Consider the following 567,449-nt stretch of genomic DNA (forward strand, 5'->3'; position numbering starts at 1 on the left):
GTCTCACCACTGGTGTTCAGCTCTCCCCCCCACCGCACAGCTGAGTCTTCTGCTGCTTTTTGAACAACCCACTCTGAGGCCATGCCCCCTGCTTCTGCTGATTTACAGGCTCAGGCAGCTCAGGAACTGCCAAGCCTGTTCTGTCCACCTCAGAGTCTCTCCCCAGCTGCTGCTGTTTGCCATCCCTGTGGTAAGTATCAGGATGTGTTGGGAGGGGGCCTGGGGAGAGTTGGGGGGGGGGGTTTGCCACCCCTCTCACACCTCCATTCTCCCCTATAGCCATTTCCATGCCTTACAGGTATTACTCAATATTAATTTGGTTAGCTTGTTAAGGCTTCAACTCTCTTGTCCTCAGTCTCTCACTATCTCAGCCCTCTGGGCCATTGGCCTTTACAGGACTCACAACACAGTGCTCCACATGCACCCTCCCATGACCTCCACAGTAGCCTACAGCCATAATCCAGTCCCCTGGTAACTCAAGTGCAATGCAAATATAACACCTCAGTCCCTAATGTAAGCTTGTACCCTCATCTAAGGTTTCTATGGTTTGCAAGCTTCTGTCTCTGCTGACAGCTTCCCTGCAGCCATTCCTGCAGACAGGAGCTTTTGTCTGCCTAAAAAGCAGGACCTAACTCATTGTGCTGGCTCAGGACTAAGTTTTTATCTCCCTGAACACCTCCCCTTCCCAGTTACATGGCCCCCTTAGCTCCCTTATTGAGCTCAGGTGTCCTACCTTCTCTTAACAAGCTACCTGCTCTGCTGCAGTTTACGCGGTAGAGCTGCTTACCTCTTAGCTGACCCAAATCCAGCTGTTCTCATCAAAATGCAGCTCTAGTCTGCTGCTCTCACCTCTTAAAATAACAGGGGGCTTTACCCCGCGTTACAGGCACCCACAGACTCCACGTACAGCACAGTTCCCAGACTAGCTGCAGCGGGCCTATGTGGCTCAATCTCAGACCTGCCATGGCAAGTGCCATATGTGGTCTTTCTGGCTGGGGTGGCCATTGTGTGCAGCACAGTTGCTGCTGCAGGATTCAAGCTGAACACAGCATGGGTCCCAGATTGGCTAGAGCAGCCCCAGATCAAGAATGTTGTTGGATGTTGGAGGACAGGTCCTTGGGCCTAAGCCAGCTGACAGACTTTCCCCATGCCACTCCTGACACCCCTTATCTAGTCTGATCTGCATAAGCCAACTTCTGTCCAATAGATCTTATTATCACTTTGTCTGCTAGATACAGAATCCTCTATTATCAAGTTTTTGTTTTCCATGTAGGGTATATATTTCTAGACTGATTAAATTACATACTAACCTTTTTGATAACTTAATGGTTTGAGCTCCTCAAGTCTCATTAATAAGGCATGTTGCTGTACTAGCTGCTGTACTGAACTAGGGAGATTGGGCAACATGCCTTATTAATGAGACTTGAGGAGCTCAAACCATTAAGTCTGTCTCAAGATATTCAGGGGTAACTCCTTCTTTAAGTGTTGGGGCCTTTTGGTCACAGAGCCTCACTGACAATTTATCATCAGCTGATTATTCACCATTACCCCCAAGTCTTTTTCTATGTTACTGCTTCCCAAGAATGAAAATCCCTTTTCTGTAAGTATGGCTTATATTACTTGTTTTTAGATGTAAGACCTCACATTTGTTCATAATGGGCACAGTCAGAAGTGACAATTTTTGCCCGATCTGGTCACAGAAATCAGTTTATAGCCATGACCAAACACAAGTGCACAGCTGTAGAAAACTTAAAAAATGGCCAATTGGGTGAAAATCTGACTCCTCATTGCAAAACAGAGCATCTTCTGTAACTTCTGTCTGTGCTGCCTCCCAGCCTCTTGCTGTTTTCAGAACGGGAGGGGGGAAGGGGAGCAGAGGAAGTTCAGTCTGGGGGGTTTTCAGCCACCACTGGAGGGGGGAGTAGAGGAGTGGGGGCTCTAATTCACTCACCCCACTCTCTAGCACTGGCTTGGAAACCCCAAGAATCAGGTCCTTCCGCTCCCTTTCCCTCCACCCCCAATCTCATTCTGAAAACTGAGGGGCCGTTGCTGGGAGAAACCTGCTGCAGCCAGCAGCTGGATTCCTCACCCCCTGGAACCAACAGTGAACTTCTGCTAGTTCCAGGGGATCACCGTAACTTAGAACGCTTCTTGCAATGTGTTCTCAGTTAGAACAGGGAGCTGCACTTTTGTCTGTACCCAATCAAAACTCTTATTGCTTTTTGCCTTCCTTAGCAAGTCACCCTGATTCTCTGTATTGGGGACATACGTTATTTACCAATTCAACAACTTTTGCATCATTTACAACTGTATAGGTAATAATCTTATTCCTCATCTTACTACTGATTTGAAAGAAACAGGGCCTGCAGAATCCTACTAGAAACACATCCACTTGATGAGGATTCCCTGTTTAGAATTATATTTTCAGACCTAGTTATTAGATAAATTTATATACATGTAATAGCCTCTGTTGACCTCTTATCATCCTCATCTCTTAATAAAAATATTGTGCAGTACTAAGTTAAATGCCTTACTGAAGTGTACTGTATCTACAGTATTATTGTCAACCAAACTTGCAATCCCATAAAAAACTTTAACTAATTGTAAAAGATCTCTTTTCCATAAAATAATGTTGATTGGCTTCATTATATGGCTGTCCTTTAATTCTTGATTAATAGAGTCCCATATCAACTACCTGTTCTTTTCCCTGGGATCAGCATCAGACTGACAGGACTATAATTATTCATGTAATTATTTTTGGCCTTTTAAAATATTGACACAACATTAGTTTTCCTTTGTTCCTCTGGAAATTCTCAGTATTGCAAGACACTGAAAAAAATCAACATAAACAGGTTAGAGAGCTCTTCAGCCTTTTTTTTAAACTCTTAGATGCAAGTTACCTAAATTGGTGATTTAAAAATGTCTAGCTATAGCAGCTGCTATTTAATATCCTTCTTGGTTATTGATAGAACAGATTGATTTTACGAATCTGGCTTCTTCCCCACATAGAGAACAGAAATATTTATTAACAACTACTGACCTTTCTTCCTTATTCTTAGAAGTTCTTTAATTTCTATCTAGTTACAAACCAATGTCATTGTTAGGAGTCCTTTTTTCCTATTATATTTTTAAAATTCCTTTTTATTTTTTGTTTCCTCCTCAATTCTGCTGCCATACCTTACTCCTTGCATCCTTTTGCTTAACAATTTTTTTCAGTTCTTAGCTTCTAAATTTATAGTCATAGCTAGCAACTCTTTTTCCATTTCTTATAAAACTGGTATTTTTAACTGCTTTCCCCCTCATCAAGATTTTTGTTTTTGTTTGTGTTTCTTTAATCAGTGCATCATCTCTCTCATTGTGGTATTGATGCTTTTTGGATATCAGTAGAGTGTTATTAAGCAGTTTCTAATTATCATTATTTATTTTCTATTTATCAATAAATTCTTGCTCCCATCTCACTTTGGTTCACAATTATTTTCATTAATATGAAATAACTCCTTTAAAGCACCGTATATATGTATATATTACTGCACATAACAAATGAAAGCAAGTCACGATCACCTGAATTTAATTCAACACAGATTTTTAGTTCTGTGGTCAGTCAGTTCCTCTCTGTCTTTCAAGATAGGTTCTAATATTGGATGCAAAATGTATTCAGTTAGAACCTGTGGTTTTGTCATCCATTCATATCCCTATTCTTCTTCCCCTCCCTAGAACTGTTGTTGTCTATCTACCATGGACACTTTCCCAAATGCAGTCCTTCACCTTTCTGTACCACACTTCTGCTTGCAGTACTGGTTCCCTTCATGCCAGTGCACAGATGCTGTTTAGGCTTCCCCGCCTCTCCCTCCTCTGGTATGAGACGATCACTGAACCTGGAGAAGTGACAGCTCAGTGCCATGTAAGCTGCCAAAGAGGAAACGAATAGTTTCAAGAGCAATTTTCCCAGGCTTGGAAGGGGGAAGTGGAAAAAAGTCCATGCAGGGGCCAAAAGTAAAAATATTATGACTGGCCTTGAAAGAGTGCCAAATGATTCTGCCTGCAAGTATCCCCAAGAGAGCTGGATTCATAGCCATGGAGGGAGAAGATGCAAGTGTCAGAGCTGAATGTTTATAGGCAGGAGATGCCCAAACTGAATGCTTATGGGCAGAGGATTAATGAATAGTTTGACAGAGAAAACAAGATCTAACCTGAAGGGGGGACAAAAAGATGGGGGGCTAGAAGAAAAAGGAGGGAGAGAGGAGAGACTGCAAGGAAGAAGAGTCAAAAGAAAGAGGGTGAGTATTAAAAATCCTGACACTGGAAAAAAAGGAAGGAATTGGATAAAAAGAGATAGGAGAGTGTGGACAATTTGTATATGTGACCAAAAAATAGGTCTGAAAAAAAGCTAAGGAGAGACGGCATTGATGGGCAGATGCAAGTGAAAGAAAGAAAAATGGTTGGAGAAGTAAGGCAATTAAGAAGGGAAGCATAACATGTTTAAGAGATTAAGTGTCTACTGAATAACAAACAAATGTAAAATCAAAACAAGTAGCTATAGTCATATATTATATGAATATGAATATTATATATATATTATATGAATATTCATATTCATTTCATTCATATGTCATTTCAATGACAAAAGGAACTTACTGTTATTGTACTCTTGTACACAAACAGGAGGCATTAAAGTAATGGACATGGAAATGGATAAAACAAACCCTTGACCTGGCAGCTTAACACTGCTACATCATTTAGCAGATATAACAAATCCATGTCACTCAAGCAAGGAATAGAATGCCTTAATTTTAAATATATATATTGGATGAAACAAGTTGCCAGGCTGGGAAGGGCAAACATACTAGAGTTTAGGTTAGAAATGTGGAGAGCCAGTTGTCTCTGTGCATGTTGAAACTGCCAGATTCTCGTTAAGATGATTCTAAAATTAAGATACTCTGTTCCTTGCTTGAGTGACATGGATTTGTTATATCCACTAAACAATGTAGCAGTGTTAAGTTGCCAGGCCAAGGGTTTGTTTTATCCCTTTTCATGTCCATTACTTCAATGGCTATTGGTTGTGTACAAGAGTACAACAACAGTAAATTCCTTCCGTCATTGAAATGAAATTCTATACAGTTGCACAGAGAAGGACAATAAAATTCACTAAATAAACTGGTATTTATTTTACTTGCTGAAAACTCTGCATTTCATTCCTGAAAATATTATTGGGCCATAAAATGAATATATGCTGGCAGTCCAGATAGGTTGTAAAGTTGTCCTAAATGGAGCTGAACACTGGCAGGTCATTAAAAAAATACTTTTCTTATAAATTAGAATACTCTACTCTGTTTAAATGCACAGCCTCTAGAAAATGTATTTAGCAGAACTTAATGTAAGCATTTCTCATTAAGAATATAGCACTCAGTGCTGTGGTATTAGCTACCACGAAACTAACTAGCTCTCATCACTGGTAAGGCCTCTAATAGGAGCCATTAAACTAAATGGAATGTTTGAAATTGATGGCATCTAGAAGAGGCAAGGATTTCTTAGGGTAATGATTTTTATTGGAATAACTGTATAGTTGGGATAAAGTTAGACAAGTTTTTGAATGCAAGACCTTCTTCATCAGATCACATTCTAAAAGCAGCCCTGGAACACATGCTTCCCCTTCACCATATCTATACAGCTGACCAAAATACAGTTATATTATACAGCATAGCATGGGGCTGACAGATGCCATGCACTCAGGCAGCTTGTTCATTTAACCAGTATGCCCACAAGGGGTGTTTGTTATAATATAAGCAAAAAGCAACAAATTGGGAGTTGCACTGTGTTGTGCAATTAAAGTAATTATGCACTTACCTGGTATACACATAGTTGGAATACACTTTAATATACATTGACTTGTAGTAATTATGTAAGCAATGTTATTCAATTTTGGAATTGCCTGATCCCAACATGGTCTAGCTGTAATCTCTCCTCTCCCTGATTTGCCTTCCACAAAGATAAGCCAACAGGTAGAACAGATGCATTGACTTCATAAGTCTTCCATCCAGAGAGCCAAACTATGTTATTAGATGCAGATTATAACCACTGGTGGAGAAGTGAAAAAAAAATCTGTATCAAGCTTCTAAACTATCCATGAGAAAAGATTATGAAATTGTGGAATATCTTGGCTGGATTAGCGGTACAGACTAGGGTGGCCATCACTGAGGACAGCCTGGTTGCCCTCTGTCCTCTATTGATATGAAACCCAATGTCTTTATGTCCTCAAAAGGTGTTGGGTTTCATAGCAATAGAGGATAGAGTAGCAGAAAACCAGAATGTCCTCTGGGATGGCCACCCTAGTACTCTGCCTGAGGTTGTGAAAACCTTTCCAAACCTTTAGATATTCCCGAAAACAAGCTCCCCATATCTGAATAATATGGCTTGCTACTCTTTGCACTAGCTACTAGTGGATGTGTACATAATACATACTCTTTGGATTATTGTGAATAATACCTGAGGCCCTTTCCAGCTAAATTGTTTTTTAAATCAATGAAAGTTTTTTACCTGAATAAAGAACTGAGTGAAACTATAAGGAACTTAGAATTTAGCTCAGACTTCTATAAACTTGGAAATCTGAGTTTAACCTTTAAGTAATTTGTACTTTGCAATTTGCAAAGGTAACAAACCATGTAAAAACATCCCTATATTGCAAAAGGAACACCCCATTACCTAGTAACTAGGGCTGTGCGAAGCTTCAGGTGGTGATTCAATTTGGAGGAGATTTGGCCCAATTCAGTGCCCGAAACTCTGAATCTGAATCAAATCAGGGGACCAATTAAAAGGTCCAAATCAATTCAAAGCTCTCTGAATCTTCAAAAAAGATTCAGAGAGCTTCAATGATTCAGACAGTCCCTAGTGGCTACAGCAGGGAGCTGCAGCCGGACTCAGAGCTGGTAAGTACTAGGGATGGGGGAGGGGGGACTGGAGAAGGGGGGAGGGGACCATGGGGGGACTCCTGCCAGGCCCCATCCCGTGCCTGCTCCCCCAGCCCCCCTGACCCTTGCCCACTCCCCCAGCCCTGCCATGGCTGCCCCACCCAGGCCAGCTCTGGCCCTTTAAGGAAAAAAAAAAAAGGACAAAAGCCCCAGGACTTACTGCTCCTGCAGCAGCCTCAGGGCTTCAGGGGGCTTGTGGAAGAGCCCCCCACATGTCATGGGGCAGTGGGGGGCAGCGGGGATCACTCCCTGCTGTCAGGAATGGTGAGTGCAGGGACTTTCTCATTTTTTTTTCTTAAAGGGCCAGAGCCGCGGCAGGAGAGGCAGCCATGGGAGGGCTGGGGGAGCAGGGGGGGTTGGGGGGCTTGTGCAGAGCCCCCCACACAGCATGGGGTAGTGGGGGGCAGCAGGGATTGCCCCCCACCCAGCAGCACCCGGTGAGTTGGGGGGGGTTCAAAATGCCAAGAGCTGGGTTGAGCAGGGCAGCAATAGCTGGTCTGGGAGAGTGGGCGGGGGAAAGCCTGGCCTGGGTGATTTGGAGATTTAGCAGCAGCTGAATTTCCAAATCAGATTCGGCTGAATCGATTTGCGACAGTGGTTAGAATCACCGAATTGAAACACTGTCCCCTGAATCGGCTAAATCCAAATCCGAAGCAAATACTAACCACTTCGCACAGGCCTACTAGTAACTATAGTAGACAAATTTTTTCAGCCCCCTAGGCAAAAGTGACTAATTTTAGAAGAAATGTTCATTTATATTTGTGCAACACACTTGGATTTCTTAGCTGAAGGCAGCTCATAAGCAGACATTAGTCATCTGTTTCCTTGCTTAATCTATGTAACCCAGTATTATAATGTTTGCCTGAGTGAATTTCTGACAGTTTGTTTGTAATTCTAATAAGTGGTAAAAGATAAATCATATCATGTAATTATGTTGCTTCAGATTATAGTATATATACGTATTACTATCACAAATGATGCAACTCTTTTGTTAAAAATGAGTGTTTTGTTTTTACTTTAGGCAGAAAACTTCAGAACTATTCACAAATCAAAAAAACTACAAACTACTGACTACCAAATGGTTGTTTTGCCTACTGTCTTTCCTGGAATAGAGAATTTTGTTCCCACTGTTTGATCACATGTTGAAATCATGTGGAGAATAAACTGCAGAGCAAAGAGGCTGCAGCCTGTTTTATTTTAAAAATGAGATAAACATGGTCGTAGCTAATCAATTTGCAAAAATATGATCTGCCACAGATACCAGATGACTAAAGAACAGGAAAGAAAGAAGTGAAGTGGATGGGCAACTTGTGAACAACAGGGGAAAGAAGCAGGTTTTTGAATCACCTAGAATTATCAAATCACTATTCAGGAAAACAGTTTCAGCTTTCTATGGAACAGAAAGCTGTGGGTGATAATCCAGAATCACTCATTACCACCCACCATTATGAAGCAAGCAAAAACCAAAATTGGTTCTTAAACTGTTCTCAGTAGACAGGCAGTCATCACCAATGATTTTCTACAAAGAAGAATAGCAAAGTTGTAAGGGAGACAAGGACAGCCAGATGCTATACTATCTCTCTGGAGCAAAGATACAAGGTATAACTGCAAAACTAAAAAGGATTCTATCACTTGCTGGCAAGTCTCCACTGGTGGTGATACAGATCAGAACCATCTACATGGAAACACAGAACACTGAAGACTTCTGAGGTCTTGGAAAGGAGATGATGAAAAAAGTTCAACTAAACTTTCTGGGGATCCTGTCCATCCCATGACAGAGAGAAGGCAGAAAATAGAAAATGTCAACTTTTGGTTAGTTTGACTGTTGAGAAGCTGAAGGGGTTGGTTTTGGGCCACATTCCAGTTATTAGAGGGGATGGTGTGAACATGATGTCCAGGATTTAAGAAGTAAGAGAACAGACCATCTCACCTGGTGACTAGCAGGAACAGCTAGGAGTGTATTAAATTAAAAATAAATGGGTGGATGTCAAAGGGCAAATGTGTACAAACTCAAATTCAGAGTATCAGAAATAAATTGAAGCAAAGAAAATTAAGCAATAACATTTTTCAGTTGCTTATCTACCAATGCTTAGAGTCTCGACAATAAGCAAAAGGAATTGTAAATTATCATTAATGAGAGGCGATGTCATTATTGGCATTACTGAAATATGCTGTGATTATATGTGTAATTGGAAGGTTAGAATGAATGGTTACAAACTGTTTAGAAAGGACAACACCAGCAAACAGGGGAATAAGATGGCACTCTGTTTTAGGGACACCATTACCCACTGGTGATGTGTAGGGGGTCCATGTGGGTGCACAGTGCTGGCATCTGCGGGTGATCTCCAATCACCGCTGGGCGCCGCCAACGCTGCTGACGGCATTTGCGGGTGGTTGCAGAGCACTGGTCAGCACTCACCATCCCCTCCCCCACCACCACCAACAGCACCGCGGCCACCTGAGGGAGCTCACCACTGCCACATTCCCTCCGCTGACAGCATCGCCACTGCCTGCAGGAGCTCACTGTGCCCCCCCAGCCTCCAGGGGCACGCAGTGTTCATGCCATTACCTTTTTTAGGTGTTGATTACCCCAAACCACAGAATATTGAATATGTATCCTCCCCACAAGCAGCATGAGGGTATGTTACAGACTACCAGATGAAACCAGAGAACAGAATGAGTATAATGCATTAAAAAATATGCTCTTATCAGGGAGAAAAAGACTGGAGGACACAGACAGATAAAAGTACAACATTGCATACAACCACCAAAGATACTTAATAGAAGGTCAGAACTTTATATTGGACCTCATGCTTGATAAAGACTAATCATCTAGAACTGGCAGAAGGCAGGGCAGGGTGGCACCTTTGAGACTAACTAGTTCAAAGAGGCATGAGCTTTGTTAGGCAACAACTGACTTCATCAGATGTTTCCTTAGTGTTAAAATAGCATCTAATGAAGTCAGTTGTTGCCTAGTAAACCTAGTAATGGTAAAGGTCCATTACTATATAGAAATTGTAAAATTGTTTATAATGATGCAAAAAAAGGGGGAAAAAATCACTAAATATTTCTGCTGTATGTTTGGGAAGAAGAGGAATGATTCACCTGCATTTCATAAGGATGGTGAAATAATTTCCACTCCATTAATAACTAAAGAAGGTATTAAATAGCCCTGTAACAGGATGGTCTGTCTCCTTAAGAAGGGACAGCCAACTTTATTAAGGATCTTCAGCTATGAGGCATTCTGCTAATGAGAAAGTGGACCACTGGGAGCTTTAAAAAGGTTCCAGAAGAGAAAGGAGGGTGGGTGTTTTGGTTTGGTTTTTTAGGGTGCAAACAGAAGTGAACATTTTTACATGATCTGGCTACAGAAAGATTCATCGATTGTAGAGTTGGAAGGGACCACAATGGATCATCATGTCTGACCCCCTGCCCCTGGCAGGAAAGAGGACTGAGGTCAGAGAACACCAGCCAGGTGACTATCTAGCCTCCTCCTGAAGACCTCCAAGCTAGGTGATAGCACAACCTCTCTTGGAAGCCCATTCCAGATCCTGGCCACCCTTACTGTGAAAAATTTCTTCCTAATATCTAACCTAAATCCACTCTCAACTAGTTTACACCCATTATTCCTAGTCACTCCCTGGGGCACCTTAGTAAGCAGCGCTTCCCCTATGTCCCGTTGACTTCCCCTAATAAATTTATAGGCGGTCACAAGATCTCCCCTCAGCCGTCTCTTGTGAAGGCTGAAGAGATTCAGCTCTCTCAACCTCCCGCCATAGGGTCTATCACGAAGGCCACTAATCGTGCGAGTGGCCCTCCTCTGGACCCTCTCGAGATTCCCCGCGTTCCTCTTGAAGTGCAGCGCCCAAAACTGGACACAGTACTCCAACTGCAGCCTGACCAGTGCCGCATAGAGGGGGAGCATTACCTCCTTTGATCTATTAGTCATGCACCTGCTAATGCACGACAAGGTGTAATTGGCCTTGTTGATGGCCTCGTTACACTGCCGGCTCATGTTCATCTTAGAGTCAGTTATGACTCCAAGATCCCTCTCTGCCTCCGAGCTGCTGAGAAGGACACTCCCCAACCTATAGGTGTGCTGGGGGTTCCTCCTTCCCAGGTGGAGTACCTTACATTTATCTTTATTAAATTGCATCCTATTTCTCTCTGCCCATTGATCCAACTTGTCCAGGTCAGCCTGAATCTGCTCCTTGCCCTCCGGTGTACTAACTTTGCCCCATAACTTGGTATCATCAGCGAACTTGGAGAGGGTGCTCTCCACGCCCTCATCCAAATCACTGATGAAGATATTGAATAATATTGGTCCGAGGACCAAACCCCGTGGGACCCCACTGCCCACCTCCCTCCAGGCTGAGAAGGAACCATCCACCACCACTCTCTGGGTGCAGTCCCTAAGCCAGTTGGCCACCCACCTGACCCTGTAGGCATCCACTCCACAGTCTGCTAGCTTCCCAATGAGGATAGGGTGTGAAACTGTGTCGAAGGCCTTCCTAAAGTCCAGGAAGATGACATCAACCTTGGCTCCCGCATCCAGGCAGTGTGTGACCTGGTCATAGAAGGCTACAAGGTTGGTCAGGCAGGATCTACCTGTACTACAGCACACGTGTGCCCCCTGCAACATACCTGAGGTGGCGGAGGCTGAGAAGCAACAGTGGGGGCAGCAGCAGCAGCTGACCCCCCAAAGGTAAGTGGGGCAGGAGCCGGCGCAGCTGCAGAGGATCCAGAGGGGAAGCCCCTGGATCCCTCTTTACTGAGCCGGGCAGGGAGCTGCGCTCCCAAGCTGCGCACGAGCAGAGTGTGCAAACAGGTGCACTCTGTAAGGGTACGCCTGCGTTTGCACAGGCATTTGCGCGTGGCGGGCACACAAAGAGTAAGCAACAAAAAGGAGCACCTAGCAAGAGCAATGATGACTCGAAGCTCAGCAGCTAAGGTAAGAGCAGCTAAGGTAAGAGCACAGGAGGCAGCTGCAGCTCAGATGGCACTGCCCACCCGTGGTTCCTCTGAGGTGTTCACTCAGACGGAGCCCTGCCCCCCTGTCTGCAGGGGTGGCCTGGCGGTGACCCTGCCATCGGGGGAGGGTGGAACCCCCTCACCTGTCCCTCATGCGCCCACTTTTGGGCTTTGGAGGAGCAAGTGAGGGAACTCCAGGAGGCAGTGAGCAGGCTAAGGGGTATCAGGGATGATGAGGCTGTGATTGACAGGTATTTCCATTCCTTACAGCTCCAGATTCCCACGGGTGAAATTCCACGCGAGGAGTCTGCAGCAGGGGAGTGGAGGACAGTCACCTCTGGATCCAGATGGCAGGGCCCGGTGTCTGCTTCCTTATTGCGCGTGGGGAACAGATACGGGGCAACCATGGAGGAGACAGAGGAGGAGCATTTTTCTGCAGAGGTGGTGATCCCTGTAGCCCCTACTGGGCAGGCTGGGGGACCACTGCCCAGGCAGAAGAAGAAACGCCAAGTGAGGGGATGCAACTCAAGAACATAGAGCAAATGGGGATCCAGGAGGGTTGAAGGTATCTCAAGGGAGTGATCCTTGGGGCTCAAAAGTAGTCTATCCCATTATGTAGGAAGGGAGGTAAGGGGGCAAAAAAGCCCGCTTGGCAGAACAGGGGACTCCAGGAGAGTCTGGGGGCAAAGAAAGAGATGTTTAGAGAGTTTAGATCTCCCATGACCACCGCCTCCCTCACCTGTGAAAGCAGTTTATAGCCATGGTCAAACACAAGTACATGGTTGCAGACCACTTAAAAATGGCTGATTGGGTGAAAATCTGAAACTTTATTGCATGGGGTGTCAGATGAAGGTATGTCAAAACAGTGTTTTCTGTAACTTGTGTCTGTGCTGCCTGCCAACCTGTTGGCTGCTTTCAGAATGCAAGGGAAGAAAAGGAGCAGAGGAAGTTCAGTCTAAGGGGTTTTCAGCCCCTGCTGGAGGGTGAGATGGGTGTATTGGAGCCCCCTTTGATGTGGGGGTCTCCAGTTCACCTATCCCACCCTCTAGTGCTGATTGGGAAAACCCTAGAATGAGCTCCCTTGCTCCCTTCCCCCCCCCGCTCCCATTTTGAAGACTTTGGAGACTAGCAAGGAGCAGGGACCATTGCTAGGGGAAACAGGCTGCAGGGTGCAGCCAGCAGCTAGATTCCCCTCCCACCCTGGAACCAACAGTGAACTTCTCTTTGGTCTAGGGGATCACTGTAACCGGGGTTTGAATTACACTTTGACTCTTGCGAGGGTGGGGTCTGCAAAAAAAACCGGGTTGCCCATCATGATGCCCTAATAAAATTGGCAACCCCCACGAGTTATGATTTTCAAATCTTACAGGGGGCTCTTGTCTCATATGGGGAGGCTCAGCCCCGCCGAGCTCTGCCATAATTTGAAACCTGATTGTGACTTAGAATGCTTCCTGCAAAGTGCTCTCAGTTACAGTGGGGAACTGCACTTCTGTCTGCACCCTTAATGTCTCAGTATTCCCAACCCCACCATGCCAAAAATCATGAGATGAATGCTTAAAAAATCAAGAGATTGTCAGGTAAATCATGACATGCTATTTTTGAAGTGTGTGGTGGGGGGGCATTATTTGTGAAGGTGTGGGGGGCTGTGGGTGTGTGGGGGGTTTGGAGCCTGGGGAAGGAAGGTACCTGCACGCCCTGGCAGGATGTGGGGTACTGTGGGTCAGGGGTGATAGGCAACAGCAGGATTGGAGGGCTATGGCTTGGGAGTGAGGAGCAGACACAGAGACACCGACACACAGAGACACACAGACAGCACCCAGCTGGTAAGTGGAGGGGAGTGGGAGAGGGAGAGAGCGAAGTGGGGGAAGATCGAGACCCCCACAGTGAGGGAGGGAGTGGGGCAGGGGCTGGGGCGAATAGGGCCCCAGGGTCATCCAAGGTGCAGGTGGGGGGCATGACTCCCCACACCTGCGGGCACCCCTGGGGGAGGCATGGGGAGCATGTGCCCCCCTCAGGGCAGAGACAGGCTGCCCACTGTGGGCTCAGGGCTCTGAGACCTGCTGCCTTTGCCTTGGGAGCTCAGCCACGATACCACTGCCGCCCGCTGGGTAGGCAGGGGACATGGGATACGCTGGCCGTGCGAACCATCCTCTGCCTGCCTGGACAGTGCCTGAAAACTGGAGTCACATGGCTGAGCTTCTGAGGTAAAGGCAGCAGGGCGCAGAGCCCTGAGCCCACAGCAAGGAGAGAACCTCTGCTCTGCAGAGGGCACGTGCCTCCCCTGGGGGTGTCCCTCCTCCTGTGCCTCTGGGGCCCCATTCACCCCAGCCCCTGCTCCCTCCCTCACCATGGGGGCCGGTTCAATTGGGAAATTATGAGTCAGAGTTATTTTGACTTAGAAATCCTGAGTCTTGCAATGTTTTCCCAACAGCTGGCATTACTGATGTTTGGAGAAGACAGAGGAGCATGGTGTGGCATGGCATGGCGTGGCATGGCAGAGACTGAAGTTTGTTTTGAGAAAATAGAACTATTTGAGGAATTAATAATGGAGATAATTTCCCTGAAAAATGCAGTAAAATGCACAATCTGCTTACAAGCACTTATTTGGAATAAATATTTTAAAATAAGCAATCTCAGATAACTTGCACCAAAAGGTTTTAAATAAGTTGGTTAAGGTCTTTGGCCTGTAATTAAATCCTGAAATGCTAGGAAAATTCCACAAGACTGAGAATACTAATGTAGTGTCTGTATTCAGAAGCTGTAACTGGGATGACTGACTCTGCTAATTACAGCTCAGTTGACCTGATATCAATCATAGGCAAAATAAAGGAAATGCTAATATAGGATTCAATAATAAAGTATTAAAGGATGGAAATATAATTAATGCTAGTCACTATGGTTTTATAAGAAATAGGTCTCGTCAAAAAATCTGATTTCATTCTTTGATGAGATCAATTTATAAAAGTAACTGCATGGATAATAATACACTTAGATTGTTGAAAGATGTTTGACTTAGTACCATATGAAATTCTAATTAAGAAATAGCATTGTGTAAATTCATTTAAGTGCATCTTAAATGGATTCAGAAATGGCTACCACCCAGATGTCTTAGGCTGCTTGCAGATGTGGAAAAAACACAGAAACTACATTACTGGAAGAGGCAGCACATTACTTTGACCTGGTTCTGCAGGTCTGTAATGACCAGGTGTTTCAGCAGGGCTTTTTGGAACTTTTAGCTCAAGCTGATTCAATCAGCTATTAGATAAAAGCACCAAAAAACCCCCACTAAAGTACCCGATCTTTACAGATGCTGCAGAACCAGGTTGAAGTAATGCACTTCTTTTTCTGGGCATGTGCTGGGCTTGGTGCAGGAGTGTGCTGAGTTTAAATTAAAGCACAACTTTTTTTTTTAACATCTGCAAGCAGTCTTGCTTTTTAATAGGGAATCATTTATTTGGAGTATTTCTCGCGGGTTTCCACAGTGTTCAGTAGTCTTCTTGGCAGTTCTTCACAGACAAAGATATTAGGAAGGTGACTGCCCATACCGGTTGCAGGCCTGCTGGTGATTAATCAGTCCAATTGCAGAGGCAAATCCTACTGCAATGGTTATATGCGTTTGGTTGATTGCTGCTATATGAGGCTGTATGTGTCTTCCTTTTCGTCTTCTCCTAGATGCTGACTCTGTGCTGACATTCAAAGAGGGCTGTTGCCTTTTGGATTTGGAGCCACCGGGCATCACAATTTTCAGCCTGTGTTTCCCACAGTTTGAGGTCAATACCACAAGCAGAAAAGGACCTCTTCAAGGTGTCCTTGAAGCGCTTGCATGGGGCCCCTCTGTCATGTTTCCCAGTCTTAGTTCCCCATACAGCACAGCCTTTGGTAGGCAGTTGCCACCCCTCTGGGCCACGTGGCCTGCTCACCACAGCTGAGTCTTCATGAGAATCGACTTAATGCTGTGGTATTGACTATTTGTAGCACCTCCACATCGGTGACATAATCCTGCCAGGGGATCCTGAGCGGTGCAAAGGCAGAGCTGATGAAAGCACTCAAGGAGGTGTACTTGGTGGCGATATAAGACCCATGACTCAGCACTGTACTGTAGGGTGGAGATAACAACAGCTCTGATTAGAGATCAATAGTAGGACTGATACTATTCAACATTTTTATCAAAGGCAACATGGTTTGGAGAGTAGGTGAGCAGCTGACAGTGGTGAAAAAACAGAAGGTAATTAAGAACAGTCAGCATCGATTCACCAATGGTAAGTCATACCTGACCAGTTTTGGGCCTCCCACTATAGAAAGAATGTGGACAAATTGGAGAGAGTACAATGGATGGCAAAGAAAATGGTTAGTGAGCTGGGGCACATGGCTTCTGAAAAGAGGCTGACAGCACTGGGTTTATTTAGTCTAGAGAAGAAGAGACTGAGGGGATTTAATAGCAGCCTTCAACTACCTGAAGAGGGGTTCTAAAGAGGATGGAACTAGACTGTTCTCAGTGGTGGCAAATGACAGAACAAGGAGCAATGGTCTTAAGTTGTAGCAAGGGAGGTTTAGGTTAGATATTAGGAAAAACTCTCTCACTAGGAGGGCACTGGAACAGGCTACCCAGACAATTGTGGAATCTCCATCCTTGGAGGTTTTTAAGACCCAGGTAGACAAAGCCTGGGCTGGAATGACATAATTGAGGATGGCCCTGCTTTGAGCAAGGGGTTGGACTAGATCACCTCCTGAGGTCCCTCCCAACCCCAATTTTCTATTATTCTAATATATAAAATTACTGCTCATGTATTAGTGGATGATGGAATCATAAATGATAATTAAGACAAGAAGCTCCGGATCTTTTAGTGAGTTGGGTCCATTCAAACAAAGTATCTTGTTATAGCCAGATGCAAAATTAAACATCTAAGAACAGGGAATTCAGGCCGTACCTACAAAATGGGGGAATGTATCCTGAAAAGCTGTTATCCCTAGAGGGATCTAAGAGTCATGGTGAATGAACAAGTAACTGAATTTGAATTTCCATTGCAATTCTGCAGTAGAAGGCTGGGTAATTTTGCACTGAATAGACTCAAGGCTGTCCAACTGATGGCCCACAAGGAGTTAAGTTGCAACCCCCTGGGCTCCCACCTGGCTGCTGCTTCCCCTATCACTCCAGTTGCAACAGCAGCAGGAGTCTCCAGGCTTCCCCTTCTTGTCCCTGCTCCAGGCCCCAGGGTGGGTCAGTGCAGCATGGTATGGTAAGCATAAGTTGAGGCTGGGTTCATGTGGGCACATGGGAGTGCCCATGCAGGTATGTAGGGAACTGTCTTTGTGGCCTGTGTCCACAGGGACCCAGGGGCCACTTTGGTGTGGTCTGGATGTTGCATAGCCTCTGCTGGTGTGGCCTGCGATATGTGCAGCCCCTCGCAGCTTAGAAGTGGGACAGTCTTAGACTAGCTGAATGCTGCATAAAAAAAGATTATATTATTCTTGGATATATAACCAGAATAGTTAATAGAAAGGCAATTTTCCTTCAATATGTGGTACTGCTGGGATAGATACTGGAATGCTATGTACTGTTTTGATGTCCTCAGTGAAGGTATGCAGTTTATACCAGCTCAGAGACCTGGCCCATGATTTTAATCTGGCAGTATCCCTAAAATAGAAAAGGAAAAATACATCAACTTGATGTTCAAATAATCATCTGTCCTCCCTCCCAAAATAACACAAAATTATATGAATCTGCTCTGCATCTCTACTGAAATCTGAACTAGATTGACTGGATCTACATTCCAAACCAGCAATTAGCTTAGGTTATTAGAGCTTTTACAAGATTTCAAACATTTCTGCTTCATTTATGTGCTGGTCTGTATTTCTTCCTTTGTCTTTTATGTTAACCTTCTTTATATGGCCCATAGTGTTAATATCTGTTTGGTTCTCAGAGAATAACATTAATAATAACTGATTTGTGGGACTTTGAGAATAAATATTTATCCTCTCTGTTTCCTCTTGACCAAAATCACCACTTACTGTACATGAAGCTTTCAGCCCTGGGAAGAAGTCTTGCTTGAGCAATTAATGGGGGTGGTTAATATGTAATGATAAAGATATTGAAAGATAATTAAAAAGCTGAGGAATGTGAAGGACAGCCATTTAATTGCTTAGGAGAAAGCTAATTCACTAGCTGAAGTGTCATTATTTAAATAATGTCTAGCTGTTCAACAGGCATCTGCACAATATAGATGTTACTTAAGTTAAATTGCAGTAAAGCTGTGAGATGTCTCCATCCAAACAAGACAGACAAGTCAGTGTGAGTGATGAGGTATTTATTTTTTTTAATTCTTAATTTAGCCATTTACTGTTATTATGATTGTGTGTGTCAAATCTTTCATTGCTTCATTTGTCATTTCATTTTGGAGGCACCTGATTTTTGCATTGTTGCCCTGCTTTAGAAGTTATAAACAATATAAAATAACAAGGAATCTATTTAAAATAGATAAATACAGATATTTTAGTTTCAGTAGTGATACAATTTTGAACAGTCTAGCTGGATTAGAAGTTGGAATTTAATATGAACTAAAAGAGAGTAGGCATTACTGTTGCCAACTCTTGGAGATTTTATCACAAGTCTTGCAATATTTATTTTTCCCCCAAGGCTACAGCTTTTGGAAGGATGCGATTAGATGAGAATCTCAGCCTTCAACTTTTTGTTTCAAACCTGGATGATTGCAGAGAATGTTGACAATGTGACACAAGTGTTTCTAAAAGGAATGAAAACCTGAAGGAAAATAAAAAGAAATCTTTTAACTAGTATTTAAATTTAATTGCTAAGCAAACCTTGTAGTTTTGGGTAGTATTAATACAATTAGCAAAGCAAAACTACCTGTAGGATAAGGTATCTTTAGAATACACCATAGTGCATCCAAAGCGTGGAAGAAAAGATGCAAACAGACTTTGTATGACAGCACAAAGTGAAAGTAAACAGCTATCCATACCTTCTGTTGCTCCACACGTATTCTAATTTGTGGGCGCTTGTACACATAATGGGATTATATCCTCATTAAATTTAACAGGTTTATAAAATTTTAAATAGTTTATTTTAGAATATTTCGTCATTGTTTGCACGTAATACATTTACAATGAATTAAGCCCGGTGTGCAATTCCCTGTAAATTCCATCAGGGGGAACCACATACCAATCTACCCCATTGCTGTCTTTGGTACTAAATTACAAGGGGGGGGGGGGTACATGTAAACTACTAATAAACTAGTAAACCCCTTCCTCTCCACTCTCGAACCCACTCCCCCAAAGCCAGGGATCCCCAGACTAATCCACAGTTACAAGCCCACCCCACCCACGAACTGCATGGACTCCCACCCATGCCATTTTGCCTATGAAGAGAAAAAAATTGCTGCATCTGGCAATTTTATCTACACACATCCATACTGGACCCCAGCCATGCATCACCCATTGCCACACCATGCAGCCTGCCTCTGTCCCACCACATTTGTTCCTCACCCTATGCCCAAGCTGCACAGCTTCTCCCACTTGCTCAAATAGGTGCCTTCCCCTTGCAGCCCCCACCAGCTCCCATATGGTGCTCTCAAGTCCCACACCCACAAAGTACATGAACAAGCTATTCTGCCTCTGAAAGAAAACTTGGCAAATCTTTATTTGAAATCTTTATTATAAATTTTTTGAAAAGGCCATGATAAATAAAGTAGGTAAATAAATAAACAGAAGAATCAGATATAAACAAGTACGTTTTCAAAAGTGGAAACAGGGAGAGATCACCAAAGATGAATATACCTCCTCTGCTCGTGCTTGTAGGGAGGCAGTTAGATGGGCCAAAGCTGCCATGGAGCTAAGGATGGCAACCCAAGTAAAGGACAACAAGAAATTGTTTTTTAGATATATAGGGAGTAAAAGGAAGGCCCAGGGAGGAATAGGACCCCTGCTAAATGGGCAGAAACAATTGGTGACGGACAGGGGGGACAAGGCTGAGCTCCTCAATGAGTTCTTTGCCTCAGTGTTCCTAAGTGAGGGGCATGACAAGTCTCTCACTGGGGTTGTAGAGAGGCAGCAGCAAGGCGCCAGACTTCCATGCGTAGACCCTGAAATGGTGCAGAGTCATTTGGAAGAACTGGATGCCTTTAAGTCAGCAGGCCCGGATGAGCTCCATCTGAGGGTGCTGAAGGCACTGGCCGACATCATTGCAGAGCCACTGGCGGGAATATTTGAAAGCTCATGGCGCACGGGCCAAGTCCCGGAGGACTGGAAAAGGGCTAACGTGGTCCCCATTTTCAAAAAGGGGAGGAAGGAGGACCCAGGCAACTATAGACCAGTCAGTCTCACTTCCATCCTTGGCAAAGTCTTTGAAAAAATTATCAAGGCTCACATTTGTGAGAGCCCAGCAGGACAAATTATGCTGAGGGGAAATCAGCACGGGTTCGTGGCAGACAGATCGTGCCTGACCAATCTAGTTTCTTTTTATGACCAGGTTACGAAACGCCTAGACACAGGAGGAGGGGTGGATGTCGTATACTTAGACTTCAGGAAGGCCTTCGATACGGTATCCCACCCCATACTGGTGAACAAGTTAAGAGGCTGTGACTTGGATGACTACACAGTCCGGTGGGTGGCAAATTGGCTGGAGGGTCGCACCCAGAGAGTCGTGGTGGATGGGTCGGTTTCGACCTGGAAGGGTGTGGGCAGTGGGGTCCCGCAGGGTTCGGTCCTTGGACCGATACTCTTTAATGTCTTCATCAGCGACTTGGACAAGGGAGTGAAATGTACTCTGTCCAAGTTTGCAGATGACACAAAGCTATGGGGAGATGTGGACACGCCGGAGGGCAGGGAACAGCTGCAAGCAGATCTGGACAGGTTGGACAAGTGGGCAGAAAACAACAGAATGCAGTTCAACAAGGAGAAATTGAAAGTGCTGCACCTAGGGAGGAAAAATGTCCAGCACACCTACAGCCTAGGGAATGACCTGCTGGGTAGCACGGAAGTGGAAAGGGATCTTGGAGTCCTAGTGGACTCCAAGATGAACATGAGTTGGCAGTGTGACGAAGCCATCAAAAAAGCCAATGGCACTTTATCATGCATCAGCAGATGCATGACGAATAGGTCCAAGGAGGTGATACTTCCCCTCTATCGGGCACTGGTCAGACCGCAGTTGGAGTACTGCGTGCAATTCTGGGCGCCGCAATTCAAGAGGGATGCGGGTAACCTGGAGAGGGTCCAGAGAAGGGCCACTCGTATGGTTAAGGGCCTACAGACCAAGCCCTACGAGGAGAGACTAGAGAAACTGGACCTTTTCAGCCTCCGCAAGAGAAGGTTGAGAGGCGGCCTTGTGGCTGCCTATAAGTTCATCACGGGGGCACAGAAGGGAATTGGTGAGTATTTATTCACCAAGGCGCCCCCGGGGGTTACAAGAAATAATGGCCACAAGTTAGCAGAGAACAGATTTAGATTGGACATTAGGAAGAACTTCTTCACAGTTCAAGTGGCCAGGGTCTGGAACGGGCTCCCAAGGGAGGTGGTGCTCTCCCCTGCCCTGGGGGTCTTCAAGAGGAGGTTAGATGAGCATCTAGCTGCGGTCATCTAGACCCAGCACTCTTTCTTGCTTATGCAGGGGGTCGGACTCAATGATCTATTGAGGTCCCTTCCGACCCTAACATCTATGAATCTATGAAGTAAAATCTGAATAAATATAAAAGTAATGAAATAATTTGAGATAACCATAAGAACTAAGAAATACAAGTAAACATTTAAACATTCTAAAAAACATTCTAAAAACATTGCAAGGCAGTATAAAACAGTATTAAAACATTGTCAGAACATTATTAAAATATTATAGAAGCCATGGTAACATCATTATGAATATTATAAAGCGTTAGAAAATATTAAAAAATATGAAAACGATTTAAGGACCATTATAAAAATATTATAAAAATATTAGAAAATGTTTCAATTTTTATACTATTTACCTTATGTATAGTATTTATAGTACTTACATTTATTTATAATATTTATTTTACTAATACTTATTTATATTATTTATACTGTCTGTACTACTTATGCTTATTTATATTATTTATATTATCTATACTTATTTATACCTTTCTATTTCTACTCTATACCCTATTTTTATTCTTATCTATCTATCTATCTATCTATCTATCTATCTATCTATCTATCTATCTATCTCTAATCCAGTTTCTTATTAATAAGTCTAATTTATTCCTTCATTGTTCTTTCTTCTCTGTCTTTAACTTTTTCTGTTCTTCATTTACCATCTTCTGGTTCTGATCCTCTCTGTCTTCTGCACAGGAACAAAGAAGCAGAAGTTTGGTTTTGGTCCATAAACCCAAAAAGAACCTTTTCCCTCTCTCCCCTAAAGTATACAAAAATAGTTGGTGGGATATTTCTGACATTACTTATACAGGTGACCCTTGCCATTTGCAGGGGATACATTCTCGTGATTTCCACAAATGGCAAAATCCATGAATAGGGCACTGTGTTCACGAATGCAGTGCCCCCGGCAGCTGGGGAGTGTGGGCATGGCTCCGGCGGTGACGGCAGGAGCATGGCCACAGCAGCAGGAACCAGTGGTGGTGGTGGGAGCCCGGTGGCAGTGGCGGGAGCCCAGTGGCAGCAAGCACGGAGCTCCCGAGGAGCTCTGGTAAGTGTTTAAAGTGTATTTAAAATGTGGGTTCGGTATTCACAAATATTTGAAACCACGAATGCTGAACTCGTGAATACCGAGGGTTTCTTGTATATAACTCGGGGTGTCTTGTATCCCAGGGGGTGAGCCTGGCATGCAGCATCCACTCTCACTGTTGCTTGCATTTCTGGAATGCATTTATAACAAATATGAAAGTTATCTCGAAGTATTAAAGTACTAGGAACAGGTGCCACACTCACCCCCTCAGCTGCAAACTTAACATTTGCTGCTGCTTCTGCTTTGCTGTTCCTCATCTGCCTCCATCTTGCCACTCCACTTTGTTTCTTTTGTCCATACTTTTCTCCCAAAATGGTGCCTAAACTGTGTGTAGGTAAAATATGAACCCTGTACTTTAACCTGGCCATACAAATGTACTTTGACTAGACAAATGTACTTTGACCTGGTCATACAGATCCTTCATTCTGTGCAAGCACCAGGTATGGGGCAGGTGTGAGCATGCTTGATAGTGGGGGTGGAGGGTTGGGCTGGGGTCACTGGCACTGGGGTCTTGGTCAATGGGTCACAGTGTCTGGGGCACTGAGGTTGGTAAAGGACCAAATATGGCACACTTTTTTTCATGTGAGTAGTTTTAACTCATATGAGTTGTTTAATTATACTAATGAACCTCTCATGTGAGTAAGGGTTTTGCTGGATCAAGGCCAAAATGTGTCTTGAAGCTTTAATCTTTTTTTTTTCTTTTTCCACTTCTGCGGATCCATTTTCCTTTATCAGATCAATTTCAGATGTTACAGCTCATAAATATTTTTTTGTGGATGGCTGAACTGTTGCTGGCTATATTCTTTTAACATTTAATTGTTGTAGGGCTATGTGGAAGAGGGTTGCAAAAAGTCAATATGACTCCAAACTGTCACTGAAGACAGTAAGGCTAGAGACAGAAGTTACACATAATGGTTTAAGTGATCAGAAACTGGTTTAAACCTGTAACGGAACAAAAGTTTAGTGCACATAAACCAGCTTCAAAATGGCTGAAACTGGTTTAAGATAAAACTGGTTGAATATAGTATCAGACTTAACTGATTTAGGTCAAACCGATTTATGAAACTTTCATCCCAGACCCCTTCCTTGTTCAAGTTAAATCAGAAAATCAGAGACCCCCAGCATCCTAGCATGCTTTTCAGCCCTGGGCTGGGCTGTGCTGTCTGCTCCAGAGAGCAGGGCTAGCCATGCCCCTCTGCTCCCTAGCTGGAGTAGTGAGAGCTGGCTCACTGCCCCCCCACCAGGCAGACCCCTGCTGGGGCCTGGGGTCGGGGGGGGCGCGTTAAACTTTGCTTCCCCTGAGTGCGGAGCTGCCCTGCTTTGCTTGCTTAGTGCTGCCTGTGACTGTGGACTACAAATCCCAGAGGCACCTGGAAGGAGGAAGAGGAAGTAATGAGCAACTCTGCAGAATCCTGCTGATGTGATTCTGGACTGCAAATCCCAGAGACCTTGGGGGCAGCAGGAAGAGGGAGCAAACACACAGCCCATGCTGGCTGTGCACCAGAAAGCCCTGCTCTAGCACCCCCCAGCTTTTGGCTTGAGACACTGCAGGCATGTGGCTGCATTTCCTAAATCAAAAGTTTATGTCTGTTCATTTGCTTATTGATTCAATCTTTGCAGCTTAGGCTACCTTGCAAAGACTGGCTCAGTTCAGCCTCAGGCTTTCTGACTGTCTGTACTTAGCCTAAGAAAGCTGCATTCACAAGCAAAGCTTTCAAGTCTTCCAGATGTTCCAGAAATTTCTGATTATGAATTAAAACAGGCTGCCTGTTCTCTGCTCACCAAATTAAGCAATATTCTACAGACAGAAGGGATTATTCAGCCAGTTACTTTTCCTTTTCTTCTTGCCTACCTGCCAGGGAGAAAAAGAAGGCCTTAAAGCATGCCTTTGGGGTGATGAAGTGAAGTGGGAGCCTTAAGCTCTTGATTCTCCTCTACTGACTGTCATTTGCAGATCTGTGCACTTTTCACATTGGAAAGTGAAAATTAGCTTCAGTTTAATATGAAAGTATTTCCCTCTCTAAAATGTTCTAGTTTACACAACTAGCTTCCCACCTCTATTGACATAAATGGACAGAATATGGCTCCATCCTGGTAACTTTGAAAATCGATATGATGTTTACCAATGGAGTTTTAATATACTAAATGTATATTTGGGCCTTGGGCCAAAGGTTATGAGTATTAAGCATGGACAGACATTCAGCTTCTCCAGGGAGAAACCCTGTTCTCGCTGGAAAAATCGTGTGTGTACAGAAGTTTGTAATTTTTTCCCAGTGGCCACACAGGGAGAAAAATAACTTAGGATTAACCTATGTTAAATGTTTCCCAGGAGAAACTCTCTCAGGAGACAGAACTTCTGTATAGGCAGCAGAGGCACAGCCAGCCTCCACAATCCTGGTGTGCTTTGCTTCTTTTACCCTCCTGTAACAGGGGGCCTGCTCGGGGCTGATCTCGCTGTGGCCCGCCCACCTGTTCCTGGCCGAACTGCCTGTGTTCTCGCCTGCCATGCCTTGTTGGTATAATTAATTGATGACATTAAGCAGCAGGCTGCCCATTTCCTGCCCCGATGGCAGGGGGCACTATCTGTGGCTCCATTCCTCCCCTACACCACAGCCCAAGCCTCGCTGATGGCATCTAGCTGTTCTCACCATCACCGGTCCCACACTGGGCCCCAGAATCCCCCTGATTAAACCCCAACCTAGAATCCTCTCATCAGGCGGTCTCATCTGCCTTCATATTAGGCAGCATAGCTCCCTGAACCACTTTCCCTTCTGGGTGTGGTCCCCCCACCAGGACCTTCGGCTCTCTAGCTCTGGCCCACCTCCAGGCCAGTCGGAACCCTAGGCCCTCAGCTCTTGGGCATTCCTCGTGGTGGGCCCCTTGGCCCTTCGACCCTTCCGGTCCTGGCCGCAGCATGGACCAGTCAGGGGAAGTTCAGACAGGCATTGAGTCTATGGCCCTTTTCTCTCTCCGAGGTTTCACTCTCTGGGCCCTCCAAAACAAGGGGTAACCCACCCGGTTGTAGGGGCTAGGGATTAAGGTGCCCCAACCTGCCTTTCACCAGAGTGGTAACTGGCCTGGCATTTCCTGGGGGCTCCCGTGCCACTGGGAGCCCCACCAGGCCACCCACTCCCGGCAGGGTGCAGTTTTAGGTCATGCCCAGGACCAGGAGCTTCCTTACCATCCCCTACAGCTCCTCCCTTCCCTCCAGATGATATCAGCAACCCTCCGGCCAGGCAGTGTTGTTGCCTGGCCTCCAGCAGAACTGCCCTGTTTATATGGGCAGCCCCAGATCCAAAATGGCTGCCCTCATCAGGCACTTGGCAGCTACCAGCTCCAGGCCCTTAAAGTGTCAGGCACACACAGTGCCCTGTCACACCTCCCCACTCTCACAGGGGGAGAGGGAGCATGTCTCGGTTTCAGCCAAGCATGGAGCAGAACATGCCTCCTGACCCCGCCCATCCCCACCCAAGTGCTTTGGGCTAGAAAAGTCTAGCATTGAAGCAGCTAGGGGACATGTTCTGTTTCTGGGTTGTTCCCTGCCTGAATTGCACTGCAGCACTGAGGTGCAAGAAAGCATACAAACATTGCCCTGCCCAGCCTTAGCTGGGCTCCCACACAGCATGGTGGAGGGGAAAGGCTGGAGGACTCTTTAGTGAACAGCATTGACTCCACCTCTACCTCCCTTGATCCTGATGATCCTTGTTGACATTCACTTTAAAAAAGTCTGCAAAACTCTCTGGACTGTGTGCTTTAGGGACTCCTGGCACCTAGCATCTGCACTTCAGGCTCTTTGCTTTTCCCTCTGAACTTCTGTACAGGTCAGTTTTTCTCTCAGGAAAACAAACCTGGGAGAGTTGTCTTGGATGATTTGAATGGGTGTATGAAAATTATTTTATAGTATCTTCTACTTACAGTACATTGTATAGTTGGCTGTGCAAGTAGCAATACAATGCATTGCTTTCCCAAGCAAGTAAAAATACACACAAAGTATTTCCTTGTGACTAGATTTTTTAAATAACTCTACTTTACTTTTAAATAATATAGCTCCAACATGGGTAGGACATCTACTCCTAAAAGCCTCTCATGGCATTTACCCCTCATTTGGACAGTCAGGAATCTTCACCCAAGATAGTAATACTGTAAAATAAGAAAGAAATGCATAGCTCCAGTAAGGATTGACCTCCTTCTCTGGTCAATGCTAATTGTAAAATATGGGTAAAGGAGACAGTAAGAGTATCACTATTAAGGAAGTGCTGCATCCTAAGACAGAATATCTTGAGAGCTATATGGATATAGGGATACCCATTGGAGGCAGAAGCATCTACACTTAAGAGCGAACTTCTGTTTCATCTTCATGTATCTAAGTGGCACTCATGTCCAGTGTAATGGCAATTTGTATATTTACCTATAGTTAGAATTCTATTCCCAACTATAGTGATCTATCTCACCTCTTAGCCCAATATCCTAGGGCACTTTCACATGGAGCAGGAGACCCATGTTCTTGCCCTCCTCAAATAGAATCTGCATCTCCTGCTTGTTAGCAAATTGTTTTATGTACCAAGCCATGGACTAGACATTGCCTGGAGTGGTCTCCAGTCTTCCCATTGAAGCTGGCCCACTGCATCTAGCCTTTAATATTCAATGGATAAAATCAACAGCTGAAGTTTGAGGATTTTTATAGCATTACCATATGTGCGTTGCTTGGAGATTCCATTTCTGCCAGGCATCTACACAACTGGAATGCAGCTTACGAAGCATGCTCAGAGATAAACAAAGGGCATGCATAGCTATGTAGAATCTAACCTAAATGTCAACATTTGCAATGATGTGGCTATGTAAGTGCTTGTTAGACACATGAAGGTGAAATGAGAAGCTGTGGGCTAAATCCTAAGTTCTGTCTTAGCTGCTCCTTCCTTACTCTTGATAACTTGGATCATTTAAGAAACCCTCAGCCCTGCGGTCTTCATAGGAGCTTTCCTCAAAATACCAGTATTGGTAGGACTGCAGGAATATTGGGGGAGTTGCTTGTACATCAGCCAACCATTAGCCAACAGGTAGACTTCTGAACAGACATCTGCTTGAACCTGAGGAAAGAAGCAATAGAACAGATGTTGGCAACCTTTCACCAACAGTGGGCCAGATTAATATAGCTCAGTCTTAAGGCAGGCTGGATATAGCAATTGTGAGATATTCATAGATTGTAAGGGGCTATAAGGGACCTCACAAGATCATCAGGTCCAGCCCCGTTGCACTAGGCAGGAAAGACAACTGGGGTCAGGTGACCCTAGTGAGGTGACCTTCCAGTCTCCTCTTGAAGATTTCCAGGGTAGGTGATTGCACTACCTCTGGAGGGAGTTTACTTCGCAGTCTGGACACCCTAACTGTGAAGAAGTTTTTCCTACTGTTAAGCCTGAAATGGTCTTCCAGGAGTTTGTGGCCATTACTCCTGGTTTTCTTCAAGGGTGCCCTGGTGAACAGTTGTTTTCCGAGCCCTTGATGTATTTCTCTATGTCGCTGGTAGGTGTTGTAGGGCTTTGGCCCCTTCTTGACTGATGCCTTGCTCCCCAGGAATGTCAGGTTGAGATCTGGATTTGGCACCACCTATGTGGTTTGGTTGCTGCTCCTACTCTCCTGCCATGCCTTAGATGTTTTATTTTTCTTGGGAGACAGTTCCTGATAGACGGCCTGTGAGATCTCACACCTGGATTTCTTCATGGGATTTCAACCTACACTTTATTCCACCCTTACCACATCCATGGCCAAGGCAGACTCTGCTCTCCACAAGTCCTGCTCTCGGATGATCCTGTCTCATCTGCACCACCTGCATCCAAGGGTTGGCGACCTTCTGGCTGTCAGTCTTCTGAAGGCTGTCCTTCATCTATGGACCATGGACTTGGCAACTAAATATACACCAATCTTGGGTTAACTGTAAATTTAGGAATACAATGAACAGAAAAGGTCAGCATCCACTGATGGATCCCTGGGATCTTGTCTCCTGGGCCCATCATCCCGCTTGGGGCCTCTTGGCTCCACTCTGCCTAACAGTTGTCTGGGAGGTGCAGTAGCTCCCTGCTGTGCCTCTGCCAGCTCGCTTGGGGGGCCCTCCTTTGGGTCCCTAACCCTTCCCACCTCAGCCCTGTCTGACATGAGGCTGGGCTGTCTGGGTCACACCAGCTGGTGCTGCCTGTCTCTCTCTCCCCGCATTACACAGTTTTCCCGGCTCATCTCTCCAGAGAGGCTCCTGGTTGAGCTGGAGTTTCTCCCTTGCTGTGTTCTGCCGCGCTCTGTGACCCTCTACCTGGCGCACTGCCCAAGAGTGCCAGTGGCCTCTCCGTGCTGCCTCCGCCGCATCTCCCGGGTCTCCCCTTGCAGCCCCGACCACCTGGGCTGGTGTCCTGGCAAGCTGCTTCTCCCCAGCAGCGTTCCCTGGAGTCCCTCCACCCCTGGGGCTTGGTTCCCTGGGTCTCCTGCCGACATCTCCCTGCTGGTGCTCAGCTCTCCCCTGCAGCACTCTTCAGCTGTGTCTTCGGCTGCCTTTTGAACAGCCCATGCCTCTCTTTGGCCACGCCCCCTTTCTCCACTGATTTGCAGGGTCAGGCAGCTCTGAAACTGCCACACCTGCTCTTCCCATCTCAGCTTCTCTCCCTAGTTGTCACTCTTTGCTGCACCTGCACTGAGTATTGGAGTGAGTCGGGGGTGGGGGACGGCAGCTTTTTGATATAGTGGTCAGCTGCTACCAAGTCCCCTCTCAGCCTTCTCTTTTGAGGCTGAAGCAACCCAAGTCCCTCAGCCTTTCCTCTTATAGCTTGCCTTACAAGTCTGTGATCATATGGGTGGCTCTTCCCTGGACTCTCTCAAGCTTTTCCATGTCCTTGTTGAAGTGCAGTGCCCAGAACTGGACACAGTACTCCAGCTGTGGTCTCACCAATGCCGAGTAAAGCGGAAGAATCACTTCCTTGGTTTTGCTTGAGATGCATCGGTTGATGCATGCCAGAGTATTGTTTGTCCTGCTGGCTACAGCATCGCACTGATGGCTCATGTTCATACTATGGTCTATTACAGGCAGTCCTCGACTTACAATGTTTTGAGTTACAACATTTTGCACTTACAACGTTATAATTTGACACCCTGTTTCAACTTTCTGATGTCAGTTTCGACTCTACAATGCTTGATCCAATGCAATGCCACACCAGCGAACAACTTCACTGTGTTACCCATCTCCCTGGAGGACATCTGCCCAAACTTCCTTGGACACTTTCTTTAAGAAAGCAGACAAGACTCCAGAAAATTCTGCAGACAAGACTCCTGAGAAGACTCCAGCCAAGAGCCCTTCAAAAAGTCCAACAAAGTCACCTCCAAGAAGTCCTTCCAAATCAATATGACTGCTATTTACAATATAAATACATTAACATAGCTGTATTACTCATCTATAATTGATTGAGTACAAAATTCTGGGTTATTTTTGGTGAAAATAGGGTATCAGGCCTTGGTTCAGGAACCAATCCCCCATTTATAACATTTGTTTCCTATGGGAACATCACTTCCAAGTTACAATATTTAGACTTAAGACACAGTTTTCAGGAACCAATTGTGCCATAAGTCCAAGGACTTCCTGTATTACCTTTAGGTCCCCTTCAATTGTGGTGCTAGTCAGTTTGGCTCCACTGAGCCTGTCAGTATGTTGGGGATTGTACGTCCCCAGATGGAGCACTTTAAACTTCTCAAAGTTGAACTTCATCTGGTTCTCATCCGCCCACCTTGCCAGCATAGGAAGATTAATGCATGGACCAGCTGGCCATGAGCCCAGGGGCCCCTACCAATTCGGGGTCCTGGGATGTTTATCAGCAGGGAAGCGAAAGCGGGGTTTTAAACGGGGTGCATCTACACCCAGTTTAAAACCCTGGCTTTCACATTTATTTCCCTGCTGTAGCTGGGGAGTGGGAGGCAGGCTGGGGCTGTACTGTGCAGCTGGGAGTGCTGTGCATTGCGCCTGGGGTGGGGAGGGGCCAGACCAGGAGTGCCGTGCAGCGCTGCATCTCTGCAGGCTTCTGCAGGTGGATGGCAGCACTAGGGGAATCTTGGGGGGCTATAGGCCCCCCAAATTCATCTTAGCCCCCCCCTAAGCCACCCCTCCCAGCACCACCACCTGCCTGCAGAGGCACGGTGCGGCGTGGCACTTCTGGCCTGAGCCAGGCCAGCCCCGTTCATGTGTGGGGCCGCACGGACAAAGCTGGGCAGCAGCTCCCTGGGTATGTGTGTCTGCTTGTGACTGTGTGTGTGCACAGCTGTGTGCATGTGTGCGCATCTCTGCATCTGTGTGCACCTGTGCCTGTGTGCACATCTGCATCAGTTTCCATGCATGTGCATGTGTGTGCATGCTTGCGTGCTCATGTAGCTGTTTATTGCAGGGAGAGCGTGTTTATGTCTGTGTGTCCATGTGCAGAGTGAATAGAGTGCACACCCATCTGCGTCTGTGTGCGCGCCATGGACGACTGGTGCCTCCTGCAGAAGCCGGCATTGGCGGTGGGGACGGAGCGGGAGGCACATGCCCCCCTGTGCCCCCTACCAGTCACCTATGGTGTGTGCGCATCTCTGTGTGTGCCTGTGTTCATGGCAGGGAGAGTGTGTTTGAGGCTGTGTGTCCATGTGCAGAGAGTGAGTGAGAGTGGAGTGTGTGTCTGTATGCTTGGCCATAGCGGGGGAGCGGGGTGTAGAGCAGGGAGAAAAGGGGAGCATGTACCCTCCCCACCCCTAGCCCAGCAGGGTCCACCCACCCTCCCCTGCTAGTACCAGGAAGGGAAGGAGCCCCTCCCCCCCACCCTGCAGCCCAGCTCCCATGGGGGGAAGGGGCCTCCAATTTTGTTTGCCCAGGGCCCCAGTACAACTTAATCTGCCTCTCCTTGCCAGCCTGTCTAGATCTGCTTGTATCTGCAGCCTATTTTCAAGCATGACCACACTCCCTTGGGAACCAGCAGCGGGGAGGAGAGAATCCAGGCACACGTGGGTCCCGCACACATGTGTGGCCCCTTACTAACTTACTGACCCAAGGCGGAGGCGGAAGCAGCAGCAGCAGCAGCAGAGGAATCAGCAGTGGGGGCAGCAACAGCTGATCCCCCGAAGGTAAGTGGGGCGGAGGGACCCGGCCCAGCTGAGCCGGATCTGGAGGGGAAGCCCCCTGGGTCCCTTATAGCTGAGCCGGTACAGAGCCGCACTCCCGAGCTGTGCGACGCGAACAGAGCACGCAAACAGGCGTGCTCTGTAAGAGCGCGCCGGCATTTGTGCAGGCATTCATGCCAGCGGGCGAGCAGGCAGGAAGGGCCAGGAAGGAGACTCCTGCAAGGGTAGGGTGTAGACACATCACAGAACAAACAGCAGCTTATACAATGGTGTTGACGCAGAGTGCTGTTAGGGCCTCTGCCCGGGGGGCCATGCCTACCCGGGGCTGGTCTGAGGCCTCCACCCAGACTGAGCCCATGGGAGGGCTGGTGTCCCCCTGCCTCCTGGCCTGCGGGGGATCCCCAGCAGGGCCGGGGGGGGACAGAGATTGGGGGCCCCCACACCTGTCTGGCAGGTGCCCATCTTAGGGCCCTGGAGGCGCAGGTGAGGGAGCTCCGGGAGGAGGTTAGCAGGCTGAGGGGTATCAGGGAGGCGGAGGATGAAATTGACAGTTATTTCCTTTCCCTGCAGGACCAGGCACCCAAGGAAGAAGCACCCCGGGAGGTGCCCTCCACGGCAGAGTGGCAGACAGTCACATCCAGGACCAGGGCTGCTCGCAGCATACCAGTACCAGTTCCTCCAGTCCGACTAGAGAACAGGTATGAGGCCCTGGCGACGCTGCAGGAGTCTCAGCCTCCCTCCCTCACCACCATGGGACTGTATCCCTATCTGTTACATTATAAAGTGGGTTCACTTTATGTGAATTCGAGTTATGCGCCGTTCTCCGGGAATGCATGTACCACATAAATCGAGGGAAACTTGTATAAAATGAGCTATTAGTCCTTATATTATCTTAGCTACAAAGAGATCTTTACCCAATGCTGGCAGGAAGCAGTTCTCATACAGCCTCACAGCATGGATCCTTTGCTTATCAGCTGGGTGGCAGGATGGCTTCCTGGTCTTTCCTGGACTGCATATACCTTGCTGGCAGTTCTGTCTTGCTTTATACTGTTTAATTGTATAGCTTCAAAGCATTTTTCATTGATAGTTGGCCAATTAAAGTCAGAACAAAACAGGGAGGAAAAGGGAGACCATCATATTACAATTGTTAAATTGCCTGGTTCCTGTTTTTGGATTTGTCTAGGTGTGAAGACTTGTGTTTCATGCAGCCCCTACAATTATAGGTCAAGTACAGGTGATGGGCCTTGAGTGATCAAACACACTGGCGACGTGTAGGGGGTGTGTGTGGGTGCACATGCACCCCCTGAGCTTGGTGGTTCATCCCCTGCAAAAAGGTGCTGCCGACACTGCTGGCAGCACCTGTGGTCGGTTGCTGCTTGGTTCTCCCCGCTTTGCTGCCGGCACTGCCAGCAGTGTCTGCAGGCAGCCCACGATCACTGCTGGCTGCCGCCGACACTGCCAGCAGTGCATGCGGGTGGTTGCCAACCACCAGTCAGCACTCGCTATCCTCTCTCCCCCTAACAGTGCCGTGGCTACCTGCAGGAGCTCACCACTCACTGCCGCCATACTCCTGCTGCTGACAGTGCCTGCGGAAGCTCGCCATGCCCCCGCCAGCCTCCAGGGGCATGTGGTATTCATGGTCAAACAGGATGCTTAGAGGTGTTACCAGGCCTGGCTTTGGGTATGTATCAATGTGGCAAATTTGCAGTAGCTTGTACTGGTGATGGTTTATTTACAAAACTCCAGACATACATTGAATGATTGAGACATTTGTAACACCTTAGACATTAGATGCCTGTTTGGAGAAATGTTAGCATGTCACGTACAGGACATCCTTCCTGTATTCAGTGCACCTTTTACAGGTTTGTTTGAAATGTATATTATTTAGTCTTTTGTCTTTTTTAGTTGCTTGTTCAATTGAAATGCATATGTAGTTACCTTGCCTTCACTGGCTTGGCCTTTCCTTTGGCTCTATCTTGGAAATATACATGTGATAAGCATGTTAGGTCTCTGTTAACAATTTTAACTATCACTTTAATTATTTTAGGGCATGAGTCTGGTATTGGGTATCGCAAGCACTCCACTGTCTTGACGCCTAAGTGTTGCAAGCCATTAGCGGAATTTGATATTCTTGTGGCAGTCTTGTTACCACGATCCAGTCTTTCCCCAGCAATTGTCTTACATTTTTGTGCAAGAGACATTGTCCAACCTCTCACAGTTTTCATATGCAGCACCCAGGCCCCTTGAGATGGCAGTCTACTACATCATATTTCTCAGAAATATAAACAAATATTATGAAATAATGTATTCTGAAGTTTGACTGAAGTCTTTTTATGAGAAAGCCAAAGTGAAACTAAGGTCATGTTATAGATGTTCAGTTTCTACCAGGAAAATCAGTGTTATCCCAGTAGAAACCAGAAGTGTACAGACATTCAGGCTTTAACTCCTGGAGCAAAAAAATAGCTGCATCAGGAGAAAAATAACCCTGGTAAGTCAATCCTTGGAGAGTTTTTTCCTAGGAGACTGAATGTTTGTACACCCTCCTCATGACTTAACTGAGGGAGAGACTCCCATGCCTTCCTGAGACCTGGGACAACTTGATCTTGAGAGGGTAGGGTAGTGGGGGAAGCATGTACTCCTGTCCCTCCCATACACTAGAAGGGGAGGAGAGGAGCAGCCACTAGCTATTCCCTCCTGCTTGTCACACCACAGTTCTCAGTATGAAAAGTTTTGCCCCACCTTTCTCTCTACCCTGCTCCCAGGCACCAGGAGCCGATCAGCTCAAGAGTTCTTAGTGTGAAGGGGAAGCCAGGCAGGGGGAACTGGGCTGGGGAAAGCATCCCTAAGCTCAGCTCCTGGCCATGCTAGCTTTTAAACTGCTGCACCCACTGCTTACCTGAATGGTGGAGGAGGCAAGGGGAAGGCAGCCAGTGGGGAACTGGGCTCAGGGGCCTCTTACTTGGGTAGCAGGGCAAAGCTGCTGCCTGCTTCTCACACCAAAGTCTCAGGTGTGAGGAACAGGCAGAGGCTTTTCTCCACTGCTCTGTTGCCTCAACTCCACAAGCTGGGAGCTGAGCACAGGGAACAGTGTTGCAAGCCCATTGCCTACTTCTCGCATTGAGTCCCAGAAGTCAGAGCTGGGTGAGGGTTCACCCCACTGCTCCCTCTGTTCTACTTCCTGAGACTGGGAGCAGAGCAGAGGCACAGCTGCTTCAGGCAGAAGGACTTTGCCCTGCTAATTCTCTCCCCTCCCAGACTGATCTGGCCTTCCCCAAGTCAGAGAAGTGCCCAGCTACTACCTTCACCTCTTGGACAGGTCTGGGAGAAAAGAGCAGCTGCCACTGCTCTTTGCCTCTTCCCCAAGCTGGATGGGGCCCCACGTGGGATAGGAGCTGGGGGCTTTGCCCCAGTGCTACCTCCATTCTGTTCCCTGAGACTGGGAGTGAGTGAAGGAGGCTGTTCCTGGAGCCTGGTCTGGGGCAGATGCAGGGAGTCTTTCCCCACTGCTCTACTCCCCCCAGGCACAGGAGGAGGGCCAGGCACAGTTCTCCTTGCCCTCCCCACACTGGGGGCAGCTGCAGGCTGCATGTCTGTACTGATCCCTCTGCTGGAAGGATTTCTACCTGGAGATATTTCTCAGAAATTTCCTTTAGTAGAAAGTACATTTGTACACAGCCTAAATATGAAGAAACTTGCATAACCCTACTGAAGAACAGAAGGGATCACTACCTAAATTTTTAGTAGAAGTTGTCACCATGAAGTGTGAGCACACACATGACATGCAAAGATGTGATTACCCAAAATGATTATTAACTACTTCTAGTAGTTAATATTAACTACTTTAGGACCTCCATGGCACTTCCTCCAGTAAAAATACATGGGGTATAGCCACACTTCTTTGCTCTTCCCTTCCTCAGTCTCAGGTAGGGTCTTTCACACTCCCCAAACCCCAAGTAATACTCTTGTTAGCAGTTCCTTCTTGCTCATCCTACCCAGGACAGGCCAGCGGTCTTGACTTGACACTTAAGAACAGGACACTGTGGGTGTATCTACAAGTGCTATTAATGCACAGCAATAAACTCCAGTGTATATCACACCACATTTTATTGCTCCCAGGTGATGTGTCTGAATGTGAACCTGGGATTGCAGCACACTGAGCAAGGGTTGGAGCAGCTCTGGCTGGCAGGGGGCCTGCTGGGTCAACCTGCCAGCCCAGGGCTGCTCTGACCCAGCTCAACAAGCTGTGGAGGGGCTGACTGGGGCATGCAGGCCATGTGGAATGCTGAAGGGGCAGCTGCAAGCCATATCTAATCAACTGGCAGGAGCCCTCAGACGGCTGGATCTAGTTGGCAGGCTGGATACAGTCCATGGGCTGTATTTTGCCTACCCCTGACTTACAGTCACATTCTGCTCTCAGGGACGCCAGTGCAATTCTCATCAATTTTCATGGAAGTTGTATTCCGGTAACTCAGAAGAGTTTCACATTTTATTGTTGTGAATCACTTTAAGTTGTTTGCAGAACCACTGAGTCAGTTTAGCCTTTTGGTGTTTTCTCAAGCAATTACTAAGCATATGGAATGCTTACTTGCACTTCTTGATATGTCCTTTGCACATAAATATTTGTGTTTTGATTAAGCAATTGAACTCAATACTGGATAAGTGGTTTTGGTAACTGTGTGCATTCTTCAATGCTTCAATAAATTCCTTCGAAAGATTCTAAATAGGTACTATACAATTATTAAACATTCCTCAACAGTTGAATGCGATTCTTTACCTTTATTATTTGTAGACTGGACAAGAAAAGGTTTTAAAATGCAATTATGCCTCAGACAGCGATTTCGTAAAAGTGCTGTCTTCTGAATCATTTGTTTGCTGCCTGTGATCAGCATCACATTTGTATCCTGATTAATAGAGGTTTTTACCATTTTTTACTCTTATTACTATAACAGAACCCATTCAGTTCTAGGTGAGCAACCTGCATTTTATACTTGTTCAGACATCATCAAAGGAACTAACTCAACCAGAATTGTAGACTATCTACTTTTAAAGACAGAGGTACCACAAAACAAACCCTTTATTTTCAAATATACATAAATGGAAATTCTCTCTCTCACACATGCTTGCAAATTGAGCAGGTTCAATTTGGAAGTCTAAAAATAATACAGAACACTGTAATGCCATTCTTACAAAGTAATTTTTTAGGGTAGAGCCACATATTTAAAAACCAAGAAGGGGAGTTCCAAATATGCAGAGGGAATGTGATTGAGTAGGGGTGGGAGGTCTGAGTAGTATGTTCATCAACCTTAGTATGCTCAGAAGTTTATAAATTAAAATATGGGTACTCATGTTTATGCTTTGTGGGGGATAGAAAGGAGGTGGGTGAAGTAGTTTTGTATTGTCTATGAAAGATAGGTTGAAGACTTGACTGTTAGAAAATGTTTCGACAGGTGTGTAGGAGTAAATGTTTGGGGCAAAAACTGAAAGCACAATACCTCATTAAGGAAAACTAGAACTGCTTCATTTTTGAAGCACTGCTTATTAAGTAGCTCCTTCTTTAAATAATATATCTTATGCAAAAGCTGTCTAACCCATCAGAAGCCCTTTATTTAATGAGAGTACCATCCCTTTCCTGCACTCCTGATTATGTAATGAGGCTCACCAGTCCTGCTTAATTAAAGTTTCACAAATCCAGGTGCTTTCCTTCCATTTCATAGAGCTAAATAAAGGAGCAATATCAATTTTGTTGCTCATTAAGACTCCCTCTACATGTTACAGGTATTGCACAATTAACTGGTTAACTGTGCAATTAGCTTAAGCCCAGCTACACATGCACACAATAAAAAACTCCAACCAGGTATTAAGTTAGACCTTGAAAATGTGTGCTAACTTTATAGCTGGTTGCTATTGAGCTTTAATTTGCACATGTAGCAGGGTCCCCCTTGCAGCTGAGAGCCCCATCAACTGACAGGGCTCCCAGCGATAGGGGTGTTCCTTGCCCACTGTGAAACCCCCAAGCTCTGGGGATTGTGGCTACCATGATCCCCAAGGCTTGGAGGGGTATGAAATCCCCAGGCTACATGGGGCTCTTGGCCCCCTGCTGCACCTAACACCAGGAATCTCATCAGTTGAGGGGTTCTCAGCCCTGGCTGCACGTGGCCTGTGCAGCTGAGAACCCCCTCAACAAGGGGGGCTTCCAGATATGGCAGCACAGGGGGAGCTTAGGATTGGACTCCCTCTGCACCAGCTCCCTAACTGTGAAGTAGTTCCTATGGATGTCTAATCTGAACCTACTCTCCAACAACTTGTGGCCGTTATTTCTTGTTATCCCGGGGGGCGCTGGGGGAAACAAGGTCTCCCCCAAACCCTTCTGGTCCCCCCTAGTGAGTTTGTAGACGGTCATAAGGTCCCCCCTCAGCCTTCTCTTGTGAAGGCTGAACAGGTTCAGGTCCCATAGCCTCTCATTGTAGGGTCTGCCCTGCTGTCCCCAGATCATGAGGGTGGCCCTCTTCTGGACCCTCTCAATGTTGTCCACATCCCTCTTGAAGTGGGGCGCCCAGAACTGGACACAGTATTCCAGCTGTGGCCTGACCAGTGTCGTGTAGAGGGGGGGATCACCTCCTTGGCCCTACTTGAGATGCACCTGTGGATGCACGATAGGGTCCAGTTAGCCCTGCCGACCGTGACCTCGCGTTGTCGGCCCATGTTCATCTTGGAGACAATGACGACTCCCAGATCCCTTTCTGCCTCCGTGCTCTCAAGAAGGGAGTTTCCCATCTTATAAGTGTGTTGCCGGTTACTACTACCCAAGTGCAGCACCCTGCACTTGTCCATATTGAAATGCATCCTGCTTTCGTCAGCCCACCCTTGCAACCTATTCAGGTCTTTCTGCAGTCTTTCCCTCCCTACTAGCGTGCCCACCTCACCCCAGATTTTGGTATCATCAGCGAATTTGAACAGGTTGCTTTTCACCCCATCATCCAAATCGCTGATAAAGAAATTGAACAGTGCGGGCCCAAGGACTGAGCCCTGGGGGACTCCACTGCCCACTTCCTCCCAGGTCGAATATGACCCGTCCACCACCACCCCTGAGTACGACCCTTCAGCCAATTAGCAATCCATCTGACCGTGTAGGCATGAATCAGATTGATTGAAGGAAAGGAAGAGTTGGACTAAGATGGTATGCCGAAGGTTAGGCCTGAGGGGAACAGTTGGAAGGCCAACCGTACCTTGTCATGCATCCACAGATGCATCTCAAGCAGGTCCAAGGAAGTGATCCTCCCGCTCTATGCGACACTGGTCAGGCCGCAGTTGGAGTACTGAGTCCAGTTCTGGGCACCGCACTTCAGGAAGGATGTGGACAACATGGAGAGGTCCAGAGGAGGGCCACTCGCATGATCAGGGGGCAGCAGGGCAGGCCCTACGAGGAAAGGCTACGGGACCTGAACCTGTTCAGCCTCCACAAGAGAAGGCTATGGGGGGGATCTAGTGGCCATTTACAAACTAGTCAGGGGGGACCAGCAGGCATTGGGAGAGTCCCTGTTCCCCCAAGCACTCCCAGGAGTGACAAGGAATAACAGTCACAAGCTGGCAGAGGGTAGATTCAGACTAGATATCAGGAGGTGCTACTTCATGGTCAGGGTGGCTAGGATCTGGAACCAACTTCCAAAAGCAGTGGTGCTGGCTTCTACCCTGGGGGTCTTTAAGAGGAGGCTAGATGAACACCTTGCTGAGGTCATTTGATGACAGTACTCTTTTCTGCCATGGCAGGGGGTCAGACTTGATGATCTGCTCAGGTCCCTTCCGACCCTACAAACTATAAAACTATGGAACAGAGGCAGACTGCTTTGCTTTCAATTCCATACACCTTCTGCTTTCACTTGGGGTGGTCGGAACATAAACTTGCAAAAACTTGCAAAATATAGGCCCTAACAAGAAATAAAAAATAACTGCACAATCAGAAGAGTGCTTCAGACTTCCAAGTAAAGAAACAGCAGTCCAAACAATTAGGTAAGTCAGCTGGCCACCAATGCAGTCATCAGGAAGCTGATTACTATGTTTAAGACTGAGAGACTATCTGATGTTCCAGACTCTAATAACGGAGGAAGAAGCTATTGACTTGGAAGACTGAACTGCTGTGCTAGAAACTGCAAGGCAATGAAGGCTTTTAGATATAGAGCTATGAAATATCTAGGTGGCATAAATATCCAGGAAGAGCACACACCAACTGCTGAAACTTCCTTAGCCTGACGAAGGGTTTTTGAACTCGAAAGCTTGCTTAATAAGTATTCTCCAACTATTTGGGTTGGTCTAATAAAAGATACCAAATTCACCCAAGGAACCTTGTCTGCCTATGAAATATCTCTGCACTTTGTAGCGCTGCAAAAGCACTGCTGTTGGGGGCGTATAGACATTTCATCCAGGGATGTTTTTGTGGATACTATTGGAGCAATGGTTGCCTGTGAATGCAAGGGACTAGATTTAATGGCCTGGGAGGCCCCTTCCAGTCCTACATCCTTAGATTTTAAACTCTAAGTAATATCAGGCTAAAAAAGTAAAAAAACCCTTTTACTGTGAGCAGCACTTTGAATATGGTGTGGCAGTGGTAATTATAATTAATCAGTGCTAACTTGAGCTGAGATGTCCTGTGCTCAGATATATAGAAAGTTTATCTTTATTCAACCAAGGACAGGGACTTCTGTTCTTTCCCATATGGTAGGACACTTTTTCCAAAAATGATGGCATGATCTACTGCAGGCAAACATGATCTAACTGCAAGGCTGGTTTTAGATTCTCAGGCACCTGTGGAAAACATGCCCTTAAAGCTCTTATCTGTTAGGAAATGTTGGACTATGTGGCTCCTCAAATGTGCACACTAGTGGCTATACAATGGGAAAGATAGGTTACACATCTCTATATCTATAGAGATATCTCTATATCTAGAGAGAGAGAGAGAGAAAGAGAGATGTCTGTGTCTGTCTGCATGTATGTTCGCTTATAACTCGAGAATGGCTGGTCTTATCTACTATAAACCTTCCAAAATCACTGAATACCACCTGAAGAAAATGATAGTTATTTTTCACATGACTTTATTTGGGGCTTCCACTGACTGGGATAACTGTTTTTCAGATAAACTGGCACCACTTCATTTTGGATGCAGTGAATCCAGTTCAATTGTCACTATTATATTGACACTTGCCTCTTTTCTTGCTCCGCATTAAAAATTAAATGTTAAAATGTTGTACTAAGTTCACTGAAAATAAACAAACACTGCAGTTACAAAAATAGCGACCAGAGCAGTACTTCAGTATGCGTGTGCGTGTTCTGTCTGGAGGGTTGGGCAGAAACCCCACAGGTGTGCGCTGCTGTGCCCTCTCTGCCCACGTGTGATGGGGATCCTGGTTTTCTCTGATTAAAAATTGCAAATTCTTCGATTAAAAATCCAAAATCCATCATAAAAATTAAAGGCCCCCCACGGCTCCCCCCAAAGTGCTGCTGGTGCCCCCCCCAGTCTCAACAGCCCTCCTGATGCCCCTCGCAACAGCCCCCCAGACCCACAGGCACATACATACATGCAGACACAGACACTGACACCCACCCCAGCAGGTAAGTGTGTGTGGGGGGAAGGGGTGGAGCAGGGGAAAGAGAAGGTGCTACTCTGAGGGCCACACACATGCCGGCTGGCCTGACGGGGTTCACACGGAGGCTGCCACTGCAACTCTGCCACCCTGTGCTACCATCCCAGGGCCACCTGCACGGCTTTGTGGGCAAGTGGCGCAGGGTGTGGCAGCGTGGTGGCAACCACCCTGTGCGGGCCACATAGGTGCTGCCCGGCCGGGGGGTGGAAAGTGGGGCTTGTATACAGCGGCCGCCACTGCACCGCTGCTTATGCCCCTCAACCGGCTGCACGGCTCCGCAGCGGTGCGGGGTGGTGGCGGCTGTGTGCTGGCTGCGGGGGCTTTGCGGGCAAGCGCTGCCATCGCTGAGCCATGCCCTTCACCCCTGGATCCGACAGGAAAGTGGGGCTTGGGGGCTGAGGGAGCGGGGGGTGCTGCCGGCGCCAGGCGGCACACGGCAGGCAGAAGCAGGGCCAGGGGTGCCCCTCTGTGGGGGGCTTTGCGGGCAAGCGAGGCGGGACGCAGTGTGGTGATGCCCACCATGTGCCGCCCAGCCGCCTGCCCAGTAGAGGGGGAGGAGGAGGCTATAATGTGGCCGGCTGCACAGCTCCGTGGCCGACTCTGCAGTGGTGCGGAGGGGCTTGCATGCGGTGGCCGCTGCCCCTTACCTGTAGGGCCGTGCCACTGGCGTCGGCCGTTGCCTACAAAACGTCCCGCTGCCGCGGCGGAGCAACCCCCCCTCCCAGCGGACTGAGGGAGCTTCAGGACACGCGCATCCCGAAAATGGACTCGTCTTCCAACCCCCAGCGCTGGGAGTGGAATATTCCCGCTCCCTCCAGGTGATGGTGCGGACCTGACATCATTTCCGGAGCGGCCATTTGGAGGCGGCTGGCTCGGGGCTGTGCGGGGCGGGGCCGGCTCGGGCCGCACCTGCCGCCATGTCCGATTTCGATAGCAACCCCTTTGCTGACCCGGACCTCAACAACCCCTTCAAGGTGAGGCTCGGCCCGGCCCGGCCCGGCCCGGCCCGGCCCGCGGCGCCGCGTCCCCCAGCGCGGGGCACCGAGCCCAGGGGCGCCGCCGCGAGGGGAGGCGGCCGTCAGCCCGGCCTGTGGCTCCGGTCTCGCTCGCTGCTGCTGGGGGGTGGGCAGCGCTCGGAGCTGCGGTACGGACGTGAGCCGCTGGGTGCGGGGGGAGCTGCGGGGCTGTCGTGCGGGACGGGCGAAGCCGGGGGCTCCCGGGGCGCCGGCCAAGTGCGGTGAGGAGCCGCCCGCCCAGCGCCACCAGTCCCCGCGGCGAGAGGAGCGGGGAGATGGTCTCGCTCCGCTTCCCTTTGCCGCCGGCCCGAGCGTCTGTTTTCTCCGTGGTCGCGTGATGGTATTTACAGCCATTGCAATAGCTTCAGTGGCCTCCTAATGGCGGGTGGGCCCTTGTGACCCACCTTCCCCAGGCAGTCAGGATTCCTGCTTATTTTGTTCCTCCCTTGATGGTCTGTCTTCATCCCTGTCTGTACCCGTGGCTGAGCAGGAAGAGGAGGCAAATGTCATTTTGTGAGAGGACAGTTTAACATAAGGATTTCTGCAAACTTTGTGAGTAGTAGCCCTGTAGGACTTGCAGCCAACAATTCCTGTTTCCCCCTTCGTTTCAGTCGTAACCCTTTGTGCTTAGCTTTCCTCTCCGTTACTCCCTCTCTTCTTCCTTAGTCCTCTTCATATTTCATTTTAGTTTGGTTCAACAGCCCAGCAGTCGCTAATTATTTTAATTGTGGTACTGTACTAAAGTTGGGCTTGTATTCTTGTTCTCTCTTGTTGTCCCATTGATGTCCTTTAAAATCTGAAGTGGAATTAAAGTTTACTAAATACAGGATGTTAGTTGGGCTACATGTTTTTAAAAGAGCCCACAGTTGTGCTATATATTTGCAGCTTTAGCTGTTGAAAACAGATGGGCATTGTTGATGATGATCAACTTATTAGATGTAGTTATCTGGAGACATGGCAGTCTGTTTTATGAGTTAAAGGTAATTTTAAAATTTGTATTTCAATTGACTCTTCTCCTTCTATACTTCTAGCTCTGCAGTGATACTTTAAGATTATATTTCCCCTTTCAAAAGTGCTTGCTTGTTTGTTAACAGCAGGGTAGCTAAGTATGTAAAAGGCAGAGTATAGATGCATCTGGTGAAGTGAAGCTCTTGAAAGCTTATGCATCTCTGATTCAGTTAATTTACAAGGTGCATCTTCATCCTGCCTTCTGCTTGACTTTAGAGTAACATAGCTACATTACCACTCTTTGCTCATAGTTATATTGACATGGCATAATGTAGTCTTATGTACAGATTCAAAAGTGAGCTTGGTAGTAATATAGCCATATGGGTACCTCTGGTGGTAATTAGCTCAGGATGTGCCATGATTAGGTGGTTATACTGTCTTTGATACTCAGGTTGACACATTCCAAGCTAACTCAGGTATCTGTGCATGGCACTACTTTGTGCTTTGGGGTTTTGCTTAAAGTATGAATTTATTTTATTTGATAGGGTGTGGGGAAGGGAGCCACAGACAGCTTTATAGCTGTTGTCCTGATTTACTTAGGTGAAATTTCCCATGGGTGAGGGGTGTTGTGTTGACCATGCATATCTGTGTAGTGGTATAGCTTTTTTCCCATTATTTTTCAGAGTTCATTGTAAAAATATATTCCTTAAAGCACTGGGCACCTAGCCTTAGGAAGTTTGCACGTATCTTCCATACTCCGGCTGCTTGCTTTTTTTTTGTAATATTTCCTCTTAGATACCTGCCTCTGACACCTGTATATTGTACTGCCCTCTAGAAAGTGCATAGTTTTGACTTTTGTTCTCTAAGCCAGGATTTCACTTTATGGAGCAGAAACATCTTGTACAGGCCAAAACATGATGGCTTTACCCCAGGGGTATCAAACGTACAGCCCATTTTCAGTTGGGGTGAGAACCTTCTTTCTGTTGCAGAACCTGGGGCCCTTGGGCTCCGGTGAACATAGTTATTAGCAGTAGGAAGGTACGTGAGGGCTGATACAGCCCTTGTTGTTCTTCTGCTGCTTCTTTGCCTGTCTTCAGTGCTGCAACCCTACTTCCTTCTCTGCTGGGCCTGCCATTTCCTGTGCCTCAGGGAGATGAAGCTTCTGTTACCATGTGCTTCATGCTAGAACTGGGGTTGCTGCTGTGGCATGGGGCACTGGGCATGTGGCAAGAGCTGGAGCCACTGCGTGTCTTGTGCCTGAACTGGAGGTATCAGAGCCAGAGTTACTGCTGCTATCACATGCCATGGGCTGATTTCCACCTGGGGTTTGCAGTAAGTGACACCTGTGCCTTACTAGAATGGTATAATTGAAATTAATAAGAGGACTCTAGGTCTCTACCTGTAAATTTAGACAGTGCTGTATACTTAATTTGCTGTTTTGTGGATTTTGCAGAAACTGCAAGATCCAGGGTTGTCTGTGAAATCAACAGCATATAAACTTAATAAAAATTAAATGCTTGCTCCCCAGTTGGAGCCAGCAGTCCTCGCTGCTGGGAGGGCAAGGTGCCAGCTGGCAGGGTGGCATGAAGGGCAGTAGACAAGATGGCAGCTGCCCCCTTGTCCTTCCTTCTGGCTGGAGCCTCTTTGCCAGTTGGCGCCAAGGGGACCACACAAAGGGCAGCCAGCAATCAAAGGCAGCTGCCCCCTTGTCTCTTCTCCCCTCCATCCCGCACCCCTTTCCTTGGGCCTCTCCACCAATTGGCACCAAGGTGCAGGGCTGCCTCTAAATGTGTAGAATTAAAATTTTTTGCTGCGATCAACCTGTGAAAATTGATAAGTTCCCCCGCAGTTTAGGTAGATCGCTATGTATACCGGATGATGTGGGTTTCATATGATATAATATATCCTATTATTTATATTATATAACTGCAAGAATTTGCCTTATACAATATAGCTAACTTTCCATATTTGTGTGGCACTTTCATACAACTGTCGGAGTTAAATTTTTGCTCCAGAACACAGACTGGGGACATCTGTAAGGATGCATTTTTGTGTGTTGAGGAGCAGATTCCACTTTTCTTAAGGTCTTATGACCAATTGGAATACAGAGCTTGACCCACTTATGAGGTGCTTAGGTTGTTTGGACTTGTAAACATTTTCAAGTTGGGGGTTTGATACAAGCTTTTTTTGGTTTTGTCCATGAAAGAGTGAGATGCTAACCCTTAGAATAGGCAGTCTTAACTTTCTGTGCTGTTTTGTTTGGAAACCTAGATTGAATAAATTGTTCAGACTTTTTTTTTTAAACTGTACTCTTCAATGTAGAAGTACAAATACACATTTTATAGTCTGTTTTGCTGTCTTCCAGTTATAGTTTACCCATGTGTTGTATCTTGCACAAATAAACGCTGTGCTGCAGTGCTGCTAAACTTGCTGTTAGTTTACTACTACATTGTTTACCTAAAATGTAGGGATTTTTTTCCCCTCAAGTTGTTTAGTTTTCAGCCTGATTTTCTTTTTTTTTTTTTCCTCTCTCATTTCAAAGCCATGAGAATGAAAGAACAAAATACCTGACAACTGTTTAGAAACTTTTCAAAGTTTATTTTTTGTACTCTACCATTAAGGAACCCAGTTAGACTTTTTTCCCCAGCATAGTTTTATTAAATGTGCGGCTTTGCTTAAGTGGCAGTCTTGCTAAATTTTGATATAATATTTGGTGGTAGCATTAATACTAATTTTTTATTTACTGGTATTCATTGGTATAACTTGAAGCTTTAAATATTAATAAATTGGACTATTTCTTCCATTGAGAAACGTAATACTGCTAAACTCTGCTTTTGTATAGACTAATTAATGTTGTGAAGATGCCATCTTCAGTGAACTTGACTTTGAATGAGCTAGATGTGTGTGAAATGTTTGCTTGTTTTTAATAAGAATTCTATTAACAAAATTGTTTCTGAAATGAATTTCAAACAGTTTTATATGTGACTTTCTGTGTTGGGTTTCTTAATGATGGAATACAAAAAAAAATAAATGAGAAGTGCTACAGATGCATGATACATCCCAAAAGCATTGAGACTCCACAGACTCTCAAAACCAGTTATCTGTTTCACTTTTCATTTTTGCTCTGTAAATCTATAGTAACTTGACAATTTTTTTTTTGTTTTTTTGCAGGGGATGGTAATAGTTAGAGATGAGAAATTCTCTCTTCTGTAGCTGCATACTCCTTGCTCTCACAGGGTTTTCTTTATAGAGACAGCAGGTTTGGGGTCTACTACCTGCTTCTTGTACTGAGCTCTTCATTGTCAGTCCTCCGTTATCTTTAGCAGGGCTCCAGGCGGACGTAAATAAGTGCCAGTTCAGAGCTTGGTGTAAGATCTGAGTATAAGATAAACTTTCATAAGATACATGTCATCCTGCAAGCTTGCAGTAAAGATGTACCACAAGACAAAGGATGTGGTATGAGAATCGGAACAGAATGCGGTGCCTTTGGCTGTATTTATAAAATGAGGGCCTGATCTTGCCAGCACTCTAGTGCTGTGGTGCTCAAATGTTTAGCCCTGGGAGCCAGATGAATGGCATGGGGCTGGGCTTTGGGCTGGATTGAGCCCTGGATCGCCCCACCCAGCTCTGCTGCCCTGTACATGTGATCCAGCATGCAGGTTTGTGCTACCCGGCAGGGTGGATTTGATTTAAATCAAATCAATTTAAAGCACTGGTCAGGAAGCCTCAATTTTAAGCATTTTTTTTCTACAGAAGTGCATTCTTGTTGTTTGATATCCTTTATTCATTTAACCTCTTGAAACTTTGCACTTTCAGAGGACGGTTTGACTCTGTACACAAACTTGGAGAGACAAGAGGGCTGATGAGTAGGTAATTACTCAGGACTGTTCTGTCTCATCTCCATATACTGCTGTTAACAAGGATGTTTATCTCTGGAGACAAAATTAAAGAAGACCACTCTACCCAGTAGGACTCAGTGCAGAAGATCCCGTTAAGCATCTCTGCGATGCTTAGTTTCAGTTCTCAAACTGGATTTAACTCGTCTATAGAGGAGTCTCTGGGAACCCCATAAGATTGGGCCTCTAATATAGTCTGTGGCCTGTTGTGACCTATTTATAAGACCTTTCTGAAAAGGTTGCATGACTATATTGTCTCAGTATATAATTTGAAGTTGTAATCCCTATTCCATGATGATATCTTTGAGCATTAACATAATTTAAATTTAAAACTATAGGTTGGGGTTTTTTTGTTTTTTTTAAAAAGAGCATCTTTTTAAAAAAAATGTTGGGTTTTTTTTTTGTTTTGTTTTTTTTTTGTTTGTTTTTCTCCTCCTCCTTGTTATCCACTCCACAGGGCTTGCAGTGCATCTGGAGATTTGAGCAGGGGATTGGACTAGGTGATCTCCTTGAGGTGTCCCTTCCAACCCTCACCTTCTATGATTCTATGAATGCGTACCTGTTAATATCCTGTGGTTTTGCTATCCTGCTGCTTCCTTAAACCTTTATTTTTATTAAAATGTTCATTTGGTCAAATCCTTGACCAGCTTGATCTTGTCTGTGATTTTAATGCTGTTGGTTTTGGTTAATTCTTGCTAAATGTGGGGTAGCATTCAAAAGTACGTTGCTTGTAGTCGTATAGGCATGTAGACTGCCAGGATTGGAAAGAGTGGAAGGTATAGACACAGCAGTAGTAAGTGCTATATTAAGTTATTTCACCCGTATTAAATAGAATATGTTCTGGTGACGCTAGGTAAAACACTGCTTCTGTTTAAGAATTTTTCTTGGGGGTGGGAATTAGTTAAACTGAACTTACAAGTAATGGGAAAGGACAGAACTAATTGTGTTTTAGGACCATAATTTATTCTTCAGTACTTTAACTGTAATACAATCTGACTAATATAGTAAGTCAGCCTTACATTTTGCAAGTCTAGTTTTAAGAAAAAATATTTTTCCCCAAATGTAAGTTGCAGACGGAGTCCTTGATCTGCTGTTGTCAATACAAAATTCCACAGGAGAGTCAAGTAACCACAGGAAATTTATACAAAAGTTTGTGTGTACTAAAATAAAAATAAACATCCTGTATACCAAAGATAATTTTGCCTGAGGTTTCTGAGATTGCTTTCAGCCTAAAAGTCCATGGCAAAATATATCAAGACACACTTTGTTTATTGGTTTAAATGAACCTGTGTACGGGCTCTGTATTAAAGAGTTTGAATTACAGTTCTATATTCAAGAATCATTGATGTCAAATCCAAAATTCTGGATTTGAACCTCATTTTTAGAGGTTCATAATTCAGATGTTTTTAATTTTGAGGGTTGTCAGGAAGGAGTAATCAGGTGGTTGCATGGGAATGCTCTAACAATTTTTTTAAATTTATTACTGTTGCAGGGCACTAAGGTGCCTGCTTCTTCAAGGGTAGAAACTGCTTAGTGAGAGGGCTCCGTCAGGCAGAAACCCCACAAGTGCAGGTTATTGTGGCAGCAGCTTAATGAGGGAATTAGCCTTCATCTACACCTGGTCAGCTGACAAGAAGAAGGCAGGGCCCTGGGTGCGCACAAACCCCAGGGCTGGGACTAGAGAGTTAGTTCTTAGGCTGTAGCCAAGAGGGAAGGAGCTCTTATAGAGGAAGCTAACTGGAGATGCTTGGCTACTCGTTGTGCTTTGAGTAGGATTAAGGAGCTATAGGAGCTCATAGGTACTGGTGGTGTGGGGAGGCCCAGTAAATTGAGAGAGAAGCTTATCTTCTAAAAGGGAGTAGAGTGTGGACCCTATGTTATGCTTGTGTTGTAGCTCAGGGGCTTGTGCTTTCTGTTATTTAAGCTGGTGGACTGGGCTGAGGCCATTGGGGAGGAGGAGACCTCATTGGGGTATGCTACAGTGTGGAGACGCCAGTGCCAGAGAGGGCACAGTGACAGGGGCAGCATACCCCAGCGCCAGAGGGAGTAGTTACTGAGGCTGGACTAAGCTGAGGCCTCAACACAAGAAGACAATGTCTACGTAACATCTGTGAGGTATGGGGTGTGATAAAGGGGTGGTTTTGCATCTAGCCCATAAGGCTTGGGGATATCATAAGACCCCTCTTGAGTGTGGGACCCATCTAGCAACCCATGGGGTTTAGCGGAGTCTGTCCAGGCTGACTGAGCAGCAACTCAAGGGCAGCCTCCCAATTAATCATTTATATCAGCAAGATGTAGCAGGCGAGATTAGTAGGTGCCCATAGGGTGGAGCTGACACAGTCATGGTGTCCTAGGGACATTGGCCATCCCAGGCATGGCTGTATCATGCCAATTATTTTTGTTGAAATGACCAAGTCAACAGATTGACATATCTCTTGTTACTTGTTTTGAACCCTGCTTTAGAAGTTGGTTTAAATCACTTACCTTCACCCACAGGGGCTCCCAACTGTTGAGTACTGAACTGCAACAGTGTTTCCAGCCTGTGGGCACCCAGAGCCCTGGGCAGTACCTCCCTTGGTTTCCACCCCTTTGGGCTCTGACAGTTACCACTTGGCAAGGACTTGCAGCAGCTCTCCCAACCTGGGAGCTGCTGGAGCATGGCGGGTGGGTGGGTGGGCTTTAGCTGCCTGTGGGTTGAAGGCACCACCATGGTGTGGCTTCCCTGGCAGGTGCTATTTGGGGGAAGAAAGGGAGGAAGGGGCACCTGACTCTATGCAGCCCACCCCTATGAGTGCATTGAGTGTCAATACAGCTATGTCTGTTGAACAGTTGGGAGTTTGCTTCTGATGGTGAGTTGGGCAAGGTTGGGGGTTGTTTTGAAATCCAGGAGCAGTGAGACTGGGAATGTTTCCCTCAAAGTCAAGTATAGGCTTTAATTGTTTGATTCTTTTAATCTGTTCTAGTGTGATAGGTGACCCCTAGGTGTATGTGGTCACAGGAGGATTTCATTTTGTATTGTAGCAGATTACTATGGGGTATTTGCATGGCTGTTTCATTGATACGGTCAGTTTCTCTACAAAATGTCCTTGTTGTATAGAGGCAGACAGATGTAGTTACCCATGTTAGTTTAGTAGAAGGTAGAGTTGCACCTTGCAGCCTAACTAAAGTACATATGTGGCAGAGCTATTGTGAGCTGAAGTTCTCTTCATCAGATGTACAGATTTGGGGCTAGCCAGGTGACTGTCATGAGTATTCTTGTCAGGGCAGATGCGATAGAATCGGAGGACCTTACTGTAGATTACAGCTTTTTTGTGTGCTTGTGGTGATTGCTGGTTTTGCGAACATTAGTATGGAGGTCTGAATTTACTTGTATGTGGTGGCTTTCGGGGTGCCATCTCAGATGCATCTAGGAAGGTAATGTAGGAATATATTAGAGGAAGTTTGTTTCATGGGTATAGTTGTTGAACCTGTGACGAAACTAGATAAGTGTTGACTAAATGCAACTGGACTCAGATATTAACTTTTTTATATACTATAACTTGTCTGATTTGCTGAAGGTCTTCTTTCACCCTGCAGGTGATAATGACACTTGTCCCTTTTCGGTAAATTGTTTTTTTGTTTGTTTGGGTTTTTTTCCAAGCTTCCCATTAATCAAATCCTGGTGAATTTAGTCAACAACTATTTAACTTCAGCAAATGCTACAAATCCAAGTTCTGTGTTAGTAATGCACACAAACCTAAACATTCTCAGTCTCCTACTTTAACTTTTTAGAATCCCTCTTTAGAAAATCTGGGGTAGAGAAATTCCACAAACAAGCAATATGAAAACCATACTTTAAGCTTGTGCTTCTTTCTTCTGTGTTGGATGTACTTTTTCGTTCTTGCTTTCTGTATTATGTTGTTTCTCTAAATTTATGGCAGTTCACAAACTCAAATGGTAAGATTGCCTGGTTTATATAAAACTAAATACTTTTATTTTAAAAAACAAAATCAGTCTCTTGAGTAGTTTTTGACATGCACATAATAAAATGCTGTCTTACAACATAATGGATAATCTTAAAACTTTATTAGAAGAATGGGGGACCAGATGCAGGGATGGGGTTTCTAGGTCACTCATTCTTTTTTTTTTATTATATATATTTAAATAACTTAACATTGAACAGCCATTTAAGAGTACTTCCCAACTGAATTTAAAAACGTTAATCTGGCTCAGTGTTTTCAAAATGTGTGTCCACATAACTATACTAGACTAAAGAGTAATGCAGGATCCATTTTATTGTGACAATATAAACAGTTGATTTAATTCTTCCAGGTTTAACTTGCTACTCTGTGCAAGATACTACGTTAGTAAATCTATGTTTGGTCTTTTTGGTCACATACGCTTCTCTGTGGCTTCCTGGACAATAGAGGTTTATTAGTTGCTTTAATTTTGAAATAAAATTTAAAGGAACTAATAAACCTCTATTGTCCAGGAAGCCACAGAGAAGCGTACATGACCAAAAAGACCAAACATAGATTTGAAACAAAATTAAAGGTCTAAAGGAATTTACTTTTAGGAAACCAGGTCTTCTCTGTTTTTACCACATCCTCTTTTCTATTTTTCTTTCTAACTTGCAGTCAGGTGGTAGAATATATCTGACACGTTAACCTGTAATTCAGGTAATCTTGGCAAGTAAATATATGGCCAGAGAGATGTAGACAGCCGTATGAAGTGAGTAGAAGGCAGGTTAGAGATGCATCTTACAGACTATCTAAATCAGATGTATAAGCTCTTATGGGCACAAGCTCATTTCATCAGATGCTGTGAAAGGACATGCATAGAGCAGTTTATCGATGGATGATGTAATAATATAGTATCTATTAATTCAAAGTCTTCAAATAGAACTATAGAATATAGTTTGTAAGTCATGTTGCCTATGCAGGACTACTACAAATCCTGTTTTTGCAGGATCTGTCTCTGATTTGTAGCTTCCAGTGATTCAAAGAATAACGTTCTAATCTTTCTTTTGGGGTTCACATGGGAAGTGTGGTACAAATATAGGCAGCCCCTGTAGACACAATACATTTTTCTGTGGTGTTCAGTGTTAATCTTAGCCTTAAAATGTTACTTGGAATAACCAGCTGCACATGTGAGTAATGCAACAGCCACTGTGCTAGATAGGATGATATGAAGACGTTAGTCTAACACATTAGTCAGAAATTTCAGTGACCAGGACCGGTTGGGCCTAGGAGACTGTTATAGTGTCAGTACTGTGGAATGGAATAGCAGGTGTGACAGACTATATAGTTTTATTGTAATATTAGCCAATTGCCTGTCAAGAATGACCGGGGGGGAAACAGGTGGGGATTGAGCCCTGTGCCCCTTTTTCCCCACCCCCCGTCTGGGCCCGTTTCCCACTTCCCTTCTGCTGCTTGGGGTCCAGGCCTGCTCCCTAACTCCCTGCTGCAGTGGTAGGGGGAACAGAGGAGCGGGCCTGGGCCTGAGGGTGGGGAGAAGCTGGGCCTCTGTGTCAGGGGCAGGGAAGCAGTGGGCCTGGGAAAACCTGGGGGGGGGGGGGGGGGGCACTCCCCTCCCCCTGCTGCTGCCACGTCGGGTTGGGCTGGGCCTGCTGCTCTGCCTGCCCACTGTCACAGCAGGCTGACTTCTCCAACCCCGCCCCCCCCCCAAACCCCCTCCCCGCCCCCATCAGACCCAGGCCTGTGTCTGCTCTTCCCTTCCCCACTGCCACTGCATCAGCCTGGGCCTGCTCCAATCCCCCATGCTGAGCCTGGGTCTGCTCCCCACCACCGCTTGGGGTCTGGACCCGCTCCAGCCTGTGGTGCTGCCAGCTCCAGGAAGGGGGGACGTGGTGGGTGAAGACACCTCCTCCCCCCAGGGCTGTTGCTTTGGCCCTGTAGGTGGTGATGATGGGAGGGGTAGGAGTGGGCTGAGGCCAGTGCTGGTGGTCTCATCCCTCCATGCAGTGTCCTGACCCTGCTCCCCCCTCGCTGTATTGTTCCCTTCCCCCCCCCGCCCCCCCCCACTCTGTCCCTTGTGTCCCCACCATCATGGCAGCAAGCTGCCACCTATCTGAATGCTTCTTCATGCTCTGATTGGCTGTTTGTCAGCCAATTGGAGTGTGAATAAAATGTTATAGATGGATGAACTTAGGCTTTATAATATTAGAATTCTAGCGTAAATGTGTTCATATTGTAATAATGTTGCATGCCTCAGTTTCTCTGATTTAACTTGTATAGGAGAGGAGTGAAGAGGTTAAGAGAGACTGAAGCCAGAGTTTTCTTGTCTTAGATGTATCTTGTCACACAGACAAGGCATTGGATAGCGTAAATGCTTCAGTTGAGCTTGGTACACATTTTTGATGTCCAAGGGAAGCAAAGGGGGAGAAGCTTTGAAGCAACCTGAAAGTAGGGTGTAGGCCTGACAGCTAGCTGTAGCTCTGCAGTGAGGCTGGGTGAGCTGAAGTGGGAACAGAGGGACTCCTTAACCCTTTGGAAGGGGCAAGAACTTCTTGCTGTTTGGCCTTTGCCTCCATAAATACTTTACTTAAGAGGAGCTGTCTACTTTTGTTTGGGACTGCGATGCATTTCTCTGTTTAGAAGTGATAAAGTTCCTTTCTGCTGGTAATGGCAGAGAACGACACGGGGAGACCAGATGTCAGGTATCTGAAAAGTTGGAAGGAGCCAGAGCACACTACTCTAGAAGCCATGCCTAGGCTGGCTTCAGGGGGTACTTGGGGACCAGAGAAAGCCAGGGATTTCAAGCAGTCCTGGGGGATCCATGATGGGCACATCTGAAAAATAAGTGGTGGGGAAGGTGAACTAAGAAAGGCTAGCCCAGGAGTAGGCAATGTTTTTCGCAGGAGTGCTGGAAAACCACAAAGTCTACCTGGTAAGGTGCTGAAGTGCCAGCATGCCAGAAACACAACTGGGGCAGAGGACACTTAGCAGGACGCACTGCATACTTATCTAGTTGATCATAAAATCAATATTTTTTTTTTCTTTACACTAAATACCAGACTTTCTAAAAATTTGGAACCTGGTGCCAGTAAAACTTCATATACTACCTTTGTTGCATATTCTTTTCTTGTTAAGCATGTTGTGATGAGGGGAAGAGAAAAAAGGAGAGAGAGAACCAGAGACACGTGCTTACATACGCACAGAAAACCAGATGCATGCACGCTGCTAGGTTGCTGGGACGGAGACTGACCGAAGGGTGCCCTAGGCCCACCACAGCCCCTGTACTTCCTTGGGGAGCTGGCCCCAGGCTGCAGTGTGGCCCACTGAGACCCTGGCCTGGAGCCTGCCCCTCATCCAGCTGCCTCCTCCCTGGGGGAGTAATGCTGTGCTGGGCCAGGTGGGGTTCCCTGCCCCAGGGCTGCGGCTGTGCTGCAGTGAGAAGTGGGCAGTGCAACAGGCTGGGAGAGAAGGGGAGTGGGGGGCCCCCACTGCTTTTGCCTTGGGCTCTCCTTGGCCAAGCTGTTCTGATGTAGCTGTGAGGAGCTGGGGCACTGCTGCTTCTCCCTGCACCTCTGCCCCCCCCCCCCACTCCCCTCCTCCCCCAGCTGTGGCTGTACCTGGCACAGTGGGACTGATGTCCCCCCCTTCCCCCAACACCCTCCTCCACTCTCTGCCCTTCGCTCACATGCGCAGGTCCCCTGGCAGCCTGTGGGAGGATGCATTGGGACAGGCTGGCCACAGCTGCAGCAGCCACTGCTGGGCAGGGTGGAGGAAGCCTGCCTTACTGGTGGCAATACAGCAAGAGCTGCAGAAGGGGCTTCTTCCCCCACTCCTAAAAGCTCCTCCTGAGGGTTCTTCAGGTAGTGTTGTCTCCCAAGTCCCTTTGAAAGAGCCTGGAGCAGCAATTTAAAAAAAAAAAAATTAAACAATTTCCTTGGCAAATGGCCTGGCATGCCAAGGAAAATGTCTCTGTGCCACTAATTGACATGCATGCTGGGGGTTGCCTGTTCCTGGGGTAGACAAAAGAGACTGGGAGTAGGGGTGGATATTGGATTCCTGTGAGAGAGGATTAGAAGACTGGGTCTTAGGGTGTGGAGAGAGAGGCTTGAGATTAGGACTGGCTGGGTGGAAAAGATGGAGTAGGAAAATGGGTAGAAGAGCTCACTTAGTAGAGCAGATGCTCCTGCATGGCTTCAAGTGGAACCCAGGATTCCTAAGGCTAGGGACAGTTGTTACACACAAACTGGTTTAAGTGATCAGAAACTGGTTTAAACCTGTAACAGAACAGACATTCACTGCACATGAAAATGGCTGAAGCCAGTTTGAGATAAACCTGGTTGAATGTAGTATCAGACTTAAACTGGTTTGACCCAAATCAGTTATGCAATGTCTGTCCCAGACCCCTTGCTAGTTTAAGATATAAACCAGACTCCCCCAGCATGATGGTATCCTCTCTCTGCTGGGTGATGCTCTGTGATCCGCTGCAGGGCTGGCCCCTCCCCTCTGCTCCCTGGCTGGAGCTTGGCACAGACTTGCAGGCACAGCAGGGTCTGCTGGCTTCCCTGTGCCCCACTCTTCAACACCCCTGCCCCACCCCAGTCCCCTCCTCACCACTCACTGCTTAAGCTGAGATCCCTTCCTCCTCTGCCACAGCAGGGCCTGTATCCAGCATGTGGTATGCTAGCTAATGCTGAGAGGTGCGTGTGTCTCCAGTTTCCCTGGGGTAGGCAGACAGAACAGTGACTGCTTAGGGCAGTGGTTTCCAAGCTTTATAAGTAGGATATCACCTTTGGCATTTAAAAGCAATACAAGACGTACTGTATGCTGCTGCCCCACCCAGCAGGTAAATACTGTGGGGAGTTAAGTGGGGGGCAGATTGAGGGAGAAAAAATTGTTTAGCGGTGCTTCCCCAGTAGGTAAGTTCCACCCAACCAGGACCCAACTCAACTTACCCCTGCTCCTGCATCTGTGATACTGTCCCTCGCTGCAGGGGCCTCAGTCTAGCCCCTTCCCCTCCCCCTTGGACTGACCTGCTGGGCTGGGGCACACGCAGACATGCACATGGTCACTCAGGGGAACCCCCCCCACGACAGCCTCAGATTCTCTCCAAGAGGCTTCAAGATCTACTGGTGGATAGAGATCCACTGGCTTTGGTCTTTTGGAGCCAATCAACAGGTCAGCTGGTAAGCTGTTTAAGAAGTTTTTTTGAAGTAATGCGGAGAGAGGCTATTGTTTTGCTAATTTGGTAATGAAGACTGTTATCAGGCCCCCTTCCCCCCCCCCCCCCCCACTCACCTGTCAGTTTGCTGCAGGGAGGGAGACTGAAAAGCTCCGTATCATCAACAGCTGTATGCAGTGCACATTCCCCTTTGCCTCAATCCAGAGAGAATGACTGTCCAGTTTGAAAACAGTTCAGCCTAGTTAGGTTAGACTAACTTGCAAAGACTGAATAAGTTCAGGTTCAGGCTTCTTGAATGTCTGCTGCTAGCCTAAGTCTCACCATACTACTGCTGCCAGCAAATACTTGAAACTTGCTGGCAAAATATCTCATCCTAATCTAGCACTGACTCTGAGAATAACAACCAGCTACTGTTATTAGTTCCCGCAAGTGATAGAGATCTTTGTGGTGGATTGAAAGGTTCCAGCCCTGGCTGTATGCATGTCCATTTGGTATTTCATTATGGAATTTCCAGTTACTCTAGTTTTTAATAAAAAGAAAGATGAATTACAAACAGACATTCAGATTAGGAATTGATGTAGTATGGTCATCTATACATGTGAAGTACAATAGCCTTTAATTACATTATCACATTTTAGTTTTCCACAGGAGTCTTGGCACACTCAGTGCACAAAATGAACTGCACTTGCTTAATGAAAAGTTACTGTTTCCTTGTTGCTGAGTCCTTTTTGCTGTGCAGAGTTCAAACTCTGGTTGAAGATGGAATTTAATTTTTTCATAAATACTAGAAAAGCTCACTTGTAGTATCAGAACCCTTCACAAACCATGAGTGAATGTATTTAATCTGTGCCTTACTTTGCCATTGTTTTTTTGTTTTTGTTTTTTTTAAGTGAGAAATACCAACTCCCTTTTGCAGCACTACTGTGAAAAATAAAAGTTCATTTTGGGGGGCAACTTGAGGCCCTTGGGTTTTGATTTTTTTTGTAGCGCGTGCACAGCATTTTATAGCTGCTCAATGTTTGAAAGCACGTTCCTGATGATTTCAGAGGCAGCTATGGGTGAATGTTTCTGAAAATCAGACCAAGGGTCTCAAATTGGGCATCAGAAAGTGAGGAATACAAAACTAGTTTCTGGCTCTGATATTTTAAGATATTTTGAGCCTCACAGAAGAACTCCATGCTGCCAGCAGGGGTAGAATACAGTTTCTGGGCTAGCATTCAGTTGCCTTAACCATGAAACTGTTTTGTATTTCTTCAATTACTGGTTTTGTTTCCTCTGTCTTCTAGCTTAGTAAATGATGCAAGGGTTTTACGGGCAATGGCCTTGACTAGATCTATTTCCCCCCCCCCCCCCCCCCTTGGTAGAACTCAATAATAAATGCTCAATTAATTAAAAGCTATACATACCCCCAAACTAAGGTAACATGGGTAATATTAATTCTAAGCTCTCCTGATGCTTTAGTGACTCCTGACTTGCCTATTTTACCTTAACATGGTTGAATAGCTGCTATATGTAATCAAACTATAAACTCTTTGGTGCATGGATTAACTTCTATTGGACAGTGTCTTGTGTAATGGGACTCAATGTAAATTGGGCCTTTGCATGCAACTAATATTAATGCTTGCAGTTTTCTTTCTGGAGCTGATCTCTGACTCTGGATACAGTACCAAGAGATGAGTCTGAAAACATTTCAGAGTTACTGCTACTTGTTATGACAGTAGATAATGGAGCAGTAGAAAATAAAGAATGGTAGAAATTAACCAAGAAAAAAATTGAAGGAGATGGCTGATGGAGAATAGGTGTCTCCTAACAAAGTAGTCTCTGCTATTCTTATTCTGTGTATTTACAGTAGAGATATTAGATTTGCCAACTAGGAGCTTTAGGTTCCTTTTGACTAAGTAAATTTCTCACTTAACTGTCAGGAAAGAACTGTTTTTAATTCAGTTTTGCTAACCACTGTTACAATGGCATAAAAGCCTTGACTTGAAAGGAAACCTACATAAGTTTCTTGAAAACGATGGTCGAGGGTGGGTGGGAGGTGAAGGGTGGGAAACATTTTTTTTCCTTCAAATAGTATTATACATGGAAACAAACTAGCTTTTCAAATTGGGATGAAGTAACAGAATTTCTTACAGCCTTTCAAAAGTCTCTTGAGTTCAGTCTGCATTGCACTAGTTATGAGGAAAGGATTGTTGGGTAGGGCTGTATTATGCCATTACACATTGTATCCTGGAAGTAGGAAGATTGGATTTAGTTATCTAAGATACATTGATAACATCTTCATCATTTAGACTGCAAACCTACAATCTCTGTTGAATTTCTGATGGAACTCAATCAATCACCATCCCTCTATCCAACTTTCTTTAGAATACTCCAGCACCAACATCTCCTTTTTAGACACAATGATCAGTATCCAGAAGGGTAAAATATAGACCACAGTATACAAGAAACCCACAGACCAACATACATATCTGCACAGAACCAGCAATCACCCTAAACACACCAAAAAAGCTGTGAAATACAGCCAAGCCCTCAGATACCACCGCATTTGTACTGAAGAGAACAACTGGGATTGCCACCTTGCCAATCTTAAAAAGCCAGAGCCACCTGGATACCTCAGGAAGAACTGCTGCAGTACAGAAGAAAACCCCTCACAAATCGCACACTGCTGGTGATGACATATCACCCCTCCCTTGAACCTGTACAGAAAATCCTCAAAAAATTGCAACCCATACTAGAAAGAGACCCTATTCTTGAAGAGATCTTCCCAGAGCTACCCATCCTAGCCTTCAAACAAGCACCGAACCTCGTCAACCTCATCACCAGAAGCAAACTTCCTCAAGCCCAGAACACACCAAAAGGATCCAGACCGTGCCAGGACAAGAAATGCAAAACCTGCCAACACATCTCCACTACCGCCACTATTACTACACCCCACAACAGAGCCATCAGCATCCCAGGATCTTACAGCTGCACCTCCAGAAATGTAATATACCTCATCCAATGCACCAAATGCCCTGATGGAAAATATGTAGGAGAGACCAAACAACAACTGCGCACCAGAATGAATGCACACCGGAAATCTATCAAAGACAGAAATACCCAATTACCGGTGGGGGCACATCCCTCACAGGAGGGCCACTCTCTCTCCAATCTCTCAGTCCTGATCCTCAAGGGAAACTTACACAACACTTCCCAGAGAGGAGCCTATGAGCTCCATTTCATCAACCTCCTGGATACTAGAGATCAGGGACTAAACACAGACATTGGATTTTTGACACATACAATCTGCCTGGCAACTGACTCCCCAGCCCAGCCCCTGGCTTCTTTACTTTTCATTCTATCCAGGAAGAGCACACACCAACTGCTGAAACCTTAGCCTGATGAAGGGTTTTTGAACTCGAAAGCTTGCTTAATAACTATTCTCCAACTATTTGGGTTGGTCTAATAAAAGATACCAAATTCACCCAAGGAACCTTGTCTGTATGTATGTAAGGCTTTTCCACTAATTGAGGGTGAAGTGCAGGTATAAATAAAGTTTCAGAATAGTACAAGGATTGTAGAATTCACTGTCTATAAACAGCCCTAAAAGTATTTCTGAGCCTTTTTATTTTTAAAAAATAAAATAAAAAATGTAGTTCCTCATTTTAAAATGGTTCAAATATATAAGCAAGTGCTCATTTTGCCAACTGTTCTTCCAGACTTCCTTCAGGTCCTGTCTTCACATTCATAGATCTAGTGTAAAGGTTGTATTTGTATGATCTCTGCTTGAACCTTGAGAAGTGCTTTATCTTTTTTGCTCTTCTTGCTGGTAGGCGCTATGATTAATAGCATTCAGCAGTAAGTGAGATAAGTGGAGATGCTGTAAGGAGTTATGCAAGCATTTTATTTAAGGGATGCTGAAGTTCTAGTTGGAGCAATATATTCAAAACTTATTATAGTAAAAGCTCTGTTACCTGGCATCCCCCCGGGCACGGGGGGATGCTGGGTAACAAAATATGCTGGTTATTTGAGCGGCCCTAGCTGCCGCTTCTCATGCCACATCTGGGGTGCCCCACCACCCCTCCCACAGGGGCTCAGCAGCACGGGCTGCTTTGCCCTGAGCAACGGGGGCTCAGAGAAACTGGAAGTGTCACACTGGGCACTTCCAGTTTCACTTTACCTTACAAGCTGGCATGCTGATTAGTGGAGCATGCCAGCTTGTAACATGCTGGATAGCACAGCTTTTACTGTATATAATTAAAAATATATTATGGAGACCACATGATGCAGGTCACCTATAACCTGCACCAGTTTTAATCATGATTTTAGGTAATTAGCTTTAGTCTTGTTTTGCTTTTGTATTTATTTTCCTAGAGAAGCAGATCTCTTGGTCCCTAGCATCAGGGGAATGCCTTTTTCTGTGAAGAAGCTCCAGGACACACAGCAAAACAAAACCTCTTTGCCCTCAGATAAGCTCTGTAATGACTTCAAACTCTTATTTAAAATTTCTGATTTAATAGTTTAAACTTGGGACTTGTCCCTCTAAATTCCAGCTCTGTGCGCCAAACGTACTCTTGCCTTTTGGGAAAATTGTTCCTTGTAGTTTGCTTTCTGTGGTGCAGTTCAGAAGCAGCTGCTGCCTGAGGATTTCAGGGAGAGATCTGGACAGGGAAAACTAAAGATGAAGTTAAATGTCTGTATCCCTGCTTCATCCCCTCTATTGCTCAGTGGACTACATTCCACTTTCCCTATCTGTCCAACCCCTTCAAAACCTTCCCTGTCAGGTCTTTCCTCTAATAAACCAGCTGTATGACAGAGTACTTCTTGGATAATGTTAATTTAGTATTTGTAAGAAGCTCAGGATATAATAATGTAAGCAAATGGGGAGAAACAGATGTTTTGGTATTTTTTTTTATAGATTCATAGATGTTGTTAGGGTTGGAAGGGACCTCAATAGATCATTGAGTCTGACCCCCTGCATAGGCAGGAAAGAGTGCTGGGTCTAGATGACCCCAGCTAGATGCATATCCAACCTCCTCTTGAAGACCCCCAGGGTAGGGGAGAGCACCACCTCCCTTGGGAGCCTGTTCCAGACCTTGGCCACTCGAACTGTGAAGAAGTTCCTCCTAATGTCCAGTCTAAATCTGCGCTCTGCTAGCTTGTGGCCATTATTTCTTGTAACCCCCGGGGGCGCCTTGGTGAATAAATCCTCACCAATTCCCTTCTGTGCCCCCGCGATGAACTTATAGGCAGCCACAAGGTTGCCTCTCGACCTTCTCTTGCGGAGGCTGAAAAGGTCCAGGCTCTCTAGTCTCTCCTCGTAGGGCTTGGTCTGCAAGCCCTTAACCATACAAGTGGCCCTTCTCTGGACTCCCTCCAGGTTATCCGCATCCCTCTTGAAGTGCGGTGCCCAGAATTGCACACAGGCCTCCAACTGCGGTCTGACCAGCGCCCAGTAGAGGGGAAGTATCACCTCCTTGCATCTATTCGTCATGCATCTTATTTTTTAAGCACAAATGAAAGCTGGCTTTATTCTAAAACTGCAAAAATATTTGAAACATTCTTAATACTAACCACTTGTTCTATATATCTTGTAGTCAACTGCATCTGTTTAAATAATATCAGTAAAACGCTAGCTTTAAAATTTTCAGCAACATCTGTAAAGGTGCTTGGAAATTTCAAAGATACAAATGATCGTTCTTTCGTTGAACACTGAAATAATTTTTTAGAAATATTTTGGGTTTGTGTGCACCTGTTAGGGTTGGGTATTTGACCAATCAAAAGTTCACCCAGTCAGTTGACTGGTCAGATACTGGTTAAAAAAAAAAAAATAAAAAAAATTGTCATATATGGTCAAATATCTTTTACATTAAAAAGCAGTCATTTCCTATATAATGTTGAAATAAATTTATTTCAACATTAAATCTTTTTTCACTTGGTTTTTAGTTGGTCATCTTCCTCTTGACTTCTGTTCTTTTTAGTATCATTTGCTTCTGAATTGGAAGGCACACTTGAAAAATATTCATCTTTTGTCCGGATTTTTTCATTAACCTTAGATTATGATGTAGGATTGCCATCTTCCAAGCAGTTTTTGTTTCTTTCCTGTTTTGGTTCTTGCTATGAATGTTGTCCCGCATTCACCAGTTAGTCTGCTCAAGCAATAGAGCTTTGAAGTTTTAACAGGATATCAGAAACAATCACTAATGAATACTAAGGACAAATTTCCACCAATTTGTTGTAATTTGATTGGTCATCAAGAAATTACTTAAATTAGGCCAAGTTCACTATTGGTTTGCATGCTACATCAAATTTTTCGCTTAACTTCTCTCTTTGGTATCATGCATCCATCAAGTAAGCTGCATTGTGTGCATCAGCGATCAGCTGACATACTTTCTCCATCACTTATTTTTTCTCAGATGTTGAAAGTGGAGATGCTTACAAATGTCACTTATGATGCTAAATGTTTGGGTACTCATTTGACATCTGTAAGTGTACATTTGTTGTCCTTAAACTTTTATATAATTTGGGCAGCAGGTTTTAACATTGACAAAAATTTAGATTTGTTCCCCCAAAGACATCCCCATCAAAATGTCTTGCATTTGTCCACAAGACATTCAAACTGACAACATTTTCTTCTGCAACAGCTGGCTGTAAAGCTTTCTTGCAATCTGCAATTTGTTGCAAATGTTTGATTGTTGAAGCACATCCTATAGCTCAATATAGAAAGTATGCAGTGTTGTTTTCGGGAATGCAGAAACACAGCAGCTGGCATGTGTTTTATTTCTGAAAACTTGACAGCTTTTTTGTGTGATGAGAATACAGTGTTTGTAAACCTTAAAAATTGTGAACAAAAAGTTGCAGTGTGTGAGCAGGACAACTATACAACTGACTATAAGGATATTTCTCTTTCGCGGTATTCCAAGAAGACTTCATTTTTACAGCATTGTCAGTTGCAACTGAATGCTTTTTCAGGACTGAGTTCTTGAATAACATTTTCAAACTGTAACACTATGTACTCAGCTGTGTTTTCTTCTGTCATGCTTAAGAATTTATAGAATAATGGTTGGGAAGTTGTCACCATGAAGTTGATTATTCTTTCATTCTGAATATCACTCCAACCATCTAATACAATAGATGCATGAGACTTCTTTTAATAAGACCGTTTTTTGCAATCACCAAAAGTTTCATTACTGTGTCCAGCAAGCTGTTTTCTGTCTAGTAATGAAGATTGGACATAGCTTGGCAAAAAAAATCTTTCATGTAGGGATTTTCTACTATGTGAAAAAGCAAATTGCTTGCATATACAGTTTTTAGCAAACGTCCAATCAAGTTCACACGTTTCTTGTGTACTAATCCTGTCCAAAAATTCTAAAATATTTGATTGTGACTTTTGATCTACTTGGTGTTTCCCGTGAAGCTGGAGATTTCTCAAGTTGATGCCCGAGGACTGGCCTGAAGAAGACTTGGAAACGGAAGGCTGCTGAGCTAAAGCTTCAAAGTCAGAATTGCTTACAGAATTTGATTTCGAAGGTGAAAAAAGCAGAAGACGGCCAGCCTCAGTTTCAGTATTTTCTTCTGTTCCTGTCGCCATAATGTCTTCATCAGAAGAAATCTTCTATGCTTAGAGCTTGATCAGAAGAAGCATCTGTTATACATGTGGAAGAAAACAGCTTTTTGAAATGGTGATGATGATGATATCTTTCTCTTACTAAAACTGGACACGTTTCTCAAGAGTTTAAGTAGTGTTTTATCATTCTATGTGAGTTCTGCAATTGTGAATATGTGACTTACACCCACCTTTCACTGCTTTCCCCCCTTGCCCTTGCACTTCCTTTTTAAATAAAATTTCCATACACAAGCTCTAAGTTTTCCTTTGCTATTCATTTCTTTTTAAAATCAAGCTGACTCCTCTAAATAAGAGAGGAAAAAAAAAAAGAAAAAACATTTCAATTTGAAACTTTAAAGCCATTTTAATAAAAAAAAAAAAAAAATTACAAAAACCAACACTGAAGAAGTCACTGAATGTGTAAGAAATAGAATGAATAACTAAATCTAGTGGAAATATTATCTGATATAAGTAAGGTGGTTTATATTCACTAGTTTCTTCTAGATTATTCCGGAAAGAAAAACAGTCAAATTTCTGTTATCTGGAAGATTCCAAACAATTGGATGTCTGTTCAAAACGCAATTAAAAAGCTATTGGGCTAGCACAACTTGTTTCCTTCCTACCCACCCCCTTCAGCTCCAGTTGCTTCACCCACTTATCCTTGTGGCTAGTAGGGCTGTGAAAAGTTAAACAGTTACATGATTATATTTATGCCATTAATGCAATACAGTTAACATTTAAACTAGTGCACCTTTGCGTGCTGCCTGCCTTTCCATCAGCAGTTTGGACCATATAAATCAAAGTGCTGGGGTAGGGGGAAGAGATGGTAGAGCCAAGTTGGCCTTCTTCCCAAAGTGGGGAGCTGGGGAAGGGCATGATGGCCAGTAGTAGGAATGCTGCTTGCCACCTGTGTGTCCCACTCTGGGGCAAGCAAAGTGGGTGTTGGCTAGTGGGGTCTTTCTGCCTCCATCCCTTCCTCCCTGGCTCACTTACTGCTCTAGATTTCATTTCCCTTCTTGGCAGTAGTGATGTTCCCCATAGCCGTGTGGGAAGGTGGCAGGTGCCCTAGTGGGAGGCCCTGCAAGGAGGCCCATGGGCTCGGCTGCTGGCTTGGTTTCAGTGTGCTCCCTTCACCTATGCCTTGGCTCTGTGTTTCTGGCCACAGTGGATGAGGAGAGTGCTCTTCTTCCCTCCCCTTCTCTTCCTCCTGCACCTATGCTGCACGATCTGCCTGTCCATGCTGAGCACCTGGCTGTGGGCTGCTTAATTGCAAGACACTGGGCCCTGGGCGCCGAGCAGCACAGGGAGCTTCTTGGCCTCTTGTTGGCTCAGATCAACCATAGTCCTGTGCTTGCCTGGCAAGGGAAACACGGTGACCACTGAGGCGGTCTTCCTAGTTGCACTTGAGAGAGACTGCTGTCCTAGCACAGGGATAGTACTTGCCAAGGTATTGTATAGTAAACCTCCCACTTCACTACTGGACTGGGAACATCTTGACTTTATGACCACTTTATGGAAAGGGGAGACTTCTCCCTAGCTTGGTCCTGCGGCCTTATGACTGAGGGCAAGCAAAACTTGGGGGCATCTGAACCCTAAGCTTCTGGGTTTGGGCCTGCCAGTAGGATGCCCACCAAAGGTTTTGGAAACATTGAAGCCCCAGGTCGGGGTAGAAGATGTTTGCCAGTAGTAGGGCCACTTAAGGTTCTGGACTGACTCCTGGATTTGGAATTTGTTTTGGCTAATTTGGCTTGGAATACTGAAAGTTATAAAAACAAACAACCCCCCAAAAAGGCAATGTGGGAAGCTGCCTTGCAGCAAGGAGCCCCAAGTCTCTGCAGCACCCCCCGCCCCGTCCCTAGCCCTCCATAATAGGTATGTGTTATAGGTTAAATAGTTAACCAATATAATTAGAAGTGTTTAAATGGCTAATCTTTTAAATGCTACTCTAAATCCCTAGTTGGTATAATCGCAGAAAGCCTTCTTGTAATGTTTGAGTGATCTTTAACTGATCCAAAAATATGCAGTCAGTTGCCTGGCTTGCCAGCCCTAGTCTGTATGTCTTCAGACTACATTTACATTGATAATATCTCTATAAATAGGCTTTATCTGTGGCAGGCCAGTGTGATCGGGCTAATGTTGATATGATATTAGTGGGGGTGTTCTTAATGTATGTTTCAAGTAAAAATGGGTCTCTCCAAAAAAGAAATGATTAGATTACTGTGAGAAAGTAATGATGTTAATTTCAAAAGATCACAAGTACTTGTCACTGAAGTGACTAGAACACTAGGACTGTGAGAGAAATAGGATATGTCTAGCAATTAGTTTCCTCCTGATCTCGCCTTTTTAACCTGAATATCATTGTGAACTCTGGAAGCGTAGCAGACAAATTCAGATCAATCCTGTTGGCATACACTGTGGAAAACCATTTGAAAGAGTTTGAGACAAAATTCATTCTAATGATGCAAATGCTGATTTCTTATACTGACTGCCTATAGCTTTGACTACTGACTAGTCAATATAACACATTTCATATTTTTCTCTTCTAGGATCCTTCAGTTACACAGGTGACAAGAAATGTTCCTCCAGGACTAGATGAGTACAATCCATTCTCTGATTCCAGAACAGTAAGCACACCTGTGATCTGATCTTGTGAATGATTTTAAGTCTTTGATTTTTGGGGAAATGTTTTATAGACTTTAGAACCTGCACAACCGGAAGTATGAAGAATTAACTAGAGGAACTGGAAGAGCTATTAGGGGTGCACTGATAGAGATTTCATGGGCTGATATTGATGGCCGAAACTTTTTTTTTTGGTTTAAGGAGCCATATCAGCTGATACTGATCCAGTTTTGATACGCAACCAGGTAGCTTGGAGACCAGCATCAGGCTGGCAAGTCTGGTGTGGGGGAAGGCGTGGGAGTGAAAGGGTGTGTGGATGGCAGATCAAGTCCCCTACAGTGAGGGAGGGAGTGGGGCTGGGGCAGGTGCTGCTCAGTCAGGGTGGGGTGCAGGATGGAGCTGAGAGCAGCTTGTCCGGGGGAGGGGCTCCCGCCACTGCATGTACCCTGGGAGGGCATGGGGGGGGGGGGGGAGGGGGCATGTGCCCCTGGATCTGTGTACCAGGTGAGGGTGGGCTGCTGCTGAGGGCTGGGGCCAGGGGCTGCCCAGGGCTTTTCCCTGTGGTGGGGGGAGCTGGGCCAGGCTGCACTTGTAGTGGGTGGTGCTGGGAGGGGGACCTGGGCTCCTGGCTGCTTGCATACTGCAGGTGTGTGCATGCTCGGGGCATTTAGTGACCACATTATCGGCCACATCTGTCAAAAAAAAAACCCGACTTCCAATGCTGCAGGGGTGTAGTCTCTGGCTTCTTTACTTTTCATTCCATCCAAGAAGAGCACACACCAACTGCTGAAACTTCCTTAGCCTGATGAAGGGTATTTGAACCCAAAAGCTTGCTTATTAACTATTCTCCAACTATTTGGGTTGGTCTAATAGAAGATATCAGTTTCACCCAAGGAACCTTGTCTGCCAGACTTCTGATGCTGTCATTTTTTCCCTACACTGGTGCCGATCTGATATGGGGCCGATGTATCAATGCACCTCCTGAGAGCTATAAATGAACAGGAGTAGTCCCTTAGTGATGCATCATCATGAGATTGCTAGGTTCATATGTCTTCAGTGACACTAAAATGGGTGCTTCGATGCCTTTTTCCGAGAAGATTATTTTCCTGAATTGAGGATAAAGTATGGCTTACCCCTTGTGCAGCGTGAATAAGAATTGATGATTTAAAAAAAAAAAAAATAGAGGTGCACTGAGACACTGATTCATATCATATTGGCACTAATGAAAGGAAAATTGGCTTTATTGGTAGTAGGCTTTTTTTTGGCTAATGTGGCTCATGTCACAGTGGTTTGTTTGTTTGTTTGTTTGTTTGTTTGTTTTTAATGCCATGTGCATGCACAGAGCCTCAATATGCTCATGGCCAGGGGTGTAGCCTGGCAGCTTGGAGAGCAGCCTCTGGCTAGGAAGTCTGTTGCGGGGGAGGAGGGGAAGGGGTGTGGGGTGGGGGGAACAGATAGAGGTCCCTGCAGTAAGGGAGGGGGTAGGTCTGGGGTAGGCATTGCCCAGCTGGTGTGGGGCAGGGCACCGGATGCAGCCTGGGTCGCTGGCCCAAGGGGTTTTGAGGGAGTGGGGGGGGCAGCTCCTGCTGTGCTCACCATGGGGGAACATGTCCCCCAGAGTTGTGCATGGGGTGAGGGCTGGGCTGCCCACTGTGGGCTCAGGGCCAGGAGCTGCTCTAGCCTCTTCCTGGTGGCTGTGCTCAGGTTGGGCAGGGCAGGTGGTAGCAGCACTGGGAGGTGGGCTAGAGCCACCCCAGAAGTCACCGTAGCGCCCACCCTGTCCTGACCACAGCTGCTGGATGAAGGCTGGAGCAGCTACAACCCTAGCCTGCAGCAGCAGCCTGCTCTTGCCCCACACACTGATCCAGGGGTCACGTGCCTCCCCTGGGGGTGTGTGCAGCAATGGGAGCCACCCTTTGGATGAGCAGCCATCTCTGTCCTGTGCCCCAGCCCACTGCAGCTAGGCAGAGCCTACCCCTGCCCCAACCCCACTTCCTCCTCCACTGTGGGGGCTTTGATCTGCCCCCCACCCCTTTCCTCCAACAGACCTACCAGCTGGACGCTGCTCTCCATATCAGTAGTTAGATCCATATTGGTCGATACGGCTGGTCAATAATTGGCCATCGGTATCAGCCCAAAAAACCTTTATTGGTACATCCCTTAAAAAAACAAAACAAAAACCCCTGGATTTCTAAAGTTTTATTTAAATTTGGATTTTTTAGATTTAAATTATAGCTAAATGTTTGGTATGTTTGTTTTTTTGGGGTTTTTTTACTTTTTAAACATAAATTCAAATTTCACTTTAAGATTTAATACAGCACAGGCTGAAGTATAAATTTAGTATAATCTGTTAACATGTTAACTTTTTAAGTTGGTGAGCCTCTACTAAAAACTGGGGTTAAAGGCTGTTTTTTCTTAGATATAAGAATGAGGGGGAAAAAATCTAATTTTTTAGGTCAAACGTAAAAAAAAAAAAAAAGAAGAAACAGTTTCATGTACCTGGAGGCTTAACCCTGCAAGGAAGGGATGCAAGGTCTATACTACTAGATGCAAATCATCAGCAGTAAATAACAGGTGTTGGAACCTGCCTTCTGACTCCAGCAGACACCATGGGTGCTTAAAGACCTAGAACCCTACCCCACCTCCCAAAAATAGATTTCTACTTTCAGCTTGATGTGCCCCTGTGCCAAGTGCAGTACATGCCCACAAGAGGAACAGTCAGTTTGACCTCACTTGCCCAGCTTCTGTATACCTCACACACTTAAGCAGGGCTTTTTGGCGCTTTTATTTAATAGCCAATTTAATCAGCTATTAAATAAAAGTGCCAAAAAGCCCTGCTGAAGAACATGAGATGCACGTGAGAAGCACGCCAGCCAAACCGTCATGATTTCTCTTTTGGTAAAGCACTGTTTTGTGGGGGGGGGGGGGTTGTCACTCCTCCCCCCCGCCCGGCCAAAAAAAAAAACTCATGGGTGCTTCTTGATCAGGATTATCTATTGAGCACCTAGGTGGTATCAGACTCCTGTTTTATTCTGTCTACCAGAGCTCTCGTTAGCTCGGCTCTCAAACTGACTGCTCATGATTTTACACTCATAATGTAGGCTTAGTCTCTAGCTCATGGGAGAACAACCATCTGCTCAGTAACTGCCAACCCTCTCCCTCTGGGTACTTCAGTTTAAATGGTCTTTCTTTGTCCCTTTTGTACATGTACGCAGATGTAAAGTTAACTTCTCAAATGCACTGTCTACTTCTCTAAACTAAAATACTGCAGCACAAAAGGCCAGCAGAAATTGTGGCTTAGGGGGGAAGGTTTTGGTTGCTTGTTTTGTTTGTTTGTTTTGGGGGGGGTTGGTGGGCGGGATGCAGGGAGGGTGAAGGGTGTGGTGGGTTTTATCGCAGGTAGGACTCTTGGTTGGTTAATTTCTTCTGTGGAGGAGGGAAAGGGAGCTAGAGCAGAGTAAGGAGCAATAAGTGCAACAAAGGACCAATGCTGAGCTCAAGATGGTGTCAGAAAAGGAACAATGTTCTGTGGAGTGCAAACTAGTCTTGATTTCAACACCTGGAAACTGGAGGGGAAAACTACCAAGTTTCCAACTTAATGCAGTTTGGTACAAATACAAGCAAAAAGTTAATCTAGGTACTAAGGAATGCTTAATCATTTTATAGCGTACTAAAATGTAAGATTTCTAACAATCCAAATATGCTAAGCTATGTATTTTTAATATGTATATCTAGTTTGTGTACCTAGGAAACATGTAATAAATCTATTATAAAAAATTGTATTTAGTTGTAAATTGCCGTGTTTTAATTGTTATATTAACAAATGAAAAATAATCTTTCTTTAAAAAAAAAATACAATGGGAAAGCTGATTTTTTTTTTTTTAACCCCCCTCCCCCACAAAAGAGTGCTTTTAAATTGGGCTTTTTGGCTTGCTGATTTAAGTCAGCTTGTTTGTTTGTTTGTTTGTTTTTAATCAATCCACAGAGCTCTCAAGTGACTGAAATTTGGCTTCAGGAGAGTTTTTAAGATTTGCTTGTTAATTACACTGTACTTTTTGGTAAGAATGTGTACCAAGGGGGTGGAGATCTTAAAGAATGAGCCTGACGTGCATGTTTCTGAGTTTAGGTAAGAAATGAGTTATTGAATATCTTGAAATCTTTTGATCTTTTAACTTATAACATGCTGCTGAAGTTAAGAACAGAAAAACAACTGATTTGAGCACAGCTCATGAATAGTTGGTTTTACTAACATTCATAAAATGTGCTCCAAATGTATGGCTGATGCACGTATATTAGCAATTCATGTGAACAATTTAACACATACAAATGTGCACTCTTAGTTTGCTGAAATGGCAGTTGCCTTTTTATTGCAAGAAATGATCTCAACAACTAGTGAGAAATCATTCAATACAGTCCATCCTTGGTAACAAGATCTTTATACTACTTTTAGCATGGGGTCATCTTTTGAAACTTCTAGAACAGTTAGAAGTTTTTGCCATAATTCTTGACTTCCCCATATTGATTGTTAGCTTGTAATATGTTCAGACTAACATAAGCCTGTTGCAAAATTTCAACTTGGATATGCAGTCTTAGTTTTCCATCTGACCTTGTATGGGCATATGTGTACCTGCAGTGCTGGATAGTGTGACAAGCAAAGAAAAGGAGCTGAAGTGTTAGAGCCAAGCTTTCTTGCTGAAAATCCTTAAATTTCAAGACTACCAGATTGATCACCATCATACTGAATAAGTTTTTCATGCCATTATGGAATCAAATTGAAGATGAGTGGAGGATAGACAATTCTCTCCAATAACTGTAAAAGGCTATTTCTGCTGACCAAATCACAAGACTGAGTTCTAAGAAAACCCATGTAGAGAGGTTTACCTTGTTTGGGTGTTTATTCTGCAGCACCAGAAAGACAAATGTGGGGGGGAAAGACCGCATCAGTAGTTGTTGTTTCTATGCCAGCAGAACACTGACTCTGAGTGTGTATACTGAGCAAGAACTTCCAGTCTCTTGAATGACTTGTTGAATGTCTTGCCTGCAACATTTGAGCGATGGATTCCTTCTGAATTATTACAATCACTTCATACATTTTATTTTTATACAATGTTATGATGTTAGTATCCTGTCTTGTAGTACCTTCTTTCACCAGCAATATTATATACTAATGTTTAAGTACAACCTGTGCAAGTTTCACTATTATTGCCTTGCCTGTACCCTTCCCTAGTGCTTGTGAGATGATTGCCTTCTCAATATCATTTACAAATAGTTATTTATCAAACTCTGCAAAGGTTTGGAGCCTGGAAACTTCATTTAATGCTCAGAAACAATGATATTGCATCTTTCTTTCTATCAGTAATTCTGTCTCGGAGAGCTTCTTTTTGTGATGGAGACCATGCCATCTCTTTTTGGAAGAGTTTCTTCAGATGATTATTCAGCCAATTTTAGTTTTTTGTTGTACAGACTTTTTTTTTAATTGAAATGTATGGCAATTGAATAGATATTTGATTTGTGTGTGCTTTATATTGGATCCATGTTCAAGGATGGTACAATTGATGACAACTTCACTCAGATTCACAGTGAAGTTCTTTCTTTGGTTTTTTATATAGTGTTTAATGTGGATGCATGATAATTTGCAAACAGTTTTGTACAGCAAACATTTTTTCAGATTTTTCTAGCAAAAATCTTGTTTTTCTGTACACAAGTGTATGGTCTTTGTCACAGTCTACATCATGAGAACTGTGAGTTGCAAAACATTCCCAAGGATTCTTCTGTGGGTGACAGATCTAGTTGATGCCAGTGTCCACATCTGGGGGTCTATGAGACTTTCTAGGAAAAATAACTCCAGAAAGTGTTGATAATATTCTTTGGTTATGGAACTCTAGTAGTCTTTTACCATTATGATGCATTTTTCCCCACTCTGTGGTGGCAACACAGAGTGAACCAATAGTGTTTTCAGCAAGATAATACTGTGAAGTTAGTGATGGAATACATCTTTCTTTTTTTTTTTTCCTTCTTTTTGGAGGTGAATGTGTTTGTTGATACACAAGTGCTTATGTTAGCAAAGCCACCTGTAATCATTATTCTGGTGATATTGTGTGTTCCAGTATTGCAAGAAGATGCAATTGAGTTTTTGACTGCAAAACCCACCCCCATTAGCAGTGACCTAGTTGACTTCCCAGTGCCCAGAGCGGGTTTAATGAAGATCATGTAAAGAACTTTGTATCAACCAGTCTAGCTTCAGAAAGAAAGCTACATTGGTGTCAAGACTTGTCCAGCTCTGTTAATTGGGTCTGTCTTCCTAGATTCACTGACATGTTTATCACTAGATTTGCTTTGTCCTCACATTTCAGGTAGTGATAGTGTATTAGAAAATGGATGACTTTTAAACCAGAAAATAAAAAATGGATTAAGGAATACTTTTGCTCACTATTGATAGGTTTGTCTCCCAAAATGGGGCAAGTGCTCAATGCATGAAAATAACTTGGCTGTTTTAGATCACACCTAGACTTCCTTCAAGCTCTGTAAATTATGAGAGGGACCATAAAACATCATCCTCTTACGTATATGCCTAGTAAGAAACACAAGGCAGAGGCTAGTCTTAAGACTCAAGCATCTGTCTTGACAGCAGCACACATTAATCCATGGGCCTGAAAGAGTAGGACAGTTGAAAATCCCTACCATTGCATAAGATGATGATGGGCTGAGTTAAATTGCAGTCCCAGCTGCCTAACATCCTGCAGGAGATTAGTTCAAGAATACCTACATTGATTGGTTGACCAGTACCGAATGGAAATCTTTTTTCATGGATGTTTTTTCATACTAGTTTTCACAACTGCATGAGAAATGGGGTTCCTAATGAGTCTTCAAATATATGACCTACCACAGAGTCTAGATTATCTGATATTGATAATGGGACATTAGTGCCCAACGGAACACCTTCAGGAAACAGCACTTCTGACTTGTTTGCTGTTAATATTCATGATACCTTTACTTGCTTTTTGTGTTAGCTGGTCCTTTCCTAGACCTGTTTTTCATTTGAGATCGATCCTCCAGGTTTTCTTCACTTGCAGTCAGCAGGCTCACTATGAACCAGTTCATTGAGTAGTCTTGGCTAAATTAGGGCTGTATGACAGACATACAGGAATTGCACTTGAACTAATTGTGGGATGGTAGGGGAGAGGCTATATTTTGTTTCTCCTGTATACAAAAACCTAGTATTTCTTCATTATAAGCGCTGACAGGGTTGTGTTCCTCCAGGTATCTGCTGGAGAAATAACTTGGAACATTGAATATTGGCATAGTTTTGTTGGGTTTCACTTATGCTTAGCTGAAGGCAGAACACACATCAGCTGTTAACTCTGACTTACCTGTCAGTGGAGGAAATGCATTGCATTTAAATAATGCCTGCCTCCTGCCCCCCCTCCCCCCAAACCCCCCCCCCCAAACTTTCCAACCTGTATTCTCACTACTTCAGCAGCTTGAGGCTGTCAATAAATAACTTTTTTTAATCTGAAGTCTAGGTAGAAAAACAACTAATACAAGGCATATGATGAAAAAAGGAAACAAATTTTAGGACTCACTTGTCACTAGTTTTATTTTAATGAATTTCAGTTATCTCTTATTCTAACACTCGAACCAAACATATTTCCTAATGAATGGTACGATAACTGATTATTTTTCTTCCAAGCATCCTAGCCCTAACAATTGCTATGTCTAAGCACCTGTATTTCTGCCATGGTACTTCCAAAAGGAAAAGGAACAATGGATGGGACTAGGCAGTTGGTACTTCTCCTTAATGAAGAAGAGCTGTTGTTGAGGAATTCTTTGAACATCCTGCTGCTGTTCGTGGAGATCTACTGACAGTTCTTAGACAAAAACCTTTCTGTAATGCAAGCAGCAGAAAAATAGCTTGTTGAAATAATAAAGTATTGCACATTATGTGCACTTTCCAAAAGTATATTTACTTCCATGTATATATGGAAGTAACAGTTGCATACTACTACAAATAATTTTTTTTTAACCCCAGGCACTGGGCCCTCCTGCCATAAAATTAAAGAACAAAACAAAAAAACCCTATTAACAGAGCCTCAAACTTCCCTTCTCTGCAATTCTTTAAAGGATTTTTTTTTTTCTTAAAAAAAAAAAAAAATTCCTTTCCTCCTGCAGCTTGTGTGAACAAACATGCCTGAAGGTTAGTAGACTCAGGATTTTGAACTTGTAGAAACCCTTAACTCTGAAACAGGTTATCTTACAGATACTTGCTTCCATCTAGTCGCATCTTTTTGAAATTCAGTTGATAGTTTGGTAGAAAGAGAAGAGACGGTTCAGATCATGGAGCACTGATGATATGTTCCAAAAGACGTCATTTAAGAGTGTGATTTCAGTGTTCTGAACCAGCCTTGGTTTTGGAAATGACCCAGAGTATAATACTATGTTGAATGAATTGCAGTAATCGATTTCATGCAAGGGTCTACCTTTCACGGTGGTAACCTCAACCCACTGGCCAGATGTGTTCAGCCAAAATCTTTTTTTGTTTTAATCAACTGGGGATAAACCCCATAGTCAGAGGGTAAGATCCTGACCATGCTGGTCTGAGGTGCTTCCACCAAGATGACATCATCTTAGCCTTTTCCAGGTGTGGTTGAATGAGCAAGCATCATCCATGTCCCAGTTTGGTAGGCAGTGGGCTAAATAACCAACAAAATTGGCAGGATCAAGCGTGAGACTGACCACTTGCACTGGGTATTGGTCAGTGCAATAAAACAAGTAGTCTGCATTTTTATTAACCCTCCTATGCCAGGAGTGATTCTGAGGGCTGCCGAGTGGCCACCTCTGTCCTGTCTAGCCTCTACTCAAGTCTCCCTGGATCTCAGCTGACTCACTTTCCTGCCACACCTTCATGTTAAAGGACAGTAATGAATGGAGGTTGCTGCCAGGGCTGGTCACTGTGGGGTGTCTCTTTCTCTCTGTCTCTGCTCTTTTTCAGGCCCTACCAGCCCTAAGGGCTACATGTGTGGCTCCTTCAGCCCCTACAGCTATGCCCATGCATCTCAGATTATACAAGTTATTACTTCAGCATTTGTCCCTCACCCCTCTGCACTGCTTGGCCCTTGTAGCTTCAAAAGCTTTATTGAAGCTTTATTTAAGTCCTTCCCAGCTGTGGCCCCTTTCCTCTAATTAGGTCCCTAGTCCAAGGTTCAGTGTCCTAGATCTTGTAGCCAGCCCATAATGAGCAGTCTTTCCCCTGTACAGCTCCCTCTTCCCCCTCCCCCCCCCCGACCTCCTTGTGGCTGCTTTTCCCTTAAAGAAATGGGAGCCCTTGGCTCCCTGTTCTACCTCCTGATAGTGCTAGTATTCTCTTTGCATTAAACAATACTTTGAACAGAAAAAGTAGACAAAATGGATGCCCTGCCCCCTTCAGATGTGTGTGTGCACACCCACACACTCTTCTCTTTCCAAAGGTGCTTTTTTGGTTCCATTCTTTCTTGGATAAATGTCTTCAGAAAGTAGTATTAATATTATCCAGGACCCTTCAGCTGGGAAAGAAGTTTTCCCATATTTAGTGTTCTAATTATTGGGGGGAGAGAGGATTTATTTTATTTGACTTTAGCCTGTTTACATTTATAGATCATGTTAACTTATAGCTCAGGGGCTGGGAAACACCTTTACTAAAAGATGAATTACGGTTTTACTTTAACTATGTACTGTGGAAAATCTATAGCCAAACATCTGGATCCAGAACAGCAGTTTTCTCTGGGAGTGGATGAAGAGAAGACATGACACGCAATAATTTAGCCTGGATTTGGGGTCTTTTGATATGCCAGGCTCTTGAGTGAAGGTTCTTGGTGGATAGTCAGCAGAATATGAGTTTGCATTGCAGTGCTGTGGTTAAAGGCTATTATGATCCTTGGATGCATAAACGGGAATCTTGATTAGGAGTGTGTGGATTTGGGACTGATTGTATTGCTGCTAGAATACTACATCAGTTCTGGTGCAGACATTTGCTGAAGCAGAAAAACATTGGAAAGTTAGGAGTTTTCAAAGATGAGCCATAAGAATGACTTAAAGGATATTTTAGTGATAGGCTTTAGAAATTACATCTTTTGCTTATCAAAGGTTAATGGGCAATAAACCATGTAATCATTTGATTACATTCTACAAAGCCTGGAACTGCAGGGGGACTGGGTGGGGTATGATCACTGAGAACCTAAAACCCCCAATCATCTTCTGCCTTATCTTGTACCTGCCTAAGTCTTTTGAGTGTGTGCAGAACCAGTTAGATGCCAAGCAGAGCAGTGATATCAGAACTGAAGCCCTATCAGGATTCTCAAATTCTGTATGTGCTGCAGTAGAACCCAGTCCAGTAGGTGTTCTTGTGATGTGTCTACAGATTGGTGATAGATAAGGCTTGTACACGTGTTGGTGTCTTGTCTCTTAGTCTGAAAAATGAGACCTGCTTGCAAATTCAGCCTGCCTGACTTGGAACAGATCTTTTGGACCTAAGTTTGCCTTGTTCCAGGAAAGTGCCATATTTACCAGACTTGGGTATTTTTTGGCGAGTTGTATTGAAGCTGTTCCAGCTTGTATAATTTGATTATCAATGGGTCAGCGAGATCCTATAGTATGTTGGGTGCAATACTTACTTGGCTTCAAGTCCCCACTCCAGTAAATATTTAATTATTTTGGAGTTAATATCCTCTTGCCATTGGGGAGAGGAAAGGAAACTTATGTCAAAATTAAACAATAGATTTGTCATTATGGCACTCCTAGGTTCAGGTCCTGGTCTTAAACTAGACATAGTAGGGATTTAAAAACAGTTTTTCCATCTCCTAGGTCTGTGTACTGGGCTGTTGGGTATGTGGAAGTATCTCTTTTTTGAGAGAAGGCACTTATCTGGCCAGACATTATATCTGGCAGAGGATTCACAGCTAAGAATCCTGAACAGAGATGGGTGGCTAGCTGTCTTGGAGGGGTGATGCTCTAGATCCATTCATTGCTAAGTTGTTTTCCTGCTTCACTTGCGGACTTTTGTCAAACAGATCCTATATATTGTGCAGGGAATGTAGGCATGTAACAGCGCTAAGGATTCTGTTCTAGATAGCAGAGCGCCTATGAGTTTGGGTTTGAAATACTCGGGTTTCTTTGTGGACTTTAACTTTGTTTACTTAATCAAGAGAAGTTGCTAGATTTAGGAGTCTTCTGTTATCACGCATAGATAAAACAGCAGGGCTCAAAACTGAAAAGATTTAAAAAAAAAATCACTAACTCCCCTATCAACTCAGAGTGTGGGAGTTTCTAAAGCCAGTCGATCATTAGAACAACTTAACAAGGGTTGTGGTAGATTCTCCATCACTAGAAAACTTCTTAAAAGCAGTATTAGTTTTTTTTTAAAAAAAACCCAACTACTATTGTCTAGTTTAGGGGGTCAGCAATTTTTTTGGCAGAATGCCAAAAATACCCACAACCTCAGTTTGTTGGTGTGCGAGGGGCAGACAGTGGGGGAGTCATGAGGAGCCTTATCCTTATTGTGGCAGCATAGCCCTGCCCCCTTCCTTGCTGTCATGACAAGCAGAATGCCTTCACGTGCCATACTCTGGGGGTTGCCCACCTACCCCTAGTCTAGGTCAAATCCAGTTATTGGACCTGAAGCAGAAATTTAGTTCACGGGAGCATGTGCTTTTCAGAGGAAGACTATAACTGATCACTGTTACCCCTTCTTGCTTTATAATACGTTATTAATCTGGGAGAGGGTTTAAAACCACAGTGGCCTCAACAAAGCGATCCTACCTTGTCTTTCTTCCAGCTGATTCCGAGTCCTTGAAACTTGGTCACATGGGCTGTACACAGTATAATTGTTCCAAACTTGAAATCTTTTTAGTATCAATGCTAACAAACTATTTTACCAGCATTCTACAAGACATAGTACAATGTATATTAAAATGCTGTTGCATTTGAAAATCTAATTGTATTCCTTTTTGTGCAGTAAACTAAGGGTCACATCTTTCCCTATCAAAACTGTCTCCACAGACCTTTTCATTTTTCCCTTTGGTGATATCCTAACAAGTAGATTGACCTCTGTGCTGCCCTTTTGTTTCATAAAGCTAGAGTTAAGATCTCTGTGTCAGCTCCATTTTAATAAACCCTCACTGCTTAGAAGGTTACTCTATGCAAGAGTTAGAGGGGTGAAATCCTGGCCCTATTGAAGTCTATGGCAAAATTATTGAACATATAAGACTGCAATGTTACCCCAGATTTTTAAGAAAAGTTGGAGGAAAATATAAAGGAACCATAAGCTTGCCTTGTACTCTGAAAAATAAAGTGAACTAAATATGCTAAACTTGATTACAGTGAATCAGTGTAGATCTTTTTCCCAGTGAGAACTTCTGTTTTGTCCTTCAGCCTGTCACTGCTTTACTTTTCCAGGCAGCCTTATTATAGTCTTCCAGCTTCCTGTTTTCTTTCAAGCCCATCAATGGTTTGAAATGTTCTAATTGTAATGCTGGCTGATTAAATTGTTTAGGTTTTATGGCAACATTTTTGCAAATTTCTGTGTGTATGTGTTAACAGAAAATGTAGAATCCTAAACAGTACTTTTTTTGGTAAACTTTTGTTCAGCAAGAAGTACCCTTTTTAAAGGGAAACTTTCAGCTAGCTCTATTAAATTTCTTTGATATGTTTGATAGAAACTGAAATGGGCAGCATCTCCCTCAGCCTTTTCTATTTCAACCCATATATCAGTGACCCAACAGTTAAACTTAAATATTCCCTCATTGTAATATTCCTACTAAATAGTTAGAAGATAAGTGTTTTAATAGATATCTTTGATATGGATGTTTTGGTACAAAACTAAATTTAATTCTTGGCCCCTTTTTATATGATATGGGTCAAGGTTAAAATAACTTTTCTTCTAAGTGTCAAGATTCATTGACTTAAGGAACTGCTGTCAAATCTTTTCTCCTTTTAAAAATCTATTCTAAATACAAAATCCAGTGTAAATCAAGTATCAAAACAACACAAATACAAGTCAAGGGCTGCTCAATATCTGTGAACATATACCCACTACTTTTTGAAACTGCTCCATCTGCCATTGCCTGCCTTGCCAGCTGGAGTTTTCTATGTCTTCTGCTTCTGTTGATGTCTATTATAATAGACTGAGTGGTTTTGTCTTATTTCATCTGTGCAAGAATTGTCATATTATGAAGATATCCTTAGGAAATAAAGCTAATGTCGCTTAGTTTTCTTCAGTCAGCTGTTCCTTCTGAGACCATCCTGAAAATCCAGTTGCTTAGGTTTTATTGAGGAGATAAAGTTAAGTCTAGTTAAGTTAATTTTTTATTTTCTGTGCTCTAAGGGGACTTTAGAATGCATTATTGTGGCATGCTGAGCTTTGTTTTTGTTTTTGATGTATCCTGATCTGTTTAAAGAAGCCCCCTCGTTTTAAGTATCTGTCATACTGTTCGGTCCCCGATGGTACATCCATTTAATATGCATTTCCAGACTACTGTTCAACCCAAGCGCATAATATTTTGTTTCACCACTTAAGACTGAACTGTGGCGTATTGGTATGCTTGTATGGCTTTGCTTCGTTGACTCATTTTGAACATGCTTTGTACAACTAACTTGATACTTAATTAGACAGTTTCTGGTTTTATATATTCTTGCTTTATTTGTTTTTGTTACTTACTGATATACTTCAGCTTTGCTACTTCCTCCCAGAACCTGAAGATGTACACTAGGCATGAAGCAAATAGTCTAGCACCAATCGGCCACCCTAAGTCACTAGCACAAAACAAAGCCTCTTCAAGGCAGTCCTACACCTTACCTGCTTATCCCAGAGCAACAGCTCTTTACTTACTGCTTAGCCTACTCTGATGATAACCTGCTATCTAGTGGAACAGAGATCCTGTTCTCAAAATTAAGGACAATCAAGATAATACTAGTTTGGAAACCACTATGTAGTATAACAGGAAGAACTAACCCGAAGTAATGGAAGAGAAACTCTTACAGGTTCCTGTACAGCAGTATCTTGCTGGCAGACTACCTTAAAAAGTCTCCAAATCTGTATGCACTAAATGTAGAATGTTCACTGTTATAAACTAGAGTTGGGGCTTGGGCTCATGAATAGTGATACTGTCTTGATTAGTATATTTTAATTATTTTGCAGGGGTGGGATGGTCAGAACTGTCTCAGTTGTGTGCTATGATCTTAGTTAGGACTCTAGAATGGTTATTATTTGCTAACTAGCTTGAAGTCAGATTGTACCTTCCAATAATATATTCTTAAGGCTACCCTTTTACAATCCATATAAACTTGTCAATCCAATGTAGAATTATTACATTAAAATAGATTCCCCTCGACCTCTCCTAGGCTTGTTTATCCGCTGTGATTTAAAAGGTTTGACATCTTTTGAGTAGTTGTACTTGAATCTCAGTGTAAATCTGTCTAGAGCCATCATGGTAAACTAGAAAAAGAAATTTACTAATTTATGCAGGAAGTAGTAAGAAAAGCTCTGTGTTGAAGTGTTTACACAGAGCTATTTTAAACCAACACTTGCAAGTAAGCTATGATACCCAGTATGCCTCTTCAGATCCTTTGAGTTCAGTCCCTTGTGCAGTATAAATATCAGATTAGAATAGTAACTGTTATTTAATTTACTTGAATATTTTTCTGAATATTGTATCATCTTAAATAATAAGTGAGCTCAATTGTACTTGCTGCAGAGGGAAAGACTTAAGGCCAAAATATCTACGTTTTTCAGAGTTCTTGTGGGTAGTATAAATGAATTTGAACAAGGAATTAGAATTAGCTGTTGGGTTAGAATCATTGGTCCTCTTGTAAAGATAAGGACAAGTTTACTTTGTGTTTTTAAATAGTCTTTTTTTGAAGTGATTAGCAAATATGTTGTATTTTAAAGCAACATAAATGAAGCTCTATTGGAAGTCTCATGGTATGGAAATACATGCAACACACACTTACACTTAAAAATATCATAGCTTTAAGGAATATTTGCATTAAATTGAGTTGCTGCTAGGCATTGCTTTAAGACTAGGAATTAGTTCAAAGGTCAACTCCCAGTGCTCAAAATCCAAGCAATCGCATGAATTTTACCTGAAATTTCCCAGTCTTTCCTAGGGATGCGGAGTAAGGTTGTTCCAAATTCAGGATCACTTGAGCAAGCAATCCCAGGATACAGCCTTTTGAATAAAACAAATTTAAAAACACTGCTACAAAGAGCTGAGCTTCCTAGATAACTACATATCTAACTCGGACCAAACTACTGCGAGGGCATCCATGGGCTTAGTAGTCCAAAAAGTTTCTAACCAATCCGATTCAGTGAGCTGGATGGGTTGTAGAAGAATGCATTAGCCATTAAATTTAACATACCTCCAGCTAGTTTTAGTTCCAAGCTTTGCCTGAACTCTGAAGGAAAAAGGGCATATGAGGTAGGGAGCAGGAAGAAACAACATCTTGCTACAATCTGCCACATATCTGACAACTCCTTTGTTTAAAGGTCAGCCCTTGCTACAATCTGCTTCTGTCAAATCTTTTACTTTGGAAAAATGTAGTCTGAGTACAGTAGAAAATTTGAAAGAGAATAAAACTTTTCAGAAGAGAGAGACTGCAAATGAAAGCGTTTGCATTAAAAAGTAGATTAAGGGATGAAACGTTGTGGAGAAATCTGAGATCACTTGAGCAAGGGCAGGAAGTTTGGGGCCCTGGTGAAAGGAGGGAGGAGAAATGAGAATAGGTAAACAGAAGTGTTTGAATGGCTCAGGTTGCAGTGAAATTGAGATCAGGAGGTGGGAGATGGGAGTAGTAGGATACTGGGAAGGGTAATCTGGGAGTGGGTATCAAGGTGTTTGGGGGGGATTAGGCTGGGGTTGCTAGTTAGCCATATGTTCTTCTCCTAAGCATGTGTTGGGAGCTCTGGGGTGCCTTTTCCTTTTGCGAGTGTCCAGATCTCTTTCATGTCCCTGTTCTGAAAGTCAGGGTCTGGGAAGGATCGTTTCTGATGAGCTTCTCTCCTGCTCATTCATATGAGCTAGGGATCTAGGGGGCCTATCTTGCCTCATTAGAGTCAGGATTTGAGAGACTGCTGACCCTTAGAGTGTGTTTGAGCCCCCCTCCATCTTCTCATATCAGTTGAAGTCTGTTTTGTCTTCTGGGGCTGTCCAAGTTACTGCCTTCTCCAATATACTCATTTAGACAAGATCTTAGCTTCCTAGGGGAGTAGCCCTGTGACCCATGTGCAAACTGGGATGTAGGAGGCTTTGCCATTTTGGGGAGAGGGTTTGAGTCCCTCTCTAACCTGAACATGTGCTGGCCTCTGGGGGGGACCTTTGTTCTCTTTAGGGTTACCATATTTCCAGGTCCAAATAAAGGGACACCTGTGGGGGGTGGGGGAAATGGCATGCCCCCCTCACCCATTCTGTTGCCCCTCACTGTCAAGCCACCCTCAGCCCTGCTGCTGCCCCTTACTCCGGACCCACTGACCCCAGCCCTGCCAGTGCCTCTCACTCCCCAACAGCAGTACCCTGCCCCCCACCCCTTGCTGGTGCCCCACAGCCCCCTGGCACTGCCAGTACCCTGCACATCCAACCCATAGTCACCTGTCCTGTCCCCCATGCCCCTCACTCTTAATCTGCAGCTCTCTGCCCCACTCCCAGCTTCAGCAGTGCTCCTCACTCCTGACCTGCAGCCCTCTGTGTGTGTGCTTGCTGGCTTACTCACTCTTTCCCCATCCCCCCGCAATTGCCAGAGCCTGTGCAGGGAGCACATGACTCTCAACAGCCAATCACCTTGCCTGCTGCTCCCAGCCCCAAGCAGCCATCCCAGGAGAACAGAAAACCCAGACATTTGCTCTTATTTTAAAAACCTGCTTGGACACAGCATAGGGGTCCAGAAAAGAGGTCTGAATCCCTTTCCCTGTACACAGTTCAATCAGTCCTGCCTTCCTCTGTGCTGAGTTAAGAACAGATGTTCTGGAGGCGTGCAGCAAAAAGCTCCGAGTTAGAGGTGAGGAAATGAGGATAGGATGGGAGCCTAAGACACGCAAGTTGGAGGCCTGGCAAGCACAGCTGGTAAGAACACGCACTGAGATAAATGGAGCAGTGCTCTCCTCACAGCTATTGCTTCAGGCTATATTCATCTCCTTGGTATGTGCCTAATGTGGATGAGATGAATGGGCCATTTTATACATTTCTGAAAACTCCATTTGGTTTTAAAGGTCAATTCCAAGTGCTCTAAATTCCAAATTCTTATTCAAATTGCCTTGAAATTTGGTGCAGAACTTTGATTGTTTTTGTGCACCTAGAAAATCAAATCATGGTGCCCAGTGATGGGCCTCAGAAGGTCTCAGTTGCTCAGTGTATATCCCAAATAATGTGTAACACTTGCTGTCCCTTTGGGGAAGCAGTATGGAATGCAGAATTCAACAAGAGTTAAATTTTGCAGATAACCTTGAGCCTAATCCTCAGGAGAGTCTCTGCCCCTCCGTGTCCAAGCCTCTCTTCCTGCTCCCACATGTGTGCAGGGAGCCTCATGTGTATGATAGGGGAATTGGACTTAGTAGGGCAGAGACCACGTCAGTTAACAGGGTGTATATGGAGGGGGCTGGGAGAGGGAGTTGTGTTTAAAGTAGAAATGGAGGAACATGGTAGGGCTGAGAGACCTGGTTTAGTTTACAGCAGTGATTCTCAACCAGAGTACCATAGCACTTCAGCATGCCATGAGGTCCTTTTAAGGATGCCATGGGGTGCTGCTCAATATCAGCACTGTAATGTGTGCAAACACCTACATGTTCAGAAGATGAACCCAGATATTTCAAACAGGAATCCAGTGTCAAAAATATTCTGGCACCTGTTATGCTCTTTCTGAGTTCTTTTTAAAAGAAGAGTTGATCTCATTTTCCCTAGTAAAAAGTGAGTGAAAGCTAAGAACTGGAAAAAATTTGTTCTTTGCAAGTTTTTGGGCACACACTTCTTCAGGCATTGAGAGAGTCTGCTGGCGACTTGTGTGCTTTCCTGGGTAGAATAGAAGCCAATATGCAAAATGTAGGTCTGTGAAAATGCAAATGAATGGCAGTGAGGATCAGAGGAATGGGAGACAATAGGTATGAGGACAGGTTGGGGGGGAGGAGAGGGGAGAATGTTGAAGTGATGGTAGAAGACTGTAGCTAGTAAAATGCAAACAGGTTACCTGGGGCTATCAGATGACAGGCAGGTTATAATGTCCCATAAATCCAATGTCTATCATGATCTTCACTGCTACACATTTGCATTTTCACAGACCTTCATTTTGCAAGGCAGCAACACCTGGCTCTGGAAGATGTGTAGCCCCTATGAGTGGTGCCGGAACCCTGGGTGACAGCCTGAGCAGCCCAGTGCTGCCTGAAGGCACATGGCTCCAGGCTGGGCAGGGCCAGGCCTGTGACACTGGGCACAGGTGGAGCCGGGTGCCAGGCGGCCAGGGCTGTGCTGTACTGCGCTGCCCTGCGCCACAGGGGGCTCTGCCTTGAGAGCCCCAAGTGCCCTGATGGCGGCTGGTGCTGCTGCAGTGGGCCATGAGGTGGGGCAGGCAGGGGACCAACCCTTCCTGAACAGCCCATCACCCATACAGTCTGTTGTAGAGCACTTAAGTGCCCTGCTCCGTAGAGTGGAACTGCTGGGGAAAGAGCCCTAGCAGTGAGTGGGGAGCCCCAGCTGTTGGTTACCAGGGCAACCAGAGGGAGCTAGTGGCCCACACCTCCCATACCTGCCAGAGGTCAGCTGACTGGAAGGGTCAGGGCCTGGCCCACATATAAACCCCAGGGCTGAGGCCAGGATGGCAATTCCCTGCTGGCAGCCAAGGGGGAAGGAGCTCTCCCAGAGCAAGCAAAGGGGAGAGGTCTGACTGCAGGTACAGCCTCTGACACTGGTGAGGGATGGAACACCCCTGGGGTGGCTTGCATGATGTTGTTATAGCTGAGGGGCTTGTGTTTTGTTTACTGTGTAAGACAGGTGGCTTGGGTAAGGCTATTAGGGGAAGGAGGAGGCCTCCATAGGGGACCCACGGTAGTGTGGGGACCCTGGCGCCAGAGAGGGTGCAGCATTTGGGGTGCACCAACCCTGGTGCCAGAGAGGGCGCAGTGCAAGAGCCCGAGCGCCAGAGAGGACCAGGGGGCCGCATTATAACAAGGCCCAGACCAAACAACATCAGTTGCATCTGCGAGGATTGGGGTGTGGTAAAGGGGTGGTTGGAGCCATTCGTAGCCTATAAGGCTAGGGTGCCCTGAAACACCCATTGTAGAATGGGACCCACGAGGGGTTCAGGAATCCACGGGGTCAGTGAGTACAGCAGAACCATGTCCAAGACAACGTAAAGGCAGCCTCCCTATTATCTTAGCATCAAAGACATGGCAGGCGAGAATTGAGGGTGCCCTTTGGGCCAACTTGGCACGGTAAGAGGGCCTTGGGGAGATCACAGTCATCCTACAGGACCCCATGCTGTGATGCAGTCCTTCTCCCCCCCGGTCCCTACTTAGCTGGGACAGAGCCTGAGACCCAGTCACATTTCAGCCTTCACCATTCCAGTTTGCCCTGCATGCTGAGTCAGTGTGCTACAACACTGGGCCAAGGGGCTGCCATAGAGACAGTGTGGGTACCTGCTAGAGCATCTTTTTGGAGGACCCCATCTCCACTTGCTTCAGGGTATGCTACAGAAGCATGCCTTGCCCCACTTTTTTCCACAGTTTTTTGATACCTGGATTTCCTGACATAGGACATACATGTGACATACAGTTCACAGGTCAGATCCAGCCCATTGGACTTCTGACTATGGTTGCCAGAGCTGCTATGTTGCTTTGTGAAGGTAGGTCATCCAGCTTATAGGGCTTCATTTGGTCTGAGAGATATTGCAGCATTAGGTTATGTGGTCCACAGGGCTTCTTATTGTGGCTTCCAGAGCTGCTGTGTCAGCATGGCCAGTGCTAGAGATTAATGCAGGGGCAGGCAATTATTTTGGGCAGAGGGCCACTTACTGAGTTTTGGCAAGCTGTTGAGAGCCACATGGGTAGCCCTGCCTCTTGACAAGTGCCCCACCCCTTGGTCACCATCTTGGGACTAGAAGTCCCAGCCCTAAACTCTGAACTTTGCCACTGGAAGTCCCTCTCTTAACCCCTGGAAGTACTCCTTTGGGGAAGAGGGTTTGCCATCTTGTGGGGAGGGAGGGAACAAATTTTTTTATTAAAAATCAAAACACCCATAACAATATATTTTAATTTAAATATATTTTTGTCCTGATTTGTGTGTGTTTGTGCTATATATGCAGAAGTGATTGCATAAAATCACAAAATGCAGTCTTACTCCTGTCTTGTGTGAGGTGTGCAGGGGTCTCAGGCCAGGGGGCCATGGGTGGGTGGGCATGGGGTTTGTGGGGATGTGTGGGGGGGGAGGGCGGGGTATGGATGTGGGTATGGGAGCCATGTAGTGCAGAGTGGACTACAGAGTGTGGGCAGAAAAGTGGGGAAAGAGCGGAGATGGGGGGAGTGAGAGCATGGGGCTTGCACCAGTGTCCTGGAGCCTGCTCTGAGCAGCAGTTTGTTCCCCCCCGCCACTGCTCAGCTTGAATGGGCAAGTGTGGAGCATGCGGGGTTGGGGCTGCGCACTTGTCCCCTCCTGTACCCTGGGGCTGGGGTAGGGGCACTAGGAGTGAGTGGGCATGTGGGAGCCAGCAGCAGCCGGGCAGGAGCTCAGTGCCTGTGCTGGTCTCCTGGTGCCAGTGCCAGGGCCCAGAGCAGGGTGGCAGGAATGTAGGGTCCTGGCTGGCAGGGACTCTGTGGAGCCCACTCAGCTCCCCCCCCTGTCCCTCCTGGTGTGGCCCAGCCCAGCTCCACAGACCCCTAACAGCCCATGCCCTGTGCTCCTGCTGCCTTGCTCTGGGCCCTGCCAGTCCTGGCCCTGTGACATTGGTGCAGGTCCTGCACACTGCTCACTTCCACTACTTTCCCCACCTTCCTGCCCGCCCACCGGTGGCTGCTCTGCACTACATGGCTCCCAGCTGCATGGCTGGACTATGGGGCTCAGCAGGAGCTGGCCGGGCCCCAAGGACCGGGGTGATTTGCTGTGGTCCTCTCCTGCCCTGCCCTCCCCTGCCCCCACCTGAATTTCTCACACCAGCACAGACATGAGCAGCCCCTTAGTTGCAGGCCAGAAGCCCCTGCTAAGCACGGGCTTCTGGCTAGGGGTGGGGCTGGTGGGCCTTGCTGTTGCAGGAGCCTGCCATGGCTTCCTTTGGGTCCTACTGCCCCTGTTTCATGTCATCTTTGACAGGAGCAAGGGGCAGATAAATACTCATTTTCTAATTTTTTTTAAGGGGCCCTGCAGGCCAAGTAGACTGGCCTGGCGGGCTGGATCTGGCCCGTGGGCCATATTTTGCCCACCCCTGGATTAATGCCACTAGCACTCCATCCTTGTAAATTCAGCAGCAGGAAAGGGATTTGGCCAGCAGCAGCATTGCTAATAGGATTTGGTTTATTAAAATCACTTGTATTATAAAATAAGGATTTTAATTCTGAGATAAAATATCAGAGGAAGCCTGAGAGAAGAGATAAATAGTGAAGAAGGAAGTTAGGACACTTAAGCTAATAAGACTGACTCGGGGAGAGGTGAAGGAGGATGGGCCAAAGCAGTGGATCATGTTAAAAGGCTATTCACAGGAAAAGACATCTGTTTTAGAAGAGGAGGCTCAGTAGGCCAAGAGGGACTTGGTGGCAGCCTGTAAGTACATCAGGACCTGGGAGAAGGCCTGTTCACCAGGGCTTCCCTAGGGAAGACTGGGTCCAACAGTTCCAAACTATTGGAAGACCATTTTAGACTGGACATAAGGAGAAACTTATTCACTGTCTGAGTCTCCAGAATCTGGAATGGATTCCCGCCAGAAGTGGTGCAAGCACCTACTCTGGACACGTTCAAGTTGTGTTTGGATGTTTATCTTGTTGGGGTCATCTGACCCCAGCTGGCTTCTCGCCCCTTGGGTGAGGTGCTGGACCTGATGCTCTCATGAGGTCCCTTCCAGCCCTAATGTCTATGACATCTAGAAAACCTGCTGTCTCTAGAATCAAAGTCTTTCCTGTTTGTAGTGCATACTGCTTTGATTTCTGTGGTGCTTTGGACCTTTCATTACTATATTATTTGAGTATTTGAATGCTTTGTTGCTTGAGACCTCCCCCTCCCCCTTGGTTTTTCATCTCTTCAGGGAAATATTGTGTATACTATATAGTGCTTGTTCCACAGGCTTGGACTGGCTTACTTTTTTTTTTCTTCACAGAAGAAGATGACTGATTGTAGTGTAAAAATTAGTAGAAAGTTTTCTCGTGCGCTGAAATTGTCAGCCATGGTCTTTTGATCATTGCCATGAGCAGCCTTTAAGATGCGTTGAGTTCAGGCCATTGAGCACCAGGAATACTCGGTATGCTAAAGGAACCTGATGTAGAGAGTGAAGGATGAGCTGCTGCAAGCACTTCCAGGTTATGTTGTTGAGGAGATGCACTGCAATGTTCTGCAGCAGGGGTAGTTACTAAGGTCTGCTGGGTTCATGCCTGGTTACATTCACTGTTGCAGTTCAGGCAGCTGGGGATAAGGGTATGTGTAAGTGAGGCCAGGTCATTCTTCAGGCTTGTGTTTTCCTTTGGTCACAAATGTCTTGTTCGTAGTTTCATTCCAATTGGTCTAAATTCAATTAATTCAAGCAGCACAGTTTCACCATAGCTTTGTTTTAGATTACATTCTTATTAAAGTCAGGTACTTATTTGTTTTTTGTCAGTGGATCTTTTGATGCAGGGAAGTAATTCACATCCTAAATATGAAACGCAAAAGGGTCTGAGTGGCAGACTCTGCTTAAGAGTATTTTAAAAGTAAACTAAAAGGTGATCCCACTATTAAATTGAACTGCTTTGGCAAAGCTCAGCTGACAACTTTGCTCTGGCCAGTGTATATTACCTTGCTCTGATGAGTATCAATTTCAAAATGCATATGGTAAAGAGCTGTGGCAAGACTGAAAGACTTGGATGTGAACAGGAGGGGAGTTACAGGTTTATTTTGTGAGCTATTTGAGAACAAGATGCAACCATTTCTTCATGGTGATAGCCAGGAAATGACAAGTGCCTCTGACATACTAAATAACAGATTATGGAAACAGCACAAGTTTCATCGATTAGAAAAAAATGAAATTGGTATATGATCCCACTAATTATCTAAGTAGGTGATACAAGTGTGTTAGGAAGCAAGTCCTATAATAATAAGTAGTCCTCATCTTTGAATACTGTATTTAACAAAATTCAAGACAACCCCGAATTTTTTTTTTTTAAAGGTGACCACCCAATAATTAGATTCTATAAATGGAAAATATGTAAATAATTTTCCATGTGTAGAATCTGTTTATTGGAGGATCATCTTAAGTTTGTCATCTCTGTCCCCGTTCCTGCCTCCTTCCCCCTCCCCCACACTGCAGGTAGTGGGGGTAGAGAAGTGATGAGGGGGCCAGTAGGGCATGCAGTGAGGCAGGAAGCTTGCCCTCTGCTGCCTGCTCCCCAACTTAGCTCCCATTGTGCTGCCCCCCCCCTCCCCCTTTGCTCAGCACCAGCAGGCTTTGTCCTTGCTTCAGCCTGGGGTGCAGAACATGGCTCCAGCTCAGCCCTGTGGCACTGGTGCAGAGCTGGCACTGTTGCTACAGTGCCAGGCTGGAGCATATGCTCTGTGTTGTAGGATGCAGTGAGGACGGAGCCTGCTGGCATAGAGCAAAGGTAAGGAGTAGTGCAACAGAGGGTGAGGGATGGGGAGAAATGGTGTAGTGAGGGGAGACGGGGCTGTAGAGGAGGAATGGCAGGGTGTGCAGAGACAGCAGGGGATAAACAGCAGCTGCAGCCCCAACCCCAGGTTTGGGCCTAGCGCTGCAGCAGCTACCTGTCCCCCACTGACTTGTTGGAGTGTAAGGCAAAGGTCTTTCTTCCACGTGGTAAGGGGGGGACGGACCTCATCTTCTAATTGAGTAAATATGATAGATAAGGTCTAAATCTGAGACTCTTCATACATGGTAACTCCTTTACTAATAAAGCTGTATGAGCTCTTAATCTTCCATAATATGAAGCATCCTTTTGTAAGAAATCCTTCTTATAATTTTTTCCCTACTTCTTTCCATAGCCTCCTCCAGGAAATACGAAAATGCCTAGTGCACCTAGTACACAGCCAGCTATAATGAAACCAACAGAAGAACCACCTGCTTACACACAAATTGCAAAGGTCTGTGTATAACATTTTGGAAATGGGTTCATTGCAAATTAAATTTTAATTGCATACAAGCAAGCATCTGCTTTGTTTTTTGGGTTTTTTTGTAAGTCACCATCAGTTTCCTTTTTAGTGGCTTGCACAAATAAGCACGGTTTGTGTGGCAAATTGTCGGACTTGATTTGTAACTAAGATTGCAGCATAATTAGAGATGGCATGCTTGGAATATTATTTTTATTGTGTATTTTTGTGATTATCAAATGATGCTTGTTTTACCTCAGGAGCATGCATTGGCCCAGGCAGAGCTGCTGAAGCGCCAAGAAGAACTAGAAAGAAAAGCAGCCGAACTAGATCGCAGGGAAAGGGAGATGCAGAGTCTCAGTCAACAGGGGGGTATGCATCTAAATATTAATGTTCTCTAAAAGTATTTAAAAATGGTAAACGTGTACATTTCTCTTGTATTATGCTTGCAAGTTTAAACAGATGAAGTAGTCTTTTTAAGGAAAAGTCTTGTTTGGGAAAAGAAAATCCAATGGGCCTTCCTTTTATGTTGCTAAACTGCCCAGCAGTTTGCTCTTGAGATTTTTTTGTGAATTTTATAGAACTTAACTTTTGGTGCATGAGTACTATACTGCATCACTTGGTTCTAGGCCATATTTAGTAAGTTAAGTGTTAGGTAGCACCATTAGTGTCCTTCTTATAAATAACCCTAATTTTCTGATTCTGTACTTTGAGAGAACTTGACTATCCTGAGGAATGATTGTCAGGGTGAAACTGGACTTTGTGCTAGAAGGTGACATGAGGGGATATTCTGCTTTTAAAGGGATGAGTTCAGTCTAACGCTTGAAATAACCCAAGAAATATACAATGCTGAATTTGCATGATCTTTTGCAGGTCTGGGCTACCAGCATTTGACTTTCTAAAACTAAATTTCAGCACAGTCAGTACTACTATAGTACAGTTGCTTTGGCTAGGGACATGAGCAGATCAATTCCCCTTGTGCTGCCAGCACAACCTCCTGTCTGGATATAGCAGTGCTGGGAGAAGAGCTTGTCATTCAGGAAGGTGGGTGTGTGTAGTAAAGCCCTCAAAAAAACCCCTTTCTGCTGTGTCTCCACTATGGGGCTCTGATGCCCTAGGCAAAGCAGTGGTGGCAGCACCAGGCCTGCAGTATAGCCAAGCCTTTAGAAACACAGGCTACTGTGGAACTCATATGGCAAAACACTTTCAGAATTAAAAAAAAAAAAAAAAAAAAATGTGAAAACTTTATCAGTCACCTGCTGAATTCACATCCTTAAGAGCGTGGACTTTTTAAATAAAAAGTATAAGTAAATAATAGTGTTCCTGCTATCACCACTCTTCCTTTTTTATTTTTTTTCTTCAACTGTTCTATTCTTTTTTTCTACAGTGCTCTCCCAAATCTCTCAATTCTCCTGGATTTTTTTGTCTTTATTCATTAGTTGTGTACCAGCAAATTGCCCGTCAAGAATGGCGGGTGAATTTCAAATAACAAAAACAAACATTTTACTTTTTTATATTTATTAAATAAATATTTATAACACTTAAATAAAATAGGCTGAGCATTTGAAGATACCAATCCCTTCCTGCACTTGCTCTCATCCAGCGGGCTGGATGTGGACCTACCAATGCTGCTGCCCGCGCACCTCTTTGCTGGGCAAGGCCTGGCAAGCTCTGCGCCACGCAACAGCCGCATACACCCTCAAGCTGCTTCCACGCTGCTCCTGGGTGCCTCCTTCCGTTCTTGGGGCCCAAGATGGGGCCACTGCTGTTCGTCCACTGCCTCATACCTCTGCCTGGCTCCTGCTTTTCCTCAGCTGACCCCTTCCTCTGCCCTCCCTACTGTGCCAGGCTCCCAGCGCCCTCCTGGGAGGAGCTCAGTAGAAACAGCCCTGGCCTCTGACTTCTTTTTCCCAAGTTCTGGAAGGTGGGATCATCCTGACATAGTCACTAAACAAATGCAATGGTTTGGCAAAGAAATTTCCATCCAGGAAGAGCGCACACCAACTGCAGAGACTTCCTCAGCCTGACGAAGGGTTTTTAAACCCAAAAGCTTGCTAAAATTTTTTCCCCCAACTATTTAAATCAGTCTAATAAAAGATATCAGATGCACCCAAAAGAAATCTTGTCTGCCTATCTCTTACCGTTTTGTTTTGTTTTTTTTCCAAGCTATTTGAATTTAAAGAGCATTATGGAGAGACATGCACAGGCAGACAGAATAAGCCCTTTATATATGTATATAGAATTCTGAAATTCACCCTCCTCCATGTTGCTCCTCATCTACTTCTCTGATTAGTTTTTATTGATGGACTGGCATACCCTGGTTGCCCTCCATGTCCCTTCTAGACCTCAGGAATATCCTTGTTCCTTTCAGCTACATCCTGAGGAACAAGGAACTCTGGGATTCCAGATGTGTTTGTGTGCTAGGGATGTCTTTATGTACACTCTAGACATTTACCTCATACCATGAGGGGTATGTCTATTTTGAGAAACTCTGAGCTAGAATATCAGTTGGCTGCAGTCATCAGCACTAATGAGGTATATCTGAAGGAACTGTCAGATCCTTTACGATTAGTGGAAAGAGAAAAGTTAGTTCTTAAGGATTAAAAGGGGAAGTTTGGCATAGCAGTTGCAGCAGGTCGGGAATCATGTGAAAAAGGGGATGTTTTCATCTCTATTAAACTGGTTTTTCTTACAACTCTTCCATAGCGGTCCAGCCACTTGAAGTATATCTTGGTGGTTTTGTATTGTTAGCTCATTGTTTTTAGCGTAACAATATTGAAAAGCCCAGAAAGGAAGCCAGCTGATTCATTTGAAGTCATGGTAACTGGCTTTGTTTGCATTGGGGAGATAGGCGGGTTGATATTAATTAAACAATGTTAGACTGAATAGTGTTAACTCAATGCACTTTTTTGCACACCTGGACAAGGGTCATGGATTATAGTTCTCTTCAATCAGTAGATGGAGACAAAACATGAAAGCCTTTGATGTCAGGTGCTCTCATTGAGTGGTCTCAGCCATGAGTTCAGTATTTTGAAAAAAAAATTACCAAATTAAAAACAGCAACACTAATGTTATTTAGTCATCAACAACTTGAGTGTCATTAGGATGATTTTCTGTTGCACCTGTGAATTTGAATACACCACACTTACAGATTGAATTCTGATGGAACTAATGCTCTAGCTCACTTTTTCACAAAGGGCTATGTGATTAAATCTCTAAAATATTTGTGAGAGGAGTGATAAATAAGAACACTGGAAAATAAAACATAAATAGAAAGACAGAAAAAAATGAACAAGTGATCATTGTGGTGATATAAAGTGGTAATTTTTTTTCTTTAGCTCATGACTGGGCCATCCTGTGGGAAATCCAGGCTGTGACTTGTTCTGCGTCTTTATTTAGCAGTACCCTCACTTCATAACACAGTTTTTCAGAAGTTATCTAAAACTTGGTGTAAGCCTCTGATGTCAATGAATTTCTTGCTGCATCATAGTAGAGAACAGCTTACCTGATAAACAGCTTTTCTTTGGACTTGGGCATGAAAAGGAAAGCTCAAACCATAAACCCGTGCTGTGACAGCGCGTAGTTCTGAGTCTTTTGCTCACAGGTATAGAATTAAGAAAAGCCTGAGAAGAAGACAAGGGCATGATAGGAGGGGATTTGGCCCAATTCAGCAGCTGAATCTCCAAATCAAATCAGGAGACCTGTTGATTTCTCCAAATCGATTTGGAAACCTCTGAATGGACTCAGAGATTCGATGATTCGGCCATAGACACAGCTTTATGGGGTTTTTTTCTATGTACCTTGAGGCAGCAGCAAGGCGCCAGACTACCATGCGTAGACCCTGAGATGGTGCAGAGTCACTTGGAGGAACTGGATGCCTTTAAGTCAACAGGCCCGGATGAGCTCCATCCGAGGGTACTGAAGGCGCTGGCTGACGTCATTGCACAGCCACTGGCGGGAATATTCAAATGCTCGTGGTGCACGGGCCAAGTCCTGGAGGACTGGAAAAGGGCCAATGTGGTCCCCATTTTCAAAAAGGGGAGGAAGGAGGTCCCAGGCAACTATAGGCCAGTCAGTCTCACCTCCATCCTTGGCAAAGTCTTTGAAAAAATTATCAAGGCTCACATTTGCGAGAGCCCGGCAGGACAAATTATGCTGAGGGGAGACCAGCACGGGTTCGTAGCAGGCAGATCACGCCTAACTAATCTAGTCTCTTTGTATGACCAGGTTACAAAACGCCTGGACGCAGGAGTAGGGGTGGATATTGTATACTTAGACTTCAGGAAGGCCTTCGATACGGTATCCCACCCCATACTGGTGAACAAGTTAAGAGGCTGTGACTTGGATGACTGCACAGTCCGGTGGGTGACGAATTGGCTAGAGGGTCACACCCAGAGAGTCATAGTGGATGGGTCGGTTTCGACCTGGAAGGGTGTGGGCAGTGGGGTCCCGCAGGGCTCGGTCCTTGGACCGATACTCTTTAATGTCTTCATCAGCGACTTGGACAAGGGAGTGAAATGTACTCTGTCCAAGTTTGCGGATGACACAAAACTGTAGGGAGAAGTGGACACGCCGGAGGGCAGGGAACAGCTACAAGCAGACTTGGACAAGTTGGACAAATGGGCAGAAAACAACAGAATGCAATTCAACAAGGAGAAATGCAAAGTGCTGCACCTAGGGAGGAAAAATGTCTGGCATACCTACTGCCTAGGAAATGACCTGCTTGGAGGCACGGAAGCGGAAAGGGATCTTGGAGTCCTAGTGGACTCCAAGATGAACATGAGTTGGCAGTGTGACGAAGCCATCAGAAAAGCTAACAGCACTTTATCGTACATCAGCAGATACATGACGAACAGATCCAAAGAGGTGATACTTCCCCTCTATTGGGCGCTAGTCAGACCACAGTTGGAGTACTGCGTGCAATTCTGGGCACTGCACTTCAAGAGAGATGTGGATAACCTGGAGAGGGTCCAGAGAAGGGCCACTCTTATGGTTAAGGGCTTGCAGGCCAAGCCCTACGAGGAGAGACTAGAGAACCTGGACCTCTTTAGCCTCCGCAAGAGAAGGTTGAGAGGCGACCTTGTGCCTGCCTATAAGTTCATCACAGGGGCACAGAAGGGAATTGGTGAGGTTTTATTCACCAAGGTGCCCCCGGGGGTTACAAGAAATAATGGCCACAAGCTAGCAGAGAGCAGATTTAGACTAGACATTAGGAAGAACTTCTTCACAGTTCGAGTGGCCAAGGTCTGGAACGGGCTCCCAAGGGAGGTGGTGCTCTCCCCTACCTTGGGAGCCTTCAAGAGAAGGTTAGATGAGTATCTAGCTGGGGTCATCTAGACCCAGCACTCTTTCCTGCCTATGCAGGGGGTCAGACTCGATGATCTATTGAGGTCCCTTCCGACCCCAACATCTATGAATCTATGTACCAGGCGTGGCTTGTGTACGCTGAGATGGTGGGGTGGATGAAGCCTCCCACAGGAGCACGGGAAGGTCCCTGCATGCTTGGCAGCAGACCTGGAAGTGGACCAAAAGTACTTCTGGTCTACTTCTAGGTCTGCTGCTGCCTCACCTAGTACCTTGAGGTACATAGAAAAAACATAAAACTGTGTCTATGGCTGAATCGCTGATTCTCCAAATCGGAATTGAATCTTCAGATTCAGCCGAATCAAATCGGGACAGTGATCCAAATCAGCAAATGGAATCACTGTCCCCCAAATTGGGCCAAATCTGAATCGAATACCGCATGCTTTGCACACCCCCTAATAGGTACGCTTCTCAGAACTGGTCATCTCAGTCAGTCTAGGAGAGCAGTCAGCAACTTTTTCTAGTGGCATGACAGAATGGCCTGTCTCTGGTCTGAGGCAGGCTGGTGCTGGGACCTAGCTTTTGTCCCTTGACTGCTTCTCCTGGCTGCCCAGCTGCAGGGCATCACAATGTAATATAGGCAAAGCTTCTGCTGCCAAATACCAATAAAACTTCAGCCCCACAGGTTGGTCAGGCCTGTAGGCCCTAGGTTGCTGACCACTAGCCTAGGACACTGTGTAGAGGATGCTTCTTGTTTGCCAGTTTTTTAGGACCTTGCTGAACATGGACTAGAACAGGTGTCGAGCATTCAGCCTGGGAAGCCACGTGATTTGGTCTTTGAGTTATTGGGCTGACCCCATGCCTGAGTCCCAGCCTTGTGTACTGCATGCCATGTGGGCTGGACCCTGTACTGCATGCCCTGTATGCATCACGAGGCAGTCTGAGGTGCGTACTGCATGCTGCACCCCGCTGGACTGCCCTTTTATGTTGGTTCTGAGGCTGGTCCAGAATAGGCCATGTCAAAACCAGCATGAAGGGCTAGTCTGGGGGGATGCCATATAGAACATGTATCCCATCTGCCCTGTGCTGTGTGCAGGGTGCACAGCCAGTCAAGGCCCCAAGGCTCACCAAGTAGCACTGGCGCAGGGCGTATACTGCCCATGACTTGCAGCATGCCTGCCATGCCCCAAGCTAGACCCTCTGTGTTGCTTGCAGTGCTAGGTCCAGCCCCCATGCTTCAGGCAGCAAGTGCCCTGCGCTGGCCTCATGTGCATGTGCAGTTTCTGCAGTCACTGTGGGCACTGCACAGAGCGATCTACTCCAGTCCAGCACACAGACTACCCAGCAACCCTCAGCTGGCCTGTGATAGTGCATGAGTTTGACTCCCCTGGACTGGAAAAAGGACATTTACACTTACGTTGTAAATTCAGGGCACTTCAGAAATCTCTTCTGTAGTGTATGTAAACTTAGTTGAGAACAGAGTAATTACTGAATTAATAAGCAGATATCTTTGTATGCAGAAAGAAAAATAGAAAACTAACATTTTATTATGAACACTTTTTTTTTCCCTCTCGTAGGCAGGAAAAATAATTGGCCACCTCTGCCTGAGAATCTTCCAGTGGGTCCATGTTTTTACCAAGATTTTTCAGTAGACATTCCTGTAGAATTCCAGAAGACAGTAAAGATTATGTACTATTTGTGGATGTGTAAGTAAAAAAAACCTACTCGAACTTTAACATTATATACACCTTATTTTTACATTTACATTTTGGCTGTCAACAGGTCTATGTAAAATGGGATATTGAAAAAAAAAAATCTGTGTTTTGGATAGTTGTGATTTTGAGAGACTACATATTTATTTCTTTATTAAACATTGTGCACAGGATTCCACATTTTAAAAGAGCTTTTTCCCTTTGCAAGAAAATAGATATTTTGGTAAAAGGTGGTACAGAAAAACATAATAGAAATCTTTCTAACTTAATTTTAAAAGTAATCAAAATAATTAGATGTTATATAAGGAAAAATTACCTTAACTTGTATATAGAGCTGCTCTAGCATGTGCCTTTTTAAATATCATCCTCATTGTCAAACAATTTTAGTTTAAAAACTTGATTGCTGTTCCTTAAAATCCACTTAAGAAACGTTTTTCTTAACATTCCCAATTACAGAAGAATTTACATTTTAAGACATATAGCCTTAATTACACATATTATGCATGTAAAATAGTTTGCCTATAAGTAGATGTAGATTTAGTATCTTGAAAAATGGTAAATAAATGCGGTGGTGTTTTTGCTGTGTTGGCCCAGGGAATATGCAAAAAGCAAGATTTGTATAGTATAGTGTACTTTACCAGAAGTGTATTATCCAGATTGGCAAAACCCTAGTAATCTCGTGCCTCTCTGAACCAGTTAGTCTGTAAGGTACCACCCTGCCCTCTCTTGAGCCATTTATGAGATTTGATTTCTAAAAATTGTCAGATACTGAAGATACTTGGAAGAATGGAAAGAAGATGAGAATCAGAATATTCATTACTGTTTTATTTTTTCTTCCAAACTATTAAATCCCCTCTGTCCCCTTTTCTCTATACTAAATAAACCCAATTCTCTTAGCCTCTCCTCAGAAGTCGCATTCCCCCAGCCCCCTCACCAGTTTTGCTGCCCTTTGCTGGACTCTCCAATTTGTCCACATCCTTTCTGTAGCAGGGTGCCCAAAACTGAACACAGTTCTCACAGATGTGGCCTCACCAGTGCTGAATAAAGGGGAAGAATCACTTCCCTCAACCTGCTGGCAGCATGTTTAGGGTATTCTCTTCATCAGAGATAGCAGATAGATTATTCTGCACAGTGAAATCTTCTGTTCATGCTCAAAATTAGGTATAGATCAGGCAGCAGTAGTGCAAGATACTTTACTTGGGGGGCCTTGGTGTTTGAAAGGGGTACAGCATTAATTATGGTTGAGGTGCACGTCCAATAAGGACTCTGCTGCCCAGTAGAGTTCTATAAACTAATTATATGTGCCAGTGAACAAATTGCCCTGGGGCAAAAGGTAGCAGAGGTCCATTTCAAGCTAGTTGATCCACAGTAACTGCCTTGATGGAGTCAGTTAAATAAGAGCTAACCTAGGGAAGTTTAGCCTCCCATGAAAGAGGAGTAACTAGCTTTGAATTAACTTTCCTTTACCAAGGACTGCACATGCAGTTACTGTGGAGAAACTAGTGTGCTGCTCTCCTTTGCCTCTTGTTAACTTCCTTCTGCGTCTGAGTACCAAAGATGTGTTCACATGCAGGGGTGTTATTGGCATAAATGGACCAGTTTCTTTAACAGTAGAACAAAATTAATATAGCTGGTACAACTATGCCTTGTAGTTGAGTAATAGTTAATTTTGGTTATCTGATGGCAATCTTTTTTTTTTTTTTTTTTTTTTAGTTACCAGGGCTAAATTCAAAGAGCTAAATTAGGGAAAAGGTCCTCAAAACTATTATAAAGAGCTTAAATTTACCTATTGCCTAAATCAAAATTGGAGGCAGACAGAAAAAAGAAGTAAAAGAGCTTTTTGAGAAGTCTGATGGTAATGCTGCCTGTGTGTCTGGATGCCTATTTTTAGCTTGCAGAAGTAGAAGGAAGAGACCATTGGTGGGTCTAATACAGGGATGGCCAATTATTTGGTCCTGATCAGTGTTATCCCTCCTTCCCAATAGTTCACTAAAACGTGCTGTGTAAGATGGGGCCCTGGGTGGGTGGGGAGCAGTGTTTGGGAGTGGGATGGAAGGACAAGGCCAGGGATGTGGGATGATGACAGCTCAGGGCTGGGGTCCAGAGCAGAGCCATGATCCGCTGCCTGAACACCCCTGCAGTGGGCACCAGTTCCATGGGCAGGGGCATGGAGGGTACGGATTGTGGCTCTGCCCTGGGCCCCAGCCCTGCACTGTCACCACCCCAGGATTTCAGCCCCAGTCCCAGACACAGCTCCCTGCCTGGCTATAGCCCCATCTCCTTGATCCAGCTATGTGCCCTGCTTGCATGGAGACTCTGGGATTGCAGGGCGGTGACAGCATGGGGCCAGGGCAGAAGTGTGATCTGCTCCCTGCATGTCCCTACCTGCAGAATGGCCTCAGCCCTAGCTCCATCCTTTCAGTGTCCTGCAATCCTGGAGTCTCCATGGAGACTGGCTGAGATCTGTGTGTGCAGGGTATGTGGGTGGGCAGACATGATGGGGCCATGGACAGGTGGGGAGCTGCATCTGGGGCCAAGGCCAGGGTCTTGGGGTGGTGGCAGTGTGGGGCTGGGGCAGAGCTGTGATCTGTTCCCTGCGCACTCCTGCTTGCAGAACGCACGCCTGTTGCAGGGCTGTATGGACAGCTGATTGTGGGGCTGGGCGCACACCCACAATGTCACCACCCCAAGATCCTGGGGTCTTCCTGGCCCTGCCCACCTGTCTTGCTCCCAGACATAGCTCCCCGCTTGCCTGTGGCCCCATCTCAGCTGCCCAACCAAGTGTCCTGACCGTGGACGTTCTATCCCCAGCAGTGGGTGCAGGGCAGACGGGCTGGGGTGGCCGGGCAGTGAGGCCGGTCTGGTGGCTGCGGCAGCTGGAAGGAGTTGCTGCCACTGGGGCTGCCAGGAAATGGAGTCCAGCCATTGCGTTGCCCCAGCCCCACTGCACGCCCTGGGGGTAGCGGGACCAGCCTTGTGTGCTATGGCCTAGGCTGCCCCCTGTGCCTGGGCCAGGGAGGACCAGGGGACCTGCCGTGGGCTGGACCAAATCTTTCGCTGAGCCAGATTCAGCCTGTGGGCCACATTTTGCCCACCGCTGTTCTAATGGCAGCGTCTACTCGAAAATCTAGGTCACTTGCAGTGGTATAATGGAAATGATTCTGTAGTTTCAGTTCACAAGTTTTTAAATTGTGGGGAATGGACCAGTATATTTTAAGCTTCACTCTGCTACTGCTGTGATCATCAGCAGAGATAATTAAACTGTTTTCAGCTCCTTTCTGCATTGATTTCACTGCAATGGTTATAAATTGAACTTTTATCTGAAAGTTCAACTCTGCAGAAATGGGTGATAGTTGCTTTTGTTAGCTTTAGAGAGTCTTCCAGTGGTAACTAGAATAGTACACTTTTTTCAGGTCCTGAAATTTGTCTGCAAACTCTTGTATCCATTGAAGAATATGTAGTGGTGACTTGGGTTTATATTCTTTGTGATATGTATATAAAAGTTTTGAAACGCGCAAGACTTTTTTCAGACTTCCATTAAAAAAAAGAATAATGCATACATAAATGAAAATGTTTTATGAGTTTATAGTCAGTTTTGTGCCTGCGTGTTTTAGAAATAGGACTAACTTGAAATTTGGGGACCTTTGCAGAGCAAGATAAAGGAGCTGTGAATACTTCCGTTCTTTAATTCAGAGGAGAGTGCAGTTAACAGTTCTTTTCTGTTATTTTTATTATATTTTAAGTAACTGTGAACAAAAACAGAACTTTAAGCATTTCACTTGCTTGTCTACTGAAGAGCTGGCAGGCTGATAGCATGCCATAATCAATAATATAACATAACAATTGGGCAGAAGGCAGGGCAGGATGGCACCTTAGAGACTAACTGGTTTAGAGAGCCATAAGGTTTTGTAGGCAGTTTGCCAAATGCTAATGTAAACATTAAATATTTCCATGAATTTTAGGAAAAAACATGTTGGAGGGGAAAAAACTGAAGATACTCTCCAGTATTGTTTGATATGACAATGCCATGTCACTTTAATTTTCATAGCATCCACAGTGGCAAAAGGCTCCCGAGTTGGCAAAATTGTTCTTGAATTGGTCACTGAACAATGCTGAACTGACACAAGTATGGTGTCTTTTTAGCCTATAGAACAGTGTTTCTCAACCTTTTTAGACTTGAGGCATGCCTGGATAGACTTGAGGTATCCCTTGGAAAGTGCGAGCTTTTAGTTTCCACTTCTTATAGTTAAAAAAATAAAATAAAAGACCACAGAAAGTTGGAATGTGTTTTTTAATTCTATAGATTCCTATTTAAATCTCTGGGTTTATCTTGTGAATCATGTTTGTACACCTAGCAGTGCTAACATTGCTGCACCCTTTGAAAGGATCTCAAGGTGCCCCGGTTGAGAATTGCTGCTCTAGAAACCAATACCATTGCATGCAATGTTGCCGTTCCATGGCAGCATGGGGAGAAGGGTTATAATGTCTGTTACTCACTGTGTTTTCTCTGGAATAATCTTAAATACATTTTCATTAATTCTTGAGTCATAATGTTGCTCTAATATATTTAGTCTAGCATAGAGGTCTAGCATCTAATAGCTTTTGTAAACTAGAGTGCTGGAAGCTTTAGAGCTGAGAGGGAAGGTAAAATGGCAGAGATTTCTCAAGCCTATTGTAAAAAACAAACAAAAAAACCCAACCCCAAAACAAACATGTACCTACAGTATGAATTAACTTACATCATTATTCTTCATAGTTTTGTATCATTGTGAAATACATTTGCATTAGAAATTTATTTTGCTTTTTTTATTTGAAAAGCTACCTTAACGTTTTAGTGAAAAGAGTTTGCTACGTGAAGGGAAAGCATTACAAGCATATACAAAAAAAAAAAGCCTGAATTTAATATAGTTTATAAGAAGGCTTTTTAAAAAAAATAAGTATGACATCATAGGCCTTCAGCTTATCTAATTATAGGGCAGCTGATATTCTTATGCATATTTACTGGTCTGCCTTGCAGAGGAAGTAATTGAACAGCATAAAATGGTATCTGCAAATATCTATATCCAGTAATTACTGTAGAAGTGCCAACTAGTGCAGTTGAGAGAGCTTGCAGAAGTTCACTCGCAGTAGTAATCCTGCTATCTGTTGTCTCGGGCTTAATGTTTTATATTTTTGAAAGCTAACTTTTGTCCATGCTGTATGTGCCTAGTACTAACTTACACTCGGAGTTCTTTCTTAACTAAAGTTAGCAAATTGTAAAACAAGTAGACTGGCATATTACAGAGATGGGATGTTGATATAAGAATAATGTGGATTTATCTGTTTAAAAGATCTTAACATGAGTATTGCTTAAATCAGTGGTTTTCAACCTGTGGTCTGTGGACCTTTGTGGGTATGCAGGCTGTCTAAAGGGGTCTGTGAAAGACAGCTATGATCAATCAAAAGTATGTGAATGCACTCACTTACAATTCAAATATCCAACCGCCATTCAAAATTTCCAAAGTAGTCTGTACCTCCATTCAAAAATTATTTGTGGGGGTCTGCAAATGAAAAAAGGTTGAAAACCACTGACTTAAGCAGTTGAAATTATTTTCTGCATATACAAAGTTTAATACAAATTAATTGTTTTGTTTTTACAGTCCATGCAGTGACACTCTTTCTAAATATCTTTGGGTGTTTGGCCTGGTTTTGTGTTGATCCTAGACGAGGGGTTGACTTTGGATTGAGTATCCTCTGGTTCTTGCTTTTTACACCTTGTTCATTTGTCTGCTGGTACAGACCGCTTTATGGAGCCTTCAGGTAACTGCATTAATCTGATTTTGAATGTTTTTAAAGTACACCTTGTACAAGCTGACGTGTTGATCTTTAAATACAACTTCACTAAATTTAATCTGATGTTAACTAGAATCATCATCATTAACATAAGAAGCAAATAGTATGTTTGTATTAACTCGCTTTATCCATTCAGAGTGTAAATTTGAAGAAGAGCTATTTTTAGAAGTCGATAATTAAAAATAATACTTTAAATGTAAATATGGGCTACTCCTATTGATTAGGTATCAGGAAATCTGTAACATGATGTTGGGATAGTTGGACTTAATTGGGGGAAAACTCCCCTCATGTTGTAGTCTGTCTTCTCTGAAATGATTGTCAGACCTGAACAGTTCGGAATTTTTTTTTTTTATTTTATTTTAAAGCACTGACTTAACACTTAGTTCCTGAATAAGCTTGATAAAATTCAAATTGTAAGCAGTCAAACATTATCAATAGGTCTGCTCTTTCCAACAGACTAAAATGTTGCTAAAAATATTAAATGCAGCTTCATTTATTTCCATCCTAATATATGAATCACCTGTGCTGTCTATTCAGTGAGCAAATATAGGGAATAGCATCCAACTGGATTATACCACTGACTACTTTTTTGTGGTTAGTCAATCTGCAAATCCATATGCAAGATAAATTGACAAATAAGATTTTATTGTTCAGGCTTAGGGGTTTCTTACAATAATAATGTAATTGATAACTAAAGTGGCATCTTTCCAAATGGAGTAGTGTCATAATTGAATGTTTTTGAATTTTTCATTAAACAAGATTGTATAAAATAAACATTTGCATGGCCTTAGGATCAGGAGATACCTGTGATTTGTATTTGGGCTCCTTTTTAACACTTTCATGATTTAAGGACTTGTTTACATGGGACACTCAGGAAATGCAGATCAATTGAGTAATTTTTAATTAATTCAATTAATGTTATTAAATGTACAGAAGTTAAAGTACCTTAAATTCCTCTGAAGATGCTGTGGTTTAGAAATAAGTGACCGTTAATATCTGCAGTTTAATCCCTTAGATAGAAGGTATCCTCTTTCCTTGCTTAATTGATAGGGCTGCCTGCAGACCCAGACAGACATTGGTGTTTGCTTTTCCAGTCACCTTTTCTAGCACTTCTGCTGAGGATCCCATTTTCTTTTTGTATCCTTTGCTTTATGAAATGTCTTTTGCAGTTTGAAGAAGCCAGAAAGAAGTTGTCATGTACTTTCCCCTGTTTAGCCCAATAGGAAGGAATTAAGGAAAGAAAACATGGGTAGAAAACAGAATAGGTAAATCGGATGTAATAGAGTTGTTTTGTTATATAGAATACAATAGAACCCAAAGGGAATTTGTAAGGAAGCAGCAGAAATCATCAGGAAGCTGAAGGAATTGACTTGTGAGTACAGACCTACTTAATTTACAGTTTCATGGATTTTGTGCAAATTACAAAATATATGATTGTCTGCAAAATCATTAAAAAGAAAAACTGAATAAAAGCAAAATGTTGCCTCCGTAGTAGGAGCCAGCAGTTCTCCGTGCCAGGAGGGGAAGGTGCCGGCTGGTGGGGTGGCGCAAAGGCAGCAGACAAGATGGTGGCTGCTCCCTCCTTCCCCTGCCAGGACCTCTGTGTCAGTCAGTGCCAAGGGGCAGGGATCCAAGAAGGGTGGCCAACAATCAAGATGGTGGCCACCCTGTTGTCTGCCCCCCCCTCATTAGCACTGAGGCATGGGGCCTCTCCACCAATCAGTGCTGAGGGTTGGGGCCACCACAAAATGACCATGGAATTAGAACTTTATGATATACCCACAAACATCTGTAAGTACCCCACAGTTTAGGTAGATTCCTACTCATGAAGAAAGTATAAAGAGAAACAGATAAACATATAAAGTATAAACATGTGGTTTGTTTAATGATAAACTGATTAATGTAAATCTGTGGATGCTTTAATAGACTAAAGGTGGAGAAAAATTGTGTAGAAGTAGGAAGGAATCTTAAAAAGGGGAAAATGTAGGCTGAATAGTAAAAAACAGTTCCTGACAAATGTGTTTACTATGCAACCTATCCTATGCATCTGTTACATTCATTTCTCCAGTCTAGTTTTAAGTAACATATTACTTTAAACAAGACGGGTTGGATGATGGATGCCAGGGTCAGTCAGAGATAATACCTCCTGTTCTTTATTCTCAGCCAGATATTAATGAACAGTATATTAAATTTGCACAGAGAACTTGTACATCATTGTTGAGCATGCAGCAAATTTTCATCATAGTCTCATTCTCTGTCTTAATGTTTTTTTTTCCACTGGTGAACTCGAGCATGTATCCCAACATTGTAAAAAAACTCCTTGTCCTTGTTGCACAGCCATAGTCATGCAACCTCTATCACTTTACTGTCATCCCACAAATGTCTCCCACATAATGTACCCACCCTTTAGGCTGTATGGATGCTGGGGCAGCCCAGTCCATTCAGATGGCCTCTGTAGTGTACATGCTGGTGTGTGTACAGGTTTTGTTGTATAGAAGCAACATCTTAATCCCGTGTCTGTCAGGATGGGTTCTTTGTATGCAGTATAATGGCTTTTTCAGGGCGTGACATAGACCTCTGGGTTTACTGTTGCTCCCTTTACTCAAGAAGTCAAAAGAATGCTCTCTATGTCCATGGCTTACCTGGGAGATTAAAAATTTCATAGATGTTTGGGTCAGAAGGGACCTTAATAGATCCAGTCTGACCCCCCACCCTGGGCAGGCAAGAGTGCTGGGGCCAGGTGACCCCAGCCAGGTGCTTGTCCAGTCTCCTCTTAAAGCAGGGGTGGGCAAAATGCAGCCCGCCAGGCCATTCTGTTTAGCCCATAGGGCCCCTAAAAAATTTAGAAAATTAATATTAATCTGCCCTGGGCTGCCTGTCACGCGGCCCTCGGCTTGCCAAAACTCAGTAAGCGGCCCTCTGCCCAAAATAATTGCCCACCCCTGTCTTAAAGACCCCCAAGGTAGGGGAGAGCACCACCTCCCTTGGAAGCCTGTTCCAGATTCTGGTAACCCTTACCATAAAGAAGTTCTTCCTGATGTCTAATCTAATCTAAAACTGCTTTTGTCAGTTTGCGACCGTTTTTTTTCCCTAGTAACTCCAAGGGATGCCCTAGTAAACAGAGCATCTCTTATTCCTTGCTGTCAGCACCCCCCCCCCCCCCCCCACCTGGCGCCTGATAAATTTGTAGATGGCTACCAAATCCCCTCTTGGCCTTCTCTTGCAGGTCTCTCAGTCTCGCCTTGTAGGGCTTCTCCTGCAAGCCTCTAACCATCTGAGTAGCCCTCCTTTGGACCCTCTCAAGGTTTTCCATTTCCCTTTTGAAATGCGGCACCCAAAACTGGATGCAGTATTCCAGCTGTGGCCTTACTAGTGCCACATAGAGAAGGCATTACTTTCTGACTGACCCTTGTATAATGTTGTTCACCACTAGAAAAGGGCCTTGACAGAGCAGGAGGCTATGTTGAAATCTGGCTGTGTGTTCAAGCAATGATATACAATTTTTTGTGAAAGTTTAATTTTTTTTTCAATATTTGACTGGGGGTGGGGGAAGCGAAGAGGCATTAATTTCTGATTGATTCTTGTAATATTTTTTCCATCTTCTGTTGTCACCCAAACGTCACCAATTTCCATAGCTCTTCCTGAGGAATACTGATACTTTTTTAGAACCAGGGCTGCTTTGCTTTCTGGTTTTAGTCCTCATTTCAGACTCTGCATATAAACTGGTAGACTAGACAGAGTATGCAAAGTATTTGGGATTTTTTGCCAAGTGATTCCACAGCTGTGGCTGAAAATACAGGAGAAATACAGTACATGATGATAAACCCATGTGTTTAATAAACACAGTAACAGGACCCAATTATTTTCATTACTATGATGCAGCAAATTAACTAACTGTTATAGCAAGCACTCTTAGAACAGTTTTTTTGCCCAGTCCCATTAGGGTCTATTATGAGAGTGCCATTTTTCTGTTATACAGCAAGTACACTCTGGCATTCTATGTATACTACATCTTAACTCCATATCATGGTTTTTATTTTACAAGTGGAAGGTGGTGGGTTTTTCCCTTTGCTGTCAGTCCTACAAACTCCAGTCTTGAGTTCTTCCTTTCACATTCACTGTCCTAAAACTTATGCCAGAGAAGAGCGTTCTACAGTCTTGTTGCATTGAGAATGCACAGGAAGGAATAGGCTCTATTTCCCCTTTCAGCTATGTTGCAGGTCCAGTGCTTTATAGGCAGCCAAAGTGGTAAAAGCATATTTTTGTCACTAAGCAGATGCAGTATGAATTTAAATCAGTTTTTTTGGGGGGGAGGGGGGAGGGTTTCCAGCCATGGCATCCTGGGGTGCCTTGGGATTCTTTTAAGGGTGCTGCAGGTTGCCATTCAGTTTTAGTCGTTGGATGTGCAAACATGATTCACAAAATAAACTTGGAGATTTCAATTGGGAATCCATAGTATTAAAGCAAGTATCCCTGTTGTTATCTTTCTGAGAGTTTTTTTCACAACAGAAGAATTGCTCTATTTTTCTGTTGTCAAAACAATGAAAGCTAAGAGCTGCCACTTTCCAAGCAGTACCTTGAGTTTAAAAAGGTTGAGAACCACTGATCTACATATGGGGAAGAAGTACATCTGTAGAATTGTGTGACCCTTGTTAAGAAGAATTTCTTGGAGTAGAACCCCGAGAGCATGTGTGCATACGCACATACGCATACTTACAGATAAATATATGTATATTATGTATTCATATGAGAATATAAGCAGACAAGGCTCCATGGGTAAATGTGATATCTTTTATTGTACCAATTAAACAGTTGGAAAAATTGTTCTTTGCAAGCTTTCAGGCACAAAGCTTGCAAAGAACAATTTTTCCACCTCTTTGGTGATGATAAAAGATTTCAGATTTACCCAAAGAACTTTGTCTGCTTATGTCCTTGGATCAACGCAACTATAACCAACAACCCTATGAAAATATAAAAGACTTACCTCTTTGGTGCATAAATATGGCAGAAATCAATCAATGAAATATTTCAGAAAAATTATTTTGTTACTGTAGTTGTTTTCTGACCAACGTCTTTTAACATTTTTTCTTTCAGGAGTGACAGTTCTTTCAGATTCTTTGTCTTCTTCTTTGTGTACATCTGTCAGTTTGCTGTACATGTACTTCAGGCTGCAGGATTTCAAGGCTGGGGTAATTGGTAAGTGCTAGCTTTACCCAGTAGTACGGTATATATCAAAGAACAAAATTGTTTTAAATCTACAGTACAAAGGCATATTTAGAAAAAAATATTTTAATTGAAGTGATTCATTCTATAACATTTTCAGCAGTAACCTTATTAGTATAGGAAAATTTTATTCCAAATGTACCTGAAGAGATGAATATTTTTTATATTAGAAAGAATTTTTTTTATGTTGGGCAGAAATTTCTTACCTTTTACCAGAGGCCCCTGATTTTTGCAGTTTTATCAGTGTCTCATCTGTATCCTAGTGACTTCATATATGCATGCTATTTGCCTTGTATTTGTAATAGGAAAATAAAGCTAAGAAATCATGAAAACTGGGCTGTTATGTTATTCAGGATCAACACTATAATATTAATGTAACTTTCACTTACGATTCAGTTGAACAGCTACTGGATATTTAATTGGATTGGTGCGTCTAACATTTAAATTAATATATAATCCAATGTAAAAAAAGAAAAACAAGTTAGGTATCTTGCTGTCTCCTGGCCTGCATCCTGTCTGCTGACTTACAGAATTCAGAAAGAACTGGTCAGGTTACTAGGAAATCGATTGTTTTGAACTTGTAAAAAGAACTTGTTTGCTTCTTTCAGTCTACCTTTCATCCTTGGGACTTTTGCTTTCAGCAAAGAATAGAGAAGAACTCCCCAGCTGTAAGCATTTTTATTAAGGTACTAGATGGTATGCAAGATGCCCTTCCTTCTCTGATCAGTTGTGCACCAGCAGTTGCTGCTGTTTATAACCTGCTAGTTGCTTCCTTTGTTAATGCCATCAGAAAAAGGCTCTTACCTTCTTTTTGTAATCAATAGTCTGCCATATTAGTTTTCTGAAAGCTTATTTCAAGCTGCTCCATAATCTCAGAGCATTGCTTAAGGTCTTTTTATTCAAGATGTCTAATCTAGTGGTCTGCTAATGGGGCAGGAGTTATTAATAATTATAATGTGCAGGACTTTTTGAGAAGCTTTTCTCAGATTTGTATGAAGGGTCTAAAAGGATGTTTTAGGAATCAATAGAATTTAGCAAATGGCTTCTGCCATCTGTGACGCTAAGTTATGCCAGTTGCCTGCGTGCACCTTATGTAACTTAGGCTGTGCACTGAAAACTTGCACAACCTGCCTTAACTTTTGATTTTTCTGCTTCAGAACAGAATTTAAGATACCAAAGTTGCATATAGCACATGTCAAAATAGGTTTGGTGTTAACCTGAACTACCCTGTGAATGGCAGTCAGGCCTGCCACAGCATTTCTAATACCTATAGCATGTCTGAATATAAACCAGTCTAATCACCACTGGGGCCCAATACCACAGCTTTTTGTTGCCGTTGCGGTAACTGGACTGTAGCGGTCAACTGATCCTTTGGTAATTTGAGAAGCAAAAACTCCCAAAGTATCCAGCGAAGATACTCAGAAGTAGAAAAGGTTCTGTGGGTTAGTGTAGTGTGGTCCATCTAGACCCTTTTAATGCCTTTCTCAAAAATCTCCTTTTTCTGTCTTTTTAAAATCAGAATGAAAGATAAGGTATATCTGTTTCAAGTTGCTCTCAATCAGCTGAATCAGACTAATGGCTCTACAGTCCCCTGCATTTGGTTTTGTGGTGCACAGTACAGTTTAAACCATTGTGTAAAAAGCCACTCTTTTATTATGAAATAATTATGAAGTTCTGTATAGTTTAATGTGTTTTTTGCCTTGCTTTGAAACTTCAGGCTCTGGTCAAGTGATTATCTTATACCAGATTTTGTGTGTAAAAAGTGGTGGTCTAGTGTAGACTTCTGCTACAAACTTAATGTTAAAAGGACATTTAAATGATAGTTTAAGTCAGAGTGGACTACAGATGTCCAGTCACCTTCTGATTGTTCTGACCACAGTAGGCAGTAATGTTTATGAAATTGACTGTCTCATTGTTTTGCTTGGTGTGCAGTCCAGGTTTGGCTGCAAGCCTCAGGATGCATGAAAGGCAGGCAAAGCATGATTTCTTAGATATAGATCAGAGGGATCCCCTTTATTATGGACTGAACCACCCATTTTTGTGAAAAACAGTTGTCTCAGGGTCATAGATTCATAGATATAGGGTCGGAAGGGACCTTGCAGATCTTCTAGTTTGACCCCCTGCCCCGGACAGGAGAGAGAACTGTGCTCAAATGACCCCAGGCTAGGTAATTGTCAAGCCTCCTCTTAAAGACCCCCAAGGTTGGAGCCAGCACTACTTCCCTTGGAAGTTGGTTCCAGATCCTAGCTGCCCTAACTGGGGAGTAGTGCCTTCTAATGTCTAGTCTAAACCTACTCTGACAACTTATTGCTGTTATTCCTTGTTACTCTGGGAGGCGCTTGGGGGAACAGGGTCTCTCCCATTGCCTGCTGGTCCCCCCTAATAAGTTTATAGATGGCCACCAGCTTCCCTCTCAACCTTCTCTTGTGAAGGCTGAACAGGTTAAGGTCCCATAGCCTCTCCTCATAGGGTCTGCCCTACTGTCCCCGGATCATGCGAGTGGCCTTCCTTTGGACCCTCTCAGTGCTGTCCACATCCCTCCTGAAGTGCGGCGCCCAGAACTGGATGCAATACTCCAACTGCAGCCTGACCAGTGTCTCATAGACAGGAAGGATCACCTCCTCGGCCCTGCTTGTGATGCATCTGTGGATGCACGACAAGGTGCGGTTAGCCCTACTGACCATGTCCTCGCATTGGCGGCCCATATTCACCTTGGAATCGATAATGACTCCGAGATCTGTTTCTGCCACTGTGCTTTCAAGAAGAGAGTTCCCCAGCCTATAGGTATGCATGCTGCTGGTTCTCACTGCCCAAGTGCAGCACCCTGCACTTGTCTGTATTGAATCCCATCCTATTTTCATTTGCCCACCCCTGTAACCTGTCCAGGTTCAGCTGTATCCTGTCCCTCCCTTCTAGCGTGCCCACCTCACACCAAATCTTGGTGTCATCCGCGAATTTAAACAGGATGCTTTTCACCCCATCCAAGTCACTAATAAAGAAATTGAACAGTGTGGGCCCAAGGACCGAGCCCTGGGGGACTCCACTGCTCGCATCCCTCCAGGTCGAATATGCAAAACTAATTTCTTCTGAAAAGAAGAAATACAGAGTGAAGATGCACGTTTATAAGCAAGCACTTATCCATGGAAACAAAAGGCACTTACGCAGATGCACACAAAAACCCCTGTTTTTTCCCTTAGCGAATCAGTCCTACTCAACCATGGTCATGCTCATAACCTCTGCTTGTCAGGGTTTCTATGAGCTTAATCTTTATTCTGCATTTTCTAATTTGGGGCCTGGGCACAATCCCTTTTGGAAATGTATCCATTTATAGCAAACATCTGTAGTTTGCCCCCCACTTTGCACTGGGCACCCTGGCACCACTTTCAGCTCTAGGGCTGTAGGGTCCTCCAGCCCACTGGCTGTGTAAAGCCAGCCCCATTGTGGCAGGGGCAGGAAGTAGAAACCTGAGGAAACCTGCTGCAGCTGGAACAATGCAGGGAGCAGTGGGAGTGAGCTCACAGACCACAAATTAACTCCTTGCAGGCCTACAAGAACACCAGTAGGGCAGCTCTGATTTAGGCTGCCAACAAGCATCACATCTGTGCAAAGAAACATGCCCTTTTCTTAGCACAGAAAGATAGCATATGGGTGGAAATGGACTTTTCAGGCAACAAAACTGGCTGTCCTGCCATAAAATGGTTAGCTGTTCTAACCAGCAACTTCTATGGAGAGAGGGTTTTTTTGTACTACCTATAATGTCTGTGTGCTTATTTCAGGGTCCCTAGGACACACTTTGCTGCTGTCTCCAAAGGAGAGGGGGAGAGGTGCTGGCTCCCTGATGGCCAACCCAGTGGCATGCTGACAGGAAGCCCTGCAGGGACCCTGCTGCCAGGACTTAAGCTGTGGTGCCAGTTCCTGCTGCTGCATGAAGGCTCCTGAAGAATCCTAGGGCTGTTCAAACAGCAGTGTGGCTTGCTGTCCTTTGAACAGCAGCACAGCTCCTTAGGATGATTCAAGTGGGAACACCACTGCCTTCTGCCCCTGGCATGGTTTTGGGTGCCCCTTGCAGAGGAAATTACCCTCCCTTCCCAGCTTGGATCCTCCCAGATCTTCCCAAGATGGGTCAAGCAGTGGCATCCCTGCCTTTGTATAGTCCCCTTGTTGCCTTTCCAGGGTGCTGGAAATGTTTGGCTTTCATATTGCATGCCTGTCCATACCCTTTGGCCAAGTCAGTTGTTTGGTGGTTTAAAAAAAATCAGATTATTATGTAGGATGGTACTTCTTTAAAGCTTTTCTTGGGAGGAAAATTGCAGAATGTTATGAAAATTTAGACAAACAGCTTTCTATTTCCTGATTTAAAAGACAGTTTTTTGGATGTTAGAATACAAATATTAAGATGACATAATTTAAGAAGTAAGCTTTTAAAACTACTGTAAGAAACTCAAACATACTCAAATTTATAATTTCCATTTTTTTTTCCAAGGATGCATGAACCAGAAAGTTAAAAATGCTCCCTTAAATGGACATATACTTTGGCTTCACTAGTATTGTGCACCATGATAAAGTTTTTTTCATTTATTTGTTTATTTTTTAGTGGATGGATTTCATCTCTCACTGGTCTTAATGAGAGTATTCCTGTTGGCATTATGATGATAATCATAGCAGCACTTTTCACAGCTTCTGCTGTGATCTCACTAGTTATGTTTAAAAAGGTAAGTTTATTTGTTTTCATTTCTTCACATTTCCACTTCATTCAGTGTCCCTGAGGTGTGTGGTCATTTCTTCTTTAGAGGAACTATTGTATCTTAATTGTTATCATGTTCTTTCGAATGACAGTATTCACTCTTAAATTTGTATAAAACTTAAAATTCTCTTTCAGTTTAATAAGGCACAGTGATGCAGCTGCTGTAATGTATGTGACACCTTTTCACTGTTTGGGGTTTAATTCAGTTTAAGATGCTAACAGCTTTTAGAAGAAATATTCTGTTTTTAAAGGTGTCTTACATTCAAATAAATACTGTAAAAAGGTTTAGGTGATACTTTTGCAGGTGTCTTTCTGCTTTGTCTTGCTTATAGTCACTTACTCATAGTTTATCTAGTACAGTCTGCTGATTTTTAGAATCTCTCTTAATAGAACCAGCTGCAAAATAGCATAAAAAACAGACACCAAAAGCAGTGTAGTACAGACATTTTCTTTTGCTTATTAGCATTAGAATTTGAAACTTTACTCTGTGGGTGTGCAGAATCGGTTTTTCCCTCTCAGCTCTTAAAATCATGTCAGTATGTCTGTGCATATTCACTGTGCCAAAGTTACAATGTGATGGCAAGTGACTAGCATGTGATGTTGGTGTCTGTACAGGTTTTTTCCATTTGCTCTTTTGACTTTGCTGCCACTTAACGTTGGCTATTAGGGCTGTGACAAACAGCATCGTTCCACTTCGACTTCTGCTTCGACAGAACAGTGTTTCCTGTTGAATTTTGTTTCGTTTTGAAATCACTGTTCCATTTTGTTTCTGTCAAAACTGTTTCGCTGTTACGCCCATAAGGTATAATGGGGAATCATAAAATGCAGCAGGCAGGCAGCTCTGGGGCTCACCCACACCCCTGGGAGGGCTGCGGGGGCTGTGCCGGAGTCCTCCCAGGGATGCATGCCCCTGATCTGCACGCGGGGTGACAGGAGCCATGTGCTGCTGCCTGGGGCCAGCAGCAGCAGCAGTCTTCCTGGTACTGGGTGCAGGCTGTGCCCAGCGCCAGTTTGTCATCTGGCAGGCAGATCAGGGGCACTTATCCCCAGAAGGACTCCAACATAGCCCCTGCAGCACTCCCAGGGGTGCGGGTGAGCCCCTGATCTGCCTGCAGTATGAGATGAGCCAGGTGCTGCTGTCTGGGACTGGTGCTGAAGCCAGTAATTCTGGCTTCAAAACTCAAAATGTTTGGAAACTTTTGAAACTTTTAGAGTTCCCTTGTTTTGTTTCAAAGGCTTTTGTTTCGTTTTAATTTCACTGTTTCAAGCTTGAAACACATCGAAACAGCTTTGAAACAAAACGCTGGGTGAAATTTTGCGCAGCCCTATTGGCTATACTAAAATACTCTGTCTGGTGTGATTCTAATAAACAGCAGACACTGTTCCTCTCTGCTGGAGTTACCACAAAGATAGGAGCCTTTACAGTTCCAAAGTACTTGTACTCAACAAACTGAAATGCCATGAGCAAAACTGCCATGGGGTAAAATAGGGCTGTCCCATTGGCAGCTTGTGGGTCACAAGCAACCCCAAGGAGTTAACTTGTAGCTCCAAGTTTCTGGTACAGGTGCTGCACCTCTATCCCTCTCTTGCTGCTGCTGCTGCTACTGTGATCTCCAGGCTCCCACTTCCTCAGTCTTCTAGTTTCTGCTTGCTACCCCTGCCTCTGGTGACAATGTGGGACACACAACCACAGGTGAAGTAAGGGGACTGAGAAGGATAGGGGACTGCATGGAGATGCCACACTAGTTTTCAAACATGGGGTGACTAATCAGGCTATTCAACAGGAAACCTGATTTTCAGGGATGCTAAGTAACTTTTAGCTGTCACTGAAGTTAATGGAAAATGAAGTTCTGTAGGGCTCTTGAAAAGTGGATAACTTGTCTTTAGCTAACTGTACCCAGACTTGAAAAGTGTGCAATATAGTCTAGTCTGAAAACAGTTGTGAAGGGCCAGCAAAAACTAGTAGTTAACTGGAATATGTATTCAGAATCTTCCTTTTTGTTTATGCCTTGTGAACAGAAAAAACATAGACTCTGTTATCCAAAAATTGTGTGCTCAGATATGACAGGGCTTACAAGGTTAGGTTCTGATAATACTTTTGAACTTATCTTTAAGTGATTAATGCTCTTCTGGAGGTTTCTCATATTCCCAAAGAATTCTGTCATTCTGATAATTGGAAAGACAATTGGGTATAACCTGTAGAAAGAAATCCCAGTGGCTGTGTCTTCCCTGTTTTTAAGACTATGACCATTTTTCTGCACTAAACTTAGGTGCAGAAGAAATTTTAAGTTTTCACTTTTCTCTTATCCTGCCTGTCTGTTGCATTCTGGTTATATCTATACAGTTTTTCTGCCATTTGACAGATGCTTATTGATCATACAGTGGATGAATCCTAATGCTAGTTTACTTTATGTAAAGTGTGTTGCAATATGATTCAGTTCCACTTTTTTAACTTGTTGTTTGTCCAGATTAATGGACCTTCATAACCTGTAGAGGAATGGTGCAATTTTAATTTCTGTAGGTTTTTGAGGTATCAGTAGGGAGAACTTTTTTTGAATATTACACTAGGACATGATATGCCATATGGCAGGGATGTCAAACTTGCTGCAGGCCAGATTGGGCCCACGGACCCCTTTCCCACCACTGCCATGTTGGATTTAGGACGTGACACCCACCCTTGGACTTGCAACGTGTAGTGCCACCCACTTTCCCCTGGTCTGAAACTGCATGCCCAGTGCCTGCTCCGTGACCCATGCTGTGTGTGGCACTTGCACTACTGATTTGGCACTACACCACACAAAGTGCGTTCTCCAGCATGCTGCATGTGGGTTGTGGAGAGGCAGGAGTGGGCACTGTGTGGGCATGTGTCCTGGACCAGCTGGGAGGGGCACCATATGTAGTGCAGATTCTGGAGCAGGCACTGTGTGGTACATGTTCCAAACTGCACGTTTGGTCCAGCACGTACCACATGTATCAGCTCATTCAGAGGGAGCACTGGGGGCTGGGTGACAGGCCTCAGGAGACCAGATCTTTGACAGCCTTGGCGCATGGGATTATTCTGTTTCCTTCCTGTGTACCTTCATAAAATGCACTTCAGTAACTACTTAATGGAATAATCAGTGCTAGCTAGAGAAATGAACAAGGGCCCTCTGTAATAAGGTTGCTTGTTAATCATTGTGCGTTATTATGACCTTGATTAACTTTAATTTAGAAAAAAGACTTTTTAGGCAGGGACTGATGCATGTTAGCAGAACCATGCTGTGGAGCACTGGGCAGGAAAGTGTAAGGTGTAGAGCAGTCTGAAGGCACCAGGACTGGGAAAGTGTAAAGTGAAGCTTGGCTAATCCAAAGGGGCACTGCCTTTATTGACACCAAAAGCTTTGTGGAGAAGATGCTTACTGAATCTGAGCTCCATGTGTATATTGAATATGCCAGGAATTGAATCTAAGGGAACTATTTTATAGGGCTGCACCAATTTAAAGGTTTTCTTGGCTGACAGCCAATTGTTAACCAGCCTTATTGGCCAATACAGATCCAATAAGCAATATTTAGTAATAAATCTTGTTGAATGAGCTTTAGTTCAAGTGCCCCTACTGCCCTTTCTAAGCATGGGGATGCTGATACAGGAGACACGGCGGCACTTTAATGAGAACAGCTCTTGGATCCAGTCTCATTAAAGTGCTGCTCCCCTCTCCTGGAGCACGTGTAAAAGTGTCCCGTGCCACTTGCAGCCCCTGCCTTTCAACCCCAGGCTGGGGGCAGCTGCCTGAGCCCAAGGCTGCCCAGGGCTGGATAGTCTTTGGGCACTGTTAATTAAAGTGGCTCTCATTAAAGTGCTGCCCCCCCAACTTCCCGGAGGCTTCTTTCCTGCTGGGGGGAGGACCCTGCTGCACATTGGGGGGGGGGGGGGCAAGACATGTTAACAGTGCTGTCTTGACCCAACTCAGTGTTCACAGGAATCTTGTGTTCTCTCCTCAGTCTCTTGACAGTTGCTTTGTTTCAATCAATGTTTCTTCAACTTTATGTAATAATTTACTCCTTCTTTTTCCTAGAACTCTGCTTGACATCATGCAGAGTTCACTATTTTCTACTTGTCCCTGCTTTTAAATTTAAATTTAAAAATCATTCCAAATCTGTTCTGGAGTGTTAGCTCATAGAATTCAGAGGTGTAGGTTGTAGCTGTGTTGGTCTAAGGACATAGGCAGACAAGGTTCTTTGGGTGAATCCGATACCAGATATCAATAAGCTAGTCTAACAAAAGATATTGGATTTACCCAAAGAACCTTGTAAGCTCATAGAATTTGCACTTTCCTTCACCATTCAAACAAGTCTCTCAAATTTTCTGATTTGGAGGCAGGAGAATGTTTTTTTTTTTAGCATATTCTAAAAATTGTCAGCAGATTTCCAAGTAAGCATTGTTTTCTTTCTTCCCTGTAGACCACTAATAAGATAGAACAACTTTTTAATTACTCAAATTTCCCAAACTATTTGAAACCAGTCAGTAATTTTAGGGGTTGTCACTTCTCTTCCAGGCTTTCACAGTTGTAATTCTTGCTGCCGCTAGATGAATGATCAATTCCTTACAACTTCGTATATTTTGCAGATTTCTGATCTGATAGTTGGTATCCTATTATTTCCTTCACAGTGTTGCCAACCTTTTCCAGAACAGTTTAATTCTGGGACATATCCGCCATATGTGGCAGAATCCTCCCAGCTGACTATACTCCCTCCAGCATTTGCCTGTTCCTGTATCAAAAATGCATTTAAGTGGGGTGACATGCGATTGATACAGGACTTCTAAATAATTTTCTTTTATTATCAGGCAGATGGATATGTGAGGACTCTTGATCCAGATGGTCTTCTAGTCTTCACCAGTAACTTGTGATCCAGTATTATTAGCCCAGTTTGTCATAAACAGTGGGGGGGTCTGTATGACTTTATTTGCTTTAAATGACACAGACAATAGTCCTGTGTTTTGTATCCATGACCAGTATTTTTTTTTCCAAATTCTGTCAAATTTCTACTGAGTTTTTCCACGCATTCACAAAGAAAGGCAAAGTGTCTAAATTGCAGGTATTAGAAAAATGGCGTTTTTAATGTCATCTGTGTGTGGTATGCTGTATTCTAAATATATTTTATTTGTCTAAAATGTATGATAGCAGTATGTTCCAAGTTATTAAAGCTTCCTAATTATTAGAACTAAATTCAATATTACTATATATAGTAGCTAAATGTGATGGGTATGAGCTTAATTTCTTGCATGTTATCCCAGGTTTTTGTTGTTGTTCTCATAAAGGGATGATTTTATATTGAATTTGAATCTGGAAGATTTTTTTTTTTTAGCCATGGTAATATATTAAGTTCCACTGTTGGACAGTGTGTTTGGTCTTGCTCTAACCTGGTGCTTACCAGATTTCTAAGTTGGCTGGTTTGAAAGTATTATTTAATGTTTGAATGTTTGGAACATGAGTCTCTGCCCCCCTGCCTTTTTTTGCTGAAGTCTTTACAGGATGCTATTTGTTTAAATCTAGGCATCTTATTTCCTCAAACAGATTTAATAAATGTAGTCTGTTACTCATCCAAGAGATTTGTTGATGCTAAAATAGGTAGAGTTTGAAATAGACAAAAAAGATGAGACAGCTATACATAAAAAGGAGTAACCACTTCATTAAGATACTTGGGAGTGCATATTACTAAAAGTGGCAGGATTTGTACAGTTCTAATTATAGTCTTCTGATTGAAAGAATCAATATAGACCTAACTTGGTCAAAATATGAAATTTCACAGTTGGGTAGAATCTCAGCAGTTGAAATGAATATTTTAGCTCAAATTCATTTTTGATCTGGTCCTATACTAACGTCTAGGAGTTTTGACTTTTCAGAGTTAACTAAATCCTGAAACCTTGCCATATTTTTTTATTTTATTTTATTTTATATTTTTTATTTATATTTCAGATGTATTAATTGGTTGGGTAATGAATAACATAACATTTTCTGCATATAATGCTAATATATGTTCCTCTTGTCCTGCTTATGCCCTGTATATTTAGATTATTTTTGACTGCTTGGGCAAATGATTCCACTGCCATAGCAAGAAGGAGGGGTGATAATAGGCATCCTTGACATGTACCTCTTAAAGAGTGAATTTTTCTGATAAGAGTCCATTTTACTCTTATGGCTACTGTCGCAGGGCACCTCGGTGCCCCTGCTCCTAGAAAGGAGGAACTGCCAGGGAGCGAGTGAGTGCGCCCTGGCCTGACATAACGAGCCCAGCTGAGGCTTGCTCAGGTAATGAGCGCAGCTGCGGGTTGCCGGAGCAACCAAGCAGAGCCAGCTGCCTATAGGGGGCAGGGCCTGGCCCTTATAAAGCTCAGGGCTGAGGCCAGGCTGGCAGTTCTCTGCCAGCAGCCTGGGAGGCAGGAGCTCTGAGAGTGAGGATGTGGCAAGTACAGCTCATGATAGCCCGGAGAGGATGGGCACTAGAGTTTAGCCATGCAGCTTGCATTTGTGTTATAGCCAGGAGGCTCTAGTTTACGTTTGGCTCTGTATATTACACCCGGAGGCTTGGGTGAGGCTGTAGGGGTTGGAGGAGGCCTCAATCACAGGGACCCCAGAGAGTGTGGGGTGCCCTAGCGCCAAGAGGGCGCATTATTTTCATAGTGCCAGGGAAGGCGCAGCTCGCATGCCACTGCGCAAGTAGCTGGCGGTGAGGAGCGCGGCCAGTGGGTCGCGGGCGCAACCTGTAGGTTGCGGACGGGGACCGAGACCCCGGATTGCGTGTGGGGGAACATAGCCCCCCGGCCCCAGGACAGGGGCGGTATTACTGAGGAGCCCAGTGTGGGCGCGGCGAGCCCCAGAGAGGGGGAACGCCATTGTATGTTATTGAGTAGCCCGGTGTGGGCGCGGCGAGCCCCCAGAGAGGGGGAACGCCCTTGTACGTTATTGAGTAGCCCAGTGTGGGCGTGGCGAGCCCCAGAAAGGGGGAACACCATTGCGCTTTGAGTAGCCCAGTGTGGGCGCACGGGCATAGCGAGCCCAGCCGCAGGCTAGTGCGGCAATCCCCCTCAGACCAAGGCAGGGCGCTGCGGTTGCCCCTGAGAAGACAGGGAGTAGCAGCGCGGGGAGCCAGAGTCAGGGAGGGTATCCGTGCGGTTGGCCCATAGGACCGGAGGCCCGCTGGAGAGTCCCGGAGCGGAACCACACCGGCAGGGGAGGCCCAGAGTGGGCCAGGCGAGAGTCCCAGCAAGAGGCTGGGCACGAGAGAGGGAGCCCAGAGTGGGCCACATTAGAGAGGAGGCCCGGGAAGCGGGCGTATAGACTGAACAATGTCCTTTACATCTGCGAGGCTTGGGGCGTGGTATTAGGGGCTGGTAGGAGCCACGCATAGCCCATAAGGCTAGGGCGCTTGGGTAGCGCCCATTGTACGGGGAGACCCACGAGGGGTCCAGGAGCTGACAGGCCCGAGGAAACACAAGGCAGCCTCCCTATTACATATATTCCATCAAGACGTGGCGGGCGAGAATGGAGGGTGCCCTCGGGCCGGAGTAGCGCGGTGAGAGGGCCTCAAGGAGATCACGGCCCTCCGTGAGGACCCCGCTGTGACACTACATTTCAATTAGAATATAGAGTTGATTAGCCAGTTTTGAAATTTTGGTCTAAAAGCATCTAAAGGTGTGGTTTTAACTGACAATTTTATATATTAATATGCCTCTTCAATTGGAAGCACTGAATTTTTCCTCCTGCTGTTTCCTGTTACGCTGTTTACAAATAGAGCTGGTGGAAAGCTTGTAAATTCCTAACCCTTGTGTGTGTCTCTCTCTCTCTCTCCCTTTTCTCCCTTTTTTTAGGTGCATGGCCTGTACCGCACAACTGGTGCTAGTTTTGAGAAAGCCCAGCAAGAATTTGCAACAGGTGTGATGTCCAACAAAACTGTACAAACTGCAGCAGCAAATGCTGCATCTACAGCAGCCACAAGTGCAGCTCAAAATGCTTTCAAGGGTAACCGAATTTAGAAAAATACAAAACTCACTATTCTGACTATATTTTATTTTCCAGGTGTGTATTCTGTTCCCTAAAGACTCATGTTCAAAACACACAGCATGTACATCTCTCCTTCAGCTGTGCATGGGCTAAAATGGGGAAAAATCTTGGTTTATTTCTTTATACATTTATCAAAAAATACTACTTTGACCCCTTTGTACAACTCCATACTTTGTGGAGAAATGATAATCTAGTGGACACGTTAACAAGGATCTGGACTTAATATGGTACTTTCTGTGATCACTTAAATATATTTAGGATTTTTTCAGTAATTCGCTCTGGAATCTTTCATTTTAACTTTGGGAACATGCTTTGGAGCAGTTACGTTTGTTCCTAAGAACCTGTTCCCTTATTTCTATGATGTGAAGTAGGGTAAACTTGACATTTTCTGAAAGTTAAGATTTGGCTGTTACTTCTGCTTTTTCAGGAGCTGATGAAGGATGGATATGAGTATGGTAGATGATGTAAATTTTTTCTCTTATTTTTTTTTTTTAGGATAAGTCTTTTGATATCAATCTATAATTTGCATGATTACTGTTGAGTTATCTGACCATGCTGAACTAGTGTTTTGGTCCAGAATTTATCTGTACCACTTATTGTAGGGTTTATTTGTAACTATTTTCATGGACTATTTTGCATCAGAAATGGCTTTGGTGCATAAATAATTCTCACTGAGGGAATGTGTAATGTGATGTACAGCTTAGAGAAGTGAAAAAAGTTTCCATCAGACATCTAAATGATTCTGTATCTGCTGTTTTTTAATTTTTCAGTATTCATGTCCTGGGGGGAAAAGCATCTTACTAAACAAAACAAACCTTTAGAACACTCCTATCATTGTTTTTTTTTACCCCCTTTTAAATGCAGTGGCACTTTTGTTGTGTTTGGGGTTTCTGGATTTTTTTTTTCAGTGTGAATTTGTGTTTAACAGTGGTACTAAATCCTCTAGCCTTGTCAGTTGCTCTGTTTTACTGCCTGTCAAAATCTGAGTATACAGTATTTAATTTTTTTAAAGGACTATCGTCTCTAATTAAGCTTTTTAAACTATATTTAACACATACTTGAATTCCTTTTAACACACCTCAGCCTTCATGTGTGATTTGACGCAAGCTGAATAAAGCAGCTTCTTAACTATTTTGAACTGGGGAAGTGAGAGGTTTTTATCTTTAACAAGGAAGAATAAAATTTTAAGCTCATGTTGAACTGGATATCTTCTAGCTTATATTTGAATGTGGTGTTGCATAGTGCTTCATACTGGTAGTTACTTTTATATTTTCCAAATCTTAATCGCGTGTTTCTACAAAATCATGTTGCTTTCTATTTAATGCCATTCCATATCCTAGAGAGATGGATGTTGGTATTCTGAACTGGTTTTAAAATCTCAAATTGTCTTTTGCAGAAAGTGAGATCACTTAGGGGCCTGATCTCCAAATCTCTTGAGTATTCTCATTGAAATCAGAAAGACTCCTCACAGGAGTAAGGGTTATAAAGAGGACTTGTTCTGCATATGGATTGTTTCTAATAGATGGATCGTCTCATTGTTTTTGCTGATATTTTAAAATAAGATATTTGGAAAAACCTAGACTTGATAACTGGGCCAACATAGCACTCATATGCATAAAGTCCTTATGTAAACTAGAAGTATACTTTGATTTTTAAACTTTGAAGTTTCAGCTTCAGTATTTAGGGTAAATGTGGCAAACTTGCCATGTCAGCAAAGCGTTATAATACAGCCTGTGCTGAAGTTGCTGTTCATAAATATGCTGTTTTCTAAAATAATTTTCTTTGCCACAAAATAACCAGTGTAATTGAAGTATTGTTTGTAACAGGGAATTGGCAGAACTTCTAGTACTTTACATCAGTAGAGGGACGTATTCTTATTTGTTGGTTTGGTCTTTAGTGTTCCCTCTAAATTTCAGTTTTGTGATTTGAGATCACTGTCCTGCATAGGGATCTGGTAGCCCATTGCTGCCTCTCAATCTGATTCTCCTTTTGTGAATCTTTTTAAGCAAATATGAAAATTGTACCCAGAAACTCCAGCAGGGGTAGGGGTAGAGCCTGAATTAAGCATTTTTGTCTTGGGATTTCCCAGCAGCATAACTCTTGCAGTTGAGTTGACTGGCACACTGTATAGTACAGCACTGCCAGAGTAATGAGGGGGAAAAGCAAATTGAAACTTTAAGTAGACAGGCACATACATGGTTGCATCTTTAGGGATATTTCTTGGAATGTTCTGGGAACATCTGTATGTTGCCTGAATTTGTAATGTCTTCCATTTCAATTGCGGAGGTAACACTATAAAATGAAACCATTGTTCAAAAATAAACCCAGTATGAATTGCTTTAAACTACTATGGTAGTCTTAAAATATTTGTGGTGCAAAGGGAAAAAATAAACTTAGCTTTGAAAACAGAAGGCTGATGTTTGTTAAAATATATTTTATACGTTACTAATTAGGTTTAACAGTCTCTTATCAATTAACACAGTATGCACACAATTTGTCATTTTGTAGTATTGTGGCAAATCTAGTACAGAGTATGAAGTTTAAACACTGGAATGTCAATAGTCATCGATCTTGTAATTTAGGACTTGGATTTATTTATTTGAGGGATATTTGTATATTTTGTAAATTACTAACAATGCTCTGCCATCCTGGTGAATGTCCTGGTACTGTACAAATGCACTCATTCTGTCCCTCTGTTGCATGTCTAAGTAGTTCAAAACTTTTGTATATTTATTGTATTAACACAGTGTCATAGAATAAAAATACTGTTTCCTGGATGTTTGCTCTATATAGTTTTAAACAATATAGGGATTTTTTTAAAAGGACAGAATAACATGCAGGAGGGCTGATCTGTACAAAAATACCATTTGGTTTTTATAATCTGTATATAAATTCTGTAATCTGTTGCAATGAGAAAGTAAAATGTCCACAACACATCAGTATAATGAGAATCTGCTTAGACAGTATGATGGAAATCCTTAGCAGCATATGTATTTGTGCTGCAAATTAAAAGTGAAAGAAACCAAACACATGTTTTGTCAGTGCTGAATGAAACTACAAGTATTAAGCACCTCAAGATTTTACTTTCAGTAAATTGAAACTGCTGAAAACCATGTTGGTTTTGCTACTGTTTGTTTATTTTCCTGTTTTGTGTACTGATTTGACATGTTATCGCTGTGTTCTGTTGTTTATTTAGGCAGATCATCACTGCCTGCTGCTGTTTTGTATAAATACGATACTCCCCTGGGGGGAATTATTGGACTAATTACAAGTTTATCTGAAGAATTTAAGGGGATAATTTTGAAGTAGTTTTATGCAGATTTGGGCACTCTAGTGGTACTTGCAAGTGTATGCCCTAGGGTCACTCTTGCTCTGGTGCATCGTTTTTAATCTGTTATGCGGAGTTGGAGGGTAATTGCCTACACTTTAGTGAAATTCTGCCACCAGCTTCCTCATTTTCCTCCCCCCATTTTCTTCATACACTCTTGTCAGTAAAATACCATCTTTAAAGGGGCAGTTCTAAAATTGCAGCTTTCTGAACCTCTACGGGCTTAGTGCATCTCAGGTAACATTTAAGAGGGTTAAGTAAAGAGAAACAGATTTTTTTCTTGCTTTTTGGTCACAGTTGCACTTCCTGTCTCATAATTAGACTAATAACAAAGGTGTACTGTATTGCAGGAAACCTATACTCTTCAGGCTGTGCATAGGTTACCCCAGTAGGGGGAAGACTTCCCTAGAAGTAGCAGGAAATAATGTGTGCAGGGCTTAGAGGGAACCTGAATGTAGCTGGTAATGCTCTCCAGGCATAGCAAAATGAATGTGTAATTGTATCGCAGGTAACAGGGATAATGATATTGCTACGGTATTCCCAGCAGACTTGGACTTGAGTTGTTAGCTTGTGCTGCCACGTCTTCATGGCATGAAAGCCTTTTAAAGGATAATTTTTCAGAACTATGCATTTTAAAATAGTGACAGTGTTTCTTCAAGCAGTATCATTTAATGCATATGGCTATATTCAGTCATCTCGTTCTTTAAAAAAAAAAACAACCCCCCCCCCTCCCCCAACCCCACACTAACCCTTCTCTAGGCATGCACATTTGATTAGAGATGAGTCCTTTCCTGTAAACCCTTTTGCTTGGATACATGCAGAAATAACTACATTAACCCAACATTCTCTCTGCACACAAGTTAGTTTGTTGTATTATTGTTGTACATTTTTAGTTTTAAGGCTTAAGGTATCCACCTGTTTCATGGTCCTAGGTAGGTCTGACAAAGAATGTCTTCTATTTAAAAGCTTGCCTAACTTCATCCCAACTGCGTAGGTGGTCCAATAAAAGAGATCAACCTAAGAAATCCATGGCTCTTGCCCAATTTTTGGACCATCACAACAATAGCATCAGTCTTACACTACCGTCTTTGTCAGCTGATCTCTTCTTCACCTTCCCTGTCTCCGGCTTGAGCTTGAAGAAACCTGCGCGATTTAGAGTCATATCTTCAGAGCTGGATGTGTAGGACTGGGGCAGGGGGGAAGAACGACACGCATTGGCTACAGTGAACACCTGTATCTGAACACCAGGCACGCATTAATTTCACTGTTTTAGCATAAAAACAACTGATGTCTGTAGTTGCAGCTAAAATGATTCTCACAGTTTCCATGTGTTGCTACCTAACATCAGACCAGGGGCTGCAATCAGGGTAAGTAGTTTGCAGGTGGCTTGCTGGGAGTAAGAGGAAGGGGAAGAGAAGCCAGGCACCAGATCCTGCCTAGGGAAGGTAAGTCATCCAAAGCTGCCTGTGCCTTTGGTTTGCTGAGTGTTTGGTGGGCTGTGTGTGTTTGGGGCTGGTGCTCTGAGAAGCTGGGAGTGATTGCTGCCAGGGCCTGACAGAAGCCCTAACAAGGGGGCAGAGCCAGTACAGGCTCAGCAGGGTATAAAAGAAGACTGAGCAACCAGCCAGTGACCCAGGGGCTGCAAACAGGTTAGGCAGTTTGCAGGCCAGTTTGCAGATTAGTTTGGCTCTACCCCCCTTTTGAGGGTAGAGCCTTTCAGCTTGGTGTGAGGGAGCAGGAAAAAAAGAACCCTTTGGGGCCATTGAGCAATAAACAGGCCAGCTTCCAGGTGAGTTTGCTGGGGACTGTGGGCTTGGAAGGAGGGTAGTGAGAGAGAGAAGACAGATCAAGAGACCTAGGGAAATGGCTGGAGGATTCGCAATGCCAGAGCCACAGCCTCTGCTTGCACCTGTGATGTTTCTGTGTCCAGGCAGGACCACTCGCCATCGAGGCTTCCACCCAGGCCCGGATTTGGCACTATGGCCAGGTTGGAGGGTGCCTGCAGTGTGAGTGGTGCCTCCTGATTTGTGTTTCTTGGGGCACAGGCAAGAGAACTACAGGAAGAGGTGGTGAGGCTCTGAACCATCCTCTATGATGGAGGAGTTTGTTGATTTTGACACTGGAGGAGACTTCCAGGATAGTGGAGGAAGAAATGCCAGAGGCAGTACTAGAGAAAATAGAGGACATGGAGTCCTGTGTAAAACTACTTGAGAGAGGAGGGTGGAAGCTGGAAGCCTGTGACCTCTGGCAGCAAGCAGAAATTTTCACCTCTACCTGCAGCAGTTTGTCTGGAGAACAGGTATGCAGCACTAGCAAGAGAGTAAGGAGCATGCTCCATTGTTAGAGGAGGACAGGCCAGACCTCACCAAGGTGGGAAAGACTGAGACAACCACCATCAAGAAAAGCAATGGTTGGTGGTGGTTGGAGTCTTCCTTCTGTGGGGGGACAGAGAGAGCCATCTGCTGACCTGATTTACTTTCTTGGGAAGTCTGCTGCTTGCCTGGGACCAGGATCCAAGATATCACAGAGGGATTACTAAAACTCATCTGGCCCTCTGACTACTACCCCATGCTGCTCATCCATGTGGGCATCAGTAATATTGCCAGGGGAGACCCTGAGTGGATCAGAAGTGACTACAGGGCCCTGGGTGAAGGGGTCTAGGGCTCAGGTCATGTTCTTTTCGATTCTTCCAGTCAAGGGACAGGGTCTTGGCAGGAACAGGGGTGTCCTGCAGATCAATACCTGGCTGTGCAGGTGGTATTGCCAGTAGGACTTTGGCTTCTTCGACCGTGGGATGTTGTTCCAAGAAGAATTGCTGGGAATAAATGGGATCCACCTGACTAAGATAGGGAAGAGCATCTTTGCAGACATGCTCCCTAACCTATTGAGGAGGGCTTACTGAGAGTTCAGGAACAAACCATCCCAGTGTGCAGGAAGACTAGCAAGTATGGCAGAAGACCAGCTTGGCTTAGTAAAGAAATCTTCAGGAAACTAAATCACAAAAAGGAAGCCTATAAGAAGTGAAAACGTGGACAAATAACCAGGGAGGAAGTATAAGAGTATTGTTTGGGCATGCAGGAATGAAGTCAGGAAGGCCAAAACGCAGTTGGAGTTGCAGCTAGCAAGGGATTTGAAGGGTAACAAGGGTTTTGACAAGAATGTCGGTAGCAAGAGGAGGATCGGGGAAAATGTGAGTCCCTTACTGAATGGGGGAGGCAACCTTGTGACAGGATGCAAAAAAGGCTGACGTGCTTAATACCTTTTTCGCCTCAGTCTTCGAAAACAAGGTCAGCTCCAGACTATTGCACTGGGCAGCACAGTTTGGGGAGGAGGTGAGCAGCCAGCAGTAGTGAAAGAACAGGTTAGGGACTATTTACAAAGCTGGATATATACAAGTCCATGGGGCCAGAGGGTGCTGAGGGAGTTGGCTGATGAGATTGTAGAGCCACTGGCCATCGTCTTTTGAAACCTCATGGTAATCAGCAGGGATCCGAGTTTTCCATTTCCCATGGAAAAACAGAGAAGACCATGGATTTCTCATTTTTTATCAGAGAAGCCTGTGGATTTCCCCATTTGGCGAAGAGCTTTGCAGGCTGGCTGAGTTCCAGCCTGCAAGAGCTGTTTGCAGAAAGGGGTGGAAAACCCCCAACCATGCTGGAGGGGAAGGGAGAGGGCAAAAGGTGGGGCCCAACACTCTCACTTACCAAAGACTGCTTCAGGCTTACTCTTCTTGTGGGGCTTGGGAGTTGTGGGGCAGGGCTGGGGGGGGAACTGCCTGGGGGCTGAAGGAGCAGGGAGGCTTGCAGCTGGCTGGGCACTCTAGCCAGGAGGAGGTTTGCAGCCTCCCTGCTTCCAGTCAGTGCCCAGCTGGCTGCAAACCCCTGCTGCTCCTGGCCAGGTGCAAGACCCCCCCCCCCCCCCCCCCAGCTGGGGAGTGCCCAAGCTGGCTGGGGGCTACAGGAGTGGGGAGGCTGCAACACCCCCCTCCCCCCCCCCCTGCCTGGAGTGCCTGAGGGGCTGCAAACCTCCCCTGCTCCTGGACAGAGTGCCCAAGCTGGCTGGGGGCTGAGGAAGTGGGGAGGTTTGGCTGGGCATTCCAGGAGGGATGTAGGGGAGTGCAGCCTCCCCACTCCTGGCTGGAGTGCCTGGCTGGCTGCAACTGCCCCCCCCCCCCCCCCCCCCAGCTCTCTCAGCCCCCCAGTGAGTTTATGTACTCTCTGGCTGGGAGTGGGGGGGTTGCAGCCAACCAGGCAGTCCAGCTGGGAGCAGGGAGGCTGCAAACTCCCTCCTCCCAGCCAGAGTGCCTGGCCAGCTCCAAACCCTGGGTCACAAATGCTGCACTACCTGCCCTGCTGCCCTCCTCCAGACCCTCCAGAGTGCAGCATGTGCAACTGGCATGGCAGGGCAGAGTGAGGCTATGCAGGAAATCTGCTTGCTGCTGCAAGTTCTGGCACTGCTTTGGCCACGCTTCCTCTTCTGTGCAGGGTTGAGCCCCTCACGGCTGCTCCTGCCTGCAGGGGAAGTGTGGCCAGGGCAGCGCAGAGCTCACAGCGGCAGGCAGCTTTCATTTGCTTCCCCTCTGTGCACTGCTATGCCAGGTTGCAGGTGCTGTGCTCCAGAGGGCCTGGGGGAGGGTAGCAAGGTGGGGAGCATGAACCTGCCCTGTCCCCACAAATCTGGGCGGCACAGTTCTCCCCTGCCCCCTGGGAGTGCACTGCCTTCTGTTTTGGGGGCTGAGGACCTGGGTCCCTGAGCCCATAGCCCTGGCAGCTGGGGTCCCCTCTGGCAGGGCTGGGGCTGTGGGTGGGGGCAAGGGGCACAAGCGGGGCTGTGGGGGGGAGTGAGGGACACCAACAGGACTGTGGGGGACATTTAATTTTAACCATGGATTTGGGGGGGTTTATCAGAGAATTTGATTTTTATCAAGGAAAACCAGGATCCCTTGTGATCAAGAGAGGTTCTGGATAATTGGAAAAAGGCAAACCATGCACATCTTTAAGAAAAAAGGGGGGAAAAGAGGATCCAGGGAACTAAAAATCAGTCAGCCTCACCTCAGCCCCTGGGAAAAATCATGAAGCAGATCCTCAAGGAATCCATTTGTAAGCAGTTGGATTGGAAGGTGATCAGGAACAGTCGGCATGGATTCACCAAGGACAAGTCATGCCTGACCAACCTGATTGCCTTCTATGATGAGATGACTGGCTCTGCGAATGCGAGGAGACTAGTGAATGTGGTGTACCTTGATTTTAAGCAAGGCTTTTGCCCACAACATTCTTGCACGCAAGCTAGGAAGTACGGGCTGGACGAATGGACTGTAAGGTGGATAGAAAACTGGCTGGAGCATCAAGCTCAGGGGATAATAATCAATGGCTTGATGCCTAATCGGCAGCTGGTATCAAGTGGAGTGCCCCAGAGCTCAGTCCTGGGGCTGGTTTTGTTCAATGTCTTCATCAACAACCTGGAAGATGGCACAGAGTGCACCCTCAGCAAGTTTGCAGATGACACCCAGCTGGGGGGAGTAGTAGATATGTTGGAGGGTACAGCTAGGATTCAGAGTTACCTAGACAAATCGGAGGATTGGGCCAAAAGGAATCTCATAAGGTTCAACAAGGACAAATGCCAAATCTTACACTTTAGGACGGAACAATCCCATGCACCAGTAGAAGCTGGGGGCTGACTGGCTGGGCAGCAGCTCTGCAGAAAAGGACCCTGGGGGTTACAGTGGGCAATAGATGAATATGAGCCAATACTGTGTGGGCCCTTGTTGCCAAAAAGGCTAGTGGCATACTGGGCTACATTGGTAGGAGTGTTGCCAGCAGGTTAAGGAAAGCGATTATTCCCTTCTATTCAGCTGGTGAGGCCTCCATCTGGAGAACTGTGTTCAGTTTTGGGCCTACCACTACAGAAAGGATGTGGACAAATTGAAGAGAGTCCAGCAGAGGGCAACAATGGTTCAGCGACTGGGGCACATGACTTCTGAGGAGAGGCTAAGGGAACTGGGCTTTTATTTACTCTAAAGAGAAGACAGAAGGGATTTAATAGCAACCTTCAACTATATGATGGGTTTGAAAGAGGATGGTGCTGGACTGTTCTCAGTGGCGGCAGATGACAGAACAAGGAGCAACAGTTTCAAGTTGCAGCAAGGGAAGTTTAGATTAGGTGTTAGGAAGAATTTTCTTACTAAGAGGGTAGTAAACCACTGGAATAGGTTGCCCAGAGAGGTGGGAAGCTCCATCCTTGGAGGTTTTTAAGAACCAGCTAGACAGAGCTTTGACTGGGATGATCTAGTTGGGGATGGTCCTGCTTTGAGCAGGAGGTTGGACTAGATGACCTCCTGAGGTCCCTTCCAACCCTAATTATCTATGATTCTGTGATCTCTGCCAAAGTTAAGAATGCACTTTAGATCTGATATCAGGCTAGTGGGATGAGCATGACTTCACCTGAAGCTACCTTTCTGCCAGTACAATGAGGGTGCTTCCTTGCCCATTCACTGAGTGTTCTTTCTGCAGAAATGCTGGCTGTACTACCATGATTTTGATCTTTCAAAAAGAAGACAATGGGGGTTGAATGTGTCAGACTATTTATTGGGGGGCAGTTGATTTGTAAGGCAATTGGAGACGGGGAATGGAGGGGCAGGGCTGAAGGCAGGCCCAGCTGTGTGGCCGTGCAGCAGTTGGAAGCAGGAGGGAGTTCAATGGGCGAGGCTATGAGGTGACCCTTTCCTGGGTTATTTGTTAGGGTGGATGATGGAGGCTGTGGGAGGCTGATCCAGGTATCTGTTTATGGTAATACATTGTTTTAAATCTTTGTAAACTCAATTGTTCGATGATGTGCATCTTAAAACATTTTCTTATTCGGCCTCCCCTCTCCCAGAGTCATGCTGTGTTTACCTTGCACATGTATTAAATAAAACATTTACGTCCGAACTACATTTAATTAAAGCTATTTTAATGCAACTTTCTTGTATGAAAACAGTTACAATTTTAAGATCGCACACTTAGTGATCAAAACCTAAGTGGCAGCCAGGCAATACAATGCCAAAACCATTGTGAAATCTACAATACTAACACAATATCCTAATATAAATTTTCTAAGTATAAATGTAAACTCCTTGATCAGTCTTGAAATATCCAAGTATATTCAAGCTAAAGTCAGATCTATGTTAGTAAGAATTAGTCTGCAAACTCCAGTTTAATTCAGATAAAAATGTTACTGAGTACCTCACCAATACTGAAAAATGCTGCACACCACTTGCTTTTGAGCACACCAGCAGTACTACAAATAAGCTATGGCTCAAACTTTTTGTCTAGCTGGATTGCTACAGACTACGTTCTTTGTATTTTGTTTAAGTGGCGCCACTGCTGAGTGTCTTGTGTGGCTTTGTCTTCGTAACAGAGGCAGTGATAGCTGTAATGTAGCAGGCTTCCCTCCTCATGGATGTCTGAGGAAATGAGCTCTGCCTTTAAAACTGAGAAGTGGGATATTCTGATTTAAAATTCATTTTGATTCAGCATTAGTATTTAATCTGAATTCCAGGACCTGGAGATGGTTGATCTTTTGTTAACAGAAGCACACTGTAGACAAATTGAGTAGCAGTGTTTTTGAAATGTCTACTAGCTTATAAAGCCCATTAAGGAACACTGTCAGGTCCTGCTGAGCATTTCAACATCTAGGTGTTAAACTACCACAGGTGTGCGGCTTCACAGTTGATATTAAGGCCATAAATGTATATGAAGAGCTAAGTATTTCAAATAAATGTGGAAGAGATTTGAGTTGGACCTATTAAACTACAGTCCATGTGATCTTATTTCCTCTAACAATGACTTTGAAGTATTACATTGAAAGTTAAACTGTCCTCAAAAGCAAAAGTCTAACCACTTGGGAAGTCCCTTTTCAAAGCATATCCCAATTTAAAAAACCAACAAAAAACTCCCCTCCCCCAACACTTCTGTTATTGCACATCTCACACAAAGTTGTGTGTGTGTATGTATATGTATATATATATATTTTTTTAATATGCTACAGTTCCAAAAAGGACTATGGCACTTTACAGAATAATATGGTTATGAAGTGATGAAACCACAGATGTTTAAAAAACTTTCTACACAAAATAGAGTGTTACAATCATGAGCTTGTTAGCACACAGGTTTTAACAAATCCACAGCAAACATTTTGAGAGCTTCTGCAGTGCATTAAGAAGCAGATACACTTCAGGTCCCATAATGAAGTTAAACTTGCCTAAAACTGATGGAAAATACATGTTTTTGAAGGTCATTTTTTAGGAGAAGGTGAAATTCAACAGAAGTTTTAAACAGCCATAAAAAGCAGTGTGTTTACATATCTGAAAAATTTAAAAAAGTTCTGTGGCATGAAACCATCTTATCACTTGCTAGAAAAACAGAACCCTGAGAAAACCTAAGAGTCTGATTTGTTTCTGCATTTCTTCCCAGCGTGTCTTCCCCTCTGTGCCAGTCACTGAGCATGGGTGGATGAACATAACTGATTATGTTATGGTAGGTCAGTTTGATGTTATGTTATACCAAAACAGTCATAGAAGCTGCCCCTCTTTGGTCACAAGATCAGAAAACAAAAGCAAAACATTCAACTAAAAGAGCTATTGTGTGTACTGTAGTCTAAAATCCAACACTAACATTTTTAGAACTTTATAGCCAATGTAATGCAGTATGTTCTAATAATACATTATAGGGTTACTCAGTTTTATTTTGTTTTGTTTTATTCACACAGGTCATAGACTGTGCAGTCCAAAGCAATGTACTGAGGCATTGCACGATGCACTTTCTGAACTTAGTGGTTTGACTTTATATTAGTGTCACATAGTGTAAAAAAAAAAAAAAAAAAAGTGGGGGGGAAATCACAAAGTAAAATCAGAATATAAAATCTGCCTTCATCCTAGTGCCATTTCCACAGTGCTTACTGGACCCTCGTGCCCTGTGTCCTCCAACCTGTGCAGCACCCTTTCTGGTAGGGGGCTGTTAAGGACCACCAGCTGGAGGACATACAGACCCCCTGCCACCGGCTTTGTGGAGGAGAGTGATTCTTTACAGAGAAAGGTCAGTCATCCCCTGGGAGCGTCTGGCTGGATGTGTGCTCTCAGCATATGAAAATCTATTTCTAAAAAGGAGCCCTGCTCAGCCACACCAGGCAGAGCAACCCGCAGCAATTTTGCCTTCCCACCACCCTTTGCAAAGGGGACAAGGGATTTTTGTCTTATGTGGAGAGTTGGCATAAAATAGCCTCGGCCCACAGCTTTATTGTATTAAACAACCAAAAGAAAAGTGAAATACCCATTTTCAAATCTGTACAAGAGAGCAATTAGATGGGGTGGGGAGACCAGGCTTCTCAACGGAGAGCTCTGGGTTTAATATCAGGAAAGCGTCACAGTGCAGATTCCTGTGGCACAGGGCTGTGATCATACCCTCCACACTGTTTCAGCCCTCCTCTCAAGATGGGAGAGAATGTGCTTGTGGCTGGGGAGGAATGGGCTTGATCTACCCTCCGCAACACAAGAGCACTGTCTGCTGCCCAGGCAGCCATGGAGAATGGTGATGAGCCATAGGCTGCGTAGTTATGAGACAGTAACTCTAACACTTGGCACTACGTAGGCTCTGGCTGTTACTCCAGCCCATCCACTGTAGTACTGACTGCAGAAGAGGCAGCCTTGGGTGGAAGGTAGTTAGAAACTGGGTCTTTGAATGGCAACTTTCATTTTAGAGTACTTTAGCTGTTATACAGAGAGCCAGAATCGAGTGAGCAAGCAAGCAATCAAACAGGTCAAAGGACTAGTTTGGGGATCTCAGAATAAAAGTATTCCACTTTAAGAAGTGAACAAATAGATTTAACCAGTTTTTAAATCAGGGTTTGAAAAAATGATAAATAATTGTAAGATAAGGACAGTCTCATTTCTAACCAATAAAAGTTAGAACCCTGAACCCTCACCAGAATCTCTCACATTAAACAGTGCCTTTCCAGAACTGTTTTACTTAACAGTGACTACGCAGAGGGTGTGGTGGGTGGGAAGCACCTAAAAAAACTGCTAACGGAGCTAACTGTGGGGAACAGCATGAGCTCCAAGAAGCCTTCAAGCTAGTTTGTAATTTGTTTAAACCTAGTGTCTGCGTTTTCCTCAACTCCCAGGTCAGCAAGTGTAAATGCAGCAGAATCAGGAAATGAAGCCTCACTGCATTTCTATCCTAGTGTTTCCCTCCATGGTGAATCACTTGTATTACCCAGAGGAGTGATTCATACCCACTTTCTACAGAGCTTGTTTGATTGTAACACTATAGAAAAATGGTAGAATTCAAATGGCCGCATTTGATGGGTCTGGGTAGCATTTTAACAGGATGTTTCAACCTTCAATGCCTGCCCGTATTTCTCCTCCTCTATCAGCCTAACTGTTTAAAAATAACTCCATTATCATGTTGGATTTTTCAAGCATTATTAAATAAACAAGTCATTGTGCTCATGTTTCTAACTTTTCTTTTTAATACCTTTTTTGTTTGCTCTTGAGTAATCACAGAACCTGGAGAAACACGGCAAGTAACAACAGAGAATGGCTCCGGGAAAGGAATGTCATTCGTGGCAGGCTTTATTTCTATTTCTGCTGATTGTGCTAGAAATGGATCCAGAGCAAATGTGGTTAAAAAGAAAGGGAAAAAGATCTTCCCCTAACCATTCGGACTTTGGCATGGTTTCCTGATAGGTGTACTATTTATTAAAGGGTAACCTGGCTCTGGGCTTCTACACAGTGGTCTGTGGACTGGGAATGAGGTTTCCACAGGCAAATAAGAGGGAAATACTGAGCCATACTTATACTAGAGGGGAGTCACTGTCAGCTCTTGCTGGCATTCATATGGTAATAGTGACAACTGGGTTGCAGAAAGAATAGTGTTTTCCCTGAATATTGAGGTTCCTGGGATTCCCAGTAAAATCCCATATAAAAAGATTAAGTGTTTCATACCTTAGTGGTAAAGGATTATTCTACCAATGTTTATAATGTACAGTTAAACCCCAGTCTAACAGGTCCCCTGCTTGTGTTAGGAAACCAAACTAACTTCATATCTAGCTGCTGAAATGTAATATGCCTGCCACTTGGTACTGCAGTTTCATGCCAGAACAAACATAGCTGTAAAGTTGAGACTTTACCTCTATTTCTTTATACTGACCTTTTAGGAGGAGTTAATGTCAACTCTTTTCTCTTCATCAAACATTACATTATCCAAGAAAGTTGCTGTGCTTTAAGTAAATTATAAACTCCTCGAAAAGCACCACTATACGAGCTATGGTACCGAACCAGGTAGCAATTAAATGTTCACAGGTAACTGAAGCCCTTCAAAGCAAACCCTGATTAAATAGGCTTGTCCTGGACATAGGAGAAATGTGGTGGCTATTTATTACTGTCATCACAATCCTTCAAAGTGGTCAAGGGAATAACACAATCCAATCGCCTCAGAATTTGTCGGCTCTATAACGAGGTTTATTCATGAGATACAAGGTTCTCCCTCCCCTCAGAATTACGCATATGTTGCTGAGTCCTGGTAGAGTATTCAAGCTCCAAATTTCTAGGGATCTACATTCTCTTTGCTTGGGATCCTCATCTTCTGCTCCTCATTGCCCAGCAAATGAAGACATACTGTTTCAGTTAGTTCAAGGCTAGAATGCCTGGGGCTCAATCACAAATAGTGAATACAAGTCAGCAGATCCTTTATCTAGTTGTCTGAAAGTGAAACAGGACTGAAGTCAGTATTTCCCAGGCAGCTTTCTTCCAATGTTAAAGGAGGCAAATCAGGTTTTTCCCTTCCTCGATTTCTTCTTGCACTTTGTCGCTGGATGTGGCGATTTCTGCTTGTGCTGAGAAGACTGCGCAGACGAATGTCAGAACAGTGCCACCAATAGCAGTGTAGAAGGCCCAGCCCAGTGAGCAGTCTCCAAGTTTGTAAGCAGAAGCATAGTGTCCACAATAGCTTACTGCCTTCTGGCAGCCCCAACCTGCAGGGTACAGCATCAAGCCTAAGATAAGGAAGAGGCCTAAAAAAAAAAAAAAAAATACAATAACACATGATCAGTGAGCAAGTTGCAGGCCTGGACTTGCATGCAGGAGTGATTTGTTCACTGTTCCCTTACACCTGCCACCCTCCAAATAACAGGAAACAGATAGGAGAAGCCTGGTAGTACAGGTAGGTTCTCCCCACCTTATGAGGCAACCCCTAGGGCACACTGCTATGCTCCAAGTTTCTGGTCCTTCCACCACTTCTCCTGAGACTGACAGCTCCTAGTCTGAAATGGCTAAGTTGTTCCTTCAATCCAGGCAGTGTTTGTATCCATGCAACACATTGCTCTTAGGTACATATATTCTGGGTGGTTCTCAAGTGTCCGTACCCAGTGTGTATATTTATACCTTCAAATGCTCATCAGTGATTGTTGTGGCCCATGCTTGAATCCTCATTTAGCCAAGCCACATTTAGTTTATTTAATGGTTTCTTCCAAAAACAGCTTGTCTAGTGCTTAAACACTTGTGCTGCTTTTCTCTAACTGTTCCCCAGAAGTCCCAGTGGTCTGGCTACATCCAGTATCTAACAGCTGGGGTGAAAGGCAAGTCTTGGACCCAGCTTTCCCGGAGATGATGGTGTAGGACATTCATTATGGTGGTTTTTATAATGGGGGGGGGGCTGTTAGGATTTGACCTACTGCCTTCACTTTGGAGCTAAAGTCCAAATGTTTGGCACCACTCAGTTCCCCAACAGCTGCTCAACTGCAGCCCAACCCTGTGGGCAGATTTGGGCCCTGGGCACATACATTTCTGCTGGGGGATGGGCACAACCACAGAAGTCTGCATAGCCCCGAAAGGCTCAGAACCCAAGCTCATGCCTATGCCCAAGCAAGTTTCTCAGGGTAGGTATCCTCCCTCCTCTCTCCTGTGTGGGGTCTGGCCTGCTGCTCTGACTGGGCCAGAACCAGGAGGAACAAGACACTGAATCTACTGTCCAGTGTGGTTGCAGGTGAGTCTGGGTCAGGTCCCTGCTCCAATGACCATTTAATTATTTAGATAAAGTGAAACAGCTTAAAGGAGAGATGGAAACACTGCAGAAAACCCATGAAGCCTGGTAATTAGCACAGCGGGATATAGGAGACCTGGTTTTCTCTACCCTCTAAATCAGTGACAATTTGATTACAGTGTGAAACCAGTGTATGGGCAACTGGTGCTGCCTTACTGGTGAGGGGGAGACACATGCTCCTGCTCCCAGCCAGCGCTTGCAGGGGGCGGGCAACAGTGCTTCCGCCTGCCTGTTGCCTAAGTGGCAAGTGTGGCTGGTCAGGGTGCACCTGCACCCCATATGTGTTGCCACTGAACCAGTGGGCTATGGCGTGCAATGGGATGAGGAGGGGGAGTTGGTTCTTTGGTTTTCTGTGAGAAAATGCTGTGGGGAGGGTTAGGTGCCAGGAGTGGGCTCATACCTAAGAATCCTGCCCTTCTCTTTGGCTTAAGCAACTCGTCACTTGCTTGTTCCAAGGCTCCCATTCTTCCCGTGCAGGGTACAAGAAGCCTGTATGCCTAATTTTGGGTTGAAATTCTACTAGGTGGCAAGTCACTGAAAAGCTAAGCATTACAATGCCACTCCCTTTGTGAATGGTGCCCTTAGGGTGTTTCACACCTCAGCACTCCTTGATTGAGGCTAAGGTGGCTGCAGGTACCAGTCAGGGCTCACGCCTATGAAACACTGCATTTTCAAACTGCTTGATTTTTTTTGTGTGCTTGGAATGGCAGTAAGAAAGTGCAGATACTCTTGCTCCATTATAGTAACACATTTCTTAACTGCACAGGTCACTCATGCTACCTAATTATTTCAGCACCAGAAACTATATGACACAGCATCTTGGGAAAGGCACGATGTACACAGTGCACTGTCTTAACAGTGGATCACTGTCTAACAATGGATCCAGAGAAAACAGATTTCCATCTACCTGCAGCATGAAGTCATTCCTAGATTTCTTCCACCCATGACATTTTAGTAAGTTATAAATCACAACCAGTCTGTTTATTCTGTAGTGCAAGAACAAAGATAAGACTAGTCCCCATCTAGTTCAATTCAGTTAAGACTTTACATGCACAGGGTTTACATGTACACTGAGACTTTACATTTACATGACTGTACATGTACAGGGTTTGGCAACATACAGCCCATGGGCCAGATCTGGCTTGTGGAAATGTGCCCTCACCTGGGCTAGGGCTAGGCAGCTTCCAGCTGTGCCCATGCCCCTGCTGCTTTGCCCCACCCTCCCAGCTCCAATCTGATACTGGCCAGGTGGTTTTGGTGGCACATGAGAGAGAGGGGGCTTGGCTTGTGCCCATGCCAAGGCCAGACAGCTAGGAGCTGGCTGCACCACCACTGCTTCTCCAGCGTGAGCATAGCTTTCAGCTGGTGGGGAGCAATGCTGAGCTGGGCAGCTTCCAGGTGTGCCTAAACTGCAGCTACTGGGGAGGGAGGGAGAGTGGTAGGTAGCAGTGCAGATGCAGTTTGCAGATATCTGGCCCTGTCACAACTCCCCAGCAGCTGAAGCCGCGCTCATACAGCAGCCAAGGAGCAGGGTGCTGGGAGAAGCAGCTGACTCCAGCGTGGGTATGGAGAAAGCCAACTCTGTCTCCCAGATGCACTAGAGAAGCCACCCGGTCCATGTTGGACCATCTGGGGTGTTCCAGCCCGCAGCTTATAAAAGGACACCTGCACCTCCTCAAGGACATTTGCTTTTCCTTAATTACTGTTGAAATTCAGCCAGATGCCAGGCCTCTCCTTGAATGAAAACAAACTACTGTTTATTTAATACAGGTACAATGTAAATGCCTCCCAACTGTCTAAAACTGTCACTTGCATCACAGAAGAAAGCCCCTTTACAAAGTATTTCCAGTATTTCACACTAGAACTTCAATAAACTGTGAAGTCCATTATTCTTCTGGGTTGTGAAACTGGTGACTGATGTGCCTTCAGCATTGTATGTGCAATACAAAACAATGACAAACATGTAGTGCTTTATGACTGCCTACAGTACAGCAAGTAAAAATGTATTGCTCAACCTCAGGCAGACCAGAATAAGCTGTGCTTTCATCCTGCTGAGTCCAGCAGCCACTTCAGACTAAACACAATTCCCCCTCCTCAGCATCAGGATTTTCCTGTCTAGTATGTAACCAGAATGACGAGACTGTTTTTTGCTGGTTGTACAGCAGATGCATCACAGTTGCTGTTTCCTCTAGGAATCAAAGGCAGAATGACAATTTTACTTAACAAACCCCAGAATTTTCTAACATGTCTAGACGAACAACACGATGTGAGATTCTAAAATTGCACCCGGCCGCTTCTGTTTGCATGCTCCAGAAAACAACTAAAACTTGGCATCTGAGTCACTCTATAGCAGTGGTCACTTGATAGACCGGTAGATCCCAGAGCCTCTTGAAGTCAATACTGGGCTGCAGGGGCTGAGTGTGCATGTGCATGCATGTGCACACTCCAACCCTCCAGCTCAGCAGGTCAGTCAGTGGGGGAGGGAAGGGGCATTGGCACGTGCAGCAGGGCTCAGGGTGCAAAGCCCAGTCCACAGCAGCAGCTCCCTCCGCCGCACAGAGATCGAGGGGATGCATGCCTCCCCCAAACATGGGGCAACACTGGCAGCTGCAGCAGCTCTGAGGTAGGGAGTGGGGCTGAGGCAGGGGCAGGCCCTGCGCAGCTGGGGCAGGGTGGGGGATGGAGCTGTGAGCCACTCATCGGGGGGTTGTGGGGGGGGCATGCAGCCTGGGAGGACACGTGGGCGTGCGTTCTCCTGGATCTGCATGTGGGGTGTGGCAGGGTAGGCTGGAGCTGGGGCAGCACTGAGCTCTCCCCAGACAGGATGTGCTCAGGCCAGGTGGCTGCAGCGCTGGGAGTGGGGCCACAGGGGGGCTGTAGCCCCCCAACCCCTCCTCCCAGTGCCACCACCGAGCATAGTGTGAGCCAGGCCCAGCAGGAACAGCCCAATGCAGCCTTCCCTTTTCCCCCTTCCCTCCCCACCAAGGACATGGGGGGCAGGGGCTGGTGGGCATGGGGGAGGGTGGGCTGCAGCTGTGGGCTGGAAGGCTGCACTGGGCTGTTCCCGCCAGGCCTGGCCCACGCTATGCTTGGTATGGAAGGCAGCAGCACTGACAGCGGGGGTCGGGGGAGGGTATGGTCCTCCCAAGAAGCATGCCCCCCCCCGCCCTCCGAAGCATGCCCCCCTCCCCCTGTGCTTCCTGGATGAGCTGCTCACAGCTCCGTCTCCCACCCCACCCCACCCCACCCTAGCTGTTCGGGTCTTGTTACTCCATTCCCACTGGGGGGGGAGGGGGGCAGATCAAGGCCTCAGTGGTGAGGGAAGGATTGGGGCTAGGGCTGGAGCTTCAACCTGAAGAACCTGAAGAATTCCTAACCAAAACCTGTGTGGGGTACTGTGTCCTGGAGTGTATTTTGTCTGGATTTTTCTGAAGTCCAAATATGCTTTAACAATGGGATGTTAGGGAAAACATGCTGAACATAGTCTTCATTTAATTATAAATGAACTAGGACCATCTTCTCTGAAAAAAAAAAGATGGTTTTACATAGCTGAGCTATGAATATGGAACATTTTCTCTACTTGAGTGAAATGGGTAAACTCAGTAGTCCTAGACCAGTGTAGCCAATACCACAGAAGGTGCACATTCTTACAGAGATTTCCCTTGCAAAACAACTCTATTTCAGTGCGCACATACCAGAGTATAACAGACCTCTCCACAGGACTTCAACTACTTCCTTATTAATAGGCCCATTAAATAGTTACCATCTTTAACAACTTCAGTAATATTAAACACCTGTTTGCCATTTGTAGGAGCACTTAATGACTGTAATTCAAAATAGGGCTTTCTGGGAATTTAAAGCTAAGGAAAACTGCCCTGCTCAAGGTTTGGTGTAGGCTAATGGTACAAGGAGAGGCACAGTTCATGTTATGTATTACAGCACACAGAACTATTGTATTGACCAGCCCAATGGCCTAATATCTAAGTCATGTGGTGGATGAGAGACCCATCCCCGATCTCCCCTGGCTAGGAAGGCTGCCAAGAGTAGTATATTCAAGTACTTAGAGCAACAGGAGTGGCTTGTGCTGTTCCCTGTTTGTCATCTGAAGGAGTGATTGCAGGCTCCTGCTGACCAACTGCCTCCACTGCTCCTGCTGTTACAGAAAAGATCCAAGGAGGGGCTCCCCTTCCTGACCAAAGAAACAGAGTGCATAGCCCGGCACTGAAAGCCCACTGCAGTGGCTACTACCAGGGAGAAGAGCACTCAGCTGCCCAACCTCCAGTCAGCCACCACACCTGCAACCAAGACACCATTCAGAGGAGAAAAGCAGCTGCATAGGCACTGTGTTCAGCTCCACAGCATCCCTGCCTGGGTCTGCCGCTCTGCTGTTTGACACCTGGGGAAGAAAACCAACCTGTAGGCCCTTTGTTCACCTCCCACTGCCACTTAGCTGTGTGGTGAAGCAGTGCTGCTCCATGGTGTGGGTATGGGGCAGTTGGATGGAGCAGAAAACAAGGACATAAGAGGCAGAATGAGGAGGCAGCATAAAGAGGAGGGGGAATGCTCTGTGCTCTGGAGCCATACCAGCCTTAGACTGAATCTACAAGGGCAAGATTAGCAAACAGGGTGTTCTTATCACAGCATCTCCAGGGGTTCACATAGGTTTCCTCACCTGGGAAACAACAATCTACACAGTGCCATTCTCCACAGCATGTACAGTTCAACTCGTAATTTGTATCTAAGGCGGAGATGGCCAGTTACACATGAAATAAAAGCCATGATGCACTGGTTTTGCCCTTTATGCTTCTTTACAAATGCCATGTTTGACAGTGATATTTTCTCATGTTAATGTCAAGCAGTCATTTAGCCATTTGACAATATCCATTTTGGTGAGCATGGGGGGGTGCCCAGCACCCTTCAGATCAGGCATGGGGTTCCCACTGGCTCTGCAGTCAGCATGGTTGTATTGCTCAGTCCTGGAGGGCTGTAGTTTCTCTCCACCATGTACATTTATGATTTATTTGTATTACTGGTCACACCTTGCAGCTGTCATCATGGATCGGGCCCTCACTGCTCTGGGCACTGTACAAAACAGAACCAAAAGGCATTCCCTGCACCAAAGTTTTGAAGTGATGGGAGCCCAAGAAGGGTGGCTGTGCCTTAAGGAAACGATCCTTCGGGCACAAAGCAAGATGATCCCCGTGTGAGGTAAAAGAGGGAAAGGGGCCAGGAGGCTTCCCTAGCTGACCACAGAAATCCAGGGCAGCCTAAGGGCCAAAAGGGGAGCACATAAAAAGTGGAAACAGGGAGAGATCACCAAAGACGAATATACCTCCTCTGCTCGTGCTTGTAGGGAGGCAGTTAGACGAGCCAAAGCTACCATGGAGCTGAGGATGGCATCCCAAGTAAAAGACAACAAGAAATTGTTTTTTAGATATATAGGGAGTAAAAGGAAGGCCCAGGGAGGAATAGGACCCCTGCTAAATGGGCAGAAACAATTGGTGATGGACAGAGGGAACAAGGCTGAACTCCTCAACGACTTCTTTGCCTCAGTGTTCCTAAGCGAGGGGCACGACAAGTCTCTCACTGGGGTTATAGAGAGGCAGCAGCAGGGCGCCAGACTACCATGCGTAGACCCTGAGATGGTGCAGAGTCACTTGGAAGAACTGGATGCCTTTAAGTCAGCAGGCCCGGATGAGCTCCATCCGAGGGTGCTGAAGGCACTGGCCGACATCATTGCAGAGCCACTGGCGGGAATATTTGAACGCTCATGGCGCACAGGCCAAGTCCCGGAGGACTGGAAAAGGGCCAATGTGGTCCCCATTTTCAAGAAGGGGAGGAAGGAGGACCCGGGCAACTATAGGCCAGTCAGTCTCACCTCCATCCTTGGCGAAGTCTTTGAAAAAATTATCAAGGCTCACATTTGTGAGAGCCCAGCAGGACAAATTATGCTGAGGGGAAATCAGCACGGGTTCGTGGCAGGCAGATCGTGCCTGACCAATCTAGTCTCTTTTTATGACCAGGTTACGAAACACCTGGACACAGGAGGAGGGGTGGATGTCGTATACTTAGACTTCAGGAAGGCCTTCGATACGGTATCCCACCCCATACTGGTGAACAAGTTAAGAGGCTGTGACTTGGATGACTACACAGTCCGGTGGGTGGCGAATTGGCTGGAGGGTCGCACCCAGAGAGTCGTGGTAGATGGGTCGGTTTCGACCTGGAAGGGTGTGGGCAGTGGGGTCCTGCAGGGTTCGGTCCTTCGACCGATACTCTTTAATATCTTCATCAGTGACTTGGACGAGGGAGTGAAATGTACTCTGTCCAAGTTTGCAGATGACACAAAACTGTGGGGAGAAGTGGACACGCCGGAGGGCAGGGAACAGCTGCAAGCAGACCTGGACAGGTTGGACAAGTGGGCAGAAAACAACAGAATGCAGTTCAACAAGGAGAAATGCAAAGTGCTGTACCTAGGGAGGAAAAATGTCCAGCACACCTACAGCCTAGGAAATGACCTGCTGGGTAGCACGGAATTGGAAAGGGATCTTGGAGTCCAAGTGGACTCCAAGATGAACATGAGTCGGCAGTGTGACGAAGCCATCAGAAAAGCCAATGGCACTTTATCGTGCATCAGCAGATGTATGACGAATAGGTCCAAGGAGGTGATACTTCCCCTCTATCAGGTGCTGTTCAGACCTCAGTTGGAGTACTGCATGCGATTCTGGGTGCCACACTTCAAGAAGGATGCGGATAACCTGGAGAGGGTCCAGAGAAGGGCCACTCGTATGGTTAAGGGCCTACAGACCAAGCCCTACGAGGAGAGACTAGAGAAACTGGACCTTTTCAGCCTCCGCAAGAGAAGGTTGAGAGGCGACCTTGTGGCTGCCTATAAGTTCATCACGGGAGCACAGAAGGGAATTGGTGAGTATTTATTCACCAAGGCACCCCCGGGGGTTACAAGAAATAATGGCCACAAGCTAGCAGAGAGCAGATTTAGATTGGACATTAGGAAGAACTTTTTCACAGTTAGAGTGGCCAAGGTCTGGAACAGGCTCCCAAGAGAGGTGGTGCTCTCCCCTACCCTGGGGGTCTTCAAGAGGAGGTTAGATGAGTATCTAGCTGGGGTCATCTAGACCCAGCACTCTTTCCTGCTTATGCAGGGGGTCGGACTCGATGAGCTATTGAGGTCCCTTCTGACCCTAACATCTATGAATCTATGAAAATGTTTAACATAAGAACCAGCCAATGGATACAAAGAACGGGGAATGCAATGAGAAAGTGTTGGCCAGTCTGAGTGACAGTAGTGTCAGCACATCAAGAGCTATGGCCAAGTTTACTGGTGGCATTGCAACAGAAGAAAATTTCAAGGGAGACAGTTAATCTTGTGGATACTTATGGAGAGCATGTAAGAGAGCATGGGAGAAAGTACAGAGGGGCTTGACTGGGTGATGGAAGCTGCTATCTTGGGTTGACTGAAGGCAGGAATCAGTCTCCCAGTTGTGAACAGAGATAGCATGTAGCGTAAGGATAGGTTGGGAAGGGTTTTGAAAGTGAAGCCACATAGTTTGTAATCTGCTATGCTAGAAAAGGGGGAGCCAGCAGAAAGCTGCAAACAGGAAGGTGACACGGGCACAGAGGCTGCAGCTCTGTGCCCAGGGCAGCACCATCTCCTTCCATGCCAACTGTGGCAGTGCAATTCCAGTCCAAGTGCAGCCACTGTGGTTATCACTGCTTTTACACTCCCTCCCTCAGAGGCAGCTCCCTGGGTTGCTGCTGGGTCACTCTCCCACCTCCCCCATTACACAATTTAATTGGCAAAGCATTGGGTCAGGAAACTGATGTTTGCCATAGTGTTCTGAACAGGGCAAGGTTGCATTTGTCAAGGCCAAGGACTGATGGATAGGAAAAGCCCCATCTTAGCGATATTATTCAAGAAGACTTGGAAAGATTTAGACTAAGAAGGTCTGTGTTGAAGATGATACCCAGATTATGGGTCTTGCTGATGGAGAAAGGAGATAGGGAAAGGACTTTGGGAAGAAAATTAGAACTTATAGTTTAGCCATCCTGAGCTGGGGCTGATGGATAGACATCTACATCTACAAGGAGATGTCAGAGGCTGAGATTTTTGCCTTAAACCCAGAGAAAAGCCATTCCAATGCACACATAATCAAGACACAATTAATCCACTTAGTTACGTATCATTAATATTTACATACAGCAATGCTAGTGGTTAAATACCTGTGTCTGCTCCTTTACTGACACAAGTAGCTTTTCTGAGATTATCTACATCCATTTAATTCAATAGGCCAGATTCATCTGCATCACCCTATTCTAGATTATTGGGTCTGTCCTCTGGCTAGGAAGAGGTCATCAGAGATTGCAGAGAGACCTGCAGTGGAGTGGACTGGAAAGGGTCTATGAGAGAGACAGGGAAGAGCCCCAGGCAGGGTGCAAAGTACGCATTCAGGGACTGAAGGGATGCCAGGGTGATGGAAGATGGAACAGCAGTTCCAGAAGCAAGGAGGGTGGGGAACATGGTTTTGTATTTTGACAATACGAACATGGGCCTGGAGCCACATCAGCCATTCAGTCCAGTCCCATTTCCTTCAAATCAGTACTTCAACCCTCACACTACATGAGGCACTACCTGGAACACCAAGGATGCCCTACAACATACCAACAAGCAAAAGCAAAGGAAATGAGGCACTGTCATTGCCCTGCCATTGCAAAGATGAGAGAGATTAAAGCATGCTTGTATTGCGAAGAGGTAAAACCAGAGAAAAGCTAGAGGGTCAGGAAAAAAATGGAAAGGAATGAATGGGCACACACAATATAGCAGGTCATAAGACAAGAAGAGTCATTGGGCAAGTGCATGGCGTAGAAGGGGACAGCCAATGAGAGAACCCTGCAGTTGTGGAGGAGGAAAGAGGGGAAAGAAGGTGGGGGAAGCAAGTTGAGTGAAAGAAACTAGCAAGATCCTGTGTGGAGTGAGAAATGGGGAAATAAGGTCAGGTTGTAGAATGAGTCAAAGATGACAAAAGGGCAGCAAAAAGTCTGCAATTGCAGAAATTGAGTTCAGTTGAGTTGGAGAAGTAGAGCTGCTTAGCTTGGAAGATAGTGCAACCGGAGAAGAAGGCACTGAATTTATAGAGAGCCAGCATGGCCACAGGATTTCCACCAGCCATGTGCAATCATGTTTCACAATAAGAGAGAAATCAAATTGTGAAAAAAAATTAAGATAAACTTATGCCTTCACTAAGGCCTGTGCTACTTTATTCTTGCCGTGACTTTCTTTAAGCCAGAAACCATTGTATACTCCTTCCCCAAACTCAGCATGCCTCCTTGAGGACAGGATCCTCCACGGCTGTACAAATTTCTGGAGCATCCAGGCACATCAGTTACAGGATTTGCTGGGGCTCCTAGTAGATAGTATCCTACCATACAGTACAGTTCCTAATCACAAGTTTGAGAGTCCACCAGAGGTACTAAAAAAACACAGCTACCAACTTGAAAGCTTTTGCCTATCTCAAATACAAAATCGAAAATAGTACTAAAAATGGTAAAATCTTTCAAACAAGCCATTTTTAGGTGAACACTACATTTTTATGTGAACCACTTACTGATCTAGCAACAATTATCTCTAGTCATCCCCTTTGCTTGAAGACTGACCTAGACACCATGAATATTAATGACAATGATCATCAATCAGTTTCTGCTCTTGTGCTAATATATTAATACAGCAGCCAGTCTTCAAGATAGAAAGCAGATTTCTAGAAAGTATAAGCTGGATTCCCACTCAGCAGCTGAGTCCTCTCTAAGAAAGCATTTGAGGTTCAAACATTATGATGGTTTTTTGAAGAAATGTGAAAGCCAGTTTAAAAGCATATTAATATGTCCCTCTATCTTAGCTATCACTTTAACTTTATTAACTATTCTTGTCCTGCTTATTTAAAGTTGACCCAGTTCTCTTCATCAAATTACCTTTCTGTTATTATATGCCATCTTTGTGTTATTTTTTTCAATGTGATTTCATTGTGAAGGAAGGCAGTGCATTCAGCAAGATGGCTACAAAAAAGACTAGAAAGCTGTGTTTAATTTTTTTTTCTCTGCAGCCAAGAATCCTGTACAGCAAGAGCACTGGCTTAGGGCTCTGATGTGAGTATTTCACTAGAGTCTTACTCCCTTACATTTCGCTGAAGAATATTGTCAACTTTGATTGTGTAACACTGCTACCAAACTTCAATTCTCTCTTTCACACAAAAAAGTCTTAAAAAAGGCCAATTAAATTTAGATTTCTTCTACTTAAAAAGCATACAGGGGAATTTAACACACAAACTTCAAACCCTCCAAACATGAAATGCTGTAAAAGTGACCACTCCCCCAGAAACAAGAAAGAAGCAAAATCATGCTTGCTGCAAAAATCATCAATAGAAATAGGCTAGAAAGTATTTTTGTGCAAGCAGATCTCTCAAGACTCTGAAGTAATTCTCTGCACTTTGATCTTTGGTACTGAGGTATATTTTGCACATGTGTGTCAAGATTTCCACTCCATCCCCAAAGGCACAGGAAGTGTGATAAGTGTTACTCAGTTTTGATAAAATCCAGCAGAGCGATGCAGGCAACCTTCCTAGAAAACAGCAACCTGATGAATAAACATTAGCATTCATTTGTCACACTGCATGACGCTCAGTATTTGGGGTAGGATCTGAGCTGCAGCAGAGCAGCAAGTTTTTTTAGTGACGTAAAGCAGATCCCTTTGGCCGGAGCTTGGAAATCCACTCATAGGAACGCAGTTACTCACCTGTTTATTTGGATAAGTGGAGGTGCACACTACACTATTTACCTCTCATAGTCTCCTGTGCAGCTGCTATTGCACCATATTAAAAAAACCCCAATATATATTAGGAAGGCCAATTTCCATTGCAAATCCTGAAACTATCTTCTCATTTCTGAAATAAATTGTAAAAAGCTCTGAAATGCAGTTGAGGAAACAGGAAATTGACCAGATGTGGTCGATGAGGCGGCAATGCAGCAGGGTCCAAGGAAAAGCAGTACCTGACTGCTTCACTTTAACTGGGGAAGACCCAAAGGATAAGGATATGCAAGGGGATTGTTCTTCCACTAAAGCACAGGGAATGTGTGTGTGTAGCTTCCTCCAGTAGCAGTGATATGAGTTTCATTCATCCCCTGCACATAATGGGAAGTAAGACCCTACTCCCACCCCAAAGGCATTTATAAAGTGGACAGAGTAAGCTTGCCTCCATTGCCAGTGTCACACAGCTAATTCTATCAAAATGTAGGTGGCAAGAGAGGGCTGGTCCTGGGACTCCAGGACTCCCTTACATACGCATGTATGCACATGTACTTCCTGACATAGTGGAAACAATTCCTGTGAAGGCCTCTATCAGTATAGAGAGATTGTTCTTTTCCCCCTTATCACTCAGATAGAAAAAACATTGCACTCAGCCTCCTGCTCAGCAGGTATCCGTAGAGAAGACCTCCATTACAAAATGATTGTTTACAGTGATTTTTTCATTTTCATTTTCATCTGGTAGGAGCAAACAGGGAGGCTGAGGACAGAGAACTCAGTCTGAGAGATCTGAATTTGAGGTAGGGGAAGCTTTGGGAATTATTGGAAGAAGCCTAACAATATTCCAAGCTTCATAGATGTATCCTAAGCTATCTGCAGAGTTATTGGTTAAGTAACCTGTAGCACTGTGCAGGTAATCTTGCAGGATCTGCAACAACGATCCCACTGTTACCACCACTAATTTGAGGCCTGCTAACACTACACTATAACCAAGAGCAGGTCTGGAAATAACTGGGGTTTCCTATTATATCTACTTTTGTGACATATAGCCCTTAAAGGCACTAGGAGAGGTCTTAGGGATGGATATTTTTCTCCCCAATGTTTATCGTATGCATTAAACAAGACTTTGTGTCTAGGCTGTGCTACTAGCGGATAGCCAACCTAGCTCAAAGGCATCTTGTGCACTCCTTCTTGCCCTCTCCCTCCTCCATTTTCAGTGCCATACCACATCTAGTAACAGAGCCACAGTCACGCTCTCAGAGCTAAGAGAGCAGCTTTAATGATTTCTTGTATTTACATTTCAATGACAAATCCTTACTTGAAGTTGAATATCTGCAGCTGATCAGAGGCACAGTAGCACTGGGCTAGGGCATAAGACCCAGGAACAAAACTGTCCCAACTGAATGAACAGGACACACACTGCTTGATTAAGAGCTTTCCATTGTTCATTAATTGCTGGCTGTCCCTCTACACACTTAGAAGAGGAAACAAGGATTTAAAAACATGCTTTACTTCCCCTTTAGCTTTGTTGCTAGAGGCTTTCAGCATATACTGATAAAGTTAACAGAGCTTGTCATTCAGACTTGCCAAAGTTAAGTGTCCTCCAATAGAAAAAACAATTCTCAGCACAATCCTAGCAATCCTTTCTGTAATATACAGGCTATTTGCCAAGAGTTAAAATAAAATAACATCGCTGGCAACCTAATCAGTGAAGACAGAACATTTAGCTTTTCTGGGGCTTCCTGTAATACGTGGAGTTAGGCTGACCCGAGTGAAGGACTGCTCTGTTCCTACAGGCACATTTTGCAGCACCTAGAAGGCAAAATATTGCCTAAGAGAAGTGATATCTTAAACAAACAAAGAAAAACATTAGGAGCTGCAAAGGCCTCAGTCTCAGCATATCTTGATGCTGGTTATATTTACAGTTTCTCTTGTCCAGTTTTTTTAAACCCCTCCAGATTTGGCTATCAGCACCAAGAGCAGGCACTTTTCTGATGCTAAACCTGTCTCATGTCACCACCTTTAATTCTTCACTTCAGAAAACCTCTCAGAGTTGGTTCCCCATTACAGGACTTTAAGCCCTCAGTCATGCTCAGAGGCAGATCCACATGCCACTCATTCCGACTCCACCCTCTGCTTTGAGAGCAACAAGAATACCAAAGACCATATTCAGGTGGTAACTGATCCAGAAGTCAAGCTTCTTACCTCCTTGGTGAAAACCAGACTAAAGAAGACAGAGGGTGCATCTACACATGCAATTAATGTGCCTGAATTTACTGTGCAGTAAATTCAGATGCATTAAACTGCTCCTGGGTGCACATCTACACATGCATCTGGGTCAGAAGCAAATTGAGCTCAACAGGAGCAGCTTAGTTCAGGGCTGCTCCTGCCCTCCTCTGACTCCTCTTCCCTTCCCTCCCCCACCCCGCAGTAGCCAGAGGGCGCTCCAGGCTCCCCTGAGTGCCAGGTGCAGGAAGATCAGGGCCAGCCCTAAGCTCTGGGGGAAGGAGTGGGGGGACAGGGGGAGCTGGAACCAGGACGGTTCCCTCCCCACCCACCCCCAGTTGGGAGCTGCTCCAGAGCCAGGACAGTTCCCCCTACTCTGTCCCAGAGCTCAAGGCTTAACCAGGTAGCAGTTGTGACCCCCTGCTGCCTGGGCTGACCAAGAACAATTTGCTCCTGGTCAGGGTCTAAACATGTGCTTCAGGACATTAATTTAAAGAGCCATTTTCTAGTACCTGTATCTGTTGGTACTAGCAAACGACGCTTTAAATTAATCTATTGCACAATAATTGCTGTGAACATGTAAATGGTGACACTTTACTGCGCATTAGTCTAATGTGCAATAAAACGCATGTGTAGATGTGCCCAGAGGTACTGGATATTTGGTGGGGAAGGGGCAAGGCAGGAGTACTGGGAAAAGGAAAGACTCTGAAAATCTATATGACTGTGGAAGTGTTGGCAGCATCATGGGGAGGAAGGTGGACAATAGAGGAGAGGGTGACTGTAAGATGGAAGAGCGGAATGTGAGAAAAGGAGTAGACTAGTGAGTAGGAAGCAACAGCAAAAAGAAAAAAGGCAGCAGTTAGGGCAGTGGTTTCACACACACACACACACACACACACACACACACAATCTCGTCATAGAGTCTGCTGACAGAGAATTAAGGCTGCTGATAGTCGTAGGGGGAAGAAAACAAGCAGCACTTTACCGAAAGAGGAATGGCATCAGTTTGACCTGGCTCCCCAGTGTCTGTATGGATTGCGCACTTCAGCAGGCCTTTGTGGCACTTATCTAATAGCTGATTCAATCTATTAGATAAAAGCCCCAAAAAGGGCTGCTGAAGTGCACAATCTATACAGATGTTGGGCAAGCTGGGTCAAACTTACACGATGCCTCTTTTGGGCATGTGCTGTGCTCAGCGTGGGGGTGCACCCAGCTGAAAGTAAAGCACTGGGGATTTTTTCCACATTTGTAAGCAGCCAAAAAGTTTTAAAAGTTTGGGACAGAGAAATAGCAAAAAAAATGTCAAATGCTATATCTCACCCGGCCCCTTCCTGTGATGTGTCCTGGTTTTATTCCAGAGAGTGGTGAGGGGGAGTGGACATCCTTTTCTTTCTAACCTTCCCACCTCAGCTGCCAAAAGCCTCCTACACTCACATAGCTTCCCTGCACAAATCAACCTCCTGCTTTGGCTATAGGATCACAATAACTTAGTTCAGCTGAGAATGATTTACCAGGCGATGGGAAGTAGCACTATCCCCAGAAATTCCATTCTTGTAAAATGAAGAACTCTTCTTAAAAAAAGAGTAGCAAGCACTGTACACACCAATAGATGTGAATGTTCACTAACGTACAGAACCAGAACACAGAAAACTGTCTAGGAAACACTGCGAGGTTCTCTCTTAGGGGAGACCTGTTCATTTCTCAAAGCTGGTCCTGCTGAACCTTTGCTTCCATGGCTGTTTACCACTTTACACACGTAACATTAGCACAGCTTGCCTTCTTTGGTATAGTCTCTTGCCTTCCTCCATACAGTAGTCCCTTGAGCTTGCACTGTCGGCAGCCAAGTAGGTTAGCTATCCTGCTGGAATGTAGCCATGTGCGTTTCAGAAAGCCCTATACTGCATTGTGCAGAATGCTAAAGAAATGAAGGCTGTGCCAAGGTTTCCAGTATAAACCCCTCTGTTTCAGGGATGTGCAATTTCTGCATTAGGAAAAAAGACCCTGGGCTGAGTGTCAGCAGAAGACGCGCTTTTCAAAATAAGGGGTTGGGCCCTGCTTCTACACTTGTGACAACGCTCAGAGGTTGTCTGGGTTTGGCTGCCTTCCTGCACGCATTTAACGTAACGGCTGGTTCTCTTGCATTCACACTGCCTCATTTTCTTTGCCCCATCTATCTAGCAACTACTTCCCTCAGGTCATAAGCAGTGAGACTCTAGATCAGGAGCGGGCAATTATTTTGTGCGGAGGGCCACTTACTGAGTTTTGGCAAGCCATCAAGGGCTGCATATTAGGCAGCCTGGGGCAGATAAATATTAATTTTCTAAATTTTTTAGGAGCCCTGTGGGCCAGATAGAATGGCCTGGCAGGCCACATCCGGCCCCTGGGTTGCATTTTGCCCACCCCTGCTCTAGATAGATTCTCACTTGACTTTCCTCCCGGCTCCCTGGTACATTACAATTTTCCTTACCGGACTCTGCACCTGTGCACCTCTGACCTCCTGTGCCCCTCACCTCTGACGGACCCAAACAACAGCTCCCCCCATGCTGACTCCCCAGTAACTGCAATCCCAAATCCTGCATCTCCATGCCCCACACTATGCTCTTTGCAGCTACACATCAAATTCTAATAGCCTCACTCTGTTCCAGGAACCTCTTTGCCTCCAGCTCACCTCCCATCCTCTCTGCAAGCTCCCATGTATCTCCACCCTTCTGTTTATCCTCCTGCTATAACAGCAAGCTCCGAGTGACTCCCAACTTCCTTCCCAACTTCCTCAGAAATTCCCAGTTCCTGTCTCACATCTCAGCAGCCAATAACTCTCAATCATACCTCCTCATGTCACAACTCCCAGAGAACTAGCCAGTTCCACACTTCCCCTGTGCATCTTTCCAGTCCTGACAACATCTGGATTCTACCAATCTCTCTGCGATTCCAGTTCCTGTCTTACCTCCCAGCTCACAAGAAGTGTGCAGCTCACGTATCACTGCTGCCATGCAGAGAGTTCAGATCACCTTCCTCTTTCCCCAAATAGGAATAAAAACAAAGGCTGCAGTCCCCAAGCCCCATTCAGGCAGTTGCTCAAGCAATTTGCCAGTAGATTCACCACATTAAAGAGTACTATAAAGTGGCAAGTTGTGCCCCACCCCAAAATAACAATGTGGGGAAAAAGCTTTAATGAGTAGCTACATTTGGGGTCAATGACATTTTAAACTATCCATGCTCCTGAAAAAATAACTAAAATCCGTATTACAGGGAATGTGAATCATCTGTAAGGCATTGGATCCATGGCATTACATAAAACAATAGCAATAGCTCAGATATCAAAAAACAGTATTCTTGGTGACCATAAACTTTTTAGCTTGGATGGAGGTTGCTGGGAGAATGCCCCAGGTAGAGTCAGAACAGCTTCCTTTACGTGGATGTTTACAGTTTTATAACTCTGATATACTGTCCTTGCCATGACCATTCTAACATTTCTGTATATTACATTGTATTAGCAAGTTACCTGACTAGACTTTTTGTCTGTTTAATTCTGACCGTAGACCTCTTTTTTCTTTATCCTAAGTGCAGCTGTTTTGCTCCTTTTCTACCTCAGTACATTTCATGTAGCAGTGAACATATAATTCCCTCAAATCCCTGATATGCCATGGAAATGGAACACTGACTCTTGCACTATTTGCAAACAACTGCAGTCACACTGAATAGCTCGTGTGTAAATTTTAATGCCAGATTATTTTATGAACATAATTTCTTTTTGGATAATGCATCTAATTCAGAAAATGAGAGTCATCTGACATCCATACTTTTGCCTTAGGAAAGTGTCATACTTAATTGTTTTCTTTCATTAAAAGATAACTCAATTTGATTATCTGGTACCCAAGCATATACATAAAAATGATCAGTTACCATAATTAGTTTGATCCACATAAGCAAAGCCACTTAGTTATAAATATTCCATTTCATCATTTTAGGAAGGGTACACAGTTGAGTATGAAACATCTCTAAGGCAAAGAAGGACAAATACTAGAACTGTATCTCATTCAGAAAGATAAAGACACCATGCAAAAATAAATATTGTTAACTTGTTATTACCCAAAACAATGTATTACTTCTCCCACAATAGGAGAGATTCTGACATTTATTTTCAGTGACTGTGATCATGATGTAACAGATACACCTAGATTCAAATTGAGTTTACATATTTTAAATTAATCTTATTTGAGTATTTTTAATTTTGCCTGTCACTATGTTGTTGAATTGTCATTGTTCAGCGGCCTATAATACTACATAACACATGCTCAAATTGCCAGTCTAACATTTGCACTCCTCAGCCCCAGAACAGTCATTTTTGACTACAAGGAACAGTTAAGTTTACATCCTCATTGCATCAGCCAAAAAAACTGCTGTTTGGAACAAACAGAACCCAAACAGATGTTTGCTACGGAAACTGGAACTGATGCACCAAATCTTGTGCGTGTGGGTCACTGCAACCAGTAGCACTACTGGGCTGTCAGCATTAAAAAAGATGTTGAAGAACTACTGTTAACATGACTGGAGCCATGATTATTAAACTAAGATGCAGCAAATGTAAACAACAGAGGAAAAAAAACTTAATATAAATCCAGAGAGGCATAAATTATTCCCAAATCACAGATGTTATTAATGAAAAATTAGATCAGCAGTTCCCAAATGTGCTCTGTGGAGACCTTTGTCATGGCCTGCGGAGAGTTGAAGAGCCACATGATACTGGCCATCTCCCTACTGGGAAACTCCAGCTAAGACACCTCAAAGTACAAAGCTACAGCTGCTCCCTCCATCACCAACACCAGAGTACATCCAAAGCTATCAGCTGGCACTGCTGGGTGGTTGGCAGTGGACCACTGGGTCAGACTGGGAGGAATAAAATAGAGAAGGTTGAAGGGGCAGGCATGTAGGAAACATGCACCAGGAGGGAACAGAAGGTACATCAAGAGGGAATTTGCTTTGTGGGGAGGAGGGCAGGAGAGGGAACAATGAATGGGGAAGGAAGGTGTGATGGAGCACATGAAAAACCCTGGTAAAGGGGAATGGGAGGAGGATGTTGGAGAGGGATCCTGAAAATGGCTTTAAAAGAGAGGAGGCCATGGTTGGGGGAGACTTATGGTCCAGCTGAGGTGAGCAGAACTGATTCCAAACATGTGCTGGGAAGAAAACAGGATTTCAGTGGGGGAAAAATTATGTTGACTGTGGAGAAGAAATTAATCCTGCCAGGGTGGGAGAGTGGTTTTTTTTTTTGAGTGACGGAAACTGAGCAGATAGTGAGGAACTGAGATAAGAGGCACCCTGATTTTGGCTAGGTGAGTAGAGAACTGTGATCACCACTGTTGACTGACTAAGGATTTGCATGTCCTATTCTATGTATGTATTCCCCCATCTGTCCTAGCCTGTAGGTTACATCTTGCTCTTAGACTCTTAAGTGCTTTGGGACAAGGCTTTATCATTCTATAACTTTACACACCGAACACAGGGAGTTCTATGCTGCTTGTGGCCTCTAGCTGCTACTGCAACAACAATATTAAATGATGGGATAGCCTTTGAATGCAATAGAATGGATTTTGACTCCAGGTATCTAAGCATGGTGGCAGGGGAGAAGGAAAGGTAGTTCACAAGATGGCTCCCTTCTCAAGTGGATTCACAACCTGGCAAGACGTTAGAACCTGAGGGATACAACATCCCACTTCTCTGCCTGTCTCTGCTATGAAAGTCAGATATAATTCAGAAGGAACTGCCAAATCAAACTGTCTATCTAATATATCAGAGAAACCTCTGCCTATTTGTATTTAAAGCTTTACCTGAGCTACATAGTGCTCTTCCTGAAAGGAAACAGGTTGGCTTGTGGCATCTCAAAATTTCACATAACATCAAGTTATTCACACAGCGAACCCAGTCTCACCAGTCCAACACATGGTCACGGTGTCACTGAAGGCCTCTTCAGGAAAGTCTCAACACATCTGCACTTAAGAATTTCAAAGTGACTTAGGTACAATTTATGTTTCAGGCCAGTTCCTATCACTGAAGGGCGTTATCCACCCAGCATTCAAACTCCATGTTGTTTACTTACTGTCTGTTTAGAGACTAAGCTTCACTGGGTTTCTTTTAAAGCTTTTATCTATAATGCTTTTTTTTTAAAGATGCATAAGTGATGATCATTTTCATCATGAAATTAAGCTGGATGAAAAACTAAGATTGGAGGAAACTCTGCTATTTAAAAAAAATTGACAGTGCAAATCATAGGAACATAGAAAAGTCAGGCTGGAAGGGACCTCACAAGGTTATCTAGTTCAGCTCCCTGCTCAAGGTAGGATCATCCCTGACTAAACCATCCCAGCCAAGTGTCTGTCTAACCTACTCGTACAAACGTCCAAGGATGGGGAGTCTACACTTTCTCTAGATAGCTTGTTCCAGCATTTCACCCTCACGTCAGAAAATTCCTTCTAATCTCCAACCTAAGATTCTCCTGCTGCAGCTTAAGGCCATTGCTCCTACTCCTGTCCCCTCTGGCAACAGAGGGAAGCCCATCGCATGACCAAGAGCTGGGGTAAACATGAAAGCCATGAGAATATTTGTATCAGGGGTGCTCAACTTCCAGCCCACAGGCCAAATGTGGCCTTCAGAGCTATCACATCTGGCCTGCAGGGTCCCCCATGGGTCCAGAAACTTGGCAGTGGGGGAACAGTGGTCATTAATATGGTCACCCTCCCCCTGCCAAATTCCCAAACCCCAAGCCCCTTGTATCTGGCCGGAGCCAGGCTGTGCCCCCTCTCCAATGCAGGGCTGGGCTGGGCCACACCCCTTCCCATCCCTCCGCCCCGCATGAGGCCAGGCCATATCCCCTCTTTTCCCTATAGGGCCAGCTTGGGACTGGGTCATGACCCCCCTCCCCCCCCATGGGGCTGAGTGAAGCCCCCTTCCCCCCACCCCATGGGGCCAGGCTTAGGCTGAGCTGGCTCCCCCCCATCCCCTATATGGTCAGATAGTGGCCGCCATGTTGGCTCCAGGCTGGACTGGAAATCACCATGCAGTCTGCAATAGGACCAGGCGCTGCCCATCCAGTCTGCTGGGAAAAAAGTTAAGCATTACTGATTTATATAAATACTATCAATTTGGATTGTAAACTGGGAATGTCTCATCCTTCTGTGTCTGTTACGTAGCCCAGTGGAGTACCAAAGGCTGATGGTGACCCATAAGCACCAGAAATGCTTATGCTAATAATATGCATGTACTGTCCATGGACTGCTGATGATTTACTGCCTGTCACTAGATGGTTACTGTGACAACCTATACTGAATGAATTATTTTCTTTTCTATTACTCCATATGTATTTTAAAACAGCTTATCATTTACCCTTAGAATTTCGAATGATTCATAGCCTTCTTAAAAATAGACTCCATGCTCCAAAAAGGTGTTCAGATGAAGGCTTGTCCAGACTCTTTGCTGCTAAGTGATAATTATTTCTCTAATGATACAGTTCCACTCTTTGGACTCTTTGTTGCAGGGGACAGATTCTTTTCTTGATAGGTCAAGCTTTACATGTTGACAAAATTAAGAATGCCAGTTACTATTTTTTGCGCCTCCAGAACAACAGTAATTTCAGCCATAGAAGCAAATGGTGAAAAGCTTAGTTTTCTACAAAGGAATTCCAAGATTTGGAAAAGCTCTTCAAACAAGAGGCAGATTTCTTCTATTAATCTTTATATTAAACTGTCTATAACAAACAAAAGCTCTCTGTGGACCTGATATGCATATGGTTGCCATTGACCTAAAGGGAGCTCCACATATTTGTGCAAGGGCAGGAGCTGGGCTTAAGGATCCAATTCTATATTTTACTTTTTCACCTCAAACACCACCCATGTCACAACATAGGATGCTAGAAAGAAACGATATGTCCGGTATCCATTATTGTTTTTTCATGATGAAATCCAGGGGTAGATTAACTTGCTGTATGTTTTTAATTGCATTACAACCTTGTAGGAATATATAAATGTGATTAAGTCTCCAAGATTCTGAGTGCCTGTAAATGCTTTTGCTGTGGTTGCAGTCTGAAGACCATCCCTTATTACATAATTGCAAGTATGCAGCAAACATGTGCTGAAAAACAACTACTGTACTTAGAGGAGCCTTTTGCTATGATGAAATCACATTTCAAAGAAAGGTCACAAACCCTAGCTCCCTGCATGGCTCCCCTCCTGGTCCCAGGTGTCTTCCTAGCATGGCTCTGACTTTCCAAGGCAGAGAACCTGAGCTTGTTCAGGTATACTCCAAGCCGCTCAGAGCTGTTCCCATTGTATCCACTTGGCCTAAGAGGCAGTCTCTGGTGTGCTGGAGCAGGAGCACAGCAGGGGGGCTTGATTTATCCCTGATGGATCTGGGGTTGGGAGGGAAGAAAAGCAACTGACATGTCCATTACATAGCCTAGAAATGAGAGCATTGTTACAGTCCTGTCAAAGATCAGCCATGCTGACAGCAGTCCTTGAACCATTTGCTCAGATGCTTTCCAAAAATCAGGATCCAAGAAACCCTGAACTCCACAACTAGGATAAGTCATCAGCAAAATAGTTTCAGCTAACCAGATGCAGTCATGCTTTTCGCACAAAGTAGCAATGAATTCAATAAAAATTAATTTTGAGAGAACAAGACACTAGCCACAAGACAGCAGGCTGCAAATACCGGCAAAGGCATTTCTCATAGCAACAGTTTCAGTAATATGACCTTTCAGTTACCCAGGTTATGCGGTGTGGATTTATCTTCATCGGAAGGAAGAAGTGTTTCAATTCACAGTGCTACTGAAAAAGCACACCTAACACACAAGGAATGCTTTAGCCCCCCTATTGTCTAATTCCTGAGATAACAATTCTTTCCACTGTCCAAACTGGCATATTTTACAACTGAAAAACTGCCTTTGCACATACCCCCTTTTCAGCAAGGAGAACGTCTGGTCTCCAGAGCACTCCTCTAAGATACAAGAATGCACCTTCTGCACATTTTAAAATTGGAATCCTCATAAATATTTTGGAAGGATATCAGGGGTGTAAACTCGGTTAGCTTTTCAAGGGACGCTTAAGTGATAGGTCCAAACACCCTCGCCTTATACAAAAAGACAAATATGTATATCTTACAAATATGCCTTTAATAAAAAAGGAATGTCACCCCTTCAAAACTCTGTGCACCCTAGAAAACAAAGAAGGTGAAGATCCAAAACCTACAACTAGATATAGTTTGTAATCCAGTTTTGTGCATCTGTCCCATTTCTGGGGCTGGATTCCCAAAACAGAATGACTAGACCAAAACTACACATTTTTAAAAATTAAAATAAACCTCTTTGCTGGTTTGTAGTTATCATCTAGATAAATGTATCTTAAGCCAAGACTGGGCCTGAAAGCACAACACCTTTATTCCGGGCTTCAGGGCTTTGGTGAAGGAGAACCATGGTCACACAGCACCTCTCTTGGCCAGGGTGAGGAGTAGACTCATGGCCTGGTGTTGTTCTCACCCCTTTGTGGGGAGGCTAGAGTTCCAGTGAGTGCTAACTTCAGAGACCTGGAGTTCCAGGAGTGAAGCTAAGCAAAGACTTTCCCATATTACCAGGTGACCTTCCACAACCACCCTGAAACATAATACAGTTACAAGAGTTTAAACTTGCAATTGGTACCTCTCCTCATGGTGTAGTCAGTTGTGTACTGCATGCACTGTTAGCTACATGAGTATTTAGTAGGGTGAGGCAAAATGGTTTGCTTAAAATGAGATTCAGTTCAAAGCTTAAGCCATGTCTGGACAAAAGTCTTTCTACGGTTTGAAAATATCTAGTCAAGAGCATAGCTTATAGGTGAAAGAGAAAAAGCCACTACACATCCTGGAGAAGTGTAGAGAGTGATACAAGGAGCTGTTTATGGCATATATTAACCTAACCAAGGCCTTTGACTTCATCAATTGTGAAGCCTTATGGAAGGTGCTGGCTAGGTTTGGTTGTCCACTGAAGTTCATCAGCATCCTCAGGCTACTCCATGGTGGGATGACTGCCACAGTCCTTTTGAAATGGATCAGGGACAGATCCACTTATCATCTGTACTGGTGTCAAGCAGGGCTGCGTTATTGCCTCAACCCTTTTCTCCATCTATCTTGCTGTGATTTTGATTCTCACCCATGACTGCCTTCCTCCCAGAACTGGGGTTGAGTATTGAAAGGATGGTCAGCTTTACAACCTGTGGTGCCTTCACAGCAAAACAAAACTTACCAAGACCGGCATCACCGACCTTCAGTATGCTGACAACTGTGTTATTGTCGTGCACAGAGACCGATCTGGAGTCCACCCTTGACCCTTTTTCAGGTGCCTCTCATAGCCTGGAATCTCCCTTAATATTGGAAAGACCAAAATGCTCCACCAGCCTGCCACAGCAGAAGCTGCTCCCCTCCCCCAACAAATCACCATTGGTGGAGAACCCCTGGAAAACACTGAGCATTTCCCATACCTTGGCAGCCACCTTTCCCAGTCAGTCAGCCTTGATGTAGAAACTGAACATAGGATTTGCTGTGCCAGCATATCCTTCGGAAAGCTGCTTTGCTGTGTCTTTACCGATCAAGATCTGCAGGTGGAAACTAAAATCCTGGTCTACAATGCAGTGGTTATCCCCATGCTCCACTATGGGTATGAGACATGGGTGACATAGCAAAGCCACCTTAAGCACCTGGAATGGTTCCATCACTGTTGCCTCAAAAAGATCCTTTGCATTAGATGGGAAGACAGACTGCTGCACCAATGCCAGCATCCTCTCTGCAGCTAACATAACCAGCCTTGAGGCAAAGATCATGAAACATCAACTCTGCTGGGCAGGCCACTGTGTGTGGATGGCTGACACTCATCTCCTGAAGCAAGTCCTCTTCTCTCAACTCAGTCATGGTAAGAGGACCCACGGGGGACAGAGAAAGTGCTACAAGGACACCCTGAAAGCATACCTTAAGAAGGGTGGCTTCAAACTTACAAACTAGGAAGTGCTGGGTGGTAACAAGTCTTAACGGCACTGTACCATACATCAAGCTACAGCCTGCTTTGAAGAGATCCATCTTGCCCAGGAAGCCGAGAAATGGCAGAGGAGGAAGGAAAGTGCACAACAACCTGGTCAACAGCTGTGCCCTCCCCTCCCCCCCAAGGCACCACCTGTCATATCTGTGGAAAAACTTGCAGAGCACGGATTGGACTCTTCCGCCATCTTAAAACTCACCGATAATTTCCCCCTCCCTTCCTCCTCCGGCAGACATCATCTTTATATCAAGGGATAGCCGAAGAAGAAGAGATTCCCCATAAGATCAGTGCAAATATTTTATCTGAAGTCCACAGCCCCTTCTGAGGAGATCATATCCAGAAGTGCATCATACAAACAATGTAACATGCCTGTGGTTTTCTTTACTGCTTGTTAAGTAAAAACTATCTCACCTTCCTTTGGGAAGTGAAGAACTCAGCACACATTTTTGGATCTCATTGTAACAGGATGCACTGTTAAGCTCCACAAAATATGCAAATTAAACCCAAACATCTTATCAAACTCAAAGGAAACAAATAAGAAATTGCTTGAAGCCAATTCTTTTGTTCAGCAGAAATGATTCTGTCACTTGGACACTGAACAGGTAAAATCTGAAGATTTCAAATGCAACTGAGTGAGGGATTGCATTATTTCCATGAAGAACCTGGGTCAAACTGTGGTCTTGAAAGAGTCCAGAGAACTCTCCCTGCATAAACGAGAGCTGGGCATGTAGACAGAATCTAGCCTTATGGCCTGTCTTTACTCTCACCACAATCCTGAAGCACCAGACACAGACACAGCAAACTGCCTCCTGCCTAATGGAAAAATCATTAAAGCAGAGAGAAGGAGGGAGACTGTATTCGTGTTAGCATTAGCTTTGCTTCTGTACTATGAACAAAGGAGAGAAGCTCGAGTTACTGAAACAAACTTTTCAAACAGTGGAAAGACTTGAACTGCTATAAAAGGAACTTTGGCAAGTTCACTTTGGCACGCAGCAAACTGCAATCCTGCTGCCAGGTCAATGTATTCCTGTTGGGTAGCTATTCAAACAGAATTTAGATCCTATAGGTCCACTTTTAGGAATTCATTTGTGTGTCTAATTAACATGACTTGTCGGTACACAGACCTGTATATCTCCTCCTAGATTCTTTCAGCAGAATAGCACCAAAACATTTTAGCTGCTGCCACATCACACCTACCTGCAATCCCTTGTAGCAGCCCACAGACATTAAAAATGCTTTTCTTCATTACACTCTGCACACACATAGTGAAGACAGACACAAATGCCACAGCACAGAGAATCATGATTCCCACAGCTAGGAAAATAGCAGTAGCCTGCCAGAATCCACTGGCAATCTCATTGAAGTTCTCTGCATAGGGGCCACAAAGCGTGTCTCGTCTGGAAACCTGCACATGGGAGATTCTGGTGCAACGTCCATAGATCCCCAAAGTTGGATGGTAAGGCTCCTGTGACCCTCCAGTCCTGTTGTCTGTATCCTCAGAATTCACAGGCTTGGCTTTGCCAATCAGCCAATCCGCACTCATGAAAGCTATGAGCTCTGCAAAAGCCACAACAATGCTCAGGAGCGTCCACAGCATTGAGCGACATGTTACAATGACATGACACATATTGATGTTCAGTGCTTGTGTTCAGTGAGGATGAGAGTCTGAGATCCAACACCAAGGGAAAAAAGTTAAATAAATAAAAAAAAAAGAGACCCAAAAATGCTGTTTCTGTTCTGCTCTTTTAACTGTTTCACAATAGGTGGAATGGAGTATTTCTGAAGAAGTTAGCTGCCCAAAGTTTTGCAAGCAATCCAGTCATTTGTTCCCAACGTCTAGCTTCTCCTTTCTTCTTCTCTGGATACTGAGTACTGAAGTATGTGTTTCTGTGTTAATATTCATACTGGCACATGACGTTACAATAGTGTGGGGGAGGGCCCAAGGACTGCCCACTCCTTGACATCACACACCTAGATGAGAGAAAGGAGGAGAATATATTAGCAGTGAGAAAAAAGTCCCTCTTCTACCCCCGCAGCTCCCAAGAACACGCCAACAGTTTGCAAAGATCCAAATCAACACGTGAAAATTCTAACGGGGGCCTGTCAAATCCAGCCTGCTGGAAACGGCCCAAGCTTCGCCTCAATAGAGTGATTAATCTCCTGCTGCACTGCTGGACTCACAGCATCTGTTCCATCCTAGCCTACTTGCAGTTGTTTGTCAAAAGCATTGCAAGCAAGGTCCCAGCCACAGACAGCAGCAACACCCACTCCAACTCCACACTGCCCTCCTCCCATTCAAACAACCGCTCTTGGCAGTTATCCACCAAAATGTTCATACAAATAGAAGCAGTTTTTCTTAGCTGCATCCTTAGGTTGCTGCCTTGTCTTTGGTGCTGGGAGTTTGATCAAACCTCTGTTTACTTTGAAAATGACCAGCACAAGAGAAGTTACAATATCTACCACTGTGGAGGTACCTTGCATCTTATCATTAGTTAATACTAATAGTTAATTAGTTAATGCTAATACTGGTAACCTTCATATGTGGCTGCAGAAATTCTGCAGGTTCAAGCGTCCTGGTCAGAGCCAAACAGCTAACAGCTTTTACTGCAGCTTCAGTGGGTTGTGTCTTTTCTCAGCACCCGCTCTGTTCCTTCTATCTGCCTCCCATCTTGAGTTATGCTGCAAATATTCCTGACTGGCTCCCCCAGAGTGGCTGGTGCAACTTCTGGCATTGTACTGGTCTCCAGACCAACAGAAACCAGAAAGAGGCAATACCTTCCTGTATTTCTAGTTTATTACCACTGTTTCCTTAAAATTCAATATGGAACCAGAACATGTCATTTTACATGCTCTGAAATATATCACTTGGCACAGGGAGTGGGAAGGAAGGGGGCGGGGGGAGAAGACATAAAGGCAAATCTGTTGAAGTTAACCATAATGACAACATTGGATTTTAAAATTTACTTTAAAAGACACTAGCGATCAACTGAACTTGATGACTAAATAATCTAGAACCAAAATGATTTTTAATTGGCACTCAATAAAACAAAGACCACCAATTATTACTACTGCTGTTGGTGTGTGAATTTTAGAGCGTGCCACAAAGAAGCCACTACCATTTCTCTATCCCATGTTAGTGAGGAGTAAATACTGTTTCCTGTGATCTCAATAGGAAAACTCCCACTCTACCTTCAAAGGGTTCAGGAATTTACCCCATGAATTTTGCTCTCTTCTTTCCCATTACCAGGGAGTATCCCAAAAGGTCTGACCATAGTGTCCTCCTTTTCACCTGCAGACTTCATGGGTGAGTTTATCAGGTATGTGGTTTCAAACCGCCACCATCATGCTGACAATTCAAACCTGCCTTATTCAGTCCAGTCCTACATTACTGTTTCTGTAATATCTTTTCCCGGATGTTTTCACTTTTACATTTAACATGGCTAACAATAAACTTTGTATTTTTTCCACCCATATTTTCTGCACTGCCACTGCTAGTGAACTACATATACACACCTCAGAAAACAACATAAACGAGTTTAATCTGCTCTGAATGTGTTTGGCAATTAGGCAATGTATTTAATTTGCTTTATCGGATAATGCATTAAAAGGTAATTTGGGACATTTTCTTAATAAAAAGCTAGTAATAAAGAGAAATATCTTTCAATTAAGTTAAAAGTATAATTAAAAATTGTTTGGTTCTCTAAAAAAGAGCGGAGAGATTTCAAGTAGGCTGATGTACTTATAACTTGAGTACACCCTTTGTAATAACATACATTGAGAGATGATGCATTAGTTTGCCAAAACTGAACTCTCTCAGTCTTTCCACTTTAAATTGTAATTGGAAGGCTGTGAAAATCCATAACAGTGCATTCTTCTCGTTAGCTACAAGGAACAGTCTAATAGAAAATCTCTCTGTTAGGAAAGTAAGCAGTCACATAAAATTAGAAAAATATAAAATCCACATGTAAGTATAAATACTTTTACAACAGTTATTATATACAGATACAAAATTTAAATCTGGAATCAAGGAAAACACAATGGAAAAAAGAACAATTTAGCCATTAGCTGAACCTATGCATGACTGTTTACAGAAACTGAGAGAAGAGAACAAAGTTCATATTTACTTTATCGGGTGGATATTTCATATGAACGTTGGAAGGAAAAACCATTAAAATGCATGATTCAATACATACTGCACAGAGATAACAGCCTTTGCAGAAATTGGAAGGAAAGTCAGTACTGATTAATTTTTTGCTTCCTAGTTTTCTGCTTTCCTAAAGTAAATTAGCAAAACTTCCTACGTGGTAATTCTAAATCTTTCCGAAAGAACAGGCATATGTCTTAACTATATGCATTTTTAATACACACATTATTAAAAATGGGTACTTTTACATTCATTCTTGTACAAAGGATATGCCCCCAAAATGGGAACACTGCTTTTCTAGAAAAAAAATTGCTAAACATTCAAATAACCAAAGAAGAGGATAACAGAAACTTTAGAAACTGCCGCATCAGATCAGACCAGGGACTAAATTATTCACAGTCATGTTTCTAACAGTGGCTGCTTCCAGGTATTTCAGAGGAAAATGCAAGAAAAATTTTACTGGAATAATAATGGAATAACTTTAGTCATTGAATGTTTCTTCCTAACTCACATAATATGTAGTTGGGCTTGTGCCTTAAAGCATGATGGTTTATATCCTTCATTAAAATGGTCCCACTTAATGAAAGAGTGGATTTTTTTTGGAATCCTACTGACCACTTCGGCCTTCATGATATCTGGTACATTCAAAGGCTAAATACACACTGTACAAAATATATTTCCTTTTTATGAGTTCCAAATGTGCTCTCTTTCGTTTTCATTGAATGTCCTTTTAATACTTGCATTAAAAAAAGGTATACAGAAATACTAATGGTATACAGAAATACAATAGCATTCATTAATCTGTCTCCTCTCATTTGCATCTTAAGATAGGACATCAAATAGCCCTATGTTTTAATTTTCCATCATGTACATTCAGCAATACTTTTCATTGATTCATCCACAATGACACGCAGGTCTCTTTCCTCAGCAATTACAGCAGTTAGTGTAGAACTTTGCAATGTAGAATTACTATTTAAAGCTTTTCCTTCTAATACAAGCTATCTCACACTTGCAAATGAATTGCAAGTGCTTTTCCAGTCACGCTTTTCCAGTCACAACTAACCTAACTAATTTTGTATTACCTGTAGGTTCTTCAGGCTCTCTCTCCGTTCTTTTTCCCCAGAACAACGGTATCCAGAACCTAAAGCCCCCTCTCTATTGTCCTTCTGCCACAAAGAAAGCAAATTATTCTTACACTTAAGGGATTCATATTCATAGATTCATAGATGTTAGGGTTGGAAGGGACCTCAATAGATCATCGAGTCCAACCCCCTGCATAGGCAGGAAAGAGTGCTGGGTCTAGATGACCCCAGCTAGATGCTTATCTAACCTTCTCTTGAAGACCCCCAGGGTAGGGGAGAGCACCACCTCCCTTGGGAGCCCGTTCCAGACCTTGGCCACTCGAACTGTGAAGAAGTTCTTCCTAATGTCCAATCTAAATCTGCTCTCTGCTAGCTTGTGGCCATTATTTCTTGTAACCCCCGGGGGCGCCTTGGTGAATAAATACTCACCAATTCCCTTCTGTGCCCCTGTGATGAACTTAAAGGCAGCCACAAGGTCGCCTCTCAACCTCCTCTTGCGGAGGCTGAAAAGGTCCAGGTTCTCTAGTCTCTCCTCGAAGGGCTTGGCCTGCAAGCCCTTAACCATATGATTGGCCCTTCTCTGGACCCTCTCCAGGTTATCCGCATCCCTCTTGAAGTGCGGCGCCCAGAATTGCACACAGTACTCCAACTGCGGTCTGACCAGCGCCCAATAGAGGGGAAGTATCACCTCTTCGGATCTATTCGTCACGCATCTGCTGATGCACGATAAAGTGCCATTAGCTTTTCTGATGGCTTCATCACACTGCCGACTCATGTTCATCTTGGAGTCCACTAGGACTCCAAGATCCCTTTCCTCTTCCGTGCCACCAAGCAGGTCATTCCCTAGGCAGTAGGTATGCTGGACATTTTTCCTCCCTAGGTGCAGCACTTTGCATTTCTCCTTGTTGAATTGCATTCTGTTGTTTTCTGCCCACTTGTCCAACCTGTCCAGGTCTGCTTGTAGTTGTTCCCTGACCTCCGGCGTGTCCACTTCTCCCTACAGTTTTGTGTCATCCGCAAACTTGGACAGAGTACACTTCACTCCCTCGTCCAAGTCGCTGATGAAGACATTAAAGAGTATCGGTCCAAAGACTGAGCCCTGCGGGACCCCACTGCCCACACCCTTCCAGGTCGAAACCGGCCCATCCACCACGACTCTCTGGGTGCGATCCTCTAGCCAATTCGCCACCCACTGGACTGTGTAGTCATCCAAGTCACAGCCTCTTAACTTGTTCACCAGTATGGGGTGGGATATCGTATCAAAGGCCTTCCTGAAGTCTAAGTATACGACATCCACCCCTACTCCTGTGTCCAGGCATTTTGTAACCTGGTCATAAAAAGAGACTAGATTAGTCAGGCATGATCTGCCTCCTATGAGCCTGTGCTGGTTTCCCCTCAGCATAATTTGTCCTGCTGGTCTCTCGCAAATGTGAGCCTTGATAATTTTTTCAAAGACTTTGCCAAGGATGGACAGATGAACATGATTATACCAAGTAAAAAGTAAGGGCAGGAGAGAGGACTTACCATACCTCACCTGCTCCACAGTAACTGTTTTGCATGTCTGATCACACGCTTAACTTGCAGTATGTTGTTAATCTGTCCATACCCTTTGTTTCATTCTCATTCAGCCAATTTCTAGTATGTGGCAGAATTTTATACTTCTTCTACCAGGACATTTCTTTATCTTAGTAGCAAAATGACTCAAACTGTTTTGAAAATCCAAAAACATTACGTAAGTTAGCTGTTTATACACTTTTTGTGTTGACACATTTAAAATGCTTGATTAAGAAGCATATTTTTCTTCTAGTGTGATCATTTTACCATTTAGGCCATTTCTCTGCATTATTTCCACTACTGTGTCATTCATACTTTAATACCTATTATGAGTACTGAGAGAAGTTATTTGGATAAAAGAGATGTGTCCACATCTGGAAAAACAACTTCTTGTACTACAAGCCCTAGTCTTAAATCATAAAGAAAGTTGGTTCCATTTGATTTGGAAAAGGACCCTTTGTTTGGGCTGCTTAGTGTTATGGAAAATACAAATCTAGTTTAAGACCACTGCAGGTATTAATCTCTCACCACTGAGATGCATACAACTGTTCAGAAGGGTAAAGGCTACATATTGTTTATCATTTTATATAAAATGAACTACCAAAAAATATCACTCAAATTCCTGTCATCTCAAGAAGCTGCAGTTTTGAGGGGTAGATATCAGGCCTCTGCCACGCTCAGGTGGAGCAAAGCTAAGTCCAATGTTTGCTAGCCAAGAATAGCCAGATCCTTCACCTTTACTCATCTTTTAACCAGAAAATATCATCTGTTTTTAAAAGCAGATTTTATATAGAACATTCCAAAATGCAAAGCAGGTAAATGAAATTCGGACAGAAAACCATGCCTCTTCCTTTTTCTTTACCCAACCAAAAACAAATGAAAGCTTGAGACGGATCCAAATTTTAACATCTGAATCTGTCTTAATCTTAAAGTTTGGATATGTTGAGCTACAGGGATTTGCTTTGGCCTGCCATACAGACAGATTTGAACTTCGCAGCTGTTCCTTCCTGAGTCAGTTGCATACTGTTGCTGTTTTAAAAAAAAAAAAGCCCTGCAAGCAAATTATTAAAATGACAAGGTAAGAGACCTGTGAGTACTTTCTAGAATGATTTGCTGGCCTATTCTATATGATCTTTTGTACTCTGAATCCTTTTACCAAAAGACAGAAGGTTCATGCAAAATCTTAGAACTCAACCCTTCCCTGTCCTACCCTAGTTCTGTCAACTCAAGAGAAAGAATAAATCATGTACAGAGAAGTGGCTTTTGGCTCAGTTTAAACAAACAGCTGAATGGAGGGCCACACAGCTTGCTGAATCAATCCCAAAGTATGAAACACTGCAGTCACAATTAGACCTTTTCTTCTCATGGTTGGTAGAGTCCAAAACAAAATTGTGCAGAGGAGTGTCTAAAGCTGGTTTACAAACTACAAGTTTGATCATCTTATCATGTATAATGAGCAAATCCTTTAAAAGTCTGGGTTCAAATTTTCCTGAAATGTTTGTTAACAGACAACAATATTCTGAGACGACTTATAGCTGGGAGTGGAAGTAGCTGTTATTTATGCCAATGCTTTCAAGATCACTATTTAAACAAAGAAAGCTCATGCTCAAGGTCTAAGTGCCCTTGAACACCCCAATCCAGGTGTATGTGAGATCACAAGTTTTGAGGTCTGCAGGGTGAGCCAATCACTATAGTATTCATTCTCCCTGAATTTTGGAAGAATAAGTGAGGAACTGATCAAAAGAGTGTTCCCAGCTCTTGAAGTCCAAAGGGGATCATTTAGATCAGTGCTTCTCAAACTATCTGATGTGGCGGACCGGCAATTTTTTTTCCAGTGGGCCAGGGACCAGTGCCCGGTTCAGCCTGTGGCAGCAACTGCGTGTAACAGCGCTACACAAATGCGCGACCAGCTGTTTCTTTCTCTTTCCTCACCTTGTGTGACGTGACGTCACCTGGAGTGTTGGAACGTACGAGCTGTGGTGCTATGCCATATCAATGTTATGCTTCTGAAAATATATTTCTTTCTTTCCTGGCAACTCGCTGCCGACCGGCAACTGGTGGCTCGTGGACCGGCACCAGTCCACAGACCACCACTTTGAGAAGCACTGATTTAGATCATTTAAAATGGAAGGAACATGAAAAAGAGATTATTCCTTTTCCAGATAAGAGTGATAAAAAAGGAGCCATGGTATCTCTAAACTAAGAAACTAAGAATACGAAAGGAGGGTGTAACTTCTTTTTTTCCTAGAAGACACAAAGGAAGAGAGAAGAGGAAAGAGATAATGTGAGAAAGCAAGAAAGAAGAATGCTTGAAATGTACACTTGGCAAATGATGCTTGTTTGAAGAACAGAACTACCTTTCCTCCTCCCACTCCAGTTCTTTCAAAGTATGCCAGGGATTATTATTTGAAAAGGAAGTGCAAGGCAAGAATGCTCATTAACCATGCTCCTGTCATCCCCTGTCCCTCACACCTCGATGTGCTGCATAGGGAATCGCGCATGAGAATCTCTGAGGTGACACTCATTAATACCGTGTTAAAGGTGTACTCCTAGTTTTTTGCCTAGACTTCTGTACTTTTGGCTTTCAAATGTTGGAAGAAATGTACACACTACTTTCCATGGTGACAGAAAAGCTGAAATGAGAACTAGAATGAAGTTAAGTAAATGTTTGAGAAGGAGCTTTTAGCACAATGTTAATGCCACATTTTCTGACACTTGTTGCACTTTCTGATCTGTAATAGGAAATGCATTTATAACACAGCAAAACAGGGTTTGCCAAGGGAAACCAGTCTAATATCTGCCAGACTTTGTTGATGCTCTCCTTCCTGCTTTACACTTTCACTCATAAAGACAGAAGTAAAGCTTTAAGCTGAAATGTAATAACTTAGTTGGAGAGCTACAGAGAGACAGATGGGATGACATAAGAGAAGGAAATATTCCAAACGAGCTTTATTCATTCTATCCCCACTAAAAACAACATACCATATAAGCAATATCACTTGTTACTGGGAAACCAGAAAACAAAGTGTAAACTGGATGTAATGTGTTCAGTTAAAAAGTGCCAGTTATCTATTTATATCTACTGTAAATTTGCAAAGATTCTCTAAAATGTGCAGCATTTCAGTATGCTTTTAGACAACCACCTCTTAGAGGCAGCTACATTTCAGTTGTAAGTGAAGGACTGTCAGAAAACTATGTAATGCCTGTGAAGCGTTTTGACAGAAAGAATATGATATAAATGTAAGATATAAAATAAAACTATTACACGTTACGAACTTGTTAAAAACCAGCTGACTTACCTTACCTGTTCTCACATTTCTTTTTGTTCCATTTGTAATTTTTGCTCTTTATTTCAGCTTCTTCCTGTCAAAGATGCAGCTTGCAGCAGTGACACAGCCAGCTGTTTGTGCTCCCAAATTATATATGTATAGATTAGTAAGTAAAAAGTGAGTGCCATCCTTAAAACTGTGCCGCAAATCTGAGAGAAACACTTGTTCATTTTATTTGGCTAACCTACTCTTGCTGATAATGTGATAATTCTATTAATACAAGAATTAAAGATTACCAGCAGGCTCGCTTTCAGAAACAAGTGCAGAGAAGACAGATCCCAATTCAACTGCTTTGTTCAAATTCTACTATTTTTCACAGAAAGGGTGAAATCCCAGACTCAGCCCAATAACAATACTCCCTTTAAGGATAACGGGACCAGTATTTCATCCAAAAATCTCTAAAAGGAAGGATTCTCAGGCCAATCATGGTAGTTTGAAAAATCAGGGTGTATTTCACTCTTTCTTCACTTGAACAAACTTGACATATTCTTGTGCTTTAGTGGAAGAGGTCAAGCTTCTACAATTTTCATCCTCTCCAAATGTGAACTGAAAATTCTCAAGTAGAAAAATCTGTTCCATTGCTCCTTATTTATTGACTTTTTGAATTTTTCAAACCTACAATGTTATGTTTTGAAAACTTATTCAAGGTATTCTGTAATTCCAAAATATATTAAAATTTATGAAGCAACAAAATGCTACAATGTAGTATTTCTATTGTTGGTATCTCAAGTGAAAATTACAAATCATATAAAAAGTCATCACTACAGGGAACAATCTTGGCCTCAATCACTGATAGCCTAACTGTTCAGGAATTTACCAACGGGGAGTGGAATCATAAGGTTTTTTCTTTCACTCCAGATGAAGTCACTGAAGTCTCAAGATTCAAGATTCCCAGCTGAAGCACCCTTTCCTGGTTGCATATAATACTGCATCTGTCAAGCAGGTCTAAAAACTGATTTCCTTGTAATTAGCAAAAGCTTGTGGTACCTCTGAAGTCTAATTAATGTTCCTACAGCCTGCTTAGGCTGGGCATTGGTAGAGTTTAAAACATTAACACATGTCTTAACAAACATGAATTTTCTGTTTCTGTATTAACAACTTTCAAATTAAAGAGGAGGAGGCCAGGATTTCACTAATTACATATGAAATTGTTATTATTGTTTATACCTACATGCTTTACAGGCATAATCTGGCAAGTATGTGAAGTCTTTTATTGTGTACAAGAAATTTATTCTCATTTATTAACTGTGAAAGATTCAAAGCTATTCTTCAATAACTTATGACTACTGTATGTTGACTTGGTTGAGATGTTTACTGTACAAGTATATTGGTATTATTTATTTGGGGCTGTTGGGAAATATAAGCAGGAAGGGAAATAGGGGCTCAAGATATGTCACTTCTCAGCAAACCTGGGAGAACAGGGCTCAGTCTGCACACACAGGAGATCAGAACTGTGGCTGTTCTAAAAAGCAACAGTATCTCACCAGCAGCAGGAGGTTTTTCTGGGGATCCAAATTCAGACAAACACACCTCTTGGTGTGCCCACAGAAGTTACACCTGCCTAGGTTACCTAACAGGATAGTAAGCCTTTAAGACAAACATGTATATAGACTATTTTAAAATACTTTACCTCTAAACCCTTTCTTCCTGATCTTAAAATAACCAATATCTTGGTTTTAAGTAGACTGTCTGATCCCTTTATATAACTATTTCATTGATATCTTCAAGAAAAGTAGAACTCAGTCAAACCTACTGAGTAAGGATAATGAAAACATAGGGTACTGCTGCCTACGGCTGGTCTTGGAGTAAAAAAATTACAGAATTCCAACACAGGCTAACTAAAGATGTGAGGTTGAAGGTTCGGTGGGGATATACTCAGACTGCAGGAAGGAGACATGCCTCTAACATGTTGCAACAATTACATTTCCACCCCAGGTCATTCAGTGCATATATTTATGAACAAATACGTTGCTCTCTTCTTCCTTTCAGAATGTCTCTAGCTAGGCCATCATGTTACCTGTACTTACTCATATTTTCTCCATTTGACATACTTAACATTACATAAAGCCTTTCTTTAATAAAATCCCTAAAAATTCAAGGGGAAGCATGTCCCTTTTAGTTGAATCAGATAAACCAACTACAGGCAACTAAAAAGTATTATCACAACACTCTATAAACCTGTGAATCATGCGTGTACACCTAACAGTGCTAACATTGCATTGCACCTCTGAAAAATTTCCAAGCTACCCAACGGTGCCATTGTACCCTGGTTGAAAATCACGGTGTTAGATAATCTACTAAATATGACCTCCTTGTTAGAATGCAGTGGTTAAGAGACCATACGCAGTTCCTGGAGATAAAAGCAAAGGAAATTGGAAAGTGTAACAGCTAATGTATACAGCAATAGTGAGATCATTACTGGAACAGCATTTCTTATTCTGGAATCCAAACTTTAAAATGAATGTTGATATATTGGAAAGGGTTCAGAAAAAGCTAGAAGAATGATACATGCTCTGTGAAACCTGACTTACAAAGAGAAACTAAAGCAGATTAGGTCTTTTGGTTCAACAAATTAATTCACCATCACTACAAGCCTTTAAATCAAGATTGGATGTCTTTCTAAAAATTATGTTCTGACTCATGGAGAGTTTAAGCTTGATACAGGAATCTGTAGTGTATTTCTGTGGCCTGTGGCCAAGTCTACACATGTGTTTAACTGTAGTAGATTAATTAGCTGTGGAGTAAAGTGTCACTGTTTACATGTGTGACAGTATTAGGCCCCAGTAAGCTAATTAACACTGCAGTAAGACAGTACTGTCAGAGACAGGAGGGCACTCACCGAAGGCGTGTCCCCGGCCAGGGACAGGAATCACTTCACACTGTGACGTCCAGGCTACAATGGGAACTCCCAATCCACACCAGCCTGGCTTTACCTCCATGCCAGGTGAATCAGATTGGAGCCAATCCACAGCACAGGCTATATCTGAAGGCCGGGGCGGATTGAAGGGACACCAAAAGGAGCAAAGCCAGAAAGCTGAGGAGCCAGAAGGGTGGGTGAGCCTTTGTTCTGATGGGGAGGAGGAGGTGACACCCTCACCATAGGAGTGAAGAGGAGGGTAGCAGAGGCCAACCAGCGGAAGGGGATCTGGGAAAGACCTCTGGGAATCGTGGAGGAGAGGGATCCACCTGAACCACTCACTGCAGCGGGGTTTTTTTGGACCTTTTTTCCTCTTTGGCCTTGATCTCTCCCGTGGATGTCTTTCAGTCAGTTGAAGAGTTCCGACCAGGGCCAGGAGTCTGCTCAGGATGCAAAGAGAAGCAGGTCCCTGGAGAGGCTCTGCAGCTGAGACAAGGGTAGGCAGAAACCCTGAACAGTGAGGACTGCGCCCTGTCCCCAGCTGGTCGCTCCAGAGGGAATCCCCAGCTGTGGAAGTGGCGCTTGCCGGTAATTAAGCCCACTGTGGTTTAGCTTTAAATTCCTGGGGAAGAGACCAGGGTGGGAAGGTGGACCACTGAAGATCCTGGGGGAACGGCTCCAGGCAACAGGGCACCAGACCTTGCAGATGCCCAGAAGAAGAAGAGGGCAAAGGTCAGAGGACTTTTAAAAGAAAAAAGAAAAAAAAATAATATGTAAAAAATAGGTGGAATTGGAAAGTTGGCTCTGGGCTGGTCCTTCCATCATTTCGGGGTCCGGGCTTTGGGTGCTGGGCAGTCCCTGTGATTGATCTAGGCATGAGATGGGCAGTCACCACCTCCCTTTTACGAATCTCTTATATCATCAAAGTTGTGGCAGGCAGGAAAAGAAAGGGCACCAGATCTCACCCAGCTCGACCGTAGGGGCGTAGCCACACCGAGGGGCCAGTGAATGTCAGCAGGACATCGGGGTATACATCCTTACACAGTGACTGCCCAACACTTACACTGGGGTAATTTACTGTGATTAAATGCACATGTAGATGCTGACCCCAGGCATAAATTACACCTAGTCAGCCCAGCCAGCTGGGGGTCAGATTCCTGCCTGCTGCCTAGCCACAAGGCTCCACACTTTCAGCACCCTCATGCCCCAGCTAGCACCTCTGCCACCACCTGATGCCTGGGGCTGACTGCCCAACCCCTGTGCCCCATGGCAACCCAGGCCTGCTCTGCCCCAGCTCAAACTGCTGCTGTTCTAGACACACATGCAGACACTGCCCCTGGATGTAGTTTACTCTGGCTTGAATTGCTCCGGAGTTTATTGCTTCATATTAATTGCAAGTGTAGACACACCTTGTGTTATACATTTTGGCATATTATACTAAATGCGCAAAATGGTCTCTTTCTGACCTTAAAGTCTTTAAATAAATATCCATAGGGGACTGAGAAAGACCGAAGAAAACTCTTTAGTCTTCCCAAATGTGACCTGCTCTGAAAGATATCCCATGGTCTCTTCTGTTCTTTTATTATTTGTATCACAGAAGCAACTCTTAAGTCTCAAGCCAGTGCTTAAACTACCAGACAATCCCTTAGTCTCTGCTAATGATGACTGTGGTAGGGCACTGTTGGTGCCTGCCACTTTAAGAGCTGAGCCAAGCAGCCAGCAGGTGCTTGATTGTGGCGGCCATTTTAGATCTCTGGCCACCTATGTAAACAGAGCAGTTTGCTGCTGGCAGACCAGGCAGTAACAGCACCTGGCTGCATGCAACATCTTAGAGGTAAAGGCAGGAGCTGTAGGGGATGTTTTGGAGGCTCCTGGTCCTGGGCAAGACCTAAAACTGCACCCTGCCAGGAGTCGGTGGCCTGGTGGGGCTTTCAGTGGTGTGGAAGCCCCCAGGAAATACCAGGCCAGTTACCACCCCAGTGAAAGCTGGGTAGGGGTGCCTTAACCCCAGCCCTCACCTTCAGGTGGGCCACTTATCATCAGAGGTAGTTGGGGCCAGGCATGGCTGCAGCCACCTGAACCCTGTAGGGGCAAGACTCCGAGGAACGAGAGTGGGGGCCAGGAACGGTTGTGGCCACCTGAGCCCTGTGGGGGCAAGACCCTGAGGAGCAAGAGTGGGGGCCAGGCATGGGTGCGGCCACCTGAGCCCCACCAGGGAGGGAAGCCCCATGCCCCAGGGAGGGGGCGGAGATGAGGAGTCCCAGGGAGTGGGAAAACCAGAGGGCTGGGAGCCCAGCATGTCTGAGTGTACAGAATTGCCCTGGAAGGGGCCAGGGCAAGCTTAGACCTGGTTGGGTAATTGTCTGGGAGAGGCCCAAAAGACAGTACATCTGTCCCTCAAGGTATGAGCTAGCTAAAGCCTATGGCCTCAGGGGCCCGCTCCAAGAGGGAGTGGTACAAGCAGTACAAGTGGTCAATGCATGAAAGAGACCCTGTGAGAAGGGGTTGAGTGTGAGAGGCCCTAGTGAGAGGAGGGCAGTATGAATGTGTGCGCGTCTGAGGCCTGACAATGAGGCCTAAGCTTGGCCTGGCTGTAGTCCGGGAGCAGTGTTTCATCTGGATGCCATCTGTGAGGCTTGGGCTGCGGTGTAGGGGAGCTGCAGATAGCACTCCCTGGCATCGAGGCAAGAATGGGAAGCCTCCCACCTTAACTAACACCTCAAATAAGTAACAACAAGGCATGGCAGGTGAGACAGGTGGGGAAACTAGCACTGTGGCTAGTGCTTTGCCACAGTGACCAAATAAGGATGGTAAAGAAGCACATGTTCGTATCTTCAAAAGCACCTTGAACCTTCCTTATCATTAAGGAAGTATTTTAGATTAATCTTGTGGATTTTCCATACAGTGTTTACCATATCAAACTGATAATTACCATAGCAATTTGTTTATAGTACTAGAAAGATAGAACTGAGAGAGACCAAGTAAATTAATGAGAACTTTGATTTGTTTACATAGTACTAATAGGAGTATTTGATCCTAATCCTGATCCAAATGGATGGACATCTGTGAAGAATTGCACTGAAAACAATGGAGCTACAGCACAAGAGTTGTTCATCAGCTCAGATCAGTTTGCAAGTTATAGACATATGTTTGGGACACACCCTATTTTTATTTGCCCGGTAAAAATGAAATCTTAAAAGATTTTCATTCAAGATAAGTATCTTGAAAGTATGTAGTATATGAAAACTAGTATAAAGATAGTATTTGGCTGTATTATTGAGGGAGATATTGTGAATGCCATAATATGTCTCACTTGGGAAAAGTGGACACAAAATATAACCTAGGCCACTGGCAGATGATAATATAATTGCATGTTTGGGATCTGAGGAACTACATGCCTGATCCTGTTAACATACATCCTGCCATGTCAGATGCACATGGTAGGATGCACCATTTTTCAGACGGGAGGCTTAAATTCCTCAAACCTAATTGTGTGAATGCGAGTGCATGGGGAGCCTAGCCTGGGCTCCTGATGCAAATCTCCCCTCATGCCAGAAACTTGACAAGATACCACAGCAAGCACACCATCAGGGACAGGTTCCCAGTGCTGTGGTTCCTGTGGTGCCACTTCAAGTTGCTGGTGTATGGGGAACCCAGCACTGGTGACCCCATTCCTGGTCCCTAATGTCAGTGTGCTAGTGGGATAATGGGATGCACCAATACGCCTTTCATTAGGTAGACAATGGTTGATCAGTTGATCCATGGGATTAGGCAGGGGGCACGTGTGTCCTGGACCTGACAGCTGCCCCCAAACCAATCCCAATGATCAGTTCATTAACAGGATTAGACAGGAGCATTAAATTGAAGCATTAGACTGAACATTAACTATGGAACATCTTTGTGGCTGGGTTGCCATATTATTGTACCATCAATTAGCTGAATGTATGGCATGTTACAATTTATTGTAACTGTAATGAACCCACGCTGTTTTGGGATTCATGGGGTGTCATGCAGATTTTCTTGTGTTTGTTGAACTGAAACAGCATACTGCTATAGCAGAGTGGTCTCATTTGAAACCAAATGTTATGCTACATCCATTCATATCACTTGTATCACTGTATAGATGATGTTATGCTGCTTATGTGTGTCTTTATGATTCTGATCATGGTTTAGCCAAAGGAAAAAGGAAGTAGGCAAAACTGCTAAGAAACTCTTGCTTTTGTAATAATAGGGGAAGGACAATTCCCTCTCCCAATCACAGACAGAAGGGGCCACTGGTGGGATGGACATCCAAATTACTGTCCACTTGTAATAGAAAAAACAACTGCACAATAGCCAAGGCATCTGCGAGAAATGGCCCACCAGGTCAGAAGAATGCCAGGTGACCTAGCATTTCTGAGAGAGATTTCTGGAGGACTGTGGAGATTCATGAGGAATTGGGACAGTGGTGATGGGGTGGACAGGCTTGGAGATAGTATAAGGGCTGTTTGTAAGGTGGCCAGGGTCTTGCGATCCCAGGCTTTTGTGGTCCAAGGTCCCCGGCAGTAACGGGTGGGAAAATCAGCAGGAAAACTGAACTCTGGAAATACTGGCAGGTCTCTCAAGAAGGCTAGGGCATAGCCAGGTGACAGGATAAGAAACTGTTCTTTCCTTGTTTTCCTGTCTCCAAACTGTTGGCCAGTTTTTCTTGTATAGTTCTTCCCTACTATATAATAACTTCTTTTGTTGTTTTGTCTCCTTATTGATCTCTTCTGGTAGAGAGCAATCTCTGGGCAAGTGATTCCAGACTTACCCATTCTACAGAAAGGAGGACCTAAAATTTCTTCCACAACCAAAATGGGAGGCCACCTGGGGCTGCTAGAGATTCCCTTGCTGCATTTGTGTAGTCCAATATAAAGGCAGTGGAGTTGAGGCTTGTAGGGATATGGAGTTATCCCTCGGCAAATGTTGGTCTGTTCCTTAGGACAGGCAGTGGAATAACGGAGAAGAATTTGGAGCTCTGAGGGTACTCCACAGATGAGTTGGTGAGAGTAACAATAAATATAACATCTGACAGTGGCTCCAGTTATCTTAAAATTTCTCAGTGGATGTTTAAAAGTGCATTACAAAACAATCCTGTCATCCTCATATCAAGGGACCGCTGCTGACGACAACAAAACAACCAAATGTTCCATGAAACTGCTCCTTATATGCATATGTTCTGAGATCAACATGCTTCAACCAGTATCAGGAATGGGCTCCAATAGGCTGCCAGTTTTAGGAGTACATTGTATTATTTTGTAACTAAACGTCTTAAAAGACTAGCCAGAATGAGACTGACTATGGCTTGTCCCTTAATAAATTGAGTTAAGCTGAATTGTTCTTCCATTAACTATGAACCACCTAAGAAGGCTAATATGCACAATATTTCAAACACCAGCTGTCACAGTACTAGGGGAGATGGGTTTGGTTCAAATACTTGGAAAAGAGAACAGTGAAACGGATTTTGGAATGAGACAGAGCTACCAGGATGAAGAGCTAAAGACCCGGCATACATAGAGCCATTTTCCACTGCTCCTAGGTCAAATTTGTACACAAAAATTAAAAATAAAAACAGATTGGGAAGAAAGTATGTTTTGGGAGATAAAATACAGATGAGTAAGGGCAGCTGTGCAAAAACTCTTAAAACTACCTAAAACCGCTTTTGTTGCAACAAGAGCTTATATAGCAGTTGCATTAAATCACTGCATGTTTTACTGAAGCGTTTTCTATGAACTTACTTACTCTTTCCTTGAATTCTGGAAGTTATGCAATATAGAAAGTGTAGGCACTAGGCAGAAGAGAACTACTGATTTACAACTTTTAAAAAGTTTGTAAAAAGACTGGGAGTATTTTGTTTCTAGCCAAAAACCCTCATAATTCTTCCCAAAAGAGAAAGCCAAATAAGTGGTCATAGTCTTTGTTTTTAAATTAGAGCTAAAAAGAGATTGAGGACCTTTCAAAGTATTTCATTTAGTTAAGAGTTAACCAATACTCATAAAAGTTTTAGGTGTCTTAACAGTTAATTAACCTTGCAATAACATACTAACCACCATCTACTAGCATTAAAATAAACTCCAATAAGTTACAATTTAACTCAGCCAGCCAGAAAGTGCACCACATATACAGGGACATAGCCTCAGTTTCTGCCACCCACCTTAAATAATGCATTTAGCAACACACCAGGAAGATTGTCAAGTTTGAGACCAAAGTTTGAAGTCAAATGGACAATCAGTTTCTTTACAGAGCTGCAGTGCCATCTTGTTTATATTAAAAATAATCCCATTTAGGGATCATCACAGACAACAGCAAAAATATACTTACTTGTGTCTAAGGTAATTAAGAAAGTATGTTTTATGCTAATCACTTTCCCCAATAATTTAACTTTGGTTGCACAATCAAAACAGATTAGCCAGTTTCACATAGTCTCTCAGTTACTGTATTTTCTCACATATGTGCATCATGTTTTAAGAAGGCAGAATGAATAAAAAAGATTTTTTTCCAGAGTCATGGCTGAAAACTCATGAAAACTAGAAGAATGACTGCATGGAGCAGGGTCAGAGATGACCCCTCAGTTTATTTGCTTTTCCCTAGCTGCTTGGACAAAAGTTTTATTCTCTTACAGCCACTGCTAGTTCCTCAAACAAAAGTTGCTGCCAACTTGGCTGCAGCTGTGAAAGTGTTAAAACTCTAGCTTTGATGCTGAAGAGTGGGCTTTGCCGTTGGTCAATGCTAGCTGCAAGAGAAGGGAGAAGAGTACAGCCCTGGCAGCCATTGCAGGGTCTCCACACTTCCGTTCTGGCAAAGAAATCAGTTTTCCTGCTTAAGACATACACCCAATTTTGGACGGCTGAATTTGGGGAAAAGGTTATGTATGGTAAGTAAGTAAATATTGTAGGATTTTCCTGACAATTTCACTTTATGGTTTTCCCAGCCTAATGCAACTGAACAGTATTTAGGCTCAAAATGGTAAAGAGGACTTAAATCCAAAAAAACTGGGTTCATTCATTCATTTCAATTAAAGTTGCCTGTTCTTGTGGGAAGACACTAAGCTACCCCTGAGGTCTCTGACTTCCTGTTTGGAACAGCACATCTCGATGCCATGATTTTGAACTGGAAGCATCAGCCCTGGTTTTAAGGAGATGGTGTCTGTGCCACTAGTGAAGTCTGCTTTGGTGCTAGAGTGTCAGTGCCAAGTCTTGTCTCAAAGGTGTCTTCTCTGAAGTGGTTTTAGGTATTTATTGTCTGATGGTCAGAGCTCTGGATGAAGATGGTTAGGACCCTAGTGCTCGTCTTCTCTGGGTCTGAAGAGTCCTTCATAGATTGATGTCTCATCTCCTAGAGCAGGGGTGTCCAACTTTTTTGAATGTGGGGCCGGATCACAAACTTTTTATCACCCAGTGGGCCGGCGAGCCATATTCAAAGATGTCACAGGAAGTGGTATCATATCAGGAAGTGACCTCTGACACCAATGAAGTTGCAGGGGTTGACATGGTGCTGGTTGACATGGCATGCGTGCCTGGTTTGACATGGTGCTGTAGGACCCGCCTGGGCAGAACCGGGTCAGCACTGGCCAGGAAAAGCAGCATGCAGCTGAAGCCAGCTTCCCATGTGCTGCTGGGGATGGGAGGAGGCCGGCCAGGTCTGCACCAGCCAGCAGAAGCAGTGCTAGAGCCTTGTGCTGCTTGGGACTGACCGGTGCAGGCTCGTCCCCTCCCGAGCGGCACACAGCTCCGCCACCGCTTCTGTTGGCCAGCGCAGACCCGGCTGGGCTCCTCCCGCCCCAGCAGCACATGAGAAGCAGCCCCCTCGGGGCCTCATGTGCAGGCAGCCGGGCCCAGAGAGCCACAGCGCCCCAGGGAAGACTGGCTGGGGGAGCAGGCACTGCCTTGCTGTGGGGCAGGGCAGGGCAGGGCAGCGGGGCTGTCTTGAAGTGGGCAGGTGAGGTGGCAGGCACGGGCCAGCAGTGCCAGCGGCCGCTGCTTAGCCTCCCGCGTGGGTAAGCAGCTCCCCTCCCCTCGCTGCCGGCTGGGGTCGACGGGCCGGCTCTGCCCGCCTCGCCGCAGCCCTGCTGCCGCCACCGTGGCTCCGCACTCCACAGCAGTGGCTCTGCATGCCGTGCCGCCGCCGCTGGCTCTGCGCACTGCAGCACTCCCTGCCCACCTCACCGCGCTCCCTTCACGCTCCCTGCCTGCCTCGTCACTGCCACCACAGCTCTGCACTCCGTGCTGCCACTGCCTCGGCTCTGCGCTCTGTAGCACTCCTTGCCCGCCTTGCCGTGCTCCCTCCATGCTCCCTGCCCGCCTCGCCGCTGCCACCGCAGCTCTGCACTCCGCCATGCTCCACAGCACTCCCTGTCTGCCTTGCCGCGCTCCCTCCATGCTCCCTGCCCGCCTCACCGCTGCCGCTGCAGCTCTGCGCCGCCACCACCGCCGCAGCTCTGCACTCCGCAGCGGCAGCTCCATGCTCTGTGGCAGCGGCACCACCACTGCCGTGGGCCAGATAAAATGGCTTGGTGGGCCGTATGTTGGACAAGCCTGTCCTAGAGCAACCATGCTTTCTGCAATGCGTGCACTCTTACACACAACAAGCACAGTGAACATTTACTTTCTATATGGGACTTTCCTAAGCAGGAGAGTTGCCTACTGTGTTCATCTGTCAATAGTATTATTTCTACATAGTATAGGCAGCACTTGAAGCCACAGCTTTCAAATCTGCCCTGACTCAAATCCTTGTGTGCGGGAAGGTATAGAAAGGGACAGCACTTGGGTATAGGTATAGAATGGACAGTGCTCAGTGCAGAAGGGCTAATGGGTCAGACACTCACAAGGCTCTGTCTCCCTAGCGTAGGCTGTAAAAGGAAGCTCAGGAAGTCTCGCAGTAGCCCTGCCCTTTATGCCCTTGCATCAGCACATAAGAAGAAGGCTCATGGCCTTGACTATCACAAGCATGCATGGCTCTGACTGTCCCAAATACTCCAATCTCATGTGAGTGGGGTATGTGGACCCTGTGCTTGTATCCGCAGACAGCTATTTAAGGAACAATAATACATTCACCCACCTGTTGTCCCCCCCAATAACATAACCTCTCTTTGTGAGAAGATGCAATAAAATTGTAGTAAGGGCATTAAGGAATTAATTCGTTGGTTTGTAGGAAAATAAACCATAAAATATAAAAAGGGACAAAGAAGGTTGAACCAGCAGTATTTGAAAGTCTTAAGTTTTAAAGTAATGTGTTGGTCTTGATTATTATATTTAGTTACGTCTTTTATCTCTTGTTTGCAACCAATATTTTTGTTACAAGTTTTTCAGAGGAAGCCATAAAAAGAAACAATAATCAGAAAACACTTAACCCACCAATGAGTGCAAGGAAGAGATAAGATAGAATGCTAAAAATAAACTTGAAGTAGTTGTGAGGGGAGTTAGGAAGGAAAGGAGCAGTATTATTCCATGTTTTCATGCAAATATAAGGTTAAAAAAAGAAATTATGAGAAATAAGAATCAGCTAGTGTTAGCAAAACAGAAAAGAACAAAGGGCACAACTGGAATGAAAAAACAGTTCTAAGACACTGGGAGAGATGGAGATACAAGTAAACAAGTGCTAACATAAAACATGGATGGACAGGGTTGAGAGAACTAGTGAAACAGCTTGATAGAGTCTAAAAGGTCCAGGGGATGCAATCTGCTTCTGCATCTCAGTAGCAGCTGCATGGAAAGTGATTCATCCTTTGAAGAGGCCATGTGATAGTACTTCAATTACAGGAAGGTCTGATCAGATCTTCAAACTGGGTTCCTAATGAGTCCTGCTGAAGGAGACGGGTGATCCACTAGACCCCAGGACCAGTCTCCCAGGTGCTCAGCTACCCATGAACAGGTTTACTCACTTCACTTCCAGTCTGTGGATTTCTACCACTGGTTGCTCAGAAACAGCAGAACCATGATACTCAACTTGGACAACACCTTTCATCTGAATTCAAATGAGGTGAAGAATGCAGATGGAGGGGCGGGGGGGAGGGGTGTCATTTTTAAAATCAGAATATATGAGAAAACACCTAAATAAATACCAAAGGGTCAAAATCACAAGTCTAGTAATTGTGGGGGAAGTTTACCCTTGTAGATATTTGTTAGAGAAGTAAACCAGACAAGCACTTTCTGGAAGTCCATGGTTTGTGTTGCTTCGGAGGGTAGAAAAAAGGTATGTTAGATTTTGTACCTACCAGTGGGGAAGGAATAGTTGAGAACTTTGAAATGACAAGGTATTGCAAACAACTGTGACCTGACTGAAATTCTCTAAATTATGAATGAGCTCCTAGGGGATGATAACGTAAGGACCCTTCATTTCAGTAATTGAAGCTCTGACAAAAGAACAGATGTTTGTCACTGTTTCCTGCCCAGAGGGCCCCTAGGGTTATAAGTAATCCAGAGTTAAAAGGCAATCCAGAGATTTATGATATTCAAAGTTCAGCAGACAAGGATCTATTGGCAAAATAAATTTAGGAAAGGTGAAAAAGGCCTAATATGGTTGTACCAGGTACTAAAGGAGCTAATGCAAGGCAATTGTATATATACACATACACTGGGAAAAATGGGAAAGTACTAAATAATACAGATATAGAGACTGAAGGCTTGGGAACTAAATATGGAATGTTACAGTGAAATTAAAAAAAGGTTTTATAAATTAAAAGTAAACTGTAAGCCTATAGCTGCCAAATGCAAAGGGAATGGAAACAAGGAGTTATGGATAGTAAAATACTTTATTACATGATATCATCAGTCATGAGTCAAAAGGAAACAGAAACTTCATAAGGTAAACATTAAGTGATGGTCTGGTTATATCAGAATTATACCTGATAGAGTAGATGGATGCCATGAGACTGTCAGTAGAAGCATCAGGACTGATGGCCTTCAACTTTCAAAACTGTAAGGGAGGTATATGAAGTGTCATACTGCACCAGGGGAATGCAGTAAACCAAAATGTAGCTCTAGTCTTTGAAAATGGATGAAAGGGAGATTAAGTCAGCCACAGATTAGGTAGTTTCACCCAGGGGTGGGCAATTATTTGGGCCTGAGGGCCACTTCGGGAGTTTTAGTGAGCTGTCAGCACCGCACCCCACTCCACAACAGCTCACCAAAACTCCCTAAGTGTCTCTGCTCCCTGCATGGCCAGGCAGAGAGGGGCGTGCGAGAGTGGGCCAGGCATGCAGAGATTGGATCTTGGGGCTGTGACAGCGCAGGGCCAGGGCAAAGGGCAGAGCCACAATCTGCTCCCCACATGCCTCTGCTCCTGGAACCAGCACCTGTCACAGGGATATGTGGACAGCAGATCATGGCTCTGCCCCAGGCCCTGGCCTCGTGCTGTCCCACTCTGCGATTTTGGGGTCTCCACAGAAACTGGCTGGGACCTGCGCAGGCAGGATAAGCAGCCAGGTGGCTGGGATTGGGCCTTGGGCAGCTGGGGCCCTGTGTCTGGGAGTGGGATGGGTGGGCAGGGCTGGGTCTGGGTTCTTGGGGTAGTGACAGCACAGGGCCAGGGCCCAGAGCAGAGCCATGATCTGTTCCCTGCCTGTGCTTGCTTGTGGAACCGGCACCCATCACAGGGGCATGCAGGCAGCAGAGCATGGCTCTGCCCTGGGCCCCAGCCCCACGCTTTCACCACCCTGCCCCCAGTGGTGGGCGTGGGGCAGACAAGCTAGGGTGCCTGGGCAGCGGGGCTGGATCTGGCAGTGGCAGCCAGAAGGAACTGGGAAGTGAGTCTGGCCACCCCAGCCCTGCTGCACACCCAGGGGTGGCAGGACCAGCCATGCCACATGGCCTGGGCTGCTCCCTGCGCCTGGGGATCAAGGGACCCACTGTAGGCTGGACAGAATCCCTTCACAAGCTGTATTTTGCCCACACCTGATCTAACTTCAGAGCCAAGTTACTGGATAATTTATAAATTTCCTAAAAAGCAGCTAGAGGTAAAATTATTTCACAAAGCAAGAGGGTACTTTAGCCTTCATGCTCTTTTGATTATCTATCTGTATGCTAAGTCTCCTACTGAGATAGATTGATGATCTTTAAGTGGGAACAGTATCTGCATTTTTTATGATAGACATTTACCTAAAGAGAACTCCTCTGAGACTACCATACTTATTTCACGTAGGCACTAAGCAGCCATTAGGCCAACTTGTGGGGAAATCAAATTTGCAGCCTAGTTTCCTGAGAGTGTCATATATCAGGTCACAGACTGATCTCATATATGCAGAGAGGGAAGTATATAGGTCCAACATACTCATTTTACTGTGGCTCATGCTAATCTTAAGTAATACTGCACAGTCATGATTTAATGAGAAGTATGAATACATAAGATTATTGCTTAAATGTCAAGAACAACCCAAACTTGGCTTTGAGACAGCTAAAAAAAGAAAACAAAAACAAGATGATGTCTCTCAACATCTTTGCTTTTTTGAGTCAGCAAAGAAAAAGTCAAACACTAATAGGATTTATTGGTACTATATTGCACTTAACTGGTTGTTAATCACTCAATAGCCCAAGCAATGTCTTTGTAAGACAAATAAGGCATGGAAACAATTAGTAAGGAAAACCCTTCCTTGCTTTTGTCCCTGCAGACAGAAGTCATATTTGCATAAGTATGAGTGCAACAAAGAAATTTAAACATTTAAACTATCATATCACTCCCACAGAAGTTTTAGACCAATATAAAAATGTACCATGCACTTACTTCATATAAGTTAATGTATACTACTGAGATATAGTTTACAAACAGCTATTTAAATTTTACTAAACAGAGGTCTAATGTACACCAATGTTAAATGGCAGACAATGCTACTATACATTAATTTAATTTAATTCAAAATCCTGTTCACACAGTACCCCTGTGGAGGCGAGTGCTATTTTGATGCTGATAAGCTGTTATACATGCTGTCAACCAAATGCACTGTAGAAACCAGATGAAGAACAAAAATAAAGAAAAAGTCCTTTATTTCAGGAGAGGAGGCACACAATTGAACTCAACTTGATTGCAACATCAAATCCTAGCAATGATCATTTGTTAAAAAAGAGGCTTGTAAATAATACTCTACTGTAACTTGTACCAGATTGTTACATTATTTTTACAACAATCTTACTGTGCACTAAACAAAAACTTGAGGTTTACATCAGAAAATTGCTGAAGGCTATGACACTGATCCTTCAGTGGAACCTGTGCATGCAAGTGTACCAAGGTATCTATTGAAGAATAAAGGCCAAAATTCCATGATTAGGCATTTTACAAGGAACTAAACATATATACAGACTTTTCAATTGTATGTTTTCTTTAATTCTGTGTGGCTTATTCTTGGGAGAAAGATTTAATAAGGGAGATTTAATAAGATTTAACACAGAATTAATAAGTGAGATCTAAGGAAGGTTACTTGGTACCTGATATCTTGTCTCTATTGCTCCCAACTATACCATTGGTCCAATAGAAGATATTATCCACAGAAATCCTTTCTTCTCACAAGATTTAATAAACTATTTTTAAAAGGTTAGCACCTATATCCCTGGCCCTGGCATAAACTGCTCTGCTCTGACTCAAATTGCTGCTGTCCTGGGCACACATCTAGATACTGCACCCAGGAGTAGTTTACTCTGGCTCAAACTGCTCCAGAATTTATTGCTTCATATTAATTGCACGTGTAGATGCACCCTCTGGGAGAAAAATAACCTGGGAACAACCAGGTGTAAATTGATATGGAGAGAGTTTCTCCTGTGAGACTAAACATCTGTACACTTTCCCCCAGCTCCACTCCTCCTAGGGACCAGGAGTAATAGAGCCAGAGTAAAGGCTCCTGTGCCTTCCCCAGACTGGGGTCATCTCAGTTTGGAGAAAGTGTTGGGGAAACTGCTTCCCCTCATTCCTGTAGATTGAAAGGTGGGGAGCAGCCACCAGCAGCTACTCCCTGCCTGCTTCTCACACCCGAGTTTCTGGTAACGGAAGCTGGTCAGCCCAGAGAGTGCTGGGCAAGGCAGGTTGCCATGTCCCTACAGCAAGGCTCCTGCAGCCTTTCAGTAGTTGTTGAGCACCACCCCCACCTTCCCTGCAGTCCTCTGAGTCAGCAAAGAGGAGTGAAAAGTGGAACTATTCTCCTGCAGGAGAGAACTGGGAGGGCTCCCATCATGGAAAAATGCCCTCCTCCTCCTGCTTTTCAGCAACTACCAACTGTCACTTGAGAGCCTGCCACATTTCCTGGCAGAGGAGATGGCAGGCTGTCCATTAATGGGCTCTCCTAAGGGCAGAAGTGGGTCAGGAAGCAGCCCTCTAATCTCCCCAGCTGAAAAGTTTGCCTGTGAAGCTTTCCAGCCATGGGGCAAGAGGAACATCTGCACAGCCCAGCTCCTGGGCTGTTCTTTCTATGAGAAGAAATTTCTTCCAGTAGAAATGAACTTCTGTACTCAACTTGAGTAATAATTCCTTTCGCAGGAATATACACTTCTTCTGAGAATTAACATGCACCTGAAAATGTAACTTAGCAACAAACTGATTCAGTTTCTATGTTTTCACTCTGGTTGTGTTATTCAGGAAACTAGACTGATTAGCAATCATCTGAAAGAGCTCTTAAAATGATGAGTGACCTTTTAAAAGATCAGACAAGCAAACATGTGTGTAATTAAATCATTGGAAGACAGCTTCTGAAAATATCATGACATATCAGTGTGTACAGATGTGATCTACCCAACTATTTTGCATTTATCCTAAAATGCAATAGTTTCACTTGGTCTCCACAATAACATTTTGTTGATTATTTTGAGGCTTAACGGTACTTACCTACTTTTGCCTAATGAAAGACTCTGAATATGTGAAAAAAAATCTTTATTTGCAAAAGTTCCTTCTCTCCAATTCATGTTATAGTTTCATTTGTATTCAGGGCACTGAATGATACCTCTTGGTATTTCAGAGTTCAGAGGCATGTTCTTTTATGTTTTTCCTTCCCTCTGAATTTGTGTGTCCTAAAGTATGGCTCAAAAAACAAAAAAGATATTAAGAAAAAACAAGGGAATGATGCCCAACAGCAATCCAAAGTTTAAAACACTTCAATTTATTTTTTAAACTGCATATGTGCTACAACAGAAGTTCAAGTCACCCTGCCCCCAGGCTGGATTCAGACTAAGGAGTTCCTTGCGGGTTAGCAAGTGAGCAATGGCTACAGGGATTATCGTAGCCATTGCTCACCCCCTGCTGCTGACATATGCATCAGCACCTCAGAACCCAATACAAGCAGGATTGGTGTGAGATGGGCTTTACTGAACAATACTGGGACTGCCCGATTCATAGATTGTAAAGCCGGAAGGGACCTCAGAAGATCATCAGGTCCAGCCCCTGCACCAAGCAGGAAAGATAACTGGGGATCAAGTGACCCCACCAAGGTGATTGTCCAGTCTCCTCTTGAAGATTTCCAGGGTAGGTGATTGCACCACCTCTGGAGGGAGCTTATTCCACAGTTGCCTTTATGTTGCCCAATAGGTTTGTGAGCATTAATCCTAAAATATAATGCATGTACATCTATATATTTAAGTTAGAATGAATGAAAGCAGCAAAAGCAATTTAGAATTTCATTTTTTTACTAAAAGCAAGTTAATATCCTATGAAAAGATAAGCTTACAAGCTCATTTTCCTACGAGCTCCTGCTGCTTTCCTTATTGTATGTAGGCTCCACATTTCCAGTAGTTGGAATAGTAGGAATGTTATGAAATTAGTATTTTTAAAAGACAACCTTGGCTCCCTTTAAGGATGAATCAATGAGGATTAAAGCATTTTTGCTTTCAGATAAGAGACTTGGAAGTCAGCACTCCAAAAGACAGATGAAAGGATTTAGTTAACAGTTGATATGACTAAAATTCTCATATTTTTGCACCACTGACAGTTTCCAGAAAAAGGATGAAGTATACTGAGTTGCTGATCAGCGCAAACATTTCTATGACCTTAGTAAAAGCCACAGAACAAAAATATTTGAAATATTTAAATCATAGTCCACTAACCTGTAGGTAAAATCTCCAAAATCAATTTCCCATTATTTGCAATACTAGCTCATGTCTATGTGTTTTCTTAATTGAGGAGTAAATAACACTGGGGGAATGTCTTACTTGGAAAGAGGCAAAATTATATCAATCAAAGGGTGCTAAACACACTTCTTACTGCCAAAATGTCTTGTGTTTGTCAAATGATTCTAATTCAATTAATGAGACATTCAGTTTAGCTGCTACTTATTTTTAGTACCAGTTACTCATGAGCACATATTTTGTCATTACAATATTTGCTTATTTTAAAGCTACCAAGAAAAATGTGGTGATGAATTGTAGAGAACCCACACATTTGAAATGTCAATGCAATCCCAATGTACTAGTTGTCCTTTCAACACCTTGACTAAAATCATTAAGAAGCAAAATACCTGGAAATAGAGTATAATCATTTTCATATGCCAAAGTGAACATTTTTTCTAGAAAGACTTTATAGCACCACGGAATAATTTATTCCCCCCACAGGAATCTGAAGATACTCATCTTCAGCTAAAAGCAAGACTATCCAACTGACTTTATTAGAAATGCACGCTAAGAAGGTAAGCAAAAAAGACCAAGAATATAGGTCAAATATGGCTTAATGATTCCGTTGTATTTATAGGCCCAGTAACTGTTCTAGAAAGAGTCTCAAAATGTTATGCACCACAAACTGTAGGCAAGACTTAGAAGGAAACAGAACCAAAACAATCTAATTAAGAGGTACTAGAGATTTTAACATAATACCACATAGCTCTTATAGAATTTGTTATTGGTACTTCACATGGGAGGTCAATAGCATTCACTCAGTTCTTAAAGATAGAGAAACTGAAGCAGAGTGTTGCCCAAGGCCACCCAACATACTAGTGGCAAAGTTGGTTCCTGTCCAGTATTCTAGCCACTGATTCACACTGCTCCATCTTCCTCCATTTCCAAGAAGGAAAAGAAGCAGTCTCTGAGCTTTAAGAGGCTAATTCATTTTCAAGATCACAGACTTACTAATCAAATATTTTCTTTTTCTTTCTATATGACAACAGCAAGCTCTGCCTGATGATTTTAAGACTGTAGCACTGAAGTTCTCTCTGAGATGACACCACATGTCACCTAATGAGAGATCTGGACACGAAGCCTGAGTGCTAAAATAACTGATCATTGCTTCACAAAGCGAGTTGATACAGGATAAAATATTGGCTTTGCTGAAGTTGGTGAGTTTACCAGTTTCTTTAAGAGGCCCAGACTTTCACCCATTTCCTGTGTTACTTTAAAACCCATCTGATTCACTTTTTAAATTTTGTTTTTATTTTTACAGTTTTTAGGCTTTTCATTTGCTGTGATAAAAAAAATTGAGCCGGGTCTGCTTTCAGACCTCCTCATTCTGACATGCTTCTGAAGCCAAATACTAATTGATGTTTCCTATAAAAAGCCCAACCAGTCCAAGACTAAGAGCATCTTATTACTAAAGAAAAGTTTGCTTTAGAAACATCAAGTCAAATCAAATCAAAATACACTGAGGAGAAAGGCTTCAGGTTACTGGTCTAGGACAACAAAACCCAAAAATGTTATATGTGAAGGTACTTCCGTCTTTAGATGTACTCAATTGTCTCAATTCTTGCAGACCATTCCAGTGGTTCTTTCATTTCCTGTTGTCAAATTCCACTTTATTCTCTCAGCTCAGAAAGCCCACTTGCATGTAACATACATTGGTGTTTAGCACTCTAATATTCCTAACCATACAGGCATTTATACACATATTTTTTTCATGCTGCCACACACCAGAGATCCAGCATCGTTCGACACTCAAGCTGACACATGCTGTGCTGCATCATGTGCAGCTGTATAAGCAGTGAAATGCACGTCAGCACCCAGAAAATGGCAGCAGTGTGTGTTTGAGCTAAAACACCTTCGATATGTTTTAGTTCAAAAGTGCGCTGCCACCATTTTCTCAGTGCTGATGTGCATTTTGCCATTTATTCAAATGCATGCACTGAAAAGCACCCGGCACCACGGCACAAACATGTGCCTGTATATTCTTGACGGTTTGAACAGAGGTCTGCACACCACTTAGTGAAGTAAGTAGCAGAAAACACAGGAATGCGGAGACCTTGGAACATACGCTATTACCCACAGGTGCCTAAGTAATACCACTGAAAAAGTGCTTTAGAAACCCGAGGGTAAAACAGAAGTTGACCCAGAGGAATCCTTTACACCACCACAGTGATGGAACTTCAAGCAACAAATTAAAGAAACTGGTCCATGGCAGGATTGGTTGAGAAGAACTAACTTCCCCTTTTTACCTGATGGGGCAAAAAATTGACTGAACCAAATTACCATTTTAGCCATGCAGTTTTGTACCTGCACAAGGAACTCTGAGCTCTTTAACATCAGTGGAGAACAGACAGAGCTGAGGTCTGAAAGTGTGCTGAAGTTTTGCACACTAAGCTGCATGGAACTCAATTTGGTCATTCTGGGCATGAAGGCCTGAAAACTTGAACCTGTGGGGAGCCGGGCTCAACCAGGACCAGCAGCAGTGGCAGTAGTGGGGGAGTTCCTCCTCCCTGCCTGATCCCTCCCTGCTGTTCCCTAGGAACAGGCTCAAGGAGGAGGAACCTACCTGCTGCTACCGCTGCTGCTTTCTCTGGCTAAGCATGGCTCCTTGCGCAGCCCAGTTAAAGAGTGGGAGGAGTGTCTGTGGAGGTCCTCTGCCCCTTGGTCAGTCAGGGACAGCAGCCACGGCAGGTGGGGAAAGAGGGAAGGGAAGTGCTGCTGAATGAGAAGGGGGAGCCAAGAGCTGGGGGGGGGGGGGGAGGGACGGGGGGGAGGAAGGAGATTCTTATCTGGTTCTGGGACTTCAAAATATACTCAGTTGCTGCTCCTGCCGTTTGGACTACTTGTCCCAGGGGCAGGGAGGGGGTAGCTGACAGCAGAGATGCAGCCACCCCTGCAGTGCACCCCCCTTTACAAAATCCTAGACCTGTCCTTGTGTTAAAGCGACCCCACCATTCAAAACCTTGCTGACCCTTATCTTAGGTAGCTTCCTAAACATCTTTGAAGCAAGTTTGCCTTTCTTGTGAAGCCCTTACAAATTAAGTTTCAATGTTATCAACATTTCTGCATTCTGAACAGTCTTTTTACAAAGCTACAGTTTGACCCACTACCTTCTGACTGCTGCACGATAAGGTTTTCATTGTTAAATCAACCAAGAACTGACTCTATTGTATAGGTGTAACTGTACTGTATAGGCTTGAATTTCAAATAATATTTGAGATGTTTTAAACTCAAAGTTAGCCCACACATAAAACAGAGCATGAAATGGAGATTTTAATTAGATCTACAAAACAAACCGTGTATCACTCAAATTAATTCATCAATAATTATGACAACTCTACATTTCTATTTTCTGCATAAAATATATTCTCTACCATCTCACAACATTCAACAAACACAACTTCTTTTGTAGAGACTGAGTATGGAAAAGTTAATCTCAAAAGATATGTGTGAATGTTATTACCAAAGAGGGGGCTTTAATGAATTTGGGCCCCAAATGTTAACCTGAGATGTCTACTGAGCAGCATTGTATGCAGTTAGGTAGCATCTTCATAGCAATATCCACCCATCTCATTATTGTGCTGCATCATGTTCAGTAGAAAAAAATTATTACGTACATGAATGTTTTATTTAGTGCCCACAACAACTCTATACAACCAAATACTCCAACATAAGCACAGCATTCTTGAATTAAAATATTAACTACAACATTTGTTTTGCAATGTATAACTCCATTTTCATCTAGTTCTTGATTCAAAGTACAGATATAAATCCTTGAAACTTAAACCAGGGAATTTTCCTATCACTATTATAAAATATGGGATTTTTTAAAATGTAAAGGGCAAAGCCCACAGTAAATTAGAAATAGGTTTACAAGCCTTCATCCAAACAACAAGCAAACAAGTGAGGAAAAAATATGATTGGAGCAATAAAAATGGTTGAGGGTCTGGAAAAGATCATGTTTTGTGATTTATGGTGCTGTGAGTCCTAACTTTACTAAAAACAATCTTTTTAAGGATAATTATTTGACTTCTTTGGATTCTACCGTCTCTTAACTACACTGGTGCTCCGCATAATATTTTTTCTTCTGCCTAAATATTTACATTTTTATGTAAAAATAACCCATACCCTTCCTTTCCTGGATTAGAAAGTCACCACCAGATTACAAAAGGAGTCCTGACTAACTGGAAACAGCTGCTAAGCCACTTGAATCTTTGCTTCTCTACAATACAGAGTAATAACTCAAAAGGGTTTTATCTACATCTGCTTCACTTCCTCCCTACATCAAAGCTCTTATAGATATTTGTAAGTTAATTTATCATAGCATGTAGATCTTGAAGAGGCATGCAGTCCATCCCCTGGCCACTTGCAAGATTTTTCCTACTGTATATTACTTATGTTCAGCTACTAAGTCTTAAAAGTCCAAGGAGGCAGGGATTCCAGGTTTCTCTACAGGGAGATCCCACAGGTTAACAGACTTCAATTTCTGCAAGGTTTTCTGATATTCAGTTTAAATGTTTCCATTCTTAAATTACATCCCATTATTACTTCCCATTTTAGTAAGTTAATCATTCTTTCCCCTTATTCTTTATATATGGAGGCTGGATATTAAGTGCAAATAAAAATTAAAGGCTGGAAATAACTTAGGTGATCTAGTCCAGTCAACCTATGGACTGTGGGCCAAATGTGGCCCACATATCCATGTCATCCAACCCATTGGGCTCCTCATAGGTCTGGACATTTGGCAGCAGGGGAGCACTGGCAGTGATAATTGCCATGGAACACTGCAGTGTGAATTGCTCCCAGGACCACAGCAATTAATATTCTCAATACTCCCTGCTGTGGGGTTGCGCCACAGCTGAATTGGGTGTGTGGACTGAACACCACATATCTAGTTAGTTTCCTAGCAAGCGTAGGATTGTTCCATACTATGATAAATGCTATGAACCGTTGAGTTATAAATGTTAATAATGTTATAATAATGTATAATGTATTCAGAAAATAATAAATGTTTTCTGAAAGGGAGCAAGGAAATTAGGTTTTAGGATCCCTTGAAAAAAATCCTTAAATACTTGAGATTTTACCATTTGCCCAAGGATATTATTCCAGTCTTAACAAAACTTGTGGTTGGAAAATGCTAATATTTCATAGACTCATAGGAAGAAGGATCAGAAGGGACCTGTAAGATCATCAAGTCCAGTCCCCTGGGCAGGAGGTAGGGCTGTGCGAAATTTCACCGGCAGTTCTGTTTCAACACTGTTTTGACTCATTTTGAGCTCAAAACAGCAATATCGAAACAAAACAGAGAGCTTCAAAATAGCCTTGAAATGAAACGAGGCAAGTTGAAATGTTTCCAGTTTCGAAGCTCAAGCTGGTGGCCCAGCAGAGGCTAGCATGCCTGCAGTTTTCACCCTCCTGCGCCTTAACACACACACAGTGTCACCCATGTCATGAGTTTTGCTTGTCAGCAGCTTGAGGTGCAGTATCCCCAAAACCCCTGCACCTGTCTCCTTGAAACTTGGCAGGCTTCATGCCCTCAGAAGGGGCTGCCATTCCTGCAAGTTTCATCCAAATCAGGCCAGAAATGGCAAAGTTATAGGCTGTTTCGAGTTTCCCCATTATAGCCTACGGGCGAAGTGTCAAAACAGCATCAAAACAGCAAAACTGTTTTGACGAAACGAAACAGAACAGCGGTTTCAAATTGAAATGAAACTCCATTCTGCCAAATCATCAAAATGCAAGTTGAAATGGAATAGTGCTGTTATGCACAGCTCTAGTAATTGGGCTCAAATTAACTCAATGAGGTCTTGTCCAGCCTCCTCTTGAACACTGCCAGGGATAGTGACTGCACCACCCCTGATGGGAGTTCCAGATTCTAGTTGCCCTTATGTAAAAGAAGGTTTTCCTTATGTCTAGCTGAAACTTTTCCTTGACTAGCTTGTGCCCACTGGTCCTCATCCTCCCAGGGGGTGCTTTTCTGCAAAGTTGCTCTCCCAGCTCCTGGTATTCTTCCTTGACATATTTGTAGGAGATTATCAAGTCACCCCTCAGCTTTCTTTTACTGAGACTGAACACTTCTGATTATTTAAACTTCTCATTAATCTCTAGCCACAAGTCCCAGTCCTCAAATGTTTTTGATTTCACCAATTCATTTTTTCTTCAAAATTAATACTATGTTCTACACATTACACAACACATATTCACAAAAGAATAAAATGATTTTTGCAAGTCCCTGCAATGTAATGAAGAGGCAACAATATACAAACAGTCAGATAGCAAACGTAAGTCTTGCAACTCAGTTATTCTAGACAATTAAATATCCCATATACTTAAAGTCGTCTTTTGCTTGACCGGGTAAAGAGCAAGGTTTGCTAGAAGAACCTCCTTACATTGCAGAGGAACCCTTAATGTCACAAATGTCTGCCCAATACCAAACCACAAAATGAATTGAAGAGTGAGAAAGCCACTATTTATTTTATCATGCTCATCATAAGGAGCTCTATAAACAACATATCTGTCAAGCAGACAGCACCTAAACCTGGAACTAATTGATAACTCCCTGGGAAGCTGACTTAACTGACCCTGTGCAAAACTGTCCAACACCATAGGTTGCTATACAGACAGACGTATACATTCTATATATATAAAGGGTTAGTCTGTCTGTCTGTGCGTCTGTCCATAACGCTCTTTGTCAACTGCGCCTGCACCACCGAGACGGTGGCAATTGGCTGCATGGGCCTGGGATGACGTGGGGCATGGGGAGGTGAACGGGGGGGAGATCACAGTGGCAGCACCCCCCGCTGTCCGGCCCTGATGCCCCACCCCCATGACTGGCAGGGCAGGGTGCCTGATGTGCGCATGCACCCTACAACGTTTATTACAACACCAACAGCCAGCAGGGAGAGGGAGGCAGCGGGGAAAGAGGGAGGGAGGGAGGAGGGCAGGGAGGGGAGGGGAGGCATGGAGGCAAGGGGAAGCCCTGCTGCTCAAGGGAGGAGGAGGCAGCAGCAGCGGCAGAGGTAGTGTTTACATGGTTCCCCCCACCCCCGCTTACATGTTGGGGACGGCCATGTAAACACTCCTTTGAAATCCATTGTTCTTGGTGGACAGTTGGTTAGTATACACACCCCTCCCCCATTACATTACATTACATTGCATTACACTATGTTACATTACATTACATGGCCTACACTGTGGTCATAGAGACCAAATGTACTGTCTCATTTTGGCACTGAAAAGACACAGTAACTGCATAGCAGAATAAAGGTATCACAAGGCCCACATCCTATTCATCAATGTCATGGAGGCATGGCATTTATATCAGCCTGTTTGCAGTGGTTTTTAAGCTGTCTGGCTGCATTTTCTCTTCATCAAGTTGTTGAGCATGCTGCTCATGTGTCTTTTCAATGGCAAAATGGGATAGTACATTTGGTCTCTATGATAGCAACATACCTCACATTCAGAGTCAATATACAAAAGACTTTATGTATACAGAGCTTGCCACAGCAGAATGTTCACAAAAAGTTCATTCTCTTCCATACAAACCTGCTACCTAAAATACTTTCCTCAAATTCTCTCCTACTTGTCTTCAAGCAAAGGCAGCTACTCTGTTTTTCCAAAAGCCTGTAGGTATTTGCACACCTAACAGTGCTAACATTTTGTGGCACTCTTAAAAGGATATTGCAATACCCCAGGGTGCCACAGCATACTGATTGAAAATCGCTGTTTTAAGCACACTTCATTAAGTCAACCTAGTCAACCTTTTTTGAATATCTATCAGTGATTCTCAGCCAGGGTGATGGGAGAACTGGAGGTGCTGTCATATCCTTTTAAGAGTGCCATGGAGTTCTAACACATCATCACCATAGACAATCCTTTGCAGTTAAGGATGATTGTCTTCCACGATTGCCTTATCTGTGGGTCCGAAGATGGATGATGAGGCCACTCTAGGATCAATGGACTCTGTTGCAACTTTGGCTCATGTTTCTGTGTGGGGTGGCTGGCTCTAAATTCTTGATTCAGGGTGCAACACACTGTTTCTGGCAGTCCTGCGTGATAGTCTCCCATAAGTTGATGTCAATGTTTTATTTTTTCAAGTTGGCCTTGAGGATGTCCTAGCAGCAGTGTCTCTGCCCTCCTCTTGAGCGTATGACATGACTGAGCTGGGAGAATAAAACTTGCTTCAGAAATCTGGAGTTGGACTTCCAGATGATGTAGTTGACCCAGCAAAGTTGATGTCAGATGATTATTACCTTTATACTTGTGGTGTTTGCTTGCAAGACGAGGCTAATGTTGGTGCATCTATCTTCCCGCTGGATTTGAAGGATCTTCCACAGGCAGCCTTGATGGCACTTCTCCAGAAACTTGAGGTGTCTTCTGTACGTTGCCCATGTCTCAGCTCTGTACAGTAAAGTAGGGATCATGACTACTTGATAAACCATGAGCTTGGTTTAGAATCTTTTGCCATGATCTTCAAACATCCATTTCCTCAGGCATCTGAAGGTTGCACTTACACATTTGAGGTGATGTTGAATTTCTTCATTGATGCCAGCCTTTTGCAAGAGATGGCTTCCGAGGTACGGGAAATACTCAACATACTCCAGGGTCTCACCATAAATCTGAATGACCAGAGCTGGGGACTGCTCATTAAGCTCTTGTTGATTGAGGACTTTAATCTCTACAATGTTAAACATTAGTCCCGTTTTCTTATATGCCTTAGTAAAAACATTGACAATTACCTGATGATCTGCTTCCAAGTGAGCACACATTACAGCATCATCAGCATACTAGAGCTCAGTGACTGAGGTTGGGGTAGTCTTGGTTTTGGCTCAGTCAGCTGTAATTAAACAGTTTACCATCTATTTGGTAGTTTAGCTGTACTCTGACCAGAAGCATGTTGGTGTTCAGATGTAGCATTGCAGTAAGGAATATCAAGAAGAGTGTTGGAGTGATGACACAGCCTTGATTAACTCCCATCTTAACTTCAAAGGGATCTGTGATAGATCTGTCACTAAGAACCACCGCTCGCATATCATCATGGAGCAGGTGAAGAATGGTGATGAATTTCAGTGGGTGTCCATACCTCAAAAGGATCCTCCACACTATTTATTGGTTGACAGAGTTGAAGGCTTTAATGAGGTCAAAGAAGGCCATGTACAGGGGTTTGTGTTGTTCTCAGCATTTTTCCTGCAGCAGCAGAGCTGTGCTGCTACCCAGTGCATCCACAGGTGGCGGATAGTGGAATGACCTTTAGGGAAGGTGCTAATACACTATTATCAGTGGTAGGTACATAAACAACTACATCAGAGGTAGGCTACGTTTTCTGGCTGGAGTGCCAAAAAAACACCACAATGCCTACCTTGGAAGGTGCCAGAGTGCCAGCATACCAGAAAAACAAAATGAGGGCAAGAGGTACATGGCAGGATGCCCTGCTTATACCCCATGCCCCCCAAACAAAGCCCCTGCTCCCCAGCCCTGCTGCCCCTGCCCCCAGCACTGCTGACCCTTGCCCCCCACCCAAAGCCCCTGCCCCCCAGCCCGGGCTCTGTGGCTGTCAGCAGCTACCCTGGCTCTGGGTAGTTGCTGGAGCCCAGGCTGGTCCCAGCAGGGCTTGCAGCATCCCAGCTGCCTGCTGGGAGCAGCCCAGTCTCCCAGCTGGCAACAGCTACGCAGAGCCGGGGCCGGCTGCAGCCGGGAGACTCCAAACAGCTGTGCTGGGCTCCAGGCTCCAGCATCAGGTCCATACTGGCGTGTGCACCCGTGTCAGAGTGGGCGGTGGGGGAGGCGCCTGAGGCAACGCAGCCCCAGTCTCTGCCCCGCTCCTGGCACAGAGGTGATAGCAGGGTTCCAGAGCCCAGCACAGCTGTTTGTAGCCAGCCTGGGCTCTGGGCAGCTGCAGCAAGCAGCGGGCAGGCTGCAAATGGGCTCCACAGCTCCAGCATCAGCTCTGTGCTGGCAACTCAGGGCAGGCTGCACTGCCCTGCTGTCTGCATGCGCTGGTACAGAGCTGATGCTTGAACCTAGAGCCCAGCACAACTGTTTGGAGCCTCCTGGCTGCAGCCGGCCCCGGCTCTGGGTAGCTGCTGCCAGCTGGGAGCCTGAGCTGCTCTCAGCAGGCAGCTGGGACACTACAAGCCCTGCTGAGAGCAGCCCAGGTTCCATCGCTGGCAGCAGCTACCCAGAGCCGGGGCTGGCCATGGTCTGCCGAGCAAAATGGCCTTGCGTGCCATGCTCGGCACGTGTGCCAGGGGTTGCCAACCCCTTATCTACATATTCACAAGATAACTCACAGATATCAAATACGGATAATGGCCATAGTGTCAAAAAAATTCTGAGAGTAGTACTTAGCTATGTTAATCTGAAATCAAGCAGAAGGCAGGGTTGATATGCAACTTTATAGACTAACTAAAGAAGATTATATGTATTTTTATATATATTGAACTGTTTTGTCTTTCTTATTTTTTTGCAACACTAGAATTACTCTATTATTTTTCCATAGCCAAAAAGTGTGAGAAAGGTGAGAGCCAGCATTTACTAAGGGGTACTTTGAGTTTAAAAAGGTTGAAAATCACTTATCTTCACACCTAACAAGCCTAATGCAGGCAGTAGCTACCAGCTAAGTCTTGAATATCCTACTTCTTAATAGAACATGTTTATTTTGTTTTTTTCCCCCAATGGAAGAAATATTTTCTGGGTCCAACAACTTAATTGCAACTGGAAAATACAACCAAACTTAAGTTCAATAAATGAGTCAGACCCATTTTCCTAGCTGTCGTGGTGGGAAGGGGCTGTATAGTACTTATGATAAACTTTACACCAGCACCTGGACATTTATATTTGTCATAAGCATCAGGAATAGATCTAGGCAGACAACCATGTTCCCATTCCTCTGAAGTTTTTGAAGATTTCCTATTCCCCATTAAGATTCATCCAGCTCTCTGTCTCTGTGTCTGCCTCTCTCTCTCTCTTTCTCTCCTTTCAGAGAGTGAAGATATGGCTTGAATGATTTTTAAGTCTGACCAAAAAAAATGTTCACAGAAAATCTCTTACCCTCTACTTAGAGACTGTGTTGTGGTTGAATCTATATAACCGGTATTGCCTGGTAAGTGATCAGCTAATGCAGTTAGCTAGGTCCAGAATAGTATAACTTACATGTAGAAAATAATGGCTTCACAGAAGAGATTTTTAAGGATTGCTCAGGTCCAATATGCTGGTCTGAACAAACCACGCACTCCTTCTACTGCTCAATACATGACTTAGTTACTGGAACAACCACATTACCAGCACTGGCCTCCAATATTCTGAAAATCTTGCTACCAGCTATGAATTTTCTTGTCCTTCATAAAATAACACATGCTTTATCTCATGTTTTTAGAATAACAGATTTTAAATCAGAAGCAACACAGTCAACCAATGACTACAGTTTTATTTAGTCCTGAAGAAAAAATAAACATCCCACCACCCACTTAGAGGGAACCCCTCCCCTCCAAATTAACTGCTTATATATTAAACTGTTCTGTTCCAGACCACCACAGAACAAAAGTTGGTGGTCTGCTCACATACACAATAACTAGTGTTTGTTTACACAGATATTTAACATTGCCTCAGATCTACCATTAAAGTGCAGGGATTAAAAATAACTTTTTTGTAATTTATAATTTTCAACTGATAAAATGTCAGAATATTGCTTTGAAACAAGCAAGCTTCCTTTGAAGTTAGCCACTGCTGGGTATATATTAATGAATCTCTGAAAGAATATGGAGTAGGGGTGTAACAGGAAGCCAGGGACACCCTGTTAACATGGAGAAGGAGCTACGAGTGAAAAGAACCTCAGGGGGGCCAGGCTGCTGGCTAAGAGTAGCAGGAGAACAGGCCACCTTAGGCTGGGATGATGCTTACTGAGGTGCTAGTGGCACTGAAATAGTTCACTAGGGCACAGACTACTTAGTATGGCAGTCTGCCTACTGCAAAACTAGCTGCACCACAGTAGTATCAGGGAGCAGAGCATTAGCTTCTATCCCAGCAGCTGGAGGTGGCTCTGAAGAGTAGCCAGTTAGTAGCCTAAAGAGAAGCACCGGTGGTGGCTGGGAGGTCACAAGACCAGGGGAGCACAGCCTCAGCTACATCAACTCTGGGTTTGAGCCCCAAAGGAAGCTGCCAGGGAAGGAGATATGCACTATGAGAACTGAGGCTTTAGGACTGGGGGAGACCCCACACCAGGCTGATTACCAGTAAGGAGCTGGCTGAGCAGGACTTCCTTATGCTGCCAGAGTGCTTGAGTCTATTTATGGCCTGAGGGCTGACTTTTCTGTTACAGTTATAACCGGAGGATCAGCATTGGGATTGACAGAGGAGATGGAAATCCCAGAGGTGCCTAAGGGGTGCATGAGGGTTAGGCCAAGAGCACAGCCAGAGGCCCTGAGGGATACACCCCAGGCAATTGTAGGCACATTGCACCCATGCTGTGCAACCAGCCTGGCTGCCAAAGCACCTGTCTGCAACTGCAGTGGCGTCACCACCGCTGCCTGGCCAGCTGCCACCTATGCACACTGGCCTGGGCTGTCACAGAGCTGCAGCTGGCTGGCCCAGCTCAGGCTGGCACTACTATCTGCCCGCCTCACCCGGGGCTGAGCGGGACCGACTGCAGGTGCTGCTGAAGGCAAGGGCGAGTGCAGAGGAGCCGGCCCAGCTGCAGGGGCAGGGCCCCTAGCAGCTGGCTGCAGCTCCATGACAGCCTGGCCTGGCCTAGGCACAGGGAGCCAGGAGCAATCCAGGCACACAGCTCCCACAGCCTGAGCCTGAGCTCCAGCTAGCTGGGAAGGGTCCTGCCCCACAGCCCAGCCCAAGCCAGCCCCTCTGCACCCACCCTTAGCAGCACCCACGGGCAGGCCCGGCTCAGCCCTGCAGCCCAGCCTCAGACGGGCAGGGTGGGCAGATGGTGGTGCCCTGCCAGCCAGACTGGCCACATCCCCACCCCTACTGTGGGGAGTTGGGGATCCTAACAGGGCTGCTCTGCCCTGGCCAGGCAGACCCCAGCTGCAGTCCCCCAGGGCAGAGGGGAAGGAGGGGGAATAAACCATTTTGAAACTGGTTTATGTGCACTGAACTTATGGTCTGTTACAGATTTAAACCAGTTTCTGATCACTTAAACTGGTTTATGTGTAACTTCTGTCCCTAGCCTGAGAGGCTGCCAGGGTGAGACCTAGCCAGCCCTGGACCTGAGTTTGCTACAGGGAGTATTACACTGAAGGAGACTACACAGTTTGTATTTCAAATAGCTGTACAGATTTTAGAAGACATTCCCGATCTATTCCTATGCAAAAGAAAAGCAGATCATATAACATTAAGAGCAGCTTTAGAGTATATATCCAGGAAGACATTTACAGTACATCTGAAAAGCTGCATTTACTCTATATTCTGGAGTATTAAATATATAATGGCAAAATTTTCCAAAGTGATTAAACAACTTAAGAACCTAGTTTTCGGTTTCATTGTGTCCTCCTGTCATTATTTTCATGGTCTTCTGTTGATAAAAAACGAATTCAGCAGTGGCTCAGGTAGGTACATCCTCACTTTAATTTATATTTTTGAAACAAAAATCCTACAATAGTAAAAAGAGCACAAATAGTAAACTCTGTGGTTCTCAAAATATTAACACACAGTATTTCAGATCTTAGTTACTTGGTATATTTAATCAGTTTAATTAGTAACGATTACTCCTTATTGCACTACTATTAGCCAACATTTGTGCCACCATTTAAAACCACTCTGCAGCCTTTTATCTACTCTTTTATATATCTGCTATAATTGCTAAAAAATCTGATATTAATATTTCTCACATTTCTCCCTGGGCAGGACTTTTTTTAATCTTTTGGTTTGTAGACTTTAAAATACCTCACAGATGAGACAATACCTAACAATATAATGAAGTGAAACTATTAGAGTCACTCAATGGTGATCCACACTTTGCACACTTAAAAAAAAATGTACCAAATTCAGTGGGCTTGAGTTCATGTCACTGGGGAAAGAATTTGGGCTAAGATGTTATTCTCTTTTTCAAGGGCCTGATCTATTCTCCTTTAAGTCAGTTTCCCTCTCATCTTTCACTGGGCTGTGGACTAAATCCAAGGTTACTTTATTAATATTGCTTAAGATACAAGCAATTTTTCCATATTGTTCATACACAAATCACACACAAGTCTTGCAGGAGTAACTTTTGAAAAAGCTGCAGCTGTTCCTAAACTTCAAGCAACAGATCCAGGTGGTTCATGTAATTATTCCTATAGTTGTTCTGCTTATTCCAGTTTTAAACATTGCCAAGATTTTATGTGTCTAATTCTGGGTGGACCTACCCACCCTGGCTGGAAAGTCTGACAAAAGACATAAAATAGATTCAGTCAGATTCCAGCAGGGGTTTTTACACATTGCAAACAACTGAAATGCTTAGTAACTGACACTGCATCACTGTACTTTTTACTGACTGGCCAGTAATTAAGTATTAGAAGGGAAACAACCACCACACATAGCCAAAAATATGGAATTCATCTACACAGAAACCCCAAGTGGAAAATGGACTCACTTCCTCTTAATTGGCAATTCTGTTATTCCTGCTCTCTCTCTCATTTCTCATGTATGTGAAGGTAAACACCTGAATGTAAGAATTCTGAAAGCTTAGTTTTAAAGAAAGATATTTGTAAGCAGTTAAAACAACTGCCCTTGTGTAAATTTCTTGTCTTTACAATATATAATATAAGTGTCCAGTGAATTAATTCTCAAGAACAGGGGTCAACAACCTACAGCCCCTAGGCCACGTTTGGCCTGGGAAGCTCCAACCCAGCCCAGGATGGCACGAAAGATCTGGGAGCAAACAGTTGTGCAGAGCAACTCATGCCCCCTGCAGCACCCTCCTCAGACCTCCCTGCTGCTCTCTATGTCTCTACTTACTGTTACTGAAGACTGGATGGGTATGTGCACAGAGGGTAAGCACAGGCAACTTGAGCTCTCCAAGGGGTGGAGATTCTCAGCCCACAGCAGGAAACCAGGTCACAAACTGGCCTAGAGAAGCAAAATGTTGCTGACTCTTGCTGAAGACTAATAGCAGCTGAAAAGTCTCATGCTACCCTGTTTGGTACCTTATTTTTAATCAAAGCAGGCTGATATCAGACTAATGGTGCCCCTGAAGGCAAGGATGTAGTGCCCTTACTTCAGCGTCTATATTTATGATTTCATCACCTGCCACAAAAAGCAAAGTTCCACAGTCCAAATTCCACTGCCTTGCTCCCAGCAATCATACTTTTCTTTATTAATATGAGAAACATTACAAAGATATGCGTAAGCAAAACATTCAAGCAATTATATAAACACAATCCTCCGGCAATGCACTGAGCAACTACAGTTGAAATCTGGGGGAGCTAAGGATGCTGGTAGGGTTGCCAGTTCTTGTGGTTTTATCACAATTTTCATGTATAGATGCCCTAAATATCATGTGAGGGAGGGGACATTTTAATCAGAGTGGTTCTAAGAGCTGTTCTAATGAAAGTGCCTGCAGTGTCAGCATCCTGCGCTTCAAAATGGTGGTGGGGGCACTTGAACTAAAGCTCATTCAATGAGTTTTAGTTCAAGTGCCCCTGCCGCCATTTTGAAATACAGGGACACTGAATACATGTGATGTGGAGGTTGCTGGAGTGCACTAATTAGCATGCACTTGATTAATTGAGTCTGCTCCGAAGCTTTAGCATGTATCAGAGCAGGGGTCCATCACGTGTATAGGTGTCCTTAGAATTTTAGTGGAGACATATGATTGTGGAAGAATCTTGATATTCAGTAAGAAATACATTTATAGCAGTGAAAAGCTTAAAAGACTGTATCTTAAAGATGTATCTCTACTTCACTCCTGGCAAATCCCAGCAAGGCTGATCTCATCTATCTGCTCTTATGTACCAAACCTGGACATCAAGCACTGAAGTTGATTCAGGGGCATACCCCTGTGGCCACTTTCAAAGCTCAGTCTCTGATGTGCTTGGGAACAGTTACGGGGGATGTCCTTGGAGTTGTTACACTGCCACATTACCAGGTTTGGCATGTGTCAATGGGGTGGGAGGGGGTGGCCAGTATTTACTCAGGGGCAGTTCTCCTGAGATATGCCAGGGATGCAGGAGAGGCATCCCCAAAGAATTTCTAAAATCAGGAGACAAATAAAGGACACCCCAAATGTATTGATGTATTTTCAATCTTATGGATTTTAGGGACCTGATTTAGGTTTTCTGAATGCCTGGGACTGGTGATACCCATGCTAAAATTGCCAGATGTTATAGAAAAGGCAGGAAGTGTTATAACAGTACAATTACCATAGATGAAAAGCACTTTTGTCATAAAAAACATGAGTCAGAACCACGCTCATAAGGTTCCACAGGGTGGACCGTGTACTTTCAGTAATTTGGAAAGTACCAAAGAAATTGCTTTTGGAAAAAGATAAAGGCTGAATTTTGTTTCTTGAGGGGTTGTATATAGTAATGACAGTATGATATCTGTATATGTTCATGCATTCCTCCTCTTCACCGGTCTTAAAATGTAATGGTGATGAAACAAAAACCCTATCCAATAACAGAATGTGCTCACAATCTTTCTGATTTTGAAAATCTTCTCTCCATTCCTATTTCTGCAATTCTTAATCTGACTTTGAGTGCGCAGGTGGGTTAGCATTTTCAGAATTATGCAAACTACCTTAATGCCTACTCAAAAATAGGTATTATGGTAGTAGGTAAAATGCTGTAGTATGTCAAAGTGAATAATGAATACATTTTTCAATAAATTTATCTTTATATGCTCAAGAAATATCAATTAGACAGACCTTGATTTTTTTATTAGGTTTTGTAAATCTATGGTGTGATTTCAAGATGACTTAAAGATGTTAGCTACTCTCTTAAACTATAATTATTCAGATCAGTTTTGTAGTGTTTTTATTAAATAGAATAACACCACACAAGTGCTTTGATGAGAATATGCATGTAAATTTAACATTTACAGTGTATGACTAGTCACAAAGCTATAAAATCCTTTTCAACTTACTATTAAACATAATTGCTTGCATATTTATGAAAGCAGCCACTAAATTCAAAATTGCTTATAAATGTTTGTACAGTCTTCCTCAAAATCCTAAAAACTAATCCTTGGCTTAAGGCTGTTATGATGATAGATAAGATGGTTAAACTTAATAGAAGGTGGGGAAGGAAGGGGGTGGGGGAGTTCTCCATGTCCAATTCCCCAAACAGAAAGTGGTAAAACTTGTCTAAGGCTGGATCCAATTCTTAAAAATGTATACTAGGGAACAACTTTGCTTTAGTAAGAGACAGAATGGAAGAACCAGTACATCTCTTCCATCTCTGATTTCTATGATATTCCATTTTCTTTTTCATCTTTTAATATATTTTAATATCCTTTACCTTTTAATATCTTTTTAATAGCTTCATTAATGATTTAGACAATTGTATGGAGTACATGCGTAGCAAATTTGCAGATGACACCAAATTGGTTAGAGTTGCAGATACTCTGGAGAGTAGGGCTAGGATCCAGAATGATTTGAACAGATTGGAAAAATGATCTGCAATCAACCAGATGAGATTCAACAAAGACAAGTGCAAAATTATGCACTTGGAATGGAATTACTGCATGCACAAACACAGGCTGGGGAATGAGTGGCTAAGCTGCAGTATGGCAGGGAAGGAGCTGGGGGTTACAGTAGACTATAAACTGAATATGAGCCAACAGTATGCTTTTGTTGCAAAAGAAGCTAAGAGCAACTGGGCTGTATTAACAGGATTGGCACTTGCAAATGAAGGGAAGTGGATTCTTCCACTATTTAGCACTGATGAGGTCTCATTTGGGAGTACTGTGTCCAGTTGTAGGCCCACACTTCAAGAGGGATGTGTATAGATTGGTAAAAGTCCAGTGCATAGCAACAAATATGATTAGGGCCCTGGAAAATATGACTTACAGGAAAAGGCTGAAAAGTACTAGGGCAATTTACTACAAAGAAGAGAAGACAGAGGGGATTTGATAAGAGTCATTAAACACCTGAAAAGGCAATTACAGAGAAGATGGCGATGGGCTTTTTTCTGTGGCTGTAGGGGCAGGACTAGGAGCAATGGCCTCAAGCTTCAGCAGGTGAAATTTAAGTTGATGTTTAGGAGGAACTTTCTTCCAATGAGGGTGGTCAAACTTTGGAACAGACTACCTACAGAAATTGTGGAATCTCCATCCTCGACAGCTTTTGAGAGCAAGCTAGACAGGCACTTGTCTGGGATAGTTTAATCAGGGATGATCCTGCCTTGAGCAGGGGGCTGGACTAGATGGCCTTGTGAGTTCCCTTCCAGCTCTATTTTCTTCTGACCCTATGACTTCTCACTTGAACAAAAATCTTTAGTATTGTATAAGCTGGTAGCAAGAACAAACCCAGACATTTATGCAGAGTAGGAGTTTTGATGGGATGGGTGCCCAAGAAGGGTGGCTGTGCCTAAAGGAAACGATCCTTTGGGCACAAAGCAAGACGATCCCTGAGCGAGGCAAAAGAGGGAAAGGGGCCAGGAGGCTTCCATGGCTGACCAGAGAAATCCAGGGCAGCCTAAGGGCCAAAAGGGGAGCACATAAAAAGTGGAAACAGGGTGAGATCACTAAAGATGAATATACCTCCTCTGCTCGTGCTTGTAGGGAGGCAGTTAGGCGGGCCAAAGCTACCATGGAGCTGAGGATGGCAACCCAAGTAAAGGACAACAAGAAATTGTTTTTTAGATACATAGGGAGTAAAAGGAAGGCCCAGGGAGGAATAGGACCCCTGCTAAATGGGCAGAAGCAATTGGTGACAGATAGGGGGGACAAGGCTGAACTCCTCAACGAGTTCTTTGCCTCAGTGTTCCTAAGCGAGGGGCACGACAAGTCTCTCACTGGGGTTGTAGAGAGGCAGCAGCAAGGCGCCAGACTTCCATGCGTAGATCCTGAGGTGGTGCAGAGTCATTTGGAAGAACTGGATGCCTTTAAGTCGGCAGGCCCGGATGGGCTCCATCCGAGGGTGCTGAAGGCACTGGCCGACGTCATTGCAGAGCCACTGGCGGGAATATTCGAATGCTCGTGGCGCACGGGCCAAGTCCCGGAGGACTGGAAAAGGGCTAACGTGGTCCCCATTTTCAAAAAGGGGAGGAAGGAGGACCCGGGCAACTATAGGCCGGTCAGTCTCACCTCCATCCTTGGTAAAGTATTTGAAAAAATTATCAAGGCTCACATTTGTGAGAGCCCGGCAGGACAAATTATGCTGAGGGGAAACCAGCATGGGTTTGTGGCGGGCAGATCATGCCTGACCAACCTAGTTTCTTTCTATGACCAGGTTACGAAACGCCTGGACACAGGAGGAGGGGTGGATGTCGTATACCTGGACTTCAGGAAGGCCTTCGATACGGTATCCCACCCCATACTGGTGAACAAATTAAGAGGCTGTGATGTGGATGACTGCACAGTCCGGTGGGTGGCGAATTGGCTAGAGGGTCGCACCCAAAGAGTCGTGGTAGATGGGTCGGTCTCGACCTGGAAGGGTGTGGGCAGTGGGGTCCCGCAGGGTTCGGTCCTTGGACCGATACTCTTTAATGTCTTCATCAGCGACTTGGACATGGGAGTGAAATGTACTCTGTCCAAGTTTGCAGATGACACAAAGCTATGGGGAGAAGTGGACACGCTGGAGGGCAGGGAACAGCTGCAGGCAGACCTGGATAGGCTGGACAAGTGGGCAGAAAACAACAGGATGCAGTTCAACAAGGAGAAATACAAAGTGCTGCACCTAGGGAGGAAGAATGTCCAGCACACCTACAGCCTAGGGAATGACCTGCTGGGTGGCACGGAGGTGGAAAGGGATCTTGGAGTCCTAGTGGACTCCAAGTTGAACATGAGCCGGCAGTGTGACGAAGCCATCAGAAAAGCCAATGGCACTTTATCGTGCATCAGCAGATGCATGACAAATAGGTCCAGGGAGGTGATACTTCCCCTCTATAGGGCGTTGGTCAGACCGCAGTTGGAGTACTGCGTGCAATTCTGGGCGCCACACTTCAAGAAGGATGCGGATAACCTGGAGAGGGTACAGCGAAGGGCAACTCGTATGGTCAAGGGCCTGCAGACCAAGCCCTACGAGGAGAGACTAGAGAAACTGGACCTTTTCAGCCTCCGCAAGAGAAGGTTGAGAGGCGACCTTGTGGCTGCCTATAAGTTCATCACGGGGGCACAGAAGGGAATTGGTGAGGATTTATTCACCAAGGCGCCCCCGGGGGTTACAAGAAACAATGGCCACAAGCTAGCAGAGAGCAGATTTAGACTGGACATTAGGAAGAACTTCTTCACAGTTCGAGTGGCCAAGGTCTGGAACGGGCTCCCAAGGGAGGTGGTGCTCTCCCCTACCCTGGGGGTCTTCAAGAGGAGGTTAGACGAGTATCTAGCTGGGGTCATTTAGACCCAGCACTCTTTCCTGCTTATGCAGGGGGTCGGACTTGATGATCTATTGAGGTCCCTTCCGACCCTAACATCTATGAATCTATGAATCTATAATATAACAGAGACCAATTGCCAGAGTAGAGCTACCAGAATGGGCTATACATAAGACTCATCCAGCTGCAGGGGTAAGGCTGCACTCTGGCTGCTGTTCATGTAAACATCCCTAGCTGGTCTCTGTAGACTGAGGAGAAAACTAATGTAATTTCCAAGCCACCAGGATTTCCAGAGCTAGGTACTTGTCAATCAGATCTCAGCAGGTTCATACACACAAGTCCTCTCAAATTACCACTTCACACCAAGGAGCTATTAAAAATGCCCCCTTTAATATCTGCTAATCTGATTGCTTGTGAGAAGCCTGTACCAATTAAACCAGTTATTGCAGGGGCAACATGGGAGAGAAATTTTACATATCCACAGCTAAGCAGTTCACAGATCAGAAGCACTGACTTGTATGTAAAAACAATTATTAAATGGTGTGAACAAGGTAGAAATAAACTGAGTGCCTTAGTAATGAGAATGAGCTCCTTTTTCAATAGAGTCACTTGGTGCCAGTGGGCCCAAGATCCCTCTTGTCCAGGGCTAGGTAATTATTTGGCCCACAGGACACAGGGAGATTTGCTAAGCTGTTGCAGGCTGGATCAGCACCACCCCTGCACAAAAACTCACCAAAACTCCCTACGTGGGATGGGGCTGAAGGCAGGCGGGAAGAGGTGTTCAGGAGCACAATGGATGGGCAAACCTTGGATCACGGGGTAAGGTCGCGGGGTGGTGGCAGCACAGGGCCAGGGCCTAGGGCAGAGTCACGATCTGCTGCCCAGACCTACACTGTCACTACCCCACAATCCTGGGGTCTCCCCAGCCCTGTCCTCCCATCTTGCTCCCAGACACTGTTCCGCAATGGCCTGGGGCCCAACACAGCTGTGCACCCTGCCCGCAGGGGTCCTGCCCGCAGTGGTGGGTACAGGGCAGCTAGGCCAGGGTGCCAGGGTAGCAGGGTTGGGTCCAGCAGCAGCAGACAGAAGGAGCATTTACTCATCTCTCTAAAAGATTATATTTCATAAGAGGTTTTTTCAGTTTTTCCCAAAATTTCCAATTTTTCCATTGGAAAAAATAAAAGTCATTGGAAAAAAAAAGGGGGGGGAGGGGAAATGGTTTCCCCCCAAAATTTTTCCAGGCCTTCATATCTCTAAGTGGGAATGAGCATCTAGCCCAGCATATCCTGCAGTGGGTGAGTAGGGGATGGGGGAATGCTTGCACCCATGTGTTGGGGGTCCCAGTGGATGGGTTACCCGTGGCTGGGGGTGTTTTCATTTTTCTGCTTTTCCTTCTCTTCCAAACAGAAGTTCAATAAGTTTAAATAGTTTGCAATTTGACAAGGTTTGCCAGTGTGCTTGCTTACCTTGGGGTGGCTGGTACTGAGGGCAGAGGAAAAAGAAGGGGCCCCTCATTTTTGGGTTGCCAGGTTCTGTACAGGGCATATTGAGGGGGAGTGAGGACACAGTTGACTGTTAAGCAGTGCAAGGGAGCCAACAAAAAGGGCGGGGGAAAGCAGGAACAGTACAGTTTCTGGCTGCATATCAGAGCATCCAGTTGTAGCAGCTGGGGACAGTGAAGGGTGATGAAGTGTGGGATGCCTGGAGGACCAACCAGACCCATGTCACAAAATGTTTGGTATCCACATGTAACACTGCACCAGCACACTGTAACTGATGCAAAAGAGTACCTAATTTTCCAGATACACTTTTGAACCATTTCAGGCACCTTTAACTGGTTTAATAGGCTGGTATGTCTGTCCATTTTAGGTTTAAACTGCATTTAAACTGAGCAAAATGCACTTGTGTTAATATCCAAAGACACTATAGGTCAACTACTACTAGGGTTTACACACACAAAAAAAGTCAGCGAAGAGTTGATTGCTGTATGACTAAAAAACAAACAAACAAAAAAAAGGATCTGAATGCATAACTTATCAACAAAACAAGCACAGGTTTTTCTAAAGACATCCTCTAAAATGTACTAAAAAAAAGAGCTTTGGTGATATTTACCACTAATTTCCTTCAAGAAGATGATCATGTACAGACTTGCAATTTCTAGAAAGAATATCTCATCCTTCCTTTTCTCCCTACACACTTCCCTGGGGGTAAGGGACCCAGCATCTTTTGTGTCCATGTGGAGATACTATCTACACATTAGTGGCAGGATCTGGAGCATTATTACTTGATGAATAAACCTGAAATAGAATACCTACAATAACTTGATTAAACCATCATTTAAACTCAGTAATATATAAACAAGCAACCTGATAATCCATCAAAGGATCAAGTTGTGGGAATGTTAGAGGTAGACTTAATACATGTTTACATTAAATAAATGTCATATATGCGCCAAAGAACCTTTTACTGCCATATTTATAACAAGTTTGACAGCCTCAGGAAGCAACCTGAACAGTGTTCAATATCCAGGAAGAAATATGTTCAACTTGGTCTGGAAAACTAGTTGATTTCAATACATGTTTTCAGCCTCCAAAGTACTGAATTTCCTTTTGTTGTTTCAAGCATCTTTCTAATAAACAAATAAAAAAATATCTACAAGGAAGGATGTTTCCCTAGTTTAATAAAAAATGTAAATCTCTAGAGACTATTCAGCTGCTCTTTAATTTTCAATTGCATTATTTTTTACCTCCAAAGGAATCTTTATGAAAACATTTTGTCTTCATGTTCTATTTGTCTGAAAGACAGATTTAAATGCTATCCAGTAAAGTACAATAGCAACATTGTAATAGTTAGACAAAACAGAAGAGGTTTAAGAACATGGATGTTCCAAGCAAGTAAACATGTAACAAATGAAACTAAAAACCCACCAAATGTAGATTTTTTAATTTAGATATGACTCAGACAAATGTAATTCAAAGAGCTAAGATACATTAAGCTGAGGACTCTTTCTAATATTTTAGTACTTATTGTACACATTCTTCAAATTTTCTTCCTAGACAACCTAGATATAGAGCACTGTGGCTAGATACAGACATTTAAAAAGCCTGAGGCAGAATCTAAGTTATGTGTTTTTCTGTAAGTGGTGTAGTTCAGCTTGGAAGTGCACAGAACACATCTACACTCTGGTGGTGGCAGTGGTGGGGTAGTGTGCAAATCTTAGAAGGGTTCTGCCATTTTTAAACTAGTCTATGTGCGTCGAACTTCTCTTACATGTATAGACCGATTTTATACGCTGAACTTCTGTTCCGTTATGGGTATAAACCAGTTTCCAGTTACTTATACTAGTAAAAGTGTAATGTCTGTACCAAGCCTGAATGATAAGAAGTGTAACAAGAGACTTATTTAAGCATATTATTCTTCCAGGAGTGTCCGTCACAACCTGTACCCCACTGTGCCTGTAAATCAAATGTATATTTTAGTGCGCACATCTCAACTGTAGTCAAGACCCCTTCCATTTCTGATATGCATTCAAAAAGTACATAATATTATGAAAAACAAAGCATGAGTGTATTATAAGTAACCACGTACATAATTTTCATGTGGAGGTATTTAATTTATCAGAGAGTATCCTATAAAGACACCATACAATACCACTAGGGTCCCTGGAAAATATAGTGTTTAATGATGTTTGCTGAAAATTTCAGGGTTTTTTGTTTGTTTCTTTCTTTCTTTCAAGGACAGAGGGAGCCTCGGTTTGCCACTGAGAAACAAGGGCAAGCAAGCCTGAAGACATAGGGACTGTTTTTCTCCTTATTCAAATTGCATATTCAAGATGAATCTCCACAGCTCAGATATGAACAAGTATTCGGTTCACATTTAAGTTTCATACAGTCATTGTTTCCTCTGCAAATTAACTGCAACACATTCAGGGCACGAAGCAGGAACTGGTGGAAAATTAAAATGAAAAATGTCTTCATTATTTATAAAAACTTTAGTACTCCTGACCAAAAGGTAATGGAAGTCCACACAGCTCTTTTCTAGTTCTTCTGGTGGGAGTCCACTATTAGAACCCACGTTTTCATCCTGGCCTTTGTAATTTTTTTTTTGGTGTCTACATTTCAAATGTAGATACATTTGCCTGCCTTCCTACAGAAATAAAAGAGTGAAGCTCTTGCATACTAAGCTTTTTAAACCAGTGTGCTTTAAACATGTGGCAAATCTACTTTTTTATTTTTTTTGCCACCATCCTACATACCTGAAGATGAACTTGAGCTCTAGACAACTGCACATCCGCAACAGTGGAAAAAATGAAGATTGGCAGTTGCCAGAAAAGTGGGCAGTAAGAAAAAAATAGATTTGAAGTTTCAATACCAACACTAGCTAGTTCACCTTTACACATTGCTTTGTTTTCCCCATTAGTCTGTACAGGTCTTTGAGGTCTACTTGCAGCATGAGCAGCTTCAGATTTTTCTTGCTTAAAGTGAATTTATTTAGTGATCTCAAGAGCAAATTTAATTGACAGGAAGTATTCATATCCTTACAAACATGTGTTGGGGGCTTGTACAACTCCTTGATTAAAGTAAGTCATCACAATTTCCAAGATCATTTAGCTTTTCACTTCTCCCTTATCATTCTTTTCCACACTTACTCCTCAGGGACTTGAAATAAGTAAGAAAAAGGACAATCTCCTCCACACAGGATCTCCTAATACAAGGCTTATAAAGAAAACAGGATAAAAAAGAACCAATTTAATCTGGTGTCTACATTTTAAAAAGAGGGGTCAGTGGGTGACAAATAGCCTTCAAATGGCAGCCAACTTCAATTATAAAAAACATTTTCTAAGAAGAATGCAGTTTCTTGATAGAGTTTAAGAGGGAAATGATGGATCTAAGCACAGTAGTACATATCACATCAAGGGCAGCTGCAGTCTTCTTAGGCTGCCAGACTGAATGCACTAATTTAATATCAAACAACAAATATGCATTTAAAAGCACAGTTTATATCTAAGCAGTAAAATTATATCAAGAAAATTAAAGTAAAACACATAGGTGATTTCTTCTTCATATAAGATAATAATATGGCAAGGCCAGTAAAAAATCCCCTTTCTCAAGGCAAGTTATTACAACATCAGAACTGAATTTGGGTTAGTACATCCTATTCTAAGCCATTATTTTGGCAGACTTGAAATAGGGGCATAAAATGCAGCTCTCAACACAATAAAATTACTAGTGTCTCTCATTACAGAGTATCCTGAAGATCCTATATTATATTGTGACAGAGCTTCTTAGGTATAATCTCACAGCCTAAAAAGAATACTTTAAGGGTAAAGACAGTTAAGTATGGTTGTGGACAAAATGCCATTTAAAAGAGGAGGGTTGGAAAGAGAAGACTTACCATGGAGGCAGGCCCATCAGCTGAACCAATGGAACTTTTGTTTGTCTGCTCTGGTACTGGCATAAGTGGGATAAACCACTGTAACTTTAAAACTGGATGGAAAAGGTTTAACGTTACAGCAGTTTAGCCCCCTATAGCAACGTAGGAGGGGACAGATGAAACAATTATTTGTACAGTGTGATTTAGAGAAAATGGGTATATTGTTTTCATCAGTCAACACCCTACTATTGCTATTTAGTGCTTCTGTGACAGCTAGAAGCTGCAGTGGATGTATAAACATGAGAAAGAACCTTTCTTAATATACTTACAATCTAAATATACAAGACAAAGACTGGGAAGAAACAGAAAGGTCACTAAGGAAGGATAAAGAGTAGGGCTGTGTGAAGTTTCAGTAGTCAATTCGATTCGGAGGAGATTTGGCCTGATTCAGCAGCTGAATCTCCGAATCTGAATCAAATTGGGAGACCCATTAAAAGGTCTGAATCGAATTGGAAGCCTCCGAATTGACTCGGAGAGTTTCGGCGCTGATTTGGAGATTCAACCATAGGCTAAACAGACAGCAGTCCTCAACCATGCTGGACACAGCTGCCTCTAGCTGGTAAGTCTGTTGTGGTGGGTGGAGGAGGGAGGAAAGGGGCATGGAGGGGGGGATAGATCAATGCCCCCACAGTGAGAGAGGGATTGGGGCTGGGGTTGGGACAAGCTGCCCGGTCGGGGCAAAGGAGCGCAGAACTTGGGGAGGGGGGCTTCTGCCACTGCACACTGCCATGAGTCTGGGAGCTGCTCCTCCAGTGGCTCTCACCACTGGTCCAGGAAGGCATGGGAGCAGATGTGTGCCCCCAGATCTGCATGGGGAGGGCTGGGCCAGGCTGCGCTCTGGGAGGCTAGTCCCAGCCGCCCACCACCAGACTGCACTCCATGGGATGGGTACAGCCAGGACTCCGCTCCAGGCAACTAGCCCCAGATGCAGCCTGGAGCTCAGCCCTGGCTCCACCCGCCCCACAGGGTGCAGTGGAATGGGGGCTATCGGGGGGGGTGCAACCACCCTAAAATTCCCCATACCCCTTGCCGCCAGCCCTGTCCCAATCCTATCCGGGTGCACACGCGTGCCCCCATGCCCTGCTGCTGCTTGCCCAGCCAGAGAAAAGCCACAGCTTGTCTGGGAGGCACGGGGAGGCTGAAGCGGCAGCGCCCTGACTGGACGAGCGGCAGGAAGGCATAGCCCCTGCATAGCCCCTGCTCCTAGCACCTTCCGCTGCCCATCCAGAGCGCAGCACGGCCTAGCCCACCCTGTGCAGATCTGGGGGCACACGCCTGCTCCCATGCCCTCTTGGAACAGTGGCAAGAGCCACTGGAGGAACTGCCAGAAGAAAAGCTCCCAGAGTGGTGATGTGCAGCAGTGCACAGTGGCAGGAGCCCCCTTCCCCAAGTCCCACGCCCCTCCATCCCAGCTGGGCAGCTTGTCCCAGCCCTTATCCCTCCCTCACTGTGGGGGCGCTGATCTGCTCCCTCCATGCCTCTGCCCACCACAACAGTCTTACCAGCTGTGTATCCAGTGTGGTTGAGGAATGTTGCCTGTTTAGTCTATGGCCACATCCCTGAATTGGTGCTGAATTTTCAAATCATATTCAGCCGAATTGAATTGGGACAGTGACTCGAATTGCCAAACTGAATCACTGTCCCTCTGAATCAGCCAAATCCAAATCAAAACTTCAAGAGGGATGTGGACAAGATTGAGAGGGTCCAGAGGAGGGCCACCCGCATGATCTGGAGAAAGCAGGGCAGACCCTACAATGAGAGGCTATGGGACCTGAACCTGTTCAGCCTTCACAAGAGAAGGCTGAGGGGGGACCTGGTGACCGTCTACAAACTCACTAGGGGGGCCCAGAAGGGTTTGGGGGAGACCTTGTTTCCCCTAGCGCCCCCCGGGATAACAAGGAATAACAGCCACAAGTTGTTGGAGAGTACGTTTAGATTAGACATCCGTAAGAACTACTTCACAGTTAGGGCAGCTAGGATCTGGAACCAACTTCCAAGGGAAGTGATGCTGGCTCCTACCCTGGGGGTCTTTAAGAAGCTGCTTGATGCCTACCTAACTGGGGTCACTTGAGCCTAGTTTTCTTCCTGCACAGGCAGGGGGTCAGACTTGAAGATCTACAAGGTCCCTTCCAACCCTACTTCTATGATTCTATGAAATACTTGCTGCTTTGCACAGGCCTAATAAAGAGTACTGTCTGTCTTCCCAAACTGGCCATAGAGGTACAATTTTGAATCAGTACACTGTAAAGGCTACAGAAAATTCTCAAAAAAATATACAAAAGCAATTAATAAAAATTCAGAAAAATATATCTGTTTTAAGTTATTATTTTTCAGAGGAAAGACTGAATGGTACATTTACTACTGGAAAATCCCAGTAACAAATTTTGCCCATGCTGCTAATTAGCTACAAGACAATGTACAACTTGTGTGATTTTGGTGGGCACGTTTGATTTGGAAACCTCTTTGCAGCACCATAAACCACAAGCGCCTGCACATCTGGATCCAGCCAATGTGACTAGTTCTACAGAATAGGGCCAATATATATAAAAATAAGACAGAAATTCAAATTCCTCTTTTATTGTTGGTCATTAAGGAAACAAATGCATTGATGGCCATTAAGAGAACAAATGGTACCTTGGACATAGCACCATGTATAGTTTAAATAGGGGAAACATACTGTAGTGACTGTAACAAGGCCTCTTCAATCCTAGGAAAGCCTGTGCCATGTGCACTCTGGCACACAGCAAGTTATCCCAGGTGGGATATGGGAGGTTGGGGTCAGCACTGGGCTGGCCTCAGCAGCCTTACCTGGGATCCTGGGGGCCTCCCAGAGCTGCAGCTGTGTCACTTCTGCCACACAGAGCCTGGCTGGCAGAGGAACATGGCTCTGGCCAGCAAGGCTCCAGCTTTGGCCAACACATGTTGCCACCACGTGCGCTGTTCCTCTTTTGTTTTTCAGCAGTTTTAACTCCATGCCAAGGGGGTCCAAAAAACCCTCTGTGTTGCTCCCTTGCAGGATGGAGAAGAATGGAACGTGCGGTATGTGGTGCCACAGATGTGTCTGCCTCACCACATACCACATGGCTACGCTTGTCTAAATGCGGCCAAAGGCAGCCAATTTGATACCGACCGAGTTCAGAATGAGTTAGGAGCTGCAGAAGGAAAAATGGCCTGGGGAAGAAAAACCCAGAGGATTTACTAACCACAAATTCTGTCAGCTAGATGCTCCTTCTTTCCAGCAATCTGCACACTGAGTAAAATCAAGATGTGCCAGGCAAGATAAGCAGGGACACCTGGGGAGGAGGGCAGAACAAGGAATGCAGGTGCACTTGGACAAAGGGGACAGTGTGAGCTCGTTCAGTGACTCAGAAGAAACTATGCATAAAATAACTCTCTATTCTTTTAAAGTCTTATGTTAAGATGATATTTTTCAGTTGCTCAAAACTATTAGTATCTATAAGCTCTTGACTCCCATTTAAAGTCAGAATGTTATATTTAAAACCCCTTTGGGCTTCATCGTAATCCTCAAATTTATTTTTGAAGCTGTAAATTACACAGAGCTGCCTCTTAAGAGTGATTCACAAGTCAACAGAAAGGATTCCACAGACTCAAATGCAAGTGGACACTGAGTTGCATATAAAGTGTTAATGATTCTGAATATTTTCATAAACTTGTGTCTGGAGTAAAGAAATAAAAACATGAAGACAATTTTCACTTTAAAAAGGTAAAATTACTTCCTGCTAGAGTCTTAAAAATGTTAATAGGTTGCTCATTATTTGTTTCCCTGTGCTTTTCATTTATACTGCAATGGAGTTCACTACTCTGTCTTTGAGTTCTAAGTTAACTATTTACAGTTGTACCAAAAAAGTTTCTTATCAGATGGCATTAGTTGATTTGTTGTAATTAAACAACCATCTGCTGAAGGCAAGTTCCTGATTTGATCTCATATAACACTGCCTGAAATACATGCTGGGGACTAGGTTACTTCTAATGTCATAGTCAACAGCAATTGGCCAGAAGGACTGGATTACATCCCGAGCTGAAATCATCCATGTCCAACACTGAATATGTCAGACTCTTCAGAAATATGCATTTTTTTCAATCTAGCCATTTTGATTAAACTATATCTTGCTCACATTGCAATGAAGTCCAGTGAAATTAAAGACAGAATAGTGAAATCCCCTGCAGTATAAGTGAAAAGCACCAGGGGATATAGTGAGCAAACTGTTAAAGTTTTTAAGACTCTAGCAGGAAGTAATTTTACCATTTAAAGTGAAAATTTTCTTAATGTTTTTATTTCTTTCCTCCAGACACAAGTTTATGAAACTATTCAGAGAATCTTTAACATTTTACATGCAACTCACAGTTTACCAAGTTTCAAATCCCTCCTCAAAAGCCACAGGTATGACGCCTATGAAGAAACTTATCTAACTGTTGCTTACTAGGCTGAATGGCAGGGACAGGCAACGTTATTTATTAATGAGACAAATACCATATTAACGTGAATATAAGATAAGGTCCCCCCCCAGTGAGCATGGGGAAAAATGCCCCTCATCTTATGACTGCATATAAGGAAACCTCATTAAATACATTGTCTATCATTAAACTGCTGTCAAAAGCAGCATGTACTCATAGGCGGAGAAAGAAAAAAATTTGGGGTGGGGCTGAGTGTGCACACACTCCCCCTCCCTCCCCAGGTGGGAAAATCTGTGGGGGAAGGGGTGGGAGAAGGGGAAAGAGCCACGGGAGGTAGCAGCATTGCCTGGCGCTGGTGTTGTCCAGCGCCACATCGGCCCTGGCCCCGGCCCCAGGAGGTGCTGCGCTGGCACTGGCTGCCTCCCTGCCCCTGGTCCCAGCCCCACACCACCCAGGGGGGCCTGGAGCTGGGGGCCAGAGCAGGGCCAGCCTCGGCTGCATCACTGAGCTGGATGGGACAGAGCTCCTGTGACCCCCACACCTGCCCCACCAGGCCCTGCACAGCGGAGGCAGGCGGGGCAGGTGCAGGGCAAAGTTGTGGCTCATCCGGGGGGGGGGGAGGGGGAGGGATGGCAGCTCCCACCACTGCACGTATCCCAAGAGGCACAGGGGGCATGTGCCCTTGGTTCTGCACAGGGCAGGGCAGGCTGCTGCTGAGGGCTGGGGCCGGGGCACTGTCGGGCTCTTCCCAACGAGGGGGTGTGATACAGTGAATCTTGGGGTGGCTGAAGCCCCCCTGCCCCCTTCCAGTGTTCCACTGCCCACCCCAAGCATAGTCCACCCCCCTGCTGGGAAGAGCCCAGCCCCAGCCTGCAGCAGTAGCCCACCCTGCCCCATGCAGATCCAGGGGAATGCATCCCCCGTGCCTCACATGATATGCGTGGCAGCAGGAGCTGTGGCCCCAACAAGCCGCTCAGCGCTCAGTCCCATGCCTCGCTCCATACACCTGCCCCTCCCCCAGCCCTAGCCCCACTCCCTCCCTCACTGCTGCCTGTGCACCCTTCCCCACCCCTGCTACAGCTGCTGGAACCCCACGGTCAGGCTGCCTTGTGGTCCTACCACTGCCCTGGGTTTGGGGGTACTAAGCCCTGTTAGCCCCCCCCTTCTACCGCCCATGCATGTACTCAATAATGGAAACCAACTATGAAACTGATTAAATGCAGCCAACACTGAGCATGACGAAAACACACATGCCCATGTAGGGTAAACATACTGATGGGAACCTATCACAAAGATAGGTTACTGCAGCCCATCTGCTGAGGGCAGAGGGCAAAGGGGCTACCTGACCCCCCCAGATTATATCCCTGCTGTAGCAGTGGGAGGGGTACAAATTCAAGTTAAACTTCCAAGAATTTGATTCTGTACCTGGAAAATTATAACAAATTTATAATTTTTCCATATAGAGAATCTAATTATTGGGGGGTCATCTTATATTCAGGAAAATATGACATTACACCTTAAAATCATTTCAACCAGTCTGGAATCACAAAGATGTAGGTTTTGCAAACCTTATTAATTTTTTTCTTATTTTATCCCCACCCTTATGCTTAGACATCCACGCAAATTCCCCCCCTATGGTTTATAAATGTCTTGTTTCAAATCAGTTGCATATTCTTTGTGGTATGCCCCGGACATGCCTGTGTATTTGTTCAGCACTTAGCACAATAAGGCCCCAATCCTGACAGGCCAAAGGGGCTTTAAATCATAATATACTTAGTGTTTACAATAACTCCTCTAATACTATTACAAATAAATAACAAAAGTCCCTTTAACATTTGAAGCAATGGATATCTATTTTTCCAAGTGTTGCATAAAGCAGTTATATTTATGAGTGAAGACCAAAGGAATGCACACAGTAGGTTTACCTTTTTGGCATTGAGGAGAGCAGACCTGCAACATTAATGTGTCAGGTTAGCAATAATCTGACCATAGTTCTAATTCATTAAAACATTTTAATGGTGCTTCAGTTCCTCCCTATTCATGAGAATACTTAAGCAATTGCTTATTTTGACATGTCCTTAACTCCTATTAACTTCAATGATGCAAATGTGCTTAAGTATTTTGCTGAAGCAGGTCCCAGGGTAGTAACATCCTTACAGACAGATCACAAGTATTAGGAAGAAGATAACAAGTGTCAGCACTCTTACATGATGGAAGTGACTTCAGTTTACAGTCATGGAATTAACTGCCAATAGAAATATTAGAGTGTGTTAATCTGAAGCAACTTTAAGTTGTTTATAAATTGTTTAATCATTTCTTGGTAAATTATTTAATCATCAGCACGAATTAGTCACAAGCAAATTTTCAAGTGAAAGGTTTTTGTTTGTTTTAATTCTGTGCATTTATTTTCTATCACACTTGTTTAACCCAAATGATAAAACAGATTTTTCTTTTATTCCACTTCACAAACAAATTTACTCTTGGGGTCAGAATTGGCTGCTGACGTGTCCTCCTTGGACAGCATCAAATGCCTGGAAGATACTGAGCCAAGAGTACAAACTAGCAACAACTGCAACAAGTCTAGATTCAAAAAATCCCCATGACAGGGTAGATAAGGACCTGACTCCTCCTCAGTCCTTGACATAATGTGTAAATTGTGATGTTGTCTCTTAACACTTGGATTGTAGATCCCTGAATTAGAGATAGAAATGCTTTGCATTTTCAAGTGCATGTCTCCAAGCTCTACAATACTTATATGAAAAGCCTCTTGAGGGAACCACAGACCCTCTGTTTGAAGGTTATCTAGAATGAACCCCATACTGATGGTCTTGTGGAAAGACAGCAGATGGTGTCTGACTGACTTGTTTGCAATATGCCTGTGCAGCAATATGCTGGATAAACATTCTGTTTGTGTGGAGCAAAGACAAGGTCTGGACAATTGTTACATATATACAGGAACCTGCATTTTCCAGAAGTCTGAGGAATGTTCATACTGAGATTTTTGAGAGAACCTGAACTTTAGCTGCTGAGGTTCACCATCATTTAGGATCTTTCTTGTGGAAGGTAAGTTATGGCTGACTCAGACTCTCACATGGCTCTGAGAAACCTTTACTTTGAGTTGGACCTTGATCCTAGTTGCTGACTTGCTGAAGTGACTTCAGATTAACATTCACTGAGCTATGGGTGAATGGCTGAAACCCTTTGCACCTCCAGTGACAACCAAGTACTTGAGGAACAACTGCAATGCTGAACAAGGTCAAATAGGAATACCCTGCACTAACTGCAAGATGTTCCTACTAATCTAAGGTACTTCTGGTGGCCTAGACACTAATGGGACATTAGCTAAAAAGGGAGCAGGAGAACAACTAAGTTTTATCTTCATCCTGTCTCCATGTTCAAGAGAATATTCAATATTCCATATTCATTCATCACTCTAGGGAAAATAAAAGGAAAGAAAACTTTATGGGACCTCCCTAGTCTTCATTAAGAAAAGTGTGACAGATGGAGCAACAGTCCAGGATGTGGCCCTTCATTTAAACAAAGTGCACTTAGAATGCCCATCCTACAGAGTGGCAGAGAAGCACTGCAGGAAAGGCATGCATTAAACCCCCAGGATTTTGTGTCCATCATAATGACTCAAATCCTGTGGGGCAAAAGAGAAGGCTCTAAGCCTCCCTGCTATGGACAAAACCCTCCTCTTCCTTTTAGGGGTGCACCAATAGAGATTTTTTGGGGCCGATATTGATGGCTGATTTTTAACGAGCCATTATTGGCCGATACCAATCCAATTCCAATATGCAGCCCTGCAGTATGGAGAGCGGCATCAGGGTGATAAGTCTGTTGTGGATGGAAGGGGTGTGGGGGAGCAGATTGAGGCCACCACAGTGAGGGAGGGAGTGGGGCTGGGGCAGGTGCTGCTCAGAAGGGCGGAGTGGGGCACAGGACAGAGCCACGGCTTGTCCAGGAAGCATGGTGGGGAGGGTGGCGGTTCCTGCCACTATGTGCACCCTAAGAGGGCAGGAGGGGGCAGGGGTGCACCCTGAATCTGTGTGCAGTGGAGAGCAGGCTGCCACTGTGGGCTGGGGCTGGGAGCCACAGGGAATTTTGGGGTGGCTGCAGCCCCCCCCCCCAGCTCTCCCTCCCAGTGCTGTCACCACTAACCCCAAACACAGCCCAGCCCAGCCCAGCCCCCTACCGGAAAGAGCTGGCACTGCCCCAGTCCCAGCCTGCAGTGGCAGCCTGCCCTCCCCCACACACAGATTTGGGGGGCACACGCCTCCCCATACCCTCCCAGGAGCCACCCCCTTCCCGTACCCCTTGGATGAGCCATGGCTCTATCCTGTGCCCCACCCCAGCTGGGCAGCACCTGCCCCACCTCAGCCCCACTCCTACTCCCACTCCCTCCCTCACCATGGGGGCCTCATTCTGTGCCCCTCTTCCCTCCCTCCACCCCTTCCCCCAGGCTGCATGCATGCATGCGGCATTTATCAGCCATATTATCAGGCACATCTGACAAAAAAAGCCAATTGCCGATACTCTAAATTTTCCTCATATTGGTGCCAATCCAATATGGGACTGATGTATTGGTGCACCTCTACTTTCTTTTTCTTTCTGTTTTCAAAACTAACAAATAAGTGTTAACTAAAAACTATGCACATAACACCTGTACCAACACTAAATAAAACAAAGTTGCAGAGAAAGAGGTGGAAGCTGGAAGGGTTCCATTTCACTACCACTGAAGAAATGTGAGATAGTTAGGTTCATCACACCCTAACTGCCCTCACCTGGGGGGCATAGGCTCTGCCCCAATTGATACTGCTAGCCAAAAAAATTACATACTGCAAGTAGTAAGCATATGTACAAAGGAGGCATATGTACAAAGGAGTAGTATCTTTAAGACAAATAATGAAAGAAAAAGGAGAATTACAGGGTAATAATGGCAAAAACCTATTTATTATTTTACAAGGAAAGGAAGAGGTATAAAAAAAGAATGGTTGAGTGATTACCTAGATAGCTTAAATAGGTTCAGACTCATCAGGGACCTGTGAAATTTATCCTAAAGTGCGAAAGGAATTACCAGAACCAGCAGTTATTTTTGTAAACTCATGAATGACATGACAGGGTCCACAGAAGTGAAAAAGAGTAAACGTAGTACTACTGAAGAAAGGGAAAAAGGTGGAAAGGAAAGTACATGAACAACCAATTAGCTTCTGCAACTGATATATTGATAAAACAATGACTAAAAGTAGAAGCAAATTTGTAAGAATGCTGGGAGAAAAAGTGTTAACAGGTTGGCAAAATGTTGTCAGAAGTAAATTATGATAAACCTTCCTTGTATCTATTTTTGTAGGATAAATTTTTTCCTTGTAAGATATAGACTTAGTAGGAAAGAAAGACAGTAAATATAATATACATTCACACTAGTGAAGAGTTAAGTGTTCTATATGATACTTCTGTTGGTAAACTTGCTCTACCTGCTGAAAGTATGAGCTATATCCTATTTTTACAAAATTAAAAATTGCTGGTATGTAGTTGTCCGGCAGCCATGATAATGAGAGAGAGCATGAAAGGAAATAAGGAAAAGGTTTCTTATTATATTCTATTTGTATTGTCATTGGAATCTCTAACAACTGTAAAAAGGGCAGAAAGCTAAATTAATACTAGCTGGATCATGTGTAGCAACTGCTCTCAAAGATGTATACCACAGGTAAACCAAGGATGGTCACCCCCCCAGCCCATGGGTCAGATGCAGCCCCTGGTACAGTGTTGTTGGCTACAAATGTCCAACTCGGGATCCTTAAAATTCTGGTTTATTAGGTGGATTGAAACACTGTAACGAAGTTAAATCATAAACCTTGGGGCTGGTCCCGTCCCCTCCCTCTCCTCCCCCCCCCACACACACATGCACACACACAGTAGCAAGCTACAAGAGTCAGGTATACCTATCCTACAAGTGCTGAAGTCTGCCGTCAATGGCCAGTTGAGGCTGGTGTTATCCTCCAGAAGGGGGTTGCCGGCTGGTCCTTCTGGCTGGACAGGTCGGGTGCTGGTCAAGTTGGAGATCAAGAGGGCGCTGCTGAGGGTCACTTTTCACTGCTTTTATCTGTCCTTGGCAGACTTTGGTGACTCCCCAGTTTTTAGGTTTGCCCAATCCAGGGGTCATTGACCCTCATGGGACTTCCCCCTCGGTGGCTACTGGATGGCATCTGTCAGCCCCAGGGGTCATCTGCATGTACGTGCAGGTTTGGGAGTCCATTGATGAATTTTAAATAGGGCTCTGGGAGCGGTCGATCTGGAGACATTCAGCCCAAAAGTTGGTCCCTGGCGTTGATTAACTCAGGCCAGGGCTTCTAGCCCTTGATCAGTGACATTTAGAGATGTCCGGGTTGCTACATTGTCTTCTACTGAGTTCTTCTGTTGGTTGATCTGCAGTTTCCTTAGGTGTTAATTGCTGCCTGCTACCGTGTTACACATTCAATCACTGATTCACTCGCTCTTTCAGGGGCCAGCCTGATACAGGGAAGCGGCAGTTTGACTCCTGCCCTTGTTAACATTGTTACTAAACACATTTATAGTTGAAAGTTGAAAGGTGAGGAGTATAAAATATAAGCTTCAAATGCCACAGCACACAAATAGATAAAAATACCAAAATACAAGGGGAGATATAAAATGCACACATACAAATTTTAAAACACAATTCCTTATCTTAAAGTGAAAGAAAGAGGAAGGAAGAAAAGGTAGAAGAGGAAAAACATATCTAAGGAGGGGAGAGCAACTGCAGGCAAGAGGAAAAGGGGGCTTTCTGCTACAGTGTCACCTATGGACACCCCTGTAGGCCATGGCTCTGCATGCTGAGGTGCGCTAGGTGTTGTAGAGCCCAATCCCAGTGCCTAGGGCCCAGGCAAGGACAATGCAGGCCACAAAACCTGATCCCAGCAGGGCAGGGGCAGCATGGGGCTGCAATACCCTGTTACTACAATAGTGTAGAGTCACATGTGTTGTTTTTACATCTGTGAAAATAGATCTGAGGGAGTATTATTACTGTGAACTAAATTTCCTTGCAATAAAACTCTTAACTTTATTTAGTGGGGGGGGGTTTTCCCCAATGTGAACTATGTTTTAAAGATAACTTTCTTCCCTCATCTCACTGCTGATCCTCTTCCACGGTAATATTATTGCAATTGGACCAGGGGGAATACATTTTTAAAGACTCCAATAACTTTTAAGTTGCAGACCATGGGTTCCTGCCAGCACACTGCTCTTCTCATCACTTCACTCCAGCTTCAATGGTAGCTAGCATCTCTGAGCTCCCCATCCCCCAGCCTTTGCTTCCTGTCCCTACCCCAAGGGGCGGGGGAGTGCACCATGGTGCAGAGCAGGGAGCTAAGGGTGAACCTGGGGCCACATGAGTATGCTATATAGCTATAGGATGGGACATCCATGTGGGCATGCATGTGCTCAGTGCACCAAGCAGGGGAGGGTAAGAGGAGTGGAAATGTACACAGGTGAGACTCAGGTGCCCGTGCTTGGCCACACACCATGGGGTGGGTGGTCCCCAATACCTCAGAAGCTGGACAGGCCTGTTGTAACACATGCTGATATAAATACTTTAAGCAGATCAACTGAACTGAACAATTCCAGTTGATGAGTTTAACTCACAGAAAAGTAAGAGCTTTTATTCCCTTTTTAAACTGTAATGAGATCACGTTACATGATTAATTCAAAGCATCTGTGCAACATCTATCAATGTTTTAATCAGATGAATACTTTGATAAGAACATTAGTATTCAGTGTTAAGAAAGGATCTTTAAAAAAGTCGAAGATTATGCACATTTCTCATCCAGTGGGCACATCTACACATGCTACTAAAGCACCTAAATAAACTCTGGCGCAGTTTGCACCGGAGTCAGATGCTTTCTACGTGCAGCATCTTCATGTGCGCCCAGACTGCAGCAATTTGAGCTGGAACAGAGTAGCCTTGGTCTGGCAGGAGGCCTGGGGGGTCAGCCTCAGGCTCCAGGTGGTGATGCTGGGAGGTGGAGGTGTTGGTTGGGGTATGAGGGTGCTACAGTGTGGGGCTAGCTGGCAGGCAGTCTACACATGCATTTTGGTGCATGTAATTACTCAGCTGCAGGATAGCACTCGTCTCCGATCAGCACTATCCTACAGCAGAGTTAATTAATTTACCGTGCCCTAATAAGGGCACATGTGTAGACGGACACTTTACTGAGGAGCTAATCAGTAAATGTGTAGACGCACCTACTAAGTAACAGCTCAACTTAAAGTGTCACAAAACATGGAAACAAAAGCTAATGCAATGTGAATTTCTTTACTCACTTAGGGTGTATCTTCGAAAGGGCCTTTCCGAGAGCAGTTAGGTGAACTCCTCTGTAAACCTGGAGAAAAACATTTATATGAAATCTTTAAAATGTTTTACTGAGCCAAAATGTAAAGCACATACTTTGTTTGCTAATACCACTGGAATTTTAATACATTGCTTGTAAAAGGCTGTAAACAGTTAGCATCTCACAAGCACGTCAGTTCTATTTCTCTAGAACTGTGACACTCTGCCAGCACTCCAAACCACCAGCAAACCAACAAAAACAAGCATGTGTGAAAGAGTATGCAACTAAACATGTTAAAAATCATTTTTTTCATATTTTCAAGTATGCCTAAAGGGTTTGGATGCCCACTTTAAGTTAACATTTCCACTGGTAAATTAATAAAAAGTGGCAGAGCTAGTTATTAAGCTCAAATCTAGAAACTGGCAGGGAAGAACACCAATTGGAATGGATTTAGAATGACAAGAAATTGGAATGACAAGAACACCTATACTTTCCATGGAGTTTTTAACAGGATTGAACCCATCACAAATCTCTCATTTGCCAAAGGAAAATGAGGCAACTAACTTTATTAAGTGAGCAGAATCCAATATCATTAGGTAGGAATGGTTCTAAGGTGGGAGGTGTGGGTCATGCAGAAGGATGATGTATAGGGACCCTGACCACAGCATGGTCTTGAAGACAGGTGATGGAAATGATAGCAGAAACCACCAAAAAGACTAGTGCTTGAAATAACTGAAGCTTTTGCCTCTGCATTTGTGACAGAGCATGCAAAACAAATAAAGGGGACTGGATAACCACAGTATTAATGATGATAACACACACACACACACACACACACACACACACACACACACACACACACTGCCAGCATGCAGTGTTGATTACAATAAAAAATTCAGACTATCCCAAGTTATACAGAAAAAAAAATAGCAGCATTTGGACAGAAATATGCTAGCTACACTTCTGAAAGAGGTTGTTTCTGATGTCTTAGGCCTTGATCAAAAATACTGGCACGTGCATTTCATTTTAAAACACATTGATTCAATGGGTTTGTGTGATTAAAACTGACCAGCATATTTAAGCATTTTCCTGGATCAGGTACTTGCTTCAGCATTACCCCCAGAGGCAGAGGGGGAAGCAAGGGGGTGGGAATGAGGGAGGAAGGGGGAATGGGGTGGGGGGCATAGCATAACTCGTTATTAGGGGAGCAAGAGGGGCACCAGCCCCGGCTGCCAAGTTAGATGAACATACCCAGAGCTGCCCCATCATCATAGCTGCTCTGGGTGCAGAACTGCCTTGCTATTTCTTTGAGTACTTTGCTCTTTATGAAGACAGTAACATGGCAGGATGAGCTCAGTTTCATGGTAGGGGATCCTTGAATCTGTCTACATGGATCACTGCATATATCCATAAAGTAAGAATTATTTTCTTCATCCAAGAAAACAGTAACAGGATGCAGGAAAATAGGGAAAGGCTAAGTATAGTTATGAGAAAAAAAATCTTGTATTTCATTAAGAAAGCATACAAATGAAAAAAGACACACAATTAAAACAAAACCCATAATTAGAAAGTTCTCTCTCTTTTGGATATTTCATATCAGCCAAAATGAATGTGGAAGCTAATAAGGATTTCTAATTTGGTTGAATGATATCTAAAATTATCTTCCTATCTGCTGAATTAGTTGTATATTTTTTGTACAATTTCTCCCCAAATATGAAAATATTAAACTGTTCATTTCCAACTATTTCAACTATCCATTCATTAGCAAAGTTGAAGCATTTTGGTACAACTTGTGGAGGACAGACTGAAAGTCCTCTCATTCTATACCAGACAGAGACATTAAATCCTATGAATAGTCTTGACAGGAAAAGGCACGTAAATTAGTTACTGCCAAATGAACACAGACATTTGATAATTATGAGGGGAGTGCGAAGCTTTGGCCACTGATTTGATTCAGAGGAGATTCGGCCCAATTCAGTGGCCGAATCTCCAAATCCAAATTGAATCAGAAAACCCGTTAATCTCTCCGAATCAAATTGGAAGCCTTCGATTTGATTCAGAGAGATTCGGCAATTCAGACATAGACACAGCTTTTTATGTTTTTTCTACATACCTCAAGGTACCAGGCTTGGCTCGTGAATGCTGAAATGGTTGGGGCGGATGAAGTGTCCCACAGGAGTGTGGGGGGGTCCCCAGCACACTCGAAGGCAGACCTGGAAGTGAACCAGAAGCACTTCCGGTCCACTTCTGGGTCTGCCACAGAGCACGCAGGGGAGCCCTCCCCCTGGCTCAGCACCTGGTGCCTCCTAGGTCTGGGGGGGCACCCAGAATTCCCCCTGGCCAGTTGCTGAGCTGGGAGGGTCGGGGGGGGGGGAAGTCTGCCACTGAGTATGCAGGGGGCCCCCCGTGCTCCTGCGAGATGCTCCACCACCCCATCTCAGCTTTTATGAGCTGTGCCTGGTACCTTGAGGTATGTAGAAAAACATATAAAGCTGTGTCTATAGCCAAATCTCTGATTCTCCAAATTAGAACTGAATCTTCAGATTCGAATTCAGCCAAAGCAAATTGTAACGGTGATCCAAATCAGCAAATGGAATCACTATCCCCTGAATCAGGCCGAATCCTAATCCAAATCGAATACGGCCCACTTCGCATACCCCTAATAACTATTGCTACTACTTACATTAAATTTCTGTACAATTGAAACTGGGATTGAAATATGTAATAGTTCAGTCTTGTACAAAATACTCAGTCTTGTACAAAATAGAGTGATACAGATATATCCTCTGTCTTAAAATATCCTTTTCAAGTAACTTTTCCTTCATATGTAATATATTGCATATACCATACTAGGTTACCAGTAAGTAGGGTGAACCAATAAAGATTGTTTTTTTCCAATTCCAATGGCCAATTATTAACCAGCCATATTGGCCGATACTGATCCAATAGCTGATATGCAGCCTGGCTGCTTGGAAAGAGGCATCCAGCCGGTAAGTCTGTGGAGGGGAAAGGGTATGGGGGGAGGGATGGGGCATGAGTGAGGGCAGACCGTGGTCCCCACAGTGAGGGAGAGAGTGGGGCTGGGGCAGGAGTAGGTGCTGCCCAGCCAAGGCAGAGCAGGGCATGGGATGGGGCCACAGGTGGCTTGTCTGGCGGGTGAGGAAGGGAAGCGGCTCCCCATCACTTTGCACACCTCTAGGAGAGGCATATGTCCATGGGGCAAGGGTGAGCTGCCTGCTGCAGGCTCGGGGCCAGGGGCTGTACTTGCCTCTTCCCAGTGGGGGGGGCTAGGCCAGGACTGTGGGTGGGGTAGGGGCAGGGCAGGGCAGGGCGGACAGTGGAGGCACTGGGAGGGGTAGTTACAGGGAATTTTGGGGTGGCTGTAGCCCACCCCGTAGACACCCCTCCCAATGCCACCACCACCCACCCCAAGCTCAGGCCCAGCCTAGCCCCTGCCAGGAACAGGCTAGCACAGCCCCTGGCCCCAAGCCCACAGCAGGCAGCCCACCTTTGCCCTGTGAACAAATCTGGGGGGCACATGCCCCCCATGTCTCCCTTGGAGGTGCATACAGTGGTGGGGAGCCACCCTTCCTCCTCACCTCCTGCACTCCCTGGACTGTGGCTCCGCCCAGCACTGTGCCCCACCCCAGCTGGGCAGCACCTGCCCCTGCCCCATTCCCTCCCTCACCATGGGGGCCTTGATCTGCCCACCCACACCCCTTACCAATCCTATGCCCCTTTCCCCCCCACAGACTTACTGGAAAGACACTGCTCTCCAAGCATACCTGGCTGTGTGCATGCACACAGCATTTATCAATTACATTATTCGCTACACTGGCCAATAAAAGCCAACTGCCAATACTGTTAATTTGCCTTTTATCACTGCGAATCTGATATGAACCGATATATCAGTGCACCTCTACCAGCAAGCTTTTATATCAAATGCAAAGAAAAAATAACTTATTGCAAGCAAGTTGGTTGTTTTGGACCACATCATATCACTCTAACTTGCTCAATGTTTTTTTTTAGCCTTAGGGTACCATAGAATCGTAGAATCATAGGGCTGGAAGGGACCCCAAAGGATCATCAGGTCCAGCCCCCTGCATGAGCAGGAAAGACATCTGGGATCAGATGACCCCAGACAGGTGACCGTCCAGTCTTCTCTTGAAGACCTCTAGGGTAGATGATTGCACCACCTCTGGGGGCAGCTTGTTCCATAGTCTGGACACCCTAGTCATAAAGAAGTTTTTCCTAATGTTCAGCCTGAAACTATTTTCCTGGAATTTGTGGCCATTCTTCCTAGTTGTCCCCCAGGGTGCCCTGGTGAACAGCTGTTCACCGATCCCCTGATGTACACCTCTGATATAGTGGTAAGCCAAAATCAGGTCTCCTTTCAGCCTTCTTTTCTTTAGGTTGAAGAGTCCGAGGTCCCTCAGCCTCTCCTTGTATGACTTGCCATGCAAATCCCTGATCATATGGGTGGCCCTTCTCTGAACCCTCTCGAGCTTTAGCATGTCCTTGTTGAAGTGCGGTGCAAAGAACTGGATGCAATACTCCAGCTGCAGCCACACCAATGTTGAGTAAAGTGGGAGAATCACTTCTTTGGATTTACTGGAGATGCATCGATTGATTCATGCCAGAGTTTTATTGGCTCTAGTGGCTACTGCATCGCATTGCTGGCTCATAGTCATGCTGGGGTCTATTGTTATCCCAGATCCCTTTCATTTGTAGTGCTGGTCAGGTTAGCGATGCCCAGCCTGTAGGTGTGCTGCAGGTTCTTCCTTCCCAAATGCAGCACTTTGCATTTCTCTACGTTGAACCTCATCTGGTTCCATTCTGTCCAACATGCCAGCCTGTCTAGGTTTGCTTATATCTTCAGCCTATCTGTGGGTGTGTCTGCACAACCCCATATCTTAGTGTCGGCTACGAACTTGGCCAATGGGCTTTTCACCCCCTCATCCAGGTCATTGATGAAGATATTGAACAGCACTGGGCCAAGTACTGACCCCTGGGGTATGCCACTGCCCACATCTTGCCAGGATGACACTGATCCATTCATTTGGACTCTGTGTCCTACCCCGCAACCAGTTTCGCGCCTACTTGATGGTCCCGCAGTTGAGCCCAATATCGTCCAGTTTTTTGATCAGTACCTCATGGGATACAAGGTCAAAGGCTTTCTGGAAGTCACGGTATATGATATTCACCGCTTTTTTCTCGTCCAGGTGACGAGTCACATGATCATAGAAAGAAATTAGGTTGGTCAGACAAGACCTGCCCACAATGAAGCCATGCTGGCTGTCATTCAGTATCATGCATTCTGTAAGTTTGTCACATGTAACCTCTTTGATGAATGTTTCTAGGATTTTCCCTGGAATAGAAGTTAAGTTAATTGGCCTGTAGCTTCCCAGGTCTTCATGTTTCTCCTTCTTGAAGATGGACACAACATTGGCCCTCTTCCATTCCTCTGGGATTTCTCCAGAGGCCCATGATTTTTTAAAAACCTTTGCCAGGGGCTCTGCAATTATTTCGGCCAACTCTTGCAGCACTCTTGGGTGGAGTTCATCCGGTCCTGCTGATTTATATACGACTAATTTCTTTAACTGATCATACACCAGTTCTATGGCAATGGTGGGAATGGTGTCAATTCTGCCCTGCTTGTTCTGTGCCCTACTTGGCATGTTGTTCCCCATGGTCTTGTGACAGACCAAGGCAAAGTAGTCATTTAAGAGTTCCATTTTTTCGTGAGTGGTAGTGACCAGGTATCCTCAGGCATTGAGCAGCAGCCCCACACTTCCATTAGATTTCCTCTTACTCACTATATAGCTAAAGAAGGACTTCTTGTTGTCCTTGATTCTTGTAGCTAGTTTTCATTCGGTTTCTGCCTTACTTTGCCTAATCTGGTTTCTACAAGCGCGGGCCATTGTCAAGTAGTCTTCCTTAGCGGCTGTCTCCAGTTTCCATTGTTTGTATGCCTCCTTCAGTTTAGTACAAAAAACTAAGAAAAAACCTTACTAGTGAGGGCTGGATTTAGAAATAAAACAAAAAAGTAGAAAAAGAAAGTTTGAATTTGGGGAGACACTATCAAAAGTTCTAAAATAAAGCTAATTGTTAACAAAGTTACCTGTTCAGCAAATTATAAAAAAGTTACTATGCTAGGTATCATGGATGCATCTTTAGAAACCAACTACACTCTAACTTTTCACCTCCCTCACTGTTCTCCCTCTTCCTCCCTCCCTCTGCGCATACCAGCCACACTATTTTATTTTAAAGAACAAGAATTTAAGTTTCACTGAACCAGAAGACAAAATGTGTATTTACATTCAAGCCAGCACACCAAAGAAAACATTATAATTTGTTAGTTATATTAGTGGGAAAACAATTGTTCTGAAGTGAATACATAATATATAATACTACTAAATAAAAGTCCCTCACCTGAATCCACCTGTTCTGGAGTTTGCATGTAATGAAATCCAGATGTTCCTGTAATAAAACTGCTGAGCTGTGCCCTTAACCCATGTTCTCCCACCCCATGTTCTCCCACCCCAACACCTTACTCCAAGAATAGGCATAATATATCCTTACACATCATTAAAAAGTTTTAACTAAAGATTAAATTTTTATAATCCTTGTGATTCCCACAAAACTAAACAGAATAAATACCAAGGCATTAACAAGACCTACATTGTGAAAGAGGAAAATCCTTCTCAGCAGGTTACACAGCAAAGCAAACATCTGGGTGACCAATGAATTAAATTACTATTATTCCTTTACCAAAATGCCAACACAAGCTATCAGAGGTAAAATACAAAAAATGTATATGTAGCAGTTAAGGTATTCTTTAAATGAATTTCACATTTCTATAATTAATTTATGGCCATATTAATTAAACTTTTTAGTTTGAAAAAGCTTAACCCCACATGCACTGAAACTGATGAAAGCTTTTGCCTTTGGTTTTAATGGGAGTGATAAATGAAATTTATATTTTACATGTTCAGGACTTTCTGTGAACTCTAATTAGTTAAACCTTTATAATTCTCTTCTTTAGTACTATCACCCCTATTCTACAGGCCGGGATGCTATAGTAGAGAGATAAGGTAATTTTCTAATGGTAAAGTGAGTTGAGCCAATATGAGAGTTTAGAACTCATTAATTAATAATGCTATAGTCTTTTCATCACAGTGCATAACACACTTGCAATTAAACAATTGGCCTTTCTAATGTTGCAAAGAGAGGCCACAACTGTGATATGGTTATCTGTCCACAAATTCAACTGCAATGACACTGTAGGACCCAATCTGACCATATGGCCAACCTGGGTAACCAACACAATTACTACTAATATGGCAACAGGCAACTTACATGCTGAATGTGTCCCATTGTCAGATTTCTTGAGCTATCCAGGGCTTAGTTAATATCCTTACCAGTGGCATTTCTCCAGTTTTTTGTAACAAGCAAGAGAGCCCCTCAATGGCTATGAACTATTCTTATGTCTCTCTTCTTTCTAAAACAGTTTGCCTTAAACAATGAAGAGTCCTATCTTCAGCTCCCAAATCATTGTCCACAGCTTTCAGACACCCTGGATCCATGAAGCCATAAGATTCAGGTATGGAATACTTTGCCTGTAGGAACTGGAATGGAATAGCTCTGATATCTCAGATGCGAACAGCTAAGGAAATTACCTTTGAATGTAGTCTTAAAGACTATAATTGAAAATCCTTGATAAGATGTTAGCAAGTTACACATCATTTTGTTTAATTTCTAGGTAGTTGTGAGACTGTCTCACAGTAATATGTGACTATTCTAATGCAAATGTGCTACATATTTTATTTCTGAGATAGAAATAGATAGTGATTTATAGCAAGAGCTACAGACCCAGACCCACATGCTATGTGTACAGACAAGCACCCAGGCTTTCACCCCACTACATGGGCTGCCCAGCACACCTGCCTTCACCACTCCCCCACCCCAGCACAGGCAACCAGTTTCCCCTTCTCTCGCAACTGTGAGCACTATGCAAGCTATCCAGGCTCCCTCACTGCCCCGTGCATAGTGTGGGCAGGCTGACCAGCTTCCTCCCATTCCTGTCCATTTGCTCCATGCAGGCCACCCCTCCACAACACAGGCAGCACCGTATGCACCTCACTTGGCTGCACGCACCACTCACCTGCAGTACGAGCAGTCCAGTTCCTTTCTTTGCTGCACAGGCAGCTTGGGCAATCCAGCTCCCTCCCAGCCACTGGAGAAGATCAGCAGGGGAGGGGGAGAGGGAGGGGGAGAGAGAGGCGGGGGAGAAGAGTGGCAGTAGGGTGGGAGCCCATGGGCCACAGGCCAAACTTTCAGGGGCTGTATATGGTCTGTGGGTCACAAGTTGGAGAGCTCTGATTTAAAATATTACTTTCCATTCCAGATCTGCTTCATGCAAACCAAAAAACAAGTCACCAGATGTCATTTCTAACCCATTCTGTATAAACTAGAGGTTAAAAAAGTCTGCATTCCTTTCCCCAAACCCTGGACCACTTAGTACTCTGGCACCACAACAAGTTAACTGTGTCGCTTACCTGCTATTTGTAGTATTTTTGATATATGGGTGGAAAGCATTTGAAAATGCTTTTTTTGCAATTAGAATCCAAAAGAAATTCCCTCATTCATTCTCAAAGGTCTTATCCATACTTTTGTGAGTGATATAAAGATTTCACAACTGAACCAAAACAAAATATTTAAATGAATGATCAGCCAACTATAGCATAAAGCATTTCAATATACACAATACTCAATATACTGCCTATGGCCAATCATGATGGATGCTCAGTTCCTTTCATAGGGAACATCTTTCACAGGTGTTTGCCTCAGTAGCATAACAAGGGGCATTTGAGTGGAGCACTAGCCCTGGGCACACATTTAGAGGGGTGCCATAATGGCAGCTCCCTTGGAGAGTCCACACCACAGCAGCAGCAGTAGCCTACCATCATTGCTGTATCATCACAGCAGCTGGGTGCAGAGACATTGCATCACTGTAGCAACAACGGAGGGGTGGGCAGACTACACAATGGTAGTAACTGCCAGGGACTTTGAGACCTTGGGCTGGCTAAGACTGACTCTCCTCACCCTCCAGTGCTCAGAAACTGTCCCTGACTCACTCAGGAAGGGCTTTACCCAAGGTGCATAACTTGCTAGTTATGCCTTTAATTTGTCTTTATTATCTGACAAACGATTTGATCAAATAAACTATTTTTAAATACAATTAACTTTGATGGGGCAGCTAACTGAATATTTATAAAACAGGATTAAATTCTGCTTACCAAGAGACTATGGTTCAGGACAAGATACAAGAGTGTCTAATAAATTCAGTAAATCTTAATTTTAAACTCTGATAAGCTGGATGTACAATATAACAAAAACATCTGGCATATGTTTTCTCTAATTTGTAATAAATAACTGTAACTTACAAGCTAAACTTTAAGGTTTCAAGATCTTAGAGGGAATTTGATTCCGTTATTCATTATTTTAAAAAAGATAAGTAGAAATTGCATTTTGATCAGATAAACCTAGAATAAGTCTGATCCTCTCTTCATTCCTAAGATAGTTTACTTCAGTTAAACAAAATAGCACATAAGGATAAATCTAAAGTCTAAATCCAACTTGACCTTCATATGGGTAAATGGCCAGAATATGGCTAAAATGGCTGGCCAATGTTAATTTAGTTACACAATGAGATCCAATGAATTTTATCCTGGATTCCAAGAGCACAGTATACCATTCCTGATGAAGTTGTTTCATTCAGCAGCCAAGATGCGGCGGAAGGGGAACAACCCAGAAGGAGCAGGGCTCGGTGAAAATGCACTGCTCTGGACGGGAAAAGAATTCTGGCTCATTCTCCTACACCCATTGTTGTCTACCTATTTTATCCAAAGATTATTAAATGAAAAAAATGCAAAAACATCACTGGGGGTAGGAACAAGGGGAAGAACCCATATTAAATGTATAGAAATGGTGAAAGAGAAAGAGATGTCAAAGGGCTGCCAAGTGAAGCCTAAAAAATGATGAGAGCTCCTGAATTTCAGGTCTGCTGTTAACATAGAATTGACAATGCTGTGTGCTCACTGAGATTCACTTACATTCACTTCATATAAGTGCACAGTCTTTTTTTCAGTCTCAAGGCTATATACTTAAATAGTATATACTGCACTACCACATTTAAGAAAATCATAGGCTATTTTCAATTGCTAACATCCTGCCAACCAATTATCAATTACCCTCTCAATCTTAGGTGGTAAATTTCCTTAGATGTCAGATATATCACAATCTGCTCTTACCAAATATTACTTTTACTATGCGGCCTTTTTGGCAATAAACTGGACTCTAGTTTTTTCGAACAGAATAACAAGAGAGCAGTAGTGTAACAGGAGGCTCTCTCGAGGCTGGCCTTCCATTGGCATGCCCACCTGTTTCTGGGCCAACTGCCCACCTCCTCTCCTGCCACACCTTGTTGTTTCTTAATTGGTTCTAATAAGGCAGGAGGCTGCCCATTCTTGCCCTGATGCCAGGGGGCGCTATCTGCAGCTCTGTTCCTCCCCTACACCACAGCCCAAGCCTCGCAGATGGCATCCAGGTGACATACTGCTCCCAGCCTACAGCCAGACCAAGCTTAGCCCTCATAGTCAGGCCTCAAACACACACACATTCTTACCGCCCTCCTCACTAGGGCCACTCACACTCTACCCTCTCTCACAGGGTCTCTTTCATGCATCAACAACTTGTACTGCCTTGGTTTCAGAGTGGGCCAATTTGGCAGTAGGCTTTACCTAGCGCACCCCTTTGGTGGCAGATGTACCGTCTTTTGGGCCTCTCCCACAACCCTCACCAGGGTAGTGGCCAGCCAATTACCTGACCAGGGCCAAGCTTGCCCTGGCCCCTCCCGAGGCAACCCTATAGACACTCACATACACATACTGGATTCCCAGCCCTCTGGTTTCCCCCTCACTGGGGCTCCACATCTCCACTCCCTCACTGGGGCCATGGGGCTTCCCTCCCTGGTGGGGGCTCAGGTGGCTGTAGCTGTGCCTGGCCCCCTTGTACCCACAGTGTTGTGGGGTCTAGGGGTTAAAGCACCCCAACCTGCCTTCCACCGGGGTGGTAACTGGCCTGGTATTTCCTGAGGGCTCCCACACCACTAGGAGCCCCACCAGGCCACCCATCCTCAGCAGGGGGCAGTTTTAGTCATGCCCAGGAGCCTCTGAACCATCCCTTTAAACTCCTGCCCTTACCTCCAAGATGTTTTGTACAGCCTTTCAGACAGGTGATGGTTCTGCCTGGCCTGCCAGCACCGAACTGCTCCATCTATATAGGCGGCCAGAGTTCTAAAATGGCCACCGTAATCAAGCACCTGCTGGCTGTTTGGCTTATCCCTTAAAGTGACAGGCACCAACAGTGCCCTGCCACAAGTAGGGACACATAAAAGAGAGCAGTAGGGACACTTTTTATTGACAAAGGAACATGAATAAAGTCCTTTCACTGTTAGGAATGTTAACATGGGACCTAGATGGTTCAGAGAAATACAATTTTGCATTTCAATTTTTGTTCAGCACACTAGTGAAGTGGCTTGGTAATCTACTTTAATATCTAATAGGAAGATGCCTGTTTTACATACAAAAATGTCCCATCATAATTGGCACCAGTTAGAACCTTTTCTGGCATGGTCTGACTAAAACAGCACAACAATGAATTATGCCTGTGGTTTATATATCCTGTAAACAGAGGTGTTCAGTGCTTGCAATCTACAGCTGCTAACAACAACTACATTCACAAAAACTAGACCAGATTGCTGTAATTCTATAATCATAGTGCTCTATTTATGGCAAGAGAATTTTTAATTGGGCCCTTTAGTACTTAGCATTTACCAGTTTGTTGACTACAAAAAGCTATTAACAGAAACAAAAATATAGGAGAGTACACATTAGAGAAATGAGAAAGAGGGGGATAATGCTAAGCATTAAGGAGAAAGAAAACCTGTGATCAAGGTTATCAGCACTTTCCTCCTCAAGGCCCATTCACAGATATTAACACATACAACTAAGTGCAAGCTGTCACCTTATCACAGTAACACCACAGTAGGCTGGGTTAAAATAAATCACTGAGAAGCTGGTAAACTGATTCTCCAAAATCTTTAGTCCTAAAAGGCAATTTCAGATCTCTGCATGTTGCTGGGAAAAGATACTATCTTTGTTTCTCTTAACCATCAATTCCAGATTTGTTTAATTTCCTTATTTTTCCTCTCATTTGAACTATAAAAAATGCAATTCGTAAGTATAAATTACAAAAATAAGGCAAACAAACATACAAGCCTTCTCTTTGTTTTCAAGTTCTCTTATCAGCTATTCATGTTACAGTTTTGCCAAATTACAATATGGACAATTTAGCATATTTAAATCTGACCCCACAAGTGAACCTTCAATAGAAATTATAATTGACCAGTTCAACACATGAGCCTCAAAACTTTGGACTTGGGCCAAAACCTAGTAATATTGCTCAGAATGCCTGTCACTATGTGACTAAGGCTTTGTACTTACTCTACAACTTGTGCACCAGAGCTACTATATAGGATACTTCCTGGAAATAATGCTGTATAATTGGGAATTTCCTAATTTTAGTTTGGTCTTCAGAAATCAGAGCTCTGAGAAGTTCAGAGATAGAAAGTGTCGAGGAACATTTCCTGTATGGATACTCCTTATTGCTCCCATTTCAACTTCTCCATGGCTCAAATAAGACAATTGGATGTATTTATATTCTTTCACAGAGACTAATAGGTATTGCATTTAGAGTAGAGCAGGGCAAATACTATTCACAAGCATTCAATCATATTCTGAACAGCTGTTGACTTTTAATGTGGTTCATATCCCTCACTATTTAGATGAACAACATTTTACCCCCCATGAGCATTTAGAATATTGTACAAACAAGTTTCAGTCATATCAGGAAGTAGAAACAATACCAGCAAACCATAATATACAACAACAAAGTGCAAGATAACAGTTCAAAGAACTCAGCGGCTGACATTTCTCCATATACCGTTCAAACAATTAAACTAAAGCTGTTTCCAGGAAAACAGGACAGTCTGAGTGACTATTTAAATTACATGAGAAGAAACTGCTTCATTGAAGTGGAGTATGTGCTGAGGTCAAAGTGGAGTATGTGCTTTAGCCTTTCAGCAGGACTACATAGGGGTCTCATGCTGTTGACATCACCCCGATTAATAAAAACAGAATAAAGGCAGACTCATTGACCACTCGTTAATCCTGTGTGAGGGCACATTTGAACAGTAATGGTTTAACTAAATATTTTTACACTGTCTTATTTTGAAGAGAAGCACTTTCACTCTTCTTTGTCTCACCATTTTGAAAGCTAGCTTCATTGCTCCCACACAAACAGACCTGTCTATTCTGCACATCATGAGTGAAACTCTAGCTCCACACAACTAAATGGGAGAACTCAACTGACTTACATGGAACCAATATTTCACCTCTAATGCCTCAGACTTCTCTAACTACTTTCCCTTGAACATGTCAGAAAAGAACAAATTCAACCACAGCTGCCCCCAACCCCACTAAAAGACTAAGGTGAGGCAGGAAGCCCCACAACATCCTGCAAGGATCATTGCCCTAGTCCATTGTCAAAAGGGCTCACTACTGGCTGAAACTGTTGCATGTGTTGTAGTCCCAGGGTGGTCAACCTGCAAGTTGTGTTTCACAAGTGGTACAAGTGGCCTCTGTGTGTGGCATGTGGCAGATTAGAAAAGGGACATTTCTTTGGCTTTTTTAACAAACTTTAAAAATGGATTCTCCTTTAAAGTGGAAAACCGTGGGAAACCGTGGGTCTTCCCTTGCAGGTTGGCAGAGTACCCTTGCTGGCTGCTTGGGGGTTGGAGGCAAAGGGCACTGGGTCAGGAGCAAGGGGCACTGGGTTGGGACTGGCCATCAATTTTTACAAATGGGTCCTGGTACAGAAAAGGTTAAGAAACATTAAGTTAGGGAACACAGCACAGGAACCAGAAAGCAGAGCAGCTGATCTGGCAGGGAAAGGGGACTGCAGTGGCACTGGGGGAGGTGCAGGGCTAATTCATGGCATGCCTGCCAAAGACATTGGCTCCCACTGTTGTAGTCCAAGCCTTCATGATGCAGGGGGGCAGGGGGAGAGGAAGAAGGGCATATCCCCTTGGACAAAGAGCCTTTAAACAGAATATTTGACAAAAATTTTAATGCTCTTTAAAGAATATTCAGATTATCATAGAAAGTCTTTATGCTGTTCCACAAGTTGCACATACAAACACTAAGATGACCTTAGTAAGGGCTGAAGTATTGGTTTCATCTAACAGTAAATAAAAGGAGCAAATTCAAATATTGTGTCATTTCAGATTCAAAAGATCACATTATAATTTTCTAAGAAATAAAGCAAAATTGAAGTAATCAGATAAAAAAGAAATAGTGGTACTGAGGAAAAGGGGGCCCTTCATCTCACAATACAATTTTGTTATGCTTACATTTAACTAAATAAGAATCTCACTCATTAGTTTTCTTTCTCTGGTTTTCCAACCCATGAAGAATCTCCCACAACTCGCAGAACTGGAAGTCACGGCAACTGTCATCTCTCATCCAGCCTGCTCTTCCAACAAGGGCTTACAAGCCCATAAAGTGGTATTTCTTTGATGTTAGACAGAGGAAAGGGAAATGAGTTAGCCACTGTTTGGTAGGAGTTAAAATTGTACTGCAGATGGAGAAAGAGCCAACTCCTGAGAGAGAGGGAATTCAAACAGCCACTAAGAAGTATGTTAACTGTGGTTTTGTTCACCACAAAGAACCTATTCTTTGACTTTTTAATTTTTGTCATTCTAGGCTTACTCTGGAGCCAGTTTGTTTAACCACTGCTATAAGACCATCCTCTTCATTTTCAGAAAATTACAGTCTGTTCTGGCAATACAATAAATAAAAACCTCTGGGTTTTATAGGCTCTTTGTCATCAGCTTTGTAAAGCTGATACACAGTTCTGTTTCAAAGCTGTGGCAACACACTTCAGTTCTTTGCAGGAAGTCCTGTCTCTACTCTGAAATACATTTGTCTGGGTATTTCATCAAATTAAGTTTGCATGAATGGCAAATAAATTTGTTACAACAACATTATGAGCTCTTCATGAGAGTTTATTTCTCTAGATTTCTATTCCTCTTTTTCACTGCCCAAAACTTTTCCTGTTACTACAGGATATTCCTCTATTGAAAGAAACAGATATGCAAACACACACCTTATACACTTGATTTATCCAGACAAAAAACATGGATGGATCCGAGACCTTTTTTCTTTTAATTTTTTGAGATAATTACAAAAGTCACTCAAAAGAAGGAGGAGAAAATAACATTTTATTGTTGGATTTTACTATTTTTCTTATACAATGATTTCTTGAAGGCTGAACTGGAATCCAGTAGACTATGTTATAGTTATACCACAAGGCCATCTTCACATGATAGCGAAGCTGGCAAGTTGATGGGAATGAAAGAGTTAACTTTAGAATACAATACATGGAGTTGATCCTCCACCCCATCCTACCACAAACACACAGGTGTCTCTACCATAAGGACATGGATAGGCTGGATAACTCAACATGAAGGGCCAGTTCCTAGTCTAACTATTCAGCATTTAAGTGTAATCCACATTACCTGGATCTTTGAAAATCTAATGAACCTTCATCCTGTCCTTAAAAGGAAGCTACAAAAGGTGGAGAGGAGGAAAGGACCCACCCACACTGTACTCTGATGGTTTTTCAGGATAGAATAGGATGACTCCTAGATATTTAAACCCAAAAGTGCTACTTAGATGCCTAGTAGGTGGAATAGGATCTGGCCTTCAGTGTTCCATCTTTGGCTGAAAGAGCCAGGACTAATTCTTCAATGACTGTACTTTTCCATTAACAATTAATGCATCTGGATTATAGAATTTTTGGCCACTTATCACAGAGGTAACACAAATATGAAGTTTCAATCACTGAAATTATACATTTTACAAGGTGAAAATTCACATGAGAAAAATGGAAATAGCAAGTCATCAGAAAAAGTCCCAGAGTCCAGGAATTTTTCAATGAAATTCAAAAGGGAATGTTTACCCAACCCCAAACTTTTTAAGCCTAAAGGAAATGCTATTTTTAATTCTTTGATATCTTTTCCTTTCCCTTTGGGTAGCAAATGCAAAGTACAATTGTTGGTTTATCCTCAGTTGGCAAATACTAAGGCAGTTTAGACCTGATAGGTTCTCAATATGTTTTACAAAAACTGTGAAAGTATTCTTTCTACTCATGGACATATTAGTGTGTCACACTCGATCAGGTGTGGTCAGGGATGATATAGTACCAGTCATATCAGGCTCCCTCAGTTTGAATGGCCCATGTGCACCCTGTCAAAATACTGTTTATATTACTACTACTTCTAACAACTTCGTTAATTGTAAAAGAGAGATCACAGGCTTCGATTCTCAGTAACATAGGACTCTTCCAGGTTTACTGATCACAAACAAGACTAGGCATTAACATCATGCCCCATTCAGGCACAGCACTAGCCTGATCATCTGCAAGCAGCATAAAACACAGCCTCAGTGCAAAGAATTCAGGGTTTCCAAGCCCCATTTACATATCGATCCAAACAATGCCATGCTTACAGCACACGTCACAGTTCTCATAAAATATGGAAACATTTTTAAGTGACATCATTCGCATCTGGTTCTCACCTGACATCGCACCAGATATTGTGACCTTCTCATCAGATAGGGAAATGTGCTTACCAGGTCACTCTGATCTCTGTTTTGATGTCTTGGGCCCATCTTATCCATTGTTTTCCATCTGTTGACCTTCTGAACTGCTCAAAATATGCCTAGTTTTTCCAACATTTCTGCTTAGCCCATGTAAAGTCTATTTTCCAGCCATGAAGGTCTATTGCTCAGGCTGTTACTGAGGCTTTCTTTGGTTCATGCTGTTAACAGGCCTCTTTACAATTACTATACGTGCTGGTCAATGGTTGTATTAATCCATACTCCACCAAGGACTACACAGAGTTAATGTTTATTATTCTCATTCATTAATACACTTATGGGCTCAGACCAAAGAAAAGGTTCTTTTCTTTTCTTAAAGGAACATCAATTATTTGCAACTATTTTCTAAATAGTATGTGAAATCTTGGCCCCATTTCAGGTTAACAGGAGTTTTACTACAGACTTCAATGAGGCCAGAATTTTGTCCTCTGATTTAAGCTTAAGCTCTTACTGAAATGAGTTTAAATATTAAATGCTCAAGATTGTAATTTGCTCACTGTCACCTCACTAGACCACTGTCATGAATGTTCTTGGTACTATATGTAGCTCAAACACATTTAGTGTGTATAGGCCTAAGATCTGCAGATGTGCGCTCCCATCATCAGGAAACCATAATATCATCTTCAGTAGATGATTTAAAAAATAAATATTTAGTCTGTCGGAAGCCAGCCTTCACTCTTGGAAAAACATGCATTTCCAAGCTTAAGAGTGGCATGAAAAGGGCCAGTCTCTACCAAAAGAGGGGTGAGAAGTCAAAAAGTGTCAGGTAAACAAATCCGTGTGGCAACAGCAAAAACATTTGTTTTCCGCTTGCTCTTTGCGTTCCCACTCCTCCGTTGTTTGGATTGTCTCCAACATTAATAACTTGACTTTTCATGCCACTCACCTTGGAAATACATTTGCCCATCATGATTTTTCTACCAAGCAGATACTGACCTTTTGTTCATATATTTAAATGGATTTACCTGTTAACATGGCATTTCCTCACTGTTCTCACTTACCGGTTTATCTTGAAGGCATGGGTCAGTTTGTATTTTTTATGAGTCAGATGTTAAACAACAAAGCAACCACGCATTCTGAGGAAACAATGAATTTATAATTAAAATAAAGTATCTGCTGGAAGTAGTGAGTTGAAAATAATGAAACTACCCCCCACCCAAGAAAAACCCTATTACATTTCAGGTGGTATTCTACCCCAGGTTCTTACGTTTTAAGGGGTAAAATAAAACCTTTTTCTATGGAAGCTTCTTCCATTTGCACAGCTTTGAAAAAGGCAGGAGAATGTATCAGGAGATGTATCTCCAGAAGAATATTAACATTGAGGGGACTCCATCAGGAACACCATTACAGTTCTTTGGGTTGGTCTAATAAAAGATATCAAATTCACCCAAGGAACCTTGTCTGCCTATTACAGTTCTTGTTATTTTTTCCCTAAAAAAAGTTAAATTCAAACTGGAATATGTACCAAGAAAGGCTACCAGTATGAACAGGGGAAATGACAGCCCATCTCATTATAAGACAAAGTATGTATATATAGAACACCACAAGGGTATGTGTCTATACTATAATACATTTATGCTGCTTCTGTTTTTGGTATCAGAGCTAACTAGCACTTCACTGTCTTGATTCACCCTAAAAGACTGTACCTTGTTTAACAAAATGGGGGCTGAAAGGGGTGACACAACTGTTTTCAATAAACATATTAGGAAAAAAACCCACCAAGAAGGGAGAAGAGCTATTTTAAGAGGCTAAAAAAGACAAATGTTGGCACAGAAAGAAACTGGACTTGAACAGGTTTTGGTTAGAAACCTAATTTACTTTTACCCAAAGAGTCAAATTTTGGAGCAGCCTTCCAAAAGGAGAGTGAGTGAAATAAATGTGCCTAATTTTAATATTAGTGTCCTGGGGAAATAAAAAGAGAGGTGCTGGAGCGGCCTCCCACGGTGGGACCTGAGGCAGGGGCAACCTGCCCAAGGAAAGAAAGAAAGAGCCCTGAGAAGAGGGTGTACTTAATTCCTGCAGGGAAGGGAGAGCCACACCGAGAAGGGCCGCTGGTGCGGTTCGTGGGCCTGCTTTTATTGCTGGCTGGCGGCGGTGCCAGCGGATGACATCACAAAGACCTGCCACCCAGCGGATTCAAAAGCTGGCGGTGAAAGGATGGCGGAGGAGACGGAAGGGACGTTGGGGGGGTGAAGTTGCTCTCCAGCATACATCCCAGGAAGACCTGCAGCCCTGGTAGGGGCAGCACAGAGACCCTCTGAAAGGGTCTCACCCACAATGGGGAGAAGGGACGACGTCGAGGGATTGAAGAGGATCACGGATATCAGACCCGTGAGTGGGGTGGGCAGAAGCTCACACCCAGATTCTTTCATTATTTTCTTTTTCCTTTTGTCCCACTTTGATTTTGGAGGGACCTGGAGTTATGACTAAAGGAAGACCCTCCACGGGTCCAGGGTCACAACAGAAGATCTGGGAAGAATTGATAGGAGCTTTGGAGGAAGGTCAGGCACTAAGGCGGAGACAATCATACGCCTCTCGGCCATCCAAGATAGGCAAATTGAGGAACAGGGTGACGACCCACCATCCAACAATCCGGAGGGCTGGCGCATGGCTGGGGTGTAGGGGAGGTGGAGCCCCAAGACATCTGCAGCGGGTAGTATCCGGAACAGTGGGAAACCCTAGGAAGGAGCCCCCCCCCCACCGAAAAGGAGAAGACCAAGTCATGGCAGGAGAGTGCCGGGCTTCCCTCAGGGTGGAGCGTGACCTAATATCTCAGTTTCAGGAACATACCCCTCGGCCGGAGTCGAGTGAACGCTTGAAGGCCACCCAAGAGTGCCTGTATGAGGCCAGATGGAGGCAATTAGTTTTAATTTTCTTATGTTAAACCACCTGAAAACCCAAGGTAAAAAATAAAAACACAAGCTGCTGATAGATTTGCAATTAAAGGTAGATCCCCAATCCCATCAATTGTGCCTTCATGCCATGCCATGAAATTTCCTTTACTGAATGTGTGGCTGGTGCGCACCAGGGGCTAAGAGTGCTGATCAGCCAATCAGCCTCGAAGGGCTCCAGTGAGCTCCGCACTCCCAGCCTTGGGAGCACACTGGAGCCTCGAAGGCTGATTGGCTGATCAGCACTCCTACCCCAGGAGCACACCCAAATCTTGAAGGGCTGTTGTGTGCTCCCCAGGCTGGGAGCTCCCATCAGCTGATGGCTCAGAACACACCAGCCACACATTAAATTTAAGGCAGGATGGGAACAAGCCACAAAATTATTACATATATTTTGTGTAATAATTTTGTGGCTTGTGAAGTATTAATCACATTTTAAGCATAACATCTGTGGGGTCACACACATGCCCCCTTTTATAAGGGTATATAACATGGTGTTAATAGCTGCATTTACATTGTGCTGGAAATTCAGATTCTGATTTAAACATTACCAATATTATTATGTTACTAACATGCTGTATGCATTCCAGTACGAAAACGCAATGGGGATTAATTTTCTTTATGACTCCAGTTGTCCAAAATAATGTAAAGGCTTTCTGTACATTCAGTTGGGAAGAAATAACAGTGTCTTAATCTTTAATCAGACAAATCACCTCCATGTTTGACAATGTTTTAACTTGTTAAAATAATGTTTAAAGAAAAATAAACATGTATCCATTGAAGCCATTCTAGACCAAAGACCAAAAAATACAAAACAGAGATGAAGGATTTTAGTTTTGGACATCAGTAGGTTTGCTTTCTTATGCAAAATTTATAGAAAAAAGGGTTATCTGTAGAACCATCTATTCCAGGGATCAGCAACCCCTGGCATGCATGCCAGACCATGGCATGCAAAGCCATTTTGCTTGGCACACTACAGGCAGCCCAGGCTCTGTGCAGCTGCTGCTGGCCATGGAGCCCAGGCCACTTGCAGCAGGAGGTTGGAAGGCTGTACACCCTGCTGCAAGCAGCCTGGGCTCCATGGCAGGCAGCAACTTCCCAGAGCTCTGGCCAGATGTGGAAGGTAGCCAAGAGGTTGCAAACAGCTGCATTGGGCTCTGGAGCCCCGACACTGACAGCAGCTGCACAAACGCTTAAAAGTGCATGGCAGGGAAGAGGCTGGGGCTGTGCAACAGTGGTCCCTCCCCCACTGTAAACCCAGAGATGCATGTGCAGCTGCTGCCAATAATGAGTTGAGCCAGGGCTCAGCCTACCTCAGTGCATATGTTTGCAGCCTCCCTGCTACCTGCTGCGAGCAGCCCAGGTTCTGTGGAGGGCAGCAGGGGCTTGCTAGAGTCCAGACTGGCTGTGGCAGGCAGCTGGGAGGCTGCAAGCTGCTGCACTGAGGTCTGCAGAGCCCCTTCTTGGCTCTCTGCTGGCAGGGGATGGTCCAGGGTTGCGCTGCCCCGGGCCCTTCCCTGCCATGTGCATTGAGGTGCACATGCAGCCACTACCAGCCATGGACCAGGGCGAGGACTGCAGACCCTGGTGTAGCTGTTTGCAGCCTGTCCGCTGCCTGCTGCAAGTCCGGCCTCCATGGCCAGTGGCAGCTGCACATGCTCCTCAGGGTGCACAGTGGAAAAAGAGCAGGGGTAGCACAAACCCAGCCGCTACCCCACTGTCCGCCTGGAGGCATCCATGCACCCACCACCAGCAATGAGGATCAGACCCCTCACAGCTCCACACCCTCCCCTGCCCCCCCCATCTGCCCCTGGCATGCCAAGTCAAGGCATGGGCTGAGGTTGGGGTATTTTTGGTACTCCGGCCAAAAATGTTACCAACCCCGATCTATTCTGTGAGACAAACCTAAAAGTTCCTTAGATGCTGCTAGGGACAGAGAAGAGGAGGAAAGAATGTCACTTAGTGAGGGAAGAATAATTTTAAGCGATTCCCAGTGAGATGAATTTATATGTTCACACAAACTGCATTCAAACCATCATACAAGACTGATCTCATTGACTATAATGACATTACCACTCTGTACCATGGTAGAGTCTAGTGGTGGCCATGATGTTCCCTGGTGGCTCCATGACTATGCCCTGCTCTGTGCCTTCCTGTCTTTCCTGCCATGCCTTGATGGTATAATAAATGAGGAGGCAGCCTTTGTGTGGCCCCAGTTTCACTGAACCCTGCCCCCCTGCTACGGTCTCCAGCACCATAGTTGTCCTCACTGGTACTTGGGCTCCTTGCTGGGCCACTCAGTTTAACTGTGCCCTGCAGGGCACCCAAAGCCTTAAGGGTTACTTCCATGGCTCCAAATCCTGCCTTGTACTAGGCCCCATGCCTCACAGGTGTTACTATAATGGTGTTCCCTCGGTTGGGGCTTCGGCTCCTGGGCCTCTGCCACTTTAATCTCGCTAGGCCTTCTAGCCTAGGTCCACTGCGTCAGACCTGGCTTTGTGGTACTAGCTTCAATCTATGACCTTTGGTCACCAGGCCCCTAGCCCCTGTGTGGCTGCACACCTCCATAATGCTTTTGGACAATTATGCATGCATTGCTGAGACGGCTGGCAGGAATTGGCTGCAGCAATTGGCTGCAGGCTCTGCCTCCTTAGGCAGGAAGGGAGCTGCCACCACCTCAGGCAGGCAAGCGGGAGCCCTGCTGCTCTGCAGGAGGAGGTAGAGGCAGAGGTGGGAGATGGGGAAGGAGGAGTCACCACCACTGTTGCCTCCTCAGGCAGAGAAAAGCCCTGCTAATCTGCGGGAGAAGGCAGACGCGGGTGGGCTGGGGAAAGGGAGCCACTGCCACCGCTACCACTGCCTCAGGTGGGGGGAAGCCCTGCTGCTCCGCAGGAGGAGGCAGAGGTAGGCGGGGGGGGAGGGAGCCACCGTGCTGGAGGGGGCAACGGTGGTGGCAAAGGGACTGTTTACATGGGCGGCCCCGAAGGGTAAGCGGGGGCAGGTGGGGAGGTCATGTAAATACCCCCTTAAACCCTCTGTCAATGACAGCCAATTTGCTAGTGTATAACATAGATGTGGAACTCATTGCCATAAGATGCTGGAGGCCAAGAATGTTACCTAGGTTCAATACTTTCTCTGACAGAGGCTATTAAACACAAGTCAGGGATGTAACCTATTCATAATGTTTGGGAGGGTACAGATCATTCTACCCTGTTTCCCTACAGCAGTGGTTTTCAAACTTCCTAAGGTCACAAAACCCTTTCACATCACTTCTTCTGCTGCTGAACCCTTGGCTCTGTGGATCACGTGAGCTGATGTGGAGCCAGGCAACACAGCCCAGAAATGGCAGCCCACCACCTCTAGGCCCACTCTGCGATTATCCCCAATCTCTATGCAGATGACCTATTGCAGAACCCCAGGACTCCAAGTGACACAGGTTGAAAAATCACTGCTCTGAAGCACTACTTGCCACTGTTGGAGACAGGATAGTGGGCTAGGGATGGGATACTTTGGTTTCACTCAGTATGGAAACTCTTACATTCTTAAGGTCTTAAAAGTATACTAGCTACTTACTTCCCAGTAGACTTAATTTAATAGCTAATCAGTTACCATACGTCCGGGTTTTCCCACACATCCTCTTTTTTGGCCCTCTGTGCTGTGCCCGGGCAGGTTTTTCAAATAAGAGCAAATGTCTGTGTTTTTTGCTGTTCCCTCTGTGCGCCTGGGCTGGCTGCTTGGGACTGGGAGCAATGGGCAATGTGATTGGCTGTCAGGGGTCACATACTCCCCACACGGGCCCCGGCAAGCCAGGTAAAGAAGCAGTGTGTGTGTGTGTGTGTGTGTGTGTGTGTGCGCGCGTGCGCGCGCACGCGTGCATGTGTGTACATGCGCACACTGCTTGGGCAACAGGGCTAGGGGGGACAGCGACTGTGGGTCCAGAGTGCAGGGCATCGGCAGGGTTGGCGGGGGTCAGGGGGGTGTGGTTTGGGAGTGAGGGGCACTGGCAGGGCTGGGGACAGAGGACTGTGGGTTCAAAGTGCAGGGCACTGGCAGGGCTGGGTGGCAGGGGCCTGTGGGTTGGGAGTGGTGGGGCTGGCAGGGCTGGGGGAGCAGGGGCTTAGAAGTTAGGGGCAAAGGCAGGGCATGGGTATATCATTGCCCCTCTACAATCATATCCCCCCTCCCCTTCTCCTTCCCCCAGGTGTTCTCTTTTTTGCTGCTGGAAATATAGTAACCCTAATCATAGATATGGATGATATATACGCAGGGTATACATTTAAAATAAAGAAGATTCATTAGTAAGGGGAAAACAGCATGGAATAAAGTCCTCAAAGGGAATTTACAAAACACCTTTCACCGATGAGCCTATGATCGAGCCTATGATCTTTGCTTCATCAACTTACTGGATAAAAAAAATCATGGAATAAATATTGACATTGGATTTATGACACAGTATAACCTGCCTAACATCTGACACCCCAGGTAACATCTCTACTATTTGCCACCTATATTCTTATCACCAGGTCTACATTCCCCTTGCCCTGCTCCCCACTACCTGTCTCTCACCCACTGACTGCCTCAATTTGCATTTTCACTGACTGGCTTTCTCACATGTGGCTTCTTTTCTATTTCATTCAGGAAGAACACAGACCAACTGCAGATGCTTCCTCAGCCAGACAAAGGGAGTTTGTACGAAAGCTTGCAATGAAGAATTTTTGCAACTATTTTAGTTTGTCTAATGAAAGATATTGGATTTATACAAATTACCTTGTCTGGAATAAAGGCAGGCACTTGTAATCCCAACTGCTGGGAAAGGAGGTCCTGGGACTTTATTTGGGTGTTCCCTTAGATGCCTGCTTTGTGATTTTGTATGTCTTCTCACTTTTTCATTAGTAAGATTCAAATACATTTCCAGCACAATGCTCTCTTGCTTCTATAAAAGGAATTATGTTTCTATTCTTTCCTTAAAGCATTGGGGCTGCTGCAAGAATTTGGGATAAGGAAGGACAGAGCAGCAAAGAGTCTCCACCAGACTTTGTGGTGCCCCACACCTCAACAAGCCTGTGTGCCCCCCAGACACTTTTGGATCTTCTTCCAGTGTCAAACTTAATATTTGTTCCTGCTGCTGTTCATAGCTTTCCCAAGCAGCAACGCAGTGCCAATAAGAATTTTGGCAACTTCAAGCCTTCCCATGCAATTCTGAACAGGAATGGTAAAACTGGTGAGAAATTGTGTCAACTGGCTAATTTGCAAAACTGAGCAGATGCAGCGGCTCTGGGCTTTTCTGTCTGGAGATTCACAGATACTATTACTACCAATTTACATTTTCAAATGGTTGTGAAGGGTAAGTTTTTAGTTCTTATTTGAAAAGTTAATTACTAAAATGATAGCTTAAATTAGGTAGCGATTGCTAGTTTAGGTCATTTTGCTCAGCAGACCAAATGGAATGTCCAAGACTAGCTTGTCATTTTTAAGCTCTCTAACTTGGTTGTAACTGCCAAAGCTATTGGATTTAGCTGCTCTCCAATAATCTATTTTTCCTAAAATTTTAAATGCCATAATCAAGTGTATCTCACACTTACTTTTAACTCAATAAAGGCACCAGTGAATCCAAAACTTCTTAGATAAAGTCAGTGCTTTAAGATTTCTTTTACACAGATGTGCTATCACTACAAGCTGCTCTCTCGACATTTCACAAGCTACTAGATCTGGTTATGCAGACATGAAACATCAAAAGCAAATGCAGGACCCACAGAAAGTGTTGTTAGCCAGACAGTGATATCTTCCCTCTGATGTCACCTCAACACAGTGCCATTCCAGCCACTCAAATGGTGGGTGAAGGGCTCCAGAAAAATGTACTATTTTACAGCCCTCTGAAATTTTCAAGAGGAAAAAATCCCATATATCCAAACTCGTGCAATAATAGCAATATTGATAATGTTGTATATTGCACTTTTACACTATAGGACCTTTCATCTTGGTCGATCTCAAAACACTTTGGAAACATAATGTAAGAAATCCTCATATCAATACTAAGTTAATGGCAAGTCAGTGGTTCACACTATTTCCAGAGGCCTCAAAGTATCAGAAGGCCCTGGACTATCTTCTAGAAGATACTACAGAATTCAGTTTCCACTTTTTGCATGTTTTATTTTGTTAGTGATTATTCAATAACAAAATAATTTCAATAACTTAAACCAAACAATAAGTATGACAACAGTCCAAGGTACTAATTCATAAACATTCTTCCATGTTTTTAAAATGCAAGCTCAAAGTCACTGAATGCCAATTTCCCCCATATGTATATTGCTGAAATTACTTGTGCATATGAGCTTTGAGGGCTTTCCTAATGGACTCTGAGTTTTCACACAGGACCAGAGCAATTTTCATTCCTTACATAGAGCGTTACAAATCCAATGGTGGTGCAGTAGATTAAGACTCTCTTACAGAAAAAGCTGTCCATTTTTAATCACTGCTTGACAACCGAACTACTGATACTGAGTTAGTCTATTCACTGACATCTTTTTTAATGTTTATAAACTACCAAAGGCAAGAGATATGATGAAATCTATAGATTATATTCCAGACCAGTTTATGTGGCTCCCCAAGAGTTTTTTTTCCCCATAAAGGGTGAGACAAAATATGTTGAAGCAGGCCCCTTCATTCATATATATATATATATTTGCCCTGCTTACAAAAAATCTCCTTTTAAAAGATAGGCAAAGGAAAAATACAGATCTCTACAGTACACAAGCTTAACAAAGCATCCAGTCACTTCCCACTGAGCTCCAAGTTCTGTTTGTATTTGCATCCACATGTAAGCAATTAAGGGGACATTATTTGAAACTTAATTCCACATCTGCTGTTCTGAAGTACTTGGAAATCAGATGAATTTTTTCTGACAATTGTTTGCAAAGATTTTAATCACAAGCATCTGTAATAGTATCCCGAAATTCAGGGAAAAACACAATGAGTCTGAGATGGGTTTGGGGTTTTTTTTGTTGAACAGGAAATTTTATTTTCTCATTTAAAAAGAACCAGATAATCAGGTGTTCTCAGATCATAAATAAGTGCTTGGGAAAATATTAATTAAGTTTTGACCCAGTTAAATTCTGCAGGCTTCTTTTCTTAAAGTATTCTCCTGATGGTCTAGGTCAGCATAATCAGCCAGCTGAAGTCCTGCTGTATTTTTGTGAGGTATATCTGTAACAACACTGTGCAAGTGATAAAACCTTCTGGCAGTATAAACAGAGAAAGCATGGTTTCCCGAGCCTCTACAGTGGTAACTGAACTTTGAATCGACTGCATGTGGAAGTGACAAGATGTATTTCCTTTAATAATGGGCTTCCAAAACCTGTATATGAAAAGTTTCTAAAAAATCAAGCATATTATTATATACTCTATAATTATTGTGTCAATTAATGGAGTTGTGGACCAAATTCTGTCACGCTGGGAAAATGTTGGTCTGCAAATTGTCCCAGCAGACCAGCAACCTTAATTTTGTCAAGATTTTGGTATGCTTCACAGTAAAGGGATTTGAAAGAGGGGTAGTTTTGTGGATGCTTATGGGAAGTTCCTTACAAGTGTGGGTGAAGTTACACTTAGACCATACTAAGGGCATTTAACATGTGAGCATCCAGACATTAAAGCTTGGTAACTTGTCCTAAGTGCCCTCTGAGCAACTAAAATTACTCCACTTCAGGTGAAGGTTAACTCTGGGCCATGCTACCTAGCTCATGTTAGAATAAATTCAGTCTGCACCACTGAGATAAAACAAGTAATTTGCAATTCTCCACCATCCCAGGATGCACCACTCCTGGCCCATTCCCTTCCCCCAAGCAGGGGTAGAGCACAGGTGCCCTGGCTCCTAACCATGCCTCTGCTTGCCAGCCTCTAGTGGCAAATCAGAGCTGTGCAGGCAAGAAACAGTATTAACCCTTAATGTGCAACTGCTCACAGCAAATTCTAACTTCAATGCCTCTTAACGTTCCGGAAATTTACTACGGTCTAAGTGTAACATATAACTTCACTCAGTGAGGAATGGAAGAAAGGAAAGAGCTACTTGTGTGAAAACCTAACCAATGGGTGACAGAATAGGGCATCATGGAACTGAGGTTAACCTCTCAGATACTGAATGAGAGATGACAGGTAGGGAGGGATAGGCTCTGAAGGGCTTTAAAATTAAAGATAAGAAACTTATGTCTGGGGTGATCAAGGGGAGTCAGTAGAGAGATAGTCAAAGCAACAGGCAGGGATCCAGATCTTTGCAGCAGCGTTCTGGCTAGACATGACAGAGCAGAGCTGAATTTGACATGATTACAGAAAAAAAAACTGATGAGCCACCCATATGAAAATTGAAAAGTTTTAAACAGTGGTAGTGGAGACAAAGGGAGAGGAGGTTTTAGAGCTCTGTTTTAGTCATGTTGCACTCAAAACTGGTCTGAATCATTCATGAGGATATGTCAGAGACATAACCCAAGACTCTGATTTGGTCAAAAGGAAACAGGTGGAGGCACTTAGAGAAGTTGCATATTACCAATGCTAGGAATTTTATTGTTTGCATCACAGCATTTGACATTTTCTGGAAGCTGCAGCGCTCAGACTTGTGAAAACCTTAGCTTTCATTAAGAAAATAAAAGAGCTCAAAATGTTGCTTGACAGCCACAGAGAAAAGCTTAAATACATGAAACCCTAATGGCACAGAACTCAAAAGACAAAAGGAAAAATCACACATGTGTCTTGATTGGGTGTCAGCAACCCAATCAAGGGGGTCTTCAAGAGAAGGTTAGATAAGCATCTAGCTGGGGTCATCTAGACCCAGCACTCTTTCCTGCCTATGCAGGGGGTCGGACTCGATGATCTATTGAGGTCCCTTCCGACCCTAACATCTATGAATCTATGAACCCCTGGGACACAAAGCCATTTTGCTTGGCATGCATTCCTGGGGTGGATGAAGGGGAGCCAGAAGGGTCCCAATCCTTGTTGTGGCAGCGTAGCCCTGGCCTCTTCCCTGCCATCTGTCCTAAGGCATGCACTCACCCGCCACCAGCAATGAAGTGGGCCAGGGCTCCACGGACCCCAGTGAAGCTGTTTGCAGCCTCCCAACTGCCTGCTGTGAGCAACCTGGGCTCTGTGGCAGGTGGCAGGGGCCTGCCCAGAGCCTGGACTGGCTGTGGCAGGCAACCAGGAGGCTCCAAGCAGCTGCACTGGGGTCTGTGGAGCCCCACGTTGGCTATTTGCTGGCAGCGGATGCACACACCTTGGGACGGACAGTAGGAAAGGGGCCAGGGCTGTACTACCACAACAAGATGGATAGAAAACTGGCTGGATCATTGGGCTCAGAGGGTAGTAAACAATGGCTCATTGTTTAGTTGGCAGCTGGTATCAAGCGAGTGCCCCAGGGGTCAGTCCTGGGACTGGTTTTGTTCAGTAACTTCATCAATGACCTGGAAGATGGCATAGTGTGCAACCTCAGAAAGTTCGCAGGTGACACCAAGCTGTGGGGAGTAGTAGATAAGCTGGAGGTAGGGTTTGGATTCAGAGAGACATCGACAAATTGGAGGATTAGACCAAAAGAAATCTCATGAGATTCAATAAGGACAAGTGCAAAATCCTGCACTTAGGATGGAACAATCCCATGCACCAGTACAAGCTGGGGGCTGACTGGCTGGGCAGCAGCTCTGCAGAAAAAGACCTGGGGGTTACAGTGGACAATGAGCTGAATAGGAGTGTGCCTTTGTTGCCAACACGGCTAACAGCATACTGGGCTGCATTGGTAGAAGTATTGCCAGCAGACTGAGGGAAGTGATTCTTCCCCTCTATTCAGTACTGGTGAGGCCACATCTGGAGTATTGTGTTCAGTTTTGGGCCCACCACTACAGAAAGAATGTGGGCAAATTGGAGAGTCCAGCGGAGAGCAATGAAAATGGTTAGGGAGCAGGGTCACATGATTTCTGAGAAGTGGCTGATAGCATTGGGCTTATTTAGTCTGAAAAAAAAAAGACTGAGATGGGATTTTATAGCAGTCTTCAACTACCTGAAGGGGGTTCCAAAGAGGATGGAGCTAGACTGCTCTGAGTGGTGACAGATGACAAAACAAGGAGCAACAGTCTTTAAGTTGCAGCAAGAGAAGTTTAGGTGAGATATTAGGAAGAACTTTCTCACTATAAGGGTAGTAAAACACTGGAACAGGTTACCCAGAGAAGTGGTGGAAACTCCATCCTTGGAGGTTTTCAGACAAAGCCTTGGCTGGGGTGATCTAGTTGAGAGTGGTCCTGCTTTGAGCAGGAGGTTGGACTAGATGACCTCCTGAGGTCTCTTCCAACCCTAATTTTCTATGATTCTATGAACAATGACTGGGCCCCTTGTGGCTCCCCCGCTGCCTGCCCTTGGCACACCAACATCTTACAAGTCGAGGTTGCAGGTGTTTTTGAGACTGTCCAAAAATGCTGCCAGCCCCGGCTCTTGATTATTACAATCAGTTCTACGATTTTTGGGTTCCAACGCAAATTTTTAATACCTTGTTCTGGTAATACTGCAAGGAAGATGGGACACTCAAGAGTTCCTATGCTCTGATCCTATGATTGTACGATGATACCAATGTGCAACTAGGGGTACTTCCAAAGGAGCAGGTGAAAGTGTCGGAAGACACCCAACCCAGTTTCCTAAACTGGAAGAGGAGGAGGACAAAAGCAGAAAAATGCAGGCTCCAGTAACAAACCATTTAAGTCAGTGGTCACCAAACAGTGGATCTCAATCCACCAGTAGATCTTGGAGCCTCTTGTGGTAGATCTCGGAGCCTCTTGGAGTTGATCTGAGGCTGGGGTGGGGAGCTGAGTGCCCGTGTGTATGCATGTGCACACCCCAGCCCAGCAGGTCAGTCTGTGAGGGAAGGAAGGGGTGGGGGCTAGATTGAGGCCCCTGCAGTGAGGGACAGTGCCACAGAGGCAGGAGCAGGGGTAAGTTGAGTGGAGCCCTGGCCGGGTGGGACTTACCTGCTAGGGAGGCGCACCCCCAAATATTTTTTTTCTCCCTCTGCCTCGATCTGCACCCCCGTCTTCCCTCCCCACAGACTTACTTGCTGGGCAGAGGGGGATGGGAGGGTGGTGGCGCATGGTAGATCTTGGTTTGCTTTTAAATGCCAAAGGTGATCTTCTTAAAAAGGTTGAAGACCACTTTTTTAGGTAAACATGCAAAAAGGAATTAAAACAGAGAGAATCATCTCTGTTCCTGGGGAGTACAACAGTAGAATTAAAATGTTTCTAGTAAGTAGAATTCTTGTTGTTATTTTACATGAATTAAGCAGGGTACCAATTTAAAATTAAGGCAATGCACAGAAGAGGTCTGCACTGTGGAATGACAACATACTTTCATATTATTTTCCAATATATAACAAAGTACTAAAAGAAAACATGATCAGAACAAGACTTCAAAGCAATGGTATTTCAGTTTAGAAAAAGGTAGACATAATCAAAAGCTCGCATCAGAGGCAGCTAAAGCATTAATAGAAATGATGCATGATGAGTACTACATTCAAATGTCTTCTGTTTAAGGAAGCAAAGTCAACAATCTCTTCCAGTTTTATATAAAATTGAATACATGGTCAAGCTAAATAACCATGACTACAACATCAACATCATTTTTAAGGTATTCAAAAAGAGCCACCAAAGACTTTGCTTGGTAACTTCATTCACTAGATCTTCACTCGCATGATCTTTTCTAGCCAACATTCTACATCAAAGGCCATTTGAGGAAAAACCAGAGTAGGATGTTGCCTACAAAAGATCATGCCTCTCAATTTTTACACATGCAAGTGCCGCAGCGCTGGATGCTTCGAAAAGCGCCCAGAACTGTGACACTTGCAATTGCATAAGTGGCAAAATGCGTGTCAGCACTGAGAAAATGGTGGTGGTGCGCTTTTGAACTAAAACACATAGAAGGTGCTTTATTTCAAAAGTCCACCGCCGCCATTTTCTGCATTCTGACACGCATCTCACCACTTATACAACTGCATGCGGCACAGTGCAGTTTGCATCAGCTCGCGTGTGGAGAAGGCTCGATTAATTGCGCGTCGCAGGACAAAAAAAGTATGCGTATAAATTCCTTAACAGGCCACCCTACCCTACTTTCTGCCTGATTATTTCAGACTTAAATGGACTATCACATCTGTCTTCAGATTGTAATGATCTCTTGCAATAGATCACATAAAAAAATTCCTATACTGTATGGAATTATATTTACTAAAAAGTCATACCTATAAGTGTTTCTTTGTACTGAAATTAGGAATGCTTAACTGTGGATCAACATTTTTTTCCTTCACCAGAGTATGTCCTGGATTTTATTTTTTAAACACTCTTCAAAAACATGCTATCGGAGCCTTAGTAAAGCTCTCCCTGACTTCACTGGATGCTTACCCAGCTGCTTTGTTTGGGTACTTTAAGCCCATGTATTTTAAGTTTTTTGAGTCTGGCTATGTGCCAGCAATGTCTCTTTCCTTGACTTCTCTGATGAGCTTCCTGAACACAGACTGGCTATCTATTTATTATCCTTATACCAAAATGGACCAGAACTGAGATAACCTAAAGCCCCAAGGCTCACTGCTGACCCACTAGGTCCCCCAGTTGCTTAAACATTCCTTTTCTAAGAGTTCCAGCACATTATTACTCTTGGTTTCAGTTTACCTCTTCTAGGACATTAACAAAAGTAGCAAACACACCAACAAAGGCTTTGCGGAAGAAGCCAAAACCAGTTACTTTTTACTTTATATAGCATAAAGAATATATAGATCCAAAATGAACAAAACCCACCACATACCAGTACTTATTTTCTTCCCTGACTGCTCTTAAGCTCTCTTTGGATTTAGGTCAGGGCCATGTAAGTAATCCTGGATCTTCCCCTCTTACACATTCTCTTCTGAATTCTAGAGTCTGTCACTCTTCTCTACTGGCAGTTCTTTCTTCTCCTCAGCTGGTCCCATCATTAGAGGGGGACCTCTGCTATGAAAGTATGCAATTCTGTTCCTCTCTTCTGCTCAATTTCCTTTTGTCTCCAAATCCTTCAGAGTTTTTAAATCATGGCACTATCACTGGGTAGCAGGCTTGCCTTTCGGAGCCTTGGTTGAGTCCCAGGCTTGAAATCTTGTTGTTTTGATTAGTGGAGCCCATCCACCAATCAGGAGGCAGCAAGAGGAGTTAAGTCACGCCCCTTTCCTGAGGGCGGGGAGAAGCTCCCTAGCCCCTGGACCTGATTGAAGACTGCAACACTCAGGTCCTGAAGACTTCAGGGACAGAGCCCTGGGGGGTATAAAAGGAGCTGCGTGCCCAGCATGAGGGGAGCACATCTGGGACAGAGAAGGGAGAAGAGCGGGGCTTAGAAGAGCTGAGGAGAGCTGCTCAGCGGGGCAAAGCAGTAGCTTGGAAGCACCCCTGAAGACTTCCATCAGCGGGGAATGGTGGACGGCTCCAGCAGCTAGGTTGTTGGTGTGCAGCACGGCACATGGCGTACAGACCCTGGGAGCTGTGTGAGGTGGCTTGGGTCTGCAACCTCTGGCATGCACAGGCCAGTACATGGACCAAGACCTTTGGAGCGCTTGGGCGGCTCAGGTCCTCAACCCCCGGAATAAGGCTGGGAGCTCAGTGCTGGAGCTGCTGCACAGAGAGTCTGGGAGCAGACCGAGCCTGGTGCTGCACGAGGCAGCCCAGGCCTCCAACCCATGGCAAAAGTTGAGTCCAGGGAGCCAGACGGTGCTCGGGCTATTGAGCCAAGACAGGGCCGAACCAGAGGCCCCAGAAGCCCTGCATAGAGGAGCCCTACTCCACGGGACAACGACCGCTCCCTCCCCCCACCCGAAGCTGATCGCAGGCGAGAGTGCAGCTTGGCACAGAGGACGAGGACCACCCTCCAGGCCTGGGAGCCGTGGGTTGCAGGCAAAAGAGGATTCCCACAGGGGAGGGGGAGTCCCCCCTGGTTAATTAAGGGCTCCTGAAAGTGGAGGTCCCACTGGGACGGCCCCCCTGAAGTTACCAGCTTCCTTGTAGGGTGTGGGAAAAGCCCAAGGGCATTGGGGTTTCCCCTCAGGATTAAGGTTATCTTTGGGGTTCTTGCAGCATAAGTGGTGTGATGGCATGCCTTATATTTTGTGAACGCTCATGTTGGTAAATTAGTAGGTGAGTAGAGTCCTAGGGCTCTGCTGGGACCCCCTGTTGTTATTTCACCTGTTGTTTATTTGTATTTATTTGTGGCTTGTTTATTGTTCACCCATACTTATCTATAGTTTATCTGTTGGCTATCTATGTTTATTTTGGGGTTTATCTATTTTAGATCAGATACTTACCTGTATCTGGAGCACTGGAGTAATGTTTTATAGCAACTACCCAGAGGGTATTGTTTATGTTATTTGTTTAGATATTATATATATATATATGTAGTACCTATGTTTATATCCATGTTTCTTTTCCTTGTAATAAGTTAATGTAAATACATTTGTATACAGTTATGTCCCCTGACTGTCTTGGCCCGGTTCTATAGGGATGGAAGGAAAATGAGCAGTCTGCAGTTCACCCACAGCACACCTGCCAGCTAACAATTCCCTTCAATTGGAGAAGGGAAGTATATACCCAAGTTACCTGGGCTAAAACTGACATGAGTTTCTATGCCCCAATTGTGGAAAAGGTCCAATCCTTCAAAAAAGCACCAGCCCGTTTTCCCCCCACAAGAGACTTTGAGGGAACTGGTCTTATCTAGGATACTGCTTTGTTTTCCCCAGATAAAGTCTATTTGTGCTGCTGTAGTGCTTAATAATCAACTTGTTCACAGAAAGACATACCAGCACCATGTTTCCATCTTTTTATCACAAAAAGCTTGAAAGAGAAAACAGTAAAAAGAACAAAAAACAGTCATAAGCAGGGGTTGGCACCTACAACCTGCAGGCCAGATCCAGCCTACAAAAAGCATACAAAAGTCCAGTCCAGCAATGGGGACTGGTGACATGAGTTGCAGTACGCTGCCCATCCCCTCTGTAGTGCTCTCTTCTGCTGCAGAACCTGGAGCTCTGCCATGTTTGTCCTCACCCTTCTGCAGAGGGGATCAGGATCTGCAGCAAAGGTAAGTGCAGTCAGCTCCAGGGAGCGGAGACTACTGGCCCATGGTGGGGGGGAGGTCACAAAGGGGAGCCTATGACATTAAAAGGTTGCTGACCCCTGGTCATAACCGCTTTCTCCCAAAATAACCCCAAATTGAAGTCCACAAATTGTACACAGTTTCCCTAAATGGCCACAAGTTGTTCCTCTTTATTAAGGCTTCTGTTTGCTCAAGATGGTTCAGACTGAAGGCAAAATTCTGTTCAGTACATATGAAATCCTCATGAACAGAAATGTGCCTCAAGTTAAATTCTTTTGTCATTCAAAATTTGACAAATTGAGTATTCAACTACAAATCAGGCAGGTAAGATTTCACTAACAGGAAGTCAAAGCATTGTTTGTTAAGAGTTACTATTCTGCTTTGAAAGCAAGATATTAACAAATTACAAGCTCAAAGTATACAACGTATACACCCATGTATTTACCAGAAGGAGCATATGATCTACTGAGTTCTATTGCCTTTGTTTTCTAATTACTACCATGACTTAAAGATAAATGAAATTCAGTAGATAGCAATCCCAAAGGCCTGTTTCACTTTGTCCCCCAGGAACTGTACCAAAAGCCTGACTGCAGTCTCTCTCCAAACATCTGGAGCTGACACTTATTTCTTTTTCCTTTTTTTATGCATTTAGACAAAGGTTCTCCCTTCCGCCTGCTGATACCATGAAGGATTTAATGCAGCAGCAGGAACTAGGAGTCTGAAACTTGATCCAGTATTTTCATAAAATGATTCACAGACTCATGCAGACTTTCTGAGAAAGAGTAAGGGAACTCCTTAAAGCAATCTTGAACTGGATGAAGCTACACTAATTCCCAGCAAAGGAATAATAAAACCACAATGATGATCATCAGTTTCATCATGCTGAAACAGATGAAAATCAAGAGAGTTGTTGTTTTAACTCTAGAGATTTCAAAACTTCCTTTAAAAAACTGGGTACTATATCTTGCAAGCTAAGACAGGATCAGTGATAGGACTGCAGGTAGATTCCATGGATGAGGAGGAAAAAGGTAGGGGTGGGGGAGTGAAAGATGACCAAAAGCGGATCCAGTAAGTTTGACAGAAGTAAAATCAAATACAGTGTCCAGCAACTGCATGACCTCTACCTTTCAGCCACACATGCTTTAAAAATACTGTTACTGAGCATTAACACATACCTTTTGCATGTAATGTGAATTTTAAGTATGTACAAGCTGCTTTCACATCTCTAACTATCATCATCTCTGGGTGAACACCATACTCTATCTTAACAAATATGGATCATTTAGTTTAGTACCTCAGATGGAACTCAGTTAACAGCAGATCTACAGCAGACCTGTGAAACTGAATCCTGCTCAGCAATTATACTCTGGAATAATGCAATAGGAGCAAACAAGGACTGTTAGGTAGGCTTTTTCTTTTGTGATTTAAACATAAAACAGTGCACATTACATGAAAGGAAAACAGTTATACCAAACACACTGAGGAAGGATTCAGTGAAAAATATTTAGTGCAACAGAGAGCAATCTCTATTGGACAATGCAGTGAAAAGTCAGGAAGATTTTGATTATTCTGCTTTCCGCTGTATTCTTGGGAATAAAGTGATTTGCACACTTCACTATTCTGACCATTTTTCTAATTAGTTTTGTTATTATAATGTGACCTACTTGTACAAAACATCGTCTCCTCCTCTTGAAACTTAAAACACCCCTCTGTTAAAACAGCTGAGTGTTCACTATCCTAATGAAAAATCCAAGTGCACAAATTTAAATTTCACTTTGAGAAAACCTTAAAAGTCTGAAAACATGGCTATGAGTTTTTATTGGCTTTTCTGGAAGCATGCAACTTTATAATTAATCCAAAGAGAAGGAGCTAGCTTTCTGACAGGATGGAATTCACTGAAAGAAGAACAAGGAGATGGAATGGGTGCACTGGATCAATGAAGGCTACACAAAATGGAAATGTCATGAAAAGCTTTACATTGTTCTATAATGGATCACTGATTCTACATGCCATGGAATGAAGACCGTATGTTTTCAAATTACTAGAATCTGTTATGACTTGTGTTTGCAACCCTTTTATAGGTTGCCAAGTCAAAGATGTTTATAAGATAAATGTTCTCTACACAGGGATGTTGAGGCCTTCCATTTCTCCAGCATTTTTAACTGTCAGAAAGGGTGCACGAAGCTAGCATTCTTGGTACACTGTAAATCCATGGACCTTTGAATCAACTCCTATATGAGTATCTTTCGTGCAGTCATGACTGATACTTGGAGGACCAAGGAAACACTTGAACACAGAACATTCCCACAGTACCCATACCATGTTTTCTCTTGTGCCAGCAGACATCAGTGTAATTTTCCTCAGTCTTATAATTTCTGGGTGGAGGCCAATAAAGTGGAATACTGTTTTCACTTGCAAGATATTTCTTCTTCAATGTTAAGGCCAATGTCAAATGGCAATTCATTTGAGACATTGCAACAATCTGAGTGTGTGTAACAGTATATGTAAAATTAGCTACTCCTCAGAGTGGTCATACCTTGCATTCTAGAAATACAGTAAACTCAAGATATGGCCACTACTCCTGATTTTGACTGTGTCCTGGTGCTTTCTGCTGGAGGGAATTTAACAGCAATAAAAATGTTAAGGGTCACTGAGGCAAATTCAAAATGAGATAAAATGTCTTTTTAATACAAAATATAGACATTTACAGGGTGGTCTTCAAGTTTCCTAAAAGTTTGAGTTATCATAGATTATCAAAGGTACATATTCAAAATTGTGAGGCAAACAATTACCACTATGGGCTGAAAGCTGATGCATACACAACTACTGTTTCTTAAAGAAGGACTATAGAAACATGGACCCATGTGTGGTGGTTTGGAGAACTCCCATTATTGTTAACAGAAAATACCTATGAGTAGGATGTGGATCAATACGCCAGTGACAGAATGAAAGATATATCAACAATGGATGTCCAGTAATCAAACATTCAAATGAATCATGCCAGTTGCATCCTCCACAACTTTTCCAGTCCATCCTTATAGTGCCTGTTCAAAAGTTTAAATACTGTAAAGAGTCTAGGTTCTTCTTTCTTCTTAACACCTATTCTAAACACATCAACATTAAATCAATTACACTGCACTACAATAGTCCAATACTAACACAAAACAATTATAGATTAAAAGCATAACATCTCAGCATTTAAATGAAAAAGGGAAGATCTGCCTAAGTACCCTATTTTGAACTCCTCTGTCTCTTCAGATCTTTCTATTTCAAAGAAAGAAAAAACATACACCATGATTTTAGATAGCAGTCAAGCAAACAAGAAGATATGGAGATTGGTGGGCAAGATAGGAGGTGCATTTCTCTCATAGAAGACTGATTGCTCTTCTTTCCAAATATTTTCAGCGCATAAAGTCCAAAAATAATCTGCAAAATCAATCTGTTCTTTAGCTCTTGGGTATTTTTTGTTGTTCTTCAGAAACTGAATTCAGTGCAAAACAAGCTGTAAATGCCTTTGTGCAGATGTACTATTTAAGACAAGGAAGCAGGGATTCTCTTTTCAGGAGTGTAACTTTATAAAAAGATGTTTTAAATATTTTTCTTTCAGATCATTTCAAATATCACTGAATTAACCAACCATCTGCACTGGTGAGTCAGGCTTTGGCTTAACACTTATTCACTGGGTCAAATGTAGTTGAAGCCATTTTAACTCCAAAAACCCTGCATGGAACTGACCAATCAATTCAGTGTGAGCAGCTCACATTCTTTTTCTGGCATTATAACAAATTCTATACAGAACACTTTTCCAAAGTAAGTTGTCAAGACACCCAGCATGTCACATGTATAGAGGCCTCTAACAGTTTTTTTGTATGACATCTGAAAATCATACAAGGTTGGTTAGTCCTGAATAGGTTTTATAGTCAATTATGGTACAAAGACTCAGTACAAATTTTAGTTAAGAACTATGTTCTCAAAACTGAGGCAAAGTAAGTTTTAGGAAGTGATTTTTTAAAAAATTAATTAAAAATCCCTTTCAGATGTTACATTAATATTTTTCAGTAGAAATTTTCAAACAAATAGACCAACCACAGTCTAGCCAAGTCAATGTAAATACAGAATTCTAAGAGGATGATCTAATACTACACATCTGGTTTGATACCTAGGCCTCTTGAAACAAGATACAGTAATGAATAATGTTCACTCCATACTTTCTACTAAATATAACACAGAGGCTATTTAAAATAAGGTCCCATTATCTTGGTGAAGACATTTAAAACCAATAGGACATCATGTCCTGACATCCTTAGACAAAATTACTTGCCTTCTTCATTTTATTATGCATCAGGCTTTGTAACCATCTTTCTGTTGCTCCTATCCCAAAAGGTTGGCCAACACTTGTTGCAATGAATACCTGAGGTTTGTTTCCTCCGTGTATATAGCTTACAAAATAATTCTGGTACCTTTCAGCAAGATTTTATCACCATGCATATAATAACCAGAAAGTAATGGGTCCACTGAGAAAAACAAAAGGCACTTGTGTTGAAGTAAACTCCAACAGGTGGGAAATCATGTTTTATTAGGAGGCCAGCATACATTTGAGAAAAATTTCAGGTGGGTGAACTGAGTATGAGGGTGAACTAGATCTCTCATTGTGGTAAGTCTCTATGCAAAAAAGTAAAAGGCAGACCACTGCATATGTTCAGATCTGACCACTAAATAAGCCCCCTGTTGACATCCAAGTTGTATGCATGATTTTGTTTACCCATTAAGTGTGGCACCAGATCCATAGGTGGTGTAAACCTGCACTATTCCAATGACCTGTGCTGAAGTGAATATGCTGATTTACAGCATCTGAGGATTTGCCCCATTGTGCTTCAAAGACCTCACATTGGCTACATGGGCTTAATTGTACCCCAAACAATATACCACCAAGGGATCTGCCAAGTATGGAACCTCTCAATTCAAAATGGGACTCCACAAGAGGCAGCCCAGGCCCTAGGAGATGTCTTGGGTCAGTGTTCTCCCTGTCTACTTCCTGAGCTCCGCTAGCTAGCTCCCTTGCTGTGGTAAAGGAAGGGATGCAGATAGCTTAGTGGCTGTTTAATGCAAAATGCATTAATTTAAATGCACTTTGGATGGATTTCTGATACTTAGATTTATAACATAGGGTGCCTATCAATGTATTTGTTCTAATTAGAATGGGTCAGAGCAGACTCTAATTAGAACACTCCAGCATTGTTTCACCACCATATATTTTAAGCCCCCGCACATTTCAAAATGGCCACAGGGGTGCTTTATTTAAACCTCATCAAATAAGTTTTAGATAAAGTATCCTGTGGCCATTTTGAAACATGCAGGGGCTTAATACATATGACAGTGAGCTGTTTTAATTAAAGCAGCTGTCTGGGAACCATTCTAAAACAGCTCCCTCTCCCCACTCCTGAGCCCATGTATAGGCAGCAGTAGATTCCACTAAGCAGACACTTAAAATTAATACTCTATTAGAGAAAAAGATTTATTTTTTCAGACATGGTTGTTTCAGTAGACAAAAGACAAGGAATGCAAAAGTCCAACTGTTTCATAAATTTATCTAATGACACTTTTATCCAATATGGTATACATAAACCAGTCTTCAGGGCAGGGATGGAATTGCTAGGGTTACCATTAGTCCAGGTTTTCCCAGACATGTCCTCTTTTTCAGTCCTCTGATCTCTGTCCAGGCATTTTTTTGTAATCTGAACAAGTGTCCGGGATTATGCTCTGCTCCACTGGTGGAAGCAGGGGGAGGGCAACTGGAGGCAGAGAGTACCACGTGCATCCGTGCATCCACACACATGTGGTTGGTATGCAGCCAGGTAGGATGGTAGGAGCAGCCTCAGCAGCTGGATGCAGGTAAGTCTATGGGGAGCAGGGTTGGAGGGCTAGGGCTTGGGGACTGTTTGGAGTGTGTGCATGTGTGTGGAGGGGATAGGCAGCTGGTGGGGAGGTGGGTGCCTGCCTGCAATGGGGGAAGCTGTCCAGGTGCTGGGGCTGGGGTTGCGGCAGGGCAGGGGATGGGGGGCTGCAGGTTGGGAGTAAAGGGCATTGGCAGAGCCAGGGGGGCTGCGACTTGGGAGTGAGGTGTCCCCCGGAAAGGTGTCCTCTTTTTTGGAACTGCAAATATGGTAACCCTAGGAATTGCACTCCTCCTTCTACAGTTAATGTGACCCAATCAGTGGGTTATATTCATCTTCCCTCTTGCCCACAGCCTCTGCCCCCCTGAATCTTGAATTCTTTTCCTCTCAGTTTCAATAGGAGGGATGGAGAGTGGCTATGCCCAGAGGGGCCTGTAGCCTGCTGGTTAAGGCACTCTCCTGAGAGGAAACTGAATCCAAGTTTCCCCACTTCCTAGATCTGCAATGTAACCAGAGCTCACTTATAAAAGGAGACACCAGCATCATCACCTCTTCTTTCTACTCTGTTTTCTTTAAGCACTTAAGTGTTTTATTAGAGTAAGTGGAGAGAGGTGGATATGTTTAGTCACTTTCGCATCTCTAACTGGTTTTATACATTAAACAACCATTGGAGCCAGCACCACTTAATTCTGAAGATTGCATCTTGCTCAGTTAATCAACAATCCTTTCCTTTCATTTTTTATCTGAAGTGGGTGCTGAGAGTGACTTCCTGTAGTTATTTTAAGAACATTGTAGTAATTTCTTAATCTACGGTTTTATTACTCTATTTATAATTTACCTAGAAAGATAACCATTCTGGATGTTATCAGAAATTCCGCTTTAGCTTACACTGAACAATCTGAGTGCCAAGCATGATGATGATTATGAGAAACTTGCTTCTGCAACAAGTATCTGTCAACCACTGGGATCAAAGAAAAAACACCAAGTATTAGTTCAAGTCTTCCAAGTGAATACTAATTTTTTGATTTAACTCCCTTATTAGCATTACTTATAACAAAATAACATTATTTTGCTTTAAAGTTGCTTGGAGAAGCACATTTGTTACTTAACTCTGACAAGAGAGAGAACTCCAAGCCTGTAAAGGATTTAACAGAATCAGATCACTAATGTAAAGTTTTAAAGTGAGTCATTTAGCTACCTAAATCTTTGCTTTTGAATTCATTGTCAAATTTACAATGCAAGGATCCTCCACCTGGAATTAATAATGAGCTAACAAGAATGCAAGTCATCTGAGGCTGCTGTTACAGAACACACAGAAATGGTAACCCTAATTTTATTTGAGTAGATACATCTTCACAACCACACATTCTGCAGCGGTCTTTGGAAAGTTTTGCTCCCTTTTTGGGAGTAAGCAACCAAACTTACATACTGTGTTACAAAAATATGCTCTTCATTAAAATTGGCAAATATGATTTTAAGGCTTACCGTAGCACTGAACAGCTTTCAGTTTCTTTAATTCTGTAGCAATGGAAATCTTAAGAAAGAAAATTGCATACTTTTGCCTAATTAAAAGGTTAGCATTCAAGATACCTAACAAGTCATCTTCATATTATACTCAATTTTTTAATACAAAAAACCCAAAAAACAAACAGTGAACTGAAATGTGGAAACAACAAGTAACTAGTTTACTGAAAATATTGAATACATTTACTTAATAGCCTATTAGTTTCCAGGTGGTCTTTGAAGCAGCATGAGTTAAATGACAGGAAATGGGTGTGGAAAAAAGGACCGGAGATGCTGGCCATTTAACACTGGCCAAAGTTGAACATGTATTAGGAAGGGGATAACAATCTCCAGGCCCAATTCAGTTAGAAATTACTCCATGATAAAATACCTCTACGCTTCAAGGCTAGGGCCAGATATTCAAAAAGCTGGAACCTGAATTGATTCAATCTTTTCAGGTTAGTCTAACCTGTCTAGATTGAACCAATTTGCAAGTTAATAGACATTCACTTTTAACTCAAGAAATGCAGGCACATGCCTACAGTGGCTCAGGCCAGAAGCCAGGGGGAGCTAGAGCAGCCCTCCGCTGCAGGGAAGCTGTGCAGAGAGGGGGCGTGGCCAGTCCCAGCAGTAGCCCCAAGTGAACTGGCCAGGTAGGGGGTTTAATTCCTGCCTCCCTCTCACCAGCATAGACCCAAGCCGGGGTCTGCCTGGCACTCCCCACTTGCTGCTGCAGGTGGGGCAGGAGCATGGCCAGACACCGGCTGGCATGGACCCCTGAGGTATATGAAGTGGGGGGTGGGTATTCTCCCCTCTACCCCCAGGAGGCTGCAACTAGAGTCTGCCAGCCATGACCACCGCTGGCGATCGCTCCCTGTGCAAGGCGAGTGATGGAATAAGCCCCCTCTGTGCCCCCTCCACCAGACACCGGAGGGAGGGGGAAAATAACCCTCCTCCCTGCCTCTTTGCCCTAAGGGGGTCATGCTGGCCGGCCTCTAACCGTGCCCCTGTCCCTGCCACTGGAGTGGCGAGGGAGCAGGGACCACAACAGGGGCAGCAGCCCCTGTCATGGTTTCCCAGGACCACAAGACTCTTCCTGGTAGAGTGAGGGGGCTGCACTGCAGGTGGGGGTGTGCAGAGCTGCTGCAGACTGCACAGAGCAAGCAGTGGCACTGGGGCTCAGAGAGGTGGCTATAGCTCCCCAAGCCCCACCCTAGCACCGCCGGCCTAGCAGCTCTGCCCCCACTGCTCCCACCCCCTCCCCCAGCACAACCCTCCTCCGCCAGGAAGAGTTTTTAATCACTTAAACTGGTTTATGTGTAACTTCTGTCCCTAACCCAACGGATCTAATATATGTTAGAGAGCACATGCCAGAGAAATTCTTTGACAGACACAGACAGACAGGCTCCAAATGAGTTTCTGCTCTGCCAACAGAGAGAGAGAGGAAAAGAATCACTTAGGTAGATATATGTGCTGGAACTGGTGGGCACAAGTGTATGCTGGTCTAAAAACTAAGCACTGTTCTGGCTATTGGAATAGCAAAGTAGCTTTGATTAGCTTTGATTTTTATCTTAATTTTCCAAACAGATATTCATTTCTTTAAAAGATATTTTTCTTAGATTATCATTGGGGTAAGCCTCTTTTTTATCTTGATGGAAAGACAATTTTCCTTTCTTTCTTTTTTTTTCCCTTTTGCCAGACTTATTAAATAATTTCCACCATTAATGTAAACAGAACCGAGTGGAAATATATCATTATTCAGAGAGAGTAATATAAAGAGATTGAAACAGAAAACAAAAACTTATAATTGTGGGTGAGAGGAGATCCTGGATGACTTGAGAATTGTAATGGACCTGTCTCCATTCAGTCATCATTCTTAATCTAGTTCATTTTGATAGTAACCAAAAGTTACATTTCATACCAGAACCAAACAATTAGAGGTTTTTGTTGCTGTCTCCATGTGGGGAGCTATACATATTATAAAAGGTATCACAACTTGAACATTTTTCAGAACTCGAAGCAGAGGCCAATAAACCTGGAGATTTTCAAGCAGAAGTGGTGATTTTCAGTCCAGAGGTGGTGCAATCGCCTACCCTGGGAATGGTCAAGAGGAGACTGGACCATCACTTTGCTGGGGTCACCTGATCCCAGTTGTCTTCTTGCCTGGTGCAGGGGGCTAGACCCAATGACCTTCTGAGGTCCCTTCCAGACCCTAACAATCTATGAATCTATGAATAAGTGGTCAATGCAATTCAAAGAATATTATAGGAAGGCTTCAAAGCCGTAGCTTTTACACCACCTGCTGATGTTATACTTACTCTGTGATTAAGTAGGATTTTATTCAACAGAACTTTAAAGCCATCACTCATTATTATCACCAAATTCCTTTTCCTTGGAGAAAAAGAAAACAAACAAACAAAGCTATAGTATGATTCTATTATTTTTATATTATCATCTTTCTTATCATCTACAATAAGATGATCAAGGGAACTTCTTTAAAGATGAAGAAAAGACAAATTCCTTTAATCCATAGATGCTAGGGGTGGAAGGGACCTCAACAGATCATTGAGTCCAACCCCCTGCTTAGGCAGGAAAGAGTGCTGGGGTCAGGTGATCTCAGCCAGATGCCTATCCAACCTTCTCTTAAAGACCTCCAAGGTAGGGGAGAGCACCACCTCCTAGAAGCCCATTCCAAATTTTGGCCACCCCTACCGGGAAGAAGTTATTCCTGATATCTAGCCTAAATCTGCTCTCTGTCAGTTTGTGACCATTGTTCCTTGTTACCCCAAGAGGTGCCATGGTGAACAGAGCATCTCCGATCCCTTGCTGCATCCTGCTAATGAATTTGTAGGTGGCCACAAATTTGAGAGGTGGTCACCTCTCAGCCTTCTCTTGTGGAGGCTGAAGAGGTCCACGTCCCTCAGTCTCTCCTCATAGGGCTTGTCCTGTAAGCCCCTAACCATACGAGCAGCCCTCCTCTGGACACTCTCAAGTCTATCAACATCCTTCTTGAAGTATGGACTCTCACAAATATGATCCTTCATAATCTTTTCAAAGACCTTTCTGAGGATGGAGGTGAGACTGACTGGCCTATAATTACTCAGATTCTCCTTTCTCCCCTTCTTGAAAATAAGGACCACATTGGCCCTTTTCCAGTCCTCTGGGACCTGACCCAAGCACCACGAGTGCTCAAACAGCCGTGCCAGTAGTTCTGCTATGACACCAGCCAATTCCTTCAGTACTCTCGCATGCAGCTCATCTGGGCCTGCTGACTTGAACACATCCAGTCCATGCAAGTGACTCAGCACCAAGTCAGCATCGACAGTTGGTGGGCTGCTGTCCCTCTGATCCCCAGCTAAGAACCCATTAAGAGACTTTTCTTGAGCCCTGTTCAGGAACACCAAGGCAAAAAATTAATTGAATAGCTCAGCCTTGTCCCCCCATCTGTCACTAATTGCTCTTCCTTGTTCAGTAGGGGTCCTATGCTGCCCTTCCTTTTACTCCCTACATACCTAAAAAAAGACTTTTTGTTGTCTTTAATTTGTGTTGCCAGCCTCAGCTCTGTAGTTGCTTTGACTTTTCTAACTGCCTCCCTGCAAGTGCGGGCCAAGTAGGTATACTCCTCCTTGGTAGCTTCCCCCTGCTTCCACTGCCTATATGCCTTCTTTTTTGCACTTAGGCTCTCCTGGATTTCCCTGTTTAGCCAAGGAAATTTTTTGGCTCCTTTCCCACTTTTCCCTTGTACTGGGATAGCCTCCCTCTGTGCCCAAGGGATTGCTTCCTTTAGGAACAACCACCCTTCCTGGACTCCCATCTCGCCAATAATGTTCTCCTGAAGTGCATCATTGACTAGACTCCTAAGCACACTGAAGCTAGCCTTCCTAAAGTCAAGCACTTCCACCCTACTAGTTATCTTACCCACGCTACACCGTATGGTGAATTCAACTGATTGATGGTCACTGTCCCCAGGGTGACCAGGGATCTGCAGCTCCCCTACCAGGTCCTCCCCTGTAGCCAACACCAAGCCCAGTAAGGCATTCCCACTAGTGGGACAGTATACCTCCTGCGTTAGGTGAAGGTCCTACATGCAGGTTAAGAACCTACGTGAACGGTTGGATTTGGCTGACTGGTCCTCCCGGCAGATGTCAGAGTAGTTTAGGTCCCCCCATGATAACCACATCCCTAGACTGTATGGCCTCTGAGAGCTGCCTCAAGAATTCCAAGTCTAGCTTTTCCTCTTGGTGTGGAGGTCTGTAGCAGACCCCCACTACCAAGTCCCTTTCCCCATGACCTCCATGTATCCTAACCCACAATGCCTCAACTTTCTCCTCCTCTGATCCCATTTTGTTTAGGGTAGATGTATAATGTTCCTTTACATAGAGAACAACCTCACCCCCTTTCCTCCCTACTCTCTCCCTTCTGTACAACCTGTAGCCCTCAATGTGTATCGCCCAGTCATGGGTAGGGTCCCACCGGGTTTCTGTTAGCCCCACTAAATCGAAGTTATTATCTGCAAGCAGAAGTGCGAGTTCTTTCTGCTTGTTCCCCATGCTCCTAGCATTAGTATAGAGGCACTTGAGCCCTCTGAATGGTGCCTTTGATGCTCCCTGTTCTGATGCCCAAAGAGCCCGTTGGTACTTACCAGGGGTGTACTGCTGCATGTCTCGCAGTTTGTACGTTCTAGACTCTCTCCATCTCCTGCATCCCCATCCCCTGTCATTAGTTTACATGACCTAATGTATTTATGGGCTTTGCAAATTCTTGCCACTTAACTATAGTATTGAATTCCTAAGGGAAAGTATGAAATATGGACTCTAATGGCACATTTCCTTAGCTTAAGTGTTTTGGTTAAGTAATGTGTTTACGCTGCCCCAAACAGTTTTTTACGTTCAATAATTCTACCTGGTTTTGCAAAACAAACACATCACTGTATTCAGTCAAAAGGATATCTGTAAATTAAAATGATTTTCCTGGTTCAACACAATGTTAATGGGATTTCCATTTGCTTCCTGTTCGAATTAAAAAAAAATGGTTTGCCAATACATACAAGTTTGTTGTTTCTATTCTCATGCATTACACAAAAATTGAGAAATTCTTGCCAGAGCTTATTCTAAGCGAGTAACAGAAATGCTATTCATGGACAGATCTGTTGTACAAATCAAGCTTCTTCAGGATGTCTAGTACAGTGCTTCTCAAAGTGGTGGTCTGCGGAGTGAGCCACCGGTCGCCAGTCAGCAGCAAGTTGCCAGGAAAGAAAGAAATATATTCGCTGGTCCACAGTGAGTTGCCAGGAAAGAAAGAAATATATTTTCAGAAGCATAACATTGATATGTCATAGAGCCACAGTTCATACGTTCCAACACTCCAGGTGACGTCATGTCGCGCGAGGTAAGGAAAGAGAAAGAAACAGCTGGTCACGCATTTGTGTAGCGCTGTTACACGCAGTTGCTGCCACGGGCTGAATTGGGCACCGGTCCCTGGCTGACTGGAAAAAAAAAAAAATGGCTGGTCCACCACATCAGATAGTTTGAGAGGCACTGGTCTAGTATATGTATAATTGATTTTTGCAGGTAAAATTACTAAATCTACTCCATGTTATTTTCATATTCTTTCTCTGGATAGACAACCTATTACTCCATAGTGCAGAGGTATCAAACATATGGCCCATGGGCCGGATCCAGTCTGTACAGCCATATGTTTTGGCCTATGGGTCTTGGAATGACTCCACATGGCCTCATCCAGACCAGCTCTGGAGCCAGCACTTAGGGCCAGTCGAGCAGGTGCAACATGCAGTGGCACACCCTATGCCAGCCCCTGGGCCCCATGCAGTGCTAGTTCTACCATGTATACTGCCTGCTATGCAAGCTCTGGAGTGGGGTCAGGGTGCACTACATGTGACACAGGGGACTGGCATGGGGAGCACACTGCACATGAGACCCCACCAGACTGACCCTGGGCACTGGCTCCAGTGGGGCCTAATCTAACCCACAAACCAGTCCAGCAATGATGGATGTAAACTGTAAATTGACGTAGACTGATGTGTTTAAACCACACAGCACCAATACATTTTCTAATACAAAACAGAGTAACAGACTGCTTGTACACGCCATGGGGTTTAAATTCAGTTGAGTTCTCTCCAAATTGAAATGGTGGGTTTTTAAAAACACTGATTCAATTTAGGGAGAATTAAACCGAACTAAACCTCTGTGGCATGTACACAAGGGTGGGGGCCTGATCCTTATCTGCTTCTTCAGCGGCTGGGGTGGGGTGGAGGGGTGAGCTGCTGGTGGGCTGAGCAGTCCCTGAGCTGTGCGGGGGCCCTCCAGGAGGCACCTGCTCACTAGCACCCGGTGCGGGTGCTTCCAGGGGTGCCACAGCTGCAGAGGGAAGCACTGGCCCCCCGCAGCCACGGAGGGAAGCACCAGGCCCCTGCACAGCTCAGGCAGGAGGCAGGCTCCAGGGAGGGAAAAAAAGAAAAGATCAAGCTTGTCGCTTTTTTTTTTCCTTCAGTGGAGCCTGCCTGCAGGTCCCACAGCCCCTGAGCTGTGTGAGGCCCACCAAGCCCCAAGTACATTGGTTTCCAGCACCCCATGCAGTTGCACTTTGTTAGGTAGCAAATTAAAACACCTCAGAGGTGTTTTATCTTGCTATATACCAAAGTCATCTAATTTTAAACACACCCTATTCGCTCTGTCCTGTGAATGGGTAACCAGCACCTATATTTAGGAGACAGTTCTGAGCTGTGGATCCTAAGCCTCAAAGAAAGGAAGGATTTAAGATATCCCCTATCTTTCCTCCTGACTATTTTCTGACAACTGCATTCTGAGTATGCTGTCCTTAGGTTGTTTCTTGGTCAGAATATTAGCTATTTTAAATTCCTTTCTGTCGTGCCAAGCTGTTTCCATGTGTAGGAAGCCTAGATTCCTAACAGTGCATTCCTGATTCTACTTCAGCAGCCAGGCACCTATATGTTAGGTGCTTAAGAAAGAGGATCATAGGAAAGTAGGGCTGGAAGGGACCTAGTCCAGTCTCCTGCTCATGGCAGGGCCATCCCTGACTAAAATATCCCAGCCAAGTGTCTGTAAAATCTGCTCTTAAAAACTTCCAAGAATGCGATTCCACTATTTCTCTAAGTAGCTTGTTCCCATGCTTGATCACCCTCATAGTCAGAAAGTTCCTCTTAATCTCCAACCTAAACTTCTCTCACCACAGCTTCAGGTCATTCAGGCCAGCTCCTAGTCCGATTCCCTCTGGCCACAGAGAAAGTACACCTCAATCCTCTCCGTAATTGCCCTAAAGGTATTTAAAGACTCTTATTATCAAATCCCCATTCAGTCTTCTCATCTCCAGACTATATAACCCTAGTTCTTTCAGCCTTTCCTCATAAGTCTTGCTTCCCAAAGCCCTAATCATTTTTGTTGCTCTGCACTTGACTTTACAATCTGTCTACATCCTTTTGAAGTGTGGGACCTAAAATTGGACGCAGTACTCCAAGTGAGACCTCACTAGTGTTGAATCAATTAGAACAGTAGTTGTCAACCGGGGGTACACGTGCCCCTAGGGGTACTTAAAAGGGTCGTAGGGGTATGCGGGGGAGTCCATTAGTGTAGATACAGCACAGCACGTGGGCAGCCAGGATGCAGCCTGGCCACATGGAGAGCAGCCAGGTCTGGCTGGTAAGTTTGCTGTGGGAGCAAGGAGTGGGGCAGGAACAGGGGGAAGGGCTGATTAGACAGGGCAGGGAATGGGACTGAACTGTGTGACTGAACTGGTGGGGAGGGAGGGAGCAGCTCCTGCCACTACATGTACCCTGGGAGGGCATGGGGGGGCGTGTGCTCCTGGATAGGCATGCAGGGCAGGGTGGGCTGGGGTGCAGTGGGCTCTTCCAAGTGGGGGCTGAGCCAGGCTACGCTTGGGACAGGCAGTGGTTTTGCTGGGAGAGGGGTTAGGGGGCTACAGAGAATTTTGGGGTGGATGCAGCCCCCTCATAGCCCCACTCCTGTAGACCCCCACAGTGAGGGAGGGAGTGGGGCTGAGGCTGGGGCTGGAGCAGGGGCAGGCACTTCCCAGCCAGGGCAAAGCATGGGATGGAGCAATGAGCAATTCATCTGGGGGCCACGGGGGCTGGCAGATCCCACCACTTCACAGACCCCAAGAGGGCATGCAGGAAGTGTGCCCCTGGATCTGCACATGGGGCGCAGCGAGCTGGGGCCATTGCAGTCTGGGACTGGGGCAGCACTGGGCTGTTCCCAGTGGGAGTGTTAGGTTGGGCTACGCTGGGTGTGCGGGGAGGTGGGAGAGGGAGGGCTATGGCAAATTTTGGGGTGGTTGCAGCCCCCGCCATAACCACCCTCACATCACTGCCACTGCCCGCCCCGAGTACAGCCCAGCCCAACCCCCCACCCCTGCCAGAAACAGCCCAGAGCAGCCCAAGCCTCAGCCCTAGCCCGCCCATGCCCCCCATGGGTCTTGGAAGGTATACACTTTTTAAAATAGGTTGAAAGCCCCTGGAGTAGAAGAATCCACTTCTCTTCATTTGCAAGTGACACTCCTGTTAATACAACCCAGTATTCTGTTGGCACTTTTTGCAATAAGAGCACACTGTTAGTGCAAATTCAGCTTATGGTCTACTGCAGAGGTCCCCAACCAGTCAGTCACAACTGACTGGTCAATTGCAGAGCCTCTTTTGGCTGATCACGAGCTGAGGGGGCTGGGTGCATATGCACATAGGCAGAAAGCCCCCCCACAGCAGGTCAGTCTGTTGGGGAGGGAAGGGGCACGGGCCAGACTGAGGCCCCCATGGTGAGGGACCAATGGAGTGCAGCACAGCCAGAAGCAGGGGAAGGTGAGTGGGGCCCCAACCCGGTCAAGTGGTGGGAGGATTGGAGACCAGGGAGCTCAGCCAGGGGCATGCAGAGGGGGTTGTGCCTGCCACTGGGCATGCTCCGACAGAGGCCCTGGGGACACAAGCCCCTTCATCTCTGCTTGGGGCTGCGCCTCAAGCCCAGCTGCAGCTGGCCATGTGCAGGCATGGCTCAGGCCAGGGGTGGAACACACATGGCATCGGGTCACTCCCAAGCCAGCTGCAGCAGGGCTTGGGGTGCAAAGCCCAGCCTGCAACAGCAGCTGTCTCTGCCCCACACACAGATCAGGTGGCACGCACCCCCACCCAAACACAGGGCAGTGAGGCTGGGGCAGGGGCAGGCCCTGCACAGCCAGACTACGGCACAAGATGGAGCCATGAGTGACTCATCCGGGGGTTGTGGGGTGGGTGGAGCTTGCACTCCATGAGGGCATGGCGAGGTGTGTGCCCCGGATCTGCGTGGGGCAGGGAGGGGTGGGCTCCCACTGTGGACTGGGGCCAAGGCAACACCAGGCTCTTCCCAGTGCAGGAGTTGGGCCATGCTATGCTCAGGCCAGGTGGCAGTGTCACTGGGAGTGGGGCTATGGGGGAGGAAGGGGGCTGCAGCCTCCTGAAAATTCACCGTAGCCCCCCAACCCCCCCCCCAGCACCACCGCTGCCTGCCCTGAGTGCAGTGCAGCCCAGCCCGTCTGCTGGGCAGAGCCCAGCACGTGCCTCCCGGGCCTCTGCTTGTCCCACCACCCAGCCCAGCCCGGGCCCCACTCCCCCCAGCCCCTGCTTCTGCCTGTGACCCACTCCCTCCCTCACCACTGGGACCTTGATCTGTCCTTCCCCCCGCCCAAGCCTTCTCCCCTGCCTCTTCCCTCACAGACTTACCTGCTGGGGGGGGCACATCCCCAAATAATTTTTTCTCCCTCAGCCTCAATTTGCCCCCCCTTCCTACCCACAGATGCTGGGCATAGGGGAGAGGTAGATCTTGGATTGCTTTTTAATTCAAAAAGTGATCTCCTACTTAAAAAAGTTGGAGACCACTGAGGTACAGTCTCCTGCATATACAGGCAACCATTCACCCAAGGATTCCCATAGATTGCCATGTCAGACCCTCACATATTCACAGGTATTAGATGTGCTGTGCAAATGAAAAGTTAGGGCACAGACTAAGCTAGTGGATCTCCCTATACCCAACTAGATTTTTGCTGGTGGCCTCCCATGAGTTTTGTAGGACCTAACCTTTCACTAAAAATATGTGCAGTTCTTATTATTCCAAATAAAGCTTTCCATAAGTGCCTCAAGATAACTGCCAATTTTCCCAATGGAAATTCCATCCACACTGATATATGCTCTCTGTCTCTCACACACACACACACACACACGTGTTCCAGTTTGTAGACTGATATCTCCAAGTGTTCGAGCAGGGTCTCCATCTTTACAGCCACCTTTCCCCCACAGATGTGCTCTGTGGACCCCTAGGGGTCTGCAGACCATGGGTTGAAAACCACTGGTCTAGAAACCCAGAGGCTATGCTTACACTATGCTCTGACTTGGGAAAGCTTAGGGGTCAACATAGCATGTTGAGTGTGCCCAAAGGGGATTTTGGACCAGAGCACAAATAGCACAAGTATAGTATTTCACAGTAGGAAGATGTATGGGGACAGAATGCTTTGTTATTTATAGTAGGGCAGTTTTCTTTTGCAACCTGTAATGGAGTTATTGTGGACCTCTCAGTATTTTTATATACAACCATAGTATCTAAATACTTAACAGGAGTGGGCATGGAAAGGAGTGTAAAGAGAGGAGAGCAAGGCTAAGCATAAGTGATGTTGGATGATGAGTTAAGACTAGATCCTATCAAGAATTTAGATATTTCAGAGCCATTGACTGATAACTCTTAGAGGTTGGGTGAAGTCTCAAATGACTAGAAAAGGGCAAATATAGGGCCCATCTTTAAGAAAGAGAGGAAGGAGGGTCTAGGAACTACAGTCAGCCTCACCTCAATCCCTGGAAAGATCTTGCAGTAGGTCTTCAAGAACTCTACTGTGAAACACCTAGAGAAAAGCAAGATGATCCATGGCCATGAGGAAGGGTATTTTATCACGGAAAGGTTGCCCAACAACTCTCCCAACTACACTGGTGGTCCAATAAGAGATATTTAAAAAAATCTTGCCTGTCTTTATCCATGATGCAAATCCTCCTTTGTTCTGCCTGGGCAAATCTATTTCAGTACCAACAGACTTTAACAATTAACCTAATTCATGAACATATAGCACTGATGCATCTTCTTCTCCTTGCTCCTAGTACAAGAAGCATGTGGAAAAGTTGTGGTAAGTGGCCACAAAGATACTGAGTTTCTTTAAAAAAAAAAAAAAAAAAAAAAAAAAAAAACCAAACTGAGGTTTATAAATTGCTCACAGACAAAGCCCTTAAACAATCACCGCTATATTGGATCGAGAAATAGTGATTAAATCTTTCCATAAGTGTAAAAAAAATGGTTTAGAAATTTTAAGATGAAAAAAATTACATTTCATTTTGTTTTGTTTTTTAAATAAATGTAAAAAATCCCAAATCCTGTTGTTTAAAATTTTCCTGCTCAAAGGACTGTTCAGAAAACTAAACAGCTGGCCTATATTCTGAATTTTCTACAACAGTGGGTTTTTTAGCTTTCTTAATGTCATAGGAATTCACTAAAAGCTCTCTGCTTCATGGGACAATGATCCTACCAGTCTCTTTGTTACAAGTTAATGCAAAGTTGGCTGCTCATTCTCTGCCTAAAGGTATCTACTATGCACCATAAAGTTCTGTCCCAGGCACTGGGAATCCAATCAGAGCACTGGCTTATCCAAACAATCCTGAGGAAACTCTCCGACTTCAATGAGGTCTGACCTCCAGTGCATTCTTTATAATTATAGTGCCTTCTCACCTCACTAACCCCCTTTGGAAGCTTCAAACAGAACTAACTAAATGTTCAAGTTTGAATAGTTCTCAAAAAAGCTTTCTTTGTTGCGCTGTTGAAGACAGCAGACAGTTCAGAAAATAATACTAAAACAGCCTGGCTCGTCACTGAAACTATAAAGGTAAATAATAACTGCTGAAAACAAATCTATGAGCAGGTTTAATTCTCTAGTTTCCAGGCTAGTTTTACCGCTTGCATGTAGGGCATCTAGAGTCTACGTCCCACTCTTGTTTTGATGAGACAGATACATGACAGCTAACTATCACTAAAGAACAGATTTACTTTGCACATTTGGTAACTGTTTGAGAAATGCAGTTATAATTTGAAAAGACAGATCTAAACTGAAAGCCATTGAGTCAAGAAAAAATAATATCATGCATTCAAGATAGGATTTTCAAAAGTGCTCAACAGTAGTTTAAATCAATTCTGATTTACTTCAATAGAAGCAAATTTAGCCCACTGCTGGAATTTTCTGAAGCATTCAAATCATGAAGAATACTTCCACAGTTTTAATTTTACATAAGGTTGAGCAACTGGGTTTGTGGAGAAGTGTTTGATTTTATTTTTTTAAAGAAAGGAGAACCTTATCATTTCTTTAAAAAAAAACCAAGGACAGAGAACCAGTGGATTGAGATCAGCAAAGCTAAAGAGGAATGAAGTATTCATGTAAACTAATTGATTTAAGATAAATGGAAAAAGTAATTAATTTTGAAAACCACATGCTTACTTCCATTATTTGTCACCACATAGGAAGCTTGAACCTGCAGTCCAGTCACCTGCCAAAATTGAAGTCTGCTTTCTACTCCAGCAGCTCAAACATCGCATTAACAATTTCTCAGGCATTAAGTAAAGGAACAGGGTGAAGAAATGGAAACAGCATCCCAAACTTTTAACTCAACACTTTGTGTCAGACCACACATTGTCCCTTCCTATCACACATTCCTCCTCCCTGATAAGTGTCTCTAATCTACTTGGCAGTCCCCATCCCTCTCCACTGTAGGTTCAATATGAAATACCATTTCTCAACTAATGTTTAGTACAGTTCAGTATAGAGCATTCAACTTAAAACTGAGAATCTCACACCTGCAATATTCTTCTCTCCAGCTAACCCCAACAGCAATAGGAAAGGAAAAGTCATCCTCTGTATCATACCTCACCACTAGCCAGGCTTTTTATTTAGATTTTATTTTAGACTTCAACAGGTTTTGGAGAAGCCAAGCATGCATTATTAAATTGAAAAACTGTTCAGCTGCTTATAGAAAACAGTTGTCTAAAATAAACCCTCACATAGCAAAAGAATTCTTTACTATATGAAATAGCAATTAAAAAACCATATGTAAAAGAACACCAGGTGACTGATCTAAAGCACAGAGGATGTACTTCCCTATATAAGTTACAGTACAATAAAAATAGATCAATTAATTATGGAGCATACTATAGAATGATTTAGCATGAGATCAGGCAAGTGTGCAGAATCACACTGACCAGCCCTGGCCACTCAACCACCCTACAGGCCTGGCAGGCTGAGCACCACTGATGTAGGAATGAGAAGTTCTGAACAGTACAGATGAGTATCCTAGTGGTACTGGTTCAGAAATATTTACTAACATTTTCCTCCTTTTCCCTCCCTTCTCACTGCTGCCAGCTCATTTTGGCACTCAAATCTCCAACAGGCAAATCTAATATGACAAGGCTTGAAAACCAACCAAAAGCAGGAGCAGGCAAGTTCCTACAAGGTAAATGATGGTAGGAACTGACAGCCCATCAGCTACTCTTGCAGTAACTGACCATTTGCACAAAGCTAGCCTGAGGGAAGTAAAAGCTAAGTTGCAGCTGATCAGTGAAACAGGTACATGTTAATGAAAGCAAGCTTGTATTTATTATTTACTGCAAGACATGATAATGCACAAAGGCAATTGCCAGGAAGTATTATATGCTCGGTCACCAAGCCAACAGATAAAATGTTAAACCTTGGCTCAGGTCAAATGGAATCAAGGTAGACTCTATGGCCACGTCCAGATGAGTGCAGCTGTGCGTTATGTGGACACTGCACACTCAGCTGTTCTCGACACTGCAAGGGAGTAGTGTGTGTGTGTGTGTTTGGGGGGGGGGGGGGGGAGGAGGTTGTCTCCTGGATATCCAGAGGTAAAAAAAAAAACCACACAGAAAAAGCAAAGCAGCTCACACGGGGCAGTTCACACCACTCAAAACCAGAGCCCAGCCAGCTGCAGCCATGCGGCAGGATCACTGCTGCTGCAACCCCAGGAGGCCTGCAGGACCCCAGGTAAGGAAGCTGGGGCTAGCAGAGTGCTAGACCCAGCCTCCCCTATCACACCCAAGGTAATCTGCCGCATGCCAGAGGGCACATGGCACAGGCGTTCCCCGGGGATAACTAGCAGCGGCACAAGGTATCCTGCTAAACAAACATCCTTGCTCTTGTGGACACGGCCTATGTCTGGAGGCTCCCAAAACCTAATACATTTATCTTACATTGCTTAGTAAATTAAAGGAATCAGGACCAAGTGACTGCTTAACTTAGCCATATAGAGCATCTTTACATGTGCTCTGGGGGTAGAAAGGGGTCACTTAAATTTGAGTGGCTCTTGGGAGCCACTCTAAAGCACCCACATCATCTTGTGTATTCATGATCCCTACACTTCAAAATGGCAGTAGGGGCCCTTTAACTAAAGCTCATTCGACAAGCTTTAGTTAAAGCACCCCTGCAGCCATTTTGAAACATGGGGATGCTCAATGCAAGGCAGCTGGAGTGTGCTAATTAGCATGCTCCAGCAGACTTGATTAACTGAGTCTGCTCTAGTGCGCTGTAATTACAGCACACCAGAACAGGCATGCCACATGTCTAGAGGCACCCATAGAGCTCTACTGCATTTCTTCCTGATCTAGAAATCTGGAAACTAGCCAATTTAATCAATATGTTTATCAACCCTCTTGTGCTCTCCTTCTACTCCAAAATGCAAACAATGCATTACATTTCCACCTCGGATTAATTTTGTGTAGACAGAATTTTATAACTCTTATAACCTCTAGGGTACAGAAGTGCTTTTCCAATTCTGAAGAAAGTACAGATATGTAAATTAAGTGGACTGCAGCATTCATTTTAGGAAAAAAAATTAATAGTTGATCTGGGAGAACTAGTGAATTGAAGAACTTTTAATCAGCGTACCTACTGATACTCAGCCAGCATTAAAAACTGAGGTGCAAGCTAAAGTGAGATTAAAGGAAGCTGGTACCTGAGATCTTTAATCATTTGTTAAGCTTCAGAGCTGCTTGGAAACCATTCTTTTATGGCTACAAGCTACAAGCTGTGATCAGAATGACAATAAGTATGATCTGGTTGAATTTTTGGCAACTTCAGTAAGTAGTAAGAACTAAGGAAAGACTCTCAGACCAGTCTAGTGAGTGAGATGCATTTGTAACCCATGCCTGAAGAAGTTATGACAACAGCATTATATGTAGTCATTATTTATACTTTCTGTGATGAGCCACGTTATGATTAGAAACAACAGGAACTATACCATCTTCTGTTTGGCTTTAGGCTTTCTGACTGAGCATTTATTCTTTTGGTAAGAGATAAGACAGTTAGTTCGAAAGTTACATTCTCCTTAACAAACGTAACCCTTAAATAAAGAGCTGAAAGGGACCTAAAAAAACTCAACCATACTATCTCCATGCACTGAAGCAGCAAAACTAGATTATCTATCCTGGGTCCTTGAAGACTGTAAACTCTTAATCCCTAAAGATTCAAACTAAGTGTGGCAGGCAGGATCATGCTGGCTTCTAGGTTTACTCACTGCCCATTCTCATCTGCACTACTCTAATACATAGACATTGGATTTTTGACACATTACAGTCTGCCAGGCAACTGACTCCCCAGCCCAGCCCCTGGCTTGTTTACTTTTCATTCCATCCAGGAAGAGCACACACCAACTGCTGAAACATCCTTAGCCTGACGAAGGGTTTTTGAACCCAAAAGCTTGCTTAATAACTATTCTCCAACTATTTGGGTTGGTCTAATAAAAGATATCAAATTCACCCAAGGAACCTTGTCTACTCTAATACAAACTTTTAAATAGGTGATAACCTTTCATTGTGAGAAAGATTCAAGTGAACTGAATGAGAGAAACCCTGGTCTTAGAGATTGTACTAGAGTCTCTAGAGAGAACAGAGAGGGAAATTATGAACTAAGGGCTTTTATTAGCCAAACAGGACAAATGGAGTCTACCTGACTGCTTATCCACAAGTCAGATGTTTTTGCTTTTATGTTTTGTTCTTTCCAAAAGTTCTTTTCAGCTCTCCTGGGCAGCTTAAGAGACATGCTGAGGGGCAAGAGAACAGACAGACTGGCTAAAGAGATGTTAAGAACAGACATTTCAGAGCTCCTTCATAAAATCCTTTGGCTCGATTCAGGAAGTGAGAGCCTGCTGTGTTGCTGCTTTAGGCTTCACTTAAGGGAAAGGGCAGGAAGCCAATGTCTCTATAAAGTTCATGTCTGAAACTCTACTTGCGGCTGTAGGGGCTAATGGAAATCCCCAAGCAACTCTCAGTTTCATTCAGCACACTTGCTTTCCTGCCATATTTTCCCAAAACATAAGTTAAAAAAAGGTCTGAAAAGGCCTGTGGCACGAGAAACTCTGGTGAAGGGTAGTAGAGTGTACCCATCTCAGAAGGGACAAGAGACAGGTTTCACAATAAGCAGGTCAGCAACCTCCCATTAAAGGGAGCATACAGGGGGATCAGGGAGGTGAGGGGAAGAGTACCTGTCTCCAAACAAACAGAAATGGCTAGATACCCTGGGGCTAAGGACCTGATTCAGGATGATAAAAATGTTACTCTACCAATGAGGACTGTAATGAACCAACAGGCTGAGACTGCCAGAATCTCTAGGGTCTATTTTATAACCACGCTTAAAATGTGCATTTCTCAACCTACATCTCTTTTGTAATAAATAAGGCAAATCTAGAGGCATTGTGACTTCTTCACTATTAAACAAGAGGAAGCATAGTAACTTTTATGAAGACTAAAATTAATATATGGACATTTCCTCTTTTTATAAATAAGAGATCATATTACTCCTAATAACAGATATAATCAATCTTTTGAAGGAGAAAGAAGTCTCTACTATGTGATTGTCTCAGGGCAAAGACTAGCCCCATATTTAAAAAATAATCACTGGAGCAAGCTCTATTAGGCATGAATTCCAAAAGCGCAAGGCAGGCAAAAGTTGCACGTCTCCCAGTGCTCTCAGAGCAGACATTTCCACATGCCATTTCAGAGCATGAAAACAATAGCAGCTTCATCATGGACACAACAACTTTGTGCAATCCTCATGGAGCTACACAGATTTTCTGTGTTCACTCGTAACTGGAAGTCCTTGGAAAACACAGATAGATACTCCTGTAAATCATATACATCGATTCCTACTTTTTGGTTGATATTCTATCAGACTCTTGATCTGATTGTAGAAACCAGAAGTTATTCTTTATAATAATCACACTGTACATTTCTGAAAAGTAGAAAGTCAGGGATTACAGAACTCAAACCCCCCCCCCCCCCCAGAGTACTATACAGTTTTACTGGCTGAAACTGCCGATTGAGAAATCTATTGTTCAGGTCCTATCTATTGTTGTTGTCAGATTTGTTGAATCAACTATCTACACTGTTTGTATTCCTAATGAACTTTTCAATAGCTATACTGAAAAGCCTCCAATAAATCTTTTCCTGAAATGTGTTCAAGGAGATGTTTATTTTAATGACAGTTTTCAAAGCCTTCATGAATTCTGAAACATTGCCTGCTAATTTATCTTTGCTGTGGTTACTTACAATGTGCAGGTATAGCAGTCAAATGTCTATGGTAAATCCAATTTACATAACAGGGCTATCATCACCATATAAAAAAGACAGCAAATTAAAACAGTCACTTTTTGGAATGGGATATTATATAGTACATAAAGCTTGCTTAAAGGCCTCTATATCTAAATTAAGATAGTAGCATGGACTTAGATTCTCATTTGTTATATCACTGCTTTAATGAGGCATTAAACACCAAGAAAGAAGTTGGAAAGTTGCTTATTTTACCTATCAGACAATGCAAAAATATATCAAACCAGAGGCAAACAGAACAGACTTCTGTATCAGAATGATCTGATTCAAAATAAGAGAGTTTTTTTATTCCAAGGTTCAGGTGCCCCAACTTAATTTCATGACAAAAATAAGTGTAACAAAAAGCTTTTCCCTGAGTACACACATGACAGCAGATTAGGAAAATTTATAAATGTTTACCTTGAGTTTTCTTTTATTTGAGCAACATGAACCTGCCAGAATGGGTACTTTAACCTCCATGAAGCTTTGGAGCCCAGCAGTCATTGCTCTGCCTCTTGAATTTTACACCCTCGGCAAAAATTCAAATCCACTTTCCTAAGTACAAATTATGTTAAATACTTCATTTTCCTTGTCAATTTGTTCTCCTACAGAGCACAGTAAATTTCTTCCCCATAAAAACAAATCCTTGGAAGTCAATAATCGTCTGTTCCAGATAATCCATTTCTCTCCAGGCTGAGCTAAACAGTACACCTACTACTTAAAGAAAGGGAATTTTTAGAATTTTCCCTGTTCTTTAAACTAAGGCCTACCAGATCAGTCACAAAAGTGTGTGTGTGTGTAGGGAGTTGCATGAGAAGCATCCTTTAAATATATCCAAAATAAAGTACGGAAGAGGCATCTCCTCTACCCTTAGTACTAGCCATTAAGGGTGTGCAAAGTGGGCCCTATTCGATTCGGATTCAGCCCGAATCAGGAACTGTGATTTGATTAATTGATTTGGATCACTGTCCCTGATTCAATTTGGCCGAATCTGAAGATTCAAAGTTGATTCGGAGAATCAGTGATTCAGACACAAACACAGCTTTAAAAGTTTTTCCTACATACCTCGAGGTACTAGTAAACACAGCGATGCTGGGGTAGCTGGAGTGTCCCACAGGAGTGTGGGGTGGGGAGGGGGCCCTCCAAGTGCTCAGTGGTGAACCCGGAAGTGGACCAGAAGTAGTTCCAGTCCACTTCCAAGTCCACTGGGGAGTGCACAGGAGGCTCCCTCCATGCCCCCCCAGCTTGGCAATTGGCCATGGGGAGACCCCAGGTGCCCCCCCCCAGACCCAGTAGGCACCAGCCACTAAGCCGGGGGGGGGGGGGGGGGGCTCCCCAGTACACCCTCTGGCAGACCCAAAAGTGGACCGGAAGTGCTTCTGGTCCAGGTCCAGGTCTGCTACCGAGTGTCCTGGGGATCCCCCCCCACACTCCTGTGGGATGCTTCATGCACCCCAGCATTGCAGCATTCATGAGCTGCCTGCTACCTAGAGGTATGTAGAAAAAACATTTAAAGCTGTGTTTATGTCCAAATGACCAAATCTTTCTGAATCACTCCAAATTGATTCAGAGGGTTCCGATTCGATTTGGAGAGATTAAAGCATCCTCTGATTTGATTCAGATTCAGAGATTCAGCCACCGAATCAGGCTGAATCTCTGCCGAATTGAATCACGGACTGAAGCTTTGCGCAGCCCTACTAGGCATGGAGAAGACTTCGGCCAAAAGAAATTAAGTAACATTGGCTAAGGCCAGATACAAGATATAGTGAATTAATAGTTGCCAAATAGATCTCAACACAGGAGATATAACTACTTCATCCTGAGACTGCATGTGTTCCTAGGAACTGAAGATGATGCTAAATTAAAGGAGGAATATGGAATAAATTCTACAACAGTTATGAATTCCTTTCCTGAATTAGAAAGTACAATGCTGTACTTTTCTTAGAGAGAGCTCCCAACTTAAAAAGAAATCATAGTCATTTGAATGATTACAACCACTAGGAGTTTTATTCTAGGGGTGACACCTCTGGGTAGTGCTTTAAGGAGCAGAAGGAGGTTCTAAGTTGGTAAACTATGATCCATCAAGGTTGGTATCTTAAGGAAGCTTTTACCATTGGATTTGTAAAAAAATCTCCTTGACTATGATGACATTATATTGCACAGACATAATTTTTTTTGCACAGTGTCAGGAGTCTGTCTGCTTGCTACCTAGACAAGCCACAGCTGGCCCCGATAGCCTGGATGGAACTGGTTGCAGGCTACCTAAGAGCCCTCAGCTCGCCCTTGTTGAAGTGCCTAGATATGTGGCTGTTGCTTAAAATCAGCAGCTCTTGCAGTGTTTTGTGGGCTTCTAATCTGTCTAGCCCCGGTATTCCTGGTCTGTTCTATGATCTTTGGCTCTGCCTGAACCTCTGCCCAACTTGAATCCTGTCTACCTCTTCTACCCTGCTCCTGCATGCCTTCTCTGGGTTCCTGGTTTGTGATCCTTGGTTCTGGACTCCTGGTAGTGACCACTGTAGCACTTTGCCCCTAACTCCCCCATGTCCGGATACAACTGAGACACACAGACTCTTAAATCTGTGCATATCAAATGGGAACTTTAGGCTATAACAACCATGTTAAATATGGTTTAAGCCATGGACTTCATACCAGCCAGTAAAATATTGCCTGTTGACTTCTCTTTGGGGGGTCCATGACAGTAATATCGCTTCATCCAAATATTAATTTGGAAACTTTCTTGGTCCCCAATGAAAGAGTGCCAAAGGAGTAGTAGGTCTGATCATATTCCTTACAGGAATTAGGAAAATTCTTTCACACTTGCTGCACAGCACATGAGCAGCAATGGCCTAATACCACCATGAATCACTGTGTTCAAGCTGGTGGATGGCATGCTCTCTTCTTAGTGCCCATTACTTGAATGAAACAGGAAGATCAATTCCAAAAACAGTGGAATTTGAGACTATAAGACTGGAGCTAAATCTCTGACAATGGAAAAAATGGATGGAAAACTACCAGAGAAGCAATGCCGGAATACTGGATCACTACACATGCCTGCGTACGAGACTGGAATTCCAAGAACATTCCTTTAAGAAACAGATTCTGTGACACCACTCATTCTCCTTAATGGTCACCTTTATTATCTGTTTCTTCTGTGATGTGGGCTTGTATCTGGTAATGTTCAACCGGATTGAGAACTGCATCCGAGAGACCAACTGGCGGCTTCGGCAGTGGTGTCTCGAGGCAGGCTTCGGCTTCCTGGACAATGACCCACACATCACGACGAGGGACATGCTCAGCTGGGATGGGCTTCACCTGTCCCCCAAAGGTAAGCATGTGTTTTCTTCTAGGTTGGCAGATCTCCTCCGGTGGGCTTTAAACTAGGCTCGTCGGGGAGAGGGGAAGATGAGGGCGGGGGAAGCTGTGGACCACCAAACCATGTGGCACCCACAAGGACAGCCCAGCCTGAAGAAAGAGCATTGGGAACCTGAAAACCATGGGGATGCCAGCACTACGGCACAGGTAAGAAACGAGAAGGTAAGAACCAAAGGGCCCCTTGGGACTCGGAGCTGGGGGGCAGCAAAGGCACCAGTCTTAGGGCTCAAGTGCCTATATACTAATGCTAGGAGCATGGGAAACAAGCAGGATGAACTAGCGCTCCTGCTTGCACTAAACACCTATGACTTAGTGGGGCTAACGGAAACCTGGTGGGATTCATCCCATGACTGGGCAGTACATATTGAGGGCTATAGATTGTACAGAAAGGACAGGGTGGGGAAGAAAGGGGGAGGAGTTGCGCTCTATGTCAGTGAGCAATATACATCAACCCTCAAGACGGAATCCAAGGATGAGGAAGTAGAAGGATTGTGGGTTAGGCTACATGGGGGGCAAGGAGAAAGGGATTTGGTGGTAGGGGTCTGCTACAGACCCCCACATCAAGGGGAAGAAAGAGATTTGGGGCTCCTCAGGCAAATCTCAGAGACCATAAAAGCTAAAGAGGCGGTAGTCATGGGGGACCTAAACTACCCGGACATCTGCTGGGAGTCACAGAAAGCAAGGTCCCACCGCTCACGCAGGTTTCTAACCTGTGTACAGGACCTCCACCTGACTCAGGAGGTACACGGTCCCACTAGGGGGAATGCCATACTGGATCTGGTATTGGCAATGGGAGATGACATGGTAGCGGACCTCCAGATCGGTAGCCATCTGGGGGACAGTGATCACCTAATAATAGAATTCACCATAAGACGGCGAGTGGGTAAGGTAACTAGTAGGGTGAAAGTGCTAGACTTTAGGAAAGCTGATCTCAATGAACTCAGGCGATTAGTCAAGGACGCGCTGCAGAGTAGGAGATTTGAAGAGATGGAAGCCCAAGAAGGGTGGCTGTGCCTTAAGGAAACGATCCTTTGGGCACAAAGCAAGACGATCCCCGAGCGAGGCAAAAGAGGGAAAGGGGCCAGGAGGCTTCCATGGCTGACCAGAGAAATCCAGGGCAGCCTAAGGGACAAAAGGGGAGCACATAAAAAGTGGAAACAGGGAGAGATCACCAAAGGTGAATATACCTCCTCTGCTCGTGCTTGTAGGGAGGCAGTTAGATGGGCCAAAGCTACCATGGAGCTGAGGATGGCAACCCAAGTAAAAGTTAACAAGAAATTGTTTTTTAGATATATAGGGAGTAAAATGAAGGCCCAGGGAGGAATAGGACCCCTGCTAAATGAGCAGAAACAATTGGTGAAAGACAGGGGGGACAAGGCTGAACTCCTCAACGAGTTCTTTGCCTCAGTGTTCCTAAGTGAGGGGCACAACAAGTCTCTCACTGGGGTTGTAGAGAGGCAGCAGCAAGGCGCCAGACTACCATGCGTAGACCCTGAGATGGTGCAGAGTCACTTGGAAGAACTGGATGCCTTTAAGTCAGCAGGCCCGGATGAGCTCCATCCAAGGGTGCTGAAGGCACTGGCCGACATCATTGCAGAGCCACTGGCGGGAATATTTGAAAGCTCGTCGTGAACGGGCCAAGTCCCGGAGGACTGGAAAAGGGCCAACGTGGTCCCCATTTTCAAAAAGGAGAGGAAGGAGGACCCGGGCAACTATAGACTTGTCAGTCTCACCTCCATCCTTGGCAAAGTCGTTGAAAAAATTATCAAGGCTCACATTTGTGAGAGCCCGGCAGGACAAATTATGCTGAGGGGAAATCAGCACGGGTTTGTGGCGGGCAGATCGTGCCTGACCAATCTAGTTTCTTTTTATGACCAGGTTACGAAACGCCTGGACACAGGAGGAGGGGTGGATGTCGTATACTTAGACTTCAGGAAGGCCTTCGATATGGTATCCCACCCCATACTGGTGAACAAGTTAAGAGGCTGTGACTTGGCTGACTACACAGTACAGTGGGTGGCGAATTGGCTGGAGGGTCGCACCCAGAGAGTCGTGGTGGATGGGTCGGTTTCGACCTGGAAGGGTGTGGGCAGTGGGGTTCCGCAGGGCTCAGTCCTTGGACCGATACTCTTTAATGTCTTCATCAGTGACTTGGACGAGGGAGTGAAATGTACTCTGTCCAAGTTTGCAGATGACACAAAGCTATGGGGAGAGGTGGACATGCCGGAGGGCAGGGAACAGCTGCAAGCAGATCTGGACAGGTTGGACATATGGGCGGAAAACAACAGAATGCAGTTCAACAAGGAGAAATGCAAAGTGCTGCACCTAGGGAGGAAGAATGTCCAGCACACCTACAGCCTAGGGAATGACCTGCTGAGTAGCACGGAAGTGGAAAGGGATCTTGCAGTCCTAGTGGACCCCAAGATGAACATGAGTCGGCAGTGTGACGAAGCCATCAAAAAAGCCAATGGCACTTCATCGTGCATCAGTAGATGCATGACGAATAGGTCCAAGGAGGTGATACTTCCCCTCTATTGGGTGCTGGTCAGACCGCAGTTGGAGTACTGCATGCAATTCTGGGCGCCGCAATTCAAGAGGGATGCGGATAACCTGGAGAGGGTCCAGAGAAGGGCCACTCGTATGGTTAAGGGCCTGCAGACCAAGCCCTACGAGGAGAGACTAGAGAAACTGGATCTTTTCAGCCTCCGCAAGAGAAGGTTGAGAGGCGACCTTGTGGCTGCCTATAAGTTCATCACGGGGGCACAGAAGGGAATTGGTGAGTATTTATTCACCAAGGCGCCCCCAGGGGTTACAAGAAATAATGGCCACAAGCTAGCAGAGAGCAGATTTAGATTGGACATTAGGAAGAACTTCTTCACAGTTCGAGTGGCCAGGGTCTGGAACGGGCTCCCAAAGGAGGTGGTGCTCTCCCCTACCCTGGGGGTCTTCAAGAGGAGGTTAGATGAGCAACTAGCTGGGGTCAGCTAGACCCAGCACTCTTTCCTGCTTATGCAGGGGGTCGGACTCGATGATCTATTGAGGTCCCTTCCGACCCTAACATCTATGAATCTATGAACCTCAGTCTAGGCCGGGGTGGACAAAATATGGCCTGCGGGCTGTATCCAACCTGCCAACTGATACTATCCAGCCCACCAGCTGCTGCCAGGAGCCTGAGGAGGTAGGACTGGACCCCGCACCACTCTATGCTGCTGTAACTAGGGCCAGACCAGACTGAGCAATGTCCAAACTGCTCCACCCACCCCCCAGTGCACCTCTTGCTGACTTCCTGTTGGTGCTGCCACTGTATAGTCTTGGGACTGCAGCTGTTGGCAAGAGGGCCTGCATTGGATGGGGCATGATGCAGCACGCTTAGTAGCTGCCCTGTCCCTCCCCCCCCCTCCTGCCGCCATGATGAGCTGCTGCCACCATCGCTCCCCTAGCAGGTGAGTCCATGCAAGCTATGGCAGGGCTCGGCTTGGGGCAGCTGCCCCCAACTTTCCTGGTGGGGTGCGATGGCAGCAGCTCATCACAGCAGGCAAGCAGGATGGCTACTCAGTACGTAGCATTGCACATCGTCCAATGCAGGCCCAGCTGCCAGTGGCAGTGTTGCATCGGGGCAGCCCTTCCTCCTCAGGCTACTAGCAACAGCCAGTGGGCTGGATAGGATCAATGCCACCCACCCCTCACCAATAGCTCACCAAAACTCCTTAAGTGGCCCTCCAGCCCAAATAATTGTTCATGATAAATGCCCAGGTCTAGGTCAATGTTTGATTTCTTTGGCATCATGCATATCTTCATCCTGAATCATGATATTCCAGTAAAAACCATGCTAATGTGCTAATGCACAGTAGAATTAGTCTACTGAGTATTAAATGTCACAAAAAAAGTTGGCCTTTGCTATTGTGCATTAGCGCAGCTACTGTGCCTTTATTTAGTACCTCATATTAGAGGGCATTTTTACACATGCAAGCGCCGCAGCACCAGATGCTTTGTAAAGCGCCAGTGCTGTGACATTTCCCATTGTATAAGCAGCAAAATGGACATCAGCACTGAGAAAATGGCAGCAGTGCACTTTTGAATTAAAACACACAGAAGGTGCTTTAGTTCAAAAGCACACTGCCACCATTTTTTGCACACTGACACGCATTTCACCGCTTATACAACTGCATGCAATGCAGCACAGTGCACATCAGCTTGCGTGTGAAGCAGACTCGATTAATCAAGTCTGCTCTGAAGTGAAAGATCTCCAGCATGTTGCAGGACCAAAAAGTATGTGTTGCAGGACTGAAAGGTATGTGTATAAATGCCCAGAGGTACTAGACTTAATGCACAGTAACAAAGGCACATTAATGAATGTGTAGACGCATCCAGTATGTACTAGTCAAAATTTAACCTGGTACTGAGGAGGCCAGGATCTTATAAAATGGAGACTGACATAGCAAAAATAAACAGTGGGCCAAAGGGACCTCTACTGCAAGTCAGTTCTTGCACATCTAGGCTACTGGCCTTCTTATCACTTCTCATCTAATATGGGAAGGATATGGAAGTGGTGGTATGTACAATAATGCTACTGGGAATCACTCCTGCAGTGATATTCAGGAGCAGCTCAGCATAACAACCTAATACTTCCCCTGATCTTCTAGTTGCCTTTCCAGAATACATAAGAAGAAATGCATACCTATAGTGTGTCTTGGGCAGCTGCACATTTCCCAAGTATACTCTTGCACAAGAGCCTACCCTGTGGTTTTAGTATTTGTTTCTCTAATTCCAGCTTGAAATGTTGGCTTTCCTTCCCCATGGAGGAAGAGTGCCTCTATGGGTCTAACATTTATGTAAACTAAGAGAACCAGCATGTGTCTACAGTTTTGGTCTCAACCTTCTGGCCCCACGGGCCAAGTGAGTGGCACAGGGTTGGACTGCATTCCAGATCCCACATCACCCCAATCCAGTTGCCAGTCACCCCAATCCAGCCCTGTTCTCCCAAATCAGCCCTGTGCTTTCCTATTCCAACTGTGCTCTGCCCTCATCCAGCCCCCAAATGTCTGCTGTCCTAATCTGGCAGCACTCCACCCACCTACCAGATCTGACTGCATACTACCATGATTTGGCTCCATGCTGCTGCAATATGACTGGGCACCAGAGCAATCTGGCATGCAAGGCCACATTATCCAGCCTGCAGGGTTTGCCATGAGTCTGGAGATTTGACAGCATGGGAGCGACGATCAACACTGTCACTGCTCCCCTGCTGCCACATTTCTGGACACTTGGGGAGCCTCACAGGCTAAATGATACAGCTCCACATGCCAGATCTGGCCCACAGGCTAGAGTTTAGCCCCTGTGGTCTAGGGACTGGTCATATTTGCATTGATTTGCTATGTTTTCAATCTGTGGAAATAAATAAGGGAATTTAGCACTAAAGATTATCTCCAGACTACTCTCTGAAGCAGGCATAGGAAAGCAGTACTCAATGATACCCACTCAGCTGCCCTCTGAACTCTCTGGTGAGCAGCAAAACTGAGCACCAACTTTCTTTTGTGGGAGTCTGTTCCCATAGTGATACATCAGGGGATGGAAGCAGTGAAATTAGGATCAGAAGTGACTCTGATAACATGTCTAATGGTTCACAATCACTCTGTCCTCGAAGAGGAATCCTTTCTTCCCTGCCATGGGTCCTCTTCTGGCTCTCTCAAAGGGGTGACTAACCTGGGGGCTCAAGGATGGATGCTCCACTAATTCCACTCAGGACCAGTATATGTCTTTCTCCTGGAAGACAGGGATCTCAGGCTGGTATAAGATGAGATTCTCTGTGAAAGGAGAGCAGTTTGATATAAACAACAGTAGAAAGAGAGGTGTGAGGTCCTGAAGGCCCCTTTCTACACTCTCTTGTACTGGTAGTACCTGTTCTATGTCCCAGGTTTTCCATCTATCTGCAATCCATGAAGAAGCACTGAAGAAAGCAAATGAGCTCCACAGTCAGATGTGACTGCTAGGACAGGTTCTAAATGCAATCTTCCATGTGCCAAACTGCTCTACTGGGTCTACAACCCTCAGCTCCCTGTTCAAGACAGGATCATCCCTGACTAAACCATCCAAGCCAGAACGTTTCCAAGGACATCTTCTCTAGGAAGCTGGTTCCAATGCCATACCATCACATAGTCAAAAATTCCTCCTAATTTCCCTTGTTGCATCTTCAAGCCATTACTCCTAATCTGGCAGTCCTGTTCCCTACAGCCACAAGAGAACAGTCTTTCTCCAAATCAGGTACTTGAAGATTTATCAAGTTCCCCCTCAGGCTTCTCTTCTCCATACTAAATAACCCTAGTTCATGCAGCCTTTCCTCATAAATCTCATCTCTCAGGCCCCTGATTGGTTTTGCTGCCCTGTACTGGATTATTTCTAAACCGTTCACATCTTTCTTGAAGTATAGGGCCCAAAACTGGACACCAGTGCTGACCAGAACAGAAGAATCACTTCTCCTTGCAATTGACACTCCTGTTAATACAAGCCAGGATGCTGTTGGTTTTTTTGGCAACCAGAACATACTGTTGACTCATATTCAGCTTATGGTCCACTGTAACCCTCAGGTCCTTCTCTGCAGTACTGCAGCTAGCCAGTCATTCCCCAGTCTGTATTTGTGCCTGTGGTTATTCCATCCCAAATGCAGAACTTAAGAGATATTCAGAAGACTGCTTGCCTCAGAATCAATTCTTTCCCAATGCTGTCTAACTCCTCTCTTGCTCAGGGGACAGAGGCCGAGGCAACCAAATACTGCTTGGACTACATCTTGTTCAAAACCTCTAGGATCCTGCCTGGAGAAGACAGGAACATGTTCAGACTTATCAAAAAAGGAAAACTGTGTCCTATCCACTGAGTTAACTGAACTCTTCAATGAGATACTTGAGGGAGATAGACATTTCCTTTAATGTCTACCTTCTCTCAGTTAAGCTGTACCTAAAGCCTACATGGGCAGCAGCTTCTGCAAAATGGCCTAGAAGGAGAAAACATGTAAGTCAGGGGTTTTCAATCAGGGGTACGAGTACCCTTGGGGGTACTTGGGATGGCCTCAGGGGGTACTCTGCCTCTGGCACTTCTGCCAGTGTGCCGTTGGCACTTCCATCACTGCTGTGCAGCTGGGGGACCTCCCCCCACTCATCAACTGGCTGCTGGGGGACCCCCTCCCCACTCCCGCTCATCTGGTCACCAGTGGTACACTGAACCAAAAAGGTTGAAAACTCCTGGTGTAAGTGAAGAGACAATCTACTCCAAATCAGATACAGCTCTTGGACACAGGAGGCACACTTCAATGCACACTAAAACATCACTAAAAATGTGATTTTAAGTTAATGCACATTAAAATAGGCTAATGTGCATTAAACATCACTTAAAAACTATGGGCGCCTGTACATGAGAGCAGAGGCTGCTTTGATGTGTTAGAATTCCAGAGTGTCAGAGCAGACTCAGTTAATTGAGTCACCTGGAGGGTGGCAATTACTGTGCTCCACCAGCCTCCTGCACCTCATGTATCAATGTCCCTGTGCTTAAAAATGGCAGCAGGGGTGCTTGAACTAAAGTTAATCAAACGAGCTTTAGTTCAATCACCCCCACCACTATTTTTAAGTGTGAGGATTCAGATACACGAGACGTGGCAGTGCTTCAATTAGAGTGTCTATTGGAGCTGCTCTAATTAAAGCACTACCCCCTGCACCACGGGAGTACATGTAAAAGTGCCCTGTGCTCTTTAGTTAATGCACATGAAGAAAGGCTAACGCTCATTTTCCTAGTACATCACAATGGAAGTACTAGATTTAATGCACGTTAACTAAAGCACATTAATGAACATGTAGATGTGTCCTGTAGGAACTGGAAAGACAAATAATTGAACAACATTTTTAGTCTAGGAGTTTGATATATTTGAAATTTTCTTCCACAAAACTCTGTAGCAAGGTCTGCCACTGCAGGGACAGAAAAAATAGTGGAGAGGAAAAGGAAGGGGAACCAGAAGAGGCAGAACATCCCTTGTTGTCATTAATGAACCAATCTAGCTCTTCCCCCAAATTGCAATCAGGATGAAGTACCCATTGTAAGGTCCACAGAGTCATTAGCATAAAGGAGAAAGCCCCCCTTCACACACAACCTCAAACAAAATCTCAGCATACCTCTACCCATAACCCTGGGATAATGTCCAATTAACACTGAACATTAATAAATCCAGATTCTGGTGTGTTGGAAAGATAGCCAATTCCAAAGCATCAGCCTCTCCCTTCTTTTTACAACAGAGTGAGTTCAGCTAACGAACTATCAGCTATGTCAGGGGCAATCAAAAGAGCAGGGATAAGAGATGTTCTTTCAGGAGAGTCTTTTGGCCAAGTCATGTCTTCACGAAATGAATTCCACCAAGAAGTGAACTGGCAGCCAGGTCATGCCCTAGAGCACTAATTTAAGGCCAGTGATGAGATTCTGTCATGCATACAAAATAAATTGAAGTGCTGGAGCCACCAAGACTTCTCAACATTTGTCCTATCCAACATAATTCCTCTCCCCACTCCCGCTTCTGGATAACATTCTATTTTGTTCTATCCTCTCTGAGGAGAAGAACTAGATAAACATTGCACATTGCCTCATCCTTTTCTAGTAAAAAGAGCGGACAATCTCTTGTCTCAGAAGATAGAGATCTTGCAAACAGTTCCTGCTGTTTTAGTAAGTTTTTCTAGTCTTTCAAGTGAAATCTTTATCTATTAACAAAAGTTTACCCAGGGAGTTTATTTAAATAGATTTGTTCTTATCCTCAGCAAAATACTGACTCAGAAAATCCTTTGATTCTGCAAGTAAATGAATTCTACAGAAATGCCACTGGACAAAGCAGTATGCCACTGACAAAATAGGCAGATGGTAAAGTAATGTTAGCATAAAAGGCAAGGGTTCTTTTGCGATATCTTTTATTGGACCGACTGTACAGTTGGAAGAGAAGTTAGAAAAGCCTTCAGGAACAAACTGCCCTTCCTCATGTCTCAGGGACCACCATAGCTACACTACTCTGATGCTACCAAAATAATTATTATGCTACTAAATAAATACTAAGTGACTGCAGCAGCAGTAAACACAGTGGGGGTCAATCTCTGTTGCATCCCTTAAGGCAGGGGTATCTAAGATACAGCTCTGCAAGCCAAATCGGGCTTGCAAGGCTCTTGTAGGGGCTGCTACCAAATTCCTGGGTACTGAACTTCACTGGGGACACATGCCAGTGGCAGGGGAGGAAAGCAACAGCTGTGTTAACCCCCATGCTGCTGTTCACCCCACTACTTGATCCTGATCTGGCCTGTGTGGAGCGTTACACTAACAGACAGCCCTGACTAGTTGGCCACACTTGCTTGGACTTCAACTGGCCGCCCTACCCTAGCTATTGATTTCAGCTGGCCACTGGTAGGGCCGACTGACCGGCTGCTTGAAAGAACAGCCACCTGAAGATTTGCTATGAGAAGCCTCCCTGGCTTCCTGACCATGCTTGGCTTCATTCTTGGACTCTGGCTTTTTGGATTTCCCCTTGGATCTGGCAACTTGGTCTCCGACTTCTGGTTTACCCTAATTCCAGTTCTGACTCCTGGTGTATTCTCACGTTGGTTCTGAACCTTGGCTCTGGCTTCTGATTCCATTTCTGGATCCTGGTGTACCATGACTTTGGCACCAGCTTCTGACTCATGAACCTTGACCTGGCCTGTGATTTCGACTCAGCCCCTGGGTTTCCCTTTAGGTCTGGTAACTTGGTCTCTAACTCCCGACCCCTTGACTCAGCCTGTGGTTTGGCTCATGCTCTTTCCCAGTGACCTAAGCACTAAGGCAGACCACCCAGGACCCAGTCCTTACATCCTACAATCTGGATCCAGGCCACAAGAAGCCTGGGTCCAGTTTGACATTCCTGCCCCAAGGGTTCAACTGACTCTGCTGCATGATCTCTTAGACTGCATCTGGGCTCTAAGAGGGTCCTGGCTCCAGCAGCTTTACCAGGGTTCCTGGGGGCCTCTGGGGCCTGCAACTGTGGTGATCTGGCAGCAGGGAGCCTGGCTGGCAATGGCAGCCAGAGTGTAGATCCAGCAGGTCAGGCTCCAGTTTAGGGTGGCACACACTGCTGCCACATTCACCATCCTGCTTTTTATAGGCGTGGGTTTTTTTGACACTGGGATCTCCCAGTGTCAAAGCCCCGCAAGTGGGAAATGCCTGCATGCGTGACACATGTGGTGTGTGGTGCCACAGACAGGTCTGCAGCACCACATACTGCATATCTGGACACACCCTAACTGTTGGCTTCAATGAGATAAGATGGATAACCTAACCCTCCAACTAAAATGCTCTTCAGTTTCATCCCTGCTAGGGTATCAACATCCATAAAACAAGAGAAAATGGTGAAGTCAAAATGGGATCATCTAATTTGCAATAAGACTCTGTCTTCTACTCCACATCTTCTTTCAAACAAGCAGTTATTCAGTCATTCTTCTTGGGGCTGGCAAGCGGTTTCAAATTCCAAACTCTTTCCTTATGGGCTGTTAATTCACCTAAACCCTCTCTTCCAGAACTTCCCTCCCCTCCTCTAACATTTACTGCAGGTAACACAGGTCAGGGTTGAGAGAGCCCACAGATGATGCAAGGCAGGGTTGAGTGGATCTTCATTAAGGTAATCCTGCTCTAAGGATAAAACAGCATAAATCCAAAAAAAAGCTAAGATTTCAGATGAGTTGCTTCCAAATTACATCAATGTATATAAGTGCAGAATTTAGTCCCATTAATTCATTGCTGGTCTGCATCTCTACATCTTTGTTTGTAACTCATAAACTCTTCAGACATGTAATAGATTACACCATATAGGCAAAATACTTTAAATGCCTTGTAAAAACTTTTCTTCAATACTCAGTACAGAAGACCAACAAAAACTCACTAACATTTCAGCAGCAAGGAGAAATAAAATTAGATTCCACTAAACAATTCTGGCTACAGAAAGAGTCCTCTTAAAACAAAGAATTCAGTCAATAGATACTGGCCCCTTGCAGCAAATGTAACCAATAAATGACTACGTTGTAATGGCTCACTCTCTTTCTCTCCAGAGGGCCAGATAAAATCTTTCCATTGCTGCTTAATTGGTAAAATATTTAAACAGCCAAAATAATCACTTAAAAAGACCCCAACCCCTCAACTTCTCATACTTAATCATTAACATTTGTAGTCTCCAGCAAGAATAGGTCTTTTAGTCTTAAAACTAGGTAATGCCATTTGTAGTCCCTTTCTTTTGACATGGAAGTGTACATACTAGCCACTAGCAAATGGCAACATTTACAGTGTAAGTAAAATAAATTAAAATATATTATTAGCAAGTTTGAAAACCTGGTGCTGAGAGTGCAGTCTCTGATAATTCACTGTACTAAAAGACCAGCTTACAGAAGTTTGTGAATTAAAAGTCTCTATTACATTCAGTTAGTGGAAAATTACTGAAAAACCTACAAGAGAGGCATTGAACTCAACCGATGGACAAGTCTGAACTTCTCAAACAGCAGAGAGCAAAAGCTTTGTTTTGTAAATTGATAATAAGATCACTGATTTGCAAAAACTCTCTTTTATCCTAGAAGAACCTCACTAGCCAAACCTTAAATTGATGTAAATCAGCATAAATCCAAGTAAACAGTAGTGAATAATCAGTGAAAGCAACGGCAATAGTTAGTAGGGGTGTGCAAAGCGGGATGTATTCAATTTGGATTGAATACATCCCGCTTTGCACACCCCTACTAACTATTCCCGATTCAGGGAACAGTGATTTGATTCACTGATTTGGATCACTTTCCTGATTCGATTCAGCTGAATACAAATCTGAAGATTCGATTCTGATTCGGAGATTCAGCGATTCGTCCATAGACACAGTTTTATATGCTTTTTCTACATACCTCAAGGTACCAGGTGCGGCTTGTGAACACTGAGATGGTGGGGCAGACGGAGCGTCCCACAGAAGTGGGGGGGGGGCCCGCTTGCCCCCCTGGCTTGACAATTAGCCACAGGGGGACTCTGGGTGCCCCCCCAAACCAAGGAGGCACCAGTCGCTAAGCCAGGGGACGGGGAGGGGGGTCCCCTGCGTGCTCCATGGCGGACCTGGAAGTGGACCAGAAGTTTCATAGTTGGTAGGGTTGGAAGAGACCTGAGCAGATTATCAAGTCTGACCCCCTGCCATGGCAGGAAAGAGTACTGAGGTCAAACGACCCCAGCAAGGTCGTCATCTAGCCTCCTCTTAAAGACCCCCAGGGTAGGAACCAGCACCACTGCTCTTGGAAGTTGGTTCCAGATCCTAGCTGCTCTGAAGGAGAAGTAGCGCATCCTGATGTCTAGTCTGAATTTACTCTGCCAGCTTGTGACTGTTATTTCTAGTCATTCCTGGTAGTGCTCAGGGGAACAGGGACTCCTCCAATGCCTGCTGGTCCCCTCTGACTAGTTTGTAAATGGCCACTAGATCCCCCCTCAGCTTTCTCTTGTGGAGGTGAACAGGTTCAGGTCCTCATAGGGCCTGTCCTGCTGCCCCCGATCATGTGGGTGGCCCTCCTCTGGACCCTCTCAATGTTGTCCACATCCCTCCTGAAGTGCAGCGCCCAGAACTGGAAGCAGTACTCCAACTGCAGCCTGACCAGTGTCACATAGAGGGGGGGGAAAATCACCTCCTTGGACCTACTTGAGATGCATCTGTGGATGCATGATAAGGTACGGGTGGCCTTCCTGACTGCGTCCCCACACTGTCGGCCCATGTTCATTTTGGTATCTATGACTCCAAGACCCTTTTCTGACTTTGCACTGACAAGAAGGGAGTTCCCCAGGCTGTAGGTATGCTGCTGGTTCTTCCTCCCCAGGTGCAGTACCCTGCACTTGTCAGTGTTGAAACCCATCCTGTTCTCATCCACGCACCCCTGTAACCTGTCTAGGTCCAACTGCAGCCTATTCCTATGTCACGGCGGTGTCCTCGCGGAGGGCCATGATCTCCTTGAGGCCCTCTCACCGCGCTACTCCGGCCCGAGGGCACCCTCCATTCTCGCCCGCCACGTCTTGATGGAATATGTAATAGGGAGGCTGCCTTGTGTTTCCTTGGGCCTGTCAGCTCCGGGACCCCTCGTGGGTCTCCCCGTGCAATGGGTGCTACCCAAGCGCCCTAGCCTTATGGGCTATGCGTGGCTCCTACCTCCCCTGATACCACGCCCCAAGCCTCGCAGATGTAAAGGACGTTGTCCGGTCTGTCTCTCTAATGTGGCCCACCCTGGGCTCCCTCTCTCGTGCCCAGCCTCTTGCTGGGACTCCCGTCTAGCCCACTCTGGGCCTCCCCTGCTGGTGTGGTTCCGCTTCGGGACTCTCTAGCGGGCCTCCGGTCCTATGGGCCAACCTCACGGATACCCTCCCTGACTCTGGCTCCCCGCGCTGCTACTCCCTGTCTTCTCAGGGGCAACCGCAGCACCCTGCCTTGGTCTGAGGGGGATTGCCGCACTAGCCTGCGGCCGGGCTCGCTATGCCCGTGCGCCCACACTGGGCTACTCAATAAAACACAATGGCGTTCCCCCTCTCTGGGGCTCGCCGCGCCCACACTGGGCTACTCAATAACGTACAAGGGCGTTCCCCCTCTCTGGGGGCTCGCCGCGCCCACACTGGGCTACTCAATAATACACAATGGCGTTCCCCCTCTCCGGGGCTCGCCGCGCCCACACAGGGCTACTCAGTAATACCGCCCCTTTCCTGGGGCCTGGGGGCTATGTTCCCCCGCACGCAATCCGGGGTCTCGGTCCCCGTCCGCAACCTACGGGTTGCGCCCGCGACCCACTGGCTGCGCTCGCCGCCAGTTGCTCATACACTGGCGTGCGAGCTGCGCCTTCCCTGGCGCTATGAACAATAATGCGCCCTCCTGGCGCTAGGGCACCCCACACTCTCTGGGGTCCCTGTGATTGAGGCCTCCTCCAACCCCTACAGCCTCACCCAAGCCTCCGGGTGTAATAACACAAACACAAAGCAAAACCACAAGCCCCTAGGCTGTAACGCAAATGCAAGCCACCTGGCCATAACTCATCATCATAGCTCAAGCCTCCAGGGCTATCATGAGCTGTACTTGCCACATCCTCACTCTCAGAGCTCCTGCCTCCCAGGCTGCTGGCAGAGAACTGCCAGCCTGGCCTCAGCCCTGAGCTTTATAAGGGCCAGGCCCTGCCCCCTACAGGCAGCTGGCTCCGCTTGGTTGCTCCGGCAACCCGCAGCTGCGCTCATTACCTGAGCAACCCTCAGCTGGGCTCGTTATGTCCGGCCAGGGCACGCTCCCTCGCTCCCTGGCAGTTTCTCCTCCATAGGAGCAGGGGCACCGAGGTGCCCTGCGACATCATCCCTTCTAGCGTGCCCACTTCCCCCCACATCTTAGTGTTGTCTGAAAATTTGAACAGGGTGTTTTTTACCCCCTCGTCCAAGTCACTGATGAAGATGTTGAACAGTGCAGGCCCGAGGACCAAGCCCTGCAGAACCCCGCTGCCCACATCCCTCCAGGTCAAATAGGACCCGTCCGCCACCACTCTCTGGGTGCGACCCTCCAGCCAGTTAGTGACTCAATTGACTGTATAGGAGTCAATGCCACAGTCCCCTAGTTTTTTAATGAGAATAGGGTGAGAGACAGTGTCAAAGGCCTTCCTAAAGTCCAGAAATACTACGCCCACTGTTACACCTGCGTCTAAGGATTTTGTGACCTGGTCATAGGAGGCCACCAGATCTGACAGGACCTGCCTCTAATGAACCCATGTTGGTTGCCCCTAAGCATAATCTCCCCTGCTGGCCCCTTGTGGACATGCGCCAGGATAATTCTCTCAAAAAGCTTACCTTGATGTATTCCTTGATAATTTTTTCAAGGATTTTCCCAGGGATAGAGGTAAGGCTGACTGGTCTATAGTTCCCTGGGTCCTCCTTCCTCGCCTTCTTAAAGATTGGGATGACATAGACCCTCTTCCAATCCTCTGGGACCTGACCCGAGCTTCATGAGTACTCATATATCCTTGCTAGTGGTTCAGCTATGACACTTACTAATTCCTTCATTACCCATGGGTGGAATCCCTCCGGTCCTGGTGATCTGAACATGTCCAATCCCTCCAAGTGTCCTTTTACCATGTTGGCACTGACTGTTAATCGGCTGATGTTCCCTTTGTTGGTGTCCGTTATACATATTGAGGGTTCATCTAGATTCCCAAGACACCAGTGCTTCTGGTCCACTGCCGGGTCTGCCGGCGGCGAGTGCCCTGGGGACCCCCCACATTCCCGTGGGATTCTCCATCCGCCTTAGTATCTCAGCATTCACGAGCTGCACCTGGTACCTTGAGGTATGTAGAAAAAACATATAAAGCTGTGTCTATGTCCAAATCGTTGAATCCCTCTGAATCTTTCCGAATTGAATCAGAGGTTTTCAATTCAATTCAGAGAGATTAAGGGGTCTCTTGATTCAATTTGGATTTGGAGATTCGGACGCCAAATTGGGCAGAATCTCCTTCGAATCAAATCAGAGACTGAAGCTTCACACAGCCCAAATAGTTAATACCAGATCAATTCTGCCTTTAGTGCCAGCAAGTTTAAATAAGCCAAGATTGTGTTCCTTTGATGTATAATAAAAAGCGGTCAGAGATGCTGAGCTCAGTATCTCTCATTGATTTCCACTATAGCTTTAAGTGTTCAGTTCTTTTGAAAATCAAATACGCATATCAGCTTAATTAGTGCCTTGTAAAGTGGAGAAATTCACTGCTAAAAATTTAGAGTACATTTATTTTTAAATTATATATATCACATGAAAATTGAAATTTTTGTTTGAATTTAAAACTGCATGAACTAAGAATCAGAATATGTTTATACTTTTCCTTACTATTTCCAATCTTTTTAAGCACAACAACAGCATTTAATCCCAATGCAGGTTTATTTGATCTATTTAACATGAAATATGCTAGATCAGTTAATAAAGCACTATACTACCTATTTTCCAGTCTCCAGAGGGGTCTCTAAAGGCAGTCTAAATTTAGATCAATACACTATATGATCTTTAATGCAAAGCAGAACTCAATATACTGGATTTTCTGCTGAAGCAGTAAATGAGATCAAGGCCCATTTTTTGTTTTACAATACCACAAGGGAACTTAAAGAATGATAATTTGATGGTGAGGGGCAAGTAAGACAAATGGGGAATCAACAATTCTGACTGCTTTTGTTAAGACCAGCTGTAGTTATGCTGTCACAAGGAAAACAAAATTCAGACCCAAAGAGGGTCCTGATAACACAATCAGCACTCTGCCGATGTCAGTAACAGTTCTCATGACGTTTAACCCATGGAACAACACTGATATGTTTTATCTGGGAAAGTTACATTTATTAAAAAATCAAATACACATGTTGGTGGTCAAGAATGGAAAGAAAATTTAGGAATATATGAAATATTCCTCATTTGCAGTATATTATAAAAGTTGTAATCCAGAGAAAATGTATTTAGATACTCAGTCTCCCTTTCAATTATTCTCATGTTTTGTAGCCTATATTATCAGAGTTCCACACAAAAGGTGTTTTTTTTTTAATCACACATAAGTAATATAGGTGTGTAGGGGAAGTAATAATCTACGTTGCACTTTGCTGTAGAGTTAATTAATACTTGTGGTTTATCAGATGTGAGACAAACGGGGCTACATTGTGTCTGTGTATACCTGACCTTAAATACAAAAGAAAGTACATCAAAACAAATTCATCTGACTGAATGTACAACACATCAAGAGGCACAGGTAATATGCATATCATAACTAGCATAAAGACAAGCTTCAAAGTCAACCACCTTCCTATCAGTACTAACAGACAGAGAGTTTCTAGAGTTCCCAAAGTATATCATCCTAGAGGATATCAACAGCCATGTGAATTATGCCTTGAACAGATTAGCTCAGAATCTCATATTTGTCACATTGAGTTTGGGATTTTACCAGGTGGCAGCTGTGCTGTGTTGTACACATTCACAGTGCTAATATATACAGAAAAAGACATATTTGACTTGATCTTCTGACTAGGTGCTGACATAAATTGATAAATTACAAGGCTAGAATGGGCCATTGCAAGTATCTTGTCTAAACTCTTTATAACTAAAGCCAAAGGACTTCCCTGAATTAATTTTTTTTTTTAACTAGAGCATCTCTTTTAGAAAATCATCTGATCTTGATTTTAAAAAGTAGCACTAATGGAGAATCCTCTATGGTTCATTACCTTCACTGCTTCTTATTTTTAGCCTACATTTGTCTTGTTTTAACTTCCAGCCACAGGATCTTCTTTTATGTCTGCTCGATTGAAGAATCCTGTATTACCAAAATTTTCCTTACCAAGTAGGTACTAAAAGAGTGAACAGTGATCAAGTCAACTCTTAACCTTCTCTTTGATAAATAAAACAGATTTTGCTCTTCTCACTTTTTCAAAGTAAAGGATTATTTTCCAGTCCTGTAATCAATTTGATGGCTCCTCTCCAAAACCTTTCCAATTTATTAACATCCTTCTTGAACATGGACACCAAAAATAGACATAGTATTCCAGCAGTGTTTGCACCAATGCTAAATGCAGAAATAATATAGTCTTCCTACTTGAATGCCTCTCATTTATAGATCCAAGAATCATACTGTCGCTTCCAGCTACAGTACTGCACTGTGATTTCACATTCAGCTGATTATCTTTCATGACCCCAAATCTCTTCCACAGTTACAGCTCCCAGGATAAAATTTTCCACCCAGTAAGTGTTGGTTATACTCTTTGCCTGTGAATACATGACTTTAAGTTACCCTGCATATTCTTTGCTTGTACCCATCCTAGCAACCAATCCAAACTTGCTCTGAATCAAGGCTGTCCAATTTCTGAGTGCCATGGGGCTGCAAGCCCCCCACCACATGCAGTGTTGAATGCATGCCCCTCCAGGCCATGTGCCACACAGCACCCCTGTCCCATTGCACTGTACGAGCACCCCCATTCCCTGAATGCTATGCTACATCACACCACGTCCCCCTAGAAAAAAGTGTGATTTGCAAATACTGTCAAATGAAATATGCATTTCCAAATGCTACTAGGATGACCAAAGACATCCCTGTATGTAGGAAGTGTCCTGCAGACATTAAAAAAATCCTTCATAGGTATAAGTGAGGAGGAGGTAGATCATGATGATGAAAGTACAAGCAGCTCTTTCCAATATTCTCGATCCAGAAGTCCTCCTACTGCCACTGTTTTTTCTTCTTCTATAACATCAGCATCACAAGAATTGCCCAATCAACATCCTCAAGTAACCAAATATTGCAACCAACTGTATACAAAAGACCTTCAATAGCTTCATTTGTAGACAAGATGTCAACTGAAGATCAGGAAAAAATTGATCAAGCTCTTGCAAGAGCAATACATTCTTCTGGGATGCCATTATCAATAACTGAAAATGCATACTGGCAGGAAGCTTTTAAATTACTAAGACCATAATACTGTTTGCCAAGCAGGCATTCTTTGAGCAAGCGACTTTTAGAGTCAGAATATGAACGTTTAATACAATCTGTGCAAAGAAAAATCAACAAAGCACTGTGTCTTGCAGTAGAGATGGATGGACAAATGTTGAAGGAATCATAAACTTTGTGTTAACAACACCTCAACCAGTTTTTTACAGAAGCACTGAAACAGGAAAGAACAGGCATACTGCAGAATATATCCGTAGTCAAATATGTAAAGTCCTACAGAAGATTGGGAGTGGTACAGTACTTGCTGTGCTGACTGACAATGCAAATAACATGAAACCAGCATGGGAGAGCATAATGGATATTCACATATTACTGCAATAGGATGTGCATCCCATGGGCTAAACTTGCTTCTTAATGATATCATGAAGTTGGACATTGCAAAAGATCTATAGAAGAGTAAAAGAAGTTATAAAACATGTAAAAGCTACTCATATTGTAGCTGCAGTCTTTAAGAAGAAGCGGGAAGAAAAGAATGCAAAGAATAAAATAGTGACACTCAAACTCTGTAGTAAAACTAGATGGGGTGGAGTGGTGATCTCATTTGAAAGTTTACTAAAAAACAAAGAAGCTCTTCAAGAAACAGTAATAACTGAGGATCTTAAAGTACCCAGAAGTGTAAGGAACACTGTACTTGATTAGGATATCTTCTGGGTTCAGCTGCAGAACTCCCTGAAGATACTAAAGCCAATTTCTTCAGCAATCACTGCATCTGAATCAGACAGTGCACTTTTGTCAGACAGTCCTTACCAAACGGCCCTGATAAAAATCAACTGTTTTTGAGAATCTAAGGGTATCTCTGCTTACAAGTGAGGAAGAAAGAAAAGTGAAAGACTTTATTAACAGACGGGAAGAATGTTGTTGCCAATCAATTCATGCTGCTGCAAATCTCTTGGATCCAAGATTCAAAGGCAGAAATGTTAGTGATGATAGCATTGCTACTGAATTTGACTGGATTACAACACAAGCAATACACTTAGGACTTGATGTTGGAAAGGTACCTTCAAACGTTACAGAATACAGAACATCTTCAGTTATTTGGTCCAGAAATGCAGTCTGGGACTCTGCCAAGCATATCTCTTCTGCAACATGCGACACAGCCTCTGACTCCTCTTGCTTCTCACCTGCTTCAGATTCCTCCATCTTCTGCAGCATGTGAAAAAAACTGGTCTGTGTTTGGAAATACTCACACCAAATCAAGAAATAAACTAACACATGAAAGAGTAGAAAAGCTTATCTCAATCTGGGCAAGCCTTCAGTTTTCAGAAGTCCATGAAGAAGATAACAATGAAGGATCAGAAGAAGCAGAAGAAGCAGAAACAGCTGATAGTGATAGCTCAGAAAACGAGTTTTATGTAGCAAAATTTGTATTCAATGAGTCTTGGGGGTTTTTTTTTCCTTTTCTTCTCGGCTCTTTTTTCTAAAAATGAGTGCTTTCTGTATCTGCCTGACACTGTGGAGGAGACTAAGTCCAGAATACACAATAACTTTCTTTGTTTTACTATAATGTTGATGGTTTCTTCTATTTTCAACCCTAGTTTTTGCCTGCTTTTCATAAACTGGCAAAAACCAAGAGATGCTAGGTTCCTTAGAGTTCAGTGAAGAAAGTGGGGGGTGAGGGGGAAGGGAGCAGAGTACAGCCACAAAGGTGTCCACAACAAGACTTTTGTGTAACAAATCTGACCTGGTTTTTACCCAATCTTCAAACCAAATAATAAAAATACACCCATACAACAAACCACAAAATAGAATGTAAACTCTACTCAGGGACTGTCCATGTTGTATCATTATTATAAAAAGTACTTTCACTTTTTAAACATTTGAATTCTGAATTTACAAAATTTATTTTCTTATTACATCCACATACACACAAGATCTTAAATGTATGTTACTTGTATTCAAAATGGTGAGCTGAAACTGCTACTTGTCATTTCATTTCCCATTAGAGTACCTTTCTAATCAGCCAATCCCCCCATAGGCACTGGTAACACTTCTCACTGCCAAATTGGCAGTTCTCAGTCTTTCACCACTATGGAAAATCAGCCTCCTTTAATTTCAGATCAAATGGTTTCATAGTCAGTGCAAACTTTAATAGCAGTAATGTTCCCAAGTTAAGGCCTCTCTAGAATTATTCCTATGCTTATTCATTTCCTAGCATCAGCTTCTATCATAGTTGATGTTGCATTGTGATTTTCCTATAAAGAAAGTCAGGACAATTTTAAAAAGAAACTGAAGACAAAACTACGATACTATTGCTCAAGATGATCCAAATTTAAAAAAAAATCAATCATCATCCATATCAAATCAATACTGCAAAGCTTCTTTGCACAAAAGAATCAAGACAATCTTCTATTGTTCAGTAAGTAGATGTGGTGTTTCTAGGTTCTACATTTGTTGCCACACAAAATAGTCTAGTGTTCTCTTTAAGAAGACTGTTTTTTCATTCCAGTGACTAAATTCTCATGGAAAAATCTTCACATTAAATATTCACATACCCCTAGAAAAGATTTGTTCTAGATATTGTCTACCCTAATCCTATTTGAAGTACATCCAAATATTCATTTGTTAAGTTTACATGCAACATATTCACAGACTGATAGACACTGAAATCTTATAATCAGTCAGATCAGACTAGCAGACAGTCTTCCTTTCACTCTGCACCCAGCCAGTCTAAATATTCATTCTAAGAGTAAGTGCAGTCAATTCCTGGGATTGTATCTAGGGCAGTGATCAACAGCATTTCAGGCCAGAATGACTTGGCTTGGGTCTAAGGGGGGCTGGTGCTCCAACCCAGTCACCACTGCTGTTGCTTTTCCGTGCAGTGGCAAATCTGTACAAAAGGTATGTGAGGGAGTCAACTCTTCGGAGACCCCATTCCATAATGACATTTTCTGCCCTCACAATTATATCTGAGTCTTTTCACTTGTATAAAAACCTGAGAACATTTATAATAATTCACTCTGAAATGTGGAGCTTTCCAAAAGCACCTCAACAGTGGAATATAACCATGTGTAATAACCTCAGCAGCAAATGAGCCAGCATTTGGTTACTTGATAAAATAAAGCAAACAGTAAAAACACAATCTTCAATTTCCCACACTATCTACAGCTACTTCTTCCCCCAAATGCTCAAGGAAAAGAAAGGATTACAAGGTGACCAAAATTACAATATAACCAGAAAAATAACAAATCAAGGCTCTGGAGCACTAGCGGGGGGCAGGAGATGAAGGGACCGTATGTACTTGAGTTGATGTATACTCCTGAAGAATGTACTCATTTAAACCGCTGGGGATCAGCTGAATTACTGATCTTAATTCTGCAAGAATACAGGAAGAGAGGTAGTCTCCCTGTGGTAGCCAGGCTCTAGGTACAAAACCAGTATCTTGAATTCCACCTAGAAAACCACAGGCAGTAAACCAGTACAGATCATATGAAGAGGCTTTTTTTTTATATTACCTTCAATCTCAAAGAAACTCCAGTATCAAATATATCTTTGCATCTTTGTCTGGTTCCATAAGAAAAAGAAACTACTCGAGCTTAGTCAAGAATGAAACCAAATCAAACATTTTACAGTTTTATTAAAATCATTTAAAATATCATATTACTGAAGAAATCCCTGGCTACAAAAGAAAGATCAAAACAGTTCCACTGAGTATTTATTACTAGTCATAAAACAAGATCCCTCTATTATACTTTTGTTTCTATTTAAAAGTAATTTTTCACAACAGTTAACTATGCCAATATATGGAAGTTTGAGGATTTATTTTTTTAAGTCACTCTAATCAAATCATTAATGCAATAAGAATTTGCCCTAAGTCAACAGCATGGTAAACTGAAAATACAAAAAACAGGATAAGCCAAGTTAATCATAGTTTTTCAAATGTATCAAATATGAATGTATCAATTACAAAGCTAAATTCAGAAATGCAACATATTTATCAATATTTTGAGGAGAATGTACTTATTAATGCTCCTATCCTTAAACATATCAATAAAGAGTTAATTTAACATAGATATCACACTTCACTGCTGTGTACATGTAGCATTCTCCCACCCACTCAGGAACAATAGAGTATGACTTCAAGCAAATGGGATTTGCAAAGTTTAGTGAGCAACAATTATTAATTTACTAGAAAGAATTTAGAGAAGTGTCTAGAGAAAGAGTGCTTGGTAGCCATGTTGATCTGAGACAAGAAGACATACAAAAAACTAGAACTCTTGGTTCCAAAAGATACCTTGTATTAGACCAACTGGGAAATCGCAAGAAAATTGTCCTTTTCTGCAAGCTTTTGGGATCAAAGTCCCTTCGGCAGGCTCTGGGAAAAGTATAGATGGTACAAGATGGTAAAAAGTCCACATACATAGGAAATAAACTTCATAGATTCATAGATTCATAGATGTTAGGGTCGGAAGGGACCTCAATAGATCATCGAGTCCGACCCCCTGCATATGCAGGAAAGAGTGCTGGGTCTAGATGACCCCATCTAGATGCTTATCTAACCTCTGCTTGAAGACCCCCAGGGTAGGGGAGAGCACCACCTCCCTTGGGAGCCCGTTCCAGACCTTGGCCACTCTAACTGTGAAGAAGTTCTTCCTAATGTCCAATCTAAATCTGCTCTCTGCTAGCTTGTGGCCATTATTTCTTGTAACCCCCGGGGGCGCCTTGGTGAATAAATACTCACCAATTCCCTTCTGTGCCCCCGTGATGAACTTATAGGCAGCCACAAGGTTGCCTCTCAACCTTCTCTTGCGGAGGCTGAAAAGGTCCAGTTTCTCTAGTTCATATTTCAAATCTTGGAGGTAATAAACTTCATATTTCAAGTATGAAGTTTATTTCCTACCTATGGGGACTTTTTACCATCTTGTACCATCTATACTTTTCCCAGAGCCTGACGAAGGGACTTTGATCCCAAAAACTTGCAGAAAAGGACAATATTCTTGCGACTTCCCAGTTGGTCTAATACAAGGTATCTTTTGGAACCAAGAGTTCTAGTTTTTTGTATGTCTTAGAGAAAAAGTAGGCATCTGTCTGTCCCACAAGACAATAGAGAAAGAAGTGGAATCAGAAATCCTAAACTGTATTATCTGCTCCCACTTTCTAATGAGGGTGGCTATCTAAACAACCTGTATCAAATCTGTATCAAGTCTCCCCATCATTAAACAGAGGCAACATTTGCTTACTTCGTTCAACATAAGTCACTGTATGTAAAGCATACTCAGATCCTCAACTGAAGGGTATCATCAAGCTAAATTGCTTCCATGCCAGCTCAGGGAGGGACACAGACATAAAATGGAAGTTCTCTTTCTATTGATGACATGTCTTTCCCTGTGAGAGAGGGAGAGTTCTTTCCAGATATAGTTCTTCTCACTCTAGAGGTAAAGGTGACTTCCAACATGCTTTCTTCCAGCTAATTACTATTAGTGCTCATACTATGAACTATAAGAGTAGTGGCCCCACTGGCCAGATGAGTGGCATGGGGTCAGTCCATTGGCCAGATTGGACCTCACGTGCCACGATAAGTCTCATGCACCAGGATCAAGTTCTGGAGCCCCATACTGACTCTGCTCACTGGGATTGGGCTCTGGGGCCCTGTGCCACCCCCACAAGCCTGGATTGGACCCTGCACTGCCCTGCATGCCCAATCTAGGACACCGGGCCTGTGGGGAGTCCTGTGGGGCTTCCCATAGACCTGTGAGAGCCATGCAGGTCAGATGACATAGCACTGGGGGATGATCATCCCTAAACTATACAATACTCTAACAGTAGAAGCCTTTTCAAAGTCAGGTATAACAAAATTATTAGGAAGAACAAAGATCATCATAATAGAGGTGAGAAAAGTCCATGAGAAAATCAATGTCTCTCTCTTTTTCCTATATGAAAAGTCCCATGAAATGGAAAAAAAATCCCTAGAACTGAGGGGGCAGATCATTCCCTGGAACTATCCTATAATGAGAAAATGAAGGTCAGCTGCAAACTAATGGCATGATTCTGCTAGTACCTTCATTGAGACTACTCACACAAGTAAGGGTTGCATAACTGTGATCTCCTAAACAACTTGAAGTTCAGCAAGGAAGCCACAAATTCTTAGTGGGGAGACAGGGCAGGGGGGAAGCAGCTTGGTCATTCTAGGCCAATGAAGGGGTTTGTTTATTATAGTATTATTTGTTGATACAGTACCCAATCTAATTTTTAAAAATCCAACTAAAGAGGATTTCACCAAGTATCTTGGGAAACTACCCCATAGAGTAGCAAATCTAAAACATCATGTTGTTTTCATTGAAATACAACCTAACATCCTAATTTCATCCCATTACCATCTTAAATAAATGTTTCTCTTTTCTATTTGAGGGCCACATCTACGTGAGTTGAGGACTGCACAGTTGTTATTGTGCAGTAGCATCGCCTCGCAGTTTTTTTCCAATGCTACTGTGCAGTAGCAACACGCTACTGCACAGCAGCTCATTAGTAGTTCACAGTATTGTTGCCACCCGGTTAGTGCCTGGCAATGCTACTGCACAGTAGAAATGAGTTACAGGCAGTACTCAACTTACAATGTTTCGAGTTACAACGTTTCGCACTTACAACGTTTATAAATTGACACCGTTTCAACTTTCTGACGTCAGTTTCGACTTTACAATGCTGGATCTGATGCGACGCCACGCCAGTGAACAAATTTGCTGTGTCACTCATCTCCCTGGAGAACATCTGTCCAAACTTCCTTGGACACTTTCTTTAAGAAAGCAGACAAGACTCCAGAAAAACCTGCAGCCAAGACTCCTGAGAAAACTCCAGCCAAGAACCTTTCAAAAAATCCAACCAAGAACCCTTCAAAAAGTCCAGCAAAATCACCTCAAAGAAGCCCTTCCAAATCAATGAGATTGCTATTTACAATATAAATACATTAATGTAGCTATATTACTCATCTATAATTGATTGAGTACAAAATTCAGGGGTATGTTTAGTGAAAGTAGGATACTGGGCCTTGGTTCAGGAACCAATCCCCCATTTATAACATTGTTTCTTATGAGAAAATTGGTTCCAAGTTACAATGTTTCAACTTAAGACAGTTTTCAGGAACCAATAGTGTCATAAGTCTGAGGACGGCCTGTACTGCATGGTAGCAATGAGCTACTGGGCAGTAACAATACGCAGTAGCATCTCATGCAGACGTATCCAAGGACTCCATGTAGACTATTACTCTTTCATCTCTTTATCATCCATTAACCAAGCCAACCAAGCTATTTAGCTATTTTAGTTTTTCTTCATAAATCATTCCTCCCCTGCTTCTGTTTTTCTTTTTACCTTTTTAAACTCCCTGTACTTGGTCAATATCTTTTGATAATAAGGTATATTAAACTGAATGCAATACTCCATGTATAGCTACACAACAGCAATTAAATGGGGAGGGAATACTATTGCCTGCCAAATCCCACAGGATGTACTTCTGCATATGCATCCCAAACTGCAGTGGGCCTTCTTCCTGCCACTGCAAACTCATGCCTAATTTGCTATCTACTTGTATCTCTAGTTTTCTTAACATTAATGCTTTTTATGTTTTTCCATTCCATTGAATATTTGATTCATCAGCTTAATTTTCTTAGATGCATACCATTAATGTTCTAAGCTGAATTTCATTCGGGTATTTTTCCACTGATATTTCTTACTTCTGTCTCTCATTGTCTTCAGATATATCAAGAATAAGTTTCATTATTTGCTTTATTTTTATCTCTTTATCAGGTTTCATTATTATCCTCTTTATCTGCTTTGGCACACCATTAATAACTATAGCAGTCTCTTTGTATCATTTTGAATCCTGGAAATATTCGACATCCTTCTGTGGCACATCACCTCAAATTCTTGTATAAGCACAGACATAGCTCATAACAACTTACATCTGAGAAAGTTGGAGGCTTACAAAGAGGCTTGAGAGAAATTACACGCACTTAAGAGGATATAATAAATAAGAAAGTGTGGCACCGAAAAAAATTAGCAGGTGCTCAGCACCCATGGAGCCACACTTACAGATGTTAAAAAAAAAGCTCTTTACCAAAAGAAGCAGCGTATTACTTCAACCCAGCTCTGCAGCATCTGTAAAGATTAGGCACTTTAGCGAGGCTTTTTGGCTGCTTTTAGCTAAAGTTGATTCAATCAGCTATTAGATAAAAGCACCAAAACAGCCCCACTAAAGTGCCCAATCTTTACAGACATTGCAGAGCCAGGTAGAAGTAACGTGCTGCCTCTTCTGGGCACACATGAGGCTCAGCATGGGAATGTGCTGAGTTAAAAGTGCCATGGGGGGGGGGAGGGGAGGGGGGAGGAGGTGTTTTACATCTGCAAGCACGCACCAGCAAAAAACAAAGCCAGTGCCTATAGCTCCAGAGTAGCTCCTCAGAAAACAGGGAAAGAAAGGACAAACTCTAACTCCCAGGCCAGTCATCTGTATATTGCTTTTTCCTTAAACTTAAAAAAGAATAGTCTTCAGGCTTGCTGAGATCTCCCACTCCCAGTCAAAGGCTAGGATAGCCAGAAAGTGTTAACAGACCTGAGCTCACCTGAAATATAAGGGATGCACCACCACACAGTGAGTACACGCTCCCAGTTTTACAAGGAGAGTGGGAAAATTGTGTATTTCTTACACAAAGGTGAAGTTTATTCTTCCATGCTAACTGGAAGAATGGTAGAGGACCTAAAATCTCTCACCCAATCGTCATTTCTCATCTAACTGGTTCGCAGTTAGGGAAATGACATTGCAACCACATGCCCCTTCATAAAACTTTACAAGGAAGTTACACCCACCCCCAACTAGGGCTTATCTTAGCAAAGACTTGGACTATACCCTAGGAAAAGAGTGTGGTGCCAAACTCACCATTACATTACCCCACTGTGGGAATATGGGAATGTCTGAGAAAAGAGAATAGCCTCTGTGGCACTGACAAGTTTGGGCCACACACACCCATACGTAGTAATTTTTCTCTTTAAATATTTATCTTAGCTTATATAAAAAAGCTAAAATAAAGTATTTATGAGTGGACTATAATTTATGTTCTGAAATCCCTGTTTTAACATGCAAGGGAAAAAGGAATTTGAGTTTGTAAAAAAAAATTAAAATATAGATTGTATTATAAAAAGATGTACTATTCATCACAACCACATTCTGAGCTCCTTTCACTTATGCTCAGAACATGAAATGCATCTATTGTTAAATACAGACCTGATGTGGAGAAGACAAATTCTACTCCACTCAAGCCCATAGCTATCACTTCCGAAGAGAATGCCTCAAACCAGCAAGTTATGGGCAAGGTGCCATAGATGGGAATCCTTCCACACCTCTTGCTGAAGCTGGTCCATGAGGCAGCCAGGAGTGAAATACAGGCAACCCCTGCTTAGCACTCTTAATCAGTTCCTGAAAAACTAAGTGTTAAGTGAAACTAGTGTTAAGCAAAACTGAAAGTTTTTGATGACCCAAGATGGAGACCACAAGTGTTTTTAATGACCCAAGATGGCAACCGCAGGCATTATAACGAAACTCACTGAACACTAAGTGAAATCAGGTATCAATTTAAAATGAGTGTTATAGCGAAATAGCACTAAGCGAAACAGCTTTAAGCAGGGGTTGCCTATAGTTATGGTGACAGGAGAGTAAGCAAGGGAGAGTAAGACTTGGCGCATCTACACAAGATGCTGACTGTGCAGTAGCCATATAAAACTGCGCAGTAACACATCACAGCACTGAAAATGTTAATATGTTACTGCACAATATCATTAGGCTACTGCAAAGTAGCATCACTTAAAAGACAGTCAGCAGCACTACTACGCAGTAACTCCCATTACTGCACATTTATTTAGTACTTGTTTATACAAGTACTAAATGAATGTGCAGTAACCACTGTGCAGTAGCATCTCGTGTAGATGTACCCACTGTGGCCAAATGGTTATAGAACTCTACTAGCAGAGGGAGCTATGGGGGCTGGACCCTACTGCCAATTATTTCTAGTTTTTTAACCACCTGTCTTATAATAAATATTCATGAACAGTCCAGGGAGCAAGCAAGAGGGGTCTAACGCCATGGTTCAGTGAATGGGCAACTTCCTGAGAAGGAACTATCATGGGTTCCAGTTCCTTCAACCAGACCTGTTTATACTGGACCCACACTATTTGACATTTGACACTGGATCCACTATGTTTAAAAGAAAAAGAAAGAAAAGAACCTGGCAGCAGGGCCCAGAACCTAGCAGTACCCGCCTGTCCGCCCCCCTCCCCTCCCCTCCCCTACACACCTATCCTAGGCCATTGAGAAGCAGGAGATAGAGGTTTAGGCCCCTTCATAGTGAGGAGAACCTAAGATCCAAGTCTCCTACTTCCTGGACAAGTGCTCTTGCTACTAGGCAACTTACCAAAATGTGGGCAACAGCAACCCACCCCATTATTCCTCCTTCTCTATGTCAAACTGTCTCTACCTATGCTCTACACCTGCCTAAGATTTGGACATGGATTAATTTTAGGCACCTAAGTGCACACTTGGACAACAAGTGAATCTGGGTAGAAGACAGGTTTATGGGTAATCAAGTGGGATCACTTCTTACCATGCATATTAACCCAGGTCTAGACTTTTAAGATGTCTTCTTAAGCCAAAAGGGAGACATAATGAACCTATATGCCTAACTGGTTTTGCAGCCACTGAACAGGATTGATTGACATCCTTTTTTGCGCACCCAAGTCCTCTTCATGCACCTACCTCGAAAGGTCAGTTTAGGTCTAGAGTTCTGCTTTTGTTCCGCTGAACTAGAAATCTATCTATTTCCTCTAGAAAATCTTAGGAAAACTTCTGTTTATAAAAAACCACCACAGAAAAGAACACTGTGATTAGCAAAGATTCAACAGGTACAGAAGATAAGTAACCTCTCAGAACATAGCAAGAAAGATATCTTGGTAGGGCAGTGTGGAGGAGCATACACAATTTCAGCCACTGCTATAATTCTTTATAAATAAAGAATGTTACTTTCCTCAGTTTTCAGTTTATATCTTACACAAGCATCAAGTTCACTTTAAAAGTCTGATTTGAATATTCCAACAGTTTTCAGCAGTCAACAGGAAACTAAATCCAAATGACAAAGAGCATAAAGAACTCATTAACTATTTTGGTTTTAAGTATGCATGCATCAATACCCAAACAGGCAGTGAAAATAATGCAACAAAGATGATAATATGAAACCATAAGAAGTATAATACTGGGTGGAGGGGATCAGAAAGGAAATATTTTCTTTTTTAAGACAAGAGACACTCTTTTCAGTGGGAGTTTAGGAAATAGGCTAATTTCAGAAAATGCTGAGCATGCTGCTATGGTTGCAGCATCAAATGCCAAGCAGAGATCATAGAATCATCAGAAAGTACAGCAGAAAGGGACCTCATGAGATCATCTAGTCCAGACAGTGCTCCGGGGGCGGGGGTGTGCTTTAATTAGAGAGGCAGGGGTGCTTTAGCTAAAGTTAATTCAATGAGTTTTAAAGCACCACCATTGCCATTTTTCAGCACAGGGATGCTGATACACATGACACCGAAGTCTGCTGGAGCATGTCCAGCAGACTCGATTAATTGAGTCTACTCCAACACTATCTAGTTACAGAATGTCGGGGCAGCCTCACTGTACATGTATAGGTGACCTAAGTGTCTATCTAATCTGGTCTTGAAAATTTCCAGGGATGGAGATTCCACAACTTCTTAGGTAGACTGTTAGGTAATACACAAACCCATCCAAAAGCAATATGGCAATTCTATGATACCCCCAGCAAAGGTTAGAAAAAATGCTAGCAAGGAGAGTTCTGTGCTATTGATGCATGACTAGGAACCTAAATTTGGAAGTAAAAATGTCAGCTCTGACATTCATTTTTACTTTAGCCTCAGGCAGTCACTTAGCATATGTACCTCAGCTTTCCAGTCTTTATAACTGGGGCACAATCAGAGCCGACCTGAGTAGGGTGTGGGACCCAGGGCAAATTAGCCCATGTGGGGCCCAATCCTGCGCCCCACATGTGACGATGCTGTTGCTGCCATTGGTGGTAGCAGTAGCAACGGGGCGGCGGGGGGGGGGTAGCAAGCGGCCAGATGCAAAGCCAGTGGTGGCAGTGCAGAGTTGCAGTGGCCGCTCTGCACAGCTCCACAGGGGCCCCCAAGGCACGGGGCCTGGGGCAGTTCCCCCAATTGGTCCCCCCAGGGACTGCTCTGGGTGCAATACTTTGCAGAAAAGGATAGTGCAAAGAACAGTTAATGTCTGTGAAATGCCTTGTACCTGAAAATTTATTTATCATAACTGAATTCAGGTGATGTTTTAAGCTACATTTACAAGCCATGTGAATTATATTAGCCATGTTTATTTTTCAACAAAACACAAATATGATTTAAGCATCTCTTTGGAAAAAAGGGAGGTTTATAATGGAGTTTCGCACTCTTAGGTTTTGCAAGCGGAACCAAACCAGTCAATCTCAGGCTAAGGCTTAGTTACCTGGAAAAATCAACCAGATAGAAAGCTTCAAGCTAAACAAACTTAACATTCTAATTAGTGTTCATAATATGTAACCATGGGAAAACCATTTTAAAAAAAAACCCCAACACATTTTCTAAAATGAAATGACAAACAAAGCTATCACTTTTGACAACTAGAAGGAATAAATTATTCAATTTAGGAGGGTCAGAATGATGGAACTAGTTAATCAAAGAAAAAATATCAAGCAAAAATTTCTCCCTCACTCATGACCTAATCCACTATTCCTCACAATAGAACTGTAACAGTCCTGCAGGAGGAACTTGATTATGAACATTTATAGATTAGTAACATCATTTATAAATGGGAGCCCAGTCTTAATTAAATAAATTATCTGGTTTGTTTGATGTAGACTTTAATTGCCTTGCAAATATTCAGATTATGCTATTCCTCTTCTCCTTTATAAACAACATTCTCTTGTGTTCATTAAAATAATATGTTCTGCATAGTTATAAAGAGCAAATATATGTGAAAGGCAAAGTAACAAAAGTTGCTCAAAGCCTTCAAGTTCAGAAATTCTACTGGCTAGAAGCTCTGGTAAATATGTGTAAGGATTCAGTGTAAAGTACAAAGTGAAGAGCTTTAAAAGGAGGATGCAGTAATATGTTTAAATTATTCTTCCATAGAATATGTTTCTTGTGAATTCAGGTAAGCTGATACCAGCTTCTAGAAGTTTTTAATACAAAAAGAAGAATAAATTAATGCTAGACTATTCACTCTCTGAATGCTGACACCTGTGAGTATATTAGAGGCGCACTGATAAATTGGTCTCTATTGTATCATCGATAAAAGGAAAATTGACATTATTAGCAATTGTTTTCTTTTGGCTGATATGGCTGATAATGTTGCCAATAAATGCTGGGTGCATGCACAGCCACAGCGCAGCATGCTGGTGGCCAGGAGCACAGCCCGGTGGCAGGGAGAGTGACATCTGGCTGGTAAGTCTGTTGGGGGGAAAGGGGCCGGGGGAGGGAAGGGGTGTGGGGAGAGGGGCAGACGAAGGCCCCTGTGGTGAAGGAGGGAGTGGGCTGGCACTGGGGCAGGTGCTACCTAGCCAGGGCACAGCCTGGGATGGAGCTGTGGCTCAGCTGGGAGACGCAGGGAGGGAGGGGCAGCTCCTGCTGCTGCATGCACCCTGGGAGGGCAAGGGGAGTGTGTGCCCCCCCAATCTGTGTGAAAGGCGATGGTGGGCTGCCACTTTGGGCTGGGGCCAGGGCAGCACCGAGCTCTTCCTGGCAGAAGGGCTGGGATGGGGCTGCGATCAGGGTGGGCAGCAGCATCGCTGGGAGGGGAGAAGGCTATGGGGTGGGATACAGCTACCTCAAAATTTGGTGTAGTCCCCTATCGAAGTGCTCCTGCCCACCCTGAGCACAGCCCTAGCCCAGCAACCCTGCCGGGAAGAGCCCAATATTGCCCCCGGCCCCAGCCTGCAGCAGAAGCCCACTCTTGCCCTGTGCACAGATCTGGGGGGCACATGCCCCCCATGCCCTCCTAGGGTGCATGCAGAGGTGGAACCCCCCCTCCCTGCACCCCCCAGACAAGCTGCTGCTCTGTCCCATGAGCTGCCCTGGCTGGGCAGCACCTGTCCCTACCACAGTCTCACTCTCTCCCTCACTGCAGGGGCCTGTCTGCCCCCCAACACCCCTTCCTTCCCCCGCCCCCCGCCCCTTACCCTCCAACAGACTTACCATCCAGACGCCACTCTCCATGCTGTTGGCCTACATGTCAACAATCAGATTGGTATCAGCTGATATGGCTCATTAAAAATTGGCCATCGGTATTGACCCAAAAAATCTCTATTGGTGCACTCCTAGAATATATATTTTTCTTCCATTCCCCAGTTGTGCCCAGTTTGCCTTGGGGAAAGCCCAGAATTTTGTCAGTCTTGGCAGGCATATCACATTACTATGGATGTAAACCATATTTCAAATTCTAACCATTCTTAGAGCATTTACATGAAGACTAGATAATCACTCATCTTAATATTTTTTTGTTAGGAGGCTGCTAAACACAAAAGACCCCAGGACTCACCTGCAGAATAAACCCCTACTAGAGGCAAAGTTGCTGATCTTTGCTGGGACTCTTCTCACACTGTCCTTGCCACCTCATGTCTACAGCTAATTAACGTGGAGTGGCCAATTTCCTCAGCAACGTGACTAAGCATTCTGCTGCCATAGTGTAGACATAACCAAAGGGTTTGGAAGGGATCGTTCACTAATGCTTGCTCCCAGTGGATCTCTGTTCAGTCATGCATCTTACCACAACAGCACCAACACTGCAAATGGATCATGGCAGGAGGCAATCTGGAAAGTCCCTATAGAAGCTATACATCTATATAGAAGTTCTCAAGCTTTTTTGGACTTAAGGCACCCCTCCATAACTTTAGTGAAGTAGAAACCAATTTTAAAACTAATTTATACATTACAGTGCTTACCTCCTTGCAGAGGGGCCAGGCAGTGCATGTGGGGTATCATCCAGGTTCCTACCTGAATCTGCAATTATCTGTTTATCTCCTTACACCTCCAGGCACCCTTCAAAGGACCTGGCAATACCACAACATCCTGGCTGAGAATCACTGATCTACACCCACCTTTAAAGGGTTTATATTCCAACCTGTGGGTTGGGGTATGAGGAAAATCCATTCCTCTGCATCTAACCAGCCTGTCCAGAAAAGAAGACTGCTCCAATTTGCTAAGGATTTCTCAAGTGAAGATCTTTAGGAAACTGATTCATAAATAGTTACAAAGACTGTTACAAAACCAGCAAATCCTATAATACAGCCTGTTGTTCTTAGGAACAAAAACTTAATTTTCACAACTGTTATAGTGACCACAAGTGAGGGGAATCCATGTACTTTAAATATGTCATCATATGATAGAAATGTAAAGAATATATGTGCAACATACATTAATCCAGCAGATATAAAACTGTAGTAAGCTCACTGACACAATGTCCTCCTCTCCTTATGCCCTGACATCAGGATACACACAATCAGAGAGATACGAGAGCCGGGCAGCTCTTCTCAAACTGTAGATTTAACCTTGTGATACTTCACATAAATGCTGACATGAACAGAAATTAAGATGTATCTAAACAAAAGAAGGGTAAAAGAGAGAGAGAGAGAAAGACTTCCATATGAAGTATAATTTCACACAAGGGATGGGCAAAGTAATTCAACACAACCATGTCAGGATTACAGGCACATTGATTTAGATTCTGTAAATGAAACAATTTGTATTATCTTGTTTATCAGTTTAGTATGGCTGAAATGAAATATTTGTATTTGCAGCTGGTGCCATCTGGCAGGAAAGAGGCAAATGCTGCTGGTGATTTTTTTGTTTTCTTACAGTATAATTCTTTCTTCAATTATAAAGAAAATGAGTAAGAGACTTTTAACTTATAAAATGATTTTTTTTTTTGTAGATATTACCCTGAATTGCTAACTCCAACCAACTCCATTCTTAGGTCTTTACAATTTTTTTAGAGATAAACACACAAAATTACAGGGTTGTTTTTCACTGAAATCTATGTTTTATCAAAGGACATCCACCGGAAATTATGAAGTGGCAATTTAAATACAAACTAGCAAAAATTCTTAATGCCTCCTTTGAATACTTCCTTCCAGTTCAGTGTTCATGAAATTCAGTCAAACTCTCAGTGGTTTAATAGTTTCTTCCTTAAATATTTTATAAATACTAACATGCCCAAAAATCGGAAAATGCTTTACTAAGTCACAAAATATGTGCAAGAAAATTATGATCACTCTACCACATCTTAGAACAGAATCCAGTCAGCTGTTTAAAATAGGAATAGTTCATAGCAGTTTTGGACAGAAAATGAAAAATACCCCAACCAATTAAAACTACAGTGAAGTCAGAAAAAAATGACTATAATTATCCAAAGTCTAATTTAGCTGAAATACAAAATTTATTCTGCTCCCTTCAGCTTCTTATCCAGCTCTCATCACCATGATATGAGCTCCAAGAACAAAGGAAAAACAGAAGTTGACAGCTCCCTGGGAGAAATGTTAAAACCCTGCCCTGCCCCACACCTGGAACCATTTATGGAGAAAAGAGGCTAAGCTTCTTTCCAGAGTATCATCCTAGACCTTAGTGGTGCGTTACCTACCCCAGTCAATGTGGCTAGTAGGAATATTATTGTTACTAAGTCCTAATTATAGCTCTTCACCTTAAACAGCTTGAAATTTTTTGTCCTAGCATTTCCCTGTGGAAATGCACTCCTATCTCCTTCCCTGGAAACAGAATCTCTCTGACGAGCATCAGCACAGGGAAATGCCTCCTCTCTACCTGTAAGAAACTTAAATGTAAGTTCTCTGTCTTGAAAGCTCTGGCTGATAGTTGTCAAGATTACTTCTAGTAAAGTAAGGCTCTAACCAGGTAGTACCTATTTAGAAGGACATAAAGTGTAGGGGAAAAGGATTTAATTTTGCTCATTCAAATATACCCCTGAAAATTGCTCTCATGGCAAAACTACTTCACTGAAATAAATGCAGTGTCTCTGTGCCACTAGTAATGCACAAACCTCCACAGCACAGAAGTCAATAATGTAAATAGTCTGCTTGTAATCAGCGTGCTTGTTGGCTGTCTCAGCATAGAGATCGGAAAGACTGTACTATCGTGTCATCCCTAGAGATATTTCTTTGGAGCAAGGTTGCATTGTGTTTGTAGGGAAACCTTCATGATTGATAGTGTGACAGGTGACGTGCAAGAGCAGACAGTGGGGGGGGAGGGGGAGGGCACAACTCCACACCACTGCCGCAATGTGGGGTTACAACTTGGCTGCTGCTTCCCCTGCTGGTGCCAGACATTGGGTGCGGCCAGGCTGCAGCCCCACACCCTGCCATAGGTGCAAAAATTGCATCGCCGCCACTACCCCGACTTTTGCCAGGCCCTGGCTCTTGTCAGGCTGCAACCCATTGCCCTATGCCCTGCTGCTGGTGCAGAAATCTAGGGAGTTCCCCCCATACCTCCCAATGTGTTGCCAATGGATATTGTGCTGTGCCAGTTCATTTGATAACTAGAAGTTTAATCACCAGTGTTACAAATTAAGCACCTTCTATGTACATTTTCTTTAAATAAAAACAACACCAAATCAGAAAGATGCCTAGTGCCCATGATATTAACTTTTATAAACTGCATGGGCAGTCTATCCCTGTGCATACCTCCACTTCAAACACTGAAGTCAATCACTCATTTTCTAGTGTCATTTTCTAGACCCAGGGGGGCAACCTTTTTGGCAGGCATGCTAATTCATCCTGTACCCTCCCCAACTGCCACTCCAACCCCCACCCTTGCCCAATTTGCTGTTCCACTTTCTCTCCCTGTCCTATCGGCCACTGCTTCCTGTCACCTCCCCAATCTGCCATGTGCCACATATGAAACATGTCCATGGCACAGGTTGGTCACCTGCGTGGAAGATCAGGGTAGGAACAAGCAGCATGGTAACAGATAGGCCAGGAAGCAGAAGGCAGAGAACCAGATGAGGCAGGGAGTACAGGGCTAGGAGCAGAAAGCAGAGCAGCATATCAGGCAGAAGAATGGGATCAAAATGGCATGGGGCTAATTTGTGGTATCCCCATGGCTTTAGAATGCTCTAACATACTCTTTATTGCCCAAATGTATGTTTTAGCAGCTGAGAGTTGCAAAAGCTAAATAAGTTGAAAACCCTGTGTAGATTTGAAAATAAAGTGTCTGGGCTGGAGATTCTAGGTTTTCAAAATCTGCTGAGATGAAAGGTGACTTCCACTTCAAGCTGTCCGGGCTAACGTATAATGTGATTTGGGTCCTTTACCTGTAGCTTTTTACTAAAGACAAGCTGAAGATTATTACGCTGATTTTGATCAATCAAGGTACTGAATTATAAATAATGTTTGCGCACCTCAGGTACCTCACACATTTATGCTTGAGTATCTTGCAGAGCAATAATCCTATAGAAAAGGTTACACTCCCCTTGCCTTTCATGTATTATGCCCATCAGAAGCACAAAGAAAAGTCAAGCTGAAGACAAATTGATATCCATAAGGTATGCTATCTCAAAGAGTAACAGTATTACCAAAAGATGAAATTCAGAAAAAACCTCTATCAGGCATAAATCTGTCATTCAAACACAATGTTGAAATGATGGCAACAAAAGTCCTGTTGATCTGTTAGAAGCAAACCTCCAACTAGGACTTAAAATGTATATTCAAAATACAAGCACACCTAATTATTCTCCACATAAAAAAACAGATAATGTTTGCCACATCTGACATAAAATTTGCCATCTTAGGGAACATCTTATTTCATTCCATTTTTCAAACAAGGATTTTCTGGTAAATCATAGATTATCCTGAGACCTTTCATGTGTATTGCTGAGAAAGTGTTATTAGACTGAATTAAGTTAAGAATACTGATTGCCCTGCCTGGTACCTGAAAGTACATTAAAAAACTATCAGAGTCCAGCAGTTCTTTAAAATGGCTCCCATTAATAAAATTACAGATGTATACTTCAATGAACATTATTCTGAGATGGTGAAGTTGGCATCTATAGAAAGAGTCATGTTCAGCGGGTTTAACTGCTTTAGAAAGTTTGGTGCAACTTGGAAAAAATTCTTGGTCACTGAAATCAATACTCCTTGTACACTTCTCTTTTCTTTTTTCTAGCCTTCCCCCTTCCCATCTCTCTTTTTTTCTTTATTATTTATTGTTTGTGACAGACATGTACACAATTCAGGTTGACATATATAGGTAATATATGTGTATTTCGGATTTGTGTGTTGCATTTTAAAAAATCAATAAAATAATAAATTAAAAAAACCTGGAATCTGTTTAGTAGACCAACAGCTATAACCAGATCTGCAACTATCTATACATCAAAGAAAAGGATGAAGGAGCCATTAACACCTTCTAGCATAAAAACAGGCCCCATCTCACCTCTACCCTTTACTCACTTGATTTTAAACTGTGGACAGCCTGAATGATTTTGTCTCTTAGATGGAAAGAAGAAGTATCAGAATAGTTTTTGGAGGAAGGGAACAGCAAATTGGAAACATGGTGAGACAAATGAGAAAGCACAAAGACCCCCCCTATCATGTGGGGGGAAGGCACAACAAGCCCCTGTCTCAGCTTAAAGTCATTAGCTGTAAAAAGCTGCTCTTTCCTTTTGGGGTACATATTAAAACAGGAGGGCCAAAGAGAGGCAGGGGGCTGCTTTGCTCCTTTCTCCCACCTAGCTCCCCTTTGCAGTTCTGGGGAGTAGAGGGCCACAGCTGTTCCAGTATAGACATGCGGAGTTTCTCCTCTTCCCTTCTAAGGTGTAGGCATTATGAAAATGTAATTACACAATAGGTGTTGGGATGTTTTATTATATTGAGTGCAAGATGATTCCAGAAATCCATGACTTGAGAGACAGACAGACAGAGATACTCAAAACATGAAACCTGGCACATGAAGTGTGATAAGCCACAGAGGTGCTAATGTAGGAGAAAAGGTGAGTGAACGATAAGAGAAATTGGTAGCCAAGAACGTGTCAGGGAAATTGGCCCCAGAAGGTCTAGGGAGCCCACTGAGAATAGACAAAGCAAGTAAAAAAGTTTTGTGTATTGGGAATGAAAAGAAAAGTCTGTGCTGAAGTTTGGCTTAGTTCTAACCAGTCTCTAAAATTCAGAAGAAGGCGATGTAATGAGAAATCTAGGGGTAAAATGGAGCAAGAGAGAGGCACTCTTTGCTAATGTGACAAGGTTCTTTGGGTGAATCTGATACCTTTTATTAGACCAACTTAAATAGTTGGGAAAAATTTTCTCAGCAAGCTTTCAGGTTTAAAAACCCTTTGTCAGTTAAAAACCCTTTGCTAGTGTGAGTTGATGTGCTGGAGTCAGCCAATGGGACAGCTAGAATCTCCCTGTAAGTATTTGGACCAAATGCTTATAACTTTAATTACATGGCACCTTTGTTGAGAATAACTGGTTCAAAGTAACTGTACAACCATATCATCAGTGCATTGACGCACTAAAAAGGCATGTACCAATTAGATGTTTCGATTTTTTTTTTATAGGATGAAAGGTAGGTTTTTCTTTTCAAGCATCATTTACTGATGTTTTATACTGGATGGAACTTACACAATAAAATAAACTACTGAAAATGCAACAGTTCCTAAGTGAGAAGGTCATATCTGGTATCCCCCAAGACAACTGACTTTTGAAGGAATTCTCATTAGGAGTAATAAATATTTAAGTTATATTACACTACACTGCTCTAGTGCCAACTACACAACATTCAGATAATAAAACCTGTCCCTAGCTCAAAGGATTTATACTGAACCAAAAGCAAGGCATTTAATAAATCACAAAAAGCTAAATGCTGGTGTACTATGTGCTAATAGAGGTAATTTGCATGACTTGCAAGCCAGAACATGAGAAAGGATCAAAGCACTTACAACTTCCTTTTTATAGTCTTTCTCACACACCCTCAACTTCACTGATGTAGATCTATCACAGCACAAATCATGAGTAAAGTTAGATGATGGGGATGTATGCGCATGCTAAGGGGAGTCAGAGTAATTTGCTGAGGTTTGTTTTCAAGAGTATAAATTGCTACAACCAGACATAGCACCTCTGCATACAGAGACATATTTCCTTCTTCCCTTTTAAACAAAGCATGTTTTCACACAGACCCTTGATACACATGATAAAAACTGATGAATAACCTCAGGAAATGTAGTGGGGGAATCACCTCCTGAATAAGACTGAGGTAACTTCTTGGTGGGAAAGAAGTGATGCACTTGCCGTTTCAAAAATGTTTACAATCCTATTGCAATGAAAGTCAAGGACTGGATCCTCAGAGATCCACTCAGAAATACTTGCTCCACAGAAACGTATACATTGCCATAACCAATCGTCTACCTACCCTTTATCCCATTTCTAAATGTGGCCAAAAGACCATTATCAAGAAAAAGGTGCTTACATCCTCCCCTGCCCAAAATATACTATACCATGAGTAAGAAGTTCTTCTGGAATTAATCTCTTGAACAAAGTTGAAATGCTACATGCAAGAGCTAAATATTATTTTAAGACTATGTAATGTAGCTGCAATTACTACTGAGATTGTATAAGTCTTATACAAATACTTATTTTAAACTTATTATGCTAGTTGCCTATGTCATGATAAATAGTTAGTTGTACTTTGCATTATGAAAAGGATTTCCTGTTATCTGTTTTAATTTTACAGTGTCCTCTTCTTATGTAAAAGAATAAATAGAAATGTCTGTAAGGCTTTCGCTGCAGCTTTTGCTTTAGCTCTATTCAGTTTAAAAATGAACCAGACCCATGCAGCTACTTTTGCATCTATCTGAATCCCCACTGACTTCAAGGGAAATGGGCATAGTATGAATCCAGCAGCAGGATTGGGGTCACCGTAAAACTTTAAAAAAAAATCTTTTGTGTGAAAGCCCCATTTCACCTATTTCCATTTAACATTTTAATTATTCTTTCTGTATATTACATATTGAGGCCAAGAGAATAAAAGACCCATGAGCAGGCTTTGTGACACAGCCTCCCCACTAAAGTCAATGGGGCTGCCCACAGGAGAAGAGGACCTTCCTACAAAGAACCAGCTCCAGGACTAGATGCAAGCAGACATCTTCCTGAGCTATGATGATGCCTAGATGATGAGTCTGCTGATGCCTTTTCTGAAGAAATATCCTCCCTTTGTGAGCCCTTTCAACGAGTAAAAGTAGTTTGACTTGCTGTTTCTGAGACGCACAGTAACACCTGTCTGCATTTCATTTTGAAGTTTATTGTATTATGCTATTATTTTTTGTTCAAACATATCATAATATATACTCCACGATTACCTGACCCAACACTCCTTACCGCTACCATGATCCCTAATAACTGGGTGCTTTAAGGGCATTCTGGTGACGATGCCAAATACACTTATTTTTGACTCACAGTAAAAATCCAGCTCAACTCAGAAAAAGGTAGAAACTCCTTTAATCTGCCATCATGTCTCCACTGGTCAAAAACCAGTACTATCAACCCACACGGTTTGTTTGATGTGATATCCAGGCAGTTCCCTCCCAGCTTTTCCACTCGGGAAACACATTTCTGCCTCATTAAACCCAGCAGGGCCATTACACGGGACGACATGTCCGCTGAGTGACAACTGTCGGGTCACAAACATACACTGCATCGATCCGGGTACACATTGCTATTTAGTTTCTCCCTTTCCTTCATTTCCTTTAGGGACTTTTTCTTCCAGCCAGATCCTAGAAAGCTGTTTGGGGGGGAGGGGGGGTGTTGCTGGAGGCGCAGGAGCAGGGCGCAGACAGCCCGCCGTGCGAAGCAGCCCTTGCCCAAGCCCAACCCCGCAGAGGCAGGAGCCGGGGCACGGCAGCCGCGCCGGGGGCATCCCGCCTGCTCGGCGGGGCGCGCTGGGGCGCAGGCTCCCGGGGCGGGGGCGCGGGGAGAAGCCCAGGCTCGGCGGGGCTGAGTGTGGGGCTGCTCGGCTCCCTCCTTTCTCCCCCGCCGGCGGCGCCCGCCTCCCCTGCGCCCCCGCCCGCCGCAGCCGCGGGGCAGGCGGGAGAAGGGCTCCGGGGCGCGTGGTGCCCAGAGGGACAACAAAGCCGCCGCCGCCCGCCCCCCTCGCCCTCCCGGCCCGCCGCTGTCCGCACTTACCCCGCGGGCGGGGGCGGGCGGGCCGCCGTCCCTGTCCCCGTCCCGGCCCGGCCCCGCCACCACGCAGCGGCCAGCGCGGACCCTGCCTGCGGCGGCGGGAGGCGGGAGCTGCGCCCGGCAGGACCGGCCCCTCGCACTGACGCGGCACCGCCGCCCCGCCCGGCCCGGCCCGGCCACCGCGCCTCGTGCCCGGCCGCCGGGTGCACCGCCTCGGGCTCGGCTCGGCGGCACGGAGCCGCAGCGCGGGGCCCAGCGGCAGGTCCCGGGCCGAGGCGGGGGGACCCGCCCGAAGGCGCTGCCCGGCCCGGAGCTCCCCGTAGCGCCGCGCCGCCCGCTCCCCGGGAGCCGCTCCTCGGACCAGCCCTCAGCGCTGCCTTCTTGCCGTCAGCCAAGGGCGCCTGGCACCCACCGGCTGGACTAGCGATGCCTGTGAAGTCATGGCGATTTCTCTAGTCCAAGGTGTCAAACTCATCGGGCTCGGCGGGCCGGATAAGCGATGCAGGGCTGGTCCACAGGCCAGATTGGGGCAACAGGCCCACAGACCCTGGCCTCTCTCTGCCTTCCCCCCATGCTGGATCCAACGCCAGCAGTGCGAGCTCCAGCTGCAAGGAGTGCGTGCGCTGGAGAGGCTGGGGCGGGCGGGGGCTGCACGTGGCCTGGGGTGGCCATCGAGGTACCCCAACAATAGAAGCCCCGAGGCTGGGGGGCACGGCCAGCTCCCACAGGCGGGGGTTGGTGGTGGGGGCAAGGTGGGGGTGAGCTCCAGTAGGCAGCCGCAGTGGTGGCAGGAGTGGGCAGGGTGCCAAGCACTGAAAAATAGAGGACATAAAGGCATCCAGTAGAGGGCAGAGGACCAGAAAACCAAACTGTCCTCTATAAAACTGGATGAATGGCCACCCTATGTGACACAGATCTCAGAGCAGCCAGAGCAGGGGCTGCAGGCAGGGCAGTCTGACTGGGGCACGTGTTACATGTTGCAGAGATCCTGGTCCAGCCACTGTGCAATCCACACAGCACCCCTACTGAGAGCTAGTCCTAGACCTGCGCTGCATGAGGTGCCTGTGGGTGCCCTTTGTAGCACAGTCCTGGACTGTCTGGAGCAGGCGCTGTGTGTGGTGCGTATCCAGGAGCACTTAGGCCAGGAATCACGTGTGACATAGTTCCCAGAGCGTCTGGAATGGGCACCATGTGTGGCACGCATCCTGGGCCCTGCCTGCGGGGCTGGTCTGGTTCAATTCAAACCCAGGGTCAGCACCCAAGGCCAGGTAACAAGGCTAATGGATCCAGGCCCCATGTCTGACAGGGCCACTAGCACAAGAGGGCATGACATGACTAGCACCACATTTAGCCCCCTTTGACTCCGAAGCCTCCTGAGGATGCTGTCAGCCCTGCCCACAGCCTCCTGATTTACAGCGGAGTTGACTGGGGGTGCCCCATGTACTCATGGGACTGGAACTGTGGAATGCACATCTTGTAATACAATATTACACCAACCACAGAAGGGAGAGAGAGTTGGCTTAGTTATACTTATATAGTTATAGTTGTGCAATAGTTAGTGAAACTACTACCAGCATTTTCTGCTGGAATTCAAAATCAGTATTGCCCTGTTTTATTTACAGAGACAACAATAATTTCCCAACCATGTGCTATCTCTCTTTAAAATCCTAATTAATATTTTTCAGTGATAAAGAGTCCAATTTTAAAAAGTGCCTGAGGACCACACTTGTTCTTCACTATGCATATCTTTTTTTCTTTTTGTTTTTAATTCTAGGATCTGTTTTTATCTAATAGAAAACATATATTGCATGACCACTAATAGCAATATTTTTTAAGGTGCTTGAAAATATTTACAGAGGAAGGTGAGTATTTGGATTCAGACCAGTCCTACATGTCAGAGCAGCCCTAACTTGTGTTCTAGCTATTTGTACTTTAAAATAATATGGTATACTATTCCTTAAATGTTATGCCCATAGTAACGGCAACAATATATGAAATGCAGGTTATATTTTATGGTAAAAGTTGTTTTGTGAGCAGTTTCAGGATTTCTGTTGGGGAAACTGACAACAGAGATCCCAGAATAGGGCATGTGGCAACATACATCAAATACTCTAAAAAGTTTTCCTTTACAGGCAGTTTTCAGACTTACGACACATTTGGTTCCTGAAAACAGCATCTTAAGTCAAAATGTTGTAAGTCAGAACCAACTTTCCCATCGGAACAATGTTATAAATGGGTGATTGGTTCCTTTACAACGCTCGATACAGCTGCGTCCAGCTGGTAAGTCTGTTGTGGTGGAAGGGGAAGGGGGATGAAGGGCCACGGGGGGGGAGCAGACGAACACCACCACAGTGAAGGAGGGATTGGGCCAGGGGCTGGGATAGGGGCTGGGGCAAGTGCTGTGCAGGTGGGGCGAGGGGCCATGGGACGAAGGTGTACCTCATCCAGGGGGGCACAGGGAGCAGGGGGCAGCTCCTGCCGCTGCACGCCTTTGATCTGAGAGCTGCTCATCTGGTGGCTCATGCAGCTGCTCCGGCCACTCATCCAGGAGGGCATGGGGGGGCGAATGCCCCCAGATCTGCATGGGGTGGGCGAGGCTGGGGCTGCACCATGCTGTGCTCCCAGTGGGCGGCAGGGACTATGGAGGGGATGGGGCTGCAGCCTCCCCATAGCCTCTTCTCTGCTGCTCACCCTGCCGCATTTTGGGGGCACATGCCCCCCCATACCTCCCGCTGCTTGCCCAGTGGGGGTGGGGTGGGCATGAGACTGAGCCACAGCTTGTCCAGGGGGCATGGTGGGGGGAGTGGAGATGGCTCCCGCCACTGCTTGTCCAGAAGCTGCGCAGTGGCTCTGTCCCACACCCACCCTGCCCCGGCTGGGTGAGCAGGAACAGAGCTTAGCCTCCACTCCCAGCACTGCTATGCCTGCCCGGAGCACAGCATGGTGTAGTCTCAGACCTGCCTGCCCCACGTAGATCTGGGGGGCACATGCCTCCCCCTGTGCCCTCCTGGACAAGTGGTGGGAGCAGCGGTGGGAGCCGCCGGATGAGCCACCAGACGAGCAGCTCCTGGACAAATGGTGGACAATAGTGGGAGCCATCCCACCCCTCCCCGTGCCCCCCAGACGAGCTGTGCCTTCGTTCCGTGCCCTCCACCCTGCCTGCGCAGCGTTTGCCCCAGCCCCTGTCTGAATCCCTCCTTGGCTGTGGGGGCATTGATCTGCGCCCCCACAGGCCCCTTCCCTGGCCCCTCCCCTTCTATCACAACAGACTTACTAGCTGGATGCAGCTGTATTAAACATTGTAAAGTTGAAACCTGTATTGGAACCTCAAAACATGGTGTCAGTTTATAAAGGTCATAAGTGCCATTCATCATAAATCGAAAAGTCATAAGTCAAGAACTACCTGTATATTGTAGCCTCACAGGTTTGAGGAAGATTGTGACTATTTCTGAAGTTGGGAAACAGAAATGAAGGGGTCCAGTTCTTCAGTGCTGGGCACCATGAATAATCATTTGTAGCAGTGTATAGTCTCTGTGTTCTGGTTCGACCACATTTTATACCCATTCTAGATTAGTGCACATGACTACATATGGTACAGGGCCATCAAGCTTTGCTTGTATATGTTGATTCTTAGCAAGTGCCCATTGCCACAATTTGAGTACACTGTATCAGTTGACTTTGTCCACTGTCTACCGTTTCATTATATTCCTGCTGCTCTAGGGATACAGTAAAGATGGGGGCTTTTTTTTTTTTTTTTTACCAATGAAAAAATGCTACCTGAATATGTAGCTGCGAGTATGCAATAGCTCTTCTTTTAGCAAATAAGAATGTATTCTTAAAACATACTGGATTTCATTATACAACCCTCCTTTTCTTTGCAAAGGGAGATATATAAATGGATGTATTCCCTAGGTTTCACAGTAGGGCACCAGTTCAAATTCATCCCAGACCAGGAGTAGCTTGACAGCTATTTGATCAATTATATGAATGATGCTAATGGCCTTAACCCAGTTCCAAATTGAAAACAAGTGTATAACATTGCACACTTATCTCAAAATTGACACTGCTGGTCAGACTGGCCACTGCAATCCCAACTAGACAGTTGGTCCAATAAAAGATATCACCAAAAAAAATCTTGTCTCTCTACAGTACTTCCATCCAGAAAGAGCACAAATCAACTGCTGAAACTGCCTTAGCCTGACAAAGGGTTTTTGAACCTGAAAGCTTGCTTAAAAATTGTTCTCCAACTATTTAAGTTGGTCTAATAAAAGATATCAGATTCACCCAAAGAACCTTGTCTGCCTGCATCCTTAGACCAACACGGCTACAACCTACACCCCTTCATACCTACTGCATTTGCTTACATTTTTTAAATAATGAGCATACTGTCATTCCCTGATCCTGAAAGTGGACGTATGCAGGCACACCTTTCTGTCAGCAAAGGGCTCAACTTTCTGAGGTGGCACAGAGGCGCAAGGATCAACACACATGTATTTAATTGCCTTGTTTGCAACTAGTATCTGAAGCTCACAAAACCAAAACCCAGTCAATGTTTTCTTAAGTGTGTAGGGGCATGAAAAGGGGAGGAAGTAGAACTAATAAACAAGAACAATCCTTCCATACTAATCACATTTAAAAATATGTACAGGTGTCCTTGCTTGCTAAAAATAGGTTAAAGGTTTAATGGCTGCGTTTATTATCCAGACTCTTTACTTGATAATATTTTTCCCTTTAATTGTGGACCAACTGTCAATTGAAATATTCTGGAAAATGTTTCTAGTAAAGATATTTTTGCTTGTTTCTATTAAAGACTCAAACAGAGCATTCTACTGCTGCAAAATAAGAGTTTCTTTGTAAAGCTGAACTCTCTTTGACCCCACAGAAAGTAGCCACTTTAACATACAATAGGAGACAACTCAGTGGCCTGCCCAGAAATAAACATCTGTTTAAAGCATTTTTAAGCTTGGAGACCTACGATAAATGCAAAAACAGCTATACATTTATTATTAATTGATAATACAAAAGGCATGCCATTACAATTACTAATTATTAAAAGTTTTAAAATATCTTGCATCCCAGACACACTAAATCTGCTGTGAGTCAGCCCCTGTAACCACAGGACATTACCGCTTTAACATCATATTTTTTCAAAAAATACCTGTACAGCCTATGCCATTTGTAAAGCATCTGCCAAAACCTTGCTGTCATACTTAACATAATCCAGCTAACATAAAAATGGAAGGTCTGGAGGACAGCATAACAAATATTCTCATATAGGACTTTCAAAGATACATTTTTCATAAGTTAATGATGATCTACTAACTCCTGATAATATTACGTGAAGTGCCTATTGACTTATAAAGGTCATCTATAATGAGTGGAAATGCATGATAATGCATCATGAAAAGTTCATTGTATGCTACAATGGTTTACTATAAATGGAACTGATAATAGAACAAAATTATTTTCTAAAAATATAAAGCCTTTTTAATTTAAGGGACCAATCCTATCCTAATCCAGGGGTGTAGGTTGTAGCCGTGTTGTCTAAGGACATAGGCAGACAAGGTTCTTTGGGTGAATCTGATCTTTTATTAGACCAACTTAAATAGTTGGAAAAAATATATATTTAAGCAAGCTTTGGGGTTTAAAAACCCATCATTAGGCTGAGGAAGTGTCTGCAGTTGGTGTGCGCTCTTCCTGGATGGAATGAGAAGTAAAGAAGCTTCTTGCCTGTGGATTTACTTTTCATCCCATCCAGGAAGAGCACACACCAACTGCAGACACTTCCTCAGCCTCGTGAAGGGTTTTTAAACCCGAAAGCTTGCTTAAATATATATTTTTTCCAACTATTTAAGTTAGTCTAAAAGAAGATATCAGATTCACCCAAAGAACCTTGTCAGTCCTAATCCAGTAAGTTCTGCTTATATGAGGACTGCAGAATGGGACAGTTAAAGTATGATGTTGCTCCCATTGAAGTGAACATTATAATCCCTCTCCTCTCTAGGATCTTAGACTCCTCTCTGAACTCTTCTGATTACATATTTATAATATCCAATTACTTATAGTAGGGGTTTCAAACTCATCTGGCCCCATGGGATACACACAGCACAAGGGGTCAGAATGGAGCGTAGACTGCATGTGGCGCTCCACTGGACTGGCCCTGCATGGTGGCTCTGGGGCTGGTCCAGATCAGGCCCCAGGCCATCCGTGTATACTGGAGCTAGCACACAGGACCAGTTTGGCAGGGTGTTACATGCAACCCATGTTGCAGACCCCCTGTACTGTATGCAGCACCAGGTCCAGCTCGTGCACTGTGTGCAGAGCGAGCCCTGGAGCTTGTACGTTCTGCCCACAGCCAGCAGGCTGGATAGTCACAGGTTGCAAGTGGCAGGCACAAGGGCTAGAGACAGATATTCAAAAAGCCTGAGCCTGAATCAATTCGGTCTTTGCAGGTTAGTCTAACCTGGCTAGGCTAAATCAGTTTTGTAACCAGACAGACATCCCAGAAATGCAGGCACGTGCCTGCAGTGGCTCAGGCTAGAAGCTGCAGAGTGCTAGAGCAGCCCTCCCTTCCCTTGCACAGAGCTGAGCTGAGGGGGGCATGGCCGAGCCCTGATAGGACACTGTGATTAGGGAAGAGTTTCCCCACTCCTGAGCAGCCCAGCAGGGAATGTTTATCACCCCTAATTCAGTGTTTATCAGCTCATTCAAAAAACAACATAAGGACATTACCAGCTATCTATTGACTCTGCCTTTGTCCCGTTTGCCACAGCTCAGAGGTAGCCAGCATATGGTCTGCTAGCTAATGCTGAGAGGTGTCTGTGGGGGACAGGAGAATACCTGCTTACCAGAGAGTGGGGCAGGGAGGAGGGGAGCAGAAGCCAGGCAGACTACAAAGACTGCTGGATCTGCAGCCAGGGAGCAGAGGGGAGGGGCCAGTCCTGCTGTGGAGCCAAGAGCACCACCCAGCCCAGAGAGCATGCCGGGATCCTAAGGAAGTCTGATTTAATTTAAACCAGCAAAGGGGCATATGCTGCATGTGATGCTTGTGCTGGACTGGCCCTATACACCAGCTGGCATTGCCCAGTCTGGAAGTGCACCTCACCTGCTGCATGCAGCATAGGAGACTAGGGCTGGCACGTGCTCAGTGCAGCATATAGGGACAATCCAGAGACCCACAGGCCAGTTCATGTGGCTCCATGGGCCAGATTAGGCTCATCGGCAGTATGTTTGCCACCTCTGGCTTTTATGATTAAATTTAGCTAACTTAAGGCCTGACATGCTGCAGTACTGAATGTCTCCTAAGGTGACAGCACATTCTATTCCAAGGGTGGGCAAAATGTGGCCTGTGGGCCGGATGTAGCCCTCCAGGCCATTCTATATGGCCCGTGGGGCCCTAAAACTTTTAGAAAATTAATATTTATCTTCCCCTGGCTGCCTGTCATGCAGCCCTCAATGGCTTGCCAAAATTCAGTAAGCGGCCCTCCGCCTGAAATAATTGCCCACCTCTGTTCTATTCCCTTGGACTTTAGTAGGAGTTGAGGCTACTCAGCACTTCTCAGGAGATACTCAGCTCTTCTCAGAATCAGGTCCTTATTCTTTTGGGGTACCATTTCAAATGACTCCTGTCACTTAGCAAAGAACACAAGTCAGGATCTAGGAGGGTCATTTAAGTGAAAAGAAAAATGCCCAAGGATAACCTGTTTCACTGCTGATCCACTTACTAGAAATAGTCTAGGGGATATTTCTAGTAAGTTGATCAGCTGTGAACCAGTTAACACCGAGAGTAAAAATGCCACTGGAATTTTTAAGATTAAACAAGCTGGTGACTTAGAGGGTATAGAAATGGCAGATTATGTTAGAATTATATATTGTTCTAACACTTTTTCCATCACTTACTTTTTCTCAGCCTTTTCTGTTCCACTAATAGAATATAAGGCTTTCTTAAGGGAATTAATCTTCAGCCATGTAACTACAGCTTTGAGCACTTTTAGCACACAAGCGTGCATTTACCCACTGGACATATTCAGTAGAGCTGTGTGGTGGGCCAGTAGGGAGTGCTCTTGTGTTGAGCCACCCACCTCACTGCACCCGACCACCTTCCAGGCTCCAAGTGCCTCCCTTGGGGTGATTTATGTCTGGCCAACCCCCTTCCTGGAGCACACCCACTAGCCTGGGGGTAGAACAGCCACCACCCAGGGATGGGCTTGATTCTGGCTCTGTGCCCCCTGGGAAACACAGGCCTAGTAGCTCTTGAGGGTACTTGACTCACTTCAAGAATTTGGGGTGGTTCCCTCAGCCAGAAGCACAAGTAGTGGTCTCCCTTAGTCAGCTGAACCAAGGGGACCCCAAGGCATAATCTAGACCCACTCCCAGTAAGTCTCCCATGCTAGGTACAAAGGAGAACTTTACTGGTTACCAGGAGGATGGTACAGAGTTGTGTAGTATCAGAAAAATCCCATAGAGCAAACAGGGTGACTGGAGTAGCCTTTGATCATGCATCTGAGTTACTGTAAGCTATATATCTAGTTAGATCTCAAATAGCTTATTCACAAGTATCATCCAGAGGCAGTTGGAGATTCCCTCTGGAGGCAGGCAGTTCCTTGATCATGAGTTTTGAGAGAGAGAGAGAGCAAGATTCAGATGGTACAGCTCTTCTCTCTCTCTGAGTTTTCCTGATGGCTGCTGCCCCTTCCTCCTGGGCAGTCCTTAACTTATATAGCCCTTATGACCTCATTTACCTGGTCCAATGGAGGCCAGCACCTGTTGGCTGTCAGCCAACCAATTTGAAATGCATCACTGGTTGCTGGGCAGACTGGCAGTCTCTAGCCCACCAGGGTGCCCAAGCCACTCACCCAGGTATGTGATGCCAGTCACATAGGCAGAGGAAGCAGGGCTCCCCCCCAGGAATGTATCCAGCTCAGGTTACCTAAAGAGACAGGGCAAGGTATGTATCCTCTGCTGGGCCCATCCTAACCAAACTGTCACAGAGCAGTTTTTGGGGAGAAACAGAGGTGGCCTTCTGCCACAAGCTGTGCTCTGGCCAAGCATGTATAGAGTGAAATAAGACTGCCCAGGTCTGGGTTCGGCCAGTGTAACAGGGAACCCTAGCCCTGTTACCAGGAAGCAGGGTGGCCCCTTTAAATCCAGAACTTTCTGGGCACAGTTATTCAGTCAAGCAGGGGTTAAGGATCGAGCCCTGCAGGCTGGTCTGGTGACTGGAAGGGAAAGGCCAGAACCATATAAACCTCAGGCGGAGAAGGCCAGGGGGGTGGCAGAGAGGGGGACTCCCAATGACTATAGAGAAGCTGCAGCAGCCTCCTCAGGAAGAACGTGACAAGCTGGGAGACAGAAGCCCAATCACATGTAAGCAGGAAGTTTGCCTCTCCTACCTTTATTTTCTTTATATGGCCACAGGGGCCTATTGTTTACATTTAATGTTAAGGCTGGTGGTTTGTGGATGAGCCTGTAGGGGAGGAGGAGGCCTCATTAGGGCCGAGGAGCACTGTGATAGAGGGCTCAAGAAGCCCTGCTGCACTAGGGGTGCAGCGCTAGGACCACAAGCCCAGAGTTGCTTGAAGGGAAGCTAGGAGCCTTGAAGCCAGGTCCTAGTGGGTGGACTTAGGCAAACGGTCCTAAGTACAGAAGGAGGGGCAAAGCAGAGGGGGCTGAGGCCTCAACAGCCTGGCGCCACAGGGGCGCAGTGTAGAAGTGTGTCTAAAAGTATAAAATGGAGGGCCATGAGCCCAAGCAGGTTAGAGAGCTACAGCCTTCGGAGTCAAGCCCTGCTTAGTTGATTTTGACTGAAAGGCCCAGCTAGAGAGAGGGGGTAAGCCCGCAGTGGCTGAGACCCCAACATAAAGAGAAAATTATAAAACATCTGCGAGGCATGGGGCACATCAAGGGAAGGCTGGAGCATGCATTTTGCCCTTCAGGCAACAGCTTATTATCTTAAAGGTGGTGAGCCGTAGAGCCCATCTGGGAACCTTTGGGTCAGCCTTCCTGTTTAAGAACCAAGTGACATCAAGTTGCAGCAGGAGAGCAAAGGGGGGAAGCTGGTCCCCAGAGGAGAAGGAAAATATAGCAGAACTTGAAAGGCGCCCCACTTACCAGCCCTTAAAAGTGCCACCAGAGACGGCACCCTGTTATAGCCAGTTAGACTGAAATTTTAACTGTATAAAAGCCACAAATAGTGACTGTTAAGTGTAAAGGGCTAATGCTTTCTTCCCGTCTTACTCAAATAGTCTAGTGGTTAGGACCCTTGCCTAGGAGATAGCCATCCAGGTTCTAGATGCCCTCATCCCAGAGGTAGTTTGAAATTACAACTCCTGCTTTCCAACCAAGTACTCTGTTGGGTCATGGCATAAGCATTGTTCAGAGCCCTTTCCAGCTCTCCTCTTAAGAGTTGATCCAGTGCACTTTGTATTAAATATTCAGTGGCTTACATCAATAAACAGCAGCAGGAAGCTTCTGCCCCATTGGGAATAAGGCCAGGCTAAATCTCAGAGTCCCCTCCCATCCAGGGTAGCATCCATCTCACAGAGCCATACATATTGGGTGTGTCTACACGTGCATTTACACCGGCTTAAATTTACTGTGCAGTAATATTATCAGGAGTTAAACAGCAGGTTTAGGCCGGCATATACACATGCAGGTATTGACGTGCATTAATACTGTGTGTGGACTGCTTTGAGATTAAAATTAGTCCCAAGTTAGTCCACACACACAGTGTTACTGAGCAGTAAGGCATCTACACTGCGTTACTGCGCAGTAACTAATCGGGTGTAAATTTGATATCTGCGTCCCCCTCTCTGCCGCCCCCTGGCCTTCTCCGCCTGAGGTTTATATGGTTCTGGCCTTTCCCTTCCAGTCACCAGACCAGCCTGCAGGGCTCGATCCTTAACCCCTGCTTGACTGAATGACTGCACCCAGAAAGTTCTGGATTTAAAGGGGCCACCCTGCTTCCTGGTAACAGGGCTAGGGTTCCCTGTTACACTGGCCGAACCCAGACCTGGGCAGTCTTATTTCACTCTGTACATGCCTGGCCAGAGCACAGGTCTAATGAACATGTCCAGTGGGTAAATGCATGCTTGTGTGCTAAAAGTGCTCAAAGCTGCAGTTACATGGCTGAAGATGAATTCCCTTAAGAAAGCCTTAAATTTATGCTCAGGTTGGCATAAGTCACCATATTTACTGAGCAGTATGGGCATGCACATGTAGATGTGTGCCTGTACTGCACATTAATTTTGTTTACTGTGCAGTAAATGTACATGTGTAGAGGTGCCCACTCTGTCTTTTTGCTTCCTCCTGGCCCTGCATATTTCCTCTTGGCTGGCCTGTATGCTAGCTTTAAGAGGAAGATTAGGCAGGCCTCTCCCTAATGTCTAACCTGTGGCCTGGAGGCTAAATCACTATACTATGAAGTAAGAAATCTAGTTTCAAACACCATCTGAGAGAGTCACACGTGTAACCTCCTGTTACCTGGGCAAGTGTCCCAACCATTAGGTTACTGGATCTCCTTCCCAGAAAGTATGTGCACATGGTGATTCTGTTTCACTACACAGTGAAGGAAAATCCCAAACTATGCAAATGCCAAAAAAATTGTAGTGTTGGTTGTAGCTGTTTTGGAATGTAAAACCTGCCAACTTATTGTCACCCTCCCACAATAACTACACCCCACAAAAGAGCCATCAATATTCCTGGATCCTATACCTGCACCTCCAGGAATGTAATATATTTCATCCACTGCACTAAATGCCCTGATGGAAAATATGTAGGAGAAACCAAGCAACAACTGTGCACCAGAATGAACGCACACCAAAAATCTATCAAGGACAAAAATACCCACTTACCTGTGGTTGCACACTTCTCACAAGACAGCCACTCTCTCTCCAATCTCTCAGTTCCAATCCTGAAAGGGAATTTACAAAACACCTTTTGTAGATGAGCCTATTAACTTCATTTCATTAACCTACTGGATACAAAAAATCATGGACTAAGTATAAACATTGGATTTATGGTACATTATAACCTTTCTGCCATCCAATAACCCCAGGTAACCTCTCTATATTTTTCCAGCTACATTATATCACCAGGTCAACATTCCCCCTTTTCGCACTCACACGTATTGTCTCCCATGGCCTCTGATGTTCACTGCCATGTATTTGCATTTTCACAGACCTGCATTTTGTATATTGGCTTCTATTCCATCTAGAGCGCAAAACAACAGCAGATTCTCCCTATGCCTGAAGAAGGGTGTTTGTTCCTGAAAGCTTACAAAGAACAACTTTTACAACTATTTAGTTGGTCTAATAAAAGATGACACATTTACCCAAAGAACTTGGTCTGTTTAAAAAATTGTAGTGATATAGTTGCAAATAGCCATTTAGGTGCATAAAGTAAAACAGGACCTATCCCTAGCAGGGCTATCCTGCGGGGGGGAGGGGGAGCACGGATCGGGGCGACTGCCCCAGGCACCACACTTTGGGGGCCCCGCGGAGCTGGGCAGAGTGGCCACAGCAACTCTGCGCTGTCACCAGCTTCGTGTCCGGCTGCTTGGCGCCCCCCTTCCCTCTCTGAATCTGCCATTGAATCTGCTGCCTCCAGCCACTTGGCATCCCTGCCCCGCTGCTGCCAAATCTGCCACCAGCTTCCTCATGTCTGGGCACGGGGCCCCGCACAGGCTGATTTGCCTCGGGCCCCACACCCTGCTAAGATTGCCTCTGATCCTAGGCATCTTTATTTTCATCTAAGTGGTCCTCGTAGACCTTGAATTGTGCAAATAACCATAAATCCTCTAATCACGTAAGCAGTCCCTATTTACAGGAGTAGTCTCACTGGCTTGCTTTCATAACATTTTCATAATGTAAAGTTAAAGTTAAGTAAGTCTTTCAGGTTCAGTCCCAAGTAATTAGTACTTATGTAGTGCTTTATGTTTTCAAAGCCATATGGAAATTTTAATTATTTTTATGTTAATTGATTAAACAGGTCTTGGTTATGTATAGATTGGAATAGCTGTTTTCTGGGTTCACAATGGCCACTGGAAAAGCAAGCTGAATTTACCAATGTAGACAGGAGAAAGCCAGACAGTACTAATGGTCAAACATTTTAAGAGGAAAAATAAAGGCATGGGATACTTTAGCTGCTTGACTTGCCATGTAAAGTCTCTTGTAACCATTTGAATAACTGCAGCATTAGGAAAGAATTAAGTCCAGACTCAGATATGGCAATTCCCATAGAGTATGGTCACAACAGATCCAGAAGTAGTTTAAACTTTCTGGCTTTGCTGAACTAAATTAATAGTTCTTAGGTTTTAAAAAACCCTTCTATGAAGTAATTTCAGGACATCTGTTCTGCACTTGCACAGAAAGATTTGTTTTGTTTTAATTTTTTGATGCACTGTCCTTACTTACACAAACTATAATAACATTTGAAATATACTATTAGAGAGAGCATAGTGACATTCAAATACCATTAACTGTTCAAAAGTAAAATATAAAATTACTTAGTCCTTTCTTGGAATTTTTTTGGAAACAACAGAGGATGATATTTCAACTGTATGGCGTAACTGTTATGCATGAAGGACATTAGCTCTTTTGTAGACAAAACACCAGAAACAAACTGTTAAATTAGACCTCATTCCTGCCATTGAATCTATGCCAGTTGACTCTTGCACTTGCAGAAATTCCTATTGGCTTCTGTGGACTCTACCTGGGAAAAGGAACCTACCCACATAGCTTCAACTGAAGGGCTTGAGTTTCTCAGTGTGAAACACTCATTTAATTGATGTTAGTTTGAAGGACTTTTTACTTCTTTCATATTAAAATAAGTGCTTTAATACTAGCCGGATAATTACAAATTTCATTTTCTTGCACAGGTACAGACTTTCTTACTTTGATTATTGAACTACAGCCAAAGTCAGCTGCATAAGTCACTCACACAAACCTCTGCAATGCACTAGACAAACAGGAAGCTCCAAAAGTAGAATACTAGATAGAAAAGCTGACACAATACTCTTTGTTCTTTTTCACAGGTTCTGAATTTTCCCAACAATTAATTTAGTTGGCATATACTTGTTTTGTATTAGTTCTTATCTAAACATGGGGCTTACTATATTCCTAAGTAGTATAATTATGTTTGTGATTGATTCATCTGAGTCCTCTACTTATTATTAAAATGAAGGATATCTTTCTCTAGAAAATTTCCTCTGATAAACAAATAAATTCTTGGATGTGGCCCATGAGAGTTACAAGAACAGAATGTAAATTGTGCAAAGAACACAGGAGAACATAAAGTCTAACTGAAGAGGTTGTTGTATCCAAATAATTATTAAATATACAGTTTGGCAAATGCTGCAGAAATTACTTGGCTCAGAATGAAAGGCTGACATAGTATGTGAACAGTCATTGGAAACAATTACAGAAATTTTGGAGAGGATGCAGAAATGTTTACACAGATCATGTGTCTGCAAAAGACTAAATGAATATGTGTCTGCAAAAATTAACAAAATGAATATAAATCATGCATATTACAAATTGAAGAATTAATTGGACTAAACAGCAAATCCATCTACATTTTGTAGGTTTCAGAAATACTGAGCCTTGATTGCATATCCTTTACATTTTTTACACTTCTGGTGTTCCACGACAACATGTTTGCACAATAACAAAGGACTAAAGATATATAACTCTACAGGAGAAGGTACCCCCTTTGGATTGGAGAACATTAATATGGAGCACGCCAAAGGAGTGGACTGAAAGAACCATGATTATCAGCATTCTAATATTATAAAAATCTTTGTCTGTTTGTCAATAATGCTTTATTTGCACTTTGATTGGTTGACTGAAACAACCAATCAGAGTGCTCCAAGAGTGTTCAGACAGGACATGGTGCAGCAGAGCACCACCATGACAGCTGGGACACGGGGGACAGTGTGTGGGGGAGGAAGCGGGCCCATTCCCCCCTGACTGGAGAAGTGGGGGTGGGGCCGGATGCAGGGGGACACAGAGCCACCAGGCCTTGACAAAAGCCAGCAGGGAGGGGCAGAGGGGCAGGGGAGTGGGAGGGGAAGGGAGGGGCATGGAGGCAGTGCCCCACCACTGCCACCACTGCTGCAGTGCACCAACAGCCTGAAAGTGGGGAGTGGGCCCAGCCCCAAAGCAGCAGGGGCAAGGGTTGGGAGAGCAGGCCCATTCGTCCCCTCCCCAAACTGGATGAGAAGTGGGGATGGGGCCGGACACAGGACTCCATCCCACTGCAGGGAAGCAGGGAGGGGAGGCTGGTGGATGTGGGCCGGGCAGAACCAGAGTGTGGGGTTGGGGGGAAGGGGTCCAGACCGGAAACGGTGGGGGAGGGGGGAAACAAGCCCAGACTCGGGATGGGGGGTTGGGGAGCAGGGCCAGACCCAAAATGTGGGTAGGGGTAGACACAGGCCTCTGTCTCCACCCCCCTATCATTCATGATGGGCGATTGGCTAGTTTGTAAGAATGATGGACAAATAGGAACTGATTCTGAGAACTCAGAAGAAAATGAGGAAGAGTAGATAGAGAGAAATGATGTTAGGTTGAGAAATCAGAGGGAAAAAAGACAAGAAAACTAAACTTTGGAAATTAAGAATCCAAGGATAGAGTCACAGACCCTGAAAGAGGAGTGCTCTTTTTACATAAGAACCCCCCATCGCCCCCCCCTAACATACAGTAAGAACTCCTAGGGAAAATTTGTTTTTCTGTTTACTTCTGTTTAGAGCCTGTGAATACCTGATTCCTCTAGCCACTTGTTGGTGGTACTTAACACTGCAGCAGTTCATTCCTCTAGTGTCAGCCAGCATATGGTGTTACACGAAAAAGCCTGTGAACCTGATCTAGCTACTCTACAGCCAACCATGAGCAACCAAAAAAAAGGAGGACTGTTGAACATGCTGAAGAATCTGGCTGGGAGATCCATCTATTAATATGTGTTGTGTCACCATAGAATGTGTGAGCCCCAGTCCTGGCCCTGGACCCCACTGTACTAGGACTATATGAACTCAGGACAAAAAGACAGTCCTCACTCCACTAAGACATTACATTGTATGCATAAGGCAAGAAACAACAGGCATGCATAACACAAGGCAGCAATCGAAACAATAGCTGTCCACATGACAGACAATGGTCTCAGCATCTTCTTTAGCAATCCCTCACAGTCAAGGATGATTGTCTTCCATGACTGGCTTACCTGTGTGTCCAAAGATGGCTGATGAGGCCTATCTGAGATCAACAGACTCTAATGCAGCTTGGACATATGTTTCTGTGTGGGGTGAGGGGCTTTGGATTCTTGATTTGATCCACAACATGGTGTTTCTGCTGCTCCCACACACAGTGTGCATCATGGCCAAGTTAAAGAGTGTTTGGAAAGAGGATAGTGGCATATTAGTAGATGTTTATGAGGAGCTCCTCTGGCATATGAGAGGCAGCATAAGAGAAATCATAAAGGTTTGTCTGAAAACTTAATAAATGGTCAGTGGAATCTGGCCTCAAGATCTGATCATAGACATGAGTAGACATTTTGATAGCAAACTAGAGATCACCGGTAGGATGAGGATATGTCATAAAGGGCTATGAAACTTAAGAAAAGCAGCTTTGGGTAGATGTGATAGAAGAAAGGGAGGCAATAGAGGGAGTTAAAGAGAAAGGTAACTGGATCAAAGAGACAGACAGATAATGATCTTTGTATCTGCATTTTGAATGGCGCAGAGTAGGGTATGATTGCATTCCTGAAGGTTAAGAAAAAGTAAGTTGCAGTAATTGAGACACAAGATAAAGAGAGAATGTTTGAAAGTTTAAATTGTGTGGATGGACAGAAAAGGCTTGTATCTTAGATATATTATACAGAAAAAAATGTACAAGATTCCAACATGGCCCAAACATGAAGACTTAAACAGAAATCAAGTTCAAAGATGGTGTGTAGGCTAACTGTCCTGAATGACAGGCAGGATGGTGGTGGTGTTCATATTCTATTAAGAAAAGAGTTGGGAGTAAGGCTTCCAAGAGAAGGTTAAGATTAAGATGTTTAACAAGGCTGAACATACACTGACAGCTAGAAATGCACAAAGAGACGTCAGACAAACAGGTTGAGATTTTAATTTGGACAGAAGGGTTAGGGACAGACATTACATATAAAACAGTTTAAGTGATCAGAAACTGGTTTAAACCTGTAACAGAACAGATGTTCAGCGTACAAAAACAGTTTGAAACTGGCTGAAACTGGTTTGAGATAAACCTGGTTGAACGTAGCATTAGACTCAACTGATTTGGGTCAAACTGGTTTATGCAATGTCTGTCCCAGACCTCTTCCTGGTTTAAGTTAAACCAGAGTCCCCTGTCGGGGATGAGGGGCTGTGGCCAGCACCCCGGGCACGTGGGCCGGGGAAGTCGGCACGGCGGACTAGAATTAGGCACTGACGCGTGGAGGTTGATTAAAGATTATTTTACTTATACCGTAGATGGTCGCGGTGCAGGCAGGAAAAGTTGCTTGGTTACAGTCGTAGATAGAAGAAAAGAAGAAAACTCGAACGATGAGAGCTCTTTGAACCGATACGAGAGTCCAAGCTGTGACTCTCAACGAGCGTGCAGGGCAGGGATATGTCAGGGATCGTTCAGTGATGGGGAGAGACTCTTGATGGCTGATCAAACAACCATTTGGTCCGAGATATATGTAGAAATCCACAAGGTAATCGTGGACTCCTTGCTGGAATTCTCTCGGATTTCTCCCGGAATTCTCGGAATCAGGGTTCTCAGGATCCTCCTGAGATTCTCGGATATCTCCGACTTGGGCGGAAACTGCTCAAGCCTCTTATACGGCTAGCAAGCCAATCGCTAGCTGCCACGTGAGAATAATTTAGAACTGGCCAATAGTGGGACAAAAATTTGCATGCGAGTGGCAGGAACTCCTTTGCACCGGGGTTTTCTCTCTGCAGCTGAGAATTGCACCATGCAAAGAAAGCTCCAGATGGCGGGAAATAATTCTGCAGTGCCGAAGTATACACACAATCACTGGTTCATGACATCCCCTCTTGCTGAAGGCACAGCTGAATTATATCACATGCTCGTCACTCAGGTCGTCGAAAGCTCTCACAACTGGTTGTTGAACTAAACAGGTAAACACAAAATTAGCTAACATAATAAGTTTGTTCTCCAGAGATCGAATTAAATAATAGCTGGCACATACACATGCACACATAACCAGATTCATAACAAAAAAATGCACAATTAGGGCTTCAGTGGGCGTCATGGCGAAGGCGCGCGTCAAGCCCTCGCTTTTGCTGATGATGTCCCTCTGTCTCTCAGGGCTTCTCTCCGCCATGCACTCTGAGTCCTGAACCTGTAAACAAAACTCTCAGAAAATAAGTTAACATATATCAAAATATTTACAAAAACCCGCACACGATAGGGCGGTTAGTTAAATGCACTACCACTTCCCCAAAATATATAATACAGGTGTTTAAACACGGCTAGCGTGGAGCCAACTCTCTCTTGTACGATCAACTAGATGAAATCGTCGAGGAGCCGTCATCTAGCTCTTCCAAATAATGAAAACCCAACTCATAGGCCAATCGCCATTGACCTGCGTCTCCCAAAATCCGAAGTTGCCATTTATTGAGTCCAGAATGCTGTAGGAGGAATCCAAACATGAATCGCTCCTCTGGTGTTCTCTGAGGCAATGGTGGAAGATCGGATTCGTGATGTCTTGCGCCTTGAGCCTCGGTCGGGTGTCGATGTTCCCGATCGCTGGATATTCTTGGCTCCATCAGGATACGCAGTCATGACAACTGACGAAGAAGATTGCTCATGGGTTGGTTCACCATTGGGTTAAGCAGAATCCGGAGGACAACGATGTTCTTTCGCCCATAAACCTCAAGACAACTATCTATGCTGTGGATGGTCACTGGAACGGTTCCAGGGTTTCGTAGATGACGGTGAGGCCATGGTCTTATTTGCTGGAGTAGTGTCAGTCCCAATGTACATGTTCTGGGGTTCCAGGCACAGTATGATACTCCGATGATCGCTAGCATAAGTTGCTCTGCGCCAGTATGTTCTGGCCGTCCGTCATGCCATGCATGGGATTTCTGGCTTATCTGTCCTGCAACAAGCGCTGGAAGTGGAATAGGCCAGTGAACGTTAAACGTCACCATGTCGATATCAGTGACATGCCCTCTACTCCACGAAGCTTGTCTGATTAAGAAGCTTGCTTCTTCCAGGTTCAGCAGATCGGACCCAAGTTCCACAACCAGACGTCCCAACCATACAGCTAGAGTTTCTTCAGGTTGGATTTTTGATTCTCTACACAACTCCTGTAGTTCAGTTCTAGTGTGAGCGTAATAGGTAGTAGCACGAATTGTATCCTGCGGATTGATGACTCAACTGGTTGTTGCTACAGGTTGAGGCTTTGCTGCTGTGGGAGTCATTGCTGTTATTGCTTTTGGCAGGAGGGGCGGATGCACTCCTCTGCTCGATTCTCCCTTCCATTGACAAGAAGGCGTGGTCACCAGAAGCGACGCTACGTCGGTGGGCAGGGTCACTGGCTGAACTCTCGCGAGTTCCTCTGAAGCTCCACCATTCTCTTCCGGTTCTTCCACGAGGTCTCCCTCTTGCTCGGTGCCATCTTGGCGTGGCGTCTCAAGATTTTCTTTCGCAGCCGCCTCTTTGACCGCTTGAACGGCCATACGCAGCTGGGCTCTTAAACTTGCATTTTTTTGCATCAAATCAGTTATAGTACGAACTGTTGCAGTTAACATTCTCCCCTTGTCGCATTTCAGGGCCACCCTCTCATCTGCGGCGCGTCCCTCCGTCTCCAGATCTTCGTGGAGCTCGGATAGACACTCGCAACCCCTCAATTTAGACACCACCATAAAGGGGAAGAACTGGTCGATCGGCACCGGTTCTTCACTCTCCCGAGCATATCGCAAGCAACGGGCAGACTCCTGGGTGAGGGTCGGGTTTACTGCGCCTGCCGGGTTGACTCTGGCGAGGGACACAGTGTCGAGGAGCCTAAACAGGACCCGCTCATTATTCATTATACACCCGAATGCCGCTGGATGAAGATGCACTTCCCTGTCTCTTGGGGCTCTGTCTTCAGAAGCTCCCTCTTTTCCCTTCAGCGAAAGGTGTCCGCTGATAAACCTTTCACCTGTTCCGCCCGCCTAGTGGTAAGCAATATGCGCCTCCAGTTCCACGACACTTGCTATGTTGCGTTTCCCACTTCGCCAAGGGCAGTTCTCAACTAATTCTACTTCTATCGTGCTTTCCCCGTATCCCATCCTCGTCGCCATGTCGGGGCCGAGGGGCTGTGGCCAGCAGCCCGGGCACGTGGGCTGGGGAAGTCGGCACGGCGGACTAGAATTAGGCACTGACGCGTGGAGGTTGATTAAAGATTATATTACTTACACCGTAGATGGTCGCAGTGCAGGCAGGAAAACTTGCTTGGTTACAGTTGTAGATAGAAGAAAAGAAGAAAAGAAGAAAACTCGAACGATGAGAGCTGTTTGAACTGATACGAGAGTCCGAGCTGTGACTCTCAATGAGCGCGCAGGGCAGGGATACGTCAGGGATCGTTCGGTGACGGGGAGAGACTCTTGATGGCTGATCAAACCACCATTCGGTCTGAGATTTACGTAGAAATCCACAAGGTAATCGTGGACTCCTTGCCGGAATTCTCTCGGATTTCTCCCAGAATTCTCGGAATCGGGGTTCTTAGGATCCTCCCGAGATTGTCGGAGATCTCCGACTTGGGCGGAAACTGCTCAAGCCTCTTATACGGCTACCAAGCCAATCGCTAGCCGCCGCGTGAGAATAATTTAGAAATGGCCAATAGTGGGACACAAATTTGCATGCGAGCGGCGGGAACTCCTTTGCACCGGGGTTTTCTTTCTGCAGCTGAGAATTGCACCGTGCAAAGAAAGCTCCAGATGGCGGGAAATAATTCTGCAGTGCCGAAGCACACACACAATCATTGGGTCATGACATCCCCCAGTATCCCAGATGCTTTGCAGCTTTGGGCAGGGCTGTCTGCTGGAGCAGGAGCAGGAGTGGGGTTGGCCCCACCCCTCTCCTTCCTAGCCAGAGCACTATCACTGCTCCAGCTGGCTAAGGGACTGCAACGAGAAGTAGACTGAGCCCTCACTATAGAGCTAGTGGTTGCATTTGTTCTTGTGGATGAGATTACCCAGGTGTAAGGTAGAGGGGGAAGAGAAGCAAAGCCAAGAGATCAACCCCCACATAAAACTGAGGAAACAGGGAAAAGAAGAATTCTTCAATGGACACACTAAAAGACTGATTAGACAGAAAGGAGTAGAACCAGGAGAAGACAGTGACAAAAAGCAAGTGAGGATAAGAGTTCAAGAAGAGCAGTTCCACCCTGTAATAGCCAGCTGACAAATCAAGGAGGATGAGGATGGAGTACTGTTTTTGAGCACTGGCTAGGAAGAGGTAACTGAAGAATTGGTGAATGCAAGGGATGGAAGCCAGACTGGAAAGGGCCTGGAGGAAACAAAAAGAGAGTAACTGCAGTCAGAGACCCACTGTTTTCTACTTTTCTATTGATCACTTGGATTAGGAGACATATTCAGATGCAATTATTGTTCCACTTTGAAAAGAAAAAAATATTGCACTTTCAGTTTTCTCTAAGCAGCTGCAGTCAGTCCCGTTGTAACAGGGTGGCGTATCTGCTTAAAAAGGGACAACTAATTCTGTGAAGGACATCCAGCTGTGGGGCCTTCAGTTAATAAGGAGTGTCCCACTGGGAGTTTAAAATCCCAGAGGGGAGACCTGAAAGGAGGCAATCTGTGAGGGAATAGTTTGTAAGGAGAAAGGAAGCAGGCTGTGAGCTGAACAACTTGGTGTATGGAGGGGCCAGGTTACTGTACCAGTTTGGCCAGAGCCAAAGGGATACATCCTAGTATCCAGGATAGGACAGAAAGATTTGGTTTTGTTTGTTTAAAGACTGTGCTCTGCTTTAGAGACCTGCCTGCAGAAGCCAGCAGGGTAAGTAACCCATTTATCTCTCTTTAATTATTATATCATTTTTTCAATGTTCTCAAGCATTAAACTATTTTGACAAATTTTGTAGTGTTTTAGAACTTGAACCCTTTTGAGGTTTTCCCATTTCTAAGGATGTTAATACAGATGGATACATATATACTATATAATTTTGAGATATACAATTCTTAGAAATAGTACTAGACTATTTCCTTTCACATTTTGTAACCTAGCCAATTGAATTGAATGATACTCTGGACAGAGTCCTAGAAAATGACTCATTCATGATAAATAAACTAGTAGTTGAAGAACATATTGGGGTTGATTTTTGGAACTGTCTGTATGAGATGATGGCTTAATTTTAAATATAATATGTGTATTACCTTTCACAAACATATCATGTGATCATTTGGGTGTGTGGGGGGTTTGGGGTTTTTTTTACCTATTCTTATAAGCATGTACTGGTATTTGAGACATTAGCAGAGAAATATGATAGCTTAGCAGAGTATGAATGTGGGAATCTCAATAACTATCTGTCAGATTGCAAACTAAATCTTTTTAATTACTTATTCCTAATGGATATCTCAGTGTGCTTAATAGAACAGACTCTGGTAATTTAATTTCCCATGCATTCGTGTCTCAAAGTGCACTTAAAATACTCTCTGTCCAAGAGCCCCAATATTATAGGAAAGGAAATAAAGCAGCTGTTGGTGCTGTTTTGTCAGGAAACATATATTTGGCTAGACAGTCTTTCTTCAGATTCCTTACAATAATGTGTGTTTCAAAGATACAGATTAGATGCCGTGATAAATTTGGATCACTGTAGTGAGCTTGAGTGTCTACGTTTTGTTACAGTCTTTTTAAAACAGAGTAAAGGATTTCTACTGATATAATATTGGCTGAATCACCTTATTTTCTATATCAGTTAACAAATGTTGTCTGCCAAACTTTGAGCTAATTTCAGAGGTGATATGTAAGATGGTTTCAATTAGGATCATTATATCTACATAGTTACAGAAGGTAGTCTACCTTCAGTGGTACCCTTTTAGCTCCCTATTAGTTGTGATTCCTTTTTATCTAAACTCATATTGTGGGTTACACCACTATTGGCTCCTTTAGGCTTTGTCAAACCACAGAAGTTGTACCTGCTTAAATAAAACTGTTTTAAAATGGATATAGTTAAACGGTAACCACTGCAAACAATTGCATAGGCATATTGTACTGATTATTATGAAAACTCTGAACACCTTTGTTGTCCATCTAAATGTTCAACCCCTCTCTAAATCTTGTGAAGTTTCCAAAAGAGCCAAGGGGACCAAACCCAAAGAAACTAAAGAAAGGAGAGAATTCTTAAAAGACACATGGAAGGAGCAGTTAGAAAGGTAGGAGGAGAACCAGGAGAAGATATTCACAAAAACCAAGAGAAGGACCAGATTTCAAGAAGAGTGTGGCTCAATGGGTAACAGGCAGCTGAAAGATCAAGGACAACAGGGATAGAATACTTATTTCAAGCTTCAGCTAAGAAGGGGTAATTACAGCTGGTGGAAGTAGTTTCAGTGAAGTTCAAGGGACAGAAACCAGACTGGAAAGGGACTGAGGGAAACTGGAGTGAAATACAGGCAGAGAGCAGCTGAAATTAGATTTTTTTCTTGTGACATCACAAATGACTGATAAGCAATGAGTTTCATAATCTAATACCATGATTGAGAAAATATTTCTGTTCACTGCATTTGAATTTAATGTTTTTTCAACTTAATATAAAGTTTTCTTGTTCTTACTTCATGAAATAATGAGCACACAAACTCCTGGTCTACCTCATTTATATTGCTGCTTCTTTGGGGATACTTGTTTTATGTTTTGTGTTTCCTGAACATGGAAAGAATACAGTCAAACACTTTTGCCCATGCCTGTATATTCTGGTGAAACCAGAACTCTTGAAATTAACCCCAAACCTCATGAAGGATTCTTCTTTTTTTTAATCTGAACCCTCTGAGAAACAACTCTCTCCAACCACTTAGATTCTGCCATAAAAGCTTATTCCAATGTGATCACGACTTCTCCAGAAATTAGTCTTGTGGCCATACTCTTTAAAGTACTTAGATTAAATTTAGAGAACCATAATGTATATCACTTCTTCAACGTGTAAGGCAGAATTACATATGTAATTTCAAAAACCATGTTGTGATCCATTTTAGTTGATGAGTAATCTTGACACCCTTTAAATACTAATCAAGAAAAAAAAAATCACATTACATTCTATTTGTTCAAATATCCTCAGCTTCAGTTAATATATCTTAACATAGCAACCTATGATACTTTTGGCTAATCCTTTGAATTCTATAGGACTTAATTATAACCATGCCTGTATATTCACTAGGGCATTTAGGGAAAATGTGCCATATTAAAATGAGATGCAGATGTCCTAGATAAGTCTGGTAGTACATTTCAACATGTTTCTTCCAAAGAATGTGAGATATTCACAACACATATTGCTATTAGATGGGGATTATTTCTGGGGGAAGGAAGGGAATAGAGGAGAGGGAGGAAGGATCAGTTAAACTTACGAGCAGAAGAAAAAAATTCTCCTAAAAGGAAATGATTTATAAAATAATAAAAATATGCCCTTAACATTACAGTTTATTTTCTACTTAGTGTCTATTTACTGACAGCAGCTCTAGTTCATCCCAGAAGGCTTTGTGTCTGTAAATCATTAATCACAATTAAGTACCAAGAGTTACCTGGATATAATGTCCTTGTAAGTGGACTGAACACACAAGATTAAAATGCTCAGAAGCTGTGGGACACAGGCATGAGTTCTGGATTTGGAGAAACAAAAAGGAAAGTCAAATGAGATAGAAGAAGTAGATTATGATATTTAAAATTGTCAAAAGTTTTTTTTAAATAAATGTTTCATTGTGATGTGTATCATACAGTTCTAAACTAAAGGCAGTAAGGCTGGCTGGCTATACATTTGCAAACTGGGAAACAAAACCAAAAGCTGAAGAAATCTGGAAAACCAATCAACTCTTTCCTTAAAACGAGGAAAATTACAGACTTGTCTGTCTGACATTGGTTTGAGGAAAAACATAAAACCTCAGAAGTTATTCTGAGAGCTAAAATGGGAGATGTCTTGAATAAGACAGAGTTTGTGTTACATTTATAAATGTTCTAGAACTTGGAAACTATCACAGCAAATTATTGGAATTCTTTTTGGATACTACTTCTTAGGCCAAATGGATATAGTCTAGTTACAGTTTCATATAACTTGTTGAATGTGTTTACTGATATTCATGCGCTACAAAACACAAGGTATTCCACAGGACTTGCTTGAAAATAAAGCAAAATTTCATAAGAGAGACGTTTTTTAATACAGCACTGTAGCTGACGAATTTGTGGGTAGAGGGGCCCTGCGGAGCTGGGCAGAGCGGCTGCATCCAGCTGCTCGCTCCCCCGCCCCACTGCTGCTGCTGATGGCTGCAGCAGCGTTTTCAGATCCGGGGCACGCGGGATCGGGGAGGGACCTTGCACAGACTGATTTGCCCCAGGCCCCGCAACCTGCTTGGGTCGGCTCTGAGTGTCACCCAACATTTTGGCACCACAGGCCAGACAAGTGGTGTAGGGTCAGTCTGTGGGCCTGATCCTGTGTGGGGTCAGTGCAGGAGGTCAGTCGATGGGTATGATCCAGAGCACCAGGCCAACCCTGTGCGCCCAGATCCAGCTATGTGCCGGCATGACCCCATGTGCCTGTCTGGCTGCATGCCTGACCAACTCTGCATGTCCAGATCCAGCCATGCACTGGATTGACCCCATGTGCCTGGATCTATCCACCCACTGGTGTGACCTAGCACATAGGGCCATGTTATTCAGCCTGTAGGGCTCCCCATGGGTTTGGAAATTTGGCAGCAGGGAAGCAGCAATTAACATTGCCACTGCTCCCCCGTCACCACATTTCTGGAGCTGTGGGGAGGCCTGCAGGCAAGATGATATGGCTCCATGGGCTGGAGGTTGAGCACCCTTGGTGTAGCCTTTTAGGGCTTTGCTTCTAACTCAAAGGTCTGTCCCTTCCTGAATACCCTTGCTCACTGGCCTTCCCCAGGCTTTTCCCATATGTCTGGGCTTCACCCAGTGTGGCCCTCTTTGGGGTCTGCTGTAGGGTCCTGCTGGCAGGGTGTCTCTTTATCAAGCCAAACACAATCAAACTTAGTCTTTTCCTGGGTGCCTTTTCCCTTGGGCATCCCTAGGCTTTCTCTGGCCCTTGCCTAGGCCCGCTTACAGCCAGTGGTCTATATGTTCAACTTCTGCGGTTTGGTCACCAGGGAGCTCCTCTTCCCAGCACTGTCAGGAGCTATGCAGCTGTCTGAAGCTGTGCCTTCCAGTCTATACACCCTGTTCTTATAGATGCAGCTTCACCTTTTTCCTCTCACTCACCCTTTCCTTAGTAATGGGGTTAATGATCTCCCATTACAGCCCTTACAGACAGTTTTGTCAAAGGCACCTCAGGTTGAATACATGGACTCTGAACTACTTTTTCACTCCCAAAATGATCCATTTGGCTGAAGGTCAAGGCAAAGCACTATTAGGAATCTTATACTGATGCTGTCTATGTGCATCTGTTTTGTATATAAATAAAAGAATTCAGGTTGCATTGTTATACTTTGCATCTGTTGTAAGCATTAAGTCACTTCTAAAGAAGTGATAAATTATCCTAATAAAACATGAATGAAACCCACAGGTAGAGCAGACATTAATCAAATAGTACAGTAATTAGATCTAAGAGCTTGTGCCTTCATTATTTGTACAGATTAATGGACAAGAATAATAAAATCAATATTTCCAAACAGCTGCAGATGGCACAAATCTTGCAAGCAAAGTGAGCAAGAAAGAGCCCATTGTAATTTTTAAGAAAAATATGAAAGGGAAAATAATGAAGAAAATCAAAACAGGAATGATGATAAAAGAGAAATGTATTAAAATATTATAAATATAGGACTAACAAGCCTGAAAGGAAAATGGAAAAGAAATCTTATGGGGGAAATAAAAAGCACATACTGGCTGTGTCTACATGAGATGCTGATTGCAGTTGTTACTGTGCAGTCATTTAGTACTTGCATACCCAAGTACTAAATGACCACGCAGTAACCAGTGTTACTGCACAGTAGCATCCCAGCATGGTTGCCTGGTGATGCTTACTGCACAGTAGCTCATTACCACTGCGCGGTAGCTTGTTACTACTGTGCAACAGTGCTGCATTATGGTTTGTACCTGGTACGCTACTGAACAGTAAACATCTCATGGAGACACAGTCACTGACTGTTAGTGCTGTAATGAGCTACTGTGCAGTATTATTTGGCTACTGTGCAGTCAGCGTCTCATGAAGACTCACCCTTATTGTACATATTGGCTAGGGACAGACATTACACATAAACCAGTTTAAGTGATCAGAAACTGGTTTAAACCAGTAACAGAACAGATGTTCAGTGCACATAAACCAGTCTGAAAATGGCAGAAACTGGCTAGAGATAAACCTGGCTGAATGTAGTATAAGACTTAACTGATTTAGGTCAAACCAGTTTACGCAATGTCTGACCCAGACCCCTTGCTGTTTTAAGTTAAACCAGATTCCCCCAGCAACCCAGCATGCTCTCTGGGCTGGATGATGCTCTCTGCTCCACAGCAGAGCTAGTCCCTCCCCTCTGCTCCCTGGCTGGAGCTCCAGCAGAGACTGCAGGCATCTGACTAGCTTCTTCCTGCTCCCCACCCCCTCCTTCCCACTCCCTGCTAAGCAGGGATTTCCCCCGTCCCCTCTGCCTTACACAGACGCCTCTCAGCATTAGCTAGCAGACCACATCCTGGCTATGGTCCATGATGTAGCAGACGGGACAAAGGCAGAATCAACAGGTAGCTGGTAATGTCCTTCTGTTGTTTTCTTAATGGGTTGATAAACACTGTTATCAATTCTCTGCTGGGCTAATCAGAAGGGGGGGACCCCTTCCTAATCAGAGTGTCCTGCCAGGGTATGGCCATACCTTCCTCAGCTCAGCACTATGGAAGGAAAGAGAGGGCTGCTCTAGCACCCCCCCAGGTTCTAGCCTGGGCCACTCACTGCAGGCATGTGCCTGCATTTCTGGGATGTCTGTACAGTTACAAACTGATTCAGCCAAGCCAGGTTAGACCACCCTGCAAAGATTGAATCAATTCAGACTCAGGCTTTTTGAATGTCTGTCCCTAGCCATTTTGTGCTAGCAAGGGCTCTGGTAGCTTAGAAGAAGGATTTATTGATGAAGTAAGAATAGCAATCTTTCTACTGCTATGTTTCTGCAGTGTTTTCTCTAAGCCTTATGGTCCATTTTGGACTCCATAGGAATGCAGACTTCAGGAAAAAAATCAGGCATATCCCTGGCCAAAACTTCAGGAAGCAAGGGGATGATGCTCAGTTGTCAAAATATTTCAGAACAGCCACTTCAAGCTGACTATTACGCTGTGAAAACTGGAATTGAAGCTACTACTACACTACTAATATGTAGCCTCTGGCTTTGGAACAGCAGCCAGAGAAAACCAGTCCTATATGTGCTTGGTTTGTCAATGGCATAACAGTAGCAGGATTAACAAAACCCTAAGTTACTCCTTTGTTACACTGGCAGTTTATATTTATGTTCTCCACTCTCTGTGCATTTTCCAGACTGGTTAATTTGCATTTTTGAGGATGTCAGTGGCCATTTCTACCAAGTTATATGTTAAGGATTTTAACCATCTGACTTCATCTCAATATCTAACAAACAAAATAAAACAGTAAATATTCAAGAAATGTGACTCACTGCCAGTCATAATTCCATTGAAATGTATTGCAAAGTTCCCACATTTCATTCAACATTTCACTTATTTTTTAATCAAATACAACTTCAGCTCCCTTGTGAATTCAGTTTCATTAAGGGATCCCACATAACCTGAGCTTTGTGTGTTGCAATGTAATCCTTATTCATCTTCTGAGGAATCAGACACATGTAACAAAGGAACCATTCCAAAATATCATTGATTGGGAACTAGTTTACAATTTTGCATGAAGTGCTGTGGCTCCAATACCAGGGGATGGAGTGAGCATCCAGTCTAGCAAGCCTTGCAATGGGGGTAAAAGGGATGCTTGCACCCATGGGGTGACCTGTAGTTGGGGTTGTTTTCACTTTTCTCATTTCCCCTCTCTCCTTAATAGTGAGTTGAACAAATATCAGTAGCCTGCAATTCACCAAAGTCTAGAGTATACTTGCCAGACTTTCATACATTCATAGATTGTAAGGCCGGAAGAGACCGTGGAAGATTATCGGATCCAGCCCACCGCACCAAGCAGGAAAGATAACTGGGCGCCAGGTGACCTCAGCAAGGTGACTGTCTAGTCTCCTCTTGAAGATTTCCAGGGTAGGTGATTGCACCACCTCTGGAGGGAGCTTATTCCACAGTCTGGACACCCTGACTGTGAAGAAGTTTTTCTTAATGTTGAGCCTGAATTGGTCTTCCAGGAGTTTGTGAACATTACTCCTAGTTTTCCCCTCAGGTGCCATGGTGAATAGTTGCTCACTAAGCCCTTAGTGTACTCCCTTAGTGTAGCGGTAAGCTGCTACCAGGTCCCCTCTCAGCCGTCTTTTCTTCAGGCTGAAGCGTCCCAGATCCCTCAGCCTTTCCTCATATGACTTGCCGTGTAAGACTCTGATCATATGGGTGGCTCTTTTTGGACTCTCTCAAGCTTGTCCATGCCCTTGCTAAAGTGTGGTGCCCGAAACTGCAGCTGGAGTACTGGGTGCAGTCTCACCAGTGCTGAGTAGAGCGGAAGAATCGCCTCCTTGTTTTTCTTGGAGATATAGTGATTAATGCATGCCAGAGTATTATCTTCCCTACTGGTTACAGCACGGTATAAATATGAGATGGCAGTGCACTGATCTATTATTATCCCCAGGTCCCTTTCATTCATGGTGCTAGTCAATTTGGTGCTGCCAAGCCTGTAGGTGTGTTGGGGGTTGCTCATCCCGAGGTGGAGCACTTTACATTTCTTGACACTAAACTTCATCAGATTCCAATCTGCCCAACTTGCTAGCCTGTCTTGGTCTGCCTGGACATGTAGCCTATCTTCAAGCCACTCTTCCCCATAACTTGGTGTTATCTGCAAACTTGGCCAGTGAGCTCTTCACCCCCACATTCAAATCGTTAATAAAGATGTTGAAAAACACGTCTTGGAATGTTGGTAGTCCATGTATAACAATGGAATGGTTCACAATGAACCAGTTCAAGGTGGTATTTGATTTTCCAGGTATACTGTTGGCAAAGACCTGGCACAATCATCAGCTGTGTGTGCTGGAGACAGAACTAAGGAGGCATGAGAGGGTCCCAGACTGCTTGGATTGAAAGCAGAGAACTACATTTACATTTCAAAGTAGAACCTGTAAGGGATGACAGACTAGAATACCTGAGAAGAGACAAAGCCACTGAATGCATGAAAGTCCTGAGAGACATCAAAAGCATGCTATAGGCAAAGCAGCCAAGAGGAAAAAGGAAGTGCAGATTCACTTATAAAAACCCAAGCAGAGATGAGGCCTGCAAGATCTCCACTTCAATGCCTATGACCTGCAGATTTCCCCAGAAGGACTTCCTGAATACCTGGCTGTAAGGAGACATTCTGCCTTTGCCTTGGGATTAGGTATGACTTATGCAAGGCTTTGTTGTCTTGTTGGTTTATTATACTGCATTTTAAGTTAGACTAAGTTGTGTCTGCTGTCACTGTGTCTTATACTCTGCCTAAACTTTCTGTTGTTCTTTGTAATGTGCTTTGAAGCAGCAAATTGCTGTGTTCAATAAATGCTCTCTTCAGGGAATGGACTATTCTTGTTTGAGCATTTATGAATTCAGTGCCACTGTCTAAAGTCTAATATTAAATTCTGGTAACAATACTTTTGAACCATTCGAGACAGCTTTAAACAAGTATAACAGTATGCTTGCATAGCCAACTCCAGGGGTTTTCAACCTTTTTTAGTCTAAGTATCCCCGGTGGCCGCATGCTGACTGTGGTGGGGGGAGGGGGTGGGAGAGGTTGCGCATGGCCAAACCCCGAGCGGGGGGAGGGGGGGGTAGTGTGCAGCCAAATGCTGAGTGGGGGTGTTGAAGGGGTAGTGCACGGCCAAATGCCAAGCAGGGAGGCATAGTGCACAACTGAAAACCAAGCGGGGGGGGGGTAGCATATGGCCAGACACAGAGCAGGGAGGTGGGGATGGTGTGCAGGCAGGCAGGGATGGAGCACCGCCACCTCCCAGGATGGGGTGGGGAAGCTCACTGGGCTGGGGTGAGGGCAGTGGTGCCCCTCTTTAGGGCAGGAAAGCTCACTGGGTTGGTGTGTGGTGGTGGTGGTGGCAACCACATGCAAGCTTCCCTGCCTGGCAGAGGGGCGCCGCTGCCCTCACCCCACCCTGGCCCTGCTCCTGGGAGACAGCTGTGCTATGTCCCCACCCACCCATGCGTACCCCCTAGTACTGGTCCAAATACCCGCGGAGGTATGTGTACCCACAGTTGACAACCCGTGGCCTACTCAGTTGGTCCTCTTCCTGTAGAGACCTAGACAAGCATTGTCTGTACCTCTCACTTGCAGTGCTGTGCAATAAACCCATAAAAATATCCAGCAATCAGAGCTGAGTTTTTCTGAGAACAAAGCCACAGACAGCAGCTCTGTGTTCTGCTCATTCTCATCCTCACCTGGCTCTCTAAGTCAGTGGGGGGGCAGCAGGGATCTCCACCCCACTGAGCAGGAACTGGTGAGTCAGGGCTTTTTTTTTTTTTAAAGGGCTGGGAGCTGGGGCAGATGGGGCAGCCATGTGGGGGGGGCTGGGGGAGTGGCAGCGGGTGACAGGGGGCTCGTGGCAGAGCCCCCCATGCAGCATGGGGCAGTAAGGGGCAACGGGGATCGCCCCCCACCTGGCAGCACCTGGTGACAGAGCTTCCTTGCCTGGCAGCACCCGGTGAGTGGGGGCTTTATTTTTTCAAAGTGCCAGGAGCTGGGGCAGCCATTGCCAGGGCTGGAAGAGCAGGTGGGGGATGGAGCCTATGTGATTTGGAGATTCAGCTGATTCAGCAGCCGCCAAATCTCTGAATCAGGTTTGGCTGAATTGATTCAAGACAATGATTCAAATCACTGAATTGAATCACTGTCCCCCGGATCAGCTGAATCCAAATCCAAAGTGAATAGTAGCCACTTCACACAGGTCTAATTCCTCATACTACATTTCTAATATAACACTTCACTAGACAATTTGTTTACTATATTTTCCTGAATCCAAGATGACTTCAAATATAAGATGAATCCCCAATTATTAGATTCTATACATAGAAATTATAAATTTGTGCTAATTTTTCACATATAGAATCTAATTTGGGGGGGGTGTCATCTTAAATTTGTCCCCCTCTCCTCCTCCAACCAGTGTGGCAGGGAAAGCAGAGTTCAGGAAGGGAAGGGAGGTGCCACAGAGCATGAGAGGTAGAAAAGAAGGGGTGTCAAGAGTGGGGGTGGTAATTCGTACCCGATATGCAGACTTTAAAAAGTCCCCAGCTGCTCCTCCCATTGCCTGGTCTGTTTGTCCCAGTTCTGGGAAGAAGCAGGAAGCAGGGGCACAGCCACCCCTGAACCGCCAGCTGCAGCTTTCCTTTACAAATCTTGGATCTGCTTACATTGACCAGAAGCATGAAATTATATTTAAGGGTTTCCTGGTACTTCAGAAATCTCTGTGATGGAGGGGTAAAATTATAGGGAAAATGACAGACAGGCTAGATGCTCAATTCCAAAATTTGGAGAATTACTTTGAATAAATTTGGATGAAACAAGGTCCTGGATGGAGGCAGATATACAAACACCTGACAGTTGTGACTGAATGTGCAAGGAATAAAACAGCATTTTGGAGTGTATAAATTGGTTGTAACCTCATATGCAAGAATGCTTTTACAAAGAAATTATTCAGTTCTCCTGTAAGAGCATCCATATCCAAGAGTTCAGTTAAGATAACTTTGATAACAATAATAAGCAAATGGAACATTTGGGGTTATATGAGAATAACTGAAAGTAAAATGTAATCCAGTATGTTTATATTACTTGATTTTGATTTCAGAATATTCCTAATGAATCACATGTAAGTTCCTCCAATTATGTACTGCAGTATTCTCCTTTAAGGTTCTAAAAACATGATGATTCACTTTCCTTCTTTAAAGCTATTTTATCTTAAAAAATAATTCTGGGTTTTTCTCTTGCCTTTTCCTTTTAGTTTATCCAATTATCATTTTTCTATATTTAGACCTCCTAAAAACACAAAAGCCATCAAGATCCCAGAGATATTGAATAATCTATACATGATTGACCCTTGAACACATAGGTCAGTAATTAAAGTTGATATAACATACCCGCAGCACAAATAATACATTATGTCAACTCAGCTGAAGTTGGTAATATCATCACATTTCAGATATTGAGTTGTGCAGTTACAGCTGGAGGATTCCCACAGCCCTGCCAGATTCCTCCAAGGGATTAGCACTTGTCTGATTACAGCATACAACAAAGACATTGTTAAAATATAAGCACATCAATCAAGAGGAATTTGGAGACTTTGAAGTTCAAAAAAATGACAGTGTGGGAAAAAGAAGTGGTTATAGTAGTTAAATGTGGTAATGCTCATTGGGCTTAGTTTGATGACACAATTTGATGGCTTGTGTTTCATTCCCAAAATGTCAAGCAGTCACAACAAGAAGTCTTGGAAAAGAGTTAAAAAAAAAAACAAGTAGTGTTTATGCCTACTTAAGATACAAGCCAATATTAGTTAGAATATATATTCAAAGACTATAAAAGTCTATGTCTTTTTTCACTTGACCCTGAGATGAGATAAGATGTCATCAACAGTTTGAAATCTATGAGGATGGAAAACAGTACAATGCTGACTTTTCTTACCATTCTGACGTACTATTGCTGGTGTTTTATGTTCCCAGATATTGGTGTGAAATCTTCAAGTATCCGATTGCCATAGGAATGGGTGCAGTACTCCACAAAACACTGGCCTCCTTACCTCTCTTCACTTTTTAATTATTATGTGGAAGGTAACACAGTCTAAGTTCTCATAGTTGTAAATTTCAGTCGGGTTGCATTCTTTAATTAGAACAACAATTACTCACAGAATTTCCCTCTAAACATTCTGTCCTCATGGCTGCCATTTTCTGTGCCATCCAGGCTCCATGTGAGCACAGAGGTGTACACTAAGATTTGCAGGGTTTAATTTGGAAGCTTGGATCTAGGGTTCCTCTCCACTCTGTCTATGGTTGATGGAAGCTTGACCACACTGACGGTGTCGTGTACATCAATTTACACATGAACTATTTATATGGAAAGCAGTACAAGTCACTGAATCTTGATCCAACAAATCATGCTACTATTACCTAGTGTATAAGCATGTGAAGAGGCCAACACACTTTTATGAAGGAAGGTAAGTGTCATTATCACTATTTTATAGGTGGACAAGAGAAGTTAAATGACATACCCAAACTGCTCAGTGAATCAGCAGCAGAACTGTAAATAAAACTTGTGTCTCTAGACTCAGAATTTGGGTTTTAGAAATCTTATATAACATGCCAAGATAGGCGGGGGGGGGGGGGTACCCCCCATGCTTCCTGGGATGCATGAAGCGGTGGGAGTTGCCACCTACTCCCCACGCCTGAGACGAGCCATAGCTCCGTCTTGCACCCTGCCCTGCCCTGGCAGTGCAGGGCCTGGAAGGGCAGGTGTAGGGGTCCTGGAGGCTCCATCCCCTCTGGCCTGGTACAGCAGTCAAGGCTAGCCCCAATCCAACCCCGCCTGGGAGGTACAGGGCTGGGGCCAGTACGGGGAGGCAGCCAGGGCTGGGCTGGGGGCCACAGGTTTGTTGGTGCCAGGCAATGATCCCGGGCCTGAGGGAAGGGGTGGCCACATGGGTGCAGTGGGCCCTGGCCCCATTCCTGGGCCTTGTTCCGCTCTGCTCCCTCCCAATCCATGCCCAGTCTCAGCCCCATTCTCTCTCCCTCTCTCTCTCTCCTCTGCCCTTCCCCCCCACTGACTTCCCTGGCTGGGGGGGTGCACATGTGCTCAGCCCCCCACCCCAAAATTTTTCTCCCTCCACCTATGCATGCCAAGCCCTCAGTTGAAAGTTAACCATCAAAATACAAAATAAAACTTCCAGAAATGGTATTCAGTCAAATTATATACCATGTAAAAACCTTTATGGTGTTTCTGAGACATAACTGAACCTACTCTTTCCCATTATCCAGTTTTCTCAGGAGATAAGGAGTATGACTGTTTCCTTCAACTCCAAGGTACAACTCACATTTCTAAAAATTGTATCCTTCTTCTCCAAGATAACCATTACTCTCTCTCTCTCACATGACAAGATGGTTTCTGTCTCTTTTTTGCTCCTCTTCATGGCTACTTCTGGATCTTTCAGGGAAAGGTTATAGGTTCTTGTTTTCACTCTTTCATCCTTCAGACCAGGCATATCTAAACTCTATCAGAAATGAAGAAAGGATCGAGGAACACAGTTAAATTAACTTTGGTGAAGAGTTAACTTGGGCTTTTATCCATGTGTCACGGCGGAGTCCTACAGGAGGGCTGTGATCTCCTTGAGGCCCCTTCCTCCGTGCCAAGTAGGCCCAAGGGCACCCTCTATTCTCGCCCGCCACGTCTTTGATCTTAAGGTAAAGTTGGGAGGCTGCCTCACGTCTCCTTGGGCACGGTTAGCTGGGACTTCTGTCCCCGTGTTTTCCCGGACCCACTGGGGGTCTCCTTGTATAATGGGTGCTTCCCAGGCACCCTAGCCTTATGGGCTACGCGTGGCTCCTACCAACCCTTAATACCACGCCCCACAGATGGGATAGACATTGGTGTGTCTCTCTGTCTATATTCCTGCCTGCTCCCCTGGGCCTCCTCTGTGGTCTAGCCCACTCCCAGGCCTTCTCCAATATAAGGCCCCTCACAGGGACTCTCGTCGAGCCCACTCTGGGCCTTCTTTAAAATAACCTAGCCTGCTACGGGACTTCCTACCGAGTCACCGGTCCTTTAGGCCCACCGCACGGCTACCCTCTCTTATCCAGGCTCACCGCGCCACTATCCCCTTTTGCTGGGGACCACCGCAGCACCTTGCCTTTCTCCTGGGGTGTTGTACTGCTAGCCCCTTCCGTCGGGGTCCGCCGCAGCACCCTGCCCCTATCAGAGGGTTATCGCCGTACTAGCCTACAGCCAGGCTCGCTACGCCCGTCTTGGGCTTCTCAATAGTCCCCCTTCTCTGGGACCTTACATGCCCGTGCCAGGCTTCCTGATACTATTGCCCCTTCTCTGGGGCTCGCTGTGCCCCCGCTGGGCTTCCTAATAACACTGCCCCTCTCTGGGGCTGGGGTCTATGCACCCCATATGCTGTGCCCCACTGGGCACCGGGGTCCTCACACTTCGCTGTGAAGCCCCTTTAAGGATCCTGCGCCCTCACTGGCACCAGGGTTCCCACTGCTGGGGGTTCCCCCTGAGTATGCTGCACCTGCTCTGGCACTGGGGTCCTCACCCTTCGTTGTGAGTCCCCAATGAGTATGCTGCGCCCTCCTCAGGCGCTGGGGCCCCCACCCCTCTGGGGGTCCCTATGAGGCCTCCTCCAACCCCTTATAGCCTCACCCAACCCCTTATAGCCTCACCCTAGCCACCGGTGTAATAAACAACAACAACAAAACCACAAGCCCCTAGGCTACAACATAACTATAAGCCACCTGGCTAAACCATGGTGATCAAACCTCTTCAAGCTGCTGCCCTCCTTCACTCAGCTCGAGCAGTTCTCACATCTCAGCCCCAGGAGCTCCTCTCCATCTGGCCGCCAGCAGGGAACTACTAACCTAGCCTCAGCCCTGGGCTTTATGAGGGCCAAGCCCTGCCCCTTCCGGCCAGCTTCTCATTAGTTGCCCCAGCAACCCACAGCTGTGCTCGTTATGTCCTGCCAGGGCTCTCTCCCTGGCAGTTTTCACTCTCTAGGAGCAGAGCACCAAGGTGCCCTGCGACACCATGTTTTAGTTCACGGGTGGCCAATGTGTGGCACAGGAGCCACAAATAGCAGATCATAAGATCACAGGACCATAGGAAAACAGGTCAAGAAGGGAGGTCAAGAAATCTAGTCCAGCCCCCTGCTCAAGGTAGGATCAACCCTGACTAAACCATCCCAGACAAATATCTAACCTGCTTTTGAAAACTTTCATGGATAGAGATTCCACAGTTTCTCTAGGTAGCCTGTTCCAATGTTTGACCACTCTCATAGTCAGAAATTTCCTCTTAATCACCAGCCTAAATTTCCACTGCTGAAGCTTGAGTTCATTGCTCCTATTCCTGTCCTCTGTAGTCACAGAGAAAAAAGCCCATCTCTATCTTCTCTGTAATTGCCCTTCAGGTATCTGAAGACTTTTATCAAATCCTCCCTCTGTCTTCTCTTTAGGCTAAATAACACTAGTTCATAGATTCATAGACGTTAGGGTTGGAAGGGACCTCAACAGATCATCGAGTCCGATCCCCTGCATAGGCAGGAAAGAGTGCTGGGTTTAGATGACCCCAGTTAGATGCTCATCTAACCTCCTCTTGAAGACCCCCAGGGTAGGAGAGAGCACCACCTCCCTTGGGAGCCCGTTCCAGACTTTGGCTACTCTAACTGTGAAGAAGTTCTTCCTAATGTCTAGTCTAAATCTGCTGTCTGCTAGCTTGTGGCCATTATTTCTTGTAACCCCCAGGGGCGCCTTGGTGAATAAAACCTCACCAATTCCCTTCTGTGCCCCCGTGATGAATTTATAGGCAGCCACAAGGTCGCCTCTCAACCTTCTCTTGCGGAGGCTGAAGAGGTCCAGATGCCCTAGTCTCTCCTCATAGGGCTTGGCCTGCAAGCCCTTAACCATACGAGTGGCTCTTCTCTGGACCCTCTCCAGGTTATCCACATCCCTCTTGAAGTGCGGCACCCAACATTTCACGCAGTATTCCAACTGCGGTCTGACCAGCGCCCGATAGAGGGGAAGTATCACCTCCTTGGATCTGTTTGTCATGCATCTGCTGATGCACGATAAAGTGCCGTTAGCTTTTCTGATGGCTTCGTCACACTGACGACTCACGTTCATCTTGGAGTCCACTAGGACTCCAAGATCCCTTTCCGCTTCCGTGCCTCCAAGGAGGTCATTTCCTAGGCAGTAGGTATGCTGGACATTTTTCCTCCCTAGGTACAGCACCTTGCATTTCTCCTTGTTGAATTACATTCTGTTGTTTTCCGCCCATATGTCCAACCTGTCCAGGTCTGCTTGTAGTTGTTCCCTGACCTCCGGTGTGTCCGCTTCTCCCCACAGTTTTGTGTCATCTGCAAACTTGGACAGAGTACACTTCACTCCCTCGTCCAAGTCGCTGATGAAGACGTTGAAGAGTATCGGTCCAAGGACCGAGCCCTGCGGGACCCCACTGCCCACACCCTTCCAGGTCAATACCGACCCATCCACTACGACTCTCTAGGTATGACCCTCTAGCCAATTCGCCACCCACCGGACTGCGTAGTCATCCAAATCACAGCCTCTTAACTTGTTCACCAGTATGGGGTGGGATACCATATCGAAGGCCTTCCTGAAGTCTAAGTATACGACATCAACCCCTACTCCTGCGTCCAGGTGTTTTGTAACCTGGTCATAAAAAGAGATAGATTAGTCAGGCATGATCTACCTGCTACGAACCCGTGCTGGTTTCCCCTCAGCATAATTTTTCCTGCCGGGCTCTCGCAAATGTGAGCCTTGATAATTTTTTCAAAGACTTTGCCTAGGATGGAGGTGAGACTGACTGGCCTATAGTTGCCTGGGTCCTCCTTCCTCCCCTTCTTGAAAATGGGGACCACATTGGCCCTTTTCCAGTCCTCCGGGACCTGGCCCGTGCGCCACGAGTGTTCAAATATTCCCACCAGTGGCTGTGCAATGACGTCAGCCAGTGCCTTCAGTACCCTCGGATGGAGCTCATCCGGGCCTGCCGACTTAAATGCATCCAGTTCCTCCAAGTGACTGCACCATCTCAGGGTCTACACTTGGTAGTCTGGTGCCCTGCCGCTGCCTCTACAATCTGTGACAGACTTGTCTTGCCCCTCACTTAGGAACACTGAGGCAAAGAACTCATTGAGGAGTTCAGCCTTGTCCCCCCTGTCCATCACCAATTGCTTCTGCCCATTTAGTAGGGGTCCTATTCCACCCTGGGCCTTCCTTTTACTCCCTATATATCTAAAAAACAATTTTTTGTTATCCTTAACTTGGGATGCCATCCTCAGCTCCATTGTAGCTTTGGCCTGTCTAACTGCCTCCCTACAAGCGCGAGCAGAGGAGGTATACTCCTCTTTAGTAATTCCTCCCCGTTTCCACTTTTTATATGCCCCCTTTTAGCCCGTAGGCTGCTCTGGATTTCTCTGGTCAGCCAAGGAAGCCTCTTGGCCCCTTTCCCCCTTTTTCCCCGTATCAGAATCGTCTCCCTCTGTGCCCGAAGGATCATTTCCTTAAGGCACAGCCACCCTTCCTGGGCTCCCATCTCTTCACAACTCTTACTCTGCAGTGAGTCCTTGACTAAACACCTGAGTTCATTGAAATCAGCTTTCCTAAAGTCTAGCACTTTCACCCTACTAGTTACCTTACCCACTCGACGTCTTATGATGAATTCTATTGTTTGGTGATCACTGTCCCCCGGGTGACCACCGATCTGTAGGTCTCCTACCATGTCATCCCCCATTGCTAATACCAGGTCCAGTAAGGCATTCCCCCTAGTGGGACCGTGTACCTCCTGCGTCAGATGGAGGTCCTGTACACAGGATAGGAACCTGCGTGAATGGTGGGACTTTGCTGTCTGCATCTCCCAGCAGATGTCTGGGTAGTTTAGGTCCCCCATGACTACCGCCTCCTTAGTTTTTATGGTCTCCGAGAGCTGCCTCAGGAGCCCCAAATCTAGTTCTTCCCCTTGGTGTCAGGGTCTGTAGCAGACCCCTACCACCAAATCCCTTTCTCCTTGACCTCTATGTAACCTAACCCACATTCCTTCAACTTTCTCCTCCTCCGATTCCGTTTTGATAAGGGTCGATGTATATCGCTCATTGACATAGAGCGCAACCGCTCCCCCTCTCTTCCCCACTCTATCCTTTTTGTACAGCTTATAACCCTCAATGTGTACCACCCAGTCGTGGGAAGAATCCCACCAGGTTTCTGTTAGCCCTACTAAGTTGTAGTTCTTTCAGCCTTTCTTCAGAAATCTTACCTGCGAGGCCCCTAATCATTTTTTGTTACTTTATGCTGGACTTTTTCCATTCTGTGCACATCCTTCTTAAAGTGTGGGACCCCAAGCTGGACACAGGACTCCAGGTGAGGCCTTATATTCAAGCAAAAGAATCACATCCCTTGATTTACAAGTGACACTCCTATTAATACAATCCAAGAGAGCTCACTGTTGGCTCATATTCCGCTATTGTCTACTGTAACCCCCAGGTCCTCCTCTGCAGTACTGCAGTCTAGCCAGTCATTCCCCAGTCTGTATTTTTGTATGCAATTATTCCATCTCAAGTGTAGGGTTTTGCACTTTCCTTGTTGAATCTCAGCTGATTGATTTCAGACCATTTCTCCTGTCTATTCTGGATCCTAGCCCAACCCTCCAGAGTTTCCACAATTCTGCCAAACTTGGTATTGTCAGCAAATTTGCTAAGCATTCTCTCAATCCCATCATCTAAATCATTAATGGAGATATTACACAATACTGGACCCAGGACAGACCTCTGGGGAACCCAACTTGATAACTCCTCCCAGCTAGACATTGAGACGTTGACGACTATTCACCAAGTATGATGATCCAACCAGTTATGCATCCATCTTAAAGCACTTTCACCTAGTATTCCTTAACTTGTTAATAAGAATGTCACGGGATATAGCATTAAAAGCTTTGCTAAAGTCAAGGTATATCTCACCCAATGCTCTCCCTACACTCACAAAACTTGTTACCTTATCATAAAAGGAAATCAGGTTGGTTAAGCATGACTTGCTCTTGAGAATCCATGATGGCTGTTCCTGATCACCTTGTTGTCCTCTAGGCACTTCACAATAGATTCCTTGAGGACCTGCTCCATGATAGGATATGTCCCCGGAAATTCTGATGCATAACCCAGGTCACTGCATTGTCAGAATGGAGGCAGCCACACAGATACAGCTAACATGTGGCTGTGCAGTGAGGACACTTGCAGCTGGGTTTGCAGTTGCACCAAAGAAAACTGTATGGTGAAGAGACCCTCCAAGAATGGATACAGAAAAAAAGACAAGGAGGCCTGCTGCTATCTTGCACTTCCAGTTTTTAGAGTCCCTAGTGGAAGTTGGTAGATGACTGGCCTCTCAACCAGAAATCATAGAAGTTCCTTGCAGGCTATTGAGTCAGCTCCTTTGTGTAACTTCCTCCCTTACTGGTGAAGCATAATTTGCAGATTGAATGAGTCTTCCTGACTGCAGATATGATTGTGAGGTACACAGGAGAATCTTCCCGTCATCAGTGATTTGCTACAAACCTAGTAACTAAATAACAGAGTCTCTCTAATAAATAGGATTGGATCCTACATTTGTGTAAATCAGCATAACAGTGTAGGCTGCAATGGCACTACACCAGTTCAAAATGGCTCAGGACCTGATCCATGTGTGGCTTTGAAGCACTGCTTAAGAGTCTGGAATATTTAAACACTGTTTTAGGGCTCAAATCCTGACCATTCACCAAAAACACTTAGAGCTCAATAGCTATACAACAGATTTGCGGCATTGGTGTTTATAGACGGAAATGGACACATGCAGGGAGCAGGATTTGGGCTCAGACACAGGAAGTTTTGCAGTGCCCCTCTTTCTGTATTATGTAACAATAGAATATAAAAAAGAACTAGACTCATTAATGTTTGCAACTGCTATGGTATATAAAAAATACGCAGCTGCCTTTCATTTTTTGCTTTACCTCCCTAATGAACAGTGGAATTTGGCATGTCAGGGCTATGTCCCACATTACACATAGGACATTACCTGCACTTAAAACATGAGTGTCTGAGCATTCAAGCAGTAAAATGCAGTAAGTACCATCATATCATAGCAGAGTTACAACTTTTTGGGTGAGGAGTATCTTCAGAGCAGGGTTAGGTAACCCTTAGCACAGGTGCCAGAGTGTGGCATGTGAAGGCATTTTGTTCGGCACATGCGCCTTGGGGCAGGGAAGGGGCCCAGGTTGTGCTGCCACAACAAGGATACCCCACAAATCACTATACAGAGGCATTTTATACCGTTACCTAAGAAAATGCAAACTTATCTTAAAAAAATATACTTTATCTTCTAAGGTGTTCACATCTTGTCATCTGATCCTTATGAAATACTTCTTTCATTTCCAGATTTTGAAAGTAGTGAAGGAGAAATAGTGGTTATGGTACTTTCAAGATTGTAAATCATAAATCATAATAACAAATGGTTACAAATAAAAGCAGATATGATTACAAAGACAGCTGTCTGAATAAATGCTTGACTCTGATACCTTTGCCCAATGGGGGAAGATTGTCTAGATTCAGATCTAGATAACATTTATTTAAGGCAGGCTTGTCCAACATTCAGCCTGTGGGCCACCATGTGGCCTGCCAAGCCATTTTATCTGGCCTGTGGTGGGGGCAGTGCCGCCACCATGGAGCGCGAAGCTGCAGCGGCAGTGCCACAGAATGCGGAGCCGTGGCGGCGCGGGCAGAGAGCACAGAGGGAGCACAGCAGGGCGAGCAGGGAGCGCTGCAGGGCGCAGAGCTGCGGCGGCGGCAGCGGGGCCATGGCGAGGCGGGCAGGGCTGGCCCACGGGTCCCAGCTGGCAGTGAGGGGAGGGGAGCTGCTTACCCCCACGGGGCCCGGGGGAGCGGCCCCGCACAGGAGGCCAAGCAGCGGCCGCTGGCAGTGCCGGCCCGCGCCTGCCTCCCCCACCCGCTTCAACCCAGCCTGGCTGCCCTGCCCTGCCCCACAGCAAGGCAGTGCCTGCTCCCCTGGCCAGTCTCTCCCCGGGCACTGTGGCTCTCTGGGCCCGGCCGCCCACACGCGAGGCCCCAAGGGGGCCGCTTCTCGCATGCTGCTGGGGACGGGAAAAGCCCGGCCGGGTCTGCACTGGCCAGCAGAAATGGTGGCAGAGCCGTGTGCCGCTCGGGATGGGACGAGCTTACACCAGTCAGTCCCGAGTAGCACATGCCTCCACCGCCGCTTCTGCTGGCCGGTGCAGACCCGGCTGGCCTCCTCCCGTTCCCATGGGAAGCTGGCTTCAGCTGCATGCTGCTTTTCCTGGCCAGTGCCGACCTGGTTCTACCCATGCAGGTCCTGCAGCACCATGTCAACCCGGGCATGGCACCGGCAGGCTGGGCGGGCCCCAGGTTAACCCAGTCCTGGCCCCGTGGCTTCTCCAGCACCAGGTCAACCTGGTTGTAGTCAAGCGGCTCCTGCAGCACCATGTCAACCTGGGCATGCATGCCATGTCAACCAGCACCATGTCAACCCCTGCAACTTCATTGGTGTCAAAGGTATTGTGAAATCACTTCCTGATACGATACCACTTCCTGTGACGTCTTTGAATACGGCTCGCCGGCCCACTGGGTGATAAAAAGTTCGTGATCAAATCCTGGACACCCCTGATTTAAGGGCACACAGAGAAAGACAACATTGGAAAATACACTAGTAACAAGAACACAATATTTGTAGCATACCTAGCTAAACATAAAACATAATAAGTGCCATGCTGGGGCAAACCAAAGGTTTATCTCGGTAGCTATCCCATCTCCAGCATCTAACTGATGCTTTAGGGGACAGTATAAGAAAAATAGGGGGTTGTGTAGAATGGCCTATCTCATATCCTTGCAGTTACCAAAAGCCATAGGTTTAGGGATATCCTACAGATGAAGTTATATCACTGACTCTTGTGGTTAACAGCTCTGGTTAGATTCATCCTCCATAAATTTGTCTAATCCTTTTTGAACAACTGGTCTCATAATACCCTGTATCAATGATTTCCACACATGACCATACTTACTCAAATCTAAGACAAGGTTCCCCCCCCCCCCCCCCCCAGTCAGCATGGTGGGGAGGCTCATCTTAGGTTCATATACAAAGTGGAAGGGGGGGCAGGTGGGTGCTGTGGCTTTGACTCTGGCCGTGAGCCTGCGTCAGGGCCAGAGTCAGACCCACAACAAGCTCCTTCTCTATCTGCTTACCTTCTATAGATTCTGCCCCCCCTCCCCATCCCTTTTCCCCTTCACTGTCAGGCATAGCTCAGCTCTGGCTCAGGCTGGATTCCCTGCTGTGCACAGAGTACTGTACAGGGAAACTCCATCCCCTGCCCAGCCAATCAGCACCACCACCACTGCTGTACGGCCCAGCAAGGGTTGCTTTCAAGTGCAGTGCTCCATGATTCGGCAAGGAACAGAACTTGAACAGCATCTGACAGTAAGCAGGCAAAGGGACAGAAGCTATGAGGTGTAGGAAGAAAAGGGCAGAGGTTGTCAGGAGTGAGGAGGAGGGGGCTGAGACTGTGGGGACCTGAGAGTGTGGGAGTGCAGGTGATGTGGGGGGGAGGGGCAGGAAGGCTTCAAGGGGAAGAAGTGGGAGGGCAGACGGCAAGGGCTGCCTGATCCCCCTCTTATCCCCCACCCCCTGCCACTGCTTTCCCTGCTGTAGCAGTGGAGGGTGAGGGAGAACAGGGACAGGGACAAATTTAAGACAATCCTTTAATAATTAGAATCTCTACTTGGAAAATTGTAACAAATTATATATTTTCCATATATAGAATCTAATTATTGGGAGGTCATCTTAAATTCAGGGTCATCTTATATTCAAATACGTATAGTAGGTGCACTGTGTAGAAAAGGACCTCTGTCTGTTTCTTTTAAATTTACCCTCTGATAATTTCATCAGATTGTTAGGCCCCAGCTCAAGTCTGGGTTCGTGCCCGGTATGCAAAGGCCAATAAAGATACCAGGGGTGAAAGTATAAAAAAGATTTATTGCTAGCAATAAAAGGTGCAAGCGGAATAATTTCACAAAACAAGCACAGCATATATGCAATACTAAGCCCCTTATATACAAGAGTTTGAATCTTCATAAGCATCCTTGTTTGCTAATTGGTTATAAAGGAGTGATGCAAGGAGTTCTTTACTGAGCATGTCTCTATACCTGTGTTTTAGCTATGTATCTCATTAACATACATATATGTTTCATTAGCATATATCTTCCCCGCCTAGGGGTGTGATTTTTAGTATTTTAATGAGCTCTTTGTTCCAGTAACTCTGATTCTGTTTTTGTTTTCAAGCTTCCTCTATCTAAGACTGTCTGCTCCTTATCATTGCAGATGGGCATTCGTCACATAACATTCACTTTTGCTTAGGCTTTGCATAGTAGTTTCTAGGTCGAACCTTACAAGATGTCCACCTAGTTTCTGCACCACGAGATACAGTACATAACATTCCTTACTCACTTCTTCCATACCTTTCATGGTTTCATAAACCTCTATCAAGTTTCTCCACAGCTGTCTCTTTTCCAAACTGAAGAATCTGGAAGCTCCCCCGTACCCCAGTCAACTTAGTCATTTCTCTGTAACTTTTCGACTTCTAATAAAATAAATTCAAGTGATAAAACAAGCTCCTCTTCCTGTTGCAACCACAGAGTAGTGATTACTGCTTTACATCTTCAAAGTGTTTTTCAAACATAAGAACCATCCTATACTACAAAAAAAAATCTATGAAGAAACTTGATATTCAAACAGTTCTATCTGAACCAATAATGGGATTCTTGTTATGGTGGAGGCTGGATCTTAACTGGACATGTCTGCATGTGCATTTACCTTGCATTACATTTGCTGCAACTTACTGCACTGTAAGTGGGAATAGGCCAGCGCCTACACGTGCAGTGACCTGGAACTCTGCTAAACTCAGAGCAGCCTGTCATATACCTTTGTGGCCACTGGGGGTAGCTCCCATCGCCAGCCACAAGGCTGCTAGTACTTGGCAGCCATGCTGAGCCCAAAGGCAGCTGCCAGCATATGGCAGCCATCTTAAGGGCTCATCCCTGCCTGCACAGCCCTGCCCACCCCCTCCCCTGCCTGGGAGCCATGTGCCCAGCACAGAGCCAGCACATGGCATCTCCCTCCCTGCCCATTCTGCTTCCCTGTACCACCCCTGCCCCTGGCAACCAGCAGCCTGCGCTGCTGCTGACCATGGTGCTGGCCCTATCACGCTTCCCCCCACCAGCCCCAGGGCAGTCATGCACCCACCAGCCAGGCCCAGGGTACCAGCTGCGGGAGGCTCTAGCCAACCCCCTCCTTCTGTGCTCCCCACTCCAGCCCATCTGCCCCACTGTCCACACACCCCCAACCCCTGCCCACCCCCAGCACCACTCCAGGACATGCACATAGGAGAAACCGTACAAATTTAATTAATAGAACAAATCCCCCCATCCCTCCTCCCTCAACAAACACAGCCCCCTTCCCCCGCCATATACACAGTTCCCCTCCACCACCCTCCCCACCCAGCAATAAAAACCTCATTCCCCAAACTTCAAAGACACTTCAGGTGTCTGACCCCATCCCAGCGTACACCTGTGAGGGGCTCAGGGGTGAAGCTGCCCAGGACAGAGAGCCTGACAGCAGTTGGGCAGCACCCCAGCCACAGGAAGTGGCTGCCATGCAGCCGGGGGTGGTGGTGGAGTTGGGGAATGCCTGCAGCTGGCAGGCGCCACCCCAGCTCTTCAACAGCACTGCTGGGGCCCTGCTGCAGAGCAGTGGGCAGGACCCAGGATCCCTGTGGGGCCAGGGTGGGGAGCCAGGCACTGGGGGGCATGGGCGTAGCCTCTATTGGGCAGCCCTAGGAAGTGAACTACTGCTCCAGCTGTGCTGAACGCCACCACTCTAGGGACTCCAGCTCAGACCCGTTCTCTGCATATGCCTGGAGCTGTGTCTCATCCCAGGCAGCCTTCCAGGTGAGGGTCTCTGTGTGCCATGCCTGCTGGTCCACCACCCAGCTTTCCGTGGACACAAGCTGCTGGAGCAGGTCGGTCCAGTAAAGGATGTGGCAATGGTGTCACTGGTGCCTCCGGGCAGCTCCAGCAGCCAGCAGCAGTGACCCTGCAGCAGTGGTCCTGCAAGCCCCTGCAGCCTCTCCCCTACATTCAAATGTTCACTCTGCAGAGGCAAAAGACAGAAGACTTTTGTGAGAGTTTGCAACATTTGATAAATAAGATAGTCTGCTCCAGGGGCCCTGTGCTGCCTGGCCTCAGATTGGAGGGCAGCAGCATGCGGGCACCCAGGGACCATGGTAAGCTGGCTAGGCAGGCCTGGGCCCAGATGAGTGCTGCCTGAGCCCCCTGTCCTCGCTTGATCCCTGGGGGCCTGCCACAGCCTGCCTACATCCTCTGCCCTCTTCCCAGGGTAGGCCAGGTCAGGCTTCTGGCAGCACCTTTTGCTGCAGCCCCAGCTCCAGCTGACCCCCCACTCTGCCCCTGCAGGCCCACCACTGTGCTCTGTTGCCACCCAGGCTCTAGCGCCCAGGATCAGGATGCATAGGGCTCCCAGACAACGGGGGCAAAGGGCTGGCCACACCCCCACCCTCCCCACAGGGAGCCTCTCCAGGGAGGTATCCCTGGGCTGGCCCCCAGCCATGCCGCCGCAGCTGTCCGAGTGTGGCCCTGCTGCCCATGCCATGGATGGTGCATGATGGGTTGTTTGTGCAGATGGAGAGCTGTGCCAGTCACTATGCCCTGCTGCTGCTGATGCCTCCGGCACACCTGCACTCTTGGATTGGGACCCTGAGCTAGAACGGTGCAGGGGGAAGCCTGGCCTACCCCACAATGTCCACCGCCTGGAGGGCTACCTGTCACAGTGCTACATGTTTCTGCCCCCAGCCACTGAGGAGGAGATAGTTGCTGGGATCGCTGCATTCCTCAGCAGATGAGAGGCCTGTGTCCACCAAACTGTGGCAACATGGCCCACTCAAAGTTCTGACCTGTGTCCTGCCACCCTGTGTGCTACGGGAGGAACCTGGGGGCAGGGGAGTGAAGCTAGGCGGGGTAAGGAGGTTGGGCCAGGGGCAGGGGCAGGGACTGGGCCTAGGAGGGCTTGCCTCCAAGTGTGGGACACACTACAGGTCTGGGGCTGGCGAGGCTGGCAACTCAACAAGGGGCTTCCCATGCCAGGCAGTGTCTGGCTCCAACTGGTATCTGCAGGCTGTGGTGGGCTGGGGGTCGGCACTTGGCCAGGGCCCCCCCAGGGAGGAGTTGGTGCTGCTGGTGGCCAGGTCTGTCTAGGCACAGGTGAGTGGTCAGCTGCTCCTCACTGGCAGCTGAGGTGCAGGGCTGAGGCTGAGGCAGCCATTGGCCAGGACTTTCCAGGCTACCAGTGGGCACAGCAACCAGGGAGGAGCATAAGGTGGTGCACTGGAGGCTTGAGGTCCCCTCCCCTGGTGATGAATCACCAAAGGTGTCAGGGTGGGGTGTGGACATGGCCTCCTGGGGCACCAAAATGCAGGTCAGCTCCCACATGAAGGGCATGGTCTTGGGGGTCCCACCACACTGATAATTGTGGCCTGTCACAGCCATGCACTGGGCCCACAGGGCCTTGACCTTCATGCTGCCCTGCTGTGCCAACTGGGGGTGGCCCCACGCCCGCATCCCAGACGCTAAGGCCTCATAAATGTGGAAGTTTGAGCGCCTGCCCTGGGCAAACTGCCTCAGGACATCCTCCCTGCCCCACAGTGCCACAAAGCCATGCGCCTCCTCCCAGCTCCAGTTGGCACCCCTGGGGCTGCAGACAGGTGGTGCATGTGGGTGGGGCTGGAGCTAGACACAGGGGAGGTGATGGACATCGTCCCCATGCTGGATGACTGGGCTCCTGGGCTGGCCCTAGAGGGCTGGCAGCAGCACCCCTCACAGGGGCATGACCAGGGAGTTGTAGCCATGTGACCAAGGCATTTCACCATGGTCCTGCAAAGAGAGAGAGGTGTGGGTAAGCAGCAGGAGGCAGCAAGTTCTGGTCCTGGTGGCACAGCCAGCAGGGCCAGCAGCGTGGTGGGATCACAGTGCTGGGCAAAGGGCAAAGGGTGCAGTTCTTTGCAACACTCACCTGTGGCCAGGCAGCAGTTCTGGAGTGGGACAGATCTGGCAAACAGCCTGCAGGCTGCCCAGGGGACACATGGGACCTGCTGGGCTCCAGCAGTGAGAACAGGCTCCTGCAGTGTGTGCCCCCCAGAACAAAATGGCCACAGGCTTTTGTACCCTGCAGTTAGGGGCTGCCAGACAGCAGCCCAGGCCAGCAGTAGGATGCGGGGGCAGGCAGTAGTCCTGGGGCTGGGCTCTGGCTGGCCCCCTAGTGGCTGGGCAGACCCAGATGGGAGGCTGTGCAGTAACGCATCTCCATGTGCATTATTGCAAAGTAACTAATCTGGCATGAATTTGATACCTGCACCATGCAGGTATCAAATTTACGCTCAAGTTGGCATAAGTCACCATAGTTACTGCACAGTATGGGCATGCAAGTATAGATGTACACCCATACTGCACAGTAATTTATGTTACTGAGCAGTAAATGTTCATGTGTAGATGCACCCACTGAGTTCTATAACAAGACTCTGTCTTTAGCTACACCACAAACTGGAACCTCAGGTTCAAATCAGGTTAAGAACCAACTATCTTGAAACAAATTTCCTGACATAATTTTACCAGTAACACAAAAAATGTCCTGCTGCCATGTACTTCTTATGATATCCCTGTAATATTATGGTTAAGCAATTATCATTTTCTCATTATCACTTTCTCATTAACATAAGAGGGGAAATTAAGAAACATAGATGCTAACTGATTAGTAGCAGATGAAAAATTAAATTTGAGACGCTCATGATTTTCAGTTCCTGTACTAGTTCTACAAAGATCTCAGCACCTGTCTGGCAGATGAGGCACTTTGATTATTGCACATAGCTTCACAAGTTTTGTCATTTAAAACAAAACATAAGACACTGAGCTTACTAACGACCAGGAATACATTTTCTTTTCCTTTTATGCACATGAACAGTACATTTCTCTGAAGCATAATGATGATAAAATATCAACAAAAAGGAACTCAATTTACATTTTTACAAGCAGACTATTAATTTGGTTTGTGAGTGCTGGCACCAGATCTTGTTCAATTGCCACAGTTAAAAGGATGGGAAGTTGCTGCCTTTAAGAAGTCAGCCTTTGCTAGCAGCTGCAATATATTTTAGTGGCTTCTAATGCACTTCTTTAGGACATGATAAGAATGAATGCTAGACAGTTATTATAACTGGGTCACAGTTTAATATGTCTCAAGACATAGATATGTCATTTCATGAACAGAACAGAATATTTATGGATTATCTGACTTTCTTCCAAAAAGGATGTTCACTCACTAGAGCTCTTTAAATAAAAGCAGAGTGATCTGCTATATAATTTCCAAGATGGAGAACTGTACAACTTTTTGCAGCTTTATTATTAAAATATAATAAATATTTGGAGAAAAAAGCATCCTTATAAGAAAATGTAAACTCTAAAAAGTTCTGCATATACTGCATCACGACACAGCAAAAGATTGAAATCAAAGTATTTTATATAGAACACAAATATAAAGAGAAAAAAAACCTAGTGTCTTTAGTAAGCAATTGCACCCCAAAGGAATTTTAGTCATTGTGTACCCAGATGTCACTAAGAGTTGTAACTTCTCAACCGTTCATTGATGAAAATGCTTCTTTAGGTTGAACTTTTATGTAATGCAATTATTACATTCAAAATCTGCTTGGGATGTTTTTAGTTTCACACATTCTTTTAGTGAATTTCAATGTTATTCTCAGTCAAGGACTGGGCCATTTCAACTTGTTATATGTGCATTTTAGACTATTTATGGAAAGGGGAAACTATCAGCTAGATTTTACCCAGGATCCTTCACTTCATTAGAGGAGTTTTAGACAGAAGCAGAATGATAACTAATGTAACTGTGTTCTTAGCTGGTTTGTTTAAAGTGCTGTGATCTTGCCTGCTCCAATAGAGAGTAAAGCAAAAACAAAACCATACTAGCTAGGACATTACTTTACATTATACAATATATCAATGGGGATAGTTCTGAGAAGGGTGAAAGAAGCAAATGCAACAACAATCCTGGGCTTTTCGGAGTTTACCGCATTACTTAGAAAATAATGTTTAAATATTTGAAGAACAACAAAAGGGAGAGGATAGGGCTACTTATTAGGCAGAGATGTCCTGTTCCTTGTGAGAGTAGCTGCTATTGCTTTTTTTTAAATACCTTGTATTTAAAAAGGTAGCCAAGTGCCCACATGTACAGACACTTGGTTTAACACAGGGGTGGGCAAAATATGGCCTGTGGGCGCATCAAGCCTGCCAACTGATTAGAACTGGCCTGTGGGGGGCACCCGCCAATTGATTGGATCTGGCTCACGGCTGCTCCCATGGTGCTCCACATGGGGCCAAGCCCCACCTGGGGCAGCCTGTTGCTGCCTGCTCCAGTTTGGGCCATCATGCACAGCTTCCAGCAGGGTTGCTTCAGGTGGAGCTGCACCCACCCAGGAGCTGCTTAGCTCCCCTCACTTCCAGCAGTGGCTTCTTCTGCTCCTGCTGTGCTGGTCTAGGCAGGGAGGAAGCTTCAGCAGGGCAGCTCCTGCCCCAATGCATGGGGCTCTGGCTCCAGATCCCAGCTGCCTTCCACTCACTTAGTTGCCCACGCTGGAGCTGGAGCCCCATGTGCTGGGGCAGGAACCACCTGGAGTGGTGCAGCAGGAACAGGAGGAGCAGTCACTGGAGGTGAGGGGAGCTGAGCAGCACTTGAGTGGCTGCAGCTGCACCAGCTGTAGGCCCGCCAGTAAGCTCTGCACATTAGCTAGGGCCACGCCAGCAGGCACAGGCTGGAGCACAGTGTGGGCTGCATTGTGTGAAGCTTGGCCCCATGCAGAGCACCACAGGGGCAGCTGTGGACCATACTGCCCAGGCAAACTCTGCTGCACATGCCCCCTGTGCACTCCTCCCTCCCTTCACCTCTGGTTCCTGGGACCTAGCGCCCAGGCAGTGCCTCCCCCTCACACATACATAGGCACATGCCCCTCCCCACACCTACCCCCAGTATACACCTCAACCCTGCCCCCCACTGAGCAGGGGCATTCACTCTACCCTGGGCCCTGGCCCCCTGCTGTTACCACCCCATGACCCCACCTGGTGATCCCAGCCTCACATACCTGTTCTGCTCCCAAACACCTTTCCCTGCCCACTCACAGCCCCATCCCACATAAGGATTTTTGGTGAAGTTAAAATGGCGGTAGGGAGGGTGGGGTGCTAACCTGGCCTGCCACAACTCATCAAAACTCCCTATGTGACCCCCAGGCCCAAATAATTACCCACCCCTGGTTTAAAGGCAAAGTGCAAAGCAGCGCAAGTGATCATTCACAAAAGCTGGCTCAGTTTCCTTGAAGAGACCAAGGATAATGGGCAACACCTAGAACACAACTGTTTTACCCCTAGTCCATGGAGCCATACCATCTGGCCAGCAGGACTCTCCACAGCTCTGGAAATTTAGCAGTGGGGGCAATTAACACTGCCACCACTCCCCTGCTGCTGAATTTCTAAGCCACGCTTGGATGGATCAGGCCTGGGCTGTTACTACATGGCTTGATTGGGCCTGGCTGAGCCACTGCTGCACGATGGATCAGGCCAATGGATCAGATCCATACCACAGACAGACCTGACACTGATGATCTAGCCCATAGGGTGAAAAGGTTGGGCACTGCTGTTTTAGCACAGAAGTCAAGTGGTTAGGGCACGTGCCCAGGAAGTGAGAAAGCCAGGTTCTAGGCCCTCCTCACAGCATCCTCACCTCACCCATTTCCTAGGCAAATGCCCCAAACACTTGGAAATTGGGCTAAAACTCCAGCATGTAGGACTATGTCATCTGGCCTGTAGGAGTCCCGAGGGCCAGCTAACACAGCCCCATGGGCAAAAAATTGAACCTCACTGGGCTAAAACATTGGGAGGGCCTGCCACTTCCTTCCAACATGCATTAGTCAGAGGCTTTTGCCAGGTACTATTTCATGACTTACACAAGCTCAATGTACACATACCTGTCTGGTCAGCAAGCAGCCTATTCAGTAGCCATGTAGATGCCTATGTATCTACTCTGTATGTGGAAAAGGATCACAAACTATGCATAAGTGCCAAAATAGCAGGTATGTGACTGGGAGACTGCTGTTTGGGGCCACTGAGTGAAATAAGGTCCTGCTGTTTGGACGTGTCTACATGTAGCTATACAGCGATATTGCTATGGCACCATGCTTGAGGAAGTACTAAAGCACAGCGCACTAAGCACCCATACTGCAACGTGTGTGCAGCGCAGTTAGATTGTGCTGCTATGTTGCCCTAGTGACACACTAAATCAGGGGAGCACAGTACTATGGCAACGTAGCTGCCAACCATGTGCAGACCCACTGATCGCTACATCGCTCTGTAGATATGCCCTTTGTGTCTCAGTTTCCTATAGGTAAAATAATAACTTTTCATCTCCTAATGGTTCTGTAAGAATGAACATTAAAGGTTGTGATGAGAGTAGACACTATAGTAATGGCCAGCTACATAGCTACATTAGATACTATCAGTAAAGCAAGCCAAGTTTTTTTGGGTAAATCCAATATCTTTTATTAGACCAACTCAAATAGTTGGAAAAATTCTTCTTAGCAAGCTTTTGGGCACAAACACCCTTTGTCAGGCTGAGGAAGCATCTGTAGATGGTCTGTGCTCTTCCTGGATGGAGTGGTAAAGCATCCAGAGGCCAGTAGGTATTCAAGATAGCCAGTCAGTTGAAATGTAAATTGAGGTGGTCAGCAGGTGAAAGACAGGTGTGGTGCAAGGGGGAATCAATGTAGCTGTAGTCAACGGATGGGAGCCAGGAGGGTGGGGGGGAAGGGAATGAGAATAGCCTGTAAAAAGTAGAGGGTTTGCCCAGTGAGTCAGATGTTAGGCTTGTTATAATGTGTCATAAATCCAACATCTCTAGTCCATGATTTTTGTATCCAGTAGATGGATGAAGTGGAGTTCATAGGCTCATCGGTAATTGGGTATTCTTGTCTTTGATAGATTTACGGTATATGTTCCTTCTGGTGTGCAGTTGTTTGGTTTCTTACATATTTTGCATTAGGGCATTTGGTATACTGGATGAGATGTATAACATTTCTGGAGGTGCAGGTGTAAGATCCAGGAATGCTGATGGTTCTCTTGTGGGGTGTAGTTGTTGTGGGGGTTGTGGAATTGTATTGGCAGATTTTACATTTCTTGTCCTGGCATGGTGTAGATCCATTTGGTGCGTTTTGGGCTGTAGGAAGTTTTCTTCTGGTGATGAGGTTAGTGAGGTTCGGTGTTTATTTAAAGGATAGGATGGATGGTTCTGGGAAGATCTCTTTGAGAATTGGGTTTTCTTCTAGTATGGGTTGCAATTGTTTGAGGATTTTTCGTATAGGTTCAGGGAGGGATGATGTCATAACTAGTGGTGTCTGATTCATAGGGGTTTTTCTTCTGTATTGCAGCAATTCTTCACATGGTATCTGGATGGCTCTTTCACAAATAGGATCTATCTCCCTGAAGAAGTATCCTTGTTGAGTGAAGGCCCTTTTGAGATTTGTGAGGTGGTGATCATGGGTGTTCTCCTCAGTGCAAATATGGTGGTATTGGAGGGCTTGGCTGTATAGTGCAGTTTTCTTGGTATGTTTAGGCTGAAAACAGTAAAGCTATGCAGGCCTGATACAGATGGAGCAGATTCACACCCAGGAAGAACTAGGCAGTGCTGAAGCAATTCATATTTCTGTCTAAAATGGCCAAGAGAGGCATGAAAACAGGAATCAAAGAAGGAAATGGGCAGTTCTAATAAGAAAATGAAAGACATAAGACATGCAAATCACCAGAAACACTTCCATATCAAGCAGCAGCTAATAAGAATCACCGTTTTACAGATTCCCTAAGAGGTATCCCAAATAAGCACATCCTAACACAGAGAGGATGTAGTGATTTTAAAGAGACTATCCTGTTGGATGAGATATTAAGCCTGAGATTTAACGCCCAATTTCAAGAGGCCAAATGCAAAAATCTATGACTTTTTTTTTGGGGGGGGGGGGGGGGGGGTTTGCCATTGGTGTCCTGGCATCAAAGTTTTCTCATCAAGTTCCCCCCTCATCAAATAGAATTTATGGCCAATACTACATGTCAGGCATGGCTGAGTGCAGAACTCCTGCTTAGTTCGTTTGTATGGTCACTGAACTTGAATTCCTTGTTTAACAAAGCACTTCAAAAGAATATGAGAATAAAAAGCTCTTTGCAATGCACAATTCTCTATTTTTTTCACAGACTTGGATGTCAGAATTTGGTAACACAGAGCTGTGGCTTTGCTGTAGTAGCTTGTTGTGGCTTTTGGAGACTGGGCTCTATGAGCACTTTGCTCCCTAAACCCAAATCCAGTGATTCTTATTGACTGTATTTATTCTAACTATAGCTCAGAAGACAAAATATAGCATCCCTTTTTGCTGTTGAGCTTAGCCAAAAGGAAGGGATCCAAACCTGGTAGATGCTTTGATGATTGCAGCAGATATTCACTTTTAGAACACTGGCAGCAAGTTTACTACTGAACTTTCTAGTATCTCTCAACTCCGCCTCACAGAAAAGAAGACCGCCATAATGAAAACTTAATGCATCATCCTGTTGGCCTCAACTAACCACAGTATGTAATTATCTCAACGGCTGTTGCTGTACTGTACAGTCCAGGATTAGATGACTGAATCATTCTGATTATCCTGTCCCGAAATTGTTTACACTGTGCTCTGTAGCAGTACTATTCTGCTTGCATGAGCTCAGATGTGCACTGTGTAGCTCTGCAAAAACTAAATCTAAAACACCAGAGACAGTTACTATAATACCAAATGTAGTTTGGGACTCTAATTTACTCTCTTTAAATTGTATACATAGCCAGTATCTCCAAATATAACTTAGAACATAAGGCCTTCACACTCAATATGTGAAACCCATGGCATGTTTGCTGCATTCCATATGCAAGAAGGTGATGGTATAGTAGTTTTGGTATGTACAGTCAATTAGAAAATTGCATAAAACTTACCTAGCAATACTCTCCAAATTCAGCAGCATCTTAAACTTGTTTTTTCTTCTTTCAAAATTCTTTCTGTTCATAAGACTTTACTTTTTATTTTCCACATCTCATTTGCAGTTGGATACTCACAGAACACTTGAGAAGTCTTCTTTGGGTGTGTCCACACATGCAGGCACGTGCGCTTGCAGCAGCTCAAATAGGAGCAGCACATATTTGAGCTGGGGATTTTTGCCTCAGCGCATGTGCCTGGACATGCACTTTGGTGTAGGGCAAGTTGTACCACTCGGGGCAAAATAACCCTACCAGCTCCTCCTGCAGCCAGGGGGAGCTAGAGCAGTATAAAAACCTGCCAGGGAGAGCTAGAGCAGTATAAAAACCTGCCCTGGCAAGCATCTCAGGGCTACTTGCCCTCAGTAGCTTCTGAGGCCCAGCTAGTTGGTATCTGGGGACACTACTCCTTGTGCCGCTGGATTGCTGAAGCCCTGACCTGGAGCGGCCCTGCCCCCTCTACCCACTGCAGCAGTGTGGCAGTGGGGGCTGCTGCCTGGCTGTGACCTGGTGCCACCTGCGACAGCATCCACCCCCTTAGACCTGCAGCCACAAGGCTGCACCCCTGCCAGATCAAGATGGGGTGCCCCCGCTCTGCCATCTGGGCAGCTATCACCCAGAAGATGTGCTCCTTGCAGTGGCCTGCTTTGAACTATTAAAGCATGTCCCCTTGCCCCCAAATGGCCAAGAAGTCAGCCACCTTGTCTGCCCTCCAGCTGGGTCCCCAGTGCTAGCCCTGGACAGGCTTCTCTGCACGGGTCTCGCCACTTGTCTCACCAGCAGAGATCCTGGTGTTCCCTGTTTATGAATTGCAAATACTCTGATAAAGAACCCAAATTCTCTCATTAAAGTACCCAAAATAGTGTTCTTCCGCTATTAAAAATAAACACCACTATATAGAGAGATACCAGTTGGGCAATGTTTTATTGATATATTTACAAGTGTAAAGCAATTTGGAGGGGGGGGCCGGTTGGGGGAGTTTGTGGGTGGGTGTAAGGTTTGTGGGGGTGAAGTTTGGGATATTTTGGGACTTGTGTGGGGGTTTGAGGCTGGGTATGTGTGAGAGAGGTTTGTGGGGGTGGCTTGGGGCTGTGGGGATTGTGGGGGGATTGTGGGGGGACTGGAGGGGTGGGGGGGCTGCTCAGGAGGGGTGGGTCCCCTGCCCCCCCCCAGGGTGCAGTCCCCCTGCACATGGATTCCCTCCCCCACAGGGCACACTGTAAGTTATAAATAAGTCATAAATAACTTAAAGCTTACTTATTTTGCCTTATTCCCCTTTATAAGGTCTTGCTCATGATCTGGCAATCTGTGTAACACAACGCCCCTGTACAGCACACGTGCCCCAACAGGGCCCACATGCACCCCTCACAGGGCCCAGAACTCACCCCTGCAGCAGCAGTGGCCATGGGACACTCAGGGCCCGCTGCGGCCAGAGCCCCCAGCGGCGCAGCGCATCCCCAATCGCCTCAGAGCCTGTGCCACTTAGCGCAGCTGCGGCTCGGCACAGCACAGCACGGCTCAGGGCCATGTGGCTTCAGGCAGCTCTGGGGCTGCTTGGGCTGTCACCCAGGGCTGGGTCCAACTTGGAGGGACCATGCGACATGCCAAGCCGGGTCCTGCCTCCCCGGGCCATGTGAGCAGTCAGGCCAGGCCCGTTCCGTGGAGGCAGGACTTGGCTCAGTGCGACGTATGGTCCCTGCGAGCAGGGCCAGGCCCCAGGTGAAAGTCTGAGTGGCCCTGGGACTGCCTGAAGCCTTATGGCCTGGTACAGCGTGGCGCGGTGCCAGGCTGCATCCACGCCAAACAGCATGGGCTCTGAGGTGATAAGGGACGCTCTGCTGGAGGCTCTGGCTGCAGTGGGCCCTAAACACCCCACAGCTGCTGCTGCTTCAGGGGTGAGTTGCGGAACCTGTGGGTGGGCTGTGGGCCCTGCAAGGGACCCATGCCCCCAACCAGAACCCCCAACCCCATACAACCCCCACAGTGTTACCCCCACCCCAATCCTCTCCACCTCCAGTCCCTACTTATTGGGGACATGCTCCCAGCTCGGGCAAGGCAGCATGCTTTAGAAATTTAGAAATAGCCTGTTCCTTCCCAATCTTACAGGTATCCTTACAAGTAACAGGGTGGTCCTATTGCAAAAGAGACTCCTTTCTTAAGTAAAAGATTCCTGTATGTCCTTTTAAAATTCTTGTTTTACCAAGTAGCAAGATGGGAACAGTCCCAGTAGTATTACTGCAACTAGGTTTGCTGGTGGAGTTCCAATCCATGCAGATCTAGAGGGTTAAAACCCTAGCTTCTCCCATTGATGTGAACTAAGCACAAGGCCTCTCCTTTGTTAAGGAGGAGAATACATAGAATAGAAAATAGGGTTGGAAAGGACCTTATGTCACCTAGTTCAACACCCTGCTCAAAGCAGGACCATCCCCAACCAGATCAAGGAAGGCCCAGGGAGGAATAGGACCCCTACTAAATGGGCAGAAGCAATTGGTGATGGACAGGGGGGACACGGCTGAATTCCTCAACGAGTTCTTTGCCTCAGTGTTCCTAAGTGAGGGGCAGGACAAGGCTCTCACTGGGATTGTAGAGAGGCAGCAGCAAGGCACCAGACTGCCATGTGTAGACTCTGAGATGGTGCAGAGTCACTGGGAGGAACTGGATGCCTTTAAGTCAGCAGGCCCGGATGAGCTCCATCCAAGGGTACTGAAGGCACTGGCTGACGTCATTGCACAGCCACTGATGGGAATATTTGAACACTCGTGGCGCACGGGCCAGGTCCCGGAGGACTGGAAAAGGGCCAATGTGGTCCCCATTTTCAAGAAGGGGAGGAAGGAGGACCCAGGCAACTATAGGCCAGTCAGTCTCACCTCCATCCTAGGCAAAGTCTTTGAAAAAATTATCAAGGCTCACATTTGCGAGAGCCCGGCAGGAAAAATTATGCTGAGGGGAAACCAGCACGGGTTCGTAGCAGGTAGATCATGCCTGACTAATCTATCTCTTTTTATGACCAGGTTACAAAACACCTGGACGCAGGAGTAGGAGTTGATGTCGTATACTTAGACTTCAGGAAGGCCTTCGATACGGTATCCCACCCCATACTGGTGAACAAGTTAAGAGGCTGTGATTTGGATGACTACACAGTCCGGTGGGTGGTGAATTGGCTAGAGGGTCATACCTAGAGAGTCGTAGTGGATGGGTCGGTATCGACCTGGAAGGGTGTGGGCAGTGGGGTCCTGCAGGGCTCGGTCCTTGGATCGATACTCTTCAACGTCTTCATCAGCGACTTGGACGAGGGAGTGAAGTGTACTCTGTCCAAGTTTGCTGATGACACAAAACTGTGGGGAGAAGTGGACACACTAGGGGGCAGGGAACAACTACAAGCAGACCTGGACAGGTTGGACACATGGGCGGAAAACAACAGAATGCAATTCAACAAGGAGAAATGCAAGGTGCTGCACCTAGGGAGGAAAAATGTCCAGCATACCTACTGCCTAGGAAATGACCTCCTTGGAGGCACGGAAGCGGAAAGGGATCTTGGAGTCCTAGTGGACTCCAAGATGAACGTGAGTCGTCAGTGTGACGAAGCCATCAGAAAAGCTAACGGCACTTTATCGTGCATCAGCAGATGCATGACAAACAGATCCAAGGAGGTGATACTTCCCCTCTATCGGGCGCTGGTCAGACCGCAGTTGGAGTACTGCGTGCAATTTTGGGCGCCGCACTTCAAGAGGGATGTGGATAACCTGGAGAGGGTCCAGAGAAGAGCCACTCATATGGTTAAGGGCTTGCAGGCCAAGCCCTATGAGGAGAGACTAGGGCACCTGGACCTCTTCAGCCTCCGCAAGAGAAGGTTGAGAGGCGACCTTGTGGCTGCCTATAAATTCATCACGGGGGCACAGAAGGGAATTGGTGAGGTTTTATTCACCAAGGCGCCCCTGGGGGTTACAAGAAATAATGGCCACAAGCTAGCAGACAGCAGATTTAGACTAGACATTAGGAAGAACTTCTTTACAGTTAGAGTGGCCAAGGTCTGGAAAGGGCTCCCAAGGGAGGTGGTGCTCTCCCCTACCCTGGGGGTCTTCAAGAGGAGGTTGGATATGTATCTAGCTGGGGTCATCTGAACCCAGCACTCTTTCCTGCCTATGCAGGGGGTCGGACTCGATGATCTATTGAGGTCTCTTCTGACCCTAACATCTATGAATCATCTGAGTCAAGGCTTTGTCTAGCCAGGTCTTAAAAACCTCTAAGGAGCAAGAGTCCACAAGCTATCTGGGTTACCTGTTCCAGTGTTTTACTACTCTCCTAGTGAGAGATATTTTTTTCCTAATATCTAACCTAAACTTCTCTTGCTCCCACTTGAGACCATTGCTCGTTGTTCTGTCATCTGCCACCCGTGAGAACAGTCTAGCTCCATCCTCTTTGGAACCCCCTTCAGGTAGTTGAAAGCTGCTATTAAATCATTTCTCAGTTTTCTCTTCCCTAGACTAAATAAGCCCAGTTTCATAGACATTAGGGCTGGAAGGGACCTCAGGAGATCATTGAGTCCAGCCCCCTGCCCCATGGGCAGGAAATCAGCTGGGGTCATAGGATCCCAGCAAGATAAACATCTAAATGTCTCTTAAAGGAGTCCAGAGTAGGTGCTTGCACCACCTCTGGTGGCAGTCTGTTCCAGGCCTTGGAGGCACAGACAGTAAAGAAGTTCTTCCTTATGTCCAGCCTGAAATGGTTTTGAAGGAGTTTGTGACTGTTTGATCTTGTCATACCTTGAGGTGCTCTGGTGTACAGGCTTTCCTCCAGATCCTGATGTACACCCCTTATATACTTATAGGCAGCCACCAGGTCCCCCTGAGCCTGCACTTTTCCAGGCTGAAGAGTCCCATATCCCTCAGCCTCTCATCATAAGGCCTGTTCTCCTGCCCTCTGATCATGTGTGTGGCTCTCCTCTGGACTCTCTCAAGCTTCTCCACATCCTTTTTAAATTGTGAAGCCCAGAACTGGATGCAGTACTCCAGCTGCAGCCTCACCAAGACCAAGTAAAGCGGCAGGATGACATCCTGGGATTTGCTTGAGAAGCATCTATGGATGCAAGCCAGAGTTTTGTTTGCTTTACCAGCTGCAACATCACATTGGTGGCTCATAGTCATCTTGCGGTCAACCATGATCCCCAAGTCCCTTTCGGCCATGATGCTAGCAAGCTGACGAGCCTATAAGCATGCCACGGGTTTTTCTGCCTAAGGTGGAGTACCTTGCATTTTTCAGTGTTGAATGCCATCAAGTTTTTATCCACCCATTTTCTGAGCCTGTCAAGGTCGGCCTGGATCACCATCCTGTCCTCAGATGTGGACAATTTACCCCAAAGTTTGGTGTTGTCGGCAAACTTGGCCAGTCTGCTTCTGATACCAGTGTCCACATCATTAATGAAGATGTTAAAGAGTATAGGCCCAAGGACAGAGCCTTGGGGGACCCCACTGGTCATGGCACACCACGATGATTTACTTCTGTCAACTACCACTCTCTGGGTCTGACCTTGGAGCCAGTTTTTTGGCCATCAGACTGTGATGTAGCTGAGGCTGCTGTTGGCCAGTTTTTCTATGAGATGATCATGGGATACCAGATCAAAGTTTTTTTTAAAATCAAGATATATGACATCACTTTCTTCTCCCTTGTCCAGGTGATATGTCACCTGGTCGTAGAAGATTGGTCAGGCAAGATCTACCTGCAACAAATCCGTGCTGGCTCTCTCTCAGGATGTTGCCATTAGCCAGTTTGTCAAGAATGGTCTCTCTGATAATTTTTTCCAAGATCTTCCTTAGGATGGAGGTCAGGCTGATGGGCCTGTAGTTCCTTGGATCTACTTTCCTCCCTTTCTTGAAGATAGGCACCACATTGGCCTTCTTCCAATCTTCACACACTTTGCCTGAGTGCCACGAGTTCTCAAAGATCCATGCCAGTGGCTGAGCTATGATGCTTGCCAGCTCCTTAAGTACCCTGGGGTGTAAACTGTCTGGGCCAGCTGACTTGAAGGTGTCCAGCCTCTCAAGGTGTTCCTTCATATGGTCAACATTGATGAAGGGTAACAATTCTCCTCACCCTAGCCATCCCGTACTGTATTGAGCAGGGCCATCCCTTGGGACTCGTGAAAAACTGACGCAAAATACCCATTAAGCAGGTTGGCTTTGTCCTGGGTGTCGGTTATCAGTTGTCCCATATAGTTTAGCAGGGGTCCAATGTTACCGTTGCTTTTCCTCCGGCTCCCCACATATTTAAAAAAGGACTTTTCATTGTCCTTGATATGTGTAGCCAGTTGGCATTAATTTGCAACTTTCGTTTTCCTGGTTCACGCCCTACAGGTCTGGACCAATGCAGAATACTCCTCCTTTGAGGTGGATCCAGTCTTCCATTCTTTTTAGGTTGTTCTTTTTAGATGCAGGAGGTCCACTAGTTTCCTGGAGAGCCAGGGGGGCTGCTGTGCTCTTTTGCCGCATTTCCTCTGAGACGGGATAGACATTGCTTGTGCATCCAGGATCGCTCCCTTGAGGAGCAACCACTTATCCTAAACTCCCCTCCCCTTTGGGTCATGGTCCCTTAGGGCTTTGCCAACAAGCCTCCTGAGCTTGTCAAAGTCAGCTTTCCTGAAGTTGAGGACTTCTGCATTGCTGACTGACTTGCCAGCTTTATGGCAGATTGTGAAGGTGATCAGCTTGTGGTCTCTGTCTCCCAGCTTCCTTCAATTGTTAGGTCTCTGATTAAGTCATCCCCCATTGTCAGTACCAGGTCAAGCAGCACTTTGCCTCTTGTCAGTCCATAGAATTCTTGAGTTAGATAGAGCTCGTCCATGCACATGAGGAAGCTTTGCGACTGTTCAGATTTGGCCAAGTGCTCTTCCCACGAGATGTCTGGGTAGTTGAAGTCTCCCATGCACCGGGAGCGTGCACAACCATGCACCGGGAGCATGCAGCCTCAGCCAGTTCCCTGGCGAATTCCTGGTTGAGCTCTTGACCTTGGCTAGGTCTGTAGTAGACTTCTACCATAGTGTCCCCTGTGCCATGTTCACCATGGATTTTAACCCAGAGAGTCTCTAGTCCTCACTGTGGGTGCCAATGTTGGCTTGTAGGGACGTGTAGCTTTCCTTGACATAGAGAGCTACACCCTCGCCCCTTTTGTCCACATGATCTCTCCTGTACAAGGTATAGCCATCTATACCTGTGGCCCAGTCATAGGTGGAATCCCACCAGGCAGGTCTCCGTTATCCCTATGAGATCACAGTCATTCTTGTTTAGCAGGAGGACCAGTTCCTCCCGTTTATTCCCCAAGCTCCTGGCATTGGTGTAAAGGCACTCCTTGGATGTCACATCCTCTGCTCCCTCACCATTCTTGTTGCCTTCTACTGAACTCTCTTCAATTAGTCCACATCCTTTCTGTAGTGGGGGCCTCAAAACTGGACACAGTACTCCACATGTGGTCTCACCAGTGCTGACTAGAGGGGAATAATCACTTCCCTTGATCTACTGGCAGTGCTCCTACCAATGCAGCCCAGTATGCCATTAGCATTCTTTGCAACAAGGGCACATTGTTGGCTCATATTCAGCTTACTTTCCACCATAACTCTGAGATCCTCTTCTGCAGAGTTGCTGCTTAGCCGATCAGTCCCCAGCCTGTACTGGTGCATTGGATTGTTCCATTCTAAGTACGGGACTTTGCACTTGTCCTTATTGAACCTCATAAGATTTTTTTTGGTTCAATCCTCCAATTTGTCAAGAACTCTCTGAATCCTAGCTGTACCTTCCAGCATATCTACTACTCCCCCCAGCTTGGTGTCATCTGCGAACTTGCTGGGGCTGCATCTCCCATCTTCCAGGTCATTGATGAAGATATTAAACAAAACCAGCCCCAGGACTGACTCCTGGTGCACTCCACTTGATACCAGCTGCCAACTAGACATCAAACCATTGATTATCACCCTCTGAGCCCAATGCTCCAGCCTGTTTTCTATCTACCTTACAGTCCATTCATTCAGCTTGTACTTCCTAGCTTGCCTTCGAGAAGGCAGTGGGAGAGCATATCAAAAGCCTTGCTAAAATCAAGGTATACCACATCACTGGTCTCCCTGCATCCACAGATCCAGTCATCTCATCATAGAAGGAAATCAGGTTAGTCAGGCATGACTTACCCCTGGTGAATCCATGCCAACTGTTCCTAATCACCTTCTGCTCCAAATGCTTAGAAAGGGATTCCTTGAGGATCTGCTCCATGATTTTTCCAGGGACTGAGGTGAAGCTGACTGGTCCATAGTTCCCTGGATTCTCCTTGCCTTTCTTAAAGATGGGCACTATATTTGCCCATTTCTAATCATCCAGGACCTCTCCCAATCACCGTGAGTTTTTAAGGATTGTGGCAAGTGGCTCTGCAATCACATCGGCGATCTCCTTCAGCAGACATGGATTTCTTTAAAGTACAGCCTGCAGTCCTGGACTCTTCTCTCCCTCGGACTAGCCTCCCAGGAAATCCTGCCCATGAGTTCCCTGAGTGAGTCAAAGTCTGCTTTTTTGAAGTCCAAGATCCTTACTCCGCAGACCCTTTCTCAGCTCTCCTTCCTTCCTTTCCTCAGGATTCTGAATTCAATCATCTTGTGGTTGCAGCTGCCCAAGTTGCCATCCACTACTACATTCCCCATCAATTCTTCCCTGTTTGCAAGCAGCAGGTCAAGAAGAGCATGGCCCTAGTTGGTTGCTCCAGCACCTGCACCAGGAAGTTGCCCCCAATACTCTCCAAAAACTTCCTGGATTGCTTGTTCACTGCTGTTGTGCTCTCCCAGCAGATGTCAGGGTGATTTAAGTCCTCCATGAGAACCATGCCTGTGATTGGCAAACTTGTGCTAACCGTTTAAGAATACATAGGGGGCCACTTATACACGTGCAGCGAAGCTGCTCCAATGCACTGTAATTACAGAAATTTCGATTAACTGAGTTTGCTGGAGCACAGTAATTACTATGCTCCAGCAGACTCCAGCATCATGTGCATCTATGTCCCTACACTGAAAAATAGTGGTAGGGGCACTTTAACTAAAGCTCGTTCATTTTTCAGTGTGGGGATGCTAATACATGTGACGTTCCAGGAACTTTAATTAGAGCAGCTCTTGGAGCTGCTCTAATTAAAGTGCAGCCCCCTCCTCCCCCGAGCACATTTATAAACGCCCAGGAAGCGCATAAACTGAAACTCAACATTTCTTCCCCTCTGAGCAGATTGTTTCCACAGGAGTATGGGGCTGTGGGTTCAAGGGGAATCAGTCCTGTGTTCCTCTCATTAGCTTATCTTTTTTCACATATAACAACAACACAAGTATGTAAACTGTATGATCAGGCTTCCCAAAGTTAACTGCTTTTCTAAAGTGTTTTAATTATTTTTCATATGTAGAAATAAAGCCCTTTGACACATTCATAGTTTTGTGGAATGAAGAATGGACCTTAAGAATTGGCAGGCAATGAACTGATGGTTTAATTTTGAGGGCTTAAGACACTTGTGTTTTAAACTATTACTCAAGAAACCATAAAAAACACAAAGGAATTCTGTTCCTCCAGAAATGAAACACTCCATGGAGGTTTAAAATTGTGTACATTTCCTGATGCCAACTTAAGAGCTGCAGATGTTTATTTCATGCCTCCCTAATTTGTATCTTATTAAAAGGTTTTATAAGGACTCATCCTAAAAAAATAATTAGGTAGGATACTTTAACTGAAACAGCAGCTATATAAATGATGAATGTTGGCATTTTAAAATACAGTAGAATTCTAAGACAGGAAAGAGTAAGGATAATGAGTGAAGCTTCAGGCTACACAGTGACTGACAGTTACTTCTTTCTGCTAAGTGAGGTCATATTAGTCTCATATAAAGATGTAAAGTCAGAATGAGGAGGGGAGGAGATAAGCATGCAACACTGACTTTTAAAACGGAGGCAAGATGTTCTTTAATCCTTTGTCAATTAGGGCTGGTTTTCTGACATTGATAAGAGACCTGAATGACCTTTTGCAGGTTAGCTGATATTTCAGTTCTCTTCCATGAAAATGGATGCCAAATTGATAAAAATAGTACCTACTTTAAATACACCACTCACAATATTCACATTTGTTTTCACTGATGCAAGATCTAACATGAGAGCAAATGACAACCCTGGAGCCAGCTGAAAAACTGTCAGTATAATACACGGGAATACAGGACTGAAAGGAACCTCTTGGATCTGAGTCCAGTTGTCTGCTATTGTACACAATCATGTCATAAACTAAAATGTCAGACATAAAATGTCAGATATGGTTATAAAACGAAAGCTGTGGGTTTTCTAATCTTACAGGATCCAGCATACCTATTTACTTAAAAAAACCCCAACCCCTTAAACATGATAAAAATGAAATATATGACATGCTTCTTACCCCATTTTATGCTAATCCTTTCAGAGGTAATCTGATACAGAAGGATAAATTAACCAACGTGTCCTGAATAAAATGTTGAAAGGTGAGCCAAACACGTGAAACATTTGATGACCAGTCAGACTCTTCTTTTCATAACAAGTATTTTATTCCTACCCTCTGTTCATATAAATTAATGCATAACAATAGATAGAAATACATTTAAAAATATAATATAGGAGCCACACTCATCTCTTGTCCTATTGTCACAAATTTCTAAAGAAATTCTATTTATATTGACACAAAATCAGAACAAGAACATTCAAGCTTTCATTTTCATTGAAATGTTAAAAGTTGTTGACAAGTATAAATCATTACATTGGTTTGAATGAGGTAATTGGTAATACTGTTTAAAAAAAGGGATATGATATATAAGATTTTCCAGAGATATTAACAGAAATCAGGAACTTTTGTCAAAGCTGACACAGTAACTAAGAGAGTCCATCTTCTGCCTCATGCTATGGTTGATAAAGTACAGAGCAGGATAGTTCATCTTCTTGCACCAGAAGCTCAAGACTGCAGTGTTGTGCCATGAAGTACAAGGAAGAAAAGAGTTTAAAAGGGTAATGTAAAATGAAGGGTCATGTTTTAAGGAATAGTCGTTCCACCTTCTGAACTCTGGCTGGAATTATTAAATTATTATGCAGTTGCCATTCTGAAAATGGCTGGACAATACAACATGAATACCTCAGTCAGAGTGTTCCTTTTGCCAACAAGCCTTGCTGTCAGCAAGTACGCATGAATTGCTGTTAGAACCCAGTCACTTAATGAAAGTGAATCATCTTGGGATAATGGGGTGCACAATCTGGGGAAAGACACTTCCTCCCCTAGCCTGAAGGGAAGGGGAAAAATGGAAAAAAAATAGAAAAAAACCAGCAACAAGACAGAGACAGAGGGTGGGTTTAATTAGGACTCAGGGGGAAGGATTCATAAGACACAGAAGAGTACGGCAGAAGGAGTGTTCAAGCATGCTTCTATAGCAGCGAGGCTTACTTTCACTACCAGACAAAGCTATGTAAGGAAAGAGAAGTTGAATTGTAAGATTCCAGAATGGAGAAACAAACCATACATTATAGCAGAGAACTTCTGGACCACCCCAAAATAACCCTGAGAGAAGAGTGAGTTAGAGAGGGGGACTGCATTTATGAAATGTGTTGTTTCCTTATGTTCTGTATCCTCTTCTGTTTTCTTTTAAGTAAAGCAACAGTTTACAAATTCTGAGCAAAACCTGTTTGTCAAGGGTCCAGGGGTCTGCTTCATAACAATTACCACATGCTTCCTGGAGAGCCAAGCTATAAACCAGAAGGCTTAAATCTTTGGTGAGATTTTGGGAAAAGGAGTGTTTAAGCTATCATGGGAGTATGAGAACTCAATATTGAATGCTGAAGATGAGCAGCTGGACTGTGGATTTCAATCCCCAGGATAGGGTGCCAGACAGAGGATTGGCACCCCAAAAATATGCCTAAATAGCCAAAGATTGAAAAGTCAGGGTGCCTTTACATGTGCACTGACGTGTTCTGATTAGAACGTGTCAGAGCAGACTCAATTAACTGAGAGTGCTGGAGCATTCTAATCAGAACGCTCCAGTGTGCTGCAGTGTCTTGTGTATTCAGCATCCCCACGTTTCAAAATGGCGGTGGGGGCGCTTTAACTAAAGCTCGTCAAATGAGCTTTAGTTAAAGTGCTCCAGCTGCCATTTTGAAACATGGGACACTGAATACATGAGACACTGCGGGTGTTTTAATTAGAGGGGCTACCAAGAGTATGTGTACATGCACCCTCAGAGTCCAGAGGCTTAACATACTTAGGCCGTTTATACACGTGCTCCAGGAGGCTGGGAGGAGAGTGGGGTGCTTTAGCTAGAGTGGCTCTGAGAGCGACTATAATTAAAGCACCTGGAGCATCACATGCATCAGCATCCCCGCACTGAAAAATGGTGGGGAGGTGCTTTAACTAAAGCTCGTCAAATGAGCTTTAGTTAAAGCACCCCTGCCATCATTGTTCAGTGCAGGGATGCTGATACACATGACTCTGGAGTCTGTTGGAGCACAGTAATTACCACGTTTCTATTAATTGAGTCTGCTCCAACGTGCTGTAATTACAGCATGTCAGAGCAGCCTCAATGCACATGTATAGGGGCCCTTAGGTACTTGGCCACTCTAGCAATTTGCTAAGTGGCCCACAGGGAGTGCTTGTCTTGATTTCATCATAAACTCAGAGTCTGCTTTTAGATAAAGACAATGGTTGCTGTTAATAATAATGGAATATCCCCAAAGAAGTGAGATCAGCAATTAATCAGAGGAATGCTCCGCTATATGGTAACAATGACGATGGGGATAGTTAGGTATTTTGCAGTATTGTGAGAAGAGGTCTGTCCTCCTACAGATTTCTAAGCATTCCTACTGAGGGTCAGATTTACATGGAAAAGGTGAAAAAACAAAGTCACACCTGTTTTCTTTATCTGTTTCTTTACTATAGAGTGTCTTCCACTAGTAAGATTTGTCTTGTGGCAGGCATAAAATCAATAATTAATTCCTCCTTTCATATTTGAAGTCTGGATGGTCCTGCCTCTATGACTCATTAGAACTTTCTAGCTGAAGCGGTAGTGAAGAAGGTACCAATTTAGAGAGATGTCACCGACAAACAATAGCCAAACAACAGATTTATGATTTTAACAACGCGCCAAATGGAGTAAAATTAGATCTCCAATACTTCTTAAGACCAAGCAGAATTGAATATTTAAGGGATAAAATCAGTTACAGGAGTAAAACAAACAAGGTTAAAAATGATCAGACTAAGACCCTGAGTCTACCACACGACTTCACCACAGGCATAACTTCCAGACTGCAGTGAGGTATTCTACATCCAAGGCCCCCAGGCTCCAGTTGCTTCTGGGTCACACCGGGGATCTTCATCAGGGTAGAACACAGGCACAGACTGTTTATAATAGTATTGAAGCCGAGAGAGCATTTTTTTCACAATACCGGGATATTTTTCAGACAAATCATTTCTCTCCTCAGCATCCTGAACAATATCAAAAAGCCAAAGATTCTTTGTTGGTGGGTCAGGTGAAGGGATCATTGACTCACTGACCAAAGATGGTGGTGGGAACCAGTGACTGCAGCCTACAGAAACAGAAACAGGTAAAGGGTTAGTTCTCAGACACACAAGGAAGAACAGCCTCACACTGCAGATATCATGTTTAGTTTGACTTGCTTAATTTCAAAGAAAGCAGTTCCTAGATTGCCTTCCAGAATCCTGCAGTAGGAGAACACAAACCCAGATTTAAAAAAAATATCACAATTGTTTGTCTCACTTTAAGAGTGCTTCTAGATTTTTGCATTACATGGTAAATCATGCAAATAGGGCAAAAGAATAAATAAAATAAATGCAAAGTATATAGCATAAGAAATAGAATGAAGTGGTAAAAAACTTGCCAAAAAATCATTTCAATACCTGGATATCCAGTTAGTAGCTTCCATCTTCCATGTCGAATTGCAGCATGTATAGATAAATTGAAGAGTGAATTGTCCCATGAAAAAACATTATCCTGGGGTAAAGATGTCCTGTTGTCAATACCAAGACCTTAATAGAACAATAAACTAGAATTATATATATACTGCACTTATAAAACCTTTTTTTTTGGATTTTGTTACAAAACCAATATAATTCAATTTTAGAAAACTAACACATACTGGCAACAGACACATTCCATAACAATAGAAAGAGTTAGGTCACTACCAAGCTTAGATAAGACTGCTGTTTCTAACACTCATTATACTTTATTTGTATACCTGTTCTAGTATAATGGGACAATTTTTTGACTTTCACATTTAACTTGTACCCACAAAAGCTGTTTACATACACAGATAGTTGTGATTTAATAGTGTACTTTAGGTAACTGCATATGCAACTACCAGTTTGTATGCATCTTGCTATGTGCATGCCTACACCTATTTTCTATCATTCACAATAGCAAGACAGTTCTTGTAATAAGATCAGAAACAATGGCATAAAGCAGTGTGAAGGGTCACTCAGTTTGCTGCCCTGACATCTTTCAGGAGTGGGTTCTATTATAAGGTCTTAATTGAAAACTGTTGAAGTAGGGAGCCTAAGAGACCAGCATAGTAGATTTTTTGCACCTGAAGCAGAAGCAGAAAAATGCATATTGCTGGTGTTAGCATTTTGTGAGAATCACTGCTAGTAGTAGTACTGGAGGTTTTACAGCAAACAAATTCTTCAGGTCACAGAGAAGCAAACATACACTGCAAAGGAAACATCAAAGGAAGTTTGAAAAGAAGAATCCAATTTCCTAAGAAGCTAACTTCTTCTTTTTTTTTTTTTTAAAGAAGAGAGTTTCCTTAAATGTGCTTAATCTTAATTCATGCTACATTTAATAAAAGGATCAGGGGGCTCAGCACAGCTTAGGACATGCATAGTTGAAAAAAATGCACTGATAGTGAGGTTAATGATTATAACAACCCTTTAGAAAAATTCTGCATCCGTGGGAGATGTCTGCAGCAGATATCTGGCTTTTCAGAGATTAACACTGCTTACTTTTCAATGTCTGTACAATGTATGCAAATCTGTCATACTGTGAGCTACTGGAAATACTCATCTTTGTCACTTTTTTAAAAAGCAACATAATGACAGGGTTATTCCACATAACAGCTCACGCATGCCTGATTTCAAAGCATTATTGGTATAATGCTAACAGAGAAAAGTTTAATGTTTCTTCTTCTTTGTTGAGTTTTAATTTAAGTGAGACTGTTCAGATTGCTGAGATACAGTATGCAAGGTTATATATACTGTTAGGGTCTAGATTATTCAAAGTATTTCAAATAAATTATATAAAATGTTTATATTACAGATGTTTTTGGTATGTTACATTCAAACTACCTTTTGCAAGACACATATTTATTAAAAGCCCAGAAGGTATGCCTATTAAAATTCTCATTTGTTCAGAAGGAAAAAAAAATGATATACTGAAAAGAACTGCAAAACATCTGTACTTTTTGAAATACACTTACCAGAGCTTGCATTCAAAAGTAATATTTTGCATAAAATGTATCCAGAAAATAAGAAATATATTTTTTGCTCTCTCTTGATACAAATATTAATAGAAATATAGATATATACACACAGACCTACAGGCACTCACTGTAATTTTGCCTTGTGGCAAATAAATTTATTGTCTGTTCTTCAGACCAATATATTGTTTCATACAGAGTACGAATCAGCTCTTTCCAGAATTGGCACCTGTAGAGAGCAAGTCCATATTCACTTAAGAACAGCATATGCTAGTGATTGAGACCTAACTATTGATATACAGTACTAATCCCTACGGTATCTAGCCACCAGACACAAGGTAAGTAAAATAATTATTTGATAATGACTCTATACTTGTCCTTCTAAGATTTGTCTTCTTATGCTTGGATTATTTTCCTTGTATTTCTCTTTTGTTCTCACTACTACACCTTCTGCCCTCTTCATATTTATTCCCCAATTTCTGTTATTGCTGGTAAATGTGTGCAAAGGAAAAAGGTGATCTTTGCAGTGTGCTCTGTGTAAGTCCATCTAGACTCATTGGCTAGGTCCAGACATTAAAAAGCCCTCTGGTGAGGGGTGCAAATCTTAGACTGGGTTCCACCATTTTTAAACCAGCCTGTGTGTGCTGAACTTCTGTTCTGTTACAGATATAAACTGGTTTCTGATCACTTATACGGAACACTCACCCCTAGCTCTGAATCCAGTCCCCTGATATGAAAAGAATCACATAATATAATTCTTTACACCAGGGGTTGTCAACTGGGGGGTACGTGTAGCCCTATCGGTACTTAGAAAGGTCACAGGGGATTTGCGCAGGGGGACAAGGATGGAGTGCGCCTTGAGGCTGCAAGCAGACCTGGACAGGTTGGACAAGTGGGCAGAAAACAACAGAATGCAGTTCAACAGGGAGAAATGCAAAGTGCTGCACCTACGGAGGAAAAATGATCGGCACACCTGCAGCCTAGGGAATGACCTGCTGGGAGGCACGGAAGTGGAAAGGGACCTTGGAGTCCTAGTGGACTCCAAGATGAACATGAGTCGGCAGTGTGACGAAGCCACCAGAAAAGCCAATGGCACTTTATCGTGCATCAGCAGATGCATGACGAATAAATCCAAGGAGGTGATACTTTCCCTCTATCGGGAACTGGTCAGACCGTAGCTGGAGTACTGCGTGCAATTCTGGGCGCCACACTTCAAGAGGGATGCGGATAACCTGGAGAGTCCAGAGAAGAGCCACTCGTATGGTTAAGGGCTTGCAGACCAAGCCCTACGAGGAGAGACTAGAGAACCTGGACCTTTTCAGCCTCCGCAAGAGAAGGTTAAGAGGCGACCTTGTGGCTGCCTATAAGTTCATCACGGGGGCACAGAAGGGAATTGGTGAGTATTTATTCACCAAGGCGCCCCCAGGGGTTACAAGAAATAATGGCCACAAGCTAGCAGAGAGCAGATTTAGATTGGACATTAGGAAGAACTTCTTCACAGTTAGAGTGGCCAAGGTCTGGAACGGGCTCCCAAGGGAGGTGGTGCTCTCCCCTACCCTGGGGGTCTTCAAGAGGAGGATAGATAGGCATCTAGCTGGGGTCATTTAGAACCAGCACTCTTTCCTGCCTATGCAGGGGCCGGACTCGATGATCTATTGAGGTTCCTTCCGACCCTAACATCTATGAATCTATGAGGCGTGGTGGTGGCATCTCTCCCGCCACGTTCCCACACTTTGCCTCTTAGCTGGGGGAGAATGAGAGGTGTGCTGGGCGATGCCAGCCCCATACAGTACATCACAACACCTCCTCAACCCCCTACCTCAGCTTGTTCTTCCGATTGGCTGCAGGCCGCCACCCTCAGCCAACAGCTAACGATGAGGAGGTGCCCCACCCACCCACTTCCTGCAGAGCCGCAAGTGTTTCTGTGCCCACTCCCAGGAGCAGGGCTGGGACATGGATGAGGGCAGCAGCTCCCCTCTATGGGCTGCAAATGCGCCGCCCGGCCTGATGGGAGTGGGGGTTGCATGTAGAGTCCAGCCTACAGCAGCAGCTGCTTCTACCCCACATATAGATCTGGGCCTCTGCCAAGGTGTGCGCAGCGGCAGGAGCCGCTCATCCTACCCATGTCTTCTAGATGAGTCACTCCTGCAGCTCCATCCCACACTCCACCCCAGCTGTGCAGCACCTGCCCCTGCCCCAGCCCTAGCTGCACACTCCCTCCCTCACTGTGGGGGCCTCAATCTGTGCCCCCCCCCTTAAAAACAAGAAAAAAATATAAAGTGGTACATGAGCTGAAACTTTGGGGTAGAAGGGGTACACATTAAAAAAGGTTGAAAACCCTTGCTTTACACGAATTCACCAAGCTTCATTTGAGAACAGGGTGGATAAAAATCAACTTTTTTTTCTAAATAAAAAAATTTGATTTTTTAAATTTAAATAAGATTTTTTTAATCATATTTTTTGGTTTTTTGTTAAGATGCTTTTAAAAATATAAACCTATATAAAGATAGTTTTAATTTAAGGTATGTTAATGCTCAAAGATATCATCATGGAATAGGGATAATAACCCCCAATTATATACTATGTGAGACTATATATTAATGTAGCCTTTTTAGAAAAGTTTTATAAATAGGTCACAACAGGCTGCGGACTATATAAGGGACCCAATTTCATCAGGTTCTCAGAGGCTCCTGTGTAGATTAGTAAAGATTAAAGAAAACCACTCTACCCAATGGGACTCCGTACTTGAAGATCCCACTAAGCATCTTTGTGATGCTTAGTTTCAGTTCTCAAACTGTGGATTTGTGTCTCCAGAGATAACATTCTTAACAGCAGTATATGGATGAGAGAGATAACAGACCTGATTGAATACCCATCAGCCCTATTGTCTCTTTGAAAGTTTGTGTACACAGAGTCAAGCCCTTACTTCTCTCTAAAAGTGCAGTTTCAAGAAGTTAAATGAATAGAGGATTGTTGGGGGTAAAGTAGATCTGGGCAAGGAGGAAGAGTCTAGAGAGAAATGCAAGGAGGGATGGGCAGTAGAAACAAAAGAGAAACATTTCAAGCAGAATACTCCAGAAGTCTTGGGGGATACGTTTCTGAGTATAGTCTCTTCATTGATTTGAGGTCTAGTGAGGGAATAGTATGGTAGAAGGGAAAACCTATCATGGCAGCAGGCTTGCCAGGCCATAAAAGAGACCCTGTTCGGGAATATCTGAATGAAGTCTCTACCTGTGGGCAGGACAGGCATGCGTACAACATGGTAACAGTGCAACAAAGAAACACAAGGCCCGGTTGCCCAAATGAAACAACATCATGAGAAATATTCCTTCTCAGGAGGAAGCTGCTTTGAAGATGATGAACGGAACATGTCTGAACATGCAGGATCTCCACATTAGTAAACTTTCTTAATTCACACTTCTTTCTTAAGGACTGCCTGTCTTCCCTGCCCATATCTTTTGGATGAATTCTGGACAACCCGAATTCTCATAAAAATGTTTGAGCAAAAAAATAGTTGTTACTTTATAGAACTATCATATTTTAATGTAATTGTGATATAAAATAATGCCTGAAATAGGCAGATCTTCTTTTTACAGTTTAATTCCTAAAGTAGTACCAAGTACAATGAGTAGTACTAAATGAGCAGTACTGTAGTGACTACATTGACTTCTTTTGTTCAGATGGATCCATCCTCAACATACAGAACTCTGATTATCCATCTTTAACATCGTCATCACGGTCTACAGTTTCAGTTATCTGCTAATGATACCAGTGTTCCAGTCAATGTGGCTAGGAACAGTAATTCAAACAGCCTGAGCCTGAATTGATTCAATTTTTGCAAGTTAGTTTACCCTGCAGAGATTGAACCAATTTGCAAGTTGATAGATATTCACTTTTGAATCAGTAAATGCAGTCACATGCCTATAGTGGCTCAGGCTAGAAATCATGGAGTGCTAGAGTGAGCCCTCCCTTCCCATCCACAATGCTGAGCTGGGGTGGGGGGCATGGCCAGGCCCCAACAGGACACTATGATTAGGAAGGAGTTTAAAACCCCATCCTGGTCTGCACAGTCCCCAGCCAGAGGACATTGCCAGACCTGGCCCCCAGTTACCACTCTGAGGCAAAGTGGTGAGGAGGAAGAGAGGAAGGACTGCTTGTGTGGACTGCATGCATCTGTTGATGATACTGAATTTTTCAGTCTCTCTCTCCCTGCTTCTTCATACTGTCTGCAGCAAACTGATAACACTCACAGATCACATTAAGTACAAACCAGGTTATTTCTCACACCTCTCTCTGTCCCCTGTTGAACACTGACAGATGACAGGCTTTGAAGCAAGCCAGCGAGCTTATCAGAACACAAAGCTTATCAGCCTATCAAGCCCTACAAAAGAAAACAAAAGCATCTCTCTCATTAGCTTCAAGCTCTTCTTATCTGCAGGGTGCGTTTGCAAGCCACTGGCTTCTTGGCTGCAGCCCTGATTAGTTCCAGAAAGCCCTAAGCAGACATCATTCTGTCCACCTTTGTTCCAGTGAAATTGGAGACATGCACACAGACACCTCAGCATTAGCTAGCACGGGGGAGGGAGGCATGGCCAGATGCTGGCTGGGGTCCACACTGCTGGGGTCCCTGCCATGGGAGAGGGATGGGAAGTGGGGGGGATCCCTGCTTGAGCAGCAAGCAGCAAGTGGGGGGCAGGGGGAAGCCTGGCAGACACTGCAGTCTCCCATCTCCTTCTGTCAGCTGGAGCTCTGGCTAGGGAGAAGAGGGGCAGGGCCAGCCCTGCTCCTTGGAGCAGACAGCATGGCTCAGGGCTGAAAAGTATGCTGGGATATTGGGGGACTTTGATTTAACTTAAACCAGGAAGGGGTCTGGGACAGAAGTTCCATAAACCATTTTGATCCAAATCAGTTAAGTCTGATACTACATTCAACCAGGTTTATCTTAAACCAGTCTCAGCCATTTTGAAGCTGGTTTATGTGCACTGAACTTGTATTCTGTTACAGGTATAAACCAGTTTCTAATCACTTAAACTGGGTTATGTGTAACTTCTGTCCCTAGCCTGTATGTCAGATATCACCTGTAGCAAAAAGCAAAAAAAATTTCAACACCCAGAAACAACCACAGATAAGTTTGTAATAAGAACCAGGAGATTACAGCAAGAGATAATGGATGAAAAAAATTGCTTGGTTTGTTTATGCAACAAACTCTCCTTTCCATATGGTTGAGAACACACACTTCATTGACATGATTCAGTCATTATGACCAGGATTCAGTCCACCCAACAGAGAAGATAAAGCAGGCAAATTACTGGATAAAGTGTATGAGAAAGAAATTTAATAGTGTGCACAAAGTCTAAGGGGAAAATTGTTAACCTGAATCTTAATGGGTGGAGCAATGTCCACAATGATCCAATAATATGTACTTGTGTGACAACACAAGAAGGGACTGTCTACCTTACAGAAACAACTGATACATCAGGAAATGCACACACAGCAGAATACTTACAAGAAGAAGCAGTAAAAGCTGTAACAAACCGTAAAAAAAAATTCAAATGTCTAGTAAGCAACTCGGTCACAGACAATGTTGCACATGTATCAAAGATGAGAAGAACAGTGAACAAAGCCCCAAGCTAATAACATATGGCTGCAGTGCTCATTTGATGCACCTCTTAGCCAAAGACTTCAGTGCTCCAAAAATAAAGGCTAATGTTGTTGAAATTGCAAAATGCTTCCATAACAACCACTTTGTGGAAGCTGCTTCGAAGAAAGCAGGAGGAACCGAACTCACTTTCCCACAAGACATGAGTTGGAATTTAGGAGTGGATTGTTTTGAGTGATATATTGAGAACTGGCCTAATCTGATGACAATTTGTGAACAAAATAGTGACACAAAGGATGCAACTGCCATAGCCAAAGTTCTCAACATTGGGCTAAAAAGAAATGTAGAATGTATGCTAACTATCTTGAAGCCTATTTCCATAGCCTTGAACAAAGTGCAGGGAAATCATTGTTTTATTGCTGATGCTGTTGAAATTTGAAGGAACTGAGTGAGACCTTGAAAAGAGAAATATCCAATAACAGAGTTAAATTACAGGCATTAAAAAAAAAAAAAAATGGATCAAGCACTATCTCCAGCTCATTTTCTTGCCAATTTTCTCAAGACCTGGTACCAGGGTCAATCCTTAACTGCTGAAGAAGAGGAATTGGCTATGACATGGGCATCCAGCAATCATCCCTCCATAATACCAACTATAATAAATGTCAGGGCTAAGGGTGAACCAATCAAGAAATATGTTTGCTAATGAGATTGTAAAGAAAGTCACACCAGTGAACTGGTGGAAGTCACTTAAGCAGTTGAATCCATCAGAAACTATTGAAGTGATAATCCAGTTTAACAGCAGTAACTTCCGCATGTGTAGAAAGTAGGGCTGTGCAAAATTTCACTGGCTGTTTTGTTTTGAGGCTGTTTCAACTCATTTCGAGCTCAAAACAGCAAAATTGAAATGAAACAGAGAGCTTTGAAACAGACTCAAAACGAAACGAGGCCAGTCAAAAAGTTTTGAAAGTTTTGAAACATTTCGAGTTTCGAAGCTGAAACTGGGCTTGCATGCAGGGAAACAGAAAGTAAGGAGAGGGAGGGGGAAGAGGAGGGAAGGACTGCTCTAATTATTGACTGTGTAGCTGGCCAGTGAGTGTTATCCTTCTCTGAGGTCCCTTCTAATCCCAGTGCTCTGGGGGAGGGATGGAAAAACAGCATAAAAGGCAGCATTGTTTGAACTGCCCTGCTTTCTGCCTTGGTGTCACTTACTGAGCTGTGTGTTCTAGCAGTTCAGCATCAGACAACTACGGCTAGCACTGATCTTCTTCTAAAGGATTCCCTACTTGCTAGGCTAGGCTATTCTAGCAAGAGGGATTTCAGAATGCTTTTTCTTCTAGGCGCTTTTCTTTTATTATTATATTCATTGATTGATTCTTTTGAATTTTATACTTATACTGGATAGGATTACTATAGAATTTAATTTATACAGGAAGCAAATACATTTATATTTTATTTCTATACATTTAAAGCTTTGCAGCACAGATACATACATACATAATAGACTTTATATAGGAAGAAAGATCTATTTGCATCAGTTTTCATACATTTCTTCATTGCACCACACCTACGTTATTGAATTTATATAAGGAGAAAGACATATTTCTATCTGGTTGCATGTATTTTTTCTTTGCACCACACACCTACCTTTTTAAATTTATATAGGAATGCAAATACATTTACATATTTGTAGAAAAGGAAGACATGAAACACACCATGAAGCGTGGTGGAAAGGCAGGTGGCCAGCCTTCAGGGAGAGGTGGAAGAGGAGGTAGAGGGAGAGCTGTAAGTTCCCCCCCACCAAACTGAGATGCAGCCTTTCCTCCAGCTAGAAGGGATGAAGCTAGCATGCTTCAAGGCTGCAGCAGGCCTAGTAGGCCTCCAGTTTTCACCCCTCTGTGCCCTAACACAGACAGTTACACAAACACCCATGTCACGAGTTTTGCCTGTCAGCAGCCTGAGCTGCAGGGTCCCAGAACCCCCTGCACCTATCTCCTTGATACTTGGCAGGCTTTGTGGCCTCAGCAGGGGCTGTCATCCCTGCAGTTTTCACCCTGCTGTGGCTTAACACACACACGACACAAGTTTTGCTTATCAGCAGTTTGAGCCGCAGTTTCCTAGAAACCTCTGCATTTATTTTCCTAAAACTTGGCAGGCCTCTTGGCCCCAGCAAGGGCTACAATCCTTGCAAGATTAATCCAAATCAGGCAAGAAATGACAAAGTTATATGTTGTTTCATGCCTCCTCATTATAGCCTATGGGCGAAAGGTTGAAACAGTGTCAAAACACTGTTTTGACAAAATGGAACAGCGGTTTCAAATCTAGAAATTTGAAATGAAACACTGCTCTGCTGAAATGCAAGTCGAAATGGAATGGTGCCATGTTGCACAGCCCTAGTAGAAAGAATATTTTCTTTCTTTGGACTAATTCATTGTAAATTGAGAAATCACTTGGGAACTGAAAAAGCAGGACAGCTTGTCTTTCTTTTCTAGTCTATGAATAAACAGGAAGAGGAAGGTGAAGATTAAATTTGCTGCATAACCCAGTATTTTAAGTTTCTCAGGTTGACCTGGCTGAAATAATCTATTTAATTTTTGTTAAGAACACATTTCACATTCATAAATAAAATAGTTAAAAATTCACAAATACATACAAAATTACTTTAACAAAACAAGTGAATGTTTTTTGTTGAAGAACAAAATCCAAAATACATAAACGCGTTGTTTTAGTTAAATAAAATCATTTAAATATCTGCTGTTTTTGGTGATGGTTGTTGTTGTCCTAATACAGCGTGGCAAAAATATCCCCCAAATATCCATGATTAATTTAGTGAATTAGAGATAGTTCACCTCCCAATGACTTCAAAGGTATCTGCTTCAATTAGTTTTGGTAAATAAAATAACCAAATCATAATTCAGTTTTCTGATGTAGCTGCAAAATTAATCTGAAAAAATATAAAAATTAATTACTGCTTTAAAATGTATAGTATGCGTCTTCTAAAAATGAAACCTATGTCTATTTCAGAGTTGTATATAATACATGTATTAAGGTTATATCAAACAATTAAAAAATCACTTTTTGTAGAAAACAATGATTAAATTGAGGCTTCCTGATCAGAAATTTAAATCATCATTTAAATCAATTTGATTTAAATCAAATCCACCCTGTTTGAAAAACAGTTAATTTTCCTCCCCACTACTGAAAAGGCTATTCCAGATCTCTGATGGTTAAAATCCTTCTTTTAATTTTCCTCCTAAATGTATTCACTGTCAGTTTTCTTGCTTATACAAGTCTTTTCTTTAGTTTAAAATAGGTCTTCTCCCTGCCTGGTGCATTTAGAGAGATCAGTCATCATCTTCACCTTTTTTTTGCTACACTAAACACATCAAACACTTTTAAGTCCATCCTAGCAGCATTTCTGCATGGTTGTTCCCATTTGAATCCATCCTTCATGAGCCTGGGTGACCAAAATTGCACACAGTGTTGCAGGTTAGGTCTCCCCAGGGGCTTGGGCAATTGCATTGGTATTTTCATATTGCTAATGGAAATAAATACCTCCCCCTCATGCACCCTAGGTTCAAATGCTTTTCAGAGACATCCTATGATCAACTAGTACTTCCAGGTATTTCTTTTCCCCTACTATTTCCAGCTAATGAGCTCTCAAGTAGCCTAGGCTCAGTCTTAACTAGGACTCTGAACTGAAGCTAGAAGCAAAAAAAGAGGTAGAAGCTGGGACTGCCATTTAATGCAATATACTCTTGTTGGCTAATTATATTCACATAGTATAGTGCTCCTTGATGGAGAAAAGTGATATGCTTTGACTGACAATGGTAGGTAGTAGGATTTACAGGCTATGTTTATGTGGTCAACTTATTGTACATCACAGCTGCAGGCAGGCTGCTTTCTAAACTGAAGAAAGTGTAGCTGTGTCTGCACAAGTGGGGCAATTGGCACTGTCATGCAGCAATAACACTCACCTGAAACACTGCACAGACATGACTATGCTGTTTCAGAGGCAGCTCTTCTGGAGCAGTGTAGGGTGCTTGAGAGTGGTGGGATGGTAAATTGACCAAACAGACACAATCACAATAATCCAGTCTTGAGAGGAATCAAGGGAATGATCAGAGTTCTAAAATATACAGATACATCTTTCCTGGGACACTGGAGATAGAAAGCAGCTTTTACAGGTATTGTTGCTATCTGGTTATAAAAGAAGAGATGAACTTCATACCTCAGTTCTGAATGTTATGTTGATACTCAGAGGGCAAATCCTTCTAAAGATCTGCTTAAATGAACGTTTCCTTAGTCTCTCTCTCTGTATATACATTACAAGGTTGTTATAACTTTGCCAATGCAAAGAGACTAGAAATTATATTTCACTGACCTTTAGTGTCAGAGGCACTGGTGGCCAATGAAGCATTCCAGTTCAGTTTATACATTAAAAATATATATAACCTCTGCTGTCAATTCCAAATAGGATTCTTCCTTTCCCTGAAGTCCAGGAAAGGAGCATTTTCCAACTGCTGTATTTCCTCTTAAATGTCTAACTCTTCTGGGACACACTAGCATTTTCCTTCTTTTAAGAAATAAGTGAAGCTTCATTCAGAATCTGCTCTTTAAATGCCATGCCAAATATATCAATCTGAAATCTCATAAGGGTTTTTGGTGTTGATGTCTGATGGATAATCAGAAAGAATGTCAATAGTTTGCTTATTATTTATCAGTTTTATATAAAGAAACACTTCTAAAAAGTTTACCCCTAGTTTATAACTTGCAAGTCTCCAGCCCACATTTAAATCGATCTTAGGAACTCAGCAGCTTGAATAAGTCAAAGCAGACAGTCTAAGGCATGTAAGAGCCTAGTTCCCATTAATTTCAAATGGGGGTTAGGTGTCCAAATACCTTTAAAAATATGGTCTGCAGGCACTTTTGAAAAATCCACCCTAGATCTTTTTCCTACTGTTGTGCATATTTTCTGTATGTATTGGGCACATTTGATAAATCAGGACTTAAAAGTTCTGAAAGTGAGTCATGTTTTTAGATACTTGATTTGAATCACTGCAGACCCTTATTTTCAGAAAGTATTTGTCAATTCTGAAAAATCAGGGCCCTTTCAAATGCCAGTTGGATACCCCCACCCACAAACGCTAATATTTTTTGAAAAAACAGACATTCAATTACTGAGGTGATTCATTTTTTGGTTTACAGCATATACATTGTAAATCGTATATGATTTAGTTGAGAAGTTAAAAAATGTATAGTTGGGTAACTATATAAATAAAAACTTGTATGTTGACCAGAGATTTTTTTTTTACAAAAGCTCATGATTTTCCAACATATTGTATATATAATCCACTTGCCAGCGTACAGTAATGTACAGTACAAGACATATTAGCCAACCACTCTTCATGTTGACTCAAGGAGGACATCATCTGTTTTATATACACAACTGAATTTATGCATATTGAATTTATCACATAGAGCAGGGCTGCCAAACTGCTGGCCTGTGGGCTGCATGCAGCCCGCGAAGCATTAAGTTGTGGCCCCCAGGCTCCCACTAGCTGCAACACCCTGCCATTGCTCTGGTAGCCGCACAGCACAGTGTGGGGCACCAGGACCACACAGTGCAGCAGTTGGGGAGGGGTGCATCCTGCAGCAATGGAGGAGGAGCGTCTACTCAGGGTCATGCAGCAGTGAAGACAGCACACCTGTGTGGGTATGTGCTGCAGCAGGGGGAGAGAGATGCCCCTTGATGTATACAGTGCAACAAGGGGCATCCATGTGAGGTACAGTTCAGGGGTCTGTAACCCCCACTGATGAGCCCCACAAGGTGTGTGACCCTCACTAGTGCAGCTGGTAGTGGTGTGTGGCCCCCAGTCACTTAGAAGTTGGACAACCCAGGTATAGAGAAATGGAAAGTGTCCTTGCACAGAAAGATAAATTTCTTTAAAAAAATTTTATCTTTTATAAAGATAAAAAGAGCAAATAAGTCAATACTATTTCTTTGGAATTTACCGTATTTTTTAAATAATGGTGATACTGTATGTGTAATTTGTCAAGTAAAGCTCCAAGAGTCCAGTGGTTTCTCCAAAGAAAATGGAGCCAAACCCACCACAAATATTTGGTGGCATTGTTAACATACCCTTTCCTTTAAAGGGGAGAACAGAGTAAACAGACACAGACATTTATGAATGCTGGCAATGGTTTTCCACACATGACAATCTTATTGCAATATAAATGAATAATGTATTTACTCAGGGCTTGATTCTCATTGAACCCAGCATTTAAATCAGGAATAATCCCATTAAAACGAGTGGATTTACTCTACATTTATATTAGTGTAATGGAGATCAGCACTGGCTCCCTGGATATCTTCCCATTTTAGTTGCACTATTTCACCAAGTAGCTATTACTAATTACTACAATAGTTGTCATTATAAGAATATAGAATTTGCCATTCAAGAGAAGCTCCTTGATATATACAGTTTAGCATCCTGCCTCTGAAATGACCAGCAGCTTATGATTCAAAGGAAAGAGGAGATGCTCCAAACCTTCCTCTTTTTCCCTTATTTTCTCTTCTGGTTGCTCCCTCTCTTCCTTTCTTTTGCTTGACTTTGCATCATATTTCATGATCCCCTTTATGTTCAGAGTAGCCTCTAATATCCCATGCAAGTGCTAAGCCCAGGTGCCAAGCCCCCTGTCTTTCCTGTTTCAGAAGTTCACTTTTTTCCCCAAAGCCCTCAGAGTATCATCACTGCAGATCTTACACGTGCTCTTATTTCATGTTTCATCTAAGTAAGACTGGTAGCTTTTTCAAAGAGAAAATCTTACTGTTTGTTTTTGCAAAGTGCCACATAGGTTTACAGTGCTTGGGCACCTCATCAGTTCCCTTATTCAAATGTACATGATTTATGGAGGTAAGAAACAGTGGGCACATCTACACAAGATGCTGACTGCGTAATAGCCCATTTGCCAGCACTACTGCTCGGGAACTCAGATTACTGTACATTTATTTACTATTTGTTGATATAAGTACTAAATAAATTTGCAGTAATGACTGTGCAGTAGCATCTCATGTAGACACGGCCAGTGCGACCAATTCCTTTCTGACTCTGCAGAAACTAGCCTGTATGTGGGATTTGATAAGCCTTCTCTGAGTAAGTATGATTACAGTTATTTTTCATAAATTCTTATGAAATTTGACTTTTGATGGTCAGGATTTCCACAAGTGCCATACATGCTGCATAAAGTAATTTTTCCTTCAATTATTCCAAATTACTGACCACTAAAATGACTAAGTGACTGACTTCTTGGATCACCCAATATTATTTATCAGACAATATAGAAAGGAGCTATAATTCAGCTTTCAGTGCACTTCATAATTTTAAATATCACAGCCAAGTCCTTCCTACTGTTTCCCATTCCAGCTTCAATAAACTTTGTCATTTCTTTTTCTCTGAAAGTTTCACTGAGTCTCTAACAGTGCTCATTGCCTTTCTCCAGACTATGGCAACATCAATGCTGAGTGCATGATGAAGAAATGTACAGCACGTGGCATTTATTATCTAGGCTGGAAAATTTAAATCTCTCATTATTTCTCTATATATTCCATATGACATTTCAAATTGATTCAATCTTTTTATTTTCAATTTGCAAAGCAAACATCTCAAATACATTAAGACTATAATTTATATAAAAAGGTTCCAAGGTAGCCAATAAATCCACTCAGAGTAGTTATGGGGCTAAAAGAAGAATAGAGTCTGAAATCAAAATTTTGTGAACCAAAGTTCAAATTCCAGTTACTCAGTCTGATACAAGAATTTATGGAAAAACTTTCATTAAAATATGATAAAAATCACTGCAGAAAATATTAATTTTACTTTATTCTTTTCACATCATAAAAAAAATCAGCAGATAAAAGTGAAAGGTTTTAGTTGAGCTATTTAAAAATATACTAAAAATTAACTTCCTCCTACATCAGAATATAGAGGGCACTTAAATGAGAAGTAGTAATTGTACATACTTCACTCTCCCCACCCCCACAAGAGTGGTTCAAGTAATCGGTGGAAACCTAGAGCTAAGATATAAATAACTAACGAGTACATCTATGAATAAAATATTCATCCTTCAGTCTATCATTAAAATGAAGAGAATAAGCCATGCTGTTTTTCTTGGATGGCAAGAGATCAAAGAGTATGTGGTTTTCTCTAACATGGCATTTAGTGAAATCTCAGTTACAGAAGAATTCAGAGGATCCAGAACAACATTGCTCAAAGCATGCTCTACTTTTATGCTGTATGGTTTTATATTCCAGTATACAGAGTGCAATTGTGAGGAGGTCTGAGAGCAGCTTTTAAAGGAGGATGAAGTAATGTTAACTTACTACTCAATTTGAAAAAGGAGTATGCCCAAGAAGTTAATTAAAAAAAATTCCAAAATGGTTGTCAGATGGGCCATGTGTCTGCAAACAACTATGATGTCACCCTCCATAATCCCAGGTCAATAAAAAACTGCTTCATAATAAGCTAGATGCAGCTGGTGTCCAATGTGAAAAACTGAAACAGACTAAGTTTGTCCCTCAGTATCCTCACCAGTAAAATGAGGATGTTAAACCCACCTCTGGAAGTACATGGAAGGTGCATGGAAAAAGTTCTATGCATTAACATTTCCCGCCCATACAATATGATTATAGATTAAGCTGTGTGACAGAGAAAAATATAATCACATGGGCTAGGGAAAGAAGTTACACAAACTGGCTTTAGTCATGAGAAACTGGTTTAAACCTGTAACAGAACAGAATTTCAGTGCACATAAACCAGTTTCAAAATGGCTGAAATTTGTTAAATTGGTTAAAGATAAACCTGGTTGAATGTAGTATCAGACTTAACTGATTTGGGTCAAACCAGTTTATGAAACTGCTGTCCCAGACTCCTTCCTGGTTCAAGTTAAATCATAGTCCCCCAGCATCCCAGCATGCTTTCCAGCCCTGGACTGGGTTGTACCGTTTGCTCCATCAAAGAAGGGTTGGGGGGGGGGAAGGGAAAGGCAGGGACTGCCCTGCTGCAGGCAAACCCTGGCTGGAGTCTAGGGCCAGGGAGGGGGTTTAAATACCCCTTCCCCCACTCAAACTTACTGCTGGCTGAAACTGTAGACTACAAATCCCAGAAGCAGCCCCTGCCTCTGCCTGGAAGTAGAAAGAGAAAGTGATGAGCAACCCTGCAGAGTCCTGCTGCTGTGATTCTGGACTGCAAATCTCAGAGACCTCAGTGGCAGCAGGAAGAGGAAGCAATCACACTGCCCATGCTGTCTATGTGCCAGACAGCCATGCTCTAGTGCCTCTTGGCTTCTGGCCTGAGCCACTGCAGGTATGTGGCTGCATTTCCTGAATCAAAGGTGAATGTCTGTCCAGTTGTTTTTCAGTTTAATCTCTGCACTTTAGACTAACCTGCAAAGATTGAATCGATTTAGTCTTGGCCTTTTTGACTGTCAGTACCTAGCCCCAGGGTCTTCTGGGAGCAGAACTCTGACTTGGGGTCACAGTGGGAAATGGAGGACAGAAAATGTCCGTCTACTTTGGATAGCAGATTTTGAACTAGTTCATATAAAGACAAGTAAAAGTTATTGTTTTCACTCAGGCAGGCCGCAAAGGCTTTATGGGCTCTAATCTGACTCAGGATTTTATCTTAAAACAGAGCAAAACATAATATAATCCAAGACACATTCAGCCTCTTTGATGACACACGCTGCCATTTAGCCATTTCAGCACATACAACAAGAAGCAGAGTGTACACCTAAATAGTTTGGTTCTATCCAAGTAAAATAGCTATGCTCTTAGCATCAAGAGTCCAAAGTCTCATTTCACTTGATGTAAAAGCAGCGATGATGAATTTGTGGACTGATGTGAAAGTATAAAAAAACGGAGGTCAGGTTTCAGAATGATGATGCCCAGCTAACACTGCCATGACACAGCAGGGATCATAGGATCCCAGCAAGATAAGCATCCAAATGTGTCTTGAAGGTGTTCAAAGTGGGTGCTTGAACCGCCTCTGGCGGCAGTCTATTCCAAACCTTGGGGGCTCGGACAGTAAAGAAGTTCTTCTTTATGTCCAGCCTGAATCGGTCGTGCTGGAGTTTGTGACCATTCAATCTTGTCATCCCTTGGGGCATTCTGGCAAACAGACGTTCCTCCAGATCCTGATGAGCACCCTTGATAAACTTATATGCGGCCACCAGATCACTCCTGAACCTGCGCTTTTCTAGGCTAAAGAGTCCTGTGGCTCTCAGCCTCTCATCATAAGGTCTGTTTTCCTGACCTCTGATCATGTGTGTGGCTCTCCTCTGTACTCTCTCAAGCTTCTCCACATCCTTTTTGAATTGTGGGGCCCAAAACTGGATGCAGTACTCTAGCTGCGGCCTCACCAAGGCCCAAGTACAATGGGAGATTGACGTCCAGGATTTGCTTGAGAAGCATCTATGGATGCAAGCCAGCATTTTGCTTGCTTTACTAGCCGCAGCATCACACTGAAGGCTCATGTTTGTCTTGTGGTCAATCATGACCCCCAAGTCCCTTTCATCTGTCATGCTAACCAGCGTAGCACTGCCGAGCCTATAAGCATGCTGCAGGTTTTTCCTCCCAAGGTGGAGAACCTTGCATTTTTTGGTGTTGAATGCCATCAGGTTCTCATCCGCCCATTTCATGAACTTGTCAAGATCTGCCTCGATCACCCCCCTGTCCTCAGGTGTGGATGCTTTACCCCATAGTTTGGTGTAGTCAGCAAATTTGGCCAGTCCCCTTTTGACACCAATGTCCACATCACTGATGAAGATGTTAAACAGTATAGGCCCTAGGACAGAGCCTTGAGGGACCCCACTGGTGACCACGCACCAAGACGATTGGCTTCTGTCAACCATCACCCTCTGGGTCCTACCACGGAGCCAATTCCCCAGCCAGCGGATCGTGGTGAGGTCGAGGCCGCAGTTAGCTAGTTTTGCCAAGAGGTGATCATGGGATACCAGATCAAAGGCCTTTTTAAAGTCAAGATATACGACATCAATCTCTTCCCCCTTGTCCAGGTGATCGGTCACCTGGTTGTAAAAGGAAATGAGATTGGTCAAGCAAGACCTACCCACAACAAACCCATGCTGGGTATCCCTCAGGATATTGCCGTCAACTAGTCTCTTAAGGATGGCCTCTTTGATAATATTTTCCAAGACCTTCCCCAGGATAGAGATCAGGCTGATGGGCCTGTAGTTTGCCAGATCTACTTTCCTCCCTTTCTTGATGATTGGCACAACATTGGCCTTCTTCCAATCTTCAGGCACTTCACCGGAGCACCAGGAGTTCTCAAAAGATCCGTGCTAGGGGCTGAGCTATGATGCTTGCCAGCTTCTTAAATACCCTTAAGTTTCTCCCCACTAATGTAAAATCACAGGTAATTACTTGTCTAGTCAAGGGATTTCATATGCCTCTGAGTCTGTTCTTTGCACTACAATAGCAGCACACTGGTGGTGAAGAAAGGAAGTCTGGACATATTACAGAAATAATACCATGTTGCCACAGATTAACTAAAGCAATAGTTTGGTAAATTTGGTGAAGGTAGTCCTCAATCTCTGCAAGCCTTCTCCATGCATGTTTAGTATATTCACTGTCTCCTGAACAATGCCTAAATCTGGACAGGCAGGATGTCTTGATCCAAAACCCATAAAAGACAATGGGAGCCCTTACATTGACTTCCCTGGGCTTGGGATCAGGTTCTAGAGCATCAGCAGTAATGAGTAGAAAACTTATGCTCTACCAACTACAAGTCCCTCACTTAATCATTCAGGATAAAAACTGTTAAAAAAATAAAAGCATAATAAAATAACAGATAAAGCAGCCAGGTATCAAGAAATGAAAAAAGGGAAAAAGAAAAACAACAACAACAACAAATATATATTTTGCATACGATGTCCCAATTACTGCACTCTGATTGCCTATTTGTACACAAAGCTGCCTAGTTAACATTAGGGAGAGTTTTATGAAAGCAAGAATGAAAGTGTAGCCACTAGGAAATATTTAAAAAAATGGAAATTTTAAAAGTAAAATTTTGTTCTCTGACTCATGCAGTTACATACAGATACTGTAGTTTTTATAAAACTCTATATGTTAATAGCTATAAAGTTGCGCCCATTATAGTAATTTTTTGAGCATGTAAAATTATTTCAAGACAAAAGGCATTAACCAGAGTAAACTAAAAAGAGTCTCAGCCCTGCAAATGAAAAGGAACCACCAATGCATCCTGTCCCCAGTGTCAGAGGCAAAAGCGTAAGAAAACAACAAGAAGGCTGTCAAATATGAGTTCCCATGGGTAAATGGGGAAAGTGAATTCCAGAATCAAATTTCCTCTGTTGCAAAAGCCAAGCCATCAAACTCCAAAGCTGAAATACAGAGACTATTTATTCAAACACATGAGCTGATCACCACTGCAGCAACAGAAAACCAAGGGGGAGGTAAAAGAGATCTGATCACAATGCTTTACAGATCAGCAGTCAACACCTTGAATTGCACCCAGCAGCAAATAGGAAGGTAGTAAAATTTATAATGCATAGGTGCAATGTAGTCCCTACAATTAGTCCCACTTGAGTCAACACAATTTACAATCGGTATGACTTGTAAGTATTCAAATGAAGCTTCACTAGAGTCCATTCCAATCTGGAAGTGACAAAGGTCTCAAGGAGAAAGGCTGGATCCACATCCCAGAGGAGCAGTTACAATCCCAAGACAAACAAATGCAAAACAATAAAAGACACCTGAAACACCCATAGTTTCTTGGGATCAAAGAACAAGCCCCAGATTGTGAGAGTTATTGCAAATAGGAGATAAAGACCAACACTGGTCAAATTCTCAGGCTGCCTCCTAGCAACCAGCAATTTCCCACCCTTTGCAATGAGTATTATGAACATTCATCCCACTGCATATCTCTACTGCACACTGGGAAAGAAAGGCCATTACGCTGTCTGGGAGAGATGAAAGACAGATGGACAGGGAGATGAACATCATTCATAGTGACTTCATACAGACATTTTGAGCAGAAGCTATGCCAGAACAGAACCCAAAATGAGAGCTCATACTCCAAGAACTCCGCATAGGTTGGGCTGCCACATTTCAAAGAAGACGTTACAAAACTGGAAAAGGTCAAATTTAGCACAAAAAGGGTGCATCAACATGAGACACCAATGTCGCAATAGACAAAATTCAACCGTGAATTAGTGTGGCTAGCAAAAACTGTTCTAATGTGTTAATGCACAGTAGAATTAATCTATTGTGCATTAGCATCACATAAAAACCATTCATCTGAGCTAATTCTGCATTCAGTCGCTCACTAAAACCTGATTAGAAGGTGAGGAGGAGAAAAGCAGGAGGAGAAATGTGAATGCATTAATTTATGGACCACAAGCTATCCAGCTCTAACTTCCTTCAAATATCTTTGGTAATGTAGTTTTCTTCACTTTGAAAATGGAGCAAGTTATTTGTGCTGTTGGGCTAGGGACAGAAGTTGCACATAAACTGGTTTAAATGATCAGAAACAGGTTTAAACCTGTAACAGAACAGAAGTTCAGTGCAATTAAAGCACTTTCAAAATGGCTAAAACTGGTTTAAGATAAACCTAGTTGAATGTAGTTATCAGACTTAACTGATTTAAGTCAAACCAGCTTATGGAGCTTCTGTCCCAGATAGCCTCCTCGTTCAAGTTAACTCACAGTCCTCCATGCTTTGCAGTCCTGAGCTGTGCTGTCTGCTCCAGTGAGCAGGGTCTGCCCCGCCCCTCTGCTTCCAAGGCAGAGCATTAGCACTCCTCCCAGCGGCTGAGGGAGAGTGTGTGTGTGGTGGTGGGGGACAAGACCCATCTTTCTGGCTGGGCACCACATCCACAGCCAGGTGCTGCCTGTATGGACGGAGGAGAAGGAGGGAACCAACCCCAAGACAGGTGCTGCGGCCTGGGGAAGGGAGGGGGAGTGTATAGCAGGGGCTTGACTCTGCCTCCCCAGAGCTGTGAGCCATGCCCCTTTCTCAGCCTCTGGGCTGGCTGAAGGGGGGAGAAAAGCTTGCGCCAGGGCTTGGCTGTACCCCCAGAGTTGGGAGCCAGAAGCCATGCCCCCTTCTCAGCCACCCAGCTGGCTGGGAGCAAGCAAAACCTGCACTGGGGCTTGGCTCTGCCCCCAGAGCCAAGAGTGGAGCTGGAATCCCCTAGCCATGCCTCCTTTTCAACATCCGCACTGCTGAGAAGGGGCCTGGCTCTGGGGGCAGAGCCAAGCCCCCCCACCTATGGGCTTCTCAATCCCTTTCCCCTCAGCTGGCCTGGAGGCTGAGAAGAGGTGTGGCTCCCAGCTCTGGGGGCAGAGACAAGTCCCAGTGTGGGTTTCTCCCCTCCCCTGCCCTCAGCCAGTGTGGCATCCAGTTCTGGGGGGGCGGAGCCAAGCCCCCCACCTCCTCCACCCCTCTCTCCTCAGCCAGTCAGGAGGCTAAGAAGGGGGTGTGGCTAGGGGACTCCAGCCCTGTTCCCAGCTCTGGGGTGTGGAGCCAAGCCCTGCTGCAGGCTCCTCCCTGCCCCATCCAGCCTGAAGGCTGAGAAAGGGGTGTGGCTAGGGGACTCCAGCTTAGCTCCCCACTTTGGCAGGAGGAGCCAAGCCCCATGCTGTGGGTTTCCCTTCCCCCTTCCCCTCAGCCAGCCCTAGACTGAGGAGAGGGTCTGGCTCCTGGCTCTGGGGTGCAGCCAAGCCCAGGTGCATACTATCCCCCACCCCCGCCCCAGCTGTCTCAGCAGGCTAGGAGGCTAAGAAGGGGGCAGGAGACTCTAGCCCATTGCAGGGGAGGGCAGAGTAAAGCCCCCAGTTCTAAGTTCCCCTTCCCCCCTTCCTGGGCTGCTCCCAGCTGGGGGTCCAGTGCAGGGCTGGAGAAATGGGTCCCCACCCTTGCTCAGCAGGCTGGGAGGCTAAAAAGGGGGTATGGCTTGGGGAATCATAGGGCTCCCCACTCTCTGAAGTGGCCAGAAGACTTGGAAGCATGCTCTAGTGCCCCTCGACTATTGGTATGGGCCACTGCAGGGGTCTGGCTGCCTTTTTTGTTTAAAAAGTGAATGCGAGTTCGCTTGCTTATCAGTTCAATCTATGCAGTTTAGAGAAACCTGCAAAGATTGAATCAATTCAGCCTCAGGCTTTTTGACTGTCTGTACTTCACCTTCGAGTTTTTGCACAGGGCATTAGTGATGACTAGCCAATGTACTGTGAATGCTTAGAGCTTACTATTTACTAAATTTCTCCAGTAGACAATCCCTAACTCTCACCTCTGTTGTCCCTCTTAATGTCCTACAAAAATAAATTCCTCCTTCTGAATGATACGGGGATGGTTGCAAGAGGTACTCAGTACCTTGAAGAATCAGGCCCCAAACCAGAAAAAAAAAGTTGCGTTATATTTTGCAATATCCAAATAAAGAACATAGTTTTACTGTACTGTTTTGGAGAATGGCCCATAAGCAATGTTATACCCAGCAATACTTTTCTTTATATAATTATGAAAAAATAACATAAATTCAAAGGGGTATGCTGAGCCCAGTATAGACAGTGCCTTTGTAGTAGCAGTTTTCTCTTTTTTAATTATTATTATTTAATTTGATTGTGATTTGGAGAGGCTGTGGGGCCAGGGTATCTGTGGTCCCTAAGTTAGGACCCACTTTGGGCATAGTGCCTAGAGAGCAGGGAGCAGGCTAATGGCCAGGAAAACATCATCAGACTCCACAACCCACTGAGGGGTCAGAAAATGGGACATCAGTTGATGACCACCAAGTGATCTGAAAAAGCTGGAGCTGCTGCAAAAGATCATAAAGTCTCAACACTGATGGCTGGCATGTGGACGGGGTGTAGGGTAGGTAGAGCCCAAACTCTGACCACAATCGAACTGTGAGTACCCCTAGTGGGAACATCTGTATCTACACCACTGAACCCTTCCTTAAAAATCCTGATAACATTAAGTCATGGCAGGTGAGTTGCGGGGGGAAGAGGTCCTGCTTTGGGTATTCTCAGGAATGGTCATCGAGTAAGTGATGACTCAACACCCACTAAGGAAATATACTAAAGAGTAGCAAGACCCTACATGAATAAAATCAGGAAAACAAATACAAAAAAAAATGAGATACAAACAGCAAGGAATGTTAAAGAAAACAAGAAGGGACTATATACATATGTCACACAGAAAAGCAAAAAGCAAGTGAACTGTGAGTTCACTACTCAATAGTGAGAGGGGGATATGAATGGAATATACAAAGAAGGCAGAGCTGCCCCACATTATTAGTGTTTTGTGAAGACTTGGGCAAAGTAAACTCAACCAGACAGCTAACAAAATTAATATAAACCAAAGAAGGGAAGGTCTGCAAACCATGATAAGTAAAGAGTGCATCAGAGACCTTTCGACAAGTCTGAATCAATTTAAGTCAGTAGGGCCTGATGAAACTCATATCAGGATGCTGAAGGAACTGGCTAAACAAATCTCAGAGCCAATGGCAATAATATTTTCAAACTCATGGATGACAAAGGAAATCTCAGAGCACTGGATATGGGATAACATAGTGCATGCCTTTAAAAGGGCTAAAAAGAACTACCATGGGATTATAGACAGTCAGACTGATTTCAGTTCCAGGGAGATTACCAGAGCAAATTATAAAACAGACAATCTATTATCAGGAGGAAGGGGTGATCACAAGTAGTCATCATAGATTTGTTAATAACAAATTATGCTAAACCAACCTGCTTTCATTTTATGATAGGGTAATTAGTTTGGTGGATGAGAGGAATGCAATAGACCTAACACACCTGGATTTTAGTAAGGTTTCTTACACAATTTTACATGACACTCTCATAAATAAGATGGAGAAATGTAGGCTAGATAAAATTACTGTTAAGTGGATATATAACCAGTTGAATAAGCACAAGCAAGGAATATCTAAGACTGGATCAATGTCAAATAGACAAATGGAGTGCCATAGGGGTCTCTCCTGGCTCTACTGCTCTTTAAAATTTTTGTTACTGACAGAAATGCAGAAATATACAGTTTCCTGATCAAGTCTGCAAATAAAAGAAACCTGAGAGGAGTTGCAAACACCCCGAAGAGTAAGAATTAAAGAGGATCATGATACACTAGAAAAAAGACTGTAGGCAACAAAATTAAATGTAAAGTGCTAAATATAGGGAAGGAAAACCAAATGCACAAATATAGAATGGGAGGATAACTGCCTAGCCAGTTGTGCTGCTGAGAAAGATCTGGAGGTTAGACTCCAGAAGTCAGCAATATGATACTGTCACAAAAGAAAAGAACAGAAAAAAAAAGAAGCAGATGCAACCTTGGGCTGCATTGACAGAAGTACTACCATATTTTCTCACACATAATCTGCACTTTTTTTCCCAAAACCAGCTAGGGGCAGAGCAGTGGCAATATTAATTGCCATTGCTCTAGGAGCCATGACAATTAACACTGCCACTGCTTCCCCTCCCCACCCCATCAAATGTCCAGACCCATGGGGAATCCCCCTCCTCAAAACATACTAGATCATACTGGCACGCGGGACTGGCCTATGGATGGGCTCCATGTACTGCCTTCAGAGTCCAAGATCATGTGTTAGCTTTGGGGCTGTGTGTCAGGTCAGACCCAGGACATGGCTCCAAAGTGAGCCAGTATGTAGGGTTGGACCCACCACGCGGCCCCAGCCCTGCTGCGGCTGGATTGGGTGTGGCCCCACCATGTGACCTGCAGTACCACCACTGTCAAATCAAGCCCTGGGCCACAGCCCTTAACCCTGGCACATAGCTCCCCACCTTCCAAGCCCCCAGGCCTGGCATGTGGCCCTCAGAGCTCAGCCCCCAGCCCATATGCAGTTTAGGGCTCTAGGTTTTATGAAACATAAGAAAACAGAGCGCTATGCTAAAGCAAGTGACAAAGATGATCAAGGGGATGTACCACAAGCTATATGAAGAAAGGTTCAAATTAGGTATGCTTAGTTTGAAGAAAAGTAGATTAAGGAGACTATATGAATGCAGTTTTCAAATATTTAAAAGGCTGCCAGAAAGAAGAGGGAGAAAACTCTTCTCCCTTCCCACAGAGGACAGGACATGAAGTAGCAGGTTTAAACTGGGCAGAGATTTAGATTAAATCTCAGAAAAAAATTACTAACTGTAAGAATTGTGCGGCAATGGAACCAGCTGCCCAGGGAAGCTGTGACAAAGCCTTAAAAGAGGATTTCATGAACAGGCTGGATAGGTGTGGGATGGTTTAGGAATAGCACACCCTGAATTTGTGGAGGAGGTTGAACTAGATACTAAGGCTGTGTGAAATGGCAGCATTCCATTTCGACCGGTGTGCTGACATTTCAGTGGAACAGCATTTCATTTAGATTTGAAACAGCTGTTCCATCTTGTTCCGTCGAAACAGGGTCAAAACGGCGAAACTGTTTCGAAGTTTTGCCCACAAGATATAATGGGGAAGGACAAAACAGACTATAACTTTGTCATTTCTGGCTTGATTTGGATGAAACTTGCAGGAATGATTATGCCTTCTGCGGGCATGAAGCCTGCCAAGTTTCAAGGAGATAGGTGCAGGGGGTTCGGGGAAACTGTACCCCAAAATCGTGAAAGCAAAACTCATGTCACAAATGTGTGTTAAGCCACAGCAGGGTCAAAACTGCAGGCGTGCTAGCCCCCGCGGAGGCCACAAAGCCTGCTAAGTTTCAAGAAGATAGGGGCAGGGGTGTGGGTGAAACTATACCTCAAGCTGCAGACATGCAAAACTCTTGACATGGGTGACACTGTGTGTGTTAAGGCGCAGCAGGATGAAAGCTGCAGGCCTGCTAGCCCCTGCTGCAGCCACGAAGTCTGCCAGCTTTCAAGAATCCTTCTGCACCAATCTCCTTAACAGCTGGCAGGCTTTGTGGCCAAAGCAGGGCCTAGCAGCCAGGCCTGCAGTAGTTTCCCCCCTCCTCATGCCCCAAGATGGAAACAGTTGCGTAAGCACCCTTGACACGAGTTTTGCCTGTCAGCAACTAGAGGTGCAGGACCCCAGAACCCAGAAGCCCTGCACCTATCTCCTTGAAAGCTGGCAGGCTTCATGGCCTCATCAGGAGCTAGCAGGCCTGCAGCTTTCACCCTGCTGCACCTTAACAAACACAATGTTACCCATGTCATGAGTTTTGCTTGTCTGCAGCTTGAGGTACAGTTTCCCCCAAACCCCTGAACCTATCTCCTTGAACCTTGGCAGGCTTTGTGGCCTCAGCAGGGGCTAGCATGCCTGCAGTTTTGACCCCACTGTGGCTTAACATATACACGTGACATGAGTTTTGCTTTCACGATTTTGGGGTGCAGTTTCCCCAAACCCCCTGCACCTATCTCCTTGAGTCTTGGCAGGCTTCATGCCCTCTGAAGGGGCTATCATTCCTGCAAGTTTCATCCCAATTAGGCCAGAAATGACAAAGTTATAGGCTGTTTTGTCCTTCCCCATTATAGCTTATAGAAACAGTGAAACAGCATCGAAACGGCAAAACATTTTGACTTGCCTCATTTTGTTTCGACTATATCTGTTCCATTTCGATTTTGCTGTTTCGACCTCGAATCGGGTCAAGCTAGCGTTGAAACAAAATCAGCGGCAAAATTTCGCACAGCCCTACTAGATACCCTTCAGGGCCTTTCAAACCTCCAAAGCTCCTTTTGTATGAGACTTCTGGTATTATAATATGAAAAATTATGTAAAATGGTATTTAACATTCTCTCCACTCTTCACTGTGCACAATAAGGAGACCAATACAAAGTCAAAGAAACACTCATTCAGGAGGAAAAACTTTACTGCAAAAAGATTGAACAAGTCACAGTAACTTCCAGTACTAACCATTGCTTTTCATACCTAGTTTTTCTAATTTATGCTTTACCTTGAGCCTTCTTTGAACAAAGTCTCTCTGACTGTCCAAGAGTATAAAGGCCAGAATCCCAAGTCACACTAAAGGGCCCATTCATGCCTAGACTATATTTGATTATTTAGCCACTGAACTGAAAAACAACTGTCAACAAGCCCAAAATATTTTGGAATTTCTGGCAAATTGAAAAAAAGAAAACCAGGGTTTCATGCCAAATGTTTTTTGGGGGGCATTTTTAATTAAAGCAAAACACATGTGGAAATGAATGTCTAGCTTCACCAAGGGGATCCCCAAAACAGAAGAGATGGTAATATCCTGCCTCCCTTTAACCTATCATCAATGGTTCCCCAAGTTCTCTTTGATTCTGAGCAAGGATTTGAGCTATAGTCTCCATCTCCAAGGAATATGCCCTAACCCAAGGCTGTACTACTCATCCATCCCTGTGGTGACCATAGGGCAGGTCCATGCACTGGATTGGGCCTAAAGATCTCTTCCTGACCCCTTAGCCCGGCAAGTCTGCTGCTTCCCAGGGGCCCGCATCCGGGACATTGCGGAGAGGATCCCCAAGCTCCTCAAACCCACAGACCACTATCCCATGCTCCTTATTCATGTGGGCACCAATGACACGGCTCGGAGCACTCCCAGCCAGGTCATGAGGCGCTACAGGGATTTGGGAGCGGGGCTTAAGGGTCTGGGGGCACAGGTGGTGTTCTCGTCGATCCTCCCAGTCTCAGGCTATGGGCTGAGAAGGGACAGGAGGATCTATGTGGTCAACCAAAGACTGCGGCGCTGGTGTCGTCAGGAAGGCTTTGGCTTTCATGACCACAGCCCGCTCTTTGGCGAGAGAGGCAGCGAGCTGCTGGGAAGAGATGGTCTCCACCTCTCTCCCCTAGGGAGGAGGCTCTTCTCAGCCAGACTGGCTGACCTGCTCCACCGGGCTTTAAACTAAGCCCGCTGGGGGACGGGGGCATGACCGCCACTGCTGGCCCGCTGAGCAAATCTTGCAAAGCCAGCGGATCATGGCACTCAAGGGAGCCCGCCCCAGCCCCAGCCCTGGTAAAATCTGTGGGCAAGGAAGGAGCCCCCCAGGGGGCGCTTGCCTGCCTGTACACAAATGCCAGGAGCTTGGGGAATAAGCAGGAGGAGCTCATCCTCCTGCTCAGTGCAAACAATTACGATGTCATAGGGATCACGGAGACCTGGTGGGACTCCACCCATGACTGGACCACGGGGATAGATGGCTATACCCTGTACAGGAGGGATCGTGTAGAGAAAAGGGGCGGGGGTGTAGCTCTCTATGTTAAGGAAAGCTACGCGTCCCTGCAAGCCGATATTGGCGACCAGGGTGGACGGCTGGAGACCCTCTGGGTTAAAATCCGTGGGGAACACGGCACAGGGGACACAATGGTGGGAGTCTATTACAGACCTCTCACCCGAAGTCCTGAGCTAGACCAGGAGTTTGCCCAGGAACTGGCTGAGGCAGCTTGCTCCAGGACCATGGTTGTCATGGGTGACTTCAATTACCCAGACATCTCGTGGGAGGATCGCTCAGCAAAATCTGAGCGGTCGCAGAGCTTCCTCTCATGCGTGGATGACCTCTACCTGACTCAAGAAGTCTATGGGCCAACGAGAGGCACAGCGCTGCTCGACCTGGTGCTGGCTACTGGGGAGGACCTAGTCGGTGACCTAGTGATCGATGGGAAGCTGGGTGACAGCGACCACGAGCTGATCACCTTCACCATCTGCCGAAAAGCTGGCAAGTCGGTCAGCAACTCGCAAGTCCTTGACTTCAGGAAAGCCGACTTTGACAAGCTCAGGAGGCTTGTCAGTGAGGCCCTAAGGGACTGTGACCGCAGGGAGAGGGGAGTTCAAGAAGAGTGGTTGCTCCTCAAGGGAGCGATCCTCAATGCACAAACTAAGTCTATTCCATCTCGGAGGAAAGGCAGCAAGAGGGCACAGCAGCCCCCCTGGCTCTCCAGGGACCTAGCAGACCTCCTGAGGCTAAAAAGAAAGGCTTACAAAGGATGGAGGATGGGAGTCACCTCCAAGGAGGATTATTCTGCACTGGTCCGGTCCTGTAGGGAGCAGACCAGGAAAGCCAAGGCTACAACTGAACTCCAACTAGCTTTGAGCATCAAGGACAATAAAAAGTCCTTTTTCAGATATGTGGGGAGCCGGAGGAAAAGCAGGGGCAACGTTGGACCCCTGCTGAACCAGATGGGGCAACTGACAACTGACACCCAGGAAAAAGCCAACCTATTAAATAGGTACTTTGCGTCGGTCTTTCATCAGCCCCATGGGACGCCCGTGCCTGCTACAGGGCCGGGAAGTCCGGGTGAGGGTGATCCCCTGCCCTCCATTAATGCTGACTTTGTGAAGGAACATCTTGAGAAGCTGGATACCTTCAAGTCAGCCGGCCCTGACAATCTTCACCCCAGGGTACTCAAGGAGCTGGCGAGCATCATAGCCCAGCCTCTAGCGCGGATCTTTGAAAACTCTTGGCGCTCTGGTGTAGTGCCCGAAGACTGGAAGGCGGCCAACGTGGTGCCTATCTTCAAGAAAGGGAGGAAAGTGGATCCGGCTAACTATAGGCCCATCAGCCTGACTTCTATCCCGGGGAAGATCTTAGAAAAGTTTATTAAGGAGGCCATCCTTAATGGACTGGCCAACGCCAACATCTTAAGGGATAGCCAGCACGGGTTTGTTGCGGGTAGGTCTTGCTTGACCAATCTCATTTCCTTCTACGACCAGGTGACCTATCACCTGGACAAGGGAGATGAGATTGATGTCATATATCTTGACTTCAAAAAAGCCTTCGATCTGGTGTCCCATGATCGTCTCTTGGAGAAACTGGCCAATTGTCGCCTTGGGTCCCCCACGATCCACTGGCTGGAAAATTGGCTCCGGGGTTGGACCCAGAGGGTAGTAATTGATGGAAGTCACTCATCGTGGTGTCCTGTGACCAGTGGGGTTCCCCAGGGCTCTGTCCTTGGACCCATACTGTTCAACATCTTAATTAACGATGTGGACACTGGAGTCAGAAGCGGACTGGCCAAGTTCGCCGATGACACCAAACTTTGGGGCAAAGCATCCACGCCAGAAGACAGGCGGGTGATCCAGGCTGACCTGGACAGGCTCAGCAAGTGGGCGGATGAGAATCTGATGGTGTTCAACGCCGATAAATGCAAGGTTCTCCACCTTGGGAAGAAAAACCTGCAGCATCCTTATAGGCTCGGCAGTGCTATGTTGGTTAGCACTATGGAAGAAAGAGACTTGGGGGTCATCATTGACCACAAGATGAACATGAGCCTGCAATGCGATGCTGCGGCTAGTAAAGCGACCAAAACGCTGGCTTGCATCCATAGATGCTTCTCAAGCAAATCCCGGGACGTCATTCTCCCCCTGTACTCGGCCTTAGTGAGGCCGCAGCTGGAGTACTGCGTCCAGTTTTGGGCTCCACAATTCAAAAAGGATGTGGAGAAGCTTGAGAGAGTCCAGAGAAGAGCCACGCGCATGATCAGGGGTCAGGGAAGCAGACCCTACGATGACAGGCTGAGAGCCCTGGGGCTCTTTAGCCTGGAAAAGCGCAGGCTCAGGGGTGATCTGATGGCCACCTACAAGTTTATCAGGGGTGATCACCAGTATCTAGGGGAACGTTTGTTCACCAGAGCGCCCCAAGGGATGACGAGGACGAATGGTCACAAACTACTACAAGATCGTTTCAGGCTGGACATAAGGAAGAATTTCTTTACTGTCCGAGCCCCCAAGGTCTGGAACAGCCTGCCGCCGGAGGTTGTTCAAGCGCCTTCATTGAACACCTTCAAGATGAAACTGGATGCTTATCTTGCTGGGATCCTATGACCCCAGCTGACGTCCTGCCCTTTGGGCGGGGGGCTGGACTCGATGATCTTCCGAGGTCCCTTCCAGCCCTAATGTCTATGAAATCTATGAAAATCTATGAAATCTATGAAATCCTCTTCCCCCTCCCTCTCCCCACCATACCCAGTAAGGTGGCCGCTCCAACTTGTCTGGGATTCGAGTTGTGTGTATCATGGATCCCAGAATGACTGGGGTAGGCACTATGTGTGGGCCGAATCCAGCTGGAGTGGCAGCTGTGCTGCATGTGGTAGGCACCTCACAGCTGGACTGTGATGCACACAGCACCTGCCTCAGCAGCTCCAGGACTGCATCACACACAGCACCTGCTCCAGGCACTCTGGGATCTATATCACATGCAGCTCAGGTTCCAAACTGGCTGAAGCAGCTGCAGGATCAGGTATGCTGAGGGAGGGAAAAAGGGAGGGGGCTCTGTTGCCCCGATATGGCCTGTGGACTAACTCTGAACCACAGGCATGAGCTGTGCCCCACTTGGGGCTGATCAGACCCAGGGACAGCACCAGGGGCCAGATGGAGGGGCTCTGCAGGCCAGATCTGTGAATAAACTGCTTAGAGAAAAGCTCACCCAGACACAGTTATCTTCCCAAGCCCTCCTGACTCTTTGCACCTCACTGCTTTTTTCTCTCTCTCATCAGCTTTTTCTGTTCTTTGTTCCTCAACTCAACTAAGCATACTTCCCAGGTGATTCTACTGGTCTGACAGATGGAAATCCAATGAACAGCTCCTACCCTTACCACTAGATGAATATCAGTATACTCAATAAAGATCAATACCCAGAGATAGCCTCACACTTCCACAGCCCAATATATTCTTTCAGTTACAGCTCTCTCTCACTGCTAATAGATGTTATTACATGTTCTCTCAACCCCTACTAAGATGACTATTAAAAAAAAATAAAACACACAAAATACTGGGCTCTGGAGACCAAAAGCGTAATGAGAGTGGAGTTCTCCACTGCATTTTACAAATTTCAGTCAGGCTGTTGTTCTGGATTAGCAGGACAAATTCCTAATGCAGTATTTAAGAACAAAGGTACAAGCATCTGAATAGCCTACCCTGCAGACAAAGCTTTTCCACCAATTGCCATGAGCACAACTTCAGATGGAAAAAGCTAAATGATCTTTCCTCCCCGTGACCTCTAGTTTCTTCCAGAACAGGGGATGGGACCCACGCAACATGGCACGGAGCCAGTCCGACCCAGCCTCTTCATGCCGCGCTGCACAAGTTCCAGCCTTGTAGCAGGGAACTGCACACTGCAGCCAGGATCAGCTGGGCCAGGCTGGCTCCATGCTGTGCTGTGTGGGTCCTGGCCTTGCAGCGGGAACCACATGGTGCAGTATGGAACCAGGCCATGCTGGATGCACACGGCTCCCCACTGCAAAACTAGGACCAACATGGTGCAGCAAGGAGGGGCTGGGCCGGGATGGGCTGGCCATGTGCTACATCATGCAGTCCCCAGCCTTACAGCCAGAACTGCACTGTGCTGGGCCAGGTTGCTTCCCTTGCCTTCAGCTGCAGCTGCTGCTCCAGTCCCTGGGGCCAGGTGGAGTGGGTGGAAGGCAAACAGGAGTTGGAGCTGGATCTCCATGTGCTGGACAGGAACCTCCCACTGAAGTTTCCCCCCAACCCACCTGCCTGGAACGGCACAGTGCAGTGCAGCAGGAGCTGCAGCTGAAGGCAAGGGGAGCAAAACAGCCCCACCCAGTGCATGCAGCTCCAATGGGGCTGTTCCCATTGCAGCTGAAGCCGGTCGGGTGTTGCTGTGCGCCTCTTGTCTCCAATGGTCACTCCTCCTCCCGCTCCTGCCCCCTGTTGCTAAGCCGTTCTGGGTGGGCGGGGGTTGGTGGGGGGAGTTTCAGCCCAGCTGCTCCTGCTGGAAGTGAGGGGAGCAGAGGAACATCTGGCCAGCTGCAGCCACACTGGGGACTGCCCTGCCAGAAGCTGTGCACTGGCTGGGGCTGAGGGACATGCAGGCTAAGGCTAGCCAGGTGAGTCTCAGCCCCATGTGGAGCATTCCAGGGTCAGCTGTGGGCTGGATCCAGCCTGTGGGACACGTTTTGCCTGCCCCTGTGTTAGACTCTTATTTGTGCTTATTTGTTACATGTGTTCTTTGTAGTTTGGCATATAACTAAAAACAAGACCAAATAAAAATCCCAGACCGCCATACATATTATAGATTTCATAGATTTCTAGCATTGGAAGGGCCCTATTAGATCATCAAGCCCAACCCCCTGCTCTGGACAGGAAAGAGAGCTGGGGTTAAGTAACCCCAGCCAGGTGCTTGTCTAATCTTTTAAATGCCTGCAAGGTAGGGAAAAAGACCACCTCCCTTGGAAGTCCATTCCATATTTTGGCAATCCTCAGCATCAAGAATTTTTTCCTGATGTCCAATCTAAATCTGCTCTCCTTCAGTTTATGGCCATTGTTTCTAGTAACCCCGAGGGGCGCCCTGGTAAACAGAGTATCCCCTATTCCCTGCTGATGCCCCCCTCCCCCTGCCACATGAGCCTGTAGACAGCCACAAGGTCACCTCTCAGCCTTCTCTTGCAGAGGCTGAAAACATTCAGGTACCTCAATCTATCTTCATAGGATGTTACCTGCAGGCCCTCAACCATATAAGTAGCCCCTCTCTGAACCCTCTCCAGGTTATCCACATCCCTCTTGAAGTGCAGTGCCCAAAACTGGATGCAGTACTCCAGCTGTGGCCTCACCAATGCCGCAGAGCAGAAGTATCACCTCCCTAGACCTGCTTGTGATGCACCTACTAATGCAACAAAGAGTGGTTAGCCTTACTTATTATGTTGTCACATTGGTGACTCATGTTCATTTTTGCATCAAGTATGACACTGAGATCCCTTTCTGATGCTATGCTACTTAGAATGGTACTTCCCAGTCTATAGGTGTATTGGTGATTCTTTCTCCCCAGGTGCAGCACTTTGCACTTATCTTTGTTAAATTGCATCCTATTCTGATCTGCCCACTTCCCCAGTCTATCCAAATCCACCTGAATTCACTCCCTACCCTCTAGTGTGTTTACTATACTCCATAGCTTGGTGTTGTCTGCGAATCTGGACAGAGTGCTTTCTACACCCTCATCCAAATCACTGATCAAGATATTGAACAGTACTGATCCAAGAACAAAGCCTTGGGGGATATCACTGCCCACATCTCTCCAGGTAGAAACCAACCCCTTCACCACCACTCTATGGGTGCATCCCATAAGCCAGTTTTCCAACCACCTGGCTGTGAAAAAATCCACGTCAGATCTATTTAGTTTATTTATAAGAATTGGGTGCAACACTGTGTCAAAAGCTTTTTTAAAATCCAAGTAAATAACATCTACCTACTTCTGCATCTAAGCACTTTGTGACCTGGTCATAAAAAAAAACCAGGTTAGTCAGGCAGGATCTGCCTGCTGTAAATCCACGCTGGTTGCCCCTTAGCATTGTGTTACTCCCTGGCCCCCCCAAAATGTGATCCTTAATGATTTTTTCTAAGGTCTTGCCAAGAATAGAGGTGAGGCTAACTGGCCTATAATCATCCGGGTCCTCCTTTCTTTCTCCCCTTCTTAAAAATAGGGACCACATTGGCCCTTTTCTAGTCCTCTGGGACCTGTCCTGGGTGCCACGAGTGCTCAAACTGTTGTGTCAGTGGTTTCATTATGACACCAGCCAATTCCTTCAGTACCCTTGGGTGAAGATCATCGGGGCCTGCCAACTTAAATATGTCCAACCCCTCCAAGTGCCTCTTCACTAGGTCAGCATTGACCACTGGTGGATTGGTATCTCTCTTATGCCAGACTAAAGTCTCATTGGGAGGTGTGTTTGTATCTGTGTCCAGGAACACAGATGCAAAGAAATAATTTAAGAGCTCAGCTTTGTCCATCCTATCTGTTATAAGTTGCCCCAGTCCATTCTGTAGCAGCCCTATGTTATCCTGCGCCTTCTTCTTGCTCTCTATATACTTAAAGAAGGACCTTTTTTTTTTTTTTTTTTTTACCTTTAAACTTTGTTGCCAGCCTGAGTTCCATTTCTGCTTTGGCCTTCCTCACTTCTTCCCTGCAAGTGTGAGCCAAGCAGGTATACTCCTTCTTGGTGGCTGCCCCCTGCCTCCACAGCCTGTAAGCCTCTCTTTTCCCCTCTAGGCTCTCTTGGATCTCCCTGCTCAGCCAAGAGGGTTTCTTTGCTCTTTTGCCTCCCTTTATGTGTACTGGGATGGTACCCCCCTGTGCCAACAAGATCAGTCCCTTGAGGAGCTCCCAGCCTTCCTGGACTCCCAACGCCCTGATGTTATTACCCACTCTAACTAATCTCCTGAGCTTGTTGAAGTTGGCTTTCTGGAGATCTAGCACTTCTGCCTTACTAGTCATCTTTCCCACCTTTCGCCGGACAGTGAATCCTATTAACAGGTGGTCACTATCTCCTAGGTTACCTTGTACATGCAGATCCCCCACCAAGTCCTCCCCTGTGGCCAGCACCAAGTCAAGTAAGGCATCTCCCCTAGAGGGACTGTATACCTCCTGTGCTAGGTGCAGGTCCTGTATGCAGGTTAGAAACCTACATAAACAGTTAGACCTGGCTGACTGCTCCTCCCACCTGATGTCCAGGTAATTTAGGTCACCCATGACAACCAGGTCCTTTGAGCATACTGCCTTTGAGAGCTGTCTCGAGAATTCTAGATCTAACTCTTCCTTCTGGTGTGGGGGTCTGTAGTAGACCCCCACTACCAAGTCCCTTTCACCCCTACCCCTTGTAATCTGACCCATAGGACTTTGATCTGCCCTTCTTCTGTCCCCATCTTTATTACAGAAGATGTATAATGTTCCTTAACATACAGAGCAATGCCTCCCCCTTTTTCCCCCAATCTATCTTGCCTGTATAGCCTTTAGCCCTCCATGCCTACTGCCCAATCATGGATAGGGTCCCACCAGGTTTCTGTTAGCCCTACCAGGTTGAAATCTTTGTCTGCAAGCAGGAGTGCAAGTTCCTCTTGCTTATTCCCCATACTCCTAACATTAGTATAGAGACACCTATGCCCCCAGATAGGTGCCCTTAGTACTCCCCTATCCTGATGCATTAAAACAGAAAAAATGCTGTTCTCATTGTATAAAACAAAATCCAAATTCCTTTTTCACTTCACTAACTTGGAAAAAGGAAGGGAAGGAGTGGCAAGTCAGGGAAGAAGCTCCAGTTAGGGAACATGGAGATACATAAACAAACCCGGGAGTATTTCACTGTTGATAAAAGTCATTTTAGCAGTTGGAAAAGTTCTCACTGTTCTGTTATATGAACCCTACTACACACACAGTTCATAGTTGTGTGGTACTTTCATTAAGTCAGCAAACTAAATTAACACTTGTCTGCCATTTTGCTCAAATTTCCTTGGGGATTTACTATTGGATTCTGTACAGACAAGCTTTACCGTAACATGAGATTATTTTTCTCCCATGTGAGCAGAGGATAACATGTGTGTTAGATAAGAACCAAGTTCTGCCTAATATCAGTGCTGGACTAGAGCTGTGATGGTATGGATAACCCTGAAGTATGACAGTTTTCCTTCCTATCTGAACATGAAATTTAATCTAATTTTTCCATGTGCCCTGCAAGATCTGAATACATGGTCTAATGCAGTAATACTATTTACTCTGTCATTAAAATCTTTAACCTGTCAGATGATATCATTCAACCTAATTACTTATCTGTGACAGAAAAACAGGGTTACATTTGCAGATAAAATCCCCAAAATAAAATAAAAAAACATGAAAAGAACAAAAGGGAGCAACTATTCCTTACATGTCTGAAAATTAAAGCTGTGGAAGATTTTGAACTTACAGTGCATACCTCCTTTTTAATGTCCTCTTAATTTGTTCCTTTAGCATACCTGAGTATGCTACATGCCTCCTGATATGCAGACAAGGGGAAAGATTCTCTCATCTTGTACAGCCCTTTCATCCTCTTGCAGAGGTATTAAGAGAGCTACCACAGTTCTGGATCCAGTCACGCAAGAATTGTCACTAGCACAGGCTTTATGAAAAGCTGCTTATGGTTATGACAAGGGTCGGGCAAGTCCAAGGTATGAAGCAGCTGATTTGCGGTGCTATGCAGTAAATTCTGGGCTGCTCTATCACTCTTTGAAAGCTGGAGAGGCATTGCAACTAAGGTAGAGCCAATTTCAGTGGCCCAGAACTGAGTGGGTACAAATTAGGTTTAAAGACACCTCAGTTCCCACAGAATCCATGATAACTGATAATGTCATTATTAAACCAAACATATGCCCAACTCTCACCGACTCCTGTGGGGGATGGGCACCTAACTCACTCCTATGTGCCCAACAAGGAGTGGGAAAAAGATTTAAATAGCAAGTTTCCAACAGTCATGCAAGAAATGGATCTTCAGAACTGGTTTTGCAGACTAAGGAATGGCAGCTATTTAAGTTTTGGGTTTGCTACAGACTTTTCCAGGCGAACTACTCATGCAATGCTTGCTCAGGGAGATATATTTTTCTGAGTCTAACAAAGACTGAGAAATGTTTTTCCCCTTTGTGTATGGGAACAGCATCTGAGTACAGCAAATACGAATTTTAGTAATGTTTTAAAAAGCATATTGTTGCACTGACTAATGCATGCCTTCAGCCAGTGGAGCTCAACTTCCAGCCTGTGGGGCTGTGTTATCAGTCCCAGAAAGCTCCCCATGGATCTGGAAATTTGGCAGCAGGGGAGCAGTGCCAGCATTCTTGCCATACTCTGGAAAACAGAGCAATTAATGCTCTATCCCCACCAAATTTCTCAGGACTGGTCCATCATATTCTGCAGAACCTGCGGCCGCAGGGGGGCATGGCCCCACAACCAAGAGGCCGTGCCCCACTCAGCCCTTACCACCTGTAACATGTTTAAAGGGCTTAATGCAAGCAGGGAGCCCTTTCCTGGCTAAGAGGGGGAGGAATTCCTGGCTCCGCTCCCGCCCCAGCCCCAGGGAGAGAACCTAGACGTCTCCAGCATGTGCTGCCTGCACCCTGTGCCCCTCACAGTGCAGCACATGTGCACACAGCCCAGCCCCAACTATTTTATTTCAGTGAGTTTATACTGCAATTAACTGCAATTTTGATTTTTCGATGAATCAGGGAGCCCCAAAACTATATCTTGCAGGGGGCCCCCAAAAATTGTGGGCCAGTTGGCCCTGAAATTTCTGAACCCATGGTGATCCTTGGGGGCCAGATGACATGGGCTGGCACATGGGGTCATTCTGTGGCTGGATCTAGTGCGCAGGATCAGGTCGGACATTGGGTTGCTCTGTGGCTAGATCAGGCATGCAGAATCACACCCATGGACTGACCCCACACACCAACATGACACTGGATTTGGCTCTTGGGATGCAGCCCACAGACTAGCCCTGTGTCACTCATCTAGCTCTCAGGGCCAGAAGGTTGAGCACCACTATTGACAATTTAAACAGACAATTTAAAGCTTTGTATGTACAACAGTTTATACGTGTACTCAGCAACTACACTCAGCTTCAGATATGACTGATTTAGAAAGGTTCTATTTTTATAAATAATGTTAAACAGACATCTGGAGGGACACGGGTATTCTGTTAGAGGCCCAATCCTACAGTCCCTATACAAGACAGATGTGGAGGTGGAGAGAGTCAGTAGAAAGGCATACTCCTCCATTCTTTATAATGCACATTTCACACTGAACATCAACTTCAAATGTCAGCCAAACTAAAATTAGTTTTCCAGATAAATACTTTGTGAGCTAGCAAGCTCCCTAGGCTCCCATATAGAAAGCATATTTAGTTCAAGTGCCAGGGTTATGGGGATATGGTTAAAATCATACCCTCAGAAACAAAATTAAATGCTAAAATGATGTGTGTTGAATGAGGTAGAAGGTTGAAGTTTTGTGGAAGCCCATCAAACAGTCAAACGTTGGACCTCATCTGACATGGCTGCAATATGTCTTGGGATATATGCAGTTGCATAGAGAATATTGGAACTCATTTGAACAGTCCCAAGGACAGTCAGGCCTAATCTGCAAGGAAAATGCAGGGGTAAATCTATCTCTGTGTGGGACTGAGATGCAGAGCTATTCTTCCTGACTCCTGGTTCCTCTTTCCCTTAAGAAATAAAACAAGAAGAGCAAAAAAGAGGAATGAGTGTTTATATTATTGGGAAGGAAAATGTTTTAAGCGTAGGTGTTTATAATGAGCATAAAAGGGAATACTGCAAAGTTTTGAACACTTACAAATCAGTAACACTAGTTGGCAGGAGTATTTGAGGGTTAAGGATACCAGTGAAATACCAGTGATTGCTTCTAAAAGGTCATAAAGAACTGAAAAGTTTCCAGAAGATTGGAATAAAGTAAAGTGTGAAGTCAAAGGAACTATTTTCAGTTACTGAATGAAGCCTATGCTTGAGTCTTTGCAGAACTGGGGCTTAAGCATGCTATTGATCTTCAAAAACAGAAAAGAATTTAATTTTAGCAGGTATTATCAAGCTCCAGTCTTACCAACTACAGGAAAAAGGAACTATTAGCAAAGATAAGTAGAACAAATACTGCTGGGCAAATCTGATTATTATTTTTTTAAACTAGACTTCTAAAGCTACTCTAAGATGGAAAACAAGTAAATGTACTATATTAACATTTAGCAAAGCATTTTTAAGGTGCATCGGTTACTGGAATACAATTTTACCAAGCAAGTTTTTGTGAAGACAAGGGGGAAAGAGAGGCAGAAAAATATTTACATTCTGATGAAGCACTGTGTGATAGTACATTTAATGAGAATCAAATAATAGTATTAATACACTCTATCCTTCAACAAGGTTTTATTCACAACATCAGCGAGTATTTGTGACGCAACTCCTTGTCCAACTGAACATGTCTTGAAATATTTTTATGACAAACTTCACCAACACTTACCTTATTTAACTAATTTGTAACTGAATCTGAGTCCACTGAAAACTCTTCCTTTCTGAAAGAAAATCTACTGAGAAATCAAGGGAGGAAAAAGTGTTTTGCAATGGAAGTATTAAATTAAAAAGGTCTAGGTGTCTGAGTTTAATAAATGACATTTTGAGCACAGATAGATTATTTAAATAATTAAAATGGAAGTTTCCATAAAAAATGGTATCTGGCTTGTGATTAATTTGTTGTGTGTGTATACCACTACAGTTAGAAGCAAGAAATGCCTTTCAGCTGTGGTTCTGCCTTTCTGAAAGACACTAAGGAAAAATATTAATAAAGGTAAAAATAACAGTTCAAGGATAATTTGAATAGCAAAACATTTAAATACTGTTTTCTCTGTGGAAGCTGATAAGAAATCATCAACATGACTTCAGAAGAGCTTCTGCATATTTACTGCTACTAAAAGAGCTACTGTGTAAAAAACATGATCATCTCCATACACGTTAAACTACATAATAAACACAAATGCCCATGCATCACAAATGATTCAAGGAACAATGTCCAAAGAATTATATATTTTCTGGAAGGTATCATGGTCACTGGGAATACAATATACCTGTACCATTCTACAGTATACATATTTTTACTGTTCTGCTAAATCATTTTAAATATAGTTTTTCCTTTATGTTGGTAAAATATCACTTCTAAATTGTTTCTTTTCCATTAGTTCAAGAATTTCAACTGTTTTTTTGCCAACCCTAATTTTCCCATTCCAGACATATCTGTACCAAAGTTCTCTCCTCTCGCTACATTTCCTGATGCATTTTAAAAAATATTTTTCCTACTAGTGACTGCATAGCCTTCATTACTGGACTTCCTGGATGGAAGTTGAAAACTCATTAGGAAAAATGACAACTATGATATCCTCATTTGTAAGTGCAGACAGTTCCCAGCCAATCATGGTTTTGTGCATGTAATTTTTTTTTATTAACTTGTCTTTTTAAGTCATGATATATGAAACAATTATTTTCCCCTGAAGGAAGAAGATGCTGAAATGTCAGGCGCTTTTCCTAGCTTCTCTGTGTCAATGAATTATTGAAAAAAATAAGATTTTTTGCTACTTTAAGGAGGAAAGACATTTTGTGACCTTTTGCTATTTTATGGGGATAATTAATTTTCTACAAAACTCTGAGACTTTCTGTTACTTTATTAAAATAGGAATGTTTGAGAAATAGCCATGACCTTGACCTTTGAAAAATTAATGGAATACTGATTTTGAAGGAACTGATGAGGCTCTGGTCATTATCCAGACTATAAATTTCTTACTGTCATGCTGATACCAGCTAGATCTTTGATATAAACACAAAAAAAACAGACAATGAAGTTCAACTTCTTTGTTTACTTGAACTAGAAACACTAGATATTTAGATCCAAATTCCACTATTTATTACGGTCTTTTATAGCGATTTCAGTTGCTACATAATGCTGGGTTTTTTTAGAAGGATTTGGAATAGCAGAATAATAGCAACAGCCTAGTATGTTAAGGTTTGCATATTCTCCAAAGTTTAACTTCAAGGGGCGTATTATGCATATAAACCATAAAGCTTTTAAAAATTATTCTGCACCCCAGAAATATGCATCAATATTTTCATTTATTAGAAATTTGAAAACTGAATAGTCAATGTGAAAGATAAAATTCTAGCTCTAACGATGTCAACAGAAAAACTCTCAGGCAGTGCCTTGTAATATATAGGTCATTTGGATTTATGGTATTCTTGGTAGTAATAAGGCACCACAGTCCATCTGGTAGACATATGGTGCATTTTATTTTTCCAAACAAAATTGAGTGTGTGAAAAACAGAGAATAGAACTGCTTTTTGCTTAATTCCTGACCTTTTTCCCATTTCAATAGCCATTATGTAAACTCGAGCAGCTGACCATACTAAATAAGTGGCTTTTGTTCACATTTTGATTCCTTGAAAAGTAGATGCCAGGTGTTAGTCTAGCATAGACAGTGAGTGTATTTATCGTATTCAAAACACACTGAACGCACTCATCCATACGCATACCTACTGTACACACAAGCTGCTACTGAGTGACTGTACTACTGAGAGATTGTTTTTCCCCTCATTTAATAATTGCAAAACAAACCAGATCTTCAGGAATAAAAGAGGGCAAAATCAATTTTGTTCTGTAATGACTCACTGAATTTTCTTTCACACAGGCTTAGTAGGTAAAAAAAATGAGGCCTGAAGGAGTCTGTAATGACTCTTAATCAAGATGAATTCTTTTGGTATTTATGTAGATGCAATATATAATGCAATAGCCATTTTAAAGTCATTTATAATGACATTTTGTCTGTATATAATAAAGCATTACCAAAAATTAAATGGTTCCTCTTTCATAATACAGAATATGTACATTCCACATTTCTCTGCTTAGAGCAGATCTAGCCCTTTACATGCAACCATTTATTTTGGCAATTAGTAGTGTAGTAAATGAGGTAATGATTTTTATTCATATATCAAGGACAGTAATGCAAATTTTGATTAATTTGGTCCAATGCGAGCAGGAAGTTGAACAAAAGTTGTACATGTTTTTACAACTTCTTTGAATTTCTCTTTCTTGGACGCGTGCCTTTATGAATGGTTATCTCCAAAATAAATTGACTACAGTTAGTAGGCCTACAATTTATTATGTCTTTGAAGTTTTAGTTTATGGTAAGCCTGGAATTTTAAATGAAGGTGAAAAATTTTCTTCAGCATAAAAGAGCCCCACCCATCAACATACTTATTTTGAATGCATCCCTTACCCTTTAAATTTACTTAATGAAAACAATCTTTTCTTGAAGAATATGAGAAAGTGATTGCCTGTAAATAACCTGTAAAATTCTTTAAACCTCTTTATTTCATTAAAAAATTAACAAACTGGACTTAAAAGGTAATACAGCATGTACTGACAGATTCTGATTAGCAACTCCAAATTAAAGGGTACATTTTCTTTCACTGTGTCATTCAGCTTTGATTTTGAAAATAAAAGTGCCTACTGTGGGATATAGAGTTTCAATATGACTTGAAGACAGGCCATCTAGCAATGACTGCGTGGTCAGAAATATGTTTGGTTTAGCAGTTAGGGGAATTTAGACTGAAATTCAGTTGGTTTTTAATTCAGCTGAATCACCAAAACTTGATGAAATGCCATAAGGCCATCTAAAGGAAACCATATCTTTCACAATGGAAGAGCTGATTTCACCCTCACATCTGCCAAACCATCAACAACTTGGAAAGCTATTTTGTTAAAGAGACAAAGAAAAATTATTTAAGATACAGATTTTCTGCTGTTTCCTTTCAATTCACATACATGCAATTAATTTGAAGCAGGTATCTTTAAAGCTATTTTCTATTCCTTATTTGGTCTGTCTTTACAATATTTATGTTACAAACAAATATGCAATCATTTTAATCCAATGTAATGTTCCCACTGCTGTCTGCAATTTTGTTGAGTTATTAAAACAATCTCAAGTTGATTGGAAAAGCGACTGTTCCAACTGAAATAAGAACTGGAAGGACTACATCTTTTGTTTTAATCTTCTGCTTTTATATGGCTGTGAAGGACATGGAGCTGCTTGCTAATAATTAATGAATACTGTACTATGACCTTGTTGTTACATTGTTTGCTGTATATCTAAATTGAGTTAAATCAACAAGGCTGTATGCAAACAAACAGGAATGCAAAACAATGGTGATGTAATAAGACAATGGTTGCATTAAGACAATAGGAATAGCATGGGCCCAAAAAAGGCTGGCTCCACCTCCTGTCTGCAGGTAATCAAGCTGTTTGAGGCAGCAAGATATATGCCTGTAAAATGGAGACAAAAGGGCCTTTGGCTGAATAAACAGACTCTCAGATGTCCATTTAAAGGTGCAACAGGATTTGATCCAATACACCTCCTACCATGCCACACATGAAATTTTGGGATCAGGGATCAGATCCCAATTGAGCCTACTTGCCAATGCAGCAGGAGCCTGGGATCACGATCCTGAAGTACCTGAAGACTAGAAGGCCAATGTGGTTGGTACCCATCTTCAAGAAAGAGAAGAAAGTAGATTTTGGGAATTACAGGTCAATCAGCTTGACCTCAAACCCCAGTAAGATTCTGGAGAAAATTATCAAAGAGATCCTTCTTCATAAGCTGGCTGAGGGAAACATCCTGAGGGACAGCCAGCATGGGTTTGTCATGGATAGGTCTTGCCTGATCAATCTCATCTCCTTCTATGACCAGGGTCATATCACCTGGACAAGGGAGTAGAGATTGACATCATATATCTAAACTTTAAAAAGCCTTCCATCTGGTGTCCCATGAACTCCTCATGGAAAAATTGGTCAACTGTAGCCTCGGCTACACCACAGCCCACTGGCTGGGACACTGGTTTCAAGGTTGGACCCAGAGAGTAGTAGTCAATGCTAGTGAATCATTATGGTGCTCCGTGACCACTGGTGTCCCCAAAGGCTCTGTCCTTAGACCGGTTCTCTTTAACATCTTTATCAACAATGTGGACATTTGTGTCAGGAGCTCACTGGCCAAGTTCGCTAATGACACTAAACCTTGGGGCATAGCGTCCACACTTAAGGACAGGCTAGTATCAAGGCAGACTTGGATAAGCTTAGTAAGTGGGCAGATAGAAACCTGATGACATTCTATGCCAATAAATGCAAGGTACTCCACCTCGGGGAAAAAAAACCCTGCAGCATGCTTATAGGCTTGGCAATGCTACGCTCGCTAGTACCACAGCTGAAAGAGACTTGGGGGTCATGATTGATCACAAGATGAACATGAGCCACCAATGAGATGTCACAGCTAGTAGAGCAAACCAGACTCTGGCTTGCATCCACAGATGCTTCTCAAGTAAATCCCAGGATGTCATCCTCCTGCTGTACTCAGCCTTGGTGAGGCTGCAGTTGGAGTACTGCATCCAGTTCTGGGCTCCACAATTCAAGAAGGATGTCGACAAGCTTGAGAGAGTCCAGAGAGCCATGTCCATGATCAGAGGGCAAGAGAATAGGCTTTATGAAGAGAGGCTGAGAGCCATGGGACTCTTCAGCCTGGAAAAGTGCAGGCTCAGGGGGCACCTGGTGGCTGCCTGTAAGTTCATAAGGGGTGTGCATCAGGGTCTGGGGGAACATCTGTTCACCAGAGCACCCCAAGGGATAACAAGGACCAACGGTCCTAAGCTCCTCCAAGACTGTTTTCCTTATGCTGGACATAAGGAAAAAATTCTTTACTGTCTGAGCCCCTAAGGCCTGGAATAGACTCCCTCCAAAAGTGGTGCAGGCACCTACTCTGGACTCATTCAAGAAATGTTTGGATGCTTATCTTGCTGGGGTCCTTTGACCCTAGCTGACTTCCTACCCCTGGGGCAGGGGGCTGGACTTGATTACCTTCCAGCCCTAATGTCTATGAATCTATCAATCCTGGGTTCCCTCTGCTCCAGCAAATTGGAAGTCAGGTGCGTGACAATCAGCTCATTTTTGGCTGGCTCCCAGACCACACTGAGGCTTCAACCATTTCACGCCTCAGTGCAGGCCTAGATCTGGAGGACAATCAGCTGATTACTGACTGGCAGGGATTACACCAAGGCTGGTTTGAGTCCAGGTGTGGTCCTGGATTCAGCCTACAATCAGCTGACTGTCAGCCAGTGGGACTGCACTGGAGCTGATTGAAGACCCCAGTGCAATTCTAACCCTGTCACAGGTTCAATACTTTCTTGTGTAAAATGTTTGTGGTTGGTTTCCCTTTCTGTGGCATCATTAATTCCCTGAATGTGTAGACTCACTATTTAAAACACAATTAACACGCAAATAGCATCTTAAGTTGAACATATGTCACAGGCCTCAGGGGAAAAGAAAGGTAGAAAGCAACTGGCTGAGAGATGGTAAAAAGAGGCCTGCCTATGGTCTGTGCCAAAAGATTGTCCTTTAAAAATCTTTTCCTTTTATGTCATATTTTTTATTATTAAAATTAAACAATATTTTGTTTAATCTTAATAATGTGTTGTTTGAGCACTTTATTTACTATTTGGCCAAAAGTTCCTGAAGGGAAGAGAACTAAGTGCCACACCTGTTACTCAGATCTACTGGGGTAACTGTGGTTGATGAAAGAATCACCAGTCAACTCAGGAGAATAATGGGACAAGACCTTATACAAAAGGAGATGCACTCTGGAAGATACAAGATATACTGTTGGTCCTGTAATTCTGACAATGTTCAATATCTTCTATTTATTTTTCTGTTGAAATAATTTGGTGTTATCAGTTGAATGGTAACTATAATAATTATGTTTCTTGCTCACCATCTTAGGAAGAACATATGGTATGCTATTATAAAGAAAAATGAATAGTGTGTAAAGATCAAAAAGAATATTCCAATTTCATTCAAGAGCCACAGCTACACTACCAGAATGTTGCAGGTTTATAATTCTGCATGTTCTAAAGGTACATAATATTGTCTGCTTGAAAAAAGAGGCACACATGTATATCCCCACAGTCCTTTAAGTTATAGTGAAAGGACCATATTGAAAATTCAGGAAACGAAAATGTTAAAGCTATGGGTATACTCTTAACTCTGCCTCCCATGTCCACATTCTTTAATGTGTACATTCTTTAATTACCTATGATATGATTTCTCAAACACACTATGTTGAAAGCTTTTAATGGCAAGTTAGGATACAAATGTGTAGCATCTTTTATAAATCATTATGTATTATTTGTATTATTACAACATCTAGACCAGGGTGCAAGGAGGTAAGCACCTTCCTCCCCCCTGCCCAGCCCCTGTGCTAGAAGGTAATAAGCACTGTGATAAATAAATTGTGAATGGGGTGCTTGGAGTTTCAAAAGGTTGAGAACAATTGATACTCTTCTTTACATACCAGAAAAAAGACTCCATTTAAGTTATATAGACAAGATACACAAATGAATGAGACAAGAATGTTGTATGAGCATTTTACAGTTATACTGGATTTTTAAACTTTACAGAGTTGACAGACTGACGGCATATACTCTAATCCCTAAGAAAAGTCATTAATTGCATCATTAAGTATTATACAGAATAAGAAAAGTTAATTAACTAAGAGAAGAGTAAAGAAAGGAAAACTGGAGGTGTCCATGAAGAACAGCCTCGCAGAGACCTGGTGGCTGGGCTGGCTTTCTAAAGAAAACAGATGCCTCAGTCTATGTATGGAAAATAGAAATTGTATTTAATAAATGGTTGGAGAAACGGACTAAAAATACCCCACTCACATCTACCTATAAATTAAATATAGCCAACATCTTAGCCCACAACTATGTGAGATCACTAACCAGCTCTGATTCAGAACTTCCCTGGTTATCCCCATTTTCCTGCGATTTCAGAGATTTTTTTAATCCAGTTTTATGAGCCTTGGATTCCTGCTTGCTAACCTGCAAAAGTAGCCCCTCCAAAGGTATATATATTTCTCTATCTGTTCTTTTCCTGGCATTTTAGGAAGGGCAGAAAGAAAGCAAACTACAATGATTAACAAAAGACCATTTCATAGGTCATTCATGTCATATTTACTCATAGTTTTATACCACACAAAACAGGAATATCCAGAACAGGAAAGGGAAATTTCTAAATGGAAAAAATCTAAGTGGTATTAAAAAAAAAAAAAAAAAAAGACAGAGATACCATCCTTTTCATAGCCTTAAGCATCATGTCTTCAGATACTGGATGGATTCTGAATCTCATGGGTTAAGAATATTTATTTTTTTCCATAAGCTGAAACATAGCAATACTATATTTTTCACTACTAAAGTAACAAGTACTTTCAATCATAACTTCACTTTTATCAGGTTTTCTTGTGTCTGAAAACATGCACATATGCACACAAAAGCATATGCATACAAAATGTAAAAGTTATGCTCAATTTTCTTTAAAGTTCTGGCTTTCATCAAAGCCAATAATAAGATATACTTGATTAAAATGTATTACTAAACACCCTGGACAAGAATTTGCCTTGTTCTGTTTCCTCTCGTGTGGTATTCTGAAATAATTTTAAGCACTGAAGAGTCTCTGTGGGTGTTGTCATATTGAATGAAATAGTGTGAATGTTTGTAAAGGTTGCCCATTAGCCAGTTTCAGGAAGAAGATAAGATTTATTTCCTTATCTAGTTCATTGTTTTGGGACTACGTGCAAAAGGTCCTGACTTCGCTTAAAGTCTTAATTTAAATTTCATCTTTTAGAAATCTTTTACAAAGAGAGTAAATATCTTGAATTCCAAGAGATCAAACCCTGAGGCCTTTTGACCAGGTTGGTAAGAAAAGGGCATTTGCAGTGATATGGAAGTTTCCCAAAGGTAATTTAAAATGCTCAACAAAGGTAAAAGAATCTGTTGAGTAAGATCCGAGCCCAAATTTGGGAGCAGTGACATATATTGAGTAGGAGGAGCCCTCTGACGGCAACTTGCTCAATAAAAACGGTAACTTGCTGTCCCAATTTGGAGGTGACTATACTTGTAGAACAACGAAGGAAAAATTGCAAGTATAGCCCGGTTCAGACTGATCACCTGAAACCACCCTCTCTGTGAACACGAATCTCTTAGTTCACGCTGAAGCCGCGGAGCACCTGAAAAGGACTGAAGGAAGGGGACTTAGTCCTATCACTGCTGAGGCCAGCCTATTGAATTGTATTGCTGAGCCCATTTCATTGAATCGTACTACTGAGGCCAACCCATTGAATCGTACTACTGAGGAATGAAACCATATTTTGGTATTTGGCTTCTTGGAATTCTAGGATTGTAAGTATATTATGAAAAATAATAGTATTGATTCAAATTTAACTTTTAGTTGTAATTGTAGTTGTTTTTGTAACACTAATTCTTATATATTGTTTGGGAAGGAAGTGCATTCGGAGCATTGTTTCTGATATATGTAATTATTGTGTTTTTAATGTTTGTGGTGTTTCTTAAGGCTAAGCAGTGTTATATACGTAGCAAAGAGTTTTAAAATAAAATTGTGTTGTATAAATTAAGTGTGTAATCATTGTAAAATCGTGCAATCAGTTAACTACTCCCCCAGCCAGTGCATCAAAACGAATCAGTAAATTGTGTGGGATTTTCTCTATTCCATAACCCACTAGAGACAGGTGTGTCCAGACAAGCATGCATGTACCTCTTGCAGCATCTCAAAGCCCTTTGAGATGCTGCAAGAGGCACGCGCAGGAACAAAAAAATGTTCCCTGCACTGCAAATTTGCAGGGAGGGGGCAAAATTAGACCCCTGGATATCCAAGGGTCAAAAAATTACCCCGGGCAAAAAAAACGGGGCAGGGCACAGTCCAGGACCATGCCCTGAGGCAACCGGAGGCTCGGGTCCTCTACAGAGACGTTCTGGAAGCCATTCAGAGTGTCTCTATGGCTAGCCCTTGCCCCGCTGGTAAAGCACAGTGCCTGCTCATGCAGGGCAAGCTACAGGCTCAAGCTACAGGGAGCTGGACCCAGCTTTGTGCCAGATAAATAAAGGGTGGGGACCATGAAGGGGCCCTGCCCCCACCCGGCCCCAGCCCCCACTTCTCAATCATCCCCCCCACCCAGCCCCCGCTCCCCAATGCCCTCCCCTCCGCCTGGCCCCACTCCCAGATCACCCCCTCCCCTGATAGCTTCCCCACCTGGCCCCAGCAGTCCCAGACTCAAAAAGAAAAAAAAAGAAAAGCCCTGCACTCAGCAGCTGTCAGGGTCACTGGGGCCTCCTGGCAGAGCCCCCACGCACAGCACGGGTCAGCAGGGGGCACCGGGACCCGGCCTTGGCTGCCTGGCACCCCTGCTGCCACTGCCCCATTGCACAGGTGCGGCCCAGGTCAGTAGGGCACCATGCAACTCCGCGCGTTGTTGGGCAGCTGGGGCTGCTGCTGCTGTCACCTGGGGCCTGGCACTGCTCAGCCTGAGCGACCCTATCTGCACAACAGTGTGCGAAGCTGTGTGGTGCCCTGCTGACCTGGGCCGCACCCGCACGATGGGGTAGTGGCAGCACAGGTTCCAGGGGGCCTTTTTTTTTTTTTTTTTTTTTAAGTGCCAGGATGCTGGGGCTGGGTGGGGCAGACCTTGCAGCAGGGCTATGGCCCCTGTTGGGGGGGAGGGGGGGGTTGGCCCCTGTGGGGGGCCAGTCTGTGAGGTGTATGGGGGGGCTCTGCAGGGGGCACGAGCCCACCCCTCCTGACCAGCCCCCCCCCACAGTCCCCCTACCATCTATCCACACCTAGCCACACACCCCACAGCCCCCAACAGCCACCCCATCTCCCCCAGCACACACCCTGCATGCCCAGTTGCCAGACAGGATGAGACCTGCTGGCAGGAGCTGCAACTGCAAGGGCAGCTGTCTCCACAAACTGGTGAGTGAAGGGGTCAGGGAGAGCTCTCACTGCTCTAGGATAAGAAAACCAAAGGCAAACAGCAAAACATATAGGTATTTAGAACTCATTTTATTATGATGATAGAGACATTGGTAGGCTTCCCAATTGCTTTAACATTGTAGATATAGCAATAAAACATTACCCATATGATTGCTCTTTCTCTGTCTTTTTCTCTCTCTCTCTATATACAGTGGTCTTTTGTTTTAATTCTGAGAGAACATGGATTTTGGGGTATTTTACAGAATGACTTCGGGACTTTTATCTGGGATTTTTCAGTTTTTAAACAGGGAACACCAGACTTCCTGTTAGTGAGGCAAGTGGCAGTACCCAGGCAGAGGAGCCTGCTCAGAGCTGGCACCTGGGACCCAGCTGGAGGTGGCTGATCTCCTGGCCACTTGGGGCCAGGAGGACATGCTTTGACAATTCAAAGGAGGCCACCACACTGAGAACATCTTCTGAACAACAGCTGCCCAGATGGCCAGGCAGGGGCACACATGGTAGTAGTGCCGCACAAAGGCCAACTCTGCAGCCACAGCCCACCTGCAGCTGGCCCAGAGGGGCAGATACCTCTAATGGCCGTGCAGTCCCCATCCAGGTCTGGTAGGTGTGCAGACTTGGGGCCACATGCTCTCGCAGGTGGCAGGTCACAGTCAGGCAACAGCCCCCACTGCCAGACTCCTGCGGTGGGTAGAGGTTGCAGGGAACTCTCAAGGCTGCTTCAGCAGTCCAGCTGGCACAAGGGGTAGCGTCCCCAGGTACCAGTTGGCTGGGGCCCAGAAGCTCCTGAGAGCAAGTGGCCCTGAGCTACTTGTCAGGGCAGCTTTTTGTACTGCTGGGGCCAGCACAGGGCAGCTTTTTATACTGTTGGCTGGCCCCAGCCTCTAGCTCCCCCTGACTGCAGGTCCGGGAAAAGCCAGGCAGGGTTATTTTGACCCAAGTGACACAATTTGCCCCACACCAAAGTACATGTCTGGGCATGTGCAGTGAGGCAAAAAGCCCTAGCTCAAATTTGCACTGCTTCTATCTGAGCTGCTGCAAGCGCATGTGCCTGCTTGTGTGGACATGCACTGTGAGTCCAAGTTATTCCAATTAAGGTTCTAGAAAATATCTAATAACCCTATTCCACCCAGGTCTACTCAAAATACAGATGACACAATCATCATTTTTTTGTCCACTATAACTGGCTCCAGAAACATTTACTTCATTAGATAACCTGTGAGGAATGTACATGTTTTGCTAATGGATCTTGGGGTTTATTTTCTCATCCTCTTTACAATTTGAAATCCTAACTGCAGCAGACAGTGGTTACAAACTTCAACAATGGCTTATAGATATAATTTAGAGAGAAGAAAGGCTTAAGAAGAACACACAGTTTATGGCCTTACAAACAAGAAGGATAGTTGTGCAGTCAATGAACAATGGAGAAAAGAAAGAATGGAAGATAAAGAATTCAGTTGGTGCCATGGTAAACCTAAGCTTCTGGTGAGATATCCAGAAAATATCTCAATACTCCTGTTTTCCCTAGGTCTACTCAAAATACAGAAACTGAGACCATAGATCTTGCTGTCATAAACACATCACCCCTTACCATGTAAAATGAAAAATGAACTTTAAGTGGTAGGCTAAGATATGCACCTATGTGTTTAACTTAAGACTTCTAAATACAAAATGTCTATAGATTCATGACATGGAATAACGAAACTATATTATTACATTTCAAACTAGAATCACAAACAAGATAATGGGTTTGTCCTACAAGGACCAGAGTGCATTTTACAGGCACTCAACCTGTAATTAAGTTAGGAGAAGTTATGGGCACATTCAGAACCTGCTTGCAAAATCAGACCATATATATAAAGGCTAGTTCCTTTTGCAGAAGACAGTTTAATTCTGGAAAACAAACACTTTGTCAGAAATGCATGCTACCTCATTAATTGGAAAAAGGTGATCTGAAGAAGTTTGGATATCAAGAGTGCATAGGAAAAAAATACTCATACCTGATAAAATCTAGCACATATACAAACATTAGTCTAAATTCTTCTGAAGAGAATATTATAAAATTAAAATTAAAAGAAAGTTGTATGGATACATATTTGCAGCCCAGTTGTACCCTAAATATGCATGAACAACTGATGCTGGGGGGCAAGTGGGTGGTGAAAAGTGACTTGCCAAGGTAATAGGTGCTCTGGGGAAAAGACAGAGCAAAGCCTCACACTGCTGTTAACACAAATTGGTAAGTATCTATTTATTTAGATTATTTTTAATGCGTCTCCCACTTAGAAGAGTCATGCATGCAAATGCATACACACTTTCACATTGGTTGAGCAGCCACAATGGGCGCCTATACACGTGCAGGGAGGCTGCTCTGACGTGCTGTAATTATAGCGCACTGGGGCAGACTCAATCGAGTCTGCTGGAGAGTGGTAACTACCATGCTCCAACAGACTCCAACATCACATATATCAGTGCTCCTGCACTGAAAAATGATGGTGGGGGCACTTTAACTACAGCTTGTTCGACAAGCTTTAGTTAAAGCGCCCCGCTGCCATTTTTCAGTGTGGGAATGCCGATACATGTGGCTCTCTGGGCACTTTAATTATAGCGGCTCTCAGAGCCACTCTAATTAAAGCGCCACCTGCCCCTTTCTCCCTCCCCCCCGGAAACACAGACACACTCCCAGAACATGTCTATAAATGCCCAATAATGACCGTTCACATCTCACTGACCCAAAACAATAGCCCTCCCCTCAATTTGCCCTGATTAAGACATCCTGAAAACAGAGATAAAATATGCCTGACACAACCTTGAACTATTGAATCAAAGTAGGGAGGAAGTTCCTAGCCTAGGACTCTTTCCTGAAAATTTCCTTTCAGCCCCCTCAACTTTAAATCTGGGAGCTATTAGCTTGGGTACCTCAGCTGAGCGCAACCACAGCAGTCCCACACAAGGAGAAAAGTGGTCTCTGAAGAATGGACCTGTAACAACACACCACGGCATGACAACATACAAGGATGCAGTAGCCTACAGAGCATTCTTTAGAGGGAAATTGATGTGGCTAGGTCTTAATCCCCCAAAATGTATGCCATCACCTGGGCAGCTAGTATTAGATCATGTGCACATACTGGTCCTGCTCAGAGGAAAAGCATCACAGAGCCAGATATGAATTGCAGCAGCATACCCTTAAGCTGTTTCACACAGCCACCCCACAATGACTTGTATCAAAGTTATAAGTTAATGTCACTATCCCCACTGAACAGCCTTTTATCAGTGCAGGTTTAGGTCTTTTTTTTAAACAAAGAAACTCTATAAAATCTCTAGGAAGGAAATGTCCCAATGAAAATCTCTATGAAAATAATCTTCATTTTGAAATGCTTCTAGGCTTTAGGAAATCCATAATAGTTACACTGGACTATAAAACAGACTGTGCTTAGAGAGGAAGAGAACTGGCTAAGGCTCCAACTTGAGATTATGGCATCAAAGCAGCCACAAAGCTTGGAAATTCTTAGCCTTTTAGAAACTTAGGTATTCCACGTATAATATCAACAATACAATCATGTTATAGATGGAACAGCATATACTAAGGTAAGCATCTATTTGGAGACAACTGCCAATTTGAAGAGCTGGAGGCTCTTTGGTCATTGGCTGGGTACCCCACTCTGCACCTGAGGCATGCAGTTATACCTCCACAAACCCATAGTCTATAGTAAATGATCCTTTACGTGGGAAAGCTTCAGATAACTGGTGAATAGAGAGTATACCGTGGCAATGATTTAGGATGTGGTAAAAAGCACACTGCTGGTGCCATTATTGTACCTCCATCTTAAAGATGGGGCACTTGCCATCTTATTGGCAAGTGGCAGGCATCTTACTGTATATCCCACCTTTGCCTACAGAAGAGAGCTATGCTTTAAAAAAAGGAAACATTAAACATGCATCAAGCTCTATGACTCTAATAAGATTCTAATAATTAGGTACATACTCACATGGGGAATTGTCCACAAACATTGGATCTATATTATGAAGCAGCTCCAGCCTGGGGGAAGGGTTTCCTTCACTAGAAGAGAGTTCATTAGGAAAGATTAATTTACTTCTAGAGCTTACTAGAAATCTCTGTGTGCTATTTTAATACTTCCTTCTGTTTTATTTGTAGGAAACAATGGTGTCCCTGAACTATTTATTGTGAACTTTTAATTGAAAGTTCTCTTACTCATCCAGTAGTAACAATGTCTGAGCCCAGTCCTGCAATCCTGTAAGTTCTGTGCCAATGGAGTTAACACTAGGGCTGTGCGACACTTCAGGTGGTGATTCGATTCAGAGATTTGGCCCAATTTGGTGACCGAATCTCCAAATCCAAATCAAAGCAGGGGACCAATTTAAAGGTCCAAATTGATTCAAGGCTCTCTGAATCTTCAGAAAAGATTCATAGATTTATAGATCCATAGATTGTAGAGTCGGAAGGTAACACAATGGATCATCGTGTCCAACCCCCTGCCCCTGGCAGGAAAGAGGACCGAGGTCAGATGACCCCAGCCAGGTGACTATCTAGCCTGCTCCTGAAGACCTCCAAGCTAGGTGATAGCACCACCTCTCTTGGAAGACCATTCCAGATCCTGGCCACCCTTACTGTGAAAAATTTCTTCCTAGTATCTAACCTAAATCCACTCTCAACTAGTTTACACCCGTTATTCCTAGTCACTCCCTGGGGCGCCTTAGTAAACAGCGCTTCCCCTATTCCCCGTTGACCTCCCCTAATAAAATTTATAGGCGGCCACAAGATCTCCCCTCAGCCATCTCTTGTGAAGGCTGAAGAGATTCAGCTCTCTCAACCTCCCCCAATACGGTCTATCACGAAGGCCACTAATCATGCGAGTGGCGCTCCTCTGGACTCTTTCCAGATTCCCTACGTCCCTCTTGAAGTGCAGCGCCCAAAACTTGACACAGTACTCCAACTGTGGCCTGACCAGTGCTGCATAGAGGGGGAGCATCACCTCCTTTGATCTATTAGTCATGCACCTGCTAATGCACGACAAGGTGTAATTGGCCTTGTTGATGGCCTCGTTATACTGCTGGCTCATGTTCATCTTGGAGTCAATTATGACTCCAAGATCCCTCTCTGCCTCCGGGCTGCTGAGAAGGACACTCCCCAACCTATACGTGTACTGGGGATTCCTCCTTCCCAGGTGGAGTACCTTACATTTATCTTTATTAAATTGCATCCTATTTCTCTCTGCCCATTGATCCAACCTGTCCAGGTCAGCCTGAATCTGCTCCCTGACCTCCAGTGCACTAACTTTGTCCCATAACTTGGTATCATAAGCAAACTTGGAGAGGGTGCTCTCCACACCCTCGTCCAAATCGCTGATGAAGATATTAAATAATATCGGTCCGAGGACCGAACCCTGCAGGACCCCACTGCCCACCTCCCTCCAGGCCGAGAAGGAACCAACCACCACCACTCTCTGGGTGCGGTCCCTAAGCCAGTTGGCCACCCACCTGACCCTGTAGGCATCTACTCCACAGTCTGCTAGCTTCCCAATGAGGATAGGGTGTGAGGCTGTGTCAAAGGCCTTCCTAAAGTCCAGGAAGATAACATCAGCCTCGGCTCCCGCATCCAGGCAGTGTGTGACCTGGTCATAGAAGGCTACAAGGTTTGTCAGGCAGGATCTACCTGTGACAAACCCGTGCTGGTTTCCCCTCAGCATTGTTTCCCCTGCTGGGCCTGCACAAATGTGTTCTTTGATTATTTTCTCTAGCATTTTCCCAGGAATAGAGAGAGGTAAGACTGACTGGTCTGAAGTTACCTGGTTCATCCCTTCTCCCTTTCTTGAAAATGGGCACCACGTTGGCCCTTCTCCAGTCCTCAGGGACCTGGCCGGAGCACCACGAGTGCTTGAACAGCTGTGCCAGCAGCTCAGCTATGACACTGGCCAATTCTTTCAGCAGCCATGGATGGAGGTCATCCGGGACTGCTGACTTGTACCCATCCAGCTCCTCCAGGAGCTCCTTAACTATTTCAGAACTAGCCGTAGGCAGACATGTGGACATCTGTCAATGATCGAGGTGGGGGAAATGGCTTGGTTGGTACATAGAAATACTGAAGCGAATTTGGAGAGCTTTGATGATTCAGGTAGTCCCCGGTGGCTCCGAGCTGGTAAGTACTGGGGCAGGGAAGGGGAGCTGGGGGAGGGGACCATGAGGGGACCCCCGCCAGCCCCCCCTCACTCCCCCAGCCACCCCAATAGCTGCCGCTGCCCACCCCAGCTCTCAGTACTTTAAAGAAAAGCCCTGGTGCTCACCGGGCTGCCCCCTGCTGCCCCAATCCAGGGTGGAATAGAACCTCTACTAAATGGGCATAAGCAATTGGTTACGGACAGGGGGGACAAGGCTGAACTCCTCAATGAGTTCTTCGCCTCAGTGTTCCTAAGCAAGGGGCAAGGCAAGGCTCTCTCTGGGATTGTAGAGAGGCAGCAGCAGGGTGCCAGACTACCAAGTGTAGACCCTGAGATGGTGCAGAGGCACTTGGAGGAACTGGATGCATTTAAGTCGGCAGGCCCAGATGAGCTCCGTCCGAGGGTACTGAAGGCACTGGCTGACATCACTGGACAGCCACTGGTGGGAATATTTGAACACTCATGGCACACGGACCAGGTCCCAGAGGACTGGAAAAAGGCCAATGTGGTCCCCATTTTCAAGAAGGGGAGGAAGGAGGACCCAGGCAACTATAGGTCAGTCAGTCTCACCTCCATCCTAGGCAAAGTCTTTGAAAAAATTATCAAGGCTCACATTTGCGAGAGCCTGGCAGGAAAAATTATGCTGAGGGGAAACCAGCACGGGTTCGTAGCAAGTAGATCATGACTGACTAATCTAGTCTCTTTTTATGTCCAGGTTACAAAACACCTGGATGCAGGAGTAGGGGTTGATGTCGTATACTTAGACTTCAGGAAGGCCTTCGATACAGTATCCCACCCCATACTGGTGAACAAGTTAAGAGGCTGTGATTTGGATGACTACACAGTCCGGTGGGTGGTGAATTGGCTAGAGGGTCATACCTAGAGAGTCGTAGTGGATGGGTCGGTATCGACCTGGAAGGGTGTGGGCAGTGGGGTCCCGCAGGGTTCGGTCCTTGGACCGATACTCTTCAATATCTTCATCAGCGACTTGGACGAGGGAGTGAAGTGTACTCTGTCCAAGTTTGCTGATGACACAAAACTGTGGGGAGAAGTGGACACACCAGGGGGCAGGGAACAACTACAAGCAGACCTGGACAGGTTGGACATATGGGCGGAAAACAACAGAATGCAATTCAACAAGGAGAAATGCAAAGTGTTGCACCAGGGAGGAAAAATGTCCAGCATACCTACTGCCTAAGAAATGACCTGCTTGGTCGAATGGAAGTGGAAAGGGATCTTGGAGTCCTAGTGGACCCCAAGATGAACATGAGTCGGCAGTGACGAAGCCATCAGAAAAGCTAACGGCACTTTATTGTGCATCAGCAGACGCATGATGAAGAGATCCAAGGAGGTGATACTTCCCCTCTATCGGGCGCCGGTCAGACCGCAGTTGGAATACTGCGTGCAATTTTGGGCGCCGCACTTCAAGAGACATGTGGATAACCTGGAGAGGGTCCAGAGAAGGGCCACTCGTATGGTTAAGGGCTTGCAGGCCAAGCCCTATGAGGAGAGACTAGGGCACCTTGTGGCTGCCTATAAGTTCATCATGGGGGCACAGAAGGGAATTGGTGAGGTTTTACTCACCAAGGCGCCCCTGGGGGTTACAAGAAAAAATGGCCACAAGCTAGCAGAGAGCAGATTTAGACTAGACATTAGGAAGAACTTCTTCACAGTTAGAGTAGCCAAGGTCTGGAATGGGCTCTCAAGGGAGGTGGTGCTCTCCCCTACCCTGGGAGTCTTCAAGAGGAGGTTAGATAGGCATCTACCTGGGGTCATCTAAACCCAGCACTCTTTCCTGCCTATGCAGGGGGTCGGACTCGATGATCTATTGAGGTCCCTTCCGACCCTAACATCTATGAATCTTTGATCGCTGCTACCCCCCCACTGGCCCATGCTGCATAGGGGGCTCTGCCATGAGCCCCCAATCTCCCCTCACTATCCCAGCCACCGCACAGGTGCCCCGCCCTTTAAGAAAAATAAAAACTGACAAGCCCTGGGACTCACTGCTCCTGCAATGGCCTCGGGGCTTCTGAGGGCTCATGCAGAGGCCCCCACATGGTGTGGGGCAATGGGGGGCAGCAGGGATCACCCCCCACCGGCAGGGATTTTGGGGTTTTTTTTCTTTCTTAAAGGGCTGGAGCTGGCCCAGGCGGAGCACCCATTGTGGGGCTGGGGAAGCAAGGCGGGGGGGCGGGGGACTCATACAGACTCCCTATGCAGTGTGGGGCAGTGGGGATTGCCCCCCACCTGGTAGCACCTGCTGAGTCAGGGCTGTTTTTCCCCAAAGAGCTAGGAGCTGGGGCGGGCGGGGGATGGGCAGTGATTCAAATTACCAAATCAAATCATGGTCCCCCGAATCGGCCGAATCCGAAGTGAATACTAGCTGCTTCGCACAGGCCTAGTTAACACCAATAAAATCATTGGGAACTGATGATCTGAATAAGGACTACAGGGCTGGGCAAACTGAAGCAAAGATTGTGTTGAAAATGTTCAACATTTTATAAAAGATCCGCTCTCTACAAAGTGTATTGCACAAGACAGTGGGAGGTGGTTTGTTTCTATTATGGAAATAAAAATAAAGAACATTTGAGTGATATCATGGCATGACAATATGCTTGCTGATATGAAATTGAAGCTTAAATGCAACTCTAAATTACTTGTTTATTTCTTATATGTAAAGCAGCATGATGAAAGACATAAGTGAAAGCAATTCCTGCCCTGAAAACTTACTAGCTAGAATACAAACATATGTAACTTAAAACTCAGTTGGAAACCTCGAAGAAAGGGGTTTGAAATTAGATTTTATTTGGGAGGAAATATTTTATAAAACAGTAACATTTATGCAAAACTCAAAACTCAGTAAAACCTAGCAACAGGATTAATATTTCTCTGTACTTTTTGTATTGCTGGTTTTGGAAACTTAGCATCTTGAATAAATGTGAAGTTAGCAAGAAAAAAATGCACTGATATTTATTTACATTATTTATTGAACGGCACAGGACTTTCAATTAATGTACCGTAGAAACACTAGCCAGGGATCAATGTTAAAAATTCAGTGTTCAAAAACTACTCTGAAGGAAGACTGCTTCTAAAACTGAATTGCCTCCATGCTGTTTTAATTCCTCAGTAGCAGTGTGAGTTGAGGCCACACCTAACTGGTTTGTTTTAGGATTTTTAATAAACCCCTGAACTGGATCTGGATGTTCAGTTTGCAACTGTTGCCAAAGTAGGTTTTCTCCATCTGTTCATACCAAGAGTGAGATCTCTCCTTTCCAATGCAATCCTTCCTACCATTTTCTCTGTCACCTTGAAGCTAGATTAATTAGAATGTGCTTTCAAATAGAGGCCAGAAATTGCAGTCAGAGCAGGCTGCAGCTGCCCTCTTGTTAAAAGACACATGTATAGAGCACATTACACCAGTGCTCTGTAATATACATCAGCTGATAATACATTTCTGGAGTTCAGGTAAATGACTGATTTTTACCTATATGGCTGTGAATGCTTCAGATTCAGGTTAATTTCAAGACTTCCTCCTTTTTTATGGTACGTGAATAACAGCATCTGGGCCAAAAGCCCCCTAATTCAGGGAACTTAGAACATCAGATATTTTTCACACATGGCCTCACTCTGGATTCTCTCCTAACCCCCTGGCTCAACCAACTCTATCTTCTAGCAGTGATGCCACACTCACCTCTTTCCCATGGGATATCTGGGACGGAAGTGGATTGGCAGATTCCTAGAGTTTAAGGTCAGAAGGAATCATCAGATTGCCTTATCTAGGAGTGACTAAGATCCAGCCCACAGAGCCCCATCATCTCCCCCAAGGGGATTCCCACAGGTCCAGAAATGTAGCAACATGGCTAGCAGCAGCAGCACTGAATGCTGCAGCTCCCAGAGCCACAGCAATGAACACTGTTACCACTCATCTTGCTGGCAAATATCCAGACCCATGGTGAGTTCTGCAAGCTAAATCCAGAGCAGTGAGTTGCATCATCTGGCCCACCATGCTGTCCACACAGTTGGAAATATGGAAGAGGGAGGAAAAGTGGCCACTGTGGCTCTGGAAGCCACAGCAATAAATGCTGATGCCACTGAATTCCAGCCCCACGGGGCCGGATGAGTTAGGAACCACTAGTCCAATCTGAATTTCTGTATAACACAAGTTACCCTTGTAGGGAGGCCAATTACTACAGCTTAAGAAAAATATAACTTTTACATGAATAAAATGTGTCTTATGACAGCAAGAGGTGGAGAACCCACCACCCATTTGGTAGCTTCTTCTAGTGGTTAATGATAGTCATAGCTATGTAATTGTATTGCATTAATAATCTGGATATATCTGTGTGGAGAAAACTTACTTGAAGCTGGAGAGAGGTGGTGGGACACTGCGCTGGTGGCTGCCAGCATGAAACCACAGCGGCTCTTGCCGCCACGGTCCAAGATCAAAGGGGAAACCCACGGTGGAGCCAGGAGGGACCAGGAACGGCTCCCACATCAGTGTAGGCGCAGTTTGTAAAAGCATGCCGGGGCGATTGGCCAAGTGGCCACCCCGTGCTGAGATAAAAGCCCCGGCAGGAAGGAAGCCACGGGGACTGGAAGAGGCGTTCCCACCTGGCTCAGAGAGGTCAAAGAGGACTGAGGGGCCGGCGGCAGAGGAGAAGTGGTGATGCCCCAGAGGGGGAACCACGGGAGAAGAGGAAGGCCAGCTAGGGACCAGTGAGTCACCTACGAGGCCAGCGTGGACGGAGGCCAGCAGTAGCAGTGATTGGGACACTGGTGAGGATGATGGAGCCAGAGCCTGGACGCAGATGACAGGCAAGAGGTTCCAAACCTGGGGAGGGGGTAACCCGTCAAGGGGATCCGAAGCTCGGGTGAAGGCTGACATCCCGTGAATCAGGGAACATGGGAAAAGGGCAGTGGTGGACACTCGGTGCCCGTACCATCAGTAGCTCACAGCCATAGCCCTTAAGAAATTGAGTGTCATTAAGGGCCAGAACACCGGCCCCGACGGATAACATCATGGTTGTCGTTAGGTTGGGTGTAGGGGAGATGGAGCCCAGAGAAACAATAATCATGAGAACAACTGAGGAGGAGTACCAGGGGAGATGGGATTAAACATCTTCTTCCCACTAAAAAACTAATCATCATCAAAAACGTGGCAGGAGAGACCCCTGGGGAGCTGACCCAAGGACGCTCCCAGTAGCCTGGTCATGCAACCCAGAAGGCGGTGGCAAGGTTTGAAGAAGACCCAGACATGTGACGCTTGCAGGAAGAGGCATGGAAAGCTACAACCTGGCTTCACGTTTCTAGTCTCTTGAAACAACAAACAGGGAGGTATACAACTCAGCGAGACTGATGATACCCTAGAAGGCTACTGTGGCCCCTGTTCCCAAAGGGGCAGAAACTTTCCCAGTGCTGCTTATCCACTTTATTCAATTACTAGTAAAGGCAAAGGTGTAGTGGGCCAACTTCAAAAGGAAGGTCAGAGGGGTCTGGGCAATTTTTGGCCTTTGACCTAGTGGTTGGAGCACTTTGTGAGAAGCAAGAGATAGTCTATTTTCTATAAAACTTTAATTCTATTTATTTTTAATTAACTGCATTTTCCGTCAACTAAATCCTCTATGAACACTTTATTTTGTCAAGTACTCATGACAGAGTAACTGGCATACAGTTACCTGGGGTATCGCACTTGCTTTTTCTGAACAACAGTACCATCTTCTAGTCTCCTGGAATTCCCCTGGTAGATCAAGACTTATTAAAAATTAAGAGCCGTGGATCATAGATCACTTCAGCTAACTCTTTTAGAGTATGTGGGTGCAAGTCATCTAGGCTTACTGCCTCAAAACATTTATTCCTAACACTAACATTCACCTCGGTTTTTCACAGACTGAAAAATATCTTACAATTCTTATATGATAAATCTACAGCATCCAGCTTCTTCATAAATACAGAAGTATTCATTGACCACTTCAAGCTTTTCTACATCATTAACAACATTATCATCTCTATCTAGTAATGGACCTACATGATTACTAGGATGTCTTTTGTTCCTTACTAAAACTCCTTATTACTATCCAGAAGTCCAACAGCCATGGATTTCTCCTTTATGTCTTTAGCCTCCCTTATGCATTTTGTATATTTCAAATTGTATATTTTGCACTGAGTGCTATATTCTATATTTGCCTTATTTCCCTTTTCCCCATTAGTTACAAATTTCTAATTCTTCATTGTTTCCTGCACATTGTTACTAACCAGGATTGGGCTTTTAGCCACACTTGTCTTTCTTGATTACAGAATCATGGCTTTTTGGTCATTTAATTAACAATTTTTAAAGAAATCCCAATCTTCATTTACATTTTTCTTTCAGTTCTCCTTAGTAAGGAATCTTGTTCTCAGGTTTTGCTAGTTTGGGGATATTAGCTCTCTTGATGTAGTAGTTCTATATAATTATGGTTGAGAGTATTTTCCGTTTGCTCCTGTTAAACACAATTCAGTCATGATTACTGGCCCCAAGGAAACAACCAGTTTACAGAACAGTGATTAATACATCTTTATCAATTATGATCAGGTTCAAATGGCATTACCTCATTACATATTAGAAAAGCATCATTTATATATTTTTAAAAATATAATGATGTTTTACTACTGACTTCCTACTTCTGTCTCCCAAGTTGATAACAATTATTACTTCTTAAACATATGTTGGCACTGTCTATGAGTAATTCATCCTGTTTGATTCTGGCTTTAACCAGAGATTTTAACTTCACAATTATGAGGTTAGGTCCAGAATAGGTATGATGGCTTTATTAATACTCTTCTTGTGAGACATATTTTTATATGCAATTTTACATTTTATTCTGTGGCTTTCTAATACTGTATTGTTTGTTGTGTTCATAAAAATTTTGGAAAGAGACTAGGTGGCAGACCAGGAGCCATCCATCAGCATGAAGTGAAAAGGCAGAAGCATTCTTTTCAGGAAACCAAGTGGGGCACATGCAGCTGTCATTTCTAGGGCCTAATTTGCACAAGAACACAGCTCGAATGTTCAGGCCCAGATGGGTTCTCCCCAGTGTTACACATTTTCTAGAGCAAAATAAGTGCACTCATTACCAGATGTTTTAATGAGCTATAGAAGGAGAAAGACTCCTGATACCTAGAGAAAAGCTCATATTGTAGGAAACCCAAAACCAAGTAAGAATCTATCTGCTTGAGACTCTCTCTTTATTAAATCAAGATGCAAATATATTTGCATTAGTTTAAATAGTTTAAAAGAATACTCCCTAAATATATTAACAGGGTTTTGACTGATAATCTTATCACTGGATGCTGAAAATCTTTTGATAGAGTCCTTTTGACAGTTTTTAAAAAGAACTTTAGATGCTTTTGGATTAGGACCAAAATTTTAAAACTGAGTATAAACTCTATGCTCTAATCTATATGCAGCCATAAGAGTAACCTAGCATTACACACTGACAATGATATTTTCTTCATTACAAGATCCATTAATATAGTCTGAACTACAAAAGGTAATAATCAAATATGGCAAAGTTTCAAAATTCTAACTATGAAAAATCAGAACTCCTAGACATTAGTGTAGGCCAGATACAAAAAAAAAAAAAGAAGAGGTAAAAGACAGCTATAAATATAAATGGGTAACTACTTTAATAAAATACTTAAGGGGGAAGGAATGTTACTTAAAATGATGTGCAGCTCCAGTTATACTCCTTTGATTGAAAGAATAAAAATATATTTAGAAGACTGGTCAAATTATGAAATTTCATGATAAATTACAATCACAGCAGTTAAAATGAATATTCTAGCTTGAATTAATTTCCTATTCTAAACTCTACTTATTATGGTGTCAACAAATTCTTAGATGAGTGGTAAACTATGATAAATAAATTTATTGGAGGAAATAAGAAACCTCGATTAAAAAATTCCATTCTCCAAAGACCTCAGCAAAAGTGGGGTGGGAGGGGGAATGATACTTTCAAATATTAAACATTACTATCATGCCAACCAACTTTGAAATTTGATATACTAAATAACAACAATTCACAGTATGCACTGGGTAAAAGTAGAGCAAACATACTGTCCAACTGTCAAGCAATATATTACTATGTCTATAGAAAACTTGTATGCCAAATTCAATATAAAAATACCCCTTTATGAGATCAATAATGAGAACCTGGGATAACATGTATTAAGCTATTAAATTCATATCCATCACCTTTAGAACCTATATATATATATATATATATATATATATATATATATATAACTGAATTTAATCTTAATAAATTATTAGGAAGTTTTAGTACATTGGAACATATTGGTATCATACATTTTGGATAATTATTCCAAGAAAATATATTTGGATTTAAATATTTAGAAACACAACATACTACAGGGGACATTAAAATCCCATTTTTCCAAAACCTGCAACTGAGACACTTTTCAAAACTTCTTAAAGACAGGTAATCTTCAGTAGAAATTTGACAGAATTTGAGAAAATATTGATCACGCCTATGAAACACACAACATGCACATTTTGCAGGGGTGGAGGTTCTGGCCTTGCCTGTGTGGTACATGCAATGCAGGGAAGGGAGAGTGGGAACCAGGTTGCAGAGTGTGGGCAACGGGTGGGAGCAGGGCTGCCTTCCCTAGCCATGCAGCACAGGGGCATCGGGTAGCGACCAAATTGTTTGTGCTATTTGTGGACCGGGGCAACTGCCCACATGATGGTATCAGGGGAGCTTTGTACATGTTGTGCAGTGTGCAGCCCTGTGGCCTGCACTCTATATGACATGCATCGCCCACCACTCAGAAGCTCGGCAGCCCTGTTGGATAAAACAGCACCTCAAGTTCTCTTATCTTTGTATCGCACTCCTTTCCAATACATGGATTTTTAAACTGTAAAGACAGTATAGGGTTCCCTAGATTTAGGATATTTATTTAAGGCAGAATGTTCTATTAATCTTGTCTTTCCTCAAGTAACTCATTAGGTTCTTGTCTGGGGAGTATTTCAGCATGTTTTGCCCCAGGAATAATTCTGTAGTCTTAATGCAAGCTGAACAACTGTTGTTTCCCAAGGAATTGTAAGAATGTCATGGTTAGATGAAATCAATGGAGCTATGCTAATTTACAGTAGTTGAGAATATGCTCCCGTATTTTCGTTCATGGGATATTTTTAAAGCATAGTCAAAGGTCCATTTGTATAGTAACCTTCACAGATTTTTTTAAAAGCAGGCTAAAGGTAGCCTTGGGCAGGAGTCCAAGGTTTCTGAGAATAAATTTCTTTATCTTGTTTTTTAGTAATGACCTGGTGTCATTGAGGATGTTTTGCACACTGTTTTAATGTCTTGCCACATATTGTATTTCCCTGGATCATATCTCTACACGCTTCCCTTAAAAAAAAACCCTCTCAGATATGTTGGGAAAAATAAAAAAAAACACAACATGCTTAACTTTATACATGTTCTTCAGCTTTGGTGGGAGCATCTACATGTGGATTAATGTACCTGAATAAACTTCAACACAGATTACACCAGTGTTTATTGCTCCCGGGCGCAGCATTTACATGTACACTTGGCACTGAAGCACATTGAGCTGGGGTGGTAAAGCTGGCTGGCAGGGAACCCAGGGGCTCAGCTTGTCAGTCTGGAGCTGCTCTGCTCAATGTGCTGTAGACGAGCTAGCTGGGACATGAGAGTGCTACAGTGTGAGGGCTAGACAACAGGCACCCCTGCACTGTGGCACACTCATGCCCCATTCCAGCCCTGGTCACTGGCGACACATAGTGTTGCAGCACACTAAATAACTCCACTGTGGAACTGTCAGCTCTGTAGTAAAGCGCACATGTAGATGCCCCCAGTTTATATCACAGTGTAAGCAATAGTAAGATCCCTCCCTTCCCCCCGCCCCTCCCACAAAAACTAGTCCTTGGGATTAATTATAACTATTGGTATTTAAAAACATAATTTTATCTTGTTTTATTTCCTTGTCTCAAGTACTTTAGACACAGATTATAGTTTAAGAAAGTTTACTCTTTAAACTGAACTGCTATTTCAAAACATAGGCTTATTCTCCAACATTATCACCTAGTTACAAGTGTTATACTACATTTTCTGGGAATAGTTACAATTGAGTAAGGCAATAATTCTGAGTTTATATTTCTGAATAGCTTTTGAAAAATGTGAAGATACTGACTCCATATTTATTTTGATTTGTGCCCATCATATTTATACCCATATTTATATATTTCCCAAATTGCAATACCAGAAATATTGTGATTTTGCTTTTTTCCATTTGTTCCTGAAATTAAATTGGGACAAAGCAGCTGCAATTTCTTGCCATCCAAAAGCAAACTAAAATGTGTTGACTACTGAAACAAATTTATCTGTCAATAAAATGCTTTACTATCTTATGCAGAATAATATGGAAACTAATTCATTATCTTTTTGAACAAAAGTACCTTTTGGGATACCTGTTCAGAAAATGGTATGCACTGGATTTCTTTACTAGTAACAATCCATTTTGTTTTCTATTAAGTCACTTGCAAAGTCTGAAATAACTCATCTAATTTTTCTAAAAAACAAAACTCCAAAACAACCCCCCATTGTAGAAACAATGATAATTTCTAGCATACAGCTGGAAATGCAGATTTTAAGAAATGTACAAAAAATCTAAGCAAAAGAGACTCAAATAATGAGAACGCGGCCCTGTGTTTTCTCCATTTGTACATTTTGTTTATAAGACGACCAGGAAAGGAAGAAGGTATTTTCCCACAGATAAGCTGGTCTAAAGTTTAGTTTTCATTCCATTTTCTCCTAACAATCAGTTTTGTTCTTTTTTCCTGAAATGAGATTAACTAGAAGTGTAAAATGGACAGCTGGAGCCACATGCGATTTCAAGGACTTATACTTACCATACATAGCACTATTGAATCTAACCTGTGGAGACAATTTCAAGGTATAATTCATAGTTTGTGCTACTTATTACCTTTTAAAGCTCATTTGGAAATGTATATTTACTTGTTGTGAATTTCAACCCTATTTATACAGACCAGCAAAAGTGGATTGGAAAACTGATATTCCAGACCTACATATAGAGATGGGACTGAATATATCCAATACTCTTACAAGCCCTGGGGGATACCTGCAGCCAGATCCCAACATTGAAACTTGATTCTTCCCCACTGTACCTCTCCTCACACAAATTAATACTCACAAAAGCCTGTCAAAAATCACAGAAAAAATGCACAACTGTATTCATATTAGATGGCATTGTATCACATACACTTGTAATGTTATAACTGATTAGTAATTAATTTCCAAATGGTTTAAAATCAAATAAAATACATCAAGACCTTATGGGCTCCTAAGCACTAGAAAAGCGATGGATTTGAATTTTTGATTAGTTGTTACCAAAAGGACATCAATATTTTGTTGTCCAATATACAATGTTCAAGTGACCTTTTGAGTACAGTGTTGAAATTTGATACATTCATTTCTTCTGATTAGAGAGGAAAGTGTGTAAAATTTGACATTTCTATCATAGGTCACTCAAATGGCAGTCTAACAATTCACAAAAATGGTATTTTTTTCTTTGAAGAAGTCACATTAGGACTGAGACTTCCTTTTTGGTAAAATTTAAGAAATTTAAGGTAACTAGTTTTCTCTCTGTATAAACACTGTATACAGCCATAAAGCACACTAATAAGCAACAAATATGCAGGTGACACAGCTCTGTCTCTCCTTCCCTATATATGGTTGTATCCCTAAGGCAACCACTGCATTTTGATGAGATGGCTTTATGAGTTAAGAAGAGTTGATTCAAGCTGAAACCAAGCAAGACAAATTATGCTCTTGGGTAGAGGCAAACATTTTATTGAGTTTGCAACCATGGTACCTTCACCTGTGCTTAAAGGTAAACACTCACATTTGGTCAATTCAGCCCACATTTTATAAATTTACCTAGTTTTCTCTATAATACCACATACACATATCACATTCTGCTACCTCCAGCTGAATAGAAGATTCAGCTGGAGGTGTAACACTTGCTCGCTCCCGAGTGGCCAGCTGTCATTTTGGGTAGTACTCACTCCCGGATAATCAGCCACCGCCATTATATAACCAACCACGCTTTTTGCCTTAGTTGTTAAACTCCACCCCAAACCCTGGGGAGAGACCGCCATATAAGGAAACAAACACGATACTAAAAGCCAATTGGCTTACGGGGATACATACACTCGTGTTAGTCTTATAAAATAACCATGAACCCGGAAAAGAGCTCTCCGGAGTCTGAGACTAAACGAGCAGGGTGGAATCTGGCCTATTCTACCCCCCGTCTCGCGAACGCCCACCGATATCCAAAACCCAGGGCGATCCCTTCGTATCCCGAATAAGCGATCTCTCCCAGGGGAGCGAACAACTGCAGTACCTGTAGCCACAGTAGCTGACTACCGCTTTAAGAAAACCGAGCCTCACTACCAACGTGAGTACGAAAATAAAACTTTTCGCATTACGCTTTAAGTGCCGAGGGACTCTGCCTCTGTGTTATTACCTCCTCGTTCTCGCCCGGGGCGTTTAACCTGACGTGCCCGCGACACCTCCAGCTGAATAGAAGATTCAGGAAACTGGATTCCACCCTGGCCGACAGTGACCTAACCTTAGTTACACTAGTCGTTTTTGTGTAGCTAAATGATATACCTGGACAAGAAGTCATCAGCCCTCAGAAAACGTCAACTAGCAGAGGACGCTGCAGTGCATCTCCAGAGAAGCACCAATACCAGATACGAGTGTTGTCCTATACTCACTACACTGTCTGTCTGCAAAATAAAGACTCAATTTTGAGGTTTATCCTCACTGCACTTAAACATTAACAGCCTGTGTATTTAGAAAACAGACTAAAGAATCAGAATGAGCCATAATTGATAAAGAAGCTTTCTATTACAAGTGTGCAGCTCAAGAGTACAAGAGCTAAAGCTTTCTTTGGGGCGCTGCAAAAAGGCATGGGCTTCACAAAAAGTGCAGGGTCCATACTTTTGGCTGGGCTCTCTGGGAAAAAAAAAAAAATCACCAAAAATATAATGCTGGCTCTCTCTGTGGAGCCAGCAGTTCTCATGGCTGCTGCGGCCCAACTGCACAGCCCACTGGGAGGGTTGAAGGGAAGAAGGGGGTGGCCAGCATGGCAAAATGGCTGCCACCCCTGCCCCTTACCGTTGACTGGCTGCAAGGACTATCCGTCATATGGCCCTGTCCCTTGGACAAATCAGCTTTTACAAAAATCAATTTTTGAAATGAAATCTTCATAGTTTTATACAAGGAGGAAGCAAGTTTTACCACCTGGAACCTGAGACCCTTCTCCTGCCTGTGTTTAAAGTAATTTGCATTATCACAGAGCCCAGAGATACCTTGACACACAAAAAATTCCTGCCCAGAAGAGGATTGCATCCTTTTACTCTCCTGCAAAATATGAAACATCATAACCAGAAGGAAATATGACTCTACATCCTGTTTGCCACCAAACAACTTTCAACTTTTCTCTGACCCTAACCTGCATAAAATGAACTGTTTCAAACAGGAGATTTTACCACACCTTCAACTTTCCTATGAAATATGAACTTTCATTTCTACCTAGAAGAACTTTTACAATCTTTTCTCCTATGCTTGAACAAGGGTGCTAGTGCCTGAAAGCTTGCACTTAAAGCAATTTTTTGCAAAAATTTAGCTGGTCTAATAAAAGATATCACCTGTACCACGAGTTCTGATTCCTAGGTACATTTCTCTGAACTTGTCTTCTCTGATGAAAACATAATCAGCACATAAATTTTTTTGAAAGCAAACCAAAACCAAAGCAACATGAACACACAATTTTCTCCCTGGGGAGAGGGACAGAGAATGAACCACATGTGGTAAAGGTTAGCCACTTACAACTCTCCTGGGAGGCTCTTAGATACCACTTTGATGCTAGTGTTATAAGACTTTATAATTAGGGACATACCAAATTCACAATTTTCATGGAAACTGAATTCAGGAGGGCTCAATGATTTTGGTGGGCTCACTGTAAAAAACAAACAACAAAAAACAACCAACCCCCCCCCCCCAAAAAAAAACAAAAAAAAAACCCCACTGAAAATAAAATGCTGGCTCCCCAGAGGGAGCCAGCCGTCTTCATAGTGTTGAAGCCCAGCCACTCAGTCCACTGGGGGGAAGAGGGGAGGGGGGCTGCCAGCAAGAAGGGAGCCCCCCTTGCTGCTGATTGGCTGAGGGCTGCCTGTCATGTGGCCCCACCCCTCTCCACTGATCAGCAATAAGTAGCAGGGCCATGTGATGTACAGCCCTCGCAACCAATCAGTGGTGAGAGGTGGGGCCCCTGGGACCCCATAGCCAATCACGGGGGGGAGGGGGGGGGCCACCACGCTCAACCCATGAAAATGGCAGCCAGACATGGGATCTGACTAGGAAATCAGCCGGCTGTCTCCTCTAGTTAGGTAGACCCCTATCTGTAATGAATAAAGTTAGTTATATTACTTAGAGTATCATTAGAGAGGTAAGAATGTTTGTGGGTAATATCTTTTATTGAACCAACTGTATGGTTAGGGTAGACTTAGACAAGCTTTCAAATGCCAAGCATTTTTCATCAGGTCACAGGCACACTGATGATTACAAACTTGTTGAAAACGAACCAGTAGCCCACACGTGCAGATAATCAATATCAACGCAAAGACTCTTTTTGATTGGCATAAAAGATGCATTTATCAGGCATTATGGGTATTGCTGGCCTGCCTACGCTGCAGACTAACATGTTTGAAGGAGTATTAGCTATAGTGTTGTAAACCGCTCTAGGCTACAACACAACCTGCTAATATGCCTTCCAGAGACTTTGCATGCATCCTGACTGGGATCACAATCACATTAGGCTTATTCAGCTAAGCTAAAATGCCTGTAGTTGGTTTAATAAAAGATATCACATCTACCTAAAGAACCTTGCCTATGTCCTTAGACCAACATGGCTCCAACCAACAACCCTGCAAAACACTCCATTTTTCCTGCCAGATAATACCAAGGAATACTGCTGTTAGCCAGTATGCCTGTATATATCCTCATCCGCACCAGCAAAATTCTGTGATGTAGCTGGAATGTTGTGTTGGGATCTATTTGGAATGGCAGTATAACTCAAGAACGAGTGGGTGAAGCCTCAAATGAGGCATCCCATTTCAAAATGACAGAATTTATACTACTTTCTTCACAATGCCGTATCTTACAAAGAAACTACTCTAGGAATATTTCTGAGTTCTTTAGAGTTTTATACAGACACGTTCCCTCTGCACACAGCTCAAAGAAAGCTATAAAAATACCACTTAAAATTGCCTTAAATATACTTTCTAGACTTTAAATTGAGAATTTAAAGAATAGAAGGACCAACGCCCTGGGGCCATGTAGAGGAAGGTGTAGGTAACCCCTGAAATCAGAAATTCTTTGCATCTAACAGTAGAAAGCTTTCATTTATCTCTCTAAAGGGATGCAAGATATCAGGCTTTTAAATCATGACAGTTTTGCCTATTCCTGCTACAGGACTGAATCTTACCATATTGGGCCTTAGATGAGACACTTGGGAAGCAGGAAGGACACATATCTCAGGTTAATTTTAAAATAATCAGGTATTTGAAATTGATAAAGGGACTGAAGTATGTCTTTTAGGACATAATTAGTGGATAAAAGTTGGCATGGCAGTCAAAGATATGGAGAGTAGTTACACTAATGATGTTCATTAAGTAGTGTTGCAAACTATTTGCTTACTGTCATACCATATAGACTATTAATATAAGTCTTTGTGTTTTATCTCAACTGTCTATGAGCACTAAAAAAAATGACATGTCCCCAGCACTCTTAGTGCTATACAAAGCAAAAAATGAACACATTCCCTCCCCTGAAGAGATTGTAAACTAATGGATAGGAACGGGAAAAATATCCTGAAAACCCCATATGCGCAAAACACCTGTATATTTTGGCTTTGTTTTTTGTAAGCGTGAATTACTATTTGCTAACTTATTTGCCTCTGCTAATATGGAAAATCTGAAAAAGTGAACCTCGGTTAGAGGGTAACATGGGTATCAAAAGAGAGGAAAGGAAAGCTTCACAAGGTCAGATGATGAACAAAACATTTTGCTCTCTTGACCAGTACAGTAGCAAGGGTGGTGCCTGGGGTACACTGCCACGGGCACTGACCTGGGTGGCTAGGGGAGGAGGAAAGGGCAATTAAAAGTCTGCTGGCAGCTGCGTGATTGCAGTGGCAACCAGAAATAGCTGCTGCCCCTGTGCACTAGGTGTGCAGCTATGTCATTAAACTGTTGGTCATGACAAAGTAAAGCACTGGGTGTTTTGGGGGTCAAAACCAACAAAGCAGTTTTTAGAGAAGGCCTTGATACATGAAGAGGAGGAATTACTAAGGATGACCCTCAAGTAGAGAGAAAAAGATAGAATACTGGAGTTAAAGTCAGAAAAAAGGGGCAATAAGGAAGCATTTGATGAAAAGGTAAGGAGCTCAGCTTTTGTTACACCAAGCTCAATTTGATAGGAAGACATCCATGTCATTTATATTTTATAATCTCTTTAATGAGATAATGTACCTGCACATGGAGTTGCCCATAATGCTGACAGGCTTTTACCAAAATTATTAGTATAAATCAACACTGAAATGTCATTAAGTCACAAAGAATATAACCAATATTAAATCTTCAATGGTCACCATGTGGGAATTGGAAAGTCCTGCCTCTTAGCTAAATTGAGCATTATTTCCTTTGCTCCACAGCATGCATCCTAAGTGCCCCTGAGATGACTTGGAACTATATTAAAACACTGAAATATTGTAAATTCTAAGAAAAGAGGGAATGGAATATAGCCAGCTAGGTGCTACACAAACCTACAAAAGTAGAGAGGGAGGAATGAAAGAATTTAGATCATGTTCAGCAGGCAAACAACTACACCTGCAAAAGTTACAAAAGTTGCCAAGGAGGAACTCCATAACCTATTTTCAGTAGCACATGCTGTATGGATCCCCATCTTTTTTTTTTTTTTTTTAGAAGAGTGAAGGACTCACAAGAAAAGTTAAAGCCAAAAAGGACTATGAGCCCATGCATCACAGGTCACTAACTTTCACTTAATTACTCCTACACTGAGCTCAATAATTTCAGTTTTACTAAAGCTTTTAGTATTTGTTAGAAAGCTATACGTCTGGATGTGAAAATATCCACGCACAGAAACTCCACCATTTCCTCCAGTAGTTTGTTCACCTCTTCTGAGAAATTTGTGGCTTACCTACTCTCTTCTATCCTATTCATGTTATTATACTATATCACATCACCATGATAAGAAAGCAACATGACTAGTATTGACTACTTATGATGCCCCGTTCATTTACCATATTGACTCGATTCAAAGACACATTTTCCCCTTATTTAACATGAGAAAAAAGTCCGTCATCTTGGAATCAAGTATGAAGTGGTAGGGGCACAGGCAGCTGCTATGGCTCTGGCTCCAGCCCTAACCCCAAGCCAGAGTTGGGGCCAGGGCTGCAGCTGCTGCCTGCCCCCCTACAGCTTTTGCACTCTGCAATCTCCCCTCTGTAGCTTCTCCCCGTCATCTCCTGCCCTACAGACTCTGCTCCCTACCCCTGACACTGGCAGACTCCATCCTTGCTCCAGCCTGGGGCCCAACAGTCATGGAGCCATCACAGATGCTACAGGGCCAGGCTGGAACTGTGCTCTGTGCCCCAGGCTGCAGTGGGGATGGAGCCTGCTGGGACCACAGCAAGGACAAGCAGGGTATGGGATGGGGGGCAGGGCAAGCAGGGAGCAGAGGCTTTAGGGGGGAGGGGAAAAGGAGGCAGAGAGGCTCTGGGAGGGAGGGGAAAGGAAGGAACAGATATTTTGGGGGGGAGGCAGAAAGGAAGCCCAAGGCTGCAGGGGGCAGGCAGCAGGGAGCCAAGTGGTGGTGGGGACAGGTGGCAAGGGTCAACACCCCCTGCTCTCCCCTCCCCAATGCCTGGCCCCTTGCAACAGCGGGGTGGACAAATTTAAGACGACAATCCAATAATTAAATTCTATACATGGAACATTATTAAAAAATTATAAATTTCCATGTACAGAATCTAATATTTAGGGGACATCTTCTTAAATTTGGGGTTGTCTTGGATTAAGGTAAATATAGTAACCTCTCCTTTTATTTACCATACTGGTTTGTTCATCTTACTTAGAGTGAACAACATTTACCCTGTTTCCCTGAAGTATCAGCTCTGTTCTTGCTGATAAAAGTCTTAGCAAGATTATTTAGATAAGGAAGGGGACACACTGAGAGATGAATTAATATAAGAAACAGAGAGCTCTCAATGGGTCTGAATGAATTCAAGTCAGCAGGGTCTGATGAACTTCATCCCAGGGTATTGAAGTAACTGGCAGAGGAGATCTCAGAACCCTTGGTAATAATATTTATGAAGTTGTGGGCAAGGTAAAGGAGGACTGGAAAAGGGCTAGCATAGTGCCCCTCTTTTAAAAAAGGGAGAAAAGGAGATCCCAGGGAATTATAGAACAATTAGCCTCACCTCAATACCTGGAAAGTTATTGGAGCATATTATGAGGAAGTCTATTTGTAAGCATCTGGATGAGGAAATGCACATCACAAGCAGCCAGCATGGATTTATTAAGAATAAATCATAACAAACAAACTTGATCTCCTTCTTTGACAAAGTAATTACTTGGGCGGATGAAGGGAATGCAGTGGATGCAGTGTATCTGGACAGGCTTTTGACAAGGCCCACATGACCTTCTCATAAACAAATTGGAGAAATGTGGGCTAGACAAAGCTACTATCCTGTAAGATGAATAGACAACTGGCTCAATAGACAGAAACAAAAGGCAATTAACAAATGGATCTATGTCAGAAGGGTAGGAGGTTTCAAGTGGAGTCAAACAGGGGTCTCTCCTGGGCCAAATATTATTCAATATGTTTATTAATGATTTGGCTGCTGGAATTGAGGCTTTTTGAGCAAGTCTACACACACCATGCAACTTAGAAGGATTGTGAACACACTGGACAGCAACAGTGCAATTAACAAAGGTCTTGAAAGCAGGGCAGTGCAGTCTGCTCCAAGGTGTGCATGTGGTCGCCGCCAGCATGGAGCTGATGCCAGAGTTGTGGTGCCTGGCGTAGCTGCTTGCAGCCTGCCCACTGCTTGCTGCAGCTGCCCAGAGCCCAGGCTGGCTACAAACAGCTGCGTCAGGCTCTAGAGCCCAGTCACCAGTTCTGTGCCAGGAACAGGGGAGAGACCAGGGTTGCGCTGCCTCAGGCCCCTCCCCCATCGTACCGTGCATGCGCTGGTACAGAGCTGATGCCTGGGCTCCGGAGCCTGGTGTAGCTGTTTGCAGCCTCCTAGCTGCAGCCAGCCCCGGCTCTCTGTAGATGAAGAATAGCTGATGCTGCCTGTGAGAAGAGAGGCAAAAGCCCCCAAAACATGGCCCCGGATCCCTCCCGATGAGGCCCAGTACTTACCACAGGGGCAGAGACAAGCGGCAGCTGCGGGGAAATGCCAATGCAGTCTTGGCAGTTTCAGAGCTGCCTGAGCCTGCAAATCGGGGCGCCCCAGGGGTGGGGCCTTAGAGGAGCACAGGCGGCTCAAAGAGCAGCTGGAAGAGGAGTCAGCAGGGCGGAGGGAGAGGCGTGGCATGCTGACTGGGAGACGCAGGCAGCGGAGCCGGGCAGCAGTGGCCTCGAGTGCGGGGAAGGAAGTCCTAGCGTCAGCAGGGGAAGCCCAGCTGATGGAGAAAGGAATCCAGGCTCTGAGAGCCAAGGGTTGCTAGAAAACTGGTTCTCCATTACCGGTCCGAGCAGAGCCTCCACAATGGCAGAGAACTCAGGTACTGCGGCAGGGAGGGGCAACAAGCAACAGCTGAGCCCCACAGGCAGCCCGGTGAAGAGGGAGGAGCCGGCGGCAGCTGCATCGGAGCCCTATGGGGAAGTGGCAAGTACCACCATGTGGTGGGAACAGGAGTGATTAGCTCCTAGTCAGAGGGATCATGGGAGCCAGCATCCTAGCTGCTCGTCGGCAGACGTAGAATACCTCTTTTTTTGTTGAGAGTTATTCTAAGTTACTGTTACCCCGGGCCAGGGCAGGTTTAGTTTGCCCGAAAGGTGACCCGGAGGCCAGGGATTTACCTGGGAAAGATTGATGGCCGGAAGGACCCGACCCAGGTAGAGGCGGGTAGTGTGGATGAGAAGAGATCATTCCAAGGAAGATTGCAGGAAGCAGTATCTTCCCAGGCCATGGATGTGGTAAGGTTGGGGTAAAGGAGAGGTTTGGAGCCCCATGAAGAAAGACCAGGGTCAAGACCCCTTTTGGGACCACCGACAGGGACTGCCTCCCCATCAATCGACATCAAAGACGTGGCAGGTGAGTAGGTGCAGCGTCCATTACCATCTAGGTGGCCCCAGGGTGCAGTCTCACCCTGACGTCACTAGGGAACAAGGCACCGACCCGAAAAGGACTGAAGCCTTACAACACCTACCAGCGACAGTGCCAATCATGGAGCCCAGGCTGCTTGCAGCAGGGCTTGCAGCCTCCCAGATGCCTGCTGGGAGCAGCCCAGGCTCCGTCGCTGGCAGCAGATACCCAGAGCTGGGGCTGGCCGTGGCGTGCCGAGGAAAATGGCCTCTCGTGCCATGCTCAGCACGTGTGCCAGGGGTTGCCAACCCCTGGGTTAGACAATGGATTTGTACAGAACGGTTTGGATAGGGATGATCTTGCCTCAGACAGGGGGTTGAAATAGATGACCTCTGAAGGCCTGTTCCAGCCCTATTTTTCTATGAGTCTATTATTCATCAGTGCAGATGTTTGACTCAGTTATTTGACGTGAGTTACCTGATAGTTTTCCAAACATCGAAGCCATCCAGGGGTTTGGTGCCATTTATATGTCCTCCAGCAAGGTTTACAAGTGTTGGCAGCCAGTCAGAAATGTGTATAAGTTCATGACTTTCTACGCCCTTCAGTTTCAGTAAAGGGCTTGCAACAAAAGCTACACCTCTTACTCCTCCTTCCCAAAGTGTCCATTTTCTTCCTCTTAGTGGCCAATTATTTCCACCTGCCAGTGTCTGTCCTCCATTATCTGAAATACAGGTAAGCAAAAGGAAGGATTTTATAAAACATTATATAATAATGTGCTTGTTTGAAGAACATGTGCATAATATAAGAAGTGTGTAAGGCAACAACTGTATACTGCTAAATACCTATCTAATAACTAATTACATTTCTTATAATTTCAATATACATATAATACCAAGTGTTTAAGCTTTGTATCTTCAAAGTCTATTAAAAATATTACCTAATTATTCCTCACAAAAGCCTGTCAAAGGTAGGGATATCACCTCCATTTATGAAAACTGGGAGAAACCTGAAGTAGATGATTTAGAAACATCTTTTTAAATGTAGTCTCTAATACTGGATCCCAAACCCTGAGACATTCAAAAGACTTCAAACCTGAAAGCACACTCAAAATGTGATCCTTAAAGATCAGCTCAAGGCCACAGAGGGAACCACTATGGAAACTATTATTAGTACTCAGGATTCTGGCCTGCAAGGAACCTGGATCTTGCTCATGATATAGCTCAACCCAGCTAAGGGCAATGCAAGGAATTGGGCATAATGTGGCGGCACTGAGCCACCTATCCCCTCCACATCATCCCCCTCCTTGCTGCTCTCTCATGTCTGTGCTTACCCTTGCTTCAGAGGGGCTGGTTATCTGCAAGAGGGTAAGCATAGGTAGCTTAGGTACTGCCGGGGGAATTTTTGGCCTGTGGCAGGGAGCCAAATTGCATCCTTCTATCAGGGGAGGCACAACGTTGCCAGCCCACAAAGAAGTTATTGTAAACTACAGTCAGGATAACTTAGCTGTGGCTATAGCTACTGGTGAATACCAAAAGAAATTAAAGGCAGCTTTGATTCATTAAAATTGGAAATCCTATCCCCATTTGCAGCCATGTGCAGGGGATGGAACAGCTGTGCATCCCCTCACTATTACCACTTGACATACTAAAATAGCTGAATCTGCGCTGTGCTGAGATCACTGGACTGGTATGAAAGCAGATCTGTAGTTCCCTCTCTGGCCCATTTCAGACACAGCCCTCTTCTAGTTCAACCCAGAAAGCAGTTTCCAAAAGCTGTAGGTCAAAGACAACCCTGGATGACTAACCTTTAGTGCATTTCCTATAAGGTACTTCCATTAGTGTGGGGACCCAGTGGCAACTCACCAGCTACTGCTCTGTCTCAGATCTCCATTCTTTGGAGCAGTCAAGGTGGCAGTAACAAGTTTACTGAAGTACCATTTGGTCCCAGTCAACTATCCTATTCCAGATCCATTTCAAAGTCTTTCTTCTACTTTTAAACTGCAAGGTAGTTTAAAGTCTCTGAGTACTTTAAAGGTAGAAGAAAGACTTTGATGCCACCATTTTTCTCTTCACAGCCTAGGACAGTGGGGGGCCAACCTTTTCAGCAGGCCTTTCACAAAACAGCCCTGCAACCTCCCCAAGTACCAATATGATCCCTTTTCCTTACCCAATTTGTTGTTCTGCTTTCTTCTTCCTACCCTGTGGTCCCTGCTCAATCTGCTGCTCTGCTTTCTGCTCCCTATCCTATCTGCTAACTATCCTATCCTATCTGCTCCCTATCCTATCTGCTTGTTCCCTCCCCAGTCTGCCATATGTCACACACAGACATTGCCTGTGCCACAGATTGGCCACCCTGCTCTAAGGCAGCTGCACACTAGAGATGAAGATAAACCTAAGTCTTGTTACCTCTAAATTTCAACTTAATACCCAGTTTTGCATAAATTTCACTGGCATGGCATCTCTCAGTAATCACAGAATCATGGAAATTTTGGGTTGGAAGGGACCTCAGGAGGTCATCTAATCCAACCCTCTGCTCAAAGCCAGACCACACCCAGCTGGATAATTTGTATAGCTGGGTCTTATAAACCTCCAAGGATAGAGATTTCACAACCTCTCTGGGTAACCTGTTCCAATACTTCATTATCCTCCTCGTAAGGAAGTTTTTCCTAATATCTAACCCAAACTTTCCTCACTGAAACTTCAGATTGTTGCTCCTTGTTCCATCATCTTCCACAACTAAGAACAGCCTAGCTCCTCTTTGGAACCACCATTCAGGTAGCTGAAGGCTGCTATTAAATCCCCCCTCAGCTCTCTCTTCTCCAAACTCAGTAAACTTAGTTCCCTCAGCCTATCCTCATAAGTCACGTGCCCCAGCCCCCTAACCATTTTTGTCACCCCCTACTGAACTCTCTCCAATTTGTCCACATCCTTTCTGTAGTTGGGGGAAAAAAGGAGGGTGGGGGGCAAAACTGGACACTGGACACAGAGTAGAGTGGAATAGTCACTTCTTTCAATCTGCTGGCAACACTCCTACTAATGCAGTCCAGTATGCAGTTAGCCTTTTTTGCAACAAGGGCACACTTGGTTCATATTCATCTTATTGCCCACTGTAACCCCCAGGTCCTTTTCTGAAGAGCTGCTCCTTAGTCAGTCAGTCCCCAGTCTGTATCAGTGCGTGGGATTGTTCCATGCTAAGTGCAGCACTTGGCATTTCTCCTTATAATATCTCTCCTACAGTGAAATGTCAAATCAGTTACATTAAAGACAGTGAAATAAACAAAGGTTGGGCAGAGGACAGGAATTCCTGCTCTTTCAGACAGGAATACAGATTTTTGTAATTGTGTGCATTTTATTTAGATGGCACTAACATCTATAACAAGCTTTGAACTATCCACTAAAGCAATACAACTCTTGCCCAAACAGTGAGATTTAAAAGACGAAAGTAAGAATGCAGCAGAGAAGAAGGGTAGTCATGATGGGGGCTGGCAGACATAGTAGTAATTCCATTTCTTGGTTTTGTTTTTGTTTTTAAATGACATCTCTGTCCATCTCTGAGAGGACTTTTTATGTGTGTTTTTCAGTAAGTCCTTTTTAAGACAGTTAATATCCTTTTTCCCCTAGTACAGCCAGTACTCCCTGCACTGCAGATCATTCTTTTAGGCCTACTAGATTCTTTTTACTTTGATGGGATTCCTCTCTTTAAAATGGCAAGATTGGTAAAATCGGGAAGCTAGGATTATAGGCAGCCACTTGATTTTTTTAATTCAACTTATCATCTTTTTATCATTCTTAATCATGTGCTTCATCAGTCTAGGAATATTACGTCTCATTTTTCAATTCCCTTTAGTTCTTTCTCCAGAAAACGGAGAGACCGGTGGATGTGGTGTACCTTGATTTTAGCAAGGCTTTCAATATGATCTCCCACAGCAGGAGCACTCAGCCCCTGCCCAGACTGAAATTGACTGTCAGAGGCTCTGGGATCAGGAGCAGCATGACACACATGCAGAGCAGCTGGGACGCAGTCTGGGAGCAGCAGGATTGTGGCAGGTCACACATAGCCGAACTGAGCTGCACCCCCTGCCAACAGGGCTGGGCCGAGTGAGTGGGGTGATATGTACCCTGCCGCCCTGCGGTGAGGGAGCACCTGGGGCAGGGGTAAGTGGGGTCCCAGGGGTGGGTCGGAGCCCAGGCAACAGGGAGCTCCTGCACTGCATGAAACCTGGCGAAGGTCTGGAGGCCACGTGCCCTCCCAATCCGTGCACGGGGCAGAGGCGGCTGCTGCTGCACCCTGGGCTTGGTGCCCTGAGCCCCACGCACAAATGGAGCGGGGGAATATGCCCCCTGGGCCTCCACCAGGGTGCATGCAGCAGGAGCCTCCTCGCACACCTGGACGAGACACCCGGGCTCTGATCCTTCCCTAGTGAAAAGGGAAGTGAGGCGGGGCAGGCCCTGCACAGCCAGGGTGCATGCAGGACAGAACTGCAAGCAGCTCATCCAGGGGGCATGGGGAAGGGTGGGGGCATGCAGCCTGGGACGGCATGGAGGGCACATGCCCCCAGATCTGTACACGGGGTGGGGAGGGGCGGACTGGGGCCAGGGCAATGTCAGGCTCTTCCTAGCGCGGCTCTTCAGCCACACAGCTCTTGGGCCAGGCTGGAACGCTGGGAGCAGGGCTGCAGGCACGCAAAAATTCACCATAGTCCCCCACCCACTTCCAGCACTGCTGCACCCCAGGCCTCCACTTGTCCCACCACCCAGCCTGGCCAGGCCCACTCCCCCCAGCCCCTGTTCCTACGTGTGCCCTGCTCCCCCCCTCACTGCTGGGGGCTCGATCTGTCCCCCTCCCCCCAATGGCCCTTTCCCCTCCCCTCCCCCCTCCCCCACAGACTTACCTGCTGGGGGGGAGCAAGCCCCCAAATAATTTTTTCTACCTCTGCCTCGATCTGACCCCCTTCTCTGCCCACAGACTGACCTGCAAGGGAGCACGGGGGGTGGGGGGTGGTAGCGTAGGGTAGATCTTGGGTTGGTTTTTAATTCAAAAGGTGATCTCCTACCCAAAAGGTAGGAGAGAGATTTTAAAATATTTGAGACTTTTGGTTATCAGGATTGGTAATATGTTAGCAAAAGTCATCACTGCAAAAAGTAATGATGGAGGTTATGGAAATTACAAATGTGTAGAATTCTGACAAAATATGCCTATTTTGATGGACAGTAGGATATACATTTAATGGTAAAGCTTTCTAAGTTTAATATAACCTAAACATTTTGTAGTAAACAGATATTCTAGATTTCCACCAGTACAATACTATGCAAGTGTTCATGTTATCAAAGGAAGAGGTGACAATTATAACAATCAAAATTTATCACAAAGTGAATGTTTATGTACATTTCAGGATAACTTTTTAGTGTCATTAGCCTTGTGTGCTACTCATGTGGAGGCATAAAATTATAGGACACAGAGTAGATAAATGCTCTGATCCACACTGGTCAATATTAATTGAACTTTTTATCCAGATGAAAGAGAACAGCAGGGGAAGCATCCCTGCTGACCCAGCATTAGCCAGGCTGTACCATAATGGAATTTGTGCCTGGTATCAACAACAAAAGAATTAAAGATAAGAGATACAGGGTAAAGAACAAAAAAGGGACAAAACAGACAAAGCAGTTGCTTTTCGGGTGCTTTTCAAAGGTAGTTCAACACAGAGTGTACTGTAGGAATTTAGCCCCGAGGTAGCACAGGTCTGAATCACTGTGCAGAGGTCTATATCAATCAGAGAGTTTGGTACATGTAACAGTTATATGCTACAGAGATACTGGGAAGACGTGCCATTCCTTCTAGGCAAAAAGTAGAGGAAAAATACAGTAAGGACAAAGCAGATAAGGTTCTTTGGGTGAATATGATATCTTTTATTAGACCAACTTCAGGAAGAGCACACACCAGCTGCCGAGACTTCCTCAGCCCGATGAAGTGTTTTTAAACCTGAAAACTCGCTATAATTTTTTTCCAACTATTTAAGTTGTTCTAATAAAAGATATTATATTCACCCAAAGAACCATGCCTGCCTATGGTCCTGAGACCAACATGGCTACAACCCATACCCCAGTAAGGTTAAGAACATTTGGAGGTAACCACATTAGTCTTAAGTCAGTCAGAAGGCAAGGTAGATATGCACCTTTATAGACTAACTAAATAAGATATATATAAGTGCTTTCATGAACCAAAGTTCACTTCACAAGAACATTTAGCTAGTAGTAATGAGGGCAGATGTGCATGCTGCTTTAACAGCCCCCATTAGGCCACACTTGATTTACTCTCCTAAACTGAAAGCACTAGTTATGGGGAAAACATGCTGTGCGGGGTTTCAGTGAAACGGTGAACCTACACTAGTTGTATCAGCAACAGACCAGCAGTCATAAAGAAGCAATTCCTAGGGAAGACATCAACTTCCATTCTGAGAAGCAGGAGCCTGGGTGAAAGACATCCCAGGTTTTACAAAGCTGGGGTCTAAAGGTTTGAAACAATAATGTTCATTTTCTTAAGTACTGTGTTTCTAGAAAAATCTATATGCCACTTGGACGTTCAGAGCATATGTCTAGAGTTTTCTGCGCATATGTTTAGAGTAATTTTTAATGTTTACTAAGGATCAACAGATTGCAGCGCAAATGCATCTTAAAGAATTAGCCATTTTTAGCAATTTCATTTCCAGTGACACTGACGAGGCCAGTAGGCGTACAAACCCTTTATTTTGCTTCGTCCACATGCATGTATCCACAGGATACCTCCATCCTATTAACTGTCTGCCTAAAGCTGTGGGAGACTACCCAGTTTTTGCTTCAAAAAACATTCACAAACAGGCTCCTTGTCTTTTGAATATTTTCACAAAGTACCTGCAAAGCTGATATAGAGTGAATATTTCTCATTGCTGTAGCACAAATAGCAATTTTCCCTTCCAAGAGCTACCTTCTCATTTAACGGAATTACTTACTTGCAAACATGTACAAAAATGACTTATGGTTATGAAATAGGCCAGCTGTGAATTTTTTCTAAACAGCTTTACTCCCCTCTCCTCAACTGTGCCACGCAGGCAGAGTACAGTAAATCTGAGTACTTAAATTTGAGTATCGTACAAAAATGATTTTTGGAGCAAAAACATAACGTACAGAAATTTGCATCTGTCAGCTCTTCTCTGCATGCCCAGATTACAAAATTAAAGGCTGGTAGAAAGCCAGGTGCCAAAACATGAGTTCTCATAGAAAATCCTGGGCAGGAACAACAGAATTACACTGGCATTTCTATAACCTTGATGTCACCAAGTTGTTCCTACCTCAGGAACAGGGATGTAAATATTGTTTAAAAAATATTTATTTAACCTCCTCTAATTATATTGGTTAAACAATTAACCGATAACACACCAGCTCAGACACAGCTGCTGCTAGGAACCGCTCCCGGATCCTGAGCCCTTAGACTAGGGGGAGGTGGGGAAGAAGCAAGCCCAGTGAAACAACACAGACCAGGTGACCTTGCACTGAGAAGAAGGGAGCACCTGTGAACAAGCAGCTAATTGATCTATTTTCCTCTTAGGCGATGGGTACTATGTACCTTTGCCCTTCCCCCTCCCCTCCCCTCCTCTCCCCTTTGCTCCTCCCTCCTGCCTGTCCTGCTGCCTTTTGATTCCTGCCGAGGCACCATGCAGCACTGCACAGAGCCTTTTCCCACTTTCCTGCCAGACTACCCCCGCCTTCAGCTAAAGAATAACCAGTAAACTAACTGGTCATCCCTGCACTTACTAGTTAAACAATTAACCAGTAAACAATTAATTGTTTAACCTTTTGCAGTCCTACTCAGTGGTAGCCAACTTTTCCTAGTTCATGGAAAACAATACTAAGCAAGTAAAGTATGATGGTGTCTGAAGCACATCACTTTCCTTGTCAGCTTCAGGGGAATGTTTAACTTCCTGTAGCCCTGAGCTACATTACAAGGGTCTCAGAGACAATGGACAGGGGATTGCTATGTTACGCTAAGGACAGACTTTCAAAAAGCCTGAGCCTGAATTGATTCAATATTGCAGGTTTGTCTAACATGGCTAGGTTGAATCAGTTTGTAACTGAACAGACATCCCAGAAATGCAGGCACATGTCTGCAATGGCTCAGGCTAGAAGGCAGGGGGAGCTACAGCAGCCCTCCCTTCCCTTTCACAAGTCTGAGCTGAGCGGGGCATGGCCAGTCCAGACCTGTGGAAAAGAATTGATAACAGTGTTGATCACCCCATAAAAAAAAAAACAGGGGGACAGTACCAGCTACCTGTTGATTCTTCCCTTGTCCCATCTGCCACAGCCCAGACTGTAGCCAATGCTGAGAGGTTTCTATGTAAGGCAGAGGGGATGGGGAATCCCTGCTTAACAGGGAGTGGGGAGGGGAAGCGAGGAGCAGAGGGAAGCCAGGCAAATGCCTGCAGTCTCTGCCAAGCTGCATCCAGGATGCAGAGGGGAGGGGCCAGCTCTGCCATGGAGCAGAGAGCCCTGCCCAGTCCAGAGAGTGTGCCAGATGTTGGGGGAATCTGGTTCAACTTAAACTAGCAAGGGGTCAAGGACAGACATTGCATAAACTGGTTTGACCTAAATCAGTTAAGTCCGATACTACATTCAACCAGGCTTATCTCAAACCAGTTTCAGCCATTTTCAAACTGATTTATGTGCACTGAACAACTGTTCTGTTACAGGTTTAAACCAGTTTCTGATCACTTAAATTAGTTTATGTGTAATGTCTGTCCCTAGCCATAAGGGCAAAAAGCAGGGCAGAGATTTTGGCTACCCATGCGACCAGCTGCGATTCTGATTAAGGTCCCTGTAATTTCCTGGCAGATTCTGCAGCATGCTTGAAGAACCACACTTTCTGCAGACTGTACATCCTGAGACTCCTGTCTTCCAAAACAGCATGGCTGTCTCCTGTTCTCTCCCTATCCTCAAGCCCTGTCAGGTGCCTTTCAAGCGTGTCAAGGGGAGAGTTAGTAAAAATTAATTCTGACAGTGTCACCATAATGCTGTGGGAATCTTTTGCACTGTTAGAGAAAAAAGAACTCTTCCTCAGCTATGTCTCTTGCAGATCCTATCATTTTTCTCCTAATCATAGAGCCCAAGAAACTCTGTTCACAAGTAGCAGGTTTCATGAACTGAACTGGTCATGTAGCAAATCCTTATTATCTTTTCCCAAGAGAATATGGACACAGGCAGTGGTTTTAATCCCCTCTGATTTTACACTCTGCAGGAAATAGCGAGGGTAGGAAAACATAACATGACCTAAGTTCTCTATTTGAAACTATGGGGCGGGGGGGTTCATTTTATTTTACTGAATTTTCAGAATCAAGGGAGGGGAAATCTTTTTTTTCTCAGTTCAAGCATAATCCCACAAATCTTGAATGCTCATTCAAGACAGCAAGCCAAACATAGTCTCTCCTAATAAGTATCTATTCTTGTAATTAATATCCAGTTTACATACATGAGATACTTGCATCTGAAGCAGCCTATTATTTGTAAACAGTCAAAGATGTTTGTGGAGTTCTTAGCAGAATTAAAAAGCAAGACAGAACAGGCAGGCAATTTTGTTTCCACCAAACTCATTTCTCAAGAGTTGCCAGATGTTAAACATTCTGGTTAGTACAGCATATATATGTAACAGCAGGGGAGACCTATCGCTAATAAGCAGCTTGGTCAGCATGGCTTCTCTTTGAAGAAAAGTAAGATAGTAAATTTAAAAAAATGTAATACCTGGACCGTCACTTAATCAACATGTCCAGACTGAGGAAGCAAGAATTTGAGAAGCTTGAGAGGTTTTTATACTTTCTTTAGTTATTCATAGGTGGAAATATTACACAAGAGAATACTTAAGTTGAATTGAATTGACAACTAATTTTCAGGCTGTAATATTTGCCCAAATCTACTATGTCCCCTGCTAGTCACAGTTTGTACCTGGCAGGCACTTCTAAGGGGGCTGTTTCAATTGAACATGCTATGATAAAGACATTATTTTCTCTCAGTGGAGGCTAGAATGTTGCTTTGACTTCAACAACAATGAACTATTGCTCAATTTTTTTTAAAAAAGGAAAAACAAAACAAAAAAATCAGACTCCTTAGGGGTCTGTCCTGGGTCCAGTACTGTTTAATATTTTTATTAATGATTTGGAGGATGGGACTTGAGTGCATGCTTAACAAATATGCAGATGACACCAAGCTTGGTGGAGTTACAGACAGACACTCTGGATGGTAGGATTTAGAATGAGCTTGATAGACTGGAAAAATGCTCTTAAACTAAATAGGATGAAATTCATTAAGGACAAGGGTAGTCTTGTACTTGAGATGGAAAAATTACGTTCACAAATACAAATTAGGGAATGAATGGCTAAGCTGCAGTACTGAAGAAAAAATTTGACGGTGGGGGGCATAAGCTGAATATGAGTCAAAAGCATGCTCCTGTTGCAAAAAAAATCCCCAAATAATATACAGGGTTATATTAACAAGCATGACATCTGTAAGTCAAGGGAAGTGATTCTTCTACTCTATTCAGCACCAGTGAGGCTTGTTGGAGTACTATGTCCAGTTTTGGGCACTGCATTTCAAGTAAGATAGATAGATTGGAAAGGGTCCAGTGGAGAGCAACAAAATAATTAGAAGTCTAGGATTTATTTAGTCTAGAGAAGAGAAGACTTGGGAAGAGGGAACTGATAACAGTTTTCAAAAACTTGAAGGTTGGTTATACAGAAGATGATGATAGACTATTCTCCATGGAGGGAGGGGACTGGAGAAAGAATAATGGACTTGCATTGAGGCTAGGGAAACTTATATTGGATTTCAGGAAGTACTTTTTCATTATGAAGGTGCTTAAGTTAGTGATTCTCAACCATGGTGCCACAGCTACTTGGAATGCTATGAGACCTTGGTTGCTGTGCAATATTAGCACTGTCAGGTGTACAGACACCTACACATGATTCACAGAGTAAATGCGAAGATTTCAAGTAGGAATCCATAGGGATGCAAATATTGTTTAAAAAATTACCTGTTCAACCTCCTGTAATTATATTAGTTAACCACTTAACTGATAACACAGAAGCTCAGACACAGATGCTCCTGGGAGCCACTTCCATGGCCCTTTGAAGGCCCTTTTGAGAATTCATGGTGCTCAGGAGAGATCCCAGAAGACTGGAAGAGGGCCAATGTTGTGCCCATCTTCAAGAAGGGGAGGAGAGGACCCAGGGAACTACAGGCTGATCAGCCTAACTTCAATCCCAGGAAAAACCCTCAAAATTTTTTTCAAGGAGTCCGTATGCGATCAGCTAGCAGAAGACAAAATTCTGAATGACAGCCAGCACAGTTTTGTTGCAGGTAACCTCATCTTCTTCTACAACCAAGTTACTCACCACCTGGACAAGGGAGATGAGGTTGACATCGTTTACTTGGACTTTAGGAAGGTCTTTGACTTGGTGTCCCATGACACTCTCAAGGTTAAAACTAGAGGACTATGGGCTCAACAATTCAACAATTAGATGGGTGGGAAATTGGCTGCAGGGTCAGACCCGTAGACAGTTCTGTGTTAAGCTGGTGGAAGGTAGCCAGTGGGGTCCCCCAGGGTTCAATACTTGGACCAGTGCTTTTCAACATCTTCATCAATGATCTAGATGTGGGGGATGAAAAACACACTGGCAAAGTTCACCGATGATACAAAGCTGTGGGGAAGCATGGCCACACATCAGGGCAGGTTGATGATCCAGGCAGATCTAGACAGATTAGTTAGATGAGCGGACCAGAACCAGATAAGTTCAACACTGAGAAGTGTAAAGTGCTCCATCTGGAGAGGAAAAATCTACAACAAACTTACAGGCTCAGTGGTGCTAGCATCACATCCAAAAGAGACCTGGGGGTCATAACTGACCACAAAATGAATATGATCCACCAGTGTGATGCTACAGTTAGCAGAGCAAACAATATACAGGCATGCATTAACCGATGCATCTCAAGCAAAACTAAGGAAGTTATTCTCCCAATCTCCTCGGCATTGGTGAGGCCTTAACTGGAGTACTGTGTCCAGTTCTGGGAGCCACATTTCAAGACGGATGTGGAGAAGCTTGAGAGAGCCCAGAGAAGAGCCATTCATATGATTAGAGCAGGCTTATCCAACATACGGCCCGCCAAGGCATTTTCTAAGGCCTGAGGTGCTGCGACGGGAAATGAAAGTAAACACTGCTTACTTTCGTTCCCACCCCTTGTCCCTCCCTCAGCAGCTTCCTAATGGCTGCTGAAGGGCTGGGGAAGGGACAAGGTTCCCACACGCACCGCGTCAGCTTGACGTTGCTGACATGTTGCGTGTGAGAAGAGGAGTAGCCATGTGCTGCTTGGGACAGGATGAGCCCAGCTGGAGCAGCAGGGGCTCAGCTGCATTTTCCCCCTACCTGCGCTGGTCAGTCCCGAGCAGCACATGGCTCTGCCACTGCCTCTGCTGGCTGGTGCCGACCCGGGTGGGTCTGTCCCATCCAGAGCAGCATGCAGCTGCAGCCGGATTCCCACGTGCTGCTGGGGACGGGAGGAGGCCGGCCAGGTCGGCACCGGCCAGCAGAGGCGGTGGCAGAGCCGTGTGCTGCTTGGGACTGACCGGCGCAGGTAGGGGGAAAATGCAGCTGAGCCCCTGCTGCTCCAGCCGGGCTTGTCCCATCCTTAGAGGCACACAGCTCTGCTGCCGCTTCTGCTGGTCAGTGCAGACCCAGCCAGGCTCCTCCTGTCCCCAGCAGCTTGTGGGAAGCCAGCTTCAGTCGCATGCTGCTCCAAATGGGATGGACCCAGCCGGGTCAGCACAGGCCAAGAAAAGTGGCATGCAGCTGAAGATGGCTTCCCACATGCTGCTGGGGATGGGAGGAGCCCAGCCGGGTCTGCACCAGCCAGCAGAAGTGGCAGCGGAGCCGTGTGCTGCTTGGGACAGGACGAGGCCAGCCAGAGCAGCAGGGGATCACCTGCATTTTCCCCTCGCCTGCACTGGTCAGTTCCGAGCGGCACATGGCTCCACCACAGCTTTTGCTGGCCAGCCTCCTCCTGTCCCCTGCAGCACGTGGGAAGCCAGCTTCAGCTGCATGCTGCTTTTCCTGGCCGGTGCCTACCTGCCTGGGACCATCCCATCTGGGGCAGCATGCGGCTGAAGCTGGCTTCCCACGTGCTGCTGGGGACACCCGGCTGGGTCGGCACTGGCCAGCAGAAGCGGTGGCGGAGTCTCCTGCCTTTTGGGACCAGCTGGCGCATGCAGGGGGAAAGTGCAGTAGCACGTGGGGAAGCCACCACTTGATAGGGGATGGGATGGGCTGGCTGGGCTGAACCAGGGAGGGAAAGCTGTGGCTGAGCCCCCCACAGCTGTGCTGTATGCTTATTTAAGACTGAACAATATGCTCAAAAATAGAGCATGGATGAGCTGGGTTCCAACATAAATTTGGAACAGGTAAAAATCTTTGTAAAAATACTGTCCAGTGTTTGGATTGTGTTTGCTTCTGTTTCTCTTTGTCGGGGGTTAGGGGTTCAACTTGTTAGTACTTGTTAAAGATGTTACTAAAAAGTTATTAATTCAATAAAAGTAAATCTTCTTGAAGATTATTCTCAAAAATGTCCATATTTTGTTGCTTTGATTAGTTTCCACTCTGGCTGATATCTTTTCCACATTTGATCTGTCGACTTGCATTATGCTTCTTTCATTCATTGAGAAGTGAGTAGAAGTGAAAGTGTTTATTTTAGTCAAGTGTTTGGTATTATTTCATTGTTGCTTTTATATTGTTTTTATTTTGGATTTTAAACCATATTTCCAGACCCATTTCATTGCCACTTCCTGCAACTTCATTGGTGTCAAAGGTCATGTGACATCACTTCCTGATGTGATACCGCTTCCTGTGAGGTCTTTGAATATGGCTCACTGGCCTACTGGGTGATAAAAAGTTAATGACCCGGCCCCACATTCAAAAAGGTTGGACAGCCCTGGATTAGAGGCTTGAGGAGCAAGCCATATGAGGAAAGGCTCACAGATTATGAGACTGTTCAGCCTAGAAAAGAGAAGACTTCAGAGGGATTTGGTGGCAGCTTACAAATATATCAGGGGTGAGCATCAGGAGCTAGGCCAGGGGTGGGCAAAATGGTGATCACATCCCTAAGAATCCATAATGTAAAAAACATTCTGACCTGTTTTGGTATTTTTGTGTTCTTTGCAACAGTAGAATTTTTCTATTATTTTCCATAGTCGGAAAAAAGGGTGAAAGCTGAAGTTTGCATGCTCCAAAGGTCTAATGAGGAATGCCTTGAGTCTAAAAAAGGATGAGAACCACTGGCTTAAGCATGGGAACAGGCTACTTAAAGAGGTCATGAAATCTTCAACTTTGAAAGTTTGTAAGAAGAGATGAGACCAAATTGTCTAAGATGGTTTAGATGGGGATGTCTTAAGCACAGGGTTAGACTACATGACCTCTAGAAGTCTCTTCTAGCCCCATTTTCCCCACAATTCTAACAAAATACACAGCATGTGTGACATATTTGGTCTTAAACTTTATATGAGTAAATTAGATTGCTACAATTTTATTTTAGTTGCCAGCTTTCATTTGTAGGCAGCACTTTCTCCTTTCCTTCCCTGCCTTTTGACTGTCCAGCCTCTCAGGAATATATTCTTCTTGCTTTCCTCCTTTCTTTCCTCCTTACAGCCCTATTATATTTTTTATCATAACAGACACTCTCCTCAAAGTGATATTCTTAAGGATCAGTCCAAGAATGTATTCAATTTTATTTCTAAATAATTACAGCTCCAGTTTTTCCATTCAGCCTTTGCAAACCCTTTGAAGCAAACAGCATACTAGATACTATATATCAAGATATATCTATGTGCATCACTTTGTACCATCTGTGCGCTAGGTACACCCATTTTGAATAATTAACTTCTGACAAGAAGTAAAACAATACTAACAACTTACTCTTTTAAAGAGAAAACATGTTAAATATTTTGAAAAAAGGGAGAAAAATAAGGCTAAACACAATACGGCCAAAATTTAACAATGTGGGCACCTAACACTAGGCACTTAAATCCACACTTTGGCACCCAACATCAGTGCCTAAAGTTGACTTTTTTGCCTGCCATTATTTCATATGTTCACATATATAACTATTTACAGAGTAAGGGATAGCCACTCACATACAACATTTGAAAGTAATAATAACCTATTTAAAAAAGGGACTTAACAGTTGTCAAGGAAGTCCTACCCTATACTGGCATTCAAAAAGCCAGCACACTCACTCACTCTTTTTTCACCTGTGTACCACATTGCAGCCGTCTGGGGTTTAAAAAATGCTCAATTTTTCTGAAGTTGAGTGAAAAAAATAACTCCCAACCTCTGGAATTTCTCATCATGGGCCTCTGTGGTAAACTGATCCTGCACACATCTGTCTGATATGGAAACCGTGCCAAATTCTGTTTGAAGAGTTTGTTTAAAGCGATGCAGTAGTTAAAGAGTGAGTATACAGTTGTGTTTTCTCAGGATCATTTAAACGTTTAGATGCAGGCTCAAATAAAAAATATCTTCAAAACAATGAAAAATGCGATTCTTTTGTGTTTCTGCTCTTCCAGAGACTGAGCTAGTGACGCACTCACGCCATCAGCTGCATGTAATCCAGCATGAAATATGTGCACACAATGTTCAGGGGGAAAATATGTTTAGCAATAATTCATGGTGCTGGTTCCAATTTCTGGGTTTGGGATTAATAGATTCATTTTCTTTGTTAAGGCAGAAGTGAAACTAAGGTTGTTTTACTTCATTAAAAAGAAAACAACTGAGAAGAGACTCTGGCATCTGTTGGTTCCTCCTCACCCCTACCTCCCAAATGACAATAAATAAACACATAAATAAATAAGGTTCTTTTACTTAAAGTTAAATTCAAGATAAATTTTTAAACAGCCTCCTCTCTCTCAGAAACAGTGCTTGCTGTAAAAACTGGATAAAACGAGGACTGGATGGAACTGATAAATGATAGAACTCATGTGTCAGCTCTAGGGAGCATGGAATTTCAAGGCTCAAAACTCTTCACTGCCAGAACCTGCCTGTCTGCTGGCACCTTTTAGATGCTTTTATTCAGTAAAGGCATTCGGAAGTTTATTTTGAACGTTACACATGGACTTCTTCCTATGGTTATGGAAGCAGCATGATCATTTTAGAACAAAACCTACTTGTGTTATCTAAAAATATTAAAGGTTTAATTAGAGTGTATATTTATAGCACCTTCATATGAGTAAAAAAGGAAGTAAGGCCACTGTTACTACACTTACACAGATGCTGTGTATTGACATCAAGAAGCCAAGTCCATTATGCATTTATACTTCCAGCTGTATCGGAAATGACTGCATCAGTGACTGAAACCTACTGGTTTTCTACTTTCAAATCACAGCTGTAAGGTAAGAAAGGACTATCAAAATGTTAACACATGTGAGAACCAGAGGCAACCTGAACCAGCTTCAAGCCTAACTACTATAGATCATTTTTATGTATAAAGGCTTTCCCTAACTTCAGCAAAACAAGATATGTGCAAGGACTCAGGACAAGGCTTTCAACCATACAGGAACATTGTGTCAATTTTCTTCTGTTTCCTATTTTATAGGAAAGGTTGCTTTGGTCTAACATTACTGTTCCTTTATAATACTACCTTCTTCCAAGGATATGGGGCTCCCAAAACTTTAAAGCCATGTATAAATGACAGAGACAAGTGATCTAATCTGTACATAATAGTGCTTCATGGCTTTGTCTGGGAGCTATGTTTTTTGTTGTAAATACCTTGTACCCAATTTCTCATAGTTTACTTGAGGTAAACTGCTGTAACTGTATTTTGTCACTTATCCCACACAGCATAAAAAGAACAATCTGGAGCTAATTTAAGTGGTTTACCATATCAGGATACAGATGGGAAAGATTTTAAGAAAAAGGCTCAATATGAACAATAGTGCTGCGAAGCTGAACAGCAGAGCGCACAGGAAGGCTGTGCAGACAGCCTGGCAGACAGCTGTCAGCCATTCCAATAACAATTCCTCCAGCCAATGAAAACTGGCTAGCGTCTAACCTCTCAAACCAGCCCAGGAACACCAACAACAAAAACAGAGAATTAAAAAAAAATACAGTGTTAATGACAAGAGTGTCATGGTCATAACTCAATGTCAGGAATATTTCAGCTGTTCTGTGTCCTTTTAACAATGTAGGGGGAGAAGGTGCTTAGTGACATTGCTGACATGGGCCAAAAGCCTCTTTCTATATCAAGTGTAGGTACATATACTGACTTCATATAATGTGTGCTATAACTATTCAGACAATCAGACAGATTTACATGCATTTTTCACATCACTTCCTTTCCTGCCTGAAGAGGTTGAATTTTTAACTGTTTAGAGCCTAAGTTACACCCAAAATGTCCTTGCTCATTTTACCAACAGTAAGAACAAAGGTACAGAGGAATTAAAAGACACCGTTCTTTCTACAGTATCTACACCAGACCTATCACTGTAGAGAATGAATGCGACCACCTTGAAAGAAGTTTAGAAGTCTTTAACCTACTTTCAAACCAATCACATGAAACAGAAAATGGACTAAAAAACCAATGAGCCACCAGTTTTATAGTTTTCTAACCTGTCAGACTAGATAAGGTAAGAGTTAGTTGCCTTTTCTTCAATCAGGCCTTCTTTAATTTTTCTGACACTAATCTGTAGTAATTTTTAAAATCTACTTTGGTGTTTTACCTGTTGTTGCAATACATCTCTGCTTTTGTCTAGTTATTTTAACATGCTTAAAAAAAAGTGTAAAAATCAAATCAAATCAAACTTCAGCCTAAAATGTTACCTGTATTCAACAATGGAAGACCATCAGCTACTTTATGTACTATGTGCTACAGATGGAGTCGAAACCTTTCTAAAATATTGGTAAGGTTTTGGTAATAAAGATACTTACTGACCTAAATAAACAATCTGTGCTAGTAGCAATTTTGCATATTGCAATTTATCTTTCAAAGTACTGATCTTTTTAAAAAGGGTAAAGGGTTTGGTTGATCAGTTAACATGGCAACAGAGAAGTAAGGAAAGCTAATTTTGAGAAGCAATTGAAGTATATAAGAAGTTTTACTTTCTTTACACTATGTTATCAGTTGCATTTTTAGTTAATTCTTTGTAAATTTGGATAATTTAGCAATGTATCTGGTCAAATGTAGCAACGTGTACTTACTGTAACAATAGCGATACACAAGTTCTTTGTATGTAATGCACCACTTTCAGAGACCTCTTCCACTTGTAACGTTAATGAAATAATTGCAACAGTCAAGTGTCATCCAATACCTTGCCCAGATTAGAGGAAAATAAGATTTCGACCCTTTTTCTCCAAATAAGCAGCTGAAGATAGGAACAGATGTGTCCAAGCTACATTCATCTTTTCTTTTCTTTTTTTAATGATACCTTATTCTGTCTAAATTGATGACTAACAAGGACAAGATAAAAAAATCCTTTTGTCAGATATCCATGACTTTTAGCATAATAAAAATGATTTTATATTTAATCTGTAGAGGCCTGTTCCAGCACATTTGCTCCTGCTGCCAAGTCTAACTGCTGCTTTTTCCCTGAGTCTCTGCAATGTCTTTTGCCACTCCATTCAATTAGGCAGCCTGGTAAGGTCACCATTGTCTTCTTGGCCATGTGCAAGAGGCATTCTCCATTCAACAGCTTTATTCTTTCTACCATTTTCAGTCACACCCTCTGATCAGTGAAAACTGAAACTGCCTTCAGGCACTAGAGACACATTCTTCCCATATACAACCCCCAACTTCAGCAAGCTGCTTATTTATGACAAAGTGAAATTTGCAACTTAACAGTCCCTATAAATTGTACATTGTATCTTCCCAATATTAATATCTGTCCTTCTTTGAGAGATTTGTGCCTGAAACATCATCCTTGGCAGATTAATTGCCTTAATATTCAAACTGTCTGGCATCAGAAATTGGAAAGAAGTGCAAACATCCATTAAATATTCACAGGTATCCAATGCTTTTGACATCAATGTCAAAGGTCTTACCAATAACCTTAACAATCAGGAACACACTAGTTTTGGAAAGTTTATTAAAATGACAAGTTCTTCCTACTTTTCTCTTTATCTAGTCTAGTGACAGCATCTTTGGCAAATGTCCAATTTTAAACTCGTTCTTGGTACCCTGTGCTACATGTTGTAAATGACCTGTAAAATAACTTAACTATACTTATAAAAGGCATGGTGAATTTCCATACCTATCCTACACAGCAGCAAACAGCATCATTCACATCCCAAATTAACGGTGCATATTATACACACACTATACATATACATTAGGGGTGTGCGAAACGGGCCATATTCGATTCAGATTTGGATTCAGCCCGAATCAGGGACAGTGATTAGCTTCGTTGATTTGGATCGCTGTCCCGATTTGATTTGGCTGAATCCGAATCTGAAAAATTGATGCCGATTTGAAGAATCAGTGATTCGGCCAGAGACACAGCTTTAAATGTTTTTGTTTGTTTTTTTGTTTGTTTTTTTACACACCTCGAGGTACCAAGTGCTGCTTGTGAACACTGCGATGGTGGGGTGGATGAAGCATCCCACAGGAGCGCGGGGGGTCCCCTGCATGCTCGGCAGCGAACCCAGAAGCCCCACACTCACCAGTTGCAAAAGCAGCAATTAGGGCCTCTTGGTGCTTGTGGCAGAGCTCCCCCGTGAAGCGTGGGGATCACCACCCCTGTCCCCCACCTGGCAGCTGCCCCATGGCACAGATGCAGTGCAGCACGCAGTGCCCTGCTGAGCCATCTGGGAGCTAGGGCTGAGTGTCGCCGGGCTCCGGCTGACACGTGGAGCCACCCCAGCTCCTAGGCGAATCAAACTGGGGGCTGGGGAATTGAACTAGGAGCTGGGAGAATGTTCAGGTCCCTGAACATTCCCCCAGTTCCTGGTTCGATCCTCCAGCTCCCTGATCTTTCCCCCAGCTCTCTGATGGCTTCCCCCAGCTCCTCCTGGGGGTGCGGACCCCCAGATGATGCGGGATGACAGCAGGCTGCCACTGCCCGCTGTGGATGGTGGCAGCTGTGGGCTATTTCCCCAACCGGCAGCAGCAGCTTGCTGAAACACCTTGCACAGATCTGGGGGCTGCGCCCCATGGGAAGAGCTGGGGGAATGATCATAGAGCTGGGGAATCAGACCAGGAGCTCCAGCTGACAGGTGGAGCCACCCCAGCTCCCAGACAGTGTGCGGCACCCTGCCAAACCGCGTTATACCCATGCCATGGGGCACATGCTGCACAGGTGCCAGGTCGGGGGGGGCAATCTCTGCTGCCCCCCACTACCCTGCACTGTGTGGCAGGGGCTCTGCCACAAGAGCCCTGAGATCCCAATTGCCACTCCTCCAGTAGATGAATGCAGGGCTTTTTTTGCTTTTTTTCTTTTAAGAGCTGGGAGGCTGAGGCCAGGCAGAGGATGTAGCCAGACAGCACAGACATGGGGGCTTCTCCCATGGCTCCTCCAGCTGTGCCTGTCTCTGCCCTGGAGGGGGAAGCTGTGGGGGCTCTGCTCTGCTGTTTGCCCAGCCAGAATGGGGGGAAAGGGGTGTGCCGCTTGCCAGCCGATGCAGAGGACGCAGGATGTGGGTGCAGCAGTGCTGGGAGTGGGGCCTATGCCCTGCTGCCACTTGCCTCCTTCCACCTGGAGCAAGCCATGCCTGCATCCCGCCTCTCCCGCCCCGCTCCCTGAGTAATGAACTCCCCCCCCCCCCCCCCAAGCTGGGCAGCTTGTCCTAGCCCCAGCCCCAATCCCTCACTCCCCTTCCTTCCCCCCTCCCCCAACCCCAACAGACTTACCAGCTGGAGGCAGCTGTCAGCTGCCTGTTTAGTCTATGGCCAGATTTCTGAATCGGCTGAATCTTTTTCCAAAGCTTTTCTGAATTGATTCGGATGCTGTAAATCAATTCAGAACTTACACTTGCCCTCCCAATTTGATTCAGATTCAGAAATTCGGTCCCCAAATCCGACCAAATCTCCTCACAATTGAATCAGCTACTGAAGCTTCACACAACCCTACTAAGTAACCCTTACCTAGCACTCCAAGCCTACAGAGTCTATATGCAGTAGTCAATGCAAAAAAGCATAGGGACTATAAGCATAGAGGTTACTGATCTAAATGGGTTATTTGTTTAAAATTCCTATTTTAATATTTAAAATCAGTTGCTGAAGAACATGCTGTTTGCCACAAGAAAGAGTCAAGGAATCCAAGCAACTTGCCACAGAATTTAAGGTCAATTTGCCATAGTATACACAGGGCCTTCCCCCTTTTTTAACTCAAAGTACAATAAAAGGTCAGACACAATAATAGGTACTAACAACATTTCACAGGACTGCAATGCTGAAAGTCCAAATACAATTTAACCCATTTAGGAGAAATGTGAAGATGAGGAGATTCAGTATGGGAAAAACAATCACAAATTCAACAATCACAAGGAACATAGAAACATTTCCAAAGTGACAGAAAACTGCAAACAGCAACCAGCAGATTAGGAGGATTGTACAAAGAAAGAAACACAGAGACTGAGTCTGGGGCATTCATTTCCTCTGGGTATGCAAGGAATACAGGTTTAGGCCCAATATGGTTGGTGCATAAGACAGGTTGTGTGAAAACTGCATTTCCTTAGTTGCCTTGTACATGCCAAGCCTATAACTAGGGGTCTACTTAATTTGTGACAGGACAAAGCAATTTTCATGGCTTGGTTATGACATGAAGAGCTGATTTCACGGGAATTTCCTGGTGGCCCCACCCCTTGCCACTGACTGGCTGAGGCACAAGTACAGTATAACTTAACAGCAAATTCTGCGGAAAACAAATTATATCATATAATTTATCACATTATTATAAATCTAAATATTACATTTAAATCTAAATTTAAATATATTATATATTTATATACAATATGAATTGTAAATTATATCATTATAATTTATTATTATATGTAGTGCTCTACAAACATTTTAGAAATACAAATTAATTTATAGATTGTAAGGCCAAAGGGGACCTTGGAAGATCACTGGGTCCAGCCCCCTGCACCAAACAGGAAAGATAACTGGGCATCAAGTGACCCCAGCAAGGTGACTGTCTAGTCTCCTCTTGAAGATTTCCAGGGTAGGTGATTGCACCACCTCTGGAGGGAGTTTATTTTACAGTCTGGACACCCTGTCTGTGAAGAAGTTTTTCCTAATGTTGATCCTGAATCGGTCTTCCAGGAGTTTGTGACCATTATTCCTAGCTTTCCCCTTGGGTGCCCTGGTGAACAGTTGCTCAACAAGCCCTTGATGTACTCCCCTAGTGTAATGGTAAGCTGCTACCAGGTCCCCTTTCAGTCTTCTTTTCTTCACGCTGAAGAGTACCAGATCCTTAAGAGAAAATTCATTTTAGTAGCTAAATACTAGCATGCAGCATCCACCAGAAGTTGCAGCCAACAGTCTCTGTGGTGTAAAGACAAGTCCATACACTGAGATTGCATGGTCTGCATTCACTGAATGGTTGGAATCGCAAGCAAATGTTCTGCCAAGTTGAAGCGATGTGGAAACTAATCAGAAACAGAATCCCAAAATTCAGGTACTTTCAAAAGCACATGGCATTCTTTGACAAAGGTCATGTAAGCAGCACATTCACTGTCATGCTCTTTCTGGTACCCAGGGACAGCTTTAATTAACTGAGGGTCAAACCTCAGAAAAGGCACGTGATTTGGATCAAAAATAAAAATAGCATTAAAAAAGTAAGTAGCCAGTTTGTTTAAATCGAATTGTTAGGGACTGATCATACTTGTAGTACTGATTTAAATTAGCAGCTATTGCCTGGAACAGTTCTTGTCTGTGCTAGTTTTAAGTCTGATAGTTTGAAAGTTGTTGTGATGCCATATCTATCTTCAACCCAACTTATCAAATCCATGAGTTTGTTGTATGCTGCCTGATGTCTTTCACACCACGTTAGAAGCTCCATGAACCGGACTGCATTTTCAGCCACACACTTAAATTGATCTTCAATGTCACCCTTTTTTAAGAGATTGTGTAATTTAAGCGTGCACTCTGTGTGGGGAGTGATTTCAAGTGTGTCATTGCTGGTAGTACTTAATATTCTTTGCATGGTAACTAACTGCATTAAAGCATTAATTCCACCTTGCAAGCACTGGTTCTGGTGGAAGTGACACAGCTGCATTTAGATCCCTACTTTGATTGGTGATGGACTGCCTGGCCGCATCCAGATGAGCACAACTGTGCGGTATGTGGCACTGCAGACACCACACACTGCACGTTTAGGCATTTCTCACACTGCTACCTTGCAGCACAGGCAGTTTTTTTTTTACCCCCATCTCCAGGGGTCAAAAAAAAAACCCATGCAGAAAAAAAGCAGGGCGGCATGTGCTGCCCAGAAATGGAGCCTGGCTGGCTAGAGCCATGCTTCAGCTGCTGGCCAGGCTCCAAGCTGCAGGAGCGACGTGGCTGCAGTTTCCCCGGCCCCCAGAACCTCAGAGAAGGCTGTCAGGGCCAGCACAATTCCTGGCCCCAGCCCTCCCTACCCCACCTGAGGTAACTTGCCAGAGGGCACGTGGCACAGGCGCTCCCCAGGGACAATTAGAAGCAGCACAAGGTGTTCTGCTGCTAGTTTTCCCTGGTGAACCAAACGTCCGCACTTGTCTGGATGTGCCCCCTGTATCAAAGCTTACAGCCTGGACTATGCTTGAATGCTTTTAAGAGAGAAAGCCAGTCTATCCACATCAGGAAAACATGCGACCAAGATCTTACTTAGAAAGGACATGTGAAATGCAGGTAACAGGAACTGCATTGGGAATTCTTCTGTGGAGCACATTAGGGAAAGCTTTGCACATACACATTGTATTATTAGACAAAAGTGCTGATATTTTGCTAAATTCTAAGCCATAGTTTACAACAGCCTTCAATACAGCTTGTGCTACACTTGAAACATTTACAGATGTGAAAAACAGGATTTGAAAAACAGGCAGGTCGCAGTCTATTTCCTTGGTACAAATAAAATGCGGAATACGTAGTTATCCTGTGCATCTGTTGCTTTGTCTGCTACAATTTCTGCCAATGCAAATTTTGTAGACTGAACACGCAAAGCAATTACTCCTGGTAGATAATCCTGGAGAAGTTCGTTTGCACATAGGAAACAGCCAGCATCAGTACATGCTTGTTGAATTACTTCCTTAGTTTTTGATTATCAATTTTTTCCAAAGGTATGTTGGCAGCAGTGAATGCTTCCGCTAGCTCAAATGTAGCTTCTCTTATTAAACTGCTTTTAGTGGTTCTTTTAAACACCAAGGACATTGTATTTTGTTCTGACCTTCATCCTCTGCAGAAGCCTTTCGCTTTACATGTGATTTGGACTCTAAATGCTGATCAGTGCTGTTTTTTTCTTGATACATCCAGTGTCACATTGTAAGATGAACAAAACAATTTACCACCAACTGAATGTAAGGTTCCTTCAGTAAACTGCATTACACAATCCTGAGCTGAAATATATTTTGTTTTTTTATTTTTTGCTCCTCTTCAGACTGAAGCTTTATATTTAGGTTCTTAAAAGATGGCGCTAAACATTTTCACTTAGCTGACTGGCGCATTCATTTAGTCTACGTCTCTAGCTGACAGTAATCCTCAATAGCGTGATCTATGGCTTCAGTAATTGTCACATTGTCTTTGTATTGCGGTAAGCATTAGCACATTCTTAAACAGCATATTATCTGAATAATACACGGGCAATATTTCCTGGTGATCACGGACAACGCCATTTTTCACAATTTCTACGAAAACTGCAAAACTGTCAATTAAGTAGACCCTTACCTATACGCAGTGCTAGAGGTACTTTGCCTTCTGTCTTCTTCAGTCTCACATTACTTATTTTCCTCCTCTTTCCTTCTACTTCCATGATGATAACAACACACAATAGTTTGTTCTTGTTACTGTTCTCTACAACTTTAGCTCTCACAGCTTCAATCCTAACCTCTGTTCTAACAATTTGTAAATCTAATTTTTTATTCTTTAACTTTTTCTCATTTTCTAGTCTTAGGCCTTCCTCTGCCAGTCCTCCCTTCCTTGCGTGGTGGCAATGTTAATTGCCAGTGCACCCTTGCCAACAAATTTCCTAACCTGTGAGAAGCCCTATGGACAAAATCTGGTGCCTCAAGTCAATTTGGCCCACAGGCCAGAAGTTGAGTGCCCCTACTCTAACTATTTGCCAAATGCTACTGATTTCAATATTGTAAGTGGTGGTTAAACAGATGTAAGGTCACCTGTTTCAATATTTACTCAAATCCAAGACAAGGTTTATTTCCCCATTTAACACAGGGTAAAAAACCTTTTGTCTTGGCCTTTGTTATGGATTTGAGCATAAAGCAGCAGAGGACAGAGAGCTGCTGTGCCTCTGGCTCTAGGTCTGGCTAGGGCTGGGGCCAGAGCTGGAGCTGCAGATGCTGCCTACCCCGTCTCTCCCTCCAAACAGCCTCTCTCCCATGGGCAGCGCTGGTCCCTGCTGTGCAACCTAGCTCCACAGGGAGCAGAGATCCGGTGCAATGTGGGGTGGGCAGCAATGGTGAGGAGACCAGGGAATACAGATCCATGCCAGGGTCTCTTCACTGCTGCTGCCCACCCCACGTTGCACCAGGTCTCTGCTCCCTGTGGAGCCAGGTCGGGCGGCAGGGCAGTGCTGGTCCCTGCCACATGACCTGGCTCCGCTGGGAGCACAGATCCACTCCGGGGTTTCCTTGCCGCAGCTGCCCACCCCGCGCAGCCCTACATAGCCAGGACAGTGCAGGGCAGGCAGTGGTAGCAAGGAGACCCCAGCATGCATCTCTGCTCCCTGCAAAGCTAAGTCACATGGCAGGGATGAGCAGGCTTGCTCACCACTCTGTGCTGCTTCCCTGCCCCGCAACATGGCGTGGCGGGGTCTCCTTGCTTGCACAGAGGGCAGCGGCCTTCCCCCTCCCCTGGACGAGCCACCCACGGCCCCGTCTTGCTCCCTGCTGGGCCCTTGCAGTCCCTGGCCCCAAGGCACACTGGGCTGGGCAGTAGGGCTTTGCGAAGCCCGTTCTAAACAGATTCAGAGGAGATTTGGTGGAGCCGAATCTCTGAAACAGATTCGGCCTAAACGAAACAGGACAGTGATCCAAGACACCAAAATGAATCACTGTCCTCCGAAACAGCCGAATCTGAAACAGAATCAAAACACAGCCGTTTTGCACAGCCCTAATTTTCAGCACTTCTTAATCTTGGAACATTCTCAAGTATATCACTAAACAAAGATATTGATAAGAGCACACCATATATTCTCATATACAATACAAAATGGAGAAAAAATAAAAATAAAAATCAGCTGCTGGAAACTGGGGTGTATATTATAAACAAGGAAATACAGTAATAGCAGTTGCTTCTGGAAAAGCCTCTGCCAAGGGAAAGTGAAAGTATAGCTGCAAGTGCTCCACAGGAAGCAGCACAATGAGCACACTGGGCTCCCTAGCTGCTGCTACTCAGTTACTTACTAGTATTGTCAAGAAAAGATCTTTCTTCATTCTGCCTTTCAAAAACAAGATATGTTCCTTATTTGGGGTGCGGTATGCAGTAAAATACAGTATATTAACATATAGAAAAGAAAAACCTGGAGGCAAAAGGGAAAAAATGAATTCAGAACAATATAGCAAGGAATCTGGTAATATTCTGAAGACATTCACTGTCATTGGCAATCCCTAGATTTGAGGATGATCTCTACCACAACTCATTGATGGGTCTTGAGGTGACTTAAGAGTCCAATCCTTGAGTCAGAGACCCACCCGCAGAAGTTGCAGGTCTTTCTTCAGGACCGAGTAGGCTACAGGCTGGGATTCCTCTCCTTTTTCTTCCTCTGCTCTCATCTCTGCTTCAAGGGCAAGGTACTTTACCTTGAAACGGGCTGCCACTTGGTTATGGTTGCAGTGTAATCAGGTTTGGCAGCCAGCTCCTCCCAACTCGTGAAGTCAGTCTCTGTTTTCTTGAGGTATACCTTCACTGTGTCCTTGTAGCACTTCCCCTGGCCACCACGAGATCCCCAGCCATTACTATGCTGGAAGTAGAACGCTTGCTTTGGGATTCAAGATTCAGGCATCTGTGCACTGTTCAGTCCAGAGAAGCTGGTGCTTGAGGATCACTAACTCAATGCCAGGAACACTGGTTTCAGTAAGGATGCTGGTATTTGTGTTTTGAACTTTCCATTTGATGTGAAGGATTTTTCAGGGGCATCAATGGCAATACCTCTCCAGGCTTATGAGATAAATATAGGTCACTCATGTTTCACATATGTTGAAGTGAGGGGGAATGATGACTGCATTGTAGACCTGGATCTTGGTGTATTTTTGAAGATTGCAATGAATCAAGACACACCAAAGCAATTTCCCAAAGGAGGCATTTGCACACTGGATCCTGTACTGGATCTCCTCAATGTTCAGTCTCAGAGAGGTGGCTACCAAGGTATGGAAAGTGCTTGACTAGCTCCAGGATCTTTCCCTAAATGGTAATTTGGAGAGGGGAAGTCACATTCAGGGCCCAGGACAGGCTGACAGAGCCCTTTAGTCTTCTTGGCTTTGAGGAGGCCCAAAGTTTGGTAGGCTTCTCCAAAGAGATCCAGCCTGGTCTGGAGGTATTCCTAACTGTGTGCAAGGATTGCACAGTCATCGGCATATTGAAAGTCAATGGTTATATATCGAGTACTTTGGTCTTCAAATGAAAACATCCCAGGTTGAAGAGTCCTCCATCCATTCAGTACTTAATGTCAATTCTGCAAAGAAGACAGTCCTTAATGAGTAGGGACCTATTTAATTCATGATTTCACAGAAACTGCAAAATCTGGGATTGCCTGTGAAATCCACAAAATTGACAACAAAAAAAAACTTAATAAAAATAAAAGGCAGGCTCCCCAGTGGGAGCCAGTGGCCCTGGGTGCCAGGAGGGAAAGGCACTGGTTGGCGGGGCAGCATAAAGCAGTAGACAAGATGTCAGCCATTCCCTTGTCCCTCCTCCCCCTGCCAGGGCCTCTCCGCCAATCAGCACTGTGGTGCAGGGTGGCACAAACGGCAGCCAGCAATCAAGATGGAGGCCACCCCCTCATCCCTCCTCCCACCCAGGGCCTCTCTGTCAATCAGTGCCAAGGAGCGGGGGCCACAATGAAATGGCTGCAAAATCAGCTCTACACTCTGCAAGCAGGTCACAAAAAACCCTTAATCTCATCGCAATTTAAGTAGGTCCCTATTGATGAGAACCAGGATGATCATCTAAAAGATGGAGAACAAAGTTGGGGCAATGAAGCATCCTTGCTTGATTCCAGTTCAGTTGGCAAATGGATCCGTCTCCCGACATGCTTCTTGGACCTGGTGGGCACCCATGCTGGGTGCCTCCAAACTGGGTCCAGCACAATACACAGCAGCAAGGGACCTGACATGGAGGCTGCTGACAGAGGAATTGTGGGAGTGCATCTCTCAAGCTTCAGGAGCGTGCCAGACAGGGACCAGAGAAACTGAAATTGCTAGATCCCGAGATAGAAGAGGAGAGCCTGGGAAGGGCTGCAGGAGCTGCTTACCAGCAGGGGCAAACCTTGGCAGCTGCAGAAGGTTGGCAGGGGAAGCCATAGAGAGGCTCCAGCACACTTTAAAAGCATGTAGTGGATGCATGGGGTGGAGGGGGGGGGGCACCCAGCTGCTTCTGGTTTTGCTGAAAGCACGGAGCCGCCTTCAAAAGCAAGCTGGCAATCAGCTGGCGTCAGAGAATCCAGGGAAGACTGGCACCAGCAAACACAGCTGCATGCCAGGGAAGACCAGCACAAAGGCTGGCAAGCTGTGGAAGACTGGCACCAGCAGGCACACCTGCACACTGGAGAGGACTGGCATGAAGGCAGGCAAATCAAGAAGAATCCACACTGGCAGTCAGGCCAGCGTACCAGTATGAACCAAGAAGCAAGATGTTCAAGCCCAGTTACTTGGAGAACTGCCTGGCAAGAGGGGTGACAGAGTAAGACCACGAACTGAGGATTTCCCCAAAAGGAGCTACAACCGAGAATGGAAGTCCTGTGCACTGAGATGCACAACTGTGAGTTTACCAAAGCTACCATTTCTTTTCTAACTTAAAATTAGACCTCACTGAATTAGATTGACTTATTGTAGAAAAGGATATCTGGACCTATATGAAAAGGGCTTTGCATTTATGCTAGAGTAACATCTGGTTACTAGGCGATGATCTGGTAAGGGAGGCGATGATCTGGTAAGGGGGCTCCGGGTCCTTGACCACCTGGGTGACAGCGATCATTGCTTGCTGGAATTCATCATCCAGCGCAGGGTGTCAAGGGCCTGCAGCAAGGCAGTAGCCCTAGACTTCAAGAGGGCCAACTTCAATGAGTTGAGGAAATTGGTGGAAGAGGTGCTGAGGGTCTCGAGGGCAGGGGAACTCAGTGCCCAACATGAGTGGTCATTCCTTAAGGAGACGATACTCAGGGCCCAAGGGGTGACAATCCCAACAAGAAGCAAGGGGGGCAAGAGTGCCCAAAAGCCTCCCTGGCTCACCAAGGACGTCCGGTAAGGCCTGGTTGCCAAAAAGGTGGCGTACACCCGGTGGAAGGGAAGGGGCGGCTATCTCCAAAGAAGAGTACACCTCCACTGCTTGGGCCTGTTGGGGGGCTGTTAGGAAAGCTAAGGTGGACATAGAGCTGGGACTAGCATCCAAGATCAAAGATAATAAGAAGTCCTTTTATAAATATATAAGGAGGATGAAGAAGGCACCGGGAAATGTGGGGCCCCTCTAAGATGCACTGGGCAATCTGGTGGTTGTGCCAAAGAAGAAGGCAGACATCTTTAACAAATTCTTCACCTCCGTTTTCTTGTGCAGGGACCGGGACTCCCCCACCATGTTTCAAGACGGACTTGAGGGGAACACCTCAAGACCTAAGGTTGAGAAGGACCGGGTTAGAGTGCTTCTGGAGGGGCTGGACGTGTTCAAGTCAGCAGGTCCAGATGCTCTCCACCCCAGGGTGTTAAGGGAGCTAGCAGGGGTTATTGCTGGGCCCTTGGCACGGCTTTACGAGCGCTCGTGGTGCTCAGGCCAGGTGTCAGATGATTGGAAGATAGCCAATGTGGTCCCCATCTTTAAGAAAGGAGGAGGGAGGACCCAGGCAACTACAGGCCCACCAGTCTTACCTCAATCCTGGGGAAACTCTTTGAGAAGATCATCAAGGAGCACATCTGTGATGGACCGGCATCGGGGATGATGCTCAAGGGCAACTAGCATTGTTTCATTAGGGGCAGGTCATGTCAGACCAACCTGATTGCCTTTTACGATCAGGTCACAAAAGCAATGGATGCAGGTGTCGCCGTGGACATAGTCTTTCTGGACTTCACCAAGGCCTTTGACACTGTCTCTCACCCCATCCTCATTAAAAAACTAGGCGACTGTGGCATCGATGCCTACACGGTCAGATGGATTGCTAATTGGCTGAAGGGTCATACTCAGAGGGTGGTGGTAGATGGGTCATATTCGACCTGGGGGGAAGTGGGCAGCGGAGTCCCCCAGGGCTCAGTCCTTAGGCCCGCACTGTTCAATTTCTTTATCAGCGATTTGGACAATGGGGTAAAAAGCAACCTGTTCAAATTTGCTGATGATACCAAAATTTGGGGTGATGTGGGCACGCTAGTAGGGAGGGAAAGACTGCAGAAAGACCTGGATAGGTTGCAGGGGTGGGTTAACAAAAACAGGATGTGTTTCAATACTGACAAGTGCAGGGTGCTGCACTTGGGAAGAAGTAACCAGCAGCACACTTATAAGATGGAAACTCCCTTATTGAGAGCACAGAGGCAGAAAGGGATCTTGGAGTCATCACTGATTCCAAGATGAACATGGGCCGACAATGCGAGGTCACAGTCGGCAGGGCTAACCGGACCCTAACGTGCATCCACAGGTGCATCTCGAGTAGGGCCAAGGAGGTGATCCTCCCCCTCTATGTGACACTGGTCAGGCCACAGCTGGAGTACTGTGTCCAGTTCTGGGCACCCCACTTCAAGAGGGATGTGGACAACATTGAGAGGGTCCAGAGGAGGGCCACCCGCACGATCCGGGGACAGCAGGGCAGATCCTACAATGAGAAGCTACAGGACCTGAACCTGTTCAGCCTTCACAAGAGAAGGCTGAGGGGGGACCTTGTGACTATCTATAAACTCACTAGGGGGGACAAGAAGGGTTTGGGGGAGACCTTGTTTCCCCTAGCGCCCCCCGGGATAACAAGGAATAACGGCCACAAGTTGTTGGAGAGTAGGTTCAGATTAGACATCTGTAGGAACTACTTCACAGTTAGGGCAGCTAGGATCTGGAACCAACTTCCAAGGGAAGTGGTGCTGGCTCCTACCCTGAGGGTCTTTAAGAAGCGGCTTGATGCCTACCTGGCTGGGGTCACTTGAGCCCAGTTTCCCTCCTGCCCAGGCAGGGGGTCGGACTTGAAGATCTACAAGGTCCCTTCTGACCCTACTTCTATGATTCTATGATCTGGTTGGCATAAGGACGGGGTAGAAGGGTAGGTAGGAGCCTTGAGGAAGCAGTCAGCAATCTTGCCTGAAAGTTCTAACCTTCCTCTCTAAATAAATAAAATCCAAGTTGTGATGTGCAAGCTTTTGGGCACAAACACCCTTCTTCAGTGTAGACTCTTTCCAATGCCTGAAGAAGGGTGTTTGTGCCCACAAGCCTGCAAAAAACATTTTTTCCAACGACTTAGTTGGTCTAATAAAAGATATCACATTTACCCAAAAAACCTTATCTGCCTTAAAAACATATTGGGCATTTTTATTCTCATTATTGATCCACAGATAATAATCTAGTATTTCAATGTTTCAGATAAATCTTACAACTTCCATAAGGATACTAAATGTTAACTTGATAAGAACCCACAATTTCAAATCAAGCTACTGCAAGAAAATTTATTTTGGCATGACATCAAATGTAAGAACAAGACCACAAGTATTTCTGTCCTATATAACAAATACAGTGCCTATAAATCTTCTTCAGCAATTAAATACTTCTAATGGTCCAAAAACAAACTTGCATTCCCTGCACACTCCATGTTCCTCCCTTAGTTCCAATCCAAACCTAATTTCCATGAAGCACCTTGCTGCTCATCCCCAGATAGTGTTCTGCTTTCTAGCAGGGGAAGCAGCACTTCTAGAGACTCTGTAGTCATCATTAGCTTCTTGAAGCAGTCCTACTCCAGAGCACAGAGCTGTGCAGGGTGGGAATGGAGAAAGATCTGTGAATTTCAGACTATAAAAATAATGACACTAGCTTAAAATAAGGCATGTTTAAAATAAAGCATTTTGTTAAATAATTCTACTGTCTTATTTACCCCTCCTTATGTTGTAGTTTTGGGAGAAGTTGTTTTTATGTGTTACTGTAACCAAGGGGGGAAAAATTAAAAAGTTAAAATATTTTTACCTAATCACATGCCTCTGGGAGCTGGGTTTTAAAGAAGAATGCCCAGATCACACAAATCATAAAAAATTTACAAGAGACGGCTGCAATAAAGAAAAGTACTACTCTACTCCCTCTGTCCCTGAATCTCACAGCTTCCAAAACCACCTTGCTACTGCTTCCTATGAGGCAATTACCACAGCTCTAAGTGGCAGCAGGACTAGGGACACAAGTTAAACATAAACCGGTTTAAGTGAACAGAAACTGGTTTACACCTGTAATAGAAAAGAAGCTCAGTGCACATAAACCAGTTTCAAAGTGGCTGAAACTAGTTTAAGATAAACCTAGCTGAATGTAGTATCAGACTGAACTGATTTGGGTCAAACCAGTTTATGAAACTTCTGTCCCAGACCCCTTCCTGGTTCAAGTTAAATCACAGTCCCCCAACATCCCAGCACGTTTTGCAGCCCTGGGCTGGCCTGGGTTGTCTGCTCCAGAGAGAAGGGTTCCCCACCCCTCTGCTCTCTAGCTGGAGCAGTGAGGGCTGACTGACAAGGGGGAGGTGGGGGCAAGCCCGGCTAGGGATGCAGCCTAGTCTGCAGGGGGGGACTGCCTCCCCCAGGCAAACCCTGGCTGGGGGTTGGGGCTAGGGAGGGGGGTTAAACACCCCTTCTGCCCACTCAAGCTTACTGCTGGCTACAACTCTGGACTACAAATCCCAGAGTCACCTGGAAGCAGGAAGAGGAAGTGATGAGAAACCCTGCAGAGTCCTGCTGATATGATTTTTGGGCTGCAAATACCAGAGACCTCAGGGGAGCAGGAAGAGGAAGAGAATACACAGGTAATGCTGGCTATGTGCCAGAGAGCCATGCTCTAGTGCCCTCTGGCTTCTGGCCTGAGCCACTGCAGGCATGTGGCTACATTTCCTGAATCAAAAGTAAATGTCTGTTCACTTCTGTTTCAGTTTAATCTCTGCAATTTAGACTAACCTGCAAAGACTGAATCAATTCAGCCCTGGGCTTTCTGACTGTCTGTACTAAGAAGGCTGTCTGTACCAGAAGGCTAAGGTCTGATACTGGAGCAGCTCTTCAGACACTTCAAGAGTCACATGCCCAAAACAATAAGAGAATCATTAAATTACGTGACTAAAATGTAATGTCTTTCTCCAGTTTGTATGATTCTGTATTTGTCTGAAAGGTACTTAGGTTATTTTTAGAATGCAAAATTACAGTCAAATGAAACAAATAAAAACAATCTGTGACTCAACCTTGACACACTAATAACCATATAACATTATTTGATTCATGAGGACTGGAAGTACTTGCAGATGTAGAATGTGTGTGTGGGTATGGACTGAATGTTATCTTGGCTTATTAAGATAAAACATATCATCTTTCTGAAACAAAAAATGAACAAAAAACACTATGTAGGAAAGGTTTCAAACTGGCAACTTCCTTCTTATCATGAACAACCCATGACAGTAACTGAACACAGGTCTTGAATACATAGAATTTAACTTTTTAAGCTAAACCAGAAATCCAGATTAATCAAGAAAGGGCACAATCAGCAAATGACAGTTTGCATTGTTTCATGTCCGGAAGAAGATAGGCCATTAATTACAATAATTTTTCAATTTTGAAATCTCAGTAGGCTCTTAGCAAGTACAAACATTTCATTTCACATCATTTATAGTGTGTGTCCAGTTAGGCAGAACATCTCAAAGTAAAGCTGCTCTATGCAAGAGAAAAATACTTTGAGAGTAGGGTGTTCAAATTCAGCATTTACATAATTTAAATACAAACAAAATCCAACAGGGTCTACCTACCTAAACCTAATATCTGTATGCTATTTTATTATGGATGTATCTGTTCTGGGTCCATAGTTAAGGCTGAGTTATCTTTTTCACTTAGAAGCATAAATTAACCTCTTTGTTACTCCGAATATGGAATGAATGTTGCAAATATATATGAAAATCAATTAATTTATAATTATTTTATTAATTAAAATGGTTCCTTTAAAAAGTGAGGAACTCTCTTTATTTTATCCTGAGTGACACCTCAGATAATGTAAAAAATGGGCAGAGTAGTGGATTGTGCAATCGATGGTGTTAGCACAGCTCTCAAAGACACTCATGGACCCAGAGTGACAGCCTTCCATCTTCTGCTTCCTCTGTGCAAAAATTAAGTTTATTTCCTACCTATGGGGGCTTTTTACCATCTTGTACTATCTATATTTCTCCCATACCCTGACAAAGGGACTTTGATCCCAAAAGCTTGCAGAAAAGGACAGTTTTCTTGCGATTTCCCAGTTGGTCTAATAAAAAGTATCACTTTGGAACCAAGAGTTCTAGTTTTTTGTATGTCTGGTTAGTATAGAAGTATCCATAAGATCCAGAGAATACAGCCAACTGTTTTCCTCCAAGTCAGTTACCCTCAACACGGATGGCACAGGATACTGCCAGATCCTTTGAAGGGTGCCACAAGGTGTGAGGAGGTAAACAGGTAAGTACAGGCTCATGTTTGTCCCCGCCTGGCTGACCTTCTACCCGCACTGCAAGGAGGTAAGCACTGTAATATACTCACTAGTTTTTCAAACTGGACGCCACTCATTTCACAAAAGTTATGGACTGATGCCTCAAGTCGAATGAGGGTTGCTTTGAATCCAATAAGGTTGTGAACACTGAGGTTGTAATTAGATGCATGATGGCACTTTAAGTGACCACCCTGATTTTTTTTGAATAGATATAAAGTCAGGTTTCCAGTATCCAAGATTAGTTAGAGCTACAACCCACAGGCTGGATCTGGCCCCCAAAACAAGTGGATCTGGCGTGTGGCAAAGGACATCTGCTGCAAATTGCATGGCCCAGCACGGCCCCTTCCCTGGCTTGCACCTTGCTGCTGATCCAGTGTTCTCAAGGCCTGATTTCATATCCTCCAGTTAATGCTCAAGACCCATGGATGTAAGCTAACCTTAGTGCACTGGAGCTAATGGCCATGAAAATCCTACTATACAACTGGTAATAGCAAACTGCCTAAACGCTCAAGACCTTTACAAATCCTGAATTTGGATGTTTGCTAAAAGCAGGGATTGGCAACCTAAGGCCTGCAGGCTGAATCAGGCACACAAAGAGCCCAGAAAGGTCCAGTTCAACACAGAGGAACCCATGGCATGGGTTTGTATTGTACCACCCATTCCCTCCACAGTACTCCCCCTCCATTGTGAACCTGCTGCTCTGCTGTGTCTACACTTATCCCCAGAGCTGCTGGGGATCAGCAGTGAGGGTAAGTACAGGCAGCTGGCCACTCCAGGGTGTGGAAACATACAGCCCTTGTTGGAAGCTGGGTTGCAAACAGTAGCCTACACTGCAAAAAGTTGCCACCCCCTGCTAAGAGACTTTGGAACTTTTCATTTTCTGTGTTGAGAACAACAGGCAGGTAATAACGTGTTCATTCTAAGCCAGCCAACCCAGAATAAAGAGCTAAAATCTTGGACTAAAAACCCTACACAGAAAGGTCAGAGAACTGTATTTTTATGTAGTCAGCTCAGGCAGCTAAATATTTTAATATGATCCTCTGGGAAAAGAACAAAGGATTCAATGACAAATCCTATTCACCATATATTTTACTTTTGCAAAATGTTTTGCATATTGTATATTGTAAAGCCCTAGTCTTACAAACAGATATGAGGTGGCTTCTTATACCCAGATGAAGGCTCTGCTGAGGTTAGTACAAAGGTCTACACACAGATGCAGAAGGGAGGCCCATATGGTTAAAATTTACCTATAAAAATGTGCTATCTTCCAGTAAGTTAAAATTGTTCAGAAGACATATCTATTTGTGTCCTCTAAAGAAGCACAATTAGCAACTGCAGCATTTTAAGACTTTCAAAACATTACTGAAAATAGGGTTTAAAAAAAAAAAAAAAAAAAAAAAAAAAAGGCAAACCAGAAAAATGACCAGAATTACTTAGCCTTTTGTTTACATGATATAACAACCAAACGATTAGTAATGACAATCGCAGATAACATAGCTCAAATTCAGGTATTCACCTATTTTTAGGCTTGCATCAAAAGCGCCATAATGCACATAGATAGGGAAACCCTATATAGCAACTGGTGTCCCCAGATCTTCCTTGTTTTTTCTCAGAGTGTGTGGCATTTAAAGAAATATTCTAAAGGAAAGTCTAGTATTAAAAAGTGTTGTCATCTGGTTAGTGTATGACCCCTTTACTATGTAATAAATCTGCATCAGTATGATCCTAGTCCAGGCGAAAAATCACTGAGGGTCTGGATATGGCCCTGTCATTCTATGAGGGCTGTAATATACATTAGAAAAGTGATTTAGTCATGGAAAAAGTATCCTTAACATGCTGATTTTTACAGCATTTAAAATGATTATGTGGGGTGGGTGGGACACCATACTTTTTGTATCAATCATCAGAAGTTAACTTTGTAAGGTACATGGGAAGAAGTAAACGGGGGTGTGCAAACAAAACTTACATATCAGGACTTCTATGTCTGGTATGTCTTTTATTGTAAGCAGAAAGCTGTTACTACTAAAAGTAAATCAGTAGTAGGTACCCAAGACATAGCTAAGGCTTAGATATTTATATGATGGAGAAATTAGCTAGATTTATCCTATATTTTCAAAATAGGAAAAAAAGAAGACTAAAATGTACCAGATACAATATTTACAAAAATCTAAAAATTATTTAACAGACTAGTGCCAAATATGTATTATTTAAACAGTAATTTATGAAAAAAAGAAGGGGGGGGGGAGCATTATAGGCTGAATTTAAGACAAGCCTCCAAGCAGAATTTTACATGCAAAGTTTGGATGAAACATCAGAATTAATTGCCAGTATCAACAATAGAAACATGTGATTTATTTAGTTTACGTGCCGTTTTTTAAATTTTGGGGCTGAATTTAGCGCTTATGGAAGAGCAGGATTAATGGCATTGACTACAGCCAAGCACACTATAATAGCTTCAATGCACAGCACTGCCTGTGCATCTCATTTTCAAACTGCAACATTAATGCTACCAGGCTACATCACAGAACTGAATTTCTGAGTCTGTCCTTTTCATGGCTGTGATTCCAAGTCAGGTCAAAAAGACAGCATTACCATTACTATCTATCGCAGAGCACTAAGGTGCCTGCTTTTTTAAGAGCAGAAACTGCCTAGGCAGAGGGCCCTAAGACCCAGACAGAAGCCCACAGGTGCAGGTTATTATGGCAATAGGCTAATGAGTAAATTAGACTTCACCTGCACCCAGTCAGCTGACCAGAAGAGGCAGGGCCCTGGGCATATATAAGTCCCAGGGCTGGGACTAAAGGCTTAGTTTTCTGGCAGCTAAGGAAAAGGAGCTTTCAGGGAAGAATTGCCCAGGGATGCAGGGACTGCCTACATACAGCACTAATGGGGATCCAGGAGCTCAACAGGTACCCTAGCCTACAAGGCACTTAGTGCTGGGGGAAGTTTGACTTTTTAAAGGGACAGAGCACACCCTGAACTCCTTATATTATGTTATAGCCCAGGGACTCATATTTAAGTTGCTGTTTATAAATACCGGTGGATCAGGCTGAGGCTATTGGGGAAGGAAACCTCATTGGGGGCCCACCACAGTGTGGGAACCCCAGCACCAGTGTGGGGTGCAGAGATGGGGCTGCCAAGAGCCCATCACCAGTGTGGGGTGCACAGACAGGGCTGCGGAGAGTTCAGTGAAGACAAGAGGCCGAGATATAGCAAGGCCCCAGGAGAGAGAATGTTTAAATACCATCTGCGAGGCTTGGGGCGTGGTAAGGGGGTGGCTTTGGAGCCATGCATCTAGCCCATAAGGCTGAGGGTGCCCTGTGAGGCACCCATTTTGAAGCAGGACCCAAAAGGGGGGTAAGAACCCACAGGGTTCAGTGGGGTCCATCAAGACTGTGCCCAGAATACAAGCTCGAGGGTAGCTTCCTGATTTATTAGAATTACCAGCAAGACGTGGCAGACGAGAGAGGGTGCCCGTGGGGCAGGATTGGCATGGTCAAGGAGCCCTAGGGGTATTACGGCCATCCCTGGGGACCTCACGCCATGACACTATCAACAAAGTATCGTATTTAAGGCAAATTTCTCCTTTCTGATTTACATGAAGGGTTTTAAAAAACACCACTTCAATTTAGGACTGATTAAACCCCTGTGTCGTGCATACACCCCACTGACTTACCTGCCTCTCTGGCAGGGAGGGTAAGGTGAGCTGCCGGTGGGCGGAGCGGTCCCTGGCTGCAGGGGGGGAGGGGGAGGCTGGTGCTTCCCTTGGTGGCAGTGGTGCCCCTTCCCACACGGCACCCGCCCATAGGCAACTGTCTCAGGGGACACTGCAGCTGTGGAGGGAAGCACCAGACCCCCACACAGCACAGGCAGGCAGGCAGCTCTGGGGCGGGGAAGTTGGGGAAAAAAGATCAGGCTCACTGATTTTCTTGGGTGGAGCCTGCTTTCCCAGGCTACTACCAGGCTGCCTGCAGGGCTTCCTGCAGACCCATGGAGCTGCACAGAGCCCAGTGTTTCGCTCTGCAGCTGTAGGGCAGCAAAGTAAAACTCCTTAAAAGAGTTTTAGTTTGCTGCGCCCCAAGTCATTTAAGGCACGTTACACCACCGAATTTGCTACAGCAGCTGGAATTAATGTGCAATATGCCACCGTGGTGTGTACACCATTACAGCAGTACAAAGCATTTAGCCCTCTTTAAAGTGTCATGCACACAAGCCTCGTTTCATCTACACACAGCCATTGCCAATAAACTACTCACAGCATAAATTAGAGAACTCCCCACTCCCCCCGATTTGTACTCTAAAACCTCCCTAACCAAATCTCCCCAAAATGTCTTTGAAAAAAAATCCAGCATTGTATTTCTAAATCTGTTTCTAATGCTTTTGTAGAATTATATATAATACTCCCTCTGGTGGCTAAAGCAGTACCTTTAAATTCCCATCAATATTAACTAAATTCTGCATAGCTCCTTGACATTATCCAAAAGTATTACATTATAATCTTGATGATATACAAGTGAGAGGGGAAAAAGGATACGAGTTTAAGAGCTTCAAATGCACTATTCAGCAAACCTGACTCAAGATTTGGATAAAACTGGGATAATTTGTGCTTGTTTATACAACTCATAGGAAAGTGAATGGTTTTGCCAGATTTCCAAGACTGAACCCTGACAAGTTTGGCTGCTTCAGCTGAGTCTCAAGTCAAATAAAAATTACAGGTTTAAAAATCTCAATTTTGCTGAAAAAAGCAACATAAAACAAAAAAGGAAAGGAAGTAGCATAATGCAATCAAATCAAGTGGAGCTGGAGTTTGTGTGTATGGAAGACTTTCTTCCATTCTAGAAGGGGAAAAAATGGATCTCCCAAAATATTCACTCCAAATTTGTATTCCTTGATATTACTATTCTACACTTTTTCAAAAAGTCATTTTGAAATACAAATTTAAAGTAATTCATTCTGAAGCCTATAAAAATCTTCTTTTTCAATTTTTGGTCTAAAATAATTTTCAAAAGGTAACAATTCTCTACTAATATTCCTCTAAAGCCAAAAATGATATATGAGAATCAGTTCAGTTATCCTGCGCAGTACACAGAGCTACTGCAAGCTAAGATAAATAGTGTTAAGAATCAAAGGATATTAAGTTAGCTTGCATTTTACTCTGAAAAAAGATCCTTCTCCCTGCCAACAAAGACTATTAACCTTCAGCTTTAAGATCTGAAACTACAAAGATATGCACATGTGGTTATTTATGATGAATGTGCAATTATTCAATTCACCCAAGTACAGGTTTGGGGAAAAACAGAAAAAATGTATGCATCTGTATATAAATTTAGAAGTTCCAATATCCCTACATGTAGGGACAATACTTAGAAATTCACACAACCAAATAAGCCTGTTTACTTGAAAGTGCCTTCAAAACAAATGCTCCTATTTATTTTTGGATTTGGAAACTGTTGCAGTTTAAACATTTCCCTTGTGGACTTGTGCTGTTCATTTGGTGGTTTCCTAGGACAGCTGACCAATTCTGTCTTTAAGCAAATCCAACAGAATTTTGTCCATGTGACACCTGAACACTTGAAGCTAAACTGTTCAGACATCAGGTTTTATTTCTCAGCCTCTTGAAGGCTCAGATCAAGGTGAGCTTCGGATGTTTGCTTCTTTCCCAGACGTGAAGGACACTTTTTACCCAAATGCTTGTCTTACATCTCTCTCAACTACATAGGTGGTCCAATAAAAAGATATCACCAAAAACAACTTTGCTTCTTGCATGTCACCCAGACCCTTGCAGCTATAACAACACTTCAACCATTCTTCAGACGTTCAAACCCCTATAACATGGATCACAAACTAACCAGCTCTAAGCAGCCTTCTTTTTTGATATGTTGGACTGTTTAGTGTCAACAGCCTTTCTGAAGTCCCTTGCCAGCCAAAATGATAGCAAATGCTTGTTTAGGGACACACGTTAAAAGATTATGAGGGTTGCCTGTCAGCATTTCAAACCATATTAAGAACTTCATGCTCAGAGAGCAAAAGGAGATCGGCCCTGGGTAGTCTGAAAAGCCAGAGAAAAGAGCAAATCTGCTCCTGAGGAATGGAAAAGTACAGATCTCTTTGTGTTGATAATGGGCAGACCCAGAGGGTCAACCAGCACCTCTTCCACCCCACAGAATGCTTCAATTTGAGCATCAAGCAGAGTCTAAATACCATCTTTAACTATGACTAAATAATATTTGTTTAAAAAATTGTTTGAGGCACTTTAAACTAGTGATGCTCAACCTTCTGGTCCTGTAGACCAGATGACTGGCAGCAGGGGCAGTCAGCAGGCCCGGTCCTGCAGGTCAGATCCAGCACGGAGTCAGAGCAACACCTTATATCCGATCAGGTCACAGAGTAACCCTACATGCCCAATCTGGCTGTGGAGTGATCCTGCATGCTGGCTCACATCACCTAAACATGGAGTGACCCTGTGCGCTGGCCCACAGGGCCTCCCAGTGTCTAGAAATTTGGCAGCAGGGGAGCAGTGACAGCATTAATTGTCATGGCTTCCAGAGCCACAGCAAGGAGCACTGCTACTTCTGCCCTGCCATCAAATCTCCGGTCCCATGGAGAGCCCCACAGGCCAAATGACACAGCTCCATGGTCCAGAGGTTGAACACTGCTTTAAACTTTCTTTCCTTCGCAATTTACTTCAAAACTTCTAAATTTTAAACAGCTGGTGCTACTATAATCTGGTTGGGCTTTTTTGTACTTTTATATGTCTGAACTAAATGAAGCTTTTACTTCACTGTTGGATTATTTAGGTTGGAAGGGCTGTTTTTTTGCATTTGCTTCTCACTTCAAAAAAACAAACAAAAAACCCTTTTTAGATCAGTTAAGTACAAAGTAGTGGTCAATGAAAATTTAGCATGGCAACATTTGGGCAAGTTATTTTCCCTTGATCTTCAAACCAGTTTCTAACAATCACATAATACAGATTTTCCAGATGTCAGGAAAAAAAAGCTGATGAACTTTTGAAAAAAAAAATCTCAGGCTTTTTTCCTGACAACTTAGTAGACCAACTCATTTTATGTCCTTCTTTTATTAGTCACAAGTCTAAAATGATATAAAGATAATCTTTTAGAATGAAAATAATAATCTCTGTCATATGCTTCATTATGGAAAGGAGTTAAAATGTGTGGGTTTCCTCCCAGCTTTTAAAACAAAAAAGAGCTATACATTACATCTTTCATGACCCTCTTGCAGCAACTAAAAGAAACTGCAACATTTTCCAGAATTAGAGATTACAGAGGTGTTGTAGAAAGATTGGAAGGAAAGGAAAGAAATTATAGATGTTTTGTCAATGTTATCTCTCTTATTTTACTATAAAGAAAGTTGAAATTAAAATAGTTTAATTAAGTAAATATATTATCTATTCAGGACTCAATACGACTTGCTTACTGTTGTACTGGCAGGTTTCTACTCTAAATCTCTGTGATATTTCACAAGATACAATAAATAGCATGTGCCATAAATAGCACTGTTCATTTTAGGGAGCAACATACTCACCTGTAGTCAAGAGTCTGTGTTTGGACTCTTTGTAGCAATATTTGGACTTTTTGTCAATGTTAACAATACTGAAAGCAGATGGGAACTGAGGTGGTAGAGACTGTCCCTGAATTACTATTTTAAACCCAGGTTCTTCTCAACTAAGTGAAAACTAAAACAATTCCCTAGTATTTTCCAAATGGAAACAACCTCAGTGTCATGGTCTTTTCAATGACATATGTTCTAATGTACAAGGCCATCTAAGAGTTATTGCTACATACATAATTTCTGTTTTGTTTGCATATATAATCATTTCACTGTCAATACTCATTTCATTACTATTACTCATTCATATATCTTGAAACTGAAACCTGTTCTGAAAAGCAAATGTTATTCTTCTCTATTAGACTCAGAGCACCCACAAAAGAAACATTTTTCTAGCCGTTTCTTCATACAAAATAGATAGTACTTGATATCACAGTACTTCCAATAATTTAGCCATTTAATAAATACCATCATTCACCTTATTTGCTTCTGGATTTAGGATGCGATAGAAAGCAACTATGGAATTGCTTCTCCTATAAAATAATATTGGTAGCTCACTGGCCTTATCTTTTGCTTTACTTACCTGGGCAAAACATTCATTTATCTGTACAAAAAAGTTTTAAGACCAAAACAATGTGGGCCTATGTGATACGCTGATGTAATCAGACTGTATTAATGGTCAGATTATTTCATTCTTGGCCCAAGATTTCCATTGGAACATTTTAAAGAAGACTTGGAGTGTCTCTATACCAATTTTACAAGGTTCACTTAAAAAGTACAGTAATTTATTTTGCCAATTGGCATGGTTTCAAGGGAACTCTGTTTGGGCCACATTATCTATAAAGGGGAAGAAAGAGAAAGAAATGTTTATTGGAATCCTTACTACCCTGGCAGTAGAGAATAAATTAAATTCTGGAAGAACTCAGTGATCATCTAGTGAGCGTATTCTTTAATACTAGAGTTCAAAATTAATGATGAAATAAAACACCAATTGGAAAACTGTCTATGTACCAACATCATTCAGTATAACTAGCAACAGCCACTAAACCCAGTAGGAATTTTTGGTGATATATGCAGCAACGAGTGTGGGTGTCTAAGTGTGGGCTTTACTAATCTCTCTACCTAACTACAGCTTATGAAGGAAAACCTCACTTTGCCACATTAGTATTTTTGGACAGAAAAACATTTAACTAGCTAGATCTCAGGCTCTCAGGCTGCTCTAATCCACACAACTCCTTTGGAAAGCAATTCAGGAGCAATCCAAAGGACAAATCAGGAAAGGAATGTCCTTTTTTTGGCAGGTAAACTGCAGAGGGCAAAAGATGGAGAAGGCTGGGGATTATAAGAGAGGGCATGCATCGTAATGGAGAAAAGCACTGAGGGGGATGAATAGTAGTAACAAATTTTGGTCTTAGTTTAAACTGCACTACAAAATTTAAAATATGATCCATACTGCTTGAAGACCACTCTCCTCACCACCCCCTTTAATTATAGGCTTCATTCCGTTCCCCACATTAAAACCTCCTCCCTTTACCCATGTTGTGGCTGCCAGCATATATCTGCACTTTCAATTACAAGAAGTCTAAATGCTGTGTAAAAAACATAAGGATCTCCTGTACAACAGCAATGACCCTCCCACAGAACACCAAGTTATACCTCTGAGCTTCTCTTTCCAACTACTATCCTGTCATCTTCTCAAATAACTAACTTTACCAGATTTTGAAAGTGCAATACAAGGAACCTGAACAGATTTCATCATGTTTTATACTTAATGGTTTCAACATTCGTTTTTTGGAAGCCATGTCTTTAATGCATGCAGTGTTTTATGCCTATACAGAAAAGCACTGTGAAGTGAAGTGAAGACGGGAAAAAGTGAATCATTGTCCTATGATTTGCCTGATCCAGGCCCAATTTCCTTGGGTTTCAAATATATTAAGTTCCACTTCTGGCAGTTTAAGTTGTCATTTAACTAAGTCCCAGTGGACAGAACTGTAGCTTTTCTTTCTCCTTGTCAAAATGAGCTATAGCTCTAATAGATTATTTAAATAGTTATTAAACGTAGCATATTGAAACAACATGAAAGAGATACTAGATTGTATGAGCATAACAAACTTGTTTTTTAACTGTCACTACTATATGCCTTGTACTTAGATACCTGCAATTTTAGCCTATAATCTATTAAAGGAATTTTACTGAAAAAAAGCTCCATTGAGGTCAGATGGATAAAGGTTAGGATTTTGTCATATGGAATACTGGTATCAAATTCCATGCCAAACTTTGCTTATGTTAAGTTCAGAATATGAAATTATTTTAAAAACAAAGGTTCCTCCCAGAACACTCGGTACATTTTCATAGTACAGGCATCAGACCTAATTCGTATTAGGACCAGAATATGGATAAAAATTCCAATAAGCAGCCTGATTTGGACATCAAGAAAGCAAGAACTATGTAACAGAGAAGGTGGTTAAGAAAAAAAATAATCACTGAAATTAAACCAGTGAAGTAAAGTGTTTGCAAAAATTGTTTCTGCTGTTTCAGCAAGTTATACAGTATAAAACCTAGGCCCAGTAGGCATTATATATTTTGAAGAGCAATTTCCACTCCCAAATGAGAACATTTTGAAGGAGGGAGGGGACTACATTATTCCCTTGAAGCAAATCTGGCTTGCTGGATTTCAGCAAAATTCTGTTTCATTCAAAGTTTGAAAACAAATAAGATAGTACAATTACAGAGAAGCAGGGCTGGAAGGGGCCTCCTGAGGTCTAATCCAACACCCTGCCTAAGGCAGGCTCATCCCTGTCCAAACCATCCACTGTCTAATTTACTAGCAAACAACCACAAGGCATAACACTGTAATCTGTCACAGTTAAAGGGGAACCATTGCAACCAACCATCCTGCTGCTGCAAAGGTAGTCAAGATATGCTCAAGAGGTCCAAGGAAGGTGGTCACATAAACATCCCCCCAGTCTGGACCACAGGAGAAAATTCTTTCCTGACTCCAAATATAATGATTGGTCCAACTGTGAGCAGAAGGGAAGACCCTCTATCCAGGAACCTCCAGGTTTAAGTCCCATAAAAAGTAGTGGCACACTCCAGCCAAAATACCAAGCTTTGGCTACAGCCACTATGCAATACTTCTGAAAAAGACTTTAAAACAAGTAAACAAACAAACCCTGATGCACACAGCAGCAAGAAGAAAAAAATCCCTCCTGGCCCCAGGTGGCAACCAACAAAGCCCAGAAACAGGGAAAATACCCACAGAAAACCATAGGTACCATAGGTATAGCTACTCTTAGATCATCCCTGACCACTGCCTATTCAACTTCTTGAACACCTCCAGTGATGGAGAGTCCACAGCTTCCCTAGGCAGTCGACTGCCTCACTGTTCTAACAGTAAAGATTTTCCTGATATCCAATTTAAATATACCTTGCTGCAACTTCAAGCCATTGGTCCACATTTTCCTCTCTGCATCAAGAGAGAAAAAGTGTTCTCTCCCTTCTTTATGGTAGCGCTTCAGATATTTGAAGACTGCTCACCTATTCTATCCTCTCAAATGCCTTTTCCACAAGCTTTATCATTTTTGTTGCCCACTTCTGGATCCTCTCTAACTTCTCCACGTCCTCCTTAAAACATGGAGCCCAAAACTGCACATAGTACTCTAAATCAGTGTTTCTCAACCTGTGGGTCATGACCCAAAAGTGGGTCATAAAAATATATGAAAGGGTTGCAGACAAATTAAAAAGAAAAACCAAAAAAAAACAATAACAAAAACTTCAAATGGATTCTCCTTTAAAGGAGAAAAACATGGGAAACTGTGGCTTTTCCCTTGCAGGCTGGCAGAGTTCCAGCCTGAGAGGGGCTGCTTGGGGCCTTCCCTACCCAACACACACCCACCCACTGCTCTGCACACTGGGGGGCTGGGGCCTGGGGGCAGTGGGTTGGAAATGAGGGGCACTGGGTCAGGCCTGACTGATGTTTGCAAATGGGTCCTGGTCCAAAAATGTTGAGAATCACTGTTCTAGATGAGGTGTAAATAGTGCCAAATAAAGAGTCACTATCACTTCCTGTATTTTGAACCTAATGCTTCTATTGATGCATCTAATAACCGCATTCACCTTTTGTGCAGCTGTATTGCACTGCAGACTCGTATTGCATCAGTGATCCACCATGACTCTTGGATCCTTCTGCAGAATGTCCACACTTCCGTTTGAAATTTATTTGGGGGTGGGGGGAAGAGGGGGTCCACAAATGAAAAAAGGTTGAAAATTGCTGTTCTAGGCTATTACAGTAATAGCCTAGAACTTTTAACCAAGATTGAATCCCCAGGGTGCTTAAAACACATAGTAAGCAAGTTGCCTTTGCCCTGAAGAGCTTTCATTTTAAATTTAATAGAGTATATTAGGAAGCATCAAAGTGATTTTATTAGTGTAAGTTTGTTTCAAGAGGTTAAGGACCAAAGATGTTTTCAGCCAAACCAAAAATAAATCTACCATATTTACCCAAATATGACAACTTTGAATTTAAGACAACCCCCTCAATAATTATATTCTACACATGGAAAGTTACAAATTTCTTATAATTTTCCACGTATAGAATCTTATTACTAAAGATGAGGGGGGGTCATCTTAAATTTGTCCACCCCACCACTGAGGCAAGAAAACTTGGGGGGGGCAGCAGCCAGACCCTCTACCCTTTCTCCACCTCCTGTGTCTGTGCCTGTTCCTCTTCTGCCTATTCCATGCAACCACTTGCCCACTCTGCTGCCTGTCCCCCCGCCCCTTATCCCCCCACTGCATGCCCTTCTGCGGCAGCTCTGGCTCCGGGACAGTCAGCAGTGGTAGCAGTCCCAGCCTGGTCCAGCCAAGCACAAGTAATGGCAGCAGCTCTGGGCCAGGCTGGGGCCAGAGCAGAAGGTAAGTGGTAGAAGAAGGAAAGATGGGGGGTTGGGGAGGCAGGCTGTATGTTCTTTCCTGTGCTCCCCCCTGCAGTGACTTTCACACCATGGATTTCCCTCACATACACCCACCATCACATGGGCTCCACCTCACATATCTTTCCCACTGGTCTCCCACAGGCACACTCCCCCACTGCACAGTCTCCCCTGTTGCAGATCCCTGCCCTACAGCACAAGCCACCTTACTCTGGAGCAGGCAGCTTCGGCTTCACTCAGAGCTGGGGCCACAGTAGCTGCAGCCAGTCTTGGATCCAAGACAAATTCTGCCCCGCCCCCCTGATGTTGACTGGGGAAAGTAAGTTTATCCTGGGTTTGAGTAAATGTATAACAAGAGAAACATTCGGCTTCAACCAAGTTCCTGACAAATGTTGGTTTGTGTCACACAAAATGCAACAGTTTGAATAGTGATCAGAAAAAACCAGGTACTGTAGCTAGAGACTCAGATGAATATGGCAGACCTGTGTGAATAAGGGCTCAATCATGGAAGATACTGAGAAACCACACCAACAAGTGAAGTCAGTGGAAATTTAAGACACCCACCTTATCAAAGGCAGCTGTCGGAAAATTTGTAGAGTGCCTTTATGCACTAAATATGTTTCTAAGCCAATAGTATTATTCCTCTGTTTTCATAAGTGCTCCCTCAAAATTACTTTTTAATTTATTTTGAAGAGGAAAAAGCTGATGTATATTCCTTCAGGGATATTATTCTCTTATTTATATGGCTCCTTAGCATTTAAGATCTGTTCTGATAATGAACAATTTAGTGGTCAGATTTGTCTTTGTTCAGCTTACTGGATGTTACATTTAATGCACTACCCGAAGATTATTTGAGTAGATACAGTCTTACCAGTAGAGAAAATGAGAACAGTGTTATCCCAAAGGCCATAACTCTTTAGGGCTGCAGTGAGGTTACCTACAGCTTCATCCATAACAGATACCATTCCTGCATAGTGGCGCCTTTTCTCATCTTTAATGAAGTCATATTGTTTCATGTATTCCTCAGGAACCTGAAGAGGTTCATGAACAGTCTGAAGAGCAAGGTAGAGAAAGAGAGGCTGGAAAAGAAAAGTTATGTAAATTAGGTGACAGTACCCAAACAATACATGCAAAAATTGCAAAAGTAAGCAGGCCCAGATCTAACAACCAACTGATCTTTTGTTTTCCTTCTGATTTATGTCTTGTAATTTCTAAGCATAAGGTATCTCCAGTTCTGGGAAAGATTTTTGTTAGCCACTGAAAACTGAAAAATCAGCATCTCTTTTCCAATATACTGGTTGGGTTGTTTTGTTTTGTTGTTTGTTTGGGTTTGTTTTTTTTTTGGGGGGGGGGGGGAGGTTGTTTGTTTTATTAAATATACCAAAGGTAAAAACTATACAAATTCTCAAAAAGCAAAAAAACACAACACAAATCCTTGCAATAGGGTACCATATAGCTATGCATCTGCTAAGAAATCACACTATGAACACAAAACTTAAAAACACTTAACATCAGCAAAACCTTTACATACAAACAAAATAAAATACCTCATAAACCAAATTACAGCATCATATTTCCATAAACTAACAAAACATCAATTTTTTCAAGACCCCATCAGTCCCATATAATCACATATGTAGACAACAATTTTATCCCATCTCCATCAACCACCATGTCACCCTTTTCTTCCTGTTTCTGCTTTAAATCCCAGCCTCATCCAATTCCCATTGGTTCGAACAAAACTCCAAATAACATTTTTTCATTCCCTTATTACTTCCCCCATCCTGACTTTCCCCACCTTCATGCCCCATATATCCCCTCATCTCATAATAACCCAATTGCAAACTTTCCCATACTGTCAAACACAAACCCTTAAAAACTAGTAAACACCTCACCTTCCATAGTGCCATCCTCACCCCATCAAAAATACCCTAACCTCCAATTCCTGAATTCACCCTTTCACCAATGCATACATTACCTTCCCACACAACCCAAGCCCCTCAAAAAAATTCCTACACATCCCCACACCTTTCGTACATAAAAGCACTCCCAAAATATGTGGTGAATTGTTTCCTCCCTACAGCATAATTCCCTCAAACAGTTTGCCAACCGTACCAAACCCCACCGGTTTTGTCTCCCTCACCATTAGAACCCTCCTTACCACCCTCCATGCTCATTCCCTGTGCTCCACCCTCCACCTTTTATCCACTACCCCTTTTCCAATGTACTGGTAACAAAACTAGCTTGTTATAATCTTCCTGCTATTCTATCTACCCTCCTAGGCTAGGGACAGAAGTTGCACATAAACCGGGTTAAGGGGTCAGAAACTCGTTTAAACTTGTAACAGAACAGAAGTTCAGTACACATAAACCAGTTTCAATATGGCTGAAACTGGTTAAAGATAAACCTGGTTGAATGTAGTATCCGACTTACCTGATTTGGGTCAAACCAGTTTATGAAACTTCTGTCCCAGACCCCTTCCTGGTTCAAGTTAAATCAGCCCCCCAGCATGCCAACATGCTTTCCAGCCCTGGGCTGGGCTATCCTGTCTGCTCTAGAGGGGGTCTGCCACCAGGCAAATTCTGGCTAGGATCTGGGGCCAGGAAGTGGGGTTAAACCTCTCTTCCCCAGTTAAAACCCCCGTCCCCCAAGTACAGAGCTGCCTTGGTGCCAAACTTACTGGAAGTTACTGCTGGCTGCAACTGTGAGCTACAAATCCCAGAGGCACCTGGAAGCAGGAAGAAGTGATGAGCAACCCTGCAGAGTCCTACTTATGTGATGCTGGACTGCAAATCCCAGAAACCTCGGTGCAGTAGGAAGAGGAAGTGCCAGAGAGACATGCTTTTGTGCCCCCTGGCTTCTGACCTGAGTCACTGCAGGCATGTGGCTGCATTTCCTGAATCAAAGGTAAATGTCTGTCCAGTTGTTTCTCAGTTTAATCTTTGCAGCTTAGATTAACCTGCAAAGACTGAATCGATTCAACCTCGGGCATTTTCACTGTACTTATCCCTACTCTCCTTTCAGAACCACATGCAACTCTGTTTCTATAAATACATCTGCTCTGATTTGAAATACTGTGAAGTTGCACAAGTCTGTAAGTCATCAAAAGGCAAATTGTGAACATTAACAGGATTTAGGTAGGAAATCAGAACCCTCATCTCATTTATATAAAATACAATTGTATTTTGTCTCCAAAATGCCTATTAGCAATGATGATATTTGCCATGAAAAGTTTCTTTACATTTTCCTGCTGTAATACACACCTACTACTTAGTTTAAGAGCTTATTAAGAGACCAAAGGAGGCAACAGATAATTTCACTTCCACAGCTGTTTTTGCAATAGGATTTCATAGTTAAAATGTAGTTTCTTGACTAGTCAGTAATTCTTATCTATGATGAATTCTTTGTGCAAATTTTGTTAACAAATAAATCCAAAATGTTATAGCCTTTAATTATGATCCATAAATGCATATGCAAAAGGGGAATCAAATTAAAGTCTATAATAGGAGAAAAGACTGGATTCTGAAAGTCTTCCTGTAATCTAATTTTAATAGAACTTCAAGATTGCTTTTTATAACATGCAAGATATTTTACAATTAAACACAGTGCATCTTTCAAAGGAAGGATATTCTAAAGAAGAAAGCATTCCTTAGCTATTAAGTCTATTTGAATGACTTACAAAGGGAGAAGATGCTCCCTTTATATGAAGTAGAGGCCTATTAATAATTTTCCTCTAGCAGAAGTTAAGTTCTTTTTTCGCCATGAATCCCATCTTCTGCTACATTATGTTTCTCTTCTACAAGTCTTTTTAATGTCTTTCACAAACTATGGTATATGACAATATCAATGTTGAACTTTCTCAGGTGTCCCAATGCAGTACCATCCGTTTCTATTTGCAGCACTTACCTAACTATACACTTCTCTGATCTAGATCTCTTGTAACGGATCAACCGCTCTTTTACAAAACATTGCTATTACAGAAGTTCTTGGTCTATATTCATTGTCTTATTTAAACCGTACTTTTTATTTTCTATGAAAACAAGCAAAAGACCACTTACTTGGATACTAGTGTGAAGAACCTAGATGCACAGCTACCTGTCAATATGACCCTGTATCTTCTACAGATTAATACTGCATCAATATTGTTATAATCAAAAAAGTTGCCCATTGTACCTTTTCAGTCTTATGGCTGGCAATAAGATCAATAGCTCTTTCTGTAAATACATGAGCAGAGTACTTGTTTTTAAATTCAGCTGCAACTTCTTCTCCATCTCGAAAATCAAGGGCACAGCGTGTTACATTCTTTGCACTGATGAATACACAATGCTCATGAGAATAATAATCTTCACTTCCAAGAAGATAGCCTAGAGCAGGAAAATAAAATAAAATGATCAGATCAACATAATACCACAAAGAAGTAAATAGTTAAAATATGCTCAGAAGATCCTAGGAACTGAACCAGGTCCCATGCTCCAAAGGAAAACAAAATCCTACAATCCTAGTCACTCTGACCTTTTCTGACTTCACATTTAGTAACCTGTTTGGCCCCGAGCTGAAAAGCTATACCCCTCTAGTCATGCATCAGTAAGGTTTCTAGGTACCAGTACACTTCAGTCAATGTGCACAATGTGTCTAAAACTTCACCCCTCTGGATAACTAGAAAGCTTCTTTTAATTCCCAATTAAAATTCATTCATAATCTGCCTATAGCCATGTGATCTTATGTCAGTGTTATATTTTTAGCATAAGCAGCTCTTCCTTCCTCCGCAATTTTCACCTTGAAGATATATTTAAGAAAATAAATCGTCTCTCTCCAGATCTTTATTTTACTATGCTAAACAAGTCAAGCTCCTTCAGTCTTCTTTCATTGGATAAGTTCTCCCTTCCCTTAACCATGTTCCAGTTTGTACCTGTTTCAATTTTAAGTTAATTTATTTTGAACACTGATGACTAAAACCATACATAGTATTCTAAAGGGGGGCGGGGGGGGTCTTACCAATGCCTTGAACAGTGATAACAGTAACTTCTTGTCAATATCCCACCTAAAACACCTTAAAATAACTTTGCAAGGGTTTAGGTTGTAGCCGTGTTGGTCTAAGGACATAGGCAGACAAGGTTCCTTGGGTGAATTTGATATCTTTTATTAGACCAACCCATATGGTTGGAGAATAGTTATTAAGCAAGCTTTCGGGTTCAAAAACCCTTCGTCAGGCTAAGGAAGCTTCAGCAGTTGGTGTGTGCTCTTCCTGGATGGAATGCTTTTTTCACTAATGCACCACACTGCTGGCTTTTGGTCATCCTATGGTCAAATATATTCAGATCCCTCTCTTCATCAAGTCATCTCCAATCTATAAGCCCTCATATGACTGTCCAAGTCCTTGTTTTAGGCCAGGAAGTATATGACTACACTTCAAACTATTAATCTTCATATAATTTGTAATGAACTTTCTATGATCAAGTAACAAACTGCTTAGGTGTGGGAGATGCAGTTGATGTCATATATTTGGATTTTAAAAAGGCCTTCAATATGGTTTCCCAAGACGCTCTTATAAAAAGACTGGAGGACTGTGGGCTGGCAGAGTCCACCATCAGATGGGTTGGGAACTAGTTGAGGGGTGTTAGTGGATGGGTCTGTATCATCTTGGCGGGAGGTGGGCCAGTGGTGTCCCGCAGGGTTTGGTTCTTGACCCCATGCTGTTTAACTGCTTTATCAACAATTTAGATGAGGATGTAGAAAGCATGCTGGCCAAGTTTGCAAGTGATACTAAGTTATGGGGAAAAGTGGAAAAGCTGGAAAGATGGATGGAGCAGAACTGGATGCAGTTCAATAAGGATAAATGCAAAGTGCTTCATCTGGGGAGAAGTAACCTGCAACATGAGTATAAGTTAGGAGGAGACGTCTTGGCCAGCACAATGGCTGAAAGGAACAGTGGGGTTCAAGTTGATCACAAGATGAATATGAGCTGCCAATGCAATGCTGTAGTCAACAGAGCTAATAGCATACTGGGATGCATTAGCCAATTCATTGTGGGCAGGGCTAAGGAGGTGATACTTCCCCTCTAGTCAGCATTGGTGAGATCCCAGCTGGAGTACTGTGTCCAGTTCTGGGTGCCACAATTCAAAAGAGCCATGGAGAATCTTGAGAGGATCTAGAGAAGGGCCACATGAATGATCAAGGGCCTGGAAGACAAACTTTATGAGGAAAGACAAGGGATCTGGAACTGTTCAGCCTGGGGAAGAAAAGACTGAGGGGGGGGGGCCTGGTGGCCCTCTATAAGTATGTAAGGGATAAATATCGGGAGCTGGGAGAAAAAACTGTTTACATTCCCCAGGGGAAGACAAGGAGCAATGGCCATAAGCTGTTAGAGGATGGTTTTAGGTTGAATGCAAGGAAGAACTTATTTACAGTAAGGATGACCAGAGTCTGAAATAGACTTCCCAAAGAGATGGTGCAATCCCCAATGTTGGAAGTCTTCAAGAGGAGACTGGACAGACACTTTGCTGCAACTTTTTGATCTCAGCAGTATTCCTGCCCAGAGCAAGGGGGTTGGACTCAAGCTTTCAAAGCCCTCTCCAGCCCTTAATTTCTATAATTTCTGTGAACCACTCCACAAAATAACTAAAGTCACCTTGTATAATAATCCAGACCTCTTCCATTTTGGCAGTACTCCCACTTAATGTCATCTACAAATTTAATGAGGACACATCTGGTTCCTGCACCAAGATTGCTCATAAAGATGTTAAACAGGAAAGGTCTTACAACAGATCCCTGGGGAATACCATTAATATCAGACCAGAAGCAGTTAAGTCACCTTTCAGGATAACATACTGTAGTCTCCTTTTTAGGCAATTCCTTTTCCACTTCATTACTGAAGTACAGGTGTTCTAAGTTCACAAATGATATTGAAGTCAAGCTAACAGGGGTCTGTAGTTTCTTGGGCCACTCTGTCTCACTTTTTGGAAGACAGACACCATATTTGCTATTCTCTAGTCATATGGTACTATCCCTAAGTTGACATGTTCTCTGAAGATTCATGCTGCAGGGAGTTTCTATATTCTGGAACAGAGTTCATTCAGGGCCACACAATTTTGTGACAATAAACATTTTAAGTTTGGCATCCACCTCAAATGTGTAAATTTCCATATGCAGGCAAGCTTCTTTGGGTAGATATGATATCTTTTATTAGACCACCTGAGAAGTTGGAAAAAAGTTATTTGCAAGCTTTCGGGCACAAGCATCCTTCTTCAGGCATAGGGAGTCTCTGCGGTTCCGAGATCTCCAAGGAATGAAAGAAGCTAAAAGTGTGAAGGATGTCAGTGAGAATGTAAATAGGTGGAAATTAGGAAAACAATGGAGAGAAAAGGGAAGTGGGGGGAACGAGGGGGAAATAATGCAAAGGTAAGTAAGAGACACTCTACTGCAGTTGAGTTCTCCAAGGTAGAAAAAGAGGCAGTCTGTGAAAAAATAAATTATTTTTTATATATTAAATAAATGGCTGGAAATTAGGAGGACAAAGGGTAGAAAAGGAAGGGAGGGGAGGGGAGGAAGGGAGGGAAAAAAGTGTAAATGGTAAGGTCAGGCAGGTACCTGGTGAATCAGATGTCAGACAGGTTGTAATGTGTCATAAATCCAATGTTTATATTGAGTCCATGATTTTTTGTATTCAGTAGATTTATGAAGTGAAATCTGTAGGCTCATCTACAAAAGGTGTTTTGTAAGTTCCATTTGAGGATTGGAGCTGAGAGATCAGAGGGAGTGATTGTCTTGTGGGAAGTGTGCACCCACAGGTAATTGGATATTTTGTTCTGGAAAGATCTCTTTAAGAATTGGGTTTCTTCTAGCATGGGTTCCAATTGTTTAAGGATTTTCCATGCACCTTTCAGGAAAGGTGGTACGTCGTAACTAATGGCGTGTGATTCATAGGGATTTTCTTTTTGTACTGTAGCAAATCTTCACATGGTATCCAGATGTCTCTTTCAAAAGTATGATCACTCTCTCTTAAGGAGTGTCCTTATTGGGTGAAGGCCCTTTTGAGATTTGTGAGGTGGTGATCACATATCTGTGCCACTTGATATCTAACCATTATCATAAATTACATCATAATCTTTATTGAAGACTGAGTCATGATTTGGACTTATCTAGGTTATACTTGATCTTCACTGAGTTATCAAGTTATAATATTCCCACTTCTCTCCTGCTTCTCAATTTATACTGAAGACGTTTTTATTATATCCTTAAGAAACAAAAACTCATCAATGATGTTGGTCACACTCATATTATTCCTGTATTCTGTGACTACAGAAAGATACTGCACCTTCCCAATCAATCTCTACTAGACCCTCCGCTTATTTTCAATAGCTAGTTTCCAAAGCTTGTTCATCCAGGTAAGCAGCAGCCTCTCCTTACCAATTTTCTCGTTTTGTTGGAGAGGCAGAGTCCCAGTGACATTTGAATTTTTGCTTCCAAAACAATCCTGGGCTGCTTCTACATTTGCCTTTCAAATCCTGAAGACCTCCTCAATTCATTGCTTTAGTTTCTCAAAATTAGCACCTTTGAAGTCCAAACCCATTGTTATAGACCTATTCTTTTCTGCCTTGCAATTTAAATTGAAGTGAATCAACTCATGATCACTTAATATATGACTAGTTTCATAACCAGTTCTTCTATAGTCTTCATTATTTGCCAAAACTAGGTCTAAGATAGCTCTGCCTCTTTTTGGTGCAGGAAATCAATGATACATTTTTCTAAGTTCTCTCTTCCAAAAATATCCAAATCTTCCCATTATAGGTATCATTTGCTATCCAGTCTCCCACAATAACACTAATTTCCACTATTACTAAATTCTCTCAAGACATTAGATCTCTTAGACATACCCTGTTTCCAAGTCTGAAGCTGGGAATCTATAACAAATCCCCAACACAATCTCTTTCAGGCCTATTTTACTATTCCCTGTTATTGAGATTTTAACTTATTGTTTTGCCTAGGCCATCACATTTTATTTTCTTGAAATCTATCATTTCACTCATAAACAGTGCTACCCCATCACCGGTTAGTCTTATTTCTGTCCTTCCTAAAGTGTATGTATATTTTAATGCCTGTATCCCAGTAATAAATAGCTTCTGTTCCACTATTTTTCCACTATTCCTATTATGTAGATTTTTGTGTCCCATACTAGAAATCCCAGTTTCTCTGCTTTATTACTCAGACTCCTTAAATTGATACACAGATATTTTAGCTGTTTCCATCTTCCCTGCTTGGCCACCTCTTCATTTACCCATTTATCCCCCTGCTATGCATTTATTCCCATCATAAAGATTTTGTAAATTTCTTGCAACCTTCTCTCCTGAGCTCCTACTTTAAGGTTCTCCTTACCAGTTAGCCAATACCCCGAGATTGAGATTATCCCTCACTTACTTAAGTGGAACCCATCCCTGTCCATGAAAATCTGCAATGATCAAACATCCCAATCCTTGAGGCATCTGATTATCTTCATTCATTTTTTGCCTGCCTTCTCTCAGGACAAAAAGAATCTTGCCAAAGATCACTTGAGCTTCTATATCTCAACACATTTCCCAGCCTAGCTTAATTTCCTTTACCCTTGTATGAGCATCTGTTTGCATCACTGATTCTTAGATAACGAACAATTAACAGATGCTTGCCTGCTACCGTCAGAATCCTTTGCAACCTCAGTTCTATATTCCTCATCTTTGCTCCTGGTTGATAACACATCCTTATTTGCCAGTTCATTCCTTATGGTCTGTGTAATCTTCTTAAAGCAAATCTACAAATATATTAAGTACATATTTTCCTGCTGTTTACATCATACTCTGATCTTTTACCTCCATCTTCTTCTTCTGTTTGCAAATCTTCTATGGATTCCCCTCTTTTTCTTTCTCTTTCTCATTTTTTTTGAAGACCATCTTTTCTAATAAGTGCCAGAGGCCTCCCATTTGTACACATAGCTTCACTTCACCTTTCTTCCATCACAGGCTCAAAATCGTATCTGAACTCCGTCCCTGTCACCTGGTCAAACCCAGATCTCTGAAACCCAGACAACTAATGACGGTATTTGTGGTTATGGCAAAACAAGACCCTAGTGCAACCCTCCCATCATCATCTTGTACAGCAGCAGTTCCCAATCTATGGTATGGGTACCACAAGTAGTATACAGACTACCTGTTACTGGTATGCATTAACAGATTTATTATAATTACTTTATATGACAAAAATTTGCTGGTGGTACTTAAGGTTGAACTGAAAAATTTGCTGGTGGTACTTAAGGTGGTATTATTTTAAATTGGTGGCACACAAGCTGTCAGTTTGGGAGCTGCTGTTGTACAGCACTATTTATCTTAGACAGGCTCAGTTTATAAGTTATTCATCAAACACCAAGAAGACAAGTTCAACATACATATGAAAGAACAGATTGCTGACAACTCAGCAGCAGAAAGATAATTCACTTGTCTGGATGGTCAACTGGGCAAGGTTGCTGGACGAAGAAATTGCATAAAGTCAGCAAAACTGTAAACACCACTTGGAACCTAAATTGTAACACAACCCTCAGAAAGACTATGACTCTACTAGTGAATTTCCCATCATGAAGAATGACGGGGGGGGGGGGGAAGCCTGCTAACCCTAACCGTAACACCCGCCCACCCTGCAAATGTGCTGCTGCCTCTCAGGAGCAAGGGGGAAGGGAGGGGGCTTGCCCCGCTGTCCCCTCCGTTTCCCTCTGCCAGCACCCCATGCCGCCGCTGCCACCTCCAGGGAGCAGGGCTGACAGGGGCATGACCAGTGCTGCTGGCCTCACTGCCCCGCTCTGTCCCCTTCGTCCTTGCCATCATAGCAGTCCTCCACCGTGCTGCTGCTGCCTCCTGTCCATAACACTCTTGGAGCATTCTGATTGGTTGTTTCAGTAACCAATCAGAGTGCTCCACGATCATTATGGACAGACAGACAGATGGACTAAGCCCTCTATTATATTAGAATTATTAAAGTGGTCTAACATATGCCCTCTAAAGTTTTGGGTGCTTCCAAAAGATCAGGGAATCAAAACATTAAGGAAAATACAAGCATAATACAACAAAACTGTAAGTAAGCTGAACTGCTTAAAAAAAGAAAAACAGAAAATGTGAAGGGTGTGTCAGAGATCCATGTCTTGACTTAAATAAAATATTATCAAAATACAATAAGAATAAAGAAAAAATGTGGTGGCCCAACTTCAAGCTGGAGCAAACATCTAAAAGAACAAAGGCAATACTTACGGGCACAAGTGCTAGTGATGTATGGCTCATTGTAGGTGGGATCTCTCCGGGCTTAACTGATCTCATTAACCACAACCCATTCACCAGGGAAGATCTAAGACAAGCTTCAGGACAACTAAAAAGTTCCACAGCACTGACTCCAAACAGAGGACTGAAGTACTGAGCCAGTGCAACAAACTTGCTCTTTGACATGAGCAACAAAACTAAGATTCATGGAACAGCTCTCAAGCAGCGGTTTATTGGCCTGATAATCTGATTTTATTTCTTGGGAGATGAGAACAAAATATGAACAATTACTGTGACAGGTCTTCTGTAATTAAAACTGAAAAATCTTAAGCAGATTGTTGTTAAAACAGGATCAAAGCCTTTATTCCCCTGTTAAGAACCAAATAAATTGGATTTTTTTAAGTGGAGAAGCATGTCAGAGCTCATACACTATGCAAGGTGACTATTCAAAGATGCTCAAGACAAACAACTATTTTAGATGGCAAATTTTGCCAGAGTCTCAAAAACACAGAACTCTGCTGACTTCCGATGGCTTTCTGAAGTTCTCCAAATGATAGGATTCCAAAACGCATAATTGCAGCTGTCAAGATACCTTATGACAGCGTTCCTCAACCTTTTCAGCATCAGGACACCCTCAACAACATTTTTGAATGTGGTAACATTCGCAGTTAAGAACCGCTGTTGTGTTCAGCTTACCTAAGTGGTTTCTTAACTGCACGCTTCTGCCTCCAGGTAAAATGGCCCCACGTATCTTGTGTGCAGCCAGCCTGGGAAGGGCTGCAGCATCTGTGTGGCTCCTCCTGCATTAGGGCTCTCCAACAACCCCAAAGCAGGCAGGAGAGCTGGCTGCAGGAATACGCATGCCACAGTGTCCTGGTTCAGAACCAGTGCCTTATGAGAATTCAGATTCTGGTATAATAACTGCCAATTCAACCACCCAACAGGTTCCTGTGACCACAGGTGTACTGCAAGGCAATGTCCATCTCTGTCCTTGACTTGCTGTGGTCACAGATTGTGTTAGCAGTGCTCAACCTTTTTTGTTTGTTTGTTCTGTTTTTGTTTTTTACAAGGGGCCAAACCTTACAATCAGAAACAGGCCGAGGGCTACACGGAAAAGCCTTGCTGGAGCTCCACGTGGACAGCAAACTCTCCGAGTTCAGACCAGCTGACAGGGTGGGCTGTGGCCAGAGACACATGGCTCTGTAGCAAAACCCCCAGGTTTTCTTTTTTTATTTTAAAATGCATTCCCTCCCCTTCCCCCACTATTTCTGACTTTTTCTTTCCCTCTCTATTCCCTCTAGATGAGTAAAAGTAAGCTAAGATGTAGGATAAACTTTAACATTTTATTTTAGGGAGCAAGTTTTATTTTTCTCTCCCCTCTTTGCAAATAAGTTCCCTGCTATTTTGATACTGATACCCACTGTTTTATAAGTGATAATTATTATGTTTGTACTGCTTTTATATTGTGTGATTACTGTTTTAGGCCTATATATGTAAGTTAGCGTAAGTCATGTCAAGTTTCCATTTTGTACGTCAAGCCTCCATCTTGTGTCCTCTGCCCGGGCATCCCCTGTGTTGCAACTGTATGATTCACGCACCCCTCCCATGTAAATTGGTTCCCGGATGAATGAGAGTGATTGAGAATGACTGAAATACAATGGTAGCAGGCCTCTACTGAATGGCCTGTAACGACCAGGCCATCACCTTGCATTGATTCATCCAGGAGCCACAGACCTCACCCAGGAACAGAGACAAGAACCCAGCATTTGAAAGACAAAAGACCCTGCAGAACCAGCAACTCTCCCATTGTACCCAACCATTACAGACACCCGAAACTGCACATCCCTGCATGAAGCACACATGCTCAGTACAGCAGGGCTGACCCTTGTCTGGGCATGCCTCCTGTCACTAGGGTCACACAAGGTCTGCCCCTATAAGAAGGGGCAGTAAAGACAGACCCAGTGGGACGCCCTCTCCATCTGGACCAGCACCATGCCACACCACCTATCCACCCAGAGACCCTGCCAGAGGACCCCCCCTCCCCCCCTCTGGACAGCACCTACTGGACAAGGACCCCTTTCCAGCCTGGATAGGTAGCTATTATCCCCCACCCCTCTTCAACCAAGGACTTGGACTCTGCTTCTCTTCCCTACCTGGACTCCAGCACTTCCACCGAGTCTCTTTCTCCTGCTGCCAGTGTGTGTGTGTGTGTGTGTGTGTGTGCGCGCGCGTGTGTGTGTACGTGCACACACTAATAACTTCATGGGGCTGCATAGCATGTTGTTTGTGTAATAAAACTGTTATTTGGACCCCTAAATTGGGTTTTGCTTTACTAGGGTTTGGCCCTGCTCCAATCTCTGCTCCTCGCCCCTCTAACTTCTGTCTCATTTCTCCCTCTCCTGCTTCTGGCTCACTGCCCCCTCCAACGCCTGTCCTGAGCTCCTCTCTGCCTCCAAACCCCCTTTTTCTTTGCCACTGTCTTATGCCCACTGCCTTTTCCTTTCCCCCTGAGCAACCAGGTTTCTGCCTCAGTTTCTTTCCTGGCTGTCTCCTCCTTGCCACCACTTATCTGCCCCTCCCCCCAATATCTCAGCTGTCTGCCTCAGTTTCCAGCCCCAGCCCCAGTCTACCTTAAGTAAACCCAAGCCTCAGTTCCTCAGCCAGCTTCTCTCTAGTCCACTGGTTCTAATCCCAGTTCTGGCAACTTTCACTCCCTACACTTTAACTCTCTCTCACCTGAACCCTCCCCCAAGTATCCCAGGTATCCCAAGCACACACATACACACTGTACCATCCAAGTTAGGAACTTACCTATGTGTAGGTGGGGTGTGGGGTGTACACACACACACACACACACACACACACACACATATATATATATATACATACACACATCATTGTGTGCATGATATATGAATTAGTGATCTGTGTCTAACTTTTGGGGTGTATAGTGTATGTGCTTGAATTGGTGATAGGTATGCATGTGTCTAGGCTGGTTTGGATGTATATGTGCCTGAGCTGGTAGTGTGTCTGTGTATGCACCTAACTGATTTGTGTGTTTGTATATGTGCAATTGTGTCATAACCTCCTGTCTAACAGTGCAATATTGAGATCCTGAGAGTTGGCCTGGCCCCACAGGGCAACAGCTCCAGGGGCCAGAGGCTGAACCTTGCCGCTGCTCATTCCCCTTTTTTCCCCTACCACTGCTCACTGCCATGTTTTTGTTCCTGCTGCTGCAGCAGCAGGAGAAAAGGAGGGGATGAGTAGCAGAAGTGTTCACCCCTTGGGCTTTAGACCTTTGAGAAAGCAGTTCTATCAAAATCTTAAATCCAGACTTCATTGTCCTGTACCAGCAAAAATTATCTGCTTTGTGAAAAACTGTGACCAATGGCAAGAGATTGTCACTCAGATTACAAAGTCCTGTCTGCCAATAATAGTCACAGTGACAAATACTGAGACTAATGAAGTGCCAAACTACCTGTGTCCCCTCAGAAAAAAAATCACCACTGAGTTTGTCTAATATAATCTTCCTTAACATTTCTTACCTCTATACCTCTATATTTATTTAATACTACTAAAGTATAAAAGTCTTTTTATGTTTCAAAATAAACTCAGAAGAGTTTTAAACAGCTCAACTCTAAATATGAATTGGCATATAAATCATTAATCAAAACAAAACAATAAATCAAAAACATTAACAGTCAAATGATGGACATTTAGCACAGTCAACATAGCTACTAAGAATTTCTGTTGTGGTTTTATAAATTGGATTTGTCATTTCAGAATGCTTATCTATACAGAGACTGAAATAATCATCTCTACATTCACAGAATGAGATCTGAGGCAGAAATGTTATTCATGTGAACAATATGGTAATTTCTGATCCATTACTGACACCAACTGGTCAAAGAGACAAGTTGGTGTTTACAGAATAATATAGAGCTCCAAAGAAAATTAAATTATACCAAAATTAGGCTCTTTCCTGTACATTCTGCTTTTACCAAAAGTCTACCTTTCAAACTTTTCGGCAACTTCACACCAATTCCTCTGCCTTCTGACTCTTCAAAAACTTTGTAACTTCAACAAGCACCATCCCTACATCAATTTCAAGGGAGCAGGCAGAGTCCATTCCAAAATTTATGACCCTGCACAATATGCACTTATCTTAGTCCACTTCATTTAAAACTAATAAGAATGTCAGAAACCTGACCTAAATCAAACAGCTTCCTGAAGTATGTTTTGTGCAAAAGTTCCACCATACAGCTTATGTACAAAATGCCACAGAAAGCAGAAACTGCCAAAGAAAAGAAGATTTTGAGATTTCTAAAAACAATGTTTTTACATACCTATTTTTTCTAAAAGTTACATAAGTCACTAAATCTTATCAATATACATGCAAGTAAAAGAATGTTGTGCACTTCATATACAACTTTGATTGCCTGTAACTAATGTTAACAGTCTGTCAGCAAACATAGGAAACATGTTTTTTTTAAATGTGGTTTTATAGAGGGATGATGTTTTATACCATCTTTCTCGCTCCGTTATCTGGAAACCTAATTAAAATAGCAGATACTGTAATTAGAAAAAAAAGCGAGCAAAACCACTTCCCATTTCTCTAAAAATGACTTTTAAGAAAGAACCAATACAATGTATAGAAAAAGAAGTGGTCTGACCTAAACTGGAAATATGAGGAAACTGAGAAATTCATTTGAATGGTTCCTCTATGAGTATGTACACATAATACACAAGCACACTGGGACAACTTAAACATGAATCTTAAAATGTAAACGGTTGCTTTGGTGGGTTTAAAAATAAAAGCTTTTTCTCTAGTGGTCTACAAGATGTTGGCATGTATTTATAGAGATTATTTTCTAGTTTAGGCAGGGGTCAGCAATCTTTTAGGAGCAGCAGGCCAAATTAGTGCAACTCATTCTGAATGCAGGTCGCCGCTCCCTTGGCTGGCACTGGGCTCCTGAACTGGCTGCTGCTCCCCCCCCACATACAACTGTCACCAACATCCTGGCTTCAAGGGGCACATAACACTGCTTGGCAGGCCATAGGTTGCTGACCCCTGGTTTAGACAATTATAAAAGACATGCTAAAACACTGATTGATGATATGACCAATTTAAATCTGCTGTTCTTAAAATAATCAAATATTTTCACTCTCTCTCTCAATACAGATTGTAAAAGTAGCTTAAAATACCAAACACACAAACATACATGTACTAGCAAATAGTAGTAAATCTGTTCATTACCAAAGTATGTATCAAATCCTCTGCGGGTTGGAAGGCACTCTTTTTTATACATGCCTAGATGCCACTTCCCTACCATATGGGTAACATATCCTGCTTCCTTTAGCAGTTCTGGCAGGAGTTTATCATCCAGTGGGTGGCAGTTGGGTTGACAAGGCCAAATTATTTGATGTTGTAAACCTGTATGAATCTTGTGAAAACAAAAAGAATCCAGGTATTAGTCAAAAAAGTATGATGATAACATACTCAATGAAAACACATATTGTATCTCTCTGAATATATATAATTGTATAAGTATTGTCCATGTTGGAATAGTATTGCTGCTGATGGTCTAGGGCAGGCTTGTCCAACATGCGGCCCACCAAGCCATTTTCTGTGGCCCGCGGTACTGCGACAGGAAACAAAAGTAAACACTTGTCCCTCCCCCAGCCCCTCAGCAGCTTCCTAATGGCTGCTGAAGGGCTGGGGAAAGGACAAGGTTCCCACATGCACCACGTCAGCTTGACGTTGCCGACGTGGTGCGTGTGGGAAGAGGAGTAGCTGGCAGCAAAAATGCGAGTCATTGGTGCTGCGTGAGGTGGTCCCGGGCAGAGCTTGCACTGGCCAGTACCGTGGGTGGCGAGCAGAGCCCGCCCGGGCACACGCGGGGCGAGGGTAGCAGGGACAAAAATCCCCCTAGACCCTCCCCAGTCAACTTCCCCTGCGCTAAATCACCGCTTGCACCTGACTCTGCCCCTCAGGGCTGTAGCTGGGGAGAAGGAGGCATCATCCCGGGGCCCCTGCACCTGCCCTGCTCCACGCTCACTTGCGTGGTTCATCTTCCCAGCGGCAGGTGGAGAAGTCGCAGCCAGGGGCTGCCTGGGCACTGCCCCATGCCCCGCTTGCAGGTCCCTGTGTGAGCACACGGTGTCAGCCTGGGCTCACTGCGCTGCCTCTGCTTCCTCCACCTCTCTCCCCGGCAGAGGAAGCCCCCCCGCCTTTTTTTTGGCTGGCTCTGGGCTGGGTGCTTTAAGCCCCACACTGGGGGGTGATCCGCACTGCATTGGCGGGGAAGGGGCAACTTGGTGCAGTGCAGTCCGGTGCGGGGATGACCACACGAGCATGAAATATGGCTGCCCGGCTATCAGTGGGGCCGTGTCCCAAGGCGGGATTCTGAGGAGCCCGTGCAGGGGTGCCACACGCGTGCATGCACTCATGAGAAGGAAGCACAAGGTCACACTTGCGCCTATCTCCTCCTTCATGGGACCCGGGGGTGAGAAGGGAGGTGAGCTGCATGCGCGTGGCCGTGTGTGAAGCCTGGGCTCCTCATCCCTGATGGAGCCGGGCAGCATCCTAAGGCACTGTTTCTCCTCCTCCTCTTCCTCTCTGCTGCTGCTGGAGGCCAACAGCTGGCTGCTCCTCCATGGCTTCCTCTACCTGGTGCTGTACGCCCAGGTGTCCCAGGGCAAGCCTGCATTAAGCTTCTTCCATTCATTGAGAAGCGAGTAGAAGCGAAAGTGTTTATTTTAGTCAAGTGTTTGGTACTATTTCATTCTTGCTTTTATATTTTTTTTATTTTGGATTTTAAACCACATTTCCAGACCCATTTCATTGTCACTTCCTGCAACTTCATTGGTGTCAAAGGTCACGTGACATCACTTCCTGATGTGATACCACTTCCTGTGAGGTCTTTGAATATAGCTTGCCATCCCACTGGGTGATAAAAAGTTTGTGATCTGGCCCCACATTCAAAAAGGTTGGACACCCCGGTCTAGGAAATAGGCACAAAGCAAGATTTGTGAGGTGAATCGTCAATTAATCTGTCAAGCAAAGAGAAGTTGTCATAAGCAAATACGGTTCTGTGGCTCGTTATAAAATACCAGCTCTATCTGCAAACGTCTAGGCGCTCCACAAGTGATATTGGGGTTCTTACTTTTCAAATTATCTTATTTATTAACATAATTAGGTTTAACTACAGCAACTCTTCTTTATTTAATGATAAGTTCTGCTTCCTTCACAAATTAACTGCCCTTGTTTTAAGTGATCACATTCATTAACATAATGATGTTAAACAAAAGCAATTGTTCTAACTTGAATTAGTCCACATCTGCTTTTTTTCCTCAGACTTAAGGGACTGCATTCCATGCTTTCAAGTTAGTCTAGTATCTCTCTCAACTATAAAGTTTTTAGTTACTTGTGAGAAGCTTAATGTGAACCACAAACTATGAATTTAGACTGCGATTATACTATGAAAACTTTCTATTGTTAGTTTTTAGAGCAACCACAGCAACCTCTTGATAGTGGTGGACTAATTTCTAAACAGGTTAGTTACGAATCACCTTTTAAATGACTTGGACATGGTCATAAACAGGAGTGAATTACACTGTACTATAGACTACTTATGAAAAAAAATTAAGACACTGCAAAAATCAAAATATATTTTGCTCTTCTTTAGCAACACCTGATTGGCTAACTCCAATTCTCTTGCTTGAGGGCCACCTCGAATGATCCTTTCATAAGTACACAACAAAGGTGATTAAATACTATTTACCAGTGGAGGAAGCCATTTATTTTAATTTGTGATGAAGAAGGAAATTACAGAGCCATTGTCAATGTATGCACAGGACTCTGAAGATGAAAGAATAAAACAACCAGAAACATATTTAAATTCTTTGCTGGCTTTAACTTTATTTTCTGTCCCCATTACTTTGTCAAAACTATAGTACAATAGAAAGAAAATGAGGAAGTATAACAAAAGAAGAAAAACTACAAATTAGGAAATGATTTGTTTCAAAACCACCCTTGAACAATGAAATGACAGATCAGCCATTTTGCATGAAACACTTTTCTCTTGCTGGATTTTGTTTGGGGTTTTTTTTAACAACAACAACTGTATTAAACAACTTTGTGTTAAAATCTGAGCTGTTTATTTATGGCAAGCTAAGAATTATATTTTAAAACTATGGAATACTGTCAGGTTACATGACAAAGTTTCCTAAGTCAGTGGAGGGTTGTGTGGAGTCATTGGAAGCTAAATCATTGGAAAAGGACAGTATTAGTAATGGATAATGTTAATCTTTTGAGTGATCCAGAAATGAAACTAGCAGCAATCAGGTGACATGCTGTGTCTGTGTATTGTATGACTCCTGACAGGGGGAATGAAAAGTTAATTCGCTTATCAACATTGCAGCTTATTGGTTATGATACTTACACAAAAGAAATACAGGCAGCTGGGGAGCAGCAGAGAAGTTTCACCACAATAATCATGCAAAATGTTTCAGAAAATATTTGGAAGAAGAGATTTGAAGGTAAGACACATACATCCTCCCACATTGATTCAGTCTCTGGCCTCCCTAGAGTACTAACTGCAGTAGTAGTGTTGCAGCAGAGTAACAGTAGACCATGCAGCTGGTCCAACAGAAGATATCACCCACATCAATCCTTGCCTCTCACATAATTGGAGCCATGCACTTTTTATATGTTCACCTATTCATGAGAAGCTAGATTGATTATATGTTTTAATTTTCTGACTAATGGTTTCTTACATGAAGATAGTTGGTAAATTCATTGGCTCTGTCTTGATTGTTTGGAACTAGAATAAAAAACCAGAACTGTATGACATGTAGCTCACGACACTGTATTTAACATATCATATGTCTTTAACATATTAATCAGTTGGGAAAGGAAATGAGTAGTAAGGTTGCCAGGTTTGCAGATAATACAATATTGCTTAGATTCTTCAAGACTAGAGAAGACAAAACTGCAGAAATCCAGGCAAATAGCCAATACTAAACCATGGCAAAAAAATGCAAATATGGACCAGCACATCATGATGTACCTACCTTCAAAAGAAGAACTCAAACTACTCTTTAGCTTTCGAGCCTAGTAAGATATTACAACAATGCAAGAAAACAAGCTAGATATCACTGTATGCAACTCTATGGAAACTTCCCCTCTGTGCAAGAACAATCAAAAGCTAAACACAAGAATGATACATAAGAAATGTGATGAAAAATACTATAGGAACTATATATAACAACATCATTGTGAGTCAACGTATTCCCTCAGCTGGAACAGTGTGTTCAGTTCTGGCCACCCCACTTCAGAAAGGTAACAGGCAAGTTAAAGATGGTTCAAAGATGGACAGCAAGAATGATTAAGAGATGTGAAAAAACTTTCCAAAAGAAGAAGGATCAAAATAACTGGAATTGTAATGTCAAAAGGAAACCAAAGAAAACAAGATGAAGTTTAGTCAATTCTACTGAGCTCCCAGAATAGAAGAACAAAGGGAGTCCTATAAAACCAAGAAGGAACAAATTTAAAAGTAGTAAAAGGAAGTGGTCAGTTGTGTGATGTGCAGTTCACTAACTCAAGATATTATTGAGGTCAATTAGCTTTAAAAAAAAAAAATGGATATTTTGCACAGATAAGAAAATACCCAGAATTATAACAGTCACTATATTATAGGGGTGCTCCAAAAAAGATTTTTGGGCCAATACCGATGGCTGATTTTTAAGGAGCCATATCGGCTGATAACAAACCAATTCCGATATGCAGCTGGGCAGCTTGAAGACCAGCATTGGGCTGGTGAGTCTGCTGTGGGAGAAGGGGCTAAGGAAGGGAAGGGGTGTGGGGGGGTGCAGATTGAGGCCCCTACAGTGAAGGGGGGAGTGGGGCTGGGGCAGGCGCTGTTCAGCCAGGGTGGGATAGGCATGGGATGGAGCTGCAAGTGGCTTGTCGGGGAGCGGGGAGGGGGGGAGGGGAAAGTGACTTCCACCCTGCACACACCCCAGGACACACAGGGGGCTTATGTCCCCAGATCTGTGCACAGGTGAATGTGGGCTCCCACTGTGAGCTGGGGCCAGAGCTGCACCAGGCTCTTCCTGGCGGGAGGGAGGAAAGAGGGGTTTAGCCATGCTGTGCTCAGGGTGGGCAGCAGCAGTGCAGGGAGGGCACTATGGGAGGGCTGTAGCCACCCCAAAATTCGCCATAGCCCCCTACCCCAACCCCTCCTTCCAGAGCTGCTGTTACCTGCCTCAAGCATAGTGCAGCCTGACCCAGCCCCGCCACCGGGAAGAACCCGGCACAGTCCCTGGCCCCAGCCCACAGCGGCAGCCTGCCGCCACCCTGCCCCGCACACAGATCTGGGGGCACACACCCTACATGCCCTCTCGGGGTTCATGCAGCAGTGGGAGCTGCCCCCCCGCCCCATGCCCATCAGACAAGCCACTCACAGCTATGTCCCACACCTCGCACCTGCCCTGCCCTGGCTGAGCCACGCCTGTCCCTGCCCCACTCCCTCCCTCACCGTGGGGGCCTCAATCTGCCCCCCTCGCACCCCTTCCCTCCCCCAACAGACTTACCAGCCTGATGCTGCTCTCCAAGCCCCCAGGCTGCGCTTCTGGCCCCATGCATGCTGGTGCTGTGCACATGCACAGAGCATTTATCAGCCACATTATCATCTACATCAGGCAAAAAAAGCCAATACTATCAATTTTCCCTATATCAGTGCCAATCCGATATGGGACCAATGTATTGGTGCACCTCTACAATATTAGATTTTTTCACCTAGGACAATGGCTAACCACCAGAAATTAAAAAGAGTCCTGTCTTTGTGGACAAAGAATGCTTTAATTTTGTTTCTGTAAAACCAAGAGTTTGATGTATGATAGTTAACCTTGATTTTTTTTCTCTTAGCTTGGACATATTGTAGTATCTTCTATCTACACTGAAGTTTACAGGGTATGCCCTGACCCAGTGAATTCAAGTAGAATATCTTGTAACAAATCTCAAGGGAAAAAACAAAGCTAGGTAGGGTGTATTAGCTAGTCTCAATCCATGTTTCTGACAAGCAAATCCATAAAGAACTATCTCGTGTGCAAATGACCATTTTATCTAACTTGTTTCATAAACCTACAGCAGCCTCTCACAGATTAAGAAAAAGAAGTCATACAACACTGTCATCACAAGCAGTAGTGTGTTACTAAACCACTCATTAGCACTTTAAATTCCTAAAAGACTTTATTTTTAAAGTCTAAAGGTACTCGATTTGTATAATGAGAAGCGTTACATAAAAACCTAGCCACTTTAGACACTTGAAAAGAGGAAGTAATATTAAGAACCAGTTATTTCAGACCTGTTTTAAACAAAATGTCACACATTTATTTCTATGTAACTTGAAGCTCAATATCATTTACATCCAGAATAGTTTAATTTTGAGAATTTTATAGGAGGAGCAAGTTATCAAGGTAAAGCCCTGCAAAGCAAAGTGATACCACTAGGATCTATGAGACCTGCCAATATGCTAGGAAACATGGGAGAAAAAAAATCTGTTGTGGATGCAACTGGGTACATAAGAAATATGACAGTCTGTGGGAAACCCATGATTTACTTGTTTTAAAAGTCTATCCTCAGTGCAAGCCAAAGCAGGGTTGTAATAGATGTAAGCAGGAACTAGATAAAATGTGAAAAGGAAATAAGAATGTGTGAGTAAAAGTGGCTTTGGCAGGGCAAGATTAAAAACAGTTTTCTTCTGCACAGAAGATTTTTTCTGAATGTTTGTTGAGCATCACCGCCATTGGTGGCAGATTAGAAACACACCAAAAAAAGGTAAGCAATAATCCACTCCTCTCACTGTGTGAGGAGTCTCTACCAGTGTCTCACTGGAAGGCTCCAGGACCCAAATAATTCTATACCATCTGTCACACAACACTATCACATTTATAGGCTGACAGAATTTGATTTTTTTCAGAATTTTGACTGATAATATTAATGTTTATTTTTAAGTACTTATTTTGATATTTATCAAATTAAATTGTCAGGACTGCACAAAATTAGGGGTTTCATAGTAGCTAGGGTCAGGGGGGACCTGAACAGATCATCTAGCCTGACCCCCTGCCACAGGCAGGAATGAATGCTGGGTTCACAAGACCCCAGACAGGTGATCGTCCAACCTCCTCTTGAATTTGCCCAAGGTAGGGGTGAGGACCACTTCCCTGGGAAGCTGGTTCCAGATTTTGGCCACCCTAACTGAAAAATATTGCCTTCTGATCTCTAACCTAAACCTATTCTCCATCAGCTTATGACCATTGTTCCTTGTCACCCCAGGTGGTGCTGGGGAGAAAAAAGCTCTGCCTATTTGCTGTTGATCCCCCTGATGAGCTTGTAGGCAGCCACCAGGTCCCTCCTCAGCCTCCTCTTGCTGAGGCTGAACAGGTTCAGGTCCTTCAGTCTTTCCTCGTAGGGCCTGTCCTGCTGCCCTCTCACCAAGTGGGTGGCCCTGCTCTGAACCCTCTCCAGGCTGGCCACATCCCTTTTGAAGTGTGGCGCCCAGTACTGGACGCAGCATTCCAACTGCGGCCTGACCAAAGTCTCATAGAGGGGGAGTATCACCTCTCTGGACTGGCTTGAGATGCACCTTTGGAGGCATGACAAGGTATGGCTGGCTTTGCTGGCTGTGGTCTGGCATTGGCGGCTCATGCTCATCTTGGAGTCAATAATGACTCCAAGATCCCTTTCCGCCTCTGTGCTTTCAAGAAGGGAACTCCCCAGCCTGTATGTATGCTGTGGATTCCTTCTCCCAAGGTGCAGCACCCTGCATTTGTCTATGTTGAACCCCATCCTATTCTCATCTGCCCACTTTTGTAGTCTGTCTAAACCTAGTTGCAGCCTCTCTCTCCCTTCAAGTGTGTCCACCTCACTCCACCGGAGGGTGCGGAGGGCAGACAATTTATTAATAACAAACATAACTATAGTAGGATTGCAGCCAGCTGAGCAGCACAGCTGCCATCAGTCCTGGCTCCACTGACCCATAGCTTCCTCATCCACTTTGCCATTTCCTCTTCCTTTGTTCCCAGTCTCCTGGGGTTTCTGGGCGCTACAGTCCAAACTCCAGTCAAAACAGTTCTGTAGGACTGCTCCCCCTTATCAGCACACACTCCATCAGCCATCATTTTTCTTACGTCCCCTTTCAATTATTAGATAGAAATACTTTTTCCATCAGTATGCGAGTGCAAAGCGAAATCACCATGTATCAACATTTACCAATAAAAAAGTGAATCCTCCCAAGCATACATATATTTACTATAACCCACCAAATCCTCCCAGAATTCTGAGTTTTCCTCTGTACATGAATTAAAATATTGTGATTCCAAAGACTTATATGTTGGCTAATTAGCATCCACACAGTACTTAGGACAAATGTCTCAGTAATGCAAAACCAGGTTTAAGGAGCCAAAATTTTTGAGAAAATTGGCTTTCTCCTCGATCCTTCTGGTTACGGGTCGGGTCAGGGGCTGAGGAGGGAGAGATGAACTGAAGTAGTAAACAGAAGACTGTAGCGCTAGTGCCATCATGAAGGCTTCGGCTTCTATGACCACAGTCTGCACTTTGAAGAGAGAGGCAGCAATTTGTTGGGAAGGAATGGCCTCTACCTCACTCCAGGGAAGAAGCTCTTATCAGCCAGAGTGGCTGACCTGCTTGACCAGGCCTTAACTAAGTTTGCCAGGAGATGGGTGGATAACCACCAGTGCAAACCCACCAAGCATCAACCACAAAAATTAGCAGGTCAGGATGCTCAAGGGAACCCACTCCTAGAAAAGCCCCATCCCTGGACTGGGATAGGAGCGCAGGGAAGCCTAAGGCCTCCAATGGCAGGCTCACTTGCCTGTACACAAATGCCAGGAGCCTGGGGAACAAACAAGAGGAACTGGCCCTTCTACTAAACAGAAATGACTATGATCTCATAGGGATAATGGAGACCTGGTGGGACTCCAGCTATGACCGGACCACAGGTATAGATGGCTATACCTTGTACAGGAGAGATCGCGTTGAAAGAATGGGCAGGGGTGTAGTTCTCTATGCGAAGGAGCAGTATACTTCCCTGCAAGTGTAGATTGGCATCCAAGGAGGGTGACTTGAGACCCTCTGGGTTAGAATATGAGGGGAATGTGGCGAAGGGGATATAATGGTAGGAGTCTACTACAGATCTCCAAATCAGGAGCAAGAACTTGACCATGAATTTGCTAGGGAACTGGCTGAAGCTGCACACTCTTGGTGCATGGTTGTCATGGGGACACATCAGCTGCCTGGACATCTCATGGGAAGAGCACTCAGGCAAATCCAACTGGTTACAAAGCTTCCTCACATGCATAGATGAGCTCTACCCATCTCAAGAAGTTTATGAGCTAACAAGAGGTAAGGCGCTGCTGGACCTGCTACTGACCAAAGGGGATGATCTAGTCAGCAACCTAAGAATCAAAGGGAAGCTGGGAGACAGTGACCATGAGTTGATCACTTTCACTATCCATTGAATTTCACTTCTGCATTGCTGACTGACTTGCACAGCTGGCAAGTCAGTCAGCAATGCAGAAGGCCTCAACTTTAGGAAAGCAGATTTTCATAAGCTCAGAAGGCTAGCTGTTGAGGCCCTAAGAGGCCATTCACAGGGAGGGGAGTTCACGATGAATGGTTACTCCTTAAGAAAGAGATCCTTGAAGCACAAGGGAAGTCCATTCCAGCCCATAGGAAAGGTAGTAAAAGGGCTTGGCAACCCCCTTGCCTCAGTAAGGAACTCATGGACCTCCTGCATCTAAAAAGAGAAGCTTATAAAGGATGGAAGACACGAAACACTACTAAGAAGGTGTATTCAGGACTGGTCTGCACCTGTAGAGAGCGAACTAGGAAAGCCAAGGCTGTAATTGAACTCCAAATGGCTACACAAATCAAGGACAATAAAAAGTCCTTCTTCAGATACATGGGAAGTCAGAAAAAAAAGAAGGGCAACACTGGACACCTGCTAAACCAAACAGAGTAGCTGATAACCAACACCCAGGAAAAAGCCAATCTCCTTAACGATTACTTTGTGTTGGTCTTTCACCAGCCCAAAGGGATCGCCCTGCCTGAAAAGATGCAGGATCACTAGGGTAAGGGTGAACATATGCCCATCACTGGCATAGATCTTGTGAGGGAACACCTTGAGAGGCCGGACACCCAAAAATCAGCTGGTCCAGACAGATTGCACCCAAGAGTGCTAAAGGAACTGGCTGACATCATAGCATGGCCACTGGCAAGAATATTCAAGAACTCGTGGCGCTTGGGCAAGGTACCTGAAGATTTTAAGAGGGCCGATGTGGTGCCTATCTTCAAGAAGAGGAAGGAAGAAAGATCCGGGAAACTACAGACCAAATCAGTTTGACCTCAACCCCTGGAAAGATCTTGGAAAAAAATCATCAAAGAAACCATTAACAACAGGCTAACAGAAAGCAGCATTCTGAGGGATAGCCAACACAGCTTTGTTGCGGTTAGGTCTTGCCTGACCAATCTCATTTCCTTCCATGACCAAGTGACACATCACCTAGACAAAGAAGAAGTTGATATCATATATTTGAACTTTAAAAAAGCCTTTGACCTGGTGTCCCATGATGTCCTTATAGCAAAACTGGAGAACTGCAACCTCGACAACCTTATGGTCCAATGGCTAGGGAACTGGCCCCAAGGTCGGACCCAGAGAGTGGTAGTTGATGAAAGCAAATCTGCATGGCACATAGTGACCGGTGGTGTCCCCCAGGGCTCTGTTCTCAGACCTGTACTCTTTAATGTATTTATAAATGATCTAGACTCTGGTGTCAGAAGCAGACTGGCTAAGTTCACTGACAACACCATGCTATGGGGAAGTGTGGTCACACCTGAGGATAGGCTGGCGATCCAGGCCAACCTCGACAGGCTCCCAAGGTGGGCGAATGAAAACCTGATGGCATTTAATATGGAGAAATGCAAGGTGCTCCACCTCAGGAGAAAAAACCTGCATCACACTTATAGGCTTGACAGTGCTACACTCGCTAGCACCACGACTGAAAGAGACTTGGTGGTCATGATTGACCACCAGATGAACATGAGCCAACAATGCAATATCGCAGCCAGCAAAGCAAACAAAACTCTGGCTTGCATCTGCCGATGCATCTCAAGCAAGACCCATAAAATCATCCTCTCACTGTACTTGGCCTTGGTAAAGCTGTAGCTGGAGTACTGCATCAAATTTTGAACTCTGCAATTCAGAAAGGATGTGGAGAAGCTTGAAAGAGTCCAGAGGAGAGCCACGCACATGATCAGAATGCAAGAGAGCAGGCCTTATGAAGAGTGCTGAGAGCCATGGGACTCTTCAGCCTGGAGAAGTGTAGGCTCAGGGATGACTTGGTGGCAGCCTATAAGAACATAAGGGGTGTGCATCAGGAACTGGGAGAACGTCTATTCACCAGGGCACCCCAAGGGAAGACAAGGTCCAATGGTCACAAATTCCTGGAAGACCATTTTAGGCTGGACACAAGGAAAAACTTCTTTACTGTCTGAGTTCCCAGGCCTGGAATAGACTTTCCCTAAAGGTGGTGTAGGCACCTACTCTGGACACCTTCAAGAAACATTTGGATCCCTATTTTGCTAGGATTCTTTGACCCTAGCTGACTTCCTGCCCCTTGGGCCGGGGGCTGGACCCAATGATCTTGCGAGGTCCCTTCCTGCCCTAATGTCTACAAAATCTATGAAATCCTGCTTTCAGAAGTGACTTAAGCTTTTGAGAGTCCTGCTGAATGCCCACCTACATCTTCAGGACCTTTGACTAACTTAAAGAGTCCAACCTGTCAAATTTCTTTTGCACCCAATCGCATCCACAACAAGCTTTATTTCTCCCATGTTTCCTAGCATGTCAGCAGGTCCCACAGGTCCTGGTAATAGCTCCTTACCTTTCAAGACTTATCTTTAATAACATACCTGTACAAAATTCCTTAAGTTAAAACACTCCAAATGTAAATGATCTTGACTCCACATAGAAGCAGACACTGCATAACAATATTAAACAGATCTGAAAGAACTGGCTTCAAAAATTACTTCTTTTGGTCAAGTGTCCAATATAGCTTGGGGCAGAGATTCTCATCCAGGGTGTTGCAGCTCGTACTGTGCAGTGCTAGTACTGTTAGGTATGCAAAAATGATTCACAAGATAAACCCAGGGATTTAAAATAGGAATCCACATGTTAAAAACATGCCACCCTGTTCTAGGGTTTCTGAGTTCTGTGCAACAAAAGAGTTGCTTTAGGATTTTTCTGTGATCAAAAAATGATTAAAAGCTGGCACTTCCCAAAGGAGCCTCCAGGCTAACAAGGGGCACCTCCAGTTGGAAAAGGCTGGGAGCCCCAAAGTGAGGTTTCTTCAAGGTGCTCATCATCAGACAATGAAAGCACCTTTGACTTTAGATATAAAAAGAACAAGTCAGGACTGCAGAGTGACAGCTCCTGGTGCTGCTAACCTGACAGCTAGTAGGGGGAGGATTCTTAATTGATGCAAGAGAGTGCTGGGCCTTTTTGAAACAGAACATATAAATAGGGTCCCTCAGCTGGCAGCCGGCTCATGCTACAGGGATGTGTTTGTTGGCAAACTAGGCATTTCCAACCAGGGGTTCAGTTTTACAGTCATGGAGGATCAGAGAGGTAGAGGCTGGAAGGGACCTCCAGAGGTCATCTAATCCAACCCCTGCCTGAGGCAGGATCATCCCTATCCAAACCATCCTGTACAGTCCTTAATCTAAACTCTACATAAGACTACCATCAACCCTGACACACACAGACCTAACACCCTGCCACAGTCACAACCCCCCTTTGATTCCTGCTTCACCCAAAGTTTATATCAAGCTGTCTAGCAGTGGCAGCAGCATTTCTATTCAAACAACATCAAGGGAGCCACTTGACTTCATGGCTCATTACAATTTATCTGATTTCTTCTGAACTCTTCATTCCACCAGCGTTAACCACCCTCTCTCCTTTTCGAAGGTCTTAAGCTTCAAGCTATCCTGTCTTCTGCAATGCTACTGTGCGTTAGCTGTTCCATTGCTCCTATTTCACAGCCCTGCTATTTTTTTTTTGCTTGAACTAAAAAAAATTAGCTGGAGGTCTGAAACAACCCAGATGAACATTATCTGAGGTGTGGAAATCACTTACCGTGAAACGCTGGGTGCAGTCAAGATCCTAGAATCATAGAAAGTGAAGGCTGGGAGGGAGCTCAGGAGGTCACAGCTAGTCCAACTCCTGCTCAAAGCAGGACCAGCCACAACCAGACCATCCCAACCAGGCTTTGCCTATCCAAGTCTTAAAAACTTCTAAGGATGGAGATGCCACCACCTCTCTGGGCAGCCTGTTCCAGTGAGGTGGTGGCACTTCCATCCTTAGAGGTAGACAAAGCCTCAGCGGGGGCGATACGAGGTGCTCAGGAAGGCGAGAAATAGCACTGTGAGAAAGCGGCACGCTCCACGGGAACGCCTGCGCTGCGGGAGTAAGGAAACACTGCCTCCCCGTGCGGCTGCCTGGCGCACCGTGGTGCCACGCAGACGAGGCGCACGGGGCTGCAAGTGAAGGCCCAGCCCAGCAAAGTCCATTCGCTTCTGCTTGGGCCCTACACTGGGCTGCACAGCCCGCGCCCTGGCCTGCTAGTAGAGCTTCCCACTTAGCAGGAGAGAGGTGCTCTGGGCTGCGGGGGATGAAGCAGGGAACCGCATGCACCCCTCTTTTGAAAACCCTAGATGTGACCATGCCGTCACCCACGGGGGTGGGTGGGCGGGCTGGCTGGCTCCTGAGGGCCGGGCCGGGCCGGGCGGGCTCCTCACCTGGTAGCGGCCGGAGAGCAGCTGGCTGCGGGACGGGGTGCACAGGGGCTGCGTGTAGTAGCGCTGCAGGCGGACGCCCCCCGCGCCCAGCGTGTCCAGGTGCGGCGTGCGCAGGCGGGAGCCGTGCCAGCCCACGTCGTGCCAGCCCAGGTCGTCTGCCAGCACCAGCACCACGTGCGGCGCCCGCCCGCCCGGGCACGGCCGCGGCCAGCACAGCAGCAGCGCCAGCAACAGCAGAGCCGCACAGCCCGGCCGGAGCCGCGCCATCGCCTCCCCGCCACACCAGGAACTGCAGCTGGGGCCGCCTCCGCCCGCGGGGCCCGCCCCGCCCCGCCCCGCCTCCCGCCCTGCCTCGGGCCGCGGCTGCCCGCCCTCCTGCCTCAGCGCCTGGTCCGGGGCAGGCGGGTGGGAGCGGTGGCTCTGGCTGTGGCTCGCAGGGGTGCGGTGGGCGCTGCCCGGGTGCTCTGCTCTGCTCTGCTCAGCCGTGGACCGGCACCCCTGGCGGCCCCGGGCAGACTGTTAGCCTCAGCCTCCCCCCCCGAGATAACGATAATACTAATAGGACACAGAAAACAGGCGCTTTGCCCGCGGCCGGCCTTGGCTCCACTGAGCGTCTCCCCGCCCTGCTCTCGCTGTGAAGCTTTGACCCTCGCTCCTGTCCGTTTTCTCTTTCGTCGTCCCCCAAACTCACTTGAAGCACGCTCAGTAGCACCCTCTAATAACGGGGGTGCTAACCATTGCTGTGGGCATAAGGCCCACGCTGCCCTTATGCGTCAAATAGGCCTGTCTTTTAGTGACTGACTGGGGCCGTGGGCCTATGCTTCACGCACTCGCATCCCGGGGCAATTTCCCTGGGCAGTGTCTGCTGGCTCCAGGGTCCCGTCTGAGGGCAGTGCCCAGCGTGCTCTGCTCAGTGTGTCCCCCCCACCCCAGGGTGCTTGATCTCAGCCTCTGACCCTCACTCATGTCCTTGTTACTGTTTTAGTTGTCCCAAGGAATCAGGGGGTGCACACCTAATAGCCCCTCAAACAACAAGAGGGGCTAGCTGTTTGTTTGGGCCCATGCTTGTGATTCTCTTGTGGATCAGAGGATGTTGTTTCTATTTTAGTTTGGGTTTCCTTGCTTGTTTGTTAATTGCAAGGAAAGAGGTAACAAGCTGCAGGAGCCTGCCGGTTGTTAAACCCTAACTGGCAAACCCATCAATGAACTGACAACCCCAGCTGTAGACATCATTTTTTTCCACACACAAAAGTTACCAGAGAAAAAATATAGCGGGGGTTTTTTCAAAACCTTTAGATTCAGTGGGGTACAAAAGACTGAACCTTAAGCACACAAATTGATGGAAAAACATGAGTTGAAATAAAGGTAGATAAGCTTTCCAAGGTAAAACATGCTGTTCTTGGCTTCCTGTAATCAGAGACCTGACAAAAATGCCTTGTGTTTGAAAGCCCCCTGGCCCTGCAGATGCCCCTCACTCCTGCAACAGAATCTTTCAAATGTGGAAGGTGTAAAGGACAGACGTCCCTGTCAGCCTCAAAGTCCTGTTGTGCTTTTGTGCCTGAAAGCTTGTCTAACAGCTCTCCCAACTTTACAGCTGGCCCAACAAAAGTTATCACCAAGAAAACTTTGCTTCCTTCACCTCTGGCAGAAGACTGATTGAACTGGAAGGACACCTACTCTGATGTCCAAAATACAAACTGTACAACAATTTTTTCTTCAAATTATCAGGAATTATAAGCAAGCTTTTATAAAAAATGACAAGGTTAGAGAGCAATGCCAGATATATGAGCAATTTTTCCCCTGTTATAGCTTGGCAACATTTGTGATGCAAACACAGCAGAGGTTCCCAAATCTATTCAAAGAGTGACAACATTAAACAGAAACATAATCTCACGTGCTAATTCTGCTCCCAGAATCTACAAGGTGGGTAGGTTTGTAATCAAATAACATCGCTGTGGCAATTACAGCAATTGGTGACATGGAATATAAATCTGAACTATATGAAAGTCCTTTAAATAAAATGAGGAAATTGTACAGTATCATGTGTCCAGCTAGAATCTGCTCCAGGGAACAGTTTAGAACAGTGATGTTCAATCTAGGTGCCACCCTGGGGTGCCTTGAGGTCCTTTCATGGGTACTCTGGGGTGTCATGCAATGTTTGCATTATTAGATGTGCACATGTGATTCACAGGATAAATCCAGAGATTTTAAATAGGAATCCATAATTTAAAAAACATTCTGACCTGTTGTAGGATTTCTGAGTGCTTTATAACAGGAAAAAATACTCTTATCTTTTCACAGTGAAAAAAAAAAAAGTGAAAACTAAGAGCTAGCATTTTCTGAGGGGTGCCTAGAATCCAGCAAGTCTAACAAGGGGTGCCTTGAGCTAAAAACTTTTAGAACCACTGGTTTAGGAACAACCAGAACAAATTATTTTGGAGTTGATAGAAAGACAGAAATTTCATGTCTCTGCCACATTGCAGATATACTAACTATAGCATCATCTGCCCAGAGAACGTCTTCATAATACATCTGGGATTTATCCCCTGTGTTTTCTTGTTATTGCTATTTATTTTTATACAGGTGCAGATTGTTATGGAGTGTTAACTATTACTGCCCATGCCTCTCCTTGCCTGCAGAGCTATATATAGTTTTTCTTTTTAATTGTCAGAAAAGTTTAAAGAATTTGCACCTTATATATGTCAATTTAAAGAGACAGTTTTCTTTTACTATTCTGTATCTTCGTTACTGGACTAGGATGTGTCTTTCCACTTCAGTCATTACTGGATGTCTCTCTCTACTTCAATCATCACTCTGTCATATTGGTTTCATATTTGTTCTTTGCTGAGTTCGCATTGTGTTCTGTCTTCTAGTTTTCACTTTCTTTCTGTAAGGATCAATAGCAGTCTTGCTTGCTGTTGTTTCCAAGTGTATGTATTTCAAATCAACTATTCCATTAAATAATTCCAATTAGTGGTAATAATGTGAACAAAGGATTACAAATGGCTCTTATTCATGTAGCTGGCACCTGCATGCTTCAGTATTCAGCACATTAGGAAAGAACTATATAAGCAAAGAAGCATATTTGGTATGATATATTCTTTACCTTTTACTTATTTAATTGGGATTTCACTAAGTTCCTGGTATATGTAAATTATCTGTTCTTATTTGAAAACTTAAGTTTATATGTAGATCTAATACAACAGTCAAAATAAAAATTGTTTGTCAAAATCAGTGGAATGGAGAGCCTACCTCAAGAGACAAGATCAAAAGGGTTTGGCTTATTTATCCAGAGAAAACAAGTCGGGGGGGCTATCAATTTTTTCTATAGATGTGTCAAGGGAGTGAACATCAGTGAGGGAGAGGAGGTATTTAAGCTAAGGGAAAATGAGGGCACAAAAACATATGAGTATAAACTCACATTAATAACTTCAGACTAGAAATTAGAAAGTTTCTAATCATCTGAGCAGTGAATTTGTGGGACAGGTGACCAGTTGGAATGATAGTGGGGGGAACTATTTTAACCCGTAGGTCGATACATTTATGAAAGGGATTCTATTACATGGTTCCCTGCAGTGGCAGGGGCCCAGACTTGATGCACATTTGATAATCCAGGGAATCCATTCCAGTTTTATGTTCCTATATTATCTACATTATATCAGGGGTCAGCAACATATGGCCTTGGGCCAGTTTCAGCCCATACAGCCACTGGATCTGGCCTACAGAGCCAGAAGGCATTGCCTATGTCTGTGCCTGCCCTGGGGTCAGGCAGCAAGGAGCTATACAAGGGCTGGGCAGCTGCAAGCGGCACCTGCGACACCACTGCTTCCCCCAGTCCCCTACTTCCTGGATGAAGTATAGGCGCAGCTTCTAATCAGTGGGGAACTGTACCACAACTTGGAAGATGAGGGGGTAGGAAAGAGGATGGGGGGAAGAAATGTTGGGCAGCAAGCTTCCAGCTGCCCAACCCCAGCAGAGCTTGGCTGGGAGCTGAGGTAAGCAGCACTGGCATAGGATCAGCTCCTAGCTGCTTGGCTCTAGCACAGGTGCAGAAAAATCCCCCCCCCCCACTGACATACTGCCATAGCCACCTGGCCCACATCACACCAGAGCCAAGTTGTTCTGACCAGTGGCTTGTTAAACGTTGCTAACCACTGCATATGTAATCTATTTTGAAGAAAATTTCCTTCTGAACCATTTGTGAGGTTTTGTTTCAGAGAACTTTGAGGTAAATGGAAATTCTCATTTAAACTGATAGCATGATTTAATACCTGGGTAGGACTAGCTGGTCCATTATTTAATGCTGTCTTCATATGCAAAATGAAGGTAGCTTACCCAGTTTTATTGTTATAACATATTACTTGTGGCTGTTAATGAGTGGGAAGTGAAGCAACCCAGCAGCAGAAATAACAGCTATGTCAACAGGGCTATTTCTTCAGACAGGAGAATCTTCTAAGGCAGCCTAAGGAAATATCAAAAACTATTGCTGACCTTATTTACCTAATTACAATCTTAATGCAAAATCCAAGATTGTGAGTGCTATTAAAGAGCAGAAATAACCGCTCAATTTATCATTCATTCTGGGAATGCATATGAATTTAATTTTCCATTTAAGGATCAAACAATCATGTGTTTGACACTCGGTTAGAATGGGACACAAACATTTCCAAGCTTGGACACCGAAGACAGTGGGTAACAGATGAAAGGAAAATCCACATTTAAAAATAAAATTAATCAGTAAAACTACAAAAAAAAAAATTGAATCTGACAGACACCTATTTCGTTTTCTGCCTCCCTGACCACCAAGTCTCTGTCAAAGACAAGCTCCCCTCCTGTGAATAAGATATATTGGGCAGGTGTACAACATTTCCAGAATGCTTCTACACCAATCTCAAAGGAATGCTTTCTGGTTTAAAAAATATAGTAATGCCTTGTGATACCATGTTTTTATTTCTTTTGATATGATAATAAATGAAGAGCATGTTGCAATCTCAGTGACTTAAAAATACTATTGCATAACATAATAACAGCTCAGTTTAAATAAGAATCTGTATGATGAGATGCCTTCAGTAGAAGTGGTGAATTTGTTGGGCTCCTCCCTTCTTCTGTAATTCATAGAATTATAGAAATTAAGGGCTGGAAGGGACCTTGAAAGATCATCAAGTCCAATCCCCTTGCTCTGGGCAGGAATACAGCTGAGATCAAATGATCCGAGCAAGGTGTCTGTCCAGTCTCCTCTTGAAGACTTCCAAGGTTGGGGACTGCACCACCTGCTTGGGAAGTTTGTTCCAGATTCTGGTCACCCTTACCTTAAAGAAGTTCTTCCTTACATCCAACCTGAAACCATCCTCTAACAATTTATGGCCATTGCTCCTTGTCCTCAGAGAACTCTGATTTATATTCCTTTGTGGTGGCCAGCTCAAATTGTTAAATCTGTATTGGCATGTTCAGACTTACCTCACTGTTTCTCAGTGAGGCCAGTAGCCAGTGTTGTAGCAATGTAGCCAGAAGCCCGGGGAACAGGGACAGCAGGTCTGGGGGACTCTACATACCCACAAATGAATGGCACTTCCGTGGGGACACATATGGCTCCCTAATATGCCAATATAGTTATAACAGACCTTGAAGTCCACTTCCTCCACAACTGCCCACAATCTACCTAAGGTCAGTTAATGGCATCTTCATTGTATGGATACATGGAAAGGAGTCTCTAGAGCTATTTCAACAGGATTTTTCACAACTTCCACCCCAAAATCAAACTAACTCTGGTATACTTTACCCAACAAATTCATTTCATAGACACTACAGTGAAGGTTTACAATGTGGTGGTCAAATCACCACCACACAGTAGCCAAATTAGCCAATTGCCACAGCTACCTTCACACCACCAGCTTTTACCCTAAGCACACCACTAGATCCATCATCTACAACTAAGTTCTATGTTACATCGATATCTGCTCTGATTCCACTGACAGGATGCACACCTTGTTCTAAAGCATGGATTCCTACAGTTAAAATACAATAACAGAGCTGTAGTCACTCAAATCAACAAAGCCACACTCAGACCTCACTCCAACCTCCTACAAAACCCTGAGTTAAGGACAACAGAGCCCCTTGAGTTGTCATCCACAGCCCCCACTGTGAGGAGAGGAGAGGCTGAGGGATCTCGGACTCTTCAGCCTAAAGAAGGCTGAGAGGGGACCTGATTGCAGCTTATTGCTATATCCGAGGCATACAACAGGGGCTCATTGAACAACTGTTCACCAGGGCGCCCTGATGGAAAACTAGAAAGAACAGCCACAAACTCCTGGAAGATAGTTTCAGGCTGAACATTAGGAAAACCTTCTTTATGACTAGGGTGTCCAGACTATGGAACAAGCTTCCCCCAGAGGTGGTGCAATCATCTACCCTAGAGGTCTTCAAGAGAAGACTGGATGGTCACCTGGCTGGGGTTGTCTGACCCCAGATATTTTCCCTGCTCATGCAGGGGGCTGGACCTGATGATCCTTCAGGGTCCCTTCCAGCCCTATGATTCTATGATTGAACACCTCAGACACATCATTAATAACCTCCAACCCCTGGAATAATAATAACCACCTGTAAAAAGATGATGGTCTCAAAGCAGTTAAGGGGGACAAAACTGTTCTGTCTTACAGGCAGTCCTAACCTCAAATGGCATCTCTAAAGCAAGAGACTAACTCCCAGTCTCACTGAGGCACCAGACCTTGCAACAGACACAGATGCCTTCTGTGCTCCAACATCAATACAGATCATATCATCACTGAACCAAGAAATATGGATTATAACATCCAAGGTTCATTGGCAACTCTACCAATGCCATATATGCTATGACCTGCTCACAGTGCCTCTCTGCTGTCTATGTGTAAGAACGAATGAACACCAATATGACACTGGCTGCAGAAGTAGGCTCCCCTACTCCCTTCTGCTTTTTGTATTCAAATTTCTCTGTCCTTCTACATACTGCATTGTGCACATCCTTTCACAGCATCTGATTAAATGAGCCGCAGATCATGAAAGTTTGTCATATATATACACATACACAGATGCATACATACATACATACACACACACACAGCTTACTAGCTAACCAAAGTAAATATATATAAACATATATATGCTTAGATCCTCACCTCCACTAGAAAGCTGACTTGAAAGACCGTAGAAATCTGCTATTCATGATGTCAGAAGGAGACACAGGGGCTGGAAGAAGAGGCAACAGTACTTTCTAAGTACAGTATTACTTTTCCGTGTGAGTGAACGGTATATTTGCTGAAAAACTGTTATGTGACCAGAAATGGGAACAAAGGCATCACTGAGACATTCCTTTTGTTAAGATGTGGTTCAAACTCTGAAAAAAGTTTTGAAGCTACTAGCTTTCTTAGTCTTTAATTCAGTCCCCATAAACTCTTACGATTGCATTGCTACATTTCACTATACTTTACAAATTTCCTAGCTGTGTGTAAGGTTAGATTTAACATGTTACTGAATTTCTAGTCAAAGAATACTTGATCATCCAAAATAATGCTTTGAAAATTCTGTGTGGTATTGCTGAATATACCAAACTTTGATATGAAAGTGAATTGAAGAATGCATAATACCTCTGACACCTGGCAT

At 44.3% G+C, this 567,449-nt stretch overlaps 3 protein-coding genes and 1 long non-coding RNA gene across 9 annotated transcripts; 2 read left to right on the plus strand and 2 right to left on the minus strand.

The window, feature by feature from the left end:
• Positions 1-42,283: 42,283 nt before the first annotated feature.
• Positions 42,284-124,513, plus strand: SCAMP1 (secretory carrier membrane protein 1). Of its 2 annotated transcripts, XM_019482161.2 has the most exons (10): positions 42,284-42,370; positions 63,791-64,055; positions 66,526-66,603; positions 90,778-90,876; positions 91,143-91,254; positions 97,764-97,892; positions 103,538-103,697; positions 108,825-108,926; positions 113,548-113,665; positions 121,544-124,513. In XM_019482161.2, the coding sequence occupies exons 2-10, from the start codon at positions 64,053-64,055 to the stop codon at positions 121,706-121,708; spliced, it is 966 nt and encodes a 321-aa protein (XP_019337706.1). In that variant the 5' UTR covers positions 42,284-42,370; positions 63,791-64,052; the 3' UTR covers positions 121,709-124,513. The 2 variants fall into 2 exon arrangements, with proteins under 2 accessions (XP_019337706.1, XP_014450268.1); XM_014594782.3 differs by lacking the exon at positions 63,791-64,055 and having other exon boundaries at positions 42,287-42,370.
• A 7,478-nt stretch (positions 124,514-131,991) lies between these two features.
• Positions 131,992-335,106, minus strand: LHFPL2 (LHFPL tetraspan subfamily member 2). Of its 4 annotated transcripts, none has more exons than XM_059725110.1 (5): positions 334,991-335,106; positions 247,782-247,856; positions 229,932-229,990; positions 163,424-164,197; positions 131,992-137,109 (listed from the first exon to the last, which is right to left on the minus strand). In XM_059725110.1, exons 4-5 carry the CDS (start codon positions 163,851-163,853, stop codon positions 136,853-136,855), a joined length of 687 nt encoding a protein of 228 aa, XP_059581093.1. In that variant the 5' UTR covers positions 163,854-164,197; positions 229,932-229,990; positions 247,782-247,856; positions 334,991-335,106; the 3' UTR covers positions 131,992-136,852. The 4 variants fall into 4 exon arrangements, with proteins under 4 accessions (XP_059581093.1, XP_059581094.1, XP_059581092.1 ...); XM_059725111.1 differs by lacking the exon at positions 247,782-247,856 and adding an exon at positions 298,954-299,054; XM_059725109.1 differs by lacking the exon at positions 247,782-247,856.
• Positions 335,107-364,178: 29,072 nt separating this feature from the next.
• On the plus strand, positions 364,179-365,860 carry LOC109281792 (uncharacterized). Its single transcript, XR_002088563.2, has 2 exons — positions 364,179-364,407; positions 365,294-365,860. It is a non-coding gene; the product is annotated as an uncharacterized LOC109281792 (long non-coding RNA).
• A 35,951-nt stretch (positions 365,861-401,811) lies between these two features.
• On the minus strand, positions 401,812-560,101 carry ARSB (arylsulfatase B). Of its 2 annotated transcripts, XM_019481786.2 has the most exons (8): positions 559,815-560,101; positions 546,192-546,378; positions 533,838-534,028; positions 530,536-530,743; positions 482,585-482,828; positions 459,482-459,552; positions 405,183-405,311; positions 401,812-404,851 (listed from the first exon to the last, which is right to left on the minus strand). In XM_019481786.2, the coding sequence occupies exons 1-8, from the start codon at positions 560,079-560,081 to the stop codon at positions 404,586-404,588; spliced, it is 1,563 nt and encodes a 520-aa protein (XP_019337331.2). In that variant the 5' UTR covers positions 560,082-560,101; the 3' UTR covers positions 401,812-404,585. The 2 variants fall into 2 exon arrangements, with proteins under 2 accessions (XP_019337331.2, XP_059581096.1); XM_059725113.1 differs by lacking the exons at positions 401,812-404,851; positions 405,183-405,311 and adding an exon at positions 455,554-458,473.
• Between the last annotated feature and the right edge of the window lie 7,348 nt (positions 560,102-567,449).

The sequence above is a fragment of the Alligator mississippiensis genome, chromosome 3 (genome assembly GCF_030867095.1).
Source record: "Alligator mississippiensis isolate rAllMis1 chromosome 3, rAllMis1, whole genome shotgun sequence".
NCBI classification, from domain to species: Eukaryota; Metazoa; Chordata; order Crocodylia; family Alligatoridae; genus Alligator; species Alligator mississippiensis.

Excerpts from the sequence above, each read along its gene's own strand:
- SCAMP1 (XM_014594782.3), top strand. The coding sequence starts at position 42,314 with ATGTCCGATTTCGATAGCAACCCCTTTGCTGACCCGGACCTCAACAAC. Across the intron at positions 42,371-66,525 it reads ACCTCAACAACCCCTTCAAG|GATCCTTCAGTTACACAGGT; the intron begins GTGAGGCTCGGC and ends TTTCTCTTCTAG. Across the intron at positions 90,877-91,142 it reads CTTACACACAAATTGCAAAG|GAGCATGCATTGGCCCAGGC; the intron begins GTCTGTGTATAA and ends GTTTTACCTCAG.
- LHFPL2 (XM_059725112.1), bottom strand. The coding sequence starts at position 163,853 with ATGTGTCATGTCATTGTAACATGTCGCTCAATGCTGTGGACGCTCCTG. Across the intron at positions 137,110-163,423 it reads GCTGCTACAAGGGATTGCAG|GCCTCTTCCTTATCTTAGGC; the intron begins GTAGGTGTGATG and ends TTTTTTTTTTAG.
- ARSB (XM_019481786.2), bottom strand. The coding sequence starts at position 560,081 with ATGGCGCGGCTCCGGCCGGGCTGTGCGGCTCTGCTGTTGCTGGCGCTG. Across the intron at positions 530,744-533,837 it reads CCAGCCATAAGACTGAAAAG|CCTCTCTTTCTCTACCTTGC; the intron begins GTACAATGGGCA and ends TTTCTTTTCCAG. Across the intron at positions 405,312-459,481 it reads GTTTGTGGACAATTCCCCAT|GTCTTGGTATTGACAACAGG; the intron begins GTGAGTATGTAC and ends TGTTCTATTAAG.